This window comes from Ursus americanus, chromosome 35 (genome assembly GCF_024610735.1).
Source record: "Ursus americanus isolate L20-20 chromosome 35, mUrsAme1.1.p, whole genome shotgun sequence".
Taxonomy (NCBI): Eukaryota; Metazoa; Chordata; class Mammalia; order Carnivora; family Ursidae; genus Ursus; species Ursus americanus.
This window is the reverse complement of record NC_142161.1, coordinates 695,177-1,264,617: the sequence shown is the minus strand read 5'-3', so window position 1 is coordinate 1,264,617 and position 569,441 is coordinate 695,177. Positions and strand designations below refer to the sequence as shown.

At 51.9% G+C, this 569,441-nt stretch overlaps 1 long non-coding RNA gene and 1 pseudogene across 3 annotated transcripts; both read left to right on the top strand.

Moving 5' to 3' along the window:
• The first annotated feature begins 87,769 nt into the window (after positions 1-87,769).
• LOC123780125 (rho guanine nucleotide exchange factor 11 pseudogene) lies at positions 87,770-92,732 on the top strand (annotated as a pseudogene).
• Positions 92,733-98,286: 5,554 nt separating this feature from the next.
• Positions 98,287-562,909, top strand: LOC123789944 (uncharacterized). 3 transcript variants are annotated; one of them, XR_015723084.1, is made up of 11 exons: positions 98,287-98,390; positions 104,251-104,423; positions 122,675-122,875; positions 124,802-125,272; positions 543,623-543,669; positions 544,697-544,851; positions 551,601-551,805; positions 556,246-556,308; positions 561,718-561,770; positions 562,178-562,202; positions 562,821-562,909. It is a non-coding gene; the product is annotated as an uncharacterized LOC123789944 (long non-coding RNA). The 3 variants fall into 3 exon arrangements; XR_015723083.1 differs by having other exon boundaries at positions 551,597-551,805; XR_015723085.1 differs by lacking the exon at positions 551,601-551,805 and having other exon boundaries at positions 562,821-562,899.
• Positions 562,910-569,441: the final 6,532 nt, after the last annotated feature.

The window sequence follows — 569,441 nt, the reverse complement described above, 5'->3', positions numbered from 1 at the left end:
TATCCCTACAGTGTGAAGAGTTTTAATCAAGAAAGAATGTTGCTTTGCCAAATGCTTTTTCTGCATCTGTTAAGAGGATCATATGGTTCTTGTCCTTTCCTTTTTTAATGTGATGTATCACATTGATTGATTTGCAAATGTTGAAACACCCTTGCAGCCCAGGAATAGATACCACTTGGACATGGGGAATAATCCTTTTAATGTACTGTTGGATCCTACTGGCTAGTATCTTGGTGAGAATTTTGTCATCCATGTTCATCAGGGATATGGGTCTGTAATTCTCCTTTTTGGAGGGGGTCCTTGGTTTTGGGATCAAGGTAATGCTGGCCTCATAGAACGAGACTGGAAGTTTTCCTTCCATTTCTATTTTTTGAAACAGCTTCAGAAGAATAGATATTAGTTCTTCCTTAAATGTTTGGTAGAATTCCCCTGGAAAGCCATCCAGCCCCAGACTCTTATTTGTTGGGAGACCTCATTTTAATATAATTACTTCTTTTAAGACCCTATCTCCAAATTAAGTCATGTTCTGAGTTATTGGGGTCTGGAATTTTAGCATATGAATTTGAGGGAAGGTGTTCAATGTAATATATTAATCTACAATTCAGCCCATAACACCTAGCTATCACTAACCAAAAAAAGCCAGGGTAGCTCTATTAATAGCAGACTAAGTAAATTTCAGAGCTAAGAATGTTATCAGATATAAAAAAAAGAGCATTTCATAATGAAAAGGAAAAAATTGTTAAGATGACAAAAGAGTAATAAACCTTTATGCATCTAATAACAAAGTCTCAAAAGCAGGAAGCAAAAACTGAGAAGGAGGAACAGACACATCCACAATTATAACTGGACATTTCTACACCTCTCTCTTAAGAGTTGAGAGCACAGGGGCGCCTGGGTGGCTCAGTCATTAAGCGTCTGCCTTCGGCTCAGGGCGTGATCCCAGGGTCCTGGGATCGAGCCCCACATCCGGCTCCTCTGCTGGAGGAGGTATGGTATTCCAATTAATTGGAATTCCCACTCCCCCTGCTTGTGTTCCCTCTCTCGCTGGCTGTCCCTCTCTGTCAAATAAATAAATAAAATCTTTGAAAAAAAAGAGTTGAGAGCACAAGGAGACACAAAATCACTAAGAATACGGAAGACTTCAATAACACTATGAACCAAAGTGAACTAATTGACAATTATAAAACACAACCTAACAGAGCAATACACAGTATCTTTTCAAGTGCATACCAAATATAAAACTAGATCATATCTAGGGCAAAAATAAGTCTCAGCTTAAATGGATTCAAGTAACAAAAATCTCTGGCAAATCCATAGCTAAACAACCCACTTTTATATAACCTATGTGTCAAAGAGAAACTCTAAAGTAAATAAGTACTTTCAAATGAGTAAAAATAAAAACAGCATATAAAATCTGTGCAAAGGCACTAAATCAGTACTTGGGGAGAAATTTATAGCAGTAAATGCCTGTATTAAAAAAGAAGAAATATCTCAAATAAATGACCTCAACTAGAAAAATAAAGGAAAATAAAACAAAAGAATTTAAAAATATTTGGCACATTTTCAAATATGTGATTTATAACATACAAACTGAATCATTGTTAAAAACTAATGTACCACTCAGTATCAGAAATTATTTCTTCCTAGGATTTTTTTTTCCATCAGGACCTCAAGGTATTGTGTTAATTATACTTTAAATTGTACAGACTATTATTTTCAAACTAAAATATATAGAAAAATGACTAAAATATACCAACATATGCATGCTATCATTGTTAATTGGAATTCTACATGATCAGTGTTTTACTTTGCATCTTTATTTTACAAATATTCTCAAGTGAACATGCATTGCTTTATAATAGGAAATCTATTTTAATAGGGTCATATAATTTTCTAAATTCCATATAATCACCATTATGTAACATTTCTAGGAAAACTACCAAGCATTAACTAATACCAGCTATCTCCAGGAGTTGAAAAATATGGAAGATGATTTTCTTCTTTAAACTTTTCTATATTTTTCACACTTTTATAATATTATATAAATGTTTAAGCAGATAATTTTCTTTTGAAATCTTTAAAAAATATATATTAAAATCTAACAACAATAAAATTTTGCTACAGAAATTAATCTGTAGAATCAATTTTAGAATGATAATACATTTTAAGTTTTCTCTTATGAAGACTAAATATTCTTTAGCAAGAACTTATGCCTTAGTTTAAGCACCCAATTATTGATAATACCTAACTCCTTGATTCCAAAACCAAAAAAAATTAAAAATTAAAAAAATAAAAAATAAATAAAAATAAAAATTCTCTAATTGTATCGAATGGCTGAACGAAAATCCAAAAGCTTAGTTTAATCTTTTTTAAGGTTTTATTTATTTATTTTATTATTTTAGAGAGGGAGAGAGCAAGTGAGCATGCATGCTCAAATGGGGGAGGGGCAGAGAGAAGGAAGAGAATCTCAAGCATAATCTGCCTTGAGTGAGGACCTAGCTGCAGGACTCAATCTCAGGACCCCGAGACCATGACCTGAGCCGAAACCAAGAGTCAGAGGCTTAACCAACTGAGCCACAAAGGTGCCCCCAAAAAGCTTAGTTTAATCTAACACGTTATAGCTTCAGAATAAGAATGTAAATGCAGGGATTCTTTTCTATAAAAACAAAACCTCTTCTATCGCTATGCAGTTTGAATTTTAAAAAATAATTGCCTTTCTTTCCACTTTTAACTTTGACTTAAATATTCTGTTAATGTAAATACAGAACATTTTTGCAGTATCAATTTATAAATTAATATTATTAATAAAATCAATACTTTATACAGAAGATTAAAAAACCAAACTTAAAATTATTAAAGGTATAAAAAAACACATTTATTTGGAAAGATGTTAGAAGCCAATATTATTCAACATGGCAACAGATTTGGATAATATAGACTAAAAATTCCCAAAACCATATACATATTACTGTACATATGCATATACTACAACACACACACATATAAAATATGTAACTATAATGACTAGTTCTTTCTTACATCTTTAGAAAATTAAACCATAAACATTTGGCATAAGCACAAGTGGTTTTAGTTCTTGACCCTGAAAAGTATTGTCAACACTGGCCTCATTTATCAGAAGTGTGTTCTACGCTCTGAAATTGGAACTCAACCACAAGGAAAAATTTGGAAGAAACTCAAACACTTGGAGACTAAGAACCATCCTGCTCAGGAATGACTCGATAAACCAGGAAATCAAAAATCAAATTAAACAATTTATGGAGACCAATGAGAATGAAAACACAACAGTCCAAAACCTATGGGATACTGCAAAGGCAGTCCTAAGGGGGAAATACATAGCCATCCAAGCCTCACTCAAAAGAATAGAAAAATCTAAAATGCACTTTTTATATTCTCACCACAAGAAGCTGGAACAGCAACAGAGGGACAGGCCTAATCCACGCACGAGGAAGCAGTTGACCAAAATTAGAGCTGAAATCAATCAAGCAGAAACCAGAAGTACAGTAGAGCAGATCAACAGGACTAGAAGCTGGTTCTTTGAGAGAATCAATAAAATTGACAGACCACTGGCAAGACTTATCCAAAAGAAAAGAGAAAGGACCCAGATTATTAAAATTATGAATGAAAAAGGAGAGGTCACGACGAGCACCATTGAAATTGGAAGGATTATTAGAAATTTTTATCAACAGCTATATGCCAATAAACTAAGCAATCTGGAAGAGATGGAATCCTTCCTGGAAACCTATAAACTACCAAGATTGAAACCGGAAGAAATTGAATCCTTAAACAGGCCAATTAATTATGAAGAAATTGAGTCAGTGATAAACAACCTTCCAAATAACAAAACTCCAGGCCCGGACGGTTTTCCTGGGGAATTCTACCAAACATTCAAAGAAGAAATAATACCTATTCTCCTAAAGCTATTTCAAAAAATAGAAACAGAAGGAAAGCTACCAAACTCATTCTATGAGGCCAATATTACCTTGATCCCCAAACCAGGCAAAGACCCCATCAAAAAGGAGAATTACAGACCGATTTCCCTAATGAATATGGACGCCAAAATCCTCAACAAGATACTTGCTAATAGAATCCAACAGTACATTAAAAGGATTATCCATCACGATCAAGTGGGATTCATACCTGGGATGCAAGCGTGGTTCAATATTCACAAATCAATCAGCGTGATACATCATATCAACAAGAAAAGACTCAGGAACCATATGATCCTCTCAATCGATGCCGAAAAAGCATTTGACAAAATACAGCATCCTTTCCTGATTAAAACCCTTCAGAGTGTAGGAATAGAAGGTACATTTCTCAATCTCATAAAAGCCATCTATGAAAAGCCTACTGCAAATATTATTCTCAATGGAGAAAAGCTGGAAGCCTTTCCCTTAAGATCAGGAACTCGACAAGGATGCCCACTCTCGCCACTATTATTCAACATAGTACTAGAAGTCCTTGCAACAGCAATCAGACAACAAAAAGGGATCAAAGGTATTCAAATTGGCAAAGAAGAAGTCAAAATGTCTCTCTTTGCAGATGACATGATACTCTATATGGAAAACCCAAAAGAAGCCACTCCCAAACTATTAGAAGTTATAGAGCAATTCAGTAACGTGGCAGGATACAAAATAAATGCTCAGAAATCAGTAGCATTTCTATACACGAATAACGAGACCGAAGAAAGAGAAATTAGGGAATCCATCCCATTTACAATAGCACCAAAAACCATACGTTACCTTGGAATTAACTTAACCAGAGACGTAAAGGACCTATATTCTAGAAACTATAAATCACTCTTAAAAGACATTGAGGAAGACATAAAAAGATGGAAAGATATTCCATGCTCATGGATCGGAAGAATTAACATAGTTAAAATGTCCATGCTACCCAGAGCAATCTACACTTTCAATGCTATCCCGATCAAAATACCAAGGACATTTTTCAAAGAACTGGAAACAAACAGTCCTTAAATTTGTATGGAAACAGAAAAGGCCCCGAATCTCCAAGGAACTGTTGAAAAGGAAAAACAAAGCTGGGGGCATCACAATGCCGGATTTCGAGCTGTACTACAAAGCTGTGATCACAAAGACAGCATGGTACTGGCACAAAAACAGACACATAGACCAATGGAACAGAATAGAGAGCCCAGAAATGGACCCTTGGCTCTTTGGGCAACTAATATTTGATAAAGCAGGAAAAAACATCCGGTGGGAAAAAGACAGTCTCTTCAATAAATGGTGCTGGGAAAATTGGACAGCTACATGCAAGAGAATGAAACTTGACCACTATCTCACACCATACACAAAAACAAACTCCAAATGGATGAAAGACCTCGATGTGAGACAGGAATCCATCAAAATTCTAGAGGAGAACATAGGCAACAACCTCTACGACATCGGCCAAAGCAACCTTTTTCATGACACATCCCCAAAGGCAAGAGAAACAAAAGATAAAATGAATTTATGGGACTTCATCAAGATTAAAAGTTTCTGCACAGCCAAGGAAACAGTCAGAAAAACTAAGAGGCAGCCCACGGAATGGGAGAAGATATTTGCAAATGACACTACAGATAAAGGACTGGTATCCAAGATCTACAAAGAACTTCTCAAACTCAATACACGAGAAACAAATAAACAAATCAAAAAATGGGCAGAAGATATGAACAGACACTTTTCCAATGAAGACATACAAATGGCTAACAGACACATGAAAAAATGTTCAAAATCATTAGCCATCAAGGAAATTCAAATCAAAACCACACTGAGATACCACCTTACGCCAGTTAGAATGGCAAAAATAGACAAGGCAAGAAACAACAATTGTTGGAGAGGATGTGGAGAAAGGGGATCCCTCCTACATTGTTGGTGGGAATGCAAGTTGGTACAGCCACTCTGGAAAACAGTGTGGAGGTCCCTTAAAAAGTTAAAAATTGAGCTACCCTATGATCCAGCCATTGCACTACTGGGTATTTACCCCAAAGATACAGACGTAGTGAAGAGAAGGGCCATATGCACCCCAATGTTCATAGCAGCAATGTCCACAATAGCTAAATTGTGGAAGGAGCCGAGATGCCCTTCAACAGATGACTGGATTAAGAAGTTGTGGTCCATATATACAATGGAATATTACTCAGCTATCAGAAAGAACGAGTTCTCAACATTTGCTACAACATGGACAGCACTGGAGGAGATAATGCTAAGTGAAATAAGTCAAGCAGAGAAAGACAACTATCATATGATTTCTCTCATCTATGGAACATAAGAACTAGGATGATCGGTAGGGGAAGAAAGGGATAAAGAAAGGGGGGGTAATCAGAAGGGGGAATGAAACATGAGAGACTATGGACTATGAGAAACAAACTGAGGACTTCAGAGGGGAGGGGGGTGGGGGAATGGGATAGACCGGTGATGGGTAGTAAGGAGGGCACGTATTGCATGGTGCACTGGGTGTTATACACAACTAATGAATCATCGAGCCTTACATCGGAAACCGGGGATGTACTGTATGGTGACTAACATAATATAATAAAAAATCATTAAAAAAAAAAAAAAGAAGTGTGTTCTAGTTGTCACTCTGTAACAAATCACTCTAGAACCCAGTAGCTTAAAACGATACAGCATTGTCTTCCAAGGCTCTGTTGTGGTTGACTGAGTTCATCCAGGCAGGTCTCACCAGAGTTTCTGATGCCTTCGTAATAAGATGATGGTTGAGACTAGAGTCATCTGAAGATTTCACTGGGTATTGCCAAGATGGCTTCTTCACTTAAATGTCTGCTGCGGGGATGGCAGGGATAGTTCCATATTGGTTGTCCATTTCTCTCTCACCACATAGCTTCTCAAATTGCTCAGCGTGCTACCTCACAAGTATCTATAGATAGAAACTTACTTGTTAGCTACCTTCCTCCAGAATGAGCATTTCAAGAAAGGGAAAAACAGTAAGCTAATGCCAATTAAGTGCTGGGTCCACAATAGCAAAAGGGTCACTTCGGGCATACTCTGTTGATAAAACCAGTCTCAGGAGTCAGAGGGCAGGAAAATTAGCCTCATCTCTTCACTGGGGGCATAGCATGTGCATGGAAGAGGGAAGAATTTGCAGGAAACACCTAAGAAAACTCAATACTGCAGATCTTCTTCTTGAATTGACTATAAAAATAAGGTAACTTGGAATCATAATATTAAAAATGGCAAGAGAAGCATTCTGGCTTGATTTCCAAGTCTCCAGTGTGAATTTCTAAAACAACCAAGAAGGACCCATATACAAAAATACATTTCCCCTGGTGTGGTCTTCCATAATGCTGAAAAATGCTCGATGTTTTCATTTATTTTTAATACAGACATTTCATACTCCTCTTCTTTGGATGATCACTTTTAATCATATCAACCTATCTTTGTCTTACAGTATTATTTCAGAGTTTGTTATTTTGCCTATATACCTTTTTTAAATTTAACTTTTATGTTGAAGTAATTGTAGATTCATGTGCAGTCATAAGAAATAATAAAGATTACTGTTGTATCATTTACCCAATTACCTCCAATAGTAACTGCTTATATAACTAGTACAATATCACAACCAGGATATTGACACTGATAATACAGACAAAATACATAATATTTTCATCACCACAGGAATCCTTCATGTTGTTCTTTTATTGTCACATCCACTTCCTTCCTAACCCTACCTCCTCCTTAATCCCTCACCATTTTAAAAATTGTGTCAGTTCAAAAATGTTATAGAAATTGAATCATAATTTTCAGGATCAGATTTTTTTCACTCAGCACAATTCCCAGGACATTTAGTCAAGCTGTGTGTATCAATACTTTGTTTTTATTGCTGACTAGATCCCATTGGTAGATGGTGGTAGAGAGTTTCTTTAATTCTTATCTGATTTTGTCTAGTCCCATCAATGTTGAGTCCCATCAATGTTGAAGTCCCCAACTGTAACTGTGAATTTGTCTATTTCTCCTTTCAATTCCACCACTTCTGCTTCACATATTGTTTAGTTCTGTTACTTGGTGCATACACACTTAGGATTGCTATGCACCCTTAGTGGGCTGACTTTTATCATTATATAATATCTCTCTGCTAATTTTCTTTGCTCTTAAGTCTACTTTATCTGATATTAATAATCATTGTTACTTTCCTCAATTAGTGTTTGGGTATATACCTTTCTCCATCCTTTTACTTTCAACTTCCCTGTATCCTCATATTTGAAGTGGGTTTCTTTCAGACAGCATAAAGTTATGTTATGTTTTGTTTTTTTTTTTAATCCACTCTCCCTCCTGATTTGTCTTTAAATCAATATATTTAAACACTTTACATTTAATGTAATTACCAATATGTTAGGGCTTAAATTAGCCATTTTATTCCTGTTCTATTTTACTGTTTGTTTCTCTGCTTTTTTTTCCCTGATTACTTCTGGATAATTTAAACATTTTTAAGGATTCCATTTTGTTTAGTAAATAGTGTTTTTGAGCGTGTCACCTTGTATAGCTTTCCTAATGGGTGCTCTAGGTATTACGTTATATACACACATGTATCACAGTTCATAGGTGTCATTATCATTTCACCAGTTCATATGAACAATAGAAAACCTGCTTCCTTTATGTTCCCTTTACTTCCCTCTTCTGTCATTCTAACTGACCTTCACCTATAGGTGAGCCCCTGTTTTTCTCTTGCTGCTTTCAAGCTTTTTCTTTGTGTTAAGTTTTCAGAAATTTATGATGTGTCTTGGTATAGATTTATTTGAGTTATTGTTTGGGGTTTCCTTAGTTCTTTGAAACTGTAGGTTTATGTCTCTTGCCCAATTCAGAAACTTTTCAGCAATTATTTCTTCAAGTACTTTTTAAAGCTTGGTCTCTTCTCCTTTTCTGGGACTCCAAATTATGATTTTTTTTTCTTATGGTTGCTAATGTCCTCAAAGGTCTGTTCTATTGTTCAGTCTATTTTCCCTCTGTCTTTCAAGACTGGGTCACTTTTATTTTTCTGTCACTCAGTTAATTCATTCTTTCCTCTTCCCCTCCATTATTGCATTGAGCCCAACCACTGAGCTTTCCCTTTTCAAAAAATTTTATTGATTTTTTTATTTTAATTACAATATATTTAACACACAATGTGGTATTAGTTTTAGGTGTATGATATAGTGATTCAACAATTTGATACATTACTCAGTGCTCATCATGATGAGTGTACTCTAATCCCCATCACTTATTTCAATCATTCCCCTACCCATTCCCCATCTGGTGGTTTGTTCTCTATAGATAAAAGCTGTATCTTGGTTTGTCTCCCTCTCTTTTTATTTTTTCTTTTGTTCATTTGTTTTGTTTCATAAATTCCACATTTCCATGTTGTTACAAAGAGCAATATTTCATTCTTTGATATGGCTGAATATTCTATCATATATAAATAATGTATATATGTATAATGGATATAATATATATAATATATTCTATTATTAATGTATATATGTATAATGGAATATTTATATATATATATATATATATATATATATATATATATATATATATTGTGTATACACACACACACATACCACTTCTTTATACATTCATCTATTGATAGACACTTTGGCTGCTTCCATAGTTTGGCTACTATAAATAATATTGCAATAAACATAGGAGTGCATATATCCTTTTTAGTTACTATTTTTGCATTTTGGGGGTAAATACCCAGTAGTGCAATTCCTGGAAGGTAGGATACTTCTATTTTTAACTATTTAAGGAAACTCCATACTGTTTTCCATGATGGCTGTACCCATTTGCATTCCCACCAACAGTGCACAAGGGCTGCTCTTTCTCCACATCCTCACCAACACTCGTTTCTTGCGGTTTTGATTGTAGCCATTCTGACAGGTGTGAGGTGATGTTTCACTGCAGTTTTGATTCGCTTTCCCTGATGATGAGTGATGTGGAGCATCTTTTCATGTGTCTTGTTGGCCATCTATATGTCTTCCTTGGAGAAATGTCTGTTTATGCCTTCTGCCCATTTTTAAATTGGATTATTTATTTTTTGGGTTTGAGTTTTAGAAGTTCTTTTTTGGATACTAACCCTTCATTGGATATGTCAGATACAAGAAACTTCTCTCATTCTACAGGCTTTTAGTTTTGTTGATTTCCATCATTGTGCAGAAGCTTTCTGTTTTGAAGCAGTCCAATAGTTTATTTCTGCTTTAGTTTCTCTTGCCTCAGGAGACATATCTAGAAAAATGCTGCTATGGCTAATGTCAGAGAAATTACTGTCTGTGCTCTCTTCCAGAATTTTTATGATTGAGGTTTCACATTTAGGTCTTTAATCCATTTTGATTTTATTTTTATGTCTGCTGTAAGGAATTGTCCCGTTCCATTCTTGTCCATGTTGCTGTCTAGTTTTCCCAACATTTGTTGACGAGACTGTCTTTTACCCATTATATACTCTCTCCTGCTTTGTCAAAAATTAATTGAGCATATAACTGATGGTTTATTTCTGGGCTTTCTATCCTATTCCATTCATCTATGTGCTTATTTTTGTACCAGTACCATACTGTTTTGACTACTACAGCTTTGAAGTATAACTTGAAATCGGGAAGTATAATTCCTGCAGGTTTGTTTTTCTTTTTCAAGATTGTTTTGGCTATTTAGGTCTTCTATGGTTCCATACAGATTTTAGGAATATTTGTTCTAGTCCTGTGAAAAATGCTGTTGGCATTTTGATAAAGATCACATTACATCTGTAGATTAATTTGGTTAGTATGGATATTTTAACAATATTTGTTCTTCCAATCAATGAGCATGGAGTATCTTTCTATGTGTTTGTGTCATCTTCAATTTCTTTCACCAATATTTTATAGTTTTCAGAGGACAGGTCCTACACCTCCTTGATAAAGTTCATTCCTATGTATTTTATTATTTTTGGTGCAGTTATAAATGAGGTTGCTTTCTTAATTTCTCTTTCTGCTTCTTCATTATCAGTATATAGAAGCGTAATGGATTTCTGTATATTGATTTTGTATCTTGGGACCTTACTGAATTCATTTTACATTCCTAGTAGTTTTTTGGTGGCATCATTAGGATTTTCTGTATATAGTATCATGTCATCTGCAAATAGGGGAAGTTTTACTTCTTCCTTACCAATTTGGATGTTTTTCATTTCTTTTTCTTGTCTGATTGCTGTAGCTAAGACTTCTGATATTATGCTGAATAAAAATGGTGAGAGTGGATACCCTTGTCTTGTTCCTAAACTTAGAGGGACAGCTCTGAGTTTTTCACCATTGAGAATGTTAGCTGTGGATTTTTCATATATGGTCTTCATTATGTTGAGGTGTGTGCCCTCTAAACCTACTTTGTTGAAAGTTTTTATCATGAATGGATGTCGTACTTTGTTAAATGCTTTTCCTGCATCTATTGAAATGATGATATGGTTCTTAACCTTTCTCTTGTTGATATGATGTATCAAGTTGATTGATTTGTGAATTCTGAACCACCGTTGTATCCTGGGAATAAATCCCACTTGATCATGATGAATGACTTTTTCAAGTATTATTGGATTTGGTTTCCTAATATTTTCTTGAGGATGTTTACATCTATGTTCATCAGATATATTGGTCTGTAGTTCCTTTCTTTGTGGTATTTTTATTTGGTTTTGGTATTAGGGTCATGCTGGCTTAACAGAATGAATTTGGAAGATTTCTTTTTATTTTTTGGAATAGTTTGAGAAGAATAGGTATTAATTCTTTGAATGTTTGGTAGAATTCAACTGTGAAGCTCTCTGGTCCTGGACTTTTGTTTGTTGGCAAGTTTTTTTTTTTTTTTAAAGATTTTATTTATTTATTTGACAGAGAGAGACAGCCAGCGAGAGAGGGAACACAAGCAGGGGGAGTGGGAGAGGAAGAAGCAGGCTCCCAGCGGAAGAGCCTGATGCGGGGCTTGATCCCAGAATGCCGGGATCACGCCATGAGCCAAAGGCAGATGCTTAACGACTGAGCCACCCAGGTGCCCCTGTTGGCAGTTTTTTGATTACTGATTCAATTTCATTGGCGGTAATCAGTCTGTTCAAATTTTCTTTTTCTTCCTGATTCAATTTTGGGAGGTTATATGTCTGGGAATTTATCCATTTCTTCTAGGTTGTCCAATTTGTTGGCATATAATTCTTCATAAAATTCTCTTTTAATCCTCTGTAAGGTGTGTGGTCATGGTTGTTATTCCTCCTCTGCCATTTCTGATTTTATTTGAGTCCTCTCTCTCTCTCTCTCTCTTTTTTTTTTTTTTTTTTTTTTTTGATGAGTCTGGCTAGACATTTATCAGTTTTGTTGATGTTTCAAAGAACCAGTTACTGGTTTCACAGATCTGATCTGTTTTATTGTTTTTTGTTTTGTTTTGTTTTCCTATGCTTTTTTAGTTTCTCTCTCATTTATTTCTTCTCTAGTCTTTATTAATTTCTTCCTACTACTGGTTTTAGGGTTTTGTTTGTTCTTCTTTTTCTAGCTCTTATAAGGTTAAGTTGTTTATTTGAGATTTTGCTTGCTTTTTTGAGGTAGGACCGTATTGCCATAAACTCCCCTCTCAGAACAGCTCCAAGCCATCTCCACTGACACCATGGTGGGGATGGCCCTGTTAGCGCTGGGTAATGGTATAAGTTTAACTCACTTTGAAACCTCTTCTGATGCCACCTGAGTGGGGTCACCTTTATATTGCTGGGTTTTGTGGATATCCAGTTTTACTATCTGAACTCTCCACTGATACTACTGGAGAGCCTCACTACTGGCCATCAGGAATGAATATTCCATATCCCTTCTTGGTGGGCTATTGGATGCTTCCTTAAAGGCTCATGAGACTACAGGTCTAGGCTCCCACCTGGCCTTTACTAGCATGGGGTTGAGGGGGATGAGGCTGAACTTTTTCTATGGCTTTCACTGGAGTAGAGCATATCTTATCTAAAACTTTGTCTTTCTAGGCTATCCTTTTCACGGGCCTTTGGCTAGAAGAACAGGCTTTTGTTGGATCACTTTTTAATTTTTTCGTCTGCACCCACTGGCATTTTCAATTTGTCAACTCCTTCTGTTCCAGGTCTGGGAATATATGATGCAAAAGAAAACAGAGAACTCATCCTGGATCTCAAGTTCCCCAGCCAGTCTTCCTTCCTCTCACCTTTCAGTGTCTTACAGTTTTGTTTGTTTGTTTGTTTTTTAATATATGATGTTCAGAATTTTCAGTTGTACATAGAGGTAAGCACTATGTCTAGTCCATATTCCCAAAGCAAAATGTTTTAAAAAATATTTCTTTATTTACTTTTTCATCCTCTAATTTCTATTAAAAACTCTTCAGTTGCTGTGTCTTTTACTTATTCTCTTTTGGTGACTAATAAGGAGATGGCTAATGATAATACATTTTAACAATTAATAATAAATAGTAATTCCCAATACATTTCAGAACAACCTATGTCTTATGCCTTGAGAATATCCTACAACAAAAATATGTACTAAAACTTATATCAGTCTGGTGTCACTCATTGATTTTATTCAGGTAAACTGTAAAATCTGGATCCACATTGAGCTTCTGGAGTAAAGGGATAATATGATACTGAAATTCCTTAATGTTTTAACAAATCAATATTCGATTACATTGTATATATGAAGGTTCATTATACTGTATCTGTGTGATAGAAAATTTCCATAGTAAGAAAAAATTCTGTCAAAAGAAAATGAACAGAGATGTTCCTTTGACTAATACCTGTAAATCCAATACCAAAGAAGCTTATTGTCTACAGAAAATTTCAGTGAACTCTGTCACAACATCAGGCAACAATCCAACTTTTCATTGTTATAATTTCTCTTCATTGCCTCTCAAATTTTTTGCATTTAAAATGTTTTCTACTCATGTTTTACTCAATGTGTTTGCTATTGGAGAATAGAATAAAAAACAGGAAATTTCCTACTTAAAATACATGATATAAAGCTCTCTACAACATAAAATTAACTGAGGGTGCATTAGATAGTTTTTCCTTCCTATTTTTCTATCAAATTCATTTCCATTCATTTCAATATAGTGTTAAAACTTTTTTCCGGAACAGAGAACACTGACTTAAAAGTATATAAAGCTGCCATTAACCCAAGGTTTTCTTCTATTTTACTTTTACTGATTACTTTTTTTTTCTGTAACATTGTTAGGTTTTAGGGTCTTTAGTTATGCAAGAGCTGGCAGTTCCAGCATTTGTTGAATGGTCACTATCTTCTAGGTTCAAAGCTTTATAAATATATCATCTAATTTAGTCTTCAGAATATTACCTTTATTTCAAAAATGAGGAAATAGAGTTAAAGAAGTTACATAACTTGTTTGACACAAGAAAACTAATCAGTGAATAAGCTGGGAAATTGCTAGGCAGTTTCCACAAAGGCACTCAATAAAAATAATCTGCATAAACAAATAAATGAATCAAGCCTGCTAACCCAAAAGTTACATGCTGTCCTTCAATCCTTTTTGAGAGCTGAATTACAAGGTATTTTGATAGCATCAACAGAGCCATAACAAAATGAATAGAAATGGTAAATAGACAATGAAATACACAAAGTCCTGGACTGGATATTTTCCCTAGTACTATCCATCCACTCCAATTCTACGCCGAGATACATCTGCACCAAGGTATAGCCCTTCCCCTTTTCCAACTTGTTCAAGGAAAATGAGATTTTTCTTAATGCATTGCCAGAAGTGAACAAAGGGCAGGAAGACATTTTAGAATCACATTTTCCATCTCCCACAGATCAGTTCAATGTCACTAAACACATGTTCTCCGACAGAATTTTAAAAGTGACCTTAAAAATTATCTTTAACACAAACTTTTTTTTCTTTTAAAGTTACAAAGATGCAGCCTAAAGAGAGTTGGTTATGAGCTTAAGGTTAGCATGTAGCCAAAGCCATAGCAATAGACTTCTCAATCTCAAGGAGGTGATCTTTGCACAATACCACATCACCTTCACAAATTAAAAAAATCTGGGAAAGTGAACTTTAGAGGTCAAAAATTCTATACATGCAAGGCTTCCTTGTCTTTGGTGTCTGAATAAGAAAAGCAAGTTTGCACTTACATAATCATCTTCTTTCTCTTTAATATAGGTACCACTCAGCTTAGAGCTAAATTTGAATAATTATAGCTAACAAACCGAGACCAGGGAGTGAGTTATGTGACAATTCAGAAAACAATTGTTTTAAAAATAAATTTAATATTCTTATTATTACTACTTAGAATCCAAAGGCTTAAGTAGTTGAAGAATTAAATGTGTACTACCTTTCATTTCGCACAAGCACACATATAAATACTACGTGACTGCAAGGAAATCGCTAATGTTAGAAGAAACTTTCAGAGTTTAAGTGAAATAAAGAAAGGCCCTAATTTAGGATCTTTCCAGTGATACTTAATATGGCAGAGATGACATTAAAACTTCCCAGAAACTATGTCACTGCTCCAACTGAATGTTTAAACTATGTGGTTTTGCATAAAGAGGGAACAGAAGAAATAACAATTTTATGTATTTTATCAGTTGTAATAGGATTTCAACATTCTCCATCAAACTCTTGAATCCAGGTCAAAAAGATGCTCAAGACTTATTATAATATCTACATACTTAACATACAGTTGATATATGATAAATTTTATTTATATGAAATGACTCATCAGGAAACAACTACTTCTTAAAATAACAAGTGATTCAGATATAGGAGTACTGAAATAAAATATAAAATTTCAATATATAATTTAACAGTAAGTAAATATGTATTTTAAATTATGACTATCCAAAAAAGTAAGAAATTTTAATAAATAATTTCCCTATGGCCCAATTATTCCTATCTTATAAACATGAAGGAATGATATTCCAAATAATCTTCATAACATAAATAACAAAAGCCTCTATATATTTGGAAATATGATGTACTCTTCTGAACTTTAAAAAGGAGTACACTCCAGGGTGCCTGGGTGGCTCAGCTGTTAACTGCCTTCGGCTCAGGTCATGATCCCAGGGTCCTGGGATAGAGCCCTGCATCGGGCTCCTTGCTCGGGGGGGAAGCCTGCTTCTCCCTCTCCCACTCCCTCTGCTTGTGTTCCCTCTCTCACTGTCTCTCTGGCAAATAAATAAATAAATAATCTTTAAGAAAAATAAAAAAATAAAAATTAAAAACTAGTACACTCCAATCAATATGTGTGTTTAAATTCCACTGCACTTGCTTCTCTGATCAAAGAAGCATAGTAAGAAATTCTGTCCTTCAGAGTCGTACTGTCTACTTGAAGAGTTACACTAACAATACAAAATAACTAAAATCTGTGCCTCAGAGTCCTAGTGAAAAAGGGATTCAAAGGAGGAGGAGACACTAAGAGAATCAGAATGGGAAGGGGTGCCTTCTCAGAGGAGGAAGCCTTGAAAAGTGCTTTTGGGGGATGAGATGACAGGGCCAGATGAGACAATGGGCTTCTTCCCTGGGTCTAGATACAGCTGCAGTTTTGAGAAGTACTGAGAAAGGCAACCTGACTACAGGACACTTACTCTCCTACAGTAGGCATATATGAACATAGATAGTTCTGGCTATTAGGGTATTTAGATTTAATTTTGTAAAAATAAAACAAAACCAAAAGCCATCTATTAAATGTGTAAAATAGTACATGAAAAAGCACAAATGCAGATAATACAAGAGGTGAAATAGAGAGAATGAAGCATAATCACATGAGTATGTTTGTGTTTGCTAACAGAAATAAAAGTGATAAATATTTATGGAGGCTGCCTCTTATTTTATAAAATCTGTCCATAAAAGAAGAAAACCATGAATTTAATTATGGAAAACAATTATTGAAAATAGTATGAGAAAACTGCTTTGTCTGGAGGGCTTGGAAAAAGTTATACCAGACTATTTCTACGCCAAAGAAAAATTAATACAGAATATCCCTTCATGAGAATTCAAATGTCTGTCCAGTGGCAAATTACCAGGAGAAAGCTTTTCATTTTACTCTCAGTTCCAGGAGAACAAGAAACAAGAAGTCTAGTTAGACACCCTCCACATGAGTACCTTTGGGCAATGAATTAAACAGGTGAACTATATAAAATGAACATATTATTGTAAAAAAAAAAACTAACCTTTTAAAAATGGAATCTTTAAGTTTATATTAAATTCTCTGAAATATTAAAAACAGAGAGTGGACAAACTTAATTTTCAACTCCCCAGTTATTTTTAGACAAGGAAAATGAGAAGTATATATATTCTCAGAAAACAAAATTTAGAACCTCAGTTTCCACAGGTGTTTTGAGAACTTAAATGAAAATGGAGTAGTCTTGGGATGCCTGGGTGGTTCAGGCGGTTGAGTGTGCCTTTGGCTCAGATCATGATCCCAGGGTCCTGGGACTGAGCCCCACATCAGGCTCCCTGCTCAGTTGGGAGCCTGCTTCTCCCTCTCCCTCTGCTCCTCCCCCTCTTGTGCTCTCTCTATCTCTCTCAAATAAATAAAATATTTTTTAAAAATGGAAAAGAAAATGGAGCAGTCTTGAACATGAAGTCAATTTTTTAAATTTAAATTTAATTTTTAAATTACAAATGTGTGTTTATTTTTATTTAATTGGGGAGGGGTAGTTAATAATTACAAAAATGTCCTTTTAATTATAATCTTGAGATCCTGATGCTTTAAAATTGAAGCAAATATTGACCTATAAAGTCTCCCTCAAAATAAAATAATTTTGTTAGTTAAGTATTTGACCTTACAAGGAACTCAAAATTAAGAGGTAGGGAAGGATGAATAGCTAACACAGAGAGTGAGAGAGGAGATAGGGGAGTGGGGGACGAGTGAGAGAAGAGGTGAGAAAAAGAGGGAAGGGAGGAGGGAGAGAGAGAGGGAAGGAGAAGGAAAAATCTCTTTTTATAAGTCAATATGCAGAAATCTTTCAGTTCTTACAGGATAAAATAAATGCTAGAGAACCACAATTTTATTTCTAAAGGCATGCCACATATACCACCCCTCAAACATGGATGACAGTAAATTAGCAAGAACAAAATTGCTCAGTATTATACCTGGTATTCTACATCAGGAATGAGAACAGTTACATGAAGTATCAAACAGTCTTGTCATAGCCAGCCACACCTTAATAAGATACAGTAGCCAACTAATTAATAGTAAAAATGAATGTTTTCCAGGACAAGTGTCTTCCTGAGGATGTTGTGATGTTCTTGACTGGTTAAGAAGAAACATTTAACTATGCACAAAATGTTCCAATAAAATCTACCCAGACTGTGAGTTCCCTCAATCTTTGCAGAGCTGTGTTGCAAATTACAGTATGGGATGAGAACGTGTGTAGATAAATATAGAGAGAATGTGTGTATGTTGGTGTGTCTGTATTTGACCCTGAGAGAAAGTGGATAGTCATGTCATGTAAGTTTATTATCTCGATTTCCAGGCAGACCTCTATGTGTGATTGTCTGTTGAGCTTCAGGAATGGGTATCATACATAGATTCAACAGTACAATACCAGTGCTGGAAAAGATGTCAGAAAAACTTGTAATTTATCCTCCTAGTTGCAGGCAGTTTTGCTCTTAATTTAACAAAAAAAAAAAAACAAAAAAACAAAACAAAACTCTGCTGCTCTTTTCTAAAAGTTCTCAGAAAAAAATTTTTTTAGTTATTCTTTACCATTTTAAATTAAATTAAAACATATTTAAGTGAAAAGTTAACAAGGTAGTTGAAAAGAGGTCACAGATCTGAAGATGTGCATATTTTATCTATAAGTATCTGGAAGTCAAGTAAGTGCTAAACATTTCCAGTATAATTTGCTAGAAAGTATAGGAAGAGATAAGGAAAAGTAGTTTAGGATCACCTATTTCCTGTGAAAAGGTAATCTCTTAACCTACATGTATAATATTGCTTATCCTACATAGTAAAAACTTGAGAAATATTTTTATTTTATTTTTTTATAATAATATTTTTTATTATGTTAGTCACCATACGGTATATCCCTGGTTTTTGATGTAAAGAAATATTTTTAAATAAAGAGAGAAATGAATGATAAAATAAATAGCATTAAATATGAGAAAAAAATGAATCCACCATCTTTGTATGACTTACCCTATTTCTCATAAAAATCACGATTTCATTTGTTAGAGTAGGTATATACATGGCTGGATCCTAGGTTGTCTTCTTTCTTTCTTTTTTAAATAAAATGCAAAGACTTGTGAAAGTAATTCTAGGTATTAAAAAGCTGACAAGAAGTCAAGGATTCTAAAAACAGATAGCTGTCAATATTGTTAGTCCTATGACAAGATGATATATTATACTACTTTGGAATTCCTGAAACCTGGGTTCAAACTCCAGAGCTGCAATTATCAGCCATGAGTCAATAGACAATATTCGTTGATAATCAACTTGCTCAGCTATAATATGAGTCATAAGGCTAATTTATAAATTTATTGTGAGTATAAAATACAGTGTTCTTTATTATTATTATTACTTTTCTCTTTCGTATTTGAGGTACTGTGATGCATACTGTACATGCTGTATACTCATCAACTCCTCCACACATCAACAAGATGCCTAATTGAATACCTACCAGGTCATGGACATTACAGTAATGATCGCAGTTACTGTACAGTGTAAGAGAAGTGGGCATTGGCTTACAATAAGAGTTCAAGCACACAATGGACAGCTTAGACATACTGTGGGTAAAGATAACCATGATATATAAGTAAAAAGCAGATATGAAGTAATTGAGAGGAAGGTCTTTTTACTAAGACTGCTCTCATTGTTTACTTGATCTCTAATATGCTTTAAAAACAGGATTAAATATATATATTGGACCTACTCTTAGGGCCATTGTAATCATCTCTAGCATACAGGGTGATCATGAAAAGAACCAGAAAGATGATAAAAAAGGATTAGGAAACAGCTCTTCCAAAATATTCAAAAGAATTTTTGTTTTGTTTTTGGCAACAGAACAACTGAGATGTGTGGGACCTGACTGACATAAAAAATGTTATGTCTAATTGATAACTCTTGACACAGACTAAGGCAGTTCTACCCAGCAGGGCAGAGGGGAAACTATTCCTGAAGATGACAATGCACATGGTAAGAGAGACTACAATTTCTCTGAAGGCAGAATAAGGTCTTACTGGTCTTTATATAATGGTACCTGGTATACAGTAAGTGATTTAAAATATTTATGGATAAGAAAAGAGAAAGAAAGAGCAAGTGAGAGCTAGAGAGTGGAATGGTATTGTCCAGCCCCGACTAGACTAGTGGTTGAAAATGTGGCTACTCACAAAAATTGCCTGAAATGCAGAAATAAGAATCTGAGTAATTTTTTAAAAGAAAGATTCACAAGTGTTTCTGGTGATCAGTCAGGACTGGCAGCCATTACAGTGGGCAATGAAATCATGTATCAGAACTCCAAATTCCATTTAGAAGAGACTGGCCCTTGGCTTAGATCTTTGGTCATGGTTTAGAAGCATGCGGGTAGGGTTTTGACAGAGGCAGGAGCAAGAACCCTCCCACAAGACATTTCTGTTAAAGTAGAGTTCAAGCAACTTCAAAATGCTTATGAAGGAACCATGTTCGGTGAGATGTATAGGTTGACTGGCCTCATACTATTTTTATTAGTGAAAGAAGAAAATTATAAGCAGCAGCAATGAGGCTTCCCTTCTCTGTTTCCCAGAGACTCACCCCATTACAGTAATTAGACTGTGGTAGCTCTAAAGCCTTGGTAGCTTATGTAAGCAAACGGAAGGTTGACTCAGAGACAGTGCATTTGTATGTGAGAAAATAAAACTCAAAAACAGCCAATCACAAACAACCACCTAGATTATATAAATTATAGCCAATTATATAAAATAAAACTCAAGAACAACCAATCACAAACAGCCACCTAGGTTTCCCAAATAAAGCAATCACTTAAGCTATAGCCAATTATATAAATTCCTTGCTTTGCTTCCATCACCTCTATAAAAACTTCTTCCTAGCTCCTGTCCAGGAGTGATCCTAACCACTTCTGAGTTGGTACTACCTGATTTGAATCGTTGGTTGCTCAAACAAACCCTTAAAATTTTAATGTACCTTAGTTTATCTTTTAACAACACCGAGGCTTTTATTTTGGAACTTGACTAAAGTTACAATTTCAAATGCACCTTCACTTTGCAAGAACAACTAAACTCATTTAAAATTTTTCAGCATCGGGGCACCTGGACGGCTCAGTCAGTTAAGCATCCAACTCTTGATTTGGCTCAGGTCGTGATCTCAGTGTTTTGAGATCAAGCACCACCTCTGGCTCCGTGTTCAGTGCTTAAGATTCTCTCTCCCTCTCCCCTCTGTCCCCCCCCACCCAAATAAATAAAAAATAAATCTTTAAAAAAATTTTTTTCATCACCTTCCAGATCCAGATTCCAGAAAGCAACTTTTTGTTACTCTATAGCCACATGAGGTTATTCCTGTATCATCAAATGTAAATATGCATATGCATTAGGGTCATGCTAATTTCCGAAAGCAGGATATACATTAGCAATTTCAATGTGGTATCTGATGTCAGAAATCTGTCTGATACACACACACACACACACACACACACACACACACACACTGTAAGACCAGACAGTTGGATTATAACCCAAGATGCTCTTAGAAATAGAGAATGTTGCATTGCATACTGAGAAAAGGGGAAAAAAGCAGGGTTGCCAGCTTTACCCAACATGTGACTGGTAAGATTTCTGCAGAAACTTGTCAGGAGTATAAAGGACACTTGAACTAGCAGATAGCACAGTCTTTTAACATTTTTCCTTCTCCAATAAACAGAAAGCTTAGATTAGTGAAGGTGCAGTCTTCTTTGACAAAATCCCTTTGGTACTTAGTCCTACTGCATTCATAATCCTGATTTGACCTGTTCTCTAAAGTTTTTCAAAGAAGATGGACTTTAGGGTAAACTAATGTCATTGACTTTATAAATCAGCACAACACTAACCAATCTTATTTTTTACCACGTTCAGTCTGGTTGGTTTCAATAAATTGAAAGTAAATTTAAACACTCTGGTACAGTTTGTTTTCTTCTAAAATATTTAACACCAGCACCACCACACCACCACCACCACCATCACCACTATTTTAATTTCTCAAGCCAGTTTTATCTCAGAAAACCCAGGAAAAGAACCACTTTCCTAAACTGAAGGTATACATATGGGGTGTGCGTGTGTGTGTGTGTGTGTGTGTGTGTGTGTGTGTGTATTTTCAATATGCTTCTCCCTAGAGCATTTAATAAAAATGAAATTGAAATTGACTACAGATGCTAATTTATGAAATATCAAATTTCCACATGTATGTAGTATTTGATTCATTTATAAGATGCATACACTTTTCTCAAGTCTATAAGCGCCAAATGAAATCTGTGAGTCCTTAGTTTAAATTTAGAGTCTGCTACCCACCTGCTCACACAAGTGTCTGGACAAATTCCTTTTATCTCTCTGAACTTCAGTTTGTTTCTGTATGAAAAGTCAGTAATGTCACTCTACATCATGAAGTTTTTGGGAAAAGCAAATAAAATAAGGTTTATGAAATGAGCTCAAATACCTGGCCTATAGTGCTCAATAAATTTTCCTTACTTTGTTTTATAATTCCAATAACTAATGAACATACTTCACAGCATACTTCAATGTGTGTGTCCTTTTCCATTTCTGAACATTTATTTCACTGAATCACTCTCTGAATCTCAGGTTCTAAAGAGACCCAAAGTCTAGGTCTTAAGATAAAATTGTTATAGCTGTCCTTTCATCATTTAACAATGCCAAGTTAGATGAACAACTCTCAACTATCAGAATCCTAAAACAACGTTCATGGAAGAGAAGCTTAAAGAATGCCTATCAGAGTTAAGGACAGCACTTACAAAATGATTATGGGCATGACAGGTGACCACAGAAGAATACTGAAGATTATACAAAAATGGATATGGATAATATAGTTATCATTTTAAGAAATGGAAAATAGGAAGAGTCTACTTGAAAAATTTCCTAGAAAATACTACAGGAAACTTAATAAGAGAAATACTTAGAGGAAAAAGAAAAAGAAAAGAAAAGAAAGAGAGAAGTGAGTCCTAATAATCTAGTTCCATGGAGAACAAATACTGTCTACCTTTATTTGTAAGTCTTTATTGCACATTGAAAAACTCAAGATAACCATATGAGAAAGATGGATAAAAATTATCTGGATGCCTGTACAACTAGCTATGCTCTTAACTATTAAAAAAATATGTCCGTATTATCTTACTAAATTGATCCGCATCAATCTGAGAAATATCTAGACATAGATTAAAAGAGACTGGCCTTGCTTCACTCCTTATAAACGTTTTGGCCCTCAAGGCACCTGAGTGGCTCAATTGGTTGAGTCTGACTCTTGGTCTCCGCTCAGGTCTTGATCTCAAGGTTGTGATCTCAGGATCCTGAGATGGAGGGCCCTGTGAGGCTCACACTGATCACTGAGTCTGCTTGAGCTTCTCTCCCTTTCCCTCTCCCTCCCCCTCTGCCCCTCTCCCCTTCCTCTCGGTCCCTCACCCCTCTCCCTGCTCATGCATGTGCTGTCTCTCTCAAATAAATAAATAAAATCTTAAAACAAATAGTTTGGCCCTCAATATGAATATAGGATAGGAAGCAATAATAGCAATAACAATGGCTTTTATTAAGTCCCATGTATGTGCAAGACACTTTGCAAAGCATCCTTTCTGTATCATCCCCTGTACTCCTGAAAACCACTCTATGAAGTAGTACTAGCACCATCTCCCTTTCTTATCTATAAAAAACTTAGGCTTTTAAAACAAAAACGAAAACAAAATCCCAGTAACAATAATAATAAAGGGAATGGTAGGAAACTTTGGAATGTGATGGATAGGTCTATGACCTTGAAATGACTACTTGATTCTGATGGTATAACAATTATGTTTGGAAAATAATTCAAAACTTATCCTGTGTTTCTTTTTGTTAAACAATTTAAAGGTTATATTAAATTTGGAGGAAATAAGCAGAACCTTTACCATAAAAAAGGAAACTTAGACTCACAGAGGTCCAGTAACTAACAATAAGTCTGGACAATGGATTATGCAGTGGTGCCAGGCTTAGAACCCAGGCTCATCTCACCCACAGTGCCACTTAGGTACTAGTCTATACTGCTTCTCAGTAACATGTACCAATCACACTTGCAGATGTCAAATCAGGAGGAGAGAATAAATACCTTGCATATCAGATCAGGATCAGAAAATATCAATAGGCTCTTAAGGGAAGCTGGAGCTGGACTTTAGCAAAACCTAGTAACTGTCCCATCTGACACCTAGTAAGTGTTCCATCTGACACCTATCCTCTAAACTCCAATTCAAGGAAAGAAGTGATTTAGTGGCAAGCACTCAGAATGTTTTTCTGTGTGTGGGGGCGGGGGAGGAGGGCACCCTATTTAACAGAATTACCCATAGACAAAAGTGTCTGCTTTTGAAGAGTAGGAGTCTCGTGGTTCTGAAAGCATTCAAACCTAGGCTAGATGACATTTATAAAGGTACTACGGCTAGGACTGGAGCACCAGATGGATGTATAGACTGAACATCTAACTATCTTTTCAACCCTGATATTCTGCTCTTATGGTATGCTCAGACGTTCAAATAAAAAGAATCTAATGTGATTAGGAGAGACAGAAAGGCATGTATATTTCTAGTCTCTTTAGCTTGCAGTAAATATTTGGAAAATCCATCAAAAGAGCAAAATTATATCTCGACTGACAAGCCTTACCCAGTTCACACCCCAGGCAATGCTCTTATGTCACTGAGAAACAAACTGGTCCACCCAGAAGAGAGCCTCACTAATCTTGATGCCTAAAAGCTGAAAGCCTCACTAGAGAAGTGAGCAGTCAAACGGGGCTTGTCACTGCTGATTAGCTGAATATTGAGAGACACTGCTCTTTATACAAAGAAAAAGAAAAAGAAAGAAAGAAAGAAAGAAAGAAAGAAAGAAAGAAAGAAAGAAAGAAAGGAAGGAAGAAAGAAAAGAAAGAAAAGAAAAGAAAAGAGGAGGATATTTCTCTGCCAAGATGAATAAGATCCACAGCTGAGCTCTATAGGTGGAGGGTTAAGAGAAGGTGCCATCACTGGCCCTGGTCACTTTTAGCTGGAGTTTGAATATAGTCTATAGCATAAAAGCAGGCATAGGAAGCACCTTTCTTTTCCCTGAAGGGATTGCTGGCTAAAGGAATACTGTCAACTGCCTTCCGGGGTCCCTCCCCTCAACATATGTGGACTCTGATCACAAGCAGCCAACCTGGGCTTCTCTCCAGTCAGGGGCATATGGTGAGGTCACAGTGGCTGAAAGGGCTGAGACAGAAGATGTGATTTCAGAGCCAGGGAGAGAAAGCCCATCAAATGCAGGTGCACAGAAATTAGGAGATCAGAACACCTCCTGGCATTTATGCTGCTTTTACAGTGTTTTCCAACTCCCTTGCTCAGTGACTTGTCAGCACACCTAAAATTGGGGATTTGATAAGGGAAGAGCAGCAAAGACTGAAATATGTTCAAATCAGAACTATGAATTTTGCCAAATATAAGAATCATTTTACACAGAATAGCTTATGATTAGTGAGACACCAAGGAAAAGCACTGCCAAGAACTGACCATGCAGTAGGGCTTCTCCGTCAGTAACTGTGAGGCGGAGCTCTCTCTCCTGGCAGCCTGACGTCATTCTGCTTTGGTTAGGGTGGGCCTGGGTAGAGTGTGGCTGGGGCTGACAGGAATGACATGATGCTGGTAAGTGAAAGCAGGAGTACATAATTTACACACAGTTTCCCATCCAGTCAGGAATTATAGCTCAGATGAACGCTGTAGCTTTCTTGTGGTACAGAATTCAGGATATAAAATACATTTTATGCCAGAAAGTAATATGCTGCAACTTTGACCCAATTCATCACCCACAGAAGTCCATTAAGAAACAAATGAAATTGTCTAAATAAAGAGAATCGACTAATTGAGGTTAGGATTTCCAGAACAGACAGAGAGACGAGATTCCAATTAAAGGAGCCTCCCAACCTCACACATAGTGCAAAGGACCTGAAATAGAGAGGACATGAATCCCTTCTGCTTTGCACCACAGAAGCACCATCTGACAAGTCAAACAGCTGTCCAAATGAACAAACATATGCACAGCTCAAAACATAAACATTTAACTTAGAGGTATTTGAAATATTATGTAAGCTTAAGAGAGAGACCCAGAGAAACTGGGATAGAGGGAAACTGGGGTCCTGGCTTTGGGACTGACCTTAAATGCCAAACCAAAAAGCCCTGGCCTTTTGGATTCCTGAAATTAAATACATATATATTTAATATATTAATATATATATTAATTTTTAAAAACCTACAAACATGAAAAGGTTCTCTAAAACACTTAGCAGGAGACGTGGCCTCAATAATGTTGTTCCCCACAATCCAATGTTCAAAAAGCAGTACTGGTTGCTTTTTTATTTGTTTACTTTGCAACCCAATATATTCAATCAAACCCTAAGAGAATCCACCTTTTCCCTTTTCTTTCAGTGTTTAAATAGCTAAATAAAACAACTGTTCTCTGCTATTAAAAATTATAGTAAGGAACAAGAGCCAAGATAACACAGTTAACAAAAACAAAACAAAACAAAAAAAATCCACCAAGTCATTAGATGGCATAGAAGAACCTCTGGTTTATTAGGAAATGTCACCTGCCAGCAGCTAACATTTGGACCAAGTCTTATATCACTGTCCTGGCCAAACTATGACAAAGCGGAGAAATTGCTTAAGCAAAAACAAGGGCAATAAAAACAAAGGTTTTCTAAATTACTGTTGCCCGTGTCATTAAATTTCATATTGTGCATGGAATATAAATACATCACTTTGTTCTGCATGACAAGCAGAAGTGAGCATTCATACATTACTCAGCCACTTAATTAAGTGCCTGGGATATTTGCAGTTAGCAGAAACTAATAAGGGAATCACATTTAAATTCAAATCACTCCTCAGGGTAGCTGTCTGCAACATAAGCAAAGCTTACTGGGTAGATGTTCCACTAAATGCTCAGCTAAAAGCTTAGATTCACTGTATTTGTGAATAAAGAATAATTCTACTTGTGATTAAAGGTGAGAGTAAAATAAACAATTCTGTTAGGGAGATTCTGAGTGATGTTTTATTTCCCCTGTTTTAAATACCCATTTTGTCTATTACTTTGTCTACTAGAACAAGGGTATGATTTAGGGCTTTGCCAGTGTAGAGAGGAGGTTCCATAAAAAACAAATGACTATGCTGACCCTTTCCATGGCAGCCTTTCAACAGACCTGACAGTAACAGTCCCTGCACCACAGACAGTAAACAACAAAATTATAAAGTCCCCATTCAGAAAAAGCAAGCAGGAAACAAAGTGATGGAGGGTCATGGAAGGCCAAGAAAGGGGAGGAGAGAGGAGGAAAAAACTCACATTTTTATGTCAAGGAGCCAAGAACCCAGGATTCCAAACTCTGAGCGATTGCTCCTCCCCTAGCTGCTGCCCAAGAGTGGTTTTATTTTTAGTCATTCCTCTTTACAAATTTTAACTTTTCTAGACTAAAACAGTCCCATATGGTTTTAAATCTGCCCTTGATTCCAAACAGCCTCCACACCAAGCTTCTTCAAAATTTCAAAGCCATCTGGACGCCAGTGGTACAAATGACCTCTCACAATTCCTCCTCACACAAAGTGTGGTTTGCAGCTATGGAAACTGGACTTTGAGTCCCCTAACTAAGCACTTACTAAGGGCAGAGGTAAAGGTATACAGAAGACCCTGTCATTTGAAGAGAAATAATCTCTACCCTAAGGTACTTACGGAAAAGTGAGTGGAATAGCTTAGATGCAGATTGTACACCTTTGTTCTTCTACTCACAGAAATTACATAATTTCACCTGCAATCATGCATCATTTTGCTAGAGAAAACATACATTCCCTAAATTCCAGACTGCATTCCCAAGTAGAAATAAATCAAAGTAAATTTGAATATTTTAACATTGCATTGGGAATGAACATAATATTTTTGGTTAGATGGAAATTTGGCATCTTCTGCAAGTCATAAAATCTTTGAAGCATAAATTTTGATCATCACAATAGGTACTGTCACACAGCATCACCTCAGATGTTGTCAAAGTACCATCTGGCATTAGTTACACAGCACTGAATAAAAAAGGTATAGGTCTAACACTCAATTCTTAAAAGTAGAGAGATCAGTATTCATACCAGCATAAAGAATCACCATAAGACATATGTAGGGTATACATACGAAAAAAAAAAATTTTGAGGATTTACATTGGAAGAAAATCTTTAACTTGGTTGTGTCTGGGAAGAAGACATGGAGACTTAGCTTTTAATTGTGTATCCTTTTACACAATTTGAATTTTTTTGCCATATATATGTAATAATTTTGGTGGGGGGAGAGTAATTAAAGAACAAAATTTACGCCCACAGCTTTTCAACTTTTTCTCCAACCACACCTGTCAAATAACACAGTTTGAAAGCACCTATAAATACATATATGCATCTACTGAAATCCATCCTACCATTGTGAATAATAGCCTTCTAAGTCTGTAACCACTCTCTCCCCTCAATCTGCCAAATGAAGTGCCTCTGGAGTCATGTCCTATTAGATCCCCCACATTTTTGATGGAATTTTAAGAATGATCTCTTATCTCTTATTTGAGTCATGAGTAAAATTACTTTAGACTCTTGAATATTTAGAATAGATTTTAAGAAGATGCAGAGTCAAATATGGTAGGCTGACTATTATCACAAATAATGCCAAAAATATGAAAAGATTCACACAATAAGTTTATTTATCCCTAATGTCATAGACCAATGTGAGGCTTATTTAGGGACTCCATTATATTTATAAATATGCCTGTTGAACTCAGGCATATTATTCTAGGGCCCTGGTATCTTCCACATTCAGCCAGCAGATAAGTAAAGAGAGAGCATGGAGAATAGCATGAGATATTTTATATGAGCCAAGCATGGAACTGGCATTCATCACTTCTAATCAACCACACTGCACTTGGAAGGGAAATATATCTGCAATGGAAATATAATTTAAATGTTTACTTAGCAGAAAAAAATTGGTGAACACCGTAGTAGATTGGATCATTCTCACATTTTCACTCTTTCCATGTATCTAATGCTTTGTCATATGACTTTGCAGCACTTCTCAGGGGAGGTTGCACTATACATTTCCTCATCTCATCAATATTGGTCTTGGCTAGGGGCATCTGAGTGACTCAGTTGGTTAAGTACCTGCCTTAGGCTCAGGTCATACTTGGGGGGTACTGGGATCAAGCCCTGCATCTGGCTCCCTGCTCAGTGGGAAGTCTGCTTCTCCCTCTCCCTCTGCCGCACCACTCCCCTCCCCCATGCTCTCTATGTCACACACACTCTCTCTCTCAAATAAGTAAAGTCTTTAAAAAAAATAAATTGGCTTTAGTCATATGAGTCACTTTGGTCAAAGGAAAAGTTGGCAGAAGTGATGAAAGCAAAAATTTTAATATGGTTAGGGATTTTGGGCTTGCCCTTGTATTCCTTCCTTACCCTGGAGAAGAGCATGCCCTGAGGAGGATGAGAGACATGTGAAATAGACCAAAACCTGAGCAGATACAAGTCTGGAAGCAAGCCCAGCCAGCCAACCCACAGCCTGAACCAGAGCAATGCATTTTAGCCCAACCTAGATCAGCCCGCAAACCCGTGAGTATGAGAAAAAGTTTGTGTTATAAGCTACTGAGTTGGGGGAGGTGGGGCTGTAGAGCTGTTTGTTATATATCATTGTTATAGTAGGAGCTAACTGATACAGATACATAGCAGTCTCTGCATCAGTTGGTGTCTGTGAGTAACTATAATTTTAAAATACCTCACTGAAGATAATTCTCAGGAGTATTTGCCTGTATTGCTACGTAGACATTGCTTTGCTTTGATAAGTATTAAGAGTATTGTGAAATCTAGTACAATTGGGTACAAGAAAATGAGTTAACACTAAAAATGATAATCTGGATAACACATTATTATTTCATCATATTTTTTCAAGGAATCTCTTGAATATTTACTGGGTTTTTATTTTTTATTTTATTGAGGTATAATTTATACACAAAATCTGCACATATTTAATGTACACAGTCTCATGAGTTTAGATACATACATAAATCCTAAATGCCACAAATGCTCATATGAAAACTGAATACATTTATAAGAGGTTAATAATTATCTCAAAGTCATTTACAAAAGAGTTAGAAAGACAGTATCTATCTCAACTGCTCTACCTGTAGATGCTCATCTAGAGACTGATTTTTTTCATTTGTGAATTATCTAGGTTTCTTCTCTTTGTGCCTGCTTTAGGACATTTATTTCACAGCTGGTTAGAACTTTCAACAAAAGATGATCAGGAGCAGAAAAGATTTCTTATACCAACCATGAACTAAATCATATCAAGCATTTAAAATATACTGCCTCATTAAACCCTCAAAATGCTCCTATGCAGTATATCTTTTTCCCCATTTATAGATGAAGCATATGAACCTTTTAGTTTTGTTTTTTTTTTAATTTTTCCAATGTTATATCCTACTAATATATAAAAGAGGTGGAGGACCAGGCTTAAAACTAAGGGAGTCTTTCTCCAGTGTCCATGTTTCCTCTACTACACCAGGCTGTCTTCACAATTAATGTAAATTCAGTAACTTAAGTGAGCTCAAGTTAAGGTTAGGGATGTGTAGGAAAAATGAATTACCTACACATACAGATATTTGTGATTTAGCTTTATTTTCTTAATTATGCAATAGCATTTCATAACAATGCTTAGCCTACATAAGAGAAAACCATTTGTTAGCAATGAGTCTAAATAAACAAAAAGGAGATTAATTTACAGAATAACATTCAATGGATTTCAAACCCCAAATTCACAACTTGTAATAAGGGAATATAGGAAGACATTGAAAGACTTTCCTCAATCCTTCTCCTAAAACTTTACATATGAGAAACTAACTTTATATGGTATAATTATGAAGAAAACGGCTTCAAGTTTTAGAAGCTTTTAAGCTTCCTAAGTGGAAGTGGTATGTTTAGTCCATGTAACAAAGAAGTAAATTTCAAGAGAGTTTCTGTACCTGAAATATTTGGTCAAAAAGTATCATCATTTCTCTTAACCTCTGATTCATTTACTTTAATAATCAGACCAGGAGACAAAACAAAACAACTCAAAATGCATGTTGTCTAAATTCTTGTACAAGTCAACTAAATTGTTAACACAGAATGGTGAGTTCCCACAAGGACTGAAGAATAAGAGCACAGTAGTGACTGCAATGGGGACAACATTCAACACTTCATGAGCTCACTGGAATTCATGACACCTGCTCCACCTATTGAGTCAGCCTGTGGTGGGTGGGTATTGGAAAGGGAAAAGTGGGTGACAAATGCAATTTCCAAGGACCACAATAGGTTCTAGCACATTTAGCTCATAAGATTTCTTCTATTTAACTCTTCTGAGGAAAATTTGGAATAAAAAATGTTTACCATACGAAGTTTTTATAAAAGAGTACTTCTATGATTTAGGATGTAATCCTTGTTTCTATTGCAACATAACTTCAAAATATAAAGATATTTTGATTTCTCATTCCAATTTCAATTATAAAGAGTACACAAGATTCACTTTTCTCCTAAAATGAGCCTCCAACTTTTTAGTAAAGAACCATCAACCAGGTGACAAATCAATCTTAAATATCCTTTAAATCAACCCATAATTGGAAGTAAGCTCTTTTTTGCCCAAAGTGCAGACATGTGTTATCTCTTACCTAATTTTCCTTGTTGAAATCTTAACAGTAGGGCAAATTCTTAGCAACCTTTCTCATTCAATTATAAATCTGTGGATAAGTATTATTACAAACATAAAATCTTGCCATTTGTAGCAACACTGATGGACCTAGAGGGTATGATGCTAAGCGAAATAAGTTAGAGAAAGACAAATACCTTACAATTTCACTGATATGTGGAATTAAAGAGACAAAGCAGATACATAAAAAAGGAAAAGAAGAGACGGACAATAGGCCAGACTCTTAAATCTGGAGAACAAATTGGTGGTTGCCAGAGGGAAGGGGAGTTGGGTGAGGTAATGGGGGAAATAGATCAAGAGGATCAAGAGTACACTCACCTAGATAAGCACTGAGAAATGTATAGAATTGTGGAATCATTATATTGTACACCTGAAACTAATATGATACCAAATGTTAATTACACTTGAGTTTTAAAAATTATTAAAATTAAATAATATCAGATATGCTCATTCTCAAAATGTTCATTCCTGTATTTGTGCACTTTTCTGAAGGAAGACTCAAAAACAAAATGAAACCCGGTTTTGGCCTTGCTTTGAACATTTTTTTCAATATGACTTCAGATATTGAGGTCTTTGCCTCTTTAGGATAATGCTGAATGCATGCATTTACATTACAGTACAACTTTAAGGCTCACCTTGACTACTTCTCTCAATTCCTATGTTATCTGAACTACTTTCCATTTCTATTGTGTATTAAGTTGAATACATCATAAATACACAACTAAACCTCTCTTTCTTGAATAAATGTTACTCTCATTCTATATTATAAAGGTAACTGACTTGGGGCATCTGGGTGGCCCAGTCGGTTAAGCATCTGCCTTCTGCTCAGGTCATGATCCCAGGGTCCAGGGATGGAGCCCCCACATCTGGTGCCCTGCTCAGGGGGGAATCCGCTTCTCCTTCACTCTGCCTCTTCCCGGGCTTGTGTGCTCTCTCTCTCTCTTTCTCTCTCTCCCCCTCTGCACTCACTCTCTTGAATAAATAAAATCTTTAAAAAATATAAAAATAAAGGTAATTGACTTAAATTCAAAAAAATCGTTTAATTTATCTCATCTGTCACTGAAAATACTCCAGTATCTAAAATTCTCTAGAAGTATTAATTTGTATCATTGTATGTGTATAAAATTCATTTGAATTTTATGACTAATAAAAAATTATTATTGTTTTGTATGATTATATAATTGATAATTATTGTAAAAAATGTGTAAAATAAAAACATAAAAATCTATAATAATCTGCCAACCAACACCTAAAGATAATTATCTTTCAATGGAATAAGTTAATAAATGTGTATGAATAATTTATATTTACGTATGTATAAAATTTTGTCTGTAAAATTAGAATTATCCATTACATTCTATTTTATAAGCTTCTCAATGTGTGTTCTAATTACTTTTTTCATAGTGATTTGAAAGACATATTTTTATTTTAATCTATTATGCGTGTATTTAGTTCACATTATATTATTTTGTCTGGTTATCAGTGATAAAAAAAAATTATTAACCTGCCAAGCATAGCACCTAATATTTAGTAAGCCAATCCTCATAAACTTTTCCCATTGACTACCGTTCTTTTCCCATGTTTAAAAAAGAAAAGTGAAATGTCAGTATCTTGTAATTACTTTTATGGAATCGTCTTTTTTCAGGCTGGGAAATTTTCTTTGAAAACTGCCTTAATTTATAGGACAGATCTTTATTTAATTGGCTTCAATCCCTCGGTAGGAGCAACTTATTCCTTCATCAAGTCATGATTTTTATGCCTTTATGCGAATGCATTCCTTAGCAAGAGGATGTAAGAAATCTGAGAATACTCTTCTGTTGTCTTCAAACAGAGAGAATTCTTAGATTTGAGGAAAATCTCTGGATGCTAATCCAAATCTTTTATATGAGAAATACGAAATCAGTGTGATTATCTTTTTCCTTTTGCCTGAACCTATTTTATATTCCTCACTGGATGCCTGTAGTCTTTTAAATTTATTTTTAAACGTAAAACAAAGATCCAGCATATGTGTAAATATATTCTTAAGTGAATTTTGACTTACATATAGTAAGTCTTTTCAATTCAAAGATCCACGTCTTTCCAAGTTAGGAGAGTATACTGTAATTATTTATTTAATTTTGACATCTCCATCAGTTATTATTTTTCAATCTGGAACTTTAAAACCATATATAATTTTAAATATATACATATGTATCATAACATTTATGTTTTGGGTCTATCCTCCATGTCACATCTTTTCTTTTTGGCTTAGGAGAATTTTTCTGCAGTTTTTCATCTTCTTCACTGGTTTAATTTTTCAGCATTATCATGACTATTGGTCATTGCTCTCATTGTTTTAATTAATAATTTTGTTTCAGTTTCATGCACTGTGCAGTTTTTCTTATCCCATACTCTCACCCACCCTTTTTTACTGAAGTATAATCAACATAGAATTTTCTGTTCCTTTCAGGTATACATCATGGTGATCCAATATTTTTATATATTACAAAATGATCCCTACCATAAGTCTAGTTACCATCTGTCACCATACAAAGTTATTACAATATTATTAACTATATATCCAATGTTGTATATTACGTTTCCATGACTTGTTTTGTAACTGGAAGTTTGTGCCTCTGAATTCCACTCACCTATTTGCCCACCCTCCAAACCACTACCCTCTCTGGTAACCAACAGTTTGTTTCCTGTATTTATGAGTCTGTTTCTGTTTTGTTTTGTTTATTCATTTGTTATGGTTTGTAGATTTCACATAGAAGCGAGATCATACGGTATTTCTCTTTCTCTGTATGACTAATTTCACTTAGCATAATTAAGAACATAAATTTTTAAAAAAATTTTCTAAATGCTTATTCTGTTTCTTGAGTAAGGCTATTTTGTAGGGAAAAAAATTGCTATGATTTTTCCAAAAGGTTCCCATTCCAGTGGGAAACTGAGAATGCAGAAAGATAAAATGGGTGTTCACACACTCACAGACCTCAAAGGCTCAGAGGGAAACTGTATTATTAAGGCTGACAATGGTCTCAATAAATGTGCTATTAACCAATCTTTCCTTGGGATGATATTTTCCATCACTTTTCTCTGTCATTTGATATTATACATCCTCTGGTTTCAGATAGATGTAGATATAGAGATAGAGATAGAAGACAGATAGATACATATAGACAATAGATGCACTTAATAAATATGAATGATTATAATGATGATGACGTACAGCAGAAATCATGATTTTAGAACACTATTAAATAACATTCAAAAAACTTACAAATAGTACATGATACTGACATTGCTATTGTTACATATGTTTACTTTACTTGAAGGGACAACAGGTTGTTTTTTTTTTTTCAAATATCCAGTAAAAGAAAATAATTGAGCTCATTTGATAGCTGCTATAAAACACAAAATAATGAAAAAACACAATCTATAATAGTGAGTCTGAACTTTCAGGAGATAGGAATTATTTGAGCCATTCACAATATAATATACAGTGTGCATTTATAAAATTAATTTATAAAAGTGATTTCAAAATGTGTTCCTAGATCATAAGTGTCCCTTCAATTAATCAGAATACTCATAATAAAAAGTCTTTGGCAGCCAAACTTGTACTAATTCTTTCTGAATGGAGATTTAATTGTTTGTAAAAGCAGCAGTTAGCTAACCATTGCCTAACTGAATAAATGCCATCAACACAAGCCTTCCATGTAATTTGCATTGCATTAACAGTCCTTATTTTTTTTATCATAAACAACTCTTTACTAAAATTCATTGTGAACATAACATTAGCATTACTCTGGTTGTTACAGGTATAAACTATATTTTCTCAGGAGTAGGTGGAAGTTTGTAGGTGGACCAAGGGCAAGAGTGAACAAGAAGTGAGTCTTCCAGCATTTCTGGGTTTCATTTAAAGCAGCTGGTGATATTAGAATTCCATCTGCAATGTTATTTGTTTGATACTACTGGTTTGTCCAACCTTCTAGTTGGAGAAAATCACACACATTTTCCCAGAATTACGACGATCTACGAGAGTTCTAGTATAGAAACAGACATGTCCTTGTCAAGTTATGTCTTCTGTCTCTTATAAATACTGCCTAAATCTTAGTAAATAAAAGTCTAAATTTAGAAATCCTAACTTTATTTATGTATTTATTTTACTTACAGCGTTATGCTCTAAATCTATCTTAATGGCTTATGGCTCATGCTTTATAAGTATCCGACGTCACTTCATTTGTGAAACCTGGCATTGGGTTTAAAACGTAGAAATCTTGTGAAGCTCAAACAAGTGCCCCTATAATGAGACTACAACCACACTCTGGTCTGTTCCTGCTATTCACTTTATGATATATCTCACTATAGTGGTTAATTAATGTTTTCTTAACTTCAGTGGTATACTGTACAGTTGATGTTAATCCCCCTCAACTTACTTTTGGCCATCAAATAGCATATAGGTAAGTAGTTAAAAATATTTTTGAAATTGGGCTTAAATAAGATAGTTCAATATAAAAGCTGAGTAAGACACTATTACTGAAATTGAAATAGTTTTTAGCCCTAGTCTTAGTTGATTGGATGACAGCTTAAACTGAGAGACAAGAAATAACCACAGCATAATGTTTATGTGAGTAAAGGGGGAGAACCTTTAGAGCTACCGAAAACCTAGAAAATCTCTTAGAACTCTCCTGCTTCAGAGGGCAGCTCCAGCACTGAGTTATTTCTTTTAGGAGGTTCTTTTAGCAAGCATTAGTCTATCTGCAGATAAAGAGAGACAATCCTCCAGACTTCAAGATTTTCTTGCATTAGGTACGTTTGTGGAATGGTAAATAGCATTAGGTAAACCTAGAACTGTATTAGTAGCACTGATGAAATCTGTGTTGGTGAGGCAGTAAACTCATTAAAGCTGTAACTTACAGGTGTAAAGCCTCCTCTGAGGAACAACTGAGCATTTACATTGAGAAGAGACAACTCATACTGGAGGTTAACAGGAGAGGAAACTGGATCCCAAAACACTATTGTCCCATTTACACCTTTCTAGGGATGTCAGCAATATCCCAGTAATGAGAGCTTGGTAGTTAACTCTAGAATAACTGATACAGACTTTCATATGAGGCGCTCGATATTTCCACCCCATTCTTTTTGTTTTATTTTCAAATTTCATGCTTAATACAACCTTTTTTAAGTACTCTTAGTTTAAATTGGATTCTGCTACCTAGATGCTCAAACTCACCTCTTGGGGGGGAAATTCTTGTTCTAAATGAAATTAGTGATGACTAGAGATCCTGTCTCACCAATCCAACACAGATTTTGGCATAAACCTTTGTCTGGGGGCTTAGTGGCACAAAGGCTGTTCTTACTGAATGATGAAGAGTTTAAGAGTGTCTGTAGAATATCCGCTGGGAATTGTTCCAAGACCTAGATCCAGAATACTATATACCAAAATAAATTGAGTATTATTAGATTACTAAATGACCTCATTTTTTTCTATCTTCATTTCTCAATGGAATTTAATGAAATCATTGTAAGCAACCAAAACAAAGCAGGGAAGAGGCCAGGAACCACACGTATCTATCCATTTCTTGATCTTGTTTTCTTTTATTTTTTTTTCTGAATCCCTTTGCTTTAATTATCCAAGTTCTATGATTCATCATTGCCAAATTTCTGTCAATATCAAATACAAAATTTACTTTTGCTTGCATACACTGACAACTCTGACAGTAAAATAGCGTCCTTTTGTCCCTTCTGCCACCACAAAATCATTACACAAATCGTTCTTGATTTTTTCCCTCCTCATCACTTTGACTTTTCAGACCCCCATTACTGAGTTTACCACTCTTACACATCTGAAAGCAATAGAGACCCTGAAGACATAGGGATGCAGTTTTGCCAAAATAATTCAGAATGGTCAATGATCTTCATTTTGCTCAATAGGTAAAAACTATAAATAATCTGAAAAGCATGAGGTAGAATAAATTAATACTCTCCTATAAAAGATATACTTGCATATTCTAGTACCTGTCTCTCAAAAATTTACTGTGCAACATTTAGCTAACCTAAAAGCCTCTGTATATTTTCTTTAAGATTTTATTTATTTGAGAGAGAGAGAGACAGAGCACGAGCAGGGTGAGGGGCAGGAGAGAAACCGGCTCTCCACTGAGCAGGAAGCCCAATGCAGGGTCTGATCCCGAGACTCTGGGATCATGACCTGAGCTGAAGGCAGATGCTTAACTGACTGAGCCACCCAGGTGCCCAAGCCTCTGTATATTTTTAATGCACCATTAACAAAACGGGAGCAGTAATAAGTAATAAGAGTTCCTAGAGAGCAACTAATGAAAATTTCTCCAAAGGAATACCTGCATTTTGTAAACAAAAAGACCAACCTAAAAAAACAGATGGGCTATTTAGATAATAGTGCAATTATCTGAGTTATCTTTGGTCAGAGTATAACTCTTTTAAAGTAAAAAGTATTTTGCTTGAAAATATACACCTGCTTTTATGTAAGACATATTTTTATGCCATATATTTTAATCATGTTAGTAAAAATAATTGCATTCAACCAAAATGGATGTTCTCAATTCATTTGTGAAAAATGTAAGGAACACATTCTTATACCCATTATCAATAATGGAATCTACATTACAGAATCTTTTAGAAATCGGTCATCAACAAATTAGTGGGTATATCATGGTTATATAACATTCTCCATAGTGACACAATTGCTATTTTCTATGCAAGTCTAGATAGAAAACATTAATTCTACAACAAAGTTCACTTAACAAGAAAACTTTTAATAAGAATCTAACGTTATGAGAAAAAAATAAAAGCAAATAAAACGAAAACACCTGAAACTACACAGAAGCCCTCCACTATGTTACCATGACACCAATTACAGAAATTCAGAATAGTTTAAATCCCGCCTCTGGCAATGTTATATATAACATGTGTAAAATGTATTCTCATGCCTTTAAGTGAAAATTTGCTTCTCTTCAGCTCTTCTCATGGACTGACAATACAAGAGCAAGAAAAAAAAAGGTACGATTCGGACAATAAACAATATAGATTCTTTGGTATTTCCATCCCTACATTTCACACTCCTAGGCTCCTTTCTAACCTTGGGTTTCCAAAGAGAACAGAATTTTCCCAAAGCAATACTGGTAGTTGAAGACAATATTAAACAAATAAAGAAGTTCATTTGAATTAGGAAGAAGCTATTTCCAGTTGGCAGGCAGTTCACTCCGCTCTATAGCTGTATTTGCACCCAGTATAGCCATCAACTATCACACTTCTGTTCTCTAAAGATACAGCACAGAGAGCTCTCTGTTTCTGAGCAGAGACTTTCCAGAAAGCTGACAGAGGTCTCTCAGAGCTTTTTCAATAGGGGTTGAGTAAGGAAATACAGGTAACAGACCAGGGCAAGGAGCAGCAACAGAGACTATGTGCTCCTAGCACAGAGCTGGGCTTATAGTAGATATTCCGAAAAATGCCAAATTAGGTCATAAAAACCATTCCTGTATCTTAGATATTCTATAATCAGAGTCACTGGTTTAAGAGTTTTTCATCTCTCTTTGTCTTTAACAATCCTCAAGACTTTGAGAATGAATTGACAGAGACACACCTACATCTATATCATACAAATCTACACTTGAGTTCCTTAACGTTTGGGGAATGGTAATAATATTACTTATAACTACCAGTTTCAATTTATAGTGTAACTAATATTGCAAAGTGCTTTCATACCAGTAAGATGCACAATCATAAATACTCTTTTTTTGAATTTTGAACTTGTGTTTTGAAAATCATGTTGGCAGTTTCCTTTCCCGCATATTCCACAACCTACTCCAAATTTTTCAGGGAAGTCCCTGGAACACAACAAAGGCACAAAATATTACTCTCCTAGAACAGAGTCCCACTACAAGGGTTCAAACTTTTAGTGAAAGAAGTGAAAATGAAACTCCTTGCAATTTCTCTAATCTAACCTATCAGCTGTGGCAAACGAAGGGAAAAGAAAGTCTGCAAGTACATAACCCTCTGCTTGAAATCTGTCTTGGGTTTGAAGAGCCTAAAGAAATAAAAAGGATGTAACGTGTACTGAGTATCTGCTATGGACAGAGCGCACTTCATAGCTTATATATTATAAAGTTAGCCACTGCACTAATCCTGTCAGGTAGGTGGTATTAACCCCATTGTACCCGCGATGAGACTGTCGCTCAAATAGGTTAGATTAACCTGACCAGGATCACAGCATCAGTAAAAAGGAGGGCTGACTCAGTGGCAGCTCTTGCCAGTGAAGTACCCTGGCTCAGAAGCAAGCAGCAGCTGCTTGAGCTTATTCTGGCTTCTAGAAGTTATGGAAAGAGAAGCCTAGGTTCCTCTTCAGAACTCTAAGTAAAACTTTGACGATTTTTCTTTTCTTATCTAATGCAAGACTATCAACTAAGAAGAGAGAACAAAGTGAGAATTTTTCTTGAAAGAGAGAAGCCAGAGGGGTGCCTGGGTGGCTCAGTCAGTTGGGCAGCTTTTGATTTTGGCTCAAGTCATGATCTCGGGATTAGGGGATACAGCCCACATCTGGCTCTATGCTCAATGGGGAGTCTGCTTCTCTCCCTCTCCTTCTGCCCCTCCCCCTCACTCCTATAAATATGCTGTCTCTCCCTCTTAAATTAAGAAATCTTAAAAAAAAAAAGAAAGAGAAAGAGAGAGAGAGAGAGAGAAGTCAGAGAAAGAGGGAAAAAAGGGCATTCCTAATCCTCAGGACATCTGCCCTAGGAAATATTGAGGGAAAAAAAAAAAAGGATAGCATTGATGTAGGAAAGACGCTGGGGTTTGGAGCTGATGGCCAAGAAAGAATTCTTAAGACATCTGTGGGCAGGAAGAGCTGCACTGGGGTCAGGAGGAGTAGCCCATTATATACTTTCAGTTGGGAGGGGGTTAGGGATAGCTTGTCTCTAAGGAATTTTGGAAGCAAGATTTCCAGGACCTTGAGGGGGGCTAGCAATTCTTAGGAAAATGTCATTTATTACTGTCTAATAAAACCTTAGTCATGAGACCCTTCAGGTGTATATCAGTGGGTCATATGCCTGGGGGATGATTGCTAACATATACCTTGGGAGGTAGAGATAAAGCAAGGTTCCAAAGGAATTTTTATATGTTAAAGTAAACTTACAGGATCCTGGGGGTCAGGCTAAGATTGCCTTTTGCCCTTAGCAAAGTATTAACATCAAGGCAGCTGAGTTCCTGGAGGAATATCACTCTGCCTGTTTCAAGGACTTGTCAGAGGGCTGTACGTAGTAAGGGAATTCAGATTTTCTTTTGCCTTTGTTTCCCACATCAGCATGAAGATTCCTTTCGTTTCTGAAGGACTATATCAATCAAAGCAAAAATGTTCCCCAAGGCTCTAAGGCCTCAAAAAGAGAATTTAAGATGAGCCAGTTTCCTCGCTGTTCATATTTACCAACCGATTGATAATTTAGTGATTAAAATATCTGGAATACTAATATAGGAATTATTTAAGTGGCTTTAGAAATCAAATCTTTTAGGTTGAGCTATGCTGAAAATGCCATTTTTGTAGATCAAAAATGGTTGAATAATGTCAATTTAATATGGTTAAATTTAATATACTATTAAGTTGTTAATGCCAATTCAAACATAGAAGACCCAAACAATGAGTATTCAAACTTACTAATAACCCTGGATCATTTTAAAATACAGTTTTGGACCTCCCAAATATCTCTGATAAGCCAATTTACAGGTGGATCACTCCAAAAGGGCAGTAGCCCAGAGCTCTAAAATATTATTCAGGAAACAGTCCTTTGCCATGAGAGCAATTTGACACACTGCAAAGCAAAACACATGTGACCAAAGTTCTACTTCACCCATGCCATGGGCAGTTTTTCAGGCTAAGCTAGCTGATTTGTGCTTAACTGTCCTCACAGCTGTGGCAAAGATTTAGTTAGGACCTCAGTATAATTTATATTCAGCCAATAATTGTGTGAAAGAACAGATTTAATTTTTAAAGGGCAGGCCTTCGAGGTTTTAGCATAACTAAGCCTGAATTAACATGTGTGCAATAAGGGCTGAAGCAAGCTGCTCACTACACTGGCCAATTCCAGTATACAAGCAACCCCCTTAGGTTTTCTACCACATGCTTGATAGGCCTGTTCTCCATGGCAAAGACAGAATATATCCTGTAGGCTCCCTATGCAGCAAGAGGCTGAAAGAGCATTTAAACTTGATCCTTGCAGCCAAGGGGGAAATTCAAAGCTTTCCAATTTCAGGAGAAGAGTTGGGATGAAATTCAGCTGATATCGCTGTCATGCTTAGAAGAACGAAGAGGCAGACAAGCCCAAGAGGAGATAGTCATAACAAACAAGAACTCTGGATCTCTAAAGTGGAAATCTACTGCCAAGTCCTCATCGTCTAACAGTGTAGTGTTGTGTACTCCTGGGAAAACCCAGGTTCTCCACAGATGGGCACTTATAGAATGTTTTCCCTTCAGAATACACTGGCAATTTTTTTGCTTTCCTTCTTTCTCTAAAATTTAAAGAGCACACATAGTGTGCTAGACACTATCCTGGACATTATGTCCAAATTCCAGATATTAGAAAACTAAACAGAGAAGAAACCTAAGAAAATTAAGAAGAACTATGTCAACATGGGAATGCAAGAAAGATGTTGGGTGAACAATATGCCCAATATAGAAAAATTCCAACTAGGGTAACAGACCTCAAGTGTACAGAGTCCAGGCAATTAAGACATCATCCAAGTAAATTTTAAAAGGGTGCTTTTAAGAGTTTCGTTTCTTCTTAAAGAGATAGGCACTTTGATGTTTTCCTACATCTTACTTCCTCTACCTAAACTTTTAAATTCTTCCCCTTGATCTTATTTAAGGACAGAACCCTTGAAAATACTTCTCTTAAGGGATAGATATTCATCTTTCCCCCTGTAATTTCTTTATAATGGCTCTATATCTTTTACATATACCATTATAAATTAGGAACCTAAGCATAAGGGAGAATTGGTGAATAAAGTTAGTATGAAGAGACTTTAGGATTGTACCTTAGAGCTCCCCCAAATACATAACATTTCTCTTCTCCATTATGATTGAAATCATGTATATATTAATCTGGTTTCTTAGAGATAAATGTTTTCAAAGAAAGGGAGGGTATGTGGGTAAAACACAAGGGAAAGTATCCTGATGCCCTCTAGATTCAACCCTATCTATGACCTTTGAAAATTCTTTTACTAGATTTTCCACAAGAGACTAAACTGGAAACCAACTATGTTACAAAATTAAATTATGCATGATTTAAAAGAAATAAGCTTTTTCTTTTCTAAAATACAGTTAATAAAAATTGGTTTCCCTGTTTCCCTATATTCACTTCTTTATGCAGTGCACTTTTTGAGTGATATCTTAGACACTGTGGTGTACACATGAAATTTTTCCCAGTGTAGTTGCCAATCTTTTGCTAAAGCAGCCAAATCATCCTTTAGAAAGCAGGAAGAGATTGTATTTTTTTATTCTCAATAACCCCTCCTACTTGTACTCTTAACCTTGGCAATTCTTCCAGTAGTGAGCAGAGTACACTTTCCCACCTCACTGATGCAGCGTTGGCTATGTTATTTGCTTTGGTCAGCAGAATGATAGTAGACATGACACAGAGACTTCAAAGACACTTGTATCAGTGTCCTCTGTGTCTTTCAGCCATTGGCACGAAAACAGATGTCCCTATGCCACGCTTTAAGTCCCAGACAAATAAGAAACAGGTGGAGCAGAGCTAAAACAACATCTGTCTTGGAGCCAAGTCCAGATAAGCCCAGCCAAGATCAGCCAAACCCCAGCCAACCCGCTGACACATGAACAGAAATAATTGTTTATCATTATATGACAAGGAGATTCTGTGGTTGTTTGTTATGTAGTATCACTGCTACCATATCTAACAGATACAAAATTCAAGCTTTCCCTTTGTGAATCCTGTAAAGATTCTCTACTAGGTAAGAGATGGACACATGACCAAAGCTAAGTCAATCTGATTTTCTCTCCAAAGAATTTCAATCAGCCTCAGTGATGGAGATTGAAAAGAGTTGGAGCTGTTTCATCCTGTGAGTTCTGAAGAAACTATACCATAATTCTTAAAACCTAAATGCCTAAAACTGCTGTGGTTCTTGATTTTTCAAAACCTACTTCTTCAGGTTTTTCCTTTACTCTAGTTGTTCGTACCCATTCATTAAATTCATACATTTATACTTAAGTCAGCAGTTAATTCTCTGTTGCTGATAACTGAAAAACCTTAACTCTTACAAAGACTCAGTTTTCTAATATTCAAATAAATTCATTAAATAGTAATAAATCTAGCACTGTTTGTATTTTCCAGGACTGACAGGAATTCATGAGGAGGGAGCTGCCTAGTACAATGGAAATGTCTCCAAAAGTGTTAAAAAGAAAAGAAATGCCTCCATATCAGATAACTTACATATATTCTTGATTTGACATAGAGAATGAATAAGTCCTGGCATTGACTTTTTTGTCCTAGAACATGAGCAAAATTGTTTCTATCCAAGAAACATTTCATAGATGTTTTTCTCTTTATTTCATTATTATAGCTTTACCCTATGAAATAAAGGAATTCTCTGGAAATGGCAAATGGCATGCCAAATATAAATTCAGTCAAAATTATGAGAAATTTATTTCAAATAACTTACAAAAATGCTATTTATTTTAAATAGTGGAACGACTTCTGTTTCCAGCAATATGACGATCTAAGTAATTTAAAAATCCACCTGATCCCAAATAGCTAGATGTGGGAAAGCAAGACCTCAGCAGGTACAAGAAACAGTAAGAACAGGAACACACAGATATGGCAAAAGCTGAATGCATGTGGCAAAAGCCAACCATTCCCTCATCATTCTGTACTGAAAACAGTACACGCTGAAAACAGCAATGATGGTGGATAAGATAGTCAGGCCTACTGAGGACAGCTCTCCCAACTCCCGCAGCCCCCTAGTTAATGCCACACTAGGACCCATACTGATAGTCACGTACATAGTTCCTTGCTGCCCCTCAAGTGATTGCTTTCTTGAGTTGTTTTGTCCTTGTTTCACATACTTTACATTCTAGGATAATAAACCCGAGAGTTCACCTAGACTTGGGGCTTTAGCTCCACGCCTGCACTTCTTGGCAGTGCCTGGTGGTGCAGCCCCTTCGGGCCTCTTTGTTGCAACTTACTGGACTCAGAGTAGTCATTTTGTCTCTCAACGAATGTTCTACGTGACAGCTAGAAATGTAGGATAGAATTTTAAAGCATTTTAAAACATACTTTTAACTACGTGGCCAATATTCAAATTATATTTATGAGAAATTTAGAGGAATATAAGTTGGAAAAGGAACTAAAAGTAAAAAAGGAGATACATGAGCTGATACTTTGACTGGGGTGTGGTGGGGAACAGTTCATTCCTTTCCTTAACAAACAATGGATCTTGGATTTTAATGCTCAGGTGAGGATAACACAGTCTGTGTCTGAGAGGGATAAGGAATTATCACCAATACTCCCTCCTAAAGCTGAGTGGGCCCTCAATTAAAGACTGGAGATACACACACACACACACACACACACACACACACACACACACACACATATAGGTAATGAGAGACAACAAGTAAACTCTGGGTGGACTATCCAATCTATGGACTTTGGATGAATAAAGAGCCCTCTCTAAGAATTCAAAACAGGCCTAAGCCTACCATGGATCTGAAGTTGTAAATCAAACTATCAAACTGTGTGGTCCCACAAATCTTAAGTTACAAAATTAATATAAAAGCACCAGTTTGATTAACATACCTTTGGCACAAGGTAAAATCTAATGCAAACACCTGCAAACTGATAATATTAACAGTAAATAGCAGAGATTAAATTATAGAAGAGATTAAAAAAGTAAAGGAAACTAAGACAGTTAGCCAATGCATATGCACATTTAATAAAAAGGGTTACACTTCTAGAAAAACACGTTTCTTACAGACATGGCTCAGTAGAAGATTTATAACCACTAAAATAATCCAGTTAGTCTACACCAGTGTTCCTAATTCCTAGTACTACTGATATAATTGTTACCAGAAGCTGCCCTGTACGTTGCAGGATATTTAGCAGCATAGTTGGTCTCTAAACACTAGATGCCTGTAGCACCCTCAGAGTTATGACAATTATGTCTCCAGACATCACCTTAATGTCCCCTTGGGGAAAAATGGCTCCCCAATTAAGAATCACTGAAACCCCAATTAAGAATTACTAGTCTACACTGATCTAAACACATACACACACACACACACACACTCTCTCTCTCTCTCAAAATGTTACTGCCTAAGACAATTTATACATGCTTTCTAAAACCACAAATTAACAATAATCTCTCTCTTAAAAAGTTTGTCCCTGAGACTCAATAAGAGAGAATTCACTTTATACAACGGGCATTACGTTAGTATGAAAATCACATAAGGGAAAGATGAGAAAGAATATAGATAGATATTATTTCTTAAGAAAAATGAAGTGATTCTAAGATTAGAAAACTTATTATTTCTTTTTCTTCCTGTGTGAAGAGTTTTACTTTATTACTGAAGTGTTTCTTTTTTTATTACGTTCAGTTAGTTTTTGGTGTAGTGTTCAATGATTCATTAGTTACGTATAACACCCAGTGCACATCACAACACGTGCCCTCCTTAATACCCATCACTCTGTTACCCCCCCACCCTTCCCCTCTGAAACCCTCAGTTTGTCTTCTGGGGTCCATAGTCTCTCATGGTTCGTCTCCCTCTCTGATTTCTCCCCCTTCAGATTTCCCTCCCTTCCTCTGTGCTATTGCTTATGTTCCACATATGAGTGAAACCATATGATAATTGTCTTTCTTTGCTTGACTTACTTCACGTAGCATAATCCCCTCCAGTTCCATCCATGTCGATGCAATACCCACCATTTGTATCGACCTGGAAAACTTATTATTTCAATGTACGAAAAAGTACATCACAACTGAATTAAGAGTATCTAGGAATTCAAAGATATTATAAAAAGTATGATTTTAACTTACCATACAGATACAAATACTGATACAGAAAACAATACAGATGCATCTCACAGACATAATATTGAGTAAGAGAAGTCATAAATCAATATATTTATGATTCATGGTATCATAAATTTATGATATGATATGGTTTCATATCATTTATATGCATTCCAAAAACAACCAAAACTACCATACAATGCTAGAAGTGAGAATATCAGTTATTCTAGGCAGATATGGATAGTGGGTAGTGAAAGAGAAAGGGTATGAGGGGAACTATTGGAGCCCAGATAGTGTTATGCTTCTTGATTTGGGGGCTGATTACATAGGTGTTTTAGCTCTGTGAAAGTTATAGGCTGTATACCTATGGTAAACATGCTTTTTTTGTATGTAACTTACAGTACAATAAAATTGATCAAAAAAATTAACATTTAACCCAAGTTTCTAAAATTGGGAATGAATTGGAATTACTCAATCTAATAAGAGGTACCTAATAACTAACCTGCAAGTCACATCAAAATCTGAAACACTTTTAGGGTGACCAAATTGATCAAAATATTGCTGTTTATAGTTGTAGTCCTTTCGTTATCATTGTTATATAGTGTTCTATTGTGTAATTACAACACCACATACTTACCAGTTTTGTTAAATGAATACTTACATACTTTACAGATTTTTTATCATTATTAATGATGACACAAACACTACAGGGCATATTTTAAGGGAGTCATGTGTATGCATTTCTTCAGAGTGTATACATAGGAGGAATAGCTGAACCATAATGTGTGGAAACACTGAATTTTATTAGATACAGCCAGTTTTTTAAATTAATACACTAATTTACATTTTCACTAGCCCACTATGAGAGTTCTGGGTGCCCCAGTTCTTCTCCAGTACTTGATAGTTTTTTAACAATTTTCCCCATTGTGATAAGTGGGAGTTTTATTTTGCATTCCCTGGGTAAATACTGAAGTTGCAAATCTAATCTGTATCTGGACATTCTCTTTTATATAATATCTCTTCAAACTTTTCCCCCCATTTGTCAAGTGGGGCTTTTGTCTTTTTCCTATTGTAGTTTTAAAAAAATACATTCTGAACAGATATGTCAAATATCCTATTCCTAATAATTTCTCCCATTTTGTGGGTGCTTTTTAAATCTCCTCATGAGTTTTTAGTCAATAGCAGTTCTTAATTGTAACATTTTACAATTTATCAATTTTTTAATAGTTAATGTTTTTGTATTTTTCTGAAGAAACTTTTGCTTACAGTAAGACCACAAAAGAGTTCTATATTTTTCTCCAAAAGCTTTATTGTTTTGCTGATTGCATATATATCAGCAATATATCGGTAATTAATATTTATGTTGGTGTGAAGTAAAGATATACCGAGATGTATTTTTTCCTATATAGGTACCAATTGACACAGCATCACTTATTAAAAAGACTATCATATATAATCAATAAACCTGAAAATTAATTTTGTCACAAATCAGGTGATTGTACAAGTACAGGTCTGATTCTAGGCACTCTTATTTTTCCTATCATTTTGCCTACAATATACTTTTAAAATGAGAGCTTTAAAATGTCTTCATATAAAAAAAATGTCTTTATACTTCCTTGTGTAAGTCCTACGGTTTTATTACTCCTTTTCAAGTCTCAATGGTTACTTTTCCTACTTGCATTTGTATGTAAATTTTAGTATCAGTTTATCAATTTCTTCTAATAAGGGATTGTATTAATCTACATGAATTTATGGTGTAATTAAAAATCTTTAAAATAATGACTCTTCCAATTACATGACCATGGTATATCCTTTATTTACTTAGGTCTTAAATTTTTCTAAATTAATGCTTCATAGTGTTCAAAGTACAATTCTTGCATATTTTTGTTATATTAATTTTTAGGTATCTGATGTTTTTGTCACAGTAATTGCTACAATTTTGAATTTTTATTTCCTATTTGTTGCTGTAATAGAGAAATAAATACAGTTCATTTTTTTACATTGACTTGTATTGAGCAAACCTGATAAATTCACTTATCATTTATAATAGTTTGATTATAGAATATTTAGGAATTTCTCTATACACAGTCATGTCATCTTCAAATTAGTCTACGTATCTATGAGAGGTGACTATCCTAAAAATTCCATCACATAATCTCTTTGTCACACTTTTGAATCAAGTTATTATGGTCTCAATTTTGTTCTAATTTCTGAGTTTGTACAGAATGGATGTTATATCTTTTCCTTAAATAAAAGTCATTTAGTTCTAAAAAGTGAGATTTTTTTAATAACAGATACTATTCTTTTATAGACATCAGACTGTACAGATGTGTTTTTATTTCTTCTAGAAATTTATAAGTAATGGTCAAATTTACTAGTGTACAGTTATTCATAATATTTTCTTATTGTTTTTCTGAAGTTAGTAAGAATTGGGGTTATTCCCTCTTTAATTCTTGATATTGGTAATTTATGTTTTACTCTTTTTAATTAGTCTTTATAAGCTTAGATCAATTTTATTAACCTTTTCAAAGACTAGCTTTCTTCTGTTTCTTTATTGCATATTTGTTTTTTCTCTTTTATTGTCCTCTGCTCTTATATTTATTTCCTTCCTTTTACTTTAATTTTGAAGTGCTAATGTTTTCCTAGCTGTTATGTAGTAAATTTACCCCGATCTGTTTTATCTACATTTCACAAGATTTAATATGCTGTATGATCATTCATATTCAGTTTGAAATAATTTATAATTTTGGCTTTGAGTACTTCTTTGACTCATGGATTACTTACAAATGTACTGTATTATTTCCAGAGAGTTTTTCTACTTATATTTTTGTTATTTGTTCTAGTTTAATAACATCATGGTCATAGAACACAATCTGTATTATCTCAATCTTTTCAGTTTTGTTGAAGTTTTGTTTGTGCTGGCAAATGGACAGTTTAGGTAAATGTATCATATAAGGTTGAAAAACTATTGTGAATTCTGCCATCATTAGTTGCAGTTACATATATAAATGTATACACACTCACACACACACACCAATTAGGACAAGTTGTTAACTATGTAGCTCAAATCTTGTATATGCTTAAATTTTTTGGTCTGCATATCAGTCTTTGACAGAGGACTGTTAACATCTTCCACTACAATAGTGGATTTGTTTCTTATTCTTTTTAGTTTTGTCGATTTCTGCTTTGTATATTTCGAAGCTGTGGTTTGGGTTGTATACAGATTAAAAATTGTGATATCTTATGTTGGATTAGCCTCTTCATTATTATGAAGTGTCTCTTTTTTAGGATTGATTTCTTTATTTTAGAGAGAGAGAGAGGGAGAAAGTATGCTCTTGAGTAGGGGGAGGGGCAGAGGGAGAACAAGAGAGAGAGAGAGAGAGAATACCAAACAGACTCCCTGCTGAGTACAGAGCCCTGATGTGGGGCTTGATCCCAAGATCATGAGATCACGACCTGAGCTGAAACCAGGAGTCTGATGCTCAACTGACTGAGCCACCCAGGAGTCCCATGAAGTGTCTCTTCTTATTTTGAATTCCTCCTGCTTTAAAGTTTACTCTAACATCAGTATAGCTAAATCGTCTAACTTTTGCTTAGGATTTCTATAATATATTTCTTTTCCACTAATTGATTTTTAACCTGTCTGTGTCCTTATATTTGAAATGTTTATCTTATAAGGAGAATATGTTTTTTGTAATCCAAACTGAAGAATCTTTAACTACAATATTCATTCATGTACATAAAATATAATTACAGTTTGGTTTAGCTCTACCCTATTACTGTTTTTTTCTATTTAGTCCATCTGCTTTCTGTTCTTTTTCTTTCTAAGTCTCTGGATAACATTAAAAATTTTATTAGTTCCTTTTTTTTTTCAAATAACATGTAGACTACATATTGTTTTACTATTTTTATTGTGGTTACACTAGATATTACAATACATCACTGAGTTATTACAATCTAACAAACTCTTTATTCTTACTCCTTTCCTGACACCAACTGGAAGCACAGAAACTTCAAAATACAGTTCTCTCTCTTGCCTTTTATTTCAAATATTTATTTACTTACTTACCTGAGAGAGAAAGAGAGCATGAGCAGGGCGAGGGGCAGAAGAAGAGAGAGAAGCAGACTCCCCGCTGAGCAGGGGGCCCCATGCACGGCTCCATCCCAGGACCCCAGGATCATGACCTGAGCCAAAGGCAGATGCTTAACTGACTGAAACACCCAGGCATCCCTCTCTTGCCATTTATATTACTATAGTCATACATTCTAGTTCTATGTATAATTTCACTCTATAAGATGTTATAATTATTGTTTTAGGTAATCTATAGTATTCTACACGTGCCTGTATATTTATCTTACTGGTATTCTTTATTACCTACAGCACTTCCACATTTCCACCTGGGATCATTTTCCCTTTCCTTTTAGTTTGTTTTTTAGTGGAAGTCCACTAGTGACAAATTGCTTCAGCTTTGTCTCAAAAATTATTTTTCCCTATTTTTTGAAGAACATATTTTGGATATAGAAAGCTTAGTTGACAGTTATTTTCTAGAAATATCATCAAATTTTTTTTGGTTGGTTTTGTTTTGTTTTGTTTTGGCTTTCATCTTTTCTTCTGAGAGGTCAACTATCATTCTGGTATTCCTTTGAAAGCAATGCATCCTTTTTATTTTTGAATGCTTCTCTTTTTTACCTTTGATTCTTAACAGTTTCAATATGATGAGCTTTGGTGTAATTTTTCTGTACTTGTCCTAAATGAGATTTGGTAAGTTTCTGAATGGCTAGATTTGTATTTTTGTTCAAATATTGAAAATTCTGATCTCTGAATTTTGCCTCTGACACATGTTCTCTCATCTCTGTTTCTGGGATTCCAATCATAATTATATTAAAGCTTTTTAGTATGCCCACGTGTCTCTTATGCTATTTTATTTTTTAATTTTACTTTTTTTCTCTCTGCATTTAGTATTTTCTATTCGCCTACTTTTGAATTAACTCATCCTGTATTCTGCTTTGTACAATCTGTTACTAACCTCATCTTTTGAGTTCTTTTGATTTCTGTGTAATAGTTTCCAGCTCTTGAATTTCCATTTGATTATTTTTTAATAGATTTCTATTTTTGTTGAAATTATATCTTTTCATTGATTTTTCTTCATATATTTCTTAATTTTTGATATTTCGGTCACAATTAAAGTTCTTGTCCACCAACTCCAAAATCTAGATTATATACAGGTATGCTTCTAGTGTGTGTTCCCTTTTTATTATCAATATGTTTTCTTTCCTCTTTGAATGCCTAGTAAATATTTTATTATTTTCCAGAAATGATCCATAAAAGAACTGTAAGGGCAACAGATGTTATTATCTTCCATCAGAAAAAGTTCCTTCTGGGGCGCCTGGGTGGCTCAGTCTTTTAAGCATCTGCCTTTGGCTCAGTCATGATCCCAAGGTCCTGGGATCGAGCCCCATGTCGGGCTCCGTGCTCCACGGGGAACCTGCTTCTCCCTCTCCCTCTCTCTCTGCCTGCTGCTCCCCCTGCTTGTGTTCCCTCTCTCGCTGTGTCTCTCTCTGTCCAATAAATAAATAAAATCTTAAAAAAAAAAAAAAGAAAAGAAAAAAGTTCCTTCTGTTTATGTAAGGTGGGGTCAAAAATGGATTATAGCAATATAATAAAAAAATTGAGCTGGCACAGGGCATGGTTGAAGATTTAATGATACTGAGTCTACCTCTGATTCACCTCATTCTTCTGGTGTTACCTTCCCATGTTTTGACCAAGAGATTGTTGGGCATTTGTTTCTTTCATCCTAGAAAAAAATGCAGATGCTTGAGTTCTGTCTCTCACAGTTTCCAAAATGCATGTTTCCCACAAAGTTTCAAAATCCAGAAGATGTTATGAGCACAAGCCCAGCAATGTACTCAAGGCCACCCACTTTCCTAGCAGGTCATGTTCTTCCATAGCTAATGCAAAAGATTTCACTCCACCTTTTGGCTTGATTCCTCTTCCCTGTGCATTCTCCAAATCCAGAAAACATACATTTGTTAAACTTTGTTGTGTATCTAAGGTCCCTTAAATTTCCCAATCGTTGTTTCAGCCCCATTTGAGGCCTAAAAGCTTTCCTGATTTTTCCTCCCTCCAGCAGAGGCTCTTTGACCAGTCTAAGTACAACCCTCATCATACTTCCAAAATTCCCAAATTAACCCAGAAAACAATGGCTAGTGATCATCATTTCATTCTGGAAAGGTGTTCCACTCTCTATAATTTCATTTTATCTTCATTGCTTTCAAAGCCCTGTAATGCCTTAAAAATAGGATTCTTTCAATTTCTCCAGTTTTTTTTCTAGTTGCACAGAAGAGATCACTGGCCTGCCATCATTATCTTCTACATTCTTGCCAGAAGTGGAAGTCCTGGGAGACTTCTCAAGTACTAAAAGCAGCATTACTAGTAAGTATGCTGTAATAATAACTACTCTTGAAAACAAAGATATATAATCATTCTAAATGTTATAAGCATTCCCTTTAAAATCAAAAATAAGAAGGAAAAGAAACCCATTATAGTATCATCTATTCAACATTAAAGAAGTCCTGGCAAACTTGTAAGAAAGAAAAATAAATTTCAAGTAAAAGGACTGTAAATGAACCAAAGCACTGCCATTATTTACAGAAAAGAAAGAAGAAAGGAAGAAAGAAAGAAAGAAAGAAAGAAAGAAAGAAAGACCTACATAAAAAAAAAATGCAAGATGATATAAAGGTAAAATATTAGAGCTAATGAGAAGGCTCTTCATTTTTCCTATAAATCATCAGCTCATAAAAATTTCGTATATTAAATTCTTATAAACTAGTAACAAGCAACAGGAAAATATAATTTTAAAAGAGATGCTATTTGACATTGAATTTTGGTCATTATAGACTAGATATTACTGGAATAGATCTCTTACCAAAATTATAAAAGCTATATAATATGTAAGATATAACTTTTCAAAAGCATTTAAGAGTCCCTATAAGCAGGAATCAGAGGATCTATAATCATTGACAGAAGATAGGCATGTCAGGAGGTCAACATTTATCCTGGATTTTTTCCTGAGGATATATTCCAATTCACTCCGATGGTAGAAAACATCACCTTAACAAAAAGCAGTGATCTCTCTGGGATAAGGAACATGGGTTGAAGTTTGAGACAACAAAACTGACTACAACTTGAGGAGCAAATTCCCAGAGAAGGAACCACAGAAAAGTGAGCTCTAAGATACGACATCAAATTCTTCCAGGTTCACTGGTTGCCTTTCAAACTATACACACATATGCTGAGGGACATCACAAGAAACCCAACAAAAAAAGAGCAGGTCATAAAAAGAAAAAAAATCTACTATCTCCACATTTAGCATTTATTTATTTAAAAAAAAACTTATTTATTTCAGATGCCAGTCAATGAAAATGTTGTTAATGTTAAGATCTGACAAAGCTTCATGTTGAGTATACAGTATGTAATTACATTATTCTTTATACTTTTGTAATTGTTGGAAAATATTTATAACTTTTGGCTTCAGGAGTTCTGTTAAAGTTGTAAAGTCAACAATGCTCTTACCACCACAAGGACTCAAATGCCAAGCCTCCTGATGTTGGTCAATAGCATCTGTTCCTATATAAGTGAAAGGAAATTCCTGTCAATAAAGATTCTCAGTTTAAGTACTGTTAGGTCTTCCCGTGTATTGTAAAACCTACCCACAATTCATCATGTTGAAGGGTTTAACTTTCATGTAGTTCAAGGAAGGCACATCTGACGAAGATGAACAAAAACCCATTCAATAAAATCTGAAGACAATGACTGTGACTCAGAGAACTGCCAGTGCACAGATAGATTTTTTTTTTTGCATTTTCATTAGTATTTCCTAAAGTATTCACTTGATTATTAAAAAAAAAAAATGTAGTAAGCTCACATTTACCCAAAACAAGTGTATGGATTACAGGTTGACACCAATTAACTTTGAAGCAAGTCTGACATCTACATAATCTGTCCATGCAGAATAATGTCTAAACATCTGGTCCTAGGTAGAACGTAGCTAAAGATCATAAACTTTGTGTGAAAGACTATAAGAGGATCTTGGTGTATAGTAATTAAATATCACATGGTACTTTGAAATGGATGGAGAAATTAAAATATGTGGTCGTAAATGGCAACTGGAAAAGGAAGTAGTATCTGCACACTAATCAAATGCCTATGCGTATTCAAACTTGAATAAAGCAAATACTGATCACATTATTTTCAATAATATCTCTTAAAATTGAGGACTGATACATAACATGTGCCTATCTGTATGCACAGAAATAGAGTTGATGTTCAGTTCTGTACTAATGGAGCAATAATAAAGAAACACTTAAGCCATAGATAATTTAATTTCATTAATACACTAATGTATTTTGGATGTGCTTTTTTTTTCAGTCAATACACATTTTAATGATATTTTAGCAATCATATTCCATGACAACAAACACATCAATTAATCATGTTATTTTCCTACTGAAAAGCCTTCAATAATTCCATTTCAACTTCCTAGGAAATGAGTTTCAAAGTTTGTAGAACATCATTCAAGGCTGCTAGTGGTCCAGCCTTATCTAACTTTTAAATACAATCTCCCATTCTCCTCTGGATGTTGTTTTTGCTACAGCAATCAAACTGCTCAAATTGAAATTATTCCCAGGCTCCCTACACTCTCCTAACACTTCCCCTAACACCTGCCAATGCACTTAAAATGCTCTTTCCTCTCATCACTGCCTTTTAACTGTCTTCCGTGTCTCAGAATCTTCCATTCCACACTATTGTACGACACTACTGTCAGATTAGACTGACATTCAATCATGTGACTCTTAGTCAAAAATCTGAAAATGGGGGTGCCTCGGTGGCTCAGTCGTTAAGCATCTGCCTTCGGCCCAGGGCGTGATCCCAGGGTCCTGGGATCGAGCCCTGTATCAGGCTCCCACTCCCCCTGCTTGCGTTCCCTCTCTCGTTGGCTGTCTCTCTCTCTGTCAAATAAATAAATAAAATCTTAAAAAAAAAAAATCCGAAAATGGCCATCTCAAACTTAGAAAAAAAAATTTTTTTTTTTTTTAGATTCCACATAAAGTGAGATCATATGGTATTTATCTTCATCTTTTACGACAAATCCAATGATACCTGGTCCACAAAGTCTTTCTGTTCTGTAAATAGATTTGTTTTTCTACCTCAGGAATTCACACAATCCAAGTACAGTACCTAAAAAATGATAAATATTTAGTACATATTTATTAAATGGATTAATTTTAGGTAAAGCCCTACAGAAATGAATTTGTAGCCTTTTATCAGCTTTATCTTAAAATTAGAATTAAGTATAATTTCATTGTTCTCTTTCCACTCAATGGATGACAGAAAAACAAAATTTCTATTTATATTTATGTTACCTTAAAAAATTAAAAGTTAATTTTTATCCAATTACTGATTTCCTAACTTCTTCCATCACTATGAAAATTAATTTTTAATACATCATTAATCAATAATATATTAGTAAAAGAGCATGTATATTGTAATCTTTGGGACATAATTATAGAATATTAATTTTGTCTCTTGGAGAAAATCTTGTTGAATTTTGGGAATGTCTTGTGTTTTTGGTTGACCTTGACTTTTTAAAAATGCTTTGAAAAAGCCTATCTATCTGAATTGTTCCTATGGAAAAAGACAGAAAGTAATAAGCCAAAATATTTCAGTTTGATTTTAGAAAATCGATAAATCTTACAGGTCTCGTCATGTACATCTGGCAGCATTGTTGTTACATACACTGTACCCTTTTTGTTTAAATTTGCTTTTTGTTTAAGGAAAGGAAAAGAGAGAAACTCCATGCACCTTGTTGCTCTGTGAATTCTCCAGCTTGCAAGTGTCTGAGAACCTGCCAGAACCTTTGATTTGTTTTGTAATCTTTAAGCTCTTTAAAAGGACCTTGACATTCTGCTTACCTTCTTCATTTTAGTTACCTATTAAACATCAGACTTTAATGATTTTCTAACTATAACTGCAAAATTACTTTGCTCATTTTTCTGATGTCACAGCCTTTATCACACAATTCTTCCCTTTCCTTATTTGCTCTAGGGTGACACTGAGGGCACGGACATCAAAATGCTTTTTTGTTTTCTATCTGATTCCTTGGACACACAGGGCTCCTTTCAGCATCCTTATGTGCCCTCAAATTCACAAAGCTGCCCCCTGACTGTAAGTCAGCACCCCCCCAAAAAAGAAAAAAAAAAGGCATTTTGTGAGCTGATTTTCTCTCTTACACACAGTGCATACAAAGCACCTTATTATATCTTGCTGTGGCCTAGTAAACTGCAGAGACGTGTTGGCCACTGAGGAGCCTCTGCACTTTGCAGTCCTGAATTCTTCACCCTTTCACTTGCACTCCCTCTAAGGAAAATAATCTCTAGGATGAAGGAATCGGACAGGGCACCAGGCTGACTGTGGATCCCAGTGAGTATGACAGGTGAAGCCACGCGGGGCCCTCTCCTTTCCAGGCCAGGCCTGCAGGCGCTCCTGGCTGGCGGAGCTCACATCTACTCTCTTTGCCTCACGCATCGCGGGGAAGCAGGCCAGGCATGACCAGAAAACCCTCAGACTTCTTCTTTTGAACATGTCCCCATAAAAACTCCCTGACTCTCTTTCCCTTTTGCGATCAGTTTCTAGTAAACCAGAATCGAATGAGTTGATTTCAATAAACAGCAGAGAAACAGCCCCAAAGTGCAATAAAGTAGAAACTATGTGAGTGCCAGCCAGGGGGAGACCATGAAGGGAGAAGGAAAGGAAATGGATTACCCAAATTAAGGCAGCAGCCTCGCCAGAAAAAGAAAAGCAATAAAAAATTTAAAAATAAGCAATGCATATATTTATCAGGGCTCACTGCCCCGTGGAGGTCCGGCTCCTGCAGAGCCCACTTCTGGGCTTATTGTCGAAGAACCTGTAGTTTTAGCACAGGGTTGAGGGATCAAGGCCATATTGAGCCCCAGGGCCCTTCTGCTAAGAGCTGCTCCTGTTCCTGTTTTTGTAAAGCCTTCCCTGACGGTGAGGAGGTAATGCCTACAAACTCGCTTTTGGAAAAGGAACTCTCTTAACTGTGACTCCAAGTAAGTTTGAAGGGACTGGTAGAGCGAGGGGGTGCGGTGGGGGGTTCAAAACTCTTCTTTCTCTGGATTTAAATTACCTGTCCATCCCCCCCCCAAAAAAAAAAACCATCCCAGAGTAGCTTCTGCATCTCATGTTGTGTTGGGAGGATACGGTTCCCATCAGAGAGAGGAGCGCTCCATTGTACAAAGACTAAATTACCTTCAGCCAAAAGCATTCCTATCATCCATCTTCAAGGAGATTATTGGTACAGGGAGAAAAATTGAATACAGGATCCTGAGGGATTCAGCTAAAGCCAGGAAATGTTTGCCGAAAAAAGAGAGAGGAAATTGGCATATTGAGACGATGCAAATTCAGTAGACCAAATATAAATCTTCCTGACGTAGATACTAAAACCCTTAAATTTATCTGCAGCAATAACAGGACCCAGGGATTTCATTAACAAATGCAGGAAATTCTGCAGACAGATTTCTTTTCTTCTTTTACCTCTACTTTACCTCCCTTACAGAAGCTGTTCTCAATCCCCAGTCCAGTCAGTGAGGTCTCGGTGGGTGGAACTGTCTGGTTACCTCAGGGCATTTAACCCCACTTTTCCCTCCATTACCAGACTGACTGATGGAGCTGCCACTGCAGGAGAGGGGGGCACATTCATTTGTCCTCTGAGTCATGAGAATAGAGCAGTGCATTCTTTCCTTCAAATAGACGCCCACCCTCTTCCGTAATGGTAGTAACGTGTGTGTGAGTCGTCGGAAAAGTTCCAAATGCTATACATAAAAGGCACTGTGGTGGCTACTGGCCCTTCCTGCAAATCTGTGTTTCTGGTGGGCTGCCGACAGTGGTGCTGGGCACTAATGCTGGGAAGGCTGACTTGTAATAAAATCGGGGCAGGAGGGAAATGGGGAAAACCTGTAGAAGGGCCCCAGTCTGCTTTGGACATAAGCCGAATGTCCTGGTTGCTGAGTGTCATTTATTCGGACCTGCTTTCTGGGATCAGGAGAGGGTGCAGCGCTGGCAAAGATGTGTTGCCAGACCCAGCCTGCTGAAAGCTCTCGAAAAGACTGGTCCAGGGAGGTGTAAGTAATTAAGTGATACAGGGCGCACAGCACTGAAGGAGTTAATGCAGCCCTGGTCGCAGACAGCATGGAATGTTCTGGGGCAGGCCCTGCCTAAAGAGCACGCAGTGTGGTTAGCCATGAAGTTGTCAGGCACAGAAGGGACAAAACCAGCACATGCCTGCAACAACAGAAACAATGAATAATACATGATATTGTTCAATCCCATGCCTTCAGGAGTCTCGGGGGGCCTATCTCATTACAGCTTCGAGGGGATTCGTATGAACATCCCGGGAGACTCAAGGATGTCCCTTTTCAGAGTCGGGCAGTGGAGCCTGGAGACCAGACAGGAGGTCTTATCTTCTGTGGCTCGCTCTTTATATGTCGGGGCTACAGGGCAACAAAGCTGGAATCCAAAGACGCATGATTAAATTCTGTTTTCCTTCCATCAGCCGAGCAGAGATTACTGCCACAGCAACGCTTTGACGCCGTCTGAGGACTCAGCTGAGGGCAGGCATCTGTGCTGCTTATGTCCTGCTGTTATGGCAGCTGGAGTAGGGCGTGGGGAGCTCTGTGAGGCTGTGAAGTGGGCGAGAGACAGGAAGGGTCATTGGAACTCCTGCCTGCTGTCCTTAAAGCAGATGGACCCTTCTTAGCTAAACAGTAGCTTTTTCTCTCCCCCTTCCATGTCGGTAAGCAAGCTAAAGCTTCGCTCCCTTGCTAATAAGTCGTTGCTCAAGAGATGACTATAGACAGACACACAAATTCAGTCAAAATGGTCTAAGAGCTTAAAAGTCGAAAGCGGTTACAGAGCGAAAATACTTGTTTTCCGTCTTCTTTGGGGATAGGGTTTGGTCACCATCGTACCAAATAATGACTCTGCCCCAGCTTGGTTCCTTACATCTTTTGTGACATCCTCCAGACCCCACCACGGGGACCCCCGGTCTTCCTGTGCTTGTGACTTGTCAGCAGTGTGTTTGGTCAAAGGATGAAATTTATAGCAACCCCCCGTGAATACACAAGACCCTATCTCTGACAGAGGCCCCAGTGCAGCCACTGGGCTCTGTGTGAGGTCAGGACACCTCCGGTAAGGCAGGAGGGTGACCAGCTGTCCCAGTTTGACAGGGATGGAGGGTCTTCCAGGGACAAAGGTCTTCTTTGCTAACCCCAGAACAGCCCCCAGGAGAGTCAGTCAGTCAACAGAAAGTCAAACTTTCTGTGAGATACCACTAACATCTCAGCCGATTCAAGACTGACAGAGAAGCCGCACACTTGAAGAAAGGCTCAGGTGTGCCGTCATTTTCATTTCTTACGCTGGGGCATGAAGGGGAGCTCGGGAGGTAGTGTTCCATGGAGCCGGAAGCCTGAATCTCATATAATTCTAGTCAGCCTCCAAAACGCTGAACACTCTCCTCCTGTCTCCTTATAATCAATTCATTGTCATCAGAAATGTGTGACACCTCGAAGGGTGGGGAGGACATGTCTTGAAAACTGATCAGAGAAATTGTCCTGAAAATGATGCTGTAAAATGGAAATGAGACCTTTAGAAAGAGAGATGCTGAACATGAGAAATCAGTAAGCCTCAGGATGGAAACCAGAGGAAACGGAGAGAGAGAGAGGGAGTCAGGCCCTCGGGGGATACCGCAGGTCAGCGTCCCGGGACCAGACATGGAAATGTTCCTCTGGGAAGGAACAGCCCCACCGACGCAGGCCCCTGTAGGCGAGTCTCTTCTCCCCAGAGTTAAAGGGGAAGACGTCTGTGAGCCTCAGATCTCCCCCTGGGGTTTTTGTAAAGGCCTCCACTGCAGTGCTAATGTGGGTTCCGGTGGCTCCGGAAAGCTGACATTTGGGAAAGGGACCATCTTGACTGTCCATCCAAGTAAGTGTAACAGCACACAGCAGCATGCTGGACATTCTGGAATTTCACCCCTGGTATCAGGTTTGAGAGACCTGTATGTTGCCTGGTAACCAGATCTTGCTGGAGGTCAACTAGCGGCCTCCAAGGTCCTGTCCCCTCTTTAATCTCAGTATTAGCAAATTCCCTTTTGGACCCTGAGCTAGCACGTCTGTCTGATCCCTGCTGTTGAGTGAAGTTGACCTTGACCCAGAAAAGGTAGAAAAGAATCTTCACTGCTTTCAGAGGCTTCTCTGGAGATGATGCCCAAATTTGGGGGCATGGGGGGTGGTCACGATTTCCAGTCAACTCCCCCAGGTAACCCAGTCTACCATTTAGTACCATTTCCTGTCAGGAAGTTCTTCCTTGTATCAATCTTAAATTCTTCTTAGTGCAGCTGAAGCCATTCCCACTGGCATCTTCCACAGTGGAGAGGGATAATTGAGAGCAGAGTTTGAATAGGTATGTGGCATTCTGTTTAGAATGGATTTTAAATGAAAGCAGAGAGAGAAAAAATGAAAACTGAATGGGAATCTGAGGTGTTATTTCAAATCCCTCTATGTTCTTGGAATGTCTCCCACTGCTTCTGCAGATGCAAAACTACAAAAAGAGAGAGGGGGGCGGGGAACCACAGAATGCAAAGAATTGCACAGCCACTGTGTCCATTCCTATCGCTGAAACCACCAGGCAAAGGATTACAATTAATCCCAAAGAGTTTCAGATACAAGGCTTAATACCTTTTTCCTCGTGGTGACTTGTATCCTTGCTGATAATTAGAGCAGATAGGAAGATTTGGCTTTGGTGTGTTTGCTGCTGCACCCCACTGGGACGAGAGGAAAAACCCTGACTGGTTGGGGGGTTTTTTGTTGGTGGTGGTGGTGGTGGTTTGTTTTCTGGGGATTTTTTGTTTGTTTGCTTGTTTGTTTGGATTCATAAAGTTCCTTCTGTCAGTTGTTGTGAAACTCCCTGCTGCAGGGAGAAGCATGACAGCTCTGAGAAGCCGGTACGTAGGAGGGAGATGAGACGAACCGTGAAGCAAAGCAAGCTGGAAAGACCCACACTCGGTGTTCCCTGTGCATTTTTGCACTTTTGGGTCTTTCTTGCAGGGATTCTAATGGAGTCAAATAGAAACGGAGCTAGCAGAGTCTGGAGCCCCGTGGGTGCTCAGAAATGAGAAATGAAAGGCATGAGAGACAGGAAGGGGGGAAGGTAACCAGGTAAGAATGTATCTTTCATGGTGGCCTGATAAGACCAGGATGGGGAGGGGGGGTCCAATGGCAGGATGTCAGCACTCTCATTGCTGTTTTGGGAGGCTCTGTTTTCTCAGGCTCTCCATCCAGGGCAGGGTCCCCCACGCCAAAGGGATGAGAGTGGAGGCCGAGTTTTTCTGTGCAGGCGTTGTCTATGGGACAGAGAGACTCTGCTTTGTGTGTGCAGAGAAGGTCATCTGACATCCCCGAGGTTATCTGCTCCGCTGAATGGCAGCATCCGTTCGTGCCAGGTGGGTGTGGGGCTAGAACGTGCCGTTGCCACTCTCAGGCAGACGGTCGGGCTATTATGATCGTCTTCAGTGTGCAAGGTGCCTCCAAGAGAAGCCTGGCTCTAATGAGTAGGGAGCATGTTGGACCAGTTGCCCAGGGTTTGTTGAGTTTCTCCAAGTCCAAGCATATGGGAGCCAAAGCTGAGAGGTTGACATTTGAGTCTGGGATCCTTTTGGCTGAACTATGCCAACAGGGCCTGAAAAGCCCAAATTGCCTTCAGAGCTCTGCTTTGATTGTGAGCCTCCGGGCCCCTGTCATTTCAGCAAAACGCATGCACTTAGAAAGGTCAGCTCTTCATTAGCCAGACAAATGAGGACAACATATTGACCAGAGATAAGGAGCAAGGAGCCCACCTCTCAGCCTCTGAGAGCCTGGCATTTCCAGTCTTTTAATCACTGTGCACCGGGGAGCGTATGCCGTCTCCGAGAAGGCAGATCAATGGTGCCTGCGGACCTGATGTCCCCATGCTAGAGCTTGGAGATGGAAATGAGATGCAGATTGGGATGTTTTGTGGATGGGGGAATGACAGAGAGGGAGGAGGAGACCAGAGCTCACTGATGCTTTTTCAGACCTGCAGCGTGTCAGAAATTGGAATCCGAGGTAGAGAAGCGCACATTTGTAGCAAGTTTCCTATCGTTCCCTACAGAATATGGCCTAACTGCTGCCCCACACTCACAGATCCCATAGGTACCTGAGAGGCCTTTTGAAGTGGCGTAGCGAGATTGGGGTCTGAGATCTGTGAGTCACCTGCCAGTTATTGCAAAGGGTTGGGTGACTGTGTGACAGGCTCTTCCAACAGGTTGATGTTTGGGCAGGGGACAAGCTTATCAGTCATTCCAAGTAAGTCTCCCCGCGACTTTGCCTGTGGAGTTTGGTAGGGCTAATCATCTCGTGCCTCAAAGGGCTGTGTGGGTGGCATGACGGTTGAGGACCATATGGGCAGAATCGAGGTATATTAACTCTAGTCAGACCAAAAAAGGTCAAAGAGTGGCAGATGTAGCTTTAGTCCTTAAAAGTTAGCATACAGGGCTCAGGACTTGCAAATGGCAATTTGCGTGGGGAGGACACCAAGCCGTGCCCTCCCCACACAGCCTCAGTGCACGTGAGGGACAAGGTGGGGTGGAGGGATGGACAATGGACAGTGCATAACCGGGGAAACAAGCAGGGTTGGAAAGGAGCAAGGTGATCAGAGCCTCAGGCTGAGCTAATCTGGAGACAATGGATTGTTCCCGAAATCTCACAAAGAAATAAATTCCTTCCCAGACCCAAAAGATGTAATAAAGAGACCTAATTAAAATGCACTTCAAAATCATATGATCATCGGGGGAGAAATTAAATGTTAAAAGAAAAAGAATTTTTCAAATGCCCAGGCATAAAACAAAGGGGCCTACACCTTTAATTAGGCAGCCAGCAGCTCAAGATGCACATTAGCCCTTCCTCTAATCCCCTCTCCGGAGGGCTCAGTCCCTCCAGCGGTACATGGTCACAGCTGCTCTAAGCCCTGAAGCTCCTTTTCCAGGAACGGTTTGCTCCAGCGCCTGCCCAGGGAGAGAGATGGTCTGCCCGCCACCCGCCCGCCTGCCGCCTGCCTGCCTGCCTGCTCGCGGGGCCGGCCAGCGGGGTTGGGGCCCAGGTGTGCGCCCTGGCTCTCTCATCTGCCTGGTTTTTGTTGAGCTTCCTATCCCAGTGGAACAGCAGTAACCAGAACTTCTATTTTGGGAGAGGGACAAGTTTGACTGTCATTCCAAGTAAGTCAAAGAAAATTTTCCATCACCATTGTGTTGAGCAAGGCCTTGAAACTCCAGCAAGGATCATCAAAAGTCTGCTCCTCTCTTTCTCTGCTTCTGGGGATAACTTTCTCTGGAACATGGCAAAGAGCCCCTCCCCTCCACCCCAAGAATGATTGATGGCTTGACAGGTCTTTATTTCCCCAGCCCGAAATCGCTGGGGGGCAGGGAACAGGCTGCCCCCTTGCTCACGCCTCACTTCTGCACTGACCAGAGGCATTTGGCCCTTTGTGGCACAGGCCACAGGAGCCGCAAATGGGGGGACAGCTGTCAACTGAGAGGAAATGGGTCAGAAGGCTAGAGAAGGAAAATGAGACAGTTTGGGAGAAAACTGAAATATGGGGTGTTGTAAAAGGATGAGCAAAACGGCAGGGGTGTCCAGACTCGTCGCTGGGTCTGGACCCAAGGGATCATTGACAGTACCCAGAGAGAGACAGAGGATTTCTGTTCTCTCCAAAGGAAAATTTGGCAGAAAAATCAAGCCAGACCTCACATGTCAGGCCTCTCCTAATTACAGCCTTTTATGTCAGTTTCTCTCAGTTGCTCCAGCAGGAAACGGTACGAAAGAATCCCTGGTGGCTTTGAGCCGTAGAAGCATTGCAAGAAGGGGGTGCACAAGAAATGGGTGGGGGGGTTACAGCACAGTACAAAGAGTTTGGAGCAATGGTTTTTGCAATGACTTAGAACACTGTGTGTCTAACTATGGAAGCAACAACTTAATCTTCGGGACAGGAACTAGAGTCACTATTACACCCAGTAAGTACATCGTCCTTGGTCAAGAAATCAGTTATTCTTTAATTTACAGATCGCCTGTGTAAAATGGGGGGGGGGGTGTCATACTAGGCCATGCAGGCTGAGGCACAAGAATTTCTATCTGTTCTTTCTCATAACTTGTAGAGATAGGTGCCAACCAAATATCTGAGCTTTCTGGGGGAACCTCAGTCTTGAATCTTTAATTCAAAACTAGAAAATATGATTCACAATTCTGTTTTTGCTACTGCCATCATGTGCTAATGTGACATGTGAAGGGAATTCAGACAGAATGACTTCATCTTCACTTTTATCCTGCGTGATAATTTTCACTTTGAGTACTGCATTACGTTCGGAAGAAATGGTAGAAACATAGGCTGTCAAAGAGACAAGCAACCAGGAGACCCAGAGAGGCAGGCAGACAGAATGCCAAGTGGTGTAAGTTTACAAAATTAGTCCAGCGTGTGGCTCACTTCACAGATGGCAAAGGTGTTTGGAAAGGTGCTAAGAGCTGATGTTCGGCGGGGGCGGGGGGGTGGGGCAGGCTTACTCAATGGCAAGACTAAGCACTGATTCCAAGGGGAAAGTTTAAACTTGGAAAACTCAAGGGTTTGGGTTTTTTGTTTTGTTTTGTTTTCCCAGCAGTTTATCAATATGGCAGCACATTTGCATTTAGTAAATTATAGTTTGGGCAAGGCACAGAATTAACTGTTAAAAACAACCATGTCTAGATAGATGGGGGCGGGGGGGATACTGGATATACACACACAGAGTAATGGGAAAAACACAAGACGCATACATTCCTTGCACCTGAAATTAAAAGCTGTGGAAAATTCGAATATGTTCACTTTGTAACCAAAGACAACTTCACAAAATGGAAAGAAAAGCATATTGCAGAAAGCAAAAACTGAAGGTATAGAACCTTTCCAAGTCTGCGTTTTCCAACTGTCTTAACTACTCAGTTACCTAGAGGAATTTTTTTTTTCTTTTTTGCTTTTTGCTGCATCAGATCTTATGGGCACGAGTATTGAGGATTTGGCTATTTCAGACCCTTCCAGTGCAAGTGATGTGATAAAGCGTCCCCAGCTAGGTCAGATAGACCACCTTTAGACATCCAAAGTTTTTCTTCTCCCTTGTCCAGATAAGATAGGAAAGTGGTGCTCTCCTTTTTCTGTATCCAGGGACAGGGAGCTCAGAGAGTGTCCCAGAGTTACAAAGCGAGACCTGAGCAGTGGGATCTGGAGACCCAGTGATGGTCAGTCAACACCCAGCCACAGACACCATACTAGCCAGAGGCGTTCAGGGAATCGTCCAGGGTCAAAACATAACACACCGGGGGAAATGTTACCCTCCCCTGCACCATTGAGAGCAACACAGTGTAACAATGCTTTACCCAGCAGGGGACAGTCAGAGTGGCTCTAAACCAACTCAGAGCCCCAGATAGTTGAAAACTGGGTGTGGAAGCCAGCTCTAATGAGTTTGCTTCCAAGCGGTGCTTCCAGAAATTGTTAGCGGTTGGTAGTTGCTATGGGTTTTGAAATTAGAGGACATCACAGCAGAGTAGAATGATTTGTAACAGGGGAGTATGATTAGGATTAATGAGATGAAAGAAAATTCTGGCTAGAGGGCCAGAAAGGCCCTGGAAGAAAAGATACACTAACCCTTTGGTGTGTTCCTTCAAGCGAAAAGTTGCAACATTTATCTAGGCCAAGAAGCAGAGAGCAAACACAAGCCAAATTCCATACACAATCGACCTTTCCACATTTAAAAGTTTCTGCAATTATTCCAACGTCCTTGGCTTCTTGGCCAGATTCCAGCCGTTCCTAAAAGCAAAGTGGAACAGTCCTCTGTTTCCAGGGCCGAGCCCCAGGCCCCCACCCCACCCCACGTGCACCCACGCCCACGTGGTTTTTGTAGGGGAGCCTCAGGCTGTGGAAACCAGGCTCATCTTTGGCTCGGGAGCCATTTTGAGAGTCCAGCCCCGTGAGTATAAAACGCATTCTGGCCCACCCTAATCCCAACCCGAGTTTCATCCCGCATTGAGTCAACTTTCTGGTTTAGAAATATTCAATTTTAAAGAAAGACAAAGTGAGATTTCAGGTGCACTGTAAGCACCTCCCGAGTGTGATTCGTTTAAGAATTGCTGAGCCTTGCCTCTGACAGAGTCAATCACACCAGTTAGCTGGTGTGACCCCCAACTTTAAAATAGAATCTTTTTAAAAAGTTTTTTTTTTTTTTTTAATGTCAGCATCTCTATGGACCACACTGTCGGCTGTTGTGTGTCTAGACTCCAAAATGGAAACCTTAGTGTGTAGTCTCTAGCTTAGTGACTTCTCCCAAGCCTGTGACTGAGGGTGGTGTGAGAGCTCGGAGGGCATTTCTGGGTCGTGTCGGGGGAAGGCCGGGCAGATGGGCTGGCGAGGCGACACTCCTGACAGGTGTCTGCCCTGTTTCTGTAAAGCTGCTGACAACAGTGAGAAGACTGGCAGCAGGGACAAGCTAACTTTTGGGACCGGGACTCAATTAACAGTCAGGCCCAGTAAGTCTGAGGGGATGTGAGGTATTTATGTCTTTTCCTATTATGTGTTCTAGCCTGATCTTTGAGTTGTCCTGTTTTCGATTCCAGATAGACAAACTATGTCGTCTTTTCAGGCCCCTTTAAATATCTGTGAGGAAGGCTCTCCATCGCGGCCATCCTCTCCTACGTGACAGGGGAGAGTTTTGTGGCCACGACCATTCCCATGATACGGTTGGTAGCTGCGTGATGGCTCTCCCGGTCCTCCTGCCCGGGCCCCTTCCCTTGGTCGTGTGTCTTTTGAGCTTCTATGACAGCAGCGAGGGAGGGGAAGTAATGACCAACAGCACCAGCCGGGCCTCCAAGCTCTCCGCGGTGTCCGTGGGCTTCAGAGCAGCTGTGGAGGTTCTGAGGGCGTCAGGGCATGGTCTCCGGCAGAGAGATTTATGTAAAGGGTTGACTCGGTGCTAACGCAGGAGGAGGTCTTAACAGACTCACCTTTGGGAAAGGGACCCAACTCATCCTCCAGCCCTGTAAGTGCCTCTGCCCGGGACATGGAGATCTAAATAGAGTCCCCATGGGGACATTTCCAAAGCCTGCTGATGAGCCTCTGGTATCACTGCCGTCAGGGCCACCATCCAGCACGCACGGGGAGGGAGTTGAGCCGTGTAGATGAGGGGGGGTGATACAGTCTGTGCTTTGGAGGACCCCTGGGTGCTTTTGTGACCGTATTTGATGACGAGGCCATTGGAAATTCTGGGCTCCTGCAGACAGAGGGTAGCACTCAGGACTGGGGCAGAACATCTGGGGGCCGCTTTCTTAGTGGCACCTTTGCAATGAGAATGACCTTCACAGGAATTGTGGAAACGGTGTGCATGTCGAGGTTCGATTGTTTCTCTTTTTCTGCCTTCGTGACCTCTTCTCTGCCTGACTCCGCGACCTCATATTAGAACAGTGATTCATCATTCATCTTTCTGAGCCCCATCACTCCTCAAGTCTGACAAGAGGGATCCATTAACATAAAACCCAGAGAGGAAAAGGACAGAGTTTAATTCCCAGGGTTTGCAGAGTTTAACTTGACAACTCTTTGGCCTTCATCAACCAGCCAGCACCCCATGATCAGTTGAGGCAGATAGGGTTAGCCAAGCAGGTGTCTGACCAGAGCCCTGTGGCCCTCATAGAGGCTACAACCGCAGTGTCTGGAAAATGGGAACGGGTCCCTGAGGGCCCACCCGGCTTCGCATCTGGGAGGAGGTCATGGAGAGCGCTCTGACTAAGCCAGTCGAGGGCGGAGACCAGATGGAAACTCTAGCGGCAGGTCTTTGCTATAGAGCATCTCGCAGTGTGACCACCGGCAGTGCCAGGAAATTCATCTTTGGAACTGGAACGCGGCTTTGGGTCACCCTGGGTAGGTGATGGGAGCCATGAGGTAACCTAACTGGGTGTTGCTTTAAACTAAGGGGGGCTACAGAGGGGCTGTCCTGGCTGGACGTAGTCCTTCCTCCCTTCCAGTGGAACTGATCTCTCTGCGGATACCTGTATTCAACCAGAATGTGTGTTCGTTTTATTTCCATTACTGAATCTTTCCTTCCACCTGTGAAAACAGACTTCTCCCTGCTCCAAGCTTCGTCAGTCTCACACTCTGTGTGTTTCCTTTGAAACAGTGGGCTTGGGAATTAATTCATCATCAGGACTTTAGGCAGCAGAATGAGAAGGGCTGTCACACGGAGAATAGAGAGTCCTGCTTGCTCTGATGATGTCTCAGGGGTGATATGTTGTAAATGAGAGGAAGTGGGTTAGATAACCTTCTAATGACTGTTTTCGAGAGACTCGAAGGAAACTTGCTGAACGTCCTGCACACTCCACTTTTGAGAGGAGTCATTTGGGCGGACCCTCGGTGCAGGAAAAGAAAAACCTTGACCCTCCGAACACGTAGTCAAATGCCAACCCTCTCCCCCCAAGCTCTGCTATGTTTCATTATTTGCCAATTACGAGATGACTACATGATAATTAACATGAAATTACATAGATGACTAGTTTGAGTATTTTGAACCCATAATTAAGATGCAAATTATAGACGTTCTGGAGCGTGCCACCAGGTAGAGCCTCGTACATAGCGGTCCCTGAAGACAAACAGTGTGTTTGGGCATGATTTGTTTGTGGCATGGGTTTATACACAGCTCAGGAACTTGTTTGAAAGCTGATTAGATGTCTCGGAGTGCCAATTTGGGGTCGAGATTAGCTGTCCTCAGTGAGCTGAGACATGCCCACTTTTACAGCCTAGAAGCATGACGAAGTGGCCAGGGTCCCCTCGGAAAAGAAAAATGGGACTGTCGTGTTGTATGGTGTTGGTCAGTGCCTCTCCCCATTGACACTGGGAGCCTGGCTGCAAGGCTGCCCCAGGAGGTTTTTGTTAAAGGGTGTATCGCTGTGGCAATAATAGCAATGACCTTCGCTTCGGAGCGGGGACCAGGCTGACAGTAAAGCCAAGTGAGTGAGGGGAGCGGGTCAGTCTCAAAAGCTAGGATGAGGGGTGGTGTTCTTCCGTGCAGTTTTAGTGGGATTAAGACACAGCCACCCCCCACCCCCCAGATCGAGGCACTTTGTTTCTTTGGGCCTGAGCTGATGGGAAGTCTGCCAGTTAATGAATTCAGGCAATCCTAAGGACAGGTCATAAAGAAATAGATGTTTTCATGGGTTTGTTCATTGGCTCTGGATATAAAGAAATGCTAAGGATAATAGGCAACACCCATATTCTGTGATAAGACAAAGAAAAAGAACTAACAACTCAGCGGGTTTTCCTCGTTAAGAACCCCTTCAATCCAAAAGGAGTGCAAGCAGCTCTCTTAATGTATCTTTTGGGTTTTGTTGGTTTCGTTGTTGTTTTCATTAATATTCTTTATAAGAACTGTGGCTATGAGAGTGGCATGGTGCTCCTGGTCTCTAAAATAATCACTCTCTGCCCCCAGTGTTGGCCACCTATGCTAGGTGGCATGTCTCTGCCTGACCTTGCAATTGTCCCATGTGTCTCATGCATGAGCAGGATACCAAAACCCAGTGTTCTGGGAGCAAAACAGGTGGTTTAAGATCCAGCTCAGATCTCTCTGCACAGGCCAGCTATTACTTTTAGAGAACTGTCCTAACCCTGCCAAGGAGCTGGGAGCTGAGGCTGCGGGGTGGTGAGGCTCCCACAAGAGGGAAAGTGGCCCCCCTTACCCAGAGTCCCCTCAGTCCTTCCCTCCCACTGGTTATTGTAAGGCCCCGTATGACTGTGAATTATGGAGGCAGCCAAGAAAGGCTCATCTTTGGAAAAGGCACTCAACTCTCTGTTAAACCAAGTAAGTGTTGGGGGATCTCAGAAACGAAATCAGTGAGTGCAACTCGAGAACAACCCAGAGTGAAGGAGGCAAAATTCACCAACCCCTTTCTCTGTGGTGTCTTTCCACCCTTCACCCATGAGCCCTCAGAGCAGCTGCTGGTCCATGCCCCCCACTCTCCTCAGTCGAGATGGGCACTTCCCTCTGCTGGAAAACTCTGGGCTTCGTGATATGAAACAAGGTTGTTGGCCCCAGGAAGGCAGTTCTCAGGAGTGATTGCCCTCCTCACTGTGTTCAGTGGGTGACCTTCTCATGGACGAGCCACGGTCTGTGTGACTGCTGTGTGTTGGTTTTCAGACGTTAGAGTCAATGGAGAGCCACGTGAGGGGAACATCAGAGTGGTTACTACAAGGGTCTTTTTGTTTAGGGAAAACGCACTGTGGATCTCGGCAGTGGGTATAACCTCTACTTTGGCAAAGGCACCTCACTGCTGGTCACACCCGGTGAGTTCTTGTGGTTAACTAATTATCCTTTCTGGAAAGAAATCCAGTGGGACCTGTTGAAACACAGCTGAATTTAATTGCTTTGTTTAGCGTGCAGTTGTTAACTATGTCGGATGTGTGAGCCAGATATGAAGACATGTTTCCCCAGAGGCTGGATTTGGTTATCAGGTCTATGGGCAGTTTGATAAATTGTATTAATACCGCAGGCGGTGTTTCTCGAAGGTCCACATAGCACGTTGAGGCTTTGGGAAAGAGGCAGAGATAAGAGGAAGAAAAGCTTTGCGATAGAGGCAGAAACAAACCAATGGAAAGGGAGGCGACCCAAGCAGGAGTGTGGAGCCAAGGAAGCGTGTCCTTAACAGATAAGTGCTGGGGACCCAGTTGAGCTGAAGCCCGTGTCCCCCGGTAGAACTGAAAAATCCGGCAAGTGGACTGAGGACTCGGGTGAGGGCTGGGCAGCAGGATTACAAGCTTCTCGTGGCTTTCCTCTTCTGGGAGAATAGCAGAAGAAAACCTTCTCTGGAGACAGGACGGCCCCTGTTTGCCCCGAGGACAAACCTCACCCTTTACCAAGGCTGGCTGAGTTGACCGCGTAGGAGGAGCAGAGAATCTGGGGACCTTAGAGAGCTCCCCACCTCTGAGGGGTTCTCTGTGATAAAGCAAGTTGTGAAGCTGTCAGGGAGGGCATAATAAAGATGGATTCTAGAAAGCAGTGTCGAAGAGGTTCGGGCTGTCCCCACACTGGCTGAGCTCAGTGTTGTGTGGTTTTTGTTGTTATTTTTCTCTTTCCTGTGAGAATTATTTGCAGCAGCGCCTGCCACTTTACATTTCATAGTATTTCTCATCAACAGCCCTCTGTGCCTGAACCAGGGGTGACACTGAGGCTAGGGGGCTGATTCGTTGACAAAGGCAGGGGATACAATTAAAAGAGGGGCCCAGGCAAGGCCCTCAGCTGAAGGAGGCTCCCTTCCGTTGTTTGAATCTGCCCTTAAAGGTCAAGGCACATCCTTTTTCCTTTTTTTTTGAGGCACATTCTTTTTGTAGCATCCATGATGGCTTTATCTTTTGAAGGTGGGTTTCATTTCTGTGAATAATCAAAAGCCTCTCAGAGCTATGATTTATAAAGAAAGGAGGGACTCAAACTCATTACTGGTACTATTTTGGTTCGAAAATGAGGTAAGAATATAAAATCATGCCATTGCTGGCTATTTGTGGCTCTTAAACTGATTCTTTTTTTTAAATCATTTTTTATTATATTATGTTAATCACCATACAGTGCATCCCTGGTTTCCGATGTAAAGTTCGATGACTCATTAGTTGCGTACAACACCCAGTGCACCATGCAATACGTGCCCTCCTTCCTACCCATCACTGGTCCATCATGATTCTTATTGAGAGGCCTAAAGGGACTACTTCAAAAGGGTCAACAATCATGTAGATGTTTAAACCCTGATGTGTTTATTAAAACAGCCTCTTAATAAATACACTTAAGATAAACATAACGTGAAATTGAAGACGTTTCACCAACTCAGACCTCATCAAAGCAGTGAAGATTTTCTGTATAAACGGAGATATTGCCCCACGTAAATCCTTTTAGACAAACATGAGAACAGTACCTTCCAACGGAGAAGTGCATACGATGTCCTACTAATTGACAGCAAAGCTGGTCCAAGAAATGGTAACCTTCTGTTGGTTTGCGTAGAGCCACATAACACTGTGACTACCTCAGGAGGCTACCAATACATCTTTGGAGAAGGCACGAGGTGAAGGTTTTACCAAGTGAGTATTACAGACAAGACTTTATTTTTAAAGGTGTTTGTGTTAAAGGGTCCAGAAAAGGTAAAATAAGGGAAATAGTCATTATAAACTATAGAAGCAAGCATTACTGCAACCCGAAGTGGAAATTCTGGGTCTCTCTACCCCGGACAGGAGAGGTAAAGGAGAGTTCTGAGACTCGCCATGATGGACTTACCACCATTTTCATTAGAATTGTATTAATCATTAGAAAAATATTTATTAACTAAAGAGCTTGAGAGACTCCTCTAAACATAGTAGGACTTCTTTGTTCCTTTATTCTCTTCTTTTAAAACTATATTCTCATTCCCCCCTTTCAACTTACTTTTCCCACCCTTCTTTTGGCCTTTCCCCTTGTAAGCATTCATATTTTGAGAAACCATTATATCCACTTCTTAGCCTGTCACTTAAGACTCTAAAACCCGGGCCATTTCCATGCTCTAAATTTATTCCTAGCCTTTCCCTTCCACAAATGCCCTGCTCTTGGTAAATGGGACACCTACTTCCTCTGAATGTTTACAGAAGCCCACACCTATACTTCGTGTCCATAAATCAGTCATCATGGACCCACCACTATAAACAGACTTGCACACATGAAACAAATTGAGTTTCACAATGTCTTAGCCGGGACACCACATAGGTGACACCACACTTAATTTCATAGGGAGAGTTTGATAAATTATATCCCTTTTTAAAAATGAAAGAGGCTTGGGAAAGTGATCCAGCAGGCAAATAGCAAAGTAGGAGGAAAAGAGATCCTTTTGTAATGGACGTGGGAGGGACGGATCGGTCCACGGGAAGATACTCTCTGGAGGAGGAAGAAGACTGACTAAATCCAAGTAGGAAATTTATGGACTGCCATATGACCTGCGTGTTTCTTGCTTTCCCTTTGGAATGGCCCATTCCTGATCGTTGCTTGTTAAGCCCCTGGTCCTCCCAGCAGCCCGAGGGCAGCAAAGGGAAGGACACCGTGCTATACCCTCAGCTGTGGTGCGCATGAAGCTTCCTTCTCAGATTTTCCTTCAAGTTACCCTCAAAATTAAGAGAGATACCAAAGGATCATCTAGACAGATTAGGAGAAGCTGCCGGTAAGAGAAAGATTTCCTGTTAACCCTTGAGATGTGTTACCTGGGGAAAGGGACAGAAAGAATAGAAAAATCTACCCCAAGACAAAGAGGGAAAGTGTCCTTTTGCTCATGACCGTCTAAGCAGGGAGTGAAAAGGTCTGGAGTTGGAGTCAGTGAATTCAGGGCTGGCCAGTGCCTGCGAATGTCTCTGGTTCTTTGGAACGAGAAGAGGTGGGGATCTCCTTTGATGTTCCACAAGCTGGACCTCGGTCAGAGGTGTCAGGCTCCAACACCCTGAGGGGTGAACCAACATGCTGACCCCTCGTGCCAGGTGGGCTCTGGCAGCTGCCCTCAGTCTCTCCCCCAGTGATGACAATATCTCTGACTGCTTGGGCTTGGAGACACAGGCATGAACCGTTCCTACTTTGTCCAAATAAGGAATATGATCTTCAGAACCCCTGGAGAATTATTATCTAAAACACCAGAGGATCGGCTAGGTTTCTGGCAGTCAGCATTCTGGGCTTGGGCAGGAAAACTCCCTCTTCAGACTATTCAGAAAGAATATCCTTCATTTATCCAATGTGGAAACAGTCCTGAAATCCAAGCTGGTGCTAGGATTCTGTGCCAGGTTATTACTGTGACAATTACTTAATATTCTCAGTGCTCACAGTATCGTTCCTTCCAGAAGATCTTTAGGGAAAACTTAGTACAGTTTCTAGGAGGTTTGTGATGAGCTGAAGATCATTGTGTGAAAAATAATGCAGGCAACAAGCTCACATTTGGAGGGGGAACAAGGTTAATGGTCAACCCCCGTGAGTATCTCTGCTGAATCCATAATGAACGCTCTAATTTCTAAAGGAAGCTGTGGCACTGAGCTTCATGTGGGGGGCTGTTCTCTCCACCCAATTTTATTTTTTAGGTTAATTCCGAGTACGAATCCTGCTGATGATCCAGTGTGTACACACGCCGTATGCACGTGTGAACGCGGCCACGTGTGTGGTCGCCTGGCAGAGGAACAAATAGGCTGGAGAAGAGCAGATTCCTTGCCTTTCTGTCTTAAGTGTTGGGTGAGAAAGTTCTGACTGTGTTGAATGCAGGGTGAGCAGGATGGGGAGTGGGAGAATCCTTCTCCAGCGGCCTTGCCAGGATTGCACCAGTCCTTGCTGGTCAGGGGGCAGCTCGGTCTGAAGGTGGAGGGATGAACTATTTAATCTGAGAAGAGCCTTTCCATGCCGACCATGCTGTGAATTGACCACAATAATAAACAGTCTCCACGGCCGCCTCTTTGGCCAGGGTCCCAGCTGGAGGAGCACGCTGGCTGGATTTGGGGATTGAAAGGGATTTCCTGATACGCATTGGCCTGGTCGGTTTCTGTAAAGCTTCCTAGGACTGTGTAATATTGGCAACAACCGTAAACTGATTTGGGGATTGGGAACAAGTCTGGCAGTAAATCCAAGTGAGTCTTCAAATTAACTCTCTCAAACCTGTCTATGCAGTTTGAAATATCTCAGACACCGTCTCCCTGTTTAGCCCTAATGTTTAAAATGTGCACTCGTGGGTAGTGTTTTTCTCCTGTCCACCCAAGCCGAGCCCTTGCTTACCCTTCAATCGAAATAACTAGATAGAGGGATCCAGAAATGCATGGTAGGAAGGCAGTTGGAGTATTTGATTGTTTTCTTATAGAGCAAACAGGAGGGCCCATTCCAAAAAAAGGCCATTAGGGAGCATTGGAAGTTGAAGAAGATGGGAATACGCATTGTATGTTCCAGCCTCCTCTGTCCACACGGTGCCAACCTCACATGCGCCATTGTAAATACTGTTTCTCCCCAGCCAAAGAATAAGTCAAGCGCTGCTGGGAACTCCCAGGACTCAGGGCCATCCTTGTGGCCACCCTGGAAAGTGCTTCCCCACCATGGGCAATCCAGAATGACTCAGACTTGCCATAGAATTACTGCATCTCTCAGTCCTCTTTGGCTTATAGGCTTATAGTGGATTTGCTCGAAGTAACAGGAGAAGAGTTGGTTTCATCCTCATTCTGGCCTCCCCCGAGAAGTTCTTCTCTCCGAGAATCTTCAGGAGGATCTTAAAGACCACCTAACCTGGTTGGAATTGTGCTTCACGCCACTAGACTATGTTCCCAGCAGTGTTTGCTGTGGCTTTGGCTGGGGCCAGCTCCCAGGGCGGTTCTAGGCTTGACAAACTCAGGCAGAAGAAGAGAAGTTCACAGTGGAGCCTTCGGGGAAAGGCATCTTGGATATAGGTGTTAATGAACTTCTAAATGAGCTTCTGTGTGTTAACCTGATAAGACTCTCCAGGGAGAAGGTCACCTTACCTTTGCAGCTCTAAACGTAAGACCTGCGTTGCAAGAAAAAAAATGGGAAATGTCAATTGCGGTGCCAAAATGAAGAGACCGGGTGTAAATACTGAGTCAGTTTTAATGTTCAGTTTATGAAATGTAAGCCTTTCAGGGGGACCGGCTGGGGGTACATCTATCAGGGTCAGTGAGACAACTGTTTCGTCAATGTTACTGGCATACACGCTTCAAAGGAGAACCCCAAATAGAAAAAATGGCTAACAGCATAGAGCTTAAGAACATGAATTTTAGGGGCGCCTGGGTGGCACAGCAGTTAAGCGTCTGCCTTCGGCTCAGGGCATGATCCCAGCGTTATGGGATCGAGCCCCATATCGGGCTCCTCCACTATGAGCCTGCTTCTTCCTCTCCCACTCCCCCTGCTTGTGTTCCCTCTCTAGCTGGCTGTCTCTATCTCTGTCGAATAAATAAATTCTTTAAAAAAAAAAAAAAAAAGAACATGAATTTTAGAATCTAACTGCCCGGGCAAACTGAACTCTGCCGTTTACTGGATGTGTGACCTGGGGCAGGTTACCTAATCTCTTTATGCCTTGTTTTTCTCATCTGTAAAATGGGGATAATGATACTACTTAACTCTGAATTGTTATGAGATTAAAAGAGTTAACACTTATAAAGGGCTTTGCCTAGTGGCTGGCACAGCGTAAATCTTCAACAAACATCAGTTATCATTACTAGATCAGGTTGCTGGGGAGAAGGAAGAGGGAAAAATCACATCCTTTGAAAGTTGGCCACTGCATTCATGTTTTGGCAAATCTTCTCCGCCTTCTCAGCTTCTAACCGAGGGCTTTAACTGTTTGGTTCTATTTTCCCTTTGTACTACTTAGTAGGATGTGTGTAAAACCTGGCCAATAGGGTCTTCCCTAACCCATTCGGTTTCAGCTAGAGGCAGAAAGGGGGGCAAGACTGGAGGTGAGCTGGGTCTGGAAATTCTAGGCTAAGACTGAGAGAATAGAAGTCTGGCTGACCTTGAAGAAATAAAAACTTTCAATGTGAGAGGTTCACAAAAACTAAAAGTGATTTTCCTAATATTTTACTCGGGAAGAAACCACCCCTGTGGCCACTAGAATTCTCTAAGAACTGTCGTTCAGGGAGAAAACTGTCTTTCAAGCATGGAAACAGCAAGCTCTTATTTAGAAAAAGAAAAAAGAAAAGAAAAAAATGGGGGAGGACAGAAGAGAAACTGTTGGTGACTTGGATTTTTTTCTTTCTTTTTCTTTTTGTTTTTTGGTCAAGAAACACAGAAGAGTGCATTTTCCATTAGGATGGATTATTGAGTTACCTGTTGACAGATATTTAGGCTGTTTCCGTATCTTGGTGATTGTGAACAATGCTGCATTGAACCCATTGGGAGTGCAGGTATCTCTGACATCTTTCTTTTCTCTTTCTTTCTTTCTTTCTTTCTTTCTTTCTTTCTTTCTTTCTTCTTTCTTTCTTCTTTTTATATATACGAAGAAGTGGGATTGCTTGATCCTATGGTAGTTCCATTTTTAATTTTTTTTTGTAGTCTTTTCCTTAGTGGCTGCACCAGTTCGTATTCCCATCAACTGCGCGCAAGGACTCAAGGATTCCCTTTTCTCCACATCCTCATCAATACTTACCTCTTGTCTTTTTGATGACCTTCATCATTCTAACCTGTGTGAGGCGATAGCTCATTGTGATTTTAATTTACACTTCCCTGATGATTAGTGATGTGAGGTACCGTTTCATGTACCTGCTGACCAGTTGAATGTCCTCTCTGGAAAAATTCTATTCAGTTTCTCTGCCTATTTCTAAGTTAGATTGTTTATGGATTAATTGATTGATTGCTACTGAGTTGTATGAGTTCCGTATATGGTTTGGATATTAACTTTTTTTTAAAGACTTTATTTGAGAGGCAGAGAGAGAGAGTGAGCGAGCTTGCACATGAGCAGGGGGAAGGGCAGAGGGAGAGGGAGAAGCAAACTCCCCACTGAGCAGGGAGCCCGATGTAGGGCTCCAACCCAGGACCCAGAGATCATGACCTGAGCACATGGCAGATGCTTAACCAACCGAGCCACCCAGGTGCCCCTTGGATATTAACTTCTTAACAGATATATGATTTGCACATATTTTGTCCTATCCTATAGGTTGCCTTTTCATTTTGTTGTTTCTTTTGTTGTGTAGAAGCTATTTGACGATGTCCCACATTTTGATTTTTACTGTTGTAGCTTATGCTTTTGGTATCATATCCAAAACTTGTTGCTAAGATCAATGTCGAGGGATTTTTCCCTGTGCTTTCTTCTAGGAATTTTATGAATTCGGGTATTACGTTTAAGTCTTTAACCCATTTCAAGTTAATTTTTTGTGAGTGTTATAAAACAGGCGTCTAATTTCATTCTTCTGTGTGTGGTTATCCAGTTTTCCAGCACCATTTATTGAAGGGACTATTCTTTCCCCATTGAGTATTGTGTTCACTCTCTTGTCAAATACTAGTTACCTGTATATGTGAGGGTTTATTTCTTAGCTTTCCTTTTTTTTAATAAAAAAATTTTATTAGGTTATGTTAGTCACCATACAGTACATCCCAAGTTTTTGATGTAAAGTTCCATGATTCATTACTTGCATATAACACCCAGTGCATCATGCAATACGTGCCCTCCTTAATACCCATCACCAGCCTATCCCGATCCCCCACCCCCCTCCCCTCTAAAGCCCTCAGTTTGTTTCCCAGAACCAGGAGAGACTATTTCTTAGCTTTCAGTTCTATCCCATTGGTCTATATATCTGTTTTTATGACAATAACCATCCCATTTTGATTACTATAGCTTTGAGTCAGAAAGTACAATTCCTCCAGTGTTGTTTTTCTTTTTCAGAATTTCTTTGAGTATTCAGTTTTCTGTGGTTTCATACAAATTTTGTGATTGTTTTTTCAATTCCTTGAAAAATTACTCTTGTGATATTGATAGGAATTACATCAAGTATATAGAAGTCTTTGGATAGTATGGGCATTTTAACAATATTAATTCTTCCATTCTGTGAACACAAGATGTCATGCCATTTGTGTCTTTTTCAGTTTCCGTCATCAGAGTCTCGTGGCTTTCAGTGAACAGGTCTTTTACCTCCTTTGATCAAATTTATTCTTAAGTGATCTGTTGGTTTTTACGCTATTGTGAATGGGATTGTTTCCTTTATTTCTTTTTTAGATGTTTGGCTGTAGTGTATAGAAATGCCACTGATGTAGGTGTGTTGATTTTGTATCCTGCAATATTTCTGAATTTGTTGATTTTTTTCCTAGCACTTTTTTGGTTGAGTCTTTTGGATTTTCTTTGTATAAGATGATACCATTCGCAAACAAAGACAGTTTTACTTTCTCTTTTCTGTTTTGGATGCCTTTGTTTTCTTTTTCTTGCCTGATTGCTCCAGCTTGGTGTTCCAGTTCTATGTTGAATATAGAACATAGAACATATGTTGATGTTGTTCCTTATCTGAGATGGTAAGCTTTCAACCTTTTACTTTGATTGTGATGTTAACGGTGGGACTGTCCTAGGTAGTCTTAATTATGTTGAGATTGGTTTCTTCTATACTAATTTGTTGTTTTTGTTGTTTTAGTCATGAAAAGGTATTTTATTTTTTCAAATGCTTTTCTGCATCTATGGAGATGTTATATGATTTTTATCTATCATTTTGTATAGAAGGTGTATCATATTTGTTGATTTGCATATTTTGAAACATTCCATCCCAGGGAAAATTCCTGTTTGCTCACGGTATATGATCCTTTTAATGTGGAGTTGAGTTGGGTTTGCTGATACTTTGTTCATAATTTTTACATATCCTAGGGACGTTGGCCTGTACTCTATTTTTCTTACAGTGTACTTATTTAGCTGTGGTACCAAAATAATTCTGGCCTGGTAAAATAAGGTGGAAGTGTTCCCTCCTGTTGATTTTTTCCCCCCTTTGGAACATGTTAAGAAGAATTGGTATCACTTATCTTTCAGTGTTTAGTAGAATATGCCAGTGACAGCTGTTGGTGCTGGATAGTATTTAGTTTTTTTTCCCCCTTCCAATTCTTACTCCATTTTATTAATTTTTCTTGCCTCATTACACCATCTGATTCTCGAAAACAGTGTTGCATTAAAGTGGTAATACCCGGCATTCTTCTGCATTTCCCTTTGTCAAGGTGACTATAATATTTATTATTTATTTTATATATTTTAAGTATTTGTGTAAATACTCTTTATCAGATCATTTCCTAGTACAAGATTCTATGTTGTTGGTAGTTTACAAGTTTTTTAATGAATTGGTGTTGAATTCTGTCAGGTGTTTTCCTACATCTATCAGTATATAAACATGGTTAATTATATAAATTAATTTTTGAGTATCAAACCAGCCTTTCATACCTGGAATAATACAAGTTAGATTCATTCTGCTAATATTTTACTAAGGATTATTACTTTCATGTTCATAGGTGAAATTAATTTTATTATAATCTCATTGTCATGTTTTGGAATTAAAGATAAGCTGGTGGCATAAAAAGACAACACTTGTTTTCCATTTTTCACAGAGTTTCCTCCTTATGCATTTGCAGAATTCACGATGTGAATTTTTTTGCGGGAATGATTTTAAGAATAGATTCAACAGTTTTAATAGATCTCACCTTACCACCTTGAATAGTTGTGGTGTTCAGGAAATTTTATTCAAATAATTGTACTTATCGGTATAATTGAATTGGCCAATGCAGTAAGTGGAGATTCAAGAGGTAGTGTGAGATTCAGCACCTGTCTTTTCCCTACCCTAGAGATAATAGAATCCCGAGTAGAGGTGGGGCAGAGACCGACTGCTGATCTGCACCCATATCTGTAGTTTGGTGTGAATGAAGAATAAATACTTGTTGGGTTAAGAGAATGAAATTTTAGGGATCATTTGTGATTTCATTATGAACTGAAGAATACTGTCAACATGGGTTAGAATTATTTTTATGATGGAAGTATACTTAACATACAGTGTTGTGTTGGTTTTAGGTTTACAATAGAATAATTCTATAATTGTATGCATTACTCAGTGCTCATCAGGATAAATGTACTCTTAATCCCCTTTATCTATTTCACCATTCCCCACCCACCTTCCCTCCGGTAACCACCTATTTTCTGTATTTAAGAGCCTGGTTTTTTGTCTGTGTTTATTTTCTTGGTTTTGTTTTTTAAATCCCACATATGAGTGAAATGTGGTATTGGTCTTTGTCTGACTCACTTCACATAGCATTATACCCTCTAGATCCATTCATGTTGTTGCAAATGACAAGATCTCATTCTCTTTTATGGTTGAGTAATATGTACATGCAGACACACACACAAACACATCTTCATTATCCATTCATCTATGGATGGACATGCTTAGGTTGCTTCTGTATCTTGGCTATAGTAAATAATGCTACAGTAGGTATATGGGTGCATATATATTTTCAAATTTGTGTTTTTGTTTTCTTTGCATAACCTGAAAAGGCCCTCAATCACCAAAGCAATTTTGAGAGAGAAGAGTGAAGCTGGACATATCACAATCCCAGATTTCAGGATATACCACAAAGGTGTAGTAATCAAAACAGTAGGCCTTGCACAAAAAGAGATATATAAATCAATGGAATAGGACAAAGAATCCAGAAATAAACCCACACATTTATGGTCAATTAATCTAGGAAAAAGGCAAGACTATACAATGGGAAAAAGACCCATCTTTTCAACAAATGGTACTGGGAAAACTAAACAGCTCCATAATAGCTCCATGCAAAAACATGAAATTGGACTGCTTTCTCACACCATACACAAAAATAAACTCGGAGTGGATTAAAGTCCTAAATGTGAGACCTGAAACCATAAAAATCCCAGAAGAGAACATAGGCAGTAATTTCTTTGACACTGGCTATAGCCACATTTTTCTAGATATGTCTCCAAAGGCAAGGGAAACAAAAGCAAAATTAAACTATTAGGACTACATCAGAACAAAAAGTTTTTTGTACAGTGAAGGAAACCACGAACAAAACAAAAGGCCAGCTATTCAGTGGGAGAAAACATTTCTGAATGATGTATCTGATAAGGAGTTAATATCCAGAATATGTAAAGAACTTACACAATTCAACACCAGAAAACAAACAAACAAATACTCCCATTAAAAATGGGGAGAGGACCATTTTTGGGGAAATGCAGGTCAAAACCAGGATGAGATACCACCTCATACCTTCAGAATGGTTAAAATCAAAAGACAAGAAATAACAGGTGTTGATGAAGGTGTGGACAAAAAGGAGCCCTCAGGCACTGTTGGTGGGAATGCAGATTGTGCAGTGACTGGAGAGAACAGTGTGGAGGTTCCTCAAAAAATTAAAAATAGAATTACCATGTTATCCACTACTGGGTAAGAATTTTTGTTTCAAATCTGGGCTGTCATATTTTATTTGAATAAGAGCGTTAGATACCAGATTTTAGATTGAAATTATCAGTCATTGGTAGGTTTCTCATAGAATTTAATGTTATGTTGAAATGAAAGCAGCCTTTGAAAAGGATAAGAAATGAAGCAATTTAAAATTGCTAGTATTGTGAACAATTTGAGTATTTGTTTAAATACACAGAAGCAATCCTTTTTTTGTTTAATATGCCTGTTTTCTTGAATTTCTAGAAAGTTTTATATTTATACTTAGATGCATATTTTCATTTATCCTATAGAATTTAGTTTGTCTGTTTCTTTATATTTTCTCAGAACACTGATTTTATCTTAATTTTTATCTTCTCCCTCTACTACAAAATATTGAATAGTTTAAATTCCCAAGCATCACTTTTTCCATGCATCATTGATTTGTAGGAAATTTCTAGCAGCACCTGACAGCCTCTCTATATTAATCTCTAGTGGAAACTAAACTGGGTCATGTCATTAATACTGCCTTAATTTTGCTGAATTTTGACCCTCAAATACCCCCTCTCTTCGTAATGCTGTTATTAAAGTACTAAGAATTCAAATATAGACTTTTCTGATTCTATAGTATCAACAGAAGAAATCACGTGCTTTATAGTTGTTTGTGTTGTGAATTTGATTACTCAATTAACTGCTTAATTTTGACATTTCTGACTTCTCTGACAATAACAGTGGTATAGGCATAGGTGTTGTGATGTGTCTATTTTTTTTTCTTTTTGTTAAACATTGCCTTTGTGACACGTCTCAAAGTATTTCCTAGTTCTCAATGAAAAATTTACAAGTTATCTTTCCAAGTAAGGGAAAAGAAAACAGCTCTGAAATATCGCTTCCTTAATCCTTACCACATTGATGAAAGAACATATAAAAACCTCCTTCATTTATCAAACATGTTTCTACTGAGTCTCTGTTTTATTTTAGGCATTTGAAAAAGCTTTGGGAATGTAAGAATAATAAAGACAAAACTTCAGTGTTCAATGAATTTACCTAACATTTTTGGCTTTTGTGTCTGTCACACAATTAGTTGCTGAAATTGCTTCTGTAATTCACTTACTTGAAAAATCAGTAAAAATAGGGGAACCTGGGTGGTGCCGTCGGTTAAACCTCTGACTGTTGGTTTCTGCTCAGACGATGATCTCAGCGTCCTGAGATGGAGCCCCGCCGTGGGTTCCGTGCCCAGTGTGGAGTCCTCTTGAGATTATCTATCCTACTCCCTCTGCCCCCCCACTTGTGCTCACTCCTGTACTCTCTCTCTCTCTCTCAAAATAAATAAATGTTTTAAAAAATTAAAAATTAAAGGCTGTAAAAATAAAAATGCTTTTTTTCCCCATTTATATTTTGTGTCTAGTTAGTTCTTAACTTAAATGTCAATTCAATTTTCCTATCTTCGATTATAAAATTTTAATAAGGAGGACATAAGCCTATGAATTAGTCTTAATATAATTCTGAGGATAACAAATGCCAAAGAGGGTTTTTTTTATGATAATGGTGATAGTAGTATAAAGTGTGCCCCAGATGGATAAAGATGAAAATATGGCTCATTTCTTTACATTTTCTAGCATCTTCCCTAAACTTTTTATGGTAGATCATACTGTTGTCATTAAGGGAAATCAATGAGCTTAAATTTTCACAATATGTATCTTTCTGTCATTAAAAAATCTAATGAATAAATAATAGTGAAGTCCTGTTATTAGTCAAGTACCAAACTAAACATATTCCCATCTCTTGCCATTTTTAGCCATCACCAGGGCACTGAGAGGTAGGCATCATTCTATGCATACTACAGCTAAGGAAACTAGGGCTGCAATAATTTAAATGACTTGTAGAAGATTCGCTTGATTTGTAATTCAAAAAAAGTTAGTTGAACCCACATTATTAGGTAATTGTTCTCTGAATTGCACCACTATATGGTAGTGGTATGATAATGTGATGAAGCAAACTGATATATCCCATTAGTTGTTGTTAGGCAGTTACATAAATTGGATTCACTCTAATTCATCTAACTGATAACCCTCTAAATAGTTTTTGAGAGTAAGAAACATACACATTCCTTTTTAAAAATTTTTTTACTATTTTTTTTCTAACACTTTAGATTATATGTTCAACATTATGGAGTTGAGTTAGGAAGTTTTGTTATCTTCCCCTAATAGGGTATTGAGTTTTGTTCTGGGATATGGTTTATTTTTTTTGTGGATCAGCTTAATCTTTTAAGGCTTCTTTTTAACTCTTAGACGATATGGTTTAGAATAGCTTTTACTTTGGGGTTAGATTAGTCCTACTTTAAGATAGGGTCTTTCTGGGATCTCGTATGAGAGCTCCGAGTGCTCATTGACTTCTCTCCACTCCGATGGGGTAGAATTCTAACATTCCAAACCCTCTCCAAGCTCAGGCAGTTTTCCCCAATAGTCTTCCTGTTCTCGGCCCTGCAGAATACCTGCACACGTGCGTGCGTGCGTGCATGTGGGGGGGTGCTGAAGACCCCGGGTTCACCTCTGCAGATTTTTATAGCTCCTTCTCTGCTGCAGTTCCCTCTGGAATGCTGCCTTACAGATTGGATTCAGTGTGGTAGCTCCAAACTCCATTCTTTATCTGCTGTGCTCACTGAGACTCGCAAGTGCTGTTGGAGGCTCCTTTTCATGCTCCATGGTCTGGAAGGTGCTACTGGCTGAATTAGCTTCTCCCAGTGATCACAGTCTTGCACTGCCTGTAGTATAATGTCTGAAAATAGTTATTTTGGACTATTTTTCTTTTTTCTTTTTTTTTAATTTTTATTTATTTTTTTGATGTAAAGTTCGATGATTCATTAGTTGCGTATAATACCCAGTGCACCATGCGATACGTGCCCTCCTTTTTTTTTTATTTTTGTTCCAAATTTTATTACAAATATTTTCACACATACAATAAAGTAGAAATACTTTAAAGTGAATACCCATATACTGCCGCCTAGATTCTACCATTAGCATTTGCTAGATTTGCTTACCACATACCTATCAATCCACCCCTATTTATCCTTCTTTCAATCCATTTTATTTTTTTATTTTTATTTTTTTAATGATTTTTTATTATATTATGTTAGTCACCATACAGTACATCCCTGGTTTCTGATGTAAAGTTCGATGATTCATTAGTTGTATATAACACCCAGTACACCATGCAATACGTGCCCTCCTTACTACTCATCACCAGTCTATCCATTCCCCCACCCCCCTCCCCTCTGAAGCCCTCAGTTTGTTTCTCAGAGTCCACAGTCTCTCATGCTTCATTCCCCCTTCTGATTACCCCCCCTTTCTTTATCCCTTTCTTCCCCTACCGATCTTCCTAGTTCTTATGTTCCATAGATGAGAGAAATCATGATAATTATCTTTCTCTGCTTGACTTATTTCACTTAGCATTATCTCCTCCAGTGCCGTCCATGTTGCAGCAAATGTTGAGAACTCGTTCTTTCCGATAGCTGAGTAATATTCCGTTGTATATATGGACCACAGCTTCTTAATCCAGTCATCTGTTGAAGGGCATCTCAGTTCCTTCCGTGATTTAGCTATTGTGGACAATGCTGCTATGAACATTGGGGTGCATATGGCCCTTCTCTTCACTGCCTCTGTATCTTTGGGGTAAATATCCAGTAGTGCAATGGCTGGGTCATAGGGTAGCCCCATTTTTAACTTTTTAAGGGACCTCCACACTGTTTTCCAGAGTGGCTGCACCAACCTGCATTCCCACCAACAATGTAGGAGGGATCCCCTTTCTCCACATCCTCTCCAGCAATTGCTGTTTCCTGCCTTGTTGATTTTTGCCATTCTAACTGGCGTAAGGTGGTATCTTAGTGTGGTTTCTATTTGAATTTCCCTGATGGCTAAGGATTTTGAACATTTTTTCATGTGTCTGTTAGCCATTTGTATGTCATCATTGGAAAACTGTTCATATCTTCTGCCCATTTTATGATTTGTTTGTTTCTCTTGTATTGAGTTTGAGAAGTTCTTTGTAGTGCGCTGCTGGAGCGGGGCTGGAGGGGGCAGCGTGGGCACCTGCGGCCTGCCAGGCCTGCACCCCAGGAGCCCCGCGCGCTGGGCCAGAGCGGAGGCGGCGGCGGGCGAGCGGGCCGGGCGGGGTGAAGGGTAGCTGGGGCCGGGCCCCCGCAGGCCGGCGCGGAGGAGGCTGCGGGTCGGGCAGCGCGGGGACGCAAGCGGCGACCGCGGTTGATGGCAGCCGGGACGGTGAGCGCGGGGTGCGGGGAGGCCAGGGCCTGGCGGGCGTGAGGCGGCGGGCGCCGCGCTCCTGCTGGGTGCCTTCGGCTCCTTGAAGGGTTTCCAGACCTTTCACGTAAAAGCCGTTTTTGTTGCTGTGTTTTAAGGAGCTCCATAACCGTGGTCGCAGGGCCGCCCCGACTTGAAGGGCTGCTGCGGTGCACGTCCTGTTGTATGCTTTCATTTATTTCCCCACCTAGCGCGCCGGCCTGGGGCCTGCCCCGGTGCCGGTTCGGACAGGCCCTTCGCCGCCCCTGCCCTGGCGTTGGCGTCGCCGTCGTGCTGAGCGCGGGGGGACCCGGCACAGCCCTGCCGGCCACCAGGCGCCCGCCTGCGGGAGGACAGCTGCGGGAACGGCGTCTGGAGCATGGGCTTCATCTGTATCTTGCAGTGAAGACTGATATTTTGAAGGCACATTCTTTCTGTGATTCATGTCTTAGCCCATAGCGCTAACCTTGAAGAGATTTGCGGTTGGGTTTTTGGTTTCTAAGAAGGTCATAGTTTTTCCTCTTTTTCTTTCGTTTTTTTTCTCCGACGGGGGAGGGGCCAGGGGCTGAGAATGGACACCATGCTCGCTGGTACAAGTAGAGCGGAGCCTCAGTTCCCAGGGTCCTGAGAGCCAGCAGAGAGCATTTGAGCATCGGAGCATCCGACCTTGAGGTTGGGAGCCCCTCCTCCCACCTTTCTTAAAAATTGCAGCTGACTCAGCCCTGATCAAGACATCAAAACTGCAGGATCCTTGTTCTGCGGAGACACTGAGAAACCATGACTGTGAGGTTACCCCAGAGCATAGACAGGTTAAGTGGCCTGTCTTTGGGAGTTCCGGCGCCTGAACACAGGTCCCCTTCCCACCTCCGCCAGCCCTCCGACACCTCCGAGACAGCAGGTTCTTGTTCAGCGCTGTGTCATCATCCAGAAGGACCAGCATGGCTTCGGCTTCACGGTCAGCGGGGACCGTATTGTTCTCATGCAGTCTGTGTGGCCCGGAGGGGCAGCCATGAGAGCTGGTGTCAAAGAGGGCGACCGGATCATCAAAGTCAACGGCACCATGGTGACCAACAGCTGGAGGTGGTAAACCTTATCAGATCTGGCGCCTATGTCGCACTGACCCTCCTGGGCTCTTCCCCCTCGTCCATCAGTGTCTCTGGGCTGCAGCAGGACCCTGCCCCCGCCGGAGCCCCCCCAGTCGCCCCTGTGGTCCCACCGCTGCCTCGGCCCCCACCTCTGCCCCCACCCCCACAGCGCCTGGGGGGGGGGGGCAAACCACTGCAGGATCCTGAATTCCAAAAACATGCCACCCAGATCCTTTGCAATATGCTGAGGCAGGAGGAAAAGGAGTTACAGTGTATTTGTGAGGTATACAGCCGGAATCCTGCCAGCCTGCTGGAGGAGCAGATCGAAGGTGCCCAGAGGTGTGTCACTCAGCTCCAGCTGAAGATCCAGCAGGAGACGGGTGGCTTCGTGGACATACCCCCCCTATATGGTGACAACAGCCAGAGAGCATCAGAAGGCCAGCTCTCTCTGGACTGCCAGGAGGGAGACAGCGGCTTGGATGCTGGAACGGAGCACTTCCCCTCCCTCAGTGAGGCGCTGATGAATTGGAACTTGGCACTGTCAGACCCTGGGCTGGGCAGTCCCCGAACCTCACCTGTGATCATGGCCAGGCTGGCCCAGCACCACCGGCAGCAGGGCTCGGACGCACCAGGGCCTGGCACCAGCGAGCAGGGCGCAGACCAGAGCCCGAAGCCTTTAATTATTGGCCCAGAGGAAGATTATGACCCGGGTTATTTCAACAACGTGGGCGACATCATCTTCCAGGACCTTGAGAAGCTGAAGGCACGGCCCGCTCACCTGGGCGTTTTCCTGCAGTACATCTTCTCTCAGGCTGACCCCAGTCCGCTGCTTTTTTACCTGTGTGCAGAAGTTTACCAGCAGACAAACCCCAAGGACTCCTGAAGCTTAGGAAAAGACATCTGGAATATTTTCTTAGAGAAAAATGCGCCGCTGAGAGTGAAAGTCCTGGAGGTGTTACAGGCTGAAATTGACTTGCGTCTGCGCGGCAGTGAGGACGTCCGCACCACGCTCTGGGAAGTGCAGGAGGCAGCCATGCCCGAGATCCAGGGGCAGGTCCAGGACTACAGAACAAAGCACACCCTGGGGCTGGGTAGTCTGTACAGTGAGAATGACCTGCTGGACCTGGATGGGGACCCTGTCCAAGAACGCCAAGTGGCCGAGAAGCAGCCAGCCGCCCTGGCAGGCATTCTGTCCAAGTACGAGGAGGACAGGAGTGCCCCCATGGATTTCGCTCTCAATACCTATATGGGCTACGCTGGACTCCATCTCCGAGAGGCATGGCCTTCCGGCATAGCTGAAAAGGCCCAGGCAGCTCCTGACAAGGACAAGTGGCTGCCCTTCTTCCCAAAGACCAAGAAGAGCAGCAATTCCAAAAAAGACAAGGATGCCTTGGAGGACAAGAGGCGAAACCCTATCCTCAAGTACATCGGGAAGCCCAAAAGCTCTTCGCAGAGCACATTTCATATTCCCTTGTCCCCTGCGGAGGTCAAACCAGGCAATGTGAGGGACATCATTCAGCACTTTGAGAACAACCAGCCGTATGACGCCCCGGAGCCCGGGACGCAGCGGCTCTCCACAGGAAGCTTCCCCAAGGACCTGCTGGAGAGCGACAGCTCACACTCAGAGATCCGCCTGGGCCGCTCTGAGAGCCTGAAGGGCTGGGAGGAGCTGAAGTGGACCCGGAAGGTGGAGAACGTGCCCCGCTCTCGCAGTGATGTGGACATGGATGCGGCCGTGGAGGCTGCCCGCCTCCACCAGTCAGCCTTGTCCTCTGCCTCCAGCCTCTCCACAAGGTCTCTGGAGAACCCAACCCCTCCCTTTACCCCCAAAATGGGCTGCAGGAGCATCGAGTCTCCCAGCCTGGGGTTCTGCACAGACGCCTTCCTCCCCCACCTCCTAGAGGACGATTTGGGCCAGCTCTTGGACTTGGAGCCAGAGCCGGACGCCCAGAACTGGCAGCACACGGTGGGCAAGGATGTGGTGGCGGGTCTAAGCCAGAGGGAGATTGACCGGCAGGAGGTCATCAATGAGCTGTTTGTGATGGAAGCCTCCCATCTGCGCACGCTCCGGGTCCTGGACCTGATCTTCTACCAGCGGATGAAGAAGGAGAACCTGATGCCCCGGGAGGAGCTGGCCCGGCTCTTCCCCAACCTGCCTGAGCTCATCGAGATCCGTAATTCCTGGTGCAAGGCCATGAGGAAGCTCCGAGAGGAGGGCCCCATTATCAGAGACATCGGTGACCTCATGCTGGCTCGGTTTGACGGCCCTAGCCGGGAGGAGCTCCAGCAGGTGGCTGCCCAGTTCTGCTCCTATCAGTCCATCGCCCTGAGGCTTATCAAGACCAAGCAGCGCAAGGAGAGCTGCTTCCAGCTCTTCATGCAGGAGGCTGAGAGTCACCCCCGGTGCCGGCGGCTGCAGTTCAGGGATCTCATCGTGTCAGATGCAACGGCTCACCAAGTACCCGCTGCTGCTGGAGAGCGTCCTCAAGCACACGGAGGGTGGCACCGCCAAGCACTAGAAGCTCTGCCGGGCATGGGACCAGTGCCGGGAAATCCTTAAGTATACGAACGAGGCGGTGAAGCAGACGGAGAACCGGCACCAACTGGAGGGCTGCCAGAAACGCCTGGACACCACGTCCCTGGAGAGGGCCAGCAACCCCCTGGCAGCAGAGTTCAAGAGCCTGGATCTCACAGCCAGAAGGATGGTCCACGAGGGGCCCCTGACCTGGAGGATCAGCAAGGATAAGAGCTTGGACCAGCACGTGCTGCTGCTGGAGGATCTCCTGGTGCTGCTGCAGAACCAGGACGAGAAGCTGCTGCTCAAGTGTCACAGCAAGACCGCCGCAGGCTCCGCGGACAGCAAGCAGACCTTCAGCCCTGTCCTCAAGCTCAATGCCGTGCTCATCCGCTCCGTGGCCACAGACAAACGAGCCTTCTTCATCATCTGCACCTCGGAGCTGGGCCCCCCCCAGATCTACGAGCTGGTGACACTGACGTCGTCAGACAAGAACACGTGGATGGAGCTCTTGGACGAGGCCATTTGGAACGCCACCCGGCGCCCGGGAGCTGCCCCAGTGCTCGCCCATCCCCCACCCCTGGGCGCCCGGGAGCCAGCACAGCAGAGCCCCACCCCCAGCAGGGTCCGGCTGGATGGCTCAGAAGTGTTCCACAGTGAACCAGAGCCCGGGGAGCTGCCTGGAGCAGGCACTGGGCCCCAGCAGAGGGTTGAGGGGAAGCACGCGGGCCTCCTAGATGATCCCGAGCAGGAAGACAGCATCGAAGGGGAGCTGGGTGCCCTGCCTCACCCCTCCACATCCCTGGATGGAGAGAACAGGAGAGGCCGGATGAGAGACGCTATCCTCCTGCCCATCCCCTGTCCTCTGTTCATGGAAGGGCTCGCCGACTCAGCCCAGGAAGATGTGGAGAGCCTGCGGCACCTGATTCTGTGTGGCCTGCTGCCCGGTCGCCACCCCGAAGCGCAGCCCGCCAGGGAGCCCGACGACGGCCTGACGCCTGCGCCTTCTCTCAGGAGCAGCAGCTGGTGCCCCAGGGCACGGCCCCCCGGGGGTGAAGGGCCAGAGCAGGAGGACATGGCTCTCTGTTCTCTGGAACAGCTGCCCCCACAGGTCAGGAATTCCGGGATCTGGGAGTCTCCCGAGCTGGACAGGAACCCAGAAGAAGAGGCTTTAAGCACCGAGGCGGCAGGAAGTTACAAAGTCGTGAGAAAAGGGAACTGCTTCTATGTCAGCATGCCGGCCGGACCCCGGACTCCAGCACCGAGCCCTCCCAGCCCGAGAGCATCCCTGCCTGGCGGCTTCGGGGACCCAGTGGAGGTCACAGGCGCCCTCGCCACTCCCCGCCCAGCCTGGCCCTCAGGGACGTGGGCAGCATCTTCCGCACCATCGAGCAGCTCACGGTCAAGCTCAACAGGCTCAGGGACATGGAGCTGGCCCACAGAGAGCTGCTCAGGTCCCTTGCGGGAGAGGTGTCGGGCGGCACCACACCCGTGGGCAGTTTCCACACGGAGGTGGCTAGATGGACAGACGGCTCCCTGTCACCTCCGGCCAGGGAAGCCCTGGCCTGCGACTCCAGGGATGGCCACCAGCCACGGCCGTGCTCGGAGGACGGCTCCAATGCCCCCCCGGAAGACAGCGTGGCGCCTGCGGCCTCTTCCCCAGGACTGTAACTGCCCACTCGTGCTCTGGGGACCGGCCCGAGGCAGGGGCACAGGGCAGTGGGAGCCCAGACCTCCTTCCCGCGGTGGAGGCCATGGAGAACGGGTCTAGCTGAGACCCCCGGGGGCGCCCCACATGTCGCTTGGTCTGCTCAGGTCCCGGTCAAGTGTCAGTAGTCTCCCCTTCCCTCCAGCCGCCCCCCAAGGCCTCTCCTGAGCTTGCTGACTGCATCTGAAAGGCCCCCCCAGACATGCAGGTGAAAGGAGGAGTCTCTGTGTAAATGCACTTTCTTCCTCCCTCCCCTCTTCGCAGGACCCCGGGGCTGAGGTGGGCACCCTGCTTCTCCCCTCATAGTCACTTCGGTTTCCTATAAATACATACGTGCTGTATGTGCGTCTTGCTTTGTAAATAACTTTGACCTGTTTTGTTTCTGTTCCTCGGGGGCGGAGGCAGGCCCAGAGGGACAGCTCGCATCTCCTAGTTAACAGGCCAGCTCCGGGGTCAGGGCTGAGGGGGGAGCCAGACCTGAGCACCCGGGTCCCCGTGAGTGGGAGGGTGTCCCAGCCCATGTGGCTTGAGAGCCCAGTCTCTGTGGCCCGAGCAGAGAGCTTCTCCCTGCTCCTAGGACTTGTCCTCTTCCAGGAGTTCCTGACCCCACCTCTGTCCACCCTTCCCCACCCTCTCCCTAGAGAAAAACCAGTGTATCCGGTAGGGCCCTAAAAACCAGGCCCAGGAGGTGGGGCAGGGGGTGTGAATGCTGGAGTTCCCGCATTAACCTAGGACCATCGCCAGGGGCCACGGCAGCATCGGTTGCTCACCCCATGCCAGCCCCCTCCCTGCGGACGGATAGAATAGACACACTGTGCTAGGTGTATATATACATATATATATATATAAATATATATATAATATATAAAATATAGAGATGGAAATGACTGTTTTCCTGTTAAAATAATGTATACTCTTATTTTCTTTCTCTCATGGTTAAGATTTTTTTTTTAAAGAAAAGTTAAATATTCTTCCAAAAAAAAAAAAAGTTCTTTGTAGATCTTGGATACCAGTTTTTTATCTGTAGTATCATTTGCAAATATATTCTCCCATTCCGTGGGCTGCCTCTTAGTTCTTTTGACTGTTTCCTTGACTGTGCAGAAGCTTTTTATCTTGATGAAGTCCCACAAGTTCATTTTATCTTTTGTTTCTCTTGCCTTTGGAGATGTGTCATGAAAAAGGTTGCTTTGGCCGATGTTGTAGAGGTTGCTGCCTATGTTTTCCTCCAGGATTTTGATGGATTCCTGTCTCACATCGAGGTCTTTCATCCATTTGGAGTTTATCTTTGTGTATGGTGTGAGAGAGTGGTCAAGTTTCATTCTTTTGCATATAGCTGTCCAATTTTCCCAGCACCATTTATTGACATTTATTGAATATGTCATCTGCAAAAGCAATTTATCTTTTTTTTTTCTGATTTGATCCCTTTTATTTATTGTTTTGACTGATTGCTCTGGCTAGGACTTCCAGTACTATGTTGAATAGAAATGGTAAGCATGGACACCCTGACCTTGCTTCTGACTTTAGCAGAAAAGCTTTTGACCTTTTACCATTGAGTATGATGATTGCTGTGGGCTTGTCATATATGGCTTTTATTATGTTGAGGTATGTTTCTTCTCCACTCACATTTTATGAGTTTTTTTTTTAAATCATGAAAGGGTGTTGTATTTTGCCAAATGCTGTTTCTACATCTATTGAGATTATCATATGGTTTTTATCCCTCATTTTTTTAAATATAGTGTCTCACATATATTGATTTACATATGTTGAACTTTTCTTGTATTCTAGGGGTGATTCCCACTTGATCATGACATATGATCCTTTTAATTTGTTGTTGAATTTGGTTCCTAATATTTTGTTGAAAATGTTTGCATGTATATTCATCAGGGATATTGGCAGTAGTTTTCTTTTCATGTAGTGTCTTTTTTTTTTTTTTTTAAGATTTTACTTATTTTAGAGGGTGAGGAAGAGAGGAGAGGGAGGGACACAGGGGAAAGGAGAAGGACAAACAGACTCCACACTGAACGCAGAGCTCAACACATAGCTCTATCCCAAGACCCTGAGATCATGCCTGAGCCAAAACCAAGAGTTGGACACTCATCAGACTGAGCCACCCAGGTGCTTCTTGTGGTGTGTTTTTTGGCTTTGGTAATGCTGGCCTCATATCCCCCCTCAGTAACAATAATTTGGCAGCCAACCATGGACTAAAGTGCCTTTGTGGGAGCTTTGGGATCTAGTTAAGAGATTGTGAAAATCCCAGTGTAACCCATGATCCATGAGGGCCATTTTGAGTAGGCAGACCCATGCCCAGGTGGCAGACTCACTGATCTAGTGTCTGGGTACAGATTCAGAAACAGCTGCAGTCTCCCTGTGGACTTGGCTAAACCATATTTGGTCTTGGTCTCCCCACCAACACCATCTATCCACCAGGACCACTAAGAGTCACACTCGCCTGTGCCACAGGTAGCAGTCCTGCGAACCTCAGACCTTGAAGTGGCCTGTGACCCAATTCTGGTCCCTTTTAGCCACTAGTTGTGTATGCCAAGGGACCGGGTGGTAGACACATCTGTCCGTGTCCCTGAGGCAGGCCCTCTGAGCTTGGTCCAACTGTAGATCCTGATATGGCCCTTTAATTCAGTCACAGGCTGGGAACACTCCTGCTGCCAAGCATCAAAAAGTAAAAGTACTTAGGAATAAATTGAATCAAGGAGGTGAAAGATGTGTACACTGAAAACTGTAGGACATTGATGAAAGAACTTGAAGACACAAACAAATGGAAAGATACCTTGTTCCTGGATTAGGAGAATTAATATTATTACAATGTCCATACTACCAAAAGTCATCTATAGATCTAATGCAATCCCTGTCAAAATTCCAATGGCATTTTTCACAGAAGTAGATAAAACAACCTTGAACTTTGTATGAAACCACAAAAGACCCAAATAGCCAAAACTATGGAATACCGTTCAGCCATAAGAAAGAAGGAAATTCTATTTGTGACAACATGAATGAAACTGGAGGACATTATGCTAAGTGAAATAAGCCAAACACAGAAAGAGAAATATTGTGTGATTTCACTTACATGTGGAATCTAAAAAAGTTGAATTCATCAAACCAGACAGTAACATGGTAACTGCCAGGGGCTGGTGGCCAAGGATGGGGGTGGTGGTGGAATGGGGAGATGTTGGTAAGATGATAAGTTCTGGGGCTTTAATATGTAGCATGGTGACTATAATTAATAGTATTGTATTGCATACTTAAAATATGCCAAGAGAATAGATCCTAAGTGTTCTCACCACACAAAAAGTGTAATTGTGAAAGGTGATAAATGTGTTAATCAACTTGAGGTGGTACTCATTTCCTCACAATGTATACATATATTAAGGCATCGTTAACTTGTATAACTTCAAAAAACTCACTGTACAACTTAAATACATATAATTATTGTCGATCATACCTCAATAAAGCAGGAAGAAGAATGAAGGAGAAATCTATACTTTCTCATAAAAACAAAACCGAGGGAATTCACTGCCAAGTAGACTTGCACTATGAATAACGTTTAATGTTTTCAGGCAGAAGTAGTGTGATACCAGACCAACACATGGATCCACCAAAGAAATGAAAAGCAGTGGGAGTGGAATAAAAGAAATATGCATGGTAGCAATATGTTTTGTTGATGGCATAAGTAAAAGTAGAATTTATGACAAAAAAAAATCACCCAAAGGATGAGAGTGAGGAATTGGGGATATACTGGTGTAAATCTCTTTTACGACACATCAGGTAGTGATATTATTTGAAGTTAGACTTCGATTAAATGTTTTTAATCCTAGAACAACAATTTAAAATATTTTAAAAAGATATAAATAATAGGGAAATGATGAAGTTAAAATGGATTCATAAAAACTAACACAAAAGGGGGCAGAAAAAGAACTGATTAGATAGAATAAATAGAATGCAATTAGCAAAATGGTAATTTTAATCTAACCATATCAGAAATTGGATTCAATATAAATGATCTAAAGAAACCAAGAGACTGGGATTATAAATTAGAAATAAAAGGAAGACCCAACAATATGCTGTCTGCTTAAAAAAAAAAAAGACTAAAAGTAAAATAAAATCTAAAAAATAATTAAAAAAGTAAAATACATACTATTCAAACATTAAACAAAAGAAAGTTGGAGTAGCTACATTATATTAGACAAAATAGACTTCAGAATGAGGAACATTACCAGAGAGAAGGACATCTCATGATTCAAAAGGGGTCGTTTCTTTTCTTTCTTTCTTTTTTTTTTTCCAAAAGGGGTCATTTCTTGCGGAAGATATAACAGTTCCAAAGGTGGGAGGTACCCAACAACAGAGCTTCAAAATAGATAAGCAAAATCTGATCAAGGTGAAATTAATTCAAAGAGTGAATTTTACTGTATATAAAGTAAAAAGAAATACATTTAAAATAGAATATATTAAAGATGATTCCACTTACATAAGTTTTAAAACAGGTAAATCTATTTTTTAGTGGATGAATAAAAAGTATAAAGCAAAGAAGTTTACACGAGAAGTTAGGGGGAGAATTAGGGGTGATGAAAACAAAGGGACTTCCAGAGTTCTTGCGATGCCCTACTTGTCTTTGGTAGTGGCTATTGGATGTTTGCTGTATATTTATTATACTTTACATATATGTTTTGTGCATTTTATGCTGCATCTTGTATTTTATAGGAAAGTTGTAAAATAATTTTTAAAATAAAACCATGGGGAACCCAATTGAATCAATTCTTTTCCAAGTATCATGCTATGTAAAATTTTGCTTCTCTGATTTATATTGTCTCATTATACAATTAGAACACTATAATTTATTTAGCTTCCTTTCTTGCTTTCGATTCTGGGATGCTCAAAGATGTTTATTCTGAAATTGAAGTTTTATTTACTGATCTGTTGTTTCTCACAATATTATGTTTCTTATGTATGATGAGTGTGCTGGTGTGTCATATATTTTATTAAGCTTTTTTGTACTTTATTTGGGTGTGTATTTATACCTACTATATCTTCTGACAGACATCTGACAGCATTCTTTTTTTAAGACATCCATTTTTTTAGAGCAGTTTCAGGTTTACAACAAAATTGAGAGGAAGGCACAGAGATTTTTCCCATATATCCCCTGTGTGAGTGCACACACACACACACACACACACACACACACACTCCTCCATTGCCTCCCCCATTACTGACCACTCACCAGAATGGTACATTGTTACCAAGGATGAGTGGACATTGACATCATCATAAGCACCCAAAGTCCACAGTTTACCTTAAAGTTCACTCTTGGAGTACATTCCATGGTTTTGGACAAATATATAATGATCCAGCCATCCTTATAATACCATACAGGGTATTCTCACTGCCCTAAAAATCCTGTGTCCTCTGTTAATCTTTCCTCCACCTCCACCCCTGGCAAGCGTTATTTTTTTTTCCCTGGGTCTCCTTAATACAGTTGGAAAAAGTAGACTCTCCAGGGCTGCCAATCACAGTGCCTTAGTAACAAACAAGGAAGCAGCACAGCACCTGCAGGCCTCCCTAGCACCAAGAGCACATGCACAACGGTTGCAAGCTAACTGGCTGCAGGTGCACTCTCCCCAACGGCTTCCGGGCAGGAGCCAATAAGGCGCATGCTCAGGCACAGACTTCCCCGCCCCCCGCCTGGTGCCTGGCTCTGGAGTCCACTTTGGCGTGGGGAATGGCCTCCGGTCCTGCAGCGCCGAGCGGGGCTCCTGAGCCCCAAGTAAATCTCCAGGGAGAGACTCGGTCAGCCCAAGGTAGGGAGGCATGGCCAGCCACATCAACTCACTGTTTGAATTTTTAATCTTGCTGTTTGAACACTTTTAAGGTTTCCTTCTTGTCCCTGATATTCTCCTGCCGAATGTATCAAACCTAAGCGGAAAAGTTTGAATCTTGGGAAACATGGCGGAAATGCTTCTATGTGGGTCGTTTTTTACCTCTTACCCTGTATAAATCTTTTTATTGTCTCCATAGTTTTGCTCTTTCCAGAATGTCATAGTTGGAATCATACGGTTTGTAGCCTTTCCAGACTGGTTTATTCCACTTAGTAATAGCATTTAAGGTTCCTCCATGTTTTTTCATTGTTTGATAGCTCATTTCTTTCTCTTTTTTAAAGTTTTTATTTAAATTTCAGTTAACGTATAGTGTAATATTAGCTTCAGGTGTAGAATTTAGTGATTCAACACTTATTCAACACCTGGTGCTCATCACATGTCCTCCTTAATCCCCATCACCTATTTTATTTTTAAGGGAAATTCAATTCTTTGTTAGAACTCTTTAGATCAGTGTTTGCAAACATTTACCTGGGGACAGGGACTGAGAACTACCCACACCATTCTTTCCCCAGCTTCTGCCTGAAGAAGCGGGACTTAGATGAATAGAGTAGCAGCAAGGTCTTCCACTTTATCATTGCCTGGCTCCTGCTCCCGGGCCTGAAGTGCTTTTATGACCTGGTAACCGGGTCCTGGGTAGCGTTGGTGGACCTCTGGGTCGCTGCCTCCAGGGCTGCTGCAGGGTAGCTCCAGGTGGCCGCCTCGCAGGCTGTGCCGCGGGGGAGCTCCGGGTAGCCTCCTGGCGGGCTGCACAGGGGGGAGTTCCGGGTAGCCGCCTCCCGGGCAGCGCTGAAGGGAGCCTCGCAGGCAGCACCGGGGGAACTCCCGGTCGCCGTCTTGCGGGCTTCGCTGGGGGGAGCTTAGGGTTGCCGACTTGCGGGCAGCGCCGGGGCAGGGGGAGCTCCGGGTAGCCTCCTGGCGGGTTGCGCCTGGAGGAGCTCCCGGTAGCCTCCTGGCAGGCTGTGGGGGGGGGGGGGTAGCTCCGGGTGGCCGCCTCTTGGGCTGCGCTGGGGGTAGCTCCGGGTAGCCTCCTGGCGGGCTGCGCGGGGGGGGCGGGGCAGGGGGGAAGGGGTAGAGCCCCGGGTGGCCGCCTCGTGGGCTGCCCCGGGGAGGAGCTCCGGGTTGCCGCCTTGTGGGCTGCGCCAGCGGTAAGCTCGGGGTAGCCTGCAGCACGGGGTGGGGGGGGGGTAGCTCCGGGTTGCCGCCTCCCTGGCAGCGCTGAAGGGAGCCTCGCAGGCAGCACCGGGGGGAACTCCGGGTCGCCGCCTTGCGGGCTTCGCTGGGGGGAGCTTAGGGTTGCCGACTTGCGGGCAGCGCGGGGGCAGGGGGAGCTCCTGGTAGCCTCCTGGCGGGTTGCGCCTGGAGGAGCTCCCGGTAGCCTCCTGGCAGGCTGTGGGGGGGGGGGGTAGCTCCGGGTGGCCGCCTCTTGGGCTGCGCTGGGGGTAGCTCCGGGTAGCCTCCTGGCGGGCTGCGCGGGGGGGGGGGGGGGGGGGGGGCGGGGCAGGGGGGAAGGGGTAGAGCCCCGGGTGGCCGCCTCGTGGGCTGCCCCGGGGAGGAGCTCCGGGTTGCCGCCTTGTGGGCTGCGCCAGCGGTAAGCTCGGGGTAGCCTGCAGCACGGGGTGGGAGGGGGTAGCTCCGGGAGGCCGCCTCGCGGGCAGCGCGGGTGGGGGGGGGGTAGCTCCGGGTTGCCGCCTCCCTGGCAGCGCTGAAGGGAGCCTCGCAGGCAGCACCGGGGGGAACTCCGGGTCGCCGCCTTGCGGGCTTCGCTGGGGGGAGCTTAGGGTTGCCGACTTGCGGGCAGCGCGGGGGCAGGGGGAGCTCCTGGTAGCCTCCTGGCGGGTTGCGCCTGGAGGAGCTCCCGGTAGCCTCCTGGCAGGCTGCGGGGGTGGGGGGGTAGCTCCGGGTGGCCGCCTCTTGGGCTGCGCTGGGGGTAGCTCCGGGTAGCCTCCTGGCGGGCTGCGCGGGGGGGGGGGGGGGGGGGGGGGGGGGGGAGGGGGGAGAGCCCCGGGTGGCCGCCTCGTGGGCTGCCACGGGGAGGAGCTCCGGGTTGCCGCCTTGTGGGCTGCGCCAGAGGTAAGCTCGGGGTAGCCTGCAGCACGGGGTGGGAGGGGGTAGCTCCGGGAGGCCGTCTGGCGGGCAGCGCGGGTGGGGGGGGGTAGCTCCGGGTTGCCGCCTCCCTGGCAGCGCTGAGGGGAGCCTCGCAGGCGGCACCGGGGGAACTCCGGGTCGCCGCCTTGCGGGCTTCGCTGGGGGAGCTTAGGGTTGCCGACTTGCGGGCAGCGCGGGGGCAGGGGGAGCTCCTGGTAGCCTCCTGGCGGGTTGCGCCTGGAGGAGCTCCCGGTAGCCTCCTGGCAGGCTGTGGGGGGGGGTAGCTCCGGGTGGCCGCCTCTTGGGCTGCGCTGGGGGTAGCTCCGGGTAGCCTCCTGGCGGGCTGTGCGGGGGGGGGGGGGGGGGGGGGGGGGCGGGGCAGGGGGGAAGGGGTAGAGCCCCGGGTGGCCGCCTCGTGGGCTGCCCCGGGGAGGAGCTCCGGGTTGCCGCCTTGTGGGCTGCGCCAGCGGTAAGCTCGGGGTAGCCTGCAGCACGGGGTGGGAGGGGGGTAGCTCCGGGAGGCCGCCTCGCGGGCAGCGCGGGTGGGGGGGGGGGTAGGTCCGGGTTGCCGCCTCCCTAGCAGCGCTGAAGGGAGCCTCGCAGGCAGCACCGGGGGGAACTCCGGGTCGCCGCCTTGCGGGCTTCGCTGGGGGGAGCTTAGGGTTGCCGACTTGCGGGCAGCGCGGGGGCAGGGGGAGCTCCTGGTAGCCTCCTGGCGGGTTGCGCCTGGAGGAGCTCCCGGTAGCCTCCTGGCAGGCTGTGGGGGGGGGGGGTAGCTCCGGGTAGCCTCCTGGCGGGCTGCGCGGGGGGGGGGGGGGGGGGAGGGGGGAGAGCCCCGGGTGGCCGCCTCGTGGGCTGCCACGGGGAGGAGCTCCGGGTTGCCGCCTTGTGGGCTGCGCCAGCGGTAAGCTCGGGGTAGCCTGCAGCACGGGGTGGGAGGGGGTAGCTCCGGGAGGCCGTCTGGCGGGCAGCGCGGGTGGGGGGGGGGTAGCTCCGGGTTGCCGCCTCCCTGGCAGCGCTGAAGGGAGCCTCGCAGGCAGCACCGGGGGAACTCCGGGTCGCCGCCTTGCGGGCTTCGCTGGGGGAGCTTAGGGTTGCCGACTTGCGGGCAGCGCCAGGGCAGGGGGAGCTCCTGGTAGCCTCCTGGTGGGTTGCGCCTGGAGGAGCTCCCAGTAGCCTCCTGGCAGGCTGTGGGGGGGGGGGGTAGCTCCGGGTGGCCGCCTCTTGGGCTGCGCTGGGGGTAGCTCCGGGTAGCCTCCTGGCGGGCTGCGCGGGGGGGCGGGGCAGGGGGGAAGGGGTAGAGCCCCGGGTGGCCGCCTCGTGGGCTGCCCCGGGGAGGAGCTCCGGGTTGCCGCCTTGTGGGCTGCACCAGCGGTAAGCTCGGGGTAGCCTGCAGCACGGGGTGGGAGGGGGTAGCTCCGGGAGGCCGTCTGGCGGGCAGCGCGGGTGGGTGGGGGTAGCTCCGGGTTGCCGCCTCCCTGGCAGCGCTGAAGGGAGCCTCGCAGGCAGCACCGGGGGAACTCCGGGTCGCCGCCTTGCGGGCTTCGCTGGGGGAGCTTAGGGTTGCCGACTTGCGGGCAGCGCCGGGGCAGGGGGAGCTCCGGGTAGCCTCCTGGCGGGTTGCGCCTGGGGGAGCTCCCGGTAGCCTCCTGGCAGGCAGCTGGGGGGGGGGGGGTAGCTCCAGGAGGCCGCCTCGCGGGCAGCGCGGGTGGGGGGGGGGGTAGCTCCGGGTTGCCGCCTCCCGGGCAGCGCTGAAGGGAGCCTCGCAGGCAGCACCGGGGGGAACTCCGGGTCGCCGCCTTGCGGGCTTCTGGGGGGCGCTTAAGGTTGGCGACTTGCGGGCAGCGCCGGGGCAGGGGGAGCTCCTGGTAGCCTCCTGGCGGGTTGCGCCTGGAGGAGCTCCCGGTAGCCTCCTGGCAGGCTGCGGGGGGGGGGGGGGGGTAGCTCCGGGTGGCCGCCTCTTGGGCTGCGCTGGGGGTAGCTCCGGGTAGCCTCCTGGCGGGCTGCGCGGGGGGGGGGGGGGGGGGGGGGCGGGGGGGGAGGGGGGAGAGCCCCGGGTGGCCGCCTCGTGGGCTGCCACGGGGAGGAGCTCCGGGTTGCTGCCTTGTGGGCTGCGCCAGCGGTAAGCTCGGGGTAGCCTGCAGCACGGGGTGGGAGGGGGTAGCTCCGGGAGGCCGCCTCGCGGGCAGCGCGGGTGGGGGTGCGTAGCTCCGGGTTGCCGCCTGCCGGGCAGCGCTGAAGGGAGCCTCGCAGGCAGCACCGGGGGGAACTCCGGGTCGCCGCCTTGCGGGCTTCGCTGGGGGGAGCTTAAGGTTGGCGACTTGCGGGCAGCGCCGGGGCAGGGGGAGCTCCTGGTAGCCTCCTGGCGGGTTGCGCCTGGAGGAGCTCCCGGTAGCCTCCTGGCAGGCTGCGGGGAGGGGGGGGTAGCTCCGGGTGGCCGCCTCTTGGGCTGCGCTGGGGGTAGCTCCGGGTAGCCTCCTGGCGGGCTGCGAGGGGGGGAGGGGGGAGGGGTGAGAGCTCCGGGTGGCCGCCTCGTGGGCTGCGCCAGCGGTAAGCTCCGGGTAGCCTCCTGGCGGGCAGCACGGGGTCGGAGGGGGTAGCTCCGGGTAGCCTCCTGGCGGGCAGCACGGGGTGGGAGGGGGTAGCTCCGGGTAGCCTCCTGGCGGGCAGCACGGGGTGGGAGGGGGTAGCTCCGTGTAGCCTCCTGGTGGGCAGCGCGGGTGGGTGGGGGGTAGCTCCGGGTAGCCTCCTGGTGGGCAGCGCGGGTGGGTGGGGGGTAGCCCCGGGTGGCCGACTCTCGGGCAGTGCTGGGGGGAGCTCCAGGTAGCCTCCTGGCGGGTTGCGCGGGGGGGGAGGGGGGAGAGCTCCGGGTGGCCGCCTCGTGGGCTGCGACAGCGGTAAGCTTCGGGTAGCCTCCTGGCGGGCAGCACGGGGTGGGAGGGGGGAGCTCCGGGTAGCCTCCTGGCGGGCAGCGCGGGTGGGGGGGGGGGTAGCCCCGGGTCGCTGCCTCCCGGGCAGCGCTGAGGGGAGCCTCGCAGGCAGCACCGGGGGGAACTCCGGGTCGCCTCTTTGCGGGCTTCGCTGGGGTGGAGCTTCGGGTCGCCGCCTCGCGGGCTTCGCTGGGGGGAGCTTCGGGTCTCCGCCTCGCGGGAAGCGCCGGGGGCGAGCTCTGGGTCGCAGCCTCGCTGGCAGCGGGGGGCGGGGGGGGGGGTTTGGGGAGCCTCGAGGGCAGCGCCAGGGGAGCTCTGGGTCGCAGGCTCGGGGGCAGCGCTGGGGCGGGGGAGCTCCAGGTAGCCTCCTGGCGGGCAGTGCAGGGTGGGAGGGTGTAGCTCCCAGTAGCTTCCTGGCAGGCAGGGGGTGGGGGGTAGCTCCCAGTGGCCGCCTTGCTGGCAGTGAGGGGGGGGGGGCTTACAGGTGGCTGCCTCACAGGCAGCCTTCAGGGGACCGCGGGGTCGCAGCCTCAGGGGCAGCCTCAGGGGACCGCTGGGTGGATGCGTCCTGGGCAGGGACCTCCTCTGAGCTTTGTGCCCGGAGTTGGTGGTGATAGTCGGCTAAATTCATGATCATCTTGGCTACATCTTTCTGGTAATAAGGCCGACCAAATTCAAGATATCAGCTTCGCCCTCAGGGTCCCACTGGTTAACATGAAGTAGGGTCTGTGATACACACTCCACATGCCGGATGTGCTCTCTTCCAGCATAAGATCGCTTCCACCAGCCAGCCTCGAGGTGAACTGCCTTCGGACTCTTCAGCTACTCCGAGTGGAACCAGTAGGGCCGCTTGCTGAGGTTACCGAGCACGTGAATAGCGTCCCTTCTCGCTGCTCCAGCTGCACAAGCATCGGAAACCGCCTTTAAGAGAAGCAAACTGGTATGTGCGGAGACACACGTGCTTTCCCGTGGTTTTAATGGGACCAGTGTTCCTGAGGGGTTGGAATGACTTTTTCATGGAAAGCCTATATATATAGGACCTGGGAGCCTCCCAGTTCAGTAATATGATTTTGTTAGATCCGTGTTCACATTTATATTATTATGACCTTGTAAATAGTATCTGTAGCTGCAGAGTTTGCTACAATTTCTTGCATAAAGTTTTGTTTTTCTTGATGTCATTAATTGCTCTTTTGCTCAAATGCTTCTTTTTCTTTTAAAATGCTTATTTTTCTACCTCCTCCTTTATCACCATACTCCCCAGCTGTGTAAATTTCTTCTCTGGACCTTCACGCACAGCAGGAACTTTATCATTTCATCTTGAGAGTACTGCTCCTTCAGTCTTGACTGCTCCAGTCTGGGTTAGCTGCTTTCAGGCCCACAGTCCTGTGGGTTACTATAGCCTTTCCTGGTCTTAGATCCTGGGCTCTCTGGATCCCGTGACTTCCTTTCTTTTGTGTGCGTGCACATTTGGTATTGTTGTTGTTGTTTGTGAAGTAGATTTTACAGTAGTAGCAAGAGCACCCAGGCAACGATTCCTGAGTTGCTCTGTGATCCTCTCCAAGAGGACCCTCGTTTTTTATAATTCTCTTTCCCACTTTATTTCTGATTAGCTTCCAGGAAGCTGAGGATGAGGTAGCTGAATTCCAGGAGGGAAGCAGAAAATGAGAGACAGAGTTGTGGGCACAATTAGTTTAGGCTGAATGAAGAAATAGAGACTTGCAGGCTGGTAAGGAGACTGCAGCTTGAAGTGGAAGCTTTGAAGGCAGTGGTGGCAGTGGGTGCCGATGCCTAATGTGCTAGGTTTATCAAAATGAGAAATATACTTTTTCAGGTGGAACTGAAGAGCGGTCATCAACAGCAACAACAACAACAGAATAAGCGTCAAGTAAATTTTTGAAATAAAATGTTTTCTTTCACGGAACCAAGGGAAAGTGGTTTAGAGTTTAGAAGTTCACTTAGAAACTTCATAGCTGTCAGTTTTCTAGCTATAATGTTCCTATAATTTTCAAAGGCTGATTGTTTTGACAGAGTGCTTCCTTCTACAGGACTTTATTTTTTTATTTTTATTTTTTTTAATGTTTTTTATGACATTATGTTAGTCACCATACAGTACATCCCTGGTTTCTGATGCGAGGTTCGATGATTCATTAGTTGAGTATAACACCCAGTACACCATGCAATATGTGCCCTCCTTACTACCCATCACCAGTCTATCCCATTCCCCCACCCCCCTCCCCTCTGAAGCCCTCAGTTTGTTTCTCTGAGTCCATAGTCTCCCATGCTTCACTCCCCCTTCTGATTACCCCCCTTTCTTTATCCCTTTCTTCCCCTACCCATCTTCCTAGTTCTTAATGTTCCATAGATAAGAGAAATCATATGATAATTGTCTTTCTCTGCTTGACTTATTTCACTTAGCATTATCTCCTCCAGTGCCGTCCATGTTGCAGCAAATGTTGAGAACTCGTTCTTTCTGATAGCTGAGTAATATTCCATTGTATATATGGACCACAGCTTCTTAATCAAGTCATCTGTTGAAGGGCATCTTTGTTCCTTCCACGATTTAGCTATTGTGGATAATGCTGCTATGAACATTCGGGTGCATATGGCCCTTCTCTTCACTACGTCTGTATCTTTGGGGTAAATATCCAGTAGTGCAATGGCTGGGTCATAGGGTAGCTCCATTTTTAATTTTTTAAGGGACCCCACACTGTTTTCCAGAGTGGCTGTACCAACTTGCATTCCCACCAACAATGTAGGAGGGATCCCCTTTCTCCACATCTTCTCCAGCAATTGCTGTTTCCTGCCTTGTTGATTTTTGCCATTCTAACTGGTGTAAGGTGGTATCTTAGTGTGGTTTCTATTTGAATTTCCCTGATGGCTAAGGATTTTGAACATTTTTTCATGTGTCTGTTAGCCATTTGTATGTCCTCATTAGAAAAGTGTCTGTTCATATCTTGTGCCCATTTTATGATTTGTTTATTTGTTTCTCTTGTATTGAGTTTGAGAAGTTCTTTGTAGATCTTGGATACCAGTCTTTTTTTTTTTTTTTAATGATTTTTTATTATATTATGTTAGTCACCATACAGTACATCCCCGGTTTCCGATATAAAGTTCGATGATTCATTAGTTGTGTATAACACCCACTGCACCATGCAATACGTGCCCTCCTTACTACCCATCACCGGTCTATCCCATTCCCCCACCCCCCTCCCCTCTGAGGTCCTCAAGTTTGTTTTTATAGTCCATAGTCTCTCATGTTTCATTCCCCCTTCTGCTTACACCCCCTTTCTTTATCCCTTTCTTCCCTTACCGATCATCCTATTTCTTATGTTCCATAGATGAGAGAAATCATATGATAATTGTCTTTCTCTGCTTGACTTATTTCATTTAGCATTATCTCCTCCAGTGCCGTCCATGTTGCAGCAAATGTTGAGAACTCGTTCTTTCTGATAGCTGAGTAATATTCTATTGTATATATGGACCACAGCTTCTTAATCCAGTCATCTGTTGAAGGGCATCTCGGCTCCTTCCACGATTTAGCTATTGTGGACAATGCTGCTATGAACATTAGGGTGCATATGGCCCTTCTCTTCACTATGTCTGTATCTTTGGGGTAAAGACCCGGTAGTGCAATGGCTGGGTCATAGGGTAGCTCAATTTTTTAATCATGACATTTGCTTACTATCATATTGTTTCACTCATTACTTAGTAACACTAAATATAATTTTAAATTTAATGTGTTACAGGTTGAATTGTGTCCTCTCCAAAAGATGTTCTCGTCCTAACCCCTGATGTCTCAGAATATAGCCTTATTTGCAGATGGGGTCTTTACAGAGGCAATCAAGTTAAAATGAGATCGTTAGGGCTGTCCCTAATCCAGTACGATGATGTCCTTTTAAAAAGGGAAAATTCAGACCTAGAGACAAACATGCGTAGGAAAAAGAAAAAATTAAGACCTAGGGAGAAAACAACTGTCTATAAGCCAGAAAGAAAGGCCTGGATCAATTCTTTCCCTCATGACATTCAGAAGGAACCAAACTTGCCAACATCTTTATCTTGTCTTCTAGCCTCCAGAAATATGAGACAATTTCTGTTGGCTAACCCACTCAGTTTGCAGTAATCTGTTACAACAGCCTTAGGAAAGTAATACAAGTATATTCGTTCCAATTTTATATGAAAACTTTCCATTCTAAAATCCAATATTTTATATTATCTTAATTTTTAATTCTTTAAAATATCAGTTCATAATGATTAGTGGTTTAGTACTGTATAAACATTGTTTAAACATATTTATAGACATGAAATTTTTCCTTGCCTTTCTTCCATGATATTTGCCTTTACCTGTTATAATTCTTCCTCTCTGCCCATTTATTTCCTAAATCTTTTACTGACTTCTTTACTAAACAATTCATGTGAGAATTCCTGTCTTGTCCATCTCCTCTTTCCCTTAGGCCATCTTGTATATATATCAACTACGTCCGTATAGCTGTGTAGGTATATAGTCAAGTTATTAGTAGGTCACCTAGGCAACCCCAAATACTGACTCATCTAATGGCGTGACAGAGCAGCAGGGCCAAAGATTTCATCGAAATGTGAATGTACCCCGAGTGACTCAGTACCAGAAGCATATGAAGAATGGAGGAGAAATAAATTTTGAAATGTACATAACTGAAAATTCTTCTAATGTTCAATGAATAACATGCAATTAGAGAATTTGGTTCTCAAGTAATAGAAGTTCTTTCTTTTTGGGTATATGCAAAGATAAGCACACTATTTTTTAGTGGCAATTACACAAAATAGAATTTATCAGAATTCCTGTGTTTGTAGGGTACAAACCTGTGAAGTCAGTGAGTATGAAAGTAACAACTTGTGTGAAGGAAACTTGAGATTTTTCCCAAATTTGAAAACAATCCTTAAAGTTATATGATATTGCATTAACAAGTTATAATGCTAAAAATATTTTTTTAAACAACCAATGTTTTAAAAAATCAACCATGCTAGTGGAAAAGTAGAATTTTCTTTTTATTATGTGTATAGAAAATTATACTGAGGCACCAAGGTGGCTTAGTTGGTTAAGTGTCTGATTTTTGATCTCAGCTCAGATCTTGATCTCAGGGTCATGAGTTCAAGGCTCGTGTTGTGCTCTAGCTGGGCTGGAGTCTAGAAGGGAGGGAGGGAGGGAAGGAGGGAAGGAGGAAGGAAAGAAGGAAGGAAAGGGAAGGGGAAGGGGCAAGGGAAAGGGAAAGGAAGGAAAAAGGGAAGGGAAGGAGGGAGGGAGGAGGGAAGGAAGGAAGGAAGGAAGAAGAAAGAAAGAAAGAAAGAAAGAAAGAAAGAAAGAAAGAAAGAAAGAAAGAAAATTATATCACCAAAGCACTGGAATTTGAAGAGGAGGTCAAAGAGTACCCAGCCAAAAATATCAGAAAAGAAGTGTTACAGAAGTACGTCAGAAATAAATAGCATAAAAATACGTTATTTCTCTGGACTTTGTGATGTTTAAGGTATTAGTTTTTTAAAATTTGTAATTTATTATTTCTTTTCTCATTCTAAGTAAATATCCCTGTCTGTATGTAATTTTGCATTTATGTTTTTTTATTTTGCGAACTATATAATATCATCCTTTAAAAACCAAACTAAATGTATCCCAACTTAACTTTTCAAGCCAGATTTCAAATATGCCTTTTTCAACATCACCTGACATGAGGAGGGTAGAGTAGAAAAGGTCAGAGTTAAAAAAAGATAGTAGTTTTACCATGGTTAAAATATCTTATTTTGTGAATTTCACACACACACAAAATCTGATTGTGTGAACCCATTGCTAGCAGCTCTCCCAGAGCTGTAGAAGGGGCTTGGACAATTGAAACTCCCCAGTAAATCTTCTTGTGCCCCCCACTGAGTATCAGCCCATCCTTTCTCCATAATTCCACGGCCATAGGTTCAGTCATTCATTGAATAAATTTCGGCAGGGCATTTAGTACATATGAGGCTCTGTTCTAGATGTGGGTGTAGAAACAGCGAATAACAATCCATGTTCCCACAGAGCTTTTTTGTCAGGGGGGGAGAGGGGAACAACCAATTAGCAAGTAAATACATAAATAACCAAGACTATTTTAGGTAGTCATATAAGCAATGCAGGAAATAAAATAGGAATTGATAAAGATGACTGGGGTAATGAGCAACCTGAGATAGAACTAGAAGGTGATTCTAAGAAGAAAATATTCTGAGACATAATAATAAACATAAACCATTTCTATAAATATTTTAGGAGAAATAATTTTAGAGAGAGAGGGTGAGCACACATGTGAGTGGGGAGGAGGGGCCGAGGCAGAGGGCGAGAAAAAATCTCAAGCTGACTCTCTGCTCAGCTGGGAGCCCTATGTGGGACTGGATCCCAGGATCCTGAGATCATGACCGGAGCTGAAATCTAGATAGAGTCAGACACTCAACAGACTGAGCCACCCAGGCACCTTAGAAATTATTATTTTTTTAATAATTTGTTATTTATTTGAGAGAGAGAGAGCAAGCACGAGCAGCAGGGTGGAGAAACAGGGAAAAGAAGAAGCATGCTCCCCGCTGAGCAGGAAGCCTGACGTGGGGCTTGATCCCAGGACCTCAAATTCATGACCTGAGCTGAAGGCAGATACTTAACCGACTGAGCCACCCAGGTGCCCCTCAGAAATTATTTTAAGTAGAGTAAATAATAAATGCAAAAGCTCTGGGCAGAAAACTGTTGCATGTTCAAGGAATCTAAAGATGGTAGTGTTGGCTAGAGCAGGAAAGCAGAGAAAGGTAGGAAATGAGGAAGGGGTGAGAGCATGATGTTAGACTTTCAAGGCAGGACTGTTGGACTAATTGCAAAAGGCTATTCCTTCCTGAATGTTCCAAAGGCACTTCAGATTTAACATATTTAAAACCAAATTCGCCATCTTTCTTCCACCAGCATGTTCCTGCTTCTACGTTGCCCATCTCATTTAATGACATCATCTCCCCTCAGTTGCCCGACCTAAAAGAATCTCCTACTCTGCCCTGTAATTCTTCCCTGATTCCAAATCTAGTTTATTAACAAATCTTATTTGCTGATTCTTCCTCACAAATCTCTCTCGTCCTGCGCCCCTTTCCAGGTCACTGCTCCTGTTCCAGTTTACCCCTTCACCATCTCCCCTGCAGTTTCACCTCACTTCCCTCTTAGAGACCCACTGCTTTTCCTTTTATTTCCTTGAGTTAGTCTTTACACAGCAGCCCTCATGAGCTTTGCAAACAATGATCGGTCATGTCGCTCTGTTGTTAAAACGCCTCCAAATGGTCCATCACCGCACAAATAAGAATGTCTACACCATTAGACATGGAATCCAAGATCCTTTAGGTCTGACTATTGCCTATGACTCCAGTCTCCATCACACAGATTAATTCTCCAACAAAACCAAACTACTTTCAATTTCCTTTATGTTCCCACCACTTCAAACCTTTATTCTTTGCACATGTTGTTTTTGACATTTGGAACGACTATTCCCATTACGTCCCCTGCTGTGTCCCTGCAAAATTCACCCTGAAAAGCCTAGGTTTAGTGTCCATATTTTTTGGTAACACTTCTCTTGAAGCTTTCTCTCCCCACCACACACCACCACCAGGACTTGACCTCTCATTGCCTCTGTTTGTGCTGCTTTTTGCACGTAGAATCATTTTAGAAGTCTGGTTTCCCCCTGTTGATACCCATTAGAATGATTTGATGCCTGTACTTCAAGCAATGTGATGAGGAGCCTACAGAGCTTGTCCCTGAACAGTACAGCTATTGATCACAAAAATAAAACGTTAGACCTACAGGGAATTTTTATCATTAAGGTGATCCCTTCATCATACAAATGAAGGAACCAATAACCAGAAAGGTTAAGCAGCCAACAGCACCCTAACTAGTTTTTTATGGAGCCCATAGTAACTTCGTATCTCCTGCCCCCAGAGCTTTAGCCTCGGGCTTTGTGTGCCATTGGGGATTTCTCCCCTCCTCTCCCTTATTTACGTTCACGGATGTTATCTTCAATGGAAAGCTGATCGGTAGCTATGGATGCATTTACTTTATATTAAGCACTCTACCAACATTCCTGAAGGGATGAAATAAAAGGCTTGAGTTTGTAATGATCTAATTGATACTGTCAATGGAGTGAGACTATGCTTAGGAAGCCTATTGCTTCATTCCTTAATTCTTCTGTCAAACATTCCCTAATCACCTTTAATATGCAAAATGCCACACTTTGTGTTGAGAATGAAAAGGCAAACAGAAAATGTGCTCTTTGCACACCAGAAAGTCACAGAGAAATAAAACACATGATCATAATACTAAAGCAAAGTTAGAAAAGCCATACTGAAAGTGTGACTAAATCAAGAAGTGCATGATTCTGGAAATCTCTTAGGAAAGAGTCACCAAGTTTTTTAGAGAAGATTATATTTGAGCTATACATTCCTTCATTTATTCATTCATTATTATTCATTTATTTATTATTAACGAGCACTTAGCTTGTTAATAACAAATTTTTTTAGAAGACAAAACTAAAGGATGAATCATGAAATAACTGCTCAATCAGTGTTATTTTTAGGGGCAGCTTGACTTAATCTCATTGACAGTGCTGCTTTATTCATCACACCATGAAACTAGATTCAAGGAATCTTCAAGGAAAGCATCTGAATGCAGGCCCTGGCACTTCTGCAGAGCAAGTTTCTTCATTCCGAATCTGTGGAATAGACCAAAAACCCGAAGCATCTGGCAGGATATGTGGCAGCTGGAAAATCCCCTAACCACATATTTTAAAGCCCATAAGATGCTTGTGGTTTAACACGTATATGTCGTTATTCTAACATTCACTAAAATAAAATGCAATTACACATTAGTGAATACTATTGATTTTCTCTTAGGATAATTTCAGCTGTTAATTCCCTCAAATAATATCTTAGAACTCACTTGTGTGCTAAATGGAAACCCAGAGAATAATTTACATTTTTCTTTTTAGTGAAGATATAAATGAATTAAAACTTTAGAAAAAATAACCCAAGGCCCTCAAGAACTGATTATCCCCCTTTCTTTAACCTGAATTCTCCTTTTATTAAGAAAGATTCACTATTCAGGGAACATTTTACCTTCATTCATAAAATGGAGTCTTTCATTTCTGGGGACTCATGACAAATGAACAAATGAAGGGACAGATGAAGACTCATTAAGGGACTTGTTTGAATTTAAATGGGGGAAAAGATTTCAAATAGGTAAATTAAATATGCAGATATATGTGCATATATGTATCTGCATATACATATACTTGCCTGTGGTTTTCTTCAGTAAGTTAATTTATAGCTTTTTTTTCTTTTTTACTTTAAGGAATAGGAAATGGGTGTGTATATGAATGGGTTTTAATCTTTGCAGCGTTCCACGATGTCTCCATTGCTTTTCACTTAAGAAAACATATCCAGCCTTTGCCCACCTAAATCAGGATATTTCCATTAGAAGAAGAAGGAGGAGGGGAAGAAGAAGGAGGAGGAAGAGGGGGAGGAGAACCACCTCACCAGGTCCAGTGTGATGCCTTGTTTTACATTAGGTGTTAAAGAAATCTGTACAAATGTGTGCAGCTGTTTCCCTTCAGTCAATGATAGTATTTATTCGGAGACCTCCTGCAATTTCATGGCCGATGACTCCTGTTGCCATAAACCATTCAGAGGGAAAGGAAAACCCAATGAGTAATCACTGTGCACTGAAAATGTCATTGTAAAAGTAAGGTGGCAGAGACAAGGCCTCTAGAGTTGAACTCTGAAGACCCAAACCAACTCTAATCAATCTGTTAGATTTTGTTACTCAAACTTGGTAGCATTTTTATGCTGCTTGAGCCATTTAATATTATTTTAAACAATGCCTTTACTTTAACATGAAATACTAATTAACCATTGTTAATTCCATAAGATAATTTTTTTATCCCCTTTCCCTTCCATTGGCTATATAACAGTGATTATAGTTCTGTAAAATGCCTTGTTTTCTTCATTTTTATTAGAAAAACTAAATTAATAAACTTGAAACCTTTCATTAAAAGAAGTTCTTCAAAATTTAGTATCTTAATGTTCAAAATAAGTAACTAAAGGGTAGCATAAGAAAATTTTTAAAAAAGGGATAATCCTAGATATATAATGTGTGTGCATATATACACAAAAAATGATAGATAGATAGATGATAGATAGTCATAACATTATTAAAGCAACATTTTCTAGCCTGGGATATATTTTCAAAAGAAAATAGAAGCATACGCACCTAATTTTATTTACATGGTAGTTTTTCACTTTTTTATATTAGGCGAAAAGGTAATATTTTTTTTTGTAGAGTTTTTTCAAAAGAAATAGTTAAGGGGCACCTGGGTGGCTCAGTTGGTTAAGCATCTGCTTTAAGCTCAGGTCATGATCCTGGAGTCCCAGGATCGAGCCCTGCATCAGTCTCTCTGCTCATCAGGGAGTCTGCTTCACCCTCTCCCACTCCCGCTGCTCATGTTCTCTCTTTCACTCTCTCTCACTCTCTCTCAAATAAATAAAATCTTTTAAAAAAATAAAAATAAAGTAAAAAAAAAAGTTAAAACCCATGTTAAGAAATCCCCTTTTAATATGAAAGTGACTTTTTATTTTATTCTATTTTAGTTCAATATAGTTAACATACAGTGTTATATTAGTTTCAGGTGTACAATATAGTGATTCAGCAATTCCATACATTACTCAGTGCTCATTGTCATAAATGTACTCTTAATCATTGTCACCTATTTCACCCATCCCCCCACCCAACTCCCTTCTGATAACCATCAGTTTGTTCCCTGTAGTTAAGAGTCTGTTTTTGGTTAGTTACTTTTTTCCTTTGTTTTGTTTCTTAAATTCCACATATGAGTGAAATCATATGGTATTTGTCTTTCTCTGACTTATTGCACTGAGCATTATACTCTCTAGATCCATTCATGTTGCAAATGGCAAGATTTCATTCTTTTCTATGGCTGAGTAATATTCCATTGTATATATATATCCCACTTCTTTATCTATTCATCTAGTGTTGGACACTTGACGATATTTGGCTATTGTAAATAATGCTGCAATAAACATAGGGGTACATATATCTAGCCGAATTGGTGTTTTTGTATTACTACATCATATGGTAGTTCTATTTTTAATTTTTTGAGTAACCTCCCATGTCTTCTGCCCATTTTTAATTGGATTATTTGTTTTTTTGGTGTTGAGTTGTATCAGTTCTTTATATATCTTGGATACTAGCCCTTTGTTGATTATGTCATTTGTAAATATCTTCTCCCAGTCATTAGGTTGTCTTTTAGTTTTGTTGGTCATTTCCTTTGCTTTTCATTTTGATGTAGTTCCAATAGTTTATTTTTGCTTTTATTTCCCTTGCGTTAGGAGAAATATCTAGAAAATGTTTGTATGGCCAGTGTTAGAGAAATCACTGCTTGTGCTTTCTTCTAGAATTTTTATGTTTCAGGTTTCACATTTAGGTCTTTAACCCATTTTGAGTTTATTTTTGTGTACCAAGTAAAAAAGTGGTCCAGTTTCATTCTTTTGCATAGAGATTTCCCAACATTATTTGTTGAAGAGACTCTCTTTTACCCTTTGCATATTCTTGCCTCCTTTGTCAAAGATTAATTGACCATATAATTACAGGTTTATTTCTGGGCTCTGTATTCTGTTCCATTGATCTATGTGTTTATTTTTATGCTCATACTGTTTTGACTACTACAATTTCGTAGTATAACTTGAAATCTGGGATTTTGATACTTCCTCTTTGTTTTTTCATGATTGCTTTGGCTATTCAGGGTCTTTTGTGGTTCCATACAAATTTTAGGTTGGTTTGTTCTACTTCTGTAAAAAATGCTGTTGGTATTTTGATAGGGTTTGCACTTAATGTGTAGGTTTCTTTGGGTAGTATGGACATTTAAACAATATTTGTCCTTCCAATTCATGAGCATGGAATATCTTTCCGTTTGTGTTGTCTTTGATATCTTTTATCAATGTTTTCTAGTTTTCAGAGTATAGACTTTCATCACTTTGGTTAAGTTTATTCCTAGATATATTTTTTAAAGATTTACTTATTTATTTGCCAGAGAGAGTGCACAAACAAGGGGGAGGAGCAGAGGTAGAGGGAGAAGCAGGCTCCTCACTGAGCAAGAAGCCCGATATGGGCCTCCATCTCAGGACCCTGGGATCATGACCTGAGCCAAAGACAGACGCTTAACTGACTGAGTCACCCAGGGGTCCCTAGTCCTAGATATTTTATTATTTTTGGTGCAGTTGTAAATGGGATTATTTTCTCAATCTCTCTTTCTGCTGCTTTATTGTGTATAGAAATGTAATGGATTTTTGTATATTGATTTTTATATCCTGTGATCTTACTGAATTCCTTTATTAGTCCAATAGATTTTTGGTAGTCTTTTGGGTTTTCTGTATGTGGTATCATAAGACATTCCTTTCTTCTGAGAGGAACTGAAATAATCATCATACTTGTGTTTTCTATAGCTAAATCATTCCTTAGTTCTATATTCTCTCACAAAAAGCATTGGGTCATTTTCCTTAGAGAAGATAGGTTTTTTGTTTTGTCTTAGTTTCATTATTAAGCAATTGAGAGAATCACTTGTATTCTCTGTATCTCAGTCATCAGATGGATCTTCTCAGAAGAGGATTATTCCCCAAAGGTGGTGCATGGTTACAGAGATGTTAAGGAGTGAAGGGACCATACCTTCTATTTTTTGTAACTCCCAGACTTTCCAGTTCAGATTCCTGTATCTAAAGAGAGTGCAATTTCAAAGCATCCCAATGATATTGTGCTAACTAGCTTTTTGTGCTGTTTTAACTTCAATTAGTGCTTATTAGGTCTGTAGGAAGCTCTATTTTTAAAAACGATCTTTTGCCATTCCAGTATGAACTTCCCCAGATGGAGTTCTTCATCCCCTCTCAAAAATAATCATACCTACTTCTCTATTGTTGTTGATAGTTCCGTTTGTCTCTCCTTCTCTGCAACATCATTTCATTTATTTATCAATAACCTAATATTTCAGGTCCAGTTTGCAGTTTTGAAAACACAAAGATGAATGGGCCATATTCTCTGACTTTAAAGAATTCATGGAATAGTCAGAACCAAAACACATGGTCAAAATCCAATACTGTAAGGATGATGGCATGTGTAGATCAAGGGGTATGACGGGAACAAGGATGCAGAATACAAACTAAGATTTGAATAATCAGGAATTGCTAAGTAAAATCACCACTTGTGTTTTAAAGAATGAAGAGTAATTATTCAAGTAAGGCAGAAGGAGGAGATAGGGCATTCTAAACTGAGGATAAAGCTTTTCTTTCTCTTTTTTTTAATGAACATGAAGTACAGAGCTTGTATCGAGTATAAAAAATTGCACATATAACTAGTGTATCAAATCCATCCTCCTTGGAATGAAAGTATACATGACCCTGATCCTCCTCTTATTATTCTTTATATTCATTTGATGAGGCTAATCATTTCTCTTTTCTCCAGCTGAAACTCAGATGGAGTTTCCCTCATGATTTTTCTAGTCAGTCCTTCAATTATTAAAATGCCCAGTCCCATAAAATAGTCAAGATTCCTAGTTGATTTAAAGTTAAAATTTCCCTTTCTCATCTTTTTCTTCCAGTTGAAGAAGGGGATGTGGAAGTATCTTCTCTTTTGCACATAATATAGGAAGATTGGAGTTAATTCAAAGGATATGTAGAGTCATTGAAAATACCTGATCATAACCGTAGTATAGTTATATTTCAGTTTGTAACTATGCTTTGTTTAGAGAATGGATTTAAAGAAATAAGACCAGACGCAGAAGAGAACAAAGGAGATTTCCCCCCAATTACCCATGATAGATCTAGTAGTGATGCAGAAGAAAGAAAAGGGAAACTAAGAAAGTAAAATCTGTGTGCACTGGGTGATTGTTTAGATGTGAGTGGAGAAGAAAAATGTGAGATCAAAGGTAAATCTCAGTTTCCATATTGGATGGGATGGGTGGAATCTGCTGTTTCTGTGGAGGTATACAGAAGGTGGAGTTTTAGACAAGATGTTAAGCTCAGTTTTAAATGTGTTGACTTCAAGGTGCATATGAGACATAGTGAAGATGGCCATTGGACCCTTGTGTCTATTACAGAAGTCTCAAGTAGAGAATGATTATGGTTGAAAACTTTACTAGAGATAGTTATAAATGTAGATATAAGTACATGGAGTATACATATACATAAGATCTATGTATCTATACTTTTTTCTAGAATTTCCATTTGGTTCTTCAATGAACATTTCAGTTTATCTGCTAAGATTTATGTGTTTAATCATTATGTGTGTATTTTAATTTACATACTGAGCCTAGTTATTATAAATGCTTTTAAAATCTTGTCTGCTAATTACATATGCATCATCTCAGAAACCCCAGTGATTGCTTGTTATTGCTGAAATAGTTTGAGAAATTACTCATATGATAGAATTTATCATTTAAAGTCTATAATTTAGTGGTTTTCAGTATATTTATAGAGTTGTTCATTGATTGCCTTTTATTCTGAGTATTAGTTACATTTTAAGGTTTCTTTGTATAGCTAATAATATGGGATTATATCCAACATTGTGAATGATACCTTACAGAGACACTGGATTCTGATATATTTTATATCTGTATGTATAGACACACACACACACACACACACACACACACATATGGCTAAAGTGTTAAATCCACAGAATGGGAAAAACAAGTAGTCAAGGGAAGAAGACACACCTGGGCAATGCCAATGTGTATAATGAGTGGTCTACACAAAGAAGACAGAAAAGAAAATGAGAATAAGTAGAGGTTATGTTATCACAGAAACAAGACGTATTATTTCTAACTTAGAAGTTTTGATTTATTAAAAATCTTAACTTCTCAATTCTGTCAAGATTACTTATTTCCATTTCATTACAAATATCATATACGTTTGCTAAAACTTATTGTAAGTGCATTCATCCTTCCAGAAATTAAAAGAAAATGCAATATAAATAAATTAAAAACAAAAAACAAAAAACTTCCTTTAAAAAAAATGTCCATGACTGCCTGATAAATCTGGATTACTCCTTTTTTTTGTTGGGGGGGGGCAGTGAAGGGAGTGTTGGTAACTATGTTGTGATCAACATCTTTTCATTCTCTGCTCCCTGCTTAGCCATTTGGGATGCAGGGTTTCTGCCAGAGTTATAATGCAGGTGTTCTCTAGCACATTATCATTCCATGATTATGTATACAGACCTTGGATTTACCTCTGTTTCTGGAACTCTCTGTCATTAGGAACATAAGTTTATCACTTTGACCTTTATCTGTGATGGAGTTTTGTTGAAATCCCCACCATAAATCATACTGGTGTTAACTATTTGTTTTAAAGTCTTTAGGGCCATTATTTTATAAACGGAAATTGAAAGCATCTTTATCTCAGTTAAATGAGGTACACATTTTTGTATATGAGAAGAGATATTTAAAGTCACCTAACAGAAATCTTTGAGTAAGATTGGGATAAGTCAACTACTTTTCTGGTTGAGTAAGTATTGTCAGCTTTATTGTTATTACTAAGAATTTTATCAGCTTAGAACTTGAGTTTTGATTTTAACCATGTTTTCAGAAGAAATTTATATCTTTTCTCCTATAATTTTTTGAATGAATTATTGTAAAATGAAGTATTTACTGAGTGAGCTATAATAATGGCATCTACTATTTATATAGCACTTACTATAATTTTGTTCAAGTATGTAAGGAATAAAATACCAAATTTAACAATAAATACAGAAATATTGAAGTCACTTGTATCCATATCAGGTATAGAAGATCTGGGATGGATGGATAGATAGATGATAGATAGGCAGATAGGCAGATAGGCATAAATGAAACAATGAGAGAACCAGTCTATTTCTCAAACTGGTAAGTAGTATTTCCAGACCACAGTGTTATAACTGACTGAAAACTGGTACTAAGGAGAAGACTAAGACCTTATTATTGTCCTCAAGGATATTTTTTCCAACTGTATTGAGATATAATTGACATATAACATTGTATAAGGTTAAGATGTACAAGGTGATTGTTTGAACACATATTTTGTGAAATGACTACTATACTAAAGTTAGTTAACACCTCCATTATGTCACATAATTACCATTTTGTTTTTTTGGTGAGAACACTTAAGATCTACTCTCTTAGCAACTTTGAAGTGTATAACACAGTGTTGCTAACTGTAATCATCATTAGATGCCCAGAATTTATTAATCTTATAACTAGAAGTCTGTACTCCTTGACCAACTCTTCCCATTTCCCATCCTGTGGCAACCACCATTCTATTCTCTGATTCTGAATTTGGCTTTTTCAGATTACACATGTGAGTATTTGTTTTTCCCTGTCTGATTTATTTTACTTAGCATAATGTCCTCAAAGTCCATATAGGTTGTCATCCATGGCAGGATTTCTTTCCTTTTTATGTTTGCATAATATTCCACATTGATCAATTTATATGGAATATATATATATTCCATATAAATGTATATATATATATTCCATATATATGGAATATTTGCTATTTTTCTATCCATTCATCTATTTATATGGAATATATATATGGAATATATAAATATATATATGTATATTTGCTATTTTTCTATCCATTCATCTCTCATTGCTTAGGCTGTTTCTTTTTTTTTTTTTTTAAAGATTTTATTTATTTATTTGACAGAGATAGAGACAGCCAGCGAGAGAGGGAACACAAGCAGGGGGAGTGGGAGAGGAAGAAGCAGGCTCATAGCAGAGGAGCCTGATGTGGGGCTCGATCCCATAACGCCGGGATCACGCCCTGAGCCGAAGGCAGACGCTTAACCGCTGTGCCACCCAGGCGCCCTGCTTAGGCTGTTTCTATATCTTGGTTATTGTAAATAAGGATGCTATGAACACAGGGTGCAAATATCTCTTTAAGATAGAGATTTCATTTCCTTTGGCTGCATGCCAGAAGTGGAATTGCTGGATCATATGGTAGTTCTATTTCTAGTTTTTTGAGGAAACTCTAAACTGTTTCCCATAGTGTTTGAACCGATTTACATTCCTGCCAACAGTGTATGGGGGGCTTCCCTTTCCTCCACATCCTCACCAACACTTGTTACCTCTTTTCTTTTTGATGACAGCCATTCTAACAGATGTGAAGTAGTATCTCATTGTGGTTTTGATTTGCATTTCCCTGATGGTTAGTGATTTTTTCCACGTAACTCTTGGCCATTTCCTCAATTATATGTTAACCCAATAGAAAGACAAAGCTAATGTATGAAATGAAAGACAATTTCTGTTAAACTCTGTGGAAACAACTATAAGAACAACAGAAGACTAGACTTCATTTTTACTGAAAATCTAATTGCTGAGAGCTTTCACATGCATTCTCTTATTTAATCTTCACAAGAATGCTCTGTGGCGACATTATTAAGGCCATTTTGTAGGTGAGAAACTAAGAAACCTGTGCTAATTCACAAACATGACTCAAATGCAGATTTATCTCATTCAAAATCCTGTGATCTTTCCATTATTCCACGGAAGTAGTGGTGAAGGACTCAGACTATAGTTTCTTTGCTCTGTTTTTCACATGAAAGTAGATTCTGCATGCTAAACTCTGTTTTGTATCAGTGAAGCTCCTTTAGGTGGCATTATTTTACATTTGTAAAGGTTAAAGTAATCCGGTTTTTCTGGGGGGGGGGGAGGAAACTTTTCTCTTTCCAAGGATGGGTGATAACACTCTCAATTTAACCCAAAAGTAGTAGACCAGGAAGGTTTTACATAACACAACTTCCCAGCTTTGCCAACCATGGATATCTTTAGGAAAGTTAAGTCAAGATTTAGATCTCAAATATATAATCCCACTATGAAGTTTCAGACTTCTAATATGAGGTTTCAGAATTTCTAATACATGTTCAAGCAAATGCAGATATCTCTATTTTTTCCTTGCAGAAAACAAAATTGTGATCGTCATAAAAACAGACTGCATTATGCACTTTTTATACCACTCATAGAATCTAATATGATGCTAAGAGAGTAAAAGTTATGGTAGTTGCTAAATAAGTCTGGAGGCAAGAGCCTCACTACTGTCTAACCAAATAAGTATTTTACATTAAGGAACTTCAAGCCAGGCAGGAACTGTAGACAATCATGAAATGCTATTGGTGAGAAACGTAGGCCTGTCTCATATGTCTAAACTTGGAGTTATCTTTCTCACCCAAATATATGTAGTTATTTTCCATATTTTTCTTTTCAAACTGTTGTTACCATCAAAATATACTGAATATATACAGAGCTTGGTAGCCTCGCCAGAAGTGCTGCAAACGATGAAGAGTTCAAAGTTTCAAGAGGTGGTTTATACCATTGAAAGGTGTTAATAATTTTTAGAGCAAACTAGGCCTGAAGACATCTCAGATCACACTACGTGGTAACTTCAGTATCCCCTAAAAATAGTGACAGAACCAATCTCAGTGGACATTCAAGATTTGCCTCATTTGTAAATACTATCTGGACTATGTGTTTAGAGTGAATAAGAGATTGATGTTTACAGACTTCTGTTAGATGCCTCTCCAACTAGATTATACTGCTTATCATCACCCTTAAGATGTTTTTAAGTCAACTTTTAGAGAAAAACTGATCCATTTGTTCAACACATATATATTTTTTAAATTTTTATTGAAATTCCAGTTAACATATGGTGTAATATTAGTTTCAGGTGTACAATTTAGTGAGACAACACTTACATACAACACCTGGTGCTTATCCCCAGTGCATGTCTTAATCCCCATCACCTGGGTAACCCATTCCTGCACCCTCAACACATATTTTTGAGCACTATGAAATAAACCTTAATCTCAGTGCAAGAGATACCACAGAGAGCAAGATACACAAAGTTCACACTCTCATAGGGTTTATGTTCTCATGTAATACCCACGTCTGCATCGCGTCTTCCCTGAAAGTCGGTATTTATTTTTATTGACTGATATTATAAATATCTTTAACAAAATATATCAAGTGAATTATAATGAAAGAAAATTAACTTTTGTCACCTCATTGGTATATGATATTGATCAATGAATAAGTGAATTAATTATTTTCATCAAATATGACTGTTACTAACATAGTTCTGCTTTCATTTTAGGTTTGGAGTACGAGTCAAAATTTACATCCATGCTGGATTTTACTAAAACTATAACCTCATTTGTGGCAATTAGTTTCATGTAACATCCAGTTTCTACTAAAGGACATTCTGGAAGGTATTCTGACAAGGAGTGGGGCATTACTTGTTTTCATTTGACCGCTAATAATCAAATTCCAGCCAGTCTGCAAACTTTGGTCAAAAGTAAGTGTCACTTAATTGTCTAATAAATTATTTTCTGTGGTGTTTCTTCCCCTCATAGTTGTTTTTTTTTCCCCACTATGAACTTTTCCCGCTTTTCAGTTTTTCCTTATCTTAGTAGTCAAGTTAGTGTTATAGGAAGGGTGTATTTCTTAACTGCAACCCAAAAGACTAAAAATAAGACTGACAGTGGAATTCTTAATAGAAATTTTTTTTAAAAAATGGCAATTATCATTTTAAACAAAATAATTTAAAATATATAATTCTATGCCCACTGAAAATATCCTTCAAAGTAAAGGTGAAATAAAGACATGTCCACAAAATTATAGTGAAGAGAATTCACTAGTAGTAGATAGATACTAAAAGGAAGTCTTCAAGAAGAAGGAAAATACTCTTAGAAATAAATACAGAAAAGAGTAAAAGTGCTAAAAAAACTAAAGAATGGAAAAACATGTTATTTCAGCAGTATCCAAAAGAAGTCTTATGTAGTTATGCCAATGTCAAATAGGGAATATTTTAAGGCAAGAAGTATCACTAGAAATAAAGAGAGAGCAAAAAAATAAATAGAAGAAAAACATTTCATAATGAAAAAGGTCAATCTACCAAGAAGATTTAATAATTCTAAAATTGTGTGCATCCAACAATATAAGTTCCAAATATATACAGAACAAAGTGGCAAAAGTAAAAGGTGGAGTGCAAAAATCCACAATGAAGAAGATTTTAACACACATTTCTCATAACTAAGTCCAAGCAGGAAAAAAATTCAGTAAGCACATAGAAGATCTGTAGAAGTTATTAAGATATTTACCTAATTGATATATATGAAGTGCTGCAGAACAAAATAGATGAATGCACAGATTCTCTTGACATTCACATGAACATTTATCAAAGTGTATTGTAAAAAATTTTATATAGGCTGGAGTAAAAAGAAATCTCAACAAATGTTAAAGTACTAGATAATTCAGAAAGTCCTTCGACCACAATGTAGTGAAACTGGAATTCAGTCATAAAAGATGACTAGACTATGTCCTTATATTTGAAAATAAAGCTATATATTACTAAATAATCCACAGATCAAGCGTTATACAGTAAAGCTATATATTACTAAATAATCCACAGAGAATATTTTGAACTGAATTAGAATTTTTTAAAAATCTAGTATTGCCTGCAGAGGCAGGCAAAATTGTTTAGACTAGAAGGTATTACATTAAATGTATATATACAAAAAAAGAAAGGCTAAAAATGATTATTCTAAAGGAGTTAAATAATATCAAATTAATTCTAAGAAAATGGAAGAAAAACATAAAGAGCAGAAATAAAAATTTAAAAATCTATGGAACACTAAATAGTCAATAAAAGTATTAAACAGCCAAAAGTTGATTTCTCTATAAATTATAGACTAATAGATTTGATACACTCCTAATAAGATCTACTAAGAGGGGCATCTGTGTGGCTCGGTCAGTTAAGCGTCCTACTCTTAATCTGGGCTCAGGTCATGACTTGAAGCTTGTGAGATCAAGCTCCGTGACAGGTCTGTGCTCAGCGTGGAGTCCCCTTGAGATTCTCTGTCTCCCTCTTCCTATGCCCCTCCCCCACCCTTACAGCTATAATCTGTGTGACTATATAGATAAAGGAAGAAATGTTTTCTCTAAACAAAACTTCGTTCAAGCTAAAAGACATCACAGACCAGCTACAAAAAAAAACAAAAAACAAAAACAAAAAAAACCCAAAAACCAAAAAAACCGAAAATAGTTTAAATTATGTTCTGTTTCAAGAAAACAAAGTAAGAGATTCATCTAGGATTCAGCAGTTAGAGATTAGGAATATAATAATAAAACTATTTATGGAAATCTGTATCAAAAACTGATTTTCAACCTTTCCAGTTTCATGGCGGTCTCATAAATAGCTACCGTATTTTCATCCTTGCAGATACGAGAATGCTCGATGCCTATCAAAAAGGAATGATGAGGCAGAACAGATGAATGAAGTAGGGAAGTCTTTTGAACAAACAAATCAATACAAAAGACTTTCTTTAATAATAGAGTGTAAATCCAACCAGGAAGGCAGTTGTGCCAGAGCCACCTTGGAATTCCCCCGGGAAAGACAAGGCAAGAAGGAGTCAACACTTCAGGCTCAGCCGGTTCGAATTACTCTGGTGCGTCTGGGGCCACAGAGGTTGTCTCTAGTTGCCTGAAACCCATTCAGGGCAGAGAAAGCACCGGGCTCCGCATCTTCAGCTCCGCACTCGCACCTGCATCGGGGAGCAGCTGTGGCTCCGCCTCCTTCCCCGTCCAAGCGTGAATAGTCGGTTGCCCACCCTGCATCACATGGCGCGCCCGCCTCGTTCGTCCCACTTCCTGTCCTGCTGTGGATGTTTCGTAGCACGTCACAGAGACAAGGGTGAGTGCAGTGTAATAAGGGATTTGGGGAGAGGGGGACCACGTTCGTGTGCTTTTGTGAGCGTATATTGCTATAATGACGCTATTTTATTACTGGGTACTGCTGTGTCTCTTCCGGTGCCTCCTGTAGGCATTAAGCTTTGTCAGAGGGGCTTAGGTATAGGAAAGGGCGTCGTGTCCGCGGGGTTCGGTACGCTCCACGGTTTCCGGCACCGCTGCGGTCCTGGCACGTGTGCTCCCCAGCAAGGGCACACGACCCTACGGACGTGGGAGGGAGAGCTGGGTAAGACGTAGTTGGGGCACGGACAGTGCGCTGCTTGGTGTGTACGTGAAAACGTGCTTGTGGGAAGGTTGTCGTTATCTTCAGGAATCCTCTAGCTCCGGGAAGGGCAGTCTCTTCCCGGGTCTGAAGGCTCCCAAGAGAGGTCAGAACGTCATAATATACAGAAAATAACCAAGCACAATTAATACACATACCGACTGTTGACAAGGGTGTGGAGGAACTGGAATTCTCATACACTTGGGAAGACAGTTTGGTAGTTCCTTTACAGTGTAAACATTTACCTGCTTTGTGACCCAGTGATTCCACAGTTAGGGGTCTCTCTGCCCAAGGGAAGTGAAACTGTAACTCCATACAGATATTTGTACACTCGTATGAGGTATATAGCTGGTGTATTTCGGATAGCCAGGATTTTGTAAACCATCTAAATGTATGTCAGCAGGTGAGTGAATGAACTGATGGTGGTAAAGTCATGTAATGGAATACTGTTTGTTAACACAAAGGAGCAACAAGTGAATGTGCACGTGAATGAACAACACCATGAATGAGTCTCAGAATAATTACGCTGAAAGAATCCAGTGCATGCCAAATGTCTATAATATATTTCATATCATTCTAGAATTCTTATAAATTTATGTAAAATATATGTAAAATTGTAGAAAATGCAATCTAGGATGACAAAAATGTTCAGTGGTTTCACGGGGATGGGGTGAGTGTTAGGGAGATGTCAATGGCAAGGGGATCATGTAACTGTTTGAGGTGATACATTTGTTTGCTATTTTTGGTGTCAGTTTCCTGACTGCAAATTTTATTAGTTTCCTAGGGTTACTATAATAAATTACCACAAACTGGTTGGCTTAAAGTAGCAGAATTTTATGACGTCAGTTCTGGAGACTAGGAGTCCAAACTCAATGTGTTCCAGGGTCATGCTTCCTCTGAGGTGTCTACGGGAGGATCCTTCCTTGCTTCTTCCAGTCTGTAATAGTCCTGGGTGTTTCTGGCTTTGGGGCAACATCCCTGCAGTCTCTGCCTCCATCTTCATATGGCCATCTTCCCTGCATCTGTGTCTTTTTCCGAAGTTCCCACTTCTTAAAGGAAGGGAAAAATGAAGGGGGGGGGGACATCAGAGGGGAGACGAGCCATGAGAGACTATGAATTCTGGGAAACAATCTGAGGGTTTCAGAGAGGAGGGGGGTGGGGGGATGGGTTAGCCCTGTGATGGGTATTAAGGAGGGCAGGTATTGCGTGGAGCACCGGGCGTGATACACAATGAATCATGGAACAGTACATCAAAAACTAATGGTGTACTGTATGGTGACTAACATAAAAAAAAAACCAAAAAACACTAGTCATATCGGAATTCCAATACGACCTCATATTAACTAATTACATCTGCAGTTACCCTATTTCCAAATAAGGTCACATCCTGAAGAAACAAATATTTCAACGTATCTTTTTAGAATTTGACCAATATATGTTTATTTACATACTCAGAACTTATCAAATTGTATTCTTCAACATGTGTGGTTAATTGTATGTCAATTAAACCTCAATAATCTGTTCAAAGTTGCTGAAAAGAGAGTCCTATAAGCAATACACTACAGTAGGCCAAATTCTAGATCTGAATTTTTACAAAAGAAAAAAAAAACAGCATAATAAGAATAGGCTGTGTATCATATGAAGGAAATTGAAAAAAACATTCAAGACACCGGAGTCATCCCATTAGAAGTTCCCTCAGGAGAGAAGAGAATGCTGTCAGGAAGATGAAGCATCATGATTGTATCCACAGGGTGTCCATTACATGGGTGAAGTGTGGCAGGCTTACTGCTTAGAAGACATTCAGTTGAAAAGGGTCATAGGCGGCGCCTGGGTGGCACAGCGGTTAAGCGTCTGCCTTCGGCTCAGGGCGTGATCCCGGTGTTATGGGATCGAGCCCCACATCAGGCTCCTCCGCTATGAGCCTGCTTCTTCCTCTCCCACTCCCCCTGCTTGTGTTCCCTCTCTCGCTGGCTGTCTCTGTCTCTGTCGAATAAATAAATAAAATCTTTAAAAAAGAAAAAAAAAAGAAAAGGGTCATAGGCAACACCAAATTTTGAAAGTACAAAATAAGAGCTATGTTTTCAAAGTTTAAAGGGTCCTTTAAATTTACAGAAATGTGTTTCAAATACCCACCCACAGGAAGGAAATAGGACCATTGGCATATTTAAGTATCTTTACAAATTAACATATTTGAATGTTAATTAAAATTCAAATAAATAGATTTAATAAGAAAATGTATATTTTATTTATTTTTTATTTTTTTAATTTTTAAAATTTTTTTTGTCTCTGTATTCTTTTTTTTTTTTTAATAATGATTTTTTATTATATTATGTTAGTCACCATACAGTACATCCCCGGTTTTCGATGCAAGGCTCGATGATTCATTAGTTGTGTATAACACCTAGTGCACCATGCAATATGTGCCCTCCTTAACTACCCATCACCGGCCTATCCCATAGAAAATGTATATTTTAAAATAAAAGAGATTTAAGCACGGTGTCCATTGAAATAATTTTCATATAAATTTCTGAATACATTTTAGAAATTGGCAGAGTGAAATTTAAAATAGCTTTTATTTGATTCAAAAATTGTATTTTAACTTTTAGTAGGGTACATTCGAAGACTAAAATGTATTATTGAATATGACTTAATTAGACAGTACCTGCAGTGATTTAGTACAATTTTTTTCTTATACTGGACATAGAAAAATAAGAGAAATCAAATATAACTTTTCTGGTATACAAACCTATTCAAAACTGCATCTAGATTCATTTTCTAGAAATACTTGAAATAGGGGAAAAATTTCTTGAGAAAATTGCTGAATTTTTTAAATCATTATTAGCATTTCTGCCCATTAATAATTACCAAACCCTTTTTTCTCCCTTCAAGACCTCCTCTGTTCTAATTTTATGATGTTACTCCTAAAATCTTTGTGTATCTACTAACCTAGTTCTTGGGCTGGTAGTGGATTTATTTTCTAATTACAGGTGGCCTGGTTTAGGTCAGACAGTGATGGGTCTCCACCTGTATGTTGAGTCAGGAATGAAGTCTTATCATCCTGGTGTGCTAGCATGGAGTCCAGTGAGCTATCCAAAGATATGCTTTTTTTCCTAAATGAATTGAAGCCAAGGGGATGAGTGTCTAGCTCTCATTTGGTTGGAGGTCTAGTGTGGAACCATGCTGAGCTGATCACTGAATGAGTCTTTGTGGAACATCCTTCCATGTGCCACTTTCACTGGACAAAAATCCCCTGGGGGTTACATGAGAATAAAGTATTTTACCTTTATTAGTTTTATGAGACTAAATTTTAGATTCAGCATTATTTTCTTTTCCTAGTTCTTCTAAACTTTAGTGATCATGAAAGTCAATTTATTCCACTTCTCATTCATTTACCAATGGAAAACAATCCTTGGGGGCCCTTTTAAGATTACATTAGATGTAATTATCTGGTTTCAAGTGAGTAAGACCCTAATTACTTTTGAAAGAAGGTGCCTGAATGATATACCTTCAACCTACGTCCAATTTGTTTTACTCAGACAACCATCAAGGAAAACATTCAGTGACAGAAATACAATGTGTAGTCTAATTTGGTATGGAATGAATATTTTCTGCAAGGCTAATTACAACCTCCTGGAAAAAAAGACTAATCTCTTGTCACTGACACAGTAGGTCAATAACTATATTTACATTCCCCATTGGCACCTGCTATGTTCTCCGGTAATCAACTCACCAGTAGATAGGACACACTTACCATGCATAATGTGGTTTTAAATGTACTATTACATTTTATTTTTTTATTAAAACATTTTTAATTTAAATTCAATTAATTAACATGTAATGTATTATTTGTTTCAGGGATACAGTCTGTGATTCATCAGTCTTACATAATACCCAGTGCTCATTACAACACATACCCTCCCCAGTGTCCATCACCCATGTACTATTACCTTTTATTTATATCTATTTTTCAAAGCAAGCACATAAGTTAAACTATTTATTTTCATTCATTAATTAAATTTAGGTACAGAGAACTCATGAATTCATCTAAACAAAACATAAATTACAACTAGCGCTAAGACTAAGCAAATTTTATTGCAGCAAATACTGCTATAAAATCTGCAGTTTAGTGTGAAACTGTGATTAATGCCCATGTTTGCCAGGTGATACCTAGGGAAGTTGTTTGGTGGGGTTGTTTGTTTTTATTGACATTGGATTTCTAGTCCTTGTCTATAAGAAATTGAAAGATTTTTATATTTCTTTTATTTTTGCTTGTTTATATTCTTTTTACTTTTTCTGGTTTAGTCTCACAGACTGATTTGGTCTTACAGCCAGGAATCATGTGTGAGTGTACTTCTGCATGATAGCAAAGGAGTGACTTTTCCTTCCTTTGAGTATTAACCTTAATGTGTCTTATTTTAGTTTTCGTTTTCCCTTGGGCAATGTTCTGAGTGCATACTTTGACGTCTACAAATTCTCTTGCAAAACTACATGTGGCTCCTTTCAAATTGAGTCTTCCCCTCCCCAGCCTCCCAAAGATAATTTCAAAACTTTGATCAGAAGTCATAACCTGGCAGCCTGTAAGCCAAATTCATTCAGTAGATGTGTTTCTATTGCAATGACTGTTGTGAGTTATATTGTTTTGTTTTTACCTCTGTAGTATTTTTTAATTGAATAACTTTTAAAAATCGGGAAATTTCATGTAACCTGGCTTTTGAAAATTGTGGGATTTGCCAACATGGAGTTCACTTTCTACAGGGAAGAAATCTTCTGGAGTCGAGTCCTTTTAGCCTTGGCAAGTACACATCAGTTTACCATAGATTTCAACAATCATGATTTTTCTTATCTTGGCTCGTTTCATTCATGTATTACTTGCTTGGTCCAAGTAGCCATTTAAGAGTGTAATATGTGATTAATACACATTCAAAGAGCATATATATTGGAGGACCATGCTTGTGCTTATGGCTACAGTTTGGCTTAGTTTCCACTAAATGACGTAGCTGCTTGACGGACAAAAGCAGTGCTCTGAGAAAGCGTCCTTTATATGGTCATAGTTTACTAAAATTCAAAGTGTTTTACCTATATAAAAATAGCTGTTTATTAAATATAAAGGCAGATATGGATAAAACATATATACATTTCCATTACAAGACAAAATGACGTTAAAGCAAGATGTGAGGGGCGCCTCACCCCGCAGTTGGTTAAGCATCTGGCTCCGGGCACATTCTCTGAGTCCTGGGATCGAGCCCCCACATCAGGCTGCATGCTCGGTGGGGAGTCTGCTTCTCCCCCTCTCCCGTTGCCCCTCCTGCTCGCTCGCTCTCTGTCTCAAATAGTCTTTTAAAAAATAAAAGAAAGCAAGATGTGAAAATAAAAAGATATAAGTCTAGTTTTAACTTGCCCACTATGAGTGAAGTTTGTTTTTTCTTACTGGTTTATGAAGACAGATTTACTTTCAAGTACACCTTGGCTATATACAGCCCCGGGGCAAGTCTTGTCTCTCTCCCCTATGCAGTAGTTCTTCTGCTGTTAGCCAAGTGCCAGAACCCACCCACGGAGAGCACAGCAGTACTGGTTTTACCTCTGAATCTCAGAACTGAGACCAAGTCCTCACTGAATCTGTAGGGACTGAGCTGTGTCTCATTCTTCTCCTGTCGTCTGACTCAGAAGCTGCCCTTCAGGGTGGTAGCTGAGCCCACTAAGGTTGGCATGGCATACCAAGTCCGCCATCTTCTTGCTGTCTCTCTCTCCAGCTTCTCTTTGTGCCTTATTCCAGTGCTCAGCTCTCTTTACCCTGAATGCTCACATGAAATCTAAACCCTTCGAACCCTACATCTTCCATTGTTACGTTTCTAAGTAGCAAAGCATCAAAACACAGCTGTTTCTGGAGAAGTTTTTAATGATACTCTCTTGTATGCTTTAAACAGGATTAAACAGTGTTAAACAATTTTTTAAAATTCGGTATAATTTTTTTTTAAAGCATTTCCTACTTCATCTTTCCCATAGCGCTAAGGGATGTAGGGACACAGCTGCAATCTTCACTTGCTCCAGCTCTACCTTTGTTGTTATTGTTGGGTTTCCCCAGATGCCGCCTCCTGTCTACAGTGGCTCTCCCTACTACTTTTCATAATGAGTTGGGTTTTAGTATTCTCTGTAGGTGTCACCGATGGCCTAAGTGGCCTTGAGAAGAACTCCATGAAAGGAGAGGATGTCTGAAGTGGAGGAGAAAGGGACGCCATTGAAGTTAATCACACGTGATGGCGATTCAACCTTCCTGTAATTAGTATTAGTTGCTAGAATGAAGCTGAGAGTAGAGAGGAAGACAAATAGTGATCCTTTCGTAAAATCACAATATAGGTAAAAATACAACTTTATTACTATCAGTACAAGGTGTATGTAGAAACATCACATAATCCCTGATACTTCGTGTAGCTGATGAAGTGAAATATGCCTGATTTCAAATCACCACTTCAGCGCATGTTTTCAATATGTGTTTTCATCTAGAACTTTTATTTCTTGAAATGAGATGTCAGGGAGTGGCCAAGCAGGATGATTAGCTCAGATCATTTAAGGAGTAGACCTTGGGCAACCTTGTTAACATTTTGAAGATAATTTTTTAAAAATATAGCTTTATAATAATGTGGATTGAAATAATAGAAGCACTTCATTTTAAAAATCGAACATATCTGTACTTTAATGATTTTTCTTCAGTATTGCAAATTAAATTTTTATTTGTAGAATTTAGTAAAAGCAGAGTGGGGCATAGTACTTAAGCCTACAGTCTTATTCAAATTAAAATACCCGGATCTTTTAATTGATAATATCACTTAGAAAGGGTGTGATCTAATTAGTAACGTTGCTGTGCCTGGTTTTCTGATTTGAGAGATGGAAATGATAATAGTCATATATTAATACTAACTTAATGGAAAAAGAGGCTTTGCAGAGGGGAAATACTCCTATCCATTTGACTGATGCCCTGATTTAGTTAATTCTAGGTCCTTCTTGCAATTAACAAATATTTACCAGCACGTAGGTGTTCTGGTGCTTGCTGTGGAACGTGTACTGGGTAGACCTCCCATCTCTCCTCGTGTGACTGCCTGGTAGGTGGCAGGGTAGAGGAGCCCCTTATGACTGGGCTGCAAAGAGGAGTTCATGGGGAATTTGGCGTTGACAAAGCAGTTACTAAGAATTTCTTATCTTCCAATCCCACGTCAGTTCCCACGGTTTATTGTCTCCGGTCAATATTATTTGCTGTGGATTAGGTACACGTGGCTTTTATTATTTTGCTAGTAATGTGGACATTTTCCTTCTTTACACATTGGCAAATGTACATCATGTTCTGTTTCCTGATGGCCTCAAATGTCTCCACTAATTCCTTAATGTAAAAGTCAGCAGTGGGAACAAGGCTGACCACACTACTATGTCAGGAGGAATCCTAAAATTCCTAAGAAAGATGACATAAAGGTATTGTAGCTTATTCAAGAAGAGCGTGGGGATTGGAATTGTATCCCAGTTTGAACACAGAAGCTTCCATTGGGTGACTAGCTGGGCTTCTTTAAACAAATCAGTCAAACTTATCTATGACTGATTTTTCTTGTTCTTAGAATAAAGCAAATCTGGACAGATTGAGAGTGATGTTGGATAGGCGAGGAAAGTTAATATATGAAAAGCACCTAGCAAAACACCTGGCATACAGCACTCATCCAAGGAATGATAACAAACTTTATCATCATCAAAATCATCTTGGGGATAAAGATCAACATTACAATGACTTGCAATTTTATGCCTTTTAAGGCCTGGCTTTTCAGAGATCCTGTTACCCTGTTTCAGGTCTTTTATTTACAATATTAAAACAAGCAGTGTTTTGGGTTTTCTCTGTACGAACCAGCTTTAAAAAGTGGTAACGAGATTGGTAGATCATAGGATGTGAAAGGGTGAGCCATCATTCTAAATGGTGTATCCACATTTCATCAAAAGAAATTGAGATGTAATGTTTTTCCTGCTTTAATCAATATAAATACCAAAGTCAATATTTGCATTCTTGAAATAGAAGCAGACAAAGGACCCTAACACTTCCCTGGTAAGGTGGCCATTGAGTTCCAGTTAGCCTGAAATAGGCCCAGATTATGTTTGTTTTCCCGGTATCCTTATTATCGGTGTCCCTTTTACTCTTAAAAGTTCAGTTTGGAAAATAGTATATAACTTACATGGTTGCAACGTAAAATGGTAGACTTGTTAGGCTGTGACAAATTTATGTAGCAAACTGAGAAAAGCACCTGACTGTCCAAATGTGATTTTTGAAATTCTGCTACCTACCTGTCTGACATGAGGACCTCCATAGTTCTCCTGGATCTAGTTGAAAACCTTTGTTATTCTGAGAACCTCCAACATAGGAGGAAGAACTGTAAACCTAAAAGGTGATGTTGTGATTGAGATCTAGTGGTTTTAGTGATTGACTAGGATTTAATGCTTTGATGGCGATCAGATTCCCATATGAAATAGTTTTTTTGTAAACCACAGTAAAGTGCTCCATGGATATCCCACTTAAAGAAAACATATGAACTTGACTCAAAAAGAAATCAAGGTTATTTTATGAACTAATAATTGCTAAAATACTTCCCATTCTGATAGCCCTACTGCTGCATTTAATTGCCAAAGTACATGTTCTTGGGAATGCATGGACAGATTTTGATTTTTTTTAATAAAAGATAATTATCCCAAAGTTACACAGAAAAGCATCTCTTTTATTTTAGACAGAGTCACAGTTTAAAAAAAAATGAGTAGTTACATTCACATTCAATGTGTATTAACTTTTTAGAGACTCTTAATATGTTTGTATTTTCTTTCTCTTCCTTCTAGGCAAACTCTTACCTTCACTACCTATCCACCTGTTTTCTAGCTAGTATTTTTATTTACTACTTACAGCTCACTTACTTGATCCCAAAGAAAGATCAGATTTAATTGGGAAATTGAGCAGAAGAAATGCACTGGCTTAGAAGCAAGCAGTGGATACTAGCCAACTTTAGGGAGTTAGGTGGCCTTTCGCTTACAAAAGTTGTGGCCAAGAGGCAGGTAAACTACTCCGTAGTCATCGTCTAAGGAAGTACTGCCTAATAGGGTTCTTCTGTACTTGCAATTAACCATCTTGCTGTGGATCGAAAGTAGAGTCCCTTTATGTCAAAGCTACACTCTGCTATGGAATGTTAAAGTGAAGTCCATCACACTTACAGTATTAAATCCTGCACAGGATATGTCTGGGAGTGGTAGGTGCCAATCACCCACCCAGTCTACCCCACACTCCCACCCACAGGGCTGCTCTCCTGCTTTTCCCACCTGGGTTGAAAGACCTACCAGATCATACTCATGGATAAACAATGCCATATACAATTAGTCCTCAAAACTTCCTATTTTTCTGAAATATTTGATTTTATTCCTTCTGTTGTTTAAAATCTTATCTCTGTATGTAATAATAAAAATAGAAGTAAAAGACAAGATTTTCCTGCATCTCCATTTATATGTCACTAACACTGGAAATTTGTTTCATTCAAAGCAATTCATTGTATAAAAAGGTATTTATTTGAAGTCTCTTATTTAGGGTCTTCCATATTGCTCCATGTGGGATAAATGTTCGAATTTTCCATTTTACTTTCCACATTATTATAGGGACATCAATGAAATTGAAATCTTGGTTAAAAGTACATCATTTAAGTAAATTATAGGGACAAATGAACTTTTGGGTAGAATTACACATTTTAAGTAAGTGAATACAATTTACAATTGGTACGGGCGGACTGTTTAGATAACTATATTGGAATTTTAAAATCTGATTATCTTATTTGTGTATAAACCCAACTCCTCTCTTTTATGTTGAGAATTTTTGGTATGCTTTGACTTGCTCTGGAGATTCACATGAAGTCCTTGGACTTGAAATAATTACTTCACTTACACTAACTCACGTATACTAACTGCAAGACTACGTTGTAGTCTCTCCTGAAAGAGTTCTCTAAACCTTACAAAATGTTATTTCTCTGATTTAACTACACAGAGTTGCCTTACCGAGAAGTGTGAGTATAGTTTTCTTTTTTAAAAAGGGAAAATCTTTTCTCACAAAACAGCAAAGCCATGAATCTATAGAATATCCCTTCAAAATATTACTGTTGGATATTTCTTGTATACTTTTTGGACTAAATGTATATATCAATATAAAAAGAGCATATAGGTTTAGTGTAGATACTCCCCATTTAAGTCACTCAAAAAAATAGTTTCATGTCATGAAGAACATACGTAAGGTGTTTTCAACATACATGATTAATTACGAGGCCCTGAGTCCACAGATAGTATTATCACCAGAAAACTGTAAAATCTCAGTAAAAATACAAAACCACAAATGCTTTTACGCCATCTACTTCATGAGAAGTAGCTTCTAGTTTCAGCTAGAATAAACATAGGAAAAATATTTTGACAAATACAATTCTAATTCTGGTCAAAGGGATGTAAACTACATCTCCTACATCTTAATTATAGTTGGATCCTTTAGGGTAACTACTAGATGACTTGGAGGCTGTCAGTTTCTACTGGAAATGAGAAAAAAGTATCCTTGTTTGTGTCGAAGATGTGGTTTATCATTTAGAACCAGAAATAGCTTTAGAAACAATTAGGCCTGTTCTCCAATGCCTGTGCATTTGAATATTAACCATGCAAAAAGCAAAATGTTGACTATCTCAAACTCCAAAATTTAAATAGGAGATATTTTTTTCCAATAGGATAATTTATTCATCTGCATGATACATTTTATATAAAACATACCACTAGTTAACTTATCAAGGCAAAGCTCAACTCAAATGCTATGGTGTTGGATTGGAGAAAGCTTTTTGAAAATGACAAAAAGCTCAAAAATATATAAATAGCTGTGTTTAATTACATTAAAGTAAAACTGCATATAAAATTCTACAAACAAAAGATAAAACTGGAAAAAATTATAAATCCTTTAACAGTTAAGGAATTCATATTCTTAACATGTCCAGGATCCATGTGAATCAGTTGGGAAAAGACCAATGTCCAATGAAGGATTGGGAAGATGACATGCATGTGGGGAAAAATCTCATCCTCACTTATACAAATTGAAACTCAGCTATGTAACATACCTATCCTATTCCTATAGTTAAAAAAAAAAATTACTGACACAATGTGTCAATGGGGTGTCAGGAAAGAATGCATTCTCATGTGTTGCTGGTGGAAATACACACAATACAACAGGCAGTTTGGCAATATTTCTCAAAATTGAAATGTATAATTCATTTTGCTTAATAATTCCCCTTCTAGGAATTTATCCAGTGACATACATGCTATTTAAATGACGTCTGTGCAAGATTTACTTGGAAATAAATGTCCCTGTAATAACTCTGCCCCAGTCCAAGGAGCCCACTGAGGCTCCGCGAAGTTGGGTGGCATTCCCCAGACTCCCAGGCAGGAGGTGGGCAGATCCCACTGGGCTGTGGAGGGGCAGGGTGCTCACCTTGTCACCAGCTGGTCCAGCACCTCCTGGGTGGTAGCATAAGCTCTGTATGTGGCCAGGAACATGGAGACGTAGCTGAGGTCTCCGTCTAGGAAGGCGGGCAGCAGGTGTTCTACTCGCTTCTTCAGCAGCTCTGCCCGTTGGGGCCGCACCACGCAGGTCCCATTGCTCTTCACGGTTGAGGCCTTTCTAGCCTGAGGTGGGACAGGGGAGACATGCGGTCTTCACTGCGGTCACCAGGAGGGTTGGGGTTTGGAGCCCAGAGCAAACCCCCAGGCTCTCGGTGACGTAGGCAAAGAGGTGGGACAGGAGGGCCCACAGTAGACAAAAGGAGCAAGGTGCCTGGCTGGTTCCGTGGGTTCAGGGTCCGCCTCTTGGTTTCGGCTGAGCTCCTGATGCGCGCGTCCTGAGATCGAGTCCGTCGTCAGGCTTCGCACTTAGGGCAGGGTCTGCTTGAGGATCCTGTCTCTCCCTCTGTGTCTCCAACCCCCGTCTCTGTCTCTGTCTCTGTCTCTGTCTGTCTGTCTCTCAAAAACATAACTCGTGCAATCTCTTTAGGGAAAAAGGAGAATGGCAACAATACGGGGATGTGAGGTGGGGGGTGTGTGAATGGACGTCGGTATCTCAGGTCAGATCGTTAGCTGAGTATTGACAGCCGCTCCCTGCACTAACGGCATCGTCCCTGTGATTTCTGACGATGTATGTGAGGCTTGAGACCACAGAGACTGTTTCATGGGTGGGGGTGCTCGGGATTTTAGGGCACGTAGGATGTTCCGTGCAGCGCTGTGAGTTGGCAACAGAAGGGAATCACATGAACGTCCTGCCTCTGTGAAGGGCTCAGTGGCTGCGGTAACTGATGGGCCTTCTGGAATGTTGTGCAGCACAAGGAGGCGCCTGCTCCGGACCCTGGAGGGGCCCCAGGGATGGGTTCCTTCACAACCAAAGGGCAGAGCAATAGGCATAGTACCATGAGCCCCAGGCCCCGTTGGGGAAAAGTCTCCCAGCTCAGCAGGATCTCGAGCAAGGGATGAGAGGTGGTTTAAGGTCGCTTTTCTGATATTCGTACAGATATGTGGACAGGGACTGTGCATGGGGCCAAGGCCGTTGGCAGGGCCCTGAGGGCAGGTTTGGGGAGGAGATGGGGATCCAGGTTCACATGGGAGCAGGAGTCCAGGAGGGAGCCCCGAGGAGCCCAGAGGCTGGTTTCTGGGATCTGGGTCCCTTTGTGCCGCATCGGTGCCCTGGGTGCTGGGTCCCTCCGGCACCTCCACTCACCCTGAGCCAGCGCTGGACTTTGTTGGCAGTAGGGGACTCCTTCCTGTCCTTTTGGGAGGTGGGGCAGGGGATCCCATCGTTCAGCTCCTGCCCTGTCTCCTGTGTGGAGCTCTGTAAAGACAGTGCCCGGCAGCCAGGCGGGAGGCCTCGGAGGTCTGTCTGGCTGCCTTTGCTGGTCCTCAGACCCAGGGGACTCCCTTGCAGACCCACCACACCCCAGGATGCACGCAGCTCCACCATGGAGAGAAAAGTGACACAGCTCGAGGGCCTTGGATTCACTCTGGCCCTGGTGAGAGGCACCTCAGGAATCCTCTTTCCACCCTGCCCACCGTGGCATCGGTGTGACCATGAAGGCATCCCCAGGGTATCCACTGCCCTGCAACCTCCTCCAGCCCAGGGCGGGACCTCCCCCACATACCCCTCTTTCCCTGAAACTGGGGGGATGGGGCTGCCCAGGGATGGCTCGGAGAGGTGGCCTGGCCTGGCCTGGCCTGGCCTGGCCTAGGCCGCTCGGTATTACCTTCCGGCACCTCCTGGCAAAGGCCCTGCGGCGTCGGGGGCGCGGGTTGAGCCAGTGTCTGCAGCAGGTGAAAAGTCCCTCAGCCCGGGGTTTCTGGAAGCCAGAGCCCCGGAAAATGGGCACGCAGCAAGAGAACATCTTTCGCTATCGAATGTCTCCGGCCAAGTGAGCCTGATACGGGACCGCACTAGAATGTGGGTGCCTGGTGACCGGGGTTCCAAGTTCTGTGGGGGTCGGTTATCAGGGAAGTGACTTCACTTCCTGGGATCCCCTCCCCGAGTGCACACCTGGACTAGCACCTACACAAACAGTGCTCTGGGCTGCCGACTGCTCATCCCCTTTCTGCGTGCCATGCCACATGCGTACCCAGTGACACCAACACAACCCTCTCCACAGGCCCTAGGGAAGGTCTGGGTGCAGCCAGGGCCCCAGCTTAGAAACACCCCGGGCTCTGACGCAAGTCTCCATCTTCCCTGTTGGGGACCCCGGAGAAGCCGTTGTGCCCGTCAGGGATGGTCTGTGTCTTGCCTGTGCGATAGGGATTTTTCCAGCGGACTTCTTGCGGAAGTCCACAGGCACAGGTGGGATACCATCTAAGAAATTGGGGGAGTGGTGTCCCACGTAGGGAATACCTGCCACCACATTTTCTTCCTTTCTCACCTTCTCTGAGTCTGTAGCTCCTCCGATGCCACCCGCAGTCCCTATTGTGTTGTGTGTGTATCTGTGCACATGTGTGGGCCCCAATACTCGTATTGTGCAGGCCCAGAAGATGAGAGTCCCACCTAGGGGTGGATGGGAAATAGCTTTCCCAGGTCTTAGGCTTTCTAATTTCCAAGGCAAACCCTGCAGAAGGCATTGGAGCCTTGGCTTAGAGGGGCTGAGCCCACCCTTACCCCTAGACGCTGCCAGTCGTGTGTCACGAGCCATCCCTCCTTTCCTCTGGGTGTCCTGCGGGCAGGGGTGCCGTCAGTGGGTTGCCCTGGCCTGGGCTCCTCCTCAGACGGGTACGTGCTGGGATGCCTCCTGCCTGGGATGTCGATGCTTCTTCTCACCCCCATACCATCTCCAGGTCTACAGCCAGTTCCAAAACACAACCTCTTCCCGAGCTCCCAGTGAGTAGCTAGGTTCAGCCACGGCCCCACCGTTGAGGACACTCGGACAGCTGGGTTCAGGCCTGGTTCTGCCTTCTTACCAGTCTGTGATTCTGGGCAAGGCACGGACCCTGCTGGGGTCTTCCCCTTGTTGCAGAGGCCGTCTCTTACGTAACTGGTTTTCTTTCATTTGAAAGATTTTCTGTGTTGGTTTGAGAGACAGAGTGTGGGGGGTGGGGAGAATAGAGGGAGAGGGGAGACAGAATCTCAAGCCGACTCTGTGCTGAGTGTGATGCCCAATGCTGGTCTTGATCCCAAGACCCTGAGTTCGTGACCCGAGTCCAGATCACGAGTCGGAGGCGTAAGCAACTGAGCCACCCAGGCGCCCTGGCAAAAGAACACTTTCGATATATTTCCAGGCAATGCAGGGAAGTGACTAGTGCAAGGGGGAAGACAAACATGAGGGACTCTGCATTTCCCTAACTTACTGCCTAAAGAGATTTCATTTCTAGTCTACGGGTCAGGAATGTAGAACACAGGCGAAGCTCAGCCATTTCCATGAGTTGGAGACAGCAAGGTGGAAGTTTGGAGAAGTCAATATGGCTGTGGTTTACAGTACAGAATACTGAGGAGAGCTGCACAGAGAAAGAGGACCTCAGAAAGCCATCTAGGATCACTTTTGAGTTTTCATAGCATTCCGCAGTAGGGCACATGTGTGAGGAACGTAGGTGGTGTGGGGAAAATAATAGCGCAGGGGAAGCAGAGAGGAAAATGTCACTAGCCTTCACACACAATCAGGAAAAGTCTGTGCTACCGGCAGCAGGCAGAGTGGAAAACCTCGTAATTCGTGGGACATTGCAAAGACAGCTCAGAATACCAACAGAACAGTAGCAAAATACATTGAAGACTACTGTGATACCACCTAACAAACCTTTGGAAAGCTAGTCTGGAAGGATAAAATAGTTTTCCAGGAACCTCCCCATCAGAACAATCCTCAAGGGTATGTGTAGAAATATAAGCCATAGTTAATATCTAACAATTAACATTCACGATAGCTGCCTTCCAACAAAAGATTACCAGGATGCAAAGAGGGAGAAAAGTTCACCTCGTACTGAGGAGAAAGATTAAACAATAGAAACCTACCCAGAAATGAAAAAGACGATGGAAGTATTGCCCATGGACATTCAAACCACCGTTAGAAAGAGGTTTTATATACGTAAGAATGTACACAAAGGATGAAGTGAAACAGAGATATAGAAAATATGAAAACAAGGAAAACCCAACTTCTGGAGCTGAACAGTAGCACGTCTAAGATGAAAAATGTAGTAGATGGCCTTTCCTTCACGTTAGACACTAAATAGCAGAGAGAGAGAGAGAGAGAGAGAGAGAGAGAGAGAGAGAGAACGTGAATGTATGATCATGGCAGTTGTCCAGAATAAAGCAGAGAAAAGGAAGGGTGCAAACCACGCCCTGCACACAAACACTAGAGTATGTGTGAGCTTTGTAGCAATTTCACGTGGCCTGGTAGATAAGAAATTGGCTGAGGTACAGAAAAAAACTGTTTGAAGAAGTAATGTCTGATTATTATCTGAATTGTATGAACCCTCTCCACCCAGAGATTCAAGAATTCAGGAATCCAGCCAACAAAACCCCCAAACATAAAGATCATGAAAAAAACCCTCCTTATCAACCTACATCCCAATAAAATTGCTTCAGACCAATGATAAAGAAAAAATCTAAAAAGCAGATGGAGATGAGTCCATTGCGTTACCTGTCACGTCCCTAATTCTGTAGATGGTCTCTGTTTCTTTCTGGTCTGTGGTACTCTTGGAGTGTCTCTTCACTTACAGGATCCCCCTTCCTTTTTCTTGCAGGGTGGTTTCGCGGCCAAATCCTTTGAGTTCCTTTCTGTCCTGGAAGCTCTTTATCTCTGCTCCTATTCGGAATGCCTCCTTGCTGGGTAAAGTATTCTTGGCTGCATGTTTTTCTCATTTAGTACCCTGACTCGATCACGCCAGCCCTTTCTGGTGTGCCAGCTCTCTGTGGATAGGTATGTGGCTAGAAGACCCTCTTGTCTCAAGCTGCTTTCAGGATTTTCTCTTTGTGTCTGAAATTGCAAACGTCACTGTATATGTTAGGGTGTTCCTCTATTCCTGTGGATTTGGGGAAGAGTCCTCTCTACCTCTTGGACTTGAATGCCCGTTTCCCTCCCAGATTGGGGAAGTTCTCAGCTACGATCTACACAGACAGATCTTCTGTCCCTCTGTGTCTTCTCCCTCGGGGCCAGAAGTAATTCCAATATTGTTTCCTTTTGTGGCATCACTGATTTTTCGATTCCTCCACCCATGGTCCATTCGTTGGCTTTCTCTCTTTTCCTCGGCTTCCTTCCTTTCCGTCAGCTTGTCTTTGGTGTCACTGACTCTGTCTTCTGCCTCATTGACCCTGGCCGTTAGAGCGTCCACATGCAATGTAGACTGCATCTCAGTTAGAGCCTTTGGAATTTGGGCCTGATTCGATTTCATTTCTGCACTATGAGAGTCTCTCGTGACATTTAGACTTTTTTTCAAGCCCAGCTAGCAACTCTGTAATTGTCATCCTGAGTTCCAGCTCTGACATCTTACTTAAAACCGTATGCATTAGATCAGTGGCAGAGAGGGTTACCTCTGGCTCTTTCTTTTGCCGTGAATCCCTCCCTCTAGTCACTTTCCCCGGAGAAGAATGGATGGGGGAGAGAGAGATTAGGATCTCACAGGGTGGACAAAACAGGGTGAGCCACTTCGTCCCGAATGTCTGTTGGTCTGTGTGTTGGAAGTCACTAAATCCCAAAACGGTAAAGAAAGCCAAACTCCTATATACACAGAAATCAAATTGAATATAGCGACAGAAATCCAAAAATGAAGAATATGTGTATAAAATGTCAATGTAAAAAATGAAAGTTAAGAAAAGATTGAAAAATGAAGAGTCGCTAAAAGAAAAAGAAAAAGTAGTTGGAAAGGGAAAAAAGACAAAAAAAAAAAAAAAACGAAATGGAAAATGTTGAATGGAGAGAGAAATGAATGATGAGAAAAAGCCTCGAGCTCTAGGTGCTGTTTTCCCCTAGCGCTGGAGTTTGGCCGTCCTCTTTGGTCTGTAAACTTGCTGTTCACTTGTTGTTTCACCTCGTATTCGGGGGGCAGGGGCCTAGTGCCCTGTTTCGCAGGTGTTTTTGCCTGGACGGGGATGCACTGCCCCTTGCCAGGGGGCCCGGTGGGGCTCAGGGTCAGCGGGTTGCTCTGTGTGCCTTGCGTTCCCAGAGGGCTTTCCCCGCCTCTTGAGAGGGTGAGAATAAAAACGGCCGCCCGCATCTGTAGGCGCGGAGGTGTGATGCTGTTGTGCGCCAAGTTGTGTAGACGTCTGCGGTGCTCCCCACACCAAAGCTCCTGAGGGAAGGCGGAGGGTCACAGCATTCCTGTCCTTTGCAGGGCTCCCAGACGGAGAGCTTCTGATCAAGTGGACTCCCCGTCAAGTGACTTGGTGCGAGGAGAGGGATCTCTCCCTTCTCCTCACTTGGGTCTCGAGCAGGAAGCGTAGGCACTGCTCTCACAACAACTGAACCGGAGGGTTATCGGGAATCGGGGCTGGCAGGGGCAGGGGGTCGCTGCTGGAGGAGCCTGAGGGGTGTGGAGGGGCTATGCCCAGTGCCAAAGCCGCCGGTTGAGGCTCTGTCCATCCTGCAGCTTCCATGAGCACCCAGTGTGCTTTGGAAATGAGGAGGTCGTGGAATATAGGTGAGGTTCAGTGGGGTGGAACCCGGAGCCGACGACCAGGAGAGAATTCTTGAGACGTCTTTGGTGCAAAACTGGTGGTTTATGACAGGACCCGTGGCAGAAAGAGCTGCTGCTCTGGCTTGTGAGGGGTGGCTGATGATAAGACTATGGGGTTGGGGGAAGGGAAGGAAAAAGGGAGGTTGAGATAATACTTGCATATGTTAAAGAAGACTCCCAAGGTACAGAGGCCTTGCCATTGTCTAGGGAAGGTGGTTTTGCCCTCTAGCAAGGCATGAACATTAAGACGGTTGGGAACTTCCTGGAGGCTGCAGATTAGAAGGACATTTCATTGTATCGACTTTCCCTTCAGGAAGCTAAGTAACTGATAGAAAGGCTTGGTTCTTGGAAAGTGCTAAGACATTGGGAAACTGAGGGAGACTTAAGTCTTGCAGGATTGTGGTGTCTATAGGTGAACTATTTCTTTGCCCTTTAGGGCAGCCGGGAGTGCCTGAGGAATGTCACGTCCACCCCATGGTGGGGGGTGGGGGTGGGGTGTCAGTTCCGGCTTTGTCCTCAGCTAGCCTTCTCTTGCCTCCTCAGTAAAGGTCCCTCCTGTTCACAGAGGTTCAAGCAGTTCTCGCTGTTGCCACCTAGTGGACATATGGATGAACACATTCAGGTCATGTCTGTGACTCCCTGAGCTGAGCGGCCCTGAGAGGTTGGTTCCTTCCTGCGAGGAGAGGGCCCAAAAAGGATGGACCCGGAGCAAGCAGACAAGTGTGGCCCGGCCGACGCCCCTCTGCTGGCCTGGAAGCAGGACCCGGTTGCTCTACTTAGAAGCTGAGTTCTAGAGCAAGAGGGGCTGGAGTGGCTGGGGTGTGTCCCGGGACGGGGTCTGGATGAGGGGTGTTCCAGGACGGGGGTGGGGGGGGGTGGGGGGGCAGGGCTGCTTGTGGAGGGAGGATCCATGAGGGCGGTATGGACAGGCTCTTCCGTGCTCCATGGGTCCCGCCCAGGTAGCCTGATGGCCTCACTGCTGGCTTGTCTTCCTCGTGATTTCAGGGTTCATCTCTAGTCTCCGGGGACCCTCCTTTCCCGAGCAAGGCTCCACGGAAAGAAAGAGAGTATAGCTAGAGGACCCTGCAGCCAATACTCCCAACAGTGGGACTAGCGTGTGTTCCAGAAATTGTGCTTTTAGGAAACAGCCCTAAAGCACAAGAGATTTACGGCACATTGTGCTCTTCACTTTAAGGAGGAGACTCAAAGAATTGGAGAGGTCTCAGTTGTTGGGCAGGTGGTGCTGCTGAGTAAATGATGTGTAGCTCCTGAAAATGCAGAAGGGGACAGGAGAGGAGTAGCAGTGCCTGTCCACTGTGGGGACCTCAGGCCGAACAAGAGCCCAGCTGTGGAACCCTCCCTGCCCCACCCTGTCCCCCACACAGGCAAACCCCCTCCCCCGCTCTCACTCACCCATACACTCCGAGGGAAAGGACTGGAAGAGGGACGCCATGTGTTATGGGCTATCATGGTAGAAGGTAGAAGGAATGTGTCTTCCTTTCTTCATATTTACATCACTCTTTTGCTACCAAAACGTAATCTGGCTGAAACCTTAGAGAACTTTTAAATGACCTGATATGTTTGTAATAAAGAGGAAGATTTAATATGCAGTCTTAATATTTTTATAACATGCACATTAGAATCATTGAAACCTGGCCTATCCAGGAAAATGAAAGATTTTGAAGGTGTCTCCTGGACCCAGAGATTTCTGGCTCCTGGGTCACACTTACAAAAGGGAAGCCTATCCCAGATCATGAAAACATTTCATTTTGGGGCTTCACATGCGCAGTATTGTATCAGCAATATTCCTTTGTAGTAAAATGGGTTTTTTTTTGTTTCTGTTTTTGTGTTTCTGTGTTTGTTTGTTTTTTAAGAGAAAAAAAACCTGAAAAAAAAATGAATCACTCATAGGTTACGTAGCTAGATACAAAAAGGCCACACTGCCTGATCCCACACACATGAAAACCCAGAAGAAGTAACTCACAGAGGCGGAGACGAGAGGGGAGCCGTGGCTACAGGGACTGGGCTGAGGGAATGAGCAGTATCTGACGAGTGGCACGGGAGTGTCTGGGAGGGAAATATTGTAGAAGGACAGGTTGTGAAACACTGTGTACCTAATGACACCTGGAGGTACGATTTAAAAGGATCAGAGTAAAATTCCATGAAAACTCAATTTATCCTTTATTTATAGACCAGAACGTATTAAGCTATGAAATAGGTGCATGAACAACGCAAAAATTAGAAACACTGGAATGACAGGGGAGGGGAAGCCATCCTTTGGGGATTCAGCGAGCAGGAACGGCTGCTCCGGGGCCGGGGCCGAGGCCGGATGCTCCACTGAGAGAGGTGGTAGGCGGCGCCCTTCGGCAAGCCCGATAACTGGTGCTGTAGCCTGCTTGGACTCTGGGGCTGCCAAAGGTGCAGGTGGCTCTTGTAGCTGCTGACAGGGAGTCAGAGCTCTGTGTATATCCTCCGCTGGCTCTGACAAGGCAAGTGACATCAGGGGCCCTTCAGGGACCTCCATAGTTAGTGCCGCAGCGTGCGCGGGCACCGGGGCTGCCAAAGGTGCAGGTGGGTCTTCAAGCTCCTGACAGGGAGTCAGAGCGCTGAGTATATCCTGCCGTGGCTCTGAAATGGGAGCTGTCATCACGCGCTCTTCAGGGACCTCCATGGCTGGTGCCGGAGCCTGCTCAGGCTCCCGCGCTGTCAAAGGTGCAGGTGACTCTTCTTGCACCTGAGAGAGGGTCAGCGCCCTGAGTATATCCTCTTTTGGCTCTGATATGGGACGTGGCCTAAGGGGCTCGTCAGGGACCTCCGTAGCTGGTGCTGCAGGCTGCTCGGGTTCTGGTGCTGCCAAGGGCGGAGGTGGCTCTTGGAGCTCCTGACAGGGAGTCAGAGCAGTGAGTATGTCCTGCGCCGGCTCCGACAGGGCAGGTGGCATCAGGGGCCCTTCAGGGACCTCCATAGTTGGTGCTGCAGCGTGTGTGGGCGCCGTGGCTGCAAAAAGTGCAGGTCGGTCTTCAAGCTCTTCACAGGGAGTCAGAGCTGTGAGTATATCATCTGTTGGCTGTGACATGAGACGTGGCCTACAGGGCTCTTCAGGGACCTCCGAAGGTGGTGCTGCAGGCTGCTCGGGCTCCGGCGCAGCCAAGGCCGGAGGTGGCTCTTGGAGCTGCTGACAGGTGGTCAGAGCTCTGTGTACATCCTCCGGTGGCTCAGACATGGCAAGCGGCATCAGGGGCCCTTCAGGGACCTCCAGAGCTAGTGCTGCAGCGTGCGCGGGCGCCGGGGCTGCAAAAGGTGCAGGTGACTCTTGTAGCTCCCGACAGAGAGTCCGAGTTGTGAGTATAGCCTCCGCTGGCTCTGACATGTCACGTGGCCAAAGGGGCTCTTCAGGGACCTGCATAGCTAGGACTGGAGCCAGCTCGGGCTCCGGGGCTGCCAAGGGCGCAGGTGGCTCTTGGAGCTTCTGACAGGGAGTCAGAGCTGTTTGCATCTCCTGCGCCGTCTTCGACAGGGCAGGTGGCATCAGGGGCCTTTCAGGGACCTCCATAGCTGGAGCTGGAGCCTGCTCGGGCTCTGGGGCTGCCATAGATGCCAGTGGCTCTTGCAGCTCCTGACCGTTCGTCAGAGCTGTGAGTGTATCCTCCGCTTCCTCTGACATGGCAAGTGGCATCGGGGGCCCTTCAGGGACCTCCACAGTTGGTGCTGCAGCGTGCGTGGGCGCCGGGGCTGCGAAAAGTGCCGGTCGGTCTTCAAGCTCCTGACAGGGAGTCAGAGCTGGGAGTATATCATCTGTGGGCTGTGACATGAGACGTGGCCCAAGGGGCTCTTCAGGGACCTCCGAAGCTGGTGCTGCAGGCTGCTCGGGCTCCGGTGCTGCCAAGGGCGGAGGTGGCTCTTGGAGCTCCTGACAGGGAGTCAGAGCAGTGAGCATGTCCTGCGCCGGCTCCGACAGGGCAGGTGGCATCAGGGGCCCTTCAGGGACCTCCATAGTTAGTGTTGCAGCATGCGCGGGCGCTCGGGCTGCGAAAGGTGCAGGTGGGTCTTCAAGATCCTGACATGGTGTCAGAGCTTTGAGTATATCCTGCCGTGGCCCTGAAATGGGAGCTGTCATCACGCGCTCTTCAGCGACCTCCATGGCTGGTGCCGGAGCCTGCTCAGGCTCCCGCACTGTCAAAGGTGCAGGTGACTCTTCTTGCACCTGAGAGAGGGTCAGAGCCCTGAGTATATCCTCTGTTGGTTCTGATATGGGACGTGGCCTAAGGGGCTCTTCAGGGACCTCCGAAGGTGGTGCTGCAGCGTGTGTGAGCGCCGTGCCTGCAAAAAGTGCAGGTCGGTCTTCAAGCTCTTCACAGGGAGTCAGAGCTGTGAGTATATCCTCTGTTGGCTGTGACATGGGACGTGGCCTAAGGGGCTCTTCAGGGACCTCCGAAGGTGGTGCTGCAGGCTGCTCGGGCTCCGGCGCTGCCAAGGCCGGACGTGGCTCCTGGAGCTCCTGAGAGGGAGTCAGAGCAGTGAGTATGTCCTGCGCCGTCTCCGACAGGGCAGGTGGCATCAGGGTCCCCTCAGGGACCTCCATAGGTAGTGCTGGAGCCTGCTCGGGCTCCAGGCTTTCCAAAGGTGCAGGTGACTCTTGTAGCTCCCGACAGAGAGTCCGAGCTGTGAGTATATCCTGCCGTGGCTCTGAAATGGCAGGTGTCATCACAGGCTCTTCAGGGACCTCCATGGCTGGTGCCGGAGCCTGCTCAGATTCCCGCACTGTCAAAGGTGCAGGTGACCTTTCTAGCACCTGACAGAGAATCAGAGCTGTGAGTATATCCTCCGCTGGGTCTGACATGTCACGTGGCCTGAGGGGCTCTTGAGGGACCTCCATAGCTAGGACTGCAGCCTGCTCGGGCTCCGGGGCTGCCAAGGGCGCAGGTGGCTCTTGGAGCTTCTGACAGGGAGTCAGAGCTGTTTGTATCTCCTGCGCCGTCTTCGACAGGGCAGGTGGCATCAGGGGCCTTTCAGGGACCTCCATAGCTGGAGCAGAGGCCTGCTCGGGCTCTGGGGCTGCCATAGATGCCGGTGGCTCTTGCAGCTCCTGACCGTTCGTCAGAGCTGTGAGTGTATCCTCCGCTTCCTCTGACATGGCAAGTGGCATCGGGGGCCCTTCAGGGACCTCCACAGTTGGTGCTGCAGCGTGCGTGGGCGCCGGGGCTGCGAAAAGTGCCGGTCGGTCTTCAAGCTCTTCACAGGGAGTCAGAGCTGTGAGTATATCATCTGTTGGCTGTGACATGAGACGTGGCCTACAGGGCTCTTCAGGGACCTCCGAAGGTGGTGCTGCAGGCTGCTCAGGCTCCGGCGCAGCCAAGGCCGGAGGTGGCTCTTGGAGCTGCTGACAGGGGGTCAGAGCTCTGTGTACATCCTCCGGTGGCTCCGACAGGGCAAGCGGCATCAGGGGCCCTTCAGGGACCTCCATAGTTGGTGCTGCAGCGTGCGCGGGCGCCGGGGCTGCAAAAGGTGCAGGTGACTCTTGTAGCTCCCGACAGAGAGTCCGAGTTGTGAGTATAGCCTCCGCTGGCTCTGACATGTCACGTGGCCAAAGGGGCTCTTCAGGGACCTGCATAGCTAGGACTGGAGCCAGCTCGGGCTCCGGGGCTGCCAAGGGCGCAGGTGGCTCTTGGAGCTTCTGACAGGGAGTCAGAGCTGTTTGCATCTCCTGCGCCGTCTTCGACAGGGCAGGTGGCATCAGGGGCCTTTCAGGGACCTCCATAGCTGGAGCTGGAGCCTGCTCGGGCTCTGGGGCTGCCATAGATGCCAGTGGCTCTTGCAGCTCCTGACCGTTCGTCAGAGCTGTGAGTGTATCCTCCGCTTCCTCTGACATGGCAAGTGGCATCGGGGGCCCTTCAGGGACCTCCACAGTTGGTGCTGCAGCGTGCGTGGGCGCCGGGGCTGCGAAAAGTGCCGGTCGGTCTTCAAGCTCCTGACAGGGAGTCAGAGCTGGGAGTATATCATCTGTGGGCTGTGACATGAGACGTGGCCCAAGGGGCTCTTCAGGGACCTCCGAAGCTGGTGCTGCAGGCTGCTCGGGCTCCGGTGCTGCCAAGGGCGGAGGTGGCTCTTGGAGCTCCTGACAGGGAGTCAGAGCAGTGAGCATGTCCTGCGCCGGCTCCGACAGGGCAGGTGGCATCAGGGGCCCTTCAGGGACCTCCATAGTTAGTGTTGCAGCATGCGCGGGCACTCGGGCTGCGAAAGGTGCAGGTGGGTCTTCAAGATCCTGACATGGTGTCAGAGCTTTGAGTATATCCTGCCGTGGCCCTGAAATGGGAGCTGTCATCACGCGCTCTTCAGCGACCTCCATGGCTGGTGCCGGAGCCTGCTCAGGCTCCCGCACTGTCAAAGGTGCAGGTGACTCTTCTTGCACCTGAGAGAGGGTCAGAGCCCTGAGTATATCCTCTGTTGGCTCTGATATGGGACGTGGCCTAAGGGGCTCTTCAGGGACCTCCGAAGGTGGTGCTGCAGCGTGTGTGGGCGCCGTGGTTGCAAAAAGTGCAGGTCGGTCTTCAAGCTCTTCACAGGGAGTCAGAGCTGTGAGTATATCCTCTGTTGGCTGTGACATGGGACGTGGCCTAAGGGGCTCTTCAGGGACCTCCGAAGGTGGTGCTGCAGGCTGCTCGGGCTCCGGCGCTGCCAAGGCCGGACGTGGCTCCTGGAGCTCCTGAGAGGGAGTCAGAGCAGTGAGTATGTCCTGCGCCGTCTCCGACAGGGCAGGTGGCATCAGGGTCCCCTCAGGGACCTGCATAGGTAGTGCTGGAGCCTGCTCGGGCTCCAGGCTTTCCAAAGGTGCAGGTGACTCTTGCAGCTCCCGACAGAGAGTCCGAGCTGTGAGTATATCCTGCCGTGGCTCTGAAATGGCAGGTGTCATCACGGGCTCTTCAGGGACCTCCATGGCTGGTGCCGGAGCCTGCTCAGATTCCCGCACTGTCAAAGGTGCAGGTGACCTTTGTAGCACCTGACAGGGAGTCAGAGCTGTGAGTATATCCTCTGTTGGCTGTGACATGGGACGTGGCCTGAGGGGCTCTTCAGGGACCTCCGAAGGTGGTGCTGTAGGCTGCTCGGGCTCCGGTGCTGCCAAGGCCGGACGTGGCTCCTGGAGCTCCTGAGAGGGAGTCAGAGCAGTGAGTATGTCCTGCGCCGTCTCCGACAGGGCAGGTGGCATCAGGGTCCCCTCAGGGACCTCCATAGGTAGTGCTGGAGCCTGCTCGGGCTCCAGGCTTTCCAAAGGTGCAGGTGACTCTTGTAGCTCCCGACAGAGAGTCCGAGCTGTGAGTATATCCTGCCGTGGCTCTGAAATGGCAGGTGTCATCACGGGCTCTTCAGGGACCTCCATGGCTGGTGCCGGAGTCTGCTCAGATTCCCGCACTGTCAAAGGTGCAGGTGACCTTTCTAGCACCTGACAGAGAGTCAGAGCTGTGAGTATATCCTCCGCTGGGTCTGACATGTCACGTGGCCTGAGGGGCTCTTGAGGGACCTCCATAGCTAGGACTGCAGCCTGCTCGGGCTCCGGGGCTGCCAAGGGCGCAGGTGGCTCTTGGAGCTTCCGACAGGGAGTCAGAGCTGTGAGTATGTCCTGCGCCGGCTCCGACAGGGCAGGTGGCATCAGGGGCCCTTCAGGGACCTCCATAGCTGGAGCAGGAGCCTGCTCGGGCTCTGGGGCTGCCATAGATGCCGGTGGCTCTTGCAGCTCCTGACCGTTCGTCAGAGCTGTGAGTGTATCCTCCGCTTCCTCTGACATGGCAAGTGGCATAAGGGACCCTTCAGGGACCTCCAGAGCTAGTGCTGCAGCGTGCGTGGGCGCTGGGGCTGCGAAAGGTGCAGGTGGGTCTTCAAGCTCCTGACAGGGAGTCAGAGCTGTGAGTGTATCCTCTGTGGGCTGTGACATGGGACGCGGCCTAAGGGGCTCTTCAGGGACCTCCGAAGGTGGTGCTGCAGGCTGCTCGGGCTCCGGCGCTGCCAAGGCCGGGCGTGGCTCCTGGAGCTCCTGAGAGGGAGTCAGAGCAGTGAGTATGTCTTGCGCCGTCTCCGACAGAGCAGTTGGCATCAGGGTCCCCTCAGGGACCTCCATAGGTAGTGCTGGAGCCTGCTCGGGCTCCAGGCTTTCCAAAGGTGCAGGTGACTCTTGTAGCTCCCGACAGAGAGTCCGAGCTGTGAGTATATCCTGCCGTCGCTCTGAAATGGCAGGTGTCATCACGGGCTCTTCAGGGACCTCCATGGCTGGTGCCGGAGCCTGCTCAGATTCCCGCACTGTCAAAGGTACAGGTGACCTTTCTAGCACCTGACAGAGAGTCAGAGCTGTGAGTATATCCTCCGCTGGGTCTGACATGTCACGTGGCCTGAGGGGCTCTTGAGGGACCTCCATAGCTAGGACTGCAGCCTGCTCGGGCTCCGGGGCTGCCAAGGGCGCAGGTGGCTCTTGGAGCTTCCGACAGGGAGTCAGAGCTGTGAGTATGTCCTGCGCCGGCTCCGACAGGGCAGGTGGCATCAGGGGCCCTTCAGGGTCCTCCATAGCTGGAGCAGGAGCCTGCTCGGGCTCTGGGGCTGCCATAGATGCCGGTGGCTCTTGCAGCTCCTGACCGTTCGTCAGAGCTGTGAGTGTATCCTCCGCTTCCTCTGACATGGCAAGTGGCATAAGGGACCCTTCAGGGACCTCCAGAGCTAGTGCTGCAGCGTGCGTGGGCGCTGGGGCTGCGAAAGGTGCAGGTGGGTCTTCAAGCTCCTGATAGGGAGTCAGAGCTGTGAGTGTATCCTCTGTGGGCTGTGACATGGGACGCGGCCTAAGGGGCTCTTCAGGGACCTCCGAAGGTGGTGCTGCAGGCTGCTCGGGCTCCGGCGCTGCCAAGGCCGGGCGTGGCTCCTGGAGCTCCTGAGAGGGAGTCAGAGCAGTGAGTATGTCCTGCGCCGTCTCCGACAGGGCAGGTGGCATCAGGGTCCCCTCAGGGACCTCCATAGGTAGTGCTGGAGCCTGCTCGGGCTCCAGGCTTTCCAAAGGTGCAGGTGACTCTTGTAGCTCCCGACAGAGAGTCCGAGCTGTGAGTATATCCTGCCGTGGCTCTGAAATGGCAGGTGTCATCACGGGCTCTTCAGGGACCTCCATGGCTGGTGCCGGAGCCTGCTCAGATTCCCGCACTGTCAAAGGTGCAGGTGACCTTTCTAGCACCTGACAGAGAGTCAGAGCTGTGAGTATATCCTCCGCTGGGTCTGACATGTCACGTGGCCTGAGGGGCTCTTGAGGGACCTCCATAGCTAGGACTGCAGCCTGCTCGGGCTCCGGGGCTGCCAAGGGCGCAGGTGGCTCTTGGAGCTTCCGACAGGGAGTCAGAGCTGTGAGTATGTCCTGCGCCGGCTCCGACAGGGCAGGTGGCATCAGGGGCCCTTCAGGGACCTCCATAGCTGGAGCAGGAGCCTGCTCGGGCTCTGGGGCTGCCATAGATGCCGGTGGCTCTTGCAGCTCCTGACCGTTCGTCAGAGCTGTGAGTGTATCCTCCGCTTCCTCTGACATGGCAAGTGGCATAAGGGACCCTTCAGGGACCTCCAGAGCTAGTGCTGCAGCGTGCGTGGGCGCTGGGGCTGCGAAAGGTGCAGGTGGGTCTTCAAGCTCCTGACAGGGAGTCAGAGCTGTGAGTGTATCCTCTGTGGGCTGTGACATGGGACGCGGCCTAAGGGGCTCTTCAGGGACCTCCGAAGGTGGTGCTGCAGGCTGCTCGGGCTCCGGCGCTGCCAAGGCCGGGCGTGGCTCCTGGAGCTCCTGAGAGGGAGTCAGAGCAGTGAGTATGTCCTGCGCCGTCTCCGACAGGGCAGGTGGCATCAGGGTCCCCTCAGGGACCTCCATAGGTAGTGCTGGAGCCTGCTCGGGCTCCAGGCTTTCCAAAGGTGCAGGTGACTCTTGTAGCTCCCGACAGAGAGTCAGAGCTGTGAGTATATCCTGCCGTGGCTCTGACGTGGGAGGTGTCATCTCGGGCTCTTCAGGGACCTCCGTGGCTGGTGCTGGGGCCTGCTGAGGCTCCTGGCTTTCCAAGGGCGCAGGTGACTCTTGGACGTCCTCACGGTGGATCAGAGCTCTGACCACCAGCTGCACTGGGCCCGACACGACAGATGACGTCCCTGCTCTTTTGAGTTGCTGAGCTCCAGCAGCAGTGATGGGATTTTCCAGCTCAGGCTCTGAAGCTGCATCAGGCACCACAGTGGGAGCTGGGACTAGCTTTCGGCGCGGTTGCGGATCTCGCTGTGGGGCTGCTGCTGTCGCTCCGAGAAGAGAAAGTATGGTCATCATGATTGTCTTTCCATGTCCCTTCCAAATGAAGGCAACTTTGCCCACCACTCAGTATTGTCTAAGAACCCGTCCCTGGGTGGTCTCCCCAAACTGTAGCCCATGGGGACAGTGATCTGAGACCACTCCTTGCTCCCAGCCACACTGCAGTCTGTGGAGGCTTGCTCTGTGTGGCCCACTCTCTCCCCTCCACAGGCCTCCATCAGTCACCCCCAGTCCTCCTCACCCCCAGCCTCCGGCTCAGCGGGCTCGAGGTGTCGCAGCCGAGAGAGGAGGAGCCAGGCACGTTGCTCCAGGTCTGAGCCTGGCACGAGGAACCCTACGTATGCCAGTAGTGTCTTTAGGCAGGGAAATTCTGGGGGCTGGAAGAAATCTTCAGGGTAGTGGTCCAGCCAGGTGCCCAGGATGGAGGAGATGACCCTGGGGACAGACAGGTGGGCAGAGGAGTCAGAGGACAGGGCACCTCCCACGCGGATGCCCCAGGGAGCCCCTGTCGGAACCTGGGCCCCTGGGTCCCCGGCTCCTGGCTGTCAGAGCCCATTCCTACTCCATGTCCACCTGTGATGTGGCAGAGCTGCCTGAGGCAGGCCTGGTCACTGAGGAGGGGCTGGCCCAAAGCCTCTGTGAGTGGGAGTCCTTGACCCCTGGTGTGACCATTTCTGTCCTCCAAGCGGAAGCTGGACACCCTGCTCCGTCTCCCTGCCCACTTGCCGCGTGACTTGCACTGCATGTGGGCAGGGAGGGGTGGCGTGTCTGGCGTGGTCATTGCTGTGACTATCCAATCAAGGAGGGAACTAAGGGACTCTGTCCCATCCCTGGCCTTCCCAGGACCCTCCCGATACCTCCCACTTCCCCTCCCGTGCCTACGTGCTGCCTCGTTCAGTAGGTGCCAGGAGAGGGTGTCCTTGCGTGGACACTAATCTCCCACTGGCTGGGGGACGTCCAGTCCCCGAGCCCTCCCTGGGTCTCCTGAGTACCTGCTGAGCACCCAGTGTCGACGTTCCACCAGATGTGTGGAAGCCACGCCCTTTGTTCTGGGTCCCAGGATTAGGGTAGAGACAGGGCTGAGAGGCGGCGGGGATGGGGAATGACTCTGTTAGGGGCTGAGGCTGCCCTCCAGCCCGCTCTGCTCTCCCACAGTGCCCACACCCCACCCAGGGCTCTCCAGGCCCCCTTTCCTCTTCTGCAGAAGCAGCCCTCAGACCTGGACCCTCTCACAGGAATGGCAGATGTGTGGGATGAGGGTCCAGCAGCCCCCAGATCACAGTCCCCTCGCTGCCCTCTCGAAGAAGGAAGGGCCCTGTGCATTAGCCAAAGCTCACTCACGTGCCCCGCTGCTCCTGGTCTCCGCCGATCTCGTCCCAGGAAGAGAGGACGCATCCGTAGCTAGAGGAGGCCGGAGGGGTGGTGGGGGGATCGCATGAAATGCCCTGTGAACCCTCCCTCTCATCATATCTAGTGTCCCTGTCTGACTGCCGACTAGAATGGAGCCCTGGGGTGCTCCCGGGTGCTGTCTGCTGTGTGCGTGGGATCACAGTCAGCGCCCAGGGAAGCGTCTGCAGGTCTGCACCTAGAAGGGCATCCATCCTTTATGCTCGATGAATGAAAGGGCCCCCACCAGCCCCATCCCAGAGAGCTGAGTGGGCCTGGGGCCCCCTGCTCATGCCCGGGCATGCCTGCTCTGGTCTCACCCAGGACACGGACCCCCAGATGGACTGTCAGATGTCCTTTTCCAAGGGGAAAAGAGCCCAGCTCAAGACCGTGGTGACGGTGAGGGCTGAGGCAGAGGCTTCTTCATGGGGAGCGGGACGATGATCCACGAGCACGACCACAGCCCCCGTAGCGGACCTTTCCACAGGGCCAGGCGCCCAGGTGTCCTTACCCTCCAGGACCCCACTGAGTCCCTGTAATAACTCTGCCCCAGTCCGAGGAGCCCACTGAGGCTCCGCGAAGTTGGGTGGCATTCCCCAGACTCCCAGGCAGGAGGTGGGCAAATCCCACTGGGCTGTGGAGGGGCAGGGTGCTCACCTTGTCACCAGCTGGTCCAGCACCTCCTGGGTGGTAGCGTAAGCTCTGTATGTGGCCAGGAACATGGAGACGTAGCTGAGGTCTCCGTCTAGGAAGGCGGGCAGCAGGTGTTCTACTCGCTTCTTCAGCAGCTCTGCCCGTTGGGGCCGCACCACGCAGGTCCCATTGCTCTTCACGGTTGAGGCCTTTCTAGCCTGAGGTGGGACAGGGGAGACATGCGGTCTTCACTGCGGTCACCAGGAGGGTTGGGGTTTGGAGCCCAGAGCAAACCCCCAGGCTCTCGGTGACGTAGGCAAAGAGGTGGGACAGGAGGGCCCACAGTAGACAAAAGGAGCAAGGTGCCTGGCTGGTTCCGTGGGTTCAGGGTCCGCCTCTTGGTTTCGGCTGAGCTCCTGATGCGCGCGTCCTGAGATCGAGTCCGTCGTCAGGCTTCGCACTTAGGGCAGGGTCTGCTTGAGGATCCTGTCTCTCCCTCTGTGTCTCCAACCCCCGTCTCTGTCTCTGTCTCTGTCTCTGTCTCTGTCTCTGTCTGTCTGTCTCTCAAAAACATAACTCGTGCAATCTCTTTAGGGGAAAAGGAGAATGGCAACAATACGGGGATGTGAGGTGGGGGGTGTGTGAATGGACGTCGGTATCTCAGGTCAGATCGTTAGCTGAGTATTGACAGCCGCTCCCTGCACTAACGGCATCGTCCCTGTGATTTCTGACGATGTATGTGAGGCTTGAGACCACAGAGACTGTTTCATGGGTGGGGGTGCTCGGGATTTTAGGGCACGTAGGATGTTCCGTGCAGCGCTGTGAGTTGGCAACAGAAGGGAATCACATGAACGTCCTGCCTCTGTGAAGGGCTCAGTGGCTGCGGTAACTGATGGGCCTTCTGGAATGTTGTGCAGCACAAGGAGGCGCCTGCTCCGGACCCTGGAGGGGCCCCAGGGATGGGTTCCTTCACAACCAAAGGGCAGAGCAATAGGCATAGTACCATGAGCCCCAGGCCCCGTTGGGGAAAAGTCTCCCAGCTCAGCAGGATCTCGAGCAAGGGATGAGAGGTGGTTTAAGGTCGCTTTTCTGATATTCGTACAGATATGTGGACAGGGACTGTGCATGGGGCCAAGGCCGTTGGCAGGGCCCTGAGGGCAGGTTTGGGGAGGAGATGGGGATCCAGGTTCACATGGGAGCAGGAGTCCAGGAGGGAGCCCCGAGGAGCCCAGAGGCTGGTTTCTGGGATCTGGGTCCCTTTGTGCCGCATCGGTGCCCTGGGTGCTGGGTCCCTCCGGCACCTCCACTCACCCTGAGCCAGCGCTGGACTTTGTTGGCAGTAGGGGACTCCTTCCTGTCCTTTTGGGAGGTGGGGCAGGGGATCCCATCGTTCAGCTCCTGCCCTGTCTCCTGTGTGGAGCTCTGTAAAGACAGTGCCCGGCAGCCAGGCGGGAGGCCTCGGAGGTCTGTCTGGCTGCCTTTGCTGGTCCTCAGACCCAGGGGACTCCCTTGCAGACCCACCACACCCCAGGATGCACGCAGCTCCACCATGGAGAGAAAAGTGACACAGCTCGAGGGCCTTGGATTCACTCTGGCCCTGGTGAGAGGCACCTCAGGAATCCTCTTTCCACCCTGCCCACCGTGGCATCGGTGTGACCATGAAGGCATCCCCAGGGTATCCACTGCCCTGCAACCTCCTCCAGCCCAGGGCGGGACCTCCCCCACATACCCCTCTTTCCCTGAAACTGGGGGGATGGGGCTGCCCAGGGATGGCTCGGAGAGGTGGCCTGGCCTGGCCTGGCCTGGCCTGGCCTGGCCTGGCCTAGGCCGCTCGGTATTACCTTCCGGCACCTCCTGGCAAAGGCCCTGCGGCGTCGGGGGCGCGGGTTGAGCCAGTGTCTGCAGCAGGTGAAAAGTCCCTCAGCCCGGGGTTTCTGGAAGCCAGAGCCCCGGAAAATGGGCACGCAGCAAGAGAACATCTTTCGCTATCGAATGTCTCCGGCCAAGTGAGCCTGATACGGGACCGCACTAGAATGTGGGTGCCTGGTGACCGGGGTTCCAAGTTCTGTGGGGGTCGGTTATCAGGGAAGTGACTTCACTTCCTGGGATCCCCTCCCCGAGTGCACACCTGGACTAGCACCTACACAAACAGTGCTCTGGGCTGCCGACTGCTCATCCCCTTTCTGCGTGCCATGCCACATGCGTACCCAGTGACACCAACACAACCCTCTCCACAGGCCCTAGGGAAGGTCTGGGTGCAGCCAGGGCCCCAGCTTAGAAACACCCCGGGCTCTGACGCAAGTCTCCATCTTCCCTGTTGGGGACCCCGGAGAAGCCGTTGTGCCCGTCAGGGATGGTCTGTGTCTTGCCTGTGCGATAGGGATTTTTCCAGCGGACTTCTTGCGGAAGTCCACAGGCACAGGTGGGATACCATCTAAGAAATTGGGGGAGTGGTGTCCCACGTAGGGAATACCTGCCACCACATTTTCTTCCTTTCTCACCTTCTCTGAGTCTGTAGCTCCTCCGATGCCACCCGCAGTCCCTATTGTGTTGTGTGTGTATCTGTGCACATGTGTGGGCCCCAATACTCGTATTGTGCAGGCCCAGAAGATGAGAGTCCCACCTAGGGGTGGATGGGAAATAGCTTTCCCAGGTCTTAGGCTTTCTAATTTCCAAGGCAAACCCTGCAGAAGGCATTGGAGCCTTGGCTTAGAGGGGCTGAGCCCACCCTTACCCCTAGACGCTGCCAGTCGTGTGTCACGAGCCATCCCTCCTTTCCTCTGGGTGTCCTGCGGGCAGGGGTGCCGTCAGTGGGTTGCCCTGGCCTGGGCTCCTCCTCAGACGGGTACGTGCTGGGATGCCTCCTGCCTGGGATGTCGATGCTTCTTCTCACCCCCATACCATCTCCAGGTCTACAGCCAGTTCCAAAACACAACCTCTTCCCGAGCTCCCAGTGAGTAGCTAGGTTCAGCCACGGCCCCACCGTTGAGGACACTCGGACAGCTGGGTTCAGGCCTGGTTCTGCCTTCTTACCAGTCTGTGATTCTGGGCAAGGCACGGACCCTGCTGGGGTCTTCCCCTTGTTGCAGAGGCTGTCTCTTACGTAACTGGTTTTCTTTCATTTGAAAGATTTTCTGTGTTGGTTTGAGAGACAGAGTGTGGGGGGTGGGGAGAATAGAGGGAGAGGGGAGACAGAATCTCAAGCCGACTCTGTGCTGAGTGTGATGCCCAATGCTGGTCTTGATCCCAAGACCCTGAGTTCGTGACCCGAGTCCAGATCACGAGTCGGAGGCGTAAGCAACTGAGCCACCCAGGCGCCCTGGCAAAAGAACACTTTCGATATATTTCCAGGCAATGCAGGGAAGTGACTAGTGCAAGGGGGAAGACAAACATGAGGGACTCTGCATTTCCCTAACTTACTGCCTAAAGAGATTTCATTTCTAGTCTACGGGTCAGGAATGTAGAACACAGGCGAAGCTCAGCCATTTCCATGAGTTGGAGACAGCAAGGTGGAAGTTTGGAGAAGTCAATATGGCTGTGGTTTACAGTACAGAATACTGAGGAGAGCTGCACAGAGAAAGAGGACCTCAGAAAGCCATCTAGGATCACTTTTGAGTTTTCATAGCATTCCGCAGTAGGGCACATGTGTGAGGAACGTAGGTGGTGTGGGGAAAATAATAGCGCAGGGGAAGCAGAGAGGAAAATGTCACTAGCCTTCACACACAATCAGGAAAAGTCTGTGCTACCGGCAGCAGGCAGAGTGGAAAACCTCGTAATTCGTGGGACATTGCAAAGACAGCTCAGAATACCAACAGAACAGTAGCAAAATACATTGAAGACTACTGTGATACCACCTAACAAACCTTTGGAAAGCTAGTCTGGAAGGATAAAATAGTTTTCCAGGAACCTCCCCATCAGAACAATCCTCAAGGGTATGTGTAGAAATATAAGCCATAGTTAATATCTAACAATTAACATTCACGATAGCTGCCTTCCAACAAAAGATTACCAGGATGCAAAGAGGGAGAAAAGTTCACCTCGTACTGAGGAGAAAGATTAAACAATAGAAACCTACCCAGAAATGAAAAAGACGATGGAAGTATTGCCCATGGACATTCAAACCACCGTTAGAAAGAGGTTTTATATACGTAAGAATGTACACAAAGGATGAAGTGAAACAGAGATATAGAAAATATGAAAACAAGGAAAACCCAACTTCTGGAGCTGAACAGTAGCACGTCTAAGATGAAAAATGTAGTAGATGGCCTTTCCTTCACGTTAGACACTAAATAGCAGAGAGAGAGAGAGAGAGAGAGAGAGAGAGAGAGAGAGAGAGAGAGAACGTGAATGTATGATCATGGCAGTTGTCCAGAATAAAGCAGAGAAAAGGAAGGGTGCAAACCACGCCCTGCACACAAACACTAGAGTATGTGTGAGCTTTGTAGCAATTTCACGTGGCCTGGTAGATAAGAAATTGGCTGAGGTACAGAAAAAAACTGTTTGAAGAAGTAATGTCTGATTATTATCTGAATTGTATGAACCCTCTCCACCCAGAGATTCAAGAATTCAGGAATCCAGCCAACAAAACCCCCAAACATAAAGATCATGAAAAAAACCCTCCTTATCAACCTACATCCCAATAAAATTGCTTCAGACCAATGATAAAGAAAAAATCTAAAAAGCAGATGGAGATGAGTCCATTGCGTTACCTGTCACGTCCCTAATTCTGTAGATGGTCTCTGTTTCTTTCTGGTCTGTGGTACTCTTGGAGTGTCTCTTCACTTACAGGATCCCCCTTCCTTTTTCTTGCAGGGTGGTTTCGCGGCCAAATCCTTTGAGTTCCTTTCTGTCCTGGAAGCTCTTTATCTCTGCTCCTATTCGGAATGCCTCCTTGCTGGGTAAAGTATTCTTGGCTGCATGTTTTTCTCATTTAGTACCCTGACTCGATCACGCCAGCCCTTTCTGGTGTGCCAGCTCTCTGTGGATAGGTATGTGGCTAGAAGACCCTCTTGTCTCAAGCTGCTTTCAGGATTTTCTCTTTGTGTCTGAAATTGCAAACGTCACTGTGTATGTTAGGGTGTTCCTCTATTCCTGTGGATTTGGGGAAGAGTCCTCTCTACCTCTTGGACTTGAATGCCCGTTTCCCTCCCAGATTGGGGAAGTTCTCAGCTACGATCTACACAGACAGATCTTCTGTCCCTCTGTGTCTTCTCCCTCGGGGCCAGAAGTAATTCCAATATTGTTTCCTTTTGTGGCATCACTGATTTTTCGATTCCTCCACCCATGGTCCATTCGTTGGCTTTCTCTCTTTTCCTCGGCTTCCTTCCTTTCCGTCAGCTTGTCTTTGGTGTCACTGACTCTGTCTTCTGCCTCATTGACCCTGGCCGTTAGAGCGTCCACATGCAATGTAGACTGCATCTCAGTTAGAGCCTTTGGAATTTGGGCCTGATTCGATTTCATTTCTGCACTATGAGAGTCTCTCGTGACATTTAGACTTTTTTTCAAGCCCAGCTAGCAACTCTGTAATTGTCATCCTGAGTTCCAGCTCTGACATCTTACTTAAAACCGTATGCATTAGATCAGTGGCAGAGAGGGTTACCTCTGGCTCTTTCTTTTGCCGTGAATCCCTCCCTCTAGTCACTTTCCCCGGAGAAGAATGGATGGGGGAGAGAGAGATTAGGATCTCACAGGGTGGACAAAACAGGGTGAGCCACTTCGTCCCGAATGTCTGTTGGTCTGTGTGTTGGAAGTCACTAAATCCCAAAACGGTAAAGAAAGCCAAACTCCTATATACACAGAAATCAAATTGAATATAGCGACAGAAATCCAAAAATGAAGAATATGTGTATAAAATGTCAATGTAAAAAATGAAAGTTAAGAAAAGATTGAAAAATGAAGAGTCGCTAAAAGAAAAAGAAAAAGTAGTTGGAAAGGGAAAAAAGACAAAAAAAAAAAAAACGAAATGGAAAATGTTGAATGGAGAGAGAAATGAATGATGAGAAAAAGCCTCGAGCTCTAGGTGCTGTTTTCCCCTAGCGCTGGAGTTTGGCCGTCCTCTTTGGTCTGTAAACTTGCTGTTCACTTGTTGTTTCACCTCGTATTCGGGGGGCAGGGGCCTAGTGCCCTGTTTCGCAGGTGTTTTTGCCTGGACGGGGATGCACTGCCCCTTGCCAGGGGGCCCGGTGGGGCTCAGGGTCAGCGGGTTGCTCTGTGTGCCTTGCGTTCCCAGAGGGCTTTCCCCGCCTCTTGAGAGGGTGAGAATAAAAACGGCCGCCCGCATCTGTAGGCGCGGAGGTGTGATGCTGTTGTGCGCCAAGTTGTGTAGACGTCTGCGGTGCTCCCCACACCAAAGGTCCTGAGGGAAGGCGGAGGGTCACAGCATTCCTGTCCTTTGCAGGGCTCCCAGACGGAGAGCTTCTGATCAAGTGGACTCCCCGTCAAGTGACTTGGTGCGAGGAGAGGGATCTCTCCCTTCTCCTCACTTGGGTCTCGAGCAGGAAGCGTAGGCACTGCTCTCACAACAACTGAACCGGAGGGTTATCGGGAATCGGGGCTGGCAGGGGCAGGGGGTCGCTGCTGGAGGAGCCTGAGGGGTGTGGAGGGGCTATGCCCAGTGCCAAAGCCGCCGGTTGAGGCTCTGTCCATCCTGCAGCTTCCATGAGCACCCAGTGTGCTTTGGAAATGAGGAGGTCGTGGAATATAGGTGAGGTTCGGTGGGGTGGAACCCGGAGCCGACGACCAGGAGAGAATTCTTGAGACGTCTTTGGTGCAAAACTGGTGGTTTATGACAGGACCCGTGGCAGAAAGAGCTGCTGCTCTGGCTTGTGAGGGGTGGCTGATGATAAGACTATGGGGTTGGGGGAAGGGAAGGAAAAAGGGAGGTTGAGATAATACTTGCATATGTTAAAGAAGACTCCCAAGGTACAGAGGCCTTGCCATTGTCTAGGGAAGGTGGTTTTGCCCTCTAGCAAGGCATGAACATTAAGACGGTTGGGAACTTCCTGGAGGCTGCAGATTAGAAGGACATTTCATTGTATCGACTTTCCCTTCAGGAAGCTAAGTAACTGATAGAAAGGCTTGGTTCTTGGAAAGTGCTAAGACATTGGGAAACTGAGGGAGACTTAAGTCTTGCAGGATTGTGGTGTCTATAGGTGAACTATTTCTTTGCCCTTTAGGGCAGCCGGGAGTGCCTGAGGAATGTCACGTCCACCCCATGGTGGGGGGTGGGGGTGGGGTGTCAGTTCCGGCTTTGTCCTCAGCTAGCCTTCTCTTGCCTCCTCAGTAAAGGTCCCTCCTGTTCACAGAGGTTCAAGCAGTTCTCACTGTTGCCACCTAGTGGACATATGGATGAACACATTCAGGTCATGTCTGTGACTCCCTGAGCTGAGCGGCCCTGAGAGGCTGGTTCCTTCCTGCGAGGAGAGGGCCCAAAAAGGATGGACCCGGAGCAAGCAGACAAGTGTGGCCCGGCCGACGCCCCTCTGCTGGCCTGAAAGCAGGACCCGGTTGCTCTACTTAGAAGCTGAGTTCTAGAGCAAGAGGGGCTGGAGTGGCTGGGGTGTGTCCCGGGACGGGGTCTGGATGAGGGGTGTTCCAGGACGGGGGTGGGGGGGGTGGGGGGGCAGGGCTGCTTGTGGAGGGAGGATCCATGAGGGCGGTATGGACAGGCTCTTCCGTGCTCCATGGGTCCCGCCCAGGTAGCCTGATGGCCTCACTGCTGGCTTGTCTTCCTCGTGATTTCAGGGTTCATCTCTAGTCTCCGGGGACCCTCCTTTCCCGAGCAAGGCTCCACGGAAAGAAAGAGAGTATAGCTAGAGGACCCTGCAGCCAATACTCCCAACAGTGGGACTAGCGTGTGTTCCAGAAATTGTGCTTTTAGGAAACAGCCCTAAAGCACAAGAGATTTACGGCACATTGTGCTCTTCACTTTAAGGAGGAGACTCAAAGAATTGGAGAGGTCTCAGTTGTTGGGCAGGTGGTGCTGCTGAGTAAATGATGTGTAGCTCCTGAAAATGCAGAAGGGGACAGGAGAGGAGTAGCAGTGCCTGTCCACTGTGGGGACCTCAGGCCGAACAAGAGCCCAGCTGTGGAACCCTCCCTGCCCCACCCTGTCCCCCACACAGGCAAACCCCCTCCCCCGCTCTCACTCACCCATACACTCCGAGGGAAAGGACTGGAAGAGGGACGCCATGTGTTATGGGCTATCATGGTAGAAGGTAGAAGGAATGTGTCTTCCTTTCTTCATATTTACATCACTCTTTTGCTACCAAAACGTAATCTGGCTGAAACCTTAGAGAACTTTTAAATGACCTGATATGTTTGTAATAAAGAGGAAGATTTAATATGCAGTCTTAATATTTTTATAACATGCACATTAGAATCATTGAAACCTGGCCTATCCAGGAAAATGAAAGATTTTGAAGGTGTCTCCTGGACCCAGAGATTTCTGGCTCCTGGGTCACACTTACAAAAGGGAAGCCTATCCCAGATCATGAAAACATTTCATTTTGGGGCTTCACATGCGCAGTATTGTATCAGCAATATTCCTTTGTAGTAAAATGGGTTTTTTTTTGTTTCTGTTTTTGTGTTTCTGTGTTTGTTTGTTTTTTAAGAGAAAAAAACCTGAAAAAAAAATGAATCACTCATAGGTTACGTAGCTAGATACAAAAAGGCCACACTGCCTGATCCCACACACATGAAAACCCAGAAGAAGTAACTCACAGAGGCGGAGACGAGAGGGGAGCCGTGGCTACAGGGACTGGGCTGAGGGAATGAGCAGTATCTGACGAGTGGCACGGGAGTGTCTGGGAGGGAAATATTGTAGAAGGACAGGTTGTGAGACACTGTGTACCTAATGACACCTGGAGGTACGATTTAAAAGGATCAGAGTAAAATTCCATGAAAACTCAATTTATCCTTTATTTATAGACCAGAACGTATTAAGCTATGAAATAGGTGCATGAACAACGCAAAAATTAGAAACACTGGAATGACAGGGGAGGGGAAGCCATCCTTTGGGGATTCAGCGAGCAGGAACGGCTGCTCCGGGGCCGGGGCCGAGGCCGGATGCTCCACTGAGAGAGGTGGTAGGCGGCGCCCTTCGGCAAGCCCGATAACTGGTGCTGTAGCCTGCTTGGACTCTGGGGCTGCCAAAGGTGCAGGTGGCTCTTGTAGCTGCTGACAGGGAGTCAGAGCTCTGTGTATATCCTCCGCTGGCTCTGACAAGGCAAGTGACATCAGGGGCCCTTCAGGGACCTCCATAGTTAGTGCCGCAGCGTGCGCGGGCACCGGGGCTGCCAAAGCTGCAGGTGGGTCTTCAAGCTCCTGACAGGGAGTCAGAGCGCTGAGTATATCCTGCCGTGGCTCTGAAATGGGAGCTGTCATCACGCGCTCTTCAGGGACCTCCATGGCTGGTGCCGGAGCCTGCTCAGGCTCCCGCGCTGTCAAAGGTGCAGGTGACTCTTCTTGCACCTGAGAGAGGGTCAGCGCCCTGAGTATATCCTCTTTTGGCTCTGATATGGGACGTGGCCTAAGGGGCTCCTCAGGGACCTCCGTAGCTGGTGCTGCAGGCTGCTCGGGTTCTGGTGCTGCCAAGGGCGGAGGTGGCTCTTGGAGCTCCTGACAGGGAGTCAGAGCAGTGAGTATGTCCTGCGCCGGCTCCGACAGGGCAGGTGGCATCAGGGGCCCTTCAGGGACCTCCATAGTTGGTGCTGCAGCGTGTGTGGGCGCCGTGGCTGCAAAAAGTGCAGGTCGGTCTTCAAGCTCTTCACAGGGAGTCAGAGCTGTGAGTATATCATCTGTTGGCTGTGACATGAGACGTGGCCTACAGGGCTCTTCAGGGACCTCCGAAGGTGGTGCTGCAGGCTGCTCGGGCTCCGGCGCAGCCAAGGCCGGAGGTGGCTCTTGGAGCTGCTGACAGGGGGTCAGAGCTCTGTGTACATCCTCCGGTGGCTCAGACATGGCAAGCGGCATCAGGGGCCCTTCAGGGACCTCCAGAGCTAGTGCTGCAGCGTGCGCGGGCGCCGGGGCTGCAAAAGGTGCAGGTGACTCTTGTAGCTCCCGACAGAGAGTCCGAGTTGTGAGTATAGCCTCCGCTGGCTCTGACATGTCACGTGGCCAAAGGGGCTCTTCAGGGACCTACATAGCTAGGACTGCAGCCAGCTCGGGCTCCGGGGCTGCCAAGGGCGCAGGTGGCTCTTGGAGCTTCTGACAGGGAGTCAGAGCTGTTTGCATCTCCTGCGCCGTCTTCGACAGGGCAGGTGGCATCAGGGGCCTTTCAGGGACCTCCATAGCTGGAGCTGGAGCCTGCTCGGGCTCTGGGGCTGCCATAGATGCCAGTGGCTCTTGCAGCTCCTGACCGTTCGTCAGAGCTGTGAGTGTATCCTCCGCTTCCTCTGACATGGCAAGTGGCATCGGGGGCCCTTCAGGGACCTCCACAGTTGGTGCTGCAGCGTGCGTGGGCGCCGGGGCTGCGAAAAGTGCCGGTCGGTCTTCAAGCTCCTGACAGGGAGTCAGAGCTGGGAGTATATCATCTGTGGGCTGTGACATGAGACGTGGCCCAAGGGGCTCTTCAGGGACCTCCGAAGCTGGTGCTGCAGGCTGCTCGGGCTCCGGTGCTGCCAAGGGCGGAGGTGGCTCTTGGAGCTCCTGACAGGGAGTCAGAGCAGTGAGCATGTCCTGCGCCGGCTCCGACAGGGCAGGTGGCATCAGGGGCCCTTCAGGGACCTCCATAGTTAGTGTTGCAGCATGCGCGGGCGCTCGGGCTGCGAAAGGTGCAGGTGGGTCTTCAAGATCCTGACATGGTGTCAGAGCTTTGAGTATATCCTGCCGTGGCCCTGAAATGGGAGCTGTCATCACGCGCTCTTCAGCGACCTCCATGGCTGGTGCCGGAGCCTGCTCAGGCTCCCGCACTGTCAAAGGTGCAGGTGACTCTTCTTGCACCTGAGAGAGGGTCAGAGCCCTGAGTATATCCTCTGTTGGCTCTGATATGGGACGTGGCCTAAGGGGCTCTTCAGGGACCTCCGAAGGTGGTGCTGCAGCGTGTGTGGGCGCCGTGGCTGCAAAAAGTGCAGGTCGGTCTTCAAGCTCTTCACAGGGAGTCAGAGCTGTGAGTATATCCTCTGTTGGCTGTGACATGGGACGTGGCCTAAGGGGCTCTTCAGGGACCTCCGAAGGTGGTGCTGCAGGCTGCTCGGGCTCCGGCGCTGCCAAGGCCGGACATGGCTCCTGGAGCTCCTGAGAGGGAGTCAGAGCAGTGAGTATGTCCTGCGCCGTCTCCGACAGGGCAGGTGGCATCAGGGTCCCCTCAGGGACCTCCATAGGTAGTGCTGGAGCCTGCTCGGGCTCCAGGCTTTCCAAAGGTGCAGGTGACTCTTGTAGCTCCCGACAGAGAGTCCGAGCTGTGTGTATATCCTGCCGTGGCTCTGAAATGGCAGGTGTCATCACGGGCTCTTCAGGGACCTCCATGGCTGGTGCCGGAGCCTGCTCAGATTCCCGCACTGTCAAAGGTGCAGGTGACCTTTCTAGCACCTGACAGAGAGTCAGAGCTGTGAGTATATCCTCCGCTGGGTGTGACATGTCACGTGGCCTGAGGGGCTCTTGAGGGACCTCCATAGCTAGGACTGCAGCCTGCTCGGGCTCCGGGGCTGCCAAGGGCGCAGGTGGCTCTTGGAGCTTCTGACAGGGAGTCAGAGCTGTTTGTATCTCCTGCGCCGTCTTCGACAGGGCAGGTGGCATCAGGGGCCTTTCAGGGACCTCCATAGCTGGAGCAGAGGCCTGCTCGGGCTCTGGGGCTGCCATAGATGCCGGTGGCTCTTGCAGCTCCTGACCGTTCGTCAGAGCTGTGAGTGTATCCTCCGCTTCCTCTGACATGGCAAGTGGCATCGGGGGCCCTTCAGGGACCTCCACAGTTGGTGCTGCAGCGTGCGTGGGCGCCGGGGCTGCGAAAAGTGCCGGTCGGTCTTCAAGCTCTTCACAGGGAGTCAGAGCTGTGAGTATATCATCTGTTGGCTGTGACATGAGACGTGGCCTACAGGGCTCTTCAGGGACCTCCGAAGGTGGTGCTGCAGGCTGCTCGGGCTCCGGCGCAGCCAAGGCCGGAGGTGGCTCTTGGAGCTGCTGACAGGTGGTCAGAGCTCTGTGTACATCCTCCGGTGGCTCAGACATGGCAAGCGGCATCAGGGGCCCTTCAGGGACCTCCAGAGCTAGTGCTGCAGCGTGCGCGGGCGCCGGGGCTGCAAAAGGTGCAGGTGACTCTTGTAGCTCCCGACAGAGAGTCCGAGTTGTGAGTATAGCCTCCGCTGGCTCTGACATGTCACGTGGCCAAAGGGGCTCTTCAGGGACCTACATAGCTAGGACTGCAGCCAGCTCGGGCTCCGGGGCTGCCAAGGGCGCAGGTGGCTCTTGGAGCTTCTGACAGGGAGTCAGAGCTGTTTGCATCTCCTGCGCCGTCTTCGACAGGGCAGGTGGCATCAGGGGCCTTTCAGGGACCTCCATAGCTGGAGCTGGAGCCTGCTCGGGCTCTGGGGCTGCCATAGATGCCAGTGGCTCTTGCAGCTCCTGACCGTTCGTCAGAGCTGTGAGTGTATCCTCCGCTTCCTCTGACATGGCAAGTGGCATCGGGGGCCCTTCAGGGACCTCCACAGTTGGTGCTGCAGCGTGCGTGGGCGCCGGGGCTGCGAAAAGTGCCGGTCGGTCTTCAAGCTCCTGACAGGGAGTCAGAGCTGGGAGTATATCATCTGTGGGCTGTGACATGAGACGTGGCCCAAGGGGCTCTTCAGGGACCTCCGAAGCTGGTGCTGCAGGCTGCTCGGGCTCCGGTGCTGCCAAGGGCGGAGGTGGCTCTTGGAGCTCCTGACAGGGAGTCAGAGCAGTGAGCATGTCCTGCGCCGGCTCCGACAGGGCAGGTGGCATCAGGGGCCCTTCAGGGACCTCCATAGTTAGTGTTGCAGCATGCGCGGGCGCTCGGGCTGCGAAAGGTGCAGGTGGGTCTTCAAGATCCTGACATGGTGTCAGAGCTTTGAGTATATCCTGCCGTGGCCCTGAAATGGGAGCTGTCATCACGCGCTCTTCAGCGACCTCCATGGCTGGTGCCGGAGCCTGCTCAGGCTCCCGCACTGTCAAAGGTGCAGGTGACTCTTCTTGCACCTGAGAGAGGGTCAGAGCCCTGAGTATATCCTCTGTTGGCTCTGATATGGGACGTGGCCTAAGGGGCTCTTCAGGGACCTCCGAAGGTGGTGCTGCAGCGTGTGTGGGCGCCGTGGCTGCAAAAAGTGCAGGTCGGTCTTCAAGCTCTTCACAGGGAGTCAGAGCTGTGAGTATATCCTCTGTTGGCTGTGACATGGGACGTGGCCTAAGGGGCTCTTCAGGGACCTCCGAAGGTGGTGCTGCAGGCTGCTCGGGCTCCGGCGCTGCCAAGGCCGGACGTGGCTCCTGGAGCTCCTGAGAGGGAGTCAGAGCAGTGAGTATGTCCTGCGCCGTCTCCGACAGGGCAGGTGGCATCAGGGTCCCCTCAGGGACCTCCATAGGTAGTGCTGGAGCCTGCTCGGGCTCCAGGCTTTCCAAAGGTGCAGGTGACTCTTGCAGCTCCCGACAGAGAGTCCGAGCTGTGAGTATATCCTGCCGTGGCTCTGAAATGGCAGGTGTCATCACGGGCTCTTCAGGGACCTCCATGGCTGGTGCCGGAGCCTGCTCAGATTCCCGCACTGTCAAAGGTGCAGGTGACCTTTGTAGCACCTGACAGGGAGTCAGAGCTGTGAGTATATCCTCTGTTGGCTGTGACATGGGACGTGGCCTAAGGGGCTCTTCAGGGACCTCCGAAGGTGGTGCTGTAGGCTGCTCGGGCTCCGGCGCTGCCAAGGCCGGACGTGGCTCCTGGAGCTCCTGAGAGGGAGTCAGAGCAGTGAGTATGTCTTGCGCCGTCTCCGACAGGGCAGGTGGCATCAGGGTCCCCTCAGGGACCTCCATAGGTAGTGCTGGAGCCTGCTCGGGCTCCAGGCTTTCCAAAGGTGCAGGTGACTCTTGTAGCTCCCGACAGAGAGTCCGAGCTGTGAGTATATCCTGCCGTGGCTCTGAAATGGCAGGTGTCATCACGGGCTCTTCAGGGACCTCCATGGCTGGTGCCGGAGCCTGCTCAGATTCCCGCACTGTCAAAGGTGCAGGTGACCTTTCTAGCACCTGACAGAGAGTCAGAGCTGTGAGTATATCCTCCGCTGGGTCTGACATGTCACGTGGCCTGAGGGGCTCTTGAGGGACCTCCATAGCTAGGACTGCAGCCTGCTCGGGCTCCGGGGCTGCCAAGGGCGCAGGTGGCTCTTGGAGCTTCCGACAGGGAGTCAGAGCTGTGAGTATGTCCTGCGCCGGCTCCGACAGGGCAGGTGGCATCAGGGGCCCTTCAGGGACCTCCATAGCTGGAGCAGGAGCCTGCTCGGGCTCTGGGGCTGCCATAGATGCCGGTGGCTCTTGCAGCTCCTGACCGTTCGTCAGAGCTGTGAGTGTATCCTCCGCTTCCTCTGACATGGCAAGTGGCATAAGGGACCCTTCAGGGACCTCCAGAGCTAGTGCTGCAGCGTGCGTGGGCGCTGGGGCTGCGAAAGGTGCAGGTGGGTCTTCAAGCTCCTGATAGGGAGTCAGAGCTGTGAGTGTATCCTCTGTGGGCTGTGACATGGGACGCGGCCTAAGGGGCTCTTCAGGGACCTCCGAAGGTGGTGCTGCAGGCTGCTCGGGCTCCGGCGCTGCCAAGGCCGGGCGTGGCTCCTGGAGCTCCTGAGAGGGAGTCAGAGCAGTGAGTATGTCCTGCGCCGTCTCCGACAGGGCAGGTGGCATCAGGGTCCCCTCAGGGACCTCCATAGGTAGTGCTGGAGCCTGCTCGGGCTCCAGGCTTTCCAAAGGTGCAGGTGACTCTTGTAGCTCCCGACAGAGAGTCAGAGCTGTGAGTATATCCTGCCGTGGCTCTGACGTGGGAGGTGTCATCTCGGGCTCTTCAGGGACCTCCGTGGCTGGTGCTGGGGCCTGCTGAGGCTCCTGGCTTTCCAAGGGCGCAGGTGACTCTTGGACGTCCTCACGGTGGATCAGAGCTCTGACCACCAGCTGCACTGGGCCCGACACGACAGATGACGTCCCTGCTCTTTTGAGTTGCTGAGCTCCAGCAGCAGTGATGGGATTTTCCAGCTCAGGCTCTGAAGCTGCATCAGGCACCACAGTGGGAGCTGGGACTAGCTTTCGGCGCGGTTGCGGATCTCGCTGTGGGGCTGCTGCTGTCGCTCCAAGAAGAGAAAGTATGGTCATCATGATTGTCTTTCCATGTCCCTTCCAAATGAAGGCAACTTTGCCCACCACTCAGTATTGTCTAAGAACCCGTCCCTGGGTGGTCTCCCCAAACTGTAGCCCATGGGGACAGTGATCTGAGACCACTCCTTGCTCCCAGCCACACTGCAGTCTGTGGAGGCTTGCTCTGTGTGGCCCACTCTCTCCCCTCCACAGGCCTCCATCAGTCACCCCCAGTCCTCCTCACCCCCAGCCTCCGGCTCAGCGGGCTCGAGGTGTCGCAGCCGAGAGAGGAGGAGCCAGGCACGTTGCTCCAGGTCTGAGCCTGGCACGAGGAACCCTACGTATGCCAGTAGTGTCTTTAGGCAGGGAAATTCTGGGGGCTGGAAGAAATCTTCAGGGTAGTGGTCCAGCCAGGTGCCCAGGATGGAGGAGATGACCCTGGGGACAGACAGGTGGGCAGAGGAGTCAGAGGACAGGGCACCTCCCACGCGGATGCCCCAGGGAGCCCCTGTCGGAACCTGGGCCCCTGGGTCCCCGGCTCCTGGCTGTCAGAGCCCATTCCTACTCCATGTCCACCTGTGATGTGGCAGAGCTGCCTGAGGCAGGCCTGGTCACTGAGGAGGGGCTGGCCCAAAGCCTCTGTGAGTGGGAGTCCTTGACCCCTGGTGTGACCATTTCTGTCCTCCAAGCGGAAGCTGGACACCCTGCTCCGTCTCCCTGCCCACTTGCCGCGTGACTTGCACTGCATGTGGGCAGGGAGGGGTGGCGTGTCTGGCGTGGTCATTGCTGTGACTATCCAATCAAGGAGGGAACTAAGGGACTCTGTCCCATCCCTGGCCTTCCCAGGACCCTCCCGATACCTCCCACTTCCCCTCCCGTGCCTACGTGCTGCCTCGTTCAGTAGGTGCCAGGAGAGGGTGTCCTTGCGTGGACACTAATCTCCCACTGGCTGGGGGACGTCCAGTCCCCGAGCCCTCCCTGGGTCTCCTGAGTACCTGCTGAGCACCCAGTGTCGACGTTCCACCAGATGTGTGGAAGCCACGCCCTTTGTTCTGGGTCCCAGGATTAGGGTAGAGACAGGGCTGAGAGGCGGCGGGGATGGGGAATGACTCTGTTAGGGGCTGAGGCTACCCTCCAGCCCGCTCTGCTCTCCCACAGTGCCCACACCCCACCCAGGGCTCTCCAGGCCCCCTTTCCTCTTCTGCAGAAGCAGCCCTCAGACCTGGACCCTCTCACAGGAATGGCAGATGTGTGGGATGAGGGTCCAGCAGCCCCCAGATCACAGTCCCCTCGCTGCCCTCTCGAAGAAGGAAGGGCCCTGTGCATTAGCCAAAGCTCACTCACGTGCCCCGCTGCTCCTGGTCTCCGCCGATCTCGTCCCAGGAAGAGAGGACGCATCCGTAGCTAGAGGAGGCCGGAGGGGTGGTGGGGGGATCGCATGAAATGCCCTGTGAACCCTCCCTCTCATCATATCTAGTGTCCCTGTCTGACTGCCGACTAGAATGGAGCCCTGGGGTGCTCCCGGGTGCTGTCTGCTGTGTGCGTGGGATCACAGTCAGCGCCCAGGGAAGCGTCTGCAGGTCTGCACCTAGAAGGGCATCCATCCTTTATGCTCGATGAATGAAAGGGCCCCCACCAGCCCCATCCCAGAGAGCTGAGTGGGCCTGGGGCCCCCTGCTCATGCCCGGGCATGCCTGCTCTGGTCTCACCCAGGACACGGACCCCCAGATGGACTGTCAGATGTCCTTTTCCAAGGGGAAAAGAGCCCAGCTCAAGACCGTGGTGACGGTGAGGGCTGAGGCAGAGGCTTCTTCATGGGGAGCGGGACGATGATCCACGAGCACGACCACAGCCCCCGTAGCGGACCTTTCCACAGGGCCAGGCGCCCAGGTGTCCTTACCCTCCAGGACCCCACTGAGTCCCTGTAATAACTCTGCCCCAGTCCGAGGAGCCCACTGAGGCTCCGCGAAGTTGGGTGGCATTCCCCAGACTCCCAGGCAGGAGGTGGGCAAATCCCACTGGGCTGTGGAGGGGCAGGGTGCTCACCTTGTCACCAGCTGGTCCAGCACCTCCTGGGTGGTAGCGTAAGCTCTGTATGTGGCCAGGAACATGGAGACGTAGCTGAGGTCTCCGTCTAGGAAGGCGGGCAGCAGGTGTTCTACTCGCTTCTTCAGCAGCTCTGCCCGTTGGGGCCGCACCACGCAGGTCCCATTGCTCTTCACGGTTGAGGCCTTTCTAGCCTGAGGTGGGACAGGGGAGACATGCGGTCTTCACTGCGGTCACCAGGAGGGTTGGGGTTTGGAGCCCAGAGCAAACCCCCAGGCTCTCGGTGACGTAGGCAAAGAGGTGGGACAGGAGGGCCCACAGTAGACAAAAGGAGCAAGGTGCCTGGCTGGTTCCGTGGGTTCAGGGTCCGCCTCTTGGTTTCGGCTGAGCTCCTGATGCGCGCGTCCTGAGATCGAGTCCGTCGTCAGGCTTCGCACTTAGGGCAGGGTCTGCTTGAGGATCCTGTCTCTCCCTCTGTGTCTCCAACCCCCGTCTCTGTCTCTGTCTCTGTCTCTGTCTCTGTCTCTGTCTCTGTCTGTCTGTCTCTCAAAAACATAACTCGTGCAATCTCTTTAGGGAAAAAGGAGAATGGCAACAATACGGGGATGTGAGGTGGGGGGTGTGTGAATGGACGTCGGTATCTCAGGTCAGATCGTTAGCTGAGTATTGACAGCCGCTCCCTGCACTAACGGCATCGTCCCTGTGATTTCTGACGATGTATGTGAGGCTTGAGACCACAGAGACTGTTTCATGGGTGGGGGTGCTCGGGATTTTAGGGCACGTAGGATGTTCCGTGCAGCGCTGTGAGTTGGCAACAGAAGGGAATCACATGAACGTCCTGCCTCTGTGAAGGGCTCAGTGGCTGCGGTAACTGATGGGCCTTCTGGAATGTTGTGCAGCACAAGGAGGCGCCTGCTCCGGACCCTGGAGGGGCCCCAGGGATGGGTTCCTTCACAACCAAAGGGCAGAGCAATAGGCATAGTACCATGAGCCCCAGGCCCCGTTGGGGAAAAGTCTCCCAGCTCAGCAGGATCTCGAGCAAGGGATGAGAGGTGGTTTAAGGTCGCTTTTCTGATATTCGTACAGATATGTGGACAGGGACTGTGCATGGGGCCAAGGCCGTTGGCAGGGCCCTGAGGGCAGGTTTGGGGAGGAGATGGGGATCCAGGTTCACATGGGAGCAGGAGTCCAGGAGGGAGCCCCGAGGAGCCCAGAGGCTGGTTTCTGGGATCTGGGTCCCTTTGTGCCGCATCGGTGCCCTGGGTGCTGGGTCCCTCCGGCACCTCCACTCACCCTGAGCCAGCGCTGGACTTTGTTGGCAGTAGGGGACTCCTTCCTGTCCTTTTGGGAGGTGGGGCAGGGGATCCCATCGTTCAGCTCCTGCCCTGTCTCCTGTGTGGAGCTCTGTAAAGACAGTGCCCGGCAGCCAGGCGGGAGGCCTCGGAGGTCTGTCTGGCTGCCTTTGCTGGTCCTCAGACCCAGGGGACTCCCTTGCAGACCCACCACACCCCAGGATGCACGCAGCTCCACCATGGAGAGAAAAGTGACACAGCTCGAGGGCCTTGGATTCACTCTGGCCCTGGTGAGAGGCACCTCAGGAATCCTCTTTCCACCCTGCCCACCGTGGCATCGGTGTGACCATGAAGGCATCCCCAGGGTATCCACTGCCCTGCAACCTCCTCCAGCCCAGGGCGGGACCTCCCCCACATACCCCTCTTTCCCTGAAACTGGGGGGATGGGGCTGCCCAGGGATGGCTCGGAGAGGTGGCCTGGCCTGGCCTGGCCTGGCCTAGGCCGCTCGGTATTACCTTCCGGCACCTCCTGGCAAAGGCCCTGCGGCGTCGGGGGCGCGGGTTGAGCCAGTGTCTGCAGCAGGTGAAAAGTCCCTCAGCCCGGGGTTTCTGGAAGCCAGAGCCCCGGAAAATGGGCACGCAGCAAGAGAACATCTTTCGCTATCGAATGTCTCCGGCCAAGTGAGCCTGATACGGGACCGCACTAGAATGTGGGTGCCTGGTGACCGGGGTTCCAAGTTCTGTGGGGGTCGGTTATCAGGGAAGTGACTTCACTTCCTGGGATCCCCTCCCCGAGTGCACACCTGGACTAGCACCTACACAAACAGTGCTCTGGGCTGCCGACTGCTCATCCCCTTTCTGCGTGCCATGCCACATGCGTACCCAGTGACACCAACACAACCCTCTCCACAGGCCCTAGGGAAGGTCTGGGTGCAGCCAGGGCCCCAGCTTAGAAACACCCCGGGCTCTGACGCAAGTCTCCATCTTCCCTGTTGGGGACCCCGGAGAAGCCGTTGTGCCCGTCAGGGATGGTCTGTGTCTTGCCTGTGCGATAGGGATTTTTCCAGCGGACTTCTTGCGGAAGTCCACAGGCACAGGTGGGATACCATCTAAGAAATTGGGGGAGTGGTGTCCCACGTAGGGAATACCTGCCACCACATTTTCTTCCTTTCTCACCTTCTCTGAGTCTGTAGCTCCTCCGATGCCACCCGCAGTCCCTATTGTGTTGTGTGTGTATCTGTGCACATGTGTGGGCCCCAATACTCGTATTGTGCAGGCCCAGAAGATGAGAGTCCCACCTAGGGGTGGATGGGAAATAGCTTTCCCAGGTCTTAGGCTTTCTAATTTCCAAGGCAAACCCTGCAGAAGGCATTGGAGCCTTGGCTTAGAGGGGCTGAGCCCACCCTTACCCCTAGACGCTGCCAGTCGTGTGTCACGAGCCATCCCTCCTTTCCTCTGGGTGTCCTGCGGGCAGGGGTGCCGTCAGTGGGTTGCCCTGGCCTGGGCTCCTCCTCAGACGGGTACGTGCTGGGATGCCTCCTGCCTGGGATGTCGATGCTTCTTCTCACCCCCATACCATCTCCAGGTCTACAGCCAGTTCCAAAACACAACCTCTTCCCGAGCTCCCAGTGAGTAGCTAGGTTCAGCCACGGCCCCACCGTTGAGGACACTCGGACAGCTGGGTTCAGGCCTGGTTCTGCCTTCTTACCAGTCTGTGATTCTGGGCAAGGCACGGACCCTGCTGGGGTCTTCCCCTTGTTGCAGAGGCTGTCTCTTACGTAACTGGTTTTCTTTCATTTGAAAGATTTTCTGTGTTGGTTTGAGAGACAGAGTGTGGGGGGTGGGGAGAATAGAGGGAGAGGGGAGACAGAATCTCAAGCCGACTCTGTGCTGAGTGTGATGCCCAATGCTGGTCTTGATCCCAAGACCCTGAGTTCGTGACCCGAGTCCAGATCACGAGTCGGAGGCGTAAGCAACTGAGCCACCCAGGCGCCCTGGCAAAAGAACACTTTCGATATATTTCCAGGCAATGCAGGGAAGTGACTAGTGCAAGGGGGAAGACAAACATGAGGGACTCTGCATTTCCCTAACTTACTGCCTAAAGAGATTTCATTTCTAGTCTACGGGTCAGGAATGTAGAACACAGGCGAAGCTCAGCCATTTCCATGAGTTGGAGACAGCAAGGTGGAAGTTTGGAGAAGTCAATATGGCTGTGGTTTACAGTACAGAATACTGAGGAGAGCTGCACAGAGAAAGAGGACCTCAGAAAGCCATCTAGGATCACTTTTGAGTTTTCATAGCATTCCGCAGTAGGGCACATGTGTGAGGAACGTAGGTGGTGTGGGGAAAATAATAGCGCAGGGGAAGCAGAGAGGAAAATGTCACTAGCCTTCACACACAATCAGGAAAAGTCTGTGCTACCGGCAGCAGGCAGAGTGGAAAACCTCGTAATTCGTGGGACATTGCAAAGACAGCTCAGAATACCAACAGAACAGTAGCAAAATACATTGAAGACTACTGTGATACCACCTAACAAACCTTTGGAAAGCTAGTCTGGAAGGATAAAATAGTTTTCCAGGAACCTCCCCATCAGAACAATCCTCAAGGGTATGTGTAGAAATATAAGCCATAGTTAATATCTAACAATTAACATTCACGATAGCTGCCTTCCAACAAAAGATTACCAGGATGCAAAGAGGGAGAAAAGTTCACCTCGTACTGAGGAGAAAGATTAAACAATAGAAACCTACCCAGAAATGAAAAAGACGATGGAAGTATTGCCCATGGACATTCAAACCACCGTTAGAAAGAGGTTTTATATACGTAAGAATGTACACAAAGGATGAAGTGAAACAGAGATATAGAAAATATGAAAACAAGGAAAACCCAACTTCTGGAGCTGAACAGTAGCACGTCTAAGATGAAAAATGTAGTAGATGGCCTTTCCTTCACGTTAGACACTAAATAGCAGAGAGAGAGAGAGAGAGAGAGAGAGAGAGAGAGAACGTGAATGTATGATCATGGCAGTTGTCCAGAATAAAGCAGAGAAAAGGAAGGGTGCAAACCACGCCCTGCACACAAACACTAGAGTATGTGTGAGCTTTGTAGCAATTTCACGTGGCCTGGTAGATAAGAAATTGGCTGAGGTACAGAAAAAAACTGTTTGAAGAAGTAATGTCTGATTATTATCTGAATTGTATGAACCCTCTCCACCCAGAGATTCAAGAATTCAGGAATCCAGCCAACAAAACCCCCAAACATAAAGATCATGAAAAAAACCCTCCTTATCAACCTACATCCCAATAAAATTGCTTCAGACCAATGATAAAGAAAAAATCTAAAAAGCAGATGGAGATGAGTCCATTGCGTTACCTGTCACGTCCCTAATTCTGTAGATGGTCTCTGTTTCTTTCTGGTCTGTGGTACTCTTGGAGTGTCTCTTCACTTACAGGATCCCCCTTCCTTTTTCTTGCAGGGTGGTTTCGCGGCCAAATCCTTTGAGTTCCTTTCTGTCCTGGAAGCTCTTTATCTCTGCTCCTATTCGGAATGCCTCCTTGCTGGGTAAAGTATTCTTGGCTGCATGTTTTTCTCATTTAGTACCCTGACTCGATCACGCCAGCCCTTTCTGGTGTGCCAGCTCTCTGTGGATAGGTATGTGGCTAGAAGACCCTCTTGTCTCAAGCTGCTTTCAGAATTTTCTCTTTGTGTCTGAAATTGCAAACGTCACTGTATATGTTAGGGTGTTCCTCTATTCCTGTGGATTTGGGGAAGAGTCCTCTCTACCTCTTGGACTTGAATGCCCGTTTCCCTCCCAGATTGGGGAAGTTCTCAGCTACGATCTACACAGACAGATCTTCTGTCCCTCTGTGTCTTCTCCCTCGGGGCCAGAAGTAATTCCAATATTGTTTCCTTTTGTGGCATCACTGATTTTTCGATTCCTCCACCCATGGTCCATTCGTTGGCTTTCTCTCTTTTCCTCGGCTTCCTTCCTTTCCGTCAGCTTGTCTTTGGTGTCACTGACTCTGTCTTCTGCCTCATTGACCCTGGCCGTTAGAGCGTCCACATGCAATGTAGACTGCATCTCAGTTAGAGCCTTTGGAATTTGGGCCTGATTCGATTTCATTTCTGCACTATGAGAGTCTCTCGTGACATTTAGACTTTTTTTCAAGCCCAGCTAGCAACTCTGTAATTGTCATCCTGAGTTCCAGCTCTGACATCTTACTTAAAACCGTATGCATTAGATCAGTGGCAGAGAGGGTTACCTCTGGCTCTTTCTTTTGCCGTGAATCCCTCCCTCTAGTCACTTTCCCCGGAGAAGAATGGATGGGGGAGAGAGAGATTAGGATCTCACAGGGTGGACAAAACAGGGTGAGCCACTTCGTCCCGAATGTCTGTTGGTCTGTGTGTTGGAAGTCACTAAATCCCAAAACGGTAAAGAAAGCCAAACTCCTATATACACAGAAATCAAATTGAATATAGCGACAGAAATCCAAAAATGAAGAATATGTGTATAAAATGTCAATGTAAAAAATGAAAGTTAAGAAAAGATTGAAAAATGAAGAGTCGCTAAAAGAAAAAGAAAAAGTAGTTGGAAAGGGAAAAAAGACAAAAAAAAAAAAAAAACGAAATGGAAAATGTTGAATGGAGAGAGAAATGAATGATGAGAAAAAGCCTCGAGCTCTAGGTGCTGTTTTCCCCTAGCGCTGGAGTTTGGCCGTCCTCTTTGGTCTGTAAACTTGCTGTTCACTTGTTGTTTCACCTCGTATTCGGGGGGCAGGGGCCTAGTGCCCTGTTTCGCAGGTGTTTTTGCCTGGACGGGGATGCACTGCCCCTTGCCAGGGGGCCCGGTGGGGCTCAGGGTCAGCGGGTTGCTCTGTGTGCCTTGCGTTCCCAGAGGGCTTTCCCCGCCTCTTGAGAGGGTGAGAATAAAAACGGCCGCCCGCATCTGTAGGCGCGGAGGTGTGATGCTGTTGTGCGCCAAGTTGTGTAGACGTCTGCGGTGCTCCCCACACCAAAGCTCCTGAGGGAAGGCGGAGGGTCACAGCATTCCTGTCCTTTGCAGGGCTCCCAGACGGAGAGCTTCTGATCAAGTGGACTCCCCGTCAAGTGACTTGGTGCGAGGAGAGGGATCTCTCCCTTCTCCTCACTTGGGTCTCGAGCAGGAAGCGTAGGCACTGCTCTCACAACAACTGAACCGGAGGGTTATCGGGAATCGGGGCTGGCAGGGGCAGGGGGTCGCTGCTGGAGGAGCCTGAGGGGTGTGGAGGGGCTATGCCCAGTGCCAAAGCCGCCGGTTGAGGCTCTGTCCATCCTGCAGCTTCCATGAGCACCCAGTGTGCTTTGGAAATGAGGAGGTCGTGGAATATAGGTGAGGTTCGGTGGGGTGGAACCCGGAGCCGACGACCAGGAGAGAATTCTTGAGACGTCTTTGGTGCAAAACTGGTGGTTTATGACAGGACCCGTGGCAGAAAGAGCTGCTGCTCTGGCTTGTGAGGGGTGGCTGATGATAAGACTATGGGGTTGGGGGAAGGGAAGGAAAAAGGGAGGTTGAGATAATACTTGCATACGTTAAAGAAGACTCCCAAGGTACAGAGGCCTTGCCATTGTCTAGGGAAGGTGGTTTTGCCCTCTAGCAAGGCATGAACATTAAGACGGTTGGGAACTTCCTGGAGGCTGCAGATTAGAAGGACATTTCATTGTATCGACTTTCCCTTCAGGAAGCTAAGTAACTGATAGAAAGGCTTGGTTCTTGGAAAGTGCTAAGACATTGGGAAACTGAGGGAGACTTAAGTCTTGCAGGATTGTGGTGTCTATAGGTGAACTATTTCTTTGCCCTTTAGGGCAGCCGGGAGTGCCTGAGGAATGTCACGTCCACCCCATGGTGGGGGGTGGGGGTGGGGTGTCAGTTCCGGCTTTGTCCTCAGCTAGCCTTCTCTTGCCTCCTCAGTAAAGGTCCCTCCTGTTCACAGAGGTTCAAGCAGTTCTCGCTGTTGCCACCTAGTGGACATATGGATGAACACATTCAGGTCATGTCTGTGACTCCCTGAGCTGAGCGGCCCTGAGAGGTTGGTTCCTTCCTGCGAGGAGAGGGCCCAAAAAGGATGGACCCGGAGCAAGCAGACAAGTGTGGCCCGGCCGACGCCCCTCTGCTGGCCTGGAAGCAGGACCCGGTTGCTCTACTTAGAAGCTGAGTTCTAGAGCAAGAGGGGCTGGAGTGGCTGGGGTGTGTCCCGGGACGGGGTCTGGATGAGGGGTGTTCCAGGACGGGGGTGGGGGGGGTGGGGGGGCAGGGCTGCTTGTGGAGGGAGGATCCATGAGGGCGGTATGGACAGGCTCTTCCGTGCTCCATGGGTCCCGCCCAGGTAGCCTGATGGCCTCACTGCTGGCTTGTCTTCCTCGTGATTTCAGGGTTCATCTCTAGTCTCCGGGGACCCTCCTTTCCCGAGCAAGGCTCCACGGAAAGAAAGAGAGTATAGCTAGAGGACCCTGCAGCCAATACTCCCAACAGTGGGACTAGCGTGTGTTCCAGAAATTGTGCTTTTAGGAAACAGCCCTAAAGCACAAGAGATTTACGGCACATTGTGCTCTTCACTTTAAGGAGGAGACTCAAAGAATTGGAGAGGTCTCAGTTGTTGGGCAGGTGGTGCTGCTGAGTAAATGATGTGTAGCTCCTGAAAATGCAGAAGGGGACAGGAGAGGAGTAGCAGTGCCTGTCCACTGTGGGGACCTCAGGCCGAACAAGAGCCCAGCTGTGGAACCCTCCCTGCCCCACCCTGTCCCCCACACAGGCAAACCCCCTCCCCCGCTCTCACTCACCCATACACTCCGAGGGAAAGGACTGGAAGAGGGACGCCATGTGTTATGGGCTATCATGGTAGAAGGTAGAAGGAATGTGTCTTCCTTTCTTCATATTTACATCACTCTTTTGCTACCAAAACGTAATCTGGCTGAAACCTTAGAGAACTTTTAAATGACCTGATATGTTTGTAATAAAGAGGAAGATTTAATATGCAGTCTTAATATTTTTATAACATGCACATTAGAATCATTGAAACCTGGCCTATCCAGGAAAATGAAAGATTTTGAAGGTGTCTCCTGGACCCAGAGATTTCTGGCTCCTGGGTCACACTTACAAAAGGGAAGCCTATCCCAGATCATGAAAACATTTCATTTTGGGGCTTCACATGCGCAGTATTGTATCAGCAATATTCCTTTGTAGTAAAATGGGTTTTTTTTTGTTTCTGTTTTTGTGTTTCTGTGTTTGTTTGTTTTTTAAGAGAAAAAAACCTGAAAAAAAAATGAATCACTCATAGGTTACGTAGCTAGATACAAAAAGGCCACACTGCCTGATCCCACACACATGAAAACCCAGAAGAAGTAACTCACAGAGGCGGAGACGAGAGGGGAGCCGTGGCTACAGGGACTGGGCTGAGGGAATGAGCAGTATCTGACGAGTGGCACGGGAGTGTCTGGGAGGGAAATATTGTAGAAGGACAGGTTGTGAGACACTGTGTACCTAATGACACCTGGAGGTACGATTTAAAAGGATCAGAGTAAAATTCCATGAAAACTCAATTTATCCTTTATTTATAGACCAGAACGTATTAAGCTATGAAATAGGTGCATGAACAACGCAAAAATTAGAAACACTGGAATGACAGGGGAGGGGAAGCCATCCTTTGGGGATTCAGCGAGCAGGAACGGCTGCTCCGGGGCCGGGGCCGAGGCCGGATGCTCCACTGAGAGAGGTGGTAGGCGGCGCCCTTCGGCAAGCCCGATAACTGGTGCTGTAGCCTGCTTGGACTCTGGGGCTGCCAAAGGTGCAGGTGGCTCTTGTAGCTGCTGACAGGGAGTCAGAGCTCTGTGTATATCCTCCGCTGGCTCTGACAAGGCAAGTGACATCAGGGGCCCTTCAGGGACCTCCATAGTTAGTGCCGCAGCGTGCGCGGGCACCGGGGCTGCCAAAGCTGCAGGTGGGTCTTCAAGCTCCTGACAGGGAGTCAGAGCGCTGAGTATATCCTGCCGTGGCTCTGAAATGGGAGCTGTCATCACGCGCTCTTCAGGGACCTCCATGGCTGGTGCCGGAGCCTGCTCAGGCTCCCGCGCTGTCAAAGGTGCAGGTGACTCTTCTTGCACCTGAGAGAGGGTCAGCGCCCTGAGTATATCCTCTGTTGGCTCTGATATGGGACGTGGCCTAAGGGGCTCCTCAGGGACCTCCGTAGCTGGTGCTGCAGGCTGCTCGGGTTCTGGTGCTGCCAAGGGCGGAGGTGGCTCTTGGAGCTCCTGACAGGGAGTCAGAGCAGTGAGTATGTCCTGCGCCGGCTCCGACAGGGCAGGTGGCATCAGGGGCCCTTCAGGGACCTCCATAGTTGGTGCTGCAGCGTGTGTGGGCGCCGTGGCTGCAAAAAGTGCAGGTCGGTCTTCAAGCTCTTCACAGGGAGTCAGAGCTGTGAGTATATCATCTGTTGGCTGTGACATGAGACGTGGCCTACAGGGCTCTTCAGGGACCTCCGAAGGTGGTGCTGCAGGCTGCTCGGGCTCCGGCGCAGCCAAGGCCGGAGGTGGCTCTTGGAGCTGCTGACAGGGGGTCAGAGCTCTGTGTACATCCTCCGGTGGCTCAGAAATGGCAAGCGGCATCAGGGGCCCTTCAGGGACCTCCAGAGCTAGTGCTGCAGCGTGCGCGGGCGCCGGGGCTGCAAAAGGTGCAGGTGACTCTTGTAGCTCCCGACAGAGAGTCCGAGTTGTGAGTATAGCCTCCGCTGGCTCTGACATGTCACGTGGCCAAAGGGGCTCTTCAGGGACCTGCATAGCTAGGACTGGAGCCAGCTCGGGCTCCGGGGCTGCCAAGGGCGCAGGTGGCTCTTGGAGCTTCTGACAGGGAGTCAGAGCTGTTTGCATCTCCTGCGCCGTCTTCGACAGGGCAGGTGGCATCAGGGGCCTTTCAGGGACCTCCATAGCTGGAGCTGGAGCCTGCTCGGGCTCTGGGGCTGCCATAGATGCCAGTGGCTCTTGCAGCTCCTGACCGTTCGTCAGAGCTGTGAGTGTATCCTCCGCTTCCTCTGACATGGCAAGTGGCATCGGGGGCCCTTCAGGGACCTCCACAGTTGGTGCTGCAGCGTGCGTGGGCGCCGGGGCTGCGAAAAGTGCCGGTCGGTCTTCAAGCTCCTGACAGGGAGTCAGAGCTGGGAGTATATCATCTGTGGGCTGTGACATGAGACGTGGCCCAAGGGGCTCTTCAGGGACCTCCGAAGGTGGTGCTGCAGGCTGCTCGGGCTCCGGTGCTGCCAAGGGCGGAGGTGGCTCTTGGAGCTCCTGACAGGGAGTCAGAGCAGTGAGCATGTCCTGCGCCGGCTCCGACAGGGCAGGTGGCATCAGGGGCCCTTCAGGGACCTCCATAGTTAGTGTTGCAGCATGCGCGGGCGCTCGGGCTGCGAAAGGTGCAGGTGGGTCTTCAAGATCCTGACATGGTGTCAGAGCTTTGAGTATATCCTGCCGTGGCCCTGAAATGGGAGCTGTCATCACGCGCTCTTCAGCGACCTCCATGGCTGGTGCCGGAGCCTGCTCAGGCTCCCGCACTGTCAAAGGTGCAGGTGACTCTTCTTGCACCTGAGAGAGGGTCAGAGCCCTGAGTATATCCTCTGTTGGCTCTGATATGGGACGTGGCCTAAGGGGCTCTTCAGGGACCTCCGAAGGTGGTGCTGCAGCGTGTGTGGGCGCCGTGGCTGCAAAAAGTGCAGGTCGGTCTTCAAGCTCTTCACAGGGAGTCAGAGCTGTGAGTATATCCTCTGTTGGCTGTGACATGGGACGTGGCCTAAGGGGCTCTTCAGGGACCTCCGAAGGTGGTGCTGCAGGCTGCTCGGGCTCCGGCGCTGCCAAGGCCGGACGTGGCTCCTGGAGCTCCTGAGAGGGAGTCAGAGCAGTGAGTATGTCCTGCGCCGTCTCCGACAGGGCAGGTGGCATCAGGGTCCCCTCAGGGACCTCCATAGGTAGTGCTGGAGCCTGCTCGGGCTCCAGGCTTTCCAAAGGTGCAGGTGACTCTTGTAGCTCCCGACAGAGAGTCCGAGCTGTGTGTATATCCTGCCGTGGCTCTGAAATGGCAGGTGTCATCACGGGCTCTTCAGGGACCTCCATGGCTGGTGCCGGAGCCTGCTCAGATTCCCGCACTGTCAAAGGTGCAGGTGACCTTTCTAGCACCTGACAGAGAGTCAGAGCTGTGAGTATATCCTCCGCTGGGTCTGACATGTCACGTGGCCTGAGGGGCTCTTGAGGGACCTCCATAGCTAGGACTGCAGCCTGCTCGGGCTCCGGGGCTGCCAAGGGCGCAGGTGGCTCTTGGAGCTTCTGACAGGGAGTCAGAGCTGTTTGTATCTCCTGCGCTGTCTTCGACAGGGCAGGTGGCATCAGGGGCCTTTCAGGGACCTCCATAGCTGGAGCAGAGGCCTGCTCGGGCTCTGGGGCTGCCATAGATGCCGGTGGCTCTTGCAGCTCCTGACCGTTCGTCAGAGCTGTGAGTGTATCCTCCGCTTCCTCTGACATGGCAAGTGGCATCGGGGGCCCTTCAGGGACCTCCACAGTTGGTGCTGCAGCGTGCGTGGGCGCCGGGGCTGCGAAAAGTGCCGGTCGGTCTTCAAGCTCTTCACAGGGAGTCAGAGCTGTGAGTATATCATCTGTTGGCTGTGACATGAGACGTGGCCTACAGGGCTCTTCAGGGACCTCCGAAGGTGGTGCTGCAGGCTGCTCGGGCTCCGGCGCAGCCAAGGCCGGAGGTGGCTCTTGGAGCTGCTGACAGGGGGTCAGAGCTCTGTGTACATCCTCCGGTGGCTCAGACATGGCAAGCGGCATCAGGGGCCCTTCAGGGACCTCCAGAGCTAGTGCTGCAGCGTGCGCGGGCGCCGGGGCTGCAAAAGGTGCAGGTGACTCTTGTAGCTCCCGACAGAGAGTCCGAGTTGTGAGTATAGCCTCCGCTGGCTCTGACATGTCACGTGGCCAAAGGGGCTCTTCTGGGACCTGCATAGCTAGGACTGGAGCCAGCTCGGGCTCCGGGGCTGCCAAGGGCGCAGGTGGCTCTTGGAGCTTCTGACAGGGAGTCAGAGCTGTTTGCATCTCCTGCGCCGTCTTCGACAGGGCAGGTGGCATCAGGGGCCTTTCAGGGACCTCCATAGCTGGAGCTGGAGCCTGCTCGGGCTCTGGGGCTGCCATAGATGCCAGTGGCTCTTGCAGCTCCTGACCGTTCGTCAGAGCTGTGAGTGTATCCTCCGCTTCCTCTGACATGGCAAGTGGCATCGGGGGCCCTTCAGGGACCTCCACAGTTGGTGCTGCAGCGTGCGTGGGCGCCGGGGCTGTGAAAAGTGCCGGTCGGCCTTCAAGCTCCTGACAGGGAGTCAGAGCTGGGAGTATATCATCTGTGGGCTGTGACATGAGACGCGGCCCAAGGGGCTCTTCAGGGACCTCCGAAGCTGGTGCTGCAGGCTGCTCGGGCTCCGGTGCTGCCAAGGGCGGAGGTGGCTCTTGGAGCTCCTGACAGGGAGTCAGAGCAGTGAGCATGTCCTGCGCCGGCTCCGACAGGGCAGGTGGCATCAGGGGCCCTTCAGGGACCTCCATAGTTAGTGTTGCAGCATGCGCGGGCGCTCGGGCTGCGAAAGGTGCAGGTGGGTCTTCAAGATCCTGACATGGTGTCAGAGCTTTGAGTATATCCTGCCGTGGCCCTGAAATGGGAGCTGTCATCACGCGCTCTTCAGTGACCTCCATGGCTGGTGCCGGAGCCTGCTCAGGCTCCCGCACTGTCAAAGGTGCAGGTGACTCTTCTTGCACCTGAGAGAGGGTCAGAGCCCTGAGTATATCCTCTGTTGGCTCTGATATGGGACGTGGCCTAAGGGGCTCTTCAGGGACCTCCGAAGGTGGTGCTGCAGCGTGTGTGGGCGCCGTGGTTGCAAAAAGTGCAGGTCGGTCTTCAAGCTCTTCACAGGGAGTCAGAGCTGTGAGTATATCCTCTGTTGGCTGTGACATGGGACGTGGCCTAAGGGGCTCTTCAGGGACCTCCGAAGGTGGTGCTGCAGGCTGCTCGGGCTCCGGCGCTGCCAAGGCCGGACGTGGCTCCTGGAGCTCCTGAGAGGGAGTCAGAGCAGTGAGTATGTCCTGCGCCGTCTCCGACAGGGCAGGTGGCATCAGGGTCCCCTCAGGGACCTCCATAGGTAGTGCTGGAGCCTGCTCGGGCTTCAGGCTTTCCAAAGGTGCAGGTGACTCTTGCAGCTCCCGACAGAGAGTCCGAGCTGTGAGTATATCCTGCCGTGGCTCTGAAATGGCAGGTGTCATCACGGGCTCTTCAGGGACCTCCATGGCTGGTGCCGGAGCCTGCTCAGATTCCCGCACTGTCAAAGGTGCAGGTGACCTTTGTAGCACCTGACAGGGAGTCAGAGCTGTGAGTATATCCTCTGTTGGCTGTGACATGGGACGTGGCCTAAGGGGCTCTTCAGGGACCTCCGAAGGTGGTGCTGTAGGCTGCTCGGGCTCCGGCGCTGCCAAGGCCGGACGTGGCTCCTGGAGCTCCTGAGAGGGAGTCAGAGCAGTGAGTATGTCCTGCGCCGTCTCCGACAGGGCAGGTGGCATCAGGGTCCCCTCAGGGACCTCCATAGGTAGTGCTGGAGCCTGCTCGGGCTCCAGGCTTTCCAAAGGTGCAGGTGACTCTTGTAGCTCCCGACAGAGAGTCCGAGCTGTGAGTATATCCTGCCGTGGCTCTGAAATGGCAGGTGTCATCACGGGCTCTTCAGGGACCTCCATGGCTGGTGCCGGAGCCTGCTCAGATTCCCGCACTGTCAAAGGTGCAGGTGACCTTTCTAGCACCTGACAGAGAGTCAGAGCTGTGAGTATATCCTCCGCTGGGTCTGACATGTCACGTGGCCTGAGGGGCTCTTGAGGGACCTCCATAGCTAGGACTGCAGCCTGCTCGGGCTCCGGGGCTGCCAAGGGCGCAGGTGGCTCTTGGAGCTTCCGACAGGGAGTCAGAGCTGTGAGTATGTCCTGCGCCGGCTCCGACAGGGCAGGTGGCATCAGGGGCCCTTCAGGGACCTCCATAGCTGGAGCAGGAGCCTGCTCGGGCTCTGGGGCTGCCATAGATGCCGGTGGCTCTTGCAGCTCCTGACCGTTCGTCAGAGCTGTGAGTGTATCCTCCGCTTCCTCTGACATGGCAAGTGGCATAAGGGACCCTTCAGGGACCTCCAGAGCTAGTGCTGCAGCGTGCGTGGGCGCTGGGGCTGCGAAAGGTGCAGGTGGGTCTTCAAGCTCCTGACAGGGAGTCAGAGCTGTGAGTGTATCCTCTGTGGGCTGTGACATGGGACGCGGCCTAAGGGGCTCTTCAGGGACCTCCGAAGGTGGTGCTGCAGGCTGCTCGGGCTCCGGCGCTGCCAAGGCCGGGCGTGGCTCCTGGAGCTCCTGAGAGGGAGTCAGAGCAGTGAGTATGTCCTGCGCCGTCTCCGACAGGGCAGGTGGCATCAGGGTCCCCTCAGGGACCTCCATAGGTAGTGCTGGAGCCTGCTCGGGCTCCAGGCTTTCCAAAGGTGCAGGTGACTCTTGTAGCTCCCGACAGAGAGTCAGAGCTGTGAGTGTATCCTGCCGTGGCTCTGACGTGGGAGGTGTCATCTCGGGCTCTTCAGGGACCTCCGTGGCTGGTGCTGGGGCCTGCTGAGGCTCCTGGCTTTCCAAGGGCGCAGGTGACTCTTGGACGTCCTCACGGTGGATCAGAGCTCTGACCACCAGCTGCACTGGGCCCGACACGACAGATGACGTCCCTGCTCTTTTGAGTTGCTGAGCTCCAGCAGCAGTGATGGGATTTTCCAGCTCAGGCTCTGAAGCTGCATCAGGCACCACAGTGGGAGCTGGGACTAGCTTTCGGCGCGGTTGCGGATCTCGCTGTGGGGCTGCTGCTGTCGCTCCGAGAAGAGAAAGTATGGTCATCATGATTGTCTTTCCATGTCCCTTCCAAATGAAGGCAACTTTGCCCACCACTCAGTATTGTCTAAGAACCCGTCCCTGGGTGGTCTCCCCAAACTGTAGCCCATGGGGACAGTGATCTGAGACCACTCCTTGCTCCCAGCCACACTGCAGTCTGTGGAGGCTTGCTCTGTGTGGCCCACTCTCTCCCCTCCACAGGCCTCCATCAGTCACCCCCAGTCCTCCTCACCCCCAGCCTCCGGCTCAGCGGGCTCGAGGTGTCGCAGCCGAGAGAGGAGGAGCCAGGCACGTTGCTCCAGGTCTGAGCCTGGCACGAGGAACCCTACGTATGCCAGTAGTGTCTTTAGGCAGGGAAATTCTGGGGGCTGGAAGAAATCTTCAGGGTAGTGGTCCAGCCAGGTGCCCAGGATGGAGGAGATGACCCTGGGGACAGACAGGTGGGCAGAGGAGTCAGAGGACAGGGCACCTCCCACGCGGATGCCCCAGGGAGCCCCTGTCGGAACCTGGGCCCCTGGGTCCCCGGCTCCTGGCTGTCAGAGCCCATTCCTACTCCATGTCCACCTGTGATGTGGCAGAGCTGCCTGAGGCAGGCCTGGTCACTGAGGAGGGGCTGGCCCAAAGCCTCTGTGAGTGGGAGTCCTTGACCCCTGGTGTGACCATTTCTGTCCTCCAAGCGGAAGCTGGACACCCTGCTCCGTCTCCCTGCCCACTTGCCGCGTGACTTGCACTGCATGTGGGCAGGGAGGGGTGGCGTGTCTGGCGTGGTCATTGCTGTGACTATCCAATCAAGGAGGGAACTAAGGGACTCTGTCCCATCCCTGGCCTTCCCAGGACCCTCCCGATACCTCCCACTTCCCCTCCCGTGCCTACGTGCTGCCTCGTTCAGTAGGTGCCAGGAGAGGGTGTCCTTGCGTGGACACTAATCTCCCACTGGCTGGGGGACGTCCAGTCCCCGAGCCCTCCCTGGGTCTCCTGAGTACCTGCTGAGCACCCAGTGTCGACGTTCCACCAGATGTGTGGAAGCCACGCCCTTTGTTCTGGGTCCCAGGATTAGGGTAGAGACAGGGCTGAGAGGCGGCGGGGATGGGGAATGACTCTGTTAGGGGCTGAGGCTGCCCTCCAGCCCGCTCTGCTCTCCCACAGTGCCCACACCCCACCCAGGGCTCTCCAGGCCCCCTTTCCTCTTCTGCAGAAGCAGCCCTCAGACCTGGACCCTCTCACAGGAATGGCAGATGTGTGGGATGAGGGTCCAGCAGCCCCCAGATCACAGTCCCCTCGCTGCCCTCTCGAAGAAGGAAGGGCCCTGTGCATTAGCCAAAGCTCACTCACGTGCCCCGCTGCTCCTGGTCTCCGCCGATCTCGTCCCAGGAAGAGAGGACGCATCCGTAGCTAGAGGAGGCCGGAGGGGTGGTGGGGGGATCGCATGAAATGCCCTGTGAACCCTCCCTCTCATCATATCTAGTGTCCCTGTCTGACTGCCGACTAGAATGGAGCCCTGGGGTGCTCCCGGGTGCTGTCTGCTGTGTGCGTGGGATCACAGTCAGCGCCCAGGGAAGCGTCTGCAGGTCTGCACCTAGAAGGGCATCCATCCTTTATGCTCGATGAATGAAAGGGCCCCCACCAGCCCCATCCCAGAGAGCTGAGTGGGCCTGGGGCCCCCTGCTCATGCCCGGGCATGCCTGCTCTGGTCTCACCCAGGACACGGACCCCCAGATGGACTGTCAGATGTCCTTTTCCAAGGGGAAAAGAGCCCAGCTCAAGACCGTGGTGACGGTGAGGGCTGAGGCAGAGGCTTCTTCATGGGGAGCGGGACGATGATCCACGAGCACGACCACAGCCCCCGTAGCGGACCTTTCCACAGGGCCAGGCGCCCAGGTGTCCTTACCCTCCAGGACCCCACTGAGTCCCTGTAATAACTCTGCCCCAGTCCGAGGAGCCCACTGAGGCTCCGCGAAGTTGGGTGGCATTCCCCAGACTCCCAGGCAGGAGGTGGGCAAATCCCACTGGGCTGTGGAGGGGCAGGGTGCTCACCTTGTCACCAGCTGGTCCAGCACCTCCTGGGTGGTAGCGTAAGCTCTGTATGTGGCCAGGAACATGGAGACGTAGCTGAGGTCTCCGTCTAGGAAGGCGGGCAGCAGGTGTTCTACTCGCTTCTTCAGCAGCTCTGCCCGTTGGGGCCGCACCACGCAGGTCCCATTGCTCTTCACGGTTGAGGCCTTTCTAGCCTGAGGTGGGACAGGGGAGACATGCGGTCTTCACTGCGGTCACCAGGAGGGTTGGGGTTTGGAGCCCAGAGCAAACCCCCAGGCTCTCGGTGACGTAGGCAAAGAGGTGGGACAGGAGGGCCCACAGTAGACAAAAGGAGCAAGGTGCCTGGCTGGTTCCGTGGGTTCAGGGTCCGCCTCTTGGTTTCGGCTGAGCTCCTGATGCGCGCGTCCTGAGATCGAGTCCGTCGTCAGGCTTCGCACTTAGGGCAGGGTCTGCTTGAGGATCCTGTCTCTCCCTCTGTGTCTCCAACCCCCGTCTCTGTCTCTGTCTCTGTCTCTGTCTCTGTCTCTGTCTGTCTGTCTCTCAAAAACATAACTCGTGCAATCTCTTTAGGGGAAAAGGAGAATGGCAACAATACGGGGATGTGAGGTGGGGGGTGTGTGAATGGACGTCGGTATCTCAGGTCAGATCGTTAGCTGAGTATTGACAGCCGCTCCCTGCACTAACGGCATCGTCCCTGTGATTTCTGACGATGTATGTGAGGCTTGAGACCACAGAGACTGTTTCATGGGTGGGGGTGCTCGGGATTTTAGGGCACGTAGGATGTTCCGTGCAGCGCTGTGAGTTGGCAACAGAAGGGAATCACATGAACGTCCTGCCTCTGTGAAGGGCTCAGTGGCTGCGGTAACTGATGGGCCTTCTGGAATGTTGTGCAGCACAAGGAGGCACCTGCTCCGGACCCTGGAGGGGCCCCAGGGATGGGTTCCTTCACAACCAAAGGGCAGAGCAATAGGCATAGTACCATGAGCCCCAGGCCCCGTTGGGGAAAAGTCTCCCAGCTCAGCAGGATCTCGAGCAAGGGATGAGAGGTGGTTTAAGGTCGCTTTTCTGATATTCGTACAGATATGTGGACAGGGACTGTGCATGGGGCCAAGGCCGTTGGCAGGGCCCTGAGGGCAGGTTTGGGGAGGAGATGGGGATCCAGGTTCACATGGGAGCAGGAGTCCAGGAGGGAGCCCCGAGGAGCCCAGAGGCTGGTTTCTGGGATCTGGGTCCCTTTGTGCCGCATCGGTGCCCTGGGTGCTGGGTCCCTCCGGCACCTCCACTCACCCTGAGCCAGCGCTGGACTTTGTTGGCAGTAGGGGACTCCTTCCTGTCCTTTTGGGAGGTGGGGCAGGGGATCCCATCGTTCAGCTCCTGCCCTGTCTCCTGTGTGGAGCTCTGTAAAGACAGTGCCCGGCAGCCAGGCGGGAGGCCTCGGAGGTCTGTCTGGCTGCCTTTGCTGGTCCTCAGACCCAGGGGACTCCCTTGCAGACCCACCACACCCCAGGATGCACGCAGCTCCACCATGGAGAGAAAAGTGACACAGCTCGAGGGCCTTGGATTCACTCTGGCCCTGGTGAGAGGCACCTCAGGAATCCTCTTTCCACCCTGCCCACCGTGGCATCGGTGTGACCATGAAGGCATCCCCAGGGTATCCACTGCCCTGCAACCTCCTCCAGCCCAGGGCGGGACCTCCCCCACATACCCCTCTTTCCCTGAAACTGGGGGGATGGGGCTGCCCAGGGATGGCTCGGAGAGGTGGCCTGGCCTGGCCTGGCCTGGCCTAGGCCGCTCGGTATTACCTTCCGGCACCTCCTGGCAAAGGCCCTGCGGCGTCGGGGGCGCGGGTTGAGCCAGTGTCTGCAGCAGGTGAAAAGTCCCTCAGCCCGGGGTTTCTGGAAGCCAGAGCCCCGGAAAATGGGCACGCAGCAAGAGAACATCTTTCGCTATCGAATGTCTCCGGCCAAGTGAGCCTGATACGGGACCGCACTAGAATGTGGGTGCCTGGTGACCGGGGTTCCAAGTTCTGTGGGGGTCGGTTATCAGGGAAGTGACTTCACTTCCTGGGATCCCCTCCCCGAGTGCACACCTGGACTAGCACCTACACAAACAGTGCTCTGGGCTGCCGACTGCTCATCCCCTTTCTGCGTGCCATGCCACATGCGTACCCAGTGACACCAACACAACCCTCTCCACAGGCCCTAGGGAAGGTCTGGGTGCAGCCAGGGCCCCAGCTTAGAAACACCCCGGGCTCTGACGCAAGTCTCCATCTTCCCTGTTGGGGACCCCGGAGAAGCCGTTGTGCCCGTCAGGGATGGTCTGTGTCTTGCCTGTGCGATAGGGATTTTTCCAGCGGACTTCTTGCGGAAGTCCACAGGCACAGGTGGGATACCATCTAAGAAATTGGGGGAGTGGTGTCCCACGTAGGGAATACCTGCCACCACATTTTCTTCCTTTCTCACCTTCTCTGAGTCTGTAGCTCCTCCGATGCCACCCGCAGTCCCTATTGTGTTGTGTGTGTATCTGTGCACATGTGTGGGCCCCAATACTCGTATTGTGCAGGCCCAGAAGATGAGAGTCCCACCTAGGGGTGGATGGGAAATAGCTTTCCCAGGTCTTAGGCTTTCTAATTTCCAAGGCAAACCCTGCAGAAGGCATTGGAGCCTTGGCTTAGAGGGGCTGAGCCCACCCTTACCCCTAGACGCTGCCAGTCGTGTGTCACGAGCCATCCCTCCTTTCCTCTGGGTGTCCTGCGGGCAGGGGTGCCGTCAGTGGGTTGCCCTGGCCTGGGCTCCTCCTCAGACGGGTACGTGCTGGGATGCCTCCTGCCTGGGATGTCGATGCTTCTTCTCACCCCCATACCATCTCCAGGTCTACAGCCAGTTCCAAAACACAACCTCTTCCCGAGCTCCCAGTGAGTAGCTAGGTTCAGCCACGGCCCCACCGTTGAGGACACTCGGACAGCTGGGTTCAGGCCTGGTTCTGCCTTCTTACCAGTCTGTGATTCTGGGCAAGGCACGGACCCTGCTGGGGTCTTCCCCTTGTTGCAGAGGCTGTCTCTTACGTAACTGGTTTTCTTTCATTTGAAAGATTTTCTGTGTTGGTTTGAGAGACAGAGTGTGGGGGGTGGGGAGAATAGAGGGAGAGGGGAGACAGAATCTCAAGCCGACTCTGTGCTGAGTGTGATGCCCAATGCTGGTCTTGATCCCAAGACCCTGAGTTCGTGACCCGAGTCCAGATCACGAGTCGGAGGCGTAAGCAACTGAGCCACCCAGGCGCCCTGGCAAAAGAACACTTTCGATATATTTCCAGGCAATGCAGGGAAGTGACTAGTGCAAGGGGGAAGACAAACATGAGGGACTCTGCATTTCCCTAACTTACTGCCTAAAGAGATTTCATTTCTAGTCTACGGGTCAGGAATGTAGAACACAGGCGAAGCTCAGCCATTTCCATGAGTTGGAGACAGCAAGGTGGAAGTTTGGAGAAGTCAATATGGCTGTGGTTTACAGTACAGAATACTGAGGAGAGCTGCACAGAGAAAGAGGACCTCAGAAAGCCATCTAGGATCACTTTTGAGTTTTCATAGCATTCCGCAGTAGGGCACATGTGTGAGGAACGTAGGTGGTGTGGGGAAAATAATAGCGCAGGGGAAGCAGAGAGGAAAATGTCACTAGCCTTCACACACAATCAGGAAAAGTCTGTGCTACCGGCAGCAGGCAGAGTGGAAAACCTCGTAATTCGTGGGACATTGCAAAGACAGCTCAGAATACCAACAGAACAGTAGCAAAATACATTGAAGACTACTGTGATACCACCTAACAAACCTTTGGAAAGCTAGTCTGGAAGGATAAAATAGTTTTCCAGGAACCTCCCCATCAGAACAATCCTCAAGGGTATGTGTAGAAATATAAGCCATAGTTAATATCTAACAATTAACATTCACGATAGCTGCCTTCCAACAAAAGATTACCAGGATGCAAAGAGGGAGAAAAGTTCACCTCGTACTGAGGAGAAAGATTAAACAATAGAAACCTACCCAGAAATGAAAAAGACGATGGAAGTATTGCCCATGGACATTCAAACCACCGTTAGAAAGAGGTTTTATATACGTAAGAATGTACACAAAGGATGAAGTGAAACAGAGATATAGAAAATATGAAAACAAGGAAAACCCAACTTCTGGAGCTGAACAGTAGCACGTCTAAGATGAAAAATGTAGTAGATGGCCTTTCCTTCACGTTAGACACTAAATAGCAGAGAGAGAGAGAGAGAGAGAGAGAGAGAGAGAGAGAGAGAACGTGAATGTATGATCATGGCAGTTGTCCAGAATAAAGCAGAGAAAAGGAAGGGTGCAAACCACGCCCTGCACACAAACACTAGAGTATGTGTGAGCTTTGTAGCAATTTCACGTGGCCTGGTAGATAAGAAATTGGCTGAGGTACAGAAAAAAACTGTTTGAAGAAGTAATGTCTGATTATTATCTGAATTGTATGAACCCTCTCCACCCAGAGATTCAAGAATTCAGGAATCCAGCCAACAAAACCCCCAAACATAAAGATCATGAAAAAAACCCTCCTTATCAACCTACATCCCAATAAAATTGCTTCAGACCAATGATAAAGAAAAAATCTAAAAAGCAGATGGAGATGAGTCCATTGCGTTACCTGTCACGTCCCTAATTCTGTAGATGGTCTCTGTTTCTTTCTGGTCTGTGGTACTCTTGGAGTGTCTCTTCACTTACAGGATCCCCCTTCCTTTTTCTTGCAGGGTGGTTTCGCGGCCAAATCCTTTGAGTTCCTTTCTGTCCTGGAAGCTCTTTATCTCTGCTCCTATTCGGAATGCCTCCTTGCTGGGTAAAGTATTCTTGGCTGCATGTTTTTCTCATTTAGTACCCTGACTCGATCACGCCAGCCCTTTCTGGTGTGCCAGCTCTCTGTGGATAGGTATGTGGCTAGAAGACCCTCTTGTCTCAAGCTGCTTTCAGGATTTTCTCTTTGTGTCTGAAATTGCAAACGTCACTGTATATGTTAGGGTGTTCCTCTATTCCTGTGGATTTGGGGAAGAGTCCTCTCTACCTCTTGGACTTGAATGCCCGTTTCCCTCCCAGATTGGGGAAGTTCTCAGCTACGATCTACACAGACAGATCTTCTGTCCCTCTGTGTCTTCTCCCTCGGGGCCAGAAGTAATTCCAATATTGTTTCCTTTTGTGGCATCACTGATTTTTCGATTCCTCCACCCATGGTCCATTCGTTGGCTTTCTCTCTTTTCCTCGGCTTCCTTCCTTTCCGTCAGCTTGTCTTTGGTGTCACTGACTCTGTCTTCTGCCTCATTGACCCTGGCCGTTAGAGCGTCCACATGCAATGTAGACTGCATCTCAGTTAGAGCCTTTGGAATTTGGGCCTGATTCGATTTCATTTCTGCACTATGAGAGTCTCTCGTGACATTTAGACTTTTTTTCAAGCCCAGCTAGCAACTCTGTAATTGTCATCCTGAGTTCCAGCTCTGACATCTTACTTAAAACCGTATGCATTAGATCAGTGGCAGAGAGGGTTACCTCTGGCTCTTTCTTTTGCCGTGAATCCCTCCCTCTAGTCACTTTCCCCGGAGAAGAATGGATGGGGGAGAGAGAGATTAGGATCTCACAGGGTGGACAAAACAGGGTGAGCCACTTCGTCCCGAATGTCTGTTGGTCTGTGTGTTGGAAGTCACTAAATCCCAAAACGGTAAAGAAAGCCAAACTCCTATATACACAGAAATCAAATTGAATATAGCGACAGAAATCCAAAAATGAAGAATATGTGTATAAAATGTCAATGTAAAAAATGAAAGTTAAGAAAAGATTGAAAAATGAAGAGTCGCTAAAAGAAAAAGAAAAAGTAGTTGGAAAGGGAAAAAAGACAAAAAAAAAAAAAAACGAAATGGAAAATGTTGAATGGAGAGAGAAATGAATGATGAGAAAAAGCCTCGAGCTCTAGGTGCTGTTTTCCCCTAGCGCTGGAGTTTGGCCGTCCTCTTTGGTCTGTAAACTTGCTGTTCACTTGTTGTTTCACCTCGTATTCGGGGGGCAGGGGCCTAGTGCCCTGTTTCGCAGGTGTTTTTGCCTGGACGGGGATGCACTGCCCCTTGCCAGGGGGCCCGGTGGGGCTCAGGGTCAGCGGGTTGCTCTGTGTGCCTTGCGTTCCCAGAGGGCTTTCCCCGCCTCTTGAGAGGGTGAGAATAAAAACGGCCGCCCGCATCTGTAGGCGCGGAGGTGTGATGCTGTTGTGCGCCAAGTTGTGTAGACGTCTGCGGTGCTCCCCACACCAAAGCTCCTGAGGGAAGGCGGAGGGTCACAGCATTCCTGTCCTTTGCAGGGCTCCCAGACGGAGAGCTTCTGATCAAGTGGACTCCCCGTCAAGTGACTTGGTGCGAGGAGAGGGATCTCTCCCTTCTCCTCACTTGGGTCTCGAGCAGGAAGCGTAGGCACTGCTCTCACAACAACTGAACCGGAGGGTTATCGGGAATCGGGGCTGGCAGGGGCAGGGGGTCGCTGCTGGAGGAGCCTGAGGGGTGTGGAGGGGCTATGCCCAGTGCCAAAGCCGCCGGTTGAGGCTCTGTCCATCCTGCAGCTTCCATGAGCACCCAGTGTGCTTTGGAAATGAGGAGGTCGTGGAATATAGGTGAGGTTCGGTGGGGTGGAACCCGGAGCCGACGACCAGGAGAGAATTCTTGAGACGTCTTTGGTGCAAAACTGGTGGTTTATGACAGGACCCGTGGCAGAAAGAGCTGCTGCTCTGGCTTGTGAGGGGTGGCTGATGATAAGACTATGGGGTTGGGGGAAGGGAAGGAAAAAGGGAGGTTGAGATAATACTTGCATATGTTAAAGAAGACTCCCAAGGTACAGAGGCCTTGCCATTGTCTAGGGAAGGTGGTTTTGCCCTCTAGCAAGGCATGAACATTAAGACGGTTGGGAACTTCCTGGAGGCTGCAGATTAGAAGGACATTTCATTGTATCGACTTTCCCTTCAGGAAGCTAAGTAACTGATAGAAAGGCTTGGTTCTTGGAAAGTGCTAAGACATTGGGAAACTGAGGGAGACTTAAGTCTTGCAGGATTGTGGTGTCTATAGGTGAACTATTTCTTTGCCCTTTAGGGCAGCCGGGAGTGCCTGAGGAATGTCACGTCCACCCCATGGTGGGGGGTGGGGGTGGGGTGTCAGTTCCGGCTTTGTCCTCAGCTAGCCTTCTCTTGCCTCCTCAGTAAAGGTCCCTCCTGTTCACAGAGGTTCAAGCAGTTCTCGCTGTTGCCACCTAGTGGACATATGGATGAACACATTCAGGTCATGTCTGTGACTCCCTGAGCTGAGCGGCCCTGAGAGGCTGGTTCCTTCCTGCGAGGAGAGGGCCCAAAAAGGATGGACCCGGAGCAAGCAGACAAGTGTGGCCCGGCCGACGCCCCTCTGCTGGCCTGGAAGCAGGACCCGGTTGCTCTACTTAGAAGCTGAGTTCTAGAGCAAGAGGGGCTGGAGTGGCTGGGGTGTGTCCCGGGACGGGGTCTGGATGAGGGGTGTTCCAGGACGGGGGTGGGGGGGGTGGGGGGGCAGGGCTGCTTGTGGAGGGAGGATCCATGAGGGCGGTATGGACAGGCTCTTCCGTGCTCCATGGGTCCCGCCCAGGTAGCCTGATGGCCTCACTGCTGGCTTGTCTTCCTCGTGATTTCAGGGTTCATCTCTAGTCTCCGGGGACCCTCCTTTCCCGAGCAAGGCTCCACGGAAAGAAAGAGAGTATAGCTAGAGGACCCTGCAGCCAATACTCCCAACAGTGGGACTAGCGTGTGTTCCAGAAATTGTGCTTTTAGGAAACAGCCCTAAAGCACAAGAGATTTACGGCACATTGTGCTCTTCACTTTAAGGAGGAGACTCAAAGAATTGGAGAGGTCTCAGTTGTTGGGCAGGTGGTGCTGCTGAGTAAATGATGTGTAGCTCCTGAAAATGCAGAAGGGGACAGGAGAGGAGTAGCAGTGCCTGTCCACTGTGGGGACCTCAGGCCGAACAAGAGCCCAGCTGTGGAACCCTCCCTGCCCCACCCTGTCCCCCACACAGGCAAACCCCCTCCCCCGCTCTCACTCACCCATACACTCCGAGGGAAAGGACTGGAAGAGGGACGCCATGTGTTATGGGCTATCATGGTAGAAGGTAGAAGGAATGTGTCTTCCTTTCTTCATATTTACATCACTCTTTTGCTACCAAAACGTAATCTGGCTGAAACCTTAGAGAACTTTTAAATGACCTGATATGTTTGTAATAAAGAGGAAGATTTAATATGCAGTCTTAATATTTTTATAACATGCACATTAGAATCATTGAAACCTGGCCTATCCAGGAAAATGAAAGATTTTGAAGGTGTCTCCTGGACCCAGAGATTTCTGGCTCCTGGGTCACACTTACAAAAGGGAAGCCTATCCCAGATCATGAAAACATTTCATTTTGGGGCTTCACATGCGCAGTATTGTATCAGCAATATTCCTTTGTAGTAAAATGGGTTTTTTTTTGTTTCTGTTTTTGTGTTTCTGTGTTTGTTTGTTTTTTAAGAGAAAAAAACCTGAAAAAAAAATGAATCACTCATAGGTTACGTAGCTAGATACAAAAAGGCCACACTGCCTGATCCCACACACATGAAAACCCAGAAGAAGTAACTCACAGAGGCGGAGACGAGAGGGGAGCCGTGGCTACAGGGACTGGGCTGAGGGAATGAGCAGTATCTGACGAGTGGCACGGGAGTGTCTGGGAGGGAAATATTGTAGAAGGACAGGTTGTGAGACACTGTGTACCTAATGACACCTGGAGGTACGATTTAAAAGGATCAGAGTAAAATTCCATGAAAACTCAATTTATCCTTTATTTATAGACCAGAACGTATTAAGCTATGAAATAGGTGCATGAACAACGCAAAAATTAGAAACACTGGAATGACAGGGGAGGGGAAGCCATCCTTTGGGGATTCAGCGAGCAGGAACGGCTGCTCCGGGGCCGGGGCCGAGGCCGGATGCTCCACTGAGAGAGGTGGTAGGCGGCGCCCTTCGGCAAGCCCGATAACTGGTGCTGTAGCCTGCTTGGACTCTGGGGCTGCCAAAGGTGCAGGTGGCTCTTGTAGCTGCTGACAGGGAGTCAGAGCTCTGTGTATATCCTCCGCTGGCTCTGACAAGGCAAGTGACATCAGGGGCCCTTCAGGGACCTCCATAGTTAGTGCCGCAGCGTGCGCGGGCACCGGGGCTGCCAAAGCTGCAGGTGGGTCTTCAAGCTCCTGACAGGGAGTCAGAGCGCTGAGTATATCCTGCCGTGGCTCTGAAATGGGAGCTGTCATCACGCGCTCTTCAGGGACCTCCATGGCTGGTGCCGGAGCCTGCTCAGGCTCCCGCGCTGTCAAAGGTGCAGGTGACTCTTCTTGCACCTGAGAGAGGGTCAGCGCCCTGAGTATATCCTCTGTTGGCTCTGATATGGGACGTGGCCTAAGGGGCTCCTCAGGGACCTCCGTAGCTGGTGCTGCAGGCTGCTCGGGTTCTGGTGCTGCCAAGGGCGGAGGTGGCTCTTGGAGCTCCTGACAGGGAGTCAGAGCAGTGAGTATGTCCTGCGCCGGCTCCGACAGGGCAGGTGGCATCAGGGGCCCTTCAGGGACCTCCATAGTTGGTGCTGCAGCGTGTGTGGGCGCCGTGGCTGCAAAAAGTGCAGGTCGGTCTTCAAGCTCTTCACAGGGAGTCAGAGCTGTGAGTATATCATCTGTTGGCTGTGACATGAGACGTGGCCTACAGGGCTCTTCAGGGACCTCCGAAGGTGGTGCTGCAGGCTGCTCGGGCTCCGGCGCAGCCAAGGCCGGAGGTGGCTCTTGGAGCTGCTGACAGGGGGTCAGAGCTCTGTGTACATCCTCCGGTGGCTCAGACATGGCAAGCGGCATCAGGGGCCCTTCAGGGACCTCCAGAGCTAGTGCTGCAGCGTGCGCGGGCGCCGGGGCTGCAAAAGGTGCAGGTGACTCTTGTAGCTCCCGACAGAGAGTCCGAGTTGTGAGTATAGCCTCCGCTGGCTCTGACATGTCACGTGGCCAAAGGGGCTCTTCAGGGACCTGCATAGCTAGGACTGGAGCCAGCTCGGGCTCCGGGGCTGCCAAGGGCGCAGGTGGCTCTTGGAGCTTCTGACAGGGAGTCAGAGCTGTTTGCATCTCCTGCGCCGTCTTCGACAGGGCAGGTGGCATCAGGGGCCTTTCAGGGACCTCCATAGCTGGAGCTGGAGCCTGCTCGGGCTCTGGGGCTGCCATAGATGCCAGTGGCTCTTGCAGCTCCTGACCGTTCGTCAGAGCTGTGAGTGTATCCTCCGCTTCCTCTGACATGGCAAGTGGCATCGGGGGCCCTTCAGGGACCTCCACAGTTGGTGCTGCAGCGTGCGTGGGCGCCGGGGCTGCGAAAAGTGCCGGTCGGTCTTCAAGCTCCTGACAGGGAGTCAGAGCTGGGAGTATATCATCTGTGGGCTGTGACATGAGACGTGGCCCAAGGGGCTCTTCAGGGACCTCCGAAGCTGGTGCTGCAGGCTGCTCGGGCTCCGGTGCTGCCAAGGGCGGAGGTGGCTCTTGGAGCTCCTGACAGGGAGTCAGAGCAGTGAGCATGTCCTGCGCCGGCTCCGACAGGGCAGGTGGCATCAGGGGCCCTTCAGGGACCTCCATAGTTAGTGTTGCAGCATGCGCGGGCGCTCGGGCTGCGAAAGGTGCAGGTGGGTCTTCAAGATCCTGACATGGTGTCAGAGCTTTGAGTATATCCTGCCGTGGCCCTGAAATGGGAGCTGTCATCACGCGCTCTTCAGCGACCTCCATGGCTGGTGCCGGAGCCTGCTCAGGCTCCCGCACTGTCAAAGGTGCAGGTGACTCTTCTTGCACCTGAGAGAGGGTCAGAGCCCTGAGTATATCCTCTGTTGGCTCTGATATGGGACGTGGCCTAAGGGGCTCTTCAGGGACCTCCGAAGGTGGTGCTGCAGCGTGTGTGGGCGCCGTGGCTGCAAAAAGTGCAGGTCGGTCTTCAAGCTCTTCACAGGGAGTCAGAGCTGTGAGTATATCCTCTGTTGGCTGTGACATGGGACGTGGCCTAAGGGGCTCTTCAGGGACCTCCGAAGGTGGTGCTGCAGGCTGCTCGGGCTCCGGCGCTGCCAAGGCCGGACGTGGCTCCTGGAGCTCCTGAGAGGGAGTCAGAGCAGTGAGTATGTCCTGCGCCGTCTCCGACAGGGCAGGTGGCATCAGGGTCCCCTCAGGGACCTCCATAGGTAGTGCTGGAGCCTGCTCGGGCTCCAGGCTTTCCAAAGGTGCAGGTGACTCTTGTAGCTCCCGACAGAGAGTCCGAGCTGTGTGTATATCCTGCCGTGGCTCTGAAATGGCAGGTGTCATCACGGGCTCTTCAGGGACCTCCATGGCTGGTGCCGGAGCCTGCTCAGATTCCCGCACTGTCAAAGGTGCAGGTGACCTTTCTAGCACCTGACAGAGAGTCAGAGCTGTGAGTATATCCTCCGCTGGGTCTGACATGTCACGTGGCCTGAGGGGCTCTTGAGGGACCTCCATAGCTAGGACTGCAGCCTGCTCGGGCTCCGGGGCTGCCAAGGGCGCAGGTGGCTCTTGGAGCTTCTGACAGGGAGTCAGAGCTGTTTGTATCTCCTGCGCTGTCTTCGACAGGGCAGGTGGCATCAGGGGCCTTTCAGGGACCTCCATAGCTGGAGCAGAGGCCTGCTCGGGCTCTGGGGCTGCCATAGATGCCGGTGGCTCTTGCAGCTCCTGACCGTTCGTCAGAGCTGTGAGTGTATCCTCCGCTTCCTCTGACATGGCAAGTGGCATCGGGGGCCCTTCAGGGACCTCCACAGTTGGTGCTGCAGCGTGCGTGGGCGCCGGGGCTGCGAAAAGTGCCGGTCGGTCTTCAAGCTCTTCACAGGGAGTCAGAGCTGTGAGTATATCATCTGTTGGCTGTGACATGAGACGTGGCCTACAGGGCTCTTCAGGGACCTCCGAAGGTGGTGCTGCAGGCTGCTCGGGCTCCGGCGCAGCCAAGGCCGGAGGTGGCTCTTGGAGCTGCTGACAGGGGGTCAGAGCTCTGTGTACATCCTCCGGTGGCTCAGACATGGCAAGCGGCATCAGGGGCCCTTCAGGGACCTCCAGAGCTAGTGCTGCAGCGTGCGCGGGCGCCGGGGCTGCAAAAGGTGCAGGTGACTCTTGTAGCTCCCGACAGAGAGTCCGAGTTGTGAGTATAGCCTCCGCTGGCTCTGACATGTCACGTGGCCAAAGGGGCTCTTCTGGGACCTGCATAGCTAGGACTGGAGCCAGCTCGGGCTCCGGGGCTGCCAAGGGCGCAGGTGGCTCTTGGAGCTTCTGACAGGGAGTCAGAGCTGTTTGCATCTCCTGCGCCGTCTTCGACAGGGCAGGTGGCATCAGGGGCCTTTCAGGGACCTCCATAGCTGGAGCTGGAGCCTGCTCGGGCTCTGGGGCTGCCATAGATGCCAGTGGCTCTTGCAGCTCCTGACCGTTCGTCAGAGCTGTGAGTGTATCCTCCGCTTCCTCTGACATGGCAAGTGGCATCGGGGGCCCTTCAGGGACCTCCACAGTTGGTGCTGCAGCGTGCGTGGGCGCCGGGGCTGTGAAAAGTGCCGGTCGGCCTTCAAGCTCCTGACAGGGAGTCAGAGCTGGGAGTATATCATCTGTGGGCTGTGACATGAGACGCGGCCCAAGGGGCTCTTCAGGGACCTCCGAAGCTGGTGCTGCAGGCTGCTCGGGCTCCGGTGCTGCCAAGGGCGGAGGTGGCTCTTGGAGCTCCTGACAGGGAGTCAGAGCAGTGAGCATGTCCTGCGCCGGCTCCGACAGGGCAGGTGGCATCAGGGGCCCTTCAGGGACCTCCATAGTTAGTGTTGCAGCATGCGCGGGCGCTCGGGCTGCGAAAGGTGCAGGTGGGTCTTCAAGATCCTGACATGGTGTCAGAGCTTTGAGTATATCCTGCCGTGGCCCTGAAATGGGAGCTGTCATCACGCGCTCTTCAGTGACCTCCATGGCTGGTGCCGGAGCCTGCTCAGGCTCCCGCACTGTCAAAGGTGCAGGTGACTCTTCTTGCACCTGAGAGAGGGTCAGAGCCCTGAGTATATCCTCTGTTGGCTCTGATATGGGACGTGGCCTAAGGGGCTCTTCAGGGACCTCCGAAGGTGGTGCTGCAGCGTGTGTGGGCGCCGTGGTTGCAAAAAGTGCAGGTCGGTCTTCAAGCTCTTCACAGGGAGTCAGAGCTGTGAGTATATCCTCTGTTGGCTGTGACATGGGACGTGGCCTAAGGGGCTCTTCAGGGACCTCCGAAGGTGGTGCTGCAGGCTGCTCGGGCTCCGGCGCTGCCAAGGCCGGACGTGGCTCCTGGAGCTCCTGAGAGGGAGTCAGAGCAGTGAGTATGTCCTGCGCCGTCTCCGACAGGGCAGGTGGCATCAGGGTCCCCTCAGGGACCTCCATAGGTAGTGCTGGAGCCTGCTCGGGCTTCAGGCTTTCCAAAGGTGCAGGTGACTCTTGCAGCTCCCGACAGAGAGTCCGAGCTGTGAGTATATCCTGCCGTGGCTCTGAAATGGCAGGTGTCATCACGGGCTCTTCAGGGACCTCCATGGCTGGTGCCGGAGCCTGCTCAGATTCCCGCACTGTCAAAGGTGCAGGTGACCTTTGTAGCACCTGACAGGGAGTCAGAGCTGTGAGTATATCCTCTGTTGGCTGTGACATGGGACGTGGCCTAAGGGGCTCTTCAGGGACCTCCGAAGGTGGTGCTGTAGGCTGCTCGGGCTCCGGCGCTGCCAAGGCCGGACGTGGCTCCTGGAGCTCCTGAGAGGGAGTCAGAGCAGTGAGTATGTCCTGCGCCGTCTCCGACAGGGCAGGTGGCATCAGGGTCCCCTCAGGGACCTCCATAGGTAGTGCTGGAGCCTGCTCGGGCTCCAGGCTTTCCAAAGGTGCAGGTGACTCTTGTAGCTCCCGACAGAGAGTCCGAGCTGTGAGTATATCCTGCCGTGGCTCTGAAATGGCAGGTGTCATCACGGGCTCTTCAGGGACCTCCATGGCTGGTGCCGGAGCCTGCTCAGATTCCCGCACTGTCAAAGGTGCAGGTGACCTTTCTAGCACCTGACAGAGAGTCAGAGCTGTGAGTATATCCTCCGCTGGGTCTGACATGTCACGTGGCCTGAGGGGCTCTTGAGGGACCTCCATAGCTAGGACTGCAGCCTGCTCGGGCTCCGGGGCTGCCAAGGGCGCAGGTGGCTCTTGGAGCTTCCGACAGGGAGTCAGAGCTGTGAGTATGTCCTGCGCCGGCTCCGACAGGGCAGGTGGCATCAGGGGCCCTTCAGGGACCTCCATAGCTGGAGCAGGAGCCTGCTCGGGCTCTGGGGCTGCCATAGATGCCGGTGGCTCTTGCAGCTCCTGACCGTTCGTCAGAGCTGTGAGTGTATCCTCCGCTTCCTCTGACATGGCAAGTGGCATAAGGGACCCTTCAGGGACCTCCAGAGCTAGTGCTGCAGCGTGCGTGGGCGCTGGGGCTGCGAAAGGTGCAGGTGGGTCTTCAAGCTCCTGACAGGGAGTCAGAGCTGTGAGTGTATCCTCTGTGGGCTGTGACATGGGACGCGGCCTAAGGGGCTCTTCAGGGACCTCCGAAGGTGGTGCTGCAGGCTGCTCGGGCTCCGGCGCTGCCAAGGCCGGGCGTGGCTCCTGGAGCTCCTGAGAGGGAGTCAGAGCAGTGAGTATGTCCTGCGCCGTCTCCGACAGGGCAGGTGGCATCAGGGTCCCCTCAGGGACCTCCATAGGTAGTGCTGGAGCCTGCTCGGGCTCCAGGCTTTCCAAAGGTGCAGGTGACTCTTGTAGCTCCCGACAGAGAGTCAGAGCTGTGAGTATATCCTGCCGTGGCTCTGACGTGGGAGGTGTCATCTCGGGCTCTTCAGGGACCTCCGTGGCTGGTGCTGGGGCCTGCTGAGCCTCCTGGCTTTCCAAGGGCGCAGGTGACTCTTGCACGTCCTCACGGTGGATCAGAGCTCTGACCACCAGCTGCACTGGGCCCGACACGACAGATGACGTCCCTGCTCTTTTGAGTTGCTGAGCTCCAGCAGCAGTGATGGGATTTTCCAGCTCAGGCTCTGAAGCTGCATCAGGCACCACAGTGGGAGCTGGGACTAGCTTTCGGCGCGGTTGCGGATCTCGCTGTGGGGCTGCTGCTGTCGCTCCGAGAAGAGAAAGTATGGTCATCATGATTGTCTTTCCATGTCCCTTCCAAATGAAGGCAACTTTGCCCACCACTCAGTATTGTCTAAGAACCCGTCCCTGGGTGGTCTCCCCAAACTGTAGCCCATGGGGACAGTGATCTGAGACCACTCCTTGCTCCCAGCCACACTGCAGTCTGTGGAGGCTTGCTCTGTGTGGCCCACTCTCTCCCCTCCACAGGCCTCCATCAGTCACCCCCAGTCCTCCTCACCCCCAGCCTCCGGCTCAGCGGGCTCGAGGTGTCGCAGCCGAGAGAGGAGGAGCCAGGCACGTTGCTCCAGGTCTGAGCCTGGCACGAGGAACCCTACGTATGCCAGTAGTGTCTTTAGGCAGGGAAATTCTGGGGGCTGGAAGAAATCTTCAGGGTAGTGGTCCAGCCAGGTGCCCAGGATGGAGGAGATGACCCTGGGGACAGACAGGTGGGCAGAGGAGTCAGAGGACAGGGCACCTCCCACGCGGATGCCCCAGGGAGCCCCTGTCGGAACCTGGGCCCCTGGGTCCCCGGCTCCTGGCTGTCAGAGCCCATTCCTACTCCATGTCCACCTGTGATGTGGCAGAGCTGCCTGAGGCAGGCCTGGTCACTGAGGAGGGGCTGGCCCAAAGCCTCTGTGAGTGGGAGTCCTTGACCCCTGGTGTGACCATTTCTGTCCTCCAAGCGGAAGCTGGACACCCTGCTCCGTCTCCCTGCCCACTTGCCGCGTGACTTGCACTGCATGTGGGCAGGGAGGGGTGGCGTGTCTGGCGTGGTCATTGCTGTGACTATCCAATCAAGGAGGGAACTAAGGGACTCTGTCCCATCCCTGGCCTTCCCAGGACCCTCCCGATACCTCCCACTTCCCCTCCCGTGCCTACGTGCTGCCTCGTTCAGTAGGTGCCAGGAGAGGGTGTCCTTGCGTGGACACTAATCTCCCACTGGCTGGGGGACGTCCAGTCCCCGAGCCCTCCCTGGGTCTCCTGAGTACCTGCTGAGCACCCAGTGTCGACGTTCCACCAGATGTGTGGAAGCCACGCCCTTTGTTCTGGGTCCCAGGATTAGGGTAGAGACAGGGCTGAGAGGCGGCGGGGATGGGGAATGACTCTGTTAGGGGCTGAGGCTGCCCTCCAGCCCGCTCTGCTCTCCCACAGTGCCCACACCCCACCCAGGGCTCTCCAGGCCCCCTTTCCTCTTCTGCAGAAGCAGCCCTCAGACCTGGACCCTCTCACAGGAATGGCAGATGTGTGGGATGAGGGTCCAGCAGCCCCCAGATCACAGTCCCCTCGCTGCCCTCTCGAAGAAGGAAGGGCCCTGTGCATTAGCCAAAGCTCACTCACGTGCCCCGCTGCTCCTGGTCTCCGCCGATCTCGTCCCAGGAAGAGAGGACGCATCCGTAGCTAGAGGAGGCCGGAGGGGTGGTGGGGGGATCGCATGAAATGCCCTGTGAACCCTCCCTCTCATCATATCTAGTGTCCCTGTCTGACTGCCGACTAGAATGGAGCCCTGGGGTGCTCCCGGGTGCTGTCTGCTGTGTGCGTGGGATCACAGTCAGCGCCCAGGGAAGCGTCTGCAGGTCTGCACCTAGAAGGGCATCCATCCTTTATGCTCGATGAATGAAAGGGCCCCCACCAGCCCCATCCCAGAGAGCTGAGTGGGCCTGGGGCCCCCTGCTCATGCCCGGGCATGCCTGCTCTGGTCTCACCCAGGACACGGACCCCCAGATGGACTGTCAGATGTCCTTTTCCAAGGGGAAAAGAGCCCAGCTCAAGACCGTGGTGACGGTGAGGGCTGAGGCAGAGGCTTCTTCATGGGGAGCGGGACGATGATCCACGAGCACGACCACAGCCCCCGTAGCGGACCTTTCCACAGGGCCAGGCGCCCAGGTGTCCTTACCCTCCAGGACCCCACTGAGTCCCTGTAATAACTCTGCCCCAGTCCGAGGAGCCCACTGAGGCTCCGCGAAGTTGGGTGGCATTCCCCAGACTCCCAGGCAGGAGGTGGGCAAATCCCACTGGGCTGTGGAGGGGCAGGGTGCTCACCTTGTCACCAGCTGGTCCAGCACCTCCTGGGTGGTAGCGTAAGCTCTGTATGTGGCCAGGAACATGGAGACGTAGCTGAGGTCTCCGTCTAGGAAGGCGGGCAGCAGGTGTTCTACTCGCTTCTTCAGCAGCTCTGCCCGTTGGGGCCGCACCACGCAGGTCCCATTGCTCTTCACGGTTGAGGCCTTTCTAGCCTGAGGTGGGACAGGGGAGACATGCGGTCTTCACTGCGGTCACCAGGAGGGTTGGGGTTTGGAGCCCAGAGCAAACCCCCAGGCTCTCGGTGACGTAGGCAAAGAGGTGGGACAGGAGGGCCCACAGTAGACAAAAGGAGCAAGGTGCCTGGCTGGTTCCGTGGGTTCAGGGTCCGCCTCTTGGTTTCGGCTGAGCTCCTGATGCGCGCGTCCTGAGATCGAGTCCGTCGTCAGGCTTCGCACTTAGGGCAGGGTCTGCTTGAGGATCCTGTCTCTCCCTCTGTGTCTCCAACCCCCGTCTCTGTCTCTGTCTCTGTCTCTGTCTCGGTCTCTGTCTGTCTGTCTCTCAAAAACATAACTCGTGCAATCTCTTTAGGGAAAAAGGAGAATGGCAACAATACGGGGATGTGAGGTGGGGGGTGTGTGAATGGACGTCGGTATCTCAGGTCAGATCGTTAGCTGAGTATTGACAGCCGCTCCCTGCACTAACGGCATCGTCCCTGTGATTTCTGACGATGTATGTGAGGCTTGAGACCACAGAGACTGTTTCATGGGTGGGGGTGCTCGGGATTTTAGGGCACGTAGGATGTTCCGTGCAGCGCTGTGAGTTGGCAACAGAAGGGAATCACATGAACGTCCTGCCTCTGTGAAGGGCTCAGTGGCTGCGGTAACTGATGGGCCTTCTGGAATGTTGTGCAGCACAAGGAGGCGCCTGCTCCGGACCCTGGAGGGGCCCCAGGGATGGGTTCCTTCACAACCAAAGGGCAGAGCAATAGGCATAGTACCATGAGCCCCAGGCCCCGTTGGGGAAAAGTCTCCCAGCTCAGCAGGATCTCGAGCAAGGGATGAGAGGTGGTTTAAGGTCGCTTTTCTGATATTCGTACAGATATGTGGACAGGGACTGTGCATGGGGCCAAGGCCGTTGGCAGGGCCCTGAGGGCAGGTTTGGGGAGGAGATGGGGATCCAGGTTCACATGGGAGCAGGAGTCCAGGAGGGAGCCCCGAGGAGCCCAGAGGCTGGTTTCTGGGATCTGGGTCCCTTTGTGCCGCATCGGTGCCCTGGGTGCTGGGTCCCTCCGGCACCTCCACTCACCCTGAGCCAGCGCTGGACTTTGTTGGCAGTAGGGGACTCCTTCCTGTCCTTTTGGGAGGTGGGGCAGGGGATCCCATCGTTCAGCTCCTGCCCTGTCTCCTGTGTGGAGCTCTGTAAAGACAGTGCCCGGCAGCCAGGCGGGAGGCCTCGGAGGTCTGTCTGGCTGCCTTTGCTGGTCCTCAGACCCAGGGGACTCCCTTGCAGACCCACCACACCCCAGGATGCACGCAGCTCCACCATGGAGAGAAAAGTGACACAGCTCGAGGGCCTTGGATTCACTCTGGCCCTGGTGAGAGGCACCTCAGGAATCCTCTTTCCACCCTGCCCACCGTGGCATCGGTGTGACCATGAAGGCATCCCCAGGGTATCCACTGCCCTGCAACCTCCTCCAGCCCAGGGCGGGACCTCCCCCACATACCCCTCTTTCCCTGAAACTGGGGGGATGGGGCTGCCCAGGGATGGCTCGGAGAGGTGGCCTGGCCTGGCCTGGCCTGGCCTAGGCCGCTCGGTATTACCTTCCGGCACCTCCTGGCAAAGGCCCTGCGGCGTCGGGGGCGCGGGTTGAGCCAGTGTCTGCAGCAGGTGAAAAGTCCCTCAGCCCGGGGTTTCTGGAAGCCAGAGCCCCGGAAAATGGGCACGCAGCAAGAGAACATCTTTCACTATCGAATGTCTCCGGCCAAGTGAGCCTGATACGGGACCGCACTAGAATGTGGGTGCCTGGTGACCGGGGTTCCAAGTTCTGTGGGGGTCGGTTATCAGGGAAGTGACTTCACTTCCTGGGATCCCCTCCCCGAGTGCACACCTGGACTAGCACCTACACAAACAGTGCTCTGGGCTGCCGACTGCTCATCCCCTTTCTGCGTGCCATGCCACATGCGTACCCAGTGACACCAACACAACCCTCTCCACAGGCCCTAGGGAAGGTCTGGGTGCAGCCAGGGCCCCAGCTTAGAAACACCCCGGGCTCTGACGCAAGTCTCCATCTTCCCTGTTGGGGACCCCGGAGAAGCCGTTGTGCCCGTCAGGGATGGTCTGTGTCTTGCCTGTGCGATAGGGATTTTTCCAGCGGACTTCTTGCGGAAGTCCACAGGCACAGGTGGGATACCATCTAAGAAATTGGGGGAGTGGTGTCCCACGTAGGGAATACCTGCCACCACATTTTCTTCCTTTCTCACCTTCTCTGAGTCTGTAGCTCCTCCGATGCCACCCGCAGTCCCTATTGTGTTGTGTGTGTATCTGTGCACATGTGTGGGCCCCAATACTCGTATTGTGCAGGCCCAGAAGATGAGAGTCCCACCTAGGGGTGGATGGGAAATAGCTTTCCCAGGTCTTAGGCTTTCTAATTTCCAAGGCAAACCCTGCAGAAGGCATTGGAGCCTTGGCTTAGAGGGGCTGAGCCCACCCTTACCCCTAGACGCTGCCAGTCGTGTGTCACGAGCCATCCCTCCTTTCCTCTGGGTGTCCTGCGGGCAGGGGTGCCGTCAGTGGGTTGCCCTGGCCTGGGCTCCTCCTCAGACGGGTACGTGCTGGGATGCCTCCTGCCTGGGATGTCGATGCTTCTTCTCACCCCCATACCATCTCCAGGTCTACAGCCAGTTCCAAAACACAACCTCTTCCCGAGCTCCCAGTGAGTAGCTAGGTTCAGCCACGGCCCCACCGTTGAGGACACTCGGACAGCTGGGTTCAGGCCTGGTTCTGCCTTCTTACCAGTCTGTGATTCTGGGCAAGGCACGGACCCTGCTGGGGTCTTCCCCTTGTTGCAGAGGCTGTCTCTTACGTAACTGGTTTTCTTTCATTTGAAAGATTTTCTGTGTTGGTTTGAGAGACAGAGTGTGGGGGGTGGGGAGAATAGAGGGAGAGGGGAGACAGAATCTCAAGCCGACTCTGTGCTGAGTGTGATGCCCAATGCTGGTCTTGATCCCAAGACCCTGAGTTCGTGACCCGAGTCCAGATCACGAGTCGGAGGCGTAAGCAACTGAGCCACCCAGGCGCCCTGGCAAAAGAACACTTTCGATATATTTCCAGGCAATGCAGGGAAGTGACTAGTGCAAGGGGGAAGACAAACATGAGGGACTCTGCATTTCCCTAACTTACTGCCTAAAGAGATTTCATTTCTAGTCTACGGGTCAGGAATGTAGAACACAGGCGAAGCTCAGCCATTTCCATGAGTTGGAGACAGCAAGGTGGAAGTTTGGAGAAGTCAATATGGCTGTGGTTTACAGTACAGAATACTGAGGAGAGCTGCACAGAGAAAGAGGACCTCAGAAAGCCATCTAGGATCACTTTTGAGTTTTCATAGCATTCCGCAGTAGGGCACATGTGTGAGGAACGTAGGTGGTGTGGGGAAAATAATAGCGCAGGGGAAGCAGAGAGGAAAATGTCACTAGCCTTCACACACAATCAGGAAAAGTCTGTGCTACCGGCAGCAGGCAGAGTGGAAAACCTCGTAATTCGTGGGACATTGCAAAGACAGCTCAGAATACCAACAGAACAGTAGCAAAATACATTGAAGACTACTGTGATACCACCTAACAAACCTTTGGAAAGCTAGTCTGGAAGGATAAAATAGTTTTCCAGGAACCTCCCCATCAGAACAATCCTCAAGGGTATGTGTAGAAATATAAGCCATAGTTAATATCTAACAATTAACATTCACGATAGCTGCCTTCCAACAAAAGATTACCAGGATGCAAAGAGGGAGAAAAGTTCACCTCGTACTGAGGAGAAAGATTAAACAATAGAAACCTACCCAGAAATGAAAAAGACGATGGAAGTATTGCCCATGGACATTCAAACCACCGTTAGAAAGAGGTTTTATATACGTAAGAATGTACACAAAGGATGAAGTGAAACAGAGATATAGAAAATATGAAAACAAGGAAAACCCAACTTCTGGAGCTGAACAGTAGCACGTCTAAGATGAAAAATGTAGTAGATGGCCTTTCCTTCACGTTAGACACTAAATAGCAGAGAGAGAGAGAGAGAGAGAGAGAGAGAGAGAGAGAGAGAACGTGAATGTATGATCATGGCAGTTGTCCAGAATAAAGCAGAGAAAAGGAAGGGTGCAAACCACGCCCTGCACACAAACACTAGAGTATGTGTGAGCTTTGTAGCAATTTCACGTGGCCTGGTAGATAAGAAATTGGCTGAGGTACAGAAAAAAACTGTTTGAAGAAGTAATGTCTGATTATTATCTGAATTGTATGAACCCTCTCCACCCAGAGATTCAAGAATTCAGGAATCCAGCCAACAAAACCCCCAAACATAAAGATCATGAAAAAAACCCTCCTTATCAACCTACATCCCAATAAAATTGCTTCAGACCAATGATAAAGAAAAAATCTAAAAAGCAGATGGAGATGAGTCCATTGCGTTACCTGTCACGTCCCTAATTCTGTAGATGGTCTCTGTTTCTTTCTGGTCTGTGGTACTCTTGGAGTGTCTCTTCACTTACAGGATCCCCCTTCCTTTTTCTTGCAGGGTGGTTTCGCGGCCAAATCCTTTGAGTTCCTTTCTGTCCTGGAAGCTCTTTATCTCTGCTCCTATTCGGAATGCCTCCTTGCTGGGTAAAGTATTCTTGGCTGCATGTTTTTCTCATTTAGTACCCTGACTCGATCACGCCAGCCCTTTCTGGTGTGCCAGCTCTCTGTGGATAGGTATGTGGCTAGAAGACCCTCTTGTCTCAAGCTGCTTTCAGGATTTTCTCTTTGTGTCTGAAATTGCAAACGTCACTGTATATGTTAGGGTGTTCCTCTATTCCTGTGGATTTGGGGAAGAGTCCTCTCTACCTCTTGGACTTGAATGCCCGTTTCCCTCCCAGATTGGGGAAGTTCTCAGCTACGATCTACACAGACAGATCTTCTGTCCCTCTGTGTCTTCTCCCTCGGGGCCAGAAGTAATTCCAATATTGTTTCCTTTTGTGGCATCACTGATTTTTCGATTCCTCCACCCATGGTCCATTCGTTGGCTTTCTCTCTTTTCCTCGGCTTCCTTCCTTTCCGTCAGCTTGTCTTTGGTGTCACTGACTCTGTCTTCTGCCTCATTGACCCTGGCCGTTAGAGCGTCCACATGCAATGTAGACTGCATCTCAGTTAGAGCCTTTGGAATTTGGGCCTGATTCGATTTCATTTCTGCACTATGAGAGTCTCTCGTGACATTTAGACTTTTTTTCAAGCCCAGCTAGCAACTCTGTAATTGTCATCCTGAGTTCCAGCTCTGACATCTTACTTAAAACCGTATGCATTAGATCAGTGGCAGAGAGGGTTACCTCTGGCTCTTTCTTTTGCCGTGAATCCCTCCCTCTAGTCACTTTCCCCGGAGAAGAATGGATGGGGGAGAGAGAGATTAGGATCTCACAGGGTGGACAAAACAGGGTGAGCCACTTCGTCCCGAATGTCTGTTGGTCTGTGTGTTGGAAGTCACTAAATCCCAAAACGGTAAAGAAAGCCAAACTCCTATATACACAGAAATCAAATTGAATATAGCGACAGAAATCCAAAAATGAAGAATATGTGTATAAAATGTCAATGTAAAAAATGAAAGTTAAGAAAAGATTGAAAAATGAAGAGTCGCTAAAAGAAAAAGAAAAAGTAGTTGGAAAGGGAAAAAAGACAAAAAAAAAAAAAAACGAAATGGAAAATGTTGAATGGAGAGAGAAATGAATGATGAGAAAAAGCCTCGAGCTCTAGGTGCTGTTTTCCCCTAGCGCTGGAGTTTGGCCGTCCTCTTTGGTCTGTAAACTTGCTGTTCACTTGTTGTTTCACCTCGTTTTCGGGGGGCAGGGGCCTAGTGCCCTGTTTCGCAGGTGTTTTTGCCTGGACGGGGATGCACTGCCCCTTGCCAGGGGGCCCGGTGGGGCTCAGGGTCAGCGGGTTGCTCTGTGTGCCTTGCGTTCCCAGAGGGCTTTCCCCGCCTCTTGAGAGGGTGAGAATAAAAACGGCCGCCCGCATCTGTAGGCGCGGAGGTGTGATGCTGTTGTGCGCCAAGTTGTGTAGACGTCTGCGGTGCTCCCCACACCAAAGCTCCTGAGGGAAGGCGGAGGGTCACAGCATTCCTGTCCTTTGCAGGGCTCCCAGACGGAGAGCTTCTGATCAAGTGGACTCCCCGTCAAGTGACTTGGTGCGAGGAGAGGGATCTCTCCCTTCTCCTCACTTGGGTCTCGAGCAGGAAGCGTAGGCACTGCTCTCACAACAACTGAACCGGAGGGTTATCGGGAATCGGGGCTGGCAGGGGCAGGGGGTCGCTGCTGGAGGAGCCTGAGGGGTGTGGAGGGGCTATGCCCAGTGCCAAAGCCGCCGGTTGAGGCTCTGTCCATCCTGCAGCTTCCATGAGCACCCAGTGTGCTTTGGAAATGAGGAGGTCGTGGAATATAGGTGAGGTTCGGTGGGGTGGAACCCGGAGCCGACGACCAGGAGAGAATTCTTGAGACGTCTTTGGTGCAAAACTGGTGGTTTATGACAGGACCCGTGGCAGAAAGAGCTGCTGCTCTGGCTTGTGAGGGGTGGCTGATGATAAGACTATGGGGTTGGGGGAAGGGAAGGAAAAAGGGAGGTTGAGATAATACTTGCATATGTTAAAGAAGACTCCCAAGGTACAGAGGCCTTGCCATTGTCTAGGGAAGGTGGTTTTGCCCTCTAGCAAGGCATGAACATTAAGACGGTTGGGAACTTCCTGGAGGCTGCAGATTAGAAGGACATTTCATTGTATCGACTTTCCCTTCAGGAAGCTAAGTAACTGATAGAAAGGCTTGGTTCTTGGAAAGTGCTAAGACATTGGGAAACTGAGGGAGACTTAAGTCTTGCAGGATTGTGGTGTCTATAGGTGAACTATTTCTTTGCCCTTTAGGGCAGCCGGGAGTGCCTGAGGAATGTCACGTCCACCCCATGGTGGGGGGTGGGGGTGGGGTGTCAGTTCCGGCTTTGTCCTCAGCTAGCCTTCTCTTGCCTCCTCAGTAAAGGTCCCTCCTGTTCACAGAGGTTCAAGCAGTTCTCGCTGTTGCCACCTAGTGGACATATGGATGAACACATTCAGGTCATGTCTGTGACTCCCTGAGCTGAGCGGCCCTGAGAGGCTGGTTCCTTCCTGCGAGGAGAGGGCCCAAAAAGGATGGACCCGGAGCAAGCAGACAAGTGTGGCCCGGCCGACGCCCCTCTGCTGGCCTGGAAGCAGGACCCGGTTGCTCTACTTAGAAGCTGAGTTCTAGAGCAAGAGGGGCTGGAGTGGCTGGGGTGTGTCCCGGGACGGGGTCTGGATGAGGGGTGTTCCAGGACGGGGGTGGGGGGGGGTGGGGGGGCAGGGCTGCTTGTGGAGGGAGGATCCATGAGGGCGGTATGGACAGGCTCTTCCGTGCTCCATGGGTCCCGCCCAGGTAGCCTGATGGCCTCACTGCTGGCTTGTCTTCCTCGTGATTTCAGGGTTCATCTCTAGTCTCCGGGGACCCTCCTTTCCCGAGCAAGGCTCCACGGAAAGAAAGAGAGTATAGCTAGAGGACCCTGCAGCCAATACTCCCAACAGTGGGACTAGCGTGTGTTCCAGAAATTGTGCTTTTAGGAAACAGCCCTAAAGCACAAGAGATTTACGGCACATTGTGCTCTTCACTTTAAGGAGGAGACTCAAAGAATTGGAGAGGTCTCAGTTGTTGGGCAGGTGGTGCTGCTGAGTAAATGATGTGTAGCTCCTGAAAATGCAGAAGGGGACAGGAGAGGAGTAGCAGTGCCTGTCCACTGTGGGGACCTCAGGCCGAACAAGAGCCCAGCTGTGGAACCCTCCCTGCCCCACCCTGTCCCCCACACAGGCAAACCCCCTCCCCCGCTCTCACTCACCCATACACTCCGAGGGAAAGGACTGGAAGAGGGACGCCATGTGTTATGGGCTATCATGGTAGAAGGTAGAAGGAATGTGTCTTCCTTTCTTCATATTTACATCACTCTTTTGCTACCAAAACGTAATCTGGCTGAAACCTTAGAGAACTTTTAAATGACCTGATATGTTTGTAATAAAGAGGAAGATTTAATATGCAGTCTTAATATTTTTATAACATGCACATTAGAATCATTGAAACCTGGCCTATCCAGGAAAATGAAAGATTTTGAAGGTGTCTCCTGGACCCAGAGATTTCTGGCTCCTGGGTCACACTTACAAAAGGGAAGCCTATCCCAGATCATGAAAACATTTCATTTTGGGGCTTCACATGCGCAGTATTGTATCAGCAATATTCCTTTGTAGTAAAATGGGTTTTTTTTTGTTTCTGTTTTTGTGTTTCTGTGTTTGTTTGTTTTTTAAGAGAAAAAAACCTGAAAAAAAAATGAATCACTCATAGGTTACGTAGCTAGATACAAAAAGGCCACACTGCCTGATCCCACACACATGAAAACCCAGAAGAAGTAACTCACAGAGGCGGAGACGAGAGGGGAGCCGTGGCTACAGGGACTGGGCTGAGGGAATGAGCAGTATCTGACGAGTGGCACGGGAGTGTCTGGGAGGGAAATATTGTAGAAGGACAGGTTGTGAGACACTGTGTACCTAATGACACCTGGAGGTACGATTTAAAAGGATCAGAGTAAAATTCCATGAAAACTCAATTTATCCTTTATTTATAGACCAGAACGTATTAAGCTATGAAATAGGTGCATGAACAACGCAAAAATTAGAAACACTGGAATGACAGGGGAGGGGAAGCCATCCTTTGGGGATTCAGCGAGCAGGAACGGCTGCTCCGGGGCCGGGGCCGAGGCCGGATGCTCCACTGAGAGAGGTGGTAGGCGGCGCCCTTCGGCAAGCCCGATAACTGGTGCTGTAGCCTGCTTGGACTCTGGGGCTGCCAAAGGTGCAGGTGGCTCTTGTAGCTGCTGACAGGGAGTCAGAGCTCTGTGTATATCCTCCGCTGGCTCTGACAAGGCAAGTGACATCAGGGGCCCTTCAGGGACCTCCATAGTTAGTGCCGCAGCGTGCGCGGGCACCGGGGCTGCCAAAGCTGCAGGTGGGTCTTCAAGCTCCTGACAGGGAGTCAGAGCGCTGAGTATATCCTGCCGTGGCTCTGAAATGGGAGCTGTCATCACGCGCTCTTCAGGGACCTCCATGGCTGGTGCCGGAGCCTGCTCAGGCTCCCGCGCTGTCAAAGGTGCAGGTGACTCTTCTTGCACCTGAGAGAGGGTCAGCGCCCTGAGTATATCCTCTGTTGGCTCTGATATGGGACGTGGCCTAAGGGGCTCCTCAGGGACCTCCGTAGCTGGTGCTGCAGGCTGCTCGGGTTCTGGTGCTGCCAAGGGCGGAGGTGGCTCTTGGAGCTCCTGACAGGGAGTCAGAGCAGTGAGTATGTCCTGCGCCGGCTCCGACAGGGCAGGTGGCATCAGGGGCCCTTCAGGGACCTCCATAGTTGGTGCTGCAGCGTGTGTGGGCGCCGTGGCTGCAAAAAGTGCAGGTCGGTCTTCAAGCTCTTCACAGGGAGTCAGAGCTGTGAGTATATCATCTGTTGGCTGTGACATGAGACGTGGCCTACAGGGCTCTTCAGGGACCTCCGAAGGTGGTGCTGCAGGCTGCTCGGGCTCCGGCGCAGCCAAGGCCGGAGGTGGCTCTTGGAGCTGCTGACAGGGGGTCAGAGCTCTGTGTACATCCTCCGGTGGCTCAGACATGGCAAGCGGCATCAGGGGCCCTTCAGGGACCTCCAGAGCTAGTGCTGCAGCGTGCGCGGGCGCCGGGGCTGCAAAAGGTGCAGGTGACTCTTGTAGCTCCCGACAGAGAGTCCGAGTTGTGAGTATAGCCTCCGCTGGCTCTGACATGTCACGTGGCCAAAGGGGCTCTTCAGGGACCTGCATAGCTAGGACTGGAGCCAGCTCGGGCTCCGGGGCTGCCAAGGGCGCAGGTGGCTCTTGGAGCTTCTGACAGGGAGTCAGAGCTGTTTGCATCTCCTGCGCCGTCTTCGACAGGGCAGGTGGCATCAGGGGCCTTTCAGGGACCTCCATAGCTGGAGCTGGAGCCTGCTCGGGCTCTGGGGCTGCCATAGATGCCAGTGGCTCTTGCAGCTCCTGACCGTTCGTCAGAGCTGTGAGTGTATCCTCCGCTTCCTCTGACATGGCAAGTGGCATCGGGGGCCCTTCAGGGACCTCCACAGTTGGTGCTGCAGCGTGCGTGGGCGCCGGGGCTGCGAAAAGTGCCGGTCGGTCTTCAAGCTCCTGACAGGGAGTCAGAGCTGGGAGTATATCATCTGTGGGCTGTGACATGAGACGTGGCCCAAGGGGCTCTTCAGGGACCTCCGAAGCTGGTGCTGCAGGCTGCTCGGGCTCCGGTGCTGCCAAGGGCGGAGGTGGCTCTTGGAGCTCCTGACAGGGAGTCAGAGCAGTGAGCATGTCCTGCGCCGGCTCCGACAGGGCAGGTGGCATCAGGGGCCCTTCAGGGACCTCCATAGTTAGTGTTGCAGCATGCGCGGGCGCTCGGGCTGCGAAAGGTGCAGGTGGGTCTTCAAGATCCTGACATGGTGTCAGAGCTTTGAGTATATCCTGCCGTGGCCCTGAAATGGGAGCTGTCATCACGCGCTCTTCAGCGACCTCCATGGCTGGTGCCGGAGCCTGCTCAGGCTCCCGCACTGTCAAAGGTGCAGGTGACTCTTCTTGCACCTGAGAGAGGGTCAGAGCCCTGAGTATATCCTCTGTTGGCTCTGATATGGGACGTGGCCTAAGGGGCTCTTCAGGGACCTCCGAAGGTGGTGCTGCAGCGTGTGTGGGCGCCGTGGCTGCAAAAAGTGCAGGTCGGTCTTCAAGCTCTTCACAGGGAGTCAGAGCTGTGAGTATATCCTCTGTTGGCTGTGACATGGGACGTGGCCTAAGGGGCTCTTCAGGGACCTCCGAAGGTGGTGCTGCAGGCTGCTCGGGCTCCGGCGCTGCCAAGGCCGGACGTGGCTCCTGGAGCTCCTGAGAGGGAGTCAGAGCAGTGAGTATGTCCTGCGCCGTCTCCGACAGGGCAGGTGGCATCAGGGTCCCCTCAGGGACCTCCATAGGTAGTGCTGGAGCCTGCTCGGGCTCCAGGCTTTCCAAAGGTGCAGGTGACTCTTGTAGCTCCCGACAGAGAGTCCGAGCTGTGTGTATATCCTGCCGTGGCTCTGAAATGGCAGGTGTCATCACGGGCTCTTCAGGGACCTCCATGGCTGGTGCCGGAGCCTGCTCAGATTCCCGCACTGTCAAAGGTGCAGGTGACCTTTCTAGCACCTGACAGAGAGTCAGAGCTGTGAGTATATCCTCCGCTGGGTCTGACATGTCACGTGGCCTGAGGGGCTCTTGAGGGACCTCCATAGCTAGGACTGCAGCCTGCTCGGGCTCCGGGGCTGCCAAGGGCGCAGGTGGCTCTTGGAGCTTCTGACAGGGAGTCAGAGCTGTTTGTATCTCCTGCGCTGTCTTCGACAGGGCAGGTGGCATCAGGGGCCTTTCAGGGACCTCCATAGCTGGAGCAGAGGCCTGCTCGGGCTCTGGGGCTGCCATAGATGCCGGTGGCTCTTGCAGCTCCTGACCGTTCGTCAGAGCTGTGAGTGTATCCTCCGCTTCCTCTGACATGGCAAGTGGCATCGGGGGCCCTTCAGGGACCTCCACAGTTGGTGCTGCAGCGTGCGTGGGCGCCGGGGCTGCGAAAAGTGCCGGTCGGTCTTCAAGCTCTTCACAGGGAGTCAGAGCTGTGAGTATATCATCTGTTGGCTGTGACATGAGACGTGGCCTACAGGGCTCTTCAGGGACCTCCGAAGGTGGTGCTGCAGGCTGCTCGGGCTCCGGCGCAGCCAAGGCCGGAGGTGGCTCTTGGAGCTGCTGACAGGGGGTCAGAGCTCTGTGTACATCCTCCGGTGGCTCAGACATGGCAAGCGGCATCAGGGGCCCTTCAGGGACCTCCAGAGCTAGTGCTGCAGCGTGCGCGGGCGCCGGGGCTGCAAAAGGTGCAGGTGACTCTTGTAGCTCCCGACAGAGAGTCCGAGTTGTGAGTATAGCCTCCGCTGGCTCTGACATGTCACGTGGCCAAAGGGGCTCTTCTGGGACCTGCATAGCTAGGACTGGAGCCAGCTCGGGCTCCGGGGCTGCCAAGGGCGCAGGTGGCTCTTGGAGCTTCTGACAGGGAGTCAGAGCTGTTTGCATCTCCTGCGCCGTCTTCGACAGGGCAGGTGGCATCAGGGGCCTTTCAGGGACCTCCATAGCTGGAGCTGGAGCCTGCTCGGGCTCTGGGGCTGCCATAGATGCCAGTGGCTCTTGCAGCTCCTGACCGTTCGTCAGAGCTGTGAGTGTATCCTCCGCTTCCTCTGACATGGCAAGTGGCATCGGGGGCCCTTCAGGGACCTCCACAGTTGGTGCTGCAGCGTGCGTGGGCGCCGGGGCTGTGAAAAGTGCCGGTCGGCCTTCAAGCTCCTGACAGGGAGTCAGAGCTGGGAGTATATCATCTGTGGGCTGTGACATGAGACGCGGCCCAAGGGGCTCTTCAGGGACCTCCGAAGCTGGTGCTGCAGGCTGCTCGGGCTCCGGTGCTGCCAAGGGCGGAGGTGGCTCTTGGAGCTCCTGACAGGGAGTCAGAGCAGTGAGCATGTCCTGCGCCGGCTCCGACAGGGCAGGTGGCATCAGGGGCCCTTCAGGGACCTCCATAGTTAGTGTTGCAGCATGCGCGGGCGCTCGGGCTGCGAAAGGTGCAGGTGGGTCTTCAAGATCCTGACATGGTGTCAGAGCTTTGAGTATATCCTGCCGTGGCCCTGAAATGGGAGCTGTCATCACGCGCTCTTCAGTGACCTCCATGGCTGGTGCCGGAGCCTGCTCAGGCTCCCGCACTGTCAAAGGTGCAGGTGACTCTTCTTGCACCTGAGAGAGGGTCAGAGCCCTGAGTATATCCTCTGTTGGCTCTGATATGGGACGTGGCCTAAGGGGCTCTTCAGGGACCTCCGAAGGTGGTGCTGCAGCGTGTGTGGGCGCCGTGGCTGCAAAAAGTGCAGGTCGGTCTTCAAGCTCTTCACAGGGAGTCAGAGCTGTGAGTATATCCTCTGTTGGCTGTGACATGGGACGTGGCCTAAGGGGCTCTTCAGGGACCTCCGAAGGTGGTGCTGCAGGCTGCTCGGGCTCCGGCGCTGCCAAGGCCGGACGTGGCTCCTGGAGCTCCTGAGAGGGAGTCAGAGCAGTGAGTATGTCCTGCGCCGTCTCCGACAGGGCAGGTGGCATCAGGGTCCCCTCAGGGACCTCCATAGGTAGTGCTGGAGCCTGCTCGGGCTCCAGGCTTTCCAAAGGTGCAGGTGACTCTTGTAGCTCCCGACAGAGAGTCCGAGCTGTGTGTATATCCTGCCGTGGCTCTGAAATGGCAGGTGTCATCACGGGCTCTTCAGGGACCTCCATGGCTGGTGCCGGAGCCTGCTCAGATTCCCGCACTGTCAAAGGTGCAGGTGACCTTTCTAGCACCTGACAGAGAGTCAGAGCTGTGAGTATATCCTCCGCTGGGTCTGACATGTCACGTGGCCTGAGGGGCTCTTGAGGGACCTCCATAGCTAGGACTGCAGCCTGCTCGGGCTCCGGGGCTGCCAAGGGCGCAGGTGGCTCTTGGAGCTTCTGACAGGGAGTCAGAGCTGTTTGTATCTCCTGCGCTGTCTTCGACAGGGCAGGTGGCATCAGGGGCCTTTCAGGGACCTCCATAGCTGGAGCAGAGGCCTGCTCGGGCTCTGGGGCTGCCATAGATGCCGGTGGCTCTTGCAGCTCCTGACCGTTCGTCAGAGCTGTGAGTGTATCCTCCGCTTCCTCTGACATGGCAAGTGGCATCGGGGGCCCTTCAGGGACCTCCACAGTTGGTGCTGCAGCGTGCGTGGGCGCCGGGGCTGCGAAAAGTGCCGGTCGGTCTTCAAGCTCTTCACAGGGAGTCAGAGCTGTGAGTATATCATCTGTTGGCTGTGACATGAGACGTGGCCTACAGGGCTCTTCAGGGACCTCCGAAGGTGGTGCTGCAGGCTGCTCGGGCTCCGGCGCAGCCAAGGCCGGAGGTGGCTCTTGGAGCTGCTGACAGGGGGTCAGAGCTCTGTGTACATCCTCCGGTGGCTCAGACATGGCAAGCGGCATCAGGGGCCCTTCAGGGACCTCCAGAGCTAGTGCTGCAGCGTGCGCGGGCGCCGGGGCTGCAAAAGGTGCAGGTGACTCTTGTAGCTCCCGACAGAGAGTCCGAGTTGTGAGTATAGCCTCCGCTGGCTCTGACATGTCACGTGGCCAAAGGGGCTCTTCTGGGACCTGCATAGCTAGGACTGGAGCCAGCTCGGGCTCCGGGGCTGCCAAGGGCGCAGGTGGCTCTTGGAGCTTCTGACAGGGAGTCAGAGCTGTTTGCATCTCCTGCGCCGTCTTCGACAGGGCAGGTGGCATCAGGGGCCTTTCAGGGACCTCCATAGCTGGAGCTGGAGCCTGCTCGGGCTCTGGGGCTGCCATAGATGCCAGTGGCTCTTGCAGCTCCTGACCGTTCGTCAGAGCTGTGAGTGTATCCTCCGCTTCCTCTGACATGGCAAGTGGCATCGGGGGCCCTTCAGGGACCTCCACAGTTGGTGCTGCAGCGTGCGTGGGCGCCGGGGCTGTGAAAAGTGCCGGTCGGCCTTCAAGCTCCTGACAGGGAGTCAGAGCTGGGAGTATATCATCTGTGGGCTGTGACATGAGACGCGGCCCAAGGGGCTCTTCAGGGACCTCCGAAGCTGGTGCTGCAGGCTGCTCGGGCTCCGGTGCTGCCAAGGGCGGAGGTGGCTCTTGGAGCTCCTGACAGGGAGTCAGAGCAGTGAGCATGTCCTGCGCCGGCTCCGACAGGGCAGGTGGCATCAGGGGCCCTTCAGGGACCTCCATAGTTAGTGTTGCAGCATGCGCGGGCGCTCGGGCTGCGAAAGGTGCAGGTGGGTCTTCAAGATCCTGACATGGTGTCAGAGCTTTGAGTATATCCTGCCGTGGCCCTGAAATGGGAGCTGTCATCACGCGCTCTTCAGTGACCTCCATGGCTGGTGCCGGAGCCTGCTCAGGCTCCCGCACTGTCAAAGGTGCAGGTGACTCTTCTTGCACCTGAGAGAGGGTCAGAGCCCTGAGTATATCCTCTGTTGGCTCTGATATGGGACGTGGCCTAAGGGGCTCTTCAGGGACCTCCGAAGGTGGTGCTGCAGCGTGTGTGGGCGCCGTGGTTGCAAAAAGTGCAGGTCGGTCTTCAAGCTCTTCACAGGGAGTCAGAGCTGTGAGTATATCCTCTGTTGGCTGTGACATGGGACGTGGCCTAAGGGGCTCTTCAGGGACCTCCGAAGGTGGTGCTGCAGGCTGCTCGGGCTCCGGCGCTGCCAAGGCCGGACGTGGCTCCTGGAGCTCCTGAGAGGGAGTCAGAGCAGTGAGTATGTCCTGCGCCGTCTCCGACAGGGCAGGTGGCATCAGGGTCCCCTCAGGGACCTCCATAGGTAGTGCTGGAGCCTGCTCGGGCTTCAGGCTTTCCAAAGGTGCAGGTGACTCTTGCAGCTCCCGACAGAGAGTCCGAGCTGTGAGTATATCCTGCCGTGGCTCTGAAATGGCAGGTGTCATCACGGGCTCTTCAGGGACCTCCATGGCTGGTGCCGGAGCCTGCTCAGATTCCCGCACTGTCAAAGGTGCAGGTGACCTTTGTAGCACCTGACAGGGAGTCAGAGCTGTGAGTATATCCTCTGTTGGCTGTGACATGGGACGTGGCCTAAGGGGCTCTTCAGGGACCTCCGAAGGTGGTGCTGTAGGCTGCTCGGGCTCCGGCGCTGCCAAGGCCGGACGTGGCTCCTGGAGCTCCTGAGAGGGAGTCAGAGCAGTGAGTATGTCCTGCGCCGTCTCCGACAGGGCAGGTGGCATCAGGGTCCCCTCAGGGACCTCCATAGGTAGTGCTGGAGCCTGCTCGGGCTCCAGGCTTTCCAAAGGTGCAGGTGACTCTTGTAGCTCCCGACAGAGAGTCCGAGCTGTGAGTATATCCTGCCGTGGCTCTGAAATGGCAGGTGTCATCACGGGCTCTTCAGGGACCTCCATGGCTGGTGCCGGAGCCTGCTCAGATTCCCGCACTGTCAAAGGTGCAGGTGACCTTTCTAGCACCTGACAGAGAGTCAGAGCTGTGAGTATATCCTCCGCTGGGTCTGACATGTCACGTGGCCTGAGGGGCTCTTGAGGGACCTCCATAGCTAGGACTGCAGCCTGCTCGGGCTCCGGGGCTGCCAAGGGCGCAGGTGGCTCTTGGAGCTTCCGACAGGGAGTCAGAGCTGTGAGTATGTCCTGCGCCGGCTCCGACAGGGCAGGTGGCATCAGGGGCCCTTCAGGGACCTCCATAGCTGGAGCAGGAGCCTGCTCGGGCTCTGGGGCTGCCATAGATGCCGGTGGCTCTTGCAGCTCCTGACCGTTCGTCAGAGCTGTGAGTGTATCCTCCGCTTCCTCTGACATGGCAAGTGGCATAAGGGACCCTTCAGGGACCTCCAGAGCTAGTGCTGCAGCGTGCGTGGGCGCTGGGGCTGCGAAAGGTGCAGGTGGGTCTTCAAGCTCCTGACAGGGAGTCAGAGCTGTGAGTGTATCCTCTGTGGGCTGTGACATGGGACGCGGCCTAAGGGGCTCTTCAGGGACCTCCGAAGGTGGTGCTGCAGGCTGCTCGGGCTCCGGCGCTGCCAAGGCCGGGCGTGGCTCCTGGAGCTCCTGAGAGGGAGTCAGAGCAGTGAGTATGTCCTGCGCCGTCTCCGACAGGGCAGGTGGCATCAGGGTCCCCTCAGGGACCTCCATAGGTAGTGCTGGAGCCTGCTCGGGCTCCAGGCTTTCCAAAGGTGCAGGTGACTCTTGTAGCTCCCGACAGAGAGTCAGAGCTGTGAGTATATCCTGCCGTGGCTCTGACGTGGGAGGTGTCATCTCGGGCTCTTCAGGGACCTCCGTGGCTGGTGCTGGGGCCTGCTGAGCCTCCTGGCTTTCCAAGGGCGCAGGTGACTCTTGCACGTCCTCACGGTGGATCAGAGCTCTGACCACCAGCTGCACTGGGCCCGACACGACAGATGACGTCCCTGCTCTTTTGAGTTGCTGAGCTCCAGCAGCAGTGATGGGATTTTCCAGCTCAGGCTCTGAAGCTGCATCAGGCACCACAGTGGGAGCTGGGACTAGCTTTCGGCGCGGTTGCGGATCTCGCTGTGGGGCTGCTGCTGTCGCTCCGAGAAGAGAAAGTATGGTCATCATGATTGTCTTTCCATGTCCCTTCCAAATGAAGGCAACTTTGCCCACCACTCAGTATTGTCTAAGAACCCGTCCCTGGGTGGTCTCCCCAAACTGTAGCCCATGGGGACAGTGATCTGAGACCACTCCTTGCTCCCAGCCACACTGCAGTCTGTGGAGGCTTGCTCTGTGTGGCCCACTCTCTCCCCTCCACAGGCCTCCATCAGTCACCCCCAGTCCTCCTCACCCCCAGCCTCCGGCTCAGCGGGCTCGAGGTGTCGCAGCCGAGAGAGGAGGAGCCAGGCACGTTGCTCCAGGTCTGAGCCTGGCACGAGGAACCCTACGTATGCCAGTAGTGTCTTTAGGCAGGGAAATTCTGGGGGCTGGAAGAAATCTTCAGGGTAGTGGTCCAGCCAGGTGCCCAGGATGGAGGAGATGACCCTGGGGACAGACAGGTGGGCAGAGGAGTCAGAGGACAGGGCACCTCCCACGCGGATGCCCCAGGGAGCCCCTGTCGGAACCTGGGCCCCTGGGTCCCCGGCTCCTGGCTGTCAGAGCCCATTCCTACTCCATGTCCACCTGTGATGTGGCAGAGCTGCCTGAGGCAGGCCTGGTCACTGAGGAGGGGCTGGCCCAAAGCCTCTGTGAGTGGGAGTCCTTGACCCCTGGTGTGACCATTTCTGTCCTCCAAGCGGAAGCTGGACACCCTGCTCCGTCTCCCTGCCCACTTGCCGCGTGACTTGCACTGCATGTGGGCAGGGAGGGGTGGCGTGTCTGGCGTGGTCATTGCTGTGACTATCCAATCAAGGAGGGAACTAAGGGACTCTGTCCCATCCCTGGCCTTCCCAGGACCCTCCCGATACCTCCCACTTCCCCTCCCGTGCCTACGTGCTGCCTCGTTCAGTAGGTGCCAGGAGAGGGTGTCCTTGCGTGGACACTAATCTCCCACTGGCTGGGGGACGTCCAGTCCCCGAGCCCTCCCTGGGTCTCCTGAGTACCTGCTGAGCACCCAGTGTCGACGTTCCACCAGATGTGTGGAAGCCACGCCCTTTGTTCTGGGTCCCAGGATTAGGGTAGAGACAGGGCTGAGAGGCGGCGGGGATGGGGAATGACTCTGTTAGGGGCTGAGGCTGCCCTCCAGCCCGCTCTGCTCTCCCACAGTGCCCACACCCCACCCAGGGCTCTCCAGGCCCCCTTTCCTCTTCTGCAGAAGCAGCCCTCAGACCTGGACCCTCTCACAGGAATGGCAGATGTGTGGGATGAGGGTCCAGCAGCCCCCAGATCACAGTCCCCTCGCTGCCCTCTCGAAGAAGGAAGGGCCCTGTGCATTAGCCAAAGCTCACTCACGTGCCCCGCTGCTCCTGGTCTCCGCCGATCTCGTCCCAGGAAGAGAGGACGCATCCGTAGCTAGAGGAGGCCGGAGGGGTGGTGGGGGGATCGCATGAAATGCCCTGTGAACCCTCCCTCTCATCATATCTAGTGTCCCTGTCTGACTGCCGACTAGAATGGAGCCCTGGGGTGCTCCCGGGTGCTGTCTGCTGTGTGCGTGGGATCACAGTCAGCGCCCAGGGAAGCGTCTGCAGGTCTGCACCTAGAAGGGCATCCATCCTTTATGCTCGATGAATGAAAGGGCCCCCACCAGCCCCATCCCAGAGAGCTGAGTGGGCCTGGGGCCCCCTGCTCATGCCCGGGCATGCCTGCTCTGGTCTCACCCAGGACACGGACCCCCAGATGGACTGTCAGATGTCCTTTTCCAAGGGGAAAAGAGCCCAGCTCAAGACCGTGGTGACGGTGAGGGCTGAGGCAGAGGCTTCTTCATGGGGAGCGGGACGATGATCCACGAGCACGACCACAGCCCCCGTAGCGGACCTTTCCACAGGGCCAGGCGCCCAGGTGTCCTTACCCTCCAGGACCCCACTGAGTCCCTGTAATAACTCTGCCCCAGTCCGAGGAGCCCACTGAGGCTCCGCGAAGTTGGGTGGCATTCCCCAGACTCCCAGGCAGGAGGTGGGCAAATCCCACTGGGCTGTGGAGGGGCAGGGTGCTCACCTTGTCACCAGCTGGTCCAGCACCTCCTGGGTGGTAGCGTAAGCTCTGTATGTGGCCAGGAACATGGAGACGTAGCTGAGGTCTCCGTCTAGGAAGGCGGGCAGCAGGTGTTCTACTCGCTTCTTCAGCAGCTCTGCCCGTTGGGGCCGCACCACGCAGGTCCCATTGCTCTTCACGGTTGAGGCCTTTCTAGCCTGAGGTGGGACAGGGGAGACATGCGGTCTTCACTGCGGTCACCAGGAGGGTTGGGGTTTGGAGCCCAGAGCAAACCCCCAGGCTCTCGGTGACGTAGGCAAAGAGGTGGGACAGGAGGGCCCACAGTAGACAAAAGGAGCAAGGTGCCTGGCTGGTTCCGTGGGTTCAGGGTCCGCCTCTTGGTTTCGGCTGAGCTCCTGATGCGCGCGTCCTGAGATCGAGTCCGTCGTCAGGCTTCGCACTTAGGGCAGGGTCTGCTTGAGGATCCTGTCTCTCCCTCTGTGTCTCCAACCCCCGTCTCTGTCTCTGTCTCTGTCTCTGTCTCGGTCTCTGTCTGTCTGTCTCTCAAAAACATAACTCGTGCAATCTCTTTAGGGAAAAAGGAGAATGGCAACAATACGGGGATGTGAGGTGGGGGGTGTGTGAATGGACGTCGGTATCTCAGGTCAGATCGTTAGCTGAGTATTGACAGCCGCTCCCTGCACTAACGGCATCGTCCCTGTGATTTCTGACGATGTATGTGAGGCTTGAGACCACAGAGACTGTTTCATGGGTGGGGGTGCTCGGGATTTTAGGGCACGTAGGATGTTCCGTGCAGCGCTGTGAGTTGGCAACAGAAGGGAATCACATGAACGTCCTGCCTCTGTGAAGGGCTCAGTGGCTGCGGTAACTGATGGGCCTTCTGGAATGTTGTGCAGCACAAGGAGGCGCCTGCTCCGGACCCTGGAGGGGCCCCAGGGATGGGTTCCTTCACAACCAAAGGGCAGAGCAATAGGCATAGTACCATGAGCCCCAGGCCCCGTTGGGGAAAAGTCTCCCAGCTCAGCAGGATCTCGAGCAAGGGATGAGAGGTGGTTTAAGGTCGCTTTTCTGATATTCGTACAGATATGTGGACAGGGACTGTGCATGGGGCCAAGGCCGTTGGCAGGGCCCTGAGGGCAGGTTTGGGGAGGAGATGGGGATCCAGGTTCACATGGGAGCAGGAGTCCAGGAGGGAGCCCCGAGGAGCCCAGAGGCTGGTTTCTGGGATCTGGGTCCCTTTGTGCCGCATCGGTGCCCTGGGTGCTGGGTCCCTCCGGCACCTCCACTCACCCTGAGCCAGCGCTGGACTTTGTTGGCAGTAGGGGACTCCTTCCTGTCCTTTTGGGAGGTGGGGCAGGGGATCCCATCGTTCAGCTCCTGCCCTGTCTCCTGTGTGGAGCTCTGTAAAGACAGTGCCCGGCAGCCAGGCGGGAGGCCTCGGAGGTCTGTCTGGCTGCCTTTGCTGGTCCTCAGACCCAGGGGACTCCCTTGCAGACCCACCACACCCCAGGATGCACGCAGCTCCACCATGGAGAGAAAAGTGACACAGCTCGAGGGCCTTGGATTCACTCTGGCCCTGGTGAGAGGCACCTCAGGAATCCTCTTTCCACCCTGCCCACCGTGGCATCGGTGTGACCATGAAGGCATCCCCAGGGTATCCACTGCCCTGCAACCTCCTCCAGCCCAGGGCGGGACCTCCCCCACATACCCCTCTTTCCCTGAAACTGGGGGGATGGGGCTGCCCAGGGATGGCTCGGAGAGGTGGCCTGGCCTGGCCTGGCCTGGCCTAGGCCGCTCGGTATTACCTTCCGGCACCTCCTGGCAAAGGCCCTGCGGCGTCGGGGGCGCGGGTTGAGCCAGTGTCTGCAGCAGGTGAAAAGTCCCTCAGCCCGGGGTTTCTGGAAGCCAGAGCCCCGGAAAATGGGCACGCAGCAAGAGAACATCTTTCACTATCGAATGTCTCCGGCCAAGTGAGCCTGATACGGGACCGCACTAGAATGTGGGTGCCTGGTGACCGGGGTTCCAAGTTCTGTGGGGGTCGGTTATCAGGGAAGTGACTTCACTTCCTGGGATCCCCTCCCCGAGTGCACACCTGGACTAGCACCTACACAAACAGTGCTCTGGGCTGCCGACTGCTCATCCCCTTTCTGCGTGCCATGCCACATGCGTACCCAGTGACACCAACACAACCCTCTCCACAGGCCCTAGGGAAGGTCTGGGTGCAGCCAGGGCCCCAGCTTAGAAACACCCCGGGCTCTGACGCAAGTCTCCATCTTCCCTGTTGGGGACCCCGGAGAAGCCGTTGTGCCCGTCAGGGATGGTCTGTGTCTTGCCTGTGCGATAGGGATTTTTCCAGCGGACTTCTTGCGGAAGTCCACAGGCACAGGTGGGATACCATCTAAGAAATTGGGGGAGTGGTGTCCCACGTAGGGAATACCTGCCACCACATTTTCTTCCTTTCTCACCTTCTCTGAGTCTGTAGCTCCTCCGATGCCACCCGCAGTCCCTATTGTGTTGTGTGTGTATCTGTGCACATGTGTGGGCCCCAATACTCGTATTGTGCAGGCCCAGAAGATGAGAGTCCCACCTAGGGGTGGATGGGAAATAGCTTTCCCAGGTCTTAGGCTTTCTAATTTCCAAGGCAAACCCTGCAGAAGGCATTGGAGCCTTGGCTTAGAGGGGCTGAGCCCACCCTTACCCCTAGACGCTGCCAGTCGTGTGTCACGAGCCATCCCTCCTTTCCTCTGGGTGTCCTGCGGGCAGGGGTGCCGTCAGTGGGTTGCCCTGGCCTGGGCTCCTCCTCAGACGGGTACGTGCTGGGATGCCTCCTGCCTGGGATGTCGATGCTTCTTCTCACCCCCATACCATCTCCAGGTCTACAGCCAGTTCCAAAACACAACCTCTTCCCGAGCTCCCAGTGAGTAGCTAGGTTCAGCCACGGCCCCACCGTTGAGGACACTCGGACAGCTGGGTTCAGGCCTGGTTCTGCCTTCTTACCAGTCTGTGATTCTGGGCAAGGCACGGACCCTGCTGGGGTCTTCCCCTTGTTGCAGAGGCTGTCTCTTACGTAACTGGTTTTCTTTCATTTGAAAGATTTTCTGTGTTGGTTTGAGAGACAGAGTGTGGGGGGTGGGGAGAATAGAGGGAGAGGGGAGACAGAATCTCAAGCCGACTCTGTGCTGAGTGTGATGCCCAATGCTGGTCTTGATCCCAAGACCCTGAGTTCGTGACCCGAGTCCAGATCACGAGTCGGAGGCGTAAGCAACTGAGCCACCCAGGCGCCCTGGCAAAAGAACACTTTCGATATATTTCCAGGCAATGCAGGGAAGTGACTAGTGCAAGGGGGAAGACAAACATGAGGGACTCTGCATTTCCCTAACTTACTGCCTAAAGAGATTTCATTTCTAGTCTACGGGTCAGGAATGTAGAACACAGGCGAAGCTCAGCCATTTCCATGAGTTGGAGACAGCAAGGTGGAAGTTTGGAGAAGTCAATATGGCTGTGGTTTACAGTACAGAATACTGAGGAGAGCTGCACAGAGAAAGAGGACCTCAGAAAGCCATCTAGGATCACTTTTGAGTTTTCATAGCATTCCGCAGTAGGGCACATGTGTGAGGAACGTAGGTGGTGTGGGGAAAATAATAGCGCAGGGGAAGCAGAGAGGAAAATGTCACTAGCCTTCACACACAATCAGGAAAAGTCTGTGCTACCGGCAGCAGGCAGAGTGGAAAACCTCGTAATTCGTGGGACATTGCAAAGACAGCTCAGAATACCAACAGAACAGTAGCAAAATACATTGAAGACTACTGTGATACCACCTAACAAACCTTTGGAAAGCTAGTCTGGAAGGATAAAATAGTTTTCCAGGAACCTCCCCATCAGAACAATCCTCAAGGGTATGTGTAGAAATATAAGCCATAGTTAATATCTAACAATTAACATTCACGATAGCTGCCTTCCAACAAAAGATTACCAGGATGCAAAGAGGGAGAAAAGTTCACCTCGTACTGAGGAGAAAGATTAAACAATAGAAACCTACCCAGAAATGAAAAAGACGATGGAAGTATTGCCCATGGACATTCAAACCACCGTTAGAAAGAGGTTTTATATACGTAAGAATGTACACAAAGGATGAAGTGAAACAGAGATATAGAAAATATGAAAACAAGGAAAACCCAACTTCTGGAGCTGAACAGTAGCACGTCTAAGATGAAAAATGTAGTAGATGGCCTTTCCTTCACGTTAGACACTAAATAGCAGAGAGAGAGAGAGAGAGAGAGAGAGAGAGAGAGAGAGAACGTGAATGTATGATCATGGCAGTTGTCCAGAATAAAGCAGAGAAAAGGAAGGGTGCAAACCACGCCCTGCACACAAACACTAGAGTATGTGTGAGCTTTGTAGCAATTTCACGTGGCCTGGTAGATAAGAAATTGGCTGAGGTACAGAAAAAAACTGTTTGAAGAAGTAATGTCTGATTATTATCTGAATTGTATGAACCCTCTCCACCCAGAGATTCAAGAATTCAGGAATCCAGCCAACAAAACCCCCAAACATAAAGATCATGAAAAAAACCCTCCTTATCAACCTACATCCCAATAAAATTGCTTCAGACCAATGATAAAGAAAAAATCTAAAAAGCAGATGGAGATGAGTCCATTGCGTTACCTGTCACGTCCCTAATTCTGTAGATGGTCTCTGTTTCTTTCTGGTCTGTGGTACTCTTGGAGTGTCTCTTCACTTACAGGATCCCCCTTCCTTTTTCTTGCAGGGTGGTTTCGCGGCCAAATCCTTTGAGTTCCTTTCTGTCCTGGAAGCTCTTTATCTCTGCTCCTATTCGGAATGCCTCCTTGCTGGGTAAAGTATTCTTGGCTGCATGTTTTTCTCATTTAGTACCCTGACTCGATCACGCCAGCCCTTTCTGGTGTGCCAGCTCTCTGTGGATAGGTATGTGGCTAGAAGACCCTCTTGTCTCAAGCTGCTTTCAGGATTTTCTCTTTGTGTCTGAAATTGCAAACGTCACTGTATATGTTAGGGTGTTCCTCTATTCCTGTGGATTTGGGGAAGAGTCCTCTCTACCTCTTGGACTTGAATGCCCGTTTCCCTCCCAGATTGGGGAAGTTCTCAGCTACGATCTACACAGACAGATCTTCTGTCCCTCTGTGTCTTCTCCCTCGGGGCCAGAAGTAATTCCAATATTGTTTCCTTTTGTGGCATCACTGATTTTTCGATTCCTCCACCCATGGTCCATTCGTTGGCTTTCTCTCTTTTCCTCGGCTTCCTTCCTTTCCGTCAGCTTGTCTTTGGTGTCACTGACTCTGTCTTCTGCCTCATTGACCCTGGCCGTTAGAGCGTCCACATGCAATGTAGACTGCATCTCAGTTAGAGCCTTTGGAATTTGGGCCTGATTCGATTTCATTTCTGCACTATGAGAGTCTCTCGTGACATTTAGACTTTTTTTCAAGCCCAGCTAGCAACTCTGTAATTGTCATCCTGAGTTCCAGCTCTGACATCTTACTTAAAACCGTATGCATTAGATCAGTGGCAGAGAGGGTTACCTCTGGCTCTTTCTTTTGCCGTGAATCCCTCCCTCTAGTCACTTTCCCCGGAGAAGAATGGATGGGGGAGAGAGAGATTAGGATCTCACAGGGTGGACAAAACAGGGTGAGCCACTTCGTCCCGAATGTCTGTTGGTCTGTGTGTTGGAAGTCACTAAATCCCAAAACGGTAAAGAAAGCCAAACTCCTATATACACAGAAATCAAATTGAATATAGCGACAGAAATCCAAAAATGAAGAATATGTGTATAAAATGTCAATGTAAAAAATGAAAGTTAAGAAAAGATTGAAAAATGAAGAGTCGCTAAAAGAAAAAGAAAAAGTAGTTGGAAAGGGAAAAAAGACAAAAAAAAAAAAAAACGAAATGGAAAATGTTGAATGGAGAGAGAAATGAATGATGAGAAAAAGCCTCGAGCTCTAGGTGCTGTTTTCCCCTAGCGCTGGAGTTTGGCCGTCCTCTTTGGTCTGTAAACTTGCTGTTCACTTGTTGTTTCACCTCGTATTCGGGGGGCAGGGGCCTAGTGCCCTGTTTCGCAGGTGTTTTTGCCTGGACGGGGATGCACTGCCCCTTGCCAGGGGGCCCGGTGGGGCTCAGGGTCAGCGGGTTGCTCTGTGTGCCTTGCGTTCCCAGAGGGCTTTCCCCGCCTCTTGAGAGGGTGAGAATAAAAACGGCCGCCCGCATCTGTAGGCGCGGAGGTGTGATGCTGTTGTGCGCCAAGTTGTGTAGACGTCTGCGGTGCTCCCCACACCAAAGCTCCTGAGGGAAGGCGGAGGGTCACAGCATTCCTGTCCTTTGCAGGGCTCCCAGACGGAGAGCTTCTGATCAAGTGGACTCCCCGTCAAGTGACTTGGTGCGAGGAGAGGGATCTCTCCCTTCTCCTCACTTGGGTCTCGAGCAGGAAGCGTAGGCACTGCTCTCACAACAACTGAACCGGAGGGTTATCGGGAATCGGGGCTGGCAGGGGCAGGGGGTCGCTGCTGGAGGAGCCTGAGGGGTGTGGAGGGGCTATGCCCAGTGCCAAAGCCGCCGGTTGAGGCTCTGTCCATCCTGCAGCTTCCATGAGCACCCAGTGTGCTTTGGAAATGAGGAGGTCGTGGAATATAGGTGAGGTTCGGTGGGGTGGAACCCGGAGCCGACGACCAGGAGAGAATTCTTGAGACGTCTTTGGTGCAAAACTGGTGGTTTATGACAGGACCCGTGGCAGAAAGAGCTGCTGCTCTGGCTTGTGAGGGGTGGCTGATGATAAGACTATGGGGTTGGGGGAAGGGAAGGAAAAAGGGAGGTTGAGATAATACTTGCATATGTTAAAGAAGACTCCCAAGGTACAGAGGCCTTGCCATTGTCTAGGGAAGGTGGTTTTGCCCTCTAGCAAGGCATGAACATTAAGACGGTTGGGAACTTCCTGGAGGCTGCAGATTAGAAGGACATTTCATTGTATCGACTTTCCCTTCAGGAAGCTAAGTAACTGATAGAAAGGCTTGGTTCTTGGAAAGTGCTAAGACATTGGGAAACTGAGGGAGACTTAAGTCTTGCAGGATTGTGGTGTCTATAGGTGAACTATTTCTTTGCCCTTTAGGGCAGCCGGGAGTGCCTGAGGAATGTCACGTCCACCCCATGGTGGGGGGTGGGGGTGGGGTGTCAGTTCCGGCTTTGTCCTCAGCTAGCCTTCTCTTGCCTCCTCAGTAAAGGTCCCTCCTGTTCACAGAGGTTCAAGCAGTTCTCGCTGTTGCCACCTAGTGGACATATGGATGAACACATTCAGGTCATGTCTGTGACTCCCTGAGCTGAGCGGCCCTGAGAGGCTGGTTCCTTCCTGCGAGGAGAGGGCCCAAAAAGGATGGACCCGGAGCAAGCAGACAAGTGTGGCCCGGCCGACGCCCCTCTGCTGGCCTGGAAGCAGGACCCGGTTGCTCTACTTAGAAGCTGAGTTCTAGAGCAAGAGGGGCTGGAGTGGCTGGGGTGTGTCCCGGGACGGGGTCTGGATGAGGGGTGTTCCAGGACGGGGGTGGGGGGGGGTGGGGGGGCAGGGCTGCTTGTGGAGGGAGGATCCATGAGGGCGGTATGGACAGGCTCTTCCGTGCTCCATGGGTCCCGCCCAGGTAGCCTGATGGCCTCACTGCTGGCTTGTCTTCCTCGTGATTTCAGGGTTCATCTCTAGTCTCCGGGGACCCTCCTTTCCCGAGCAAGGCTCCACGGAAAGAAAGAGAGTATAGCTAGAGGACCCTGCAGCCAATACTCCCAACAGTGGGACTAGCGTGTGTTCCAGAAATTGTGCTTTTAGGAAACAGCCCTAAAGCACAAGAGATTTACGGCACATTGTGCTCTTCACTTTAAGGAGGAGACTCAAAGAATTGGAGAGGTCTCAGTTGTTGGGCAGGTGGTGCTGCTGAGTAAATGATGTGTAGCTCCTGAAAATGCAGAAGGGGACAGGAGAGGAGTAGCAGTGCCTGTCCACTGTGGGGACCTCAGGCCGAACAAGAGCCCAGCTGTGGAACCCTCCCTGCCCCACCCTGTCCCCCACACAGGCAAACCCCCTCCCCCGCTCTCACTCACCCATACACTCCGAGGGAAAGGACTGGAAGAGGGACGCCATGTGTTATGGGCTATCATGGTAGAAGGTAGAAGGAATGTGTCTTCCTTTCTTCATATTTACATCACTCTTTTGCTACCAAAACGTAATCTGGCTGAAACCTTAGAGAACTTTTAAATGACCTGATATGTTTGTAATAAAGAGGAAGATTTAATATGCAGTCTTAATATTTTTATAACATGCACATTAGAATCATTGAAACCTGGCCTATCCAGGAAAATGAAAGATTTTGAAGGTGTCTCCTGGACCCAGAGATTTCTGGCTCCTGGGTCACACTTACAAAAGGGAAGCCTATCCCAGATCATGAAAACATTTCATTTTGGGGCTTCACATGCGCAGTATTGTATCAGCAATATTCCTTTGTAGTAAAATGGGTTTTTTTTGTTTCTGTTTTTGTGTTTCTGTGTTTGTTTGTTTTTTAAGAGAAAAAAACCTGAAAAAAAAAATGAATCACTCATAGGTTACGTAGCTAGATACAAAAAGGCCACACTGCCTGATCCCACACACATGAAAACCCAGAAGAAGTAACTCACAGAGGCGGAGACGAGAGGGGAGCCGTGGCTACAGGGACTGGGCTGAGGGAATGAGCAGTATCTGACGAGTGGCACGGGAGTGTCTGGGAGGGAAATATTGTAGAAGGACAGGTTGTGAGACACTGTGTACCTAATGACACCTGGAGGTACGATTTAAAAGGATCAGAGTAAAATTCCATGAAAACTCAATTTATCCTTTATTTATAGACCAGAACGTATTAAGCTATGAAATAGGTGCATGAACAACGCAAAAATTAGAAACACTGGAATGACAGGGGAGGGGAAGCCATCCTTTGGGGATTCAGCGAGCAGGAACGGCTGCTCCGGGGCCGGGGCCGAGGCCGGATGCTCCACTGAGAGAGGTGGTAGGCGGCGCCCTTCGGCAAGCCCGATAACTGGTGCTGTAGCCTGCTTGGACTCCGGGGCTGCCAAAGGTGCAGGTGGCTCTTGTAGCTGCTGACAGGGAGTCAGAGCTCTGTGTATATCCTCCGCTGGCTCTGACAAGGCAAGTGACATCAGGGGCCCTTCAGGGACCTCCATAGTTAGTGCCGCAGCGTGCGCGGGCACCGGGGCTGCCAAAGCTGCAGGTGGGTCTTCAAGCTCCTGACAGGGAGTCAGAGCGCTGAGTATATCCTGCCGTGGCTCTGAAATGGGAGCTGTCATCACGCGCTCTTCAGGGACCTCCATGGCTGGTGCCAGGAGCCTGCTCAGGCTCCCGCGCTGTCAAAGGTGCAGGTGACTCTTCTTGCACCTGAGAGAGGGTCAGCGCCCTGAGTATATCCTCTGTGGCTCTGATATGGGACGTGGCCTAAGGGGCTCCTCAGGGACCTCCGTAGCTGGTGCTGCAGGCTGCTCGGGTTCTGGTGCTGCCAAGGGCGGAGGTGGCTCTTGGAGCTCCTGACAGGGAGTCAGAGCAGTGAGTATGTCCTGCGCCGGCTCCGACAGGGCAGGTGGCATCAGGGGCCCTTCAGGGACCTCCATAGTTGGTGCTGCAGCGTGTGTGGGCGCCGTGGCTGCAAAAAGTGCAGGTCGGTCTTCAAGCTCTTCACAGGGAGTCAGAGCTGTGAGTATATCATCTGTTGGCTGTGACATGAGACGTGGCCTACAGGGCTCTTCAGGGACCTCCGAAGGTGGTGCTGCAGGCTGCTCGGGCTCCGGCGCAGCCAAGGCCGGAGGTGGCTCTTGGAGCTGCTGACAGGGGGTCAGAGCTCTGTGTACATCCTCCGGTGGCTCAGACATGGCAAGCGGCATCAGGGGCCCTTCAGGGACCTCCAGAGCTAGTGCTGCAGCGTGCGCGGGCGCCGGGGCTGCAAAAGGTGCAGGTGACTCTTGTAGCTCCCGACAGAGAGTCCGAGTTGTGAGTATAGCCTCCGCTGGCTCTGACATGTCACGTGGCCAAAGGGGCTCTTCAGGGACCTGCATAGCTAGGACTGGAGCCAGCTCGGGCTCCGGGGCTGCCAAGGGCGCAGGTGGCTCTTGGAGCTTCTGACAGGGAGTCAGAGCTGTTTGCATCTCCTGCGCCGTCTTCGACAGGGCAGGTGGCATCAGGGGCCTTTCAGGGACCTCCATAGCTGGAGCTGGAGCCTGCTCGGGCTCTGGGGCTGCCATAGATGCCAGTGGCTCTTGCAGCTCCTGACCGTTCGTCAGAGCTGTGAGTGTATCCTCCGCTTCCTCTGACATGGCAAGTGGCATCGGGGGCCCTTCAGGGACCTCCACAGTTGGTGCTGCAGCGTGCGTGGGCGCCGGGGCTGCGAAAAGTGCCGGTCGGTCTTCAAGCTCCTGACAGGGAGTCAGAGCTGGGAGTATATCATCTGTGGGCTGTGACATGAGACGTGGCCCAAGGGGCTCTTCAGGGACCTCCGAAGCTGGTGCTGCAGGCTGCTCGGGCTCCGGTGCTGCCAAGGGCGGAGGTGGCTCTTGGAGCTCCTGACAGGGAGTCAGAGCAGTGAGCATGTCCTGCGCCGGCTCCGACAGGGCAGGTGGCATCAGGGGCCCTTCAGGGACCTCCATAGTTAGTGTTGCAGCATGCGCGGGCGCTCGGGCTGCGAAAGGTGCAGGTGGGTCTTCAAGATCCTGACATGGTGTCAGAGCTTTGAGTATATCCTGCCGTGGCCCTGAAATGGGAGCTGTCATCACGCGCTCTTCAGCGACCTCCATGGCTGGTGCCGGAGCCTGCTCAGGCTCCCGCACTGTCAAAGGTGCAGGTGACTCTTCTTGCACCTGAGAGAGGGTCAGAGCCCTGAGTATATCCTCTGTTGGCTCTGATATGGGACGTGGCCTAAGGGGCTCTTCAGGGACCTCCGAAGGTGGTGCTGCAGCGTGTGTGGGCGCCGTGGCTGCAAAAAGTGCAGGTCGGTCTTCAAGCTCTTCACAGGGAGTCAGAGCTGTGAGTATATCCTCTGTTGGCTGTGACATGGGACGTGGCCTAAGGGGCTCTTCAGGGACCTCCGAAGGTGGTGCTGCAGGCTGCTCGGGCTCCGGCGCTGCCAAGGCCGGACGTGGCTCCTGGAGCTCCTGAGAGGGAGTCAGAGCAGTGAGTATGTCCTGCGCCGTCTCCGACAGGGCAGGTGGCATCAGGGTCCCCTCAGGGACCTCCATAGGTAGTGCTGGAGCCTGCTCGGGCTCCAGGCTTTCCAAAGGTGCAGGTGACTCTTGTAGCTCCCGACAGAGAGTCCGAGCTGTGTGTATATCCTGCCGTGGCTCTGAAATGGCAGGTGTCATCACGGGCTCTTCAGGGACCTCCATGGCTGGTGCCGGAGCCTGCTCAGATTCCCGCACTGTCAAAGGTGCAGGTGACCTTTCTAGCACCTGACAGAGAGTCAGAGCTGTGAGTATATCCTCCGCTGGGTCTGACATGTCACGTGGCCTGAGGGGCTCTTGAGGGACCTCCATAGCTAGGACTGCAGCCTGCTCGGGCTCCGGGGCTGCCAAGGGCGCAGGTGGCTCTTGGAGCTTCTGACAGGGAGTCAGAGCTGTTTGTATCTCCTGCGCTGTCTTCGACAGGGCAGGTGGCATCAGGGGCCTTTCAGGGACCTCCATAGCTGGAGCAGAGGCCTGCTCGGGCTCTGGGGCTGCCATAGATGCCGGTGGCTCTTGCAGCTCCTGACCGTTCGTCAGAGCTGTGAGTGTATCCTCCGCTTCCTCTGACATGGCAAGTGGCATCGGGGGCCCTTCAGGGACCTCCACAGTTGGTGCTGCAGCGTGCGTGGGCGCCGGGGCTGCGAAAAGTGCCGGTCGGTCTTCAAGCTCTTCACAGGGAGTCAGAGCTGTGAGTATATCATCTGTTGGCTGTGACATGAGACGTGGCCTACAGGGCTCTTCAGGGACCTCCGAAGGTGGTGCTGCAGGCTGCTCGGGCTCCGGCGCAGCCAAGGCCGGAGGTGGCTCTTGGAGCTGCTGACAGGGGGTCAGAGCTCTGTGTACATCCTCCGGTGGCTCAGACATGGCAAGCGGCATCAGGGGCCCTTCAGGGACCTCCAGAGCTAGTGCTGCAGCGTGCGCGGGCGCCGGGGCTGCAAAAGGTGCAGGTGACTCTTGTAGCTCCCGACAGAGAGTCCGAGTTGTGAGTATAGCCTCCGCTGGCTCTGACATGTCACGTGGCCAAAGGGGCTCTTCTGGGACCTGCATAGCTAGGACTGCAGCCAGCTCGGGCTCCGGGGCTGCCAAGGGCGCAGGTGGCTCTTGGAGCTTCTGACAGGGAGTCAGAGCTGTTTGCATCTCCTGCGCCGTCTTCGACAGGGCAGGTGGCATCAGGGGCCTTTCAGGGACCTCCATAGCTGGAGCTGGAGCCTGCTCGGGCTCTGGGGCTGCCATAGATGCCAGTGGCTCTTGCAGCTCCTGACCGTTCGTCAGAGCTGTGAGTGTATCCTCCGCTTCCTCTGACATGGCAAGTGGCATCGGGGGCCCTTCAGGGACCTCCACAGTTGGTGCTGCAGCGTGCGTGGGCGCCGGGGCTGTGAAAAGTGCCGGTCGGCCTTCAAGCTCCTGACAGGGAGTCAGAGCTGGGAGTATATCATCTGTGGGCTGTGACATGAGACGCGGCCCAAGGGGCTCTTCAGGGACCTCCGAAGCTGGTGCTGCAGGCTGCTCGGGCTCCGGTGCTGCCAAGGGCGGAGGTGGCTCTTGGAGCTCCTGACAGGGAGTCAGAGCAGTGAGCATGTCCTGCGCCGGCTCCGACAGGGCAGGTGGCATCAGGGGCCCTTCAGGGACCTCCATAGTTAGTGTTGCAGCATGCGCGGGCGCTCGGGCTGCGAAAGGTGCAGGTGGGTCTTCAAGATCCTGACATGGTGTCAGAGCTTTGAGTATATCCTGCCGTGGCCCTGAAATGGGAGCTGTCATCACGCGCTCTTCAGTGACCTCCATGGCTGGTGCCGGAGCCTGCTCAGGCTCCCGCACTGTCAAAGGTGCAGGTGACTCTTCTTGCACCTGAGAGAGGGTCAGAGCCCTGAGTATATCCTCTGTTGGCTCTGATATGGGACGTGGCCTAAGGGGCTCTTCAGGGACCTCCGAAGGTGGTGCTGCAGCGTGTGTGGGCGCCGTGGTTGCAAAAAGTGCAGGTCGGTCTTCAAGCTCTTCACAGGGAGTCAGAGCTGTGAGTATATCCTCTGTTGGCTGTGACATGGGACGTGGCCTAAGGGGCTCTTCAGGGACCTCCGAAGGTGGTGCTGCAGGCTGCTCGGGCTCCGGCGCTGCCAAGGCCGGACGTGGCTCCTGGAGCTCCTGAGAGGGAGTCAGAGCAGTGAGTATGTCCTGCGCCGTCTCCGACAGGGCAGGTGGCATCAGGGTCCCCTCAGGGACCTCCATAGGTAGTGCTGGAGCCTGCTCGGGCTTCAGGCTTTCCAAAGGTGCAGGTGACTCTTGCAGCTCCCGACAGAGAGTCCGAGCTGTGAGTATATCCTGCCGTGGCTCTGAAATGGCAGGTGTCATCACGGGCTCTTCAGGGACCTCCATGGCTGGTGCCGGAGCCTGCTCAGATTCCCGCACTGTCAAAGGTGCAGGTGACCTTTGTAGCACCTGACAGGGAGTCAGAGCTGTGAGTATATCCTCTGTTGGCTGTGACATGGGACGTGGCCTAAGGGGCTCTTCAGGGACCTCCGAAGGTGGTGCTGTAGGCTGCTCGGGCTCCGGCGCTGCCAAGGCCGGACGTGGCTCCTGGAGCTCCTGAGAGGGAGTCAGAGCAGTGAGTATGTCCTGCGCCGTCTCCGACAGGGCAGGTGGCATCAGGGTCCCCTCAGGGACCTCCATAGGTAGTGCTGGAGCCTGCTCGGGCTCCAGGCTTTCCAAAGGTGCAGGTGACTCTTGTAGCTCCCGACAGAGAGTCCGAGCTGTGAGTATATCCTGCCGTGGCTCTGAAATGGCAGGTGTCATCACGGGCTCTTCAGGGACCTCCATGGCTGGTGCCGGAGCCTGCTCAGATTCCCGCACTGTCAAAGGTGCAGGTGACCTTTCTAGCACCTGACAGAGAGTCAGAGCTGTGAGTATATCCTCCGCTGGGTCTGACATGTCACGTGGCCTGAGGGGCTCTTGAGGGACCTCCATAGCTAGGACTGCAGCCTGCTCGGGCTCCGGGGCTGCCAAGGGCGCAGGTGGCTCTTGGAGCTTCCGACAGGGAGTCAGAGCTGTGAGTATGTCCTGCGCCGGCTCCGACAGGGCAGGTGGCATCAGGGGCCCTTCAGGGACCTCCATAGCTGGAGCAGGAGCCTGCTCGGGCTCTGGGGCTGCCATAGATGCCGGTGGCTCTTGCAGCTCCTGACCGTTCGTCAGAGCTGTGAGTGTATCCTCCGCTTCCTCTGACATGGCAAGTGGCATAAGGGACCCTTCAGGGACCTCCAGAGCTAGTGCTGCAGCGTGCGTGGGCGCTGGGGCTGCGAAAGGTGCAGGTGGGTCTTCAAGCTCCTGACAGGGAGTCAGAGCTGTGAGTGTATCCTCTGTGGGCTGTGACATGGGACGCGGCCTAAGGGGCTCTTCAGGGACCTCCGAAGGTGGTGCTGCAGGCTGCTCGGGCTCCGGCGCTGCCAAGGCCGGGCGTGGCTCCTGGAGCTCCTGAGAGGGAGTCAGAGCAGTGAGTATGTCCTGCGCCGTCTCCGACAGGGCAGGTGGCATCAGGGTCCCCTCAGGGACCTCCATAGGTAGTGCTGGAGCCTGCTCGGGCTCCAGGCTTTCCAAAGGTGCAGGTGACTCTTGTAGCTCCCGACAGAGAGTCAGAGCTGTGAGTGTATCCTGCCGTGGCTCTGACGTGGGAGGTGTCATCTCGGGCTCTTCAGGGACCTCCGTGGCTGGTGCTGGGGCCTGCTGAGGCTCCTGGCTTTCCAAGGGCGCAGGTGACTCTTGGACGTCCTCATGGTGGATCAGAGCTCTGACCACCAGCTGCACTGGGCCCGACACGACAGATGACGTCCCTGCTCTTTTGAGTTGCTGAGCTCCAGCAGCAGTGATGGGATTTTCCAGCTCAGGCTCTGAAGCTGCATCAGGCACCACAGTGGGAGCTGGGACTAGCTTTCGGCGCGGTTGCGGATCTCGCTGTGGGGCTGCTGCTGTCGCTCCGAGAAGAGAAAGTATGGTCATCATGATTGTCTTTCCATGTCCCTTCCAAATGAAGGCAACTTTGCCCACCACTCAGTATTGTCTAAGAACCCGTCCCTGGGTGGTCTCCCCAAACTGTAGCCCATGGGGACAGTGATCTGAGACCACTCCTTGCTCCCAGCCACACTGCAGTCTGTGGAGGCTTGCTCTGTGTGGCCCACTCTCTCCCCTCCACAGGCCTCCATCAGTCACCCCCAGTCCTCCTCACCCCCAGCCTCCGGCTCAGCGGGCTCGAGGTGTCGCAGCCGAGAGAGGAGGAGCCAGGCACGTTGCTCCAGGTCTGAGCCTGGCACGAGGAACCCTACGTATGCCAGTAGTGTCTTTAGGCAGGGAAATTCTGGGGGCTGGAAGAAATCTTCAGGGTAGTGGTCCAGCCAGGTGCCCAGGATGGAGGAGATGACCCTGGGGACAGACAGGTGGGCAGAGGAGTCAGAGGACAGGGCACCTCCCACGCGGATGCCCCAGGGAGCCCCTGTCGGAACCTGGGCCCCTGGGTCCCCGGCTCCTGGCTGTCAGAGCCCATTCCTACTCCATGTCCACCTGTGATGTGGCAGAGCTGCCTGAGGCAGGCCTGGTCACTGAGGAGGGGCTGGCCCAAAGCCTCTGTGAGTGGGAGTCCTTGACCCCTGGTGTGACCATTTCTGTCCTCCAAGCGGAAGCTGGACACCCTGCTCCGTCTCCCTGCCCACTTGCCGCGTGACTTGCACTGCATGTGGGCAGGGAGGGGTGGCGTGTCTGGCGTGGTCATTGCTGTGACTATCCAATCAAGGAGGGAACTAAGGGACTCTGTCCCATCCCTGGCCTTCCCAGGACCCTCCCGATACCTCCCACTTCCCCTCCCGTGCCTACGTGCTGCCTCGTTCAGTAGGTGCCAGGAGAGGGTGTCCTTGCGTGGACACTAATCTCCCACTGGCTGGGGGACGTCCAGTCCCCGAGCCCTCCCTGGGTCTCCTGAGTACCTGCTGAGCACCCAGTGTCGACGTTCCACCAGATGTGTGGAAGCCACGCCCTTTGTTCTGGGTCCCAGGATTAGGGTAGAGACAGGGCTGAGAGGCGGCGGGGATGGGGAATGACTCTGTTAGGGGCTGAGGCTGCCCTCCAGCCCGCTCTGCTCTCCCACAGTGCCCACACCCCACCCAGGGCTCTCCAGGCCCCCTTTCCTCTTCTGCAGAAGCAGCCCTCAGACCTGGACCCTCTCACAGGAATGGCAGATGTGTGGGATGAGGGTCCAGCAGCCCCCAGATCACAGTCCCCTCGCTGCCCTCTCGAAGAAGGAAGGGCCCTGTGCATTAGCCAAAGCTCACTCACGTGCCCCGCTGCTCCTGGTCTCCGCCGATCTCGTCCCAGGAAGAGAGGACGCATCCGTAGCTAGAGGAGGCCGGAGGGGTGGTGGGGGGATCGCATGAAATGCCCTGTGAACCCTCCCTCTCATCATATCTAGTGTCCCTGTCTGACTGCCGACTAGAATGGAGCCCTGGGGTGCTCCCGGGTGCTGTCTGCTGTGTGCGTGGGATCACAGTCAGCGCCCAGGGAAGCGTCTGCAGGTCTGCACCTAGAAGGGCATCCATCCTTTATGCTCGATGAATGAAAGGGCCCCCACCAGCCCCATCCCAGAGAGCTGAGTGGGCCTGGGGCCCCCTGCTCATGCCCGGGCATGCCTGCTCTGGTCTCACCCAGGACACGGACCCCCAGATGGACTGTCAGATGTCCTTTTCCAAGGGGAAAAGAGCCCAGCTCAAGACCGTGGTGACGGTGAGGGCTGAGGCAGAGGCTTCTTCATGGGGAGCGGGACGATGATCCACGAGCACGACCACAGCCCCCGTAGCGGACCTTTCCACAGGGCCAGGCGCCCAGGTGTCCTTACCCTCCAGGACCCCACTGAGTCCCTGTAATAACTCTGCCCCAGTCCGAGGAGCCCACTGAGGCTCCGCGAAGTTGGGTGGCATTCCCCAGACTCCCAGGCAGGAGGTGGGCAAATCCCACTGGGCTGTGGAGGGGCAGGGTGCTCACCTTGTCACCAGCTGGTCCAGCACCTCCTGGGTGGTAGCGTAAGCTCTGTATGTGGCCAGGAACATGGAGACGTAGCTGAGGTCTCCGTCTAGGAAGGCGGGCAGCAGGTGTTCTACTCGCTTCTTCAGCAGCTCTGCCCGTTGGGGCCGCACCACGTAGGTCCCATTGCTCTTCACGGTTGAGGCCTTTCTAGCCTGAGGTGGGACAGGGGAGACATGCGGTCTTCACTGCGGTCACCAGGAGGGTTGGGGTTTGGAGCCCAGAGCAAACCCCCAGGCTCTCGGTGACGTAGGCAAAGAGGTGGGACAGGAGGGCCCACAGTAGACAAAAGGAGCAAGGTGCCTGGCTGGTTCCGTGGGTTCAGGGTCCGCCTCTTGGTTTCGGCTGAGCTCCTGATGCGCGCGTCCTGAGATCGAGTCCGTCGTCAGGCTTCGCACTTAGGGCAGGGTCTGCTTGAGGATCCTGTCTCTCCCTCTGTGTCTCCAACCCCCGTCTCTGTCTCTGTCTCTGTCTCTGTCTCTGTCTGTCTGTCTCTCAAAAACATAACTCGTGCAATCTCTTTAGGGAAAAAGGAGAATGGCAACAATACGGGGATGTGAGGTGGGGGGTGTGTGAATGGACGTCGGTATCTCAGGTCAGATCGTTAGCTGAGTATTGACAGCCGCTCCCTGCACTAACGGCATCGTCCCTGTGATTTCTGACGATGTATGTGAGGCTTGAGACCACAGAGACTGTTTCATGGGTGGGGGTGCTCGGGATTTTAGGGCACGTAGGATGTTCCGTGCAGCGCTGTGAGTTGGCAACAGAAGGGAATCACATGAACGTCCTGCCTCTGTGAAGGGCTCAGTGGCTGCGGTAACTGATGGGCCTTCTGGAATGTTGTGCAGCACAAGGAGGCGCCTGCTCCGGACCCTGGAGGGGCCCCAGGGATGGGTTCCTTCACAACCAAAGGGCAGAGCAATAGGCATAGTACCATGAGCCCCAGGCCCCGTTGGGGAAAAGTCTCCCAGCTCAGCAGGATCTCGAGCAAGGGATGAGAGGTGGTTTAAGGTCGCTTTTCTGATATTCGTACAGATATGTGGACAGGGACTGTGCATGGGGCCAAGGCCGTTGGCAGGGCCCTGAGGGCAGGTTTGGGGAGGAGATGGGGATCCAGGTTCACATGGGAGCAGGAGTCCAGGAGGGAGCCCCGAGGAGCCCAGAGGCTGGTTTCTGGGATCTGGGTCCCTTTGTGCCGCATCGGTGCCCTGGGTGCTGGGTCCCTCCGGCACCTCCACTCACCCTGAGCCAGCGCTGGACTTTGTTGGCAGTAGGGGACTCCTTCCTGTCCTTTTGGGAGGTGGGGCAGGGGATCCCATCGTTCAGCTCCTGCCCTGTCTCCTGTGTGGAGCTCTGTAAAGACAGTGCCCGGCAGCCAGGCGGGAGGCCTCGGAGGTCTGTCTGGCTGCCTTTGCTGGTCCTCAGACCCAGGGGACTCCCTTGCAGACCCACCACACCCCAGGATGCACGCAGCTCCACCATGGAGAGAAAAGTGACACAGCTCGAGGGCCTTGGATTCACTCTGGCCCTGGTGAGAGGCACCTCAGGAATCCTCTTTCCACCCTGCCCACCGTGGCATCGGTGTGACCATGAAGGCATCCCCAGGGTATCCACTGCCCTGCAACCTCCTCCAGCCCAGGGCGGGACCTCCCCCACATACCCCTCTTTCCCTGAAACTGGGGGGATGGGGCTGCCCAGGGATGGCTCGGAGAGGTGGCCTGGCCTGGCCTGGCCTGGCCTAGGCCGCTCGGTATTACCTTCCGGCACCTCCTGGCAAAGGCCCTGCGGCGTCGGGGGCGCGGGTTGAGCCAGTGTCTGCAGCAGGTGAAAAGTCCCTCAGCCCGGGGTTTCTGGAAGCCAGAGCCCCGGAAAATGGGCACGCAGCAAGAGAACATCTTTCGCTATCGAATGTCTCCGGCCAAGTGAGCCTGATACGGGACCGCACTAGAATGTGGGTGCCTGGTGACCGGGGTTCCAAGTTCTGTGGGGGTCGGTTATCAGGGAAGTGACTTCACTTCCTGGGATCCCCTCCCCGAGTGCACACCTGGACTAGCACCTACACAAACAGTGCTCTGGGCTGCCGACTGCTCATCCCCTTTCTGCGTGCCATGCCACATGCGTACCCAGTGACACCAACACAACCCTCTCCACAGGCCCTAGGGAAGGTCTGGGTGCAGCCAGGGCCCCAGCTTAGAAACACCCCGGGCTCTGACGCAAGTCTCCATCTTCCCTGTTGGGGACCCCGGAGAAGCCGTTGTGCCCGTCAGGGATGGTCTGTGTCTTGCCTGTGCGATAGGGATTTTTCCAGCGGACTTCTTGCGGAAGTCCACAGGCACAGGTGGGATACCATCTAAGAAATTGGGGGAGTGGTGTCCCACGTAGGGAATACCTGCCACCACATTTTCTTCCTTTCTCACCTTCTCTGAGTCTGTAGCTCCTCCGATGCCACCCGCAGTCCCTATTGTGTTGTGTGTGTATCTGTGCACATGTGTGGGCCCCAATACTCGTATTGTGCAGGCCCAGAAGATGAGAGTCCCACCTAGGGGTGGATGGGAAATAGCTTTCCCAGGTCTTAGGCTTTCTAATTTCCAAGGCAAACCCTGCAGAAGGCATTGGAGCCTTGGCTTAGAGGGGCTGAGCCCACCCTTACCCCTAGACGCTGCCAGTCGTGTGTCACGAGCCATCCCTCCTTTCCTCTGGGTGTCCTGCGGGCAGGGGTGCCGTCAGTGGGTTGCCCTGGCCTGGGCTCCTCCTCAGACGGGTACGTGCTGGGATGCCTCCTGCCTGGGATGTCGATGCTTCTTCTCACCCCCATACCATCTCCAGGTCTACAGCCAGTTCCAAAACACAACCTCTTCCCGAGCTCCCAGTGAGTAGCTAGGTTCAGCCACGGCCCCACCGTTGAGGACACTCGGACAGCTGGGTTCAGGCCTGGTTCTGCCTTCTTACCAGTCTGTGATTCTGGGCAAGGCACGGACCCTGCTGGGGTCTTCCCCTTGTTGCAGAGGCTGTCTCTTACGTAACTGGTTTTCTTTCATTTGAAAGATTTTCTGTGTTGGTTTGAGAGACAGAGTGTGGGGGGTGGGGAGAATAGAGGGAGAGGGGAGACAGAATCTCAAGCCGACTCTGTGCTGAGTGTGATGCCCAATGCTGGTCTTGATCCCAAGACCCTGAGTTCGTGACCCGAGTCCAGATCACGAGTCGGAGGCGTAAGCAACTGAGCCACCCAGGCGCCCTGGCAAAAGAACACTTTCGATATATTTCCAGGCAATGCAGGGAAGTGACTAGTGCAAGGGGGAAGACAAACATGAGGGACTCTGCATTTCCCTAACTTACTGCCTAAAGAGATTTCATTTCTAGTCTACGGGTCAGGAATGTAGAACACAGGCGAAGCTCAGCCATTTCCATGAGTTGGAGACAGCAAGGTGGAAGTTTGGAGAAGTCAATATGGCTGTGGTTTACAGTACAGAATACTGAGGAGAGCTGCACAGAGAAAGAGGACCTCAGAAAGCCATCTAGGATCACTTTTGAGTTTTCATAGCATTCCGCAGTAGGGCACATGTGTGAGGAACGTAGGTGGTGTGGGGAAAATAATAGCGCAGGGGAAGCAGAGAGGAAAATGTCACTAGCCTTCACACACAATCAGGAAAAGTCTGTGCTACCGGCAGCAGGCAGAGTGGAAAACCTCGTAATTCGTGGGACATTGCAAAGACAGCTCAGAATACCAACAGAACAGTAGCAAAATACATTGAAGACTACTGTGATACCACCTAACAAACCTTTGGAAAGCTAGTCTGGAAGGATAAAATAGTTTTCCAGGAACCTCCCCATCAGAACAATCCTCAAGGGTATGTGTAGAAATATAAGCCATAGTTAATATCTAACAATTAACATTCACGATAGCTGCCTTCCAACAAAAGATTACCAGGATGCAAAGAGGGAGAAAAGTTCACCTCGTACTGAGGAGAAAGATTAAACAATAGAAACCTACCCAGAAATGAAAAAGACGATGGAAGTATTGCCCATGGACATTCAAACCACCGTTAGAAAGAGGTTTTATATACGTAAGAATGTACACAAAGGATGAAGTGAAACAGAGATATAGAAAATATGAAAACAAGGAAAACCCAACTTCTGGAGCTGAACAGTAGCACGTCTAAGATGAAAAATGTAGTAGATGGCCTTTCCTTCACGTTAGACACTAAATAGCAGAGAGAGAGAGAGAGAGAGAGAGAGAGAGAGAGAGAGAGAGAACGTGAATGTATGATCATGGCAGTTGTCCAGAATAAAGCAGAGAAAAGGAAGGGTGCAAACCACGCCCTGCACACAAACACTAGAGTATGTGTGAGCTTTGTAGCAATTTCACGTGGCCTGGTAGATAAGAAATTGGCTGAGGTACAGAAAAAAACTGTTTGAAGAAGTAATGTCTGATTATTATCTGAATTGTATGAACCCTCTCCACCCAGAGATTCAAGAATTCAGGAATCCAGCCAACAAAACCCCCAAACATAAAGATCATGAAAAAAACCCTCCTTATCAACCTACATCCCAATAAAATTGCTTCAGACCAATGATAAAGAAAAAATCTAAAAAGCAGATGGAGATGAGTCCATTGCGTTACCTGTCACGTCCCTAATTCTGTAGATGGTCTCTGTTTCTTTCTGGTCTGTGGTACTCTTGGAGTGTCTCTTCACTTACAGGATCCCCCTTCCTTTTTCTTGCAGGGTGGTTTCGCGGCCAAATCCTTTGAGTTCCTTTCTGTCCTGGAAGCTCTTTATCTCTGCTCCTATTCGGAATGCCTCCTTGCTGGGTAAAGTATTCTTGGCTGCATGTTTTTCTCATTTAGTACCCTGACTCGATCACGCCAGCCCTTTCTGGTGTGCCAGCTCTCTGTGGATAGGTATGTGGCTAGAAGACCCTCTTGTCTCAAGCTGCTTTCAGGATTTTCTCTTTGTGTCTGAAATTGCAAACGTCACTGTATATGTTAGGGTGTTCCTCTATTCCTGTGGATTTGGGGAAGAGTCCTCTCTACCTCTTGGACTTGAATGCCCGTTTCCCTCCCAGATTGGGGAAGTTCTCAGCTACGATCTACACAGACAGATCTTCTGTCCCTCTGTGTCTTCTCCCTCGGGGCCAGAAGTAATTCCAATATTGTTTCCTTTTGTGGCATCACTGATTTTTCGATTCCTCCACCCATGGTCCATTCGTTGGCTTTCTCTCTTTTCCTCGGCTTCCTTCCTTTCCGTCAGCTTGTCTTTGGTGTCACTGACTCTGTCTTCTGCCTCATTGACCCTGGCCGTTAGAGCGTCCACATGCAATGTAGACTGCATCTCAGTTAGAGCCTTTGGAATTTGGGCCTGATTCGATTTCATTTCTGCACTATGAGAGTCTCTCGTGACATTTAGACTTTTTTTCAAGCCCAGCTAGCAACTCTGTAATTGTCATCCTGAGTTCCAGCTCTGACATCTTACTTAAAACCGTATGCATTAGATCAGTGGCAGAGAGGGTTACCTCTGGCTCTTTCTTTTGCCGTGAATCCCTCCCTCTAGTCACTTTCCCCAGAGAAGAATGGATGGGGGAGAGAGAGATTAGGATCTCACAGGGTGGACAAAACAGGGTGAGCCACTTCGTCCCGAATGTCTGTTGGTCTGTGTGTTGGAAGTCACTAAATCCCAAAACGGTAAAGAAAGCCAAACTCCTATATACACAGAAATCAAATTGAATATAGCGACAGAAATCCAAAAATGAAGAATATGTGTATAAAATGTCAATGTAAAAAATGAAAGTTAAGAAAAGATTGAAAAATGAAGAGTCGCTAAAAGAAAAAGAAAAAGTAGTTGGAAAGGGAAAAAAGACAAAAAAAAAAAAAAACGAAATGGAAAATGTTGAATGGAGAGAGAAATGAATGATGAGAAAAAGCCTCAAGCTCTAGGTGCTGTTTTCCCCTAGCGCTGGAGTTTGGCCGTCCTCTTTGGTCTGTAAACTTGCTGTTCACTTGTTGTTTCACCTCGTATTCGGGGGGCAGGGGCCTAGTGCCCTGTTTCGCAGGTGTTTTTGCCTGGACGGGGATGCACTGCCCCTTGCCAGGGGGCCCGGTGGGGCTCAGGGTCAGCGGGTTGCTCTGTGTGCCTTGCGTTCCCAGAGGGCTTTCCCCGCCTCTTGAGAGGGTGAGAATAAAAACGGCCGCCCGCATCTGTAGGCGCGGAGGTGTGATGCTGTTGTGCGCCAAGTTGTGTAGACGTCTGCGGTGCTCCCCACACCAAAGCTCCTGAGGGAAGGCGGAGGGTCACAGCATTCCTGTCCTTTGCAGGGCTCCCAGACGGAGAGCTTCTGATCAAGTGGACTCCCCGTCAAGTGACTTGGTGCGAGGAGAGGGATCTCTCCCTTCTCCTCACTTGGGTCTCGAGCAGGAAGCGTAGGCACTGCTCTCACAACAACTGAACCGGAGGGTTATCGGGAATCGGGGCTGGCAGGGGCAGGGGGTCGCTGCTGGAGGAGCCTGAGGGGTGTGGAGGGGCTATGCCCAGTGCCAAAGCCGCCGGTTGAGGCTCTGTCCATCCTGCAGCTTCCATGAGCACCCAGTGTGCTTTGGAAATGAGGAGGTCATGGAATATAGGTGAGGTTCGGTGGGGTGGAACCCGGAGCCGACGACCAGGAGAGAATTCTTGAGACGTCTTTGGTGCAAAACTGGTGGTTTATGACAGGACCCGTGGCAGAAAGAGCTGCTGCTCTGGCTTGTGAGGGGTGGCTGATGATAAGACTATGGGGTTGGGGGAAGGGAAGGAAAAAGGGAGGTTGAGATAATACTTGCATATGTTAAAGAAGACTCCCAAGGTACAGAGGCCTTGCCATTGTCTAGGGAAGGTGGTTTTGCCCTCTAGCAAGGCATGAACATTAAGACGGTTGGGAACTTCCTGGAGGCTGCAGATTAGAAGGACATTTCATTGTATCGACTTTCCCTTCAGGAAGCTAAGTAACTGATAGAAAGGCTTGGTTCTTGGAAAGTGCTAAGACATTGGGAAACTGAGGGAGACTTAAGTCTTGCAGGATTGTGGTGTCTATAGGTGAACTATTTCTTTGCCCTTTAGGGCAGCCGGGAGTGCCTGAGGAATGTCACGTCCACCCCATGGTGGGGGGTGGGGGTGGGGTGTCAGTTCCGGCTTTGTCCTCAGCTAGCCTTCTCTTGCCTCCTCAGTAAAGGTCCCTCCTGTTCACAGAGGTTCAAGCAGTTCTCGCTGTTGCCACCTAGTGGACATATGGATGAACACATTCAGGTCATGTCTGTGACTCCCTGAGCTGAGCGGCCCTGAGAGGCTGGTTCCTTCCTGCGAGGAGAGGGCCCAAAAAGGATGGACCCGGAGCAAGCAGACAAGTGTGGCCCGGCCGACGCCCCTCTGCTGGCCTGGAAGCAGGACCCGGTTGCTCTACTTAGAAGCTGAGTTCTAGAGCAAGAGGGGCTGGAGTGGCTGGGGTGTGTCCCGGGACGGGGTCTGGATGAGGGGTGTTCCAGGACGGGGGTGGGGGGGGTGGGGGGGCAGGGCTGCTTGTGGAGGGAGGATCCATGAGGGCGGTATGGACAGGCTCTTCCGTGCTCCATGGGTCCCGCCCAGGTAGCCTGATGGCCTCACTGCTGGCTTGTCTTCCTCGTGATTTCAGGGTTCATCTCTAGTCTCCGGGGACCCTCCTTTCCCGAGCAAGGCTCCACGGAAAGAAAGAGAGTATAGCTAGAGGACCCTGCAGCCAATACTCCCAACAGTGGGACTAGCGTGTGTTCCAGAAATTGTGCTTTTAGGAAACAGCCCTAAAGCACAAGAGATTTACGGCACATTGTGCTCTTCACTTTAAGGAGGAGACTCAAAGAATTGGAGAGGTCTCAGTTGTTGGGCAGGTGGTGCTGCTGAGTAAATGATGTGTAGCTCCTGAAAATGCAGAAGGGGACAGGAGAGGAGTAGCAGTGCCTGTCCACTGTGGGGACCTCAGGCCGAACAAGAGCCCAGCTGTGGAACCCTCCCTGCCCCACCCTGTCCCCCACACAGGCAAACCCCCTCCCCCGCTCTCACTCACCCATACACTCCGAGGGAAAGGACTGGAAGAGGGACGCCATGTGTTATGGGCTATCATGGTAGAAGGTAGAAGGAATGTGTCTTCCTTTCTTCATATTTACATCACTCTTTTGCTACCAAAACGTAATCTGGCTGAAACCTTAGAGAACTTTTAAATGACCTGATATGTTTGTAATAAAGAGGAAGATTTAATATGCAGTCTTAATATTTTTATAACATGCACATTAGAATCATTGAAACCTGGCCTATCCAGGAAAATGAAAGATTTTGAAGGTGTCTCCTGGACCCAGAGATTTCTGGCTCCTGGGTCACACTTACAAAAGGGAAGCCTATCCCAGATCATGAAAACATTTCATTTTGGGGCTTCACATGCGCAGTATTGTATCAGCAATATTCCTTTGTAGTAAAATGGGTTTTTTTTTGTTTCTGTTTTTGTGTTTCTGTGTTTGTTTGTTTTTTAAGAGAAAAAAACCTGAAAAAAAAATGAATCACTCATAGGTTACGTAGCTAGATACAAAAAGGCCACACTGCCTGATCCCACACACATGAAAACCCAGAAGAAGTAACTCACAGAGGCGGAGACGAGAGGGGAGCCGTGGCTACAGGGACTGGGCTGAGGGAATGAGCAGTATCTGACGAGTGGCACGGGAGTGTCTGGGAGGGAAATATTGTAGAAGGACAGGTTGTGAGACACTGTGTACCTAATGACACCTGGAGGTACGATTTAAAAGGATCAGAGTAAAATTCCATGAAAACTCAATTTATCCTTTATTTATAGACCAGAACGTATTAAGCTATGAAATAGGTGCATGAACAACGCAAAAATTAGAAACACTGGAATGACAGGGGAGGGGAAGCCATCCTTTGGGGATTCAGCGAGCAGGAACGGCTGCTCCGGGGCCGGGGCCGAGGCCGGATGCTCCACTGAGAGAGGTGGTAGGCGGCGCCCTTCGGCAAGCCCGATAACTGGTGCTGTAGCCTGCTTGGACTCTGGGGCTGCCAAAGGTGCAGGTGGCTCTTGTAGCTGCTGACAGGGAGTCAGAGCTCTGTGTATATCCTCCGCTGGCTCTGACAAGGCAAGTGACATCAGGGGCCCTTCAGGGACCTCCATAGTTAGTGCCGCAGCGTGCGCGGGCACCGGGGCTGCCAAAGCTGCAGGTGGGTCTTCAAGCTCCTGACAGGGAGTCAGAGCGCTGAGTATATCCTGCCGTGGCTCTGAAATGGGAGCTGTCATCACGCGCTCTTCAGGGACCTCCATGGCTGGTGCCGGAGCCTGCTCAGGCTCCCGCGCTGTCAAAGGTGCAGGTGACTCTTCTTGCACCTGAGAGAGGGTCAGCGCCCTGAGTATATCCTCTGTTGGCTCTGATATGGGACGTGGCCTAAGGGGCTCCTCAGGGACCTCCGTAGCTGGTGCTGCAGGCTGCTCGGGTTCTGGTGCTGCCAAGGGCGGAGGTGGCTCTTGGAGCTCCTGACAGGGAGTCAGAGCAGTGAGTATGTCCTGCGCCGGCTCCGACAGGGCAGGTGGCATCAGGGGCCCTTCAGGGACCTCCATAGTTGGTGCTGCAGCGTGCGCGGGCGCCGGGGCTGCAAAAGGTGCAGGTGACTCTTGTAGCTCCCGACAGAGAGTCCGAGTTGTGAGTATAGCCTCCGCTGGCTCTGACATGTCACGTGGCCAAAGGGGCTCTTCAGGGACCTGCATAGCTAGGACTGCAGCCAGCTCGGGCTCCGGGGCTGCCAAGGGCGCAGGTGGCTCTTGGAGCTTCTGACAGGGAGTCAGAGCTGTTTGCATCTCCTGCGCCGTCTTCGACAGGGCAGGTGGCATCAGGGGCCTTTCAGGGACCTCCATAGCTGGAGCTGGAGCCTGCTCGGGCTCTGGGGCTGCCATAGATGCCAGTGGCTCTTGCAGCTCCTGACCGTTCGTCAGAGCTGTGAGTGTATCCTCCGCTTCCTCTGACATGGCAAGTGGCATCGGGGGCCCTTCAGGGACCTCCACAGTTGGTGCTGCAGCGTGCGTGGGCGCCGGGGCTGCGAAAAGTGCCGGTCGGTCTTCAAGCTCCTGACAGGGAGTCAGAGCTGGGAGTATATCATCTGTGGGCTGTGACATGAGACGTGGCCCAAGGGGCTCTTCAGGGACCTCCGAAGCTGGTGCTGCAGGCTGCTCGGGCTCCGGTGCTGCCAAGGGCGGAGGTGGCTCTTGGAGCTCCTGACAGGGAGTCAGAGCAGTGAGCATGTCCTGCGCCGGCTCCGACAGGGCAGGTGGCATCAGGGGCCCTTCAGGGACCTCCATAGTTAGTGTTGCAGCATGCGCGGGCGCTCGGGCTGCGAAAGGTGCAGGTGGGTCTTCAAGATCCTGACATGGTGTCAGAGCTTTGAGTATATCCTGCCGTGGCCCTGAAATGGGAGCTGTCATCACGCGCTCTTCAGCGACCTCCATGGCTGGTGCCGGAGCCTGCTCAGGCTCCCGCACTGTCAAAGGTGCAGGTGACTCTTCTTGCACCTGAGAGAGGGTCAGAGCCCTGAGTATATCCTCTGTTGGCTCTGATATGGGACGTGGCCTAAGGGGCTCTTCAGGGACCTCCGAAGGTGGTGCTGCAGCGTGTGTGGGCGCCGTGGCTGCAAAAAGTGCAGGTCGGTCTTCAAGCTCTTCACAGGGAGTCAGAGCTGTGAGTATATCCTCTGTTGGCTGTGACATGGGACGTGGCCTAAGGGGCTCTTCAGGGACCTCCGAAGGTGGTGCTGCAGGCTGCTCGGGCTCCGGCGCTGCCAAGGCCGGACGTGGCTCCTGGAGCTCCTGAGAGGGAGTCAGAGCAGTGAGTATGTCCTGCGCCGTCTCCGACAGGGCAGGTGGCATCAGGGTCCCCTCAGGGACCTCCATAGGTAGTGCTGGAGCCTGCTCGGGCTCCAGGCTTTCCAAAGGTGCAGGTGACTCTTGTAGCTCCCGACAGAGAGTCCGAGCTGTGTGTATATCCTGCCGTGGCTCTGAAATGGCAGGTGTCATCACGGGCTCTTCAGGGACCTCCATGGCTGGTGCCGGAGCCTGCTCAGATTCCCGCACTGTCAAAGGTGCAGGTGACCTTTCTAGCACCTGACAGAGAGTCAGAGCTGTGAGTATATCCTCCGCTGGGTCTGACATGTCACGTGGCCTGAGGGGCTCTTGAGGGACCTCCATAGCTAGGACTGCAGCCTGCTCGGGCTCCGGGGCTGCCAAGGGCGCAGGTGGCTCTTGGAGCTTCCGACAGGGAGTCAGAGCTGTGAGTATGTCCTGCGCCGGCTCCGACAGGGCAGGTGGCATCAGGGGCCCTTCAGGGACCTCCATAGCTGGAGCAGGAGCCTGCTCGGGCTCTGGGGCTGCCATAGATGCCGGTGGCTCTTGCAGCTCCTGACCGTTCGTCAGAGCTGTGAGTGTATCCTCCGCTTCCTCTGACATGGCAAGTGGCATAAGGGACCCTTCAGGGACCTCCAGAGCTAGTGCTGCAGCGTGCGTGGGCGCTGGGGCTGCGAAAGGTGCAGGTGGGTCTTCAAGCTCCTGACAGGGAGTCAGAGCTGTGAGTGTATCCTCTGTGGGCTGTGACATGGGACGCGGCCTAAGGGGCTCTTCAGGGACCTCCGAAGGTGGTGCTGCAGGCTGCTCGGGCTCCGGCGCTGCCAAGGCCGGGCGTGGCTCCTGGAGCTCCTGAGAGGGAGTCAGAGCAGTGAGTATGTCCTGCGCCGTCTCCGACAGGGCAGGTGGCATCAGGGTCCCCTCAGGGACCTCCATAGGTAGTGCTGGAGCCTGCTCGGGCTCCAGGCTTTCCAAAGGTGCAGGTGACTCTTGTAGCTCCCGACAGAGAGTCAGAGCTGTGAGTATATCCTGCCGTGGCTCTGACGTGGGAGGTGTCATCTTGGGCTCTTCAGGGACCTCCGTGGCTGGTGCTGGGGCCTGCTGAGGCTCCTGGCTTTCCAAGGGCGCAGGTGACTCTTGCACGTCCTCACGGTGGATCAGCGCTCTGACCACCAGCTGCACTGGGCCCGACACGACAGATGACGTCCCTGCTCTTTTGAGTTGCTGAGCTCCAGCAGCAGTGATGGGATTTTCCAGCTCAGGCTCTGAAGCTGCATCAGGCACCACAGTGGGAGCTGGGACTAGCTTTCGGCGCGGTTGCGGATCTCGCTGTGGGGCTGCTGCTGTCGCTCCGAGAAGAGAAAGTATGGTCATCATGATTGTCTTTCCATGTCCCTTCCAAATGAAGGCAACTTTGCCCACCACTCAGTATTGTCTAAGAACCCGTCCCTGGGTGGTCTCCCCAAACTGTAGCCCATGGGGACAGTGATCTGAGACCACTCCTTGCTCCCAGCCACACTGCAGTCTGTGGAGGCTTGCTCTGTGTGGCCCACTCTCTCCCCTCCACAGGCCTCCATCAGTCACCCCCAGTCCTCCTCACCCCCAGCCTCCGGCTCAGCGGGCTCGAGGTGTCGCAGCCGAGAGAGGAGGAGCCAGGCACGTTGCTCCAGGTCTGAGCCTGGCACGAGGAACCCTACGTATGCCAGTAGTGTCTTTAGGCAGGGAAATTCTGGGGGCTGGAAGAAATCTTCAGGGTAGTGGTCCAGCCAGGTGCCCAGGATGGAGGAGATGACCCTGGGGACAGACAGGTGGGCAGAGGAGTCAGAGGACAGGGCACCTCCCACGCGGATGCCCCAGGGAGCCCCTGTCGGAACCTGGGCCCCTGGGTCCCCGGCTCCTGGCTGTCAGAGCCCATTCCTACTCCATGTCCACCTGTGATGTGGCAGAGCTGCCTGAGGCAGGCCTGGTCACTGAGGAGGGGCTGGCCCAAAGCCTCTGTGAGTGGGAGTCCTTGACCCCTGGTGTGACCATTTCTGTCCTCCAAGCGGAAGCTGGACACCCTGCTCCGTCTCCCTGCCCACTTGCCGCGTGACTTGCACTGCATGTGGGCAGGGAGGGGTGGCGTGTCTGGCGTGGTCATTGCTGTGACTATCCAATCAAGGAGGGAACTAAGGGACTCTGTCCCATCCCTGGCCTTCCCAGGACCCTCCCGATACCTCCCACTTCCCCTCCCGTGCCTACGTGCTGCCTCGTTCAGTAGGTGCCAGGAGAGGGTGTCCTTGCGTGGACACTAATCTCCCACTGGCTGGGGGACGTCCAGTCCCCGAGCCCTCCCTGGGTCTCCTGAGTACCTGCTGAGCACCCAGTGTCGACGTTCCACCAGATGTGTGGAAGCCACGCCCTTTGTTCTGGGTCCCAGGATTAGGGTAGAGACAGGGCTGAGAGGCGGCGGGGATGGGGAATGACTCTGTTAGGGGCTGAGGCTGCCCTCCAGCCCGCTCTGCTCTCCCACAGTGCCCACACCCCACCCAGGGCTCTCCAGGCCCCCTTTCCTCTTCTGCAGAAGCAGCCCTCAGACCTGGACCCTCTCACAGGAATGGCAGATGTGTGGGATGAGGGTCCAGCAGCCCCCAGATCACAGTCCCCTCGCTGCCCTCTCGAAGAAGGAAGGGCCCTGTGCATTAGCCAAAGCTCACTCACGTGCCCCGCTGCTCCTGGTCTCCGCCGATCTCGTCCCAGGAAGAGAGGACGCATCCGTAGCTAGAGGAGGCCGGAGGGGTGGTGGGGGGATCGCATGAAATGCCCTGTGAACCCTCCCTCTCATCATATCTAGTGTCCCTGTCTGACTGCCGACTAGAATGGAGCCCTGGGGTGCTCCCGGGTGCTGTCTGCTGTGTGCGTGGGATCACAGTCAGCGCCCAGGGAAGCGTCTGCAGGTCTGCACCTAGAAGGGCATCCATCCTTTATGCTCGATGAATGAAAGGGCCCCCACCAGCCCCATCCCAGAGAGCTGAGTGGGCCTGGGGCCCCCTGCTCATGCCCGGGCATGCCTGCTCTGGTCTCACCCAGGACACGGACCCCCAGATGGACTGTCAGATGTCCTTTTCCAAGGGGAAAAGAGCCCAGCTCAAGACCGTGGTGACGGTGAGGGCTGAGGCAGAGGCTTCTTCATGGGGAGCGGGACGATGATCCACGAGCACGACCACAGCCCCCGTAGCGGACCTTTCCACAGGGCCAGGCGCCCAGGTGTCCTTACCCTCCAGGACCCCACTGAGTCCCTGTAATAACTCTGCCCCAGTCCGAGGAGCCCACTGAGGCTCCGCGAAGTTGGGTGGCATTCCCCAGACTCCCAGGCAGGAGGTGGGCAAATCCCACTGGGCTGTGGAGGGGCAGGGTGCTCACCTTGTCACCAGCTGGTCCAGCACCTCCTGGGTGGTAGCGTAAGCTCTGTATGTGGCCAGGAACATGGAGACGTAGCTGAGGTCTCCGTCTAGGAAGGCGGGCAGCAGGTGTTCTACTCGCTTCTTCAGCAGCTCTGCCCGTTGGGGCCGCACCACGCAGGTCCCATTGCTCTTCACGGTTGAGGCCTTTCTAGCCTGAGGTGGGACAGGGGAGACATGCGGTCTTCACTGCGGTCACCAGGAGGGTTGGGGTTTGGAGCCCAGAGCAAACCCCCAGGCTCTCGGTGACGTAGGCAAAGAGGTGGGACAGGAGGGCCCACAGTAGACAAAAGGAGCAAGGTGCCTGGCTGGTTCCGTGGGTTCAGGGTCCGCCTCTTGGTTTCGGCTGAGCTCCTGATGCGCGCGTCCTGAGATCGAGTCCGTCGTCAGGCTTCGCACTTAGGGCAGGGTCTGCTTGAGGATCCTGTCTCTCCCTCTGTGTCTCCAACCCCCGTCTCTGTCTCTGTCTCTGTCTCTGTCTCTGTCTCTGTCTGTCTGTCTCTCAAAAACATAACTCGTGCAATCTCTTTAGGGGAAAAGGAGAATGGCAACAATACGGGGATGTGAGGTGGGGGGTGTGTGAATGGACGTCGGTATCTCAGGTCAGATCGTTAGCTGAGTATTGACAGCCGCTCCCTGCACTAACGGCATCGTCCCTGTGATTTCTGACGATGTATGTGAGGCTTGAGACCACAGAGACTGTTTCATGGGTGGGGGTGCTCGGGATTTTAGGGCACGTAGGATGTTCCGTGCAGCGCTGTGAGTTGGCAACAGAAGGGAATCACATGAACGTCCTGCCTCTGTGAAGGGCTCAGTGGCTGCGGTAACTGATGGGCCTTCTGGAATGTTGTGCAGCACAAGGAGGCGCCTGCTCCGGACCCTGGAGGGGCCCCAGGGATGGGTTCCTTCACAACCAAAGGGCAGAGCAATAGGCATAGTACCATGAGCCCCAGGCCCCGTTGGGGAAAAGTCTCCCAGCTCAGCAGGATCTCGAGCAAGGGATGAGAGGTGGTTTAAGGTCGCTTTTCTGATATTCGTACAGATATGTGGACAGGGACTGTGCATGGGGCCAAGGCCGTTGGCAGGGCCCTGAGGGCAGGTTTGGGGAGGAGATGGGGATCCAGGTTCACATGGGAGCAGGAGTCCAGGAGGGAGCCCCGAGGAGCCCAGAGGCTGGTTTCTGGGATCTGGGTCCCTTTGTGCCGCATCGGTGCCCTGGGTGCTGGGTCCCTCCGGCACCTCCACTCACCCTGAGCCAGCGCTGGACTTTGTTGGCAGTAGGGGACTCCTTCCTGTCCTTTTGGGAGGTGGGGCAGGGGATCCCATCGTTCAGCTCCTGCCCTGTCTCCTGTGTGGAGCTCTGTAAAGACAGTGCCCGGCAGCCAGGCGGGAGGCCTCGGAGGTCTGTCTGGCTGCCTTTGCTGGTCCTCAGACCCAGGGGACTCCCTTGCAGACCCACCACACCCCAGGATGCACGCAGCTCCACCATGGAGAGAAAAGTGACACAGCTCGAGGGCCTTGGATTCACTCTGGCCCTGGTGAGAGGCACCTCAGGAATCCTCTTTCCACCCTGCCCACCGTGGCATCGGTGTGACCATGAAGGCATCCCCAGGGTATCCACTGCCCTGCAACCTCCTCCAGCCCAGGGCGGGACCTCCCCCACATACCCCTCTTTCCCTGAAACTGGGGGGATGGGGCTGCCCAGGGATGGCTCGGAGAGGTGGCCTGGCCTGGCCTGGCCTGGCCTAGGCCGCTCGGTATTACCTTCCGGCACCTCCTGGCAAAGGCCCTGCGGCGTCGGGGGCGCGGGTTGAGCCAGTGTCTGCAGCAGGTGAAAAGTCCCTCAGCCCGGGGTTTCTGGAAGCCAGAGCCCCGGAAAATGGGCACGCAGCAAGAGAACATCTTTCGCTATCGAATGTCTCCGGCCAAGTGAGCCTGATACGGGACCGCACTAGAATGTGGGTGCCTGGTGACCGGGGTTCCAAGTTCTGTGGGGGTCGGTTATCAGGGAAGTGACTTCACTTCCTGGGATCCCCTCCCCGAGTGCACACCTGGACTAGCACCTACACAAACAGTGCTCTGGGCTGCCGACTGCTCATCCCCTTTCTGCGTGCCATGCCACATGCGTACCCAGTGACACCAACACAACCCTCTCCACAGGCCCTAGGGAAGGTCTGGGTGCAGCCAGGGCCCCAGCTTAGAAACACCCCGGGCTCTGACGCAAGTCTCCATCTTCCCTGTTGGGGACCCCGGAGAAGCCGTTGTGCCCGTCAGGGATGGTCTGTGTCTTGCCTGTGCGATAGGGATTTTTCCAGCGGACTTCTTGCGGAAGTCCACAGGCACAGGTGGGATACCATCTAAGAAATTGGGGGAGTGGTGTCCCACGTAGGGAATACCTGCCACCACATTTTCTTCCTTTCTCACCTTCTCTGAGTCTGTAGCTCCTCCGATGCCACCCGCAGTCCCTATTGTGTTGTGTGTGTATCTGTGCACATGTGTGGGCCCCAATACTCGTATTGTGCAGGCCCAGAAGATGAGAGTCCCACCTAGGGGTGGATGGGAAATAGCTTTCCCAGGTCTTAGGCTTTCTAATTTCCAAGGCAAACCCTGCAGAAGGCATTGGAGCCTTGGCTTAGAGGGGCTGAGCCCACCCTTACCCCTAGACGCTGCCAGTCGTGTGTCACGAGCCATCCCTCCTTTCCTCTGGGTGTCCTGCGGGCAGGGGTGCCGTCAGTGGGTTGCCCTGGCCTGGGCTCCTCCTCAGACGGGTACGTGCTGGGATGCCTCCTGCCTGGGATGTCGATGCTTCTTCTCACCCCCATACCATCTCCAGGTCTACAGCCAGTTCCAAAACACAACCTCTTCCCGAGCTCCCAGTGAGTAGCTAGGTTCAGCCACGGCCCCACCGTTGAGGACACTCGGACAGCTGGGTTCAGGCCTGGTTCTGCCTTCTTACCAGTCTGTGATTCTGGGCAAGGCACGGACCCTGCTGGGGTCTTCCCCTTGTTGCAGAGGCTGTCTCTTACGTAACTGGTTTTCTTTCATTTGAAAGATTTTCTGTGTTGGTTTGAGAGACAGAGTGTGGGGGGTGGGGAGAATAGAGGGAGAGGGGAGACAGAATCTCAAGCCGACTCTGTGCTGAGTGTGATGCCCAATGCTGGTCTTGATCCCAAGACCCTGAGTTCGTGACCCGAGTCCAGATCACGAGTCGGAGGCGTAAGCAACTGAGCCACCCAGGCGCCCTGGCAAAAGAACACTTTCGATATATTTCCAGGCAATGCAGGGAAGTGACTAGTGCAAGGGGGAAGACAAACATGAGGGACTCTGCATTTCCCTAACTTACTGCCTAAAGAGATTTCATTTCTAGTCTACGGGTCAGGAATGTAGAACACAGGCGAAGCTCAGCCATTTCCATGAGTTGGAGACAGCAAGGTGGAAGTTTGGAGAAGTCAATATGGCTGTGGTTTACAGTACAGAATACTGAGGAGAGCTGCACAGAGAAAGAGGACCTCAGAAAGCCATCTAGGATCACTTTTGAGTTTTCATAGCATTCCGCAGTAGGGCACATGTGTGAGGAACGTAGGTGGTGTGGGGAAAATAATAGCGCAGGGGAAGCAGAGAGGAAAATGTCACTAGCCTTCACACACAATCAGGAAAAGTCTGTGCTACCGGCAGCAGGCAGAGTGGAAAACCTCGTAATTCGTGGGACATTGCAAAGACAGCTCAGAATACCAACAGAACAGTAGCAAAATACATTGAAGACTACTGTGATACCACCTAACAAACCTTTGGAAAGCTAGTCTGGAAGGATAAAATAGTTTTCCAGGAACCTCCCCATCAGAACAATCCTCAAGGGTATGTGTAGAAATATAAGCCATAGTTAATATCTAACAATTAACATTCACGATACCTGCCTTCCAACAAAAGATTACCAGGATGCAAAGAGGGAGAAAAGTTCACCTCGTACTGAGGAGAAAGATTAAACAATAGAAACCTACCCAGAAATGAAAAAGACGATGGAAGTATTGCCCATGGACATTCAAACCACCGTTAGAAAGAGGTTTTATATACGTAAGAATGTACACAAAGGATGAAGTGAAACAGAGATATAGAAAATATGAAAACAAGGAAAACCCAACTTCTGGAGCTGAACAGTAGCACGTCTAAGATGAAAAATGTAGTAGATGGCCTTTCCTTCACGTTAGACACTAAATAGCAGAGAGAGAGAGAGAGAGAGAGAGAGAGAACGTGAATGTATGATCATGGCAGTTGTCCAGAATAAAGCAGAGAAAAGGAAGGGTGCAAACCACGCCCTGCACACAAACACTAGAGTATGTGTGAGCTTTGTAGCAATTTCACGTGGCCTGGTAGATAAGAAATTGGCTGAGGTACAGAAAAAAACTGTTTGAAGAAGTAATGTCTGATTATTATCTGAATTGTATGAACCCTCTCCACCCAGAGATTCAAGAATTCAGGAATCCAGCCAACAAAACCCCCAAACATAAAGATCATGAAAAAAACCCTCCTTATCAACCTACATCCCAATAAAATTGCTTCAGACCAATGATAAAGAAAAAATCTAAAAAGCAGATGGAGATGAGTCCATTGCGTTACCTGTCACGTCCCTAATTCTGTAGATGGTCTCTGTTTCTTTCTGGTCTGTGGTACTCTTGGAGTGTCTCTTCACTTACAGGATCCCCCTTCCTTTTTCTTGCAGGGTGGTTTCGCGGCCAAATCCTTTGAGTTCCTTTCTGTCCTGGAAGCTCTTTATCTCTGCTCCTATTCGGAATGCCTGCTTGCTGGGTAAAGTATTCTTGGCTGCATGTTTTTCTCATTTAGTACCCTGACTCGATCACGCCAGCCCTTTCTGGTGTGCCAGCTCTCTGTGGATAGGTATGTGGCTAGAAGACCCTCTTGTCTCAAGCTGCTTTCAGGATTTTCTCTTTGTGTCTGAAATTGCAAACGTCACTGTATATGTTAGGGTGTTCCTCTATTCCTGTGGATTTGGGGAAGAGTCCTCTCTACCTCTTGGACTTGAATGCCCGTTTCCCTCCCAGATTGGGGAAGTTCTCAGCTACGATCTACACAGACAGATCTTCTGTCCCTCTGTGTCTTCTCCCTCGGGGCCAGAAGTAATTCCAATATTGTTTCCTTTTGTGGCATCACTGATTTTTCGATTCCTCCACCCATGGTCCATTCGTTGGCTTTCTCTCTTTTCCTCGGCTTCCTTCCTTTCCGTCAGCTTGTCTTTGGTGTCACTGACTCTGTCTTCTGCCTCATTGACCCTGGCCGTTAGAGCGTCCACATGCAATGTAGACTGCATCTCAGTTAGAGCCTTTGGAATTTGGGCCTGATTCGATTTCATTTCTGCACTATGAGAGTCTCTCGTGACATTTAGACTTTTTTTCAAGCCCAGCTAGCAACTCTGTAATTGTCATCCTGAGTTCCAGCTCTGACATCTTACTTAAAACCGTATGCATTAGATCAGTGGCAGAGAGGGTTACCTCTGGCTCTTTCTTTTGCCGTGAATCCCTCCCTCTAGTCACTTTCCCCAGAGAAGAATGGATGGGGGAGAGAGAGATTAGGATCTCACAGGGTGGACAAAACAGGGTGAGCCACTTCGTCCCGAATGTCTGTTGGTCTGTGTGTTGGAAGTCACTAAATCCCAAAACGGTAAAGAAAGCCAAACTCCTATATACACAGAAATCAAATTGAATATAGCGACAGAAATCCAAAAATGAAGAATATGTGTATAAAATGTCAATGTAAAAAATGAAAGTTAAGAAAAGATTGAAAAATGAAGAGTCGCTAAAAGAAAAAGAAAAAGTAGTTGGAAAGGGAAAAAAGACAAAAAAAAAAAAAAACGAAATGGAAAATGTTGAATGGAGAGAGAAATGAATGATGAGAAAAAGCCTCGAGCTCTAGGTGCTGTTTTCCCCTAGCGCTGGAGTTTGGCCGTCCTCTTTGGTCTGTAAACTTGCTGTTCACTTGTTGTTTCACCTCGTATTCGGGGGGCAGGGGCCTAGTGCCCTGTTTCGCAGGTGTTTTTGCCTGGACGGGGATGCACTGCCCCTTGCCAGGGGGCCCGGTGGGGCTCAGGGTCAGCGGGTTGCTCTGTGTGCCTTGCGTTCCCAGAGGGCTTTCCCCGCCTCTTGAGAGGGTGAGAATAAAAACGGCCGCCCGCATCTGTAGGCGCGGAGGTGTGATGCTGTTGTGCGCCAAGTTGTGTAGACGTCTGCGGTGCTCCCCACACCAAAGGTCCTGAGGGAAGGCGGAGGGTCACAGCATTCCTGTCCTTTGCAGGGCTCCCAGACGGAGAGCTTCTGATCAAGTGGACTCCCCGTCAAGTGACTTGGTGCGAGGAGAGGGATCTCTCCCTTCTCCTCACTTGGGTCTCGAGCAGGAAGCGTAGGCACTGCTCTCACAACAACTGAACCGGAGGGTTATCGGGAATCGGGGCTGGCAGGGGCAGGGGGTCGCTGCTGGAGGAGCCTGAGGGGTGTGGAGGGGCTATGCCCAGTGCCAAAGCCGCCGGTTGAGGCTCTGTCCATCCTGCAGCTTCCATGAGCACCCAGTGTGCTTTGGAAATGAGGAGGTCGTGGAATATAGGTGAGGTTCGGTGGGGTGGAACCCGGAGCCGACGACCAGGAGAGAATTCTTGAGACGTCTTTGGTGCAAAACTGGTGGTTTATGACAGGACCCGTGGCAGAAAGAGCTGCTGCTCTGGCTTGTGAGGGGTGGCTGATGATAAGACTATGGGGTTGGGGGAAGGGAAGGAAAAAGGGAGGTTGAGATAATACTTGCATATGTTAAAGAAGACTCCCAAGGTACAGAGGCCTTGCCATTGTCTAGGGAAGGTGGTTTTGCCCTCTAGCAAGGCATGAACATTAAGACGGTTGGGAACTTCCTGGAGGCTGCAGATTAGAAGGACATTTCATTGTATCGACTTTCCCTTCAGGAAGCTAAGTAACTGATAGAAAGGCTTGGTTCTTGGAAAGTGCTAAGACATTGGGAAACTGAGGGAGACTTAAGTCTTGCAGGATTGTGGTGTCTATAGGTGAACTATTTCTTTGCCCTTTAGGGCAGCCGGGAGTGCCTGAGGAATGTCACGTCCACCCCATGGTGGGGGGTGGGGGTGGGGTGTCAGTTCCGGCTTTGTCCTCAGCTAGCCTTCTCTTGCCTCCTCAGTAAAGGTCCCTCCTGTTCACAGAGGTTCAAGCAGTTCTCGCTGTTGCCACCTAGTGGACATATGGATGAACACATTCAGGTCATGTCTGTGACTCCCTGAGCTGAGCGGCCCTGAGAGGCTGGTTCCTTCCTGCGAGGAGAGGGCCCAAAAAGGATGGACCCGGAGCAAGCAGACAAGTGTGGCCCGGCCGACGCCCCTCTGCTGGCCTGGAAGCAGGACCCGGTTGCTCTACTTAGAAGCTGAGTTCTAGAGCAAGAGGGGCTGGAGTGGCTGGGGTGTGTCCCGGGACGGGGTCTGGATGAGGGGTGTTCCAGGACGGGGGTGGGGGGGGGTGGGGGGGCAGGGCTGCTTGTGGAGGGAGGATCCATGAGAGCGGTATGGACAGGCTCTTCCGTGCTCCATGGGTCCCGCCCAGGTAGCCTGATGGCCTCACTGCTGGCTTGTCTTCCTCGTGATTTCAGGGTTCATCTCTAGTCTCCGGGGACCCTCCTTTCCCGAGCAAGGCTCCACGGAAAGAAAGAGAGTATAGCTAGAGGACCCTGCAGCCAATACTCCCAACAGTGGGACTAGCGTGTGTTCCAGAAATTGTGCTTTTAGGAAACAGCCCTAAAGCACAAGAGATTTACGGCACATTGTGCTCTTCACTTTAAGGAGGAGACTCAAAGAATTGGAGAGGTCTCAGTTGTTGGGCAGGTGGTGCTGCTGAGTAAATGATGTGTAGCTCCTGAAAATGCAGAAGGGGACAGGAGAGGAGTAGCAGTGCCTGTCCACTGTGGGGACCTCAGGCCGAACAAGAGCCCAGCTGTGGAACCCTCCCTGCCCCACCCTGTCCCCCACACAGGCAAACCCCCTCCCCCGCTCTCACTCACCCATACACTCCGAGGGAAAGGACTGGAAGAGGGACGCCATGTGTTATGGGCTATCATGGTAGAAGGTAGAAGGAATGTGTCTTCCTTTCTTCATATTTACATCACTCTTTTGCTACCAAAACGTAATCTGGCTGAAACCTTAGAGAACTTTTAAATGACCTGATATGTTTGTAATAAAGAGGAAGATTTAATATGCAGTCTTAATATTTTTATAACATGCACATTAGAATCATTGAAACCTGGCCTATCCAGGAAAATGAAAGATTTTGAAGGTGTCTCCTGGACCCAGAGATTTCTGGCTCCTGGGTCACACTTACAAAAGGGAAGCCTATCCCAGATCATGAAAACATTTCATTTTGGGGCTTCACATGCGCAGTATTGTATCAGCAATATTCCTTTGTAGTAAAATGGGTTTTTTTTTGTTTCTGTTTTTGTGTTTCTGTGTTTGTTTGTTTTTTAAGAGAAAAAAACCTGAAAAAAAAATGAATCACTCATAGGTTACGTAGCTAGATACAAAAAGGCCACACTGCCTGATCCCACACACATGAAAACCCAGAAGAAGTAACTCACAGAGGCGGAGACGAGAGGGGAGCCGTGGCTACAGGGACTGGGCTGAGGGAATGAGCAGTACCTGACGAGTGGCACGGGAGTGTCTGGGAGGGAAATATTGTAGAAGGACAGGTTGTGAGACACTGTGTACCTAATGACACCTGGAGGTACGATTTAAAAGGATCAGAGTAAAATTCCATGAAAACTCAATTTATCCTTTATTTATAGACCAGAACGTATTAAGCTATGAAATAGGTGCATGAACAACGCAAAAATTAGAAACACTGGAATGACAGGGGAGGGGAAGCCATCCTTTGGGGATTCAGCGAGCAGGAACGGCTGCTCCGGGGCCGGGGCCGAGGCCGGATGCTCCACTGAGAGAGGTGGTAGGCGGCGCCCTTCGGCAAGCCCGATAACTGGTGCTGTAGCCTGCTTGGACTCTGGGGCTGCCAAAGGTGCAGGTGGCTCTTGTAGCTGCTGACAGGGAGTCAGAGCTCTGTGTATATCCTCCGCTGGCTCTGACAAGGCAAGTGACATCAGGGGCCCTTCAGGGACCTCCATAGTTAGTGCCGCAGCGTGCGCGGGCACCGGGGCTGCCAAAGCTGCAGGTGGGTCTTCAAGCTCCTGACAGGGAGTCAGAGCGCTGAGTATATCCTGCCGTGGCTCTGAAATGGGAGCTGTCATCACGCGCTCTTCAGGGACCTCCATGGCTGGTGCCGGAGCCTGCTCAGGCTCCCGCGCTGTCAAAGGTGCAGGTGACTCTTCTTGCACCTGAGAGAGGGTCAGCGCCCTGAGTATATCCTCTGTTGGCTCTGATATGGGACGTGGCCTAAGGGGCTCCTCAGGGACCTCCGTAGCTGGTGCTGCAGGCTGCTCGGGTTCTGGTGCTGCCAAGGGCGGAGGTGGCTCTTGGAGCTCCTGACAGGGAGTCAGAGCAGTGAGTATGTCCTGCGCCGGCTCCGACAGGGCAGGTGGCATCAGGGGCCCTTCAGGGACCTCCATAGTTGGTGCTGCAGCGTGTGTGGGCGCCGTGGCTGCAAAAAGTGCAGGTCGGTCTTCAAGCTCTTCACAGGGAGTCAGAGCTGTGAGTATATCATCTGTTGGCTGTGACATGAGACGTGGCCTACAGGGCTCTTCAGGGACCTCCGAAGGTGGTGCTGCAGGCTGCTCGGGCTCCGGCGCAGCCAAGGCCGGAGGTGGCTCTTGGAGCTGCTGACAGGGGGTCAGAGCTCTGTGTACATCCTCCGGTGGCTCAGACATGGCAAGCGGCATCAGGGGCCCTTCAGGGACCTCCAGAGCTAGTGCTGCAGCGTGCGCGGGCGCCGGGGCTGCAAAAGGTGCAGGTGACTCTTGTAGCTCCCGACAGAGAGTCCGAGTTGTGAGTATAGCCTCCGCTGGCTCTGACATGTCACGTGGCCAAAGGGGCTCTTCAGGGACCTGCATAGCTAGGACTGGAGCCAGCTCGGGCTCCGGGGCTGCCAAGGGCGCAGGTGGCTCTTGGAGCTTCTGACAGGGAGTCAGAGCTGTTTGCATCTCCTGCGCCGTCTTCGACAGGGCAGGTGGCATCAGGGGCCTTTCAGGGACCTCCATAGCTGGAGCTGGAGCCTGCTCGGGCTCTGGGGCTGCCATAGATGCCAGTGGCTCTTGCAGCTCCTGACCGTTCGTCAGAGCTGTGAGTGTATCCTCCGCTTCCTCTGACATGGCAAGTGGCATCGGGGGCCCTTCAGGGACCTCCACAGTTGGTGCTGCAGCGTGCGTGGGCGCCGGGGCTGCGAAAAGTGCCGGTCGGTCTTCAAGCTCCTGACAGGGAGTCAGAGCTGGGAGTATATCATCTGTGGGCTGTGACATGAGACGTGGCCCAAGGGGCTCTTCAGGGACCTCCGAAGCTGGTGCTGCAGGCTGCTCGGGCTCCGGTGCTGCCAAGGGCGGAGGTGGCTCTTGGAGCTCCTGACAGGGAGTCAGAGCAGTGAGCATGTCCTGCGCCGGCTCCGACAGGGCAGGTGGCATCAGGGGCCCTTCAGGGACCTCCATAGTTAGTGTTGCAGCATGCGCGGGCGCTCGGGCTGCGAAAGGTGCAGGTGGGTCTTCAAGATCCTGACATGGTGTCAGAGCTTTGAGTATATCCTGCCGTGGCCCTGAAATGGGAGCTGTCATCACGCGCTCTTCAGCGACCTCCATGGCTGGTGCCGGAGCCTGCTCAGGCTCCCGCACTGTCAAAGGTGCAGGTGACTCTTCTTGCACCTGAGAGAGGGTCAGAGCCCTGAGTATATCCTCTGTTGGCTCTGATATGGGACGTGGCCTAAGGGGCTCTTCAGGGACCTCCGAAGGTGGTGCTGCAGCGTGTGTGGGCGCCGTGGCTGCAAAAAGTGCAGGTCGGTCTTCAAGCTCTTCACAGGGAGTCAGAGCTGTGAGTATATCCTCTGTTGGCTGTGACATGGGACGTGGCCTAAGGGGCTCTTCAGGGACCTCCGAAGGTGGTGCTGCAGGCTGCTCGGGCTCCGGCGCTGCCAAGGCCGGACGTGGCTCCTGGAGCTCCTGAGAGGGAGTCAGAGCAGTGAGTATGTCCTGCGCCCTCTCCGACAGGGCAGGTGGCATCAGGGTCCCCTCAGGGACCTCCATAGGTAGTGCTGGAGCCTGCTCGGGCTCCAGGCTTTCCAAAGGTGCAGGTGACTCTTGTAGCTCCCGACAGAGAGTCCGAGCTGTGTGTATATCCTGCCGTGGCTCTGAAATGGCAGGTGTCATCACGGGCTCTTCAGGGACCTCCATGGCTGGTGCCGGAGCCTGCTCAGATTCCCGCACTGTCAAAGGTGCAGGTGACCTTTCTAGCACCTGACAGAGAGTCAGAGCTGTGAGTATATCCTCCGCTGGGTCTGACATGTCACGTGGCCTGAGGGGCTCTTGAGGGACCTCCATAGCTAGGACTGCAGCCTGCTCGGGCTCCGGGGCTGCCAAGGGCGCAGGTGGCTCTTGGAGCTTCTGACAGGGAGTCAGAGCTGTTTGTATCTCCTGCGCTGTCTTCGACAGGGCAGGTGGCATCAGGGGCCTTTCAGGGACCTCCATAGCTGGAGCAGAGGCCTGCTCGGGCTCTGGGGCTGCCATAGATGCCGGTGGCTCTTGCAGCTCCTGACCGTTCGTCAGAGCTGTGAGTGTATCCTCCGCTTCCTCTGACATGGCAAGTGGCATCGGGGGCCCTTCAGGGACCTCCACAGTTGGTGCTGCAGCGTGCGTGGGCGCCGGGGCTGCGAAAAGTGCCGGTCGGTCTTCAAGCTCTTCACAGGGAGTCAGAGCTGTGAGTATATCATCTGTTGGCTGTGACATGAGACGTGGCCTACAGGGCTCTTCAGGGACCTCCGAAGGTGGTGCTGCAGGCTGCTCGGGCTCCGGCGCAGCCAAGGCCGGAGGTGGCTCTTGGAGCTGCTGACAGGTGGTCAGAGCTCTGTGTACATCCTCCGGTGGCTCAGACATGGCAAGCGGCATCAGGGGCCCTTCAGGGACCTCCAGAGCTAGTGCTGCAGCGTGCGCGGGCGCCGGGGCTGCAAAAGGTGCAGGTGACTCTTGTAGCTCCCGACAGAGAGTCCGAGTTGTGAGTATAGCCTCCGCTGGCTCTGACATGTCACGTGGCCAAAGGGGCTCTTCTGGGACCTGCATAGCTAGGACTGGAGCCAGCTCGGGCTCCGGGGCTGCCAAGGGCGCAGGTGGCTCTTGGAGCTTCTGACAGGGAGTCAGAGCTGTTTGCATCTCCTGCGCCGTCTTCGACAGGGCAGGTGGCATCAGGGGCCTTTCAGGGACCTCCATAGCTGGAGCTGGAGCCTGCTCGGGCTCTGGGGCTGCCATAGATGCCAGTGGCTCTTGCAGCTCCTGACCGTTCGTCAGAGCTGTGAGTGTATCCTCCGCTTCCTCTGACATGGCAAGTGGCATCGGGGGCCCTTCAGGGACCTCCACAGTTGGTGCTGCAGCGTGCGTGGGCGCCGGGGCTGTGAAAAGTGCCGGTCGGCCTTCAAGCTCCTGACAGGGAGTCAGAGCTGGGAGTATATCATCTGTGGGCTGTGACATGAGACGTGGCCCAAGGGGCTCTTCAGGGACCTCCGAAGCTGGTGCTGCAGGCTGCTCGGGCTCCGGTGCTGCCAAGGGCGGAGGTGGCTCTTGGAGCTCCTGACAGGGAGTCAGAGCAGTGAGCATGTCCTGCGCCGGCTCCGACAGGGCAGGTGGCATCAGGGGCCCTTCAGGGACCTCCATAGTTAGTGTTGCAGCATGCGCGGGCGCTCGGGCTGCGAAAGGTGCAGGTGGGTCTTCAAGATCCTGACATGGTGTCAGAGCTTTGAGTATATCCTGCCGTGGCCCTGAAATGGGAGCTGTCATCACGCGCTCTTCAGTGACCTCCATGGCTGGTGCCGGAGCCTGCTCAGGCTCCCGCACTGTCAAAGGTGCAGGTGACTCTTCTTGCACCTGAGAGAGGGTCAGAGCCCTGAGTATATCCTCTGTTGGCTCTGATATGGGACGTGGCCTAAGGGGCTCTTCAGGGACCTCCGAAGGTGGTGCTGCAGCGTGTGTGGGCGCCGTGGTTGCAAAAAGTGCAGGTCGGTCTTCAAGCTCTTCACAGGGAGTCAGAGCTGTGAGTATATCCTCTGTTGGCTGTGACATGGGACGTGGCCTAAGGGGCTCTTCAGGGACCTCCGAAGGTGGTGCTGCAGGCTGCTCGGGCTCCGGCGCTGCCAAGGCCGGACGTGGCTCCTGGAGCTCCTGAGAGGGAGTCAGAGCAGTGAGTATGTCCTGCGCCGTCTCCGACAGGGCAGGTGGCATCAGGGTCCCCTCAGGGACCTCCATAGGTAGTGCTGGAGCCTGCTCGGGCTTCAGGCTTTCCAAAGGTGCAGGTGACTCTTGCAGCTCCCGACAGAGAGTCCGAGCTGTGAGTATATCCTGCCGTGGCTCTGAAATGGCAGGTGTCATCACGGGCTCTTCAGGGACCTCCATGGCTGGTGCCGGAGCCTGCTCAGATTCCCGCACTGTCAAAGGTGCAGGTGACCTTTGTAGCACCTGACAGGGAGTCAGAGCTGTGAGTATATCCTCTGTTGGCTGTGACATGGGACGTGGCCTAAGGGGCTCTTCAGGGACCTCCGAAGGTGGTGCTGTAGGCTGCTCGGGCTCCGGCGCTGCCAAGGCCGGACGTGGCTCCTGGAGCTCCTGAGAGGGAGTCAGAGCAGTGAGTATGTCCTGCGCCGTCTCCGACAGGGCAGGTGGCATCAGGGTCCCCTCAGGGACCTCCATAGGTAGTGCTGGAGCCTGCTCGGGCTCCAGGCTTTCCAAAGGTGCAGGTGACTCTTGTAGCTCCCGACAGAGAGTCCGAGCTGTGAGTATATCCTGCCGTGGCTCTGAAATGGCAGGTGTCATCACGGGCTCTTCAGGGACCTCCATGGCTGGTGCCGGAGCCTGCTCAGATTCCCGCACTGTCAAAGGTGCAGGTGACCTTTCTAGCACCTGACAGAGAGTCAGAGCTGTGAGTATATCCTCCGCTGGGTCTGACATGTCACGTGGCCTGAGGGGCTCTTGAGGGACCTCCATAGCTAGGACTGCAGCCTGCTCGGGCTCCGGGGCTGCCAAGGGCGCAGGTGGCTCTTGGAGCTTCCGACAGGGAGTCAGAGCTGTGAGTATGTCCTGCGCCGGCTCCGACAGGGCAGGTGGCATCAGGGGCCCTTCAGGGACCTCCATAGCTGGAGCAGGAGCCTGCTCGGGCACTGGGGCTGCCATAGATGCCGGTGGCTCTTGCAGCTCCTGACCGTTCGTCAGAGCTGTGAGTGTATCCTCCGCTTCCTCTGACATGGCAAGTGGCATAAGGGACCCTTCAGGGACCTCCAGAGCTAGTGCTGCAGCGTGCGTGGGCGCTGGGGCTGCGAAAGGTGCAGGTGGGTCTTCAAGCTCCTGACAGGGAGTCAGAGCTGTGAGTGTATCCTCTGTGGGCTGTGACATGGGACGCGGCCTAAGGGGCTCTTCAGGGACCTCCGAAGGTGGTGCTGCAGGCTGCTCGGGCTCCGGCGCTGCCAAGGCCGGGCGTGGCTCCTGGAGCTCCTGAGAGGGAGTCAGAGCAGTGAGTATGTCCTGCGCCGTCTCCGACAGGGCAGGTGGCATCAGGGTCCCCTCAGGGACCTCCATAGGTAGTGCTGGAGCCTGCTCGGGCTCCAGGCTTTCCAAAGGTGCAGGTGACTCTTGTAGCTCCCGACAGAGAGTCAGAGCTGTGAGTGTATCCTGCCGTGGCTCTGACGTGGGAGGTGTCATCTCGGGCTCTTCAGGGACCTCCGTGGCTGGTGCTGGGGCCTGCTGAGGCTCCTGGCTTTCCAAGGGCGCAGGTGACTCTTGGACGTCCTCACGGTGGATCAGAGCTCTGACCACCAGCTGCACTGGGCCCGACACGACAGATGACGTCCCTGCTCTTTTGAGTTGCTGAGCTCCAGCAGCAGTGATGGGATTTTCCAGCTCAGGCTCTGAAGCTGCATCAGGCACCACAGTGGGAGCTGGGACTAGCTTTCGGCGCGGTTGCGGATCTCGCTGTGGGGCTGCTGCTGTCGCTCCGAGAAGAGAAAGTATGGTCATCATGATTGTCTTTCCATGTCCCTTCCAAATGAAGGCAACTTTGCCCACCACTCAGTATTGTCTAAGAACCCGTCCCTGGGTGGTCTCCCCAAACTGTAGCCCATGGGGACAGTGATCTGAGACCACTCCTTGCTCCCAGCCACACTGCAGTCTGTGGAGGCTTGCTCTGTGTGGCCCACTCTCTCCCCTCCACAGGCCTCCATCAGTCACCCCCAGTCCTCCTCACCCCCAGCCTCCGGCTCAGCGGGCTCGAGGTGTCGCAGCCGAGAGAGGAGGAGCCAGGCACGTTGCTCCAGGTCTGAGCCTGGCACGAGGAACCCTACGTATGCCAGTAGTGTCTTTAGGCAGGGAAATTCTGGGGGCTGGAAGAAATCTTCAGGGTAGTGGTCCAGCCAGGTGCCCAGGATGGAGGAGATGACCCTGGGGACAGACAGGTGGGCAGAGGAGTCAGAGGACAGGGCACCTCCCACGCGGATGCCCCAGGGAGCCCCTGTCGGAACCTGGGCCCCTGGGTCCCCGGCTCCTGGCTGTCAGAGCCCATTCCTACTCCATGTCCACCTGTGATGTGGCAGAGCTGCCTGAGGCAGGCCTGGTCACTGAGGAGGGGCTGGCCCAAAGCCTCTGTGAGTGGGAGTCCTTGACCCCTGGTGTGACCATTTCTGTCCTCCAAGCGGAAGCTGGACACCCTGCTCCGTCTCCCTGCCCACTTGCCGCGTGACTTGCACTGCATGTGGGCAGGGAGGGGTGGCGTGTCTGGCGTGGTCATTGCTGTGACTATCCAATCAAGGAGGGAACTAAGGGACTCTGTCCCATCCCTGGCCTTCCCAGGACCCTCCCGATACCTCCCACTTCCCCTCCCGTGCCTACGTGCTGCCTCGTTCAGTAGGTGCCAGGAGAGGGTGTCCTTGCGTGGACACTAATCTCCCACTGGCTGGGGGACGTCCAGTCCCCGAGCCCTCCCTGGGTCTCCTGAGTACCTGCTGAGCACCCAGTGTCGACGTTCCACCAGATGTGTGGAAGCCACGCCCTTTGTTCTGGGTCCCAGGATTAGGGTAGAGACAGGGCTGAGAGGCGGCGGGGATGGGGAATGACTCTGTTAGGGGCTGAGGCTGCCCTCCAGCCCGCTCTGCTCTCCCACAGTGCCCACACCCCACCCAGGGCTCTCCAGGCCCCCTTTCCTCTTCTGCAGAAGCAGCCCTCAGACCTGGACCCTCTCACAGGAATGGCAGATGTGTGGGATGAGGGTCCAGCAGCCCCCAGATCACAGTCCCCTCGCTGCCCTCTCGAAGAAGGAAGGGCCCTGTGCATTAGCCAAAGCTCACTCACGTGCCCCGCTGCTCCTGGTCTCCGCCGATCTCGTCCCAGGAAGAGAGGACGCATCCGTAGCTAGAGGAGGCCGGAGGGGTGGTGGGGGGATCGCATGAAATGCCCTGTGAACCCTCCCTCTCATCATATCTAGTGTCCCTGTCTGACTGCCGACTAGAATGGAGCCCTGGGGTGCTCCCGGGTGCTGTCTGCTGTGTGCGTGGGATCACAGTCAGCGCCCAGGGAAGCGTCTGCAGGTCTGCACCTAGAAGGGCATCCATCCTTTATGCTCGATGAATGAAAGGGCCCCCACCAGCCCCATCCCAGAGAGCTGAGTGGGCCTGGGGCCCCCTGCTCATGCCCGGGCATGCCTGCTCTGGTCTCACCCAGGACACGGACCCCCAGATGGACTGTCAGATGTCCTTTTCCAAGGGGAAAAGAGCCCAGCTCAAGACCGTGGTGACGGTGAGGGCTGAGGCAGAGGCTTCTTCATGGGGAGCGGGACGATGATCCACGAGCACGACCACAGCCCCCGTAGCGGACCTTTCCACAGGGCCAGGCGCCCAGGTGTCCTTACCCTCCAGGACCCCACTGAGTCCCTGTAATAACTCTGCCCCAGTCCGAGGAGCCCACTGAGGCTCCGCGAAGTTGGGTGGCATTCCCCAGACTCCCAGGCAGGAGGTGGGCAAATCCCACTGGGCTGTGGAGGGGCAGGGTGCTCACCTTGTCACCAGCTGGTCCAGCACCTCCTGGGTGGTAGCGTAAGCTCTGTATGTGGCCAGGAACATGGAGACGTAGCTGAGGTCTCCGTCTAGGAAGGCGGGCAGCAGGTGTTCTACTCGCTTCTTCAGCAGCTCTGCCCGTTGGGGCCGCACCACGCAGGTCCCATTGCTCTTCACGGTTGAGGCCTTTCTAGCCTGAGGTGGGACAGGGGAGACATGCGGTCTTCACTGCGGTCACCAGGAGGGTTGGGGTTTGGAGCCCAGAGCAAACCCCCAGGCTCTCGGTGACGTAGGCAAAGAGGTGGGACAGGAGGGCCCACAGTAGACAAAAGGAGCAAGGTGCCTGGCTGGTTCCGTGGGTTCAGGGTCCGCCTCTTGGTTTCGGCTGAGCTCCTGATGCGCGCGTCCTGAGATCGAGTCCGTCGTCAGGCTTCGCACTTAGGGCAGGGTCTGCTTGAGGATCCTGTCTCTCCCTCTGTGTCTCCAACCCCCGTCTCTGTCTCTGTCTCTGTCTCTGTCTCTGTCTGTCTGTCTCTCAAAAACATAACTCGTGCAATCTCTTTAGGGAAAAAGGAGAATGGCAACAATACGGGGATGTGAGGTGGGGGGTGTGTGAATGGACGTCGGTATCTCAGGTCAGATCGTTAGCTGAGTATTGACAGCCGCTCCCTGCACTAACGGCATCGTCCCTGTGATTTCTGACGATGTATGTGAGGCTTGAGACCACAGAGACTGTTTCATGGGTGGGGGTGCTCGGGATTTTAGGGCACGTAGGATGTTCCGTGCAGCGCTGTGAGTTGGCAACAGAAGGGAATCACATGAACGTCCTGCCTCTGTGAAGGGCTCAGTGGCTGCGGTAACTGATGGGCCTTCTGGAATGTTGTGCAGCACAAGGAGGCGCCTGCTCCGGACCCTGGAGGGGCCCCAGGGATGGGTTCCTTCACAACCAAAGGGCAGAGCAATAGGCATAGTACCATGAGCCCCAGGCCCCGTTGGGGAAAAGTCTCCCAGCTCAGCAGGATCTCGAGCAAGGGATGAGAGGTGGTTTAAGGTCGCTTTTCTGATATTCGTACAGATATGTGGACAGGGACTGTGCATGGGGCCAAGGCCGTTGGCAGGGCCCTGAGGGCAGGTTTGGGGAGGAGATGGGGATCCAGGTTCACATGGGAGCAGGAGTCCAGGAGGGAGCCCCGAGGAGCCCAGAGGCTGGTTTCTGGGATCTGGGTCCCTTTGTGCCGCATCGGTGCCCTGGGTGCTGGGTCCCTCCGGCACCTCCACTCACCCTGAGCCAGCGCTGGACTTTGTTGGCAGTAGGGGACTCCTTCCTGTCCTTTTGGGAGGTGGGGCAGGGGATCCCATCGTTCAGCTCCTGCCCTGTCTCCTGTGTGGAGCTCTGTAAAGACAGTGCCCGGCAGCCAGGCGGGAGGCCTCGGAGGTCTGTCTGGCTGCCTTTGCTGGTCCTCAGACCCAGGGGACTCCCTTGCAGACCCACCACACCCCAGGATGCACGCAGCTCCACCATGGAGAGAAAAGTGACACAGCTCGAGGGCCTTGGATTCACTCTGGCCCTGGTGAGAGGCACCTCAGGAATCCTCTTTCCACCCTGCCCACCGTGGCATCGGTGTGACCATGAAGGCATCCCCAGGGTATCCACTGCCCTGCAACCTCCTCCAGCCCAGGGCGGGACCTCCCCCACATACCCCTCTTTCCCTGAAACTGGGGGGATGGGGCTGCCCAGGGATGGCTCGGAGAGGTGGCCTGGCCTGGCCTGGCCTGGCCTAGGCCGCTCGGTATTACCTTCCGGCACCTCCTGGCAAAGGCCCTGCGGCGTCGGGGGCGCGGGTTGAGCCAGTGTCTGCAGCAGGTGAAAAGTCCCTCAGCCCGGGGTTTCTGGAAGCCAGAGCCCCGGAAAATGGGCACGCAGCAAGAGAACATCTTTCGCTATCGAATGTCTCCGGCCAAGTGAGCCTGATACGGGACCGCACTAGAATGTGGGTGCCTGGTGACCGGGGTTCCAAGTTCTGTGGGGGTCGGTTATCAGGGAAGTGACTTCACTTCCTGGGATCCCCTCCCCGAGTGCACACCTGGACTAGCACCTACACAAACAGTGCTCTGGGCTGCCGACTGCTCATCCCCTTTCTGCGTGCCATGCCACATGCGTACCCAGTGACACCAACACAACCCTCTCCACAGGCCCTAGGGAAGGTCTGGGTGCAGCCAGGGCCCCAGCTTAGAAACACCCCGGGCTCTGACGCAAGTCTCCATCTTCCCTGTTGGGGACCCCGGAGAAGCCGTTGTGCCCGTCAGGGATGGTCTGTGTCTTGCCTGTGCGATAGGGATTTTTCCAGCGGACTTCTTGCGGAAGTCCACAGGCACAGGTGGGATACCATCTAAGAAATTGGGGGAGTGGTGTCCCACGTAGGGAATACCTGCCACCACATTTTCTTCCTTTCTCACCTTCTCTGAGTCTGTAGCTCCTCCGATGCCACCCGCAGTCCCTATTGTGTTGTGTGTGTATCTGTGCACATGTGTGGGCCCCAATACTCGTATTGTGCAGGCCCAGAAGATGAGAGTCCCACCTAGGGGTGGATGGGAAATAGCTTTCCCAGGTCTTAGGCTTTCTAATTTCCAAGGCAAACCCTGCAGAAGGCATTGGAGCCTTGGCTTAGAGGGGCTGAGCCCACCCTTACCCCTAGACGCTGCCAGTCGTGTGTCACGAGCCATCCCTCCTTTCCTCTGGGTGTCCTGCGGGCAGGGGTGCCGTCAGTGGGTTGCCCTGGCCTGGGCTCCTCCTCAGACGGGTACGTGCTGGGATGCCTCCTGCCTGGGATGTCGATGCTTCTTCTCACCCCCATACCATCTCCAGGTCTACAGCCAGTTCCAAAACACAACCTCTTCCCGAGCTCCCAGTGAGTAGCTAGGTTCAGCCACGGCCCCACCGTTGAGGACACTCGGACAGCTGGGTTCAGGCCTGGTTCTGCCTTCTTACCAGTCTGTGATTCTGGGCAAGGCACGGACCCTGCTGGGGTCTTCCCCTTGTTGCAGAGGCTGTCTCTTACGTAACTGGTTTTCTTTCATTTGAAAGATTTTCTGTGTTGGTTTGAGAGACAGAGTGTGGGGGGTGGGGAGAATAGAGGGAGAGGGGAGACAGAATCTCAAGCCGACTCTGTGCTGAGTGTGATGCCCAATGCTGGTCTTGATCCCAAGACCCTGAGTTCGTGACCCGAGTCCAGATCACGAGTCGGAGGCGTAAGCAACTGAGCCACCCAGGCGCCCTGGCAAAAGAACACTTTCGATATATTTCCAGGCAATGCAGGGAAGTGACTAGTGCAAGGGGGAAGACAAACATGAGGGACTCTGCATTTCCCTAACTTACTGCCTAAAGAGATTTCATTTCTAGTCTACGGGTCAGGAATGTAGAACACAGGCGAAGCTCAGCCATTTCCATGAGTTGGAGACAGCAAGGTGGAAGTTTGGAGAAGTCAATATGGCTGTGGTTTACAGTACAGAATACTGAGGAGAGCTGCACAGAGAAAGAGGACCTCAGAAAGCCATCTAGGATCACTTTTGAGTTTTCATAGCATTCCGCAGTAGGGCACATGTGTGAGGAACGTAGGTGGTGTGGGGAAAATAATAGCGCAGGGGAAGCAGAGAGGAAAATGTCACTAGCCTTCACACACAATCAGGAAAAGTCTGTGCTACCGGCAGCAGGCAGAGTGGAAAACCTCGTAATTCGTGGGACATTGCAAAGACAGCTCAGAATACCAACAGAACAGTAGCAAAATACATTGAAGACTACTGTGATACCACCTAACAAACCTTTGGAAAGCTAGTCTGGAAGGATAAAATAGTTTTCCAGGAACCTCCCCATCAGAACAATCCTCAAGGGTATGTGTAGAAATATAAGCCATAGTTAATATCTAACAATTAACATTCACGATAGCTGCCTTCCAACAAAAGATTACCAGGATGCAAAGAGGGAGAAAAGTTCACCTCGTACTGAGGAGAAAGATTAAACAATAGAAACCTACCCAGAAATGAAAAAGACGATGGAAGTATTGCCCATGGACATTCAAACCACCGTTAGAAAGAGGTTTTATATACGTAAGAATGTACACAAAGGATGAAGTGAAACAGAGATATAGAAAATATGAAAACAAGGAAAACCCAACTTCTGGAGCTGAACAGTAGCACGTCTAAGATGAAAAATGTAGTAGATGGCCTTTCCTTCACGTTAGACACTAAATAGCAGAGAGAGAGAGAGAGAGAGAGAGAGAGAGAGAGAGAGAGAACGTGAATGTATGATCATGGCAGTTGTCCAGAATAAAGCAGAGAAAAGGAAGGGTGCAAACCACGCCCTGCACACAAACACTAGAGTATGTGTGAGCTTTGTAGCAATTTCACGTGGCCTGGTAGATAAGAAATTGGCTGAGGTACAGAAAAAAACTGTTTGAAGAAGTAATGTCTGATTATTATCTGAATTGTATGAACCCTCTCCACCCAGAGATTCAAGAATTCAGGAATCCAGCCAACAAAACCCCCAAACATAAAGATCATGAAAAAAACCCTCCTTATCAACCTACATCCCAATAAAATTGCTTCAGACCAATGATAAAGAAAAAATCTAAAAAGCAGATGGAGATGAGTCCATTGCGTTACCTGTCACGTCCCTAATTCTGTAGATGGTCTCTGTTTCTTTCTGGTCTGTGGTACTCTTGGAGTGTCTCTTCACTTACAGGATCCCCCTTCCTTTTTCTTGCAGGGTGGTTTCGCGGCCAAATCCTTTGAGTTCCTTTCTGTCCTGGAAGCTCTTTATCTCTGCTCCTATTCGGAATGCCTCCTTGCTGGGTAAAGTATTCTTGGCTGCATGTTTTTCTCATTTAGTACCCTGACTCGATCACGCCAGCCCTTTCTGGTGTGCCAGCTCTCTGTGGATAGGTATGTGGCTAGAAGACCCTCTTGTCTCAAGCTGCTTTCAGGATTTTCTCTTTGTGTCTGAAATTGCAAACGTCACTGTGTATGTTAGGGTGTTCCTCTATTCCTGTGGATTTGGGGAAGAGTCCTCTCTACCTCTTGGACTTGAATGCCCGTTTCCCTCCCAGATTGGGGAAGTTCTCAGCTACGATCTACACAGACAGATCTTCTGTCCCTCTGTGTCTTCTCCCTCGGGGCCAGAAGTAATTCCAATATTGTTTCCTTTTGTGGCATCACTGATTTTTCGATTCCTCCACCCATGGTCCATTCGTTGGCTTTCTCTCTTTTCCTCGGCTTCCTTCCTTTCCGTCAGCTTGTCTTTGGTGTCACTGACTCTGTCTTCTGCCTCATTGACCCTGGCCGTTAGAGCGTCCACATGCAATGTAGACTGCATCTCAGTTAGAGCCTTTGGAATTTGGGCCTGATTCGATTTCATTTCTGCACTATGAGAGTCTCTCGTGACATTTAGACTTTTTTTCAAGCCCAGCTAGCAACTCTGTAATTGTCATCCTGAGTTCCAGCTCTGACATCTTACTTAAAACCGTATGCATTAGATCAGTGGCAGAGAGGGTTACCTCTGGCTCTTTCTTTTGCCGTGAATCCCTCCCTCTAGTCACTTTCCCCGGAGAAGAATGGATGGGGGAGAGAGAGATTAGGATCTCACAGGGTGGACAAAACAGGGTGAGCCACTTCGTCCCGAATGTCTGTTGGTCTGTGTGTTGGAAGTCACTAAATCCCAAAACGGTAAAGAAAGCCAAACTCCTATATACACAGAAATCAAATTGAATATAGTGACAGAAATCCAAAAATGAAGAATATGTGTATAAAATGTCAATGTAAAAAATGAAAGTTAAGAAAAGATTGAAAAATGAAGAGTCGCTAAAAGAAAAAGAAAAAGTAGTTGGAAAGGGAAAAAAGACAAAAAAAAAAAAAAACGAAATGGAAAATGTTGAATGGAGAGAGAAATGAATGATGAGAAAAAGCCTCGAGCTCTAGGTGCTGTTTTCCCCTAGCGCTGGAGTTTGGCCGTCCTCTTTGGTCTGTAAACTTGCTGTTCACTTGTTGTTTCACCTCGTATTCGGGGGGCAGGGGCCTAGTGCCCTGTTTCGCAGGTGTTTTTGCCTGGACGGGGATGCACTGCCCCTTGCCAGGGGGCCCGGTGGGGCTCAGGGTCAGCGGGTTGCTCTGTGTGCCTTGCGTTCCCAGAGGGCTTTCCCCGCCTCTTGAGAGGGTGAGAATAAAAACGGCCGCCCGCATCTGTAGGCGCGGAGGTGTGATGCTGTTGTGCGCCAAGTTGTGTAGACGTCTGCGGTGCTCCCCACACCAAAGCTCCTGAGGGAAGGCGGAGGGTCACAGCATTCCTGTCCTTTGCAGGGCTCCCAGACGGAGAGCTTCTGATCAAGTGGACTCCCCGTCAAGTGACTTGGTGCGAGGAGAGGGATCTCTCCCTTCTCCTCACTTGGGTCTCGAGCAGGAAGCGTAGGCACTGCTCTCACAACAACTGAACCGGAGGGTTATCGGGAATCGGGGCTGGCAGGGGCAGGGGGTCGCTGCTGGAGGAGCCTGAGGGGTGTGGAGGGGCTATGCCCAGTGCCAAAGCCGCCGGTTGAGGCTCTGTCCATCCTGCAGCTTCCATGAGCACCCAGTGTGCTTTGGAAATGAGGAGGTCGTGGAATATAGGTGAGGTTCGGTGGGGTGGAACCCGGAGCCGACGACCAGGAGAGAATTCTTGAGACGTCTTTGGTGCAAAACTGGTGGTTTATGACAGGACCCGTGGCAGAAAGAGCTGCTGCTCTGGCTTGTGAGGGGTGGCTGATGATAAGACTATGGGGTTGGGGGAAGGGAAGGAAAAAGGGAGGTTGAGATAATACTTGCATATGTTAAAGAAGACTCCCAAGGTACAGAGGCCTTGCCATTGTCTAGGGAAGGTGGTTTTGCCCTCTAGCAAGGCATGAACATTAAGACGGTTGGGAACTTCCTGGAGGCTGCAGATTAGAAGGACATTTCATTGTATCGACTTTCCCTTCAGGAAGCTAAGTAACTGATAGAAAGGCTTGGTTCTTGGAAAGTGCTAAGACATTGGGAAACTGAGGGAGACTTAAGTCTTGCAGGATTGTGGTGTCTATAGGTGAACTATTTCTTTGCCCTTTAGGGCAGCCGGGAGTGCCTGAGGAATGTCACGTCCACCCCATGGTGGGGGGTGGGGGTGGGGTGTCAGTTCCGGCTTTGTCCTCAGCTAGCCTTCTCTTGCCTCCTCAGTAAAGGTCCCTCCTGTTCACAGAGGTTCAAGCAGTTCTCGCTGTTGCCACCTAGTGGACATATGGATGAACACATTCAGGTCATGTCTGTGACTCCCTGAGCTGAGCGGCCCTGAGAGGCTGGTTCCTTCCTGCGAGGAGAGGGCCCAAAAAGGATGGACCCGGAGCAAGCAGACAAGTGTGGCCCGGCCGACGCCCCTCTGCTGGCCTGGAAGCAGGACCCGGTTGCTCTACTTAGAAGCTGAGTTCTAGAGCAAGAGGGGCTGGAGTGGCTGGGGTGTGTCCCGGGACGGGGTCTGGATGAGGGGTGTTCCAGGACGGGGGTGGGGGGGGTGGGGGGGCAGGGCTGCTTGTGGAGGGAGGATCCATGAGGGCGGTATGGACAGGCTCTTCCGTGCTCCATGGGTCCCGCCCAGGTAGCCTGATGGCCTCACTGCTGGCTTGTCTTCCTCGTGATTTCAGGGTTCATCTCTAGTCTCCGGGGACCCTCCTTTCCCGAGCAAGGCTCCACGGAAAGAAAGAGAGTATAGCTAGAGGACCCTGCAGCCAATACTCCCAACAGTGGGACTAGCGTGTGTTCCAGAAATTGTGCTTTTAGGAAACAGCCCTAAAGCACAAGAGATTTACGGCACATTGTGCTCTTCACTTTAAGGAGGAGACTCAAAGAATTGGAGAGGTCTCAGTTGTTGGGCAGGTGGTGCTGCTGAGTAAATGATGTGTAGCTCCTGAAAATGCAGAAGGGGACAGGAGAGGAGTAGCAGTGCCTGTCCACTGTGGGGACCTCAGGCCGAACAAGAGCCCAGCTGTGGAACCCTCCCTGCCCCACCCTGTCCCCCACACAGGCAAACCCCCTCCCCCGCTCTCACTCACCCATACACTCCGAGGGAAAGGACTGGAAGAGGGACGCCATGTGTTATGGGCTATCATGGTAGAAGGTAGAAGGAATGTGTCTTCCTTTCTTCATATTTACATCACTCTTTTGCTACCAAAACGTAATCTGGCTGAAACCTTAGAGAACTTTTAAATGACCTGATATGTTTGTAATAAAGAGGAAGATTTAATATGCAGTCTTAATATTTTTATAACATGCACATTAGAATCATTGAAACCTGGCCTATCCAGGAAAATGAAAGATTTTGAAGGTGTCTCCTGGACCCAGAGATTTCTGGCTCCTGGGTCACACTTACAAAAGGGAAGCCTATCCCAGATCATGAAAACATTTCATTTTGGGGCTTCACATGCGCAGTATTGTATCAGCAATATTCCTTTGTAGTAAAATGGGTTTTTTTTTGTTTCTGTTTTTGTGTTTCTGTGTTTGTTTGTTTTTTAAGAGAAAAAAACCTGAAAAAAAAATGAATCACTCATAGGTTACGTAGCTAGATACAAAAAGGCCACACTGCCTGATCCCACACACATGAAAACCCAGAAGAAGTAACTCACAGAGGCGGAGACGAGAGGGGAGCCGTGGCTACAGGGACTGGGCTGAGGGAATGAGCAGTATCTGACGAGTGGCACGGGAGTGTCTGGGAGGGAAATATTGTAGAAGGACAGGTTGTGAGACACTGTGTACCTAATGACACCTGGAGGTACGATTTAAAAGGATCAGAGTAAAATTCCATGAAAACTCAATTTATCCTTTATTTATAGACCAGAACGTATTAAGCTATGAAATAGGTGCATGAACAACGCAAAAATTAGAAACACTGGAATGACAGGGGAGGGGAAGCCATCCTTTGGGGATTCAGCGAGCAGGAACGGCTGCTCCGGGGCCGGGGCCGAGGCCGGATGCTCCACTGAGAGAGGTGGTAGGCGGCGCCCTTCGGCAAGCCCGATAACTGGTGCTGTAGCCTGCTTGGACTCTGGGGCTGCCAAAGGTGCAGGTGGCTCTTGTAGCTGCTGACAGGGAGTCAGAGCTCTGTGTATATCCTCCGCTGGCTCTGACAAGGCAAGTGACATCAGGGGCCCTTCAGGGACCTCCATAGTTAGTGCCGCAGCGTGCGCGGGCACCGGGGCTGCCAAAGCTGCAGGTGGGTCTTCAAGCTCCTGACAGGGAGTCAGAGCGCTGAGTATATCCTGCCGTGGCTCTGAAATGGGAGCTGTCATCACGCGCTCTTCAGGGACCTCCATGGCTGGTGCCGGAGCCTGCTCAGGCTCCCGCGCTGTCAAAGGTGCAGGTGACTCTTCTTGCACCTGAGAGAGGGTCAGCGCCCTGAGTATATCCTCTGTTGGCTCTGATATGGGACGTGGCCTAAGGGGCTCCTCAGGGACCTCCGTAGCTGGTGCTGCAGGCTGCTCGGGTTCTGGTGCTGCCAAGGGCGGAGGTGGCTCTTGGAGCTCCTGACAGGGAGTCAGAGCAGTGAGTATGTCCTGCGCCGGCTCCGACAGGGCAGGTGGCATCAGGGGCCCTTCAGGGACCTCCATAGTTGGTGCTGCAGCGTGCGCGGGCGCCGGGGCTGCAAAAGGTGCAGGTGACTCTTGTAGCTCCCGACAGAGAGTCCGAGTTGTGAGTATAGCCTCCGCTGGCTCTGACATGTCACGTGGCCAAAGGGGCTCTTCAGGGACCTGCATAGCTAGGACTGCAGCCAGCTCGGGCTCCGGGGCTGCCAAGGGCGCAGGTGGCTCTTGGAGCTTCTGACAGGGAGTCAGAGCTGTTTGCATCTCCTGCGCCGTCTTCGACAGGGCAGGTGGCATCAGGGGCCTTTCAGGGACCTCCATAGCTGGAGCTGGAGCCTGCTCGGGCTCTGGGGCTGCCATAGATGCCAGTGGCTCTTGCAGCTCCTGACCGTTCGTCAGAGCTGTGAGTGTATCCTCCGCTTCCTCTGACATGGCAAGTGGCATCGGGGGCCCTTCAGGGACCTCCACAGTTGGTGCTGCAGCGTGCGTGGGCGCCGGGGCTGCGAAAAGTGCTGGTCGGTCTTCAAGCTCCTGACAGGGAGTCAGAGCTGGGAGTATATCATCTGTGGGCTGTGACATGAGACGTGGCCCAAGGGGCTCTTCAGGGACCTCCGAAGCTGGTGCTGCAGGCTGCTCGGGCTCCGGTGCTGCCAAGGGCGGAGGTGGCTCTTGGAGCTCCTGACAGGGAGTCAGAGCAGTGAGCATGTCCTGCGCCGGCTCCGACAGGGCAGGTGGCATCAGGGGCCCTTCAGGGACCTCCATAGTTAGTGTTGCAGCATGCGCGGGCGCTCGGGCTGCGAAAGGTGCAGGTGGGTCTTCAAGATCCTGACATGGTGTCAGAGCTTTGAGTATATCCTGCCGTGGCCCTGAAATGGGAGCTGTCATCACGCGCTCTTCAGCGACCTCCATGGCTGGTGCCGGAGCCTGCTCAGGCTCCCGCACTGTCAAAGGTGCAGGTGACTCTTCTTGCACCTGAGAGAGGGTCAGAGCCCTGAGTATATCCTCTGTTGGCTCTGATATGGGACGTGGCCTAAGGGGCTCTTCAGGGACCTCCGAAGGTGGTGCTGCAGCGTGTGTGGGCGCCGTGGCTGCAAAAAGTGCAGGTCGGTCTTCAAGCTCTTCACAGGGAGTCAGAGCTGTGAGTATATCCTCTGTTGGCTGTGACATGGGACGTGGCCTAAGGGGCTCTTCAGGGACCTCCGAAGGTGGTGCTGCAGGCTGCTCGGGCTCCGGCGCTGCCAAGGCCGGACGTGGCTCCTGGAGCTCCTGAGAGGGAGTCAGAGCAGTGAGTATGTCCTGCGCCGTCTCCGACAGGGCAGGTGGCATCAGGGTCCCCTCAGGGACCTCCATAGGTAGTGCTGGAGCCTGCTCGGGCTCCAGGCTTTCCAAAGGTGCAGGTGACTCTTGTAGCTCCCGACAGAGAGTCCGAGCTGTGTGTATATCCTGCCGTGGCTCTGAAATGGCAGGTGTCATCACGGGCTCTTCAGGGACCTCCATGGCTGGTGCCGGAGCCTGCTCAGATTCCCGCACTGTCAAAGGTGCAGGTGACCTTTCTAGCACCTGACAGAGAGTCAGAGCTGTGAGTATATCCTCCGCTGGGTCTGACATGTCACGTGGCCTGAGGGGCTCTTGAGGGACCTCCATAGCTAGGACTGCAGCCTGCTCGGGCTCCGGGGCTGCCAAGGGCGCAGGTGGCTCTTGGAGCTTCCGACAGGGAGTCAGAGCTGTGAGTATGTCCTGCGCCGGCTCCGACAGGGCAGGTGGCATCAGGGGCCCTTCAGGGACCTCCATAGCTGGAGCAGGAGCCTGCTCGGGCTCTGGGGCTGCCATAGATGCCGGTGGCTCTTGCAGCTCCTGACCGTTCGTCAGAGCTGTGAGTGTATCCTCCGCTTCCTCTGACATGGCAAGTGGCATAAGGGACCCTTCAGGGACCTCCAGAGCTAGTGCTGCAGCGTGCGTGGGCGCTGGGGCTGCGAAAGGTGCAGGTGGGTCTTCAAGCTCCTGACAGGGAGTCAGAGCTGTGAGTGTATCCTGCCGTGGCTCTGACGTGGGAGGTGTCATCTCGGGCTCTTCAGGGACCTCCGTGGCTGGTGCTGGGGCCTGCTGAGGCTCCTGGCTTTCCAAGGGCGCAGGTGACTCTTGGACGTCCTCACGGTGGATCAGCGCTCTGACCACCAGCTGCACTGGGCCCGACACGACAGATGACGTCCCTGCTCTTTTGAGTTGCTGAGCTCCAGCAGCAGTGATGGGATTTTCCAGCTCAGGCTCTGAAGCTGCATCAGGCACCACAGTGGGAGCTGGGACTAGCTTTCGGCGCGGTTGCGGATCTCGCTGTGGGGCTGCTGCTGTCGCTCCGAGAAGAGAAAGTATGGTCATCATGATTGTCTTTCCATGTCCCTTCCAAATGAAGGCAACTTTGCCCACCACTCAGTATTGTCTAAGAACCCGTCCCTGGGTGGTCTCCCCAAACTGTAGCCCATGGGGACAGTGATCTGAGACCACTCCTTGCTCCCAGCCACACTGCAGTCTGTGGAGGCTTGCTCTGTGTGGCCCACTCTCTCCCCTCCACAGGCCTCCATCAGTCACCCCCAGTCCTCCTCACCCCCAGCCTCCGGCTCAGCGGGCTCGAGGTGTCGCAGCCGAGAGAGGAGGAGCCAGGCACGTTGCTCCAGGTCTGAGCCTGGCACGAGGAGCCCTACGTATGCCAGTAGTGTCTTTAGGCAGGGAAATTCTGGGGGCTGGAAGAAATCTTCAGGGTAGTGGTCCAGCCAGGTGCCCAGGACGGAGGAGATGACCCTGGGGACAGACAGGTGGGCAGAGGAGTCAGAGGACAGGGCACCTCCCACGCGGATGCCCCAGGGAGCCCCTGTCGGAACCTGGGCCCCTGGGTCCCCGGCTCCTGGCTGTCAGAGCCCATTCCTACTCCATGTCCACCTGTGATGTGGCAGAGCTGCCTGAGGCAGGCCTGGTCACTGAGGAGGGGCTGGCCCAAAGCCTCTGTGAGTGGGAGTCCTTGACCCCTGGTGTGACCATTTCTGTCCTCCAAGCGGAAGCTGGACACCCTGCTCCGTCTCCCTGCCCACTTGCCGCGTGACTTGCACTGCATGTGGGCAGGGAGGGGTGGCGTGTCTGGCGTGGTCATTGCTGTGACTATCCAATCAAGGAGGGAACTAAGGGACTCTGTCCCATCCCTGGCCTTCCCAGGACCCTCCCGATACCTCCCACTTCCCCTCCCGTGCCTACGTGCTGCCTCGTTCAGTAGGTGCCAGGAGAGGGTGTCCTTGCGTGGACACTAATCTCCCACTGGCTGGGGGACGTCCAGTCCCCGAGCCCTCCCTGGGTCTCCTGAGTACCTGCTGAGCACCCAGTGTCGACGTTCCACCAGATGTGTGGAAGCCACGCCCTTTGTTCTGGGTCCCAGGATTAGGGTAGAGACAGGGCTGAGAGGCGGCGGGGATGGGGAATGACTCTGTTAGGGGCTGAGGCTGCCCTCCAGCCCGCTCTGCTCTCCCACAGTGCCCACACCCCACCCAGGGCTCTCCAGGCCCCCTTTCCTCTTCTGCAGAAGCAGCCCTCAGACCTGGACCCTCTCACAGGAATGGCAGATGTGTGGGATGAGGGTCCAGCAGCCCCCAGATCACAGTCCCCTCGCTGCCCTCTCGAAGAAGGAAGGGCCCTGTGCATTAGCCAAAGCTCACTCACGTGCCCCGCTGCTCCTGGTCTCCGCCGATCTCGTCCCAGGAAGAGAGGACGCATCCGTAGCTAGAGGAGGCCGGAGGGGTGGTGGGGGGATCGCATGAAATGCCCTGTGAACCCTCCCTCTCATCATATCTAGTGTCCCTGTCTGACTGCCGACTAGAATGGAGCCCTGGGGTGCTCCCGGGTGCTGTCTGCTGTGTGCGTGGGATCACAGTCAGCGCCCAGGGAAGCGTCTGCAGGTCTGCACCTAGAAGGGCATCCATCCTTTATGCTCGATGAATGAAAGGGCCCCCACCAGCCCCATCCCAGAGAGCTGAGTGGGCCTGGGGCCCCCTGCTCATGCCCGGGCATGCCTGCTCTGGTCTCACCCAGGACACGGACCCCCAGATGGACTGTCAGATGTCCTTTTCCAAGGGGAAAAGAGCCCAGCTCAAGACCGTGGTGACGGTGAGGGCTGAGGCAGAGGCTTCTTCATGGGGAGCGGGACGATGATCCACGAGCACGACCACAGCCCCCGTAGCGGACCTTTCCACAGGGCCAGGCGCCCAGGTGTCCTTACCCTCCAGGACCCCACTGAGTCCCTGTAATAACTCTGCCCCAGTCCGAGGAGCCCACTGAGGCTCCGCGAAGTTGGGTGGCATTCCCCAGACTCCCAGGCAGGAGGTGGGCAAATCCCACTGGGCTGTGGAGGGGCAGGGTGCTCACCTTGTCACCAGCTGGTCCAGCACCTCCTGGGTGGTAGCGTAAGCTCTGTATGTGGCCAGGAACATGGAGACGTAGCTGAGGTCTCCGTCTAGGAAGGCGGGCAGCAGGTGTTCTACTCGCTTCTTCAGCAGCTCTGCCCGTTGGGGCCGCACCACGCAGGTCCCATTGCTCTTCACGGTTGAGGCCTTTCTAGCCTGAGGTGGGACAGGGGAGACATGCGGTCTTCACTGCGGTCACCAGGAGGGTTGGGGTTTGGAGCCCAGAGCAAACCCCCAGGCTCTCGGTGACGTAGGCAAAGAGGTGGGACAGGAGGGCCCACAGTAGACAAAAGGAGCAAGGTGCCTGGCTGGTTCCGTGGGTTCAGGGTCCGCCTCTTGGTTTCGGCTGAGCTCCTGATGCGCGCGTCCTGAGATCGAGTCCGTCGTCAGGCTTCGCACTTAGGGCAGGGTCTGCTTGAGGATCCTGTCTCTCCCTCTGTGTCTCCAACCCCCGTCTCTGTCTCTGTCTCTGTCTCTGTCTCTGTCTCTGTCTGTCTGTCTCTCAAAAACATAACTCGTGCAATCTCTTTAGGGGAAAAGGAGAATGGCAACAATACGGGGATGTGAGGTGGGGGGTGTGTGAATGGACGTCGGTATCTCAGGTCAGATCGTTAGCTGAGTATTGACAGCCGCTCCCTGCACTAACGGCATCGTCCCTGTGATTTCTGACGATGTATGTGAGGCTTGAGACCACAGAGACTGTTTCATGGGTGGGGGTGCTCGGGATTTTAGGGCACGTAGGATGTTCCGTGCAGCGCTGTGAGTTGGCAACAGAAGGGAATCACATGAACGTCCTGCCTCTGTGAAGGGCTCAGTGGCTGCGGTAACTGATGGGCCTTCTGGAATGTTGTGCAGCACAAGGAGGCGCCTGCTCCGGACCCTGGAGGGGCCCCAGGGATGGGTTCCTTCACAACCAAAGGGCAGAGCAATAGGCATAGTACCATGAGCCCCAGGCCCCGTTGGGGAAAAGTCTCCCAGCTCAGCAGGATCTCGAGCAAGGGATGAGAGGTGGTTTAAGGTCGCTTTTCTGATATTCGTACAGATATGTGGACAGGGACTGTGCATGGGGCCAAGGCCGTTGGCAGGGCCCTGAGGGCAGGTTTGGGGAGGAGATGGGGATCCAGGTTCACATGGGAGCAGGAGTCCAGGAGGGAGCCCCGAGGAGCCCAGAGGCTGGTTTCTGGGATCTGGGTCCCTTTGTGCCGCATCGGTGCCCTGGGTGCTGGGTCCCTCCGGCACCTCCACTCACCCTGAGCCAGCGCTGGACTTTGTTGGCAGTAGGGGACTCCTTCCTGTCCTTTTGGGAGGTGGGGCAGGGGATCCCATCGTTCAGCTCCTGCCCTGTCTCCTGTGTGGAGCTCTGTAAAGACAGTGCCCGGCAGCCAGGCGGGAGGCCTCGGAGGTCTGTCTGGCTGCCTTTGCTGGTCCTCAGACCCAGGGGACTCCCTTGCAGACCCACCACACCCCAGGATGCACGCAGCTCCACCATGGAGAGAAAAGTGACACAGCTCGAGGGCCTTGGATTCACTCTGGCCCTGGTGAGAGGCACCTCAGGAATCCTCTTTCCACCCTGCCCACCGTGGCATCGGTGTGACCATGAAGGCATCCCCAGGGTATCCACTGCCCTGCAACCTCCTCCAGCCCAGGGCGGGACCTCCCCCACATACCCCTCTTTCCCTGAAACTGGGGGGATGGGGCTGCCCAGGGATGGCTCGGAGAGGTGGCCTGGCCTGGCCTGGCCTGGCCTAGGCCGCTCGGTATTACCTTCCGGCACCTCCTGGCAAAGGCCCTGCGGCGTCGGGGGCGCGGGTTGAGCCAGTGTCTGCAGCAGGTGAAAAGTCCCTCAGCCCGGGGTTTCTGGAAGCCAGAGCCCCGGAAAATGGGCACGCAGCAAGAGAACATCTTTCGCTATCGAATGTCTCCGGCCAAGTGAGCCTGATACGGGACCGCACTAGAATGTGGGTGCCTGGTGACCGGGGTTCCAAGTTCTGTGGGGGTCGGTTATCAGGGAAGTGACTTCACTTCCTGGGATCCCCTCCCCGAGTGCACACCTGGACTAGCACCTACACAAACAGTGCTCTGGGCTGCCGACTGCTCATCCCCTTTCTGCGTGCCATGCCACATGCGTACCCAGTGACACCAACACAACCCTCTCCACAGGCCCTAGGGAAGGTCTGGGTGCAGCCAGGGCCCCAGCTTAGAAACACCCCGGGCTCTGACGCAAGTCTCCATCTTCCCTGTTGGGGACCCCGGAGAAGCCGTTGTGCCCGTCAGGGATGGTCTGTGTCTTGCCTGTGCGATAGGGATTTTTCCAGCGGACTTCTTGCGGAAGTCCACAGGCACAGGTGGGATACCATCTAAGAAATTGGGGGAGTGGTGTCCCACGTAGGGAATACCTGCCACCACATTTTCTTCCTTTCTCACCTTCTCTGAGTCTGTAGCTCCTCCGATGCCACCCGCAGTCCCTATTGTGTTGTGTGTGTATCTGTGCACATGTGTGGGCCCCAATACTCGTATTGTGCAGGCCCAGAAGATGAGAGTCCCACCTAGGGGTGGATGGGAAATAGCTTTCCCAGGTCTTAGGCTTTCTAATTTCCAAGGCAAACCCTGCAGAAGGCATTGGAGCCTTGGCTTAGAGGGGCTGAGCCCACCCTTACCCCTAGACGCTGCCAGTCGTGTGTCACGAGCCATCCCTCCTTTCCTCTGGGTGTCCTGCGGGCAGGGGTGCCGTCAGTGGGTTGCCCTGGCCTGGGCTCCTCCTCAGACGGGTACGTGCTGGGATGCCTCCTGCCTGGGATGTCGATGCTTCTTCTCACCCCCATACCATCTCCAGGTCTACAGCCAGTTCCAAAACACAACCTCTTCCCGAGCTCCCAGTGAGTAGCTAGGTTCAGCCACGGCCCCACCGTTGAGGACACTCGGACAGCTGGGTTCAGGCCTGGTTCTGCCTTCTTACCAGTCTGTGATTCTGGGCAAGGCACGGACCCTGCTGGGGTCTTCCCCTTGTTGCAGAGGCTGTCTCTTACGTAACTGGTTTTCTTTCATTTGAAAGATTTTCTGTGTTGGTTTGAGAGACAGAGTGTGGGGGGTGGGGAGAATAGAGGGAGAGGGGAGACAGAATCTCAAGCCGACTCTGTGCTGAGTGTGATGCCCAATGCTGGTCTTGATCCCAAGACCCTGAGTTCGTGACCCGAGTCCAGATCACGAGTCGGAGGCGTAAGCAACTGAGCCACCCAGGCGCCCTGGCAAAAGAACACTTTCGATATATTTCCAGGCAATGCAGGGAAGTGACTAGTGCAAGGGGGAAGACAAACATGAGGGACTCTGCATTTCCCTAACTTACTGCCTAAAGAGATTTCATTTCTAGTCTACGGGTCAGGAATGTAGAACACAGGCGAAGCTCAGCCATTTCCATGAGTTGGAGACAGCAAGGTGGAAGTTTGGAGAAGTCAATATGGCTGTGGTTTACAGTACAGAATACTGAGGAGAGCTGCACAGAGAAAGAGGACCTCAGAAAGCCATCTAGGATCACTTTTGAGTTTTCATAGCATTCCGCAGTAGGGCACATGTGTGAGGAACGTAGGTGGTGTGGGGAAAATAATAGCGCAGGGGAAGCAGAGAGGAAAATGTCACTAGCCTTCACACACAATCAGGAAAAGTCTGTGCTACCGGCAGCAGGCAGAGTGGAAAACCTCGTAATTCGTGGGACATTGCAAAGACAGCTCAGAATACCAACAGAACAGTAGCAAAATACATTGAAGACTACTGTGATACCACCTAACAAACCTTTGGAAAGCTAGTCTGGAAGGATAAAATAGTTTTCCAGGAACCTCCCCATCAGAACAATCCTCAAGGGTATGTGTAGAAATATAAGCCATAGTTAATATCTAACAATTAACATTCACGATAGCTGCCTTCCAACAAAAGATTACCAGGATGCAAAGAGGGAGAAAAGTTCACCTCGTACTGAGGAGAAAGATTAAACAATAGAAACCTACCCAGAAATGAAAAAGACGATGGAAGTATTGCCCATGGACATTCAAACCACCGTTAGAAAGAGGTTTTATATACGTAAGAATGTACACAAAGGATGAAGTGAAACAGAGATATAGAAAATATGAAAACAAGGAAAACCCAACTTCTGGAGCTGAACAGTAGCACGTCTAAGATGAAAAATGTAGTAGATGGCCTTTCCTTCACGTTAGACACTAAATAGCAGAGAGAGAGAGAGAGAGAGAGAGAGAGAGAGAGAGAGAACGTGAATGTATGATCATGGCAGTTGTCCAGAATAAAGCAGAGAAAAGGAAGGGTGCAAACCACGCCCTGCACACAAACACTAGAGTATGTGTGAGCTTTGTAGCAATTTCACGTGGCCTGGTAGATAAGAAATTGGCTGAGGTACAGAAAAAAACTGTTTGAAGAAGTAATGTCTGATTATTATCTGAATTGTATGAACCCTCTCCACCCAGAGATTCAAGAATTCAGGAATCCAGCCAACAAAACCCCCAAACATAAAGATCATGAAAAAAACCCTCCTTATCAACCTACATCCCAATAAAATTGCTTCAGACCAATGATAAAGAAAAAATCTAAAAAGCAGATGGAGATGAGTCCATTGCGTTACCTGTCACGTCCCTAATTCTGTAGATGGTCTCTGTTTCTTTCTGGTCTGTGGTACTCTTGGAGTGTCTCTTCACTTACAGGATCCCCCTTCCTTTTTCTTGCAGGGTGGTTTCGCGGCCAAATCCTTTGAGTTCCTTTCTGTCCTGGAAGCTCTTTATCTCTGCTCCTATTCGGAATGCCTGCTTGCTGGGTAAAGTATTCTTGGCTGCATGTTTTTCTCATTTAGTACCCTGACTCGATCACGCCAGCCCTTTCTGGTGTGCCAGCTCTCTGTGGATAGGTATGTGGCTAGAAGACCCTCTTGTCTCAAGCTGCTTTCAGGATTTTCTCTTTGTGTCTGAAATTGCAAACGTCACTGTATATGTTAGGGTGTTCCTCTATTCCTGTGGATTTGGGGAAGAGTCCTCTCTACCTCTTGGACTTGAATGCCCGTTTCCCTCCCAGATTGGGGAAGTTCTCAGCTACGATCTACACAGACAGATCTTCTGTCCCTCTGTGTCTTCTCCCTCGGGGCCAGAAGTAATTCCAATATTGTTTCCTTTTGTGGCATCACTGATTTTTCGATTCCTCCACCCATGGTCCATTCGTTGGCTTTCTCTCTTTTCCTCGGCTTCCTTCCTTTCCGTCAGCTTGTCTTTGGTGTCACTGACTCTGTCTTCTGCCTCATTGACCCTGGCCGTTAGAGCGTCCACATGCAATGTAGACTGCATCTCAGTTAGAGCCTTTGGAATTTGGGCCTGATTCGATTTCATTTCTGCACTATGAGAGTCTCTCGTGACATTTAGACTTTTTTTCAAGCCCAGCTAGCAACTCTGTAATTGTCATCCTGAGTTCCAGCTCTGACATCTTACTTAAAACCGTATGCATTAGATCAGTGGCAGAGAGGGTTACCTCTGGCTCTTTCTTTTGCCGTGAATCCCTCCCTCTAGTCACTTTCCCCAGAGAAGAATGGATGGGGGAGAGAGAGATTAGGATCTCACAGGGTGGACAAAACAGGGTGAGCCACTTCGTCCCGAATGTCTGTTGGTCTGTGTGTTGGAAGTCACTAAATCCCAAAACGGTAAAGAAAGCCAAACTCCTATATACACAGAAATCAAATTGAATATAGCGACAGAAATCCAAAAATGAAGAATATGTGTATAAAATGTCAATGTAAAAAATGAAAGTTAAGAAAAGATTGAAAAATGAAGAGTCGCTAAAAGAAAAAGAAAAAGTAGTTGGAAAGGGAAAAAAGACAAAAAAAAAAAAAAAACGAAATGGAAAATGTTGAATGGAGAGAGAAATGAATGATGAGAAAAAGCCTCGAGCTCTAGGTGCTGTTTTCCCCTAGCGCTGGAGTTTGGCCGTCCTCTTTGGTCTGTAAACTTGCTGTTCACTTGTTGTTTCACCTCGTATTCGGGGGGCAGGGGCCTAGTGCCCTGTTTCGCAGGTGTTTTTGCCTGGACGGGGATGCACTGCCCCTTGCCAGGGGGCCCGGTGGGGCTCAGGGTCAGCGGGTTGCTCTGTGTGCCTTGCGTTCCCAGAGGGCTTTCCCCGCCTCTTGAGAGGGTGAGAATAAAAACGGCCGCCCGCATCTGTAGGCGCGGAGGTGTGATGCTGTTGTGCGCCAAGTTGTGTAGACGTCTGCGGTGCTCCCCACACCAAAGCTCCTGAGGGAAGGCGGAGGGTCACAGCATTCCTGTCCTTTGCAGGGCTCCCAGACGGAGAGCTTCTGATCAAGTGGACTCCCCGTCAAGTGACTTGGTGCGAGGAGAGGGATCTCTCCCTTCTCCTCACTTGGGTCTCGAGCAGGAAGCGTAGGCACTGCTCTCACAACAACTGAACCGGAGGGTTATCGGGAATCGGGGCTGGCAGGGGCAGGGGGTCGCTGCTGGAGGAGCCTGAGGGGTGTGGAGGGGCTATGCCCAGTGCCAAAGCCGCCGGTTGAGGCTCTGTCCATCCTGCAGCTTCCATGAGCACCCAGTGTGCTTTGGAAATGAGGAGGTCGTGGAATATAGGTGAGGTTCGGTGGGGTGGAACCCGGAGCCGACGACCAGGAGAGAATTCTTGAGACGTCTTTGGTGCAAAACTGGTGGTTTATGACAGGACCCGTGGCAGAAAGAGCTGCTGCTCTGGCTTGTGAGGGGTGGCTGATGATAAGACTATGGGGTTGGGGGAAGGGAAGGAAAAAGGGAGGTTGAGATAATACTTGCATATGTTAAAGAAGACTCCCAAGGTACAGAGGCCTTGCCATTGTCTAGGGAAGGTGGTTTTGCCCTCTAGCAAGGCATGAACATTAAGACGGTTGGGAACTTCCTGGAGGCTGCAGATTAGAAGGACATTTCATTGTATCGACTTTCCCTTCAGGAAGCTAAGTAACTGATAGAAAGGCTTGGTTCTTGGAAAGTGCTAAGACATTGGGAAACTGAGGGAGACTTAAGTCTTGCAGGATTGTGGTGTCTATAGGTGAACTATTTCTTTGCCCTTTAGGGCAGCCGGGAGTGCCTGAGGAATGTCACGTCCACCCCATGGTGGGGGGTGGGGGTGGGGTGTCAGTTCCGGCTTTGTCCTCCTCAGCTAGCCTTCTCTTGCCTCCTCAGTAAAGGTCCCTCCTGTTCACAGAGGTTCAAGCAGTTCTCGCTGTTGCCACCTAGTGGACATATGGATGAACACATTCAGGTCATGTCTGTGACTCCCTGAGCTGAGCGGCCCTGAGAGGCTGGTTCCTTCCTGCGAGGAGAGGGCCCAAAAAGGATGGACCCGGAGCAAGCAGACAAGTGTGGCCCGGCCGACGCCCCTCTGCTGGCCTGGAAGCAGGACCCGGTTGCTCTACTTAGAAGCTGAGTTCTAGAGCAAGAGGGGCTGGAGTGGCTGGGGTGTGTCCCGGGACGGGGTCTGGATGAGGGGTGTTCCAGGACGGGGGTGGGGGGGGTGGGGGGGCAGGGCTGCTTGTGGAGGGAGGATCCATGAGGGCGGTATGGACAGGCTCTTCCGTGCTCCATGGGTCCCGCCCAGGTAGCCTGATGGCCTCACTGCTGGCTTGTCTTCCTCGTGATTTCAGGGTTCATCTCTAGTCTCCGGGGACCCTCCTTTCCCGAGCAAGGCTCCACGGAAAGAAAGAGAGTATAGCTAGAGGACCCTGCAGCCAATACTCCCAACAGTGGGACTAGCGTGTGTTCCAGAAATTGTGCTTATAGGAAAAAGCCCTAAAGCACAAGAGATTTACGGCACATTGTGCTCTTCACTTTAAGGAGGAGACTCAAAGAATTGGAGAGGTCTCAGTTGTTGGGCAGGTGGTGCTGCTGAGTAAATGATGTGTAGCTCCTGAAAATGCAGAAGGGGACAGGAGAGGAGTAGCAGTGCCTGTCCACTGTGGGGACCTCAGGCCGAACAAGAGCCCAGCTGTGGAACCCTCCCTGCCCCACCCTGTCCCCCACACAGGCAAACCCCCTCCCCCGCTCTCACTCACCCATACACTCCGAGGGAAAGGACTGGAAGAGGGACGCCATGTGTTATGGGCTATCATGGTAGAAGGTAGAAGGAATGTGTCTTCCTTTCTTCATATTTACATCACTCTTTTGCTACCAAAACGTAATCTGGCTGAAACCTTAGAGAACTTTTAAATGACCTGATATGTTTGTAATAAAGAGGAAGATTTAATATGCAGTCTTAATATTTTTATAACATGCACATTAGAATCATTGAAACCTGGCCTATCCAGGAAAATGAAAGATTTTGAAGGTGTCTCCTGGACCCAGAGATTTCTGGCTCCTGGGTCACACTTACAAAAGGGAAGCCTATCCCAGATCATGAAAACATTTCATTTTGGGGCTTCACATGCGCAGTATTGTATCAGCAATATTCCTTTGTAGTAAAATGGGTTTTTTTTTGTTTCTGTTTTTGTGTTTCTGTGTTTGTTTGTTTTTTAAGAGAAAAAAACCTGAAAAAAAAATGAATCACTCATAGGTTACGTAGCTAGATACAAAAAGGCCACACTGCCTGATCCCACACACATGAAAACCCAGAAGAAGTAACTCACAGAGGCGGAGACGAGAGGGGAGCCGTGGCTACAGGGACTGGGCTGAGGGAATGAGCAGTACCTGACGAGTGGCACGGGAGTGTCTGGGAGGGAAATATTGTAGAAGGACAGGTTGTGAGACACTGTGTACCTAATGACACCTGGAGGTACGATTTAAAAGGATCAGAGTAAAATTCCATGAAAACTCAATTTATCCTTTATTTATAGACCAGAACGTATTAAGCTATGAAATAGGTGCATGAACAACGCAAAAATTAGAAACACTGGAATGACAGGGGAGGGGAAGCCATCCTTTGGGGATTCAGCGAGCAGGAACGGCTGCTCCGGGGCCGGGGCCGAGGCCGGATGCTCCACTGAGAGAGGTGGTAGGCGGCGCCCTTCGGCAAGCCCGATAACTGGTGCTGTAGCCTGCTTGGACTCTGGGGCTGCCAAAGGTGCAGGTGGCTCTTGTAGCTGCTGACAGGGAGTCAGAGCTCTGTGTATATCCTCCGCTGGCTCTGACAAGGCAAGTGACATCAGGGGCCCTTCAGGGACCTCCATAGTTAGTGCCGCAGCGTGCGCGGGCACCGGGGCTGCCAAAGCTGCAGGTGGGTCTTCAAGCTCCTGACAGGGAGTCAGAGCGCTGAGTATATCCTGCCGTGGCTCTGAAATGGGAGCTGTCATCACGCGCTCTTCAGGGACCTCCATGGCTGGTGCCGGAGCCTGCTCAGGCTCCCGCGCTGTCAAAGGTGCAGGTGACTCTTCTTGCACCTGAGAGAGGGTCAGCGCCCTGAGTATATCCTCTGTTGGCTCTGATATGGGACGTGGCCTAAGGGGCTCCTCAGGGACCTCCGTAGCTGGTGCTGCAGGCTGCTCGGGTTCTGGTGCTGCCAAGGGCGGAGGTGGCTCTTGGAGCTCCTGACAGGGAGTCAGAGCAGTGAGTATGTCCTGCGCCGGCTCCGACAGGGCAGGTGGCATCAGGGGCCCTTCAGGGACCTCCATAGTTGGTGCTGCAGCGTGTGTGGGCGCCGTGGCTGCAAAAAGTGCAGGTCGGTCTTCAAGCTCTTCACAGGGAGTCAGAGCTGTGAGTATATCATCTGTTGGCTGTGACATGAGACGTGGCCTACAGGGCTCTTCAGGGACCTCCGAAGGTGGTGCTGCAGGCTGCTCGGGCTCCGGCGCAGCCAAGGCCGGAGGTGGCTCTTGGAGCTGCTGACAGGGGGTCAGAGCTCTGTGTACATCCTCCGGTGGCTCAGACATGGCAAGCGGCATCAGGGGCCCTTCAGGGACCTCCAGAGCTAGTGCTGCAGCGTGCGCGGGCGCCGGGGCTGCAAAAGGTGCAGGTGACTCTTGTAGCTCCCGACAGAGAGTCCGAGTTGTGAGTATAGCCTCCGCTGGCTCTGACATGTCACGTGGCCAAAGGGGCTCTTCAGGGACCTGCATAGCTAGGACTGGAGCCAGCTCGGGCTCCGGGGCTGCCAAGGGCGCAGGTGGCTCTTGGAGCTTCTGACAGGGAGTCAGAGCTGTTTGCATCTCCTGCGCCGTCTTCGACAGGGCAGGTGGCATCAGGGGCCTTTCAGGGACCTCCATAGCTGGAGCTGGAGCCTGCTCGGGCTCTGGGGCTGCCATAGATGCCAGTGGCTCTTGCAGCTCCTGACCGTTCGTCAGAGCTGTGAGTGTATCCTCCGCTTCCTCTGACATGGCAAGTGGCATCGGGGGCCCTTCAGGGACCTCCACAGTTGGTGCTGCAGCGTGCGTGGGCGCCGGGGCTGCGAAAAGTGCCGGTCGGTCTTCAAGCTCCTGACAGGGAGTCAGAGCTGGGAGTATATCATCTGTGGGCTGTGACATGAGACGTGGCCCAAGGGGCTCTTCAGGGACCTCCGAAGCTGGTGCTGCAGGCTGCTCGGGCTCCGGTGCTGCCAAGGGCGGAGGTGGCTCTTGGAGCTCCTGACAGGGAGTCAGAGCAGTGAGCATGTCCTGCGCCGGCTCCGACAGGGCAGGTGGCATCAGGGGCCCTTCAGGGACCTCCATAGTTAGTGTTGCAGCATGCGCGGGCGCTCGGGCTGCGAAAGGTGCAGGTGGGTCTTCAAGATCCTGACATGGTGTCAGAGCTTTGAGTATATCCTGCCGTGGCCCTGAAATGGGAGCTGTCATCACGCGCTCTTCAGCGACCTCCATGGCTGGTGCCGGAGCCTGCTCAGGCTCCCGCACTGTCAAAGGTGCAGGTGACTCTTCTTGCACCTGAGAGAGGGTCAGAGCCCTGAGTATATCCTCTGTTGGCTCTGATATGGGACGTGGCCTAAGGGGCTCTTCAGGGACCTCCGAAGGTGGTGCTGCAGCGTGTGTGGGCGCCGTGGCTGCAAAAAGTGCAGGTCGGTCTTCAAGCTCTTCACAGGGAGTCAGAGCTGTGAGTATATCCTCTGTTGGCTGTGACATGGGACGTGGCCTAAGGGGCTCTTCAGGGACCTCCGAAGGTGGTGCTGCAGGCTGCTCGGGCTCCGGCGCTGCCAAGGCCGGACGTGGCTCCTGGAGCTCCTGAGAGGGAGTCAGAGCAGTGAGTATGTCCTGCGCCGTCTCCGACAGGGCAGGTGGCATCAGGGTCCCCTCAGGGACCTCCATAGGTAGTGCTGGAGCCTGCTCGGGCTCCAGGCTTTCCAAAGGTGCAGGTGACTCTTGTAGCTCCCGACAGAGAGTCCGAGCTGTGTGTATATCCTGCCGTGGCTCTGAAATGGCAGGTGTCATCACGGGCTCTTCAGGGACCTCCATGGCTGGTGCCGGAGCCTGCTCAGATTCCCGCACTGTCAAAGGTGCAGGTGACCTTTCTAGCACCTGACAGAGAGTCAGAGCTGTGAGTATATCCTCCGCTGGGTCTGACATGTCACGTGGCCTGAGGGGCTCTTGAGGGACCTCCATAGCTAGGACTGCAGCCTGCTCGGGCTCCGGGGCTGCCAAGGGCGCAGGTGGCTCTTGGAGCTTCTGACAGGGAGTCAGAGCTGTTTGTATCTCCTGCGCTGTCTTCGACAGGGCAGGTGGCATCAGGGGCCTTTCAGGGACCTCCATAGCTGGAGCAGAGGCCTGCTCGGGCTCTGGGGCTGCCATAGATGCCGGTGGCTCTTGCAGCTCCTGACCGTTCGTCAGAGCTGTGAGTGTATCCTCCGCTTCCTCTGACATGGCAAGTGGCATCGGGGGCCCTTCAGGGACCTCCACAGTTGGTGCTGCAGCGTGCGTGGGCGCCGGGGCTGCGAAAAGTGCCGGTCGGTCTTCAAGCTCTTCACAGGGAGTCAGAGCTGTGAGTATATCATCTGTTGGCTGTGACATGAGACGTGGCCTACAGGGCTCTTCAGGGACCTCCGAAGGTGGTGCTGCAGGCTGCTCGGGCTCCGGCGCAGCCAAGGCCGGAGGTGGCTCTTGGAGCTGCTGACAGGTGGTCAGAGCTCTGTGTACATCCTCCGGTGGCTCAGACATGGCAAGCGGCATCAGGGGCCCTTCAGGGACCTCCAGAGCTAGTGCTGCAGCGTGCGCGGGCGCCGGGGCTGCAAAAGGTGCAGGTGACTCTTGTAGCTCCCGACAGAGAGTCCGAGTTGTGAGTATAGCCTCCGCTGGCTCTGACATGTCACGTGGCCAAAGGGGCTCTTCTGGGACCTGCATAGCTAGGACTGGAGCCAGCTCGGGCTCCGGGGCTGCCAAGGGCGCAGGTGGCTCTTGGAGCTTCTGACAGGGAGTCAGAGCTGTTTGCATCTCCTGCGCCGTCTTCGACAGGGCAGGTGGCATCAGGGGCCTTTCAGGGACCTCCATAGCTGGAGCTGGAGCCTGCTCGGGCTCTGGGGCTGCCATAGATGCCAGTGGCTCTTGCAGCTCCTGACCGTTCGTCAGAGCTGTGAGTGTATCCTCCGCTTCCTCTGACATGGCAAGTGGCATCGGGGGCCCTTCAGGGACCTCCACAGTTGGTGCTGCAGCGTGCGTGGGCGCCGGGGCTGTGAAAAGTGCCGGTCGGCCTTCAAGCTCCTGACAGGGAGTCAGAGCTGGGAGTATATCATCTGTGGGCTGTGACATGAGACGTGGCCCAAGGGGCTCTTCAGGGACCTCCGAAGCTGGTGCTGCAGGCTGCTCGGGCTCCGGTGCTGCCAAGGGCGGAGGTGGCTCTTGGAGCTCCTGACAGGGAGTCAGAGCAGTGAGCATGTCCTGCGCCGGCTCCGACAGGGCAGGTGGCATCAGGGGCCCTTCAGGGACCTCCATAGTTAGTGTTGCAGCATGCGCGGGCGCTCGGGCTGCGAAAGGTGCAGGTGGGTCTTCAAGATCCTGACATGGTGTCAGAGCTTTGAGTATATCCTGCCGTGGCCCTGAAATGGGAGCTGTCATCACGCGCTCTTCAGTGACCTCCATGGCTGGTGCCGGAGCCTGCTCAGGCTCCCGCACTGTCAAAGGTGCAGGTGACTCTTCTTGCACCTGAGAGAGGGTCAGAGCCCTGAGTATATCCTCTGTTGGCTCTGATATGGGACGTGGCCTAAGGGGCTCTTCAGGGACCTCCGAAGGTGGTGCTGCAGCGTGTGTGGGCGCCGTGGTTGCAAAAAGTGCAGGTCGGTCTTCAAGCTCTTCACAGGGAGTCAGAGCTGTGAGTATATCCTCTGTTGGCTGTGACATGGGACGTGGCCTAAGGGGCTCTTCAGGGACCTCCGAAGGTGGTGCTGCAGGCTGCTCGGGCTCCGGCGCTGCCAAGGCCGGACGTGGCTCCTGGAGCTCCTGAGAGGGAGTCAGAGCAGTGAGTATGTCCTGCGCCGTCTCCGACAGGGCAGGTGGCATCAGGGTCCCCTCAGGGACCTCCATAGGTAGTGCTGGAGCCTGCTCGGGCTTCAGGCTTTCCAAAGGTGCAGGTGACTCTTGCAGCTCCCGACAGAGAGTCCGAGCTGTGAGTATATCCTGCCGTGGCTCTGAAATGGCAGGTGTCATCACGGGCTCTTCAGGGACCTCCATGGCTGGTGCCGGAGCCTGCTCAGATTCCCGCACTGTCAAAGGTGCAGGTGACCTTTGTAGCACCTGACAGGGAGTCAGAGCTGTGAGTATATCCTCTGTTGGCTGTGACATGGGACGTGGCCTAAGGGGCTCTTCAGGGACCTCCGAAGGTGGTGCTGTAGGCTGCTCGGGCTCCGGCGCTGCCAAGGCCGGACGTGGCTCCTGGAGCTCCTGAGAGGGAGTCAGAGCAGTGAGTATGTCCTGCGCCGTCTCCGACAGGGCAGGTGGCATCAGGGTCCCCTCAGGGACCTCCATAGGTAGTGCTGGAGCCTGCTCGGGCTCCAGGCTTTCCAAAGGTGCAGGTGACTCTTGTAGCTCCCGACAGAGAGTCCGAGCTGTGAGTATATCCTGCCGTGGCTCTGAAATGGCAGGTGTCATCACGGGCTCTTCAGGGACCTCCATGGCTGGTGCCGGAGCCTGCTCAGATTCCCGCACTGTCAAAGGTGCAGGTGACCTTTCTAGCACCTGACAGAGAGTCAGAGCTGTGAGTATATCCTCCGCTGGGTCTGACATGTCACGTGGCCTGAGGGGCTCTTGAGGGACCTCCATAGCTAGGACTGCAGCCTGCTCGGGCTCCGGGGCTGCCAAGGGCGCAGGTGGCTCTTGGAGCTTCCGACAGGGAGTCAGAGCTGTGAGTATGTCCTGCGCCGGCTCCGACAGGGCAGGTGGCATCAGGGGCCCTTCAGGGACCTCCATAGCTGGAGCAGGAGCCTGCTCGGGCTCTGGGGCTGCCATAGATGCCGGTGGCTCTTGCAGCTCCTGACCGTTCGTCAGAGCTGTGAGTGTATCCTCCGCTTCCTCTGACATGGCAAGTGGCATAAGGGACCCTTCAGGGACCTCCAGAGCTAGTGCTGCAGCGTGCGTGGGCGCTGGGGCTGCGAAAGGTGCAGGTGGGTCTTCAAGCTCCTGACAGGGAGTCAGAGCTGTGAGTGTATCCTCTGTGGGCTGTGACATGGGACGCGGCCTAAGGGGCTCTTCAGGGACCTCCGAAGGTGGTGCTGCAGGCTGCTCGGGCTCCGGCGCTGCCAAGGCCGGGCGTGGCTCCTGGAGCTCCTGAGAGGGAGTCAGAGCAGTGAGTATGTCCTGCGCCGTCTCCGACAGGGCAGGTGGCATCAGGGTCCCCTCAGGGACCTCCATAGGTAGTGCTGGAGCCTGCTCGGGCTCCAGGCTTTCCAAAGGTGCAGGTGACTCTTGTAGCTCCCGACAGAGAGTCAGAGCTGTGAGTGTATCCTGCCGTGGCTCTGACGTGGGAGGTGTCATCTCGGGCTCTTCAGGGACCTCCGTGGCTGGTGCTGGGGCCTGCTGAGGCTCCTGGCTTTCCAAGGGCGCAGGTGACTCTTGGACGTCCTCATGGTGGATCAGAGCTCTGACCACCAGCTGCACTGGGCCCGACACGACAGATGACGTCCCTGCTCTTTTGAGTTGCTGAGCTCCAGCAGCAGTGATGGGATTTTCCAGCTCAGGCTCTGAAGCTGCATCAGGCACCACAGTGGGAGCTGGGACTAGCTTTCGGCGCGGTTGCGGATCTCGCTGTGGGGCTGCTGCTGTCGCTCCGAGAAGAGAAAGTATGGTCATCATGATTGTCTTTCCATGTCCCTTCCAAATGAAGGCAACTTTGCCCACCACTCAGTATTGTCTAAGAACCCGTCCCTGGGTGGTCTCCCCAAACTGTAGCCCATGGGGACAGTGATCTGAGACCACTCCTTGCTCCCAGCCACACTGCAGTCTGTGGAGGCTTGCTCTGTGTGGCCCACTCTCTCCCCTCCACAGGCCTCCATCAGTCACCCCCAGTCCTCCTCACCCCCAGCCTCCGGCTCAGCGGGCTCGAGGTGTCGCAGCCGAGAGAGGAGGAGCCAGGCACGTTGCTCCAGGTCTGAGCCTGGCACGAGGAACCCTACGTATGCCAGTAGTGTCTTTAGGCAGGGAAATTCTGGGGGCTGGAAGAAATCTTCAGGGTAGTGGTCCAGCCAGGTGCCCAGGATGGAGGAGATGACCCTGGGGACAGACAGGTGGGCAGAGGAGTCAGAGGACAGGGCACCTCCCACGCGGATGCCCCAGGGAGCCCCTGTCGGAACCTGGGCCCCTGGGTCCCCGGCTCCTGGCTGTCAGAGCCCATTCCTACTCCATGTCCACCTGTGATGTGGCAGAGCTGCCTGAGGCAGGCCTGGTCACTGAGGAGGGGCTGGCCCAAAGCCTCTGTGAGTGGGAGTCCTTGACCCCTGGTGTGACCATTTCTGTCCTCCAAGCGGAAGCTGGACACCCTGCTCCGTCTCCCTGCCCACTTGCCGCGTGACTTGCACTGCATGTGGGCAGGGAGGGGTGGCGTGTCTGGCGTGGTCATTGCTGTGACTATCCAATCAAGGAGGGAACTAAGGGACTCTGTCCCATCCCTGGCCTTCCCAGGACCCTCCCGATACCTCCCACTTCCCCTCCCGTGCCTACGTGCTGCCTCGTTCAGTAGGTGCCAGGAGAGGGTGTCCTTGCGTGGACACTAATCTCCCACTGGCTGGGGGACGTCCAGTCCCCGAGCCCTCCCTGGGTCTCCTGAGTACCTGCTGAGCACCCAGTGTCGACGTTCCACCAGATGTGTGGAAGCCACGCCCTTTGTTCTGGGTCCCAGGATTAGGGTAGAGACAGGGCTGAGAGGCGGCGGGGATGGGGAATGACTCTGTTAGGGGCTGAGGCTGCCCTCCAGCCCGCTCTGCTCTCCCACAGTGCCCACACCCCACCCAGGGCTCTCCAGGCCCCCTTTCCTCTTCTGCAGAAGCAGCCCTCAGACCTGGACCCTCTCACAGGAATGGCAGATGTGTGGGATGAGGGTCCAGCAGCCCCCAGATCACAGTCCCCTCGCTGCCCTCTCGAAGAAGGAAGGGCCCTGTGCATTAGCCAAAGCTCACTCACGTGCCCCGCTGCTCCTGGTCTCCGCCGATCTCGTCCCAGGAAGAGAGGACGCATCCGTAGCTAGAGGAGGCCGGAGGGGTGGTGGGGGGATCGCATGAAATGCCCTGTGAACCCTCCCTCTCATCATATCTAGTGTCCCTGTCTGACTGCCGACTAGAATGGAGCCCTGGGGTGCTCCCGGGTGCTGTCTGCTGTGTGCGTGGGATCACAGTCAGCGCCCAGGGAAGCGTCTGCAGGTCTGCACCTAGAAGGGCATCCATCCTTTATGCTCGATGAATGAAAGGGCCCCCACCAGCCCCATCCCAGAGAGCTGAGTGGGCCTGGGGCCCCCTGCTCATGCCCGGGCATGCCTGCTCTGGTCTCACCCAGGACACGGACCCCCAGATGGACTGTCAGATGTCCTTTTCCAAGGGGAAAAGAGCCCAGCTCAAGACCGTGGTGACGGTGAGGGCTGAGGCAGAGGCTTCTTCATGGGGAGCGGGACGATGATCCACGAGCACGACCACAGCCCCCGTAGCGGACCTTTCCACAGGGCCAGGCGCCCAGGTGTCCTTACCCTCCAGGACCCCACTGAGTCCCTGTAATAACTCTGCCCCAGTCCGAGGAGCCCACTGAGGCTCCGCGAAGTTGGGTGGCATTCCCCAGACTCCCAGGCAGGAGGTGGGCAAATCCCACTGGGCTGTGGAGGGGCAGGGTGCTCACCTTGTCACCAGCTGGTCCAGCACCTCCTGGGTGGTAGCGTAAGCTCTGTATGTGGCCAGGAACATGGAGACGTAGCTGAGGTCTCCGTCTAGGAAGGCGGGCAGCAGGTGTTCTACTCGCTTCTTCAGCAGCTCTGCCCGTTGGGGCCGCACCACGCAGGTCCCATTGCTCTTCACGGTTGAGGCCTTTCTAGCCTGAGGTGGGACAGGGGAGACATGCGGTCTTCACTGCGGTCACCAGGAGGGTTGGGGTTTGGAGCCCAGAGCAAACCCCCAGGCTCTCGGTGACGTAGGCAAAGAGGTGGGACAGGAGGGCCCACAGTAGACAAAAGGAGCAAGGTGCCTGGCTGGTTCCGTGGGTTCAGGGTCCGCCTCTTGGTTTCGGCTGAGCTCCTGATGCGCGCGTCCTGAGATCGAGTCCGTCGTCAGGCTTCGCACTTAGGGCAGGGTCTGCTTGAGGATCCTGTCTCTCCCTCTGTGTCTCCAACCCCCGTCTCTGTCTCTGTCTCTGTCTCTGTCTCTGTCTCTGTCTGTCTGTCTCTCAAAAACATAACTCGTGCAATCTCTTTAGGGAAAAAGGAGAATGGCAACAATACGGGGATGTGAGGTGGGGGGTGTGTGAATGGACGTCGGTATCTCAGGTCAGATCGTTAGCTGAGTATTGACAGCCGCTCCCTGCACTAACGGCATCGTCCCTGTGATTTCTGACGATGTATGTGAGGCTTGAGACCACAGAGACTGTTTCATGGGTGGGGGTGCTCGGGATTTTAGGGCACGTAGGATGTTCCGTGCAGCGCTGTGAGTTGGCAACAGAAGGGAATCACATGAACGTCCTGCCTCTGTGAAGGGCTCAGTGGCTGCGGTAACTGATGGGCCTTCTGGAATGTTGTGCAGCACAAGGAGGCGCCTGCTCCGGACCCTGGAGGGGCCCCAGGGATGGGTTCCTTCACAACCAAAGGGCAGAGCAATAGGCATAGTACCATGAGCCCCAGGCCCCGTTGGGGAAAAGTCTCCCAGCTCAGCAGGATCTCGAGCAAGGGATGAGAGGTGGTTTAAGGTCGCTTTTCTGATATTCGTACAGATATGTGGACAGGGACTGTGCATGGGGCCAAGGCCGTTGGCAGGGCCCTGAGGGCAGGTTTGGGGAGGAGATGGGGATCCAGGTTCACATGGGAGCAGGAGTCCAGGAGGGAGCCCCGAGGAGCCCAGAGGCTGGTTTCTGGGATCTGGGTCCCTTTGTGCCGCATCGGTGCCCTGGGTGCTGGGTCCCTCCGGCACCTCCACTCACCCTGAGCCAGCGCTGGACTTTGTTGGCAGTAGGGGACTCCTTCCTGTCCTTTTGGGAGGTGGGGCAGGGGATCCCATCGTTCAGCTCCTGCCCTGTCTCCTGTGTGGAGCTCTGTAAAGACAGTGCCCGGCAGCCAGGCGGGAGGCCTCGGAGGTCTGTCTGGCTGCCTTTGCTGGTCCTCAGACCCAGGGGACTCCCTTGCAGACCCACCACACCCCAGGATGCACGCAGCTCCACCATGGAGAGAAAAGTGACACAGCTCGAGGGCCTTGGATTCACTCTGGCCCTGGTGAGAGGCACCTCAGGAATCCTCTTTCCACCCTGCCCACCGTGGCATCGGTGTGACCATGAAGGCATCCCCAGGGTATCCACTGCCCTGCAACCTCCTCCAGCCCAGGGCGGGACCTCCCCCACATACCCCTCTTTCCCTGAAACTGGGGGGATGGGGCTGCCCAGGGATGGCTCGGAGAGGTGGCCTGGCCTGGCCTGGCCTGGCCTAGGCCGCTCGGTATTACCTTCCGGCACCTCCTGGCAAAGGCCCTGCGGCATCGGGGGCGCGGGTTGAGCCAGTGTCTGCAGCAGGTGAAAAGTCCCTCAGCCCGGGGTTTCTGGAAGCCAGAGCCCCGGAAAATGGGCACGCAGCAAGAGAACATCTTTCGCTATCGAATGTCTCCGGCCAAGTGAGCCTGATACGGGACCGCACTAGAATGTGGGTGCCTGGTGACCGGGGTTCCAAGTTCTGTGGGGGTCGGTTATCAGGGAAGTGACTTCACTTCCTGGGATCCCCTCCCCGAGTGCACACCTGGACTAGCACCTACACAAACAGTGCTCTGGGCTGCCGACTGCTCATCCCCTTTCTGCGTGCCATGCCACATGCGTACCCAGTGACACCAACACAACCCTCTCCACAGGCCCTAGGGAAGGTCTGGGTGCAGCCAGGGCCCCAGCTTAGAAACACCCCGGGCTCTGACGCAAGTCTCCATCTTCCCTGTTGGGGACCCCGGAGAAGCCGTTGTGCCCGTCAGGGATGGTCTGTGTCTTGCCTGTGCGATAGGGATTTTTCCAGCGGACTTCTTGCGGAAGTCCACAGGCACAGGTGGGATACCATCTAAGAAATTGGGGGAGTGGTGTCCCACGTAGGGAATACCTGCCACCACATTTTCTTCCTTTCTCACCTTCTCTGAGTCTGTAGCTCCTCCGATGCCACCCGCAGTCCCTATTGTGTTGTGTGTGTATCTGTGCACATGTGTGGGCCCCAATACTCGTATTGTGCAGGCCCAGAAGATGAGAGTCCCACCTAGGGGTGGATGGGAAATAGCTTTCCCAGGTCTTAGGCTTTCTAATTTCCAAGGCAAACCCTGCAGAAGGCATTGGAGCCTTGGCTTAGAGGGGCTGAGCCCACCCTTACCCCTAGACGCTGCCAGTCGTGTGTCACGAGCCATCCCTCCTTTCCTCTGGGTGTCCTGCGGGCAGGGGTGCCGTCAGTGGGTTGCCCTGGCCTGGGCTCCTCCTCAGACGGGTACGTGCTGGGATGCCTCCTGCCTGGGATGTCGATGCTTCTTCTCACCCCCATACCATCTCCAGGTCTACAGCCAGTTCCAAAACACAACCTCTTCCCGAGCTCCCAGTGAGTAGCTAGGTTCAGCCACGGCCCCACCGTTGAGGACACTCGGACAGCTGGGTTCAGGCCTGGTTCTGCCTTCTTACCAGTCTGTGATTCTGGGCAAGGCACGGACCCTGCTGGGGTCTTCCCCTTGTTGCAGAGGCTGTCTCTTACGTAACTGGTTTTCTTTCATTTGAAAGATTTTCTGTGTTGGTTTGAGAGACAGAGTGTGGGGGGTGGGGAGAATAGAGGGAGAGGGGAGACAGAATCTCAAGCCGACTCTGTGCTGAGTGTGATGCCCAATGCTGGTCTTGATCCCAAGACCCTGAGTTCGTGACCCGAGTCCAGATCACGAGTCGGAGGCGTAAGCAACTGAGCCACCCAGGCGCCCTGGCAAAAGAACACTTTCGATATATTTCCAGGCAATGCAGGGAAGTGACTAGTGCAAGGGGGAAGACAAACATGAGGGACTCTGCATTTCCCTAACTTACTGCCTAAAGAGATTTCATTTCTAGTCTACGGGTCAGGAATGTAGAACACAGGCGAAGCTCAGCCATTTCCATGAGTTGGAGACAGCAAGGTGGAAGTTTGGAGAAGTCAATATGGCTGTGGTTTACAGTACAGAATACTGAGGAGAGCTGCACAGAGAAAGAGGACCTCAGAAAGCCATCTAGGATCACTTTTGAGTTTTCATAGCATTCCGCAGTAGGGCACATGTGTGAGGAACGTAGGTGGTGTGGGGAAAATAATAGCGCAGGGGAAGCAGAGAGGAAAATGTCACTAGCCTTCACACACAATCAGGAAAAGTCTGTGCTACCGGCAGCAGGCAGAGTGGAAAACCTCGTAATTCGTGGGACATTGCAAAGACAGCTCAGAATACCAACAGAACAGTAGCAAAATACATTGAAGACTACTGTGATACCACCTAACAAACCTTTGGAAAGCTAGTCTGGAAGGATAAAATAGTTTTCCAGGAACCTCCCCATCAGAACAATCCTCAAGGGTATGTGTAGAAATATAAGCCATAGTTAATATCTAACAATTAACATTCACGATAGCTGCCTTCCAACAAAAGATTACCAGGATGCAAAGAGGGAGAAAAGTTCACCTCGTACTGAGGAGAAAGATTAAACAATAGAAACCTACCCAGAAATGAAAAAGACGATGGAAGTATTGCCCATGGACATTCAAACCACCGTTAGAAAGAGGTTTTATATACGTAAGAATGTACACAAAGGATGAAGTGAAACAGAGATATAGAAAATATGAAAACAAGGAAAACCCAACTTCTGGAGCTGAACAGTAGCACGTCTAAGATGAAAAATGTAGTAGATGGCCTTTCCTTCACGTTAGACACTAAATAGCAGAGAGAGAGAGAGAGAGAGAGAGAGAGAGAGAGAGAGAGAGAGAACGTGAATGTATGATCATGGCAGTTGTCCAGAATAAAGCAGAGAAAAGGAAGGGTGCAAACCACGCCCTGCACACAAACACTAGAGTATGTGTGAGCTTTGTAGCAATTTCACGTGGCCTGGTAGATAAGAAATTGGCTGAGGTACAGAAAAAAACTGTTTGAAGAAGTAATGTCTGATTATTATCTGAATTGTATGAACCCTCTCCACCCAGAGATTCAAGAATTCAGGAATCCAGCCAACAAAACCCCCAAACATAAAGATCATGAAAAAAACCCTCCTTATCAACCTACATCCCAATAAAATTGCTTCAGACCAATGATAAAGAAAAAATCTAAAAAGCAGATGGAGATGAGTCCATTGCGTTACCTGTCACGTCCCTAATTCTGTAGATGGTCTCTGTTTCTTTCTGGTCTGTGGTACTCTTGGAGTGTCTCTTCACTTACAGGATCCCCCTTCCTTTTTCTTGCAGGGTGGTTTCGCGGCCAAATCCTTTGAGTTCCTTTCTGTCCTGGAAGCTCTTTATCTCTGCTCCTATTCGGAATGCCTGCTTGCTGGGTAAAGTATTCTTGGCTGCATGTTTTTCTCATTTAGTACCCTGACTCGATCACGCCAGCCCTTTCTGGTGTGCCAGCTCTCTGTGGATAGGTATGTGGCTAGAAGACCCTCTTGTCTCAAGCTGCTTTCAGGATTTTCTCTTTGTGTCTGAAATTGCAAACGTCACTGTATATGTTAGGGTGTTCCTCTATTCCTGTGGATTTGGGGAAGAGTCCTCTCTACCTCTTGGACTTGAATGCCCGTTTCCCTCCCAGATTGGGGAAGTTCTCAGCTACGATCTACACAGACAGATCTTCTGTCCCTCTGTGTCTTCTCCCTCGGGGCCAGAAGTAATTCCAATATTGTTTCCTTTTGTGGCATCACTGATTTTTCGATTCCTCCACCCATGGTCCATTCGTTGGCTTTCTCTCTTTTCCTCGGCTTCCTTCCTTTCCGTCAGCTTGTCTTTGGTGTCACTGACTCTGTCTTCTGCCTCATTGACCCTGGCCGTTAGAGCGTCCACATGCAATGTAGACTGCATCTCAGTTAGAGCCTTTGGAATTTGGGCCTGATTCGATTTCATTTCTGCACTATGAGAGTCTCTCGTGACATTTAGACTTTTTTTCAAGCCCAGCTAGCAACTCTGTAATTGTCATCCTGAGTTCCAGCTCTGACATCTTACTTAAAACCGTATGCATTAGATCAGTGGCAGAGAGGGTTACCTCTGGCTCTTTCTTTTGCCGTGAATCCCTCCCTCTAGTCACTTTCCCCAGAGAAGAATGGATGGGGGAGAGAGAGATTAGGATCTCACAGGGTGGACAAAACAGGGTGAGCCACTTCGTCCCGAATGTCTGTTGGTCTGTGTGTTGGAAGTCACTAAATCCCAAAACGGTAAAGAAAGCCAAACTCCTATATACACAGAAATCAAATTGAATATAGCGACAGAAATCCAAAAATGAAGAATATGTGTATAAAATGTCAATGTAAAAAATGAAAGTTAAGAAAAGATTGAAAAATGAAGAGTCGCTAAAAGAAAAAGAAAAAGTAGTTGGAAAGGGAAAAAAGACAAAAAAAAAAAAAAAAACGAAATGGAAAATGTTGAATGGAGAGAGAAATGAATGATGAGAAAAAGCCTCGAGCTCTAGGTGCTGTTTTCCCCTAGCGCTGGAGTTTGGCCGTCCTCTTTGGTCTGTAAACTTGCTGTTCACTTGTTGTTTCACCTCGTATTCGGGGGGCAGGGGCCTAGTGCCCTGTTTCGCAGGTGTTTTTGCCTGGACGGGGATGCACTGCCCCTTGCCAGGGGGCCCGGTGGGGCTCAGGGTCAGCGGGTTGCTCTGTGTGCCTTGCGTTCCCAGAGGGCTTTCCCCGCCTCTTGAGAGGGTGAGAATAAAAACGGCCGCCCGCATCTGTAGGCGCGGAGGTGTGATGCTGTTGTGCGCCAAGTTGTGTAGACGTCTGCGGTGCTCCCCACACCAAAGCTCCTGAGGGAAGGCGGAGGGTCACAGCATTCCTGTCCTTTGCAGGGCTCCCAGACGGAGAGCTTCTGATCAAGTGGACTCCCCGTCAAGTGACTTGGTGCGAGGAGAGGGATCTCTCCCTTCTCCTCACTTGGGTCTCGAGCAGGAAGCGTAGGCACTGCTCTCACAACAACTGAACCGGAGGGTTATCGGGAATCGGGGCTGGCAGGGGCAGGGGGTCGCTGCTGGAGGAGCCTGAGGGGTGTGGAGGGGCTATGCCCAGTGCCAAAGCCGCCGGTTGAGGCTCTGTCCATCCTGCAGCTTCCATGAGCACCCAGTGTGCTTTGGAAATGAGGAGGTCGTGGAATATAGGTGAGGTTCGGTGGGGTGGAACCCGGAGCCGACGACCAGGAGAGAATTCTTGAGACGTCTTTGGTGCAAAACTGGTGGTTTATGACAGGACCCGTGGCAGAAAGAGCTGCTGCTCTGGCTTGTGAGGGGTGGCTGATGATAAGACTATGGGGTTGGGGGAAGGGAAGGAAAAAGGGAGGTTGAGATAATACTTGCATATGTTAAAGAAGACTCCCAAGGTACAGAGGCCTTGCCATTGTCTAGGGAAGGTGGTTTTGCCCTCTAGCAAGGCATGAACATTAAGACGGTTGGGAACTTCCTGGAGGCTGCAGATTAGAAGGACATTTCATTGTATCGACTTTCCCTTCAGGAAGCTAAGTAACTGATAGAAAGGCTTGGTTCTTGGAAAGTGCTAAGACATTGGGAAACTGAGGGAGACTTAAGTCTTGCAGGATTGTGGTGTCTATAGGTGAACTATTTCTTTGCCCTTTAGGGCAGCCGGGAGTGCCTGAGGAATGTCACGTCCACCCCATGGTGGGGGGTGGGGGTGGGGTGTCAGTTCCGGCTTTGTCCTCAGCTAGCCTTCTCTTGCCTCCTCAGTAAAGGTCCCTCCTGTTCACAGAGGTTCAAGCAGTTCTCGCTGTTGCCACCTAGTGGACATATGGATGAACACATTCAGGTCATGTCTGTGACTCCCTGAGCTGAGCGGCCCTGAGAGGCTGGTTCCTTCCTGCGAGGAGAGGGCCCAAAAAGGATGGACCCGGAGCAAGCAGACAAGTGTGGCCCGGCCGACGCCCCTCTGCTGGCCTGGAAGCAGGACCCGGTTGCTCTACTTAGAAGCTGAGTTCTAGAGCAAGAGGGGCTGGAGTGGCTGGGGTGTGTCCCGGGACGGGGTCTGGATGAGGGGTGTTCCAGGACGGGGGTGGGGGGGGGGTGGGGGGGCAGGGCTTCTTGTGGAGGGAGGATCCATGAGAGCGGTATGGACAGGCTCTTCCGTGCTCCATGGGTCCCGCCCAGGTAGCCTGATGGCCTCACTGCTGGCTTGTCTTCCTCGTGATTTCAGGGTTCATCTCTAGTCTCCGGGGACCCTCCTTTCCCGAGCAAGGCTCCACGGAAAGAAAGAGAGTATAGCTAGAGGACCCTGCAGCCAATACTCCCAACAGTGGGACTAGCGTGTGTTCCAGAAATTGTGCTTTTAGGAAACAGCCCTAAAGCACAAGAGATTTACGGCACATTGTGCTCTTCACTTTAAGGAGGAGACTCAAAGAATTGGAGAGGTCTCAGTTGTTGGGCAGGTGGTGCTGCTGAGTAAATGATGTGTAGCTCCTGAAAATGCAGAAGGGGACAGGAGAGGAGTAGCAGTGCCTGTCCACTGTGGGGACCTCAGGCCGAACAAGAGCCCAGCTGTGGAACCCTCCCTGCCCCACCCTGTCCCCCACACAGGCAAACCCCCTCCCCCGCTCTCACTCACCCATACACTCCGAGGGAAAGGACTGGAAGAGGGACGCCATGTGTTATGGGCTATCATGGTAGAAGGTAGAAGGAATGTGTCTTCCTTTCTTCATATTTACATCACTCTTTTGCTACCAAAACGTAATCTGGCTGAAACCTTAGAGAACTTTTAAATGACCTGATATGTTTGTAATAAAGAGGAAGATTTAATATGCAGTCTTAATATTTTTATAACATGCACATTAGAATCATTGAAACCTGGCCTATCCAGGAAAATGAAAGATTTTGAAGGTGTCTCCTGGACCCAGAGATTTCTGGCTCCTGGGTCACACTTACAAAAGGGAAGCCTATCCCAGATCATGAAAACATTTCATTTTGGGGCTTCACATGCGCAGTATTGTATCAGCAATATTCCTTTGTAGTAAAATGGGTTTTTTTTTGTTTCTGTTTTTGTGTTTCTGTGTTTGTTTGTTTTTTAAGAGAAAAAAACCTGAAAAAAAAATGAATCACTCATAGGTTACGTAGCTAGATACAAAAAGGCCACACTGCCTGATCCCACACACATGAAAACCCAGAAGAAGTAACTCACAGAGGCGGAGACGAGAGGGGAGCCGTGGCTACAGGGACTGGGCTGAGGGAATGAGCAGTATCTGACGAGTGGCACGGGAGTGTCTGGGAGGGAAATATTGTAGAAGGACAGGTTGTGAGACACTGTGTACCTAATGACACCTGGAGGTACGATTTAAAAGGATCAGAGTAAAATTCCATGAAAACTCAATTTATCCTTTATTTATAGACCAGAACGTATTAAGCTATGAAATAGGTGCATGAACAACGCAAAAATTAGAAACACTGGAATGACAGGGGAGGGGAAGCCATCCTTTGGGGATTCAGCGAGCAGGAACGGCTGCTCCGGGGCCGGGGCCGAGGCCGGATGCTCCACTGAGAGAGGTGGTAGGCGGCGCCCTTCGGCAAGCCCGATAACTGGTGCTGTAGCCTGCTTGGACTCTGGGGCTGCCAAAGGTGCAGGTGGCTCTTGTAGCTGCTGACAGGGAGTCAGAGCTCTGTGTATATCCTCCGCTGGCTCTGACAAGGCAAGTGACATCAGGGGCCCTTCAGGGACCTCCATAGTTAGTGCCGCAGCGTGCGCGGGCACCGGGGCTGCCAAAGCTGCAGGTGGGTCTTCAAGCTCCTGACAGGGAGTCAGAGCGCTGAGTATATCCTGCCGTGGCTCTGAAATGGGAGCTGTCATCACGCGCTCTTCAGGGACCTCCATGGCTGGTGCCGGAGCCTGCTCAGGCTCCCGCGCTGTCAAAGGTGCAGGTGACTCTTCTTGCACCTGAGAGAGGGTCAGCGCCCTGAGTATATCCTCTGTTGGCTCTGATATGGGACGTGGCCTAAGGGGCTCCTCAGGGACCTCCGTAGCTGGTGCTGCAGGCTGCTCGGGTTCTGGTGCTGCCAAGGGCGGAGGTGGCTCTTGGAGCTCCTGACAGGGAGTCAGAGCAGTGAGTATGTCCTGCGCCGGCTCCGACAGGGCAGGTGGCATCAGGGGCCCTTCAAGGACCTCCATAGTTGGTGCTGCAGCGTGTGTGGGCGCCGTGGCTGCAAAAAGTGCAGGTCGGTCTTCAAGCTCTTCACAGGGAGTCAGAGCTGTGAGTATATCATCTGTTGGCTGTGACATGAGACGTGGCCTACAGGGCTCTTCAGGGACCTCCGAAGGTGGTGCTGCAGGCTGCTCGGGCTCCGGCGCAGCCAAGGCCGGAGGTGGCTCTTGGAGCTGCTGACAGGGGGTCAGAGCTCTGTGTACATCCTCCGGTGGCTCAGACATGGCAAGCGGCATCAGGGGCCCTTCAGGGACCTCCAGAGCTAGTGCTGCAGCGTGCGCGGGCGCCGGGGCTGCAAAAGGTGCAGGTGACTCTTGTAGCTCCCGACAGAGAGTCCGAGTTGTGAGTATAGCCTCCGCTGGCTCTGACATGTCACGTGGCCAAAGGGGCTCTTCAGGGACCTACATAGCTAGGACTGCAGCCAGCTCGGGCTCCGGGGCTGCCAAGGGCGCAGGTGGCTCTTGGAGCTTCTGACAGGGAGTCAGAGCTGTTTGCATCTCCTGCGCCGTCTTCGACAGGGCAGGTGGCATCAGGGGCCTTTCAGGGACCTCCATAGCTGGAGCTGGAGCCTGCTCGGGCTCTGGGGCTGCCATAGATGCCAGTGGCTCTTGCAGCTCCTGACCGTTCGTCAGAGCTGTGAGTGTATCCTCCGCTTCCTCTGACATGGCAAGTGGCATCGGGGGCCCTTCAGGGACCTCCACAGTTGGTGCTGCAGCGTGCGTGGGCGCCGGGGCTGCGAAAAGTGCCGGTCGGTCTTCAAGCTCCTGACAGGGAGTCAGAGCTGGGAGTATATCATCTGTGGGCTGTGACATGAGACGTGGCCCAAGGGGCTCTTCAGGGACCTCCGAAGCTGGTGCTGCAGGCTGCTCGGGCTCCGGTGCTGCCAAGGGCGGAGGTGGCTCTTGGAGCTCCTGACAGGGAGTCAGAGCAGTGAGCATGTCCTGCGCCGGCTCCGACAGGGCAGGTGGCATCAGGGGCCCTTCAGGGACCTCCATAGTTAGTGTTGCAGCATGCGCGGGCGCTCGGGCTGCGAAAGGTGCAGGTGGGTCTTCAAGATCCTGACATGGTGTCAGAGCTTTGAGTATATCCTGCCGTGGCCCTGAAATGGGAGCTGTCATCACGCGCTCTTCAGCGACCTCCATGGCTGGTGCCGGAGCCTGCTCAGGCTCCCGCACTGTCAAAGGTGCAGGTGACTCTTCTTGCACCTGAGAGAGGGTCAGAGCCCTGAGTATATCCTCTGTTGGCTCTGATATGGGACGTGGCCTAAGGGGCTCTTCAGGGACCTCCGAAGGTGGTGCTGCAGCGTGTGTGGGCGCCGTGGCTGCAAAAAGTGCAGGTCGGTCTTCAAGCTCTTCACAGGGAGTCAGAGCTGTGAGTATATCCTCTGTTGGCTGTGACATGGGACGTGGCCTAAGGGGCTCTTCAGGGACCTCCGAAGGTGGTGCTGCAGGCTGCTCGGGCTCCGGCGCTGCCAAGGCCGGACATGGCTCCTGGAGCTCCTGAGAGGGAGTCAGAGCAGTGAGTATGTCCTGCGCCGTCTCCGACAGGGCAGGTGGCATCAGGGTCCCCTCAGGGACCTCCATAGGTAGTGCTGGAGCCTGCTCGGGCTCCAGGCTTTCCAAAGGTGCAGGTGACTCTTGTAGCTCCCGACAGAGAGTCCGAGCTGTGTGTATATCCTGCCGTGGCTCTGAAATGGCAGGTGTCATCACGGGCTCTTCAGGGACCTCCATGGCTGGTGCCGGAGCCTGCTCAGATTCCCGCACTGTCAAAGGTGCAGGTGACCTTTCTAGCACCTGACAGAGAGTCAGAGCTGTGAGTATATCCTCCGCTGGGTCTGACATGTCACGTGGCCTGAGGGGCTCTTGAGGGACCTCCATAGCTAGGACTGCAGCCTGCTCGGGCTCCGGGGCTGCCAAGGGCGCAGGTGGCTCTTGGAGCTTCTGACAGGGAGTCAGAGCTGTTTGTATCTCCTGCGCCGTCTTCGACAGGGCAGGTGGCATCAGGGGCCTTTCAGGGACCTCCATAGCTGGAGCAGAGGCCTGCTCGGGCTCTGGGGCTGCCATAGATGCCGGTGGCTCTTGCAGCTCCTGACCGTTCGTCAGAGCTGTGAGTGTATCCTCCGCTTCCTCTGACATGGCAAGTGGCATCGGGGGCCCTTCAGGGACCTCCACAGTTGGTGCTGCAGCGTGCGTGGGCGCCGGGGCTGCGAAAAGTGCCGGTCGGTCTTCAAGCTCTTCACAGGGAGTCAGAGCTGTGAGTATATCATCTGTTGGCTGTGACATGAGACGTGGCCTACAGGGCTCTTCAGGGACCTCCGAAGGTGGTGCTGCAGGCTGCTTGGGCTCCGGCGCAGCCAAGGCCGGAGGTGGCCCTTGGAGCTGCTGACAGGTGGTCAGAGCTCTGTGTACATCCTCCGGTGGCTCAGACATGGCAAGCGGCATCAGGGGCCCTTCAGGGACCTCCAGAGCTAGTGCTGCAGCGTGCGCGGGCGCCGGGGCTGCAAAAGGTGCAGGTGACTCTTGTAGCTCCCGACAGAGAGTCCGAGTTGTGAGTATAGCCTCCGCTGGCTCTGACATGTCACGTGGCCAAAGGGGCTCTTCAGGGACCTGCATAGCTAGGACTGGAGCCAGCTCGGGCTCCGGGGCTGCCAAGGGCGCAGGTGGCTCTTGGAGCTTCTGACAGGGAGTCAGAGCTGTTTGCATCTCCTGCGCCGTCTTCGACAGGGCAGGTGGCATCAGGGGCCTTTCAGGGACCTCCATAGCTGGAGCTGGAGCCTGCTCGGGCTCTGGGGCTGCCATAGATGCCAGTGGCTCTTGCAGCTCCTGACCGTTCGTCAGAGCTGTGAGTGTATCCTCCGCTTCCTCTGACATGGCAAGTGGCATCGGGGGCCCTTCAGGGACCTCCACAGTTGGTGCTGCAGCGTGCGTGGGCGCCGGGGCTGCGAAAAGTGCCGGTCGGTCTTCAAGCTCCTGACAGGGAGTCAGAGCTGGGAGTATATCATCTGTGGGCTGTGACATGAGACGTGGCCCAAGGGGCTCTTCAGGGACCTCCGAAGCTGGTGCTGCAGGCTGCTCGGGCTCCGGTGCTGCCAAGGGCGGAGGTGGCTCTTGGAGCTCCTGACAGGGAGTCAGAGCAGTGAGCATGTCCTGCGCCGGCTCCGACAGGGCAGGTGGCATCAGGGGCCCTTCAGGGACCTCCATAGTTAGTGTTGCAGCATGCGCGGGCGCTCGGGCTGCGAAAGGTGCAGGTGGGTCTTCAAGATCCTGACATGGTGTCAGAGCTTTGAGTATATCCTGCCGTGGCCCTGAAATGGGAGCTGTCATCACGCGCTCTTCAGCGACCTCCATGGCTGGTGCCGGAGCCTGCTCAGGCTCCCGCACTGTCAAAGGTGCAGGTGACTCTTCTTGCACCTGAGAGAGGGTCAGAGCCCTGAGTATATCCTCTGTTGGCTCTGATATGGGACGTGGCCTAAGGGGCTCTTCAGGGACCTCCGAAGGTGGTGCTGCAGCGTGTGTGGGCGCCGTGGCTGCAAAAAGTGCAGGTCGGTCTTCAAGCTCTTCACAGGGAGTCAGAGCTGTGAGTATATCCTCTGTTGGCTGTGACATGGGACGTGGCCTAAGGGGCTCTTCAGGGACCTCCGAAGGTGGTGCTGCAGGCTGCTCGGGCTCCGGCGCTGCCAAGGCCGGACGTGGCTCCTGGAGCTCCTGAGAGGGAGTCAGAGCAGTGAGTATGTCCTGCGCCGTCTCCGACAGGGCAGGTGGCATCAGGGTCCCCTCAGGGACCTCCATAGGTAGTGCTGGAGCCTGCTCGGGCTCCAGGCTTTCCAAAGGTGCAGGTGACTCTTGTAGCTCCCGACAGAGAGTCCGAGCTGTGAGTATATCCTGCCGTGGCTCTGAAATGGCAGGTGTCATCACGGGCTCTTCAGGGACCTCCATGGCTGGTGCCGGAGCCTGCTCAGATTCCCGCACTGTCAAAGGTGCAGGTGACCTTTCTAGCACCTGACAGAGAGTCAGAGCTGTGAGTATATCCTCCGCTGGGTCTGACATGTCACGTGGCCTGAGGGGCTCTTGAGGGACCTCCATAGCTAGGACTGCAGCCTGCTCGGGCTCCGGGGCTGCCAAGGGCGCAGGTGGCTCTTGGAGCTTCCGACAGGGAGTCAGAGCTGTGAGTATGTCCTGCGCCGGCTCCGACAGGGCAGGTGGCATCAGGGGCCCTTCAGGGACCTCCATAGCTGGAGCAGGAGCCTGCTCGGGCTCTGGGGCTGCCATAGATGCCGGTGGCTCTTGCAGCTCCTGACCGTTCGTCAGAGCTGTGAGTGTATCCTCCGCTTCCTCTGACATGGCAAGTGGCATAAGGGACCCTTCAGGGACCTCCAGAGCTAGTGCTGCAGCGTGCGTGGGCGCTGGGGCTGCGAAAGGTGCAGGTGGGTCTTCAAGCTCCTGATAGGGAGTCAGAGCTGTGAGTGTATCCTCTGTGGGCTGTGACATGGGACGCGGCCTAAGGGGCTCTTCAGGGACCTCCGAAGGTGGTGCTGCAGGCTGCTCGGGCTCCGGCGCTGCCAAGGCCGGGCGTGGCTCCTGGAGCTCCTGAGAGGGAGTCAGAGCAGTGAGTATGTCCTGCGCCGTCTCCGACAGGGCAGGTGGCATCAGGGTCCCCTCAGGGACCTCCATAGGTAGTGCTGGAGCCTGCTCGGGCTCCAGGCTTTCCAAAGGTGCAGGTGACTCTTGTAGCTCCCGACAGAGAGTCAGAGCTGTGAGTATATCCTGCCGTGGCTCTGACGTGGGAGGTGTCATCTCGGGCTCTTCAGGGACCTCCGTGGCTGGTGCTGGGGCCTGCTGAGGCTCCTGGCTTTCCAAGGGCGCAGGTGACTCTTGGACGTCCTCACGGTGGATCAGAGCTCTGACCACCAGCTGCACTGGGCCCGACACGACAGATGACGTCCCTGCTCTTTTGAGTTGCTGAGCTCCAGCAGCAGTGATGGGATTTTCCAGCTCAGGCTCTGAAGCTGCATCAGGCACCACAGTGGGAGCTGGGACTAGCTTTCGGCGCGGTTGCGGATCTCGCTGTGGGGCTGCTGCTGTCGCTCCAAGAAGAGAAAGTATGGTCATCATGATTGTCTTTCCATGTCCCTTCCAAATGAAGGCAACTTTGCCCACCACTCAGTATTGTCTAAGAACCCGTCCCTGGGTGGTCTCCCCAAACTGTAGCCCATGGGGACAGTGATCTGAGACCACTCCTTGCTCCCAGCCACACTGCAGTCTGTGGAGGCTTGCTCTGTGTGGCCCACTCTCTCCCCTCCACAGGCCTCCATCAGTCACCCCCAGTCCTCCTCACCCCCAGCCTCCGGCTCAGCGGGCTCGAGGTGTCGCAGCCGAGAGAGGAGGAGCCAGGCACGTTGCTCCAGGTCTGAGCCTGGCACGAGGAACCCTACGTATGCCAGTAGTGTCTTTAGGCAGGGAAATTCTGGGGGCTGGAAGAAATCTTCAGGGTAGTGGTCCAGCCAGGTGCCCAGGATGGAGGAGATGACCCTGGGGACAGACAGGTGGGCAGAGGAGTCAGAGGACAGGGCACCTCCCACGCGGATGCCCCAGGGAGCCCCTGTCGGAACCTGGGCCCCTGGGTCCCCGGCTCCTGGCTGTCAGAGCCCATTCCTACTCCATGTCCACCTGTGATGTGGCAGAGCTGCCTGAGGCAGGCCTGGTCACTGAGGAGGGGCTGGCCCAAAGCCTCTGTGAGTGGGAGTCCTTGACCCCTGGTGTGACCATTTCTGTCCTCCAAGCGGAAGCTGGACACCCTGCTCCGTCTCCCTGCCCACTTGCCGCGTGACTTGCACTGCATGTGGGCAGGGAGGGGTGGCGTGTCTGGCGTGGTCATTGCTGTGACTATCCAATCAAGGAGGGAACTAAGGGACTCTGTCCCATCCCTGGCCTTCCCAGGACCCTCCCGATACCTCCCACTTCCCCTCCCGTGCCTACGTGCTGCCTCGTTCAGTAGGTGCCAGGAGAGGGTGTCCTTGCGTGGACACTAATCTCCCACTGGCTGGGGGACGTCCAGTCCCCGAGCCCTCCCTGGGTCTCCTGAGTACCTGCTGAGCACCCAGTGTCGACGTTCCACCAGATGTGTGGAAGCCACGCCCTTTGTTCTGGGTCCCAGGATTAGGGTAGAGACAGGGCTGAGAGGCGGCGGGGATGGGGAATGACTCTGTTAGGGGCTGAGGCTGCCCTCCAGCCCGCTCTGCTCTCCCACAGTGCCCACACCCCACCCAGGGCTCTCCAGGCCCCCTTTCCTCTTCTGCAGAAGCAGCCCTCAGACCTGGACCCTCTCACAGGAATGGCAGATGTGTGGGATGAGGGTCCAGCAGCCCCCAGATCACAGTCCCCTCGCTGCCCTCTCGAAGAAGGAAGGGCCCTGTGCATTAGCCAAAGCTCACTCACGTGCCCCGCTGCTCCTGGTCTCCGCCGATCTCGTCCCAGGAAGAGAGGACGCATCCGTAGCTAGAGGAGGCCGGAGGGGTGGTGGGGGGATCGCATGAAATGCCCTGTGAACCCTCCCTCTCATCATATCTAGTGTCCCTGTCTGACTGCCGACTAGAATGGAGCCCTGGGGTGCTCCCGGGTGCTGTCTGCTGTGTGCGTGGGATCACAGTCAGCGCCCAGGGAAGCGTCTGCAGGTCTGCACCTAGAAGGGCATCCATCCTTTATGCTCGATGAATGAAAGGGCCCCCACCAGCCCCATCCCAGAGAGCTGAGTGGGCCTGGGGCCCCCTGCTCATGCCCGGGCATGCCTGCTCTGGTCTCACCCAGGACACGGACCCCCAGATGGACTGTCAGATGTCCTTTTCCAAGGGGAAAAGAGCCCAGCTCAAGACCGTGGTGACGGTGAGGGCTGAGGCAGAGGCTTCTTCATGGGGAGCGGGACGATGATCCACGGGCACGACCACAGCCCCCGTAGCGGACCTTTCCACAGGGCCAGGCGCCCAGGTGTCCTTACCCTCCAGGACCCCACTGAGTCCCTGTAATAACTCTGCCCCAGTCCGAGGAGCCCACTGAGGCTCCGCGAAGTTGGGTGGCATTCCCCAGACTCCCAGGCAGGAGGTGGGCAAATCCCACTGGGCTGTGGAGGGGCAGGGTGCTCACCTTGTCACCAGCTGGTCCAGCACCTCCTGGGTGGTAGCGTAAGCTCTGTATGTGGCCAGGAACATGGAGACGTAGCTGAGGTCTCCGTCTAGGAAGGCGGGCAGCAGGTGTTCTACTCGCTTCTTCAGCAGCTCTGCCCGTTGGGGCCGCACCACGCAGGTCCCATTGCTCTTCACGGTTGAGGCCTTTCTAGCCTGAGGTGGGACAGGGGAGACATGCGGTCTTCACTGCGGTCACCAGGAGGGTTGGGGTTTGGAGCCCAGAGCAAACCCCCAGGCTCTCGGTGACGTAGGCAAAGAGGTGGGACAGGAGGGCCCACAGTAGACAAAAGGAGCAAGGTGCCTGGCTGGTTCCGTGGGTTCAGGGTCCGCCTCTTGGTTTCGGCTGAGCTCCTGATGCGCGCGTCCTGAGATCGAGTCCGTCGTCAGGCTTCGCACTTAGGGCAGGGTCTGCTTGAGGATCCTGTCTCTCCCTCTGTGTCTCCAACCCCCGTCTCTGTCTCTGTCTCTGTCTCTGTCTCTGTCTCTGTCTCTGTCTGTCTGTCTCTCAAAAACATAACTCGTGCAATCTCTTTAGGGGAAAAGGAGAATGGCAACAATACGGGGATGTGAGGTGGGGGGTGTGTGAATGGACGTCGGTATCTCAGGTCAGATCGTTAGCTGAGTATTGACAGCCGCTCCCTGCACTAACGGCATCGTCCCTGTGATTTCTGACGATGTATGTGAGGCTTGAGACCACAGAGACTGTTTCATGGGTGGGGGTGCTCGGGATTTTAGGGCACGTAGGATGTTCCGTGCAGCGCTGTGAGTTGGCAACAGAAGGGAATCACATGAACGTCCTGCCTCTGTGAAGGGCTCAGTGGCTGCGGTAACTGATGGGCCTTCTGGAATGTTGTGCAGCACAAGGAGGCGCCTGCTCCGGACCCTGGAGGGGCCCCAGGGATGGGTTCCTTCACAACCAAAGGGCAGAGCAATAGGCATAGTACCATGAGCCCCAGGCCCCGTTGGGGAAAAGTCTCCCAGCTCAGCAGGATCTCGAGCAAGGGATGAGAGGTGGTTTAAGGTCGCTTTTCTGATATTCGTACAGATATGTGGACAGGGACTGTGCATGGGGCCAAGGCCGTTGGCAGGGCCCTGAGGGCAGGTTTGGGGAGGAGATGGGGATCCAGGTTCACATGGGAGCAGGAGTCCAGGAGGGAGCCCCGAGGAGCCCAGAGGCTGGTTTCTGGGATCTGGGTCCCTTTGTGCCGCATCGGTGCCCTGGGTGCTGGGTCCCTCCGGCACCTCCACTCACCCTGAGCCAGCGCTGGACTTTGTTGGCAGTAGGGGACTCCTTCCTGTCCTTTTGGGAGGTGGGGCAGGGGATCCCATCGTTCAGCTCCTGCCCTGTCTCCTGTGTGGAGCTCTGTAAAGACAGTGCCCGGCAGCCAGGCGGGAGGCCTCGGAGGTCTGTCTGGCTGCCTTTGCTGGTCCTCAGACCCAGGGGACTCCCTTGCAGACCCACCACACCCCAGGATGCACGCAGCTCCACCATGGAGAGAAAAGTGACACAGCTCGAGGGCCTTGGATTCACTCTGGCCCTGGTGAGAGGCACCTCAGGAATCCTCTTTCCACCCTGCCCACCGTGGCATCGGTGTGACCATGAAGGCATCCCCAGGGTATCCACTGCCCTGCAACCTCCTCCAGCCCAGGGCGGGACCTCCCCCACATACCCCTCTTTCCCTGAAACTGGGGGGATGGGGCTGCCCAGGGATGGCTCGGAGAGGTGGCCTGGCCTGGCCTGGCCTGGCCTAGGCCGCTCGGTATTACCTTCCGGCACCTCCTGGCAAAGGCCCTGCGGCGTCGGGGGCGCGGGTTGAGCCAGTGTCTGCAGCAGGTGAAAAGTCCCTCAGCCCGGGGTTTCTGGAAGCCAGAGCCCCGGAAAATGGGCACGCAGCAAGAGAACATCTTTCGCTATCGAATGTCTCCGGCCAAGTGAGCCTGATACGGGACCGCACTAGAATGTGGGTGCCTGGTGACCGGGGTTCCAAGTTCTGTGGGGGTCGGTTATCAGGGAAGTGACTTCACTTCCTGGGATCCCCTCCCCGAGTGCACACCTGGACTAGCACCTACACAAACAGTGCTCTGGGCTGCCGACTGCTCATCCCCTTTCTGCGTGCCATGCCACATGCGTACCCAGTGACACCAACACAACCCTCTCCACAGGCCCTAGGGAAGGTCTGGGTGCAGCCAGGGCCCCAGCTTAGAAACACCCCGGGCTCTGACGCAAGTCTCCATCTTCCCTGTTGGGGACCCCGGAGAAGCCGTTGTGCCCGTCAGGGATGGTCTGTGTCTTGCCTGTGCGATAGGGATTTTTCCAGCGGACTTCTTGCGGAAGTCCACAGGCACAGGTGGGATACCATCTAAGAAATTGGGGGAGTGGTGTCCCACGTAGGGAATACCTGCCACCACATTTTCTTCCTTTCTCACCTTCTCTGAGTCTGTAGCTCCTCCGATGCCACCCGCAGTCCCTATTGTGTTGTGTGTGTATCTGTGCACATGTGTGGGCCCCAATACTCGTATTGTGCAGGCCCAGAAGATGAGAGTCCCACCTAGGGGTGGATGGGAAATAGCTTTCCCAGGTCTTAGGCTTTCTAATTTCCAAGGCAAACCCTGCAGAAGGCATTGGAGCCTTGGCTTAGAGGGGCTGAGCCCACCCTTACCCCTAGACGCTGCCAGTCGTGTGTCACGAGCCATCCCTCCTTTCCTCTGGGTGTCCTGCGGGCAGGGGTGCCGTCAGTGGGTTGCCCTGGCCTGGGCTCCTCCTCAGACGGGTACGTGCTGGGATGCCTCCTGCCTGGGATGTCGATGCTTCTTCTCACCCCCATACCATCTCCAGGTCTACAGCCAGTTCCAAAACACAACCTCTTCCCGAGCTCCCAGTGAGTAGCTAGGTTCAGCCACGGCCCCACCGTTGAGGACACTCGGACAGCTGGGTTCAGGCCTGGTTCTGCCTTCTTACCAGTCTGTGATTCTGGGCAAGGCACGGACCCTGCTGGGGTCTTCCCCTTGTTGCAGAGGCTGTCTCTTACGTAACTGGTTTTCTTTCATTTGAAAGATTTTCTGTGTTGGTTTGAGAGACAGAGTGTGGGGGGTGGGGAGAATAGAGGGAGAGGGGAGACAGAATCTCAAGCCGACTCTGTGCTGAGTGTGATGCCCAATGCTGGTCTTGATCCCAAGACCCTGAGTTCGTGACCCGAGTCCAGATCACGAGTCGGAGGCGTAAGCAACTGAGCCACCCAGGCGCCCTGGCAAAAGAACACTTTCGATATATTTCCAGGCAATGCAGGGAAGTGACTAGTGCAAGGGGGAAGACAAACATGAGGGACTCTGCATTTCCCTAACTTACTGCCTAAAGAGATTTCATTTCTAGTCTACGGGTCAGGAATGTAGAACACAGGCGAAGCTCAGCCATTTCCATGAGTTGGAGACAGCAAGGTGGAAGTTTGGAGAAGTCAATATGGCTGTGGTTTACAGTACAGAATACTGAGGAGAGCTGCACAGAGAAAGAGGACCTCAGAAAGCCATCTAGGATCACTTTTGAGTTTTCATAGCATTCCGCAGTAGGGCACATGTGTGAGGAACGTAGGTGGTGTGGGGAAAATAATAGCGCAGGGGAAGCAGAGAGGAAAATGTCACTAGCCTTCACACACAATCAGGAAAAGTCTGTGCTACCGGCAGCAGGCAGAGTGGAAAACCTCGTAATTCGTGGGACATTGCAAAGACAGCTCAGAATACCAACAGAACAGTAGCAAAATACATTGAAGACTACTGTGATACCACCTAACAAACCTTTGGAAAGCTAGTCTGGAAGGATAAAATAGTTTTCCAGGAACCTCCCCATCAGAACAATCCTCAAGGGTATGTGTAGAAATATAAGCCATAGTTAATATCTAACAATTAACATTCACGATAGCTGCCTTCCAACAAAAGATTACCAGGATGCAAAGAGGGAGAAAAGTTCACCTCGTACTGAGGAGAAAGATTAAACAATAGAAACCTACCCAGAAATGAAAAAGACGATGGAAGTATTGCCCATGGACATTCAAACCACCGTTAGAAAGAGGTTTTATATACGTAAGAATGTACACAAAGGATGAAGTGAAACAGAGATATAGAAAATATGAAAACAAGGAAAACCCAACTTCTGGAGCTGAACAGTAGCACGTCTAAGATGAAAAATGTAGTAGATGGCCTTTCCTTCACGTTAGACACTAAATAGCAGAGAGAGAGAGAGAGAGAGAGAGAGAGAGAGAGAGAACGTGAATGTATGATCATGGCAGTTGTCCAGAATAAAGCAGAGAAAAGGAAGGGTGCAAACCACGCCCTGCACACAAACACTAGAGTATGTGTGAGCTTTGTAGCAATTTCACGTGGCCTGGTAGATAAGAAATTGGCTGAGGTACAGAAAAAAACTGTTTGAAGAAGTAATGTCTGATTATTATCTGAATTGTATGAACCCTCTCCACCCAGAGATTCAAGAATTCAGGAATCCAGCCAACAAAACCCCCAAACATAAAGATCATGAAAAAAACCCTCCTTATCAACCTACATCCCAATAAAATTGCTTCAGACCAATGATAAAGAAAAAATCTAAAAAGCAGATGGAGATGAGTCCATTGCGTTACCTGTCACGTCCCTAATTCTGTAGATGGTCTCTGTTTCTTTCTGGTCTGTGGTACTCTTGGAGTGTCTCTTCACTTACAGGATCCCCCTTCCTTTTTCTTGCAGGGTGGTTTCGCGGCCAAATCCTTTGAGTTCCTTTCTGTCCTGGAAGCTCTTTATCTCTGCTCCTATTCGGAATGCCTCCTTGCTGGGTAAAGTATTCTTGGCTGCATGTTTTTCTCATTTAGTACCCTGACTCGATCACGCCAGCCCTTTCTGGTGTGCCAGCTCTCTGTGGATAGGTATGTGGCTAGAAGACCCTCTTGTCTCAAGCTGCTTTCAGGATTTTCTCTTTGTGTCTGAAATTGCAAACGTCACTGTGTATGTTAGGGTGTTCCTCTATTCCTGTGGATTTGGGGAAGAGTCCTCTCTACCTCTTGGACTTGAATGCCCGTTTCCCTCCCAGATTGGGGAAGTTCTCAGCTACGATCTACACAGACAGATCTTCTGTCCCTCTGTGTCTTCTCCCTCGGGGCCAGAAGTAATTCCAATATTGTTTCCTTTTGTGGCATCACTGATTTTTCGATTCCTCCACCCATGGTCCATTCGTTGGCTTTCTCTCTTTTCCTCGGCTTCCTTCCTTTCCGTCAGCTTGTCTTTGGTGTCACTGACTCTGTCTTCTGCCTCATTGACCCTGGCCGTTAGAGCGTCCACATGCAATGTAGACTGCATCTCAGTTAGAGCCTTTGGAATTTGGGCCTGATTCGATTTCATTTCTGCACTATGAGAGTCTCTCGTGACATTTAGACTTTTTTTCAAGCCCAGCTAGCAACTCTGTAATTGTCATCCTGAGTTCCAGCTCTGACATCTTACTTAAAACCGTATGCATTAGATCAGTGGCAGAGAGGGTTACCTCTGGCTCTTTCTTTTGCCGTGAATCCCTCCCTCTAGTCACTTTCCCCGGAGAAGAATGGATGGGGGAGAGAGAGATTAGGATCTCACAGGGTGGACAAAACAGGGTGAGCCACTTCGTCCCGAATGTCTGTTGGTCTGTGTGTTGGAAGTCACTAAATCCCAAAACGGTAAAGAAAGCCAAACTCCTATATACACAGAAATCAAATTGAATATAGCGACAGAAATCCAAAAATGAAGAATATGTGTATAAAATGTCAATGTAAAAAATGAAAGTTAAGAAAAGATTGAAAAATGAAGAGTCGCTAAAAGAAAAAGAAAAAGTAGTTGGAAAGGGAAAAAAGACAAAAAAAAAAAAAAAACGAAATGGAAAATGTTGAATGGAGAGAGAAATGAATGATGAGAAAAAGCCTCGAGCTCTAGGTGCTGTTTTCCCCTAGCGCTGGAGTTTGGCCGTCCTCTTTGGTCTGTAAACTTGCTGTTCACTTGTTGTTTCACCTCGTATTCGGGGGGCAGGGGCCTAGTGCCCTGTTTCGCAGGTGTTTTTGCCTGGACGGGGATGCACTGCCCCTTGCCAGGGGGCCCGGTGGGGCTCAGGGTCAGCGGGTTGCTCTGTGTGCCTTGCGTTCCCAGAGGGCTTTCCCCGCCTCTTGAGAGGGTGAGAATAAAAACGGCCGCCCGCATCTGTAGGCGCGGAGGTGTGATGCTGTTGTGCGCCAAGTTGTGTAGACGTCTGCGGTGCTCCCCACACCAAAGCTCCTGAGGGAAGGCGGAGGGTCACAGCATTCCTGTCCTTTGCAGGGCTCCCAGACGGAGAGCTTCTGATCAAGTGGACTCCCCGTCAAGTGACTTGGTGCGAGGAGAGGGATCTCTCCCTTCTCCTCACTTGGGTCTCGAGCAGGAAGCGTAGGCACTGCTCTCACAACAACTGAACCGGAGGGTTATCGGGAATCGGGGCTGGCAGGGGCAGGGGGTCGCTGCTGGAGGAGCCTGAGGGGTGTGGAGGGGCTATGCCCAGTGCCAAAGCCGCCGGTTGAGGCTCTGTCCATCCTGCAGCTTCCATGAGCACCCAGTGTGCTTTGGAAATGAGGAGGTCGTGGAATATAGGTGAGGTTCGGTGGGGTGGAACCCGGAGCCGACGACCAGGAGAGAATTCTTGAGACGTCTTTGGTGCAAAACTGGTGGTTTATGACAGGACCCGTGGCAGAAAGAGCTGCTGCTCTGGCTTGTGAGGGGTGGCTGATGATAAGACTATGGGGTTGGGGGAAGGGAAGGAAAAAGGGAGGTTGAGATAATACTTGCATATGTTAAAGAAGACTCCCAAGGTACAGAGGCCTTGCCATTGTCTAGGGAAGGTGGTTTTGCCCTCTAGCAAGGCATGAACATTAAGACGGTTGGGAACTTCCTGGAGGCTGCAGATTAGAAGGACATTTCATTGTATCGACTTTCCCTTCAGGAAGCTAAGTAACTGATAGAAAGGCTTGGTTCTTGGAAAGTGCTAAGACATTGGGAAACTGAGGGAGACTTAAGTCTTGCAGGATTGTGGTGTCTATAGGTGAACTATTTCTTTGCCCTTTAGGGCAGCCGGGAGTGCCTGAGGAATGTCACGTCCACCCCATGGTGGGGGGTGGGGGTGGGGTGTCAGTTCCGGCTTTGTCCTCAGCTAGCCTTCTCTTGCCTCCTCAGTAAAGGTCCCTCCTGTTCACAGAGGTTCAAGCAGTTCTCGCTGTTGCCACCTAGTGGACATATGGATGAACACATTCAGGTCATGTCTGTGACTCCCTGAGCTGAGCGGCCCTGAGAGGCTGGTTCCTTCCTGCGAGGAGAGGGCCCAAAAAGGATGGACCCGGAGCAAGCAGACAAGTGTGGCCCGGCCGACGCCCCTCTGCTGGCCTGGAAGCAGGACCCGGTTGCTCTACTTAGAAGCTGAGTTCTAGAGCAAGAGGGGCTGGAGTGGCTGGGGTGTGTCCCGGGACGGGGTCTGGATGAGGGGTGTTCCAGGACGGGGGTGGGGGGGGTGGGGGGGCAGGGCTGCTTGTGGAGGGAGGATCCATGAGGGCGGTATGGACAGGCTCTTCCGTGCTCCATGGGTCCCGCCCAGGTAGCCTGATGGCCTCACTGCTGGCTTGTCTTCCTCGTGATTTCAGGGTTCATCTCTAGTCTCCGGGGACCCTCCTTTCCCGAGCAAGGCTCCACGGAAAGAAAGAGAGTATAGCTAGAGGACCCTGCAGCCAATACTCCCAACAGTGGGACTAGCGTGTGTTCCAGAAATTGTGCTTTTAGGAAACAGCCCTAAAGCACAAGAGATTTACGGCACATTGTGCTCTTCACTTTAAGGAGGAGACTCAAAGAATTGGAGAGGTCTCAGTTGTTGGGCAGGTGGTGCTGCTGAGTAAATGATGTGTAGCTCCTGAAAATGCAGAAGGGGACAGGAGAGGAGTAGCAGTGCCTGTCCACTGTGGGGACCTCAGGCCGAACAAGAGCCCAGCTGTGGAACCCTCCCTGCCCCACCCTGTCCCCCACACAGGCAAACCCCCTCCCCCGCTCTCACTCACCCATACACTCCGAGGGAAAGGACTGGAAGAGGGACGCCATGTGTTATGGGCTATCATGGTAGAAGGTAGAAGGAATGTGTCTTCCTTTCTTCATATTTACATCACTCTTTTGCTACCAAAACGTAATCTGGCTGAAACCTTAGAGAACTTTTAAATGACCTGATATGTTTGTAATAAAGAGGAAGATTTAATATGCAGTCTTAATATTTTTATAACATGCACATTAGAATCATTGAAACCTGGCCTATCCAGGAAAATGAAAGATTTTGAAGGTGTCTCCTGGACCCAGAGATTTCTGGCTCCTGGGTCACACTTACAAAAGGGAAGCCTATCCCAGATCATGAAAACATTTCATTTTGGGGCTTCACATGCGCAGTATTGTATCAGCAATATTCCTTTGTAGTAAAATGGGTTTTTTTTTGTTTCTGTTTTTGTGTTTCTGTGTTTGTTTGTTTTTTAAGAGAAAAAAACCTGAAAAAAAAATGAATCACTCATAGGTTACGTAGCTAGATACAAAAAGGCCACACTGCCTGATCCCACACACATGAAAACCCAGAAGAAGTAACTCACAGAGGCGGAGACGAGAGGGGAGCCGTGGCTACAGGGACTGGGCTGAGGGAATGAGCAGTATCTGACGAGTGGCACGGGAGTGTCTGGGAGGGAAATATTGTAGAAGGACAGGTTGTGAGACACTGTGTACCTAATGACACCTGGAGGTACGATTTAAAAGGATCAGAGTAAAATTCCATGAAAACTCAATTTATCCTTTATTTATAGACCAGAACGTATTAAGCTATGAAATAGGTGCATGAACAACGCAAAAATTAGAAACACTGGAATGACAGGGGAGGGGAAGCCATCCTTTGGGGATTCAGCGAGCAGGAACGGCTGCTCCGGGGCCGGGGCCGAGGCCGGATGCTCCACTGAGAGAGGTGGTAGGCGGCGCCCTTCGGCAAGCCCGATAACTGGTGCTGTAGCCTGCTTGGACTCTGGGGCTGCCAAAGGTGCAGGTGGCTCTTGTAGCTGCTGACAGGGAGTCAGAGCTCTGTGTATATCCTCCGCTGGCTCTGACAAGGCAAGTGACATCAGGGGCCCTTCAGGGACCTCCATAGTTAGTGCCGCAGCGTGCGCGGGCACCGGGGCTGCCAAAGGTGCAGGTGGGTCTTCAAGCTCCTGACAGGGAGTCAGAGCGCTGAGTATATCCTGCCGTGGCTCTGAAATGGGAGCTGTCATCACGCGCTCTTCAGGGACCTCCATGGCTGGTGCCGGAGCCTGCTCAGGCTCCCGCGCTGTCAAAGGTGCAGGTGACTCTTCTTGCACCTGAGAGAGGGTCAGCGCCCTGAGTATATCCTCTGTTGGCTCTGATATGGGACGTGGCCTAAGGGGCTCCTCAGGGACCTCCGTAGCTGGTGCTGCAGGCTGCTCGGGTTCTGGTGCTGCCAAGGGCGGAGGTGGCTCTTGGAGCTCCTGACAGGGAGTCAGAGCAGTGAGTATGTCCTGCGCCGGCTCCGACAGGGCAGGTGGCATCAGGGGCCCTTCAGGGACCTCCATAGTTGGTGCTGCAGCGTGCGCGGGCGCCGGGGCTGCAAAAGGTGCAGGTGACTCTTGTAGCTCCCGACAGAGAGTCCGAGTTGTGAGTATAGCCTCCGCTGGCTCTGACATGTCACGTGGCCAAAGGGGCTCTTCAGGGACCTGCATAGCTAGGACTGCAGCCAGCTCGGGCTCCGGGGCTGCCAAGGGCGCAGGTGGCTCTTGGAGCTTCTGACAGGGAGTCAGAGCTGTTTGCATCTCCTGCGCCGTCTTCGACAGGGCAGGTGGCATCAGGGGCCTTTCAGGGACCTCCATAGCTGGAGCTGGAGCCTGCTCGGGCTCTGGGGCTGCCATAGATGCCAGTGGCTCTTGCAGCTCCTGACCGTTCGTCAGAGCTGTGAGTGTATCCTCCGCTTCCTCTGACATGGCAAGTGGCATCGGGGGCCCTTCAGGGACCTCCACAGTTGGTGCTGCAGCGTGCGTGGGCGCCGGGGCTGCGAAAAGTGCTGGTCGGTCTTCAAGCTCCTGACAGGGAGTCAGAGCTGGGAGTATATCATCTGTGGGCTGTGACATGAGACGTGGCCCAAGGGGCTCTTCAGGGACCTCCGAAGCTGGTGCTGCAGGCTGCTCGGGCTCCGGTGCTGCCAAGGGCGGAGGTGGCTCTTGGAGCTCCTGACAGGGAGTCAGAGCAGTGAGCATGTCCTGCGCCGGCTCCGACAGGGCAGGTGGCATCAGGGGCCCTTCAGGGACCTCCATAGTTAGTGTTGCAGCATGCGCGGGCGCTCGGGCTGCGAAAGGTGCAGGTGGGTCTTCAAGATCCTGACATGGTGTCAGAGCTTTGAGTATATCCTGCCGTGGCCCTGAAATGGGAGCTGTCATCACGCGCTCTTCAGCGACCTCCATGGCTGGTGCCGGAGCCTGCTCAGGCTCCCGCACTGTCAAAGGTGCAGGTGACTCTTCTTGCACCTGAGAGAGGGTCAGAGCCCTGAGTATATCCTCTGTTGGCTCTGATATGGGACGTGGCCTAAGGGGCTCTTCAGGGACCTCCGAAGGTGGTGCTGCAGCGTGTGTGGGCGCCGTGGCTGCAAAAAGTGCAGGTCGGTCTTCAAGCTCTTCACAGGGAGTCAGAGCTGTGAGTATATCCTCTGTTGGCTGTGACATGGGACGTGGCCTAAGGGGCTCTTCAGGGACCTCCGAAGGTGGTGCTGCAGGCTGCTCGGGCTCCGGCGCTGCCAAGGCCGGACGTGGCTCCTGGAGCTCCTGAGAGGGAGTCAGAGCAGTGAGTATGTCCTGCGCCGTCTCCGACAGGGCAGGTGGCATCAGGGTCCCCTCAGGGACCTCCATAGGTAGTGCTGGAGCCTGCTCGGGCTCCAGGCTTTCCAAAGGTGCAGGTGACTCTTGTAGCTCCCGACAGAGAGTCCGAGCTGTGTGTATATCCTGCCGTGGCTCTGAAATGGCAGGTGTCATCACGGGCTCTTCAGGGACCTCCATGGCTGGTGCCGGAGCCTGCTCAGATTCCCGCACTGTCAAAGGTGCAGGTGACCTTTCTAGCACCTGACAGAGAGTCAGAGCTGTGAGTATATCCTCCGCTGGGTCTGACATGTCACGTGGCCTGAGGGGCTCTTGAGGGACCTCCATAGCTAGGACTGCAGCCTGCTCGGGCTCCGGGGCTGCCAAGGGCGCAGGTGGCTCTTGGAGCTTCCGACAGGGAGTCAGAGCTGTGAGTATGTCCTGCGCCGGCTCCGACAGGGCAGGTGGCATCAGGGGCCCTTCAGGGACCTCCATAGCTGGAGCAGGAGCCTGCTCGGGCTCTGGGGCTGCCATAGATGCCGGTGGCTCTTGCAGCTCCTGACCGTTCGTCAGAGCTGTGAGTGTATCCTCCGCTTCCTCTGACATGGCAAGTGGCATAAGGGACCCTTCAGGGACCTCCAGAGCTAGTGCTGCAGCGTGCGTGGGCGCTGGGGCTGCGAAAGGTGCAGGTGGGTCTTCAAGCTCCTGACAGGGAGTCAGAGCTGTGAGTGTATCCTGCCGTGGCTCTGACGTGGGAGGTGTCATCTCGGGCTCTTCAGGGACCTCCGTGGCTGGTGCTGGGGCCTGCTGAGGCTCCTGGCTTTCCAAGGGCGCAGGTGACTCTTGGACGTCCTCACGGTGGATCAGCGCTCTGACCACCAGCTGCACTGGGCCCGACACGACAGATGACGTCCCTGCTCTTTTGAGTTGCTGAGCTCCAGCAGCAGTGATGGGATTTTCCAGCTCAGGCTCTGAAGCTGCATCAGGCACCACAGTGGGAGCTGGGACTAGCTTTCGGCGCGGTTGCGGATCTCGCTGTGGGGCTGCTGCTGTCGCTCCGAGAAGAGAAAGTATGGTCATCATGATTGTCTTTCCATGTCCCTTCCAAATGAAGGCAACTTTGCCCACCACTCAGTATTGTCTAAGAACCCGTCCCTGGGTGGTCTCCCCAAACTGTAGCCCATGGGGACAGTGATCTGAGACCACTCCTTGCTCCCAGCCACACTGCAGTCTGTGGAGGCTTGCTCTGTGTGGCCCACTCTCTCCCCTCCACAGGCCTCCATCAGTCACCCCCAGTCCTCCTCACCCCCAGCCTCCGGCTCAGCGGGCTCGAGGTGTCGCAGCCGAGAGAGGAGGAGCCAGGCACGTTGCTCCAGGTCTGAGCCTGGCACGAGGAACCCTACGTATGCCAGTAGTGTCTTTAGGCAGGGAAATTCTGGGGGCTGGAAGAAATCTTCAGGGTAGTGGTCCAGCCAGGTGCCCAGGATGGAGGAGATGACCCTGGGGACAGACAGGTGGGCAGAGGAGTCAGAGGACAGGGCACCTCCCACGCGGATGCCCCAGGGAGCCCCTGTCGGAACCTGGGCCCCTGGGTCCCCGGCTCCTGGCTGTCAGAGCCCATTCCTACTCCATGTCCACCTGTGATGTGGCAGAGCTGCCTGAGGCAGGCCTGGTCACTGAGGAGGGGCTGGCCCAAAGCCTCTGTGAGTGGGAGTCCTTGACCCCTGGTGTGACCATTTCTGTCCTCCAAGCGGAAGCTGGACACCCTGCTCCGTCTCCCTGCCCACTTGCCGCGTGACTTGCACTGCATGTGGGCAGGGAGGGGTGGCGTGTCTGGCGTGGTCATTGCTGTGACTATCCAATCAAGGAGGGAACTAAGGGACTCTGTCCCATCCCTGGCCTTCCCAGGACCCTCCCGATACCTCCCACTTCCCCTCCCGTGCCTACGTGCTGCCTCGTTCAGTAGGTGCCAGGAGAGGGTGTCCTTGCGTGGACACTAATCTCCCACTGGCTGGGGGACGTCCAGTCCCCGAGCCCTCCCTGGGTCTCCTGAGTACCTGCTGAGCACCCAGTGTCGACGTTCCACCAGATGTGTGGAAGCCACGCCCTTTGTTCTGGGTCCCAGGATTAGGGTAGAGACAGGGCTGAGAGGCGGCGGGGATGGGGAATGACTCTGTTAGGGGCTGAGGCTGCCCTCCAGCCCGCTCTGCTCTCCCACAGTGCCCACACCCCACCCAGGGCTCTCCAGGCCCCCTTTCCTCTTCTGCAGAAGCAGCCCTCAGACCTGGACCCTCTCACAGGAATGGCAGATGTGTGGGATGAGGGTCCAGCAGCCCCCAGATCACAGTCCCCTCGCTGCCCTCTCGAAGAAGGAAGGGCCCTGTGCATTAGCCAAAGCTCACTCACGTGCCCCGCTGCTCCTGGTCTCCGCCGATCTCGTCCCAGGAAGAGAGGACGCATCCGTAGCTAGAGGAGGCCGGAGGGGTGGTGGGGGGATCGCATGAAATGCCCTGTGAACCCTCCCTCTCATCATATCTAGTGTCCCTGTCTGACTGCCGACTAGAATGGAGCCCTGGGGTGCTCCCGGGTGCTGTCTGCTGTGTGCGTGGGATCACAGTCAGCGCCCAGGGAAGCGTCTGCAGGTCTGCACCTAGAAGGGCATCCATCCTTTATGCTCGATGAATGAAAGGGCCCCCACCAGCCCCATCCCAGAGAGCTGAGTGGGCCTGGGGCCCCCTGCTCATGCCCGGGCATGCCTGCTCTGGTCTCACCCAGGACACGGACCCCCAGATGGACTGTCAGATGTCCTTTTCCAAGGGGAAAAGAGCCCAGCTCAAGACCGTGGTGACGGTGAGGGCTGAGGCAGAGGCTTCTTCATGGGGAGCGGGACGATGATCCACGAGCACGACCACAGCCCCCGTAGCGGACCTTTCCACAGGGCCAGGCGCCCAGGTGTCCTTACCCTCCAGGACCCCACTGAGTCCCTGTAATAACTCTGCCCCAGTCCGAGGAGCCCACTGAGGCTCCGCGAAGTTGGGTGGCATTCCCCAGACTCCCAGGCAGGAGGTGGGCAAATCCCACTGGGCTGTGGAGGGGCAGGGTGCTCACCTTGTCACCAGCTGGTCCAGCACCTCCTGGGTGGTAGCGTAAGCTCTGTATGTGGCCAGGAACATGGAGACGTAGCTGAGGTCTCCGTCTAGGAAGGCGGGCAGCAGGTGTTCTACTCGCTTCTTCAGCAGCTCTGCCCGTTGGGGCCGCACCACGCAGGTCCCATTGCTCTTCACGGTTGAGGCCTTTCTAGCCTGAGGTGGGACAGGGGAGACATGCGGTCTTCACTGCGGTCACCAGGAGGGTTGGGGTTTGGAGCCCAGAGCAAACCCCCAGGCTCTCGGTGACGTAGGCAAAGAGGTGGGACAGGAGGGCCCACAGTAGACAAAAGGAGCAAGGTGCCTGGCTGGTTCCGTGGGTTCAGGGTCCGCCTCTTGGTTTCGGCTGAGCTCCTGATGCGCGCGTCCTGAGATCGAGTCCGTCGTCAGGCTTCGCACTTAGGGCAGGGTCTGCTTGAGGATCCTGTCTCTCCCTCTGTGTCTCCAACCCCCGTCTCTGTCTCTGTCTCTGTCTCTGTCTCTGTCTCTGTCTGTCTGTCTCTCAAAAACATAACTCGTGCAATCTCTTTAGGGGAAAAGGAGAATGGCAACAATACGGGGATGTGAGGTGGGGGGTGTGTGAATGGACGTCGGTATCTCAGGTCAGATCGTTAGCTGAGTATTGACAGCCGCTCCCTGCACTAACGGCATCGTCCCTGTGATTTCTGACGATGTATGTGAGGCTTGAGACCACAGAGACTGTTTCATGGGTGGGGGTGCTCGGGATTTTAGGGCACGTAGGATGTTCCGTGCAGCGCTGTGAGTTGGCAACAGAAGGGAATCACATGAACGTCCTGCCTCTGTGAAGGGCTCAGTGGCTGCGGTAACTGATGGGCCTTCTGGAATGTTGTGCAGCACAAGGAGGCGCCTGCTCCGGACCCTGGAGGGGCCCCAGGGATGGGTTCCTTCACAACCAAAGGGCAGAGCAATAGGCATAGTACCATGAGCCCCAGGCCCCGTTGGGGAAAAGTCTCCCAGCTCAGCAGGATCTCGAGCAAGGGATGAGAGGTGGTTTAAGGTCGCTTTTCTGATATTCGTACAGATATGTGGACAGGGACTGTGCATGGGGCCAAGGCCGTTGGCAGGGCCCTGAGGGCAGGTTTGGGGAGGAGATGGGGATCCAGGTTCACATGGGAGCAGGAGTCCAGGAGGGAGCCCCGAGGAGCCCAGAGGCTGGTTTCTGGGATCTGGGTCCCTTTGTGCCGCATCGGTGCCCTGGGTGCTGGGTCCCTCCGGCACCTCCACTCACCCTGAGCCAGCGCTGGACTTTGTTGGCAGTAGGGGACTCCTTCCTGTCCTTTTGGGAGGTGGGGCAGGGGATCCCATCGTTCAGCTCCTGCCCTGTCTCCTGTGTGGAGCTCTGTAAAGACAGTGCCCGGCAGCCAGGCGGGAGGCCTCGGAGGTCTGTCTGGCTGCCTTTGCTGGTCCTCAGACCCAGGGGACTCCCTTGCAGACCCACCACACCCCAGGATGCACGCAGCTCCACCATGGAGAGAAAAGTGACACAGCTCGAGGGCCTTGGATTCACTCTGGCCCTGGTGAGAGGCACCTCAGGAATCCTCTTTCCACCCTGCCCACCGTGGCATCGGTGTGACCATGAAGGCATCCCCAGGGTATCCACTGCCCTGCAACCTCCTCCAGCCCAGGGCGGGACCTCCCCCACATACCCCTCTTTCCCTGAAACTGGGGGGATGGGGCTGCCCAGGGATGGCTCGGAGAGGTGGCCTGGCCTGGCCTGGCCTGGCCTAGGCCGCTCGGTATTACCTTCCGGCACCTCCTGGCAAAGGCCCTGCGGCGTCGGGGGCGCGGGTTGAGCCAGTGTCTGCAGCAGGTGAAAAGTCCCTCAGCCCGGGGTTTCTGGAAGCCAGAGCCCCGGAAAATGGGCACGCAGCAAGAGAACATCTTTCGCTATCGAATGTCTCCGGCCAAGTGAGCCTGATACGGGACCGCACTAGAATGTGGGTGCCTGGTGACCGGGGTTCCAAGTTCTGTGGGGGTCGGTTATCAGGGAAGTGACTTCACTTCCTGGGATCCCCTCCCCGAGTGCACACCTGGACTAGCACCTACACAAACAGTGCTCTGGGCTGCCGACTGCTCATCCCCTTTCTGCGTGCCATGCCACATGCGTACCCAGTGACACCAACACAACCCTCTCCACAGGCCCTAGGGAAGGTCTGGGTGCAGCCAGGGCCCCAGCTTAGAAACACCCCGGGCTCTGACGCAAGTCTCCATCTTCCCTGTTGGGGACCCCGGAGAAGCCGTTGTGCCCGTCAGGGATGGTCTGTGTCTTGCCTGTGCGATAGGGATTTTTCCAGCGGACTTCTTGCGGAAGTCCACAGGCACAGGTGGGATACCATCTAAGAAATTGGGGGAGTGGTGTCCCACGTAGGGAATACCTGCCACCACATTTTCTTCCTTTCTCACCTTCTCTGAGTCTGTAGCTCCTCCGATGCCACCCGCAGTCCCTATTGTGTTGTGTGTGTATCTGTGCACATGTGTGGGCCCCAATACTCGTATTGTGCAGGCCCAGAAGATGAGAGTCCCACCTAGGGGTGGATGGGAAATAGCTTTCCCAGGTCTTAGGCTTTCTAATTTCCAAGGCAAACCCTGCAGAAGGCATTGGAGCCTTGGCTTAGAGGGGCTGAGCCCACCCTTACCCCTAGACGCTGCCAGTCGTGTGTCACGAGCCATCCCTCCTTTCCTCTGGGTGTCCTGCGGGCAGGGGTGCCGTCAGTGGGTTGCCCTGGCCTGGGCTCCTCCTCAGACGGGTACGTGCTGGGATGCCTCCTGCCTGGGATGTCGATGCTTCTTCTCACCCCCATACCATCTCCAGGTCTACAGCCAGTTCCAAAACACAACCTCTTCCCGAGCTCCCAGTGAGTAGCTAGGTTCAGCCACGGCCCCACCGTTGAGGACACTCGGACAGCTGGGTTCAGGCCTGGTTCTGCCTTCTTACCAGTCTGTGATTCTGGGCAAGGCACGGACCCTGCTGGGGTCTTCCCCTTGTTGCAGAGGCTGTCTCTTACGTAACTGGTTTTCTTTCATTTGAAAGATTTTCTGTGTTGGTTTGAGAGACAGAGTGTGGGGGGTGGGGAGAATAGAGGGAGAGGGGAGACAGAATCTCAAGCCGACTCTGTGCTGAGTGTGATGCCCAATGCTGGTCTTGATCCCAAGACCCTGAGTTCGTGACCCGAGTCCAGATCACGAGTCGGAGGCGTAAGCAACTGAGCCACCCAGGCGCCCTGGCAAAAGAACACTTTCGATATATTTCCAGGCAATGCAGGGAAGTGACTAGTGCAAGGGGGAAGACAAACATGAGGGACTCTGCATTTCCCTAACTTACTGCCTAAAGAGATTTCATTTCTAGTCTACGGGTCAGGAATGTAGAACACAGGCGAAGCTCAGCCATTTCCATGAGTTGGAGACAGCAAGGTGGAAGTTTGGAGAAGTCAATATGGCTGTGGTTTACAGTACAGAATACTGAGGAGAGCTGCACAGAGAAAGAGGACCTCAGAAAGCCATCTAGGATCACTTTTGAGTTTTCATAGCATTCCGCAGTAGGGCACATGTGTGAGGAACGTAGGTGGTGTGGGGAAAATAATAGCGCAGGGGAAGCAGAGAGGAAAATGTCACTAGCCTTCACACACAATCAGGAAAAGTCTGTGCTACCGGCAGCAGGCAGAGTGGAAAACCTCGTAATTCGTGGGACATTGCAAAGACAGCTCAGAATACCAACAGAACAGTAGCAAAATACATTGAAGACTACTGTGATACCACCTAACAAACCTTTGGAAAGCTAGTCTGGAAGGATAAAATAGTTTTCCAGGAACCTCCCCATCAGAACAATCCTCAAGGGTATGTGTAGAAATATAAGCCATAGTTAATATCTAACAATTAACATTCACGATAGCTGCCTTCCAACAAAAGATTACCAGGATGCAAAGAGGGAGAAAAGTTCACCTCGTACTGAGGAGAAAGATTAAACAATAGAAACCTACCCAGAAATGAAAAAGACGATGGAAGTATTGCCCATGGACATTCAAACCACCGTTAGAAAGAGGTTTTATATACGTAAGAATGTACACAAAGGATGAAGTGAAACAGAGATATAGAAAATATGAAAACAAGGAAAACCCAACTTCTGGAGCTGAACAGTAGCACGTCTAAGATGAAAAATGTAGTAGATGGCCTTTCCTTCACGTTAGACACTAAATAGCAGAGAGAGAGAGAGAGAGAGAGAGAGAGAGAGAGAACGTGAATGTATGATCATGGCAGTTGTCCAGAATAAAGCAGAGAAAAGGAAGGGTGCAAACCACGCCCTGCACACAAACACTAGAGTATGTGTGAGCTTTGTAGCAATTTCACGTGGCCTGGTAGATAAGAAATTGGCTGAGGTACAGAAAAAAACTGTTTGAAGAAGTAATGTCTGATTATTATCTGAATTGTATGAACCCTCTCCACCCAGAGATTCAAGAATTCAGGAATCCAGCCAACAAAACCCCCAAACATAAGGATCATGAAAAAAACCCTCCTTATCAACCTACATCCCAATAAAATTGCTTCAGACCAATGATAAAGAAAAAATCTAAAAAGCAGATGGAGATGAGTCCATTGCGTTACCTGTCACGTCCCTAATTCTGTAGATGGTCTCTGTTTCTTTCTGGTCTGTGGTACTCTTGGAGTGTCTCTTCACTTACAGGATCCCCCTTCCTTTTTCTTGCAGGGTGGTTTCGCGGCCAAATCCTTTGAGTTCCTTTCTGTCCTGGAAGCTCTTTATCTCTGCTCCTATTCGGAATGCCTGCTTGCTGGGTAAAGTATTCTTGGCTGCATGTTTTTCTCATTTAGTACCCTGACTCGATCACGCCAGCCCTTTCTGGTGTGCCAGCTCTCTGTGGATAGGTATGTGGCTAGAAGACCCTCTTGTCTCAAGCTGCTTTCAGGATTTTCTCTTTGTGTCTGAAATTGCAAACGTCACTGTATATGTTAGGGTGTTCCTCTATTCCTGTGGATTTGGGGAAGAGTCCTCTCTACCTCTTGGACTTGAATGCCCGTTTCCCTCCCAGATTGGGGAAGTTCTCAGCTACGATCTACACAGACAGATCTTCTGTCCCTCTGTGTCTTCTCCCTCGGGGCCAGAAGTAATTCCAATATTGTTTCCTTTTGTGGCATCACTGATTTTTCGATTCCTCCACCCATGGTCCATTCGTTGGCTTTCTCTCTTTTCCTCGGCTTCCTTCCTTTCCGTCAGCTTGTCTTTGGTGTCACTGACTCTGTCTTCTGCCTCATTGACCCTGGCCGTTAGAGCGTCCACATGCAATGTAGACTGCATCTCAGTTAGAGCCTTTGGAATTTGGGCCTGATTCGATTTCATTTCTGCACTATGAGAGTCTCTCGTGACATTTAGACTTTTTTTCAAGCCCAGCTAGCAACTCTGTAATTGTCATCCTGAGTTCCAGCTCTGACATCTTACTTAAAACCGTATGCATTAGATCAGTGGCAGAGAGGGTTACCTCTGGCTCTTTCTTTTGCCGTGAATCCCTCCCTCTAGTCACTTTCCCCGGAGAAGAATGGATGGGGGAGAGAGAGATTAGGATCTCACAGGGTGGACAAAACAGGGTGAGCCACTTCGTCCCGAATGTCTGTTGGTCTGTGTGTTGGAAGTCACTAAATCCCAAAACGGTAAAGAAAGCCAAACTCCTATATACACAGAAATCAAATTGAATATAGCGACAGAAATCCAAAAATGAAGAATATGTGTATAAAATGTCAATGTAAAAAATGAAAGTTAAGAAAAGATTGAAAAATGAAGAGTCGCTAAAAGAAAAAGAAAAAGTAGTTGGAAAGGGAAAAAAGACAAAAAAAAAAAAAAAACGAAATGGAAAATGTTGAATGGAGAGAGAAATGAATGATGAGAAAAAGCCTCGAGCTCTAGGTGCTGTTTTCCCCTAGCGCTGGAGTTTGGCCGTCCTCTTTGGTCTGTAAACTTGCTGTTCACTTGTTGTTTCACCTCGTATTCGGGGGGCAGGGGCCTAGTGCCCTGTTTCGCAGGTGTTTTTGCCTGGACGGGGATGCACTGCCCCTTGCCAGGGGGCCCGGTGGGGCTCAGGGTCAGCGGGTTGCTCTGTGTGCCTTGCGTTCCCAGAGGGCTTTCCCCGCCTCTTGAGAGGGTGAGAATAAAAACGGCCGCCCGCATCTGTAGGCGCGGAGGTGTGATGCTGTTGTGCGCCAAGTTGTGTAGACGTCTGCGGTGCTCCCCACACCAAAGCTCCTGAGGGAAGGCGGAGGGTCACAGCATTCCTGTCCTTTGCAGGGCTCCCAGACGGAGAGCTTCTGATCAAGTGGACTCCCCGTCAAGTGACTTGGTGCGAGGAGAGGGATCTCTCCCTTCTCCTCACTTGGGTCTCGAGCAGGAAGCGTAGGCACTGCTCTCACAACAACTGAACCGGAGGGTTATCGGGAATCGGGGCTGGCAGGGGCAGGGGGTCGCTGCTGGAGGAGCCTGAGGGGTGTGGAGGGGCTATGCCCAGTGCCAAAGCCGCCGGTTGAGGCTCTGTCCATCCTGCAGCTTCCATGAGCACCCAGTGTGCTTTGGAAATGAGGAGGTCGTGGAATATAGGTGAGGTTCGGTGGGGTGGAACCCGGAGCCGACGACCAGGAGAGAATTCTTGAGACGTCTTTGGTGCAAAACTGGTGGTTTATGACAGGACCCGTGGCAGAAAGAGCTGCTGCTCTGGCTTGTGAGGGGTGGCTGATGATAAGACTATGGGGTTCGGGGAAGGGAAGGAAAAAGGGAGGTTGAGATAATACTTGCATATGTTAAAGAAGACTCCCAAGGTACAGAGGCCTTGCCATTGTCTAGGGAAGGTGGTTTTGCCCTCTAGCAAGGCATGAACATTAAGACGGTTGGGAACTTCCTGGAGGCTGCAGATTAGAAGGACATTTCATTGTATCGACTTTCCCTTCAGGAAGCTAAGTAACTGATAGAAAGGCTTGGTTCTTGGAAAGTGCTAAGACATTGGGAAACTGAGGGAGACTTAAGTCTTGCAGGATTGTGGTGTCTATAGGTGAACTATTTCTTTGCCCTTTAGGGCAGCCGGGAGTGCCTGAGGAATGTCACGTCCACCCCATGGTGGGGGGTGGGGGTGGGGTGTCAGTTCCGGCTTTGTCCTCAGCTAGCCTTCTCTTGCCTCCTCAGTAAAGGTCCCTCCTGTTCACAGAGGTTCAAGCAGTTCTCGCTGTTGCCACCTAGTGGACATATGGATGAACACATTCAGGTCATGTCTGTGACTCCCTGAGCTGAGCGGCCCTGAGAGGCTGGTTCCTTCCTGCGAGGAGAGGGCCCAAAAAGGATGGACCCGGAGCAAGCAGACAAGTGTGGCCCGGCCGACGCCCCTCTGCTGGCCTGGAAGCAGGACCCGGTTGCTCTACTTAGAAGCTGAGTTCTAGAGCAAGAGGGGCTGGAGTGGCTGGGGTGTGTCCCGGGACGGGGTCTGGATGAGGGGTGTTCCAGGACGGGGGTGGGGGGGGTGGGGGGGCAGGGCTGCTTGTGGAGGGAGGATCCATGAGGGCGGTATGGACAGGCTCTTCCGTGCTCCATGGGTCCCGCCCAGGTAGCCTGATGGCCTCACTGCTGGCTTGTCTTCCTCGTGATTTCAGGGTTCATCTCTAGTCTCCGGGGACCCTCCTTTCCCGAGCAAGGCTCCACGGAAAGAAAGAGAGTATAGCTAGAGGACCCTGCAGCCAATACTCCCAACAGTGGGACTAGCGTGTGTTCCAGAAATTGTGCTTTTAGGAAACAGCCCTAAAGCACAAGAGATTTACGGCACATTGTGCTCTTCACTTTAAGGAGGAGACTCAAAGAATTGGAGAGGTCTCAGTTGTTGGGCAGGTGGTGCTGCTGAGTAAATGATGTGTAGCTCCTGAAAATGCAGAAGGGGACAGGAGAGGAGTAGCAGTGCCTGTCCACTGTGGGGACCTCAGGCCGAACAAGAGCCCAGCTGTGGAACCCTCCCTGCCCCACCCTGTCCCCCACACAGGCAAACCCCCTCCCCCGCTCTCACTCACCCATACACTCCGAGGGAAAGGACTGGAAGAGGGACGCCATGTGTTATGGGCTATCATGGTAGAAGGTAGAAGGAATGTGTCTTCCTTTCTTCATATTTACATCACTCTTTTGCTACCAAAACGTAATCTGGCTGAAACCTTAGAGAACTTTTAAATGACCTGATATGTTTGTAATAAAGAGGAAGATTTAATATGCAGTCTTAATATTTTTATAACATGCACATTAGAATCATTGAAACCTGGCCTATCCAGGAAAATGAAAGATTTTGAAGGTGTCTCCTGGACCCAGAGATTTCTGGCTCCTGGGTCACACTTACAAAAGGGAAGCCTATCCCAGATCATGAAAACATTTCATTTTGGGGCTTCACATGCGCAGTATTGTATCAGCAATATTCCTTTGTAGTAAAATGGGGTTTTTTTTGTTTCTGTTTTTGTGTTTCTGTGTTTGTTTGTTTTTTAAGAGAAAAAAACCTGAAAAAAAAATGAATCACTCATAGGTTACGTAGCTAGATACAAAAAGGCCACACTGCCTGATCCCACACACATGAAAACCCAGAAGAAGTAACTCACAGAGGCGGAGACGAGAGGGGAGCCGTGGCTACAGGGACTGGGCTGAGGGAATGAGCAGTATCTGACGAGTGGCACGGGAGTGTCTGGGAGGGAAATATTGTAGAAGGACAGGTTGTGAGACACTGTGTACCTAATGACACCTGGAGGTACGATTTAAAAGGATCAGAGTAAAATTCCATGAAAACTCAATTTATCCTTTATTTATAGACCAGAACGTATTAAGCTATGAAATAGGTGCATGAACAACGCAAAAATTAGAAACACTGGAATGACAGGGGAGGGGAAGCCATCCTTTGGGGATTCAGCGAGCAGGAACGGCTGCTCCGGGGCCGGGGCCGAGGCCGGATGCTCCACTGAGAGAGGTGGTAGGCGGCGCCCTTCGGCAAGCCCGATAACTGGTGCTGTAGCCTGCTTGGACTCTGGGGCTGCCAAAGGTGCAGGTGGCTCTTGTAGCTGCTGACAGGGAGTCAGAGCTCTGTGTATATCCTCCGCTGGCTCTGACAAGGCAAGTGACATCAGGGGCCCTTCAGGGACCTCCATAGTTAGTGCCGCAGCGTGCGCGGGCACCGGGGCTGCCAAAGGTGCAGGTGGGTCTTCAAGCTCCTGACAGGGAGTCAGAGCGCTGAGTATATCCTGCCGTGGCTCTGAAATGGGAGCTGTCATCACGCGCTCTTCAGGGACCTCCATGGCTGGTGCCGGAGCCTGCTCAGGCTCCCGCGCTGTCAAAGGTGCAGGTGACTCTTCTTGCACCTGAGAGAGGGTCAGCGCCCTGAGTATATCCTCTTTTGGCTCTGATATGGGACGTGGCCTAAGGGGCTCCTCAGGGACCTCCGTAGCTGGTGCTGCAGGCTGCTCGGGTTCTGGTGCTGCCAAGGGCGGAGGTGGCTCTTGGAGCTCCTGACAGGGAGTCAGAGCAGTGAGTATGTCCTGCGCCGGCTCCGACAGGGCAGGTGGCATCAGGGGCCCTTCAGGGACCTCCATAGTTGGTGCTGCAGCGTGCGCGGGCGCCGGGGCTGCAAAAGGTGCAGGTGACTCTTGTAGCTCCCGACAGAGAGTCCGAGTTGTGAGTATAGCCTCCGCTGGCTCTGACATGTCACGTGGCCAAAGGGGCTCTTCAGGGACCTGCATAGCTAGGACTGGAGCCAGCTCGGGCTCCGGGGCTGCCAAGGGCGCAGGTGGCTCTTGGAGCTTCTGACAGGGAGTCAGAGCTGTTTGCATCTCCTGCGCCGTCTTCGACAGGGCAGGTGGCATCAGGGGCCTTTCAGGGACCTCCATAGCTGGAGCTGGAGCCTGCTCGGGCTCTGGGGCTGCCATAGATGCCAGTGGCTCTTGCAGCTCCTGACCGTTCGTCAGAGCTGTGAGTGTATCCTCCGCTTCCTCTGACATGGCAAGTGGCATCGGGGGCCCTTCAGGGACCTCCACAGTTGGTGCTGCAGCGTGCGTGGGCGCCGGGGCTGCGAAAAGTGCCGGTCGGTCTTCAAGCTCCTGACAGGGAGTCAGAGCTGGGAGTATATCATCTGTGGGCTGTGACATGAGACGTGGCCCAAGGGGCTCTTCAGGGACCTCCGAAGCTGGTGCTGCAGGCTGCTCGGGCTCCGGTGCTGCCAAGGGCGGAGGTGGCTCTTGGAGCTCCTGACAGGGAGTCAGAGCAGTGAGCATGTCCTGCGCCGGCTCCGACAGGGCAGGTGGCATCAGGGGCCCTTCAGGGACCTCCATAGTTAGTGTTGCAGCATGCGCGGGCGCTCGGGCTGCGAAAGGTGCAGGTGGGTCTTCAAGATCCTGACATGGTGTCAGAGCTTTGAGTATATCCTGCCGTGGCCCTGAAATGGGAGCTGTCATCACGCGCTCTTCAGCGACCTCCATGGCTGGTGCCGGAGCCTGCTCAGGCTCCCGCACTGTCAAAGGTGCAGGTGACTCTTCTTGCACCTGAGAGAGGGTCAGAGCCCTGAGTATATCCTCTGTTGGCTCTGATATGGGACGTGGCCTAAGGGGCTCTTCAGGGACCTCCGAAGGTGGTGCTGCAGCGTGTGTGGGCGCCGTGGCTGCAAAAAGTGCAGGTCGGTCTTCAAGCTCTTCACAGGGAGTCAGAGCTGTGAGTATATCCTCTGTTGGCTGTGACATGGGACGTGGCCTAAGGGGCTCTTCAGGGACCTCCGAAGGTGGTGCTGCAGGCTGCTCGGGCTCCGGCGCTGCCAAGGCCGGACGTGGCTCCTGGAGCTCCTGAGAGGGAGTCAGAGCAGTGAGTATGTCCTGCGCCGTCTCCGACAGGGCAGGTGGCATCAGGGTCCCCTCAGGGACCTCCATAGGTAGTGCTGGAGCCTGCTCGGGCTCCAGGCTTTCCAAAGGTGCAGGTGACTCTTGCAGCTCCCGACAGAGAGTCCGAGCTGTGAGTATATCCTGCCGTGGCTCTGAAATGGCAGGTGTCATCACGGGCTCTTCAGGGACCTCCATGGCTGGTGCCGGAGCCTGCTCAGATTCCCGCACTGTCAAAGGTGCAGGTGACCTTTGTAGCACCTGACAGGGAGTCAGAGCTGTGAGTATATCCTCTGTTGGCTGTGACATGGGACGTGGCCTAAGGGGCTCTTCAGGGACCTCCGAAGGTGGTGCTGTAGGCTGCTCGGGCTCCGGCGCTGCCAAGGCCGGACGTGGCTCCTGGAGCTCCTGAGAGGGAGTCAGAGCAGTGAGTATGTCTTGCGCCGTCTCCGACAGGGCAGGTGGCATCAGGGTCCCCTCAGGGACCTCCATAGGTAGTGCTGGAGCCTGCTCGGGCTCCAGGCTTTCCAAAGGTGCAGGTGACTCTTGTAGCTCCCGACAGAGAGTCCGAGCTGTGAGTATATCCTGCCGTGGCTCTGAAATGGCAGGTGTCATCACGGGCTCTTCAGGGACCTCCATGGCTGGTGCCGGAGCCTGCTCAGATTCCCGCACTGTCAAAGGTGCAGGTGACCTTTCTAGCACCTGACAGAGAGTCAGAGCTGTGAGTATATCCTCCGCTGGGTCTGACATGTCACGTGGCCTGAGGGGCTCTTGAGGGACCTCCATAGCTAGGACTGCAGCCTGCTCGGGCTCCGGGGCTGCCAAGGGCGCAGGTGGCTCTTGGAGCTTCCGACAGGGAGTCAGAGCTGTGAGTATGTCCTGCGCCGGCTCCGACAGGGCAGGTGGCATCAGGGGCCCTTCAGGGACCTCCATAGCTGGAGCAGGAGCCTGCTCGGGCTCTGGGGCTGCCATAGATGCCGGTGGCTCTTGCAGCTCCTGACCGTTCGTCAGAGCTGTGAGTGTATCCTCCGCTTCCTCTGACATGGCAAGTGGCATAAGGGACCCTTCAGGGACCTCCAGAGCTAGTGCTGCAGCGTGCATGGGCGCTGGGGCTGCGAAAGGTGCAGGTGAGTCTTCAAGCTCCTGATAGGGAGTCAGAGCTGTGAGTGTATCCTCTGTGGGCTGTGACATGGGACGCGGCCTAAGGGGCTCTTCAGGGACCTCCGAAGGTGGTGCTGCAGGCTGCTCGGGCTCCGGCGCTGCCAAGGCCGGGCGTGGCTCCTGGAGCTCCTGAGAGGGAGTCAGAGCAGTGAGTATGTCCTGCGCCGTCTCCGACAGGGCAGGTGGCATCAGGGTCCCCTCAGGGACCTCCATAGGTAGTGCTGGAGCCTGCTCGGGCTCCAGGCTTTCCAAAGGTGCAGGTGACTCTTGTAGCTCCCGACAGAGAGTCAGAGCTGTGAGTATATCCTGCCGTGGCTCTGACGTGGGAGGTGTCATCTCGGGCTCTTCAGGGACCTCCGTGGCTGGTGCTGGGGCCTGCTGAGCCTCCTGGCTTTCCAAGGGCGCAGGTGACTCTTGGACGTCCTCATGGTGGATCAGAGCTCTGACCACCAGCTGCACTGGGCCCGACACGACAGATGACGTCCCTGCTCTTTTGAGTTGCTGAGCTCCAGCAGCAGTGATGGGATTTTCCAGCTCAGGCTCTGAAGCTGCATCAGGCACCACAGTGGGAGGTGGGACTAGCTTTCGGCGCGGTCGCGGATCTCGCTCTGGGGCTCCTGCTGTCGCTCCAAGAAGAGAAAGTATGGTCATCATGATTGTCTTTCCATGTCCCTTCCAAATGAAGGCAACTTTGCCCACCGGTCAGTATTGTCTAAGAACCCATCCCTGGGTGGTCTCCCCAAACTGTAGCCCATGGGGACAGTGATCTGAGACCACTCCTTGCTCCCAGCCACACTGCAGTCTGTGGAGGCTTGCTCTGTGTGGCCCACTCTCTCCCCTCCACAGGCCTCCATCAGTCACCCCCAGTCCTCCTCACCCCCAGCCTCCGGCTCAGCGGGCTCGAGGTGTCGCAGCCGAGAGAGGAGGAGCCAGGCACGTTGCTCCAGGTCTGAGCCTGGCACGAGGAGCCCTACGTATGCCAGTAGTGTCTTTAGGCAGGGAAATTCTGGGGGCTGGAAGAAATCTTCAGGGTACTGGTCCAGCCAGGTGCCCAGGACGGAGGAGATGACCCTGGGGACAGACAGGTTGGGCAGAGGAGTCAGAGGACAGGGCACCTCCCACGCGGATGCCCCAGGGAGCCCCTGTGGGAGCCTGGGCGCCTGGGTCCCCGGCTCCTGGCTGTCAAGAGCCCATTCCTACTCCGTGTCCACCTGTGATGTGGCAGAGCTGCCTGAGGCAGGCCTGGTCACTGAGGAGGGGCTGGCCCAAAGCCTCTGTGAGTGGGAGTCCTTGACCCCTGGTGTGACCATTTGTGTCCTCCAAGCGGAAGCTGGACACCCTGCTCAGTCTCCCTGCCCACTTGCCGCGTGACTTGCACTGCATGTGGGCAGGGAGGGGTGGCGTGTCTGGCGTGGTCATTGCTGTGACTATCCAACCAAGGAGGGAACTAAGGGACTCTGTCCCATCCCTGGCCTTCCCAGGACCCTCCCGATACCGCCCACTTCCCCTCCCGTGCCTACGTGCTGCCTCGTTCAGTAGGTGCCAGGAGAGGGTGTCCTTGCGTGGACACTAATCTCCCACTGGCTGGGGGACGTCCAGTCCCCGAGGCCACCCTGGGTCTCCTGAGTACCTGCTGAGCACCCAGTGTCGACGTTCCACCAGATGTGTGGAAGCCATGCCCTTTGTTCTGGGTCCCAGGATTAGGGTAGAGACAGGGCTGAGAGGCGGCGGGGATGGGGAATGACTCTGTTAGGGGCTGAGGCTGCCCTCCAGCCCGCTCTGCTCTCCCACAGTGCCCACACCCCACCCAGGGCTCTCCAGGCCCCCTTTCCTCTTCTGCAGAAGCAGCCCTCAGACCTGGACCCTCTCACAGGAATGGCAGATGTGTGGGATGAGGGTCCAGCAGCCCCCAGATCACAGTCCCCTCGCTGCCCTCTCGAAGAAGGAAGGGCCCTGTGCATTAGCCAAAGCTCACTCACGTGCCCCGCTGCTCCTGGTCTCCGCCGATCTCGTCCCAGGAAGAGAGGACGCATCCGTAGCTAGAGGAGGCCGGAGGGGTGGGGGGTGGGGGGATCGCATGAAATGCCCTGTGAACCCTCCCTCTCATCATATCTAGTGTCACTGTCTGACTGCCGACTAGAATGGAGCCCTGGGGTGCTCCCGGGTGCTGTCTGCTGTGTGCGTGGGATCACAGTCAGCGCCCAGGGAAGCGTCTGCAGGTCTGCACCTAGAAGGGCATCCATCCTTTATGCTCGATGAATGAAAGGGCCCCCACCAGCCCCATCCCAGAGAGCTGAGTGGGCCTGGGGCCCCCTGCTCCTGCCCGGGCATGCCTGCTCTGGTCTCACCCAGGACACAGACCCCAGATGGAGTGTCAGATGTCCTTTTCCAAGGGGAAAAGAGCCCAGCTCAAGACCGTGGTGACGGTGAGGGCTGAGGCAGAGGCTTCTTCATGGGGAGCGGGACGATGATCCACGGGCACGACCACAGCCCCCGTAGCGGACCTTTCCACAGGGCCAGGCGCCCAGGTGTCCTTACCCTCCAGGACCCCACTGAGTCCCTGTAATAACTCTGCCCCAGTCCGAGGAGCCCACTGAGGCTCCGCGAAGTTGGGTGGCATTCCCCAGACTCCCAGGCAGGAGGTGGGCAAATCCCACTGGGCTGTGGAGGGGCAGGGTGCTCACCTTGTCACCAGCTGGTCCAGCACCTCCTGGGTGGTAGCATAAGCTCTGTATGTGGCCAGGAACATGGAGACGTAGCTGAGGTCTCCGTCTAGGAAGGCGGGCAGCAGGTGTTCTACTCGCTTCTTCAGCAGCTCTGCCCGTTGGGGCCGCACCACGCAGGTCCCATTGCTCTTCACGGTTGAGGCCTTTCTAGCCTGAGGTGGGACAGGGGAGACATGCGGTCTTCACTGCGGTCACCAGGAGGGTTGGGGGTTGGAGCCCAGAGCAAACCCCCAGGCTCTCGGTGACGTAGGCAAAGAGGTGGGACAGGAGGGCCCACAGTAGACAAAAGGAGCAAGGTGCCTGGCTGGTTCCGTGGGTTCAGGGTCCGCCTCTTGGTTTCGGCTGAGCTCCTGATGCGCCCGTCCTGAGATCGAGTCCGTCGTCAGGCTTTGCACTTAGGGCAGGGTCTGCTTGAGGATCCTGTCTCTCCCTCTGTGTCTCCAACCCCCGTCTCTGTCTCTGTCTCTGTCTCTGTCTCTGTCTCTGTCTCTATCTCTGTCTGTCTCTCAAAAACATAACTCGTGCAATCTCTTTAGGGAAAAAGGAGAATGGCAACAATACGGGGATGTGAGGTGGGGGGTGTGTGAACGGACGTCGGTATCTCAGGTCAGATCGTTAGCTGAGTATTGACAGCCGCTCCCTGCACTAACGGCATCGTCCCTGTGATTTCTGACGATGTATGTCAGGCTTGAGACCACAGAGACTGTTTCATGGGTCGGGGTGCTCGGGATTTTAGGGCACGTGGGATGTTCCGTGCAGCGCTGTGAGTTGGCAACAGAAGGGAATCACATGAACGTCCTGCCTCTGTGAAGGGCTCAGTGGCTGCGGTAACGGATGGGCCTTCTGGAATGTTGTGCAGCACAAGGAGGCACCTGCTCCGGACCCTGGAGGGCCCCCAGGGATGGGTTCCTTCACAACCAAAGGGCAGAGCAATAGGCATAGTACCATGAGTCCCAGGCCCCTTTGGGGAAAAGTCTCCCAGCTCAGCAGGATCTCGAGCAAGGGATGAGAGGTGGTTTAAGGTCGCTTTTCTGATATTCGTACAGATATGTGGATAGGGACTGTGCATGGGGCCAAGGCCGTTGGCAGGGCCCTGAGGGCAGGTTTGGGGAGGAGATGGGGATCCAGGTTCACATGGGAGCAGGAGTCCAGGAGGGAGCCCCGAGGAGCCCAGAGGCTGGTTTCTGGGATCTGGGTCCCTTTGTGCCGCATCGGTGCCCTGGGTGCTGGGTCCCTCCGGCCCCTCCACTCACCCTGAGCCAGCGCTGGACTTTGTTGGCAGTAGGGGACTCCTTCCTGTCCTTCAAGGAGGTGGGGCAGGGGATCCCATCGTTCAGCTCCTGCCCTGTCTCCTGTGTGGAACTCTGTAAAGACAGTGCCCGGCAGCCAGGCGGGAGGCCTCGGAGGTCTGTCTGGCTGCCTTTGCTGGTCCTCAGACCCAGGGGACTCCCTTGCAGACCCACCACACCCCAGGATGCACGCAGCTCCACCATGGAGAGAAAAGTGACACAGCTCGAGGGCCTTGGATTCACTCTGGCCCTGGTGAGAGGCACCTCAGGAATCCTCTTTCCACCCTGCCCACCGTGGCATCGGTGTGACCATGAAGGCATCCCCAGGGTATCCACTGCCCTGCAACCTCCTCCAGCCCAGGGCGGGACCTCCCCCACATACCCCTCTTTCCCTGAAACTAGGGGGATGGGGCTGCCCGGGGGTGGCTCGGAGAGGTGGCCTGGCCTGGCCTGGCGTGGCCTGGCGTGGCCTGGCCTGGCCTGGCCTGGCCTGGCCTAGGCCGCTCGGTATTACCTTCCGGCACCTCCTGGCAAAGGCCCTGCGGCGTCGGGGGCGCGGGTTGAGCCAGTGTCTGCAGCAGGTGAAAAGTCCCTCAGCCCGGGGTTTCTGGAAGCCAGAGCCCCGGAAAATGGGCACGCAGCAAGAGAACATCTTTCACTATCGAATGTCTCCGGCCAAGTGAGCCTGATACGGGACCGCACTAGAATGTGGGTGCCTGGTGACCGGGGTTCCAAGTTCTGTGGGGGTCGGTTATCAGGGAAGTGACTTCACTTCCTGGGATCCCCTCCCCGAGTGCACACCTGGACTAGCACCTACACAAACAGTGCTCTGGGCTGCCGACTGCTCATCCCCTTTCTGCGTGCCATGCCACATGCGTACCCGGTGACACCAACACAACCCTCTCCACAGGCCCTAGGGAAGGTCTGGGTGCAGCCAGGGCCCCAGCTTAGAAACACCCCGGGCTCTGACGCAAGTCTCCATCTTCCCTGTTGGGGACCCCGGAGAAGCCGTTGTGCCCGTCAGGGATGGTCTGTGTCTTGCCTGTGCGATAGGGATTTTTCCAGCGGACTTCTTGCGGAAGTCCACAGGCATAGGTGGGATACCATCTAAGAAACTGGGGGAGTGGTGTCCCACGTAGGGAATACCTGCCACCACATTTTCTTCCTTTCTCACCTTCTCTGAGTCTGTAGCTCCTCCGATGCCACCCACAGTCCCTATTGTGTTGTGTGTGTATCTGTGCACGTGTGCGTGCCCCAGTACTCCTATTGTGCAGGCCCAGAAGATGAGAGTCCCACCTAGGGGTGGATGGGAAATAGCTTTCCCAGGCCTTAGGCTTTCTAATTTCCAAGGCAAACCCTGCAGAAGGCATTGGAGCCTTGGCTTAGAGGGGCTGAGCCCACCCTTACCCCTAGACGCTGCCAGTCGTGTGTCACGAGCCATCCCTCCTTTCCTCTGGGTGTCCTGCGGGCAGGGGTGCCGTCAGTGGGTTGCCCTGGCCTGGGCTCCTCCTCAGACGGGTACGTGCTGGGATGCCTCCTGCCTGGGATGTCGATGCTTCTTGTCACCCCCATACCATCTCCAGGTCTACAGCCAGTTCCAAAACACAACCTCTTCCCGAGCTCCCAGTGAGTAGCTAGGTTCAGCCACGGCCCCACCGTTGAGGACACTCGGAGAGCTGGGTTCAGGCCTGGTTCTGCCTTCTTACCAGTCTGTGATTCTGGGCAAGGCACGGACCCTGCTGGGGTCTTCCCCTTGTTGCAGAGGCTGTCTCTTACGTAACTGGTTTTCTTTTATTTGAAAGATCTTCTGTGTTGGTTTGAGAGACAGAGTGGGGGTGGGGTGGGGAGGAGAGAGGGAGAGGGGAGACAGAATCTCAAGCCGACTCTGTGCTGAGTGTGATGCGCAATGCTGGTCTTGATCCCAAGACCCTGAGTTCGTGACCTGAGTCCAGATCACGAGTCGGAGGCGTAAGCAACTGAGCCACCCAGGCGCCCTGGCAAAAGAACACTTTCGATATATTTCCAGGCAATGCAGGGAAGTGACTAGTGCAAGGGGGAAGACAAACATGAGGGACTCTGCATTTCCCTAACTTACTGCCTAAAGAGATTTCATTTCTAGTCTACGGGTCAGGAATGTAGAACACAGGCGAAGCTCAGCCATTTCCATGAGTTGGAGACAGCAAGGTGGAAGTCTGGAGAAGACAATATGGCTGTGGTTTACAGTACAGAATACTGAGGAGAGCTGCACAGAGAAAGAGGACCTCAGAAAGCCATCTAGGATCACTTTTGAGTTGTCATAGCATTCCGCAGTAGGGCACATGTGTGAGGAACGTAGGTGGTGTGGGGAAAATAATAGCCCAGGGGAAGCAGAGAGGAAAATGTCACTAGCCTTCACACACAATCAGGAAAAGTCTGTGCTACCGGCAGCAGGCAGAGTGGAAAACCTCGTAATTCGTGGGACATTGCAAAGAGAGCTCAGAATACCAACAGAACAGTAGCAAAATACATTGAAGACCACTGTGATACCACCTAACAAACCTTTGGAAAGCTAGTCTGGAAGGATAAAATAGTTTTCCAGGAGCCTCCCCATCAGAACAATCCTCAAGAGTATGTGTAGAAATATAAGCCATAGTTAATACCTAACAATTAACATTCACGATACCTGCCTTCCAACAAAAGATTACCAGGATGCAAAGAGGGAGAAAAGTTCACCTCGTACTGAGGAGAAAGATTAAACAATAGAAACCTACCCAGAAATGAAAAAGACGATGGAAGTATTGCCCATGGACATTCAAACCACCGTTAGAAAGAGGTTTTATATACGTAAGAATGTACACAAAGGATGAAGTGAAACAGAGATATAGAAAATAGGAAAACAAGGAAAACCCAACTTCTGGAGCTGAACAGTAGCACGTCTAAGATGAAAAATGTAGTAGATGGCCTTTCTTTCACGTTAGACACTAAATAGCAAAAAGAGAGAGAGAGAGAGAGAGAGAGAGAGAGAGAGAGAGAGAGAGAGAGAGAGAACGTGAATGTATGATCACTGCATTTGTCCAGAATAAAGCAGAGAAAAGGAAGGGTGCAAACCACGCCCTGCACACAAACACTAGAGTATGTGTGAGCTTTGTAGCAATTTCACGTGGCCTGGTAGATAAGAAATTGGCTGAGGTACAGAAAAAAACTGTTTGAAGAAGTAATGTCTGATTATTATCTGAATTGTATGAACCCTCTACACCCAGAGATTCAAGAATTCAGGAATCCAGCCAACAAAATCCCCAAACATAAAGATCATGAAAAAAAAAAAAACCCTCCTTATCAACCTACATCCCAATAAAATGGGAAGCAATAAAATTGCTTCAGACCAATGATAAAGAAAAAATCTAAAAAGCAGATGGAGATGAGTCCATTGCGTTACCTGTCACGTCCCTAATTCTGTAGATGGTCTCTGTTTCTTTCTGGTCTGTGGTACTCTTGGAGTGTCTCTTCACTTACAGGATCCCCCTTCCTATTTCTTGCAGGGTGGTTTCGCGGCCAAATCCTTTGAGTTCCTTTCTGTCCTGGAAGCTCTTTATCTCTGCTCCTATTCGGAATGCCTCCTTGCTGGGTAAAGTATTCTTGGCTGCATGTTTTTCTCATTTAGTACCCTGACTCGATCACGCCAGCCCTTTCTGGTGTGCCAGGTCTCTGTGGATAGGTATGTGGCTAGAAGACCCTCTTGTCTCAAGCTGCTTTCAGGATTTTCTCTTTGTGTCTGAAATTGCAAACGTCACTGTATATGTTAGGGTGTTCCTCTATTCCTGTGGATTTGGGGAAGAGTCCTCTCTACCTCTTGGACTTGAATGCCCGTTTCCCTCCCAGATTGGGGAAGTTCTCAGCTACGATCTACACGGATAGATCTTCTGTCCCTCTGTGTCTTCTCCCTCGGGGCCAGAAGTAATTCCAATATTGTTTCCTTTTGTGGCATCACTGATTTTTCGATTCCTCCACCCATGGTCCATTCGTTGGCTTTCTCTCTTTTCCTCGGCTTTCTTCCTTTCCGTCAGCTTGTCTTTGGTGTCACTGACTCTGCTTTCTGCCTCATTGACCCTGGCCGTTAGAGCATCCACATCCAATGTAGACTGCATCTCAGTTAGAGCCTTTGGAATTTGGGCCTGATTCGATTTCATTTCTGCACTCTGAGAGTCTCTCGTGTCATTTAGACTTTTTTCAAGCCCAGCTAGCAACTCTGTAATTGTCATCCTGAGTTCCAGCTCTGACATCTTACTTAAAACCGTATGCATTAGATCAGTGGCAGAGAGGGTTACCTCTGGCTCTTTCTTTTGCCGTGAATCCCTCCCTCTAGTCACTTTCCCCGGAGAAGAATGGATGGGGGAGAGAGAGATTAGGATCTCACAGGGTGGACAAAACAGGGTGAGCCACTTGGTCCCGAGTGTCTGTTGGTCGGTGTGTTGGAAGTCACTAAATCCCAAAATGGTAAAGAAAGCCAAACTCATATATACACAGAAATCAAATTGAATATAGCGACAGAAATCCAAAAATGAAGAATATGTGTATAAAATGTCAATGTAAAAAATGAAAGTTAAGAAAAGATTGAAAAATGAAGAGTTGCTAAGAGAAAAAGAAAAAGTAGTTGGAAAGGGACAAAAGACAAGACAAAAAAAAAACGAAATGGAAAATGTTGAATGGAGAGAGAAATGAATGATGAGAAAAAGCCTCGAGCTCTAGGTGCTGTTTTCCCCTAGCGCTGGAGTTTGGCCGTCCTCTTTGGTCTGTAAACTTGCTGTTCACTTGTTGTTTCACCTCGTTTTCGGGGGGCAGGGGCCTAGTGCCCTGTTTCGCAGGTGTTTTTGCCTGGACGGGGATGCACTGCCCCTTGCCAGGGGGCCCGGTGGGGCTCAGGGTCAGCGGGTTGCTCTGTGTGCCTTGCGTTCCCAGAGGGCTTTCCCCGCCTCTTGAGAGGGTGAGAATAAAAACGGCCGCCCGCATCTGTAGGCGCGGAGGTGTGATGCTGTTGTGCGCCAAGTTGTGTAGACGTCTGCGGTGCTCCCCACACCAAAGGTCCTGAGGGAAGGCGGAGGGTCACAGCATTCCTGTCCTTTGCAGGGCTCCCAGACGGAGAGCTTCTGATCAAGTGGACTCCCCGTCAAGTGACTTGGTGCGAGGAGAGGGATCTCTCCCTTCTCCTCACTTGGGTCTCGAGCAGGAAGCGTAGGCACTGCTCTCACAACAACTGAACCGGAGGGTTATCGGGAATCGGGGCTGGCAGGGGCAGGGGGTCGCTGCTGGAGGAGCCTGAGGGGTGTGGAGGGGCTATGCCCAGTGCCAAAGCCGCCGGTTGAGGCTCTGTCCATCCTGCAGCTTCCATGAGCACCCAGTGTGCTTTGGAAATGAGGAGGTCGTGGAATATAGGTGAGGTTCAGTGGGGTGGAACCCGGAGCCGACGACCAGGAGAGAATTCTTGAGACGTCTTTGGTGCAAAACTGGTGGTTTATGACAGGACCCGTGGCAGAAAGAGCTGCTGCCCCGGCTTGTGAGGGGTGGCTGATGATAAGACTATGGGGTTGGGGGAAGGGAAGGAAAAAGGGAGGTTGAGATAATACTTGCATACGTTAAAGAAGACTCCCAAGGTACGGAGGCCTTGCCATTGTCTAGGGAAGGTGGTTTTGCCCTCTAGCAAGGCATGAACATTAAGACGGTTGGGAACTTCCTGGAGGCTGCAGATTAGAAGGACATTTCATTGTATCTACTTTCCCTTCAGGAAGCTAAGTAACTGATAGAAAGGCTTGGTTCTTGGAAAGTGCTAAGACATTGGGAAACTGAGGGAGACTTAAGTCTTGCAGGATTATGGTGTCTATAGGTGAACTATTTCTTTGCCCCTTAGGGCAGCCGGGAGTGCCTGAGGAATGTCACGTCCACCCCATGGTGGGGGGTTGGTGTGGGGTGTCAGTTCCGGCTTTGTCCTCCTCAGCTAGCCTTCTCTTGCCTCCTCAGTAAAGGTCCCTCCTGTTCACAGAGGTTCAAGCAGTTCTCGCTGTTGCCACCTAGTGGACATATGGATGAACACATTCAGGTCATGTCCGTGACTCCCTGAGCTGAGCGGCCCTGAGAGGTTGGTTCCTTCCTGCGAGGAGAGGGCCCAAAAGGATGGACCCGGAGCAAGCAGACAAGTGTGGCCCGGCCGACGCCCCTCTGCTGGCCTGGAAGCAGGACCCGGTTGCTCTACTTAGAAGCTGAGTTCTAGAGCAAGAGGGGCTGGAGTGGCTGGGGTGTGTCCCGGGACAGGGTCTGGATGAGGGGTGTTCCAGGACGGGGGTGGGGGGGTGGGGGGGCAGGGCTGCTTGTGGAGGGAGGATCCATGAGGGCGGTATGGACAGGCTCTTCCCTGCTCCACGGGTCCCGCCCAGGTAGCCTGGTGGCCTCAGTGCTGGCTTGTCTTCCTCGTGATTTCAGGGTTCATCTCTAGTCTCCGGGGACCCTCCTTTCCCGAGCAAGGCTCCACGGAAAGAAAGAGAGTATAGCTAGAGGACCCTGCAGCCAATACTCCAACAATGGGACTAGCGTGTGTTCCAGAAATTGTGCTTTTAGGAAACAGCCCTAAAGCAGAAGAGATTTACGGCACATTGTACTCTTCACTTTAAGGAGGAGACTCAAAGAATTGGAGAGGTCTCAGTTGTTGGGCAGGTGGTGCTGCTGAGTAAATGATGTGTAGCCCCTGAAAATGCAGAAGGGGACAGGAGAGGTGTAGCAGTGCCTGTCCACTGTGGGGACCTCCAGCCGCACAAGAGCCCAGCTGTGGAACCCTCCCTGCCCCACCCTGTCCCCCACACAGGCAAACCCCCTCCCCCGCTCTCACTCACCCATACACTCCGAGGGAAAGGACTGGAAGAGGGACGCCATGTGTTATGGGCTCTCGTGGTAGAAGGTAGAAGGAATGTGTCTTCCTTTCTTCATATTTACATCACTCTTTTGCTACCGAAACGTAATCTGGCTGAAACCTTAGAGAACTTTTAAATTACCTGATACGTTTGTAATAAAGAGGAAGATTTAATATGCAGTCTTAATATTTTTATAACATGCACATTAGAATCATTGAAACCTGGCCTATCCAGGAAAATGAAAGATTTTGAAGGTGTCTCCTGGACCCAGATATTTCTGGCTCCTGGGTCACACTTACAAAAGGGAAGCCTATCCCAGATCGTGAAAACATTTCATTTTGGGGCTTCACATGCGCGGTATTGTATCAGCAATATTCCTTTGTAGTAAAATGGGTTTTTTTTTTTGTTTCTGTTTTTGTTTTTCTGCGTTTGTTTGTTTTTTAAGAGAAAAAAAGCTGAAAAAAAAAATGAATCACTCATAGGTTACGTAGCTAGATACAAAAAGGCCACACTGCCTGATCCCACACACATGAAAACCCAGAAGAAGTAACTCACAGAGGCGGAGACGAGAGGGGAGCCGTGGCTGCAGGGACTGGGCTGAGGGAATGAGCAGTATCTGACGAGTGGCACGGGAGTGTCTGGGAGGGAAATATTGTAGAAGGACAGGTTGTGAGACACTGTGTACCTAATGACACCTGGAGGTACAATTTAAAAGGATCAGAGTAAAATTCCATGAAAACTCAATTTATCCTTTATTTATAGACCAGAATGTATTGAGCTATGAAATAGGTGCATGAACAACGCAAAAATTAGAAACACTGGAATGACAGGGGAGGGGAAGCCATCCTTTGGGGATTCAGCGAGCAGGAACTGCTGCTCCGGGGCCGGGGCCGAGGCCGGATGCTCCACTGAGAGAGGTGGTAGGCGGCGCCCTTCGGCAAGCCCGATAACTGGTGCTGTAGCCTGCTTGGACTCCGGGGCTGCCAAAGGTGCAGGTGGCTCTTGGAGCTGCTGAGAGGGAGTCAGAGCTCTGCGTATATCCTCCGCTGGCTCTGACAAGGCAAGTGACATCAGGGGCCCTTCAGGGACCTCCATAGTTAGTGCCGCAGCGTGCGCGGGCGCCGGGGCTGCCAAAGGTGCAGGTGGGTCTTCAAGCTCCTGACAGGGAGTCAGAGCGCTGAGTATATCCTGCCGTGGCTCTGAAATGGGAGGTGTCATCACGGGCTCTTCAGGGACCTCCATGGCTGGTGCCGGAGCCTGCTCAGGCTCCCGCGCTGTCAAAGGTGCAGGTGACTCTTCTTGCACCTGAGAGAGGGTCAGCACCCTGAGTATATCCTCTGTTGGCTCTGATATGGGACGTGGCCTGAGGGGCTCCTCAGGGACCTCCGTAGCTGGTGCTGCAGGCTGCTCGGGTTCCGGTGCTGCCAAGGGCGGAGGTGGCTCTTGGAGCTCCTGACAGGGAGTCAGAGCTGTGAGTATGTCCTGCGCCGGCTCCGACAGGGCAGGTGGCATCAGGGGCCCTTCAGGGACCTCCAGAGCTAGTGCTGCAGCGTGCGCGGGCGCCGGGGCTGCAAAAGGTGCAGGTGACTCTTCTAGCTCCCGACAGAGAGTCCGAGTTGTGAGTATGGCCTCCGCTGGCTCTGACATGTCACGTGGCCAAAGGGGCTCTTCAGGGACCTCCATAGCTAGGACTGGAGCCAGCTCGGGCTCCGGGGCTGCCAAGGGCGCAGGTGGCTCTTGGAGCTTCTGACAGGGAGTCAGAGCTGTGAGTATGTCCTGCGCCGGCTCCGACAGGGCAGGTGGCATCAGGGGCCCTTCAGGGACCTCCATAGCTGGAGCTGGAGTCTGCTCGGGCTCTGGGGCTGCCATAGATGCCGGTGGCTCTTGCAGCTCATGACCTTTCGTCAGAGCTGTGAGTGTATCCTCCGCTTCCTCTGACATGGCAAGTGGCATCGGGGGCCCTTCAGGGACCTCCATAGTTGGTGCTGCAGCGTGCGTGGGCGCCGGGGCTGCGAAAAGTGCCGGACGGTCTTCAAGCTCCTGACAGGGAGTCAGAGCTGGGAGTATATCATCTGTTGGCTGTGACATGAGACGTGGCCCAAGGGGCTCTTCAGGGACCTCCGAAGCTGGAGCTGCAGGCTGCTCGGGCTCCGGCGCTGCCAAGGGCGGAGGTGGCCCTTGGAGCTCCTGACAGGGAGTCAGAGCAGTGAGTATGTCCTGCGCCGGCTCCGACAGGGCAGGTGGCATCAGGGGCCCTTCAGGGACCTCCATAGTTGGTGCTGCAGCGTGTGTGGGCGCCGGGGCTGCGAAAAGTGCAGGTCGGTCTTCAAGCTCTTCACAGGGAGTCAGAGCTGGGAGTATATCATCTGTTGGCTGTGACATGAGACGTGGCCTACGGGGCTCTTCAGGGACCTCCGAATCTGGTGCTGCAGGCTGCTCGGGCTCCGGCGCAGCCAAGGCCGGAGGTGGCTCTTGGAGCTGCTGACAGGGGGTCAGAGCTCTGTGTACATCCTCCGGTGGCTCAGACATGGCAAGTGGCATCAGGGGCCCTTCAGGGACCTCCGTAGCTAGTGCTGCAGCGTGCGCGGACGCTGGGGCTGCGAAAAGTGCAGGGCGGTCCTCAAGCTCCTGACAGGGAGTCAGAGCTGGGAGTATATCCTCTGTTGGCTGTGACATGGGACGCGGCCTAAGGGGCTCTTCAGGGACCTCCGAAGCTGGTGCTGCAGGCTGCTCGGGCTCCGGCGCTGCCGAGGCCGGACGTGGCTCCTGGAGCTCCTGAGAGGGAGTCAGAGCAGTGAGTATGTCCTGCGCCGTCTCCGACAGGGCAGGTGGCATCAGGGTCCCCTCAGGGACCTCCATAGGTAGTGCTGGAGCCTGCGTGGGCTCCAGGCTTTCCAAAGGTGCAGGTGACTCTTCTAGCTCCCGACAGGGAGTCAGAGCTGTGAGTATATCCTGCCGTGGCTCTGAAATGGCAGGTGTCATCACGGGCTCTTCAGGGACCTCCGTGGCTGGTGCCGGAGCCTGCTCAGGCTCCCGCGCTGTCAAAGGTGCAGGTGACCTTTCTAGCCCCTGACAGAGAGTCAGAGCTGTGAGTTTATCCTCCGCTGGCTCTGACATGTCACGTGGCCTAAGGGGCTCTTGAGGGACCTCCATAGCTAGGACTGCAGCCTGCTCGGGCTCCGGGGCTGCCAAGGGCGCAGGTGGCTCTTGGAGCTTCTGACAGGGAGGCAGAGCTGTGAGTATGTCCTGCGCCGGCTCCGACAGGGCAGGTGGCATCAGGGGCCCTTCAGGGACCTCCATAGCTGGAGCTGGAGCCTGCTCGGGCTCTGGGGCTGCCATAGACGCCGGTGGCTCTTGCAGCTCATGACCGTTCGTCAGAGCTGTGAGTGTATCCTCCGCTTCCTCTGACATGGCAAGTGGCATCAGGGGCCCTTCAGGGACCTCCAGAGCTAGTGCTGCAACGTGCGCGGGCGCTGCGGCTGCGAAAGGTGCAGGTGGGTCTTCAAGCTCCTGACAGACACTCAGAGCTGTGAGTATATCCCGCTGTGGCTCTGAAATGGAAGTTGTCATCACGGGCTCTTCAGGGACCTCCATGGCTGGTGCCGGAGCCTGCTCAGGCTCCCGCGCTGTCAAAGGTGCAGGTGACCTTTCTAGCACCTGACAGAGAGTCAGAGTTGTGAGTGTATACTCCGGTTGCTCTGACATGTCACGTGGCCTAAGGGGCTCTTGAGGGACCTCCGTAGCTAGGACTGCAGCCTGCTCGGGCTCTGGGGCTGCCAAGGGCGCAGGTGGCTTTTTGAGCTTCTGACAAGGAGTCAGAGCTGTGAGTATGTCCTGTGCCGGCTCCGACAGGGCAGGTGGCATCAGGGGCCCTTCAGGGACCTCCATAGCTGGAGCTGGAGCCTGCTCAGGCTCTGGGGCTGCCATAGATGCTGGTGGCTCTTGCAGCTCATGACCGTTCGTCAGAGCTGTGAGTGTATCCTCCGCTTCCTCTGACATAGCAAGTGGCATCAGGGGCCCTTCAGGGACCTCCATAGTTGGTGCTGCAGCGTGCGTGGGCGCCGGGGCTGCGAAAGGTGCACGTGGGTCTTCAAGCTCCTGACAGGGAGTCAGAGCTGTGAGTATATCCTCTGTTGGTGGTGACATGGAACGCGGCCTAAGGGGCTCTTCAGGGACCTCCGAAGCTGGTGCTGCAGGCTGCTCGGGCTCCGGCGCTGCCAAGGGCGGAGGTGGCTCTTGGAGTTCCTGAGAGGGAGTCAGAGCTCTGTGTATATCCTCCGGTAGCTCAGACACGGCAAGTGGCATCAGGGGCCCTTCAGGGGCCTCCATTGCTAGTGCTGCAGCGTGCTCGGGCCCTGGGGCTGCAAAAGGTGCAGGTTTCTCTTGTAGCTCCCGACAGAGAGTCCGAGTTGTGAGTATAGCCTCCACTGGCTCCGACATGTCACGTGGCCTAAGGGGCTCTTCAGGGACCTCCATAGCTAGGACTGGAGCCTGCTCGGGCTCCGGGGCTGCCAAGGGCGCAGGTGGGTCTTCAGGCTTCGGACAGGGAGTCAGAGCTCTGAGTATGTCCTGCGCCGTCTCCGACAGGGCAGGTGGCATCAGGGGCCCTTCAGGGACCTCCATAGTTGGTGCTGCAGCGTGTGTGGGCGCCGGGGCTGCAAAAAGTGCAGGTCGGTCTTCAAGCTCTTCACAGGGAGTCAGAGCTGGGAGTATATCATCTGTTGGCTGTGACATGAGACGTGGCCTACGGGGCTCTTCAGGGACCTCCGAATCTGGTGCTGCAGGCTGCTCGGGCTCCGGCGCAGCCAAGGCCGGAGGTGGCTCTTGGAGCTGCTGACAGGGGGTCAGAGCTCTGTGTACATCCTCCGGTGGCTCAGACATGGCAAGTGGCATCAGGGGCCCTTCAGGGACCTCCGTAGCTAGTGCTGCAGCGTGCGCGGACGCTGGGGCTGCGAAAAGTGCAGGGCGGTCCTCAAGCTCCTGATAGGGAGTCAGAGCTGGGAGTATATCCTCTGTGGGCTGTGACATGGGACGCGGCCTAAGGGGCTCTTCAGGGACCTCCGAAGCTGGTGCTGCAGGCTGCTCGGGCTCCGGCGCTGCCGAGGCCGGACGTGGCTCCTGGAGCTCCTGAGAGGGAGTCAGAGCAGTGAGTATGTCCTGCGCCGTCTCCGACAGGGCAGGTGGCATCAGGGTCCCCTCAGGGACCTCCATAGGTAGTGCTGGAGCCTGCTCGGGCTCCAGGCTTTCCAAAGGTGCAGGTGACTCTTCTAGCTCCCGACAGGGAGTCAGAGCTGTGAGTATATCCTGCCGTGGCTCTGACGTGGGAGGTGTCATCTCGGGCTCTTCAGGGACCTCCGTGGCTGGTGCTGGGGCCTGCTGAGGCTCCTGGCTTTCCAAGGGCGCAGGTGACTCTTGCACGTCCTCACGGTGGATCAGCGCTCTGACCACCAGCTGCACTGGGCCCGACACGACAGATGACGTCCCTGCTCTTTTGAGTTGCTGAGCTCCAGCAGCAGTGATGGGATTTTCCAGCTCAGGCTCTGAAGCTGCATCAGGCACCACAGTGGGAGCTGGGACTAGCTTTCGGCGCGGTCGCGGATCTCGCTCTGGGGCTCCTGCTGTCGCTCCAAGAAGAGAAAGTATGGTCATCATGATTGTCTTTCCATGTCCCTTCCAAATGAAGGCAACTTTGCCCACCGGTCAGTATTGTCTAAGAACCCATCCCTGGGTGGTCTCCCCAAACTGTAGCCCATGGGGACAGTGATCTGAGACCACTCCTTGCTCCCAGCCACACTGCAGTCTGTGGAGGCTTGCTCTGTGTGGCCCACTCTCTCCCCTCCACAGGCCTCCATCAGTCACCCCCAGTCCTCCTCACCCCCAGCCTCCGGCTCAGCGGGCTCGAGGTGTCGCAGCCGAGAGAGGAGGAGCCAGGCACGTTGCTCCAGGTCTGAGCCTGGCACGAGGAGCCCTACGTATGCCAGTAGTGTCTTTAGGCAGGGAAATTCTGGGGGCTGGAAGAAATCTTCAGGGTACTGGTCCAGCCAGGTGCCCAGGACGGAGGAGATGACCCTGGGGACAGACAGGTTGGGCAGAGGAGTCAGAGGACAGGGCACCTCCCACGCGGATGCCCCAGGGAGCCCCTGTGGGAGCCTGGGCGCCTGGGTCCCCGGCTCCTGGCTGTCAAGAGCCCATTCCTACTCCGTGTCCACCTGTGATGTGGCAGAGCTGCCTGAGGCAGGCCTGGTCACTGAGGAGGGGCTGGCCCAAAGCCTCTGTGAGTGGGAGTCCTTGACCCCTGGTGTGACCATTTGTGTCCTCCAAGCGGAAGCTGGACACCCTGCTCAGTCTCCCTGCCCACTTGCCGCGTGACTTGCACTGCATGTGGGCAGGGAGGGGTGGCGTGTCTGGCGTGGTCATTGCTGTGACTATCCAACCAAGGAGGGAACTAAGGGACTCTGTCCCATCCCTGGCCTTCCCAGGACCCTCCCGATACCGCCCACTTCCCCTCCCGTGCCTACGTGCTGCCTCGTTCAGTAGGTGCCAGGAGAGGGTGTCCTTGCGTGGACACTAATCTCCCACTGGCTGGGGGACGTCCAGTCCCCGAGGCCACCCTGGGTCTCCTGAGTACCTGCTGAGCACCCAGTGTCGACGTTCCACCAGATGTGTGGAAGCCATGCCCTTTGTTCTGGGTCCCAGGATTAGGGTAGAGACAGGGCTGAGAGGCGGCGGGGATGGGGAATGACTCTGTTAGGGGCTGAGGCTGCCCTCCAGCCCGCTCTGCTCTCCCACAGTGCCCACACCCCACCCAGGGCTCTCCAGGCCCCCTTTCCTCTTCTGCAGAAGCAGCCCTCAGACCTGGACCCTCTCACAGGAATGGCAGATGTGTGGGATGAGGGTCCAGCAGCCCCCAGATCACAGTCCCCTCGCTGCCCTCTCGAAGAAGGAAGGGCCCTGTGCATTAGCCAAAGCTCACTCACGTGCCCCGCTGCTCCTGGTCTCCGCCGATCTCGTCCCAGGAAGAGAGGACGCATCCGTAGCTAGAGGAGGCCGGAGGGGTGGGGGGTGGGGGGATCGCATGAAATGCCCTGTGAACCCTCCCTCTCATCATATCTAGTGTCACTGTCTGACTGCCGACTAGAATGGAGCCCTGGGGTGCTCCCGGGTGCTGTCTGCTGTGTGCGTGGGATCACAGTCAGCGCCCAGGGAAGCGTCTGCAGGTCTGCACCTAGAAGGGCATCCATCCTTTATGCTCGATGAATGAAAGGGCCCCCACCAGCCCCATCCCAGAGAGCTGAGTGGGCCTGGGGCCCCCTGCTCCTGCCCGGGCATGCCTGCTCTGGTCTCACCCAGGACACAGACCCCAGATGGAGTGTCAGATGTCCTTTTCCAAGGGGAAAAGAGCCCAGCTCAAGACCGTGGTGACGGTGAGGGCTGAGGCAGAGGCTTCTTCATGGGGAGCGGGACGATGATCCACGGGCACGACCACAGCCCCCGTAGCGGGCCTTTCCACAGGGCCAGGCGCCCAGGTGTCCTTACCCTCCAGGACCCCACTGAGTCCCTGTAATAACTCTGCCCCAGTCCGAGGAGCCCACTGAGGCTCCGCGAAGTTGGGTGGCATTCCCCAGACTCCCAGGCAGGAGGTGGGCAAATCCCACTGGGCTGTGGAGGGGCAGGGTGCTCACCTTGTCACCAGCTGGTCCAGCACCTCCTGGGTGGTAGCATAAGCTCTGTATGTGGCCAGGAACATGGAGACGTAGCTGAGGTCTCCGTCTAGGAAGGCAGGCAGCAGGTGTTCTACTCGCTTCTTCAGCAGCTCTGCCCGTTGGGGCCGCACCACGCGGGTCCCATTGCTCTTCACGGTTGAGGCCTTTCTAGCCTGAGGTGGGACAGGGGAGACATGCGGTCTTCACTGCGGTCACCAGGAGGGTTGGGGGTTGGAGCCCAGAGCAAACCCCCAGGCTCTCGGTGACGTAGGCAAAGAGGTGGGACAGGAGGGCCCACAGTAGACAAAAGGAGCAAGGTGCCTGGCTGGTTCCGTGGGTTCAGGGTCCGCCTCTTGGTTTCGGCTGAGCTCCTGATGCGCCCGTCCTGAGATCGAGTCCGTCGTCAGGCTTTGCACTTAGGGCAGGGTCTGCTTGAGGATCCTGTCTCTCCCTCTGTGTCTCCAACCCCCGTCTCTGTCTCTGTCTCTGTCTCTGTCTCTGTCTCTGTCTCTATCTCTGTCTGTCTCTCAAAAACATAACTCGTGCAATCTCTTTAGGGAAAAAGGAGAATGGCAACAATACGGGGATGTGAGGTGGGGGGTGTGTGAATGGACGTCGGTATCTCAGGTCAGATCGTTAGCTGAGTATTGACAGCCGCTCCCTGCACTAACGGCATCGTCCCTGTGATTTCTGACGATGTATGTCAGGCTTGAGACCACAGAGACTGTTTCATGGGTCGGGGTGCTCGGGATTTTAGGGCACGTGGGATGTTCCGTGCAGCGCTGTGAGTTGGCAACAGAAGGGAATCACATGAACGTCCTGCCTCTGTGAAGGGCTCAGTGGCTGCGGTAACGGATGGGCCTTCTGGAATGTTGTGCAGCACAAGGAGGCGCCTGCTCCGGACCCTGGAGGGCCCCCAGGGATGGGTTCCTTCACAACCAAAGGGCAGAGCAATAGGCATAGTACCATGAGTCCCAGGCCCCTTTGGGGAAAAGTCTCCCAGCTCAGCAGGATCTCGAGCAAGGGATGAGAGGTGGTTTAAGGTCGCTTTTCTGATATTCGTACAGATATGTGGATAGGGACTGTGCATGGGGCCAAGGCCGTTGGCAGGGCCCTGAGGGCAGGTTTGGGGAGGAGATGGGGATCCAGGTTCACATGGGAGCAGGAGTCCAGGAGGGAGCCCCGAGGAGCCCAGAGGCTGGTTTCTGGGATCTGGGTCCCTTTGTGCCGCATCGGTGCCCTGGGTGCTGGGTCCCTCCGGCCCCTCCACTCACCCTGAGCCAGCGCTGGACTTTGTTGGCAGTAGGGGACTCCTTCCTGTCCTTCAAGGAGGTGGGGCAGGGGATCCCATCGTTCAGCTCCTGCCCTGTCTCCTGTGTGGAGCTCTGTAAAGACAGTGCCCGGCAGCCAGGCGGGAGGCCTCGGAGGTCTGTCTGGCTGCCTTTGCTGGTCCTCAGACCCAGGGGACTCCCTTGCAGACCCACCACACCCCAGGATGCACGCAGCTCCACCATGGAGAGAAAAGTGACACAGCTCGAGGGCCTTGGATTCACTCTGGCCCTGGTGAGAGGCACCTCAGGAATCCTCTTTCCACCCTGCCCACCGTGGCATCGGTGTGACCATGAAGGCATCCCCAGGGTATCCACTGCCCTGCAACCTCCTCCAGCCCAGGGCGGGACCTCCCCCACATACCCCTCTTTCCCTGAAACTAGGGGGATGGGGCTGCCCGGGGGTGGCTCGGAGAGGTGGCCTGGCCTGGCCTGGCGTGGCCTGGCGTGGCCTGGCCTGGCCTGGCCTGGCCTGGCCTAGGCCGCTCGGTATTACCTTCCGGCACCTCCTGGCAAAGGCCCTGCGGCGTCGGGGGCGCGGGTTGAGCCAGTGTCTGCAGCAGGTGAAAAGTCCCTCAGCCCGGGGTTTCTGGAAGCCAGAGCCCCGGAAAATGGGCACGCAGCAAGAGAACATCTTTCACTATCGAATGTCTCCGGCCAAGTGAGCCTGATACGGGACCGCACTAGAATGTGGGTGCCTGGTGACCGGGGTTCCAAGTTCTGTGGGGGTCGGTTATCAGGGAAGTGACTTCACTTCCTGGGATCCCCTCCCCGAGTGCACACCTGGACTAGCACCTACACAAACAGTGCTCTGGGCTGCCGACTGCTCATCCCCTTTCTGCGTGCCATGCCACATGCGTACCCGGTGACACCAACACAACCCTCTCCACAGGCCCTAGGGAAGGTCTGGGTGCAGCCAGGGCCCCAGCTTAGAAACACCCCGGGCTCTGACGCAAGTCTCCATCTTCCCTGTTGGGGACCCCGGAGAAGCCGTTGTGCCCGTCAGGGATGGTCTGTGTCTTGCCTGTGCGATAGGGATTTTTCCAGCGGACTTCTTGCGGAAGTCCACAGGCATAGGTGGGATACCATCTAAGAAACTGGGGGAGTGGTGTCCCACGTAGGGAATACCTGCCACCACATTTTCTTCCTTTCTCACCTTCTCTGAGTCTGTAGCTCCTCCGATGCCACCCACAGTCCCTATTGTGTTGTGTGTGTATCTGTGCACGTGTGCGTGCCCCAGTACTCCTATTGTGCAGGCCCAGAAGATGAGAGTCCCACCTAGGGGTGGATGGGAAATAGCTTTCCCAGGCCTTAGGCTTTCTAATTTCCAAGGCAAACCCTGCAGAAGGCATTGGAGCCTTGGCTTAGAGGGGCTGAGCCCACCCTTACCCCTAGACGCTGCCAGTCGTGTGTCACGAGCCATCCCTCCTTTCCTCTGGGTGTCCTGCGGGCAGGGGTGCCGTCAGTGGGTTGCCCTGGCCTGGGCTCCTCCTCAGACGGGTACGTGCTGGGATGCCTCCTGCCTGGGATGTCGATGCTTCTTGTCACCCCCATACCATCTCCAGGTCTACAGCCAGTTCCAAAACACAACCTCTTCCCGAGCTCCCAGTGAGTAGCTAGGTTCAGCCACGGCCCCACCGTTGAGGACACTCGGAGAGCTGGGTTCAGGCCTGGTTCTGCCTTCTTACCAGTCTGTGATTCTGGGCAAGGCACGGACCCTGCTGGGGTCTTCCCCTTGTTGCAGAGGCTGTCTCTTACGTAACTGGTTTTCTTTTATTTGAAAGATCTTCTGTGTTGGTTTGAGAGACAGAGTGGGGGTGGGGTGGGGAGGAGAGAGGGAGAGGGGAGACAGAATCTCAAGCCGACTCTGTGCTGAGTGTGATGCGCAATGCTGGTCTTGATCCCAAGACCCTGAGTTCGTGACCTGAGTCCAGATCACGAGTCGGAGGCGTAAGCAACTGAGCCACCCAGGCGCCCTGGCAAAAGAACACTTTCGATATATTTCCAGGCAATGCAGGGAAGTGACTAGTGCAAGGGGGAAGACAAACATGAGGGACTCTGCATTTCCCTAACTTACTGCCTAAAGAGATTTCATTTCTAGTCTACGGGTCAGGAATGTAGAACACAGGCGAAGCTCAGCCATTTCCATGAGTTGGAGACAGCAAGGTGGAAGTCTGGAGAAGACAATATGGCTGTGGTTTACAGTACAGAATACTGAGGAGAGCTGCACAGAGAAAGAGGACCTCAGAAAGCCATCTAGGATCACTTTGGAGTTGTCATAGCATTCCGCAGTAGGGCACATGTGTGAGGAACGTAGGTGGTGTGGGGAAAATAATAGCCCAGGGGAAGCAGAGAGGAAAATGTCACTAGCCTTCACACACAATCAGGAAAAGTCTGTGCTACCGGCAGCAGGCAGAGTGGAAAACCTCGTAATTCGTGGGACATTGCAAAGAGAGCTCAGAATACCAACAGAACAGTAGCAAAATACATTGAAGACCACTGTGATACCACCTAACAAACCTTTGGAAAGCTAGTCTGGAAGGATAAAATAGTTTTCCAGGAGCCTCCCCATCAGAACAATCCTCAAGAGTATGTGTAGAAATATAAGCCATAGTTAATATCTAACAATTAACATTCACGATACCTGCCTTCCAACAAAAGATTACCAGGATGCAAAGAGGGAGAAAAGTTCACCTCGTACTGAGGAGAAAGATTAAACAATAGAAACCTACCCAGAAATGAAAAAGACGATGGAAGTATTGCCCATGGACATTCAAACCACCGTTAGAAAGAGGTTTTATATACGTAAGAATGTACACAAAGGATGAAGTGAAACAGAGATATAGAAAATAGGAAAACAAGGAAAACCCAACTTCTGGAGCTGAACAGTAGCACGTCTAAGATGAAAAATGTAGTAGATGGCCTTTCTTTCACGTTAGACACTAAATAGCAAAAAGAGAGAGAGAGAGAGAGAGAGAGAGAGAGAGAACGTGAATGTATGATCACTGCATTTGTCCAGAATAAAGCAGAGAAAAGGAAGGGTGCAAACCACGCCCTGCACACAAACACTAGAGTATGTGTGAGCTTTGTAGCAATTTCACGTGGCCTGGTAGATAAGAAATTGGCTGAGGTACAGAAAAAAACTGTTTGAAGAAGTAATGTCTGATTATTATCTGAATTGTATGAACCCTCTACACCCAGAGATTCAAGAATTCAGGAATCCAGCCAACAAAATCCCCAAACATAAAGATCATGAAAAAAAAAAAAAAACCCTCCTTATCAACCTACATCCCAATAAAATGGGAAGCAATAAAATTGCTTCAGACCAATGATAAAGAAAAAATCTAAAAAGCAGATGGAGATGAGTCCATTGCGTTACCTGTCACGTCCCTAATTCTGTAGATGGTCTCTGTTTCTTTCTGGTCTGTGGTACTCTTGGAGTGTCTCTTCACTTACAGGATCCCCCTTCCTATTTCTTGCAGGGTGGTTTCGCGGCCAAATCCTTTGAGTTCCTTTCTGTCCTGGAAGCTCTTTATCTCTGCTCCTATTCGGAATGCCTCCTTGCTGGGTAAAGTATTCTTGGCTGCATGTTTTTCTCATTTAGTACCCTGACTCGATCACGCCAGCCCTTTCTGGTGTGCCAGGTCTCTGTGGATAGGTATGTGGCTAGAAGACCCTCTTGTCTCAAGCTGCTTTCAGGATTTTCTCTTTGTGTCTGAAATTGCAAACGTCACTGTATATGTTAGGGTGTTCCTCTATTCCTGTGGATTTGGGGAAGAGTCCTCTCTACCTCTTGGACTTGAATGCCCGTTTCCCTCCCAGATTGGGGAAGTTCTCAGCTACGATCTACACGGATAGATCTTCTGTCCCTCTGTGTCTTCTCCCTCGGGGCCAGAAGTAATTCCAATATTGTTTCCTTTTGTGGCATCACTGATTTTTCGATTCCTCCACCCATGGTCCATTCGTTGGCTTTCTCTCTTTTCCTCGGCTTCCTTCCTTTCCGTCAGCTTGTCTTTGGTGTCACTGACTCTGCTTTCTGCCTCATTGACCCTGGCCGTTAGAGCATCCACATCCAATGTAGACTGCATCTCAGTTAGAGCCTTTGGAATTTGGGCCTGATTCGATTTCATTTCTGCACTCTGAGAGTCTCTCGTGTCATTTAGACTTTTTTCAAGCCCAGCTAGCAACTCTGTAATTGTCATCCTGAGTTCCAGCTCTGACATCTTACTTAAAACCGTATGCATTAGATCAGTGGCAGAGAGGGTTACCTCTGGCTCTTTCTTTTGCCGTGAATCCCTCCCTCTAGTCACTTTCCCCGGAGAAGAATGGATGGGGGAGAGAGAGATTAGGATCTCACAGGGTGGACAAAACAGGGTGAGCCACTTGGTCCCGAGTGTCTGTTGGTCGGTGTGTTGGAAGTCACTAAATCCCAAAATGGTAAAGAAAGCCAAACTCATATATACACAGAAATCAAATTGAATATAGCGACAGAAATCCAAAAATGAAGAATATGTGTATAAAATGTCAATGTAAAAAATGAAAGTTAAGAAAAGATTGAAAAATGAAGAGTTGCTAAGAGAAAAAGAAAAAGTAGTTGGAAAGGGACAAAAGACAAGACAAAAAAAAAACGAAATGGAAAATGTTGAATGGAGAGAGAAATGAATGATGAGAAAAAGCCTCGAGCTCTAGGTGCTGTTTTCCCCTAGCGCTGGAGTTTGGCCGTCCTCTTTGGTCTGTAAACTTGCTGTTCACTTGTTGTTTCACCTCGTTTTCGGGGGGCAGGGGCCTAGTGCCCTGTTTCGCAGGTGTTTTTGCCTGGACGGGGATGCACTGCCCCTTGCCAGGGGGCCCGGTGGGGCTCAGGGTCAGCGGGTTGCTCTGTGTGCCTTGCGTTCCCAGAGGGCTTTCCCCGCCTCTTGAGAGGGTGAGAATAAAAACGGCCGCCCGCATCTGTAGGCGCGGAGGTGTGATGCTGTTGTGCGCCAAGTTGTGTAGACGTCTGCGGTGCTCCCCACACCAAAGGTCCTGAGGGAAGGCGGAGGGTCACAGCATTCCTGTCCTTTGCAGGGCTCCCAGACGGAGAGCTTCTGATCAAGTGGACTCCCCGTCAAGTGACTTGGTGCGAGGAGAGGGATCTCTCCCTTCTCCTCACTTGGGTCTCGAGCAGGAAGCGTAGGCACTGCTCTCACAACAACTGAACCGGAGGGTTATCGGGAATCGGGGCTGGCAGGGGCAGGGGGTCGCTGCTGGAGGAGCCTGAGGGGTGTGGAGGGGCTATGCCCAGTGCCAAAGCCGCCGGTTGAGGCTCTGTCCATCCTGCAGCTTCCATGAGCACCCAGTGTGCTTTGGAAATGAGGAGGTCGTGGAATATAGGTGAGGTTCAGTGGGGTGGAACCCGGAGCCGACGACCAGGAGAGAATTCTTGAGACGTCTTTGGTGCAAAACTGGTGGTTTATGACAGGACCCGTGGCAGAAAGAGCTGCTGCCCCGGCTTGTGAGGGGTGGCTGATGATAAGACTATGGGGTTGGGGGAAGGGAAGGAAAAAGGGAGGTTGAGATAATACTTGCATACGTTAAAGAAGACTCCCAAGGTACGGAGGCCTTGCCATTGTCTAGGGAAGGTGGTTTTGCCCTCTAGCAAGGCATGAACATTAAGACGGTTGGGAACTTCCTGGAGGCTGCAGATTAGAAGGACATTTCATTGTATCTACTTTCCCTTCAGGAAGCTAAGTAACTGATAGAAAGGCTTGGTTCTTGGAAAGTGCTAAGACATTGGGAAACTGAGGGAGACTTAAGTCTTGCAGGATTATGGTGTCTATAGGTGAACTATTTCTTTGCCCCTTAGGGCAGCCGGGAGTGCCTGAGGAATGTCACGTCCACCCCATGGTGGGGGGTGGGTGTGGGGTGTCAGTTCCGGCTTTGTCCTCCTCAGCTAGCCTTCTCTTGCCTCCTCAGTAAAGGTCCCTCCTGTTCACAGAGGTTCAAGCAGTTCTCGCTGTTGCCACCTAGTGGACATATGGATGAACACATTCAGGTCATGTCCGTGACTCCCTGAGCTGAGCGGCCCTGAGAGGTTGGTTCCTTCCTGCGAGGAGAGGGCCCAAAAGGATGGACCCGGAGCAAGCAGACAAGTGTGGCCCGGCCGACGCCCCTCTGCTGGCCTGGAAGCAGGACCCGGTTGCTCTACTTAGAAGCTGAGTTCTAGAGCAAGAGGGGCTGGAGTGGCTGGGGTGTGTCCCGGGACAGGGTCTGGATGAGGGGTGTTCCAGGACGGGGGTGGGGGGGTGGGGGGGCAGGGCTGCTTGTGGAGGGAGGATCCATGAGGGCGGTATGGACAGGCTCTTCCCTGCTCCACGGGTCCCGCCCAGGTAGCCTGGTGGCCTCAGTGCTGGCTTGTCTTCCTCGTGATTTCAGGGTTCATCTCTAGTCTCCGGGGACCCTCCTTTCCCGAGCAAGGCTCCACGGAAAGAAAGAGAGTATAGCTAGAGGACCCTGCAGCCAATACTCCAACAATGGGACTAGCGTGTGTTCCAGAAATTGTGCTTTTAGGAAACAGCCCTAAAGCAGAAGAGATTTACGGCACATTGTACTCTTCACTTTAAGGAGGAGACTCAAAGAATTGGAGAGGTCTCAGTTGTTGGGCAGGTGGTGCTGCTGAGTAAATGATGTGTAGCCCCTGAAAATGCAGAAGGGGACAGGAGAGGTGTAGCAGTGCCTGTCCACTGTGGGGACCTCCGGCCGCACAAGAGCCCAGCTGTGGAACCCTCCCTGCCCCACCCTGTCCCCCACACAGGCAAACCCCCTCCCCCGCTCTCACTCACCCATACACTCCGAGGGAAAGGACTGGAAGAGGGACGCCATGTGTTATGGGCTCTCGTGGTAGAAGGTAGAAGGAATGTGTCTTCCTTTCTTCATATTTACATCACTCTTTTGCTACCGAAACGTAATCTGGCTGAAACCTTAGAGAACTTTTAAATTACCTGATACGTTTGTAATAAAGAGGAAGATTTAATATGCAGTCTTAATATTTTTATAACATGCACATTAGAATCATTGAAACCTGGCCTATCCAGGAAAATGAAAGATTTTGAAGGTGTCTCCTGGACCCAGATATTTCTGGCTCCTGGGTCACACTTACAAAAGGGAAGCCTATCCCAGATCGTGAAAACATTTCATTTTGGGGCTTCACATGCGCGGTATTGTATCAGCAATATTCCTTTGTAGTAAAATGGGTTTTTTTTTTTTTGTTTCTGTTTTTGTTTTTCTGCGTTTGTTTGTTTTTTAAGAGAAAAAAAGCTGAAAAAAAAAATGAATCACTCATAGGTTACGTAGCTAGATACAAAAAGGCCACACTGCCTGATCCCACACACATGAAAACCCAGAAGAAGTAACTCACAGAGGCGGAGACGAGAGGGGAGCCGTGGCTGCAGGGACTGGGCTGAGGGAATGAGCAGTATCTGACGAGTGGCACGGGAGTGTCTGGGAGGGAAATATTGTAGAAGGACAGGTTGTGAGACACTGTGTACCTAATGACACCTGGAGGTACAATTTAAAAGGATCAGAGTAAAATTCCATGAAAACTCAATTTATCCTTTATTTATAGACCAGAATGTATTGAGCTATGAAATAGGTGCATGAACAACGCAAAAATTAGAAACACTGGAATGACAGGGGAGGGGAAGCCATCCTTTGGGGATTCAGCGAGCAGGAACTGCTGCTCCGGGGCCGGGGCCGAGGCCGGATGCTCCACTGAGAGAGGTGGTAGGCGGCGCCCTTCGGCAAGCCCGATAACTGGTGCTGTAGCCTGCTTGGACTCCGGGGCTGCCAAAGGTGCAGGTGGCTCTTGGAGCTGCTGAGAGGGAGTCAGAGCTCTGCGTATATCCTCCGCTGGCTCTGACAAGGCAAGTGACATCAGGGGCCCTTCAGGGACCTCCATAGTTAGTGCCGCAGCGTGCGCGGGCGCCGGGGCTGCCAAAGGTGCAGGTGGGTCTTCAAGCTCCTGACAGGGAGTCAGAGCGCTGAGTATATCCTGCCGTGGCTCTGAAATGGGAGGTGTCATCACGGGCTCTTCAGGGACCTCCATGGCTGGTGCCGGAGCCTGCTCAGGCTCCCGCGCTGTCAAAGGTGCAGGTGACTCTTCTTGCACCTGAGAGAGGGTCAGCACCCTGAGTATATCCTCTGTTGGCTCTGATATGGGACGTGGCCTGAGGGGCTCCTCAGGGACCTCCGTAGCTGGTGCTGCAGGCTGCTCGGGTTCCGGTGCTGCCAAGGGCGGAGGTGGCTCTTGGAGCTCCTGACAGGGAGTCAGAGCTGTGAGTATGTCCTGCGCCGGCTCCGACAGGGCAGGTGGCATCAGGGGCCCTTCAGGGACCTCCAGAGCTAGTGCTGCAGCGTGCGCGGGCGCCGGGGCTGCAAAAGGTGCAGGTGACTCTTCTAGCTCCCGACAGAGAGTCCGAGTTGTGAGTATGGCCTCCGCTGGCTCTGACATGTCACGTGGCCAAAGGGGCTCTTCAGGGACCTCCATAGCTAGGACTGGAGCCAGCTCGGGCTCCGGGGCTGCCAAGGGCGCAGGTGGCTCTTGGAGCTTCTGACAGGGAGTCAGAGCTGTGAGTATGTCCTGCGCCGGCTCCGACAGGGCAGGTGGCATCAGGGGCCCTTCAGGGACCTCCATAGCTGGAGCTGGAGTCTGCTCGGGCTCTGGGGCTGCCATAGATGCCGGTGGCTCTTGCAGCTCATGACCTTTCGTCAGAGCTGTGAGTGTATCCTCCGCTTCCTCTGACATGGCAAGTGGCATCGGGGGCCCTTCAGGGACCTCCATAGTTGGTGCTGCAGAGTGCGTGGGCGCCGGGGCTGCGAAAAGTGCCGGACGGTCTTCAAGCTCCTGACAGGGAGTCAGAGCTGGGAGTATATCATCTGTTGGCTGTGACATGAGACGTGGCCCAAGGGGCTCTTCAGGGACCTCCGAAGCTGGAGCTGCAGGCTGCTCGGGCTCCGGCGCTGCCAAGGGCGGAGGTGGCCCTTGGAGCTCCTGACAGGGAGTCAGAGCAGTGAGTATGTCCTGCGCCGGCTCCGACAGGGCAGGTGGCATCAGGGGCCCTTCAGGGACCTCCATAGTTGGTGCTGCAGCGTGTGTGGGCGCCGGGGCTGCGAAAAGTGCAGGTCGGTCTTCAAGCTCTTCACAGGGAGTCAGAGCTGGGAGTATATCATCTGTTGGCTGTGACATGAGACGTGGCCTACGGGGCTCTTCAGGGACCTCCGAATCTGGTGCTGCAGGCTGCTCGGGCTCCGGCGCAGCCAAGGCCGGAGGTGGCTCTTGGAGCTGCTGACAGGGGGTCAGAGCTCTGTGTACATCCTCCGGTGGCTCAGACATGGCAAGTGGCATCAGGGGCCCTTCAGGGACCTCCGTAGCTAGTGCTGCAGCGTGCGCGGACGCTGGGGCTGCGAAAAGTGCAGGGCGGTCCTCAAGCTCCTGACAGGGAGTCAGAGCTGGGAGTATATCCTCTGTTGGCTGTGACATGGGACGCGGCCTAAGGGGCTCTTCAGGGACCTCCGAAGGTGGTGCTGCAGGCTGCTCGGGCTCCGGCGCTGCCGAGGCCGGACGTGGCTCCTGGAGCTCCTGAGAGGGAGTCAGAGCAGTGAGTATGTCCTGCGCCGTCTCCGACAGGGCAGGTGGCATCAGGGTCCCCTCAGGGACCTCCATAGGTAGTGCTGGAGCCTGCGCGGGCTCCAGGCTTTCCAAAGGTGCAGGTGACTCTTCTAGCTCCCGACAGGGAGTCAGAGCTGTGAGTATATCCTGCCGTGGCTCTGAAATGGCAGGTGTCATCACGGGCTCTTCAGGGACCTCCGTGGCTGGTGCCGGAGCCTGCTCAGGCTCCCGCGCTGTCAAAGGTGCAGGTGACCTTTCTAGCCCCTGACAGAGAGTCAGAGCTGTGAGTTTATCCTCCGCTGGCTCTGACATGTCACGTGGCCTAAGGGGCTCTTGAGGGACCTCCATAGCTAGGACTGCAGCCTGCTCGGGCTCCGGGGCTGCCAAGGGCGCAGGTGGCTCTTGGAGCTTCTGACAGGGAGGCAGAGCTGTGAGTATGTCCTGCGCCGGCTCCGACAGGGCAGGTGGCATCAGGGGCCCTTCAGGGACCTCCATAGCTGGAGCTGGAGCCTGCTCGGGCTCTGGGGCTGCCATAGACGCCGGTGGCTCTTGCAGCTCATGACCGTTCGTCAGAGCTGTGAGTGTATCCTCCGCTTCCTCTGACATGGCAAGTGGCATCAGGGGCCCTTCAGGGACCTCCAGAGCTAGTGCTGCAACGTGCGCGGGCGCTGCGGCTGCGAAAGGTGCAGGTGGGTCTTCAAGCTCCTGACAGACACTCAGAGCTGTGAGTATATCCCGCTGTGGCTCTGAAATGGAAGTTGTCATCACGGGCTCTTCAGGGACCTCCATGGCTGGTGCCGGAGCCTGCTCAGGCTCCCGCGCTGTCAAAGGTGCAGGTGACCTTTCTAGCACCTGACAGAGAGTCAGAGTTGTGAGTGTATACTCCGGTTGCTCTGACATGTCACGTGGCCTAAGGGGCTCTTGAGGGACCTCCGTAGCTAGGACTGCAGCCTGCTCGGGCTCTGGGGCTGCCAAGGGCGCAGGTGGCTTTTTGAGCTTCTGACAAGGAGTCAGAGCTGTGAGTATGTCCTGTGCCGGCTCCGACAGGGCAGGTGGCATCAGGGGCCCTTCAGGGACCTCCATAGCTGGAGCTGGAGCCTGCTCAGGCTCTGGGGCTGCCATAGATGCTGGTGGCTCTTGCAGCTCATGACCGTTCGTCAGAGCTGTGAGTGTATCCTCCGCTTCCTCTGACATAGCAAGTGGCATCAGGGGCCCTTCAGGGACCTCCATAGTTGGTGCTGCAGCGTGCGTGGGCGCCGGGGCTGCGAAAGGTGCACGTGGGTCTTCAAGCTCCTGACAGGGAGTCAGAGCTGTGAGTATATCCTCTGTTGGTGGTGACATGGAACGCGGCCTAAGGGGCTCTTCAGGGACCTCCGAAGCTGGTGCTGCAGGCTGCTCGGGCTCCGGCGCTGCCAAGGGCGGAGGTGGCTCTTGGAGTTCCTGAGAGGGAGTCAGAGCTCTGTGTATATCCTCCGGTAGCTCAGACACGGCAAGTGGCATCAGGGGCCCTTCAGGGGCCTCCATTGCTAGTGCTGCAGCGTGCTCGGGCCCTGGGGCTGCAAAAGGTGCAGGTTTCTCTTGTAGCTCCCGACAGAGAGTCCGAGTTGTGAGTATAGCCTCCACTGGCTCCGACATGTCACGTGGCCTAAGGGGCTCTTCAGGGACCTCCATAGCTAGGACTGGAGCCTGCTCGGGCTCCGGGGCTGCCAAGGGCGCAGGTGGGTCTTCAGGCTTCGGACAGGGAGTCAGAGCTCTGAGTATGTCCTGCGCCGTCTCCGACAGGGCAGGTGGCATCAGGGGCCCTTCAGGGACCTCCATAGTTGGTGCTGCAGCGTGTGTGGGCGCCGGGGCTGCAAAAAGTGCAGGTCGGTCTTCAAGCTCTTCACAGGGAGTCAGAGCTGGGAGTATATCATCTGTTGGCTGTGACATGAGACGTGGCCTACGGGGCTCTTCAGGGACCTCCGAATCTGGTGCTGCAGGCTGCTCGGGCTCCGGCGCAGCCAAGGCCGGAGGTGGCTCTTGGAGCTGCTGACAGGGGGTCAGAGCTCTGTGTACATCCTCCGGTGGCTCAGACATGGCAAGTGGCATCAGGGGCCCTTCAGGGACCTCCGTAGCTAGTGCTGCAGCGTGCGCGGACGCTGGGGCTGCGAAAAGTGCAGGGCGGTCCTCAAGCTCCTGATAGGGAGTCAGAGCTGGGAGTATATCCTCTGTGGGCTGTGACATGGGACGCGGCCTAAGGGGCTCTTCAGGGACCTCCGAAGCTGGTGCTGCAGGCTGCTCGGGCTCCGGCGCTGCCGAGGCCGGACGTGGCTCCTGGAGCTCCTGAGAGGGAGTCAGAGCAGTGAGTATGTCCTGCGCCGTCTCCGACAGGGCAGGTGGCATCAGGGTCCCCTCAGGGACCTCCATAGGTAGTGCTGGAGCCTGCGTGGGCTCCAGGCTTTCCAAAGGTGCAGGTGACTCTTCTAGCTCCCGACAGGGAGTCAGAGCTGTGAGTATATCCTGCCGTGGCTCTGACGTGGGAGGTGTCATCTCGGGCTCTTCAGGGACCTCCGTGGCTGGTGCTGGGGCCTGCTGAGCCTCCTGGCTTTCCAAGGGCGCAGGTGACTCTTGCACGTCCTCACGGTGGATCAGCGCTCTGACCACCAGCTGCACTGGGCCCGACACGACAGATGACGTCCCTGCTCTTTTGAGTTGCTGAGCTCCAGCAGCAGTGATGGGATTTTCCAGCTCAGGCTCTGAAGCTGCATCAGGCACCACAGTGGGAGGTGGGACTAGCTTTCGGCGCGGTCGCGGATCTCGCTCTGGGGCTCCTGCTGTCGCTCCAAGAAGAGAAAGTATGGTCATCATGATTGTCTTTCCATGTCCCTTCCAAATGAAGGCAACTTTGCCCACCGGTCAGTATTGTCTAAGAACCCATCCCTGGGTGGTCTCCCCAAACTGTAGCCCATGGGGACAGTGATCTGAGACCACTCCTTGCTCCCAGCCACACTGCAGTCTGTGGAGGCTTGCTCTGTGTGGCCCACTCTCTCCCCTCCACAGGCCTCCATCAGTCACCCCCAGTCCTCCTCACCCCCAGCCTCCGGCTCAGCGGGCTCGAGGTGTCGCAGCCGAGAGAGGAGGAGCCAGGCACGTTGCTCCAGGTCTGAGCCTGGCACGAGGAGCCCTACGTATGCCAGTAGTGTCTTTAGGCAGGGAAATTCTGGGGGCTGGAAGAAATCTTCAGGGTACTGGTCCAGCCAGGTGCCCAGGACGGAGGAGATGACCCTGGGGACAGACAGGTTGGGCAGAGGAGTCAGAGGACAGGGCACCTCCCACGCGGATGCCCCAGGGAGCCCCTGTGGGAGCCTGGGCGCCTGGGTCCCCGGCTCCTGGCTGTCAAGAGCCCATTCCTACTCCGTGTCCACCTGTGATGTGGCAGAGCTGCCTGAGGCAGGCCTGGTCACTGAGGAGGGGCTGGCCCAAAGCCTCTGTGAGTGGGAGTCCTTGACCCCTGGTGTGACCATTTGTGTCCTCCAAGCGGAAGCTGGACACCCTGCTCAGTCTCCCTGCCCACTTGCCGCGTGACTTGCACTGCATGTGGGCAGGGAGGGGTGGCGTGTCTGGCGTGGTCATTGCTGTGACTATCCAACCAAGGAGGGAACTAAGGGACTCTGTCCCATCCCTGGCCTTCCCAGGACCCTCCCGATACCGCCCACTTCCCCTCCCGTGCCTACGTGCTGCCTCGTTCAGTAGGTGCCAGGAGAGGGTGTCCTTGCGTGGACACTAATCTCCCACTGGCTGGGGGACGTCCAGTCCCCGAGGCCACCCTGGGTCTCCTGAGTACCTGCTGAGCACCCAGTGTCGACGTTCCACCAGATGTGTGGAAGCCATGCCCTTTGTTCTGGGTCCCAGGATTAGGGTAGAGACAGGGCTGAGAGGCGGCGGGGATGGGGAATGACTCTGTTAGGGGCTGAGGCTGCCCTCCAGCCCGCTCTGCTCTCCCACAGTGCCCACACCCCACCCAGGGCTCTCCAGGCCCCCTTTCCTCTTCTGCAGAAGCAGCCCTCAGACCTGGACCCTCTCACAGGAATGGCAGATGTGTGGGATGAGGGTCCAGCAGCCCCCAGATCACAGTCCCCTCGCTGCCCTCTCGAAGAAGGAAGGGCCCTGTGCATTAGCCAAAGCTCACTCACGTGCCCCGCTGCTCCTGGTCTCCGCCGATCTCGTCCCAGGAAGAGAGGACGCATCCGTAGCTAGAGGAGGCCGGAGGGGTGGGGGGTGGGGGGATCGCATGAAATGCCCTGTGAACCCTCCCTCTCATCATATCTAGTGTCACTGTCTGACTGCCGACTAGAATGGAGCCCTGGGGTGCTCCCGGGTGCTGTCTGCTGTGTGCGTGGGATCACAGTCAGCGCCCAGGGAAGCGTCTGCAGGTCTGCACCTAGAAGGGCATCCATCCTTTATGCTCGATGAATGAAAGGGCCCCCACCAGCCCCATCCCAGAGAGCTGAGTGGGCCTGGGGCCCCCTGCTCCTGCCCGGGCATGCCTGCTCTGGTCTCACCCAGGACACAGACCCCAGATGGAGTGTCAGATGTCCTTTTCCAAGGGGAAAAGAGCCCAGCTCAAGACCGTGGTGACGGTGAGGGCTGAGGCAGAGGCTTCTTCATGGGGAGCGGGACGATGATCCACGGGCACGACCACAGCCCCCGTAGCGGGCCTTTCCACAGGGCCAGGCGCCCAGGTGTCCTTACCCTCCAGGACCCCACTGAGTCCCTGTAATAACTCTGCCCCAGTCCGAGGAGCCCACTGAGGCTCCGCGAAGTTGGGTGGCATTCCCCAGACTCCCAGGCAGGAGGTGGGCAAATCCCACTGGGCTGTGGAGGGGCAGGGTGCTCACCTTGTCACCAGCTGGTCCAGCACCTCCTGGGTGGTAGCATAAGCTCTGTATGTGGCCAGGAACATGGAGACGTAGCTGAGGTCTCCGTCTAGGAAGGCGGGCAGCAGGTGTTCTACTCGCTTCTTCAGCAGCTCTGCCCGTTGGGGCCGCACCACGCGGGTCCCATTGCTCTTCACGGTTGAGGCCTTTCTAGCCTGAGGTGGGACAGGGGAGACATGCGGTCTTCACTGCGGTCACCAGGAGGGTTGGGGGTTGGAGCCCAGAGCAAACCCCCAGGCTCTCGGTGACGTAGGCAAAGAGGTGGGACAGGAGGGCCCACAGTAGACAAAAGGAGCAAGGTGCCTGGCTGGTTCCGTGGGTTCAGGGTCCGCCTCTTGGTTTCGGCTGAGCTCCTGATGCGCCCGTCCTGAGATCGAGTCCGTCGTCAGGCTTTGCACTTAGGGCAGGGTCTGCTTGAGGATCCTGTCTCTCCCTCTGTGTCTCCAACCCCCGTCTCTGTCTCTGTCTCTGTCTCTGTCTCTGTCTCTATCTCTGTCTGTCTCTCAAAAACATAACTCGTGCAATCTCTTTAGGGAAAAAGGAGAATGGCAACAATACGGGGATGTGAGGTGGGGGGTGTGTGAATGGACGTCGGTATCTCAGGTCAGATCGTTAGCTGAGTATTGACAGCCGCTCCCTGCACTAACGGCATCGTCCCTGTGATTTCTGACGATGTATGTCAGGCTTGAGACCACAGAGACTGTTTCATGGGTCGGGGTGCTCGGGATTTTAGGGCACGTGGGATGTTCCGTGCAGCGCTGTGAGTTGGCAACAGAAGGGAATCACATGAACGTCCTGCCTCTGTGAAGGGCTCAGTGGCTGCGGTAACGGATGGGCCTTCTGGAATGTTGTGCAGCACAAGGAGGCGCCTGCTCCGGACCCTGGAGGGCCCCCAGGGATGGGTTCCTTCACAACCAAAGGGCAGAGCAATAGGCATAGTACCATGAGTCCCAGGCCCCTTTGGGGAAAAGTCTCCCAGCTCAGCAGGATCTCGAGCAAGGGATGAGAGGTGGTTTAAGGTCGCTTTTCTGATATTCGTACAGATATGTGGATAGGGACTGTGCATGGGGCCAAGGCCGTTGGCAGGGCCCTGAGGGCAGGTTTGGGGAGGAGATGGGGATCCAGGTTCACATGGGAGCAGGAGTCCAGGAGGGAGCCCCGAGGAGCCCAGAGGCTGGTTTCTGGGATCTGGGTCCCTTTGTGCCGCATCGGTGCCCTGGGTGCTGGGTCCCTCCGGCCCCTCCACTCACCCTGAGCCAGCGCTGGACTTTGTTGGCAGTAGGGGACTCCTTCCTGTCCTTCAAGGAGGTGGGGCAGGGGATCCCATCGTTCAGCTCCTGCCCTGTCTCCTGTGTGGAGCTCTGTAAAGACAGTGCCCGGCAGCCAGGCGGGAGGCCTCGGAGGTCTGTCTGGCTGCCTTTGCTGGTCCTCAGACCCAGGGGACTCCCTTGCAGACCCACCACACCCCAGGATGCACGCAGCTCCACCATGGAGAGAAAAGTGACACAGCTCGAGGGCCTTGGATTCACTCTGGCCCTGGTGAGAGGCACCTCAGGAATCCTCTTTCCACCCTGCCCACCGTGGCATCGGTGTGACCATGAAGGCATCCCCAGGGTATCCACTGCCCTGCAACCTCCTCCAGCCCAGGGCGGGACCTCCCCCACATACCCCTCTTTCCCTGAAACTAGGGGGATGGGGCTGCCCGGGGGTGGCTCGGAGAGGTGGCCTGGCCTGGCCTGGCGTGGCCTGGCGTGGCCTGGCCTGGCCTGGCCTGGCCTGGCCTAGGCCGCTCGGTATTACCTTCCGGCACCTCCTGGCAAAGGCCCTGCGGCGTCGGGGGCGCGGGTTGAGCCAGTGTCTGCAGCAGGTGAAAAGTCCCTCAGCCCGGGGTTTCTGGAAGCCAGAGCCCCGGAAAATGGGCACGCAGCAAGAGAACATCTTTCACTATCGAATGTCTCCGGCCAAGTGAGCCTGATACGGGACCGCACTAGAATGTGGGTGCCTGGTGACCGGGGTTCCAAGTTCTGTGGGGGTCGGTTATCAGGGAAGTGACTTCACTTCCTGGGATCCCCTCCCCGAGTGCACACCTGGACTAGCACCTACACAAACAGTGCTCTGGGCTGCCGACTGCTCATCCCCTTTCTGCGTGCCATGCCACATGCGTACCCGGTGACACCAACACAACCCTCTCCACAGGCCCTAGGGAAGGTCTGGGTGCAGCCAGGGCCCCAGCTTAGAAACACCCCGGGCTCTGACGCAAGTCTCCATCTTCCCTGTTGGGGACCCCGGAGAAGCCGTTGTGCCCGTCAGGGATGGTCTGTGTCTTGCCTGTGCGATAGGGATTTTTCCAGCGGACTTCTTGCGGAAGTCCACAGGCATAGGTGGGATACCATCTAAGAAACTGGGGGAGTGGTGTCCCACGTAGGGAATACCTGCCACCACATTTTCTTCCTTTCTCACCTTCTCTGAGTCTGTAGCTCCTCCGATGCCACCCACAGTCCCTATTGTGTTGTGTGTGTATCTGTGCACGTGTGCGTGCCCCAGTACTCCTATTGTGCAGGCCCAGAAGATGAGAGTCCCACCTAGGGGTGGATGGGAAATAGCTTTCCCAGGCCTTAGGCTTTCTAATTTCCAAGGCAAACCCTGCAGAAGGCATTGGAGCCTTGGCTTAGAGGGGCTGAGCCCACCCTTACCCCTAGACGCTGCCAGTCGTGTGTCACGAGCCATCCCTCCTTTCCTCTGGGTGTCCTGCGGGCAGGGGTGCCGTCAGTGGGTTGCCCTGGCCTGGGCTCCTCCTCAGACGGGTACGTGCTGGGATGCCTCCTGCCTGGGATGTCGATGCTTCTTGTCACCCCCATACCATCTCCAGGTCTACAGCCAGTTCCAAAACACAACCTCTTCCCGAGCTCCCAGTGAGTAGCTAGGTTCAGCCACGGCCCCACCGTTGAGGACACTCGGAGAGCTGGGTTCAGGCCTGGTTCTGCCTTCTTACCAGTCTGTGATTCTGGGCAAGGCACGGACCCTGCTGGGGTCTTCCCCTTGTTGCAGAGGCTGTCTCTTACGTAACTGGTTTTCTTTTATTTGAAAGATCTTCTGTGTTGGTTTGAGAGACAGAGTGGGGGTGGGGTGGGGAGGAGAGAGGGAGAGGGGAGACAGAATCTCAAGCCGACTCTGTGCTGAGTGTGATGCGCAATGCTGGTCTTGATCCCAAGACCCTGAGTTCGTGACCTGAGTCCAGATCACGAGTCGGAGGCGTAAGCAACTGAGCCACCCAGGCGCCCTGGCAAAAGAACACTTTCGATATATTTCCAGGCAATGCAGGGAAGTGACTAGTGCAAGGGGGAAGACAAACATGAGGGACTCTGCATTTCCCTAACTTACTGCCTAAAGAGATTTCATTTCTAGTCTACGGGTCAGGAATGTAGAACACAGGCGAAGCTCAGCCATTTCCATGAGTTGGAGACAGCAAGGTGGAAGTCTGGAGAAGACAATATGGCTGTGGTTTACAGTACAGAATACTGAGGAGAGCTGCACAGAGAAAGAGGACCTCAGAAAGCCATCTAGGATCACTTTGGAGTTGTCATAGCATTCCGCAGTAGGGCACATGTGTGAGGAACGTAGGTGGTGTGGGGAAAATAATAGCCCAGGGGAAGCAGAGAGGAAAATGTCACTAGCCTTCACACACAATCAGGAAAAGTCTGTGCTACCGGCAGCAGGCAGAGTGGAAAACCTCGTAATTCGTGGGACATTGCAAAGAGAGCTCAGAATACCAACAGAACAGTAGCAAAATACATTGAAGACCACTGTGATACCACCTAACAAACCTTTGGAAAGCTAGTCTGGAAGGATAAAATAGTTTTCCAGGAGCCTCCCCATCAGAACAATCCTCAAGAGTATGTGTAGAAATATAAGCCATAGTTAATATCTAACAATTAACATTCACGATACCTGCCTTCCAACAAAAGATTACCAGGATGCAAAGAGGGAGAAAAGTTCACCTCGTACTGAGGAGAAAGATTAAACAATAGAAACCTACCCAGAAATGAAAAAGACGATGGAAGTATTGCCCATGGACATTCAAACCACCGTTAGAAAGAGGTTTTATATACGTAAGAATGTACACAAAGGATGAAGTGAAACAGAGATATAGAAAATAGGAAAACAAGGAAAACCCAACTTCTGGAGCTGAACAGTAGCACGTCTAAGATGAAAAATGTAGTAGATGGCCTTTCTTTCACGTTAGACACTAAATAGCAAAAAGAGAGAGAGAGAGAGAGAGAGAGAGAGAGAGAACGTGAATGTATGATCACTGCATTTGTCCAGAATAAAGCAGAGAAAAGGAAGGGTGCAAACCACGCCCTGCACACAAACACTAGAGTATGTGTGAGCTTTGTAGCAATTTCACGTGGCCTGGTAGATAAGAAATTGGCTGAGGTACAGAAAAAAACTGTTTGAAGAAGTAATGTCTGATTATTATCTGAATTGTATGAACCCTCTACACCCAGAGATTCAAGAATTCAGGAATCCAGCCAACAAAATCCCCAAACATAAAGATCATGAAAAAAAAAAAAAAACCCTCCTTATCAACCTACATCCCAATAAAATGGGAAGCAATAAAATTGCTTCAGACCAATGATAAAGAAAAAATCTAAAAAGCAGATGGAGATGAGTCCATTGCGTTACCTGTCACGTCCCTAATTCTGTAGATGGTCTCTGTTTCTTTCTGGTCTGTGGTACTCTTGGAGTGTCTCTTCACTTACAGGATCCCCCTTCCTATTTCTTGCAGGGTGGTTTCGCGGCCAAATCCTTTGAGTTCCTTTCTGTCCTGGAAGCTCTTTATCTCTGCTCCTATTCGGAATGCCTCCTTGCTGGGTAAAGTATTCTTGGCTGCATGTTTTTCTCATTTAGTACCCTGACTCGATCACGCCAGCCCTTTCTGGTGTGCCAGGTCTCTGTGGATAGGTATGTGGCTAGAAGACCCTCTTGTCTCAAGCTGCTTTCAGGATTTTCTCTTTGTGTCTGAAATTGCAAACGTCACTGTATATGTTAGGGTGTTCCTCTATTCCTGTGGATTTGGGGAAGAGTCCTCTCTACCTCTTGGACTTGAATGCCCGTTTCCCTCCCAGATTGGGGAAGTTCTCAGCTACGATCTACACGGATAGATCTTCTGTCCCTCTGTGTCTTCTCCCTCGGGGCCAGAAGTAATTCCAATATTGTTTCCTTTTGTGGCATCACTGATTTTTCGATTCCTCCACCCATGGTCCATTCGTTGGCTTTCTCTCTTTTCCTCGGCTTCCTTCCTTTCCGTCAGCTTGTCTTTGGTGTCACTGACTCTGCTTTCTGCCTCATTGACCCTGGCCGTTAGAGCATCCACATCCAATGTAGACTGCATCTCAGTTAGAGCCTTTGGAATTTGGGCCTGATTCGATTTCATTTCTGCACTCTGAGAGTCTCTCGTGTCATTTAGACTTTTTTCAAGCCCAGCTAGCAACTCTGTAATTGTCATCCTGAGTTCCAGCTCTGACATCTTACTTAAAACCGTATGCATTAGATCAGTGGCAGAGAGGGTTACCTCTGGCTCTTTCTTTTGCCGTGAATCCCTCCCTCTAGTCACTTTCCCCGGAGAAGAATGGATGGGGGAGAGAGAGATTAGGATCTCACAGGGTGGACAAAACAGGGTGAGCCACTTGGTCCCGAGTGTCTGTTGGTCGGTGTGTTGGAAGTCACTAAATCCCAAAATGGTAAAGAAAGCCAAACTCATATATACACAGAAATCAAATTGAATATAGCGACAGAAATCCAAAAATGAAGAATATGTGTATAAAATGTCAATGTAAAAAATGAAAGTTAAGAAAAGATTGAAAAATGAAGAGTTGCTAAGAGAAAAAGAAAAAGTAGTTGGAAAGGGACAAAAGACAAGACAAAAAAAAAACGAAATGGAAAATGTTGAATGGAGAGAGAAATGAATGATGAGAAAAAGCCTCGAGCTCTAGGTGCTGTTTTCCCCTAGCGCTGGAGTTTGGCCGTCCTCTTTGGTCTGTAAACTTGCTGTTCACTTGTTTCACCTCGTTTTCGGGGGGCAGGGGCCTAGTGCCCTGTTTCGCAGGTGTTTTTGCCTGGACGGGGATGCACTGCCCCTTGCCAGGGGGCCCGGTGGGGCTCAGGGTCAGCGGGTTGCTCTGTGTGCCTTGCGTTCCCAGAGGGCTTTCCCCGCCTCTTGAGAGGGTGAGAATAAAAACGGCCGCCCGCATCTGTAGGCGCGGAGGTGTGATGCTGTTGTGCGCCAAGTTGTGTAGACGTCTGCGGTGCTCCCCACACCAAAGGTCCTGAGGGAAGGCGGAGGGTCACAGCATTCCTGTCCTTTGCAGGGCTCCCAGACGGAGAGCTTCTGATCAAGTGGACTCCCCGTCAAGTGACTTGGTGCGAGGAGAGGGATCTCTCCCTTCTCCTCACTTGGGTCTCGAGCAGGAAGCGTAGGCACTGCTCTCACAACAACTGAACCGGAGGGTTATCGGGAATCGGGGCTGGCAGGGGCAGGGGGTCGCTGCTGGAGGAGCCTGAGGGGTGTGGAGGGGCTATGCCCAGTGCCAAAGCCGCCGGTTGAGGCTCTGTCCATCCTGCAGCTTCCATGAGCACCCAGTGTGCTTTGGAAATGAGGAGGTCGTGGAATATAGGTGAGGTTCAGTGGGGTGGAACCCGGAGCCGACGACCAGGAGAGAATTCTTGAGACGTCTTTGGTGCAAAACTGGTGGTTTATGACAGGACCCGTGGCAGAAAGAGCTGCTGCCCCGGCTTGTGAGGGGTGGCTGATGATAAGACTATGGGGTTGGGGGAAGGGAAGGAAAAAGGGAGGTTGAGATAATACTTGCATACGTTAAAGAAGACTCCCAAGGTACGGAGGCCTTGCCATTGTCTAGGGAAGGTGGTTTTGCCCTCTAGCAAGGCATGAACATTAAGACGGTTGGGAACTTCCTGGAGGCTGCAGATTAGAAGGACATTTCATTGTATCTACTTTCCCTTCAGGAAGCTAAGTAACTGATAGAAAGGCTTGGTTCTTGGAAAGTGCTAAGACATTGGGAAACTGAGGGAGACTTAAGTCTTGCAGGATTATGGTGTCTATAGGTGAACTATTTCTTTGCCCCTTAGGGCAGCCGGGAGTGCCTGAGGAATGTCACGTCCACCCCATGGTGGGGGGTGGGTGTGGGGTGTCAGTTCCGGCTTTGTCCTCCTCAGCTAGCCTTCTCTTGCCTCCTCAGTAAAGGTCCCTCCTGTTCACAGAGGTTCAAGCAGTTCTCGCTGTTGCCACCTAGTGGACATATGGATGAACACATTCAGGTCATGTCCGTGACTCCCTGAGCTGAGCGGCCCTGAGAGGTTGGTTCCTTCCTGCGAGGAGAGGGCCCAAAAGGATGGACCCGGAGCAAGCAGACAAGTGTGGCCCGGCCGACGCCCCTCTGCTGGCCTGGAAGCAGGACCCGGTTGCTCTACTTAGAAGCTGAGTTCTAGAGCAAGAGGGGCTGGAGTGGCTGGGGTGTGTCCCGGGACAGGGTCTGGATGAGGGGTGTTCCAGGACGGGGGTGGGGGGGTGGGGGGGCAGGGCTGCTTGTGGAGGGAGGATCCATGAGGGCGGTATGGACAGGCTCTTCCCTGCTCCACGGGTCCCGCCCAGGTAGCCTGGTGGCCTCAGTGCTGGCTTGTCTTCCTCGTGATTTCAGGGTTCATCTCTAGTCTCCGGGGACCCTCCTTTCCCGAGCAAGGCTCCACGGAAAGAAAGAGAGTATAGCTAGAGGACCCTGCAGCCAATACTCCAACAATGGGACTAGCGTGTGTTCCAGAAATTGTGCTTTTAGGAAACAGCCCTAAAGCAGAAGAGATTTACGGCACATTGTACTCTTCACTTTAAGGAGGAGACTCAAAGAATTGGAGAGGTCTCAGTTGTTGGGCAGGTGGTGCTGCTGAGTAAATGATGTGTAGCCCCTGAAAATGCAGAAGGGGACAGGAGAGGTGTAGCAGTGCCTGTCCACTGTGGGGACCTCCGGCCGCACAAGAGCCCAGCTGTGGAACCCTCCCTGCCCCACCCTGTCCCCCACACAGGCAAACCCCCTCCCCCGCTCTCACTCACCCATACACTCCGAGGGAAAGGACTGGAAGAGGGACGCCATGTGTTATGGGCTCTCGTGGTAGAAGGTAGAAGGAATGTGTCTTCCTTTCTTCATATTTACATCACTCTTTTGCTACCGAAACGTAATCTGGCTGAAACCTTAGAGAACTTTTAAATTACCTGATACGTTTGTAATAAAGAGGAAGATTTAATATGCAGTCTTAATATTTTTATAACATGCACATTAGAATCATTGAAACCTGGCCTATCCAGGAAAATGAAAGATTTTGAAGGTGTCTCCTGGACCCAGATATTTCTGGCTCCTGGGTCACACTTACAAAAGGGAAGCCTATCCCAGATCGTGAAAACATTTCATTTTGGGGCTTCACATGCGCGGTATTGTATCAGCAATATTCCTTTGTAGTAAAATGGGTTTTTTTTTTTTGTTTCTGTTTTTGTTTTTCTGCGTTTGTTTGTTTTTTAAGAGAAAAAAAGCTGAAAAAAAAAATGAATCACTCATAGGTTACGTAGCTAGATACAAAAAGGCCACACTGCCTGATCCCACACACATGAAAACCCAGAAGAAGTAACTCACAGAGGCGGAGACGAGAGGGGAGCCGTGGCTGCAGGGACTGGGCTGAGGGAATGAGCAGTATCTGACGAGTGGCACGGGAGTGTCTGGGAGGGAAATATTGTAGAAGGACAGGTTGTGAGACACTGTGTACCTAATGACACCTGGAGGTACAATTTAAAAGGATCAGAGTAAAATTCCATGAAAACTCAATTTATCCTTTATTTATAGACCAGAATGTATTGAGCTATGAAATAGGTGCATGAACAACGCAAAAATTAGAAACACTGGAATGACAGGGGAGGGGAAGCCATCCTTTGGGGATTCAGCGAGCAGGAACTGCTGCTCCGGGGCCGGGGCCGAGGCCGGATGCTCCACTGAGAGAGGTGGTAGGCGGCGCCCTTCGGCAAGCCCGATAACTGGTGCTGTAGCCTGCTTGGACTCCGGGGCTGCCAAAGGTGCAGGTGGCTCTTGGAGCTGCTGAGAGGGAGTCAGAGCTCTGCGTATATCCTCCGCTGGCTCTGACAAGGCAAGTGACATCAGGGGCCCTTCAGGGACCTCCATAGTTAGTGCCGCAGCGTGCGCGGGCGCCGGGGCTGCCAAAGGTGCAGGTGGGTCTTCAAGCTCCTGACAGGGAGTCAGAGCGCTGAGTATATCCTGCCGTGGCTCTGAAATGGGAGGTGTCATCACGGGCTCTTCAGGGACCTCCATGGCTGGTGCCGGAGCCTGCTCAGGCTCCCGCGCTGTCAAAGGTGCAGGTGACTCTTCTTGCACCTGAGAGAGGGTCAGCACCCTGAGTATATCCTCTGTTGGCTCTGATATGGGACGTGGCCTGAGGGGCTCCTCAGGGACCTCCGTAGCTGGTGCTGCAGGCTGCTCGGGTTCCGGTGCTGCCAAGGGCGGAGGTGGCTCTTGGAGCTCCTGACAGGGAGTCAGAGCTGTGAGTATGTCCTGCGCCGGCTCCGACAGGGCAGGTGGCATCAGGGGCCCTTCAGGGACCTCCAGAGCTAGTGCTGCAGCGTGCGCGGGCGCCGGGGCTGCAAAAGGTGCAGGTGACTCTTCTAGCTCCCGACAGAGAGTCCGAGTTGTGAGTATGGCCTCCGCTGGCTCTGACATGTCACGTGGCCAAAGGGGCTCTTCAGGGACCTCCATAGCTAGGACTGGAGCCAGCTCGGGCTCCGGGGCTGCCAAGGGCGCAGGTGGCTCTTGGAGCTTCTGACAGGGAGTCAGAGCTGTGAGTATGTCCTGCGCCGGCTCCGACAGGGCAGGTGGCATCAGGGGCCCTTCAGGGACCTCCATAGCTGGAGCTGGAGTCTGCTCGGGCTCTGGGGCTGCCATAGATGCCGGTGGCTCTTGCAGCTCATGACCTTTCGTCAGAGCTGTGAGTGTATCCTCCGCTTCCTCTGACATGGCAAGTGGCATCGGGGGCCCTTCAGGGACCTCCATAGTTGGTGCTGCAGAGTGCGTGGGCGCCGGGGCTGCGAAAAGTGCCGGACGGTCTTCAAGCTCCTGACAGGGAGTCAGAGCTGGGAGTATATCATCTGTTGGCTGTGACATGAGACGTGGCCCAAGGGGCTCTTCAGGGACCTCCGAAGCTGGAGCTGCAGGCTGCTCGGGCTCCGGCGCTGCCAAGGGCGGAGGTGGCCCTTGGAGCTCCTGACAGGGAGTCAGAGCAGTGAGCATGTCCTGCGCCGGCTCCGACAGGGCAGGTGGCATCAGGGGCCCTTCAGGGACCTCCATAGTTGGTGCTGCAGCGTGTGTGGGCGCCGGGGCTGCGAAAAGTGCAGGTCGGTCTTCAAGCTCTTCACAGGGAGTCAGAGCTGGGAGTATATCATCTGTTGGCTGTGACATGAGACGTGGCCTACGGGGCTCTTCAGGGACCTCCGAATCTGGTGCTGCAGGCTGCTCGGGCTCCGGCGCAGCCAAGGCCGGAGGTGGCTCTTGGAGCTGCTGACAGGGGGTCAGAGCTCTGTGTACATCCTCCGGTGGCTCAGACATGGCAAGTGGCATCAGGGGCCCTTCAGGGACCTCCGTAGCTAGTGCTGCAGCGTGCGCGGACGCTGGGGCTGCGAAAAGTGCAGGGCGGTCCTCAAGCTCCTGACAGGGAGTCAGAGCTGGGAGTATATCCTCTGTTGGCTGTGACATGGGACGCGGCCTAAGGGGCTCTTCAGGGACCTCCGAAGCTGGTGCTGCAGGCTGCTCGGGCTCCGGCGCTGCCGAGGCCGGACGTGGCTCCTGGAGCTCCTGAGAGGGAGTCAGAGCAGTGAGTATGTCCTGCGCCGTCTCCGACAGGGCAGGTGGCATCAGGGTCCCCTCAGGGACCTCCATAGGTAGTGCTGGAGCCTGCGCGGGCTCCAGGCTTTCCAAAGGTGCAGGTGACTCTTCTAGCTCCCGACAGGGAGTCAGAGCTGTGAGTATATCCTGCCGTGGCTCTGAAATGGCAGGTGTCATCACGGGCTCTTCAGGGACCTCCGTGGCTGGTGCCGGAGCCTGCTCAGGCTCCCGCGCTGTCAAAGGTGCAGGTGACCTTTCTAGCCCCTGACAGAGAGTCAGAGCTGTGAGTTTATCCTCCGCTGGCTCTGACATGTCACGTGGCCTAAGGGGCTCTTGAGGGACCTCCATAGCTAGGACTGCAGCCTGCTCGGGCTCCGGGGCTGCCAAGGGCGCAGGTGGCTCTTGGAGCTTCTGACAGGGAGGCAGAGCTGTGAGTATGTCCTGCGCCGGCTCCGACAGGGCAGGTGGCATCAGGGGCCCTTCAGGGACCTCCATAGCTGGAGCTGGAGCCTGCTCGGGCTCTGGGGCTGCCATAGACGCCGGTGGCTCTTGCAGCTCATGACCGTTCGTCAGAGCTGTGAGTGTATCCTCCGCTTCCTCTGACATGGCAAGTGGCATCAGGGGCCCTTCAGGGACCTCCAGAGCTAGTGCTGCAACGTGCGCGGGCGCTGCGGCTGCGAAAGGTGCAGGTGGGTCTTCAAGCTCCTGACAGACACTCAGAGCTGTGAGTATATCCCGCTGTGGCTCTGAAATGGAAGTTGTCATCACGGGCTCTTCAGGGACCTCCATGGCTGGTGCCGGAGCCTGCTCAGGCTCCCGCGCTGTCAAAGGTGCAGGTGACCTTTCTAGCACCTGACAGAGAGTCAGAGTTGTGAGTGTATACTCCGGTTGCTCTGACATGTCACGTGGCCTAAGGGGCTCTTGAGGGACCTCCGTAGCTAGGACTGCAGCCTGCTCGGGCTCTGGGGCTGCCAAGGGCGCAGGTGGCTTTTTGAGCTTCTGACAAGGAGTCAGAGCTGTGAGTATGTCCTGTGCCGGCTCCGACAGGGCAGGTGGCATCAGGGGCCCTTCAGGGACCTCCATAGCTGGAGCTGGAGCCTGCTCAGGCTCTGGGGCTGCCATAGATGCTGGTGGCTCTTGCAGCTCATGACCGTTCGTCAGAGCTGTGAGTGTATCCTCCGCTTCCTCTGACATAGCAAGTGGCATCAGGGGCCCTTCAGGGACCTCCATAGTTGGTGCTGCAGCGTGCGTGGGCGCCGGGGCTGCGAAAGGTGCACGTGGGTCTTCAAGCTCCTGACAGGGAGTCAGAGCTGTGAGTATATCCTCTGTTGGTGGTGACATGGAACGCGGCCTAAGGGGCTCTTCAGGGACCTCCGAAGCTGGTGCTGCAGGCTGCTCGGGCTCCGGCGCTGCCAAGGGCGGAGGTGGCTCTTGGAGTTCCTGAGAGGGAGTCAGAGCTCTGTGTATATCCTCCGGTAGCTCAGACACGGCAAGTGGCATCAGGGGCCCTTCAGGGGCCTCCATTGCTAGTGCTGCAGCGTGCTCGGGCCCTGGGGCTGCAAAAGGTGCAGGTTTCTCTTGTAGCTCCCGACAGAGAGTCCGAGTTGTGAGTATAGCCTCCACTGGCTCCGACATGTCACGTGGCCTAAGGGGCTCTTCAGGGACCTCCATAGCTAGGACTGGAGCCTGCTCGGGCTCCGGGGCTGCCAAGGGCGCAGGTGGGTCTTCAGGCTTCGGACAGGGAGTCAGAGCTCTGAGTATGTCCTGCGCCGTCTCCGACAGGGCAGGTGGCATCAGGGGCCCTTCAGGGACCTCCATAGTTGGTGCTGCAGCGTGTGTGGGCGCCGGGGCTGCAAAAAGTGCAGGTCGGTCTTCAAGCTCTTCACAGGGAGTCAGAGCTGGGAGTATATCATCTGTTGGCTGTGACATGAGACGTGGCCTACGGGGCTCTTCAGGGACCTCCGAATCTGGTGCTGCAGGCTGCTCGGGCTCCGGCGCAGCCAAGGCCGGAGGTGGCTCTTGGAGCTGCTGACAGGGGGTCAGAGCTCTGTGTACATCCTCCGGTGGCTCAGACATGGCAAGTGGCATCAGGGGCCCTTCAGGGACCTCCGTAGCTAGTGCTGCAGCGTGCGCGGACGCTGGGGCTGCGAAAAGTGCAGGGCGGTCCTCAAGCTCCTGATAGGGAGTCAGAGCTGGGAGTATATCCTCTGTGGGCTGTGACATGGGACGCGGCCTAAGGGGCTCTTCAGGGACCTCCGAAGCTGGTGCTGCAGGCTGCTCGGGCTCCGGCGCTGCCGAGGCCGGACGTGGCTCCTGGAGCTCCTGAGAGGGAGTCAGAGCAGTGAGTATGTCCTGCGCCGTCTCCGACAGGGCAGGTGGCATCAGGGTCCCCTCAGGGACCTCCATAGGTAGTGCTGGAGCCTGCGCGGGCTCCAGGCTTTCCAAAGGTGCAGGTGACTCTTCTAGCTCCCGACAGGGAGTCAGAGCTGTGAGTATATCCTGCCGTGGCTCTGACGTGGGAGGTGTCATCTCGGGCTCTTCAGGGACCTCCGTGGCTGGTGCTGGGGCCTGCTGAGGCTCCTGGCTTTCCAAGGGCGCAGGTGACTCTTGCACGTCCTCACGGTGGATCAGCGCTCTGACCACCAGCTGCACTGGGCCCGACACGACAGATGACGTCCCTGCTCTTTTGAGTTGCTGAGCTCCAGCAGCAGTGATGGGATTTTCCAGCTCAGGCTCTGAAGCTGCATCAGGCACCACAGTGGGAGGTGGGACTAGCTTTCGGCGCGGTCGCGGATCTCGCTCTGGGGCTCCTGCTGTCGCTCCAAGAAGAGAAAGTATGGTCATCATGATTGTCTTTCCATGTCCCTTCCAAATGAAGGCAACTTTGCCCACCGGTCAGTATTGTCTAAGAACCCATCCCTGGGTGGTCTCCCCAAACTGTAGCCCATGGGGACAGTGATCTGAGACCACTCCTTGCTCCCAGCCACACTGCAGTCTGTGGAGGCTTGCTCTGTGTGGCCCACTCTCTCCCCTCCACAGGCCTCCATCAGTCACCCCCAGTCCTCCTCACCCCCAGCCTCCGGCTCAGCGGGCTCGAGGTGTCGCAGCCGAGAGAGGAGGAGCCAGGCACGTTGCTCCAGGTCTGAGCCTGGCACGAGGAGCCCTACGTATGCCAGTAGTGTCTTTAGGCAGGGAAATTCTGGGGGCTGGAAGAAATCTTCAGGGTACTGGTCCAGCCAGGTGCCCAGGACGGAGGAGATGACCCTGGGGACAGACAGGTTGGGCAGAGGAGTCAGAGGACAGGGCACCTCCCACGCGGATGCCCCAGGGAGCCCCTGTGGGAGCCTGGGCGCCTGGGTCCCCGGCTCCTGGCTGTCAAGAGCCCATTCCTACTCCGTGTCCACCTGTGATGTGGCAGAGCTGCCTGAGGCAGGCCTGGTCACTGAGGAGGGGCTGGCCCAAAGCCTCTGTGAGTGGGAGTCCTTGACCCCTGGTGTGACCATTTGTGTCCTCCAAGCGGAAGCTGGACACCCTGCTCAGTCTCCCTGCCCACTTGCCGCGTGACTTGCACTGCATGTGGGCAGGGAGGGGTGGCGTGTCTGGCGTGGTCATTGCTGTGACTATCCAACCAAGGAGGGAACTAAGGGACTCTGTCCCATCCCTGGCCTTCCCAGGACCCTCCCGATACCGCCCACTTCCCCTCCCGTGCCTACGTGCTGCCTCGTTCAGTAGGTGCCAGGAGAGGGTGTCCTTGCGTGGACACTAATCTCCCACTGGCTGGGGGACGTCCAGTCCCCGAGGCCACCCTGGGTCTCCTGAGTACCTGCTGAGCACCCAGTGTCGACGTTCCACCAGATGTGTGGAAGCCATGCCCTTTGTTCTGGGTCCCAGGATTAGGGTAGAGACAGGGCTGAGAGGCGGCGGGGATGGGGAATGACTCTGTTAGGGGCTGAGGCTGCCCTCCAGCCCGCTCTGCTCTCCCACAGTGCCCACACCCCACCCAGGGCTCTCCAGGCCCCCTTTCCTCTTCTGCAGAAGCAGCCCTCAGACCTGGACCCTCTCACAGGAATGGCAGATGTGTGGGATGAGGGTCCAGCAGCCCCCAGATCACAGTCCCCTCGCTGCCCTCTCGAAGAAGGAAGGGCCCTGTGCATTAGCCAAAGCTCACTCACGTGCCCCGCTGCTCCTGGTCTCCGCCGATCTCGTCCCAGGAAGAGAGGACGCATCCGTAGCTAGAGGAGGCCGGAGGGGTGGGGGGTGGGGGGATCGCATGAAATGCCCTGTGAACCCTCCCTCTCATCATATCTAGTGTCACTGTCTGACTGCCGACTAGAATGGAGCCCTGGGGTGCTCCCGGGTGCTGTCTGCTGTGTGCGTGGGATCACAGTCAGCGCCCAGGGAAGCGTCTGCAGGTCTGCACCTAGAAGGGCATCCATCCTTTATGCTCGATGAATGAAAGGGCCCCCACCAGCCCCATCCCAGAGAGCTGAGTGGGCCTGGGGCCCCCTGCTCCTGCCCGGGCATGCCTGCTCTGGTCTCACCCAGGACACAGACCCCAGATGGACTGTCAGATGTCCTTTTCCAAGGGGAAAAGAGCCCAGCTCAAGACCGTGGTGACGGTGAGGGCTGAGGCAGAGGCTTCTTCATGGGGAGCGGGACGATGATCCACGGGCACGACCACAGCCCCCGTAGCGGGCCTTTCCACAGGGCCAGGCGCCCAGGTGTCCTTACCCTCCAGGACCCCACTGAGTCCCTGTAATAACTCTGCCCCAGTCCGAGGAGCCCACTGAGGCTCCGCGAAGTTGGGTGGCATTCCCCAGACTCCCAGGCAGGAGGTGGGCAAATCCCACTGGGCTGTGGAGGGGCAGGGTGCTCACCTTGTCACCAGCTGGTCCAGCACCTCCTGGGTGGTAGCATAAGCTCTGTATGTGGCCAGGAACATGGAGACGTAGCTGAGGTCTCCGTCTAGGAAGGCGGGCAGCAGGTGTTCTACTCGCTTCTTCAGCAGCTCTGCCCGTTGGGGCCGCACCACGCGGGTCCCATTGCTCTTCACGGTTGAGGCCTTTCTAGCCTGAGGTGGGACAGGGGAGACATGCGGTCTTCACTGCGGTCACCAGGAGGGTTGGGGGTTGGAGCCCAGAGCAAACCCCCAGGCTCTCGGTGACGTAGGCAAAGAGGTGGGACAGGAGGGCCCACAGTAGACAAAAGGAGCAAGGTGCCTGGCTGGTTCCGTGGGTTCAGGGTCCGCCTCTTGGTTTCGGCTGAGCTCCTGATGCGCCCGTCCTGAGATCGAGTCCGTCGTCAGGCTTTGCACTTAGGGCAGGGTCTGCTTGAGGATCCTGTCTCTCCCTCTGTGTCTCCAACCCCCGTCTCTGTCTCTGTCTCTGTCTCTGTCTCTGTCTCTATCTCTGTCTGTCTCTCAAAAACATAACTCGTGCAATCTCTTTAGGGAAAAAGGAGAATGGCAACAATACGGGGATGTGAGGTGGGGGGTGTGTGAATGGACGTCGGTATCTCAGGTCAGATCGTTAGCTGAGTATTGACAGCCGCTCCCTGCACTAACGGCATCGTCCCTGTGATTTCTGACGATGTATGTCAGGCTTGAGACCACAGAGACTGTTTCATGGGTCGGGGTGCTCGGGATTTTAGGGCACGTGGGATGTTCCGTGCAGCGCTGTGAGTTGGCAACAGAAGGGAATCACATGAACGTCCTGCCTCTGTGAAGGGCTCAGTGGCTGCGGTAACGGATGGGCCTTCTGGAATGTTGTGCAGCACAAGGAGGCGCCTGCTCCGGACCCTGGAGGGCCCCCAGGGATGGGTTCCTTCACAACCAAAGGGCAGAGCAATAGGCATAGTACCATGAGTCCCAGGCCCCTTTGGGGAAAAGTCTCCCAGCTCAGCAGGATCTCGAGCAAGGGATGAGAGGTGGTTTAAGGTCGCTTTTCTGATATTCGTACAGATATGTGGATAGGGACTGTGCATGGGGCCAAGGCCGTTGGCAGGGCCCTGAGGGCAGGTTTGGGGAGGAGATGGGGATCCAGGTTCACATGGGAGCAGGAGTCCAGGAGGGAGCCCCGAGGAGCCCAGAGGCTGGTTTCTGGGATCTGGGTCCCTTTGTGCCGCATCGGTGCCCTGGGTGCTGGGTCCCTCCGGCCCCTCCACTCACCCTGAGCCAGCGCTGGACTTTGTTGGCAGTAGGGGACTCCTTCCTGTCCTTCAAGGAGGTGGGGCAGGGGATCCCATCGTTCAGCTCCTGCCCTGTCTCCTGTGTGGAGCTCTGTAAAGACAGTGCCCGGCAGCCAGGCGGGAGGCCTCGGAGGTCTGTCTGGCTGCCTTTGCTGGTCCTCAGACCCAGGGGACTCCCTTGCAGACCCACCACACCCCAGGATGCACGCAGCTCCACCATGGAGAGAAAAGTGACACAGCTCGAGGGCCTTGGATTCACTCTGGCCCTGGTGAGAGGCACCTCAGGAATCCTCTTTCCACCCTGCCCACCGTGGCATCGGTGTGACCATGAAGGCATCCCCAGGGTATCCACTGCCCTGCAACCTCCTCCAGCCCAGGGCGGGACCTCCCCCACATACCCCTCTTTCCCTGAAACTAGGGGGATGGGGCTGCCCGGGGGTGGCTCGGAGAGGTGGCCTGGCCTGGCCTGGCGTGGCCTGGCGTGGCCTGGCCTGGCCTGGCCTGGCCTGGCCTAGGCCGCTCGGTATTACCTTCCGGCACCTCCTGGCAAAGGCCCTGCGGCGTCGGGGGCGCGGGTTGAGCCAGTGTCTGCAGCAGGTGAAAAGTCCCTCAGCCCGGGGTTTCTGGAAGCCAGAGCCCCGGAAAATGGGCACGCAGCAAGAGAACATCTTTCACTATCGAATGTCTCCGGCCAAGTGAGCCTGATACGGGACCGCACTAGAATGTGGGTGCCTGGTGACCGGGGTTCCAAGTTCTGTGGGGGTCGGTTATCAGGGAAGTGACTTCACTTCCTGGGATCCCCTCCCCGAGTGCACACCTGGACTAGCACCTACACAAACAGTGCTCTGGGCTGCCGACTGCTCATCCCCTTTCTGCGTGCCATGCCACATGCGTACCCGGTGACACCAACACAACCCTCTCCACAGGCCCTAGGGAAGGTCTGGGTGCAGCCAGGGCCCCAGCTTAGAAACACCCCGGGCTCTGACGCAAGTCTCCATCTTCCCTGTTGGGGACCCCGGAGAAGCCGTTGTGCCCGTCAGGGATGGTCTGTGTCTTGCCTGTGCGATAGGGATTTTTCCAGCGGACTTCTTGCGGAAGTCCACAGGCATAGGTGGGATACCATCTAAGAAACTGGGGGAGTGGTGTCCCACGTAGGGAATACCTGCCACCACATTTTCTTCCTTTCTCACCTTCTCTGAGTCTGTAGCTCCTCCGATGCCACCCACAGTCCCTATTGTGTTGTGTGTGTATCTGTGCACGTGTGCGTGCCCCAGTACTCCTATTGTGCAGGCCCAGAAGATGAGAGTCCCACCTAGGGGTGGATGGGAAATAGCTTTCCCAGGCCTTAGGCTTTCTAATTTCCAAGGCAAACCCTGCAGAAGGCATTGGAGCCTTGGCTTAGAGGGGCTGAGCCCACCCTTACCCCTAGACGCTGCCAGTCGTGTGTCACGAGCCATCCCTCCTTTCCTCTGGGTGTCCTGCGGGCAGGGGTGCCGTCAGTGGGTTGCCCTGGCCTGGGCTCCTCCTCAGACGGGTACGTGCTGGGATGCCTCCTGCCTGGGATGTCGATGCTTCTTGTCACCCCCATACCATCTCCAGGTCTACAGCCAGTTCCAAAACACAACCTCTTCCCGAGCTCCCAGTGAGTAGCTAGGTTCAGCCACGGCCCCACCGTTGAGGACACTCGGAGAGCTGGGTTCAGGCCTGGTTCTGCCTTCTTACCAGTCTGTGATTCTGGGCAAGGCACGGACCCTGCTGGGGTCTTCCCCTTGTTGCAGAGGCTGTCTCTTACGTAACTGGTTTTCTTTTATTTGAAAGATCTTCTGTGTTGGTTTGAGAGACAGAGTGGGGGTGGGGTGGGGAGGAGAGAGGGAGAGGGGAGACAGAATCTCAAGCCGACTCTGTGCTGAGTGTGATGCGCAATGCTGGTCTTGATCCCAAGACCCTGAGTTCGTGACCTGAGTCCAGATCACGAGTCGGAGGCGTAAGCAACTGAGCCACCCAGGCGCCCTGGCAAAAGAACACTTTCGATATATTTCCAGGCAATGCAGGGAAGTGACTAGTGCAAGGGGGAAGACAAACATGAGGGACTCTGCATTTCCCTAACTTACTGCCTAAAGAGATTTCATTTCTAGTCTACGGGTCAGGAATGTAGAACACAGGCGAAGCTCAGCCATTTCCATGAGTTGGAGACAGCAAGGTGGAAGTCTGGAGAAGACAATATGGCTGTGGTTTACAGTACAGAATACTGAGGAGAGCTGCACAGAGAAAGAGGACCTCAGAAAGCCATCTAGGATCACTTTGGAGTTGTCATAGCATTCCGCAGTAGGGCACATGTGTGAGGAACGTAGGTGGTGTGGGGAAAATAATAGCCCAGGGGAAGCAGAGAGGAAAATGTCACTAGCCTTCACACACAATCAGGAAAAGTCTGTGCTACCGGCAGCAGGCAGAGTGGAAAACCTCGTAATTCGTGGGACATTGCAAAGAGAGCTCAGAATACCAACAGAACAGTAGCAAAATACATTGAAGACCACTGTGATACCACCTAACAAACCTTTGGAAAGCTAGTCTGGAAGGATAAAATAGTTTTCCAGGAGCCTCCCCATCAGAACAATCCTCAAGAGTATGTGTAGAAATATAAGCCATAGTTAATATCTAACAATTAACATTCACGATACCTGCCTTCCAACAAAAGATTACCAGGATGCAAAGAGGGAGAAAAGTTCACCTCGTACTGAGGAGAAAGATTAAACAATAGAAACCTACCCAGAAATGAAAAAGACGATGGAAGTATTGCCCATGGACATTCAAACCACCGTTAGAAAGAGGTTTTATATACGTAAGAATGTACACAAAGGATGAAGTGAAACAGAGATATAGAAAATAGGAAAACAAGGAAAACCCAACTTCTGGAGCTGAACAGTAGCACGTCTAAGATGAAAAATGTAGTAGATGGCCTTTCTTTCACGTTAGACACTAAATAGCAAAAAGAGAGAGAGAGAGAGAGAGAGAGAGAGAGAGAGAGAACGTGAATGTATGATCACTGCATTTGTCCAGAATAAAGCAGAGAAAAGGAAGGGTGCAAACCACGCCCTGCACACAAACACTAGAGTATGTGTGAGCTTTGTAGCAATTTCACGTGGCCTGGTAGATAAGAAATTGGCTGAGGTACAGAAAAAAACTGTTTGAAGAAGTAATGTGTGATTATTATCTGAATTGTATGAACCCTCTACACCCAGAGATTCAAGAATTCAGGAATCCAGCCAACAAAATCCCCAAACATAAAGATCATGAAAAAAAAAAAAAAAAACCCTCCTTATCAACCTACATCCCAATAAAATGGGAAGCAATAAAATTGCTTCAGACCAATGATAAAGAAAAAATCTAAAAAGCAGATGGAGATGAGTCCATTGCGTTACCTGTCACGTCCCTAATTCTGTAGATGGTCTCTGTTTCTTTCTGGTCTGTGGTACTCTTGGAGTGTCTCTTCACTTACAGGATCCCCCTTCCTATTTCTTGCAGGGTGGTTTCGCGGCCAAATCCTTTGAGTTCCTTTCTGTCCTGGAAGCTCTTTATCTCTGCTCCTATTCGGAATGCCTCCTTGCTGGGTAAAGTATTCTTGGCTGCATGTTTTTCTCATTTAGTACCCTGACTCGATCACGCCAGCCCTTTCTGGTGTGCCAGGTCTCTGTGGATAGGTATGTGGCTAGAAGACCCTCTTGTCTCAAGCTGCTTTCAGGATTTTCTCTTTGTGTCTGAAATTGCAAACGTCACTGTATATGTTAGGGTGTTCCTCTATTCCTGTGGATTTGGGGAAGAGTCCTCTCTACCTCTTGGACTTGAATGCCCGTTTCCCTCCCAGATTGGGGAAGTTCTCAGCTACGATCTACACGGATAGATCTTCTGTCCCTCTGTGTCTTCTCCCTCGGGGCCAGAAGTAATTCCAATATTGTTTCCTTTTGTGGCATCACTGATTTTTCGATTCCTCCACCCATGGTCCATTCGTTGGCTTTCTCTCTTTTCCTCGGCTTCCTTCCTTTCCGTCAGCTTGTCTTTGGTGTCACTGACTCTGCTTTCTGCCTCATTGACCCTGGCCGTTAGAGCATCCACATCCAATGTAGACTGCATCTCAGTTAGAGCCTTTGGAATTTGGGCCTGATTCGATTTCATTTCTGCACTCTGAGAGTCTCTCGTGTCATTTAGACTTTTTTCAAGCCCAGCTAGCAACTCTGTAATTGTCATCCTGAGTTCCAGCTCTGACATCTTACTTAAAACCGTATGCATTAGATCAGTGGCAGAGAGGGTTACCTCTGGCTCTTTCTTTTGCCGTGAATCCCTCCCTCTAGTCACTTTCCCCGGAGAAGAATGGATGGGGGAGAGAGAGATTAGGATCTCACAGGGTGGACAAAACAGGGTGAGCCACTTGGTCCCGAGTGTCTGTTGGTCGGTGTGTTGGAAGTCACTAAATCCCAAAATGGTAAAGAAAGCCAAACTCATATATACACAGAAATCAAATTGAATATAGCGACAGAAATCCAAAAATGAAGAATATGTGTATAAAATGTCAATGTAAAAAATGAAAGTTAAGAAAAGATTGAAAAATGAAGAGTTGCTAAGAGAAAAAGAAAAAGTAGTTGGAAAGGGACAAAAGACAAGACAAAAAAAAAACGAAATGGAAAATGTTGAATGGAGAGAGAAATGAATGATGAGAAAAAGCCTCGAGCTCTAGGTGCTGTTTTCCCCTAGCGCTGGAGTTTGGCCGTCCTCTTTGGTCTGTAAACTTGCTGTTCACTTGTTGTTTCACCTCGTTTTCGGGGGGCAGGGGCCTAGTGCCCTGTTTCGCAGGTGTTTTTGCCTGGACGGGGATGCACTGCCCCTTGCCAGGGGGCCCGGTGGGGCTCAGGGTCAGCGGGTTGCTCTGTGTGCCTTGCGTTCCCAGAGGGCTTTCCCCGCCTCTTGAGAGGGTGAGAATAAAAACGGCCGCCCGCATCTGTAGGCGCGGAGGTGTGATGCTGTTGTGCGCCAAGTTGTGTAGACGTCTGCGGTGCTCCCCACACCAAAGGTCCTGAGGGAAGGCGGAGGGTCACAGCATTCCTGTCCTTTGCAGGGCTCCCAGACGGAGAGCTTCTGATCAAGTGGACTCCCCGTCAAGTGACTTGGTGCGAGGAGAGGGATCTCTCCCTTCTCCTCACTTGGGTCTCGAGCAGGAAGCGTAGGCACTGCTCTCACAACAACTGAACCGGAGGGTTATCGGGAATCGGGGCTGGCAGGGGCAGGGGGTCGCTGCTGGAGGAGCCTGAGGGGTGTGGAGGGGCTATGCCCAGTGCCAAAGCCGCCGGTTGAGGCTCTGTCCATCCTGCAGCTTCCATGAGCACCCAGTGTGCTTTGGAAATGAGGAGGTCGTGGAATATAGGTGAGGTTCAGTGGGGTGGAACCCGGAGCCGACGACCAGGAGAGAATTCTTGAGACGTCTTTGGTGCAAAACTGGTGGTTTATGACAGGACCCGTGGCAGAAAGAGCTGCTGCCCCGGCTTGTGAGGGGTGGCTGATGATAAGACTATGGGGTTGGGGGAAGGGAAGGAAAAAGGGAGGTTGAGATAATACTTGCATACGTTAAAGAAGACTCCCAAGGTACGGAGGCCTTGCCATTGTCTAGGGAAGGTGGTTTTGCCCTCTAGCAAGGCATGAACATTAAGACGGTTGGGAACTTCCTGGAGGCTGCAGATTAGAAGGACATTTCATTGTATCTACTTTCCCTTCAGGAAGCTAAGTAACTGATAGAAAGGCTTGGTTCTTGGAAAGTGCTAAGACATTGGGAAACTGAGGGAGACTTAAGTCTTGCAGGATTATGGTGTCTATAGGTGAACTATTTCTTTGCCCCTTAGGGCAGCCGGGAGTGCCTGAGGAATGTCACGTCCACCCCATGGTGGGGGGTGGGTGTGGGGTGTCAGTTCCGGCTTTGTCCTCCTCAGCTAGCCTTCTCTTGCCTCCTCAGTAAAGGTCCCTCCTGTTCACAGAGGTTCAAGCAGTTCTCGCTGTTGCCACCTAGTGGACATATGGATGAACACATTCAGGTCATGTCCGTGACTCCCTGAGCTGAGCGGCCCTGAGAGGTTGGTTCCTTCCTGCGAGGAGAGGGCCCAAAAGGATGGACCCGGAGCAAGCAGACAAGTGTGGCCCGGCCGACGCCCCTCTGCTGGCCTGGAAGCAGGACCCGGTTGCTCTACTTAGAAGCTGAGTTCTAGAGCAAGAGGGGCTGGAGTGGCTGGGGTGTGTCCCGGGACAGGGTCTGGATGAGGGGTGTTCCAGGACGGGGGTGGGGGGGTGGGGGGGGCAGGGCTGCTTGTGGAGGGAGGATCCATGAGGGCGGTATGGACAGGCTCTTCCCTGCTCCACGGGTCCCGCCCAGGTAGCCTGGTGGCCTCAGTGCTGGCTTGTCTTCCTCGTGATTTCAGGGTTCATCTCTAGTCTCCGGGGACCCTCCTTTCCCGAGCAAGGCTCCACGGAAAGAAAGAGAGTATAGCTAGAGGACCCTGCAGCCAATACTCCAACAATGGGACTAGCGTGTGTTCCAGAAATTGTGCTTTTAGGAAACAGCCCTAAAGCAGAAGAGATTTACGGCACATTGTACTCTTCACTTTAAGGAGGAGACTCAAAGAATTGGAGAGGTCTCAGTTGTTGGGCAGGTGGTGCTGCTGAGTAAATGATGTGTAGCCCCTGAAAATGCAGAAGGGGACAGGAGAGGTGTAGCAGTGCCTGTCCACTGTGGGGACCTCCGGCCGCACAAGAGCCCAGCTGTGGAACCCTCCCTGCCCCACCCTGTCCCCCACACAGGCAAACCCCCTCCCCCGCTCTCACTCACCCATACACTCCGAGGGAAAGGACTGGAAGAGGGACGCCATGTGTTATGGGCTCTCGTGGTAGAAGGTAGAAGGAATGTGTCTTCCTTTCTTCATATTTACATCACTCTTTTGCTACCGAAACGTAATCTGGCTGAAACCTTAGAGAACTTTTAAATTACCTGATACGTTTGTAATAAAGAGGAAGATTTAATATGCAGTCTTAATATTTTTATAACATGCACATTAGAATCATTGAAACCTGGCCTATCCAGGAAAATGAAAGATTTTGAAGGTGTCTCCTGGACCCAGATATTTCTGGCTCCTGGGTCACACTTACAAAAGGGAAGCCTATCCCAGATCGTGAAAACATTTCATTTTGGGGCTTCACATGCGCGGTATTGTATCAGCAATATTCCTTTGTAGTAAAATGGGTTTTTTTTTTTGTTTCTGTTTTTGTTTTTCTGCGTTTGTTTGTTTTTTAAGAGAAAAAAAGCTGAAAAAAAAAATGAATCACTCATAGGTTACGTAGCTAGATACAAAAAGGCCACACTGCCTGATCCCACACACATGAAAACCCAGAAGAAGTAACTCACAGAGGCGGAGACGAGAGGGGAGCCGTGGCTGCAGGGACTGGGCTGAGGGAATGAGCAGTATCTGACGAGTGGCACGGGAGTGTCTGGGAGGGAAATATTGTAGAAGGACAGGTTGTGAGACACTGTGTACCTAATGACACCTGGAGGTACAATTTAAAAGGATCAGAGTAAAATTCCATGAAAACTCAATTTATCCTTTATTTATAGACCAGAATGTATTGAGCTATGAAATAGGTGCATGAACAACGCAAAAATTAGAAACACTGGAATGACAGGGGAGGGGAAGCCATCCTTTGGGGATTCAGCGAGCAGGAACTGCTGCTCCGGGGCCGGGGCCGAGGCCGGATGCTCCACTGAGAGAGGTGGTAGGCGGCGCCCTTCGGCAAGCCCGATAACTGGTGCTGTAGCCTGCTTGGACTCCGGGGCTGCCAAAGGTGCAGGTGGCTCTTGGAGCTGCTGAGAGGGAGTCAGAGCTCTGCGTATATCCTCCGCTGGCTCTGACAAGGCAAGTGACATCAGGGGCCCTTCAGGGACCTCCATAGTTAGTGCCGCAGCGTGCGCGGGCGCCGGGGCTGCCAAAGGTGCAGGTGGGTCTTCAAGCTCCTGACAGGGAGTCAGAGCGCTGAGTATATCCTGCCGTGGCTCTGAAATGGGAGGTGTCATCACGGGCTCTTCAGGGACCTCCATGGCTGGTGCCGGAGCCTGCTCAGGCTCCCGCGCTGTCAAAGGTGCAGGTGACTCTTCTTGCACCTGAGAGAGGGTCAGCACCCTGAGTATATCCTCTGTTGGCTCTGATATGGGACGTGGCCTGAGGGGCTCCTCAGGGACCTCCGTAGCTGGTGCTGCAGGCTGCTCGGGTTCCGGTGCTGCCAAGGGCGGAGGTGGCTCTTGGAGCTCCTGACAGGGAGTCAGAGCTGTGAGTATGTCCTGCGCCGGCTCCGACAGGGCAGGTGGCATCAGGGGCCCTTCAGGGACCTCCAGAGCTAGTGCTGCAGCGTGCGCGGGCGCCGGGGCTGCAAAAGGTGCAGGTGACTCTTCTAGCTCCCGACAGAGAGTCCGAGTTGTGAGTATGGCCTCCGCTGGCTCTGACATGTCACGTGGCCAAAGGGGCTCTTCAGGGACCTCCATAGCTAGGACTGGAGCCAGCTCGGGCTCCGGGGCTGCCAAGGGCGCAGGTGGCTCTTGGAGCTTCTGACAGGGAGTCAGAGCTGTGAGTATGTCCTGCGCCGGCTCCGACAGGGCAGGTGGCATCAGGGGCCCTTCAGGGACCTCCATAGCTGGAGCTGGAGTCTGCTCGGGCTCTGGGGCTGCCATAGATGCCGGTGGCTCTTGCAGCTCATGACCTTTCGTCAGAGCTGTGAGTGTATCCTCCGCTTCCTCTGACATGGCAAGTGGCATCGGGGGCCCTTCAGGGACCTCCATAGTTGGTGCTGCAGAGTGCGTGGGCGCCGGGGCTGCGAAAAGTGCCGGACGGTCTTCAAGCTCCTGACAGGGAGTCAGAGCTGGGAGTATATCATCTGTTGGCTGTGACATGAGACGTGGCCCAAGGGGCTCTTCAGGGACCTCCGAAGCTGGAGCTGCAGGCTGCTCGGGCTCCGGCGCTGCCAAGGGCGGAGGTGGCTCTTGGATCTCCTGACAGGGAGTCAGAGCAGTGAGCATGTCCTGCGCCGGCTCCGACAGGGCAGGTGGCATCAGGGGCCCTTCAGGGACCTCCATAGTTAGTGTTGCAGCATGCGCGGGCGCTCGGGCTGCGAAAGGTGCAGGTGGGTCTTCAAGATCCTGACATGGTATCAGAGCTTTGAGTATATCCTGCCGTGGCTCTGAAATGGGAGGTGTCATCACGCGCTCTTCAGCGACCTCCATGTCTGGTGCCGGAGCCTGCTCAGGCTCCCGCGCTGTCAAAGGTGCAGGTGACTCTTCTTGCACCTGAGAGAGGGTCAGAGCCCTGAGTATATCCTCTGTTGGCTCTGATATGGGACGTGGCCTAAGGGGCTCTTCAGGAACTTCCGTAGCTGGAGCTGCAGGCTGCTCGGGTTCCGGTGCTGCCAAGGGCGGAGGTGGCCCTTGGAGCTCCTGACAGGGAGTCAGAGCAGTGAGTATGTCCTGCGCCGGCTCCGACAGGGCAGGTGGCATCAGGGGCCCTTCAGGGACCTCCATAGTTGGTGCTGCAGCGTGTGTGGGCGCCGGGGCTGCGAAAAGTGCAGGTCGGTCTTCAAGCTCTTCACAGGGAGTCAGAGCTGGGAGTATATCATCTGTTGGCTGTGACATGAGACGTGGCCTACGGGGCTCTTCAGGGACCTCCGAATCTGGTGCTGCAGGCTGCTCGGGCTCCGGCGCAGCCAAGGCCGGAGGTGGCTCTTGGAGCTGCTGACAGGGGGTCAGAGCTCTGTGTACATCCTCTGGTGGCTCAGACATGGCAAGTGGCATCAGGGATCCTTCAGGGACCTCCGTAGCTAGTGCTGCAGCGTGCGCGGACGCTGGGGCTGCGAAAAGTGCAGGGCGGTCCTCAAGCTCCTGACAGGGAGTCAGAGCTGGGAGTATATCCTCTGTTGGCTGTGACATGAGACGTGGCCTAAGGGGCTCTTCAGGGACCTCCGAAGCTGGTGCTGCAGGCTGCTCGGGCTCCGGCGCTGCCGAGGCCGGACGTGGCTCCTGGAGCTCCTGAGAGGGAGTCAGAGCAGTGAGTATGTCCTGCGCCGTCTCCGACAGGGCAGGTGGCATCAGGGTCCCCTCAGGGACCTCCATAGGTAGTGCTGGAGCCTGCGCGGGCTCCAGGCTTTCCAAAGGTGCAGGTGACTCTTCTAGCTCCCGACAGGGAGTCAGAGCTGTGAGTATATCCTGCCGTGGCTCTGAAATGGCAGGTGTCATCACGGGCTCTTCAGGGACCTCCGTGGCTGGTGCCGGAGCCTGCTCAGGCTCCCGCGCTGTCAAAGGTGCAGGTGACCTTTCTAGCCCCTGACAGAGAGTCAGAGCTGTGAGTATATCCTCCGCTGGCTCTGACATGTCACGTGGCCTAAGGGGCTCTTGAGGGACCTCCATAGCTAGGACTGCAGCCTGCTCGGGCTCCGGGGCTGCCAAGGGCGCAGGTGGCTCTTGGAGCTTCTGACAGGGAGGCAGAGCTGTGAGTATGTCCTGCGCCGGCTCCGACAGGGCAGGTGGCATCAGGGGCCCTTCAGGGACCTCCATAGCTGGAGCTGGAGCCTGCTCGGGCTCTGGGGCTGCCATAGACGCCGGTGGCTCTTGCAGCTCATGACCGTTCGTCAGAGCTGTGAGTGTATCCTCCGCTTCCTCTGACATGGCAAGTGGCATCAGGGGCCCTTCAGGGACCTCCAGAGCTAGTGCTGCAACGTGCGCGGGCGCTGCGGCTGCGAAAGGTGCAGGTGGGTCTTCAAGCTCCTGACAGACACTCAGAGCTGTGAGTATATCCCGCTGTGGCTCTGAAATGGAAGTTGTCATCACGGGCTCTTCAGGGACCTCCATGGCTGGTGCCGGAGCCTGCTCAGGCTCCCGCGCTGTCAAAGGTGCAGGTGACCTTTCTAGCACCTGACAGAGAGTCAGAGTTGTGAGTGTATACTCCGGTTGCTCTGACATGTCACGTGGCCTAAGGGGCTCTTGAGGGACCTCCGTAGCTAGGACTGCAGCCTGCTCGGGCTCTGGGGCTGCCAAGGGCGCAGGTGGCTTTTTGAGCTTCTGACAAGGAGTCAGAGCTGTGAGTATGTCCTGTGCCGGCTCCGACAGGGCAGGTGGCATCAGGGGCCCTTCAGGGACCTCCATAGCTGGAGCTGGAGCCTGCTCAGGCTCTGGGGCTGCCATAGATGCTGGTGGCTCTTGCAGCTCATGACCGTTCGTCAGAGCTGTGAGTGTATCCTCCGCTTCCTCTGACATAGCAAGTGGCATCAGGGGCCCTTCAGGGACCTCCATAGTTGGTGCTGCAGCGTGCGTGGGCGCCGGGGCTGCGAAAGGTGCACGTGGGTCTTCAAGCTCCTGACAGGGAGTCAGAGCTGTGAGTATATCCTCTGTTGGTGGTGACATGGAACGCGGCCTAAGGGGCTCTTCAGGGACCTCCGAAGCTGGTGCTGCAGGCTGCTCGGGCTCCGGCGCTGCCAAGGGCGGAGGTGGCTCTTGGAGTTCCTGAGAGGGAGTCAGAGCTCTGTGTATATCCTCCGGTAGCTCAGACACGGCAAGTGGCATCAGGGGCCCTTCAGGGGCCTCCATTGCTAGTGCTGCAGCGTGCTCGGGCCCTGGGGCTGCAAAAGGTGCAGGTTTCTCTTGTAGCTCCCGACAGAGAGTCCGAGTTGTGAGTATAGCCTCCACTGGCTCCGACATGTCACGTGGCCTAAGGGGCTCTTCAGGGACCTCCATAGCTAGGACTGGAGCCTGCTCGGGCTCCGGGGCTGCCAAGGGCGCAGGTGGGTCTTCAGGCTTCGGACAGGGAGTCAGAGCTCTGAGTATGTCCTGCGCCGTCTCCGACAGGGCAGGTGGCATCAGGGGCCCTTCAGGGACCTCCATAGTTGGTGCTGCAGCGTGTGTGGGCGCCGGGGCTGCAAAAAGTGCAGGTCGGTCTTCAAGCTCTTCACAGGGAGTCAGAGCTGGGAGTATATCATCTGTTGGCTGTGACATGAGACGTGGCCTACGGGGCTCTTCAGGGACCTCCGAATCTGGTGCTGCAGGCTGCTCGGGCTCCGGCGCAGCCAAGGCCGGAGGTGGCTCTTGGAGCTGCTGACAGGGGGTCAGAGCTCTGTGTACATCCTCCGGTGGCTCAGACATGGCAAGTGGCATCAGGGGCCCTTCAGGGACCTCCGTAGCTAGTGCTGCAGCGTGCGCGGACGCTGGGGCTGCGAAAAGTGCAGGGCGGTCCTCAAGCTCCTGACAGGGAGTCAGAGCTGGGAGTATATCCTCTGTTGGCTGTGACATGGGACGCGGCCTAAGGGGCTCTTCAGGGACCTCCGAAGCTGGTGCTGCAGGCTGCTCGGGCTCCGGCGCTGCCGAGGCCGGACGTGGCTCCTGGAGCTCCTGAGAGGGAGTCAGAGCAGTGAGTATGTCCTGCGCCGTCTCCGACAGGGCAGGTGGCATCAGGGTCCCCTCAGGGACCTCCATAGGTAGTGCTGGAGCCTGCGCGGGCTCCAGGCTTTCCAAAGGTGCAGGTGACTCTTCTAGCTCCCGACAGGGAGTCAGAGCTGTGAGTATATCCTGCCGTGGCTCTGACGTGGGAGGTGTCATCTCGGGCTCTTCAGGGACCTCCGTGGCTGGTGCTGGGGCCTGCTGAGCCTCCTGGCTTTCCAAGGGCGCAGGTGACTCTTGCACGTCCTCACGGTGGATCAGCGCTCTGACCACCAGCTGCACTGGGCCCGACACGACAGATGACGTCCCTGCTCTTTTGAGTTGCTGAGCTCCAGCAGCAGTGATGGGATTTTCCAGCTCAGGCTCTGAAGCTGCATCAGGCACCACAGTGGGAGGTGGGACTAGCTTTCGGCGCGGTCGCGGATCTCGCTCTGGGGCTCCTGCTGTCGCTCCAAGAAGAGAAAGTATGGTCATCATGATTGTCTTTCCATGTCCCTTCCAAATGAAGGCAACTTTGCCCACCGGTCAGTATTGTCTAAGAACCCATCCCTGGGTGGTCTCCCCAAACTGTAGCCCATGGGGACAGTGATCTGAGACCACTCCTTGCTCCCAGCCACACTGCAGTCTGTGGAGGCTTGCTCTGTGTGGCCCACTCTCTCCCCTCCACAGGCCTCCATCAGTCACCCCCAGTCCTCCTCACCCCCAGCCTCCGGCTCAGCGGGCTCGAGGTGTCGCAGCCGAGAGAGGAGGAGCCAGGCACGTTGCTCCAGGTCTGAGCCTGGCACGAGGAGCCCTACGTATGCCAGTAGTGTCTTTAGGCAGGGAAATTCTGGGGGCTGGAAGAAATCTTCAGGGTACTGGTCCAGCCAGGTGCCCAGGACGGAGGAGATGACCCTGGGGACAGACAGGTTGGGCAGAGGAGTCAGAGGACAGGGCACCTCCCACGCGGATGCCCCAGGGAGCCCCTGTGGGAGCCTGGGCGCCTGGGTCCCCGGCTCCTGGCTGTCAAGAGCCCATTCCTACTCCGTGTCCACCTGTGATGTGGCAGAGCTGCCTGAGGCAGGCCTGGTCACTGAGGAGGGGCTGGCCCAAAGCCTCTGTGAGTGGGAGTCCTTGACCCCTGGTGTGACCATTTGTGTCCTCCAAGCGGAAGCTGGACACCCTGCTCAGTCTCCCTGCCCACTTGCCGCGTGACTTGCACTGCATGTGGGCAGGGAGGGGTGGCGTGTCTGGCGTGGTCATTGCTGTGACTATCCAACCAAGGAGGGAACTAAGGGACTCTGTCCCATCCCTGGCCTTCCCAGGACCCTCCCGATACCGCCCACTTCCCCTCCCGTGCCTACGTGCTGCCTCGTTCAGTAGGTGCCAGGAGAGGGTGTCCTTGCGTGGACACTAATCTCCCACTGGCTGGGGGACGTCCAGTCCCCGAGGCCACCCTGGGTCTCCTGAGTACCTGCTGAGCACCCAGTGTCGACGTTCCACCAGATGTGTGGAAGCCATGCCCTTTGTTCTGGGTCCCAGGATTAGGGTAGAGACAGGGCTGAGAGGCGGCGGGGATGGGGAATGACTCTGTTAGGGGCTGAGGCTGCCCTCCAGCCCGCTCTGCTCTCCCACAGTGCCCACACCCCACCCAGGGCTCTCCAGGCCCCCTTTCCTCTTCTGCAGAAGCAGCCCTCAGACCTGGACCCTCTCACAGGAATGGCAGATGTGTGGGATGAGGGTCCAGCAGCCCCCAGATCACAGTCCCCTCGCTGCCCTCTCGAAGAAGGAAGGGCCCTGTGCATTAGCCAAAGCTCACTCACGTGCCCCGCTGCTCCTGGTCTCCGCCGATCTCGTCCCAGGAAGAGAGGACGCATCCGTAGCTAGAGGAGGCCGGAGGGGTGGGGGGTGGGGGGATCGCATGAAATGCCCTGTGAACCCTCCCTCTCATCATATCTAGTGTCACTGTCTGACTGCCGACTAGAATGGAGCCCTGGGGTGCTCCCGGGTGCTGTCTGCTGTGTGCGTGGGATCACAGTCAGCGCCCAGGGAAGCGTCTGCAGGTCTGCACCTAGAAGGGCATCCATCCTTTATGCTCGATGAATGAAAGGGCCCCCACCAGCCCCATCCCAGAGAGCTGAGTGGGCCTGGGGCCCCCTGCTCCTGCCCGGGCATGCCTGCTCTGGTCTCACCCAGGACACAGACCCCAGATGGAGTGTCAGATGTCCTTTTCCAAGGGGAAAAGAGCCCAGCTCAAGACCGTGGTGACGGTGAGGGCTGAGGCAGAGGCTTCTTCATGGGGAGCGGGACGATGATCCACGGGCACGACCACAGCCCCCGTAGCGGACCTTTCCACAGGGCCAGGCGCCCAGGTGTCCTTACCCTCCAGGACCCCACTGAGTCCCTGTAATAACTCTGCCCCAGTCCGAGGAGCCCACTGAGGCTCCGCGAAGTTGGGTGGCATTCCCCAGACTCCCAGGCAGGAGGTGGGCAAATCCCACTGGGCTGTGGAGGGGCAGGGTGCTCACCTTGTCACCAGCTGGTCCAGCACCTCCTGGGTGGTAGCATAAGCTCTGTATGTGGCCAGGAACATGGAGACGTAGCTGAGGTCTCCGTCTAGGAAGGCGGGCAGCAGGTGTTCTACTCGCTTCTTCAGCAGCTCTGCCCGTTGGGGCCGCACCACGCAGGTCCCATTGCTCTTCACGGTTGAGGCCTTTCTAGCCTGAGGTGGGACAGGGGAGACATGCGGTCTTCACTGCGGTCACCAGGAGGGTTGGGGGTTGGAGCCCAGAGCAAACCCCCAGGCTCTCGGTGACGTAGGCAAAGAGGTGGGACAGGAGGGCCCACAGTAGACAAAAGGAGCAAGGTGCCTGGCTGGTTCCGTGGGTTCAGGGTCCGCCTCTTGGTTTCGGCTGAGCTCCTGATGCGCCCGTCCTGAGATCGAGTCCGTCGTCAGGCTTTGCACTTAGGGCAGGGTCTGCTTGAGGATCCTGTCTCTCCCTCTGTGTCTCCAACCCCCGTCTCTGTCTCTGTCTCTGTCTCTGTCTCTGTCTCTGTCTCTGTCTCTATCTCTGTCTGTCTCTCAAAAACATAACTCGTGCAATCTCTTTAGGGAAAAAGGAGAATGGCAACAATACGGGGATGTGAGGTGGGGGGTGTGTGAACGGACGTCGGTATCTCAGGTCAGATCGTTAGCTGAGTATTGACAGCCGCTCCCTGCACTAACGGCATCGTCCCTGTGATTTCTGACGATGTATGTCAGGCTTGAGACCACAGAGACTGTTTCATGGGTCGGGGTGCTCGGGATTTTAGGGCACGTGGGATGTTCCGTGCAGCGCTGTGAGTTGGCAACAGAAGGGAATCACATGAACGTCCTGCCTCTGTGAAGGGCTCAGTGGCTGCGGTAACGGATGGGCCTTCTGGAATGTTGTGCAGCACAAGGAGGCACCTGCTCCGGACCCTGGAGGGCCCCCAGGGATGGGTTCCTTCACAACCAAAGGGCAGAGCAATAGGCATAGTACCATGAGTCCCAGGCCCCTTTGGGGAAAAGTCTCCCAGCTCAGCAGGATCTCGAGCAAGGGATGAGAGGTGGTTTAAGGTCGCTTTTCTGATATTCGTACAGATATGTGGATAGGGACTGTGCATGGGGCCAAGGCCGTTGGCAGGGCCCTGAGGGCAGGTTTGGGGAGGAGATGGGGATCCAGGTTCACATGGGAGCAGGAGTCCAGGAGGGAGCCCCGAGGAGCCCAGAGGCTGGTTTCTGGGATCTGGGTCCCTTTGTGCCGCATCGGTGCCCTGGGTGCTGGGTCCCTCCGGCCCCTCCACTCACCCTGAGCCAGCGCTGGACTTTGTTGGCAGTAGGGGACTCCTTCCTGTCCTTCAAGGAGGTGGGGCAGGGGATCCCATCGTTCAGCTCCTGCCCTGTCTCCTGTGTGGAACTCTGTAAAGACAGTGCCCGGCAGCCAGGCGGGAGGCCTCGGAGGTCTGTCTGGCTGCCTTTGCTGGTCCTCAGACCCAGGGGACTCCCTTGCAGACCCACCACACCCCAGGATGCACGCAGCTCCACCATGGAGAGAAAAGTGACACAGCTCGAGGGCCTTGGATTCACTCTGGCCCTGGTGAGAGGCACCTCAGGAATCCTCTTTCCACCCTGCCCACCGTGGCATCGGTGTGACCATGAAGGCATCCCCAGGGTATCCACTGCCCTGCAACCTCCTCCAGCCCAGGGCGGGACCTCCCCCACATACCCCTCTTTCCCTGAAACTAGGGGGATGGGGCTGCCCGGGGGTGGCTCGGAGAGGTGGCCTGGCCTGGCCTGGCGTGGCCTGGCGTGGCCTGGCCTGGCCTGGCCTGGCCTGGCCTAGGCCGCTCGGTATTACCTTCCGGCACCTCCTGGCAAAGGCCCTGCGGCGTCGGGGGCGCGGGTTGAGCCAGTGTCTGCAGCAGGTGAAAAGTCCCTCAGCCCGGGGTTTCTGGAAGCCAGAGCCCCGGAAAATGGGCACGCAGCAAGAGAACATCTTTCACTATCGAATGTCTCCGGCCAAGTGAGCCTGATACGGGACCGCACTAGAATGTGGGTGCCTGGTGACCGGGGTTCCAAGTTCTGTGGGGGTCGGTTATCAGGGAAGTGACTTCACTTCCTGGGATCCCCTCCCCGAGTGCACACCTGGACTAGCACCTACACAAACAGTGCTCTGGGCTGCCGACTGCTCATCCCCTTTCTGCGTGCCATGCCACATGCGTACCCGGTGACACCAACACAACCCTCTCCACAGGCCCTAGGGAAGGTCTGGGTGCAGCCAGGGCCCCAGCTTAGAAACACCCCGGGCTCTGACGCAAGTCTCCATCTTCCCTGTTGGGGACCCCGGAGAAGCCGTTGTGCCCGTCAGGGATGGTCTGTGTCTTGCCTGTGCGATAGGGATTTTTCCAGCGGACTTCTTGCGGAAGTCCACAGGCATAGGTGGGATACCATCTAAGAAACTGGGGGAGTGGTGTCCCACGTAGGGAATACCTGCCACCACATTTTCTTCCTTTCTCACCTTCTCTGAGTCTGTAGCTCCTCCGATGCCACCCACAGTCCCTATTGTGTTGTGTGTGTATCTGTGCACGTGTGCGTGCCCCAGTACTCCTATTGTGCAGGCCCAGAAGATGAGAGTCCCACCTAGGGGTGGATGGGAAATAGCTTTCCCAGGCCTTAGGCTTTCTAATTTCCAAGGCAAACCCTGCAGAAGGCATTGGAGCCTTGGCTTAGAGGGGCTGAGCCCACCCTTACCCCTAGACGCTGCCAGTCGTGTGTCACGAGCCATCCCTCCTTTCCTCTGGGTGTCCTGCGGGCAGGGGTGCCGTCAGTGGGTTGCCCTGGCCTGGGCTCCTCCTCAGACGGGTACGTGCTGGGATGCCTCCTGCCTGGGATGTCGATGCTTCTTGTCACCCCCATACCATCTCCAGGTCTACAGCCAGTTCCAAAACACAACCTCTTCCCGAGCTCCCAGTGAGTAGCTAGGTTCAGCCACGGCCCCACCGTTGAGGACACTCGGAGAGCTGGGTTCAGGCCTGGTTCTGCCTTCTTACCAGTCTGTGATTCTGGGCAAGGCACGGACCCTGCTGGGGTCTTCCCCTTGTTGCAGAGGCTGTCTCTTACGTAACTGGTTTTCTTTTATTTGAAAGATCTTCTGTGTTGGTTTGAGAGACAGAGTGGGGGTGGGGTGGGGAGGAGAGAGGGAGAGGGGAGACAGAATCTCAAGCCGACTCTGTGCTGAGTGTGATGCGCAATGCTGGTCTTGATCCCAAGACCCTGAGTTCGTGACCTGAGTCCAGATCACGAGTCGGAGGCGTAAGCAACTGAGCCACCCAGGCGCCCTGGCAAAAGAACACTTTCGATATATTTCCAGGCAATGCAGGGAAGTGACTAGTGCAAGGGGGAAGACAAACATGAGGGACTCTGCATTTCCCTAACTTACTGCCTAAAGAGATTTCATTTCTAGTCTACGGGTCAGGAATGTAGAACACAGGCGAAGCTCAGCCATTTCCATGAGTTGGAGACAGCAAGGTGGAAGTCTGGAGAAGACAATATGGCTGTGGTTTACAGTACAGAATACTGAGGAGAGCTGCACAGAGAAAGAGGACCTCAGAAAGCCATCTAGGATCACTTTGGAGTTGTCATAGCATTCCGCAGTAGGGCACATGTGTGAGGAACGTAGGTGGTGTGGGGAAAATAATAGCCCAGGGGAAGCAGAGAGGAAAATGTCACTAGCCTTCACACACAATCAGGAAAAGTCTGTGCTACCGGCAGCAGGCAGAGTGGAAAACCTCGTAATTCGTGGGACATTGCAAAGAGAGCTCAGAATACCAACAGAACAGTAGCAAAATACATTGAAGACCACTGTGATACCACCTAACAAACCTTTGGAAAGCTAGTCTGGAAGGATAAAATAGTTTTCCAGGAGCCTCCCCATCAGAACAATCCTCAAGAGTATGTGTAGAAATATAAGCCATAGTTAATACCTAACAATTAACATTCACGATACCTGCCTTCCAACAAAAGATTACCAGGATGCAAAGAGGGAGAAAAGTTCACCTCGTACTGAGGAGAAAGATTAAACAATAGAAACCTACCCAGAAATGAAAAAGACGATGGAAGTATTGCCCATGGACATTCAAACCACCGTTAGAAAGAGGTTTTATATACGTAAGAATGTACACAAAGGATGAAGTGAAACAGAGATATAGAAAATAGGAAAACAAGGAAAACCCAACTTCTGGAGCTGAACAGTAGCACGTCTAAGATGAAAAATGTAGTAGATGGCCTTTCTTTCACGTTAGACACTAAATAGCAAAGAGAGAGAGAGAGAGAGAGAGAGAGAGAGAGAGAGAGAGAGAGAGAACGTGAATGTATGATCACTGCATTTGTCCAGAATAAAGCAGAGAAAAGGAAGGGTGCAAACCACGCCCTGCACACAAACACTAGAGTATGTGTGAGCTTTGTAGCAATTTCACGTGGCCTGGTAGATAAGAAATTGGCTGAGGTACAGAAAAAAACTGTTTGAAGAAGTAATGTCTGATTATTATCTGAATTGTATGAACCCTCTACACCCAGAGATTCAAGAATTCAGGAATCCAGCCAACAAAATCCCCAAACATAAAGATCATGAAAAAAAAAAAAACCCTCCTTATCAACCTACATCCCAATAAAATGGGAAGCAATAAAATTGCTTCAGACCAATGATAAAGAAAAAATCTAAAAAGCAGATGGAGATGAGTCCATTGCGTTACCTGTCACGTCCCTAATTCTGTAGATGGTCTCTGTTTCTTTCTGGTCTGTGGTACTCTTGGAGTGTCTCTTCACTTACAGGATCCCCCTTCCTATTTCTTGCAGGGTGGTTTCGCGGCCAAATCCTTTGAGTTCCTTTCTGTCCTGGAAGCTCTTTATCTCTGCTCCTATTCGGAATGCCTCCTTGCTGGGTAAAGTATTCTTGGCTGCATGTTTTTCTCATTTAGTACCCTGACTCGATCACGCCAGCCCTTTCTGGTGTGCCAGGTCTCTGTGGATAGGTATGTGGCTAGAAGACCCTCTTGTCTCAAGCTGCTTTCAGGATTTTCTCTTTGTGTCTGAAATTGCAAACGTCACTGTATATGTTAGGGTGTTCCTCTATTCCTGTGGATTTGGGGAAGAGTCCTCTCTACCTCTTGGACTTGAATGCCCGTTTCCCTCCCAGATTGGGGAAGTTCTCAGCTACGATCTACACGGATAGATCTTCTGTCCCTCTGTGTCTTCTCCCTCGGGGCCAGAAGTAATTCCAATATTGTTTCCTTTTGTGGCATCACTGATTTTTCGATTCCTCCACCCATGGTCCATTCGTTGGCTTTCTCTCTTTTCCTCGGCTTTCTTCCTTTCCGTCAGCTTGTCTTTGGTGTCACTGACTCTGCTTTCTGCCTCATTGACCCTGGCCGTTAGAGCATCCACATCCAATGTAGACTGCATCTCAGTTAGAGCCTTTGGAATTTGGGCCTGATTCGATTTCATTTCTGCACTCTGAGAGTCTCTCGTGTCATTTAGACTTTTTTCAAGCCCAGCTAGCAACTCTGTAATTGTCATCCTGAGTTCCAGCTCTGACATCTTACTTAAAACCGTATGCATTAGATCAGTGGCAGAGAGGGTTACCTCTGGCTCTTTCTTTTGCCGTGAATCCCTCCCTCTAGTCACTTTCCCCGGAGAAGAATGGATGGGGGAGAGAGAGATTAGGATCTCACAGGGTGGACAAAACAGGGTGAGCCACTTGGTCCCGAGTGTCTGTTGGTCGGTGTGTTGGAAGTCACTAAATCCCAAAATGGTAAAGAAAGCCAAACTCATATATACACAGAAATCAAATTGAATATAGCGACAGAAATCCAAAAATGAAGAATATGTGTATAAAATGTCAATGTAAAAAATGAAAGTTAAGAAAAGATTGAAAAATGAAGAGTTGCTAAGAGAAAAAGAAAAAGTAGTTGGAAAGGGACAAAAGACAAGACAAAAAAAAAACGAAATGGAAAATTTTGAATGGAGAGAGAAATGAATGATGAGAAAAAGCCTCGAGCTCTAGGTGCTGTTTTCCCCTAGCGCTGGAGTTTGGCCGTCCTCTTTGGTCTGTAAACTTGCTGTTCACTTGTTGTTTCACCTCGTTTTCGGGGGGCAGGGGCCTAGTGCCCTGTTTCGCAGGTGTTTTTGCCTGGACGGGGATGCACTGCCCCTTGCCAGGGGGCCCGGTGGGGCTCAGGGTCAGCGGGTTGCTCTGTGTGCCTTGCGTTCCCAGAGGGCTTTCCCCGCCTCTTGAGAGGGTGAGAATAAAAACGGCCGCCCGCATCTGTAGGCGCGGAGGTGTGATGCTGTTGTGCGCCAAGTTGTGTAGACGTCTGCGGTGCTCCCCACACCAAAGGTCCTGAGGGAAGGCGGAGGGTCACAGCATTCCTGTCCTTTGCAGGGCTCCCAGACGGAGAGCTTCTGATCAAGTGGACTCCCCGTCAAGTGACTTGGTGCGAGGAGAGGGATCTCTCCCTTCTCCTCACTTGGGTCTCGAGCAGGAAGCGTAGGCACTGCTCTCACAACAACTGAACCGGAGGGTTATCGGGAATCGGGGCTGGCAGGGGCAGGGGGTCGCTGCTGGAGGAGCCTGAGGGGTGTGGAGGGGCTATGCCCAGTGCCAAAGCCGCCGGTTGAGGCTCTGTCCATCCTGCAGCTTCCATGAGCACCCAGTGTGCTTTGGAAATGAGGAGGTCGTGGAATATAGGTGAGGTTCAGTGGGGTGGAACCCGGAGCCGACGACCAGGAGAGAATTCTTGAGACGTCTTTGGTGCAAAACTGGTGGTTTATGACAGGACCCGTGGCAGAAAGAGCTGCTGCCCCGGCTTGTGAGGGGTGGCTGATGATAAGACTATGGGGTTGGGGGAAGGGAAGGAAAAAGGGAGGTTGAGATAATACTTGCATACGTTAAAGAAGACTCCCAAGGTACGGAGGCCTTGCCATTGTCTAGGGAAGGTGGTTTTGCCCTCTAGCAAGGCATGAACATTAAGACGGTTGGGAACTTCCTGGAGGCTGCAGATTAGAAGGACATTTCATTGTATCTACTTTCCCTTCAGGAAGCTAAGTAACTGATAGAAAGGCTTGGTTCTTGGAAAGTGCTAAGACATTGGGAAACTGAGGGAGACTTAAGTCTTGCAGGATTATGGTGTCTATAGGTGAACTATTTCTTTGCCCCTTAGGGCAGCCGGGAGTGCCTGAGGAATGTCACGTCCACCCCATGGTGGGGGGTGGGTGTGGGGTGTCAGTTCCGGCTTTGTCCTCCTCAGCTAGCCTTCTCTTGCCTCCTCAGTAAAGGTCCCTCCTGTTCACAGAGGTTCAAGCAGTTCTCGCTGTTGCCACCTAGTGGACATATGGATGAACACATTCAGGTCATGTCCGTGACTCCCTGAGCTGAGCGGCCCTGAGAGGTTGGTTCCTTCCTGCGAGGAGAGGGCCCAAAAGGATGGACCCGGAGCAAGCAGACAAGTGTGGCCCGGCCGACGCCCCTCTGCTGGCCTGGAAGCAGGACCCGGTTGCTCTACTTAGAAGCTGAGTTCTAGAGCAAGAGGGGCTGGAGTGGCTGGGGTGTGTCCCGGGACAGGGTCTGGATGAGGGGTGTTCCAGGACGGGGGTGGGGGGGTGGGGGGGCAGGGCTGCTTGTGGAGGGAGGATCCATGAGGGCGGTATGGACAGGCTCTTCCCTGCTCCACGGGTCCCGCCCAGGTAGCCTGGTGGCCTCAGTGCTGGCTTGTCTTCCTCGTGATTTCAGGGTTCATCTCTAGTCTCCGGGGACCCTCCTTTCCCGAGCAAGGCTCCACGGAAAGAAAGAGAGTATAGCTAGAGGACCCTGCAGCCAATACTCCAACAATGGGACTAGCGTGTGTTCCAGAAATTGTGCTTTTAGGAAACAGCCCTAAAGCAGAAGAGATTTACGGCACATTGTACTCTTCACTTTAAGGAGGAGACTCAAAGAATTGGAGAGGTCTCAGTTGTTGGGCAGGTGGTGCTGCTGAGTAAATGATGTGTAGCCCCTGAAAATGCAGAAGGGGACAGGAGAGGTGTAGCAGTGCCTGTCCACTGTGGGGACCTCCGGCCGCACAAGAGCCCAGCTGTGGAACCCTCCCTGCCCCACCCTGTCCCCCACACAGGCAAACCCCCTCCCCCGCTCTCACTCACCCATACACTCCGAGGGAAAGGACTGGAAGAGGGACGCCATGTGTTATGGGCTCTCGTGGTAGAAGGTAGAAGGAATGTGTCTTCCTTTCTTCATATTTACATCACTCTTTTGCTACCGAAACGTAATCTGGCTGAAACCTTAGAGAACTTTTAAATTACCTGATACGTTTGTAATAAAGAGGAAGATTTAATATGCAGTCTTAATATTTTTATAACATGCACATTAGAATCATTGAAACCTGGCCTATCCAGGAAAATGAAAGATTTTGAAGGTGTCTCCTGGACCCAGATATTTCTGGCTCCTGGGTCACACTTACAAAAGGGAAGCCTATCCCAGATCGTGAAAACATTTCATTTTGGGGCTTCACATGCGCGGTATTGTATCAGCAATATTCCTTTGTAGTAAAATGGGTTTTTTTTTTTGTTTCTGTTTTTGTTTTTCTGCGTTTGTTTGTTTTTTAAGAGAAAAAAAGCTGAAAAAAAAATGAATCACTCATAGGTTACGTAGCTAGATACAAAAAGGCCACACTGCCTGATCCCACACACATGAAAACCCAGAAGAAGTAACTCACAGAGGCGGAGACGAGAGGGGAGCCGTGGCTGCAGGGACTGGGCTGAGGGAATGAGCAGTATCTGACGAGTGGCACGGGAGTGTCTGGGAGGGAAATATTGTAGAAGGACAGGTTGTGAGACACTGTGTACCTAATGACACCTGGAGGTACAATTTAAAAGGATCAGAGTAAAATTCCATGAAAACTCAATTTATCCTTTATTTATAGACCAGAATGTATTGAGCTATGAAATAGGTGCATGAACAACGCAAAAATTAGAAACACTGGAATGACAGGGGAGGGGAAGCCATCCTTTGGGGATTCAGCGAGCAGGAACTGCTGCTCCGGGGCCGGGGCCGAGGCCGGATGCTCCACTGAGAGAGGTGGTAGGCGGCGCCCTTCGGCAAGCCCGATAACTGGTGCTGTAGCCTGCTTGGACTCCGGGGCTGCCAAAGGTGCAGGTGGCTCTTGGAGCTGCTGAGAGGGAGTCAGAGCTCTGCGTATATCCTCCGCTGGCTCTGACAAGGCAAGTGACATCAGGGGCCCTTCAGGGACCTCCATAGTTAGTGCCGCAGCGTGCGCGGGCGCCGGGGCTGCCAAAGGTGCAGGTGGGTCTTCAAGCTCCTGACAGGGAGTCAGAGCGCTGAGTATATCCTGCCGTGGCTCTGAAATGGGAGGTGTCATCACGGGCTCTTCAGGGACCTCCATGGCTGGTGCCGGAGCCTGCTCAGGCTCCCGCGCTGTCAAAGGTGCAGGTGACTCTTCTTGCACCTGAGAGAGGGTCAGCACCCTGAGTATATCCTCTGTTGGCTCTGATATGGGACGTGGCCTGAGGGGCTCCTCAGGGACCTCCGTAGCTGGTGCTGCAGGCTGCTCGGGTTCCGGTGCTGCCAAGGGCGGAGGTGGCTCTTGGAGCTCCTGACAGGGAGTCAGAGCTGTGAGTATGTCCTGCGCCGGCTCCGACAGGGCAGGTGGCATCAGGGGCCCTTCAGGGACCTCCAGAGCTAGTGCTGCAGCGTGCGCGGGCGCCGGGGCTGCAAAAGGTGCAGGTGACTCTTCTAGCTCCCGACAGAGAGTCCGAGTTGTGAGTATGGCCTCCGCTGGCTCTGACATGTCACGTGGCCAAAGGGGCTCTTCAGGGACCTCCATAGCTAGGACTGGAGCCAGCTCGGGCTCCGGGGCTGCCAAGGGCGCAGGTGGCTCTTGGAGCTTCTGACAGGGAGTCAGAGCTGTGAGTATGTCCTGCGCCGGCTCCGACAGGGCAGGTGGCATCAGGGGCCCTTCAGGGACCTCCATAGCTGGAGCTGGAGTCTGCTCGGGCTCTGGGGCTGCCATAGATGCCGGTGGCTCTTGCAGCTCATGACCTTTCGTCAGAGCTGTGAGTGTATCCTCCGCTTCCTCTGACATGGCAAGTGGCATCGGGGGCCCTTCAGGGACCTCCATAGTTGGTGCTGCAGAGTGCGTGGGCGCCGGGGCTGCGAAAAGTGCCGGACGGTCTTCAAGCTCCTGACAGGGAGTCAGAGCTGGGAGTATATCATCTGTTGGCTGTGACATGAGACGTGGCCCAAGGGGCTCTTCAGGGACCTCCGAAGCTGGAGCTGCAGGCTGCTCGGGCTCCGGCGCTGCCAAGGGCGGAGGTGGCTCTTGGATCTCCTGACAGGGAGTCAGAGCAGTGAGCATGTCCTGCGCCGGCTCCGACAGGGCAGGTGGCATCAGGGGCCCTTCAGGGACCTCCATAGTTAGTGTTGCAGCATGCGCGGGCGCTCGGGCTGCGAAAGGTGCAGGTGGGTCTTCAAGATCCTGACATGGTATCAGAGCTTTGAGTATATCCTGCCGTGGCTCTGAAATGGGAGGTGTCATCACGCGCTCTTCAGCGACCTCCATGGCTGGTGCCGGAGCCTGCTCAGGCTCCCGCGCTGTCAAAGGTGCAGGTGACTCTTCTTGCACCTGAGAGAGGGTCAGAGCCCTGAGTATATCCTCTGTTGGCTCTGATATGGGACGTGGCCTAAGGGGCTCTTCAGGAACTTCCGTAGCTGGAGCTGCAGGCTGCTCGGGTTCCGGTGCTGCCAAGGGCGGAGGTGGCCCTTGGAGCTCCTGACAGGGAGTCAGAGCAGTGAGTATGTCCTGCGCCGGCTCCGACAGGGCAGGTGGCATCAGGGGCCCTTCAGGGACCTCCATAGTTGGTGCTGCAGCGTGTGTGGGCGCCGGGGCTGCGAAAAGTGCAGGTCGGTCTTCAAGCTCTTCACAGGGAGTCAGAGCTGGGAGTATATCATCTGTTGGCTGTGACATGAGACGTGGCCTACGGGGCTCTTCAGGGACCTCCGAATCTGGTGCTGCAGGCTGCTCGGGCTCCGGCGCAGCCAAGGCCGGAGGTGGCTCTTGGAGCTGCTGACAGGGGGTCAGAGCTCTGTGTACATCCTCTGGTGGCTCAGACATGGCAAGTGGCATCAGGGATCCTTCAGGGACCTCCGTAGCTAGTGCTGCAGCGTGCGCGGACGCTGGGGCTGCGAAAAGTGCAGGGCGGTCCTCAAGCTCCTGACAGGGAGTCAGAGCTGGGAGTATATCCTCTGTTGGCTGTGACATGAGACGTGGCCTAAGGGGCTCTTCAGGGACCTCCGAAGCTGGTGCTGCAGGCTGCTCGGGCTCCGGCGCTGCCGAGGCCGGACGTGGCTCCTGGAGCTCCTGAGAGGGAGTCAGAGCAGTGAGTATGTCCTGCGCCGTCTCCGACAGGGCAGGTGGCATCAGGGTCCCCTCAGGGACCTCCATAGGTAGTGCTGGAGCCTGCGCGGGCTCCAGGCTTTCCAAAGGTGCAGGTGACTCTTCTAGCTCCCGACAGGGAGTCAGAGCTGTGAGTATATCCTGCCGTGGCTCTGAAATGGCAGGTGTCATCACGGGCTCTTCAGGGACCTCCGTGGCTGGTGCCGGAGCCTGCTCAGGCTCCCGCGCTGTCAAAGGTGCAGGTGACCTTTCTAGCCCCTGACAGAGAGTCAGAGCTGTGAGTTTATCCTCCGCTGGCTCTGACATGTCACGTGGCCTAAGGGGCTCTTGAGGGACCTCCATAGCTAGGACAGCAGCCTGCTCGGGCTCCGGGGCTGCCAAGGGCGCAGGTGGCTCTTGGAGCTTCTGACAGGGAGGCAGAGCTGTGAGTATGTCCTGCGCCGGCTCCGACAGGGCAGGTGGCATCAGGGGCCCTTCAGGGACCTCCATAGCTGGAGCTGGAGCCTGCTCGGGCTCTGGGGCTGCCATAGACGCCGGTGGCTCTTGCAGCTCATGACCGTTCGTCAGAGCTGTGAGTGTATCCTCCGCTTCCTCTGACATGGCAAGTGGCATCAGGGGCCCTTCAGGGACCTCCAGAGCTAGTGCTGCAACGTGCGCGGGCGCTGCGGCTGCGAAAGGTGCAGGTGGGTCTTCAAGCTCCTGACAGACACTCAGAGCTGTGAGTATATCCCGCTGTGGCTCTGAAATGGAAGTTGTCATCACGGGCTCTTCAGGGACCTCCATGGCTGGTGCCGGAGCCTGCTCAGGCTCCCGCGCTGTCAAAGGTGCAGGTGACCTTTCTAGCACCTGACAGAGAGTCAGAGTTGTGAGTGTATACTCCGGTTGCTCTGACATGTCACGTGGCCTAAGGGGCTCTTGAGGGACCTCCGTAGCTAGGACTGCAGCCTGCTCGGGCTCTGGGGCTGCCAAGGGCGCAGGTGGCTTTTTGAGCTTCTGACAAGGAGTCAGAGCTGTGAGTATGTCCTGTGCCGGCTCCGACAGGGCAGGTGGCATCAGGGGCCCTTCAGGGACCTCCATAGCTGGAGCTGGAGCCTGCTCAGGCTCTGGGGCTGCCATAGATGCTGGTGGCTCTTGCAGCTCATGACCGTTCGTCAGAGCTGTGAGTGTATCCTCCGCTTCCTCTGACATAGCAAGTGGCATCAGGGGCCCTTCAGGGACCTCCATAGTTGGTGCTGCAGCGTGCGTGGGCGCCGGGGCTGCGAAAGGTGCACGTGGGTCTTCAAGCTCCTGACAGGGAGTCAGAGCTGTGAGTATATCCTCTGTTGGTGGTGACATGGAACGCGGCCTAAGGGGCTCTTCAGGGACCTCCGAAGCTGGTGCTGCAGGCTGCTCGGGCTCCGGCGCTGCCAAGGGCGGAGGTGGCTCTTGGAGTTCCTGAGAGGGAGTCAGAGCTCTGTGTATATCCTCCGGTAGCTCAGACACGGCAAGTGGCATCAGGGGCCCTTCAGGGGCCTCCATTGCTAGTGCTGCAGCGTGCTCGGGCCCTGGGGCTGCAAAAGGTGCAGGTTTCTCTTGTAGCTCCCGACAGAGAGTCCGAGTTGTGAGTATAGCCTCCACTGGCTCCGACATGTCACGTGGCCTAAGGGGCTCTTCAGGGACCTCCATAGCTAGGACTGGAGCCTGCTCGGGCTCCGGGGCTGCCAAGGGCGCAGGTGGGTCTTCAGGCTTCGGACAGGGAGTCAGAGCTCTGAGTATGTCCTGCGCCGTCTCCGACAGGGCAGGTGGCATCAGGGGCCCTTCAGGGACCTCCATAGTTGGTGCTGCAGCGTGTGTGGGCGCCGGGGCTGCAAAAAGTGCAGGTCGGTCTTCAAGCTCTTCACAGGGAGTCAGAGCTGGGAGTATATCATCTGTTGGCTGTGACATGAGACGTGGCCTACGGGGCTCTTCAGGGACCTCCGAATCTGGTGCTGCAGGCTGCTCGGGCTCCGGCGCAGCCAAGGCCGGAGGTGGCTCTTGGAGCTGCTGACAGGGGGTCAGAGCTCTGTGTACATCCTCCGGTGGCTCAGACATGGCAAGTGGCATCAGGGGCCCTTCAGGGACCTCCGTAGCTAGTGCTGCAGCGTGCGCGGACGCTGGGGCTGCGAAAAGTGCAGGGCGGTCCTCAAGCTCCTGATAGGGAGTCAGAGCTGTGAGTATATCCTCTGTGGGCTGTGACATGGGACGCGGCCTAAGGGGCTCTTCAGGGACCTCCGAAGCTGGTGCTGCAGGCTGCTCGGGCTCCGGCGCTGCCGAGGCCGGACGTGGCTCCTGGAGCTCCTGAGAGGGAGTCAGAGCAGTGAGTATGTCCTGCGCCGTCTCCGACAGGGCAGGTGGCATCAGGGTCCCCTCAGGGACCTCCATAGGTAGTGCTGGAGCCTGCGTGGGCTCCAGGCTTTCCAAAGGTGCAGGTGACTCTTCTAGCTCCCGACAGGGAGTCAGAGCTGTGAGTATATCCTGCCGTGGCTCTGACGTGGGAGGTGTCATCTCGGGCTCTTCAGGGACCTCCGTGGCTGGTGCTGGGGCCTGCTGAGGCTCCTGGCTTTCCAAGGGCGCAGGTGACTCTTGCACGTCCTCACGGTGGATCAGCGCTCTGACCACCAGCTGCACTGGGCCCGACACGACAGATGACGTCCCTGCTCTTTTGAGTTGCTGAGCTCCAGCAGCAGTGATGGGATTTTCCAGCTCAGGCTCTGAAGCTGCATCAGGCACCACAGTGGGAGGTGGGACTAGCTTTCGGCGCGGTCGCGGATCTCGCTCTGGGGCTCCTGCTGTCGCTCCAAGAAGAGAAAGTATGGTCATCATGATTGTCTTTCCATGTCCCTTCCAAATGAAGGCAACTTTGCCCACCGGTCAGTATTGTCTAAGAACCCATCCCTGGGTGGTCTCCCCAAACTGTAGCCCATGGGGACAGTGATCTGAGACCACTCCTTGCTCCCAGCCACACTGCAGTCTGTGGAGGCTTGCTCTGTGTGGCCCACTCTCTCCCCTCCACAGGCCTCCATCAGTCACCCCCAGTCCTCCTCACCCCCAGCCTCCGGCTCAGCGGGCTCGAGGTGTCGCAGCCGAGAGAGGAGGAGCCAGGCACGTTGCTCCAGGTCTGAGCCTGGCACGAGGAGCCCTACGTATGCCAGTAGTGTCTTTAGGCAGGGAAATTCTGGGGGCTGGAAGAAATCTTCAGGGTACTGGTCCAGCCAGGTGCCCAGGACGGAGGAGATGACCCTGGGGACAGACAGGTTGGGCAGAGGAGTCAGAGGACAGGGCACCTCCCACGCGGATGCCCCAGGGAGCCCCTGTGGGAGCCTGGGCGCCTGGGTCCCCGGCTCCTGGCTGTCAAGAGCCCATTCCTACTCCGTGTCCACCTGTGATGTGGCAGAGCTGCCTGAGGCAGGCCTGGTCACTGAGGAGGGGCTGGCCCAAAGCCTCTGTGAGTGGGAGTCCTTGACCCCTGGTGTGACCATTTGTGTCCTCCAAGCGGAAGCTGGACACCCTGCTCAGTCTCCCTGCCCACTTGCCGCGTGACTTGCACTGCATGTGGGCAGGGAGGGGTGGCGTGTCTGGCGTGGTCATTGCTGTGACTATCCAACCAAGGAGGGAACTAAGGGACTCTGTCCCATCCCTGGCCTTCCCAGGACCCTCCCGATACCGCCCACTTCCCCTCCCGTGCCTACGTGCTGCCTCGTTCAGTAGGTGCCAGGAGAGGGTGTCCTTGCGTGGACACTAATCTCCCACTGGCTGGGGGACGTCCAGTCCCCGAGGCCACCCTGGGTCTCCTGAGTACCTGCTGAGCACCCAGTGTCGACGTTCCACCAGATGTGTGGAAGCCATGCCCTTTGTTCTGGGTCCCAGGATTAGGGTAGAGACAGGGCTGAGAGGCGGCGGGGATGGGGAATGACTCTGTTAGGGGCTGAGGCTGCCCTCCAGCCCGCTCTGCTCTCCCACAGTGCCCACACCCCACCCAGGGCTCTCCAGGCCCCCTTTCCTCTTCTGCAGAAGCAGCCCTCAGACCTGGACCCTCTCACAGGAATGGCAGATGTGTGGGATGAGGGTCCAGCAGCCCCCAGATCACAGTCCCCTCGCTGCCCTCTCGAAGAAGGAAGGGCCCTGTGCATTAGCCAAAGCTCACTCACGTGCCCCGCTGCTCCTGGTCTCCGCCGATCTCGTCCCAGGAAGAGAGGACGCATCCGTAGCTAGAGGAGGCCGGAGGGGTGGGGGGTGGGGGGATCGCATGAAATGCCCTGTGAACCCTCCCTCTCATCATATCTAGTGTCACTGTCTGACTGCCGACTAGAATGGAGCCCTGGGGTGCTCCCGGGTGCTGTCTGCTGTGTGCGTGGGATCACAGTCAGCGCCCAGGGAAGCGTCTGCAGGTCTGCACCTAGAAGGGCATCCATCCTTTATGCTCGATGAATGAAAGGGCCCCCACCAGCCCCATCCCAGAGAGCTGAGTGGGCCTGGGGCCCCCTGCTCCTGCCCGGGCATGCCTGCTCTGGTCTCACCCAGGACACAGACCCCAGATGGAGTGTCAGATGTCCTTTTCCAAGGGGAAAAGAGCCCAGCTCAAGACCGTGGTGACGGTGAGGGCTGAGGCAGAGGCTTCTTCATGGGGAGCGGGACGATGATCCACGGGCACGACCACAGCCCCCGTAGCGGGCCTTTCCACAGGGCCAGGCGCCCAGGTGTCCTTACCCTCCAGGACCCCACTGAGTCCCTGTAATAACTCTGCCCCAGTCCGAGGAGCCCACTGAGGCTCCGCGAAGTTGGGTGGCATTCCCCAGACTCCCAGGCAGGAGGTGGGCAAATCCCACTGGGCTGTGGAGGGGCAGGGTGCTCACCTTGTCACCAGCTGGTCCAGCACCTCCTGGGTGGTAGCATAAGCTCTGTATGTGGCCAGGAACATGGAGACGTAGCTGAGGTCTCCGTCTAGGAAGGCGGGCAGCAGGTGTTCTACTCGCTTCTTCAGCAGCTCTGCCCGTTGGGGCCGCACCACGCAGGTCCCATTGCTCTTCACGGTTGAGGCCTTTCTAGCCTGAGGTGGGACAGGGGAGACATGCGGTCTTCACTGCGGTCACCAGGAGGGTTGGGGGTTGGAGCCCAGAGCAAACCCCCAGGCTCTCGGTGACGTAGGCAAAGAGGTGGGACAGGAGGGCCCACAGTAGACAAAAGGAGCAAGGTGCCTGGCTGGTTCCGTGGGTTCAGGGTCCGCCTCTTGGTTTCGGCTGAGCTCCTGATGCGCCCGTCCTGAGATCGAGTCCGTCGTCAGGCTTTGCACTTAGGGCAGGGTCTGCTTGAGGATCCTGTCTCTCCCTCTGTGTCTCCAACCCCCGTCTCTGTCTCTGTCTCTGTCTCTGTCTCTGTCTCTATCTCTGTCTGTCTCTCAAAAACATAACTCGTGCAATCTCTTTAGGGAAAAAGGAGAATGGCAACAATACGGGGATGTGAGGTGGGGGGTGTGTGAATGGACGTCGGTATCTCAGGTCAGATCATTAGCTGAGTATTGACAGCCGCTCCCTGCACTAACGGCATCGTCCCTGTGATTTCTGACGATGTATGTCAGGCTTGAGACCACAGAGACTGTTTCATGGGTCGGGGTGCTCGGGATTTTAGGGCACGTGGGATGTTCCGTGCAGCGCTGTGAGTTGGCAACAGAAGGGAATCACATGAACGTCCTGCCTCTGTGAAGGGCTCAGTGGCTGCGGTAACGGATGGGCCTTCTGGAATGTTGTGCAGCACAAGGAGGCGCCTGCTCCGGACCCTGGAGGGCCCCCAGGGATGGGTTCCTTCACAACCAAAGGGCAGAGCAATAGGCATAGTACCATGAGTCCCAGGCCCCTTTGGGGAAAAGTCTCCCAGCTCAGCAGGATCTCGAGCAAGGGATGAGAGGTGGTTTAAGGTCGCTTTTCTGATATTCGTACAGATATGTGGATAGGGACTGTGCATGGGGCCAAGGCCGTTGGCAGGGCCCTGAGGGCAGGTTTGGGGAGGAGATGGGGATCCAGGTTCACATGGGAGCAGGAGTCCAGGAGGGAGCCCCGAGGAGCCCAGAGGCTGGTTTCTGGGATCTGGGTCCCTTTGTGCCGCATCGGTGCCCTGGGTGCTGGGTCCCTCCGGCCCCTCCACTCACCCTGAGCCAGCGCTGGACTTTGTTGGCAGTAGGGGACTCCTTCCTGTCCTTCAAGGAGGTGGGGCAGGGGATCCCATCGTTCAGCTCCTGCCCTGTCTCCTGTGTGGAGCTCTGTAAAGACAGTGCCCGGCAGCCAGGCGGGAGGCCTCGGAGGTCTGTCTGGCTGCCTTTGCTGGTCCTCAGACCCAGGGGACTCCCTTGCAGACCCACCACACCCCAGGATGCACGCAGCTCCACCATGGAGAGAAAAGTGACACAGCTCGAGGGCCTTGGATTCACTCTGGCCCTGGTGAGAGGCACCTCAGGAATCCTCTTTCCACCCTGCCCACCGTGGCATCGGTGTGACCATGAAGGCATCCCCAGGGTATCCACTGCCCTGCAACCTCCTCCAGCCCAGGGCGGGACCTCCCCCACATACCCCTCTTTCCCTGAAACTAGGGGGATGGGGCTGCCCGGGGGTGGCTCGGAGAGGTGGCCTGGCCTGGCCTGGCGTGGCCTGGCGTGGCCTGGCCTGGCCTGGCCTGGCCTGGCCTAGGCCGCTCGGTATTACCTTCCGGCACCTCCTGGCAAAGGCCCTGCGGCGTCGGGGGCGCGGGTTGAGCCAGTGTCTGCAGCAGGTGAAAAGTCCCTCAGCCCGGGGTTTCTGGAAGCCAGAGCCCCGGAAAATGGGCACGCAGCAAGAGAACATCTTTCACTATCGAATGTCTCCGGCCAAGTGAGCCTGATACGGGACCGCACTAGAATGTGGGTGCCTGGTGACCGGGGTTCCAAGTTCTGTGGGGGTCGGTTATCAGGGAAGTGACTTCACTTCCTGGGATCCCCTCCCCGAGTGCACACCTGGACTAGCACCTACACAAACAGTGCTCTGGGCTGCCGACTGCTCATCCCCTTTCTGCGTGCCATGCCACATGCGTACCCGGTGACACCAACACAACCCTCTCCACAGGCCCTAGGGAAGGTCTGGGTGCAGCCAGGGCCCCAGCTTAGAAACACCCCGGGCTCTGACGCAAGTCTCCATCTTCCCTGTTGGGGACCCCGGAGAAGCCGTTGTGCCCGTCAGGGATGGTCTGTGTCTTGCCTGTGCGATAGGGATTTTTCCAGCGGACTTCTTGCGGAAGTCCACAGGCATAGGTGGGATACCATCTAAGAAACTGGGGGAGTGGTGTCCCACGTAGGGAATACCTGCCACCACATTTTCTTCCTTTCTCACCTTCTCTGAGTCTGTAGCTCCTCCGATGCCACCCACAGTCCCTATTGTGTTGTGTGTGTATCTGTGCACGTGTGCGTGCCCCAGTACTCCTATTGTGCAGGCCCAGAAGATGAGAGTCCCACCTAGGGGTGGATGGGAAATAGCTTTCCCAGGCCTTAGGCTTTCTAATTTCCAAGGCAAACCCTGCAGAAGGCATTGGAGCCTTGGCTTAGAGGGGCTGAGCCCACCCTTACCCCTAGACGCTGCCAGTCGTGTGTCACGAGCCATCCCTCCTTTCCTCTGGGTGTCCTGCGGGCAGGGGTGCCGTCAGTGGGTTGCCCTGGCCTGGGCTCCTCCTCAGACGGGTACGTGCTGGGATGCCTCCTGCCTGGGATGTCGATGCTTCTTGTCACCCCCATACCATCTCCAGGTCTACAGCCAGTTCCAAAACACAACCTCTTCCCGAGCTCCCAGTGAGTAGCTAGGTTCAGCCACGGCCCCACCGTTGAGGACACTCGGAGAGCTGGGTTCAGGCCTGGTTCTGCCTTCTTACCAGTCTGTGATTCTGGGCAAGGCACGGACCCTGCTGGGGTCTTCCCCTTGTTGCAGAGGCTGTCTCTTACGTAACTGGTTTTCTTTTATTTGAAAGATCTTCTGTGTTGGTTTGAGAGACAGAGTGGGGGTGGGGTGGGGAGGAGAGAGGGAGAGGGGAGACAGAATCTCAAGCCGACTCTGTGCTGAGTGTGATGCGCAATGCTGGTCTTGATCCCAAGACCCTGAGTTCGTGACCTGAGTCCAGATCACGAGTCGGAGGCGTAAGCAACTGAGCCACCCAGGCGCCCTGGCAAAAGAACACTTTCGATATATTTCCAGGCAATGCAGGGAAGTGACTAGTGCAAGGGGGAAGACAAACATGAGGGACTCTGCATTTCCCTAACTTACTGCCTAAAGAGATTTCATTTCTAGTCTACGGGTCAGGAATGTAGAACACAGGCGAAGCTCAGCCATTTCCATGAGTTGGAGACAGCAAGGTGGAAGTCTGGAGAAGACAATATGGCTGTGGTTTACAGTACAGAATACTGAGGAGAGCTGCACAGAGAAAGAGGACCTCAGAAAGCCATCTAGGATCACTTTGGAGTTGTCATAGCATTCCGCAGTAGGGCACATGTGTGAGGAACGTAGGTGGTGTGGGGAAAATAATAGCCCAGGGGAAGCAGAGAGGAAAATGTCACTAGCCTTCACACACAATCAGGAAAAGTCTGTGCTACCGGCAGCAGGCAGAGTGGAAAACCTCGTAATTCGTGGGACATTGCAAAGAGAGCTCAGAATACCAACAGAACAGTAGCAAAATACATTGAAGACCACTGTGATACCACCTAACAAACCTTTGGAAAGCTAGTCTGGAAGGATAAAATAGTTTTCCAGGAGCCTCCCCATCAGAACAATCCTCAAGAGTATGTGTAGAAATATAAGCCATAGTTAATACCTAACAATTAACATTCACGATACCTGCCTTCCAACAAAAGATTACCAGGATGCAAAGAGGGAGAAAAGTTCACCTCGTACTGAGGAGAAAGATTAAACAATAGAAACCTACCCAGAAATGAAAAAGACGATGGAAGTATTGCCCATGGACATTCAAACCACCGTTAGAAAGAGGTTTTATATATGTAAGAATGTACACAAAGGATGAAGTGAAACAGAGATATAGAAAATAGGAAAACAAGGAAAACCCAACTTCTGGAGCTGAACAGTAGCACGTCTAAGATGAAAAATGTAGTAGATGGCCTTTCTTTCACGTTAGACACTAAATAGCAAAAAGAGAGAGAGAGAGAGAGAGAGAGAGAGAGAGAACGTGAATGTATGATCACTGCATTTGTCCAGAATAAAGCAGAGAAAAGGAAGGGTGCAAACCACGCCCTGCACACAAACACTAGAGTATGTGTGAGCTTTGTAGCAATTTCACGTGGCCTGGTAGATAAGAAATTGGCTGAGGTACAGAAAAAAACTGTTTGAAGAAGTAATGTGTGATTATTATCTGAATTGTATGAACCCTCTACACCCAGAGATTCAAGAATTCAGGAATCCAGCCAACAAAATCCCCAAACATAAAGATCATGAAAAAAAAAAAAAACCCTCCTTATCAACCTACATCCCAATAAAATGGGAAGCAATAAAATTGCTTCAGACCAATGATAAAGAAAAAATCTAAAAAGCAGATGGAGATGAGTCCATTGCGTTACCTGTCACGTCCCTAATTCTGTAGATGGTCTCTGTTTCTTTCTGGTCTGTGGTACTCTTGGAGTGTCTCTTCACTTACAGGATCCCCCTTCCTATTTCTTGCAGGGTGGTTTCGCGGCCAAATCCTTTGAGTTCCTTTCTGTCCTGGAAGCTCTTTATCTCTGCTCCTATTCGGAATGCCTCCTTGCTGGGTAAAGTATTCTTGGCTGCATGTTTTTCTCATTTAGTACCCTGACTCGATCACGCCAGCCCTTTCTGGTGTGCCAGGTCTCTGTGGATAGGTATGTGGCTAGAAGACCCTCTTGTCTCAAGCTGCTTTCAGGATTTTCTCTTTGTGTCTGAAATTGCAAACGTCACTGTATATGTTAGGGTGTTCCTCTATTCCTGTGGATTTGGGGAAGAGTCCTCTCTACCTCTTGGACTTGAATGCCCGTTTCCCTCCCAGATTGGGGAAGTTCTCAGCTACGATCTACACGGATAGATCTTCTGTCCCTCTGTGTCTTCTCCCTCGGGGCCAGAAGTAATTCCAATATTGTTTCCTTTTGTGGCATCACTGATTTTTCGATTCCTCCACCCATGGTCCATTCGTTGGCTTTCTCTCTTTTCCTCGGCTTTCTTCCTTTCCGTCAGCTTGTCTTTGGTGTCACTGACTCTGCTTTCTGCCTCATTGACCCTGGCCGTTAGAGCATCCACATCCAATGTAGACTGCATCTCAGTTAGAGCCTTTGGAATTTGGGCCTGATTCGATTTCATTTCTGCACTCTGAGAGTCTCTCGTGTCATTTAGACTTTTTTCAAGCCCAGCTAGCAACTCTGTAATTGTCATCCTGAGTTCCAGCTCTGACATCTTACTTAAAACCGTATGCATTAGATCAGTGGCAGAGAGGGTTACCTCTGGCTCTTTCTTTTGCCGTGAATCCCTCCCTCTAGTCACTTTCCCCGGAGAAGAATGGATGGGGGAGAGAGAGATTAGGATCTCACAGGGTGGACAAAACAGGGTGAGCCACTTGGTCCCGAGTGTCTGTTGGTCGGTGTGTTGGAAGTCACTAAATCCCAAAATGGTAAAGAAAGCCAAACTCATATATACACAGAAATCAAATTGAATATAGCGACAGAAATCCAAAAATGAAGAATATGTGTATAAAATGTCAATGTAAAAAATGAAAGTTAAGAAAAGATTGAAAAATGAAGAGTTGCTAAGAGAAAAAGAAAAAGTAGTTGGAAAGGGACAAAAGACAAGACAAAAAAAAAACGAAATGGAAAATTTTGAATGGAGAGAGAAATGAATGATGAGAAAAAGCCTCGAGCTCTAGGTGCTGTTTTCCCCTAGCGCTGGAGTTTGGCCGTCCTCTTTGGTCTGTAAACTTGCTGTTCACTTGTTGTTTCACCTCGTTTTCGGGGGGCAGGGGCCTAGTGCCCTGTTTCGCAGGTGTTTTTGCCTGGACGGGGATGCACTGCCCCTTGCCAGGGGGCCCGGTGGGGCTCAGGGTCAGCGGGTTGCTCTGTGTGCCTTGCGTTCCCAGAGGGCTTTCCCCGCCTCTTGAGAGGGTGAGAATAAAAACGGCCGCCCGCATCTGTAGGCGCGGAGGTGTGATGCTGTTGTGCGCCAAGTTGTGTAGACGTCTGCGGTGCTCCCCACACCAAAGGTCCTGAGGGAAGGCGGAGGGTCACAGCATTCCTGTCCTTTGCAGGGCTCCCAGACGGAGAGCTTCTGATCAAGTGGACTCCCCGTCAAGTGACTTGGTGCGAGGAGAGGGATCTCTCCCTTCTCCTCACTTGGGTCTCGAGCAGGAAGCGTAGGCACTGCTCTCACAACAACTGAACCGGAGGGTTATCGGGAATCGGGGCTGGCAGGGGCAGGGGGTCGCTGCTGGAGGAGCCTGAGGGGTGTGGAGGGGCTATGCCCAGTGCCAAAGCCGCCGGTTGAGGCTCTGTCCATCCTGCAGCTTCCATGAGCACCCAGTGTGCTTTGGAAATGAGGAGGTCGTGGAATATAGGTGAGGTTCAGTGGGGTGGAACCCGGAGCCGACGACCAGGAGAGAATTCTTGAGACGTCTTTGGTGCAAAACTGGTGGTTTATGACAGGACCCGTGGCAGAAAGAGCTGCTGCCCCGGCTTGTGAGGGGTGGCTGATGATAAGACTATGGGGTTGGGGGAAGGGAAGGAAAAAGGGAGGTTGAGATAATACTTGCATACGTGAAAGAAGACTCCCAAGGTACGGAGGCCTTGCCATTGTCTAGGGAAGGTGGTTTTGCCCTCTAGCAAGGCATGAACATTAAGACGGTTGGGAACTTCCTGGAGGCTGCAGATTAGAAGGACATTTCATTGTATCTACTTTCCCTTCAGGAAGCTAAGTAACTGATAGAAAGGCTTGGTTCTTGGAAAGTGCTAAGACATTGGGAAACTGAGGGAGACTTAAGTCTTGCAGGATTATGGTGTCTATAGGTGAACTATTTCTTTGCCCCTTAGGGCAGCCGGGAGTGCCTGAGGAATGTCACGTCCACCCCATGGTGGGGGGTGGGTGTGGGGTGTCAGTTCCGGCTTTGTCCTCCTCAGCTAGCCTTCTCTTGCCTCCTCAGTAAAGGTCCCTCCTGTTCACAGAGGTTCAAGCAGTTCTCGCTGTTGCCACCTAGTGGACATATGGATGAACACATTCAGGTCATGTCCGTGACTCCCTGAGCTGAGCGGCCCTGAGAGGTTGGTTCCTTCCTGCGAGGAGAGGGCCCAAAAGGATGGACCCGGAGCAAGCAGACAAGTGTGGCCCGGCCGACGCCCCTCTGCTGGCCTGGAAGCAGGACCCGGTTGCTCTACTTAGAAGCTGAGTTCTAGAGCAAGAGGGGCTGGAGTGGCTGGGGTGTGTCCCGGGACAGGGTCTGGATGAGGGGTGTTCCAGGACGGGGGTGGGGGGGTGGGGGGGCAGGGCTGCTTGTGGAGGGAGGATCCATGAGGGCGGTATGGACAGGCTCTTCCCTGCTCCACGGGTCCCGCCCAGGTAGCCTGGTGGCCTCAGTGCTGGCTTGTCTTCCTCGTGATTTCAGGGTTCATCTCTAGTCTCCGGGGACCCTCCTTTCCCGAGCAAGGCTCCACGGAAAGAAAGAGAGTATAGCTAGAGGACCCTGCAGCCAATACTCCAACAATGGGACTAGCGTGTGTTCCAGAAATTGTGCTTTTAGGAAACAGCCCTAAAGCAGAAGAGATTTACGGCACATTGTACTCTTCACTTTAAGGAGGAGACTCAAAGAATTGGAGAGGTCTCAGTTGTTGGGCAGGTGGTGCTGCTGAGTAAATGATGTGTAGCCCCTGAAAATGCAGAAGGGGACAGGAGAGGTGTAGCAGTGCCTGTCCACTGTGGGGACCTCCGGCCGCACAAGAGCCCAGCTGTGGAACCCTCCCTGCCCCACCCTGTCCCCCACACAGGCAAACCCCCTCCCCCGCTCTCACTCACCCATACACTCCGAGGGAAAGGACTGGAAGAGGGACGCCATGTGTTATGGGCTCTCGTGGTAGAAGGTAGAAGGAATGTGTCTTCCTTTCTTCATATTTACATCACTCTTTTGCTACCGAAACGTAATCTGGCTGAAACCTTAGAGAACTTTTAAATTACCTGATACGTTTGTAATAAAGAGGAAGATTTAATATGCAGTCTTAATATTTTTATAACATGCACATTAGAATCATTGAAACCTGGCCTATCCAGGAAAATGAAAGATTTTGAAGGTGTCTCCTGGACCCAGATATTTCTGGCTCCTGGGTCACACTTACAAAAGGGAAGCCTATCCCAGATCGTGAAAACATTTCATTTTGGGGCTTCACATGCGCGGTATTGTATCAGCAATATTCCTTTGTAGTAAAATGGGTTTTTTTTTTTGTTTCTGTTTTTGTTTTTCTGCGTTTGTTTGTTTTTTAAGAGAAAAAAAGCTGAAAAAAAAAATGAATCACTCATAGGTTACGTAGCTAGATACAAAAAGGCCACACTGCCTGATCCCACACACATGAAAACCCAGAAGAAGTAACTCACAGAGGCGGAGACGAGAGGGGAGCCGTGGCTGCAGGGACTGGGCTGAGGGAATGAGCAGTATCTGACGAGTGGCACGGGAGTGTCTGGGAGGGAAATATTGTAGAAGGACAGGTTGTGAGACACTGTGTACCTAATGACACCTGGAGGTACAATTTAAAAGGATCAGAGTAAAATTCCATGAAAACTCAATTTATCCTTTATTTATAGACCAGAATGTATTGAGCTATGAAATAGGTGCATGAACAACGCAAAAATTAGAAACACTGGAATGACAGGGGAGGGGAAGCCATCCTTTGGGGATTCAGCGAGCAGGAACTGCTGCTCCGGGGCCGGGGCCGAGGCCGGATGCTCCACTGAGAGAGGTGGTAGGCGGCGCCCTTCGGCAAGCCCGATAACTGGTGCTGTAGCCTGCTTGGACTCCGGGGCTGCCAAAGGTGCAGGTGGCTCTTGGAGCTGCTGAGAGGGAGTCAGAGCTCTGCGTATATCCTCCGCTGGCTCTGACAAGGCAAGTGACATCAGGGGCCCTTCAGGGACCTCCATAGTTAGTGCCGCAGCGTGCGCGGGCGCCGGGGCTGCCAAAGGTGCAGGTGGGTCTTCAAGCTCCTGACAGGGAGTCAGAGCGCTGAGTATATCCTGCCGTGGCTCTGAAATGGGAGGTGTCATCACGGGCTCTTCAGGGACCTCCATGGCTGGTGCCGGAGCCTGCTCAGGCTCCCGCGCTGTCAAAGGTGCAGGTGACTCTTCTTGCACCTGAGAGAGGGTCAGCACCCTGAGTATATCCTCTGTTGGCTCTGATATGGGACGTGGCCTGAGGGGCTCCTCAGGGACCTCCGTAGCTGGTGCTGCAGGCTGCTCGGGTTCCGGTGCTGCCAAGGGCGGAGGTGGCTCTTGGAGCTCCTGACAGGGAGTCAGAGCTGTGAGTATGTCCTGCGCCGGCTCCGACAGGGCAGGTGGCATCAGGGGCCCTTCAGGGACCTCCAGAGCTAGTGCTGCAGCGTGCGCGGGCGCCGGGGCTGCAAAAGGTGCAGGTGACTCTTCTAGCTCCCGACAGAGAGTCCGAGTTGTGAGTATGGCCTCCGCTGGCTCTGACATGTCACGTGGCCAAAGGGGCTCTTCAGGGACCTCCATAGCTAGGACTGGAGCCAGCTCGGGCTCCGGGGCTGCCAAGGGCGCAGGTGGCTCTTGGAGCTTCTGACAGGGAGTCAGAGCTGTGAGTATGTCCTGCGCCGGCTCCGACAGGGCAGGTGGCATCAGGGGCCCTTCAGGGACCTCCATAGCTGGAGCTGGAGTCTGCTCGGGCTCTGGGGCTGCCATAGATGCCGGTGGCTCTTGCAGCTCATGACCTTTCGTCAGAGCTGTGAGTGTATCCTCCGCTTCCTCTGACATGGCAAGTGGCATCGGGGGCCCTTCAGGGACCTCCATAGTTGGTGCTGCAGAGTGCGTGGGCGCCGGGGCTGCGAAAAGTGCCGGACGGTCTTCAAGCTCCTGACAGGGAGTCAGAGCTGGGAGTATATCATCTGTTGGCTGTGACATGAGACGTGGCCCAAGGGGCTCTTCAGGGACCTCCGAAGCTGGAGCTGCAGGCTGCTCGGGCTCCGGCGCTGCCAAGGGCGGAGGTGGCTCTTGGATCTCCTGACAGGGAGTCAGAGCAGTGAGCATGTCCTGCGCCGGCTCCGACAGGGCAGGTGGCATCAGGGGCCCTTCAGGGACCTCCATAGTTAGTGTTGCAGCATGCGCGGGCGCTCGGGCTGCGAAAGGTGCAGGTGGGTCTTCAAGATCCTGACATGGTATCAGAGCTTTGAGTATATCCTGCCGTGGCTCTGAAATGGGAGGTGTCATCACGCGCTCTTCAGCGACCTCCATGGCTGGTGCCGGAGCCTGCTCAGGCTCCCGCGCTGTCAAAGGTGCAGGTGACTCTTCTTGCACCTGAGAGAGGGTCAGAGCCCTGAGTATATCCTCTGTTGGCTCTGATATGGGACGTGGCCTAAGGGGCTCTTCAGGAACTTCCGTAGCTGGAGCTGCAGGCTGCTCGGGTTCCGGTGCTGCCAAGGGCGGAGGTGGCCCTTGGAGCTCCTGACAGGGAGTCAGAGCAGTGAGTATGTCCTGCGCCGGCTCCGACAGGGCAGGTGGCATCAGGGGCCCTTCAGGGACCTCCATAGTTGGTGCTGCAGCGTGTGTGGGCGCCGGGGCTGCGAAAAGTGCAGGTCGGTCTTCAAGCTCTTCACAGGGAGTCAGAGCTGGGAGTATATCATCTGTTGGCTGTGACATGAGACGTGGCCTACGGGGCTCTTCAGGGACCTCCGAATCTGGTGCTGCAGGCTGCTCGGGCTCCGGCGCAGCCAAGGCCGGAGGTGGCTCTTGGAGCTGCTGACAGGGGGTCAGAGCTCTGTGTACATCCTCTGGTGGCTCAGACATGGCAAGTGGCATCAGGGATCCTTCAGGGACCTCCGTAGCTAGTGCTGCAGCGTGCGCGGACGCTGGGGCTGCGAAAAGTGCAGGGCGGTCCTCAAGCTCCTGACAGGGAGTCAGAGCTGGGAGTATATCCTCTGTTGGCTGTGACATGAGACGTGGCCTAAGGGGCTCTTCAGGGACCTCCGAAGCTGGTGCTGCAGGCTGCTCGGGCTCCGGCGCTGCCGAGGCCGGACGTGGCTCCTGGAGCTCCTGAGAGGGAGTCAGAGCAGTGAGTATGTCCTGCGCCGTCTCCGACAGGGCAGGTGGCATCAGGGTCCCCTCAGGGACCTCCATAGGTAGTGCTGGAGCCTGCGCGGGCTCCAGGCTTTCCAAAGGTGCAGGTGACTCTTCTAGCTCCCGACAGGGAGTCAGAGCTGTGAGTATATCCTGCCGTGGCTCTGAAATGGCAGGTGTCATCACGGGCTCTTCAGGGACCTCCGTGGCTGGTGCCGGAGCCTGCTCAGGCTCCCGCGCTGTCAAAGGTGCAGGTGACCTTTCTAGCCCCTGACAGAGAGTCAGAGCTGTGAGTATATCCTCCGCTGGCTCTGACATGTCACGTGGCCTAAGGGGCTCTTGAGGGACCTCCATAGCTAGGACTGCAGCCTGCTCGGGCTCCGGGGCTGCCAAGGGCGCAGGTGGCTCTTGGAGCTTCTGACAGGGAGGCAGAGCTGTGAGTATGTCCTGCGCCGGCTCCGACAGGGCAGGTGGCATCAGGGGCCCTTCAGGGACCTCCATAGCTGGAGCTGGAGCCTGCTCGGGCTCTGGGGCTGCCATAGACGCCGGTGGCTCTTGCAGCTCATGACCGTTCGTCAGAGCTGTGAGTGTATCCTCCGCTTCCTCTGACATGGCAAGTGGCATCAGGGGCCCTTCAGGGACCTCCAGAGCTAGTGCTGCAACGTGCGCGGGCGCTGCGGCTGCGAAAGGTGCAGGTGGGTCTTCAAGCTCCTGACAGACACTCAGAGCTGTGAGTATATCCCGCTGTGGCTCTGAAATGGAAGTTGTCATCACGGGCTCTTCAGGGACCTCCATGGCTGGTGCCGGAGCCTGCTCAGGCTCCCGCGCTGTCAAAGGTGCAGGTGACCTTTCTAGCACCTGACAGAGAGTCAGAGTTGTGAGTGTATACTCCGGTTGCTCTGACATGTCACGTGGCCTAAGGGGCTCTTGAGGGACCTCCGTAGCTAGGACTGCAGCCTGCTCGGGCTCTGGGGCTGCCAAGGGCGCAGGTGGCTTTTTGAGCTTCTGACAAGGAGTCAGAGCTGTGAGTATGTCCTGTGCCGGCTCCGACAGGGCAGGTGGCATCAGGGGCCCTTCAGGGACCTCCATAGCTGGAGCTGGAGCCTGCTCAGGCTCTGGGGCTGCCATAGATGCTGGTGGCTCTTGCAGCTCATGACCGTTCGTCAGAGCTGTGAGTGTATCCTCCGCTTCCTCTGACATAGCAAGTGGCATCAGGGGCCCTTCAGGGACCTCCATAGTTGGTGCTGCAGCGTGCGTGGGCGCCGGGGCTGCGAAAGGTGCACGTGGGTCTTCAAGCTCCTGACAGGGAGTCAGAGCTGTGAGTATATCCTCTGTTGGTGGTGACATGGAACGCGGCCTAAGGGGCTCTTCAGGGACCTCCGAAGCTGGTGCTGCAGGCTGCTCGGGCTCCGGCGCTGCCAAGGGCGGAGGTGGCTCTTGGAGTTCCTGAGAGGGAGTCAGAGCTCTGTGTATATCCTCCGGTAGCTCAGACACGGCAAGTGGCATCAGGGGCCCTTCAGGGGCCTCCATTGCTAGTGCTGCAGCGTGCTCGGGCCCTGGGGCTGCAAAAGGTGCAGGTTTCTCTTGTAGCTCCCGACAGAGAGTCCGAGTTGTGAGTATAGCCTCCACTGGCTCCGACATGTCACGTGGCCTAAGGGGCTCTTCAGGGACCTCCATAGCTAGGACTGGAGCCTGCTCGGGCTCCGGGGCTGCCAAGGGCGCAGGTGGGTCTTCAGGCTTCGGACAGGGAGTCAGAGCTCTGAGTATGTCCTGCGCCGTCTCCGACAGGGCAGGTGGCATCAGGGGCCCTTCAGGGACCTCCATAGTTGGTGCTGCAGCGTGTGTGGGCGCCGGGGCTGCAAAAAGTGCAGGTCGGTCTTCAAGCTCTTCACAGGGAGTCAGAGCTGGGAGTATATCATCTGTTGGCTGTGACATGAGACGTGGCCTACGGGGCTCTTCAGGGACCTCCGAATCTGGTGCTGCAGGCTGCTCGGGCTCCGGCGCAGCCAAGGCCGGAGGTGGCTCTTGGAGCTGCTGACAGGGGGTCAGAGCTCTGTGTACATCCTCCGGTGGCTCAGACATGGCAAGTGGCATCAGGGGCCCTTCAGGGACCTCCGTAGCTAGTGCTGCAGCGTGCGCGGACGCTGGGGCTGCGAAAAGTGCAGGGCGGTCCTCAAGCTCCTGACAGGGAGTCAGAGCTGGGAGTATATCCTCTGTTGGCTGTGACATGGGACGCGGCCTAAGGGGCTCTTCAGGGACCTCCGAAGCTGGTGCTGCAGGCTGCTCGGGCTCCGGCGCTGCCGAGGCCGGACGTGGCTCCTGGAGCTCCTGAGAGGGAGTCAGAGCAGTGAGTATGTCCTGCGCCGTCTCCGACAGGGCAGGTGGCATCAGGGTCCCCTCAGGGACCTCCATAGGTAGTGCTGGAGCCTGCGCGGGCTCCAGGCTTTCCAAAGGTGCAGGTGACTCTTCTAGCTCCCGACAGGGAGTCAGAGCTGTGAGTATATCCTGCCGTGGCTCTGACGTGGGAGGTGTCATCTCGGGCTCTTCAGGGACCTCCGTGGCTGGTGCTGGGGCCTGCTGAGGCTCCTGGCTTTCCAAGGGCGCAGGTGACTCTTGCACGTCCTCACGGTGGATCAGCGCTCTGACCACCAGCTGCACTGGGCCCGACACGACAGATGACGTCCCTGCTCTTTTGAGTTGCTGAGCTCCAGCAGCAGTGATGGGATTTTCCAGCTCAGGCTCTGAAGCTGCATCAGGCACCACAGTGGGAGGTGGGACTAGCTTTCGGCGCGGTCGCGGATCTCGCTCTGGGGCTCCTGCTGTCGCTCCAAGAAGAGAAAGTATGGTCATCATGATTGTCTTTCCATGTCCCTTCCAAATGAAGGCAACTTTGCCCACCGGTCAGTATTGTCTAAGAACCCATCCCTGGGTGGTCTCCCCAAACTGTAGCCCATGGGGACAGTGATCTGAGACCACTCCTTGCTCCCAGCCACACTGCAGTCTGTGGAGGCTTGCTCTGTGTGGCCCACTCTCTCCCCTCCACAGGCCTCCATCAGTCACCCCCAGTCCTCCTCACCCCCAGCCTCCGGCTCAGCGGGCTCGAGGTGTCGCAGCCGAGAGAGGAGGAGCCAGGCACGTTGCTCCAGGTCTGAGCCTGGCACGAGGAGCCCTACGTATGCCAGTAGTGTCTTTAGGCAGGGAAATTCTGGGGGCTGGAAGAAATCTTCAGGGTACTGGTCCAGCCAGGTGCCCAGGACGGAGGAGATGACCCTGGGGACAGACAGGTTGGGCAGAGGAGTCAGAGGACAGGGCACCTCCCACGCGGATGCCCCAGGGAGCCCCTGTGGGAGCCTGGGCGCCTGGGTCCCCGGCTCCTGGCTGTCAAGAGCCCATTCCTACTCCGTGTCCACCTGTGATGTGGCAGAGCTGCCTGAGGCAGGCCTGGTCACTGAGGAGGGGCTGGCCCAAAGCCTCTGTGAGTGGGAGTCCTTGACCCCTGGTGTGACCATTTGTGTCCTCCAAGCGGAAGCTGGACACCCTGCTCAGTCTCCCTGCCCACTTGCCGCGTGACTTGCACTGCATGTGGGCAGGGAGGGGTGGCGTGTCTGGCGTGGTCATTGCTGTGACTATCCAACCAAGGAGGGAACTAAGGGACTCTGTCCCATCCCTGGCCTTCCCAGGACCCTCCCGATACCGCCCACTTCCCCTCCCGTGCCTACGTGCTGCCTCGTTCAGTAGGTGCCAGGAGAGGGTGTCCTTGCGTGGACACTAATCTCCCACTGGCTGGGGGACGTCCAGTCCCCGAGGCCACCCTGGGTCTCCTGAGTACCTGCTGAGCACCCAGTGTCGACGTTCCACCAGATGTGTGGAAGCCATGCCCTTTGTTCTGGGTCCCAGGATTAGGGTAGAGACAGGGCTGAGAGGCGGCGGGGATGGGGAATGACTCTGTTAGGGGCTGAGGCTGCCCTCCAGCCCGCTCTGCTCTCCCACAGTGCCCACACCCCACCCAGGGCTCTCCAGGCCCCCTTTCCTCTTCTGCAGAAGCAGCCCTCAGACCTGGACCCTCTCACAGGAATGGCAGATGTGTGGGATGAGGGTCCAGCAGCCCCCAGATCACAGTCCCCTCGCTGCCCTCTCGAAGAAGGAAGGGCCCTGTGCATTAGCCAAAGCTCACTCACGTGCCCCGCTGCTCCTGGTCTCCGCCGATCTCGTCCCAGGAAGAGAGGACGCATCCGTAGCTAGAGGAGGCCGGAGGGGTGGGGGGTGGGGGGATCGCATGAAATGCCCTGTGAACCCTCCCTCTCATCATATCTAGTGTCACTGTCTGACTGCCGACTAGAATGGAGCCCTGGGGTGCTCCCGGGTGCTGTCTGCTGTGTGCGTGGGATCACAGTCAGCGCCCAGGGAAGCGTCTGCAGGTCTGCACCTAGAAGGGCATCCATCCTTTATGCTCGATGAATGAAAGGGCCCCCACCAGCCCCATCCCAGAGAGCTGAGTGGGCCTGGGGCCCCCTGCTCCTGCCCGGGCATGCCTGCTCTGGTCTCACCCAGGACACAGACCCCAGATGGAGTGTCAGATGTCCTTTTCCAAGGGGAAAAGAGCCCAGCTCAAGACCGTGGTGACGGTGAGGGCTGAGGCAGAGGCTTCTTCATGGGGAGCGGGACGATGATCCACGGGCACGACCACAGCCCCCGTAGCGGACCTTTCCACAGGGCCAGGCGCCCAGGTGTCCTTACCCTCCAGGACCCCACTGAGTCCCTGTAATAACTCTGCCCCAGTCCGAGGAGCCCACTGAGGCTCCGCGAAGTTGGGTGGCATTCCCCAGACTCCCAGGCAGGAGGTGGGCAAATCCCACTGGGCTGTGGAGGGGCAGGGTGCTCACCTTGTCACCAGCTGGTCCAGCACCTCCTGGGTGGTAGCATAAGCTCTGTATGTGGCCAGGAACATGGAGACGTAGCTGAGGTCTCCGTCTAGGAAGGCGGGCAGCAGGTGTTCTACTCGCTTCTTCAGCAGCTCTGCCCGTTGGGGCCGCACCACGCAGGTCCCATTGCTCTTCACGGTTGAGGCCTTTCTAGCCTGAGGTGGGACAGGGGAGACATGCGGTCTTCACTGCGGTCACCAGGAGGGTTGGGGGTTGGAGCCCAGAGCAAACCCCCAGGCTCTCGGTGACGTAGGCAAAGAGGTGGGACAGGAGGGCCCACAGTAGACAAAAGGAGCAAGGTGCCTGGCTGGTTCCGTGGGTTCAGGGTCCGCCTCTTGGTTTCGGCTGAGCTCCTGATGCGCCCGTCCTGAGATCGAGTCCGTCGTCAGGCTTTGCACTTAGGGCAGGGTCTGCTTGAGGATCCTGTCTCTCCCTCTGTGTCTCCAACCCCCGTCTCTGTCTCTGTCTCTGTCTCTGTCTCTGTCTCTGTCTCTGTCTCTATCTCTGTCTGTCTCTCAAAAACATAACTCGTGCAATCTCTTTAGGGAAAAAGGAGAATGGCAACAATACGGGGATGTGAGGTGGGGGGTGTGTGAACGGACGTCGGTATCTCAGGTCAGATCGTTAGCTGAGTATTGACAGCCGCTCCCTGCACTAACGGCATCGTCCCTGTGATTTCTGACGATGTATGTCAGGCTTGAGACCACAGAGACTGTTTCATGGGTCGGGGTGCTCGGGATTTTAGGGCACGTGGGATGTTCCGTGCAGCGCTGTGAGTTGGCAACAGAAGGGAATCACATGAACGTCCTGCCTCTGTGAAGGGCTCAGTGGCTGCGGTAACGGATGGGCCTTCTGGAATGTTGTGCAGCACAAGGAGGCACCTGCTCCGGACCCTGGAGGGCCCCCAGGGATGGGTTCCTTCACAACCAAAGGGCAGAGCAATAGGCATAGTACCATGAGTCCCAGGCCCCTTTGGGGAAAAGTCTCCCAGCTCAGCAGGATCTCGAGCAAGGGATGAGAGGTGGTTTAAGGTCGCTTTTCTGATATTCGTACAGATATGTGGATAGGGACTGTGCATGGGGCCAAGGCCGTTGGCAGGGCCCTGAGGGCAGGTTTGGGGAGGAGATGGGGATCCAGGTTCACATGGGAGCAGGAGTCCAGGAGGGAGCCCCGAGGAGCCCAGAGGCTGGTTTCTGGGATCTGGGTCCCTTTGTGCCGCATCGGTGCCCTGGGTGCTGGGTCCCTCCGGCCCCTCCACTCACCCTGAGCCAGCGCTGGACTTTGTTGGCAGTAGGGGACTCCTTCCTGTCCTTCAAGGAGGTGGGGCAGGGGATCCCATCGTTCAGCTCCTGCCCTGTCTCCTGTGTGGAACTCTGTAAAGACAGTGCCCGGCAGCCAGGCGGGAGGCCTCGGAGGTCTGTCTGGCTGCCTTTGCTGGTCCTCAGACCCAGGGGACTCCCTTGCAGACCCACCACACCCCAGGATGCACGCAGCTCCACCATGGAGAGAAAAGTGACACAGCTCGAGGGCCTTGGATTCACTCTGGCCCTGGTGAGAGGCACCTCAGGAATCCTCTTTCCACCCTGCCCACCGTGGCATCGGTGTGACCATGAAGGCATCCCCAGGGTATCCACTGCCCTGCAACCTCCTCCAGCCCAGGGCGGGACCTCCCCCACATACCCCTCTTTCCCTGAAACTAGGGGGATGGGGCTGCCCGGGGGTGGCTCGGAGAGGTGGCCTGGCCTGGCCTGGCGTGGCCTGGCGTGGCCTGGCCTGGCCTGGCCTGGCCTGGCCTAGGCCGCTCGGTATTACCTTCCGGCACCTCCTGGCAAAGGCCCTGCGGCGTCGGGGGCGCGGGTTGAGCCAGTGTCTGCAGCAGGTGAAAAGTCCCTCAGCCCGGGGTTTCTGGAAGCCAGAGCCCCGGAAAATGGGCACGCAGCAAGAGAACATCTTTCACTATCGAATGTCTCCGGCCAAGTGAGCCTGATACGGGACCGCACTAGAATGTGGGTGCCTGGTGACCGGGGTTCCAAGTTCTGTGGGGGTCGGTTATCAGGGAAGTGACTTCACTTCCTGGGATCCCCTCCCCGAGTGCACACCTGGACTAGCACCTACACAAACAGTGCTCTGGGCTGCCGACTGCTCATCCCCTTTCTGCGTGCCATGCCACATGCGTACCCGGTGACACCAACACAACCCTCTCCACAGGCCCTAGGGAAGGTCTGGGTGCAGCCAGGGCCCCAGCTTAGAAACACCCCGGGCTCTGACGCAAGTCTCCATCTTCCCTGTTGGGGACCCCGGAGAAGCCGTTGTGCCCGTCAGGGATGGTCTGTGTCTTGCCTGTGCGATAGGGATTTTTCCAGCGGACTTCTTGCGGAAGTCCACAGGCATAGGTGGGATACCATCTAAGAAACTGGGGGAGTGGTGTCCCACGTAGGGAATACCTGCCACCACATTTTCTTCCTTTCTCACCTTCTCTGAGTCTGTAGCTCCTCCGATGCCACCCACAGTCCCTATTGTGTTGTGTGTGTATCTGTGCACGTGTGCGTGCCCCAGTACTCCTATTGTGCAGGCCCAGAAGATGAGAGTCCCACCTAGGGGTGGATGGGAAATAGCTTTCCCAGGCCTTAGGCTTTCTAATTTCCAAGGCAAACCCTGCAGAAGGCATTGGAGCCTTGGCTTAGAGGGGCTGAGCCCACCCTTACCCCTAGACGCTGCCAGTCGTGTGTCACGAGCCATCCCTCCTTTCCTCTGGGTGTCCTGCGGGCAGGGGTGCCGTCAGTGGGTTGCCCTGGCCTGGGCTCCTCCTCAGACGGGTACGTGCTGGGATGCCTCCTGCCTGGGATGTCGATGCTTCTTGTCACCCCCATACCATCTCCAGGTCTACAGCCAGTTCCAAAACACAACCTCTTCCCGAGCTCCCAGTGAGTAGCTAGGTTCAGCCACGGCCCCACCGTTGAGGACACTCGGAGAGCTGGGTTCAGGCCTGGTTCTGCCTTCTTACCAGTCTGTGATTCTGGGCAAGGCACGGACCCTGCTGGGGTCTTCCCCTTGTTGCAGAGGCTGTCTCTTACGTAACTGGTTTTCTTTTATTTGAAAGATCTTCTGTGTTGGTTTGAGAGACAGAGTGGGGGTGGGGTGGGGAGGAGAGAGGGAGAGGGGAGACAGAATCTCAAGCCGACTCTGTGCTGAGTGTGATGCGCAATGCTGGTCTTGATCCCAAGACCCTGAGTTCGTGACCTGAGTCCAGATCACGAGTCGGAGGCGTAAGCAACTGAGCCACCCAGGCGCCCTGGCAAAAGAACACTTTCGATATATTTCCAGGCAATGCAGGGAAGTGACTAGTGCAAGGGGGAAGACAAACATGAGGGACTCTGCATTTCCCTAACTTACTGCCTAAAGAGATTTCATTTCTAGTCTACGGGTCAGGAATGTAGAACACAGGCGAAGCTCAGCCATTTCCATGAGTTGGAGACAGCAAGGTGGAAGTCTGGAGAAGACAATATGGCTGTGGTTTACAGTACAGAATACTGAGGAGAGCTGCACAGAGAAAGAGGACCTCAGAAAGCCATCTAGGATCACTTTGGAGTTGTCATAGCATTCCGCAGTAGGGCACATGTGTGAGGAACGTAGGTGGTGTGGGGAAAATAATAGCCCAGGGGAAGCAGAGAGGAAAATGTCACTAGCCTTCACACACAATCAGGAAAAGTCTGTGCTACCGGCAGCAGGCAGAGTGGAAAACCTCGTAATTCGTGGGACATTGCAAAGAGAGCTCAGAATACCAACAGAACAGTAGCAAAATACATTGAAGACCACTGTGATACCACCTAACAAACCTTTGGAAAGCTAGTCTGGAAGGATAAAATAGTTTTCCAGGAGCCTCCCCATCAGAACAATCCTCAAGAGTATGTGTAGAAATATAAGCCATAGTTAATACCTAACAATTAACATTCACGATACCTGCCTTCCAACAAAAGATTACCAGGATGCAAAGAGGGAGAAAAGTTCACCTCGTACTGAGGAGAAAGATTAAACAATAGAAACCTACCCAGAAATGAAAAAGACGATGGAAGTATTGCCCATGGACATTCAAACCACCGTTAGAAAGAGGTTTTATATACGTAAGAATGTACACAAAGGATGAAGTGAAACAGAGATATAGAAAATAGGAAAACAAGGAAAACCCAACTTCTGGAGCTGAACAGTAGCACGTCTAAGATGAAAAATGTAGTAGATGGCCTTTCTTTCACGTTAGACACTAAATAGCAAAAAGAGAGAGAGAGAGAGAGAGAGAGAGAGAGAGAGAGAGAGAGAGAGAGAACGTGAATGTATGATCACTGCATTTGTCCAGAATAAAGCAGAGAAAAGGAAGGGTGCAAACCACGCCCTGCACACAAACACTAGAGTATGTGTGAGCTTTGTAGCAATTTCACGTGGCCTGGTAGATAAGAAATTGGCTGAGGTACAGAAAAAAACTGTTTGAAGAAGTAATGTCTGATTATTATCTGAATTGTATGAACCCTCTACACCCAGAGATTCAAGAATTCAGGAATCCAGCCAACAAAATCCCCAAACATAAAGATCATGAAAAAAAAAAAAAAAACCCTCCTTATCAACCTACATCCCAATAAAATGGGAAGCAATAAAATTGCTTCAGACCAATGATAAAGAAAAAATCTAAAAAGCAGATGGAGATGAGTCCATTGCGTTACCTGTCACGTCCCTAATTCTGTAGATGGTCTCTGTTTCTTTCTGGTCTGTGGTACTCTTGGAGTGTCTCTTCACTTACAGGATCCCCCTTCCTATTTCTTGCAGGGTGGTTTCGCGGCCAAATCCTTTGAGTTCCTTTCTGTCCTGGAAGCTCTTTATCTCTGCTCCTATTCGGAATGCCTCCTTGCTGGGTAAAGTATTCTTGGCTGCATGTTTTTCTCATTTAGTACCCTGACTCGATCACGCCAGCCCTTTCTGGTGTGCCAGGTCTCTGTGGATAGGTATGTGGCTAGAAGACCCTCTTGTCTCAAGCTGCTTTCAGGATTTTCTCTTTGTGTCTGAAATTGCAAACGTCACTGTATATGTTAGGGTGTTCCTCTATTCCTGTGGATTTGGGGAAGAGTCCTCTCTACCTCTTGGACTTGAATGCCCGTTTCCCTCCCAGATTGGGGAAGTTCTCAGCTACGATCTACACGGATAGATCTTCTGTCCCTCTGTGTCTTCTCCCTCGGGGCCAGAAGTAATTCCAATATTGTTTCCTTTTGTGGCATCACTGATTTTTCGATTCCTCCACCCATGGTCCATTCGTTGGCTTTCTCTCTTTTCCTCGGCTTTCTTCCTTTCCGTCAGCTTGTCTTTGGTGTCACTGACTCTGCTTTCTGCCTCATTGACCCTGGCCGTTAGAGCATCCACATCCAATGTAGACTGCATCTCAGTTAGAGCCTTTGGAATTTGGGCCTGATTCGATTTCATTTCTGCACTCTGAGAGTCTCTCGTGTCATTTAGACTTTTTTCAAGCCCAGCTAGCAACTCTGTAATTGTCATCCTGAGTTCCAGCTCTGACATCTTACTTAAAACCGTATGCATTAGATCAGTGGCAGAGAGGGTTACCTCTGGCTCTTTCTTTTGCCGTGAATCCCTCCCTCTAGTCACTTTCCCCGGAGAAGAATGGATGGGGGAGAGAGAGATTAGGATCTCACAGGGTGGACAAAACAGGGTGAGCCACTTGGTCCCGAGTGTCTGTTGGTCGGTGTGTTGGAAGTCACTAAATCCCAAAATGGTAAAGAAAGCCAAACTCATATATACACAGAAATCAAATTGAATATAGCGACAGAAATCCAAAAATGAAGAATATGTGTATAAAATGTCAATGTAAAAAATGAAAGTTAAGAAAAGATTGAAAAATGAAGAGTTGCTAAGAGAAAAAGAAAAAGTAGTTGGAAAGGGACAAAAGACAAGACAAAAAAAAAACGAAATGGAAAATTTTGAATGGAGAGAGAAATGAATGATGAGAAAAAGCCTCGAGCTCTAGGTGCTGTTTTCCCCTAGCGCTGGAGTTTGGCCGTCCTCTTTGGTCTGTAAACTTGCTGTTCACTTGTTGTTTCACCTCGTTTTCGGGGGGCAGGGGCCTAGTGCCCTGTTTCGCAGGTGTTTTTGCCTGGACGGGGATGCACTGCCCCTTGCCAGGGGGCCCGGTGGGGCTCAGGGTCAGCGGGTTGCTCTGTGTGCCTTGCGTTCCCAGAGGGCTTTCCCCGCCTCTTGAGAGGGTGAGAATAAAAACGGCCGCCCGCATCTGTAGGCGCGGAGGTGTGATGCTGTTGTGCGCCAAGTTGTGTAGACGTCTGCGGTGCTCCCCACACCAAAGGTCCTGAGGGAAGGCGGAGGGTCACAGCATTCCTGTCCTTTGCAGGGCTCCCAGACGGAGAGCTTCTGATCAAGTGGACTCCCCGTCAAGTGACTTGGTGCGAGGAGAGGGATCTCTCCCTTCTCCTCACTTGGGTCTCGAGCAGGAAGCGTAGGCACTGCTCTCACAACAACTGAACCGGAGGGTTATCGGGAATCGGGGCTGGCAGGGGCAGGGGGTCGCTGCTGGAGGAGCCTGAGGGGTGTGGAGGGGCTATGCCCAGTGCCAAAGCCGCCGGTTGAGGCTCTGTCCATCCTGCAGCTTCCATGAGCACCCAGTGTGCTTTGGAAATGAGGAGGTCGTGGAATATAGGTGAGGTTCAGTGGGGTGGAACCCGGAGCCGACGACCAGGAGAGAATTCTTGAGACGTCTTTGGTGCAAAACTGGTGGTTTATGACAGGACCCGTGGCAGAAAGAGCTGCTGCCCCGGCTTGTGAGGGGTGGCTGATGATAAGACTATGGGGTTGGGGGAAGGGAAGGAAAAAGGGAGGTTGAGATAATACTTGCATACGTTAAAGAAGACTCCCAAGGTACGGAGGCCTTGCCATTGTCTAGGGAAGGTGGTTTTGCCCTCTAGCAAGGCATGAACATTAAGACGGTTGGGAACTTCCTGGAGGCTGCAGATTAGAAGGACATTTCATTGTATCTACTTTCCCTTCAGGAAGCTAAGTAACTGATAGAAAGGCTTGGTTCTTGGAAAGTGCTAAGACATTGGGAAACTGAGGGAGACTTAAGTCTTGCAGGATTATGGTGTCTATAGGTGAACTATTTCTTTGCCCCTTAGGGCAGCCGGGAGTGCCTGAGGAATGTCACGTCCACCCCATGGTGGGGGGTGGGTGTGGGGTGTCAGTTCCGGCTTTGTCCTCCTCAGCTAGCCTTCTCTTGCCTCCTCAGTAAAGGTCCCTCCTGTTCACAGAGGTTCAAGCAGTTCTCGCTGTTGCCACCTAGTGGACATATGGATGAACACATTCAGGTCATGTCCGTGACTCCCTGAGCTGAGCGGCCCTGAGAGGTTGGTTCCTTCCTGCGAGGAGAGGGCCCAAAAGGATGGACCCGGAGCAAGCAGACAAGTGTGGCCCGGCCGACGCCCCTCTGCTGGCCTGGAAGCAGGACCCGGTTGCTCTACTTAGAAGCTGAGTTCTAGAGCAAGAGGGGCTGGAGTGGCTGGGGTGTGTCCCGGGACAGGGTCTGGATGAGGGGTGTTCCAGGACGGGGGTGGGGGGGTGGGGGGGCAGGGCTGCTTGTGGAGGGAGGATCCATGAGGGCGGTATGGACAGGCTCTTCCCTGCTCCACGGGTCCCGCCCAGGTAGCCTGGTGGCCTCAGTGCTGGCTTGTCTTCCTCGTGATTTCAGGGTTCATCTCTAGTCTCCGGGGACCCTCCTTTCCCGAGCAAGGCTCCACGGAAAGAAAGAGAGTATAGCTAGAGGACCCTGCAGCCAATACTCCAACAATGGGACTAGCGTGTGTTCCAGAAATTGTGCTTTTAGGAAACAGCCCTAAAGCAGAAGAGATTTACGGCACATTGTACTCTTCACTTTAAGGAGGAGACTCAAAGAATTGGAGAGGTCTCAGTTGTTGGGCAGGTGGTGCTGCTGAGTAAATGATGTGTAGCCCCTGAAAATGCAGAAGGGGACAGGAGAGGTGTAGCAGTGCCTGTCCACTGTGGGGACCTCCGGCCGCACAAGAGCCCAGCTGTGGAACCCTCCCTGCCCCACCCTGTCCCCCACACAGGCAAACCCCCTCCCCCGCTCTCACTCACCCATACACTCCGAGGGAAAGGACTGGAAGAGGGACGCCATGTGTTATGGGCTCTCGTGGTAGAAGGTAGAAGGAATGTGTCTTCCTTTCTTCATATTTACATCACTCTTTTGCTACCGAAACGTAATCTGGCTGAAACCTTAGAGAACTTTTAAATTACCTGATACGTTTGTAATAAAGAGGAAGATTTAATATGCAGTCTTAATATTTTTATAACATGCACATTAGAATCATTGAAACCTGGCCTATCCAGGAAAATGAAAGATTTTGAAGGTGTCTCCTGGACCCAGATATTTCTGGCTCCTGGGTCACACTTACAAAAGGGAAGCCTATCCCAGATCGTGAAAACATTTCATTTTGGGGCTTCACATGCGCGGTATTGTATCAGCAATATTCCTTTGTAGTAAAATGGGTTTTTTTTTTTTTGTTTCTGTTTTTGTTTTTCTGCGTTTGTTTGTTTTTTAAGAGAAAAAAAGCTGAAAAAAAAAATGAATCACTCATAGGTTACGTAGCTAGATACAAAAAGGCCACACTGCCTGATCCCACACACATGAAAACCCAGAAGAAGTAACTCACAGAGGCGGAGACGAGAGGGGAGCCGTGGCTGCAGGGACTGGGCTGAGGGAATGAGCAGTATCTGACGAGTGGCACGGGAGTGTCTGGGAGGGAAATATTGTAGAAGGACAGGTTGTGAGACACTGTGTACCTAATGACACCTGGAGGTACAATTTAAAAGGATCAGAGTAAAATTCCATGAAAACTCAATTTATCCTTTATTTATAGACCAGAATGTATTGAGCTATGAAATAGGTGCATGAACAACGCAAAAATTAGAAACACTGGAATGACAGGGGAGGGGAAGCCATCCTTTGGGGATTCAGCGAGCAGGAACTGCTGCTCCGGGGCCGGGGCCGAGGCCGGATGCTCCACTGAGAGAGGTGGTAGGCGGCGCCCTTCGGCAAGCCCGATAACTGGTGCTGTAGCCTGCTTGGACTCCGGGGCTGCCAAAGGTGCAGGTGGCTCTTGGAGCTGCTGAGAGGGAGTCAGAGCTCTGCGTATATCCTCCGCTGGCTCTGACAAGGCAAGTGACATCAGGGGCCCTTCAGGGACCTCCATAGTTAGTGCCGCAGCGTGCGCGGGCGCCGGGGCTGCCAAAGGTGCAGGTGGGTCTTCAAGCTCCTGACAGGGAGTCAGAGCGCTGAGTATATCCTGCCGTGGCTCTGAAATGGGAGGTGTCATCACGGGCTCTTCAGGGACCTCCATGGCTGGTGCCGGAGCCTGCTCAGGCTCCCGCGCTGTCAAAGGTGCAGGTGACTCTTCTTGCACCTGAGAGAGGGTCAGCACCCTGAGTATATCCTCTGTTGGCTCTGATATGGGACGTGGCCTGAGGGGCTCCTCAGGGACCTCCGTAGCTGGTGCTGCAGGCTGCTCGGGTTCCGGTGCTGCCAAGGGCGGAGGTGGCTCTTGGAGCTCCTGACAGGGAGTCAGAGCTGTGAGTATGTCCTGCGCCGGCTCCGACAGGGCAGGTGGCATCAGGGGCCCTTCAGGGACCTCCAGAGCTAGTGCTGCAGCGTGCGCGGGCGCCGGGGCTGCAAAAGGTGCAGGTGACTCTTCTAGCTCCCGACAGAGAGTCCGAGTTGTGAGTATGGCCTCCGCTGGCTCTGACATGTCACGTGGCCAAAGGGGCTCTTCAGGGACCTCCATAGCTAGGACTGGAGCCAGCTCGGGCTCCGGGGCTGCCAAGGGCGCAGGTGGCTCTTGGAGCTTCTGACAGGGAGTCAGAGCTGTGAGTATGTCCTGCGCCGGCTCCGACAGGGCAGGTGGCATCAGGGGCCCTTCAGGGACCTCCATAGCTGGAGCTGGAGTCTGCTCGGGCTCTGGGGCTGCCATAGATGCCGGTGGCTCTTGCAGCTCATGACCTTTCGTCAGAGCTGTGAGTGTATCCTCCGCTTCCTCTGACATGGCAAGTGGCATCGGGGGCCCTTCAGGGACCTCCATAGTTGGTGCTGCAGAGTGCGTGGGCGCCGGGGCTGCGAAAAGTGCCGGACGGTCTTCAAGCTCCTGACAGGGAGTCAGAGCTGGGAGTATATCATCTGTTGGCTGTGACATGAGACGTGGCCCAAGGGGCTCTTCAGGGACCTCCGAAGCTGGAGCTGCAGGCTGCTCGGGCTCCGGCGCTGCCAAGGGCGGAGGTGGCTCTTGGATCTCCTGACAGGGAGTCAGAGCAGTGAGCATGTCCTGCGCCGGCTCCGACAGGGCAGGTGGCATCAGGGGCCCTTCAGGGACCTCCATAGTTAGTGTTGCAGCATGCGCGGGCGCTCGGGCTGCGAAAGGTGCAGGTGGGTCTTCAAGATCCTGACATGGTATCAGAGCTTTGAGTATATCCTGCCGTGGCTCTGAAATGGGAGGTGTCATCACGCGCTCTTCAGCGACCTCCATGGCTGGTGCCGGAGCCTGCTCAGGCTCCCGCGCTGTCAAAGGTGCAGGTGACTCTTCTTGCACCTGAGAGAGGGTCAGAGCCCTGAGTATATCCTCTGTTGGCTCTGATATGGGACGTGGCCTAAGGGGCTCTTCAGGAACTTCCGTAGCTGGAGCTGCAGGCTGCTCGGGTTCCGGTGCTGCCAAGGGCGGAGGTGGCCCTTGGAGCTCCTGACAGGGAGTCAGAGCAGTGAGTATGTCCTGCGCCGGCTCCGACAGGGCAGGTGGCATCAGGGGCCCTTCAGGGACCTCCATAGTTGGTGCTGCAGCGTGTGTGGGCGCCGGGGCTGCGAAAAGTGCAGGTCGGTCTTCAAGCTCTTCACAGGGAGTCAGAGCTGGGAGTATATCATCTGTTGGCTGTGACATGAGACGTGGCCTACGGGGCTCTTCAGGGACCTCCGAATCTGGTGCTGCAGGCTGCTCGGGCTCCGGCGCAGCCAAGGCCGGAGGTGGCTCTTGGAGCTGCTGACAGGGGGTCAGAGCTCTGTGTACATCCTCTGGTGGCTCAGACATGGCAAGTGGCATCAGGGATCCTTCAGGGACCTCCGTAGCTAGTGCTGCAGCGTGCGCGGACGCTGGGGCTGCGAAAAGTGCAGGGCGGTCCTCAAGCTCCTGACAGGGAGTCAGAGCTGGGAGTATATCCTCTGTTGGCTGTGACATGAGACGTGGCCTAAGGGGCTCTTCAGGGACCTCCGAAGCTGGTGCTGCAGGCTGCTCGGGCTCCGGCGCTGCCGAGGCCGGACGTGGCTCCTGGAGCTCCTGAGAGGGAGTCAGAGCAGTGAGTATGTCCTGCGCCGTCTCCGACAGGGCAGGTGGCATCAGGGTCCCCTCAGGGACCTCCATAGGTAGTGCTGGAGCCTGCGCGGGCTCCAGGCTTTCCAAAGGTGCAGGTGACTCTTCTAGCTCCCGACAGGGAGTCAGAGCTGTGAGTATATCCTGCCGTGGCTCTGAAATGGCAGGTGTCATCACGGGCTCTTCAGGGACCTCCGTGGCTGGTGCCGGAGCCTGCTCAGGCTCCCGCGCTGTCAAAGGTGCAGGTGACCTTTCTAGCCCCTGACAGAGAGTCAGAGCTGTGAGTATATCCTCCGCTGGCTCTGACATGTCACGTGGCCTAAGGGGCTCTTGAGGGACCTCCATAGCTAGGACTGCAGCCTGCTCGGGCTCCGGGGCTGCCAAGGGCGCAGGTGGCTCTTGGAGCTTCTGACAGGGAGGCAGAGCTGTGAGTATGTCCTGCGCCGGCTCCGACAGGGCAGGTGGCATCAGGGGCCCTTCAGGGACCTCCATAGCTGGAGCTGGAGCCTGCTCGGGCTCTGGGGCTGCCATAGACGCCGGTGGCTCTTGCAGCTCATGACCGTTCGTCAGAGCTGTGAGTGTATCCTCCGCTTCCTCTGACATGGCAAGTGGCATCAGGGGCCCTTCAGGGACCTCCAGAGCTAGTGCTGCAACGTGCGCGGGCGCTGCGGCTGCGAAAGGTGCAGGTGGGTCTTCAAGCTCCTGACAGACACTCAGAGCTGTGAGTATATCCCGCTGTGGCTCTGAAATGGAAGTTGTCATCACGGGCTCTTCAGGGACCTCCATGGCTGGTGCCGGAGCCTGCTCAGGCTCCCGCGCTGTCAAAGGTGCAGGTGACCTTTCTAGCACCTGACAGAGAGTCAGAGTTGTGAGTGTATACTCCGGTTGCTCTGACATGTCACGTGGCCTAAGGGGCTCTTGAGGGACCTCCGTAGCTAGGACTGCAGCCTGCTCGGGCTCTGGGGCTGCCAAGGGCGCAGGTGGCTTTTTGAGCTTCTGACAAGGAGTCAGAGCTGTGAGTATGTCCTGTGCCGGCTCCGACAGGGCAGGTGGCATCAGGGGCCCTTCAGGGACCTCCATAGCTGGAGCTGGAGCCTGCTCAGGCTCTGGGGCTGCCATAGATGCTGGTGGCTCTTGCAGCTCATGACCGTTCGTCAGAGCTGTGAGTGTATCCTCCGCTTCCTCTGACATAGCAAGTGGCATCAGGGGCCCTTCAGGGACCTCCATAGTTGGTGCTGCAGCGTGCGTGGGCGCCGGGGCTGCGAAAGGTGCACGTGGGTCTTCAAGCTCCTGACAGGGAGTCAGAGCTGTGAGTATATCCTCTGTTGGTGGTGACATGGAACGCGGCCTAAGGGGCTCTTCAGGGACCTCCGAAGCTGGTGCTGCAGGCTGCTCGGGCTCCGGCGCTGCCAAGGGCGGAGGTGGCTCTTGGAGTTCCTGAGAGGGAGTCAGAGCTCTGTGTATATCCTCCGGTAGCTCAGACACGGCAAGTGGCATCAGGGGCCCTTCAGGGGCCTCCATTGCTAGTGCTGCAGCGTGCTCGGGCCCTGGGGCTGCAAAAGGTGCAGGTTTCTCTTGTAGCTCCCGACAGAGAGTCCGAGTTGTGAGTATAGCCTCCACTGGCTCCGACATGTCACGTGGCCTAAGGGGCTCTTCAGGGACCTCCATAGCTAGGACTGGAGCCTGCTCGGGCTCCGGGGCTGCCAAGGGCGCAGGTGGGTCTTCAGGCTTCGGACAGGGAGTCAGAGCTCTGAGTATGTCCTGCGCCGTCTCCGACAGGGCAGGTGGCATCAGGGGCCCTTCAGGGACCTCCATAGTTGGTGCTGCAGCGTGTGTGGGCGCCGGGGCTGCAAAAAGTGCAGGTCGGTCTTCAAGCTCTTCACAGGGAGTCAGAGCTGGGAGTATATCATCTGTTGGCTGTGACATGAGACGTGGCCTACGGGGCTCTTCAGGGACCTCCGAATCTGGTGCTGCAGGCTGCTCGGGCTCCGGCGCAGCCAAGGCCGGAGGTGGCTCTTGGAGCTGCTGACAGGGGGTCAGAGCTCTGTGTACATCCTCCGGTGGCTCAGACATGGCAAGTGGCATCAGGGGCCCTTCAGGGACCTCCGTAGCTAGTGCTGCAGCGTGCGCGGACGCTGGGGCTGCGAAAAGTGCAGGGCGGTCCTCAAGCTCCTGACAGGGAGTCAGAGCTGGGAGTATATCCTCTGTTGGCTGTGACATGGGACGCGGCCTAAGGGGCTCTTCAGGGACCTCCGAAGCTGGTGCTGCAGGCTGCTCGGGCTCCGGCGCTGCCGAGGCCGGACGTGGCTCCTGGAGCTCCTGAGAGGGAGTCAGAGCAGTGAGTATGTCCTGCGCCGTCTCCGACAGGGCAGGTGGCATCAGGGTCCCCTCAGGGACCTCCATAGGTAGTGCTGGAGCCTGCGCGGGCTCCAGGCTTTCCAAAGGTGCAGGTGACTCTTCTAGCTCCCGACAGGGAGTCAGAGCTGTGAGTATATCCTGCCGTGGCTCTGACGTGGGAGGTGTCATCTCGGGCTCTTCAGGGACCTCCGTGGCTGGTGCTGGGGCCTGCTGAGGCTCCTGGCTTTCCAAGGGCGCAGGTGACTCTTGCACGTCCTCACGGTGGATCAGCGCTCTGACCACCAGCTGCACTGGGCCCGACACGACAGATGACGTCCCTGCTCTTTTGAGTTGCTGAGCTCCAGCAGCAGTGATGGGATTTTCCAGCTCAGGCTCTGAAGCTGCATCAGGCACCACAGTGGGAGGTGGGACTAGCTTTCGGCGCGGTCGCGGATCTCGCTCTGGGGCTCCTGCTGTCGCTCCAAGAAGAGAAAGTATGGTCATCATGATTGTCTTTCCATGTCCCTTCCAAATGAAGGCAACTTTGCCCACCGGTCAGTATTGTCTAAGAACCCATCCCTGGGTGGTCTCCCCAAACTGTAGCCCATGGGGACAGTGATCTGAGACCACTCCTTGCTCCCAGCCACACTGCAGTCTGTGGAGGCTTGCTCTGTGTGGCCCACTCTCTCCCCTCCACAGGCCTCCATCAGTCACCCCCAGTCCTCCTCACCCCCAGCCTCCGGCTCAGCGGGCTCGAGGTGTCGCAGCCGAGAGAGGAGGAGCCAGGCACGTTGCTCCAGGTCTGAGCCTGGCACGAGGAGCCCTACGTATGCCAGTAGTGTCTTTAGGCAGGGAAATTCTGGGGGCTGGAAGAAATCTTCAGGGTACTGGTCCAGCCAGGTGCCCAGGACGGAGGAGATGACCCTGGGGACAGACAGGTTGGGCAGAGGAGTCAGAGGACAGGGCACCTCCCACGCGGATGCCCCAGGGAGCCCCTGTGGGAGCCTGGGCGCCTGGGTCCCCGGCTCCTGGCTGTCAAGAGCCCATTCCTACTCCGTGTCCACCTGTGATGTGGCAGAGCTGCCTGAGGCAGGCCTGGTCACTGAGGAGGGGCTGGCCCAAAGCCTCTGTGAGTGGGAGTCCTTGACCCCTGGTGTGACCATTTGTGTCCTCCAAGCGGAAGCTGGACACCCTGCTCAGTCTCCCTGCCCACTTGCCGCGTGACTTGCACTGCATGTGGGCAGGGAGGGGTGGCGTGTCTGGCGTGGTCATTGCTGTGACTATCCAACCAAGGAGGGAACTAAGGGACTCTGTCCCATCCCTGGCCTTCCCAGGACCCTCCCGATACCGCCCACTTCCCCTCCCGTGCCTACGTGCTGCCTCGTTCAGTAGGTGCCAGGAGAGGGTGTCCTTGCGTGGACACTAATCTCCCACTGGCTGGGGGACGTCCAGTCCCCGAGGCCACCCTGGGTCTCCTGAGTACCTGCTGAGCACCCAGTGTCGACGTTCCACCAGATGTGTGGAAGCCATGCCCTTTGTTCTGGGTCCCAGGATTAGGGTAGAGACAGGGCTGAGAGGCGGCGGGGATGGGGAATGACTCTGTTAGGGGCTGAGGCTGCCCTCCAGCCCGCTCTGCTCTCCCACAGTGCCCACACCCCACCCAGGGCTCTCCAGGCCCCCTTTCCTCTTCTGCAGAAGCAGCCCTCAGACCTGGACCCTCTCACAGGAATGGCAGATGTGTGGGATGAGGGTCCAGCAGCCCCCAGATCACAGTCCCCTCGCTGCCCTCTCGAAGAAGGAAGGGCCCTGTGCATTAGCCAAAGCTCACTCACGTGCCCCGCTGCTCCTGGTCTCCGCCGATCTCGTCCCAGGAAGAGAGGACGCATCCGTAGCTAGAGGAGGCCGGAGGGGTGGGGGGTGGGGGGATCGCATGAAATGCCCTGTGAACCCTCCCTCTCATCATATCTAGTGTCACTGTCTGACTGCCGACTAGAATGGAGCCCTGGGGTGCTCCCGGGTGCTGTCTGCTGTGTGCGTGGGATCACAGTCAGCGCCCAGGGAAGCGTCTGCAGGTCTGCACCTAGAAGGGCATCCATCCTTTATGCTCGATGAATGAAAGGGCCCCCACCAGCCCCATCCCAGAGAGCTGAGTGGGCCTGGGGCCCCCTGCTCCTGCCCGGGCATGCCTGCTCTGGTCTCACCCAGGACACAGACCCCAGATGGAGTGTCAGATGTCCTTTTCCAAGGGGAAAAGAGCCCAGCTCAAGACCGTGGTGACGGTGAGGGCTGAGGCAGAGGCTTCTTCATGGGGAGCGGGACGATGATCCACGGGCACGACCACAGCCCCCGTAGCGGACCTTTCCACAGGGCCAGGCGCCCAGGTGTCCTTACCCTCCAGGACCCCACTGAGTCCCTGTAATAACTCTGCCCCAGTCCGAGGAGCCCACTGAGGCTCCGCGAAGTTGGGTGGCATTCCCCAGACTCCCAGGCAGGAGGTGGGCAAATCCCACTGGGCTGTGGAGGGGCAGGGTGCTCACCTTGTCACCAGCTGGTCCAGCACCTCCTGGGTGGTAGCATAAGCTCTGTATGTGGCCAGGAACATGGAGACGTAGCTGAGGTCTCCGTCTAGGAAGGCGGGCAGCAGGTGTTCTACTCGCTTCTTCAGCAGCTCTGCCCGTTGGGGCCGCACCACGCAGGTCCCATTGCTCTTCACGGTTGAGGCCTTTCTAGCCTGAGGTGGGACAGGGGAGACATGCGGTCTTCACTGCGGTCACCAGGAGGGTTGGGGGTTGGAGCCCAGAGCAAACCCCCAGGCTCTCGGTGACGTAGGCAAAGAGGTGGGACAGGAGGGCCCACAGTAGACAAAAGGAGCAAGGTGCCTGGCTGGTTCCGTGGGTTCAGGGTCCGCCTCTTGGTTTCGGCTGAGCTCCTGATGCGCCCGTCCTGAGATCGAGTCCGTCGTCAGGCTTTGCACTTAGGGCAGGGTCTGCTTGAGGATCCTGTCTCTCCCTCTGTGTCTCCAACCCCCGTCTCTGTCTCTGTCTCTGTCTCTGTCTCTGTCTCTGTCTCTGTCTCTATCTCTGTCTGTCTCTCAAAAACATAACTCGTGCAATCTCTTTAGGGAAAAAGGAGAATGGCAACAATACGGGGATGTGAGGTGGGGGGTGTGTGAACGGACGTCGGTATCTCAGGTCAGATCGTTAGCTGAGTATTGACAGCCGCTCCCTGCACTAACGGCATCGTCCCTGTGATTTCTGACGATGTATGTCAGGCTTGAGACCACAGAGACTGTTTCATGGGTCGGGGTGCTCGGGATTTTAGGGCACGTGGGATGTTCCGTGCAGCGCTGTGAGTTGGCAACAGAAGGGAATCACATGAACGTCCTGCCTCTGTGAAGGGCTCAGTGGCTGCGGTAACGGATGGGCCTTCTGGAATGTTGTGCAGCACAAGGAGGCACCTGCTCCGGACCCTGGAGGGCCCCCAGGGATGGGTTCCTTCACAACCAAAGGGCAGAGCAATAGGCATAGTACCATGAGTCCCAGGCCCCTTTGGGGAAAAGTCTCCCAGCTCAGCAGGATCTCGAGCAAGGGATGAGAGGTGGTTTAAGGTCGCTTTTCTGATATTCGTACAGATATGTGGATAGGGACTGTGCATGGGGCCAAGGCCGTTGGCAGGGCCCTGAGGGCAGGTTTGGGGAGGAGATGGGGATCCAGGTTCACATGGGAGCAGGAGTCCAGGAGGGAGCCCCGAGGAGCCCAGAGGCTGGTTTCTGGGATCTGGGTCCCTTTGTGCCGCATCGGTGCCCTGGGTGCTGGGTCCCTCCGGCCCCTCCACTCACCCTGAGCCAGCGCTGGACTTTGTTGGCAGTAGGGGACTCCTTCCTGTCCTTCAAGGAGGTGGGGCAGGGGATCCCATCGTTCAGCTCCTGCCCTGTCTCCTGTGTGGAACTCTGTAAAGACAGTGCCCGGCAGCCAGGCGGGAGGCCTCGGAGGTCTGTCTGGCTGCCTTTGCTGGTCCTCAGACCCAGGGGACTCCCTTGCAGACCCACCACACCCCAGGATGCACGCAGCTCCACCATGGAGAGAAAAGTGACACAGCTCGAGGGCCTTGGATTCACTCTGGCCCTGGTGAGAGGCACCTCAGGAATCCTCTTTCCACCCTGCCCACCGTGGCATCGGTGTGACCATGAAGGCATCCCCAGGGTATCCACTGCCCTGCAACCTCCTCCAGCCCAGGGCGGGACCTCCCCCACATACCCCTCTTTCCCTGAAACTAGGGGGATGGGGCTGCCCGGGGGTGGCTCGGAGAGGTGGCCTGGCCTGGCCTGGCGTGGCCTGGCGTGGCCTGGCCTGGCCTGGCCTGGCCTGGCCTAGGCCGCTCGGTATTACCTTCCGGCACCTCCTGGCAAAGGCCCTGCGGCGTCGGGGGCGCGGGTTGAGCCAGTGTCTGCAGCAGGTGAAAAGTCCCTCAGCCCGGGGTTTCTGGAAGCCAGAGCCCCGGAAAATGGGCACGCAGCAAGAGAACATCTTTCACTATCGAATGTCTCCGGCCAAGTGAGCCTGATACGGGACCGCACTAGAATGTGGGTGCCTGGTGACCGGGGTTCCAAGTTCTGTGGGGGTCGGTTATCAGGGAAGTGACTTCACTTCCTGGGATCCCCTCCCCGAGTGCACACCTGGACTAGCACCTACACAAACAGTGCTCTGGGCTGCCGACTGCTCATCCCCTTTCTGCGTGCCATGCCACATGCGTACCCGGTGACACCAACACAACCCTCTCCACAGGCCCTAGGGAAGGTCTGGGTGCAGCCAGGGCCCCAGCTTAGAAACACCCCGGGCTCTGACGCAAGTCTCCATCTTCCCTGTTGGGGACCCCGGAGAAGCCGTTGTGCCCGTCAGGGATGGTCTGTGTCTTGCCTGTGCGATAGGGATTTTTCCAGCGGACTTCTTGCGGAAGTCCACAGGCATAGGTGGGATACCATCTAAGAAACTGGGGGAGTGGTGTCCCACGTAGGGAATACCTGCCACCACATTTTCTTCGTTTCTCACCTTCTCTGAGTCTGTAGCTCCTCCGATGCCACCCACAGTCCCTATTGTGTTGTGTGTGTATCTGTGCACGTGTGCGTGCCCCAGTACTCCTATTGTGCAGGCCCAGAAGATGAGAGTCCCACCTAGGGGTGGATGGGAAATAGCTTTCCCAGGCCTTAGGCTTTCTAATTTCCAAGGCAAACCCTGCAGAAGGCATTGGAGCCTTGGCTTAGAGGGGCTGAGCCCACCCTTACCCCTAGACGCTGCCAGTCGTGTGTCACGAGCCATCCCTCCTTTCCTCTGGGTGTCCTGCGGGCAGGGGTGCCGTCAGTGGGTTGCCCTGGCCTGGGCTCCTCCTCAGACGGGTACGTGCTGGGATGCCTCCTGCCTGGGATGTCGATGCTTCTTGTCACCCCCATACCATCTCCAGGTCTACAGCCAGTTCCAAAACACAACCTCTTCCCGAGCTCCCAGTGAGTAGCTAGGTTCAGCCACGGCCCCACCGTTGAGGACACTCGGAGAGCTGGGTTCAGGCCTGGTTCTGCCTTCTTACCAGTCTGTGATTCTGGGCAAGGCACGGACCCTGCTGGGGTCTTCCCCTTGTTGCAGAGGCTGTCTCTTACGTAACTGGTTTTCTTTTATTTGAAAGATCTTCTGTGTTGGTTTGAGAGACAGAGTGGGGGTGGGGTGGGGAGGAGAGAGGGAGAGGGGAGACAGAATCTCAAGCCGACTCTGTGCTGAGTGTGATGCGCAATGCTGGTCTTGATCCCAAGACCCTGAGTTCGTGACCTGAGTCCAGATCACGAGTCGGAGGCGTAAGCAACTGAGCCACCCAGGCGCCCTGGCAAAAGAACACTTTCGATATATTTCCAGGCAATGCAGGGAAGTGACTAGTGCAAGGGGGAAGACAAACATGAGGGACTCTGCATTTCCCTAACTTACTGCCTAAAGAGATTTCATTTCTAGTCTACGGGTCAGGAATGTAGAACACAGGCGAAGCTCAGCCATTTCCATGAGTTGGAGACAGCAAGGTGGAAGTCTGGAGAAGACAATATGGCTGTGGTTTACAGTACAGAATACTGAGGAGAGCTGCACAGAGAAAGAGGACCTCAGAAAGCCATCTAGGATCACTTTGGAGTTGTCATAGCATTCCGCAGTAGGGCACATGTGTGAGGAACGTAGGTGGTGTGGGGAAAATAATAGCCCAGGGGAAGCAGAGAGGAAAATGTCACTAGCCTTCACACACAATCAGGAAAAGTCTGTGCTACCGGCAGCAGGCAGAGTGGAAAACCTCGTAATTCGTGGGACATTGCAAAGAGAGCTCAGAATACCAACAGAACAGTAGCAAAATACATTGAAGACCACTGTGATACCACCTAACAAACCTTTGGAAAGCTAGTCTGGAAGGATAAAATAGTTTTCCAGGAGCCTCCCCATCAGAACAATCCTCAAGAGTATGTGTAGAAATATAAGCCATAGTTAATACCTAACAATTAACATTCACGATACCTGCCTTCCAACAAAAGATTACCAGGATGCAAAGAGGGAGAAAAGTTCACCTCGTACTGAGGAGAAAGATTAAACAATAGAAACCTACCCAGAAATGAAAAAGACGATGGAAGTATTGCCCATGGACATTCAAACCACCGTTAGAAAGAGGTTTTATATACGTAAGAATGTACACAAAGGATGAAGTGAAACAGAGATATAGAAAATAGGAAAACAAGGAAAACCCAACTTCTGGAGCTGAACAGTAGCACGTCTAAGATGAAAAATGTAGTAGATGGCCTTTCTTTCACGTTAGACACTAAATAGCAAAAAGAGAGAGAGAGAGAGAGAGAGAGAGAGAGAGAGAGAGAGAGAGAGAGAACGTGAATGTATGATCACTGCATTTGTCCAGAATAAAGCAGAGAAAAGGAAGGGTGCAAACCACGCCCTGCACACAAACACTAGAGTATGTGTGAGCTTTGTAGCAATTTCACGTGGCCTGGTAGATAAGAAATTGGCTGAGGTACAGAAAAAAACTGTTTGAAGAAGTAATGTCTGATTATTATCTGAATTGTATGAACCCTCTACACCCAGAGATTCAAGAATTCAGGAATCCAGCCAACAAAATCCCCAAACATAAAGATCATGAAAAAAAAAAAAACCCTCCTTATCAACCTACATCCCAATAAAATGGGAAGCAATAAAATTGCTTCAGACCAATGATAAAGAAAAAATCTAAAAAGCAGATGGAGATGAGTCCATTGCGTTACCTGTCACGTCCCTAATTCTGTAGATGGTCTCTGTTTCTTTCTGGTCTGTGGTACTCTTGGAGTGTCTCTTCACTTACAGGATCCCCCTTCCTATTTCTTGCAGGGTGGTTTCGCGGCCAAATCCTTTGAGTTCCTTTCTGTCCTGGAAGCTCTTTATCTCTGCTCCTATTCGGAATGCCTCCTTGCTGGGTAAAGTATTCTTGGCTGCATGTTTTTCTCATTTAGTACCCTGACTCGATCACGCCAGCCCTTTCTGGTGTGCCAGGTCTCTGTGGATAGGTATGTGGCTAGAAGACCCTCTTGTCTCAAGCTGCTTTCAGGATTTTCTCTTTGTGTCTGAAATTGCAAACGTCACTGTATATGTTAGGGTGTTCCTCTATTCCTGTGGATTTGGGGAAGAGTCCTCTCTACCTCTTGGACTTGAATGCCCGTTTCCCTCCCAGATTGGGGAAGTTCTCAGCTACGATCTACACGGATAGATCTTCTGTCCCTCTGTGTCTTCTCCCTCGGGGCCAGAAGTAATTCCAATATTGTTTCCTTTTGTGGCATCACTGATTTTTCGATTCCTCCACCCATGGTCCATTCGTTGGCTTTCTCTCTTTTCCTCGGCTTTCTTCCTTTCCGTCAGCTTGTCTTTGGTGTCACTGACTCTGCTTTCTGCCTCATTGACCCTGGCCGTTAGAGCATCCACATCCAATGTAGACTGCATCTCAGTTAGAGCCTTTGGAATTTGGGCCTGATTCGATTTCATTTCTGCACTCTGAGAGTCTCTCGTGTCATTTAGACTTTTTTCAACCCCAGCTAGCAACTCTGTAATTGTCATCCTGAGTTCCAGCTCTGACATCTTACTTAAAACCGTATGCATTAGATCAGTGGCAGAGAGGGTTACCTCTGGCTCTTTCTTTTGCCGTGAATCCCTCCCTCTAGTCACTTTCCCCGGAGAAGAATGGATGGGGGAGAGAGAGATTAGGATCTCACAGGGTGGACAAAACAGGGTGAGCCACTTGGTCCCGAGTGTCTGTTGGTCGGTGTGTTGGAAGTCACTAAATCCCAAAATGGTAAAGAAAGCCAAACTCATATATACACAGAAATCAAATTGAATATAGCGACAGAAATCCAAAAATGAAGAATATGTGTATAAAATGTCAATGTAAAAAATGAAAGTTAAGAAAAGATTGAAAAATGAAGAGTTGCTAAGAGAAAAAGAAAAAGTAGTTGGAAAGGGACAAAAGACAAGACAAAAAAAAAACGAAATGGAAAATTTTGAATGGAGAGAGAAATGAATGATGAGAAAAAGCCTCGAGCTCTAGGTGCTGTTTTCCCCTAGCGCTGGAGTTTGGCCGTCCTCTTTGGTCTGTAAACTTGCTGTTCACTTGTTGTTTCACCTCGTTTTCGGGGGGCAGGGGCCTAGTGCCCTGTTTCGCAGGTGTTTTTGCCTGGACGGGGATGCACTGCCCCTTGCCAGGGGGCCCGGTGGGGCTCAGGGTCAGCGGGTTGCTCTGTGTGCCTTGCGTTCCCAGAGGGCTTTCCCCGCCTCTTGAGAGGGTGAGAATAAAAACGGCCGCCCGCATCTGTAGGCGCGGAGGTGTGATGCTGTTGTGCGCCAAGTTGTGTAGACGTCTGCGGTGCTCCCCACACCAAAGGTCCTGAGGGAAGGCGGAGGGTCACAGCATTCCTGTCCTTTGCAGGGCTCCCAGACGGAGAGCTTCTGATCAAGTGGACTCCCCGTCAAGTGACTTGGTGCGAGGAGAGGGATCTCTCCCTTCTCCTCACTTGGGTCTCGAGCAGGAAGCGTAGGCACTGCTCTCACAACAACTGAACCGGAGGGTTATCGGGAATCGGGGCTGGCAGGGGCAGGGGGTCGCTGCTGGAGGAGCCTGAGGGGTGTGGAGGGGCTATGCCCAGTGCCAAAGCCGCCGGTTGAGGCTCTGTCCATCCTGCAGCTTCCATGAGCACCCAGTGTGCTTTGGAAATGAGGAGGTCGTGGAATATAGGTGAGGTTCAGTGGGGTGGAACCCGGAGCCGACGACCAGGAGAGAATTCTTGAGACGTCTTTGGTGCAAAACTGGTGGTTTATGACAGGACCCGTGGCAGAAAGAGCTGCTGCCCCGGCTTGTGAGGGGTGGCTGATGATAAGACTATGGGGTTGGGGGAAGGGAAGGAAAAAGGGAGGTTGAGATAATACTTGCATACGTTAAAGAAGACTCCCAAGGTACGGAGGCCTTGCCATTGTCTAGGGAAGGTGGTTTTGCCCTCTAGCAAGGCATGAACATTAAGACGGTTGGGAACTTCCTGGAGGCTGCAGATTAGAAGGACATTTCATTGTATCTACTTTCCCTTCAGGAAGCTAAGTAACTGATAGAAAGGCTTGGTTCTTGGAAAGTGCTAAGACATTGGGAAACTGAGGGAGACTTAAGTCTTGCAGGATTATGGTGTCTATAGGTGAACTATTTCTTTGCCCCTTAGGGCAGCCGGGAGTGCCTGAGGAATGTCACGTCCACCCCATGGTGGGGGGTGGGTGTGGGGTGTCAGTTCCGGCTTTGTCCTCCTCAGCTAGCCTTCTCTTGCCTCCTCAGTAAAGGTCCCTCCTGTTCACAGAGGTTCAAGCAGTTCTCGCTGTTGCCACCTAGTGGACATATGGATGAACACATTCAGGTCATGTCCGTGACTCCCTGAGCTGAGCGGCCCTGAGAGGTTGGTTCCTTCCTGCGAGGAGAGGGCCCAAAAGGATGGACCCGGAGCAAGCAGACAAGTGTGGCCCGGCCGACGCCCCTCTGCTGGCCTGGAAGCAGGACCCGGTTGCTCTACTTAGAAGCTGAGTTCTAGAGCAAGAGGGGCTGGAGTGGCTGGGGTGTGTCCCGGGACAGGGTCTGGATGAGGGGTGTTCCAGGACGGGGGTGGGGGGGTGGGGGGGCAGGGCTGCTTGTGGAGGGAGGATCCATGAGGGCGGTATGGACAGGCTCTTCCCTGCTCCACGGGTCCCGCCCAGGTAGCCTGGTGGCCTCAGTGCTGGCTTGTCTTCCTCGTGATTTCAGGGTTCATCTCTAGTCTCCGGGGACCCTCCTTTCCCGAGCAAGGCTCCACGGAAAGAAAGAGAGTATAGCTAGAGGACCCTGCAGCCAATACTCCAACAATGGGACTAGCGTGTGTTCCAGAAATTGTGCTTTTAGGAAACAGCCCTAAAGCAGAAGAGATTTACGGCACATTGTACTCTTCACTTTAAGGAGGAGACTCAAAGAATTGGAGAGGTCTCAGTTGTTGGGCAGGTGGTGCTGCTGAGTAAATGATGTGTAGCCCCTGAAAATGCAGAAGGGGACAGGAGAGGTGTAGCAGTGCCTGTCCACTGTGGGGACCTCCGGCCGCACAAGAGCCCAGCTGTGGAACCCTCCCTGCCCCACCCTGTCCCCCACACAGGCAAACCCCCTCCCCCGCTCTCACTCACCCATACACTCCGAGGGAAAGGACTGGAAGAGGGACGCCATGTGTTATGGGCTCTCGTGGTAGAAGGTAGAAGGAATGTGTCTTCCTTTCTTCATATTTACATCACTCTTTTGCTACCGAAACGTAATCTGGCTGAAACCTTAGAGAACTTTTAAATTACCTGATACGTTTGTAATAAAGAGGAAGATTTAATATGCAGTCTTAATATTTTTATAACATGCACATTAGAATCATTGAAACCTGGCCTATCCAGGAAAATGAAAGATTTTGAAGGTGTCTCCTGGACCCAGATATTTCTGGCTCCTGGGTCACACTTACAAAAGGGAAGCCTATCCCAGATCGTGAAAACATTTCATTTTGGGGCTTCACATGCGCGGTATTGTATCAGCAATATTCCTTTGTAGTAAAATGGGTTTTTTTTTTTTTGTTTCTGTTTTTGTTTTTCTGCGTTTGTTTGTTTTTTAAGAGAAAAAAAGCTGAAAAAAAAAATGAATCACTCATAGGTTACGTAGCTAGATACAAAAAGGCCACACTGCCTGATCCCACACACATGAAAACCCAGAAGAAGTAACTCACAGAGGCGGAGACGAGAGGGGAGCCGTGGCTGCAGGGACTGGGCTGAGGGAATGAGCAGTATCTGACGAGTGGCACGGGAGTGTCTGGGAGGGAAATATTGTAGAAGGACAGGTTGTGAGACACTGTGTACCTAATGACACCTGGAGGTACAATTTAAAAGGATCAGAGTAAAATTCCATGAAAACTCAATTTATCCTTTATTTATAGACCAGAATGTATTGAGCTATGAAATAGGTGCATGAACAACGCAAAAATTAGAAACACTGGAATGACAGGGGAGGGGAAGCCATCCTTTGGGGATTCAGCGAGCAGGAACTGCTGCTCCGGGGCCGGGGCCGAGGCCGGATGCTCCACTGAGAGAGGTGGTAGGCGGCGCCCTTCGGCAAGCCCGATAACTGGTGCTGTAGCCTGCTTGGACTCCGGGGCTGCCAAAGGTGCAGGTGGCTCTTGGAGCTGCTGAGAGGGAGTCAGAGCTCTGCGTATATCCTCCGCTGGCTCTGACAAGGCAAGTGACATCAGGGGCCCTTCAGGGACCTCCATAGTTAGTGCCGCAGCGTGCGCGGGCGCCGGGGCTGCCAAAGGTGCAGGTGGGTCTTCAAGCTCCTGACAGGGAGTCAGAGCGCTGAGTATATCCTGCCGTGGCTCTGAAATGGGAGGTGTCATCACGGGCTCTTCAGGGACCTCCATGGCTGGTGCCGGAGCCTGCTCAGGCTCCCGCGCTGTCAAAGGTGCAGGTGACTCTTCTTGCACCTGAGAGAGGGTCAGCACCCTGAGTATATCCTCTGTTGGCTCTGATATGGGACGTGGCCTGAGGGGCTCCTCAGGGACCTCCGTAGCTGGTGCTGCAGGCTGCTCGGGTTCCGGTGCTGCCAAGGGCGGAGGTGGCTCTTGGAGCTCCTGACAGGGAGTCAGAGCTGTGAGTATGTCCTGCGCCGGCTCCGACAGGGCAGGTGGCATCAGGGGCCCTTCAGGGACCTCCAGAGCTAGTGCTGCAGCGTGCGCGGGCGCCGGGGCTGCAAAAGGTGCAGGTGACTCTTCTAGCTCCCGACAGAGAGTCCGAGTTGTGAGTATGGCCTCCGCTGGCTCTGACATGTCACGTGGCCAAAGGGGCTCTTCAGGGACCTCCATAGCTAGGACTGGAGCCAGCTCGGGCTCCGGGGCTGCCAAGGGCGCAGGTGGCTCTTGGAGCTTCTGACAGGGAGTCAGAGCTGTGAGTATGTCCTGCGCCGGCTCCGACAGGGCAGGTGGCATCAGGGGCCCTTCAGGGACCTCCATAGCTGGAGCTGGAGTCTGCTCGGGCTCTGGGGCTGCCATAGATGCCGGTGGCTCTTGCAGCTCATGACCTTTCGTCAGAGCTGTGAGTGTATCCTCCGCTTCCTCTGACATGGCAAGTGGCATCGGGGGCCCTTCAGGGACCTCCATAGTTGGTGCTGCAGAGTGCGTGGGCGCCGGGGCTGCGAAAAGTGCCGGACGGTCTTCAAGCTCCTGACAGGGAGTCAGAGCTGGGAGTATATCATCTGTTGGCTGTGACATGAGACGTGGCCCAAGGGGCTCTTCAGGGACCTCCGAAGCTGGAGCTGCAGGCTGCTCGGGCTCCGGCGCTGCCAAGGGCGGAGGTGGCTCTTGGATCTCCTGACAGGGAGTCAGAGCAGTGAGCATGTCCTGCGCCGGCTCCGACAGGGCAGGTGGCATCAGGGGCCCTTCAGGGACCTCCATAGTTAGTGTTGCAGCATGCGCGGGCGCTCGGGCTGCGAAAGGTGCAGGTGGGTCTTCAAGATCCTGACATGGTATCAGAGCTTTGAGTATATCCTGCCGTGGCTCTGAAATGGGAGGTGTCATCACGCGCTCTTCAGCGACCTCCATGGCTGGTGCCGGAGCCTGCTCAGGCTCCCGCGCTGTCAAAGGTGCAGGTGACTCTTCTTGCACCTGAGAGAGGGTCAGAGCCCTGAGTATATCCTCTGTTGGCTCTGATATGGGACGTGGCCTAAGGGGCTCTTCAGGAACTTCCGTAGCTGGAGCTGCAGGCTGCTCGGGTTCCGGTGCTGCCAAGGGCGGAGGTGGCCCTTGGAGCTCCTGACAGGGAGTCAGAGCAGTGAGTATGTCCTGCGCCGGCTCCGACAGGGCAGGTGGCATCAGGGGCCCTTCAGGGACCTCCATAGTTGGTGCTGCAGCGTGTGTGGGCGCCGGGGCTGCGAAAAGTGCAGGTCGGTCTTCAAGCTCTTCACAGGGAGTCAGAGCTGGGAGTATATCATCTGTTGGCTGTGACATGAGACGTGGCCTACGGGGCTCTTCAGGGACCTCCGAATCTGGTGCTGCAGGCTGCTCGGGCTCCGGCGCAGCCAAGGCCGGAGGTGGCTCTTGGAGCTGCTGACAGGGGGTCAGAGCTCTGTGTACATCCTCTGGTGGCTCAGACATGGCAAGTGGCATCAGGGATCCTTCAGGGACCTCCGTAGCTAGTGCTGCAGCGTGCGCGGACGCTGGGGCTGCGAAAAGTGCAGGGCGGTCCTCAAGCTCCTGACAGGGAGTCAGAGCTGGGAGTATATCCTCTGTTGGCTGTGACATGAGACGTGGCCTAAGGGGCTCTTCAGGGACCTCCGAAGCTGGTGCTGCAGGCTGCTCGGGCTCCGGCGCTGCCGAGGCCGGACGTGGCTCCTGGAGCTCCTGAGAGGGAGTCAGAGCAGTGAGTATGTCCTGCGCCGTCTCCGACAGGGCAGGTGGCATCAGGGTCCCCTCAGGGACCTCCATAGGTAGTGCTGGAGCCTGCGCGGGCTCCAGGCTTTCCAAAGGTGCAGGTGACTCTTCTAGCTCCCGACAGGGAGTCAGAGCTGTGAGTATATCCTGCCGTGGCTCTGAAATGGCAGGTGTCATCACGGGCTCTTCAGGGACCTCCGTGGCTGGTGCCGGAGCCTGCTCAGGCTCCCGCGCTGTCAAAGGTGCAGGTGACCTTTCTAGCCCCTGACAGAGAGTCAGAGCTGTGAGTTTATCCTCCGCTGGCTCTGACATGTCACGTGGCCTAAGGGGCTCTTGAGGGACCTCCATAGCTAGGACTGCAGCCTGCTCGGGCTCCGGGGCTGCCAAGGGCGCAGGTGGCTCTTGGAGCTTCTGACAGGGAGGCAGAGCTGTGAGTATGTCCTGCGCCGGCTCCGACAGGGCAGGTGGCATCAGGGGCCCTTCAGGGACCTCCATAGCTGGAGCTGGAGCCTGCTCGGGCTCTGGGGCTGCCATAGACGCCGGTGGCTCTTGCAGCTCATGACCGTTCGTCAGAGCTGTGAGTGTATCCTCCGCTTCCTCTGACATGGCAAGTGGCATCAGGGGCCCTTCAGGGACCTCCAGAGCTAGTGCTGCAACGTGCGCGGGCGCTGCGGCTGCGAAAGGTGCAGGTGGGTCTTCAAGCTCCTGACAGACACTCAGAGCTGTGAGTATATCCCGCTGTGGCTCTGAAATGGAAGTTGTCATCACGGGCTCTTCAGGGACCTCCATGGCTGGTGCCGGAGCCTGCTCAGGCTCCCGCGCTGTCAAAGGTGCAGGTGACCTTTCTAGCACCTGACAGAGAGTCAGAGTTGTGAGTGTATACTCCGGTTGCTCTGACATGTCACGTGGCCTAAGGGGCTCTTGAGGGACCTCCGTAGCTAGGACTGCAGCCTGCTCGGGCTCTGGGGCTGCCAAGGGCGCAGGTGGCTTTTTGAGCTTCTGACAAGGAGTCAGAGCTGTGAGTATGTCCTGTGCCGGCTCCGACAGGGCAGGTGGCATCAGGGGCCCTTCAGGGACCTCCATAGCTGGAGCTGGAGCCTGCTCAGGCTCTGGGGCTGCCATAGATGCTGGTGGCTCTTGCAGCTCATGACCGTTCGTCAGAGCTGTGAGTGTATCCTCCGCTTCCTCTGACATAGCAAGTGGCATCAGGGGCCCTTCAGGGACCTCCATAGTTGGTGCTGCAGCGTGCGTGGGCGCCGGGGCTGCGAAAGGTGCACGTGGGTCTTCAAGCTCCTGACAGGGAGTCAGAGCTGTGAGTATATCCTCTGTTGGTGGTGACATGGAACGCGGCCTAAGGGGCTCTTCAGGGACCTCCGAAGCTGGTGCTGCAGGCTGCTCGGGCTCCGGCGCTGCCAAGGGCGGAGGTGGCTCTTGGAGTTCCTGAGAGGGAGTCAGAGCTCTGTGTATATCCTCCGGTAGCTCAGACACGGCAAGTGGCATCAGGGGCCCTTCAGGGGCCTCCATTGCTAGTGCTGCAGCGTGCTCGGGCCCTGGGGCTGCAAAAGGTGCAGGTTTCTCTTGTAGCTCCCGACAGAGAGTCCGAGTTGTGAGTATAGCCTCCACTGGCTCTGACATGTCACGTGGCCTAAGGGGCTCTTCAGGGACCTCCATAGCTAGGACTGGAGCCTGCTCGGGCTCCGGGGCTGCCAAGGGCGCAGGTGGGTCTTCAGGCTTCGGACAGGGAGTCAGAGCTCTGAGTATGTCCTGCGCCGTCTCCGACAGGGCAGGTGGCATCAGGGGCCCTTCAGGGACCTCCATAGTTGGTGCTGCAGCGTGTGTGGGCGCCGGGGCTGCAAAAAGTGCAGGTCGGTCTTCAAGCTCTTCACAGGGAGTCAGAGCTGGGAGTATATCATCTGTTGGCTGTGACATGAGACGTGGCCTACGGGGCTCTTCAGGGACCTCCGAATCTGGTGCTGCAGGCTGCTCGGGCTCCGGCGCAGCCAAGGCCGGAGGTGGCTCTTGGAGCTGCTGACAGGGGGTCAGAGCTCTGTGTACATCCTCCGGTGGCTCAGACATGGCAAGTGGCATCAGGGGCCCTTCAGGGACCTCCGTAGCTAGTGCTGCAGCGTGCGCGGACGCTGGGGCTGCGAAAAGTGCAGGGCGGTCCTCAAGCTCCTGATAGGGAGTCAGAGCTGTGAGTATATCCTCTGTGGGCTGTGACATGGGACGCGGCCTAAGGGGCTCTTCAGGGACCTCCGAAGCTGGTGCTGCAGGCTGCTCGGGCTCCGGCGCTGCCGAGGCCGGACGTGGCTCCTGGAGCTCCTGAGAGGGAGTCAGAGCAGTGAGTATGTCCTGCGCCGTCTCCGACAGGGCAGGTGGCATCAGGGTCCCCTCAGGGACCTCCATAGGTAGTGCTGGAGCCTGCGCGGGCTCCAGGCTTTCCAAAGGTGCAGGTGACTCTTCTAGCTCCCGACAGGGAGTCAGAGCTGTGAGTATATCCTGCCGTGGCTCTGACGTGGGAGGTGTCATCTCGGGCTCTTCAGGGACCTCCGTGGCTGGTGCTGGGGCCTGCTGAGGCTCCTGGCTTTCCAAGGGCGCAGGTGACTCTTGCACGTCCTCACGGTGGATCAGCGCTCTGACCACCAGCTGCACTGGGCCCGACACGACAGATGACGTCCCTGCTCTTTTGAGTTGCTGAGCTCCAGCAGCAGTGATGGGATTTTCCAGCTCAGGCTCTGAAGCTGCATCAGGCACCACAGTGGGAGGTGGGACTAGCTTTCGGCGCGGTCGCGGATCTCGCTCTGGGGCTCCTGCTGTCGCTCCAAGAAGAGAAAGTATGGTCATCATGATTGTCTTTCCATGTCCCTTCCAAATGAAGGCAACTTTGCCCACCGGTCAGTATTGTCTAAGAACCCATCCCTGGGTGGTCTCCCCAAACTGTAGCCCATGGGGACAGTGATCTGAGACCACTCCTTGCTCCCAGCCACACTGCAGTCTGTGGAGGCTTGCTCTGTGTGGCCCACTCTCTCCCCTCCACAGGCCTCCATCAGTCACCCCCAGTCCTCCTCACCCCCAGCCTCCGGCTCAGCGGGCTCGAGGTGTCGCAGCCGAGAGAGGAGGAGCCAGGCACGTTGCTCCAGGTCTGAGCCTGGCACGAGGAGCCCTACGTATGCCAGTAGTGTCTTTAGGCAGGGAAATTCTGGGGGCTGGAAGAAATCTTCAGGGTACTGGTCCAGCCAGGTGCCCAGGACGGAGGAGATGACCCTGGGGACAGACAGGTTGGGCAGAGGAGTCAGAGGACAGGGCACCTCCCACGCGGATGCCCCAGGGAGCCCCTGTGGGAGCCTGGGCGCCTGGGTCCCCGGCTCCTGGCTGTCAAGAGCCCATTCCTACTCCGTGTCCACCTGTGATGTGGCAGAGCTGCCTGAGGCAGGCCTGGTCACTGAGGAGGGGCTGGCCCAAAGCCTCTGTGAGTGGGAGTCCTTGACCCCTGGTGTGACCATTTGTGTCCTCCAAGCGGAAGCTGGACACCCTGCTCAGTCTCCCTGCCCACTTGCCGCGTGACTTGCACTGCATGTGGGCAGGGAGGGGTGGCGTGTCTGGCGTGGTCATTGCTGTGACTATCCAACCAAGGAGGGAACTAAGGGACTCTGTCCCATCCCTGGCCTTCCCAGGACCCTCCCGATACCGCCCACTTCCCCTCCCGTGCCTACGTGCTGCCTCGTTCAGTAGGTGCCAGGAGAGGGTGTCCTTGCGTGGACACTAATCTCCCACTGGCTGGGGGACGTCCAGTCCCCGAGGCCACCCTGGGTCTCCTGAGTACCTGCTGAGCACCCAGTGTCGACGTTCCACCAGATGTGTGGAAGCCATGCCCTTTGTTCTGGGTCCCAGGATTAGGGTAGAGACAGGGCTGAGAGGCGGCGGGGATGGGGAATGACTCTGTTAGGGGCTGAGGCTGCCCTCCAGCCCGCTCTGCTCTCCCACAGTGCCCACACCCCACCCAGGGCTCTCCAGGCCCCCTTTCCTCTTCTGCAGAAGCAGCCCTCAGACCTGGACCCTCTCACAGGAATGGCAGATGTGTGGGATGAGGGTCCAGCAGCCCCCAGATCACAGTCCCCTCGCTGCCCTCTCGAAGAAGGAAGGGCCCTGTGCATTAGCCAAAGCTCACTCACGTGCCCCGCTGCTCCTGGTCTCCGCCGATCTCGTCCCAGGAAGAGAGGACGCATCCGTAGCTAGAGGAGGCCGGAGGGGTGGGGGGTGGGGGGATCGCATGAAATGCCCTGTGAACCCTCCCTCTCATCATATCTAGTGTCACTGTCTGACTGCCGACTAGAATGGAGCCCTGGGGTGCTCCCGGGTGCTGTCTGCTGTGTGCGTGGGATCACAGTCAGCGCCCAGGGAAGCGTCTGCAGGTCTGCACCTAGAAGGGCATCCATCCTTTATGCTCGATGAATGAAAGGGCCCCCACCAGCCCCATCCCAGAGAGCTGAGTGGGCCTGGGGCCCCCTGCTCCTGCCCGGGCATGCCTGCTCTGGTCTCACCCAGGACACAGACCCCAGATGGAGTGTCAGATGTCCTTTTCCAAGGGGAAAAGAGCCCAGCTCAAGACCGTGGTGACGGTGAGGGCTGAGGCAGAGGCTTCTTCATGGGGAGCGGGACGATGATCCACGGGCACGACCACAGCCCCCGTAGCGGGCCTTTCCACAGGGCCAGGCGCCCAGGTGTCCTTACCCTCCAGGACCCCACTGAGTCCCTGTAATAACTCTGCCCCAGTCCGAGGAGCCCACTGAGGCTCCGCGAAGTTGGGTGGCATTCCCCAGACTCCCAGGCAGGAGGTGGGCAAATCCCACTGGGCTGTGGAGGGGCAGGGTGCTCACCTTGTCACCAGCTGGTCCAGCACCTCCTGGGTGGTAGCATAAGCTCTGTATGTGGCCAGGAACATGGAGACGTAGCTGAGGTCTCCGTCTAGGAAGGCGGGCAGCAGGTGTTCTACTCGCTTCTTCAGCAGCTCTGCCCGTTGGGGCCGCACCACGCAGGTCCCATTGCTCTTCACGGTTGAGGCCTTTCTAGCCTGAGGTGGGACAGGGGAGACATGCGGTCTTCACTGCGGTCACCAGGAGGGTTGGGGGTTGGAGCCCAGAGCAAACCCCCAGGCTCTCGGTGACGTAGGCAAAGAGGTGGGACAGGAGGGCCCACAGTAGACAAAAGGAGCAAGGTGCCTGGCTGGTTCCGTGGGTTCAGGGTCCGCCTCTTGGTTTCGGCTGAGCTCCTGATGCGCCCGTCCTGAGATCGAGTCCGTCGTCAGGCTTTGCACTTAGGGCAGGGTCTGCTTGAGGATCCTGTCTCTCCCTCTGTGTCTCCAACCCCCGTCTCTGTCTCTGTCTCTGTCTCTGTCTCTATCTCTGTCTGTCTCTCAAAAACATAACTCGTGCAATCTCTTTAGGGAAAAAGGAGAATGGCAACAATACGGGGATGTGAGGTGGGGGGTGTGTGAATGGACGTCGGTATCTCAGGTCAGATCATTAGCTGAGTATTGACAGCCGCTCCCTGCACTAACGGCATCGTCCCTGTGATTTCTGACGATGTATGTCAGGCTTGAGACCACAGAGACTGTTTCATGGGTCGGGGTGCTCGGGATTTTAGGGCACGTGGGATGTTCCGTGCAGCGCTGTGAGTTGGCAACAGAAGGGAATCACATGAACGTCCTGCCTCTGTGAAGGGCTCAGTGGCTGCGGTAACGGATGGGCCTTCTGGAATGTTGTGCAGCACAAGGAGGCGCCTGCTCCGGACCCTGGAGGGCCCCCAGGGATGGGTTCCTTCACAACCAAAGGGCAGAGCAATAGGCATAGTACCATGAGTCCCAGGCCCCTTTGGGGAAAAGTCTCCCAGCTCAGCAGGATCTCGAGCAAGGGATGAGAGGTGGTTTAAGGTCGCTTTTCTGATATTCGTACAGATATGTGGATAGGGACTGTGCATGGGGCCAAGGCCGTTGGCAGGGCCCTGAGGGCAGGTTTGGGGAGGAGATGGGGATCCAGGTTCACATGGGAGCAGGAGTCCAGGAGGGAGCCCCGAGGAGCCCAGAGGCTGGTTTCTGGGATCTGGGTCCCTTTGTGCCGCATCGGTGCCCTGGGTGCTGGGTCCCTCCGGCCCCTCCACTCACCCTGAGCCAGCGCTGGACTTTGTTGGCAGTAGGGGACTCCTTCCTGTCCTTCAAGGAGGTGGGGCAGGGGATCCCATCGTTCAGCTCCTGCCCTGTCTCCTGTGTGGAGCTCTGTAAAGACAGTGCCCGGCAGCCAGGCGGGAGGCCTCGGAGGTCTGTCTGGCTGCCTTTGCTGGTCCTCAGACCCAGGGGACTCCCTTGCAGACCCACCACACCCCAGGATGCACGCAGCTCCACCATGGAGAGAAAAGTGACACAGCTCGAGGGCCTTGGATTCACTCTGGCCCTGGTGAGAGGCACCTCAGGAATCCTCTTTCCACCCTGCCCACCGTGGCATCGGTGTGACCATGAAGGCATCCCCAGGGTATCCACTGCCCTGCAACCTCCTCCAGCCCAGGGCGGGACCTCCCCCACATACCCCTCTTTCCCTGAAACTAGGGGGATGGGGCTGCCCGGGGGTGGCTCGGAGAGGTGGCCTGGCCTGGCCTGGCGTGGCCTGGCGTGGCCTGGCCTGGCCTGGCCTGGCCTGGCCTAGGCCGCTCGGTATTACCTTCCGGCACCTCCTGGCAAAGGCCCTGCGGCGTCGGGGGCGCGGGTTGAGCCAGTGTCTGCAGCAGGTGAAAAGTCCCTCAGCCCGGGGTTTCTGGAAGCCAGAGCCCCGGAAAATGGGCACGCAGCAAGAGAACATCTTTCACTATCGAATGTCTCCGGCCAAGTGAGCCTGATACGGGACCGCACTAGAATGTGGGTGCCTGGTGACCGGGGTTCCAAGTTCTGTGGGGGTCGGTTATCAGGGAAGTGACTTCACTTCCTGGGATCCCCTCCCCGAGTGCACACCTGGACTAGCACCTACACAAACAGTGCTCTGGGCTGCCGACTGCTCATCCCCTTTCTGCGTGCCATGCCACATGCGTACCCGGTGACACCAACACAACCCTCTCCACAGGCCCTAGGGAAGGTCTGGGTGCAGCCAGGGCCCCAGCTTAGAAACACCCCGGGCTCTGACGCAAGTCTCCATCTTCCCTGTTGGGGACCCCGGAGAAGCCGTTGTGCCCGTCAGGGATGGTCTGTGTCTTGCCTGTGCGATAGGGATTTTTCCAGCGGACTTCTTGCGGAAGTCCACAGGCATAGGTGGGATACCATCTAAGAAACTGGGGGAGTGGTGTCCCACGTAGGGAATACCTGCCACCACATTTTCTTCCTTTCTCACCTTCTCTGAGTCTGTAGCTCCTCCGATGCCACCCACAGTCCCTATTGTGTTGTGTGTGTATCTGTGCACGTGTGCGTGCCCCAGTACTCCTATTGTGCAGGCCCAGAAGATGAGAGTCCCACCTAGGGGTGGATGGGAAATAGCTTTCCCAGGCCTTAGGCTTTCTAATTTCCAAGGCAAACCCTGCAGAAGGCATTGGAGCCTTGGCTTAGAGGGGCTGAGCCCACCCTTACCCCTAGACGCTGCCAGTCGTGTGTCACGAGCCATCCCTCCTTTCCTCTGGGTGTCCTGCGGGCAGGGGTGCCGTCAGTGGGTTGCCCTGGCCTGGGCTCCTCCTCAGACGGGTACGTGCTGGGATGCCTCCTGCCTGGGATGTCGATGCTTCTTGTCACCCCCATACCATCTCCAGGTCTACAGCCAGTTCCAAAACACAACCTCTTCCCGAGCTCCCAGTGAGTAGCTAGGTTCAGCCACGGCCCCACCGTTGAGGACACTCGGAGAGCTGGGTTCAGGCCTGGTTCTGCCTTCTTACCAGTCTGTGATTCTGGGCAAGGCACGGACCCTGCTGGGGTCTTCCCCTTGTTGCAGAGGCTGTCTCTTACGTAACTGGTTTTCTTTTATTTGAAAGATCTTCTGTGTTGGTTTGAGAGACAGAGTGGGGGTGGGGTGGGGAGGAGAGAGGGAGAGGGGAGACAGAATCTCAAGCCGACTCTGTGCTGAGTGTGATGCGCAATGCTGGTCTTGATCCCAAGACCCTGAGTTCGTGACCTGAGTCCAGATCACGAGTCGGAGGCGTAAGCAACTGAGCCACCCAGGCGCCCTGGCAAAAGAACACTTTCGATATATTTCCAGGCAATGCAGGGAAGTGACTAGTGCAAGGGGGAAGACAAACATGAGGGACTCTGCATTTCCCTAACTTACTGCCTAAAGAGATTTCATTTCTAGTCTACGGGTCAGGAATGTAGAACACAGGCGAAGCTCAGCCATTTCCATGAGTTGGAGACAGCAAGGTGGAAGTCTGGAGAAGACAATATGGCTGTGGTTTACAGTACAGAATACTGAGGAGAGCTGCACAGAGAAAGAGGACCTCAGAAAGCCATCTAGGATCACTTTGGAGTTGTCATAGCATTCCGCAGTAGGGCACATGTGTGAGGAACGTAGGTGGTGTGGGGAAAATAATAGCCCAGGGGAAGCAGAGAGGAAAATGTCACTAGCCTTCACACACAATCAGGAAAAGTCTGTGCTACCGGCAGCAGGCAGAGTGGAAAACCTCGTAATTCGTGGGACATTGCAAAGAGAGCTCAGAATACCAACAGAACAGTAGCAAAATACATTGAAGACCACTGTGATACCACCTAACAAACCTTTGGAAAGCTAGTCTGGAAGGATAAAATAGTTTTCCAGGAGCCTCCCCATCAGAACAATCCTCAAGAGTATGTGTAGAAATATAAGCCATAGTTAATACCTAACAATTAACATTCACGATACCTGCCTTCCAACAAAAGATTACCAGGATGCAAAGAGGGAGAAAAGTTCACCTCGTACTGAGGAGAAAGATTAAACAATAGAAACCTACCCAGAAATGAAAAAGACGATGGAAGTATTGCCCATGGACATTCAAACCACCGTTAGAAAGAGGTTTTATATACGTAAGAATGTACACAAAGGATGAAGTGAAACAGAGATATAGAAAATAGGAAAACAAGGAAAACCCAACTTCTGGAGCTGAACAGTAGCACGTCTAAGATGAAAAATGTAGTAGATGGCCTTTCTTTCACGTTAGACACTAAATAGCAAAAAGAGAGAGAGAGAGAGAGAGAGAGAGAGAGAGAGAGAGAGAGAACGTGAATGTATGATCACTGCATTTGTCCAGAATAAAGCAGAGAAAAGGAAGGGTGCAAACCACGCCCTGCACACAAACACTAGAGTATGTGTGAGCTTTGTAGCAATTTCACGTGGCCTGGTAGATAAGAAATTGGCTGAGGTACAGAAAAAAACTGTTTGAAGAAGTAATGTCTGATTATTATCTGAATTGTATGAACCCTCTACACCCAGAGATTCAAGAATTCAGGAATCCAGCCAACAAAATCCCCAAACATAAAGATCATGAAAAAAAAAAAAACCCTCCTTATCAACCTACATCCCAATAAAATGGGAAGCAATAAAATTGCTTCAGACCAATGATAAAGAAAAAATCTAAAAAGCAGATGGAGATGAGTCCATTGCGTTACCTGTCACGTCCCTAATTCTGTAGATGGTCTCTGTTTCTTTCTGGTCTGTGGTACTCTTGGAGTGTCTCTTCACTTACAGGATCCCCCTTCCTATTTCTTGCAGGGTGGTTTCGCGGCCAAATCCTTTGAGTTCCTTTCTGTCCTGGAAGCTCTTTATCTCTGCTCCTATTCGGAATGCCTCCTTGCTGGGTAAAGTATTCTTGGCTGCATGTTTTTCTCATTTAGTACCCTGACTCGATCACGCCAGCCCTTTCTGGTGTGCCAGGTCTCTGTGGATAGGTATGTGGCTAGAAGACCCTCTTGTCTCAAGCTGCTTTCAGGATTTTCTCTTTGTGTCTGAAATTGCAAACGTCACTGTATATGTTAGGGTGTTCCTCTATTCCTGTGGATTTGGGGAAGAGTCCTCTCTACCTCTTGGACTTGAATGCCCGTTTCCCTCCCAGATTGGGGAAGTTCTCAGCTACGATCTACACGGATAGATCTTCTGTCCCTCTGTGTCTTCTCCCTCGGGGCCAGAAGTAATTCCAATATTGTTTCCTTTTGTGGCATCACTGATTTTTCGATTCCTCCACCCATGGTCCATTCGTTGGCTTTCTCTCTTTTCCTCGGCTTTCTTCCTTTCCGTCAGCTTGTCTTTGGTGTCACTGACTCTGCTTTCTGCCTCATTGACCCTGGCCGTTAGAGCATCCACATCCAATGTAGACTGCATCTCAGTTAGAGCCTTTGGAATTTGGGCCTGATTCGATTTCATTTCTGCACTCTGAGAGTCTCTCGTGTCATTTAGACTTTTTTCAACCCCAGCTAGCAACTCTGTAATTGTCATCCTGAGTTCCAGCTCTGACATCTTACTTAAAACCGTATGCATTAGATCAGTGGCAGAGAGGGTTACCTCTGGCTCTTTCTTTTGCCGTGAATCCCTCCCTCTAGTCACTTTCCCCGGAGAAGAATGGATGGGGGAGAGAGAGATTAGGATCTCACAGGGTGGACAAAACAGGGTGAGCCACTTGGTCCCGAGTGTCTGTTGGTCGGTGTGTTGGAAGTCACTAAATCCCAAAATGGTAAAGAAAGCCAAACTCATATATACACAGAAATCAAATTGAATATAGCGACAGAAATCCAAAAATGAAGAATATGTGTATAAAATGTCAATGTAAAAAATGAAAGTTAAGAAAAGATTGAAAAATGAAGAGTTGCTAAGAGAAAAAGAAAAAGTAGTTGGAAAGGGACAAAAGACAAGACAAAAAAAAAACGAAATGGAAAATTTTGAATGGAGAGAGAAATGAATGATGAGAAAAAGCCTCGAGCTCTAGGTGCTGTTTTCCCCTAGCGCTGGAGTTTGGCCGTCCTCTTTGGTCTGTAAACTTGCTGTTCACTTGTTGTTTCACCTCGTTTTCGGGGGGCAGGGGCCTAGTGCCCTGTTTCGCAGGTGTTTTTGCCTGGACGGGGATGCACTGCCCCTTGCCAGGGGGCCCGGTGGGGCTCAGGGTCAGCGGGTTGCTCTGTGTGCCTTGCGTTCCCAGAGGGCTTTCCCCGCCTCTTGAGAGGGTGAGAATAAAAACGGCCGCCCGCATCTGTAGGCGCGGAGGTGTGATGCTGTTGTGCGCCAAGTTGTGTAGACGTCTGCGGTGCTCCCCACACCAAAGGTCCTGAGGGAAGGCGGAGGGTCACAGCATTCCTGTCCTTTGCAGGGCTCCCAGACGGAGAGCTTCTGATCAAGTGGACTCCCCGTCAAGTGACTTGGTGCGAGGAGAGGGATCTCTCCCTTCTCCTCACTTGGGTCTCGAGCAGGAAGCGTAGGCACTGCTCTCACAACAACTGAACCGGAGGGTTATCGGGAATCGGGGCTGGCAGGGGCAGGGGGTCGCTGCTGGAGGAGCCTGAGGGGTGTGGAGGGGCTATGCCCAGTGCCAAAGCCGCCGGTTGAGGCTCTGTCCATCCTGCAGCTTCCATGAGCACCCAGTGTGCTTTGGAAATGAGGAGGTCGTGGAATATAGGTGAGGTTCAGTGGGGTGGAACCCGGAGCCGACGACCAGGAGAGAATTCTTGAGACGTCTTTGGTGCAAAACTGGTGGTTTATGACAGGACCCGTGGCAGAAAGAGCTGCTGCCCCGGCTTGTGAGGGGTGGCTGATGATAAGACTATGGGGTTGGGGGAAGGGAAGGAAAAAGGGAGGTTGAGATAATACTTGCATACGTTAAAGAAGACTCCCAAGGTACGGAGGCCTTGCCATTGTCTAGGGAAGGTGGTTTTGCCCTCTAGCAAGGCATGAACATTAAGACGGTTGGGAACTTCCTGGAGGCTGCAGATTAGAAGGACATTTCATTGTATCTACTTTCCCTTCAGGAAGCTAAGTAACTGATAGAAAGGCTTGGTTCTTGGAAAGTGCTAAGACATTGGGAAACTGAGGGAGACTTAAGTCTTGCAGGATTATGGTGTCTATAGGTGAACTATTTCTTTGCCCCTTAGGGCAGCCGGGAGTGCCTGAGGAATGTCACGTCCACCCCATGGTGGGGGGTGGGTGTGGGGTGTCAGTTCCGGCTTTGTCCTCCTCAGCTAGCCTTCTCTTGCCTCCTCAGTAAAGGTCCCTCCTGTTCACAGAGGTTCAAGCAGTTCTCGCTGTTGCCACCTAGTGGACATATGGATGAACACATTCAGGTCATGTCCGTGACTCCCTGAGCTGAGCGGCCCTGAGAGGTTGGTTCCTTCCTGCGAGGAGAGGGCCCAAAAGGATGGACCCGGAGCAAGCAGACAAGTGTGGCCCGGCCGACGCCCCTCTGCTGGCCTGGAAGCAGGACCCGGTTGCTCTACTTAGAAGCTGAGTTCTAGAGCAAGAGGGGCTGGAGTGGCTGGGGTGTGTCCCGGGACAGGGTCTGGATGAGGGGTGTTCCAGGACGGGGGTGGGGGGGTGGGGGGGCAGGGCTGCTTGTGGAGGGAGGATCCATGAGGGCGGTATGGACAGGCTCTTCCCTGCTCCACGGGTCCCGCCCAGGTAGCCTGGTGGCCTCAGTGCTGGCTTGTCTTCCTCGTGATTTCAGGGTTCATCTCTAGTCTCCGGGGACCCTCCTTTCCCGAGCAAGGCTCCACGGAAAGAAAGAGAGTATAGCTAGAGGACCCTGCAGCCAATACTCCAACAATGGGACTAGCGTGTGTTCCAGAAATTGTGCTTTTAGGAAACAGCCCTAAAGCAGAAGAGATTTACGGCACATTGTACTCTTCACTTTAAGGAGGAGACTCAAAGAATTGGAGAGGTCTCAGTTGTTGGGCAGGTGGTGCTGCTGAGTAAATGATGTGTAGCCCCTGAAAATGCAGAAGGGGACAGGAGAGGTGTAGCAGTGCCTGTCCACTGTGGGGACCTCCGGCCGCACAAGAGCCCAGCTGTGGAACCCTCCCTGCCCCACCCTGTCCCCCACACAGGCAAACCCCCTCCCCCGCTCTCACTCACCCATACACTCCGAGGGAAAGGACTGGAAGAGGGACGCCATGTGTTATGGGCTCTCGTGGTAGAAGGTAGAAGGAATGTGTCTTCCTTTCTTCATATTTACATCACTCTTTTGCTACCGAAACGTAATCTGGCTGAAACCTTAGAGAACTTTTAAATTACCTGATACGTTTGTAATAAAGAGGAAGATTTAATATGCAGTCTTAATATTTTTATAACATGCACATTAGAATCATTGAAACCTGGCCTATCCAGGAAAATGAAAGATTTTGAAGGTGTCTCCTGGACCCAGATATTTCTGGCTCCTGGGTCACACTTACAAAAGGGAAGCCTATCCCAGATCGTGAAAACATTTCATTTTGGGGCTTCACATGCGCGGTATTGTATCAGCAATATTCCTTTGTAGTAAAATGGGTTTTTTTTTTTTTGTTTCTGTTTTTGTTTTTCTGCGTTTGTTTGTTTTTTAAGAGAAAAAAAGCTGAAAAAAAAAATGAATCACTCATAGGTTACGTAGCTAGATACAAAAAGGCCACACTGCCTGATCCCACACACATGAAAACCCAGAAGAAGTAACTCACAGAGGCGGAGACGAGAGGGGAGCCGTGGCTGCAGGGACTGGGCTGAGGGAATGAGCAGTATCTGACGAGTGGCACGGGAGTGTCTGGGAGGGAAATATTGTAGAAGGACAGGTTGTGAGACACTGTGTACCTAATGACACCTGGAGGTACAATTTAAAAGGATCAGAGTAAAATTCCATGAAAACTCAATTTATCCTTTATTTATAGACCAGAATGTATTGAGCTATGAAATAGGTGCATGAACAACGCAAAAATTAGAAACACTGGAATGACAGGGGAGGGGAAGCCATCCTTTGGGGATTCAGCGAGCAGGAACTGCTGCTCCGGGGCCGGGGCCGAGGCCGGATGCTCCACTGAGAGAGGTGGTAGGCGGCGCCCTTCGGCAAGCCCGATAACTGGTGCTGTAGCCTGCTTGGACTCCGGGGCTGCCAAAGGTGCAGGTGGCTCTTGGAGCTGCTGAGAGGGAGTCAGAGCTCTGCGTATATCCTCCGCTGGCTCTGACAAGGCAAGTGACATCAGGGGCCCTTCAGGGACCTCCATAGTTAGTGCCGCAGCGTGCGCGGGCGCCGGGGCTGCCAAAGGTGCAGGTGGGTCTTCAAGCTCCTGACAGGGAGTCAGAGCGCTGAGTATATCCTGCCGTGGCTCTGAAATGGGAGGTGTCATCACGGGCTCTTCAGGGACCTCCATGGCTGGTGCCGGAGCCTGCTCAGGCTCCCGCGCTGTCAAAGGTGCAGGTGACTCTTCTTGCACCTGAGAGAGGGTCAGCACCCTGAGTATATCCTCTGTTGGCTCTGATATGGGACGTGGCCTGAGGGGCTCCTCAGGGACCTCCGTAGCTGGTGCTGCAGGCTGCTCGGGTTCCGGTGCTGCCAAGGGCGGAGGTGGCTCTTGGAGCTCCTGACAGGGAGTCAGAGCTGTGAGTATGTCCTGCGCCGGCTCCGACAGGGCAGGTGGCATCAGGGGCCCTTCAGGGACCTCCAGAGCTAGTGCTGCAGCGTGCGCGGGCGCCGGGGCTGCAAAAGGTGCAGGTGACTCTTCTAGCTCCCGACAGAGAGTCCGAGTTGTGAGTATGGCCTCCGCTGGCTCTGACATGTCACGTGGCCAAAGGGGCTCTTCAGGGACCTCCATAGCTAGGACTGGAGCCAGCTCGGGCTCCGGGGCTGCCAAGGGCGCAGGTGGCTCTTGGAGCTTCTGACAGGGAGTCAGAGCTGTGAGTATGTCCTGCGCCGGCTCCGACAGGGCAGGTGGCATCAGGGGCCCTTCAGGGACCTCCATAGCTGGAGCTGGAGTCTGCTCGGGCTCTGGGGCTGCCATAGATGCCGGTGGCTCTTGCAGCTCATGACCTTTCGTCAGAGCTGTGAGTGTATCCTCCGCTTCCTCTGACATGGCAAGTGGCATCGGGGGCCCTTCAGGGACCTCCATAGTTGGTGCTGCAGAGTGCGTGGGCGCCGGGGCTGCGAAAAGTGCCGGACGGTCTTCAAGCTCCTGACAGGGAGTCAGAGCTGGGAGTATATCATCTGTTGGCTGTGACATGAGACGTGGCCCAAGGGGCTCTTCAGGGACCTCCGAAGCTGGAGCTGCAGGCTGCTCGGGCTCCGGCGCTGCCAAGGGCGGAGGTGGCTCTTGGATCTCCTGACAGGGAGTCAGAGCAGTGAGCATGTCCTGCGCCGGCTCCGACAGGGCAGGTGGCATCAGGGGCCCTTCAGGGACCTCCATAGTTAGTGTTGCAGCATGCGCGGGCGCTCGGGCTGCGAAAGGTGCAGGTGGGTCTTCAAGATCCTGACATGGTATCAGAGCTTTGAGTATATCCTGCCGTGGCTCTGAAATGGGAGGTGTCATCACGCGCTCTTCAGCGACCTCCATGGCTGGTGCCGGAGCCTGCTCAGGCTCCCGCGCTGTCAAAGGTGCAGGTGACTCTTCTTGCACCTGAGAGAGGGTCAGAGCCCTGAGTATATCCTCTGTTGGCTCTGATATGGGACGTGGCCTAAGGGGCTCTTCAGGAACTTCCGTAGCTGGAGCTGCAGGCTGCTCGGGTTCCGGTGCTGCCAAGGGCGGAGGTGGCCCTTGGAGCTCCTGACAGGGAGTCAGAGCAGTGAGTATGTCCTGCGCCGGCTCCGACAGGGCAGGTGGCATCAGGGGCCCTTCAGGGACCTCCATAGTTGGTGCTGCAGCGTGTGTGGGCGCCGGGGCTGCGAAAAGTGCAGGTCGGTCTTCAAGCTCTTCACAGGGAGTCAGAGCTGGGAGTATATCATCTGTTGGCTGTGACATGAGACGTGGCCTACGGGGCTCTTCAGGGACCTCCGAATCTGGTGCTGCAGGCTGCTCGGGCTCCGGCGCAGCCAAGGCCGGAGGTGGCTCTTGGAGCTGCTGACAGGGGGTCAGAGCTCTGTGTACATCCTCTGGTGGCTCAGACATGGCAAGTGGCATCAGGGATCCTTCAGGGACCTCCGTAGCTAGTGCTGCAGCGTGCGCGGACGCTGGGGCTGCGAAAAGTGCAGGGCGGTCCTCAAGCTCCTGACAGGGAGTCAGAGCTGGGAGTATATCCTCTGTTGGCTGTGACATGAGACGTGGCCTAAGGGGCTCTTCAGGGACCTCCGAAGCTGGTGCTGCAGGCTGCTCGGGCTCCGGCGCTGCCGAGGCCGGACGTGGCTCCTGGAGCTCCTGAGAGGGAGTCAGAGCAGTGAGTATGTCCTGCGCCGTCTCCGACAGGGCAGGTGGCATCAGGGTCCCCTCAGGGACCTCCATAGGTAGTGCTGGAGCCTGCGCGGGCTCCAGGCTTTCCAAAGGTGCAGGTGACTCTTCTAGCTCCCGACAGGGAGTCAGAGCTGTGAGTATATCCTGCCGTGGCTCTGAAATGGCAGGTGTCATCACGGGCTCTTCAGGGACCTCCGTGGCTGGTGCCGGAGCCTGCTCAGGCTCCCGCGCTGTCAAAGGTGCAGGTGACCTTTCTAGCCCCTGACAGAGAGTCAGAGCTGTGAGTTTATCCTCCGCTGGCTCTGACATGTCACGTGGCCTAAGGGGCTCTTGAGGGACCTCCATAGCTAGGACTGCAGCCTGCTCGGGCTCCGGGGCTGCCAAGGGCGCAGGTGGCTCTTGGAGCTTCTGACAGGGAGGCAGAGCTGTGAGTATGTCCTGCGCCGGCTCCGACAGGGCAGGTGGCATCAGGGGCCCTTCAGGGACCTCCATAGCTGGAGCTGGAGCCTGCTCGGGCTCTGGGGCTGCCATAGACGCCGGTGGCTCTTGCAGCTCATGACCGTTCGTCAGAGCTGTGAGTGTATCCTCCGCTTCCTCTGACATGGCAAGTGGCATCAGGGGCCCTTCAGGGACCTCCAGAGCTAGTGCTGCAACGTGCGCGGGCGCTGCGGCTGCGAAAGGTGCAGGTGGGTCTTCAAGCTCCTGACAGACACTCAGAGCTGTGAGTATATCCCGCTGTGGCTCTGAAATGGAAGTTGTCATCACGGGCTCTTCAGGGACCTCCATGGCTGGTGCCGGAGCCTGCTCAGGCTCCCGCGCTGTCAAAGGTGCAGGTGACCTTTCTAGCACCTGACAGAGAGTCAGAGTTGTGAGTGTATACTCCGGTTGCTCTGACATGTCACGTGGCCTAAGGGGCTCTTGAGGGACCTCCGTAGCTAGGACTGCAGCCTGCTCGGGCTCTGGGGCTGCCAAGGGCGCAGGTGGCTTTTTGAGCTTCTGACAAGGAGTCAGAGCTGTGAGTATGTCCTGTGCCGGCTCCGACAGGGCAGGTGGCATCAGGGGCCCTTCAGGGACCTCCATAGCTGGAGCTGGAGCCTGCTCAGGCTCTGGGGCTGCCATAGATGCTGGTGGCTCTTGCAGCTCATGACCGTTCGTCAGAGCTGTGAGTGTATCCTCCGCTTCCTCTGACATAGCAAGTGGCATCAGGGGCCCTTCAGGGACCTCCATAGTTGGTGCTGCAGCGTGCGTGGGCGCCGGGGCTGCGAAAGGTGCACGTGGGTCTTCAAGCTCCTGACAGGGAGTCAGAGCTGTGAGTATATCCTCTGTTGGTGGTGACATGGAACGCGGCCTAAGGGGCTCTTCAGGGACCTCCGAAGCTGGTGCTGCAGGCTGCTCGGGCTCCGGCGCTGCCAAGGGCGGAGGTGGCTCTTGGAGTTCCTGAGAGGGAGTCAGAGCTCTGTGTATATCCTCCGGTAGCTCAGACACGGCAAGTGGCATCAGGGGCCCTTCAGGGGCCTCCATTGCTAGTGCTGCAGCGTGCTCGGGCCCTGGGGCTGCAAAAGGTGCAGGTTTCTCTTGTAGCTCCCGACAGAGAGTCCGAGTTGTGAGTATAGCCTCCACTGGCTCCGACATGTCACGTGGCCTAAGGGGCTCTTCAGGGACCTCCATAGCTAGGACTGGAGCCTGCTCGGGCTCCGGGGCTGCCAAGGGCGCAGGTGGGTCTTCAGGCTTCGGACAGGGAGTCAGAGCTCTGAGTATGTCCTGCGCCGTCTCCGACAGGGCAGGTGGCATCAGGGGCCCTTCAGGGACCTCCATAGTTGGTGCTGCAGCGTGTGTGGGCGCCGGGGCTGCAAAAAGTGCAGGTCGGTCTTCAAGCTCTTCACAGGGAGTCAGAGCTGGGAGTATATCATCTGTTGGCTGTGACATGAGACGTGGCCTACGGGGCTCTTCAGGGACCTCCGAATCTGGTGCTGCAGGCTGCTCGGGCTCCGGCGCAGCCAAGGCCGGAGGTGGCTCTTGGAGCTGCTGACAGGGGGTCAGAGCTCTGTGTACATCCTCCGGTGGCTCAGACATGGCAAGTGGCATCAGGGGCCCTTCAGGGACCTCCGTAGCTAGTGCTGCAGCGTGCGCGGACGCTGGGGCTGCGAAAAGTGCAGGGCGGTCCTCAAGCTCCTGACAGGGAGTCAGAGCTGGGAGTATATCCTCTGTGGGCTGTGACATGGGACGCGGCCTAAGGGGCTCTTCAGGGACCTCCGAATCTGGTGCTGCAGGCTGCTCGGGCTCCGGCGCTGCCGAGGCCGGACGTGGCTCCTGGAGCTCCTGAGAGGGAGTCAGAGCAGTGAGTATGTCCTGCGCCGTCTCCGACAGGGCAGGTGGCATCAGGGTCCCCTCAGGGACCTCCATAGGTAGTGCTGGAGCCTGCGCGGGCTCCAGGCTTTCCAAAGGTGCAGGTGACTCTTCTAGCTCCCGACAGGGAGTCAGAGCTGTGAGTATATCCTGCCGTGGCTCTGACGTGGGAGGTGTCATCTCGGGCTCTTCAGGGACCTCCGTGGCTGGTGCTGGGGCCTGCTGAGGCTCCTGGCTTTCCAAGGGCGCAGGTGACTCTTGCACGTCCTCACGGTGGATCAGCGCTCTGACCACCAGCTGCACTGGGCCCGACACGACAGATGACGTCCCTGCTCTTTTGAGTTGCTGAGCTCCAGCAGCAGTGATGGGATTTTCCAGCTCAGGCTCTGAAGCTGCATCAGGCACCACAGTGGGAGGTGGGACTAGCTTTCGGCGCGGTCGCGGATCTCGCTCTGGGGCTCCTGCTGTCGCTCCAAGAAGAGAAAGTATGGTCATCATGATTGTCTTTCCATGTCCCTTCCAAATGAAGGCAACTTTGCCCACCGGTCAGTATTGTCTAAGAACCCATCCCTGGGTGGTCTCCCCAAACTGTAGCCCATGGGGACAGTGATCTGAGACCACTCCTTGCTCCCAGCCACACTGCAGTCTGTGGAGGCTTGCTCTGTGTGGCCCACTCTCTCCCCTCCACAGGCCTCCATCAGTCACCCCCAGTCCTCCTCACCCCCAGCCTCCGGCTCAGCGGGCTCGAGGTGTCGCAGCCGAGAGAGGAGGAGCCAGGCACGTTGCTCCAGGTCTGAGCCTGGCACGAGGAGCCCTACGTATGCCAGTAGTGTCTTTAGGCAGGGAAATTCTGGGGGCTGGAAGAAATCTTCAGGGTACTGGTCCAGCCAGGTGCCCAGGACGGAGGAGATGACCCTGGGGACAGACAGGTTGGGCAGAGGAGTCAGAGGACAGGGCACCTCCCACGCGGATGCCCCAGGGAGCCCCTGTGGGAGCCTGGGCGCCTGGGTCCCCGGCTCCTGGCTGTCAAGAGCCCATTCCTACTCCGTGTCCACCTGTGATGTGGCAGAGCTGCCTGAGGCAGGCCTGGTCACTGAGGAGGGGCTGGCCCAAAGCCTCTGTGAGTGGGAGTCCTTGACCCCTGGTGTGACCATTTGTGTCCTCCAAGCGGAAGCTGGACACCCTGCTCAGTCTCCCTGCCCACTTGCCGCGTGACTTGCACTGCATGTGGGCAGGGAGGGGTGGCGTGTCTGGCGTGGTCATTGCTGTGACTATCCAACCAAGGAGGGAACTAAGGGACTCTGTCCCATCCCTGGCCTTCCCAGGACCCTCCCGATACCGCCCACTTCCCCTCCCGTGCCTACGTGCTGCCTCGTTCAGTAGGTGCCAGGAGAGGGTGTCCTTGCGTGGACACTAATCTCCCACTGGCTGGGGGACGTCCAGTCCCCGAGGCCACCCTGGGTCTCCTGAGTACCTGCTGAGCACCCAGTGTCGACGTTCCACCAGATGTGTGGAAGCCATGCCCTTTGTTCTGGGTCCCAGGATTAGGGTAGAGACAGGGCTGAGAGGCGGCGGGGATGGGGAATGACTCTGTTAGGGGCTGAGGCTGCCCTCCAGCCCGCTCTGCTCTCCCACAGTGCCCACACCCCACCCAGGGCTCTCCAGGCCCCCTTTCCTCTTCTGCAGAAGCAGCCCTCAGACCTGGACCCTCTCACAGGAATGGCAGATGTGTGGGATGAGGGTCCAGCAGCCCCCAGATCACAGTCCCCTCGCTGCCCTCTCGAAGAAGGAAGGGCCCTGTGCATTAGCCAAAGCTCACTCACGTGCCCCGCTGCTCCTGGTCTCCGCCGATCTCGTCCCAGGAAGAGAGGACGCATCCGTAGCTAGAGGAGGCCGGAGGGGTGGGGGGTGGGGGGATCGCATGAAATGCCCTGTGAACCCTCCCTCTCATCATATCTAGTGTCACTGTCTGACTGCCGACTAGAATGGAGCCCTGGGGTGCTCCCGGGTGCTGTCTGCTGTGTGCGTGGGATCACAGTCAGCGCCCAGGGAAGCGTCTGCAGGTCTGCACCTAGAAGGGCATCCATCCTTTATGCTCGATGAATGAAAGGGCCCCCACCAGCCCCATCCCAGAGAGCTGAGTGGGCCTGGGGCCCCCTGCTCCTGCCCGGGCATGCCTGCTCTGGTCTCACCCAGGACACAGACCCCAGATGGAGTGTCAGATGTCCTTTTCCAAGGGGAAAAGAGCCCAGCTCAAGACCGTGGTGACGGTGAGGGCTGAGGCAGAGGCTTCTTCATGGGGAGCGGGACGATGATCCACGGGCACGACCACAGCCCCCGTAGCGGGCCTTTCCACAGGGCCAGGCGCCCAGGTGTCCTTACCCTCCAGGACCCCACTGAGTCCCTGTAATAACTCTGCCCCAGTCCGAGGAGCCCACTGAGGCTCCGCGAAGTTGGGTGGCATTCCCCAGACTCCCAGGCAGGAGGTGGGCAAATCCCACTGGGCTGTGGAGGGGCAGGGTGCTCACCTTGTCACCAGCTGGTCCAGCACCTCCTGGGTGGTAGCATAAGCTCTGTATGTGGCCAGGAACATGGAGACGTAGCTGAGGTCTCCGTCTAGGAAGGTGGGCAGCAGGTGTTCTACTCGCTTCTTCAGCAGCTCTGCCCGTTGGGGCCGCACCACGCAGGTCCCATTGCTCTTCACGGTTGAGGCCTTTCTAGCCTGAGGTGGGACAGGGGAGACATGCGGTCTTCACTGCGGTCACCAGGAGGGTTGGGGGTTGGAGCCCAGAGCAAACCCCCAGGCTCTCGGTGACGTAGGCAAAGAGGTGGGACAGGAGGGCCCACAGTAGACAAAAGGAGCAAGGTGCCTGGCTGGTTCCGTGGGTTCAGGGTCCGCCTCTTGGTTTCGGCTGAGCTCCTGATGCGCCCGTCCTGAGATCGAGTCCGTCGTCAGGCTTTGCACTTAGGGCAGGGTCTGCTTGAGGATCCTGTCTCTCCCTCTGTGTCTCCAACCCCCGTCTCTGTCTCTGTCTCTGTCTCTGTCTCTGTCTCTATCTCTGTCTGTCTCTCAAAAACATAACTCGTGCAATCTCTTTAGGGAAAAAGGAGAATGGCAACAATACGGGGATGTGAGGTGGGGGGTGTGTGAATGGACGTCGGTATCTCAGGTCAGATCATTAGCTGAGTATTGACAGCCGCTCCCTGCACTAACGGCATCGTCCCTGTGATTTCTGACGATGTATGTCAGGCTTGAGACCACAGAGACTGTTTCATGGGTCGGGGTGCTCGGGATTTTAGGGCACGTGGGATGTTCCGTGCAGCGCTGTGAGTTGGCAACAGAAGGGAATCACATGAACGTCCTGCCTCTGTGAAGGGCTCAGTGGCTGCGGTAACGGATGGGCCTTCTGGAATGTTGTGCAGCACAAGGAGGCGCCTGCTCCGGACCCTGGAGGGCCCCCAGGGATGGGTTCCTTCACAACCAAAGGGCAGAGCAATAGGCATAGTACCATGAGTCCCAGGCCCCTTTGGGGAAAAGTCTCCCAGCTCAGCAGGATCTCGAGCAAGGGATGAGAGGTGGTTTAAGGTCGCTTTTCTGATATTCGTACAGATATGTGGATAGGGACTGTGCATGGGGCCAAGGCCGTTGGCAGGGCCCTGAGGGCAGGTTTGGGGAGGAGATGGGGATCCAGGTTCACATGGGAGCAGGAGTCCAGGAGGGAGCCCCGAGGAGCCCAGAGGCTGGTTTCTGGGATCTGGGTCCCTTTGTGCCGCATCGGTGCCCTGGGTGCTGGGTCCCTCCGGCCCCTCCACTCACCCTGAGCCAGCGCTGGACTTTGTTGGCAGTAGGGGACTCCTTCCTGTCCTTCAAGGAGGTGGGGCAGGGGATCCCATCGTTCAGCTCCTGCCCTGTCTCCTGTGTGGAGCTCTGTAAAGACAGTGCCCGGCAGCCAGGCGGGAGGCCTCGGAGGTCTGTCTGGCTGCCTTTGCTGGTCCTCAGACCCAGGGGACTCCCTTGCAGACCCACCACACCCCAGGATGCACGCAGCTCCACCATGGAGAGAAAAGTGACACAGCTCGAGGGCCTTGGATTCACTCTGGCCCTGGTGAGAGGCACCTCAGGAATCCTCTTTCCACCCTGCCCACCGTGGCATCGGTGTGACCATGAAGGCATCCCCAGGGTATCCACTGCCCTGCAACCTCCTCCAGCCCAGGGCGGGACCTCCCCCACATACCCCTCTTTCCCTGAAACTAGGGGGATGGGGCTGCCCGGGGGTGGCTCGGAGAGGTGGCCTGGCCTGGCCTGGCCTAGGCCGCTCGGTATTACCTTCCGGCACCTCCTGGCAAAGGCCCTGCGGCGTCGGGGGCGCGGGTTGAGCCAGTGTCTGCAGCAGGTGAAAAGTCCCTCAGCCCGGGGTTTCTGGAAGCCAGAGCCCCGGAAAATGGGCACGCAGCAAGAGAACATCTTTCACTATCGAATGTCTCCGGCCAAGTGAGCCTGATACGGGACCGCACTAGAATGTGGGTGCCTGGTGACCGGGGTTCCAAGTTCTGTGGGGGTCGGTTATCAGGGAAGTGACTTCACTTCCTGGGATCCCCTCCCCGAGTGCACACCTGGACTAGCACCTACACAAACAGTGCTCTGGGCTGCCGACTGCTCATCCCCTTTCTGCGTGCCATGCCACATGCGTACCCGGTGACACCAACACAACCCTCTCCACAGGCCCTAGGGAAGGTCTGGGTGCAGCCAGGGCCCCAGCTTAGAAACACCCCGGGCTCTGACGCAAGTCTCCATCTTCCCTGTTGGGGACCCCGGAGAAGCCGTTGTGCCCGTCAGGGATGGTCTGTGTCTTGCCTGTGCGATAGGGATTTTTCCAGCGGACTTCTTGCGGAAGTCCACAGGCATAGGTGGGATACCATCTAAGAAACTGGGGGAGTGGTGTCCCACGTAGGGAATACCTGCCACCACATTTTCTTCCTTTCTCACCTTCTCTGAGTCTGTAGCTCCTCCGATGCCACCCACAGTCCCTATTGTGTTGTGTGTGTATCTGTGCACGTGTGCGTGCCCCAGTACTCCTATTGTGCAGGCCCAGAAGATGAGAGTCCCACCTAGGGGTGGATGGGAAATAGCTTTCCCAGGCCTTAGGCTTTCTAATTTCCAAGGCAAACCCTGCAGAAGGCATTGGAGCCTTGGCTTAGAGGGGCTGAGCCCACCCTTACCCCTAGACGCTGCCAGTCGTGTGTCACGAGCCATCCCTCCTTTCCTCTGGGTGTCCTGCGGGCAGGGGTGCCGTCAGTGGGTTGCCCTGGCCTGGGCTCCTCCTCAGACGGGTACGTGCTGGGATGCCTCCTGCCTGGGATGTCGATGCTTCTTGTCACCCCCATACCATCTCCAGGTCTACAGCCAGTTCCAAAACACAACCTCTTCCCGAGCTCCCAGTGAGTAGCTAGGTTCAGCCACGGCCCCACCGTTGAGGACACTCGGAGAGCTGGGTTCAGGCCTGGTTCTGCCTTCTTACCAGTCTGTGATTCTGGGCAAGGCACGGACCCTGCTGGGGTCTTCCCCTTGTTGCAGAGGCTGTCTCTTACGTAACTGGTTTTCTTTTATTTGAAAGATCTTCTGTGTTGGTTTGAGAGACAGAGTGGGGGTGGGGTGGGGAGGAGAGAGGGAGAGGGGAGACAGAATCTCAAGCCGACTCTGTGCTGAGTGTGATGCGCAATGCTGGTCTTGATCCCAAGACCCTGAGTTCGTGACCTGAGTCCAGATCACGAGTCGGAGGCGTAAGCAACTGAGCCACCCAGGCGCCCTGGCAAAAGAACACTTTCGATATATTTCCAGGCAATGCAGGGAAGTGACTAGTGCAAGGGGGAAGACAAACATGAGGGACTCTGCATTTCCCTAACTTACTGCCTAAAGAGATTTCATTTCTAGTCTACGGGTCAGGAATGTAGAACACAGGCGAAGCTCAGCCATTTCCATGAGTTGGAGACAGCAAGGTGGAAGTCTGGAGAAGACAATATGGCTGTGGTTTACAGTACAGAATACTGAGGAGAGCTGCACAGAGAAAGAGGACCTCAGAAAGCCATCTAGGATCACTTTGGAGTTGTCATAGCATTCCGCAGTAGGGCACATGTGTGAGGAACGTAGGTGGTGTGGGGAAAATAATAGCCCAGGGGAAGCAGAGAGGAAAATGTCACTAGCCTTCACACACAATCAGGAAAAGTCTGTGCTACCGGCAGCAGGCAGAGTGGAAAACCTCGTAATTCGTGGGACATTGCAAAGAGAGCTCAGAATACCAACAGAACAGTAGCAAAATACATTGAAGACCACTGTGATACCACCTAACAAACCTTTGGAAAGCTAGTCTGGAAGGATAAAATAGTTTTCCAGGAGCCTCCCCATCAGAACAATCCTCAAGAGTATGTGTAGAAATATAAGCCATAGTTAATACCTAACAATTAACATTCACGATACCTGCCTTCCAACAAAAGATTACCAGGATGCAAAGAGGGAGAAAAGTTCACCTCGTACTGAGGAGAAAGATTAAACAATAGAAACCTACCCAGAAATGAAAAAGACGATGGAAGTATTGCCCATGGACATTCAAACCACCGTTAGAAAGAGGTTTTATATACGTAAGAATGTACACAAAGGATGAAGTGAAACAGAGATATAGAAAATAGGAAAACAAGGAAAACCCAACTTCTGGAGCTGAACAGTAGCACGTCTAAGATGAAAAATGTAGTAGATGGCCTTTCTTTCACGTTAGACACTAAATAGCAAAAAGAGAGAGAGAGAGAGAGAGAGAGAGAGAGAGAGAGAGAGAGAACGTGAATGTATGATCACTGCATTTGTCCAGAATAAAGCAGAGAAAAGGAAGGGTGCAAACCACGCCCTGCACACAAACACTAGAGTATGTGTGAGCTTTGTAGCAATTTCACGTGGCCTGGTAGATAAGAAATTGGCTGAGGTACAGAAAAAAACTGTTTGAAGAAGTAATGTGTGATTATTATCTGAATTGTATGAACCCTCTACACCCAGAGATTCAAGAATTCAGGAATCCAGCCAACAAAATCCCCAAACATAAAGATCATGAAAAAAAAAAAAAAACCCTCCTTATCAACCTACATCCCAATAAAATGGGAAGCAATAAAATTGCTTCAGACCAATGATAAAGAAAAAATCTAAAAAGCAGATGGAGATGAGTCCATTGCGTTACCTGTCACGTCCCTAATTCTGTAGATGGTCTCTGTTTCTTTCTGGTCTGTGGTACTCTTGGAGTGTCTCTTCACTTACAGGATCCCCCTTCCTATTTCTTGCAGGGTGGTTTCGCGGCCAAATCCTTTGAGTTCCTTTCTGTCCTGGAAGCTCTTTATCTCTGCTCCTATTCGGAATGCCTCCTTGCTGGGTAAAGTATTCTTGGCTGCATGTTTTTCTCATTTAGTACCCTGACTCGATCACGCCAGCCCTTTCTGGTGTGCCAGGTCTCTGTGGATAGGTATGTGGCTAGAAGACCCTCTTGTCTCAAGCTGCTTTCAGGATTTTCTCTTTGTGTCTGAAATTGCAAACGTCACTGTATATGTTAGGGTGTTCCTCTATTCCTGTGGATTTGGGGAAGAGTCCTCTCTACCTCTTGGACTTGAATGCCCGTTTCCCTCCCAGATTGGGGAAGTTCTCAGCTACGATCTACACGGATAGATCTTCTGTCCCTCTGTGTCTTCTCCCTCGGGGCCAGAAGTAATTCCAATATTGTTTCCTTTTGTGGCATCACTGATTTTTCGATTCCTCCACCCATGGTCCATTCGTTGGCTTTCTCTCTTTTCCTCAGCTTCCTTCCTTTCCGTCAGCTTGTCTTTGGTGTCACTGACTCTGCTTTCTGCCTCATTGACCCTGGCCGTTAGAGCATCCACATCCAATGTAGACTGCATCTCAGTTAGAGCCTTTGGAATTTGGGCCTGATTCGATTTCATTTCTGCACTCTGAGAGTCTCTCGTGTCATTTAGACTTTTTTCAAGCCCAGCTAGCAACTCTGTAATTGTCATCCTGAGTTCCAGCTCTGACATCTTACTTAAAACCGTATGCATTAGATCAGTGGCAGAGAGGGTTACCTCTGGCTCTTTCTTTTGCCGTGAATCCCTCCCTCTAGTCACTTTCCCCGGAGAAGAATGGATGGGGGAGAGAGAGATTAGGATCTCACAGGGTGGACAAAACAGGGTGAGCCACTTGGTCCCGAGTGTCTGTTGGTCGGTGTGTTGGAAGTCACTAAATCCCAAAATGGTAAAGAAAGCCAAACTCATATATACACAGAAATCAAATTGAATATAGCGACAGAAATCCAAAAATGAAGAATATGTGTATAAAATGTCAATGTAAAAAATGAAAGTTAAGAAAAGATTGAAAAATGAAGAGTTGCTAAGAGAAAAAGAAAAAGTAGTTGGAAAGGGACAAAAGACAAGACAAAAAAAAAACGAAATGGAAAATGTTGAATGGAGAGAGAAATGAATGATGAGAAAAAGCCTCGAGCTCTAGGTGCTGTTTTCCCCTAGCGCTGGAGTTTGGCCGTCCTCTTTGGTCTGTAAACTTGCTGTTCACTTGTTGTTTCACCTCGTTTTCGGGGGGCAGGGGCCTAGTGCCCTGTTTCGCAGGTGTTTTTGCCTGGACGGGGATGCACTGCCCCTTGCCAGGGGGCCCGGTGGGGCTCAGGGTCAGCGGGTTGCTCTGTGTGCCTTGCGTTCCCAGAGGGCTTTCCCCGCCTCTTGAGAGGGTGAGAATAAAAACGGCCGCCCGCATCTGTAGGCGCGGAGGTGTGATGCTGTTGTGCGCCAAGTTGTGTAGACGTCTGCGGTGCTCCCCACACCAAAGGTCCTGAGGGAAGGCGGAGGGTCACAGCATTCCTGTCCTTTGCAGGGCTCCCAGACGGAGAGCTTCTGATCAAGTGGACTCCCCGTCAAGTGACTTGGTGCGAGGAGAGGGATCTCTCCCTTCTCCTCACTTGGGTCTCGAGCAGGAAGCGTAGGCACTGCTCTCACAACAACTGAACCGGAGGGTTATCGGGAATCGGGGCTGGCAGGGGCAGGGGGTCGCTGCTGGAGGAGCCTGAGGGGTGTGGAGGGGCTATGCCCAGTGCCAAAGCCGCCGGTTGAGGCTCTGTCCATCCTGCAGCTTCCATGAGCACCCAGTGTGCTTTGGAAATGAGGAGGTCGTGGAATATAGGTGAGGTTCAGTGGGGTGGAACCCGGAGCCGACGACCAGGAGAGAATTCTTGAGACGTCTTTGGTGCAAAACTGGTGGTTTATGACAGGACCCGTGGCAGAAAGAGCTGCTGCCCCGGCTTGTGAGGGGTGGCTGATGATAAGACTATGGGGTTGGGGGAAGGGAAGGAAAAAGGGAGGTTGAGATAATACTTGCATACGTTAAAGAAGACTCCCAAGGTACGGAGGCCTTGCCATTGTCTAGGGAAGGTGGTTTTGCCCTCTAGCAAGGCATGAACATTAAGACGGTTGGGAACTTCCTGGAGGCTGCAGATTAGAAGGACATTTCATTGTATCTACTTTCCCTTCAGGAAGCTAAGTAACTGATAGAAAGGCTTGGTTCTTGGAAAGTGCTAAGACATTGGGAAACTGAGGGAGACTTAAGTCTTGCAGGATTATGGTGTCTATAGGTGAACTATTTCTTTGCCCCTTAGGGCAGCCGGGAGTGCCTGAGGAATGTCACGTCCACCCCATGGTGGGGGGTGGGTGTGGGGTGTCAGTTCCGGCTTTGTCCTCCTCAGCTAGCCTTCTCTTGCCTCCTCAGTAAAGGTCCCTCCTGTTCACAGAGGTTCAAGCAGTTCTCGCTGTTGCCACCTAGTGGACATATGGATGAACACATTCAGGTCATGTCCGTGACTCCCTGAGCTGAGCGGCCCTGAGAGGTTGGTTCCTTCCTGCGAGGAGAGGGCCCAAAAGGATGGACCCGGAGCAAGCAGACAAGTGTGGCCCGGCCGACGCCCCTCTGCTGGCCTGGAAGCAGGACCCGGTTGCTCTACTTAGAAGCTGAGTTCTAGAGCAAGAGGGGCTGGAGTGGCTGGGGTGTGTCCCGGGACAGGGTCTGGATGAGGGGTGTTCCAGGACGGGGGTGGGGGGGTGGGGGGGCAGGGCTGCTTGTGGAGGGAGGATCCATGAGGGCGGTATGGACAGGCTCTTCCCTGCTCCACGGGTCCCGCCCAGGTAGCCTGGTGGCCTCAGTGCTGGCTTGTCTTCCTCGTGATTTCAGGGTTCATCTCTAGTCTCCGGGGACCCTCCTTTCCCGAGCAAGGCTCCACGGAAAGAAAGAGAGTATAGCTAGAGGACCCTGCAGCCAATACTCCAACAATGGGACTAGCGTGTGTTCCAGAAATTGTGCTTTTAGGAAACAGCCCTAAAGCAGAAGAGATTTACGGCACATTGTACTCTTCACTTTAAGGAGGAGACTCAAAGAATTGGAGAGGTCTCAGTTGTTGGGCAGGTGGTGCTGCTGAGTAAATGATGTGTAGCCCCTGAAAATGCAGAAGGGGACAGGAGAGGTGTAGCAGTGCCTGTCCACTGTGGGGACCTCCGGCCGCACAAGAGCCCAGCTGTGGAACCCTCCCTGCCCCACCCTGTCCCCCACACAGGCAAACCCCCTCCCCCGCTCTCACTCACCCATACACTCCGAGGGAAAGGACTGGAAGAGGGACGCCATGTGTTATGGGCTCTCGTGGTAGAAGGTAGAAGGAATGTGTCTTCCTTTCTTCATATTTACATCACTCTTTTGCTACCGAAACGTAATCTGGCTGAAACCTTAGAGAACTTTTAAATTACCTGATACGTTTGTAATAAAGAGGAAGATTTAATATGCAGTCTTAATATTTTTATAACATGCACATTAGAATCATTGAAACCTGGCCTATCCAGGAAAATGAAAGATTTTGAAGGTGTCTCCTGGACCCAGATATTTCTGGCTCCTGGGTCACACTTACAAAAGGGAAGCCTATCCCAGATCGTGAAAACATTTCATTTTGGGGCTTCACATGCGCGGTATTGTATCAGCAATATTCCTTTGTAGTAAAATGGGTTTTTTTTTTTTTTTGTTTCTGTTTTTGTTTTTCTGCGTTTGTTTGTTTTTTAAGAGAAAAAAAGCTGAAAAAAAAAATGAATCACTCATAGGTTACGTAGCTAGATACAAAAAGGCCACACTGCCTGATCCCACACACATGAAAACCCAGAAGAAGTAACTCACAGAGGCGGAGATGAGAGGGGAGCCGTGGCTGCAGGGACTGGGCTGAGGGAATGAGCAGTATCTGACGAGTGGCACGGGAGTGTCTGGGAGGGAAATATTGTAGAAGGACAGGTTGTGAGACACTGTGTACCTAATGACACCTGGAGGTACAATTTAAAAGGATCAGAGTAAAATTCCATGAAAACTCAATTTATCCTTTATTTATAGACCAGAATGTATTGAGCTATGAAATAGGTGCATGAACAACGCAAAAATTAGAAACACTGGAATGACAGGGGAGGGGAAGCCATCCTTTGGGGATTCAGCGAGCAGGAACTGCTGCTCCGGGGCCGGGGCCGAGGCCGGATGCTCCACTGAGAGAGGTGGTAGGCGGCGCCCTTCGGCAAGCCCGATAACTGGTGCTGTAGCCTGCTTGGACTCCGGGGCTGCCAAAGGTGCAGGTGGCTCTTGGAGCTGCTGAGAGGGAGTCAGAGCTCTGCGTATATCCTCCGCTGGCTCTGACAAGGCAAGTGACATCAGGGGCCCTTCAGGGACCTCCATAGTTAGTGCCGCAGCGTGCGCGGGCGCCGGGGCTGCCAAAGGTGCAGGTGGGTCTTCAAGCTCCTGACAGGGAGTCAGAGCGCTGAGTATATCCTGCCGTGGCTCTGAAATGGGAGGTGTCATCACGGGCTCTTCAGGGACCTCCATGGCTGGTGCCGGAGCCTGCTCAGGCTCCCGCGCTGTCAAAGGTGCAGGTGACTCTTCTTGCACCTGAGAGAGGGTCAGCACCCTGAGTATATCCTCTGTTGGCTCTGATATGGGACGTGGCCTGAGGGGCTCCTCAGGGACCTCCGTAGCTGGTGCTGCAGGCTGCTCGGGTTCCGGTGCTGCCAAGGGCGGAGGTGGCTCTTGGAGCTCCTGACAGGGAGTCAGAGCTGTGAGTATGTCCTGCGCCGGCTCCGACAGGGCAGGTGGCATCAGGGGCCCTTCAGGGACCTCCAGAGCTAGTGCTGCAGCGTGCGCGGGCGCCGGGGCTGCAAAAGGTGCAGGTGACTCTTCTAGCTCCCGACAGAGAGTCCGAGTTGTGAGTATGGCCTCCGCTGGCTCTGACATGTCACGTGGCCAAAGGGGCTCTTCAGGGACCTCCATAGCTAGGACTGGAGCCAGCTCGGGCTCCGGGGCTGCCAAGGGCGCAGGTGGCTCTTGGAGCTTCTGACAGGGAGTCAGAGCTGTGAGTATGTCCTGCGCCGGCTCCGACAGGGCAGGTGGCATCAGGGGCCCTTCAGGGACCTCCATAGCTGGAGCTGGAGTCTGCTCGGGCTCTGGGGCTGCCATAGATGCCGGTGGCTCTTGCAGCTCATGACCTTTCGTCAGAGCTGTGAGTGTATCCTCCGCTTCCTCTGACATGGCAAGTGGCATCGGGGGCCCTTCAGGGACCTCCATAGTTGGTGCTGCAGAGTGCGTGGGCGCCGGGGCTGCGAAAAGTGCCGGACGGTCTTCAAGCTCCTGACAGGGAGTCAGAGCTGGGAGTATATCATCTGTTGGCTGTGACATGAGACGTGGCCCAAGGGGCTCTTCAGGGACCTCCGAAGCTGGAGCTGCAGGCTGCTCGGGCTCCGGCGCTGCCAAGGGCGGAGGTGGCTCTTGGATCTCCTGACAGGGAGTCAGAGCAGTGAGCATGTCCTGCGCCGGCTCCGACAGGGCAGGTGGCATCAGGGGCCCTTCAGGGACCTCCATAGTTAGTGTTGCAGCATGCGCGGGCGCTCGGGCTGCGAAAGGTGCAGGTGGGTCTTCAAGATCCTGACATGGTATCAGAGCTTTGAGTATATCCTGCCGTGGCTCTGAAATGGGAGGTGTCATCACGCGCTCTTCAGCGACCTCCATGGCTGGTGCCGGAGCCTGCTCAGGCTCCCGCGCTGTCAAAGGTGCAGGTGACTCTTCTTGCACCTGAGAGAGGGTCAGAGCCCTGAGTATATCCTCTGTTGGCTCTGATATGGGACGTGGCCTAAGGGGCTCTTCAGGGACTTCCGTAGCTGGAGCTGCAGGCTGCTCGGGTTCCGGTGCTGCCAAGGGCGGAGGTGGCCCTTGGAGCTCCTGACAGGGAGTCAGAGCAGTGAGTATGTCCTGCGCCGGCTCCGACAGGGCAGGTGGCATCAGGGGCCCTTCAGGGACCTCCATAGTTGGTGCTGCAGCGTGTGTGGGCGCCGGGGCTGCGAAAAGTGCAGGTCGGTCTTCAAGCTCTTCACAGGGAGTCAGAGCTGGGAGTATATCATCTGTTGGCTGTGACATGAGACGTGGCCTACGGGGCTCTTCAGGGACCTCCGAATCTGGTGCTGCAGGCTGCTCGGGCTCCGGCGCAGCCAAGGCCGGAGGTGGCTCTTGGAGCTGCTGACAGGGGGTCAGAGCTCTGTGTACATCCTCTGGTGGCTCAGACATGGCAAGTGGCATCAGGGGCCCTTCAGGGACCTCCGTAGCTAGTGCTGCAGCGTGCGCGGACGCTGGGGCTGCGAAAAGTGCAGGGCGGTCCTCAAGCTCCTGACAGGGAGTCAGAGCTGGGAGTATATCCTCTGTTGGCTGTGACATGGGACGCGGCCTAAGGGGCTCTTCAGGAACCTCCGAAGCTGGTGCTGCAGGCTGCTCGGGCTCCGGCGCTGCCGAGGCCGGACGTGGCTCCTGGAGCTCCTGAGAGGGAGTCAGAGCAGTGAGTATGTCCTGCGCCGTCTCCGACAGGGCAGGTGGCATCAGGGTCCCCTCAGGGACCTCCATAGGTAGTGCTGGAGCCTGCGCGGGCTCCAGGCTTTCCAAAGGTGCAGGTGACTCTTCTAGCTCCCGACAGGGAGTCAGAGCTGTGAGTATATCCTGCCGTGGCTCTGAAATGGCAGGTGTCATCACGGGCTCTTCAGGGACCTCCGTGGCTGGTGCCGGAGCCTGCTCAGGCTCCCGCGCTGTCAAAGGTGCAGGTGACCTTTCTAGCCCCTGACAGAGAGTCAGAGCTGTGAGTATATCCTCCGCTGGCTCTGACATGTCACGTGGCCTAAGGGGCTCTTGAGGGACCTCCATAGCTAGGACTGCAGCCTGCTCGGGCTCCGGGGCTGCCAAGGGCGCAGGTGGCTCTTGGAGCTTCTGACAGGGAGGCAGAGCTGTGAGTATGTCCTGCGCCGGCTCCGACAGGGCAGGTGGCATCAGGGGCCCTTCAGGGACCTCCATAGCTGGAGCTGGAGCCTGCTCGGGCTCTGGGGCTGCCATAGACGCCGGTGGCTCTTGCAGCTCATGACCGTTCGTCAGAGCTGTGAGTGTATCCTCCGCTTCCTCTGACATGGCAAGTGGCATCAGGGGCCCTTCAGGGACCTCCAGAGCTAGTGCTGCAACGTGCGCGGGCGCTGCGGCTGCGAAAGGTGCAGGTGGGTCTTCAAGCTCCTGACAGACACTCAGAGCTGTGAGTATATCCCGCTGTGGCTCTGAAATGGAAGTTGTCATCACGGGCTCTTCAGGGACCTCCATGGCTGGTGCCGGAGCCTGCTCAGGCTCCCGCGCTGTCAAAGGTGCAGGTGACCTTTCTAGCACCTGACAGAGAGTCAGAGTTGTGAGTGTATACTCCGGTTGCTCTGACATGTCACGTGGCCTAAGGGGCTCTTGAGGGACCTCCGTAGCTAGGACTGCAGCCTGCTCGGGCTCTGGGGCTGCCAAGGGCGCAGGTGGCTTTTTGAGCTTCTGACAAGGAGTCAGAGCTGTGAGTATGTCCTGTGCCGGCTCCGACAGGGCAGGTGGCATCAGGGGCCCTTCAGGGACCTCCATAGCTGGAGCTGGAGCCTGCTCAGGCTCTGGGGCTGCCATAGATGCTGGTGGCTCTTGCAGCTCATGACCGTTCGTCAGAGCTGTGAGTGTATCCTCCGCTTCCTCTGACATAGCAAGTGGCATCAGGGGCCCTTCAGGGACCTCCATAGTTGGTGCTGCAGCGTGCGTGGGCGCCGGGGCTGCGAAAGGTGCACGTGGGTCTTCAAGCTCCTGACAGGGAGTCAGAGCTGTGAGTATATCCTCTGTTGGTGGTGACATGGAACGCGGCCTAAGGGGCTCTTCAGGGACCTCCGAAGCTGGTGCTGCAGGCTGCTCAGGCTCCGGCGCTGCCAAGGGCGGAGGTGGCTCTTGGAGTTCCTGAGAGGGAGTCAGAGCTCTGTGTATATCCTCCGGTAGCTCAGACACGGCAAGTGGCATCAGGGGCCCTTCAGGGGCCTCCATTGCTAGTGCTGCAGCGTGCTCGGGCCCTGGGGCTGCAAAAGGTGCAGGTTTCTCTTGTAGCTCCCGACAGAGAGTCCGAGTTGTGAGTATAGCCTCCACTGGCTCCGACATGTCACGTGGCCTAAGGGGCTCTTCAGGGACCTCCATAGCTAGGACTGGAGCCTGCTCGGGCTCCGGGGCTGCCAAGGGCGCAGGTGGGTCTTCAGGCTTCGGACAGGGAGTCAGAGCTCTGAGTATGTCCTGCGCCGTCTCCGACAGGGCAGGTGGCATCAGGGGCCCTTCAGGGACCTCCATAGTTGGTGCTGCAGCGTGTGTGGGCGCCGGGGCTGCAAAAAGTGCAGGTCGGTCTTCAAGCTCTTCACAGGGAGTCAGAGCTGGGAGTATATCATCTGTTGGCTGTGACATGAGACGTGGCCTACGGGGCTCTTCAGGGACCTCCGAATCTGGTGCTGCAGGCTGCTCGGGCTCTGGCGCAGCCAAGGCCGGAGGTGGCTCTTGGAGCTGCTGACAGGGGGTCAGAGCTCTGTGTACATCCTCCGGTGGCTCAGACATGGCAAGTGGCATCAGGGGCCCTTCAGGGACCTCCGTAGCTAGTGCTGCAGCGTGCGCGGACGCTGGGGCTGCGAAAAGTGCAGGGCGGTCCTCAAGCTCCTGACAGGGAGTCAGAGCTGGGAGTATATCCTCTGTTGGCTGTGACATGGGACGCGGCCTAAGGGGCTCTTCAGGGACCTCCGAAGCTGGTGCTGCAGGCTGCTCGGGCTCCGGCGCTGCCGAGGCCGGACGTGGCTCCTGGAGCTCCTGAGAGGGAGTCAGAGCAGTGAGTATGTCCTGCGCCGTCTCCGACAGGGCAGGTGGCATCAGGGTCCCCTCAGGGACCTCCATAGGTAGTGCTGGAGCCTGCGCGGGCTCCAGGCTTTCCAAAGGTGCAGGTGACTCTTCTAGCTCCCGACAGGGAGTCAGAGCTGTGAGTATATCCTGCCGTGGCTCTGACGTGGGAGGTGTCATCTCGGGCTCTTCAGGGACCTCCGTGGCTGGTGCTGGGGCCTGCTGAGGCTCCTGGCTTTCCAAGGGCGCAGGTGACTCTTGCACGTCCTCACGGTGGATCAGCGCTCTGACCACCAGCTGCACTGGGCCCGACACGACAGATGACGTCCCTGCTCTTTTGAGTTGCTGAGCTCCAGCAGCAGTGATGGGATTTTCCAGCTCAGGCTCTGAAGCTGCATCAGGCACCACAGTGGGAGGTGGGACTAGCTTTCGGCGCGGTCGCGGATCTCGCTCTGGGGCTCCTGCTGTCGCTCCAAGAAGAGAAAGTATGGTCATCATGATTGTCTTTCCATGTCCCTTCCAAATGAAGGCAACTTTGCCCACCGGTCAGTATTGTCTAAGAACCCATCCCTGGGTGGTCTCCCCAAACTGTAGCCCATGGGGACAGTGATCTGAGACCACTCCTTGCTCCCAGCCACACTGCAGTCTGTGGAGGCTTGCTCTGTGTGGCCCACTCTCTCCCCTCCACAGGCCTCCATCAGTCACCCCCAGTCCTCCTCACCCCCAGCCTCCGGCTCAGCGGGCTCGAGGTGTCGCAGCCGAGAGAGGAGGAGCCAGGCACGTTGCTCCAGGTCTGAGCCTGGCACGAGGAGCCCTACGTATGCCAGTAGTGTCTTTAGGCAGGGAAATTCTGGGGGCTGGAAGAAATCTTCAGGGTACTGGTCCAGCCAGGTGCCCAGGACGGAGGAGATGACCCTGGGGACAGACAGGTTGGGCAGAGGAGTCAGAGGACAGGGCACCTCCCACGCGGATGCCCCAGGGAGCCCCTGTGGGAGCCTGGGCGCCTGGGTCCCCGGCTCCTGGCTGTCAAGAGCCCATTCCTACTCCGTGTCCACCTGTGATGTGGCAGAGCTGCCTGAGGCAGGCCTGGTCACTGAGGAGGGGCTGGCCCAAAGCCTCTGTGAGTGGGAGTCCTTGACCCCTGGTGTGACCATTTGTGTCCTCCAAGCGGAAGCTGGACACCCTGCTCAGTCTCCCTGCCCACTTGCCGCGTGACTTGCACTGCATGTGGGCAGGGAGGGGTGGCGTGTCTGGCGTGGTCATTGCTGTGACTATCCAACCAAGGAGGGAACTAAGGGACTCTGTCCCATCCCTGGCCTTCCCAGGACCCTCCCGATACCGCCCACTTCCCCTCCCGTGCCTACGTGCTGCCTCGTTCAGTAGGTGCCAGGAGAGGGTGTCCTTGCGTGGACACTAATCTCCCACTGGCTGGGGGACGTCCAGTCCCCGAGGCCACCCTGGGTCTCCTGAGTACCTGCTGAGCACCCAGTGTCGACGTTCCACCAGATGTGTGGAAGCCATGCCCTTTGTTCTGGGTCCCAGGATTAGGGTAGAGACAGGGCTGAGAGGCGGCGGGGATGGGGAATGACTCTGTTAGGGGCTGAGGCTGCCCTCCAGCCCGCTCTGCTCTCCCACAGTGCCCACACCCCACCCAGGGCTCTCCAGGCCCCCTTTCCTCTTCTGCAGAAGCAGCCCTCAGACCTGGACCCTCTCACAGGAATGGCAGATGTGTGGGATGAGGGTCCAGCAGCCCCCAGATCACAGTCCCCTCGCTGCCCTCTCGAAGAAGGAAGGGCCCTGTGCATTAGCCAAAGCTCACTCACGTGCCCCGCTGCTCCTGGTCTCCGCCGATCTCGTCCCAGGAAGAGAGGACGCATCCGTAGCTAGAGGAGGCCGGAGGGGTGGGGGGTGGGGGGATCGCATGAAATGCCCTGTGAACCCTCCCTCTCATCATATCTAGTGTCACTGTCTGACTGCCGACTAGAATGGAGCCCTGGGGTGCTCCCGGGTGCTGTCTGCTGTGTGCGTGGGATCACAGTCAGCGCCCAGGGAAGCGTCTGCAGGTCTGCACCTAGAAGGGCATCCATCCTTTATGCTCGATGAATGAAAGGGCCCCCACCAGCCCCATCCCAGAGAGCTGAGTGGGCCTGGGGCCCCCTGCTCCTGCCCGGGCATGCCTGCTCTGGTCTCACCCAGGACACAGACCCCAGATGGAGTGTCAGATGTCCTTTTCCAAGGGGAAAAGAGCCCAGCTCAAGACCGTGGTGACGGTGAGGGCTGAGGCAGAGGCTTCTTCATGGGGAGCGGGACGATGATCCACGGGCACGACCACAGCCCCCGTAGCGGGCCTTTCCACAGGGCCAGGCGCCCAGGTGTCCTTACCCTCCAGGACCCCACTGAGTCCCTGTAATAACTCTGCCCCAGTCCGAGGAGCCCACTGAGGCTCCGCGAAGTTGGGTGGCATTCCCCAGACTCCCAGGCAGGAGGTGGGCAAATCCCACTGGGCTGTGGAGGGGCAGGGTGCTCACCTTGTCACCAGCTGGTCCAGCACCTCCTGGGTGGTAGCATAAGCTCTGTATGTGGCCAGGAACATGGAGACGTAGCTGAGGTCTCCGTCTAGGAAGGCGGGCAGCAGGTGTTCTACTCGCTTCTTCAGCAGCTCTGCCCGTTGGGGCCGCACCACGCAGGTCCCATTGCTCTTCACGGTTGAGGCCTTTCTAGCCTGAGGTGGGACAGGGGAGACATGCGGTCTTCACTGCGGTCACCAGGAGGGTTGGGGGTTGGAGCCCAGAGCAAACCCCCAGGCTCTCGGTGACGTAGGCAAAGAGGTGGGACAGGAGGGCCCACAGTAGACAAAAGGAGCAAGGTGCCTGGCTGGTTCCGTGGGTTCAGGGTCCGCCTCTTGGTTTCGGCTGAGCTCCTGATGCGCCCGTCCTGAGATCGAGTCCGTCGTCAGGCTTTGCACTTAGGGCAGGGTCTGCTTGAGGATCCTGTCTCTCCCTCTGTGTCTCCAACCCCCGTCTCTGTCTCTGTCTCTGTCTCTGTCTCTGTCTCTATCTCTGTCTGTCTCTCAAAAACATAACTCGTGCAATCTCTTTAGGGAAAAAGGAGAATGGCAACAATACGGGGATGTGAGGTGGGGGGTGTGTGAATGGACGTCGGTATCTCAGGTCAGATCATTAGCTGAGTATTGACAGCCGCTCCCTGCACTAACGGCATCGTCCCTGTGATTTCTGACGATGTATGTCAGGCTTGAGACCACAGAGACTGTTTCATGGGTCGGGGTGCTCGGGATTTTAGGGCACGTGGGATGTTCCGTGCAGCGCTGTGAGTTGGCAACAGAAGGGAATCACATGAACGTCCTGCCTCTGTGAAGGGCTCAGTGGCTGCGGTAACGGATGGGCCTTCTGGAATGTTGTGCAGCACAAGGAGGCGCCTGCTCCGGACCCTGGAGGGCCCCCAGGGATGGGTTCCTTCACAACCAAAGGGCAGAGCAATAGGCATAGTACCATGAGTCCCAGGCCCCTTTGGGGAAAAGTCTCCCAGCTCAGCAGGATCTCGAGCAAGGGATGAGAGGTGGTTTAAGGTCGCTTTTCTGATATTCGTACAGATATGTGGATAGGGACTGTGCATGGGGCCAAGGCCGTTGGCAGGGCCCTGAGGGCAGGTTTGGGGAGGAGATGGGGATCCAGGTTCACATGGGAGCAGGAGTCCAGGAGGGAGCCCCGAGGAGCCCAGAGGCTGGTTTCTGGGATCTGGGTCCCTTTGTGCCGCATCGGTGCCCTGGGTGCTGGGTCCCTCCGGCCCCTCCACTCACCCTGAGCCAGCGCTGGACTTTGTTGGCAGTAGGGGACTCCTTCCTGTCCTTCAAGGAGGTGGGGCAGGGGATCCCATCGTTCAGCTCCTGCCCTGTCTCCTGTGTGGAGCTCTGTAAAGACAGTGCCCGGCAGCCAGGCGGGAGGCCTCGGAGGTCTGTCTGGCTGCCTTTGCTGGTCCTCAGACCCAGGGGACTCCCTTGCAGACCCACCACACCCCAGGATGCACGCAGCTCCACCATGGAGAGAAAAGTGACACAGCTCGAGGGCCTTGGATTCACTCTGGCCCTGGTGAGAGGCACCTCAGGAATCCTCTTTCCACCCTGCCCACCGTGGCATCGGTGTGACCATGAAGGCATCCCCAGGGTATCCACTGCCCTGCAACCTCCTCCAGCCCAGGGCGGGACCTCCCCCACATACCCCTCTTTCCCTGAAACTAGGGGGATGGGGCTGCCCGGGGGTGGCTCGGAGAGGTGGCCTGGCCTGGCCTGGCCTAGGCCGCTCGGTATTACCTTCCGGCACCTCCTGGCAAAGGCCCTGCGGCGTCGGGGGCGCGGGTTGAGCCAGTGTCTGCAGCAGGTGAAAAGTCCCTCAGCCCGGGGTTTCTGGAAGCCAGAGCCCCGGAAAATGGGCACGCAGCAAGAGAACATCTTTCACTATCGAATGTCTCCGGCCAAGTGAGCCTGATACGGGACCGCACTAGAATGTGGGTGCCTGGTGACCGGGGTTCCAAGTTCTGTGGGGGTCGGTTATCAGGGAAGTGACTTCACTTCCTGGGATCCCCTCCCCGAGTGCACACCTGGACTAGCACCTACACAAACAGTGCTCTGGGCTGCCGACTGCTCATCCCCTTTCTGCGTGCCATGCCACATGCGTACCCGGTGACACCAACACAACCCTCTCCACAGGCCCTAGGGAAGGTCTGGGTGCAGCCAGGGCCCCAGCTTAGAAACACCCCGGGCTCTGACGCAAGTCTCCATCTTCCCTGTTGGGGACCCCGGAGAAGCCGTTGTGCCCGTCAGGGATGGTCTGTGTCTTGCCTGTGCGATAGGGATTTTTCCAGCGGACTTCTTGCGGAAGTCCACAGGCATAGGTGGGATACCATCTAAGAAACTGGGGGAGTGGTGTCCCACGTAGGGAATACCTGCCACCACATTTTCTTCCTTTCTCACCTTCTCTGAGTCTGTAGCTCCTCCGATGCCACCCACAGTCCCTATTGTGTTGTGTGTGTATCTGTGCACGTGTGCGTGCCCCAGTACTCCTATTGTGCAGGCCCAGAAGATGAGAGTCCCACCTAGGGGTGGATGGGAAATAGCTTTCCCAGGCCTTAGGCTTTCTAATTTCCAAGGCAAACCCTGCAGAAGGCATTGGAGCCTTGGCTTAGAGGGGCTGAGCCCACCCTTACCCCTAGACGCTGCCAGTCGTGTGTCACGAGCCATCCCTCCTTTCCTCTGGGTGTCCTGCGGGCAGGGGTGCCGTCAGTGGGTTGCCCTGGCCTGGGCTCCTCCTCAGACGGGTACGTGCTGGGATGCCTCCTGCCTGGGATGTCGATGCTTCTTGTCACCCCCATACCATCTCCAGGTCTACAGCCAGTTCCAAAACACAACCTCTTCCCGAGCTCCCAGTGAGTAGCTAGGTTCAGCCACGGCCCCACCGTTGAGGACACTCGGAGAGCTGGGTTCAGGCCTGGTTCTGCCTTCTTACCAGTCTGTGATTCTGGGCAAGGCACGGACCCTGCTGGGGTCTTCCCCTTGTTGCAGAGGCTGTCTCTTACGTAACTGGTTTTCTTTTATTTGAAAGATCTTCTGTGTTGGTTTGAGAGACAGAGTGGGGGTGGGGTGGGGAGGAGAGAGGGAGAGGGGAGACAGAATCTCAAGCCGACTCTGTGCTGAGTGTGATGCGCAATGCTGGTCTTGATCCCAAGACCCTGAGTTCGTGACCTGAGTCCAGATCACGAGTCGGAGGCGTAAGCAACTGAGCCACCCAGGCGCCCTGGCAAAAGAACACTTTCGATATATTTCCAGGCAATGCAGGGAAGTGACTAGTGCAAGGGGGAAGACAAACATGAGGGACTCTGCATTTCCCTAACTTACTGCCTAAAGAGATTTCATTTCTAGTCTACGGGTCAGGAATGTAGAACACAGGCGAAGCTCAGCCATTTCCATGAGTTGGAGACAGCAAGGTGGAAGTCTGGAGAAGACAATATGGCTGTGGTTTACAGTACAGAATACTGAGGAGAGCTGCACAGAGAAAGAGGACCTCAGAAAGCCATCTAGGATCACTTTGGAGTTGTCATAGCATTCCGCAGTAGGGCACATGTGTGAGGAACGTAGGTGGTGTGGGGAAAATAATAGCCCAGGGGAAGCAGAGAGGAAAATGTCACTAGCCTTCACACACAATCAGGAAAAGTCTGTGCTACCGGCAGCAGGCAGAGTGGAAAACCTCGTAATTCGTGGGACATTGCAAAGAGAGCTCAGAATACCAACAGAACAGTAGCAAAATACATTGAAGACCACTGTGATACCACCTAACAAACCTTTGGAAAGCTAGTCTGGAAGGATAAAATAGTTTTCCAGGAGCCTCCCCATCAGAACAATCCTCAAGAGTATGTGTAGAAATATAAGCCATAGTTAATACCTAACAATTAACATTCACGATACCTGCCTTCCAACAAAAGATTACCAGGATGCAAAGAGGGAGAAAAGTTCACCTCGTACTGAGGAGAAAGATTAAACAATAGAAACCTACCCAGAAATGAAAAAGACGATGGAAGTATTGCCCATGGACATTCAAACCACCGTTAGAAAGAGGTTTTATATACGTAAGAATGTACACAAAGGATGAAGTGAAACAGAGATATAGAAAATAGGAAAACAAGGAAAACCCAACTTCTGGAGCTGAACAGTAGCACGTCTAAGATGAAAAATGTAGTAGATGGCCTTTCTTTCACGTTAGACACTAAATAGCAAAAAGAGAGAGAGAGAGAGAGAGAGAGAACGTGAATGTATGATCACTGCATTTGTCCAGAATAAAGCAGAGAAAAGGAAGGGTGCAAACCACGCCCTGCACACAAACACTAGAGTATGTGTGAGCTTTGTAGCAATTTCACGTGGCCTGGTAGATAAGAAATTGGCTGAGGTACAGAAAAAAACTGTTTGAAGAAGTAATGTGTGATTATTATCTGAATTGTATGAACCCTCTACACCCAGAGATTCAAGAATTCAGGAATCCAGCCAACAAAATCCCCAAACATAAAGATCATGAAAAAAAAAAAAAAACCCTCCTTATCAACCTACATCCCAATAAAATGGGAAGCAATAAAATTGCTTCAGACCAATGATAAAGAAAAAATCTAAAAAGCAGATGGAGATGAGTCCATTGCGTTACCTGTCACGTCCCTAATTCTGTAGATGGTCTCTGTTTCTTTCTGGTCTGTGGTACTCTTGGAGTGTCTCTTCACTTACAGGATCCCCCTTCCTATTTCTTGCAGGGTGGTTTCGCGGCCAAATCCTTTGAGTTCCTTTCTGTCCTGGAAGCTCTTTATCTCTGCTCCTATTCGGAATGCCTCCTTGCTGGGTAAAGTATTCTTGGCTGCATGTTTTTCTCATTTAGTACCCTGACTCGATCACGCCAGCCCTTTCTGGTGTGCCAGGTCTCTGTGGATAGGTATGTGGCTAGAAGACCCTCTTGTCTCAAGCTGCTTTCAGGATTTTCTCTTTGTGTCTGAAATTGCAAACGTCACTGTATATGTTAGGGTGTTCCTCTATTCCTGTGGATTTGGGGAAGAGTCCTCTCTACCTCTTGGACTTGAATGCCCGTTTCCCTCCCAGATTGGGGAAGTTCTCAGCTACGATCTACACGGATAGATCTTCTGTCCCTCTGTGTCTTCTCCCTCGGGGCCAGAAGTAATTCCAATATTGTTTCCTTTTGTGGCATCACTGATTTTTCGATTCCTCCACCCATGGTCCATTCGTTGGCTTTCTCTCTTTTCCTCAGCTTCCTTCCTTTCCGTCAGCTTGTCTTTGGTGTCACTGACTCTGCTTTCTGCCTCATTGACCCTGGCCGTTAGAGCATCCACATCCAATGTAGACTGCATCTCAGTTAGAGCCTTTGGAATTTGGGCCTGATTCGATTTCATTTCTGCACTCTGAGAGTCTCTCGTGTCATTTAGACTTTTTTCAAGCCCAGCTAGCAACTCTGTAATTGTCATCCTGAGTTCCAGCTCTGACATCTTACTTAAAACCGTATGCATTAGATCAGTGGCAGAGAGGGTTACCTCTGGCTCTTTCTTTTGCCGTGAATCCCTCCCTCTAGTCACTTTCCCCGGAGAAGAATGGATGGGGGAGAGAGAGATTAGGATCTCACAGGGTGGACAAAACAGGGTGAGCCACTTGGTCCCGAGTGTCTGTTGGTCGGTGTGTTGGAAGTCACTAAATCCCAAAATGGTAAAGAAAGCCAAACTCATATATACACAGAAATCAAATTGAATATAGCGACAGAAATCCAAAAATGAAGAATATGTGTATAAAATGTCAATGTAAAAAATGAAAGTTAAGAAAAGATTGAAAAATGAAGAGTTGCTAAGAGAAAAAGAAAAAGTAGTTGGAAAGGGACAAAAGACAAGACAAAAAAAAAACGAAATGGAAAATGTTGAATGGAGAGAGAAATGAATGATGAGAAAAAGCCTCGAGCTCTAGGTGCTGTTTTCCCCTAGCGCTGGAGTTTGGCCGTCCTCTTTGGTCTGTAAACTTGCTGTTCACTTGTTGTTTCACCTCGTTTTCGGGGGGCAGGGGCCTAGTGCCCTGTTTCGCAGGTGTTTTTGCCTGGACGGGGATGCACTGCCCCTTGCCAGGGGGCCCGGTGGGGCTCAGGGTCAGCGGGTTGCTCTGTGTGCCTTGCGTTCCCAGAGGGCTTTCCCCGCCTCTTGAGAGGGTGAGAATAAAAACGGCCGCCCGCATCTGTAGGCGCGGAGGTGTGATGCTGTTGTGCGCCAAGTTGTGTAGACGTCTGCGGTGCTCCCCACACCAAAGGTCCTGAGGGAAGGCGGAGGGTCACAGCATTCCTGTCCTTTGCAGGGCTCCCAGACGGAGAGCTTCTGATCAAGTGGACTCCCCGTCAAGTGACTTGGTGCGAGGAGAGGGATCTCTCCCTTCTCCTCACTTGGGTCTCGAGCAGGAAGCGTAGGCACTGCTCTCACAACAACTGAACCGGAGGGTTATCGGGAATCGGGGCTGGCAGGGGCAGGGGGTCGCTGCTGGAGGAGCCTGAGGGGTGTGGAGGGGCTATGCCCAGTGCCAAAGCCGCCGGTTGAGGCTCTGTCCATCCTGCAGCTTCCATGAGCACCCAGTGTGCTTTGGAAATGAGGAGGTCGTGGAATATAGGTGAGGTTCAGTGGGGTGGAACCCGGAGCCGACGACCAGGAGAGAATTCTTGAGACGTCTTTGGTGCAAAACTGGTGGTTTATGACAGGACCCGTGGCAGAAAGAGCTGCTGCCCCGGCTTGTGAGGGGTGGCTGATGATAAGACTATGGGGTTGGGGGAAGGGAAGGAAAAAGGGAGGTTGAGATAATACTTGCATACGTTAAAGAAGACTCCCAAGGTACGGAGGCCTTGCCATTGTCTAGGGAAGGTGGTTTTGCCCTCTAGCAAGGCATGAACATTAAGACGGTTGGGAACTTCCTGGAGGCTGCAGATTAGAAGGACATTTCATTGTATCTACTTTCCCTTCAGGAAGCTAAGTAACTGATAGAAAGGCTTGGTTCTTGGAAAGTGCTAAGACATTGGGAAACTGAGGGAGACTTAAGTCTTGCAGGATTATGGTGTCTATAGGTGAACTATTTCTTTGCCCCTTAGGGCAGCCGGGAGTGCCTGAGGAACGTCACGTCCACCCCATGGTGGGGGGTGGGTGTGGGGTGTCAGTTCCGGCTTTGTCCTCCTCAGCTAGCCTTCTCTTGCCTCCTCAGTAAAGGTCCCTCCTGTTCACAGAGGTTCAAGCAGTTCTCGCTGTTGCCACCTAGTGGACATATGGATGAACACATTCAGGTCATGTCCGTGACTCCCTGAGCTGAGCGGCCCTGAGAGGTTGGTTCCTTCCTGCGAGGAGAGGGCCCAAAAGGATGGACCCGGAGCAAGCAGACAAGTGTGGCCCGGCCGACGCCCCTCTGCTGGCCTGGAAGCAGGACCCGGTTGCTCTACTTAGAAGCTGAGTTCTAGAGCAAGAGGGGCTGGAGTGGCTGGGGTGTGTCCCGGGACAGGGTCTGGATGAGGGGTGTTCCAGGACGGGGGTGGGGGGGTGGGGGGGCAGGGCTGCTTGTGGAGGGAGGATCCATGAGGGCGGTATGGACAGGCTCTTCCCTGCTCCACGGGTCCCGCCCAGGTAGCCTGGTGGCCTCAGTGCTGGCTTGTCTTCCTCGTGATTTCAGGGTTCATCTCTAGTCTCCGGGGACCCTCCTTTCCCGAGCAAGGCTCCACGGAAAGAAAGAGAGTATAGCTAGAGGACCCTGCAGCCAATACTCCAACAATGGGACTAGCGTGTGTTCCAGAAATTGTGCTTTTAGGAAACAGCCCTAAAGCAGAAGAGATTTACGGCACATTGTACTCTTCACTTTAAGGAGGAGACTCAAAGAATTGGAGAGGTCTCAGTTGTTGGGCAGGTGGTGCTGCTGAGTAAATGATGTGTAGCCCCTGAAAATGCAGAAGGGGACAGGAGAGGTGTAGCAGTGCCTGTCCACTGTGGGGACCTCCGGCCGCACAAGAGCCCAGCTGTGGAACCCTCCCTGCCCCACCCTGTCCCCCACACAGGCAAACCCCCTCCCCCGCTCTCACTCACCCATACACTCCGAGGGAAAGGACTGGAAGAGGGACGCCATGTGTTATGGGCTCTCGTGGTAGAAGGTAGAAGGAATGTGTCTTCCTTTCTTCATATTTACATCACTCTTTTGCTACCGAAACGTAATCTGGCTGAAACCTTAGAGAACTTTTAAATTACCTGATACGTTTGTAATAAAGAGGAAGATTTAATATGCAGTCTTAATATTTTTATAACATGCACATTAGAATCATTGAAACCTGGCCTATCCAGGAAAATGAAAGATTTTGAAGGTGTCTCCTGGACCCAGATATTTCTGGCTCCTGGGTCACACTTACAAAAGGGAAGCCTATCCCAGATCGTGAAAACATTTCATTTTGGGGCTTCACATGCGCGGTATTGTATCAGCAATATTCCTTTGTAGTAAAATGGGTTTTTTTTTTTTTGTTTCTGTTTTTGTTTTTCTGCGTTTGTTTGTTTTTTAAGAGAAAAAAAGCTGAAAAAAAAAATGAATCACTCATAGGTTACGTAGCTAGATACAAAAAGGCCACACTGCCTGATCCCACACACATGAAAACCCAGAAGAAGTAACTCACAGAGGCGGAGATGAGAGGGGAGCCGTGGCTGCAGGGACTGGGCTGAGGGAATGAGCAGTATCTGACGAGTGGCACGGGAGTGTCTGGGAGGGAAATATTGTAGAAGGACAGGTTGTGAGACACTGTGTACCTAATGACACCTGGAGGTACAATTTAAAAGGATCAGAGTAAAATTCCATGAAAACTCAATTTATCCTTTATTTATAGACCAGAATGTATTGAGCTATGAAATAGGTGCATGAACAACGCAAAAATTAGAAACACTGGAATGACAGGGGAGGGGAAGCCATCCTTTGGGGATTCAGCGAGCAGGAACTGCTGCTCCGGGGCCGGGGCCGAGGCCGGATGCTCCACTGAGAGAGGTGGTAGGCGGCGCCCTTCGGCAAGCCCGATAACTGGTGCTGTAGCCTGCTTGGACTCCGGGGCTGCCAAAGGTGCAGGTGGCTCTTGGAGCTGCTGAGAGGGAGTCAGAGCTCTGCGTATATCCTCCGCTGGCTCTGACAAGGCAAGTGACATCAGGGGCCCTTCAGGGACCTCCATAGTTAGTGCCGCAGCGTGCGCGGGCGCCGGGGCTGCCAAAGGTGCAGGTGGGTCTTCAAGCTCCTGACAGGGAGTCAGAGCGCTGAGTATATCCTGCCGTGGCTCTGAAATGGGAGGTGTCATCACGGGCTCTTCAGGGACCTCCATGGCTGGTGCCGGAGCCTGCTCAGGCTCCCGCGCTGTCAAAGGTGCAGGTGACTCTTCTTGCACTTGAGAGAGGGTCAGCACCCTGAGTATATCCTCTGTTGGCTCTGATATGGGACGTGGCCTGAGGGGCTCCTCAGGGACCTCCGTAGCTGGTGCTGCAGGCTGCTCGGGTTCCGGTGCTGCCAAGGGCGGAGGTGGCTCTTGGAGCTCCTGACAGGGAGTCAGAGCTGTGAGTATGTCCTGCGCCGGCTCCGACAGGGCAGGTGGCATCAGGGGCCCTTCAGGGACCTCCAGAGCTAGTGCTGCAGCGTGCGCGGGCGCCGGGGCTGCAAAAGGTGCAGGTGACTCTTCTAGCTCCCGACAGAGAGTCCGAGTTGTGAGTATGGCCTCCGCTGGCTCTGACATGTCACGTGGCCAAAGGGGCTCTTCAGGGACCTCCATAGCTAGGACTGGAGCCAGCTCGGGCTCCGGGGCTGCCAAGGGCGCAGGTGGCTCTTGGAGCTTCTGACAGGGAGTCAGAGCTGTGAGTATGTCCTGCGCCGGCTCCGACAGGGCAGGTGGCATCAGGGGCCCTTCAGGGACCTCCATAGCTGGAGCTGGAGTCTGCTCGGGCTCTGGGGCTGCCATAGATGCCGGTGGCTCTTGCAGCTCATGACCTTTCGTCAGAGCTGTGAGTGTATCCTCCGCTTCCTCTGACATGGCAAGTGGCATCGGGGGCCCTTCAGGGACCTCCATAGTTGGTGCTGCAGAGTGCGTGGGCGCCGGGGCTGCGAAAAGTGCCGGACGGTCTTCAAGCTCCTGACAGGGAGTCAGAGCTGGGAGTATATCATCTGTTGGCTGTGACATGAGACGTGGCCCAAGGGGCTCTTCAGGGACCTCCGAAGCTGGAGCTGCAGGCTGCTCGGGCTCCGGCGCTGCCAAGGGCGGAGGTGGCTCTTGGATCTCCTGACAGGGAGTCAGAGCAGTGAGCATGTCCTGCGCCGGCTCCGACAGGGCAGGTGGCATCAGGGGCCCTTCAGGGACCTCCATAGTTAGTGTTGCAGCATGCGCGGGCGCTCGGGCTGCGAAAGGTGCAGGTGGGTCTTCAAGATCCTGACATGGTATCAGAGCTTTGAGTATATCCTGCCGTGGCTCTGAAATGGGAGGTGTCATCACGCGCTCTTCAGCGACCTCCATGGCTGGTGCCGGAGCCTGCTCAGGCTCCCGCGCTGTCAAAGGTGCAGGTGACTCTTCTTGCACCTGAGAGAGGGTCAGAGCCCTGAGTATATCCTCTGTTGGCTCTGATATGGGACGTGGCCTAAGGGGCTCTTCAGGGACTTCCGTAGCTGGAGCTGCAGGCTGCTCGGGTTCCGGTGCTGCCAAGGGCGGAGGTGGCCCTTGGAGCTCCTGACAGGGAGTCAGAGCAGTGAGTATGTCCTGCGCCGGCTCCGACAGGGCAGGTGGCATCAGGGGCCCTTCAGGGACCTCCATAGTTGGTGCTGCAGCGTGTGTGGGCGCCGGGGCTGCGAAAAGTGCAGGTCGGTCTTCAAGCTCTTCACAGGGAGTCAGAGCTGGGAGTATATCATCTGTTGGCTGTGACATGAGACGTGGCCTACGGGGCTCTTCAGGGACCTCCGAATCTGGTGCTGCAGGCTGCTCGGGCTCCGGCGCAGCCAAGGCCGGAGGTGGCTCTTGGAGCTGCTGACAGGGGGTCAGAGCTCTGTGTACATCCTCTGGTGGCTCAGACATGGCAAGTGGCATCAGGGGCCCTTCAGGGACCTCCGTAGCTAGTGCTGCAGCGTGCGCGGACGCTGGGGCTGCGAAAAGTGCAGGGCGGTCCTCAAGCTCCTGACAGGGAGTCAGAGCTGGGAGTATATCCTCTGTTGGCTGTGACATGGGACGCGGCCTAAGGGGCTCTTCAGGAACCTCCGAAGCTGGTGCTGCAGGCTGCTCGGGCTCCGGCGCTGCCGAGGCCGGACGTGGCTCCTGGAGCTCCTGAGAGGGAGTCAGAGCAGTGAGTATGTCCTGCGCCGTCTCCGACAGGGCAGGTGGCATCAGGGTCCCCTCAGGGACCTCCATAGGTAGTGCTGGAGCCTGCGCGGGCTCCAGGCTTTCCAAAGGTGCAGGTGACTCTTCTAGCTCCCGACAGGGAGTCAGAGCTGTGAGTATATCCTGCCGTGGCTCTGAAATGGCAGGTGTCATCACGGGCTCTTCAGGGACCTCCGTGGCTGGTGCCGGAGCCTGCTCAGGCTCCCGCGCTGTCAAAGGTGCAGGTGACCTTTCTAGCCCCTGACAGAGAGTCAGAGCTGTGAGTATATCCTCCGCTGGCTCTGACATGTCACGTGGCCTAAGGGGCTCTTGAGGGACCTCCGTAGCTAGGACTGCAGCCTGCTCGGGCTCTGGGGCTGCCAAGGGCGCAGGTGGCTTTTTGAGCTTCTGACAAGGAGTCAGAGCTGTGAGTATGTCCTGTGCCGGCTCCGACAGGGCAGGTGGCATCAGGGGCCCTTCAGGGACCTCCATAGCTGGAGCTGTAGCCTGCTCAGGCTCTGGGGCTGCCATAGATGCTGGTGGCTCTTGCAGCTCATGACCGTTCGTCAGAGCTGTGAGTGTATCCTCCGCTTCCTCTGACATAGCAAGTGGCATCAGGGGCCCTTCAGGGACCTCCATAGTTGGTGCTGCAGCGTGCGTGGGCGCCGGGGCTGCGAAAGGTGCACGTGGGTCTTCAAGCTCCTGACAGGGAGTCAGAGCTGTGAGCATATCCTCTGTTGGTGGTGACATGGAACGCGGCCTAAGGGGCTCTTCAGGGACCTCCGAAGCTGGTGCTGCAGCGTGCTCGGGCCCTGGGGCTGCAAAAGGTGCAGGTTTCTCTTGTAGCTCCCGACAGAGAGTCCGAGTTGTGAGTATAGCCTCCACTGGCTCCGACATGTCACGTGGCCTAAGGGGCTCTTCAGGGACCTCCATAGCTAGGACTGGAGCCTGCTCGGGCTCCGGGGCTGCCAAGGGCGCAGGTGGGTCTTCAGGCTTCGGACAGGGAGTCAGAGCTCTGAGTATGTCCTGCGCCGTCTCCGACAGGGCAGGTGGCATCAGGGGCCCTTCAGGGACCTCCATAGTTGGTGCTGCAGCGTGTGTGGGCGCCGGGGCTGCGAAAAGTGCAGGTCGGTCTTCAAGCTCTTCACAGGGAGTCAGAGCTGGGAGTATATCATCTGTTGGCTGTGACATGAGACGTGGCCTACGGGGCTCTTCAGGGACCTCCGAATCTGGTGCTACAGGCTGCTCGGGCTCCGGCGCAGCCAAGGCCGGAGGTGGCTCTTGGAGCTGCTGACAGGGGGTCAGAGCTCTGTGTACATCCTCCGGTGGCTCAGACATGGCAAGTGGCATCAGGGGCCCTTCAGGGACCTCCGTAGCTAGTGCTGCAGCGTGCGCGGACGCTGGGGCTGCGAAAAGTGCAGGGCGGTCCTCAAGCTCCTGACAGGGAGTCAGAGCTGGGAGTATATCCTCTGTTGGCTGTGACATGGGACGCGGCCTAAGGGGCTCTTCAGGGACCTCCGAAGCTGGAGCTGCAGGCTGCTCGGGCTCCGGCGCTGCCAAGGGCGGAGGTGGCTCTTGGATCTCCTGACAGGGAGTCAGAACAGTGAGCATGTCCTGCGCCGGCTCCGACAGGGCAGGTGGCATCAGGGGCCCTTCAGGGACCTCCATAGTTAGTGTTGCAGCATGCGCGGGCGCTCGGGCTGCGAAAGGTGCAGGTGGGTCTTCAAGATCCTGACATGGTGTCAGAGCTTTGAGTATATCCTGCCTTGGCTCTGAAATGGGAGGTGTCATCACGCGCTCTTCAGCGACCTCCATGGCTGGTGCCGGAGCCTGCTCAGGCTCCCGCGCTGTCAAAGGTGCAGGTGACTCTTCTTGCACCTGAGAGAGGGTCAGAGCCCTGAGTATATCCTCTGTTGGCTCTGATATGGCACGTGGCCTAAGGGGCTCTTCAGGGACTTCCGTAGCTGGAGCTGCAGGCTGCTCGGGTTCCGGTGCTGCCAAGGGCGGAGGTGGCCCTTGGAGCTCCTGACAGGGAGTCAGAGCAGTGAGTATGTCCTGCGCCGGCTACAACAGGGCAGGTGGCATCAGGGCCCTTCAGGGACCTCCATAGTTGGTGCTGCAGCGTGTGTGGGCGCCGGGGCTGCGAAAAGTGCAGGTCGGTCTTCAAGCTCTTCACAGGGAGTTAGAGCTGGAAGTATATCATCTGTTGGCTGTGACATGAGACGTGGCCTACGGGGCTCTTCAGGGACCTCCGAATCTGGTGCTGCAGGCTGCTCGGGCTCCGGCGTAGCCAAGGCCGGAGGTGGCTCTTGGAGCTGCTGACAGGGGTCAGAGCTCTGTGTACATCCTCCGGTGGCTCAGACATGGCAAGTGGCATCAGGGGCCCTTCAGGGACCTCCGTAGCTAGTGCTGCAGCGTGCGCGGACGCTGGGGCTGCGAAAAGTGCAGGGCGGTCCTCAAGCTCCTGACAGGGAGTCAGAGCTGGGATTATATCCTCTGTTGGCTGTGACATGAGACGTGGCCCAAGGGGCTCTTCAGGGACCTCCGAAGCTGGAGCTGCAGCCTGCTCGGGCTCCGGCGCTGACAATGCGAGACATGGCTCTTGGAGCTCCTGAGAGTGAGTCAGAGCAGTGAGTATGTCCTGCGCCGGCTCCAACAGGGCAGGTGGCATCAGGGTCCCCTCAGGGAACTCCATTGCTAGTGCTGTAGCCTGCTAGGGCTCCAGGCTTTCCGAAGTTGCAGGTGACTCTTCTAGGTCCCGACAGAGAGTCAGAGCTGTGAGAATATCCTGCCGTGGCTCTGAAATGGCAGTTGTCATCATGGGCTCTTCAGGGACCTCCATGGCTGGTGCTGGAGCCTGCTCAGGCTCCCGCGCTGTCAAAGGTGCACGTGACCTTTCTAGCACCTGACAGAGAGTCAGAGCTGTGAGTATATCCTCCGCTTGCTGTGACATGTCACGTTACCTAAGGGGCTCTTGAGGGACCTCCATAGCTAGGACTGAAGTCTTCTCGTGCTCCCGGGCTTCCAAGGGCGCATGTGGTGCTTGGAGCTTCTGAGATGGAGTCAGAGCTGTGAGTATGTCCTGTGCAGGCTCCGACAGAGCAGGTAGCATCAGGGGCCCTTCAGGGACCTCCATAGCTGGAGCGATCGCCTACTCGGGCTCTGGGGCTACCATAGATGCTGGTGGCTCTTGCAGCTCATGACCGTTCATCAGAGTTGTGAGTGTATCCTCTGCTGCCTGTGACATGGCAAGTGGCATCAGGGGCCCTTCAGGGACTTCCATTGCTAGTTCTGCAGCGTGAACGGGCGCCGGGGTTGCGAAAGGTGCAGGTGGGTCTTCAAGCTCCTGACAGGGACTCAGAGCTTTGAGTATATCCTGCTGTGGCTCTGAAATGGCAGGTGTCATCACAGTCCTTTCAGGGACCTCCACGGCTGGTGCCGGAGCCTGCTCGGGCTCCCACACTGTCAAAGGTGTAGGTGAGCTTTCTAGCACCTGACAGAGAGTCAGAGCTGTGAGTGTATACTCCGGTTGCTCTGACATGTCAAGTGGCCTAAGGGGCTCTTCAGGGACCTCTATAGATAGGACTGGAGCCTTCTTGGGCTCCGGGGTTGCCAAAGGCGAAAAAGGCTTCTTGGTGCTTCTGACATGGAGTCAGAGCTGGGAGTATATCCTCTGTTGGCTGTGACATGGGACGCGGCCTAAGGGGCTCTTCAGGGACCTCCGTAGCTGGTGCTGCAGCTGCTCGGGCTCCGGCGCTGCCAAGGGCGGAGGTGGCTCTTGGAGCTCCTGACAGGGAGTCAGAGCAGTGAGTATGTCCTGCGCCGGCTCCGACAGAGCAGGTGGCATCAGGGGCCCTTCAGGGACCTCCATAGCTAGTGCTGGAGCCTGCTCGGGCTCCAGGCTTTCCAAAGGTGCAGGTGACTCTTCTAGCTCCCGACAGAGAGTCAGAGTTGGGAGTATATCCTGCCGTGGCTCTGACCTGGGAGGTGTCATCTCGGGCTCTTCAGGGACCTCCGTGGCTGGTGCTGGGGCCTGCTGAGGCTCCTGGCTTTCCAAGGGCGCAGGTGACTCTTGCACGTCCTCACGGTGGATCAGAGCTCTGACCACCAGCTGTGTTGGGCCCGATACGGCTGGTGATGTCCCTGACTTTTGAGTTGTTGAGCTCCAGCAGCAGTGATGGGTATTTCCAGCTCAGGCTCTGAAGCTGCAGCAGGCACCCAGTGGGAGCTGGGACTAGCTTTCGGGGCACTTTCAGATCTCGTCCTGGGGCATGCTGCTGTTCCAAGAATAGAAATTGGTCATCATGATTGTCTTTCCATGTCCCTTCCAAATGAAGACAAGTTTTCCCACCAGTCAATATTATCTGAGACTTAGATCCCGTCCCTGGGTGGTCTCCCCAACTGTAGCTCATGGCGACAGTGATGTGAGACCACTCCTTGCCACCAGCCAAACTGTAGTCTGTGGAGGCTTGCTCTGTGTGGCCCACTCTCTCCCCTCCACAGGCCTCCATCAGTCACCCCCAGTCCTCCTCACCCCCAGCCTCCGGCTCAGCGGGCTCGAGGTGTCGCAGCCGAGAGAGGAGGAGCCAGGCACGTTGCTCCAGGTCTGAGCCTGGCACGAGGAGCCCTACGTATGCCAGTAGTGTCTTTAGGCAGGGAAATTCTGGGGCCTGGAAGAAATCTTCAGGGTAGTGGCCCAGCCAGGTGCCCAGGATGGAGGAGATGGCCCTGGGGACAGACAGGTGGGCAGTGGAGTCAGAGGACAGGGCACCTCCCACACGGATGCCCCAGGGAACCCCTGTGGGAACCTGGGCCCCTCGGTCCCCGGCTCCTGGCTGTCAGAGCCCATTCCTACTCCATGTCCACCTTTGGGCTGGCCCAAAGCCTCTGTGAGTGGGAGTCCTTGACCCCTGGTGTGACCATTTCTGTCCTCCAAGTGGAAGCTGGACGCCCTGCTCAGTCTCCCTGCCCACTTGCTGCGTGACTTCCACTGCATGTGGGCAGTGAGGGGTGGCGTGTCTGGCGTGGTCATTGCCCTCAGTGCACACTAGTGCTCTGTGACTATCCAACCAAGGAGGGAACAAAGGGACTCTGTCCCATCCCTGGCCTTCCCAGGACCCTCCCGATACCGCCCACTTCCCCTCCCGTGCCTACGTGCTGCCTCGTTCAGTAGGTGCCAGGAGAGGGTGTCCTTCTGTGGACACTAATCTCCCACTGGGTGGGGGATGTCCAGTCCCCGAGCCCTCCCTGGATCTCCTGAGTACCTGCTGAGCACCCATTTTCGACGTTCCACCAGATGTGTGGAAGCCATGCCCTTTGTTCTGGGTCCCAGGATTGGGGTAGAGACAGGGCTGGGAGGCAGCGGGGATGGGGAATGGCTCTGTTAGGGGCTGAGGCTGCCCTCCAGCCCGCTCTGCTCTCCCACAGTGCCCACACCCCACCCAGGGCTCTCCAGGACCCCTTTCCTCTTCTGCAGATGAAGGCCTCAGACCTGGGCCCTCTCACAGGAATGGCAGATGTGTGGGATGAGGGTCCAGCAGCCCCCAGATCACAGTCCCCTCACTGTCCTTTCGAAGAAGGAAGGGCCCTCTGCATTAGCCAAAGCTCACTCACGTGCCCCACTGCAGAGCCCAACGATTGTGCCTGCCAGGTTACTGTGGCCTAACCCGAAGAAAACCTAGTTCCCCTGCGGAGGGGCTACTCCCCAGGGGTCCGGCGCCGCAGCACCGGGGATTGGGGTCCCCCGAGCCCAGCGCCAGTCTCAGCCTACAGCCACGCATCCACACTGGCCCATCGGGGTGCTGCTGAGCATTCAGGGCGTGAGAATGGGCAGGGCCCCCGAGCCCCCAGCGACTTTCGATGGCACCCCGCGTCATTGACCATTGGGCCCATGCTCCCCCTCCCCCGCACCCTCACCTCATCCTGCCTCTCTGCTCTCCGCACAGTGGGCGGATCCTGCATGCCGGGCTGCTGGGGCCTATCCCTAACCCTAGGTTGGCCACTGAGGGGCCCCTTCCTAGGCACCTGGCAACTCAGCACCACGATTTGGGGACACGTGAGCACCAGCGCAGGACTCAGCCTGATGCCACACACCCACCCAGGCCCCTGGGGGCGCCGCCGAGCATTCAGGGCAGGAGAATGGGCAGGGCCCCAGAGCCCCCGGCAACCTTCGACGGCCCCCCCGCCTCAACCATTTGGCCCATGCTCCCCCTCCCCTGCTTCCTCACCTCGCCCCACGGCTCTGCTCCCTGCACAGCCAGTGGATTGGGCCTGCCGGGCTCCTATAGCTTTACCCTAACCCTAGGTCGGGGGCCAAGGGGCTCCTCTTCTGGGGCCTGGCCTCCCAGTGCAGGGGATTGGGGCCCCCAAGCCCCAGCGCTGGACTCAGCCTGCCGCCACGCAGCCACCAGGGCCCGTCAGGGCGCCCACGAGCATTCAGGATGGGAGAACCGGCAGGTCCCCCCAAGCCCCTGGCGACCTTTGATGGCCCCCCGTGCCACTACGCTTGGTCCCCCGCTCGCCCTCCCCCACGGGCTCACCTCGGCCCGCCGCTCTGCTGGCCGCACAGTCGAAGGACAGGGCCCGCCGGGCTCCTGGGGCCAACGCTAACTCTACGTCAGCTGCCAAGGGGTCCCTCCCCAGGGGCCTGGCACCATAGTGCTGGGAATTGGGGACACCCGAGCCCCAGCGCCGGACTCAGTCTACTGCCGCGCAGCCACCCGTGCCCCTTGGGGCACCACTGAGCATTGAGGGCGGGAGAACTAGCATGGCCCTCTGAGCCCCCTGTGACTTTTGTTTTCTTTGTCATTTTTTCATTTTAATGTTTTTTATTATATTATGTTAGTCACCATACAGTACATCCCTGATTTCTGATGTAAAGTTCAATGATTCATTACTTGCATATAACACCCAGTGCACCATGCAATACATGTCCTCGTTACTACCCATGACCATTCTATCGCATTCCCCCAACCCCTCCCCTCTGAAGCCCTCAGTTTGTTTCCCAGAGTCCATAGTCTCTCATGCTTCATTCCCCCTTCTGATTACCTCCCGTTTCTTTATCCCTTTCTTCCCCTACCAATCTTCCTAGTTCTTATCTTCCATAGATGAGAGAAATCATATGATAATTGTCTTTCTCTGCTTGACTTTTTTCACTTAGCATTATCTCCTCCAGTGCCGTCCATGTTGCAGCAAATGTTGAGAACTCGTTCTTTCTGATAGCTGAGTAATATTCCATTGTATATATGGACCACAACTTCTTAATCCAGTCATCTGTTGAAGGGCATCTCGGTTCCTTCCATGATTTAGGTACTGTGGACAATGCTGCTATGAACATTGGGGTGCATATGGCCCTTCTCTTCGCTATGTCTGTATCATTGGGTAAATACCCAGTAGTGCAATGGCTGGGTCATAGGGTAGCTCAATTTTTAACTTTTTAAGGGACCTCCACACTGTTTTCCAGAGTGGCTGTACCAACTTGCATTCCCACCAACAATGTAGGAGAGATCCCCTTTCTCCACGTCCTCTCCAGCAATTGTTATTTCTTGCCTTGTCCATTTTTGCCATTCTAACTGGCATAAGGTGGTATCTTAGTGTGGTTTTGATTTGAATTTCCCTGAAGGCTAATGATTTTGAACATTTTTTCATGTGTCTGTTAGCCATTTGTATGTCATCATTGGAAAAGTGTCTGTTCATATCTTCTGCCCATTTTATGATTTGTTTATTTGTTTCTCACGTATTGAGTTTGAGAAGTTCTTTGTAGATCTTGGATACCAGTGTTTTATCTGTAGCATCATTTGCAAATATATTCTCCCATTCCGTGGGCTGCTTCTTAGTTTTTTTGACTGTTTCCTTGGCTGTGCAGAAGCTTTTTATCTTGGTGAAGTCCCACAAGTTCATTTTATCTTTTGTTTCTCTTGCCTTTGGGGATGTGTCATGAAAAAGGTTGCTTTGGCCTATGTCGTAGGGGTTTCTGCCTATGTTCTCCTCTAGGATTTTGATGGATTCCTGTCTCACATCGAGGTCTTTCATCTATTTGGAGTTTATCTTTGTGCATGGTGTGAGAGAGTGGTCAAGTTTCATTCTTTTGCATGTAGCTGTCCAATTTTCCCAGCACCATTTATTGAAGAGACTGTTTTTTCTCCACCGGATGTTTTTTTCCTGCTTTATCAAAGATTAGTTGCCCAAAGAGCCGAGGGTCCATTTCTGGGTTCTCTCTTCTATTCCATTGGTCTTTGTCTGATTTTGTGCCAGTACCATGCTGTCTTTGTGATCACAACTTTGTAGTAGAGCTTGAAATCTGGCATTGTGATGCCCCCAGCTTTGTTATTCCTTTTCAACAGTTCCTTGGCGATTCGGGGCCTTTTCTGCTTCCATACAAATTTAAGGACTATTTGTTCCAGTTCTTCAAAAAATGTTATTGGTATTTTGATCGGGATAACATTGAAATTGTAGATTGCTCTGGGTAGCATGGACATTTTAACTATGTTAATTCTTCCGATCCATGAGCATGGAATACTTTTCCATCTTTTTGTGTCTTCTTCAATGTCTTTCAAGAGTGATTTATAGATTCTAGAATATAGATCCTTTACGTCTCTGGTTAAGTAAATTCCAAGTTAACGTATGGTTTTTGGTGCTATTGTAAATGGGATGGATCCCCTAATTTCTCTTTCTCCGGTCTCATTATTTGTGTATAGAAATGAAACTGATTTCTGAGCATTGATTTTGTATCCCGCCACGTTACTGAATTGCTCTATAACTTCTAATAGTTTGGGAGTGGATTCTTTTGGGTTTTCCATATAGAGTATCATGTCATCTGCGAAGAGAGACATTTTGACTTCTTCTTTGCCGATTTGAATACCTTTGATCCCTTTTTGTGGTCTGATTGCTGTTGCAAGGACTTCTAGTACTATGTTGAATAATAGTGGCGAGAGTGGGCATCCTTGTCGTGTTCCTGATCTTAAGGGAAAGGCTTCCAGCTCTTCCCCATTGAGAATGATATTTGCTGTAGGCTTTTCATAGATGGTTTTTATGAGATTGAGGAATGTACCCTCTTTCCCTGCACTCTGAAGGGTTTTAATCAGGAAAGGATGCTGTGTTTTGTCAAATGCTTTTTCTGCATCTATTGAGAGAATCATATGATTTTTGAATTTTTCCTTCTGGATAAAATCTATGACACTGATTGATTTGTGAATGTTGGACCACCCTTTCATCCTAGGGATGAATCCCACTTGGTCATGATGGATAATCCTTTTAATGTACTGTTGGATTCTATTAGCCAGGATCTTGTTGAGGATTTTGGCGTCCATATTCATTAGGGAAATCGGTCTGTAATTCTCCTTTTTGATGGGGTTTTTGCCTGGTTTGGGGATCAAGGTAATATTGGCCTCATAGAATGAGTTTGGTAGCTTTCCTTCTGTTTCTATTTTTTGAAATAGCTTTAGGAGAATAGGTATTATTTCTTCTTTGAATGTTTGGTAGAATTCCCCAGGAAAACTATCTGGGCCTGGAGTTTTGTTTTTTGGAAGGTTGTTTATCACTGACTCAATCTCTTCATAATTAATTGGCCTGTTTAAAAATTCAATTTCTTCCTGTTTCAGTCTTGGTAGTTTATAGGTTTCCAGGAAGGCCTCCATCTCATCCAGATTGCTTAATTTATTGGCATAAAGCTGTTGATAAAAGTTTCTAATAATCCTTCAATTTCATTGGTGTTGGTTGTGACCTCTCCTTTTTCATTCATAATTTTATGAATTTGGGTCCTTTATTCATTTGGATAAGTCTTACCAGTGGTATGTCAATTTTATTAATTCTCTCAAAGAACCAGCTTCTAGTTCTGTTGATCTGCTCTACTGTACTCCTGGTTTCTAATTCATTGATTTCTGCTCTAATCTTGGTCAACTGCTTCCTCAGGCGTGGATTAAGCCTGTCCCTCTGTTGCTCTTCCAGCTTCTTGAGGTGAGAATATAAAAACTGCATTTTAGATTTTTCTATTCTTTTGAGTGAGGCTTGGATGGCTATGTATTCCCCCCTTAGGACTGCCTTTGCAGTATCCCATAGGTTTTGGACCATTGTGTTTTCATTCTCATTGGTCTTCATAAATTGTTTAAATTGATTTTTGATTTCCTGGTTTATCAAATCATTCCTGAGCAGGATGGTTCTTAGTCTCCAAGTGTTTGAGTTTCTTCCAAATTTTTCCTTGTGGTTGAGTTCCAATTTCAGAGCGTTGTGGTCTGAGAATATGCAGGGAATAATTTCAGTCTTTTGGTATCAGTTGAGACCTGTTTTGTGACCAAGAACATGGTCTATTCTTGAGAATGTTCCATGGGCATTAGAATAGAACGAGTATTCTTTGGTTCTGGGGTGTAGTGTTCTATATATATCTATGAGGTCCAACTCATCGGGTATGGCATTCAAAACTCTTGTTTCTTTGCTGATTTCTTGCTTAGGTGATCTATCTATTGCTGATAATGGAGTGTTGAGTCCCCTACTATTAGCATATTTTTATCTCTATGCCTCTTTATTGTGGTTAAGAGTTGGCTTGTGTATCTTGCTGCCCCCCTATTGGGGGCATATATATTTATAATTGTCATATCCACTTGTTGGATACATCCTTTAAGAATAATATAGTGCCCTTCTGTGTCTCTAACTGTAGTCTTTAGTTTAAAATCCATTCTGTCTGATATGAGAATTGCTACCCCAGCTTTCTTTTGAGGTCCATTGGTGTGAAAGATGGTATTCCATCCCTTTACTTTCAGTCTGAATTTTTCTTTAGGTTCAAAATGAGCCTTTGTAGACAGCAAATGGATGGTTCATGTCTTTTTATCCAATCTGCAACCCTGTGGTGTTTTATGGGAGCATTTAGGCCATTTACATTGAGACTGATTATTGAGAGATAATGATTTTAATGATGCCATGTTGCCAGTAAAGTCTTTGTTTCTATAGATTGTGACTTTCTGTTCTGTATCACTCTTGGGGCCTTTTTACTTTTATAGAATCCCCCTTAATATCTCCTGTAGGGCTGGTTTTGTGGTTATGAAATTAGTCAATGACTGGCAATTCTGGAAGGTCTTTATCTCTCCATCAATTCTGAATGACAGCCTTGCTGGATAAAGGATCCTTCGATGCATGTTTTTCTCTGAAAGAGCTTTAAAAATGCCCCCCCCCACAACCCTTTCTCTCATTCCAGGTCTGTGTAGACAGGTCTGACATAATTCTGATACCTTTGCCTTGGTACGTGAGAAATTTCTTTGCCCTGGCCACTTTCAATACTGTATCCTTGGATCTAAGATTTGCAAAATGCACTATGATGTGACGTGGTGTAGATTTTTCATGGTTGAGCTTGGGAGGGGTCCTCTCTGCCTCTTGGAAATGAATGTTTGTTTCCCTTGCTATATTAGGGAAGTTTTCAGCTACAATTTGTTCAAATATCTCTTCTAAACCTCTGTTTTTCTCCACCCCTTTGGGCATGCCAATGATTCTGACATTGGAACATTTCATTGAGTCAGTAATCTCCCGTAACCTACATTCCCTGAGCATGGACATTTTGAGTCCAGATTCTATTCTAGCTTTCTCTTCTACTAACCCATCCTCCAATTCGCTGATACGTTCTTCTGCCTCATTCACTCTGGCTTTCAGAGCCTCTAGTTTTGACTGCATTTGACTCATAGAATTTTTAATTTCTGCCAGATTCGCTCTCATTTCCGCCCTTAGAGATTCTATATTCTCATTAACATTTTCGTTAATACTTTTTTCAAGTCTACACATCACCTTGACCACTGTTACTCTGAACTCCATTTCTGATAATTTGGTTATATCCATATCCATTAGTTCTGCGGCAGAGGCCACAGACTCATTGTCCTTTTTTTGCTGGGGGGGATTTCTCTTTCTTGTCATTCTTATAAGGAGAGGTTGCGGGGTTGTCCAGAGCCCAAATTATTGACCGGGACCCAGGCCATGCGTCCTTGTTTTATAGGGATCTTAGGGATGTGGACTTCTTGATTTTTCAGCCTGCCTTCTGGGGGAGGGGCCTGCCACACCGATACTCAGACAACCCTGTTTGGGTAGCGTCTCCCTGTCGCCTGCGAGGGGGGAGGGGGATGGGCACACTGTGAGCCGGTATTTCCAGGCTTTTGTTCTCTGGCGGCTTTCTCTGACGGTTTGCTGTGTATTTTCTGAGAGTCAGAGCAGCAGTGGCGGAGTCTCAGCCTCTGTCTCAGAACAGAGGGGATCACGGGCCGTTCTCCACTGATGTTCTGGCCACTTTAACTCTGATTTTGTTGGTGCTGCTCAACCCTGCAGCGTCCTGGGATGTGTACCCCACACCCGGTGTCCCAGCCCTCACTTCCAGGGCCCGCACGTCCCTGTCCTTTGTGTTTCTAACATCGCCAGCCGCCCCTGCGCTCTTCCGGAGCTCCCGGCCTCAGTCTGGTTCCAGTGAGCGCACCAGAGCTCTGGTTTTCAGTCTGGTCGTGCCATTTTGCTGGCTTTAAAAGTGAAAGCAACCAAGGGCACATGTGGGTGCATTTCTTCAGCCAAGATCAACTGAGACCCCGCTGTGGGCCACGCTCCATATTAGATGCTGGGAACAAGTTGGCTGTATCCTCGAGGTTCCCAGTGCATACGACACATGACAAGCTGCCCATAGAATGGCTCTGTCTTATTCATCCCTGTATCCCTCATGCCTCACACAGTGCCCAGCATATAGTAGGAGCTCAATAAATAGCAATTTCCTTGGAGAGTGGGACAGTGTGGCAGTCAAGTCTCTGGCATTTGGAATCTGGGAACTTGGGTTTGAATTACAGCCTGTCCAGTTATGTGCTGTGCAGCTCTGGGCAGGTCACTTCATCTCTCTGAGACCCAGTTTCCTTGTGGGTAGGATGGGAGCTTAGATCACAGGGCCTGTGGGGGGTTAAGGAGCTTATTTGTGAAAAGAGCCTGGCCCGTGCTCAGCGCTCAGATTACACCTACCTGGAGTTAATGTGGTCACCGTAATGTCAGCGAGCTCTGGCAAACAATCCAGTCTCCATTCACTTTCTGGAAAGAGAGAAGGCCTGACAGACCGCCTCTGTGTCATCCACACTAGGAACCACAAAATCAAAACTGGTGGTTGACCTTCCTTCCCTTCATCTCTCCTTCTTCCCTCCCTCTCCCCTGCCGTGCTCTCCCATTTCAACTCTTCTCTCTGCTTGCTGCCCCCTCCTCCCGAAGGGAGCTACATTCAGGTAGGAATCTAGGGAGGAGGTTTCCAGGAGCAGTCTGGCTTACCGGCTACTTTGCAGACTGAGGTGGGAGACTAGGGTTGTGAAATCAGAGAGAAGTAAATATGTGTGATGTTTGTCTTGTTTTCTTCATATATCAATGACAAAAGAGTAGGAGATATTATGTGGATGGGTTTCAGGTGTGCTCTGCTATTTAAGATGATCTTTCCCTGAGACCTGCTCTTTCCTGCTCTGAGTCTGCCAAGCAGCAAACCTGGTTCATGTTTGAATCTCGTGTGTTGGGAACTGAGCAGGGGAGTTACCGGGTTGGGTGTGGTATGACCCCTGCCAGAGGCGGTGTGGTGGGATACAGTCTGTCCTGCACACTTGAGCTGGAGACAGAGTACTTCCCTGCGAGCCAGGTGCGGGAGGCCCCGGGGACCGTCTCCCTCTGCACCTTTCGGTCTCGGACCAGCCCCTGCAGGGGCCACCCTCAGGTCTGCCCTGGGGGAAAGGCTGCTGCCAGGGAGGGCGGCACAGAGAATGTTCCCTGTGGGGCTCCCACACTGCTCCCAGGTCCTGCTGCAGAAGTGAGGTGGGTGGCAAGCCCTGGAGCACATCTCTCTCCTCCTCTCCTCACCCACATCCCCGGTCCTGGGATTAGAATAAAACCTGCACTTGGCTCCATGGGAGAGAGGCCCGGATGCAGTGGCCCGGAGACCCTCCCTGGCTGGCAGGAATTCTAGAGGTCTGTGTGAAGGCTGCTGGGTAGGCTGCACACAATGGCTCTCACGGTCCCACTGAGCTCCTGGGACTGGCCAGGCCCAGGACAGAGGCTCTGAGCACCAGAGCCAGAGTCCCTGCTCCTGTCAAACCTGCTGCTCCAGCTACACAGCGATGGGCCTGCTTTCCACCTTGTGGTCATGGCCCACCCTGGGTCCTCCCCTCAGGCCTGCACGGGGCCTCCCCAGTCCTTCCAGGGCTTGGCTCTGGGGGCAAACGCTGGCAGGCACGAGTGTTGGTGGGGCCGCACCTGCTGTAGAGCCCCTGTCACTCCCCTGACAGAGGAGAGGAATTTGAACAAGTTAGTTTCCTTTCTTGCCTCTGTGGAGATGTGTGGAGGGCCTGGGTCACCTCGCGGCAGCGTTTCTCAGGCTCTGGAGATGACTCGTGTACATGAGAACCAAACGAAGCACTCAGATGGGAAGGAAATTCCATGCAGTGCGAATTCAGAATATGTTAAGCAGTTAGGATTAAAATTGCATACATTTCACTTTCCACTTTTGTAAAAAATAAAACAAATACAACTTGTATTATAGTTGAAAAAGCAGTGTCTTCTGTCCCCTCTTCTTGCGGGAATATATAAAGGCATAAGAGTAATGATGCTAACATGAGGTGTACTGATTGGCTTTTATCTGAAAGTCACAGGCAGGGTTTGATGATGAGTGAGGAAGAAGAAGGAATGTGAGCAAGGAAAAGAGGGCAGTTTCAGGTCTCTGTCCATTGTGCAGGTGCCGGTGTCAGGATGGGTCGTACTGCAGGTGGGGTGGGGGCAGGGTCCCCACTCTCAGCCTCTGTCATCAGACTCCCTCTCCTCACAGACCCAGAGGGCGGGACTTGGCCTTTCTCACCTGGAGTTAAGTACGTTAACTTCCCCAGTGGGAGCTTTGCATAGAGAGGAGCTTCCCTGCCTTCCCCTGGGACCGTGGTGAAGCTTCCTTGCCCACAGGATAGTTTCTGGACTGGAAAGTTGGGTTGGACTCTGTGTTTCAGCAGCTCACTTAGCAGGGCCCAATTCCTTCTTCTTGTCCCTGGACGTGCGTCCCAGAACCCAGGACTCCAGATCCCTGATCTTGGACACCAGCTCCCCCAACTGACCCTGTGTCTTGATCTCATTCTTCTGAGTGACCACAGAGCAGAAGGGACACGACAAACCTTTCCCATGGTGCTCCTTCGGCCATGAATTGATGCACTAGCGACCGCGGATATAAGCACAGTTTAGGTACATAGCTTTTTCTGGATAACCTAGGCAGATGAGACATTTGCTTCATTCTTTAAAATGTTTGGCCAGACCCACTCTCGGGAATAATAAGTATACTGGAGTTTCTTAATGACCCAAATGACCATGAGGGCTTGAGGTTTTATCCTCTTTGCTTGCATAAACCTGTCATGTACCTAGTATTTCTCATCCCTCTACAAGAATATGGCTTATAGCATAATACAAATATGAATATGAATATAAATATAAATAAATGACTCTTGGCCCGGAACTTCTGATATCTGAGATGCTATTTAGGGTAAATGGTGCAATTGGTCATTCAGCTTTGACCTGAGCTGGTGAAATGAACCAGATCTGGGGTGTCCGATATCGTAGCCACCAACTACCCGTGGCCTTCAAGCACCTGGAATTCAGCTCACCTGAATTGAGATGTGCTCTGAGTGTAAAATGCACACTGGATGCCGAAACCAGAATAAGAAAGAGAACTTAAATTATTTTATTGAGATTTTTAAACACTGTCTCATTGACGTAAATGCATGTTGGTGTGATACCATTTTTCCAATTACAATTCTTTTGACTTTTCTCCTTTTACTGTCTGTAATGTGGCTACTAGAAAAGTTATGATTGATGCAGGTGGGTCACATTAGATGTCTGCCGGATGCTGCCAGGCTCGACTGAGAGAGCCTCCAGCTCGGGGAGCTGGTCCCACCTGGCCGCCACTCAGACCCGGAGCAGCAGCTGAGGGGTGGAAACAGTCAATGGGGAGCTCAGTTCAGCATCTTGTGGGACAGTCCAAGCTATGATCTGGTTAAGGAAAAGGAAGACTTGGTCATCTCTCCAGCGTGGGTATTGAAAATCTAGTCCTGCCCACAGCTCCGGGAGCAGAGAGCCCAAGTGCCCCCAGTGTCTCTAGGTGCACATGCTGTGTTGGGATTGAGTTGGGCTCAGAAACACCTGCTGTATTAGTAAAATACTTCATTCCCCAGACTTTGCTCTCTCATATTTGCCTTTTGTGGAACCCTGAGAAGTTAGAAACAAAATTGCACAAGATTGGGTGTGTCCTCTGTGAGATTCTTCTCGGGTTTCCCACTCCCTCAAAAGGTGACTTGGTTCTGGAACAAGAATGATCCACAAGAGGCACTTTCTGTGAAAGTGTTCTCTTCCCACCTACCATACCAGTATTCACCTCTTGAATCTGATTCATTTTAATTTAATTCTAGGAGCAAAACGATTTGCTGATGACAGAAAGCTTGTGCCACAAATGATTTTATTCAGCATTGACCAAAATTTCAAAGGGAGCTACACGTTCAGAAAATTTGAATTTGAGTATTTACAAATCTCAAGAATTGCCTGTGACCAATAAGTATAATTTTTTTCTTGTCTTCGGGACAAAATCAGTCATGTATTTAACTTCATCAACATTACTCCATATATATTACTCCATATATATACTTGTAAAAATTCATGCTTCATCATTAATCCACACCATGGAAGGTAAAATTCCAATTTCAACTCGACTCATATTTTCTTAAGATTAAAGCCTTCAGCTTTACTAATTAATAGTCACCCGTCACTAATATCGGTACAAATTCTCTTTCACTTTAGCTCAGCTATTTAGAACATGCAGGTCCAGACTGATGGACACACAACCTATTTGCTAAGGAATCATGGGGAACCAAGCAAGGGGGATGGCATTTGGCTCTGCTTCATTCCCATCCTCTGAGATGGATTCTTCACGTTGATTTTATTGCCACACAGTGACTAAAAAAAGAAATCTCTTATTGCTACCATGTTTTATTGCACAGTGAAATATAAAAATACAGGTGTATCAAAACCATGAAGCCAAATCTATGTGAGATTCATAATATGGGAAGGTCATAACAACAGTTCATAAATTATACATATTTTAAATATCCTTTTTGGCGAACCCTCAGAGAAATTTGAGGGGTTTTTGTTGTGCCTCACTTATTTTGTGTTTTTCTCTTCAAATAGAGAAAGCCCTGGTGGATTTTCGGGCTTGAGTGATACCTGAAATTTTGGTGAGTCCAGTGGTCGCAAACACAGCTGGCCGCTAGGTGGTGTTGCGTCTGAAACTATGCCAGCTCTTCCCTCTTCCCTGTCCCCACCCAGGCTTACCCCCTCCTCCATTCTACTATCTGAAATGCCCAGCAGAGGGCAAGGACCCATCTGATTCCACAACTGCTCAGTTTAGTAAACATTTCTGTCTCTTGATAATGAGGGGCATCTTCACCACCTGCTCCTCACAAGACTACTAAAAATTAGAGCAGTTTATTTATTTTTTTTTAAAGATTTTATTTATTTATTTGACAGAGATAGAGACAGGCAGCGAGAGAGGGAACACAAGCAGGGGGAGTGGGAGAGGAAGAAGCAGGCTCATAGCAGAGGAGCCTGATGTGGGGCTCGATCCCATAACGCCGGGATTACGCCCTGAGCTGAAGGCAGACGCTTAACCGCTGTGCCACCCAGGCGCCCCAAATTAGAGCAGTTTAAACTCATAGGTAAATGTTCAGCCTGCCTTCTTTCTGGAAACCATTATCCTTTTTATAGGGAGGAGAGCGGCAGAGGAAGAGGGAGAGAGAGAATCTTTTTTTATTTTGTTTTATTTTAAAGATTTTATTTATTTATTTGACAGAGAAAGAGACAGCCAGAGAGAGAGGGAACACAAGCAGGGGGAGTGGGAGAGGAAGAAGCAGGCTCCCAGGGGAGGATCCTGATAGGGGGCTCGATCCCAGACCTCTGGGATCACACCCTGAGCCGAAGGCAGACACTTAATGACTGCACCACCCTGAGATCATGACCCGAGTCAAAATCGAGAGTCAGACATTCAAGTGACTAAGCTATCCAGGCACCGCATTAAACCTTAATGACATGGCAAAACTCGGCTAAATCCAGTCTCCCCTCGATTATTTCTACCTGTAGGAACCTTTCCTTTTGTCCCAAGACAAGTCATTTCTTTATGTTGCTCTCCCAGAACAGCTTATAAATGCTGCTGCTTCTTCTTTCTCCCTTCTCTCTTTTTAAAAAGATTTTATTTATTTATTTTAGAGTGAGAGCACTCACAAGCAGGGAGAGGAGCAGAGAGCGAGAGGAACATACTCCTTCCTGAGTGTGGAACTGACACAGGGCTGGAATCCAGGACCCTGAGATCATGACCTGAGCTGAAACCAAGAATCCAATGCCCATCTGACTGAAGCACCCAGGTACCCAACTTATAAACATTTCTAATAGAATTGGTTACTATTCTTTTCTTTTTGGATGGGTGTGGTCTTAATTCTTTTTGAATGAGACAAATTTAATAGCTGGGTCTGTGGTCTTGATTTTGGATATCAACTACAAGGAATATCCAGCAAAAAGTAGACAACGAATAGTTATTACTGGATTGATGTAGAATTTAATTTTATAACTTGAAATCAATCTGATTTCCCTTATATTATCTCTTGATTTTCATGCTCCCTACACTTTCCTGCTTATCTAGGAGTACTGTAAAACAATATAACATAATTGAAGGGAGAAAACTTAATTGGACATTATGCAAAGAATAAACCAAAGGCCATTTACCTAAGTTGTGGTATGATGTCAAGAAGGGAAATATGGGGGCCCCTGGGTGACACAGCGGTTAAGCGTCTGCCTTCGGCTCAGGGTGTTTTGGGATCGAGCCCCACAACAGGCTCCTGCGCTATGAGCGTGCTTTCTCCTCTCCCACTCCCCCTGCTTGTGTTCCCTCTCTCCCTGGCTGTCTTTATCTCTGTCAAATAAATAAATAAAATCTTTAAAAAAAGGGAAATATGAAGATATTATGAAAATTATTTGTAATTTCCCATCTCAGAAGTAAAGTCTACAATTCTCATTATTCTTGGACATTTTCAAATGTATCCAAATTTGTGGTGAACAAAAGAAAGCAAATATGAAACTTATGAGTTGCAATATTTAGAAATGGTGGTTGGATTTGACTGTGAGGCACACAGCCTTCTAATAGGCTATACATGCTGTGGGGTCACACTTTGGTCAGCCACCCGCAGATTCAAAACTCATACACTTTATTAGCATTAACAAGGGGTGAAAAATGGTGTGAAATGGCTGATCAGTAATAATTGTTCTGTGAATATGAATTTTAGTTTGGATAAAAGACACGATATGATTTACTGCAACTTTAGATGTCTCGTTTCTATTATGCTGTCTTGCAAAATTTTCAAAAAGGAAAGGCTGTTGTCCAATTTCAGGTGGTCTGGGGCCCGTTCCAGTTTGTCTAACAATGTTTGAAAATACATATTTGCAATCATGGAGAAAAACAGTTTGGGAGAAATGACTGGGTCCAGAGAGTGAGCTTTGAGAGAACACTTCCCAAAACACTTTTGCTACTTTGAAAAAATTGAAATATAAGAATAGGTGTATTCCTTTTTACCTCAGTGGGGTCTGTGACTAATTCCATAGAGATAGATATAGACCATTTAATATTGGGTTAAAAGAGATCAGGAGGAATCCCCATTTTTCATTATTTTTTTTAAAATGATTTATTTGTATATTTTAGAGAGAGAGAGACAGCGTGAGTTGGAGGAGCAGAGGGAGAGGGAGAATCTCAAGCAGATTCCATGTTGAATGCAGAGCCCAATGCGAGGCTCCCTTAGGAACCCCCATTTTTCTTAAAGAGGGTTAGCAGACATGGCTTAAGACAGGGCTTCTCAACCTTGGCTCTGTTGACATTTGGGGCAAGGGAACTCTTGTGGGAGCTGCAGGGAGCCTGGTAGCGTGTGGAGCAGCATCCCTGGCCTCTACCCACCAAATGCCAGTAGCACCCGCCCCACAGTTGGGAACCTTCAATGTACCCAGACATTGCCGAGTGTTCCCTGGGGGCCAAAGCACTCCCTGCTTGGGGACCACTGGAAGCCAATAGAATGTGTCCAGAGAACTGGGAAGATACACCCTCTGGGTATAATATTCTATTATGTACCCCTTAATGGAGTAAAAATAATCTCAGACCGAAGAGACATTGACGGAATGTAAATACAGGGAGAGCGAGAACGCCAATGGAAGCCTCATCACCGTGTAAATGCCTGGAGAACAGGAGTCAAGGCGAGTAGAGAGGAGCCCTACATTAATTTATTTTCATTCATTAAAATGATTGATAATCATTCATTCCATTCATGGGTTTCTCACATTCTCCAGAGGGTGGCTGAGGAGAGAGCAAGATGGAGAGTTTAGACGAGGTTGATTAAACCGTTACTGAGCCACTACCACCCATGCCTGGCGACATGTACGTAATTTTGTCCCACATTGACTCTGGGTTTGAGAATCCCTGGCACAGATGTGAGTCTCAGTACTCAGTCTGAAGAAGTGGATTATTTCAGGATGTTCATAAATCAAAGTGCAGTATAGCCTGAGGGAGCCTGAACAGCACTGGCCGATAGGATTCCATGATGTAAACGATCTCTGTCTGCCCTGTCCAATATGGTAGCACCAGCTCGGAGTGGCTCTTGAGCCCTTGAAATGTGGCCACCTTTCTTGTGTCACATGTGGAAATGTGAACATTTGGGGGATAGTGAATTAAAAATACATTGTTTAGTGTGCCTGGGTGGCTCAGTTGGTTAAAATGCCATCTCTTGATCTCAGCTCAGGTCTTGATGGTTGTGTGTTCAATCTCTGCCTTGGGCTCTACACTGGGCAGGAGCCTCCTTAAAAAACAAAACCAAACCCAAAACATCATTTACATTTACTTCACCATTTTCATTTCTCTTGTTTCCAGTGTGCTTATTAGAAAACATGAAACCATGTCTGTGTCTTGCATTAGGTTTTTATCAGAGAGCCCTGATCTAGAAGGTGGAGAATTCTGCCCTGTCAGGACACCTTGAACTCAACCCTGCTCTGGGTTAGTGTCTGGGCCAGGCAGGACCTGCAGGCAGAGCTGGGGATCCGCCTAAGTTCAGATCCTTCTCCCGTCTCAGCTCAAAGCCCAGTGAGGATTCTAGACTTGGTTTCCAATCGGCATTTCAGATCTCTCTCGGTTTGGACCATGTGCCCTTGATTTTGTGTGTTCATTCGTTAGCACTAGAAAGGACATTTACTTAGGACCCATTAGGTATTTCCACTTTAAGGATGAAAGGATTCCAGGAAACAATAGCATTTAAATCACAGATGATCCTGCCATTCAACTGTCCAGGTGATCTCCCTCTGGGAAGCCACCATGAAGTAGTTTGAAGAGGCAAGCCAATGTCCTGTCTGCCTAGCCTTTCTGGAGAAGTGCTTTGTGGAAAATTAATTAATTAATTAATTAATTAATTTCTGGTTCCTGGCACAGGACTCCTAAAATCCTTGCAGTTTCCTGAGGGATAGGAGAGACTTTTGTTAGTCATAAAATCTCCAACAGACCTCTCCAGAGTTTAGGCTAAAGAGCTGACATAGGGTGGGGCCCAGAAATGGCATCACAGTGGGGCTGGTCATCAGAAGGACCAAACTGGGAGTCAAGGATTGGAAATTTCAGCCCCAGCCACTGGCCATCTGTGAGGGGAGGGGACTGAAGATTGGGTTATAAAAAGTCTTGAACAAGACGTTGGTGAACACATTAATATTCTGGAAAAGTGATTTTCCCCCAGAGAAGGCGTGGAAGCTCTCCGCCACTCCCCACCCCCTTTAGGCCTTCCTTGCTCCACGCATCTCTTCCATTGGGCATTTCCTGAGTTGTATTCTTTATAATAAACTGGTCGATGTAAGTAAAGTGCTTTCCTGACTTCTGAGTCGATCTTTTTTTCCCCTTCATTCATATAACTTTTATTACAGTGTATTTATAATTGTTTTTTTCCTTTTTTAAAATTTAAATTCAATTAGACAGCATATAGTACATCGTTAGTTTCAGATCTAGTGTTCAATAATATATCATTTGCGTATACCCCCAGTGCTCATCGCATCACGCGCCCCCCTTAATGCCCATCACCCAATACCTCATCCCCCCCCACCTCACCTCCAGCAACCCTCAGTTTGTTTCATATACTTAAATGTCTCTCATGGTTTTTCTCCCTCTCCGATGACCTCCAGTTCAGTTTTCCCTCCATTCCCCTATGATCCTCTGCACTGTTTCTTAGAGTCTACCTATGAGTGAAACCATATACTTGTCTTTCTCTGACTGCTGTGTTTCACTCAGTATAATACACTCCAGTTCTGTCCAGGTCGATGTAAGTGGTAAGAATTCATCCTTTCGAATGGCTGAGTCATATTCCTTTTTATACATGGAGCCCATCTTCTTTATCCATCCACTTGTGGATGTAAGTCATTCTAGTGAAATTATCAAACCTAAGGAGGGGGTCTGAGGGAGTACCTGACCTTGTGGTTGGGCAGAAGTGTGGGTAGCTTGAACACCCCATTTGTGACTGGCCTCTGCAGTGGGGACAGACTTGTGGGACTGAGCCCTGAAATCTGTGGAGTATGAATTGAATTGTTGTAGAACGTGGCGAGTTGGTTGTGGTTGGTGTCAGGAAATAGAGCACACAGGTGTACTTGAAATGTGAACACATCTCCTCCCTCCACTGCACCAGTTGACTGCATAAAGCCCCCCCATGGGGGTCCTCTGTGCTCTGTGGTCTCTTGGAAGAATGGAGTCAGGTTCGACTGGCAGTAGGGGAAGTTGGTTTCCAAGATCAAAGATGTGGAGCCTAGCTGAGAGCTATTCCCTAGGTGAAGCCGTGGATGCCGAAATGACCCCACTGCCCCCTTCCTCACTAACGACTCAGAGATTGTGATATCACAGTTGGTTCCCCACGAAACGTGGGAATTATCTGACTTTGGGCATTTTATGGGCCTGTGCCCCTCCGTCCCAAGTGCAGAGTAGAGTGACCTGGTAGGTCTCTGATAAAGACTGACGGTTGAGTCCTGCTTTGGACACAAGTGAGCCACCCAACAGAGTCCATTATCAGGACAGCTCGGTTTCTTGTGAGACATCTATTCTTTGGAGGAGCGATCGCCTCATACACTCTTCCTTTCCCGTTGCTTCCCCACCTCCTTTGGGCTCTTGACTGGTGCCCTTGTGGAAGGTCTCCCTGCCATGCCAGACCTCAGGTGGAATCTATTTCCTATGGAAAGCACCTGCCTCGACTCTTGATTTCCCTCACAAGACATGTAGCACAGTCTCGTCCTTTTTCCTGGCTTTGTGGGGGAAAAATGATACTACTAATGTGTGTCTTAACCTTTTGATATGGAAAAGCATGTGGCTACCCCAGAGTCCAAAAAAAAAAAAAAAAAAAAAAAGCAAAGGCTTCAAAAATCATACTGCCCCCTATGTCTGGTCTTGCTTATTTCCCTCCTTACAACATTTTTACTGATTCACTGCTTAATGATTGTGAGACAAGGTCTCTCTTATAGGCATCATTAATTGAGTCCTGAGTTCGATGTTCAGGACAGATTTCTGTGGGAAGGTTTATTGACTGTGGAAAGAGCAGAGAGAAGCCACTGAAATGCAAAAGGAATATGTGGGCCTCTTCTATGTCCAGGCTCTGCATTCTGACCAGTGGCTGAATTTGTTTTTTCTCTCCAATGGGTATGACCTCAGATGTAGATACACCCAATGACAACCTCATGATTTCTGCTACCCTGAGGAGTATCCAAAGTGGGCATTTGGTTCAGATAGAATCCGAAAGAGGTGCTGAGAGGTTCAGCTACACAACTGGCATCATGGACTCCCCTTGGTTGCCCTCTGGCCACCCTACTGGGAAGTAGATCTGGGGAACATGCAAAGAATAGATGTGGGCGTTTGCAAAGAATCTGTTCACTAACTCAGGAAGTTCCAACTGCCTGCAAAACTTGGATTCTGGATTGTGGATTTGAGAAATAGAAAGCCCTCGTTTATTTATTGGCACTGGGCCTAGGGCTGCTCTTTTCATGGACCCCAAGTTCTACCTAGTGGGGATCATCCTGGGTGTGGATATGTGAAACCTTTCATTTTCTAATGTCAGCATTGTGTCCTGGATGAATTCCTAACCTTGTGACCAGGTTTACCAAAATAGTACTTTACCAAAGTAAAGGGGTTGTTTTATGCCATTATTTTCTGGGGCTTGATCTCACGAATCTGAGATCATGACCCGAGCCAAAATTCAGAGTCCAAGGATTCACCAGGTTCCCTGACTACATACAGTTTTTTTTTGTTGTTTGTTTGTTTGTTTGTTTGTTTAGCATGTATTGTAGTTCCTTGGTTAAGTCCATGGCACTTGGCTTTGTTCTAAAAGGTTTCCTTCTTTATGTATATTTGGAACTGGTTCCTTCCGTTTCCATTGCTACTTTTCATGAACAGATCAAAATCCTGTGTCTATTGAGTGCCCATCCATGAGCCAGAACACACACTGAACCCTGCATTTTGGGGAGTATTTAAAGTACTTCATTTAGAAAAGTACTAGTTGTATGTATTGCCCTCAACCCGTTCACTATTACAGAAATGCAGTGGTGAAAATACAGTGATATTTCCCCCCTCATTATTCAGGAAAGAGTCTGCTTTACATACACATACTGACCAAGAAATTCACAAAGGTTGAGAGGTAACTAAGTACGTCCTCTCAGCTATACACAGAGAAAAATCAGGTAGTATGCATAGACGGTGAGAGAATGACATAATTTCATTAGTATATGCTTAGAGAAATATGATTTGAAGAATGGAATTTCTGTGAACATGGCTCTTCATTTCACCTGGGACCCATTTTAAACTATATTCTAGACATGTCTGGTGACTGGAGGATAGAATGGGTGGGGATGGTGTTTTAAATCAAGAGTGGGACCTCTATTTATTCTCAATCTGTTTTTCTTTTCCCTCTTCACCCTGAAGTTTGGCTAGTGACTCTTTTGGGGGGGTGGCAGGTCATCCCCCCTCATGTCTTTTATTTTCAAAAAAAAAAAAGAGTGAGAAAGTGTGAGACTGGGGTTCAACTTTCGAAACAAAGTGTTTACTCTCCCATGCCCCCCTTGTCTGTGAAGACAGGCCCCTGTCGACACCAGAAGTTGGCCGCTGTGCAGCTGCATTGACTCTGAAAGGTCTATGATGACACTGTCGCCATGGTGACTTGAGCCACACCTCTGCTGTCCTTTCCAGCTGGGACTCTTTGAGCTGACCCATTCCTAGGGATTGGTGTTTGCTCTGCTGCTCCAACTCAGAATGGGAAATTGCTGTGGTTCCTGCTGTGATGGTATGTTCCTAATGATCTTCTGAATGCTGTTTGCTAGGACTCAGTTCACTCTTTCTCAAACTATTTTTCTCATCGTTGAAAATTTCCTCTCTCCCAATTTCATCTACACATGTTTTATAGTTTTGTTTTATCCCTTGATTTCTACTGTTGGTGGTTCTACTGAGCTAGCAGCCTTGGTTTTTGTCCTCCATGGAGAACAATGGACTACTTCCATGATATCCTGCACCCCTCACTTGTCACCCCTAGGTTCTCAAGGGGGGGAAATACGGCAGTGTCTATGTTCATTTAAGTTTTTTTAAGCATCCTAAATTCTATATTCACATTATGCATTTCTGAAATTTAGAGTGAACCCAGAAAGGTTGATATGGAGGACATTTATCATTGTTTTCTCAGTGTCTTACAATGTCTGTTCTGTACCGTTCATCCCCAAAGGGATATGGATTTCAGGATTTTGGGGACATGTGGGTTCGTTCCTATCAATAGTTGCCCCAAAGAGATCCTCAGAATATGAGAGTCTATGTTTCAATTTATGACCCCCAGACACACATTTCCATTTCTAAGAACTTTGGGTGTTATCAAAAATGACATTTTCTAGAGATTTCAATGGTATGCTACCACCCGTCCCATTCAGCGCCCCAGACGTAAGTATGGTGACAATAGCATGACCTTTTTTTCTCGGTGCTGCAATGAATAGCCGGCCTTTAATGTATGGTGAAAGATGGGTAACTGGTTAATGGATCGAGTTAATGAGTGATCGATAAGCAAGTACACAGATTATTAGTGATGCACAAAGAAAAATAGGTGATGTAGACACAAGAGCAGAGACACACGCATTATATATATAAGTATATATGTATATATAGATGATTGCATACGTTTGCACATAGGATTGTAGCTTGAAAACAGAACGTGTCTACATTAAAGTGGTTTTGATGTAATGTGTTTCTTAGTTCTCCTGAACTTTCATCCAGATCTCTTCCCAAAAGCTAAGCTATGTTTTTTTTTTTTTTCTTCTATGAGTTGACAAGGGTCTCAGGAACTCCTAGTTTGTTTGGAGGCACTTGTATTTGTGTGAGGAATAAATAATGCAAGATGACATTGTTTCACATGTTTGAAAACACAAGACTTTGTAACAGTGACCCTCCCTTTCTTTACACTGGGATTCATCTCATTTGATCTGCTGACCTTAAGACAGGCAACTGGAACATTCTAGAGAACAGTCATGGATATTTGTGGACAAGGGCCCCAGAGAGTGGATTCAGGGAGACAGCAATAGATTTGCTCGTTTGCTTTTTGTTGTTGTTGTTGTTGTTTGCCTCTGATTCTGTCCAGAGGAAATCATGTTGGGGTAAAATGCTTGTATTTAGGCAAAGCAGCTGTGTGTCACAGAGCAATGGTCTGGGAACTCAGACTCCCAGATTTGAATCCAGCTCTGGAACTTGTGAAATTGTGAGATCTCAGACAAGATCTAGACCCTCTAATTCACCTTTCTGACCACGTGACAGGTGTTCATTCATTCAATGCTCATCACACACTTATGCGATGATTTGTTTCCTCTCCCTGTTCCTCAGGTGGAGGAACGGAGGCACAGAGATGAATGTGACCAGGTTCGTGACCTCCTCTAAGTAAAGGAGCCAGGAGGTGAACCCAGGCCTGCAGTCCAGTGCTCGTGCTCTAACTACTGAACCGAACTGCACTTATGACTCAGTCATGGGATCAGTAGTTACTGTGCAAAGAAGCTTTAGCATCTGCATGGATGTCAGGAATTCCCTGAGCCAAGGGGAATCCCAAACACTGTTTGTCATTATGAGGTCACCTCGGTGGTCACATAGCCCAGGGAAGCTCTTGAGCCATAGATGTCCAGATCTTGCCATAGTCATTCATCTGAAAAGGATGTAGAAAGCCTGGTCCGTTTGAAGCCATGATTGTGTTCAATTCAAAGATTCTGAGGGTTTGGAGGCACCATTTAGGACAAGCCAGTCAAACTCTGTTTGAACACTGGGCTACTCCTCAGCACCTGACCTCAATCTGGTCAGAATGGAGGAGACCCTTTCATGGTGTTTGATGGCATTGTCAGTATGAGTAAGCCCTAGTCATGCCGACATCCTGTGACCTTAGGGACACTGCTGGGACAAGGAAAAATAAGACTCAAAGAACCAGTTCATGATTAACCTTCTGTCCAGAGCTGGTCAGTGCCTGGCCAATCAGTGTCATGGCATGGTCACTCTTCAGGGCATGGCACAAATAGAATAAGAATAGGGAGCATGCTGAGCGGTGCCTGGCTGGCTCCGCCAGTGGAGCATTTGACTCTTGATCTCAGGGTCGTGAGTTCAGTCCCCATGTTGGGCATTGAGCCTATTTTAAAAACAGAGAGAAAGGAATCAGGGACATAGTGTTGTAGATTTGATAACATTCTCCCCATGAGCCCTAAAAAAATGCTTGAATGCCATGAACTACACACTTTAGGGACAGTGACCAACAAGAACTCAAACACTCGTAACAGCCTGCTGTCCATCATCCTTGTTTGGACGCGCTTGTCCAGCTAGGCCAGGGAGTGTCCATGCTCCAGTGGGGGTCTTTGCTCCTTCCGGAGCTCTCCCATTGTTGGCTAGTAAGTGCAAGCATGGAGAGAGGCCATGCTTCATGACTATATACACATAGCCTTGCAAAGCAAGACTAGAAGTCAAACAGCATCAAATGAATAATGGTGCTTGGTTTTCAATGATAGAACTTCATTATTGACAAATCGTCAACAATTGATGAGCTTCCTCACAAAGGATGTGAGATGAAATGCAACAGAAAGTCGTGCTTAGATCTGAATCTAAGTCTCTCAATAAAAGGTTGCTTATTATCACGTGCAAAATAGTATACAGCAGATGATAGATTCAAATGCAAAAGCAGGTCTGGGTGATCCTTACGGAGAGTCGTGATGGGGGAGCTTCTCCAGGGTGTGGGTATGGAAGGGTCCCTCTCTATGTGTCCTTTGCATATTCCCTGATTTTTTAAAAAAAGATTTTATTTGAGAGAGAATGAGAGAGCAGAAGCGGTGAGTAAGGGGGATGTGGGGTGGGGGAGGAGAAGAGGGACAAGCAGGCACCAAGCTGAGTGCAGAAACAGAGGCCTGGCTCGATCCCAGGACCCTGAGATCATGACCTGAGCCAGGTCAGACGCGTGACCCACTGAGCCACACAGGCGTCCCTGAGGGGTCCCTCTCAAAGGAGGTGGGGCTTGGTCCCCTGCCACTGCAGGGTTTAGAGAAGGATGAGGAGTCTATAAAGACTGGATCTGGGGGAGGAAGGAAGGAACAGGGAAGGTGCCCATTCAGAGCCAGTGCAGTCCCGGTTCACTCTTAGCCAGGCCTTAGCCCAGGCAGTTTGGAGACTTACTTAGATCAATACCAGTGAGATACTAGAGGTCATAGGCTTAATTTATTAAACCAGCAAAGCACTAGCCCAGGTGGCCATTTTTCCAGTTAATTCACAGGAACTGCTCAGCCAGGGTTGGTCAGTTGAAGGGAAGCTAATTCTTGGTAGAGCTGTCATGTGACAATTAGTTTGGAAAGTCCTGGGTTCTGAATCAGCTTGGGAGCCCCGCAGCCCACTGGTCCCTGAGGGTGCTCAACTGGTCCCGGGGAAGGCTCCACGTCAGACAGCTAGTAGGGTGAATGCTGTGGGAGGATGGCCACAGTTGGGCTTCCCCTGGCCCTTCAGAGGGGCTTGTCAAGGGGCATCTGCACTGTGTTCTGGGTCAGGGGTTGAAACCTAGATGTGCGAAGGTGAGCTAGGATTTGGACTTTGCTGTTGGCTCAGGCACCTCCCCCAGGGCATCCACTGTCTCCCACAGACAACTCGGGGCTGGAGGATATGAGAAAGAGATGAGGGAGCCCTGGTTCAGGGCTGCAGGGCTTGATCTCAGGTGTCTGGGCAGGTGTCAGGTGTTCTGGGACCTCTCTCCCCAAGGAACCAACTCCATTCCTGTCCCGGCTCCCCACTCAACATTAAGTTGTCTCTATAGCTTGGCTTTGGTAAATAGTGCTGCCGAACATGGGCAGATATTTCTCTGAAATCTAGACTTGAATTCAAAGGGATTTCTTATCCAAGAGTGGGATTGCTGGGTGTAATGGTAGTTCTTTTGTGAATTTTTTTGATGAAGTCCCATACTGTGTTTTCATAGTGACTGCATCAGTTTACATTCTCTGTGGGGTATTTGAAGGCTATATGAACCCTAAGACCTTCCTAAAGCCCTCTCTGACTCAGGTGGCTTTGCTAGGCAAATGATGAACCATGGGATCAAAAGTTTGTACTCTGATGAACTTATCACTCCTTTTCCTATGGTCTTCTGATAGCAAGATGTCAACAGCTCTTTCTGTTGTCATGCATTTCCCATGGTCTCTGAGAAAACAAAAAACAAAAGTGAAGAAAACATCCATATTTTCTCTAGGTCTCCGGAAGCTGGCCAGGAGAATAAAGCCGAAGGTTCACCCCACTTCTGACTCTGTCGAAGGTACCGTGGAAATTCATTCATTAAGTTGATTCAAGAATAATTATTCTAGGGGCACCTGGGTGGTGTCCAACTCTTGATTTGGGCCCAGGTCATGATGTCAGGGTCATGAGATTGAGCCCCGTGTTGGGCTCCATGCTGGGTATGGAGCCTGCTTCAGATTCTCTCTCCCTTTCCCCATGCCCCTCCTCTGCTCACACTCTCTCTTTGTCTCTAAAAGAAAAAAGAAGAAGAAGAATCATTACACTAGTTTTCAGTGTCCCATACTTAAGACAAAAATGCCAAGCCATATTATTTTTGTTTCACGTGTGACAATTTTAATTTAGCTGGTCACTCATCAGTTTATAACCCCAGTAGTCAAATGGCATTTGCAACTCAAGTCTGTTCACATTTCATGGTAGGTATAGTGAAGCTAAGGAATGGACATTAGTCTGTTATTAAATATTAGGAAAAATAGATCTTTTATTATTTTTAATGAATAGACGTTATTACTTCAAATAGGTTTATATTAAGATAATAATTGAGCAGATAATATAAAAAGTTTCCCTATCATCCTTATCCCTTGGCGCACAATTTCCACAATCCTTAAAAGCTTCATCAGTGTGGAACACATGTCACGAATCACAAACCAGCGTAGCGATATTAATACTCATTGAAGGCCAGCATCGCTAGGACGGTCTGCTCTGTGTTGTGCAGGAGTATGGGTTTTGACAAATGTGTAAAGTCGTGTATCCACCATGTACAGAGTAACTTCACTGCCTTGAAAATCCTGTGTTTAACCTATTCATGCCTTTGCCCTTTCTCTAGAAATCTTAACAACCGTTGACCTTTTGTCATCTCTATAGCTTTCCTTTCTCCAGAATGTCATCTAGTTGGAACCGTAAAGCATGTTGCTTTTCCAGACTGACTTCTTTCACTTTTATCTATACAGTTCACATTCGTCGATGTCTTTTTGTGACTTGATTGCTCAATTATTTTTTTTAATCTTCTTTTTATTATTGTTTGAAAGAGAGAGAGAGTGAAAGTGTGTGGGGAGGGGCGGAGGAAGAGGGAGAGAGAATCTTCAGCAGCCTCCATGCTCAGCAGGGAACCCGTCTGACGTGGGGCTGGATATCATGCCCCTGAGATCATGACCTGAGCCCAAATCAAGAGTTGGATGCTTAACTGAGTGAGCCAGCTATGTGCTCCAGTAGCTCAGCTATGTTTATTACCAAATCGTATTGCATCGTAAGGGTGTATTGCCGGTTGTTTCTCCGTTCACCTAGTGTAGGACAGCTTAGTCGCCTCTAGATTTGGTGTTCATAAATCAAGCCGATAGAAGCACTCCTGGGCCGGTTTTCATGCGGACACATTTTTCAACTCAACCGGGTAAATACCTAGGAGTGAGATGGCTAGATGACACAGCAAGACTGTGTTTTGCTTTGTAAGATTTGATAGGATTCACCAGTCAAACCATCTGGGGCCGGCTCTTCCTTTCTGGGAAATGTATTAACTATCGGTTAAATGTTTTTGATACCTGCCTGTTCAGATCATCTATTTCCTTTCAGTGGGTTTTGGTAGTTTTGTGACTTTGAAGGAATTGGCCTCTTTCCTTTCAGGAATCCTAGAATTTTTCCATGTATTCCTTTAGAATCCTTTCAACGTGACGTCTCCTCTTTCATCTGTTGTTAATGTGTGTCTTCCCTCTTTCTTCATGGTTAGTCAGGCTAGAGCTTTATCCATTTTACTGATATTTACAAAGAACCAGCTTTTGTCTTGGTTTGGTTGATTTTGTCTGAGAGTTTTTTGTGTTCCATTTCATTGGTATCTGCAATTATAGGATTTTTTTTCTCTTACTTGCTTTATATGACATGACTCTTTTTTGCCTTGTTTTCTAAGGAGGAAGCCTATTCACTTTGAATCTTTCTTACTTTCCAACACGATGACATTCAGTAGTATAAATTCTCCCAAGCACTGCCTTTGCATACATTTTTGTCAACGTATATTTTCATTTCGTTTAGTTCAAAATCTTTTCAAGCTTCTCGTGAAACTTCCTCTTTGACCATTTTTTAAAAATTTCCAGCTATTTGGGGATTTCCCAAGATTTCTTGCTGTGGTTGAGCTCTAGTTTAATTTCATAGAGGTCTGAGAGCAGCTGTTGTATTGCTTCTACTCTTTGAGATGTGTTGGGGTGTGTTTTATGGCCCAGCATGTGGTCTCTTGCTGAATGTTCCAGGTGAGCTGGAGAAACAGTATATTCTGCTAGAGAGTCTGTGCTCCAGGAAACCTGGATTCCCTGTGTTCCCTTTCCTGTCTCCTCAGGGCCATGGTTTGTCCTGTGTCCTTCCCTCTCCATGGATCCGAGAGTGGTTGATTTTTCAGTGTCTTCAGGCTTTTTCTTGTTCGTAGGGTGGACAGTGATTGCCATGATCCTTGCATGTGGAGCCCTCTACTTTTTTCTTCATGTGCCTTCAACTCTCTTCTCCTGAAATGTGTCTTGACTTCAAGATATTTGGGCACACGCTGCTTCCATTCATATAACCAGGTCTCCAAAAACAGCCGAGAAGCCTGTGTCTAGATGTCAGCTTATGTAGCAAAACACACGTTTTCTTTGACGTTCCACCTTTTACATTGGCTGTTATCCTAAGTTAGAGGTTTACAGAAATATCAGCCATATGCTTTCACTCAACGTGTTACCCTCCCAGAGGTATGGACTAGTGAAAATAGAGAATATATGTGTTTTTACATATATCCATTGAGTATCCAGCCTTTCACACACAATGACAGACCAAGAAACCCATTGACAGAGATGGATAGATACGCATGTACATAGGGAGTTAGTAACATAGAAAAAAGAAAAGGTAACGTTTTGAGATGAAGAGACATATGAATTTCTGTATGTAGACAATTGCATCCTTCTGCACATAGAGCTCCAGCTTTAGAAAAGCACGAGCCTCTATTCATGTGGTTGTGAGGTAATGCACAGGTCAGGTCCCCTGAGTCTGCATCCAGCGTGCTGTGCAAAGGCGAAGCTCCGGTCTCTCGCATGGCTGGGCAACAGGTCTTAGCTTGAGGTGCTCACATGTAGGAGGAGGAAATCTCACAAGATGATAGAGTTTCACACGTTGTAGAACACGAGTATGTTAGGTACATAAGCTCTCTCCCACCAGTCAACTGGTGTTCGTCGTGTTGGACCAGATAACTGTCAGGTCAGGCAACTAATTCATTCTGGAAGCATCATGCACATTATTTTGGGAAATGGCCACTTAGTGTGTCCTCAGGCAATCAGAAAAAGCATTTCCGAGACCTTTATGTGACTCCTTAAACACCGGGTCTGGCTTAACATAAAGGAGTCCTTTTTAGACAAAGCAGGTGTGCGTCATGGGGAAAGCACTGGCCTGGGAGCTTGGACAGCAGAGTTTGACTGCAGCTCTGAGTTCTGTGGAGTTATGGCATCTCAGATGAGACATTTCACCTCCAAGGAACCTTCCTGAGCATTTCCATGGCATGCTTTACTTACACTAACCATTCAACCCTCACCACCAATGCAGTACTTTGCTTGCTAAGGGCAGTCTTCAGATGGAGAAACTGAGGCACAGAGCTGAATGCGCCCAAGCACACAAGCTCTTAAGTGGAAATGCCAAAATGTGCACCCAGATGGCTGGGCCCATGCTGCTACTCTGAGATACTGAACTGCACTTCCCACACTGACAAGCATAGCTCTGAGCCATGGGTTCAACAGAAACCACGCAGGATCTTTCCAAGGCCTGTGTATATATCTGAGCTGCATGAGTCTACAGAGATCCCAAGTACTGTCTACCATTATGAGGTGGCCTTAGTGGTCACATGGAGGGCAGACCTGGGCATAGCCCTTAGTGTGGAAAGCACACAGAAGGTCCAAACTGTCTGTCCAGCTCACAGATTTTGAGACTGGGAGGCACAACATTGAAAAACGTGGTAAATCTCTCTCAGTGTTGGGTCACTTCTCAGCGGCTGGCCCCAAACGGGAATCAAGAGATAGTTTAGTGCTCTTTGATTGCATGATCCCCCTGAGCCCCAGAAAGCCTCCAGTGCTGGCAATGACACACCCAAGCAACAAGGACAAATAAGAACTCCAAGTAATATATGGTTACTAACCCAGGGTCCGCTCTTTTTCCTGCACCTCTCTTACAGAGCTGAGGTAGAGGACGTCGGGAGGAACCCAGGCCTCCCACTGTAAAGGACCATCCCATTAGTGGATGACTACTGCTAGCACGGAGAGCCACCTGACTCAGTGAACACATACATGAGACACACACTGGATGGGGAAATACCATAAGATTAATGATGTTATTTTTATTTATTTCATATTTTTAAATTTTTGGACTATCTTCTGTCTTTAGGGTGTCTTTATTTTTCATCATTATTATTTTTTAATGGAAGTAGTTGAGCTGACACACCATATTCCGTTCGTTTCAGGTGTACCTTTGCCTTCAATGGCAAAGCCAGGACTCTGTTTCTCCCTTCTTTGCTGCTTCTCTTCTCTGCATCTCCTTCCATGAAGAAGGGGGCTCACCAATAGCCAACTGCAGGCTTTTCTTTTTTAATGTAAATTCAAATTAGGTAACATATACTATATTAGTAGTTTCAGGGGTAGAACTTAGTGGTTCATCTGTTGCGGTAACAGCCAGTTGTCATTCCATCAAGTGCCCTCCTTAAGGCCCATCACCCAATTACCCCATCCCCCCACTTCAGCAGCCTCAGTGTGTTCTCTAGATATATGGGAATATTACTCAACTGTTGAAGGACTCAAATCTTGTCATTGGCAAGTGCATGCTGTTAAACCAACCACATCCCTCACCAACCCCCCCTTCAGCAGCCCTCAGTTTGTAATATAGATACACTGTAAATTACTCAACCACCAGAAGGAATCAAATCTTGCCATTGGCAACTGCATGCTGTTTAACCAACCACATCCATCTCCACTGTTCTGTCGTTCAAGTCAAGCAGAGCTCTCTGAGTCATTCATGAGATAGAGCACCGTGGCGGGAAGGTACTCTGTGTCCTGTAGTCTGTCTCCTGTTCAGATGGCCAGTTGGAGGAGCTTCGTCCTGGCAGAACAATTAGAGAGACTTTGCTACGGGCAGAGGGAGGGGTGGGGCTCCCTCACGACACCACAGTGTGTAACCAGGCGACCTCTTTGTAGACTAACTGACTCACATCGACCAGGTTGCCTTAAGCTAGAAAGTCAAAGGTCTGTTTCTCCTTCGTTTTCTCATCCTCTTGTTTGCTTTTCCTCACCCACCAAGGAGAATGGCCCAGCAGCAGCTCAGCCCATGCTTCTTAGCCAGTCACTCCCATAGAGTCTTGTCCCGTGTCCATATCAACAATGATCATAGAGTAATTCCCGAGTAGGACCAACAATGGACTGACACTTACTCTGTGTCCTTTCAGAGTCAACCAAGGAGGACCTTGGCAAGAAACCACCATGGCCCAACACATCGAGGGTAAGCTTGGCTGTCTTTGCCTGAGAAAGAAATGTTTCTTACTTGAGTTTCGTCTTTTTGAAGTGAGTTCAGCTATGACAACATGACAGTGTAGTTTTTAGACGTGAGGTACCATTTTCTTGGGGTGTTGGGAGGGGAGGTTGTAAACTGTGGTAGGGGACCTTTTACTCAGAAGCGGTATTTCCTCCCAGAATTAAGAGTTTTGTAATTGTGCTTCAGGGAATTTGAAAGATCCATCCCCCAGGAAAAGCTCATGCCTTTTCCACGGGTGCACACTGTGCTTCCTTTCCGGGCCTTTGTCTTTATGCTGTTTCTCATTTGGTTTTCAATAGTCACCAAGAGAACCGTTGATGACACAGTATGCATATGACCTGACTCTCAGGGTGTGTTCTTTTCTGTAAATTCAGGTGGCCCCAGAACCATGTGGAGGTGGTACGTATTCTGGAATCAGTCCCTTGCTGAGGAAAAACTCTAGATGGTAAGGCAGGTTGGGGGGATGTCCTCACAGTCCTCAGTCTGGAGAGCCGTCTGATTCCAGGTTCCTGGTAGGACTGAGGCTTGGGAGTGTGGGGAAAAGCAGACTCCAGGTGAGAAACTATGTGCATGTGTCTCCAGTCCTAGGAAACCAAGGCATTCCCCCTGGGTGGTGTGGGTGTGTGTCCATGAGGCTTGGAGGTTAGGTGTCTTGTGTAGTGTGATTGTGAGTGTGTGTGTGTGTGAGAGAGAGAGAGCAAGAGAAAGAGAGACAAAGACAGAGACAGAGAGAGAGAAGACAGAAACATAGAGAGACACAGAGAGAGAGAGAGAAAGGTGTTTCTCCAGGAGATATGTCAGACAGATACTGCATGATGTCACCCTTCTCCAAAGCCATGTCATCACACTGCGCACTTTAGAGCCTTACTGCAGTGGGTGGCCCAGCAGGGGCACTTCAGTCCATGCTTGGAAACCAGCTGGCTCCATACACCCCAGCCTCGTGTCCATATCAAGCAACATTCCATGAATATTCTTGGGCAACAAGAGGAATGTGCTGACGGGTACTCTGTGTCCTAGATGCCTTGGAGGAAGACATCGATCCCATCAAAGGAGACAGCGCCGGAGGCACACCTCTCGCCTTGGTGAGCTAGAAGTTCTTTGTCTGAGGAACAGATGTTGCTTTCTTGGTTTCTTTCCAATCAAATTCAGATGAAAATCAGACAATGTATATTTGAGATTATACATATAGATCTCATACAATTTTCCTTTTTCGGAGAGCATTGAGTGGTTGTCTCTGCCAACCGTTAGCTGATTTGAGAGGACATTTACCATTGGCGACACCAAACGTGGTTCTAAACGCTGTGGTAGGATCCTGTCCCTCAGTAACACTTTCTCCTGCTTGGATGAAGCATTTTGTAGTCACCGTCCTGATTGGACTGGACAGACATGTCCCCCAGGAAAAACAACTTCCTAAGGCATCCAGTTCACTTACTTTGGGGTCGTTGGACTCAACCACTGTGTTCCATCTGGGTTCCTAAAGTCATTGAGGGAAATAAAGCTCATGCAGACAGACAGTGTGTAGCATGACCTGAGCCTCACGGTGTCCTCTTTTCTGTACCTGCAGGTGACACCTTCAACCATCACCAGCGAGAGCGGTACGTATTCTGGAATCAGCCTCTTCCTGAGATAAAACTGTAGACGTTAATGCAGGTGGGGCATCTTTGGAATCCTCAGTCTGGCGAGCCGCCCTGATTGGGTTGTGGGGGTGTGGGGCACCAGAGATTTCCCAGGTGAAAAGATGTGTCCATGTGTCTACAGTCCTAGGAAGGCATTGTATTCCCTGTGTGTGGTGTGGGTGTGTGTTCATGAGGCTTGGGGTTGGGGTTTCTTTTGTGGCTCTATGTGGTGTGATTGTGAGTGTGTGATTTTGTGTGGGAGACAGGGAGAGACAGACACAGACAGAGAGATGCAGAGAGGGAGAGGGAGAGATGGAAAGAGTGAGAGAGAGATTGCATATGTCTCCAGGAGGTGTATCCCACTGCCACTGCACAATTCCCATTCTCCACATTCTCAAAAAAAAAAAGAAGAAGAAAGAAAGAAAGAAAAGAAAAGAGAATAAAAGACAAGATGAGATAAAGAAATCTCATTACAGGGCACATATTTTATCCCTATTAGCGCAGGAGGCCCAGTGGTGGCGTTCAGCCCATGCCTGGGAACCAAATGCCTCCATATGCTCTAACCCCATTCATAGTGAGCAATACTCTTCGAGGCATTCTTTTTTTTTTTAAGATTTTATTTATTTGAGAGAGAGTGAGTGAGAGCACAAACAGGTGAGAGGGGCAGAGGGAGAGAGAAAAGCAGACCCTTGCTGAGCAGAAGCCCCATCCGGGACTCGATCCCAGGACCCTGCGGTCCTGACTTGAGCTGAAGGCAGATGGTTCACCGACTGAGCCACCCAGGCTCCCCTCCCCGCATCATTCTTGAGCAGCACCACCAATACGCTGACAGGTACTCTGTGTCCTTCTAGATGTGACTGATGATGGCGCTGTCTGGTCCTGGCTGTATCAGAGGATCCCAGAGGAGGAGGGCCTGCCTCCTGACAAGGTGAGCTCGCCTGTCTATCCCCGAGGAACAAATGTTGCTTTCTGGGTTTCTTTCCAATCAAATTCAGAGGAAATTCAGACAGAATACACTGTGTTTGCGAATTGAACTAATACTAAAACAAAAATCATTTTCCTAATGTCAACTGCTTGTATATGGAAATGAAATTATTTTTATATACAGATTTTATGTAAAAAGCTATATATACTTTTGAGATTCTACATATGGAATTTCCCTGGTGGGGAGAGCGTTGAGTGGTTGTCTCTGCCAACCGTTAGCTGATTTGCGAAGACATTTAGCATTGGCGACACCAAACGTGGTTCTAAACGCTGTGGTAGGATCCTGTCCCTCAGTAACACTTTCTCCTGCTTGGATGAAGCATTTTGTAGTCACCGTCCTGAATGGACTGGACACACATGTCCCCCAGGAAAAACAACTTCCTAAGGCATCCCCAGTTCACTTACTTTGGGGTCGTTGGACTCAACCACTGTGTTCCATCTGGGTTCCTAAAGTCATTGAGGGAAATAAAGCTCATGCAGACAGATAGTGTGTAGCATGACCTGAGCCTCACGGTGTCCTCTTTTCTGTACCTGCAGGGGACAGGAGCATCTGGTGAATGCGGTACGTATTCTGGAATCAGCCTCTTCCTGAGACAAAACACTAGATGTTAATGCAGGTGGGGCATCCTTGCAATCCTCAGTCTGGCGAGCCGCCCTGATTGGGTTGTGGGGGTGTGGTGGACAGGAGATTTCCCAGGTGAAAAAGTGTGTCCATGTGTCTACAGTCCTAGGAAGGCATTGTATTCTCTGTGTGTTGTGTGGGTGTGTGTGCGTGAGGCATGGTGTTGGGGTGTCTTTTGTGGCTCTATGTGGTGTGATTGTGAGTGTGTGAGTGTGTGTGTGAGAGAGAGAGAGAGGGACAAAGACAGAAAGACAGAGAGACATAGACAGAGAGACAAAGACAAAGAGAGAGATGACCGAGAAAGAGAGACAGAGAGGGGGAGAAAGCGAGAGAATGGTGTTTCTCCAGGAGATATGTCAGAGAGATACTGCATGATGTCACCCTTCTCCAAAGCCATGTCATCACACTGCGCACTTTAGAGCCTTACTGCAGTGGGTGGCCCAGCAGGGGCACTTCAGTCCATGCTTGGAAACCAGCTGGCTCCATACACCCCAGCCTCGTGTCCATATCAAGCAACATTCCATGAATATTCTTGGGCAACAAGAGGAATGTGCTGATGGGTACTCTGTGTCCTAGATGCCTTGGAGGAAGCCCTGGATCCCATCAAAGGAGACAGCGCCGGAGGCACACCTCTCGCCTTGGTGAGCTAGAAGTTTTTTGTCCGAGGAACAGATGTTGCTTTCTTGGTTTCTTTCCAATCAAATTCAGATGAAATTCAGACAGTATATTCTGTGTTGGCGAATTGAACATAATACTAAAACAAAAATCATTTTCCTAATGTCAACTGCTTGTATATGGAAATGAAATTATTTTTATATACAGATTTTATGTAAAAAGCTATATGTACTTTTGAGATTCTACATATGGAACTTCCCTGGTGGGGAGAGCGTTGAGTGGTTGTCTCTGCCAACCGTTAGCTGATTCAAGAGGACATTTAGGATTGGCGACACCAAACGTGGTTCTAAACGCTGTGGTAGGATCCTGTCCCTCAGTAACACTTTCTCCTGCTTGGATGAAGCATTTTGTAGTCACCGTCCTGAATGGACTGGACAGACATGTCCCCCAGGAAAAACAACATCCTAAGGCATCCCCAGTTCACTTCTTTGGGGTCGTTGGACTCAACCATTGTGTTCTATCTGGGTTCCTAAAGTCATTGAGGGAAATAAAGCTCATGCAGACAGACAGTGTGTAGCATGACCTGAGCCTCACGGTGTCCTCTTTTCTGTACCTGCAGGGGACAGGAGCATCTGGTGAATGCGGTACGTATTCTGGAATCAGCCTCTTCCTGAGACAAAACACTAGATGTTAATGCAGGTGGGGCATCCTTGCAATCCTCAGTCTGGCGAGCCGCCCTGATTGGGTTGTGGGGGTGTGGTGGACAGGAGATTTCCCAGGTGAAAAAGTGTGTCCATGTGTCTACAGTCCTAGGAAGCCATTGTATTCCCTGTGTGTGGTGTGGCTGTGTGTGCGTGAGGCTTGGGCTTGGGGTGTCTTTTGTTGCTCTATGTGGTGTGATTGTGAGTGTGTGTGTGTGTGTGAGAGAGAGAGAGAGGAACAAAGACAGAAAGATAGAGAGACATAGAGAGACAAAGACAAAGAGAGAGATGACTGAGAAAGAGAGACAGAGAGGGGGAGAAAGAGAGAGAATGGTGTTTCTCCAGGAGATATGTCAGACAGATACTGCATGATGTCACCCTTCTCCAAAGCCATGTCATCACACTGCGCACTTTAGAGCCTTACTGCAGTGGGTGGCCCAGCAGGGGCACTTCAGTCCATGCTTGGAAACCAGCTGGCTCCCTACACCCCAGCCTCGTGTCCATATCAAGCAACATTCCATGAATATTCCTGGGCAACAAGAGGAATGTGCTGACGGGTACTCTGTGTCCTAGATGCCTTGGAGGAAGCCCTGGATCCCATCAAAGGAGACAGCGCCGGAGGCACACCTCTCGCCTTGGTGAGCTAGAAGTTCTTTGTCCGAGGAACAGATGTTGCTTTCTTGGTTTCTTTCCAATCAAATTCAGATGAAATTCAGACAGTATATTCTGTGTTGGCGAATTGAACATAATACTAAAACAAAAATCATTTTCCTAATGTCAACTGCTTGTATATGGAAATGAAATTATTTTTATATACAGATTTTATGTAAAAAGCTATATGTACTTTTGAGATTCTACATATGGAACTTCCCTGGTGGGGAGAGCGTTGAGTGGTTGTCTCTGCCAACCGTTAGCTGATTCGCGAGGACATTTAGGATTGGCGACACCAAACGTGGTTCTAAACGCTGTGGTAGGATCCTGTCCCTCAGTAACACTTTCTCCTGCTTGGATGAAGCATTTTGTAGTCACCGTCCTGAATGGACTGGACAGACATGTCCCCCAGGAAAAACAACTTCCTAAGGCATCCAGTTCACTTACTTTGGGGTCGTTGGACTCAACCACTGTGTTCCATCTGGGTTCCTAAAGTCATTGAGGGAAATAAAGCTCATGCAGACAGACAGTGTGTAGCATGACCTGAGCCTCACGGTGTCCTCTTTTCTGTACCTGCAGGTGACACCTTCAACCATCACCAGCGAGAGCGGTACGTATTCTGGAATCAGCCTCTTCCTGAGATAAAACTGTAGACGTTAATGCAGGTGGGGCATCTTTGGAATCCTCAGTCTGGCGAGCCGCCCTGATTGGGTTGTGGGGGTGTGGGGCACCAGAGATTTCCCAGGTGAAAAGATGTGTCCATGTGTCTACAGTCCTAGGAAGGCATTGTATTCCCTGTGTGTGGTGTGGGTGTGTGTTCATGAGGCTTGGGGTTGGGGTTTCTTTTGTGGCTCTATGTGGTGTGATTGTGAGTGTGTGATTTTGTGTGGGAGACAGGGAGAGACAGACACAGACAGAGAGATGCAGAGAGGGAGAGGGAGAGATGGAAAGAGTGAGAGAGAGATTGCATATGTCTCCAGGAGGTGTATCCCACTGCCACTGCACAATTCCCATTCTCCACATTCTCAAAAAAAAAAAGAAGAAGAAAGAAAGAAAGAAAAGAAAAGAGAATAAAAGACAAGATGAGATAAAGAAATCTCATTACAGGGCACATATTTTATCCCTATTAGCGCAGGAGGCCCAGTGGTGGCGTTCAGCCCATGCCTGGGAACCAAATGCCTCCATATGCTCTAACCCCATTCATAGTGAGCAATACTCTTCGAGGCATTCTTTTTTTTTTTAAGATTTTATTTATTTGAGAGAGAGTGAGTGAGAGCACAAACAGGTGAGAGGGGCAGAGGGAGAGAGAAAAGCAGACCCTTGCTGAGCAGAAGCCCCATCCGGGACTCGATCCCAGGACCCTGCGGTCCTGACTTGAGCTGAAGGCAGATGGTTCACCGACTGAGCCACCCAGGCTCCCCTCCCCGCATCATTCTTGAGCAGCACCACCAATACGCTGACAGGTACTCTGTGTCCTTCTAGATGTGACTGATGATGGCGCTGTCTGGTCCTGGCTGTATCAGAGGATCCCAGAGGAGGAGGGCCTGCCTCCTGACAAGGTGAGCTCGCCTGTCTATCCCCGAGGAACAAATGTTGCTTTCTGGGTTTCTTTCCAATCAAATTCAGATGAAATTCAGACAGTATACACTGTGTTTGCGAATTGAACTAATACTAAAACAAAAATCATTTTCCTAATGTCAACTGCTTGTATATGGAAATGAAATTATTTTTATATACAGATTTTATGTAAAAAGCTATATATACTTTTGAGATTCTACATATGGAATTTCCCTGGTGGGGAGAGCGTTGAGTGGTTGTCTCTGCCAACCGTTAGCTGATTTGCGAAGACATTTAGCATTGGCGACACCAAACGTGGTTCTAAACGCTGTGGTAGGATCCTGTCCCTCAGTAACACTTTCTCCTGCTTGGATGAAGCATTTTGTAGTCACCGTCCTGAATGGACTGGACACACATGTCCCCCAGGAAAAACAACTTCCTAAGGCATCCCCAGTTCACTTACTTTGGGGTCGTTGGACTCAACCACTGTGTTCCATCTGGGTTCCTAAAGTCATTGAGGGAAATAAAGCTCATGCAGACAGATAGTGTGTAGCATGACCTGAGCCTCACGGTGTCCTCTTTTCTGTACCTGCAGGGGACAGGAGCATCTGGTGAATGCGGTACGTATTCTGGAATCAGCCTCTTCCTGAGACAAAACACTAGATGTTAATGCAGGTGGGGCATCCTTGCAATCCTCAGTCTGGCGAGCCGCCCTGATTGGGTTGTGGGGGTGTGGTGGACAGGAGATTTCCCAGGTGAAAAAGTGTGTCCATGTGTCTACAGTCCTAGGAAGGCATTGTATTCTCTGTGTGTTGTGTGGGTGTGTGTGCGTGAGGCATGGTGTTGGGGTGTCTTTTGTGGCTCTATGTGGTGTGATTGTGAGTGTGTGAGT